The sequence below is a fragment of the Macrotis lagotis genome, chromosome 4, assembly GCF_037893015.1.
Source record: "Macrotis lagotis isolate mMagLag1 chromosome 4, bilby.v1.9.chrom.fasta, whole genome shotgun sequence".
Classification (NCBI taxonomy): Eukaryota; Metazoa; Chordata; class Mammalia; order Peramelemorphia; family Peramelidae; genus Macrotis; species Macrotis lagotis.
The window spans coordinates 199,105,269-199,620,753 of NC_133661.1; the positions used below are offsets into that span (position 1 = coordinate 199,105,269).

Sequence of the window (515,485 nt, forward strand, 5' to 3'; positions counted from 1 at the left end):
AAAGATAGACATCCATAAAAGCATACAATCATATAAAGTAATTCAGTAGCCTCTCAAGAGCTCAGCATCTAGGACAACAAAAAAGTAGATCAATTAATCATTCAATAAATATTTATTAAATACTCACAATGATATACATATATCAAATAAATAAGTAAATGAGTACTTATTAAAAATTTACCATGTGCCTAGCATTGGATTACTTTACAGGGATAACATCTATTGAATTAAAAGCTTACAAACTAAGAGAGGAGAATAACATATACATTATACATATATATATATATATATATATATATATATATATATATACACATATAACAAGTGATGTCCAATAAGAGATATTTTGGATTGGGAAGTCATGAGGATAGTCATAGAGGAATAGACTGACATAACCTTTCCAATAAAAATGGAGGTATTGATTCAATTTTGGTTGGAGAATGAGAGAATGGGTATAGGTAGTGGGAGAGAGATGCTAAATGGTAGAGATATGAAAGTATTGGCAAGAAGATTGTCAGGGATGTGAAACTCAAAGCCTTACCAAAAATGATAGTTGAAAACTATCTTTGCATGTATTTTGATAAATAAATTAATTAATTAAATATTGAAAGAAGAAAAGAAGAAAGAAGTAGAAGAAAGAAGAAGAAGGAAGAAGGAGAAGGAGAAGGAGAAGAAGGAGAAGGAGAAGGAGAAGGAGAAGGAGAAGGAGAAGGAGAAGGAGAAGGAGAAGGAGAAGGAGAAGGAGAAGGAGAAGGAGAAGGAGGAGGAGAAGGAGGAGGAGGAGGAGAAGAAGAAGAAGAAGAAGAAGAAGAAGAAGAAGAAGAAGAAGAAAGAAGAAAGCCAGGGAATACTAAACATAGCTGTCTTAGTAAATAAGAAAAATGGGGGACCCAGGATGAAAGTTTTGAAAAAAATGAACAGTGAGCTGTTCTTGTAGTATGGAGAAAAAGCTGACTTTTCTGACCTAATCTTTCCCTATCTGCTTCTTAGATATACTTCCTTACTTACATGGTACTTCACCCTCTTTCCCCTGCCCTTTCTCTGACATCAAAATTCCTACCTTATTCTCCCTTATTTGGAGTCATCCAGTCAAGAAATATAATTTCCTAGCAGATTTTTGTCTTCTTGTCTAAGACCTCAGGGACTGGAAACCAGTTACCAACAATTCTCATTTTACTTACCGTTTTGTTTTTTTTTCTTAGACTCATTTTACATAGATTGTTCTGCAGGACCTTACACAATACAATTCTTGTAATGCAAATGTTCCTGCAGATACAGAGAAGGAAAGGAGAGAGGCAGAAAGGTGTCCATAGATCTGGTGAGAGGGGGCTGATACTGGGGACAGAGAAGCTAAAGGAACACTTAGATTAGGATAGACCAAGAGAGAAAAGATGGGACAGTCAAGTTGGGGGTGGGGGACTGAGGACAGACAGGCTATAACTAAGTGTGGATGGAAAGACATGGGGGCAGATAGGTGGGTGGGTAAAGCAGGGCAAAGATCTCCTTTCTCAGTAGCAATGGTCTCTCCCCTCATCCATTCTTCTGTTATCATTTGGAGGAAGCATTTTTATATTTGGAATTTGGGGGGGGTTAATGAGGGAGGGAGGTGGGAGACTGAAACTCCAACTCAAAGGGCAGGATCAGTGAGAAAAAGCACAGTACTATACTGTTAACATAGGTATCTTGTTGGAATGTGGATTTCTTTAAGAATTCTTTACATAAAGTCAAATTTGCATATGTAAAAAATTTACATAAAGAGAATCTACCTCAGCAGAACATGCGAGTATCTCTAACCTGGCCCTGGAACTGATAGAGGTACCCTGAAGCATGAACTAAAATAAGTGCTTGCTGGGTCAAGTGCCAAGTACTAGGGATAGTTTCTTACCAGACCATTATGAATTCCCACAAACCTTGGAATCAGAAGAATAGAGCTCAAATTCTACTTATTATCTCATAATTTGAGTAAGTCTCAACCTTCCTGGACCTTGGTTTGTTTTTGTTTTTGTTTGGGGGGGGGGGTTCAATGGTAAATAAGAAAAAGTCTCTGGGGTTCTATCCAGTTCTAGATTATGATACTACGATCTATCTTTTATTTTTAATGACCATCATGCTCAGAACTTCTTAAACTTAACTAGTTTTAAGTCTCCCCTGACTTTCCCAGTCTCACTGATTAGGCTGCTCAAGTTAGGAGATATCATATCCAGGCCCAGAGAATAGGAGATAGATGGAACAATAGCCTTCCTTAGTCCCATTCTTTTGACTGTTTCTAAGTATGCCACATGGAATTCTCATAAAATCAAAGGTTCTCTTTCTTTCCACATTGATTGGCCCCTTTAATTTTTTCATAAAGCTCCATTTTGTCCCAAGAACAAGATTTAATAATTAAAATAATAAAAATCATTTTAAAATAATGAATGAGCCACTATTATGAAAGTGGGTAAGGTAAGGAGAAGGTCTAAGAGCTACAGATTTAATTGAGATAATTGTTTTTGAGTTGTATCTGACTCTTTGTGATTCCATTTGGGATTTTCTTGGCAAAGATACTGAAGTGGTTGGTCATTTTCTTCTCCAAATTATTTTACAGATGAAGAAACTGAGGCAAACAGGGTTAAATGACTTGCCCAGACTCTCACAGGGAGTGACTGAGACCAGATTTGATCTGCCTCCAGGCCTGGCACTCTCTCTGTTGCACCATCTTGCTGCCTCAAATAAAGTAGAGTTAGGATGAATTTGTTCCCAGAAAAACTGAAATAAGATTAGGACTATGAAATGGAACAGATGACAAGACAAACCTGTGAAGACTTGTCCCTAGCAAGATGGTGGCCTCTACTGTTCAGAGGAAACAACTATTAGACAACAACTTTTACTAAATGCATTGAGGGGGTGGTAGGAGAGATCTGACCACGGGAAAGCTTCTTATGGGCAGGACCTCTATCTGTTCTCCTCACCCTGGACTAGCACATTTCTGCTTCTATATTAAGATTTATCTGGCAGTGATAAGGATTTAGCCCAAGGTAGAGAAACTAAGATACTTTTATGTTTCCTTTCTCCTGTGGTTCCCCCTCCTAAAAACAAAACAAAACAACCACAGCTTTGAAAGATTTTCAGCTCTTTGGAATTGTAGAATTTAAGAAGGAATTAAAGTGATCTCATCAATACATCATTTTATGACATATTTCTTGTGAATTATCAAATTCAAGACAGCATCAGTGAAAGGTTAGTGAAAAAATAGAAAGATCACTGTTTTTAGAGTTAAAAGATCTGAATCCATCTATGTATTCCCTGAAGTCAGGAGGAGAATGATACAAATGATACCAGTCAGGATTACAAATCTATTCTTTGACCCTTAATAGCTATGTGACACTGGGCAAATCACTTTTTTCAAATTGTCTCCCTCAAAAAATAAAAAACAATAAATAAAATAAACACCTATTTTTAATTAGTTGTATAAACAGGAACATGATCCACTTCCCTTGTATAGAAAATTAGAGTTCTGATCCAAAAGACCTCTAAAATCTCTTCTAGTGTTAATTAAAGATCCAACCATATAAGACATGAGTTCAAAATCCAATCCTACCAACCTGTCTTGAAACCTTGAGCTAGTCATTGGGTCTCAGTTTCAACATCTGAAAAAGGCTTATGCTAAATGATCTCTAAAGTTCCCTCGATAGTCTAAAAACCAGTATCCTAAAAGCTTCAGTAAAGCCTAGGACCCCATTAGATTTTCTTGAGGGCAGAAATTCTCTTTTGCCCCTTTTATTTTCCTGATAGTAGGCTCTTAGTAAGTATTGATTGATTGATTGATTCAAGTTTATGTTCCCTGAATATGGCATTCCATTTCCTGTTTCTGTGTTTGGCACTCTATCCCTCATACCTAGAATGCATTGCCATCTCATTTCCACCTCTTGAAACCCTTCACTCCTTTCAAGGATCAGACAAAGTGACACCTTTTCCTTGATTTCCCCAATTACTATTATCTCACTGTCTTCCTGTTCAATGAGTCTTATTTTTGTATCTGTCTTGTATTTACTTATCTACATACACATATATATATATATATATATATATATATATATATATATATTCTATATTGTATCACCCTAATAAATTCTTATTAGAAATTAATATCATTATTATCATTATTGGGCATGGAAGGATCTGAGCTCAAATCTCAGCTCTATTACTAGAAGTGTTATCTTTCTGAAATCATGTCACCTCTCTCAGGCTCGTTGCCTATATCTGCATAATGTTTAATAAAAATAATGTATAATAGCTATATAATAGATGTTTATTTATTAATGTGTTACAATGTATTCACAGAAAAGTGAAAACATTATAGATACAAAATAATGCGTATTGTTTGATTGATTGATGGATTGATTATACATATAGAGTATCAGCATTTGATGCAGAAGTTTCTGGACTTTTAAAAAATACTAAAGAGGTTTGAGGAGGAATTTACAGAAACAAAACCTGGGACCCTCCTTGGAAGTGAATTATTTACATAGAGAACAGTTAAGGTTTCCAAGGTGGATCATTTCCTGAAACAAGTTCAAGGAAGGTGTGGTAGATGGGAGTCATCCTATTTAAACATATTTTAGTGAAAAATTTCTCTTGAAGAAGAAGCTTTAAAATGTTTTTTAAACCTGCTATGCTGAAGATGTACACACAGATTTCACAGGAAGCCTAATTAGCCAAGCCAAGATTGCATAATCATTGTGTTCCCAGGGAGTCCCAGAGTCAGGGAAGTGAGCTGTGTATTGGAAACACTACAAATGTCATCTGGGAATGCTCAGAGCATTGGTTTCTAAGTCAACAGTAGTTTAACTTCCCCCGGAATCATGGCCTTATATGAAGAAACAGTCTCTGTCTTCCGCTCCTTATCAATCTGACACATACATTCTGTTCCCTTAACTCACTGAGATTCTATTGGCTGACCGTCAACTGTGTCACGGAAGGAATGTTAGTGGATATGCCTTCTGTTATTCTCCACCCCAAATTGGATCAGAAACACCCACCTGGCCATTCCTGCCTTGGAACAGGAGGGAGGCAGGACACCCAGATCAATCCCCAGGGAAGTTAGTCATGAGTCTAACTCAATGTCCATTTGGAATGGGAGGGAGGCAGGGCACCCAGATCAATCCCCAGGGAAGTTAGTCATGAGTCTAACTCAATGTCTTATTTGGGAGAGATTAGATCTGTGTGACTTTATAAAAAGAATATTAACTCTGAAGTCAAAGGAAATTGATTGTTAATTGAGTTTGGTTATATGATTCCATAAGGATCTGTGTTTCAGTCCTACCTATGGGACCTACATTTACTTGGGCCTCAACTTTCTCATTTAAAATAAGAGGTCTTGAACAAGATGACTTCTCAAGTGCCTTCTAGCTCAAGATCTATAATCCTATGATCTAACATCTCTGAGAAAATAAAACCCTCTCCTGTGAATCACCTCTAGAATAGGATTATATATATATACACATATTATTTAGAGTCTCCTGGTACCTTGAGTTGCAGCATGTGAAGCAGCGCTTAGCTTTTCCTCATTGACAAAGCCAACATTAAATATTCCCCAAAGTGGCATTTCTTCCAGGAACATTAACAAGCTACTGATTTTTCTTAGAGCATTTTTCAATCACAGTTTAATTACTCTAAGACACTAGGACAAAGAAGTATTTAGCAGACATTAACCATGAAAATTTTGACTTAAAAGAAAAACAGATGCAATCCAGGTGATTGTGGAATTTTCCTACAACTGAGAAATGATCCCAAAATGAATGAGAAACAGTGTAAAGAACCCTGACTTTGGAGTTAGAGGACTCAAATTTGAATCCCAGCACTACTCCTTCTTATAAGACCTTCCATACTTTTTTGTTCAGTCTTTTCAATTGTGTTTGACTCTTCATGACCTGATTTGGAATTGTCTTGATAGAGACACTACAGTGGTCTGCCATTTCCTCCTCCAGCTCATTTTATAGGTGAAGAACTGAAGCAAACAGGGTTAAGTGACTTGTCTAGGATCAGACAGTTAGTCAAAGTCTGAGACCAGATTTGAACTCAAGAAGATGAATCTTTCTGATTCCATTTCAGGTATTCTTATCTACTACATCACCTAGCTACCATCTTTCACAATATCTGCATCTATATAGCAAGAGGGTTGGACCAGATGACCTCTAAGGTCTCTTTCCTAACTACCTCAGTAAATGCAGGTGGTAAAGTCAGATAGGTGTATGACTTAGGAAAAAAAGATTTCTCCAGATGGGAAAGGCAGGATAACCCAATGGATAAGGTCCTGTTAATGAGGCCCTTCTCTTCTTGGAGAGAAGAAGGACCAACCCCTGGTCCTGATACCAGAATATGAAATCCTAGACAAGTTATTTAAACTTTGTAGTTCAAACAACTCTTAAGGACTTATATTCTAAAACAAGGGTGTCAAATCCATCACTATTTCAGTTCACAATACATACAGAACAATGCATATTAAATTTTACTTGGGAAATATTTTGCAAAATAAAGGCACAATAAAACATAAAAGCATTACATTTTAAAACTAAATCAATATGCAGCCAGCCAAGATTCCTATGTATGGATTAATAACTCCTTTTGGTCCTATTTGAGTTTGACACCTCTATACTAAAACAAAAACAAAAACAAAAATCATTTGTTTTAATGAAAGTGGCTTCCACACAGAGAGTTCTTACCACATGCTGACAAAACCACATATCCTTCATATATTAATAAGATTAAATCTATTTTTGTGAAAAAATCTTTAAGTTCCTGTCCAAATAATATGGAGAATAGCAGAAGTCTTCTAAATCCTGGAAATTGAGTCATGTAGCACATGGCCTTCCTTAACTATTTCAGCAAAAACTATCCAGAGAATGCCTTCATGTTCTTTCTAGAACAATCTAGACAATCATACAGACATGTCCCCTAGGACAGCAGATAGTCTTTCAGGTTTCAAAGTCCCTCTCCCATTGCTCTCCATCCATTTTCCTAACCCTTGCCATGGTGGAAATGTTGGCATTCTCCCAAGTGGACTTGTTCTAAAACATAGGTGTCCAATCTTATAGCTTTCTGGGCCGTATCACCCAACAAAATCAACAGAATTTGATATTTATTTGTGACTACGATGTATATAATGAGTATAATAATAAAATGTAAAATGCAGCATGAATGGATTTTGAGGGTCACATGAAGCTCACAGGATGCAGATTATATACACCTGTTAATTTTGAAGAAGATGGAAGTCTCAGCTTTCATCTCACTCTTCCCTTCCTCTGTAACAACCTCCTTGGGCTTTGAAAATTCATTAACTACTGTTATAATAAATTTAAAACAAATAGTGATGGAATGTAAAGCCGGGGAACTAGGTGATACAATAGATAAAGTCTGGTCCTAGAATCAGGAGGAATTAAGTTCAAATTCAGCCTCAAATACTCATTAGCTTTGTGTCACTTAACCCCAGTTACCTCTAAAAAAGAAATGGGAAAAAAAAAAGTTCTTCTAAAGATCTTTCCACTTTCAAAATTCTGATGCTATGATCCTAGGAAGGAATTTCATTTTTCAGGGACTCAGTTTATTAATCTTTAAAATGGGATTGGGGATAAACTAGAATCTTCTAAGATCCCTTCTGAATTTAAGCCCTGTGATCTATGCTAAGAGTTCATAAAGTAGAGAACAGAAGGCTTTCTGCCTACTAGTTTTTCTGAAAAGAAGAGTTATTTCTAATGTATTCCTGCCTTTTATTTTTATTCCTGGCAATCTGTGACTAGGAAGAGGAAGAGAAGGCAATACTGGCTATCTCATAAATCAACAGACATCACCAAAGTTGTATGCTTGTTTGTTTTGTTTTATTTTTCTCATTAAAGGCATGGATTTATTGTATGGGTTAACAGGCTTGGAATAGAAGGGATCTGAAAATAGACATTGGTCAGATTTTTCACTCCTTAGACTAAACAAATAACCCTCTGTTTTGTACTTCCTACTAGGCATGGCACCCTAACCTTTTGGGTGATAAGAGAATCTCATAGACTGCTTCAAAACACGGACTGGTCCACCAAACACTTCTGCCACATTTACCAATTCTTTTATACCCCTGCTCCCATCTCTTTCCCAACAGTAGTAGGGTGCTAGGGAGCAGGATTCTGGGAAGTTAAATCAGGAATGCTATGAGTCATTTGAAGTGATTTTTGTTCCTCCTTCCTTCTGGCCAACTTCCTTCCTTTTATAGTCGAATCACTCCTGTCCCTAGATTGAGTAGTTCCTACTCTGATGAAATGATCCCAGATTATGAGTAAAGTTGAGGGTAGGAGAGTATAAAGATAATCAATAAACAATTTATCAGGCTTGTGGAGGAAAATCTACTTTGTATACATTTAGCTCATTGGAACTCTCAATTCCCTAGACAACTATCTAGGATTATTCTTTTTTTAAATAGCTCTGGTAGAAGAATTTTTTTGTACTAACAGATTCTTACACCAAAGTAATCACAGGTTCAGATCCATACCCTTCAACAACAGCAACAAAAATAATAGCAGCAATAATGAGAATAGTATTTTTACCCATACCAATGAGATCATAAATTCAAAATTAAGATACCATATAGTATAGAGTACAGAATAATGAATATAAAATCATAGGACTCTACAAATTCAGAATTTGCTATTCTACTATGTATGCAATCTTGGGCAAGTCATGTAACCTTTCTGTGTTTTAGTTTCCTCATCTATAAGATAAGAAAACTCAACACTAGTAGGTGTTTGTCAAACATCTAGTACCATCAAGCTACAGGGTAACTTGGGAATTAAAGGTTTAATTAAAGGGTACAAGGTTTTGGGAATTTAAAAAAAATGTGATACCTTGAAGGAGCTCAAATACTTTTAGATGAATGCTACCTCTATATGGATAAGTCAGTGCTTAATTGTGTAAGTTTTCTTGTGCCTATGTGCCTAGTACCTTTTGAACCTGAGAGCTTTAAGTGGAACTGATTACCACTCTTTCAGGGTGCCATACACTGACATTCCTGTGACCCTAGGACTGAAATAATAAGTTATATTTGTGAAAGGCAAATAGATATTCTGATGTGTGCTCAGATTTTTCACATCAGAACATTTCAAATAATAAACAAATTTCATCTTCTGAGTAAACTGCTTACTGTATAACCTACTATTCCAGGCAGCAGAGGGGAGTACAAAAAACATTTGACTAGGTAGGATTCTGGTGTCTGGATCAAGAAGCTTTATTATCTACTATGTAACTATGTAACTATGAGACCTCAGGAAAGATACTTATTCTTCTGGGACACATCTTTTTCTAATCTATTTAACTAACAATTATTTTTCAAGACTCAAATGACATACTTCATTTGAGAATATTTTTGAGAAAAAATATTAAAATTTTTATTCTAATATAACTAAGTAGAAGGATTATTAAATGTAATGTGCATTGAATTATCTTGGCTATTTTTGTATTTTTCCCCTTTCCCCTTCTTTAATTAGCGCCCTCAACCTTCAATGCTTCAAGAAACTTTTCCAGATTGGCATTGTGCCTGTTTTTCAAGATATAACCATATGGGACAGCTTCAGTGATCCATTCCCTCTCTTTTTCCCACCCAATATAAGTACATTCTTTCCTCCTAGCAGTGAACAAGGAATACTTTTGCAACAGATGTGCACAGCTGTACTATATACTGTGAATGGCTTTGTAAATCCAACTGTGGGATAGGCCTTCTCTGTGTTTAAATGGATCTCTGAAACACTATGATTTTCTCTCTCTAAGAAGTCAAGAGAAGGCTCCCACAATTAGTTAGTGTCTAAGCCTGGATTTGCACTCATGAAATTGAGTCTTCCTAATTCCAAAAACCAATGTTCTACTTAGCTGCCTCTAGCAAAGTCTAGGATTTCATCTAAAAATCTGGAAAAGCTCCATCTATACTATAATTTAGCATTGTATTATATGGTGCCTTTCATTTTCTAGCAATTCAGATATGGAACCTTGGATTAGGGCTGAGCTGTCTGGGTATCAATAAATGTGAGGGCAAAATGAGTATTCTCAGTAGGATTCAGTATTATATAGTGGCTATAGTGCCAGCTTGGAGTTGAACATTTCAATTCCTCTTTTTGATGTTTACTAACTATATGACCCTAGACAAATCTTTTGAGCTCTACGGACCCCATGTGACTTTGGGAGAAGCCACAGATGGGTTATCTATGATATGTTCCATATGATGAGTTCCCAGTGCTGACGAATATCATAGATCCTTCATGCATCCCAATAGCACTCAGTGGATATATACTTACTCTTTTAACTTACCCACATTTATGCCTTATTCTCCTCAAACTTTTTTTCTGACTATGACCCAGGCAGTGCAGTAGCACAGTGCTCTGAGGGGGTCAGAAGACCTATTTTCAAGACCCAGCTTTGCTTCTTATTTGAAGTCTGATTTTAGGTAGCTCACTTAAAATTTCTCTGAAGTCTCAATTTCCTCATCAATAAAATGGATTCAAACTACCTGGCAAGATAAGGTACCAGACACTGAGGTCTTTTCTTGAACTAAACTGCCAAGCATTTAAATGTTACTACATCCCATCTTAGTGCTACAATGGGCCAGTCACATTGTTCAAATGTTCATATGCTTGCAAAAAAGACTATTTTATAGAGAACACACACAGGGCAAGTGTTCGTAGAGGGATTAGAAGAAGCAGTAGAGAGAAACCCTGAAGGTCTCTCTTAAGTATTCTGGAATTGATTTGTGCATGGGAGACACTGGCACAAGACCATCCAGCATGATGTGTCCTCATCAGAGAGGATGCTATACTCTATGTGCAAGGGAGAACTGAAGCAGCTCAAAGAAACAAGAGATGCTTAAGTTTAGCAACTCACCTCAGGTGCTCACATCGACTCTTTGCCACCTTCCAACCTTGTATTGATTAGATCGGTCATAGCTGAACACTCTGTAACTTGTCCTTAACCTAATGATGTCATTTTGGTCTTATTCAAAAATGAAGGCCAAGAACCAACCAACTTAAAGAAATTATTGTGACAGAAGTACTTTATAGATCTCAATGAGACAGTGCAAGTAAAATACTTGCAAACCTCCAAGTGCTACATAAATGTCAGCTATTATTATGAAATGAATGAGAGCTATTATCATACACCCTCTCTCCTTGCAGATGAAGAAAGCAGCAACAGAGATCTGAATGCACTTCCATGAATTTTATTCCTTTGCTGGTCCCCAGGGTACTAGGAAATGCCATCCATGATGACAGGATGGGCCTTCAAGCAAGAGCAGTCAACCTTGCCCAAGGTCTTCTGGGAGAGCTCAAAGAAGGCAAAGAAAGATCTTAACATTTACACAATAAAGCAAGGGAGGGAAAATCAAGCCTTGACAACCACAGAGAAAGCCAACAGGGTTCCTTGCTGCACTTTTCTCCATGAGTCATAAATTTTCCCCATCACCTTAAGAAAAATCAAAAAAATAATACTATAAAGGCCCAGTTTGTGTCAGGAAATGGTCTGGGTGGGTAAACTGCAGGGTGCAGGCTACCTGCCAATACTTCGACTGACTTCCAATGTTGCCATCACCACCCCAAAGCAGAACAGAATATATTATTAATTCAATGGCACCACCCTTGTAAGAGAGCTTTTGATGCAAGTGGTCATAGAGAGGATTTCATGTTCCTATATTTCCTCATTTCTTCTTAGTTAAATATATAATTACTGGATCAGAGACTGTTATGAACTTGTCTTTTTGTCAAAGAAACTAGCCACCCACATAGCCTGATGTGAGGACCATTTGAAGGTTAGCCCCCTACCACTCGATCATCTAATTCTTCTATTACTTGCCTATTCTTACCATTCAATAATTTTTAGTCATGTCCAACTCTTCAGGACAATATTTGGGGTTTTCTTGGCAAAAATACTAGAATGATTTGCATTTCCTTCTACAATTCATTTTATAGATAAGGAAACTGAGACAAATAGTGTTGTGACTTAATTAGGGTCACACAGCTAGTAAATGACAGGCTGGATATTAACTCAGAACTTCCTGATTCCAGGTCAAGTATTCTATCTACTGAATCATTCAAATATCTTTTCAAAATTTGAAGAAATGATGAATTTTATTTTCCTCAATTAGCTTTTATATGTTCTTTTCCAGTTGGTAAATTCTAATTCTAAAAATGTTTTCCATTTGACCAATTTGACTTTAAAAATATTGTTTTCTTCATTTTTTTTCCTTTTCTTATTTCATAATTCTCTACATGACTCATTTCTTTCCTCAGTTTTTCTTCTTCCTCTCTTCTTTGGTTATTAAGCTCTTCCAATAGGACTTTTTTGGATTTGAGACCAGTTCATAAGCCCTTAAGTCTCACATGTTGACATTTTGTCATTGCTTTCCTACTCTAAAATGGCATTTTGATTTTCCCTGTCACCACAGTAGCTTTCTTTGGTTAGCTCTACATTTTTTTGTTTTGTTTTTGGCTCATTTGACCTCTGCTCCTGGTTTTCCACAATGGAGTATTCATGGCATACTCCCTGTGTTAGGGTAAACCAACTGAGTCCTACCTGGGTTTGAAGTATGCTTTCCTTGTTGGAACTGGGGCTGGAGCTAGAGCCCTCACTGCTGGCCTGCTAGCTGGGACCCAGGTGATTTGGTTAAAGCCACATTGTGGCTAAGAGCCTCCTGCTAGCTTTCCAGTTCCTCTACCTATGTAGAACTGCATTCCTCTTTATCCACATGAGATAGACCTTTCCTGAAGTTCCTCCAAGATATCTAGAGCTAAAAAGTTGTTTCATTCTTTTATGGGTTCTGTCTTCTTAGGGTCTGTTTAGTGGCTTGATTTAAAATATTTTCTGAGGGAGACTGAGAAAAACTCAGAGAGTTTCTAGCTATTCTCCACAATCTTGATTTCAAAATAATACATTTACATTAAACATAGTAGAAATAAAAATGTCATTACCCCCAGCAAGCATCATAGACCCTCTGAAACCCATGGACTTCAGATGAACTCCTGTATTGTATTTCTAAGGCAGGGCCTCTAGAGGCTGTGCAGCATAGGAAAAGTTAGCTGGAATTAGATTTGGAGCGAGAGGATCTGAATTCAAATTCTGACTAGTATCTGGGTGATAATGGACAAGTCATTTAATCTCTTTAGGCCTCAGATTCCTTGTTTGTAAAATGAGGTACATTTTAACTCTAAATTTATAATTATGTAAAAGTTTCTTCTAGTATTAAAAATCTATTCAACTTTGCTCATAGTTTGGTGTCAAACACATGGGTATTGCACAAAATTTCTAAATCAAATTAAAATGTAATGATAAAATATTTAACAGAATAAATAAAAATAAAATAGGTCATAAATAATGTTGATATATGGTTTTCTAAATTAAGATGCAGCCCCAAAGTACATATATATATATATATATACATATATATATATATATATATACATATATATATAGTATGGTCACAATTTCTTTTTGCATTTGACACCACTGACTTGGATGCAAACCAAACCAAAGCAGTCAAAAGAATACTTTTTACTTATGCCTTTGGGCATCTAGGTTGCAATGGGGAGCCTAGAGTCAGGAAGACTCATCTTCCCAAGTTCCAGTCTGGTCTCAGATATTTACTTAGCTGTATGACACAGAGTAAATCACTTCATTCTGCTTGCTTTAAACCACTGGAGAATAAAATGGCAAAACACTCCAGTATTTCTGTCAAGAAAAAAACCATGGACTGTATTAAAGTGATTTGGTCCACAGGGTCCACAAGAGTCAGATACAACTGAAACAATTGAAAAACAATACAAATCTATACCTTTTTTTAGGTTTATTTGCAAGTCAATGAGGTTAAGTGGCTTGCCCAAGGCCACACAGCTAGGTAATTATTAAGTGTCTGAGTTCAAATCTGAACTCAGGTCCTCCTGATTCCAGGGAGGGTGCTCTATCCACTGTGGCACCTAGCTGCCCCGAAATCTATACCTTTAAGAGTGGTCTTTATTAGATTGGCAAATATATCCCCACCAGGAAATAGAATTCACATCTAATAAGATGATGCAGGAGGGCTTGTCTGAGAAGAATACAGTAGCCAGAGTTCTAGAAGAGTGTGTACTGAAGAAAAGTCACTTCTGTGTAGTTCCTAAAGGGCAGTGGGGAAAAGAGAAAAGTCCTAGTTTTTCGCTCTGAGGCAATGCTTACCTTGGCTCGTGGGCTTGAATACCTCCACTGTCAGGTTTGGCAAAGAAAATTAGAGGAGGGGTTTAATGAATGAGAAATGACAAAGAGGATTAAAAGGAAGGGGGAACCAGAGGTTCCAGTATACCATCTCTTCCAAACAAAGAACTACAAAAGAAAATGGAATATTCCCCAATAGAGCAGATAAAGAGGGAATCAAAACTTTCAAATTTAAGGCTATTTACTGGTAAAAGAAAAACTAGTAAATGGCAAATCTGTTTTCCTCTGTGCTTCTGCCTTGTTTCAACTTCATTGAAATCAAGCCTGCCCAGGATAAATTGATCAATTAAAATCTTTGCTATATTGATTTTTTTTGATATTTAATGTCTTCTCATTTCCCTCAGTCGCTGCTCTCCTCTGATTAGAGGGTTAGAAGGTCAATACTAAATTCCTCCCAAAACATTCCTTTATAGATGGTGAGGAACTGAATTTTCCAGGTAACTTTTTTTCCATCATCAATCCTGTTTGTTTTCAACCACATGGAACATCATACCCTCTGATGTCTTCCTCCTTGATGGCAGAGACTATCTTTCTTTTTCATATTTGTATCCCCAGTGCTTAACAGCATGTAATAGATAATAAATAAATATTTATTGAATTGAATTTATTTTCAAATTTGCAATTGCAACTTGTTCTGGTCTTCCCTTCATGAATGTAATATAGAATACAATCTAGTGAGGTACATTAAAAAAAAAGAATCATAGGACATCCATTCTAGAAGGAACCTCACAAGTCATCCCATTGAACATACAGTATCATCACCCTTTTTTCAGTTCAGGTTTCATTGGTGAAGGGAGCTTCCACTGAGGAAACTCCCTCTCTCTCAATGCATTCAAGTGTAACCTAGCCTACTGAGAGATGAAGCAACTGTCCAGGATTACACAGCTAATTAATATCACAAATGGAACTTGAACCCAGGTCTCTGACTCATTTTTCCTTTTTATTTTAGAGATGGGAAAAATAAAATTAGAACACTAAGGTATACAAACTATCCAAAAACCATTGGGGGAAAATCACTAATAATCAAAGGAATTCAAATTAAAAGAAGCTTTAAACTAATAGACTAATAAAGATGAAAAAATATGATAAATATTGAAAAAAGTTCAGGGGAAAATATCTATACTTTGGCAATGTTGGTGGAGCTATGAATTGGTCCAGTAATTCAAGAAAGCAATATGGGGGCTATATCTCAACTGGGTATTTCAAACTGGGTATATCAATCCTAATATTATATCCCAAAGACATCAAAGAAAGAAAGCACAGCTATAAAATATATTTTATATATTTATTATAAACTATAAAATAAGCTGATATATACACATTTAAATATATATGTGTATTGTGGTGTCTGTGTGTATGTGTGTGTGTGTGTATATATGTGTGTGTGTGTGTGTGTGTGTGTGTGTGTGTGTGTGTCTTTATTTGTTCATTTTGGGGGTGGCTAGGTGGCACAATGGATAAAGCACCAGCCCTGGAGTCAGGAGTACCTGGGTTCAAATCTAGTCTCAGACACTTAATAATGACCTATCTGTGTGGCCTTGGGCAAGCCATTTAACCCCATTTGCCTTGCAAAAAAAACTAAAAAAAATATAAAGTTATTTGTTCATTTTGTAGAAGGTCAATAATGAAAACTAAGATAATGCCCACCAATTGGGAAATGGTCAAAGTGTGGCATATGATATATGGTATATTATTATGATATAAGAATTGATGAAATGTTATCCTTAAAAACTGACTCAGACAAAAATGAACAGAAATTAAAGAATAATTTATATAACAGCAATATTATAGTGAAAAAACTTTTGAAAGATTTTAGAATTCTGATTACTGAAATGAAAAAACCCCAAGGCCTAAAATTGAAACACACCATTCACCTTCTACTAGAAAGGTAGTAAAATGCAAAGAGAGACATATGCTTTGGGTGATGATCAGTGTGGGAATCTATTTTGTTTACGATAAGAGTTTTGACTTTTATTATTTTTTTATCTTTTGAGGGGAGGGACCTCATAGGGAATAGTGGGAGGGACAGATTGCAAAAAAAAAATTAAAGAAAGAAGAAATTAGAAATTCAATAATAATTAAAGGAATGCAAATAACAACAATCATTATGATAACATTGACAATAACAGTAATGATGATAATAATTATATAAACTTATGTCTATGTTCATTCAACTAGTATGGCAGATGTGGGATATGAACCTATGTTTTCTTATTTCCATCTCTGGGAAAGTTCATGCAGAAGTTAGTTAATTATCAAGTAGGCATGTTGTAAGTGGAATTCCTGTTGAAGGTAGATTTTTGGACTATATGACTTTCAAAAGTTCCATCTACTTCTAAGATTATATGATTCTCAGAGAGGTCAGGAGCAGAGGCACAGTAGAAAAGTCAATCCAAGTCAAGATAGGTGCAGATCATAGTCAAAAGGGGCAAAGGAAGAAGGCAGGAAACAAACATTTAAGTGCTTACTATGATTCAGAGACTGTGGCAAGTTCTGGGGATACCAATAAAAGCAGAAAAGAAATAATCCCTGACTTTAAGGAGTTTATGTTCTTACAAAAAACAAAACACAATAGATCCATTCAACATATAGACAAGAGCTAAAAATCAGGGTAGGTTGGGGTAGGGTGTGAAGGCAAAGGTTAGAGAATAAGAAATACATCCAACAAGAGAATAAGCATGGCTGACTTGGACCCATCCTAAAAAAGGCCCCTGAAGGAATTCACTGATTAAAAATAGAGACTGACATGGCGAAAGCCCTGGAAGTAAGTCACTGATAGAAGAAGTTCTATAGGTAAGTTGATCTAGGTATCGTCAAGAAAGATAAATCACTAGCAAAGAGGATAGAAACTGACTGTACTATTTTCTCCCTCCCCCATGAATGTGGTGATGTTTTGATTTCTTATTTTCACATTCCATTATTCCTAGCCATATACTATCAATAAGAATTTATTTGCTTAAAAACAAAAGATTGGGATATATAAATATATATATATATAAATGTGTCTCTGTGTGTGTGTGTGTGTGTGTGTGTGTGTGTGTGTGTGTGTGTGTCAGGGAAAAATTCAGGACCTTAAAAAGCACTGTTGCTTGTTGTTATTTGTTATTTGTTGTGGTGGTGTCATTTCAGTTCTTGTTCCACTCTTTATCACTCAAATTAAGGATTTTCTCAATAAAGATACTAGATTGGTTTGAAATTTTCTCCCCCCCCACTCATGTTACAGATAAAGAAACTGAGGCAAACAAGATTAAGTGACTTTCCAGATTCACACAGCTGGTAAATTTCTGAGGCCAAATTTGAACTCAGGAAGATGAGACTTCTGACTCCAAGCCCAGCACTCCATTCACTGTTTCATGGAATTACTCTTAAAAAGCATTTCACAGTTTTCAAACTATAATGAATGTAATAAATTCCATTATCCTCCTCCTTTTCATTTTTGGGCTCAGGTTTTTATTTATTTAGAATAGAGTGCTGATAGACCAATTTCATGGGTCATTCATTTACTAAAGTATCATGGTCTAGATGACATGTGTCCAAAGTCGATACATATGGCATTGTTACATTTTATTATTATACTAATTGGTAATATGGATTATAGCGTTTTCATAAATAAATATTAAATTCTTATGTGTCCCCTGACAGTTTTTTGGTGGACACTATGATCCAGAAGAGCTAAAATGAATTAGAGAATATGAATTCTTCATCCCGTTGTTTTTCTTTTGTGCACCATAAGAAAACTGTTGCTACTGCAAGAATCCAGTTTTCATTACAGAAAGCATGATGTCATCTACAAATAGAAATATCTGAAAAATCTCCCCATCTTTAAAGTATTCATCCCTTTTTCATTTGTACTCTGTGGGACTTTATCCATGACAATGGAAAATGCCTTTCACATTCATCATTCTATTTGTTTTATGCTCCCTTTAGTAATAATGATCTTAAAGTTTTACTGGCCCATTAGATGGGGCTTAAAGTCCAGAAGATCTGAGCTCCAAGTTGGTCTCAGACATTTACCAGCTGGGGGACCCTGGGTAAGGCACTTAACCATTCTCTGCTTCTATTTGCCCAACTGTAAAATGGGGGTTGTTGTGAGAGCCAAATCAAAATATTTGTAAAGCATTTGGCATATTTTCTGGTGAAAAGTAAGTACTTAATTAATGCTGGTTCTCTCCCCCCCGCCTTATTTGTACAGCATTAATATATTCATGTAAGATGCCTTGTTGGAAGAAAGCCTTTAAGTCATATTTTACTCTGCCAAATCAAGTGTTTTGCAAACCTTGAATTGTTATTAAATAAATACTGGGAGTAAGGATTGATTTCTGTGGAGTACCTGACATATTCACAGACCCACACAAAACATAATTCAACAATAAATGCATCATTCAATGCAATGAATATTAAATAAAACTTAAAGAAACAAATGGTGTTGTTATTGCTACTCCCCCTGTCAGCGAATAATATATCTATGGATCCTGACTAGGCTTACACTATGAAAATTCTTGGTTCAGCACCAAGGACAACATGGGCATCCCATCAAGAGTCAGTCAAACCTTTATCTGAAAGAAAGGAAATAAGAAGAGTTATTTTCTAGAAAAGTTGTTTACCACTTCCCTTAATGTTTCCTCTAATGTTAAGAGGCTCCAGACAGAAATGATCATCTTCCTAAAAAGCCTAAATATCCATGAATGCAACCCATCCCCTGACTCCTACACAGTTGGATGTTAAAAAAAAAAAGGTTTTCTCAAGCTTCATTTTGATAATTTGTCATTTTCTGCATCTGATGACCTGGCAGCGCATGGCAAAGGAGGGAATAGGGCAATAAACCTTCATGACTCCCTAGTCTCAACTTGTACTCCTACAAAGAATGAGAGCAGCCCAATGATAAACATCTTGAGCACTTTCAGGCTCTGTGAACTCTGCCTTGACTCTTGTAGAGCATGTTTTCTCACTAGACCAAAATATTTTCTTCTAAGAATCATGTGCAAAGCTTGGGAATTTTCCAATACATGGATATCATATCACCCATAGTTCACATTTGGTCTTATAATCTTGAAGACCTAAGCAACTAAGTCCTGGAAACTCAGTAAAATTGGTAAAAGAGCTAAAGAGATTTGGTTCATAAAAGACATAAGTGTGATGCAATATCTGCCTTGCTGTTAGATGGAAGAATAATGGAATTTCCTCATCTGGGTTTCTAAAGGGAAGAAATGAGTACAATGGGTAGAAATGGATTTCAATTTAATATGAATAAAATTCCAGTATAAAAATGGAGATTTGCTGCTGGTACTCAGTTGTTTCAATCTTTCTTGTACAACCCTATTTTGGGGTCCTCTTGGCAAAAATACTAAAGTGATTTGCCATTTCCTTCTTCAATTTATTTCTTATAGATGAGGAACTGAGACAAAGAGGATTAAGTGACTTACCCAGCTAGTAAGTGCTTAAGGCCAGATTTGAACTCAGAAAAATTAATTTTCCTGATTCCAAGTCCAGTATTCTATCCACTCTGTCACATAGCACTAATTTAGCACTTATAATATATATGTATACATACATATACATATATATATGTATATATATATATACATATATATATATATATGGTGAGAAGAGTAGTATAAGAGTAGTATAAGGAAGCAGAAAGAGAGTCAAAGTCAGAAAGATTAGGGAGGAAGAAGACCTGCCTCTAAGTTGCAAATTAATTGACCAATTTCATTGGTGAAAGGGGTTGCCTACATCAATGAAATCACAAATTTGGTTAAAAAACAAATATAAAAGTTCTGAGGTCAATGAAGTTCCTTTCAATGGGGGCAGAGACTGGATAAAAACAACTCACACATAGCTAAAATACAAGTAATAACATAAATGCATCTTAGAAGAGAGATCAATTTGGGGTAAGATGTCAGATCAGAGGACTCACTACTAGATATGATTCTTAGGGGCTTCCTAGAACAGTTGACTAAATTTAACCTTGAAAAAAGGGGGAAATTTCAATAAACTAAGACAGTGAAGGAATTCTTTCCTTGGACAAATGATGTGCCCAGCTAGGCTTGTTCAGCAAAGGAAAGAATAAGTTAATAATTTGTGACCCAGTTTGACTAAAACATAGAGTGTGAAGAGTTATGTTATATAAGGATGGAAACAGAAAAAAAGAGATAGATTGTGGAAAGATGACTGGAAGGCTAAGGGATAAAAATATGTATAGAAAACCACAGACAAGTCTGTAATGTGGGGTTTGCACTCAGAATTCTACCTTTCAAACTTTGTGATTCTGTGGTATTTGACTGAGAATATTAAAGCATGAATAGGATATTTATTTTATTACACATGTGAAAGATAGATTGAAGAGATGAGAAATTAGAAGCAAAGAGGATGGTTTGGAGGTCTATCTTAGGAGATCAATTGAGAGATGTTACTAAGGTAGAATCAGTCATTCTTGACAACTGACTATACATAGGGAAGGGGGAGAGAGAGAGAGAGAGAGAGAGAGAGAGAGAGAGAGAGAGAGAGAGAGAGAGAGAGAGAGAGAGAGAGAGAGAGGAGAGAGAGGGGAGAGGGGAGAGGAGAGAGAGGAGAGAGAGAGAGAGAGAGAGAGAGAGAGAGAGAGAGAGAGAGAGAGAGAGAGAGAGAGAGGAGAGAGGAGAGAGGAGAGAGGAGAGAGGAGAGAGGAGAGAGGAGAGAGGAGAGAGAGAGAGAGAGAGAGAGAGAACTTAAAATGTTGACAGGGCATCTGACCAGAGATGTTCTACTTATAGTGGGAATAGATAAAATTACCAAGGAAGAGAATGCAGAAAGAGCAGAAAAGTGGGCCCAGGACAGTCTTTTACACAGTTTAGGGTGGCAAGGAACCAATCAAAGAAATTGAGGAACAGACAGGACAATAAGAAGAAAACCAGTAGAAAGAAATGTTGAAGAAACCAAGGAGGGGTGGTGGTGGAAATCACTAGGCTCTAGGATTTGCTTCAGTGTAAGAGATTACCCCACCTGTTGTTTGGAGGGTAAGTGAAGTTTCACCTCAGCACTCTCAATCTAACTGATCCCAGACTCAGTCATCCCATTCAAACATCCCAAAAGATTAGCTAATATGTCCATTTTACCATCTACCTCTTCCTCAGAGAATAATAAACAAATTGATATCACCACTGCTACTACAAAGAGTAATATAAACTGTCCAATAGTTTCTCTCATAATTCCTGAGATTGTACTCCTCTACTCAAGGAATCTCTGTGTTAATGCCTTTGAAGATCCCAGCTCACTTAATGTCCATACCATTCCTGGGAGATAAAGAGAAATTGTAGCTATTTCTATTTTCCACATGGGGAAAGAAAAACTGGAAAAGCCAAGTGATTTGTTTAAAGATCACTCAATGAATAAATCATAATTGTAGAACTTGAAAAAAAAGTCCTATTAGTATCCTCTCTATTGGAATGAGGCCATATCATCGTCCAAAATAAAATGTTGAGGTTGAAGAGAAACAAAGTCTTCCCTTTGATTTGTTAACTATTATCTTACCATCATATCAGCACTTGCTCACATCACATTGTTATCCACATCCTAAACCCACATCCCTTTCTCAAATGTCTTCCTCCAAAAAAGTATTCTGGGTAAACTATACAACCAGTGATTTCCTTTTATTTCCTTGAATTTTTCAGTGATGATTACCATTCTACCCACAGCAAATTAGGGTGAGCTGCCTACTTACTCCATAGGGACTTTTTTCTTCTTCAAGCCTAATACACCACCTTAACAACCCTGACTTCTTGCCAAATCCTCCTACTAATATTGCTGAGGAGAGCTGGTATAAAGGTCCCTAGTGGAGCAATAGCCCACAGCAAGAAAGAAAAATGAGGCCAAATGTTTCTCATCTGTCTCTTAGAAAGGAATCCTCTCAGCTCTAAATTACTCAGATGCAAAGTCCACTGACCTATTCAAAGAGGATAAGAAGAGGGACAAACTTGCTTGGGGATAAGTACTGGGTAGTCATTGTTGTTCCAGTTGCTAGCCTGCACCAGAAAACAACAGATGCCTCTGTTCAGCTTGCTCCTCCTAGATTCCTCTGACGTTCCTGATAGCCCAAGCTTCTCCTTCTGGGGCAGTCAGAAAAGTGTTTAGCCCTTGTTGGCTAGGATATACTCCCACTGTTTACTAACACAAGTTCTTGTATACACAGATGGCAGTGGAAACTGGGTAATGGGCTAGCTGTTGGTGGGCCTGCCTTGAGGATAGGGCTCTTTATTATGGGAATGAATGTTCTTCTGTCCCCAAGCAATAGACTCATCCTGAGGTTCTGAAATATCTGGAGTTGGGGAGAGAAACATTAAACAGAGAGGAAATTATCTGATGAACTAACCTCACTAATGGTTTCTTTTCTATTCACAAAAATCATAGAACCATAGAGTCTGCATCTGCTGCTCTATCTGGATTCAACTCCATGCAATAAGATGCCCTTTTCTGAGATAAGGCCATTACTTCTAAATTCACCACCATGTTACTAATTCAAGCTTTAATTGACATCCCTTCCCTCAATTTTCTCTCTTCTGTGATTGAAGGATTGGAGGGCAGTGCCAAGCTTCTTCCAATGCTTTCCTTTATACAAGGCAGAAGCTGTACCTAGTTCACTCTACCTTTCATTGCCCTGTCTGATTCCACCCCCTTGGAGCAAGAGGTCCCTGAGTTGGGTAGTCCCATCCTCTTTTCTCCCTCCAGCTGTCTTTGTGGGTTTTCCCTTTAAAGGCAGGAACTGTCTTTCTGTTATTTTCCCAACACTTGAAACATTGGCTGGTATATGTTAGTGCTTAATAAATGTTGCATGGATTGGATTGGAAAGGACCTCAAAGGCTACCTCTTCCAACTCAATCTTCAAGAAAAATACCATATAGAGCACATGCCAATGAATGGTCACCAATTAAAGGATCTCTGCACTTGAAGGGACCTCAGAAGCCAAGCTTACCTGACAAAGAATTACCTCTTTAACATACTCTGCAAGTGGCATCTAGTTTCCACTTGAACTCCTCTAATGAAGTGTCAAGAGCAAATAGAACAGTTATATCAAAGACCTCATGGCAACTATAAGCTCAGGGTTCTTTTCTTCCTGGCAAAGTAAAGAGACATGATACACAGAAAGACTCATCAAAGTTCATACTCTCAGTAATAAAAAGATTATGCATATCTTATTTTACAGATATTTCATTTAATCACCCTGTAAAGTGGGCATTAATTATGCCCATTTTACAAGGGGGGGGACTGAGATTCAGTGATTAGACTAGCACTCAGGAACACAAGAAGGGAATTGAGTTTCTGGGCATAATGATGTTTGCCTTACATTCTCAAAGAAGTCCATGATATCATGGTAGGTGATGCCGTGACAAGCACATGCATCGAATTTGAGTGAGGGGGTGCTGGGCTAAGTCACCAGCCTCACTTTCTCCTCCAGAATCATCTGGATCCAGTGGTCAGATGTGAATCAGAATGACTGGGGATGGGTCCGGATGTGAAAGAATTAGGGTTAAGTGACTAGCCCAAGGTCACACAGCTAATAAAATATCAAGGGTCTGAGGATGGAGTCAGACTCCTTTCCTCCTGACTCCAAGCCAGTGTTTTAATCCACTGTACCACCAAGCTGTCCCTGAGTTACTGGGAAACAGTTCATGGCCAACTTTACCATACCCAACTCCATCATGATGCTTATTAAGTTCTTAACCAACAACTAAATAGTGCTCATTTAGGACAAAAGTTAAGTAGATGATGAGAGGCACACGATAACCAATGATAAACAATGGTGGCATAGTTAATGGACAGCTAGATCTTGTGTCAAGAAGTCCTGAGGTTGAATTCCTGAGAGCTATGTGACTCTGGGCAAATCACTTAAATTCTAAGTACCTCAGTTTCCTCATTTGTAAAAGAAGAGTTGAACTCCATGATCTCTTCATTCCCTTCCAGTTCTAATCTATATTATGAATTTTTCTCCTTCTAATCCCTACCACAGCCTTTAAAGCAACTCACAAACTACTGAGCCCTCCAGGGGCTAGCTGCCAAATCTGAACTGAAAGCTCCATGTGTTGTTTAGGAGAAAAGACCCAGGGTGTTTGCTGCAACATAAATAGAGACACCAATAGAACAAGAAAGCAGTGAGAAGGGATGCCAAGTCCAAGAAGGAAAGAAGGGCTTGATCTTATGCATACTTTTTCACAGACAGTAGTTGCCGGTGGGGGAAGTGGAGTGAGAGGGAGGCGAGCAGGGGAAAGCACAAACTTCTCAGTGTACCCTGTTCCTAAATAAATCCTCTTCTGAGAGTGGCAAATGAAATCTTCCCTATCCACTAAGTACAGAGTGAAATGTTGAGACCTTGGTTCTTAATGGAGAAATGAATAAGCAATTCAAAATGGGCCTTCACGCACTAGGCCCAGGGCGTTAAATTGTCTACTTTTCCAGCAAATGTTCCATCTGCCAATCTACCTGCAAAGAAAGGCACTATTTAAAGCTTTGCAACAGCCCAGGATGGCTATGGTACAAAATACACACTCACATGTGCCCCTCAAAGCCCTGGCAGGGGAGTCCAGTGACCAAGGAAAAGCAAATGAAATGTCCTGGCAGGTCTTCTAGCCTTCAGGAATTCTACAAGCAGGGATTCTGCCAAAATCTAGTGGACAGGATGTATAGGGAGTTATTAAAGCAAATGTTTGCCTAAAATGCTCTGTGTTTGAAAACAGCTTTTGAAAGGGATCCAGGAGAAAGGAATACTAATGCAATTGCACTGTAAAAATTAATGCTGTTTGCTTTGTATTTGTTGTAATCTAGTAAAATACTGTTTTTGCCTCTCACTGTCATCCCAAAGAAATGGGAATTAGAAGTCTACCTTAATGAAGTCATTATAGACTTTTCAGTATTGAAAATGAATGAATAATACAAATGTTCATTCTGTGATCTGCTCTAAACTGAGGGCTAGAGATAAAAAAACATAAACAAGATTGATATTCCCTGCCTTCAAGGAGTTTATAATCTATCAGGGGACTATTACAAATAAAAAAATAAACAGGAATGAGAAGGTGAACATTTGTATATGGTATAAAGTGCCCTACTTGTCTGGTTCTGTAGGCAAGAGGAGGTAAAAAAGGTTAGATTAGATTAGAATAGTTTAGAATTAAATAAAGTATTTGTTAAACTTTTATTGTGTTCCAGACATTGTGCTAAGCACCAAGGATATAAATGTAAGCAAAAATAAATATAGCCCTTGCCCTCCCAGGGGAAGGTGGAAAAGTCCAGAGTCAAGAGCTGATCTGGGTTAGAAGTGAGCATGACTGGTAAGGGTACTCCAATGAAAGCTTCAGAAAGTCACCAAGAAGAGAGAGAAGCTACAGGACTGGAGATCTCTCTAGCATGAGTAGGCATCTGGGGCTGAGGTAGAAAAGTCAGGAGAGTCTGGTCCTCAAGCATCTTAGAAAAAAATTGTTCTGAGAGAGTTCAAGGCACCAGGTTCAGAAGGATCATGAGGTGACATAACCTGAGTGGTGGAATGGTGGAGCCTAAGAACATAGTTCCCAGGGAGATCATTCCTCTTCTGGGCTCCTAGTTGCTTTTGCTTTAGGTCCCTGGAAAAAAAACTTTTAAACAATGAATTTACAGTCTTTGCCTGTATTTTTTAAAGCCAAACAAAAGTACTTTGGTAAGATAACCTGACCCCAGATAGACCAATAGACTGACCTCCAGGACATTGGGAATCAAATTATTACAATAGGAGTTTTGTGTATTGAACAAAATGATGTGGAAACAGTTATCAGGATGTACCATTCTAGTCACAATGCAGCCAGAAAGGGAAACCTCTTCTTCCACACAATCATGATGTTTCCTAATCTCAGAACCACAGCTCTTAGAAATCAGTACCAAGACTTTTATGTCCTTATATGAGCTGTAGTCACTGACAGGGTGATAGAGCTGACTCTGGAGGCAAGAAGACCAGGATTCAAGTCATTTCTCAATCATATACTGGTTGTGTAATTCCCAAAGAATGAAATGATCATTTCTTGGGGTCTCAGGTAAGAGTACAAGACAGGGTTTGTAACCTCTTTTCTTAGTATCTTGGTCCTCTTTGGCAGTCCAATAAAGCCTATTGAACTCCTTCTCTGAGAAATGTTTTTAAATGCCTAAAATAAAATGCATACATTATTATAAAAGAAATTGATTATAATGAAGTGTATTAAAAATTGTAAAAAAATAGACCCCTTTGTTCTCAGATTATAAATTGCAGAGGTGAAAATCTGCATTGAATGAAAGAATGAATGAATTAACTAGCTTTGAAAGTTTTGAAAACTTTGAAAAATGAAACTCTTCCCCAGAACTTATTTGCACTGATGAAATCATGGACCTAGTTCTCTTCCTCTCCCCCAAAATATAGTCCTTGCTACAGTGCTGGGGACCACATATGTCTCCCTCAGGGAAAAAAAATCCAACAACCTCCATTCTGTAGTCTTGTAATACTTGGATCATTCTAACTCATAAATAAAGACCTCATGATAACCAATCATTTCCACCTTGATCACTATCAGAACTGCCAACAGTGAGAAAAGATGATAGTACTATGCTTTAATATCATTTTTTATTCCCAGGGTATAAAGGACAATGATACAAATAAAAAATTTGTCTAAGGTAGTGAAATAAAGGAGCTGAGTCTGTGAATTTAAAGTTGGAAGATATCTTTAAGACCTTTTAGGGCAACACTTAGTTTTGAAGTTTAAAAAATTAGATGTTTAGCATGGTTGGAACTTGTCCAAGTTCACCCAAGTAATTATAGGACAGGGTTGTCTGACCTTATTTTTAAAATAGACAATATATTTTGATTTGTCATTTTAGTGAGAGTTCTGTAGTAGCTCAGCTTCATCTACTGTGGGCACATTTTGAACAGCCCTTTTGTAGGAAATTGACCCAGGGACAATGCTCTCCATTTCTAGTTGGAGTCACATCCTGACTCTGTTATACACTATGTCATTCAGGACAAATCATTTTACCTGTCTGGATTCTTGAGAGGAATGGACTAAATGATCTCTGTAGGTCATTTCCAGTTCTATCATCTAGGATTTATGACTTTGTAATCCACAAACCAAACCCATAGACCCTAAACAATATAAAAAATAATTATAATGGCAAAAATGGCATTTGTGATGGCAAGAACCTCAGACGAGCTTGTTACTCCATGTTCAGTGTGTTCCTAGAATTTAAAAAGAAAACCAAGATTTATTCAATAGATGACTATTTTTAATGAAATCCATGAAATATTGCCACTGATGCATCAGTGACATTTCCCAGAAGGAGCTAAATCTGAGGTCAGACAGAAAGCAAAGAACTTTATTTTGATTTTAATTTTTTTCTCCCAATGAATGACTTACAAGACACCCATCTTATTTATGTGCAGAGTCCCTGGGGGAAGTTAAGAGTGGAGAAGGATTAAAATTGGATTGAATGCCTAGCAAAGAGAAATGGAGACCAGAAAAGGAGATGTTATTTTGAGACATAAATTTTAGCACAAGCTCGAGGAGCTGGAGAGCTACCAGGTCTGTTCTAAATGAGGGATGGCCTACAAATTTCTTTGTTTGATAATCTTGAGAGGTTAATTGACTTTCACAGGATCATACAGCCAATATTGACAGAAAGAGTTCTGGAACTCAGGTTCTTCTGACTCCTAGGTCAACCATCTGGCTTCCTTGTCATGCTGCATCTCAACTACAAAGTAAATACAAAGTGAATCCAGAGGTGGGGCAATAGGGAGAAGGATACTGGCTTTCCAGAACTGTATTTATTGCTCTGCTACTGTTTCCCTGAGGCATTTGCATACCTGCAGATCTTACCATTGGGTTTCCTTCCACCATTCCCTCCATTCTAATGAATGCATGTTTGTAAACAAACACTATATTTGAGTTCAGAACATTGTATGGACCAGTCATAATATCTTCTACAACACAATAAATGCAACCTGGAAAGTTTTCTGGTACAGCTATAGGATAACTGAAATTGCCACCAGAAAAAAAAAAAACATGGTGTCAACCACTGAATGATTTGCCACTGCAATCAGTAAGGAAGAGTCCCTCTCTTTTCTGCCCTGACTAGACCACATTTGCAATGTGACATTTAATTGTGGGCACCAGTGAATATTTCTATTGTGTTGTATTTAAGTGAACTGTTCTTTTGTTGCTGTCACTATTTCCTATTGGAAATAGACTGAGAATGAACCAGTGGTTGCCACTGTGGTCAGGTAGAGATTTTTGTCAAGACTATGTGGAAATAAGTACAGTTGATTTGAGTCTTACCAAGCTACTATTCCACAGGACATAAAATGAATCTAAGAGCCAGATATAGTGAATAACCAATACGTTGATCCATTAAGATCACAAATCTAGAACATTAAGTAACCTCAGAAGATATTTCAATTCCCTCAATTTAAAAATAAGGAAACTGAGGCTCATGGAAATTATATAACTTATTTCCCCAAAGTTACTTCCTAAAGAAAGCATCAAAGTGTGGTTTGAATCTAGGTCTTTTGATTCTATGACTGGTGCTCCTTTGACCAAATTACCTTCTAGACCCAAATATCCCAAAGATGCCAAATGCCATACAACTGTGGACTTTTCTAGTGGCTTTAAAGATTCATTTGTTTTGCTTTGTCGACTTCCAAACTACCAGACATTGATTTTCAGGCTATCATTTGATGCCTCCATCATCAGAACTCTCTAATACCTTGAACAATACTATAAATTCTATATTTTAGAAATTTTCTTAATTGCACATAAGAAAATCAAGTCATTGCTCATTTCATTAGTGCAACAATCAGGCACAATTTGGGGGTAGCTGTGATGGAGAATACCATCTGTATCCAGAGAAAGAATTGTGGAGTTTGAACAAAGACCAAAGACTATTACCTTTAATTTTTTTTAAAAAAAGCTGTTGTCTTATTATGTAATTTTGCTATCTCTTATACTTTATTTTTTTTTCCTTAAGGATATGATTTCTCTCTCATCACATTCAACTTAGATCAATGTATATCATAAAAAACAGTGTAAAGACTAACAAATTGCCTTCTGTTGGAGGAGGGAAGCAAGATTGGGGGAAAATTATAAAATTCAAAATAAATTAAATTTAAAAAATCAAGTCAGCTAAACTTGATATTGAGATATCAACTGATATTGAGATGAGATATTATTTTTCTTAAACAAACAAATTTAGACAGGAATTGGGATGGAATGATTTTCTCTTTAAGTTTCCTGAGGGAAACAAAAATAAATAAATAATTACTGAAGCAGATTTGAAGGAATTGAACTCTAAGCACAGAAAGGCAAATCTCCACTTGTTTAGACATAAATTTCACAAGATAAAAATATGATTTTATTTTTCATGTGTGTGAAAACCACAGTTGAACTACTAAAATAAGTAAACCCATTCTGAAAATAGTTTAGTTGATATTAAACTTAAATCTGATTAGATACATAAAGTCACAAAATAATTTATTTAAAAACAGAAATATCTCATAAAATCTTGCATCCTCAGTCTCAGTGAATTATAGATTTTGATCTGGAAGGGACCTTAGAAGTTATCTAACCCAGCTCTATTATTTAACAGAAACAGATGCCTAGGTCATTCAGCAGGTGAGTGTTTGAGTTACAAGTCCAGATTTCCTGACACCAAATTCCTGACACTGCCTTCTTATGACCTACCCCATGCTGCCTTCCTGGGCAATGTTCTTTTAAATTAACTGACAGTAAAAATTTTAAAATAAATGGATATTTAGGATTCGATAGTTTTAGAATTGATGATCTCTTTCTGATTTACCTTTCCTCTTTACATCCCTGGAGGTATGCACCATATCCATGTTCAATGAAATACATGATGAATAAATAATTTAGTAAAAGGTAGGTCAAAAGTGGACTGGGCATCAGGAAACCCTGATTTCTCTTGATAGAGCTACTACCAACTCACTCAATTATTCTACATGGCTAAGAGCAATATAGGAAAAAATATCAATGACTAAAACATTACTTACTTTCAATTGTGGCAATTTTCCTCCTAGTCTCTAATAGCCATTTTCTTCTGCCATATTGTTTATATTTGAAGCTATGAAACTCAACATAGCTCTATCTCAAGCATAGAAGAAAGCATTGAAAAGGAAAAGAAATATTAAGAACTGCCTGCCAGTCTATAAAACTCTGTAATAAGTCACATACCAAAATATCTTGACACTCCTTTCACTGGCATTCACTCTACCCTCCTAGCTTAGCAGCCAAAGAGAGAGACCTCACACAAAGAGCTGAAAAACTACTCCTTTTTCTGTGATAAAAAGATGAACTCAGCGCATTATTCAACTCACATCATGTGGCTAAAAAATATTTTAATGCTTTTGGGCCAGCATTGTTTAATACTGCCCTCTCTGCTGCTGTTCAAAGTTCCCCTGAAAAAAAAAATAAACCACTCATCCCTGTTTCTTTCAACCACAGTTAGATTTTTTTCAAGAAACTTAATCCCTTTCATTGAAAAGGTAGGACTTCCTAATCTCTTTTGGCCCTTGCAAATTTCCTATTGGGCTCCAAAATAGAAGAGATACCCTTCATTCTTGGTATAGCCAATGGAAACCAGATACTACACCTCTCTAGAATGGTCTCCATTTAGCTACACATAGTATTCCCTATTCCATTCATGGCTAGAGAGGCAAGTATCATAGGATGCAAACCATACTGTGAATACAACTTCACCCTCAGCACTACCCCTGGAGTCTTCTTAAGATCCACTGCACATAATGGAAGGAGGTCTCTCAAAGTGCAGGTTCCAGTTGACTCTGGGTACTCATGACAAGCAAAAATCCAAAAGTCTGAGATGAATTAGAAATATGAACATATGGATCAAAAGGGTTTCTATCCAAGAGGCAGGGACTAGACTCATTCTTTGGCATATAGTCATCTCTACCTAGGAAAAGAAACATTACAAAGTTTTGTATTTTGCTTAGTATTTTCATATGTAGTATATGCCGATTGATGAAATAAATGTAGACTTATTTAACAAAACTATCAGGTTGTAAAACATTTTGTTTGTTACTTTGAGAGTCATAGGGGTGATTGATAGATTGATTCAATTGGTTCTCACTAATACATCAATTTCTTCATCTGGGAATTTTTTAAAGCTCGGGATGAATATTAGACTCCTTCTTAAAAATAAAGAAAATACTTGCACAGAAAAGAAAGCCCCTCAGCAGAGAGAAAAGATCTGATAGAGATAGCTGCCAAATTGGAAAGAAAACTCAAATTTGGCCTTTCTATATAGCCTTTTGTATATTCATTCCTTATTTTCATCAGTGTTTGAACAATATAGCTATGCTTTTTTCTATGCCTATAAAGAATCTCAATGGAAGAGGGGACTGATTTTTTTCCCTTTAAGTCTTTCTCAATCTAATAGGAAAGCATATTTTTCCCAATAGATGTCTCTTTTGATTAGAATAAGCAGGTTTTTTTTTAATTGGAAGGGAATTTTGAGGCCAAGTAGCTCAATCTACCCATGTTATAGAAGAGAAAATTGAGGGTAAGTGACTTGGCCAGAATTACACAGAACAATGGAATTGGGACTAGAACCTCCCTATTTCTTCCAAAGCTCAATTCAAAATCCCCATATTTCAAATATTTGCAGACCCTAGGACAGTATCTGGCCCATTCTAGATTCCTGATAATTGCCTGATTAATGAATTGATCTTCTCACTTCCTTTTACTTGCTTTTTCATCTTTTCTGCTCATCTCTTTAGTCTGTTTCTTTGGTTCAACAATTCTCAAATTTCTTCAAATGTGAATTCCCCCACTGTAGGTAAAATTTCACAAAACTTCTTCTCAAAACAGGGTATCTAATACTTTAAACATCAGAATCCACTGAAATTTACTTGTAGTGGAAAATTTTGAGAATTGTAAGATAGCTGGAGTCAAAAAAAAATCACAAAATGATGACTCTAAAGTTTGGGAATAGGTGCCTTCCACTATGATTCTAAGGCTTTGTCGATATTGAGTTTCATATGGGTCAATCAATCTATCAATCAACACACATTTACTATTCATCTAATATAGGTTAGACACAATACTACACCTCCCCCTCCTTATCTTTTTATGTGTTGTCTTTCTCCCCTCCCCCTAACCCATTAGAATGTTAGCTCCATGAGGTCAGGGACTGTCTTCTTTCCTACTTGTATTTATATTCCATGGGCTTAAGTAGAGTACCTGACAGAGTAGTCACTTAGCAAATGCTCACTGACTTGTTCTTGACTAGATACAGGGAATACAAAGCAAAAAATAAGCTATTTCCTGCCCTTTGGGAGGAAAAAAATGTACACACATGTAAGGAAATGCAATATATACACAAAGAAAATACAAGAAAATTTTAGGATGAGTATTAGCTTCCAGAGAGATATAGAAGGTGGTTATTTGAGTTTTGATGGAAGCTAGGGATTCTAAGAAAAAACAAGTAAAAGGCATGAGGAAAAGGAGATGAACAATGATAGAACAAGGAGAGAAAGCACTCAGATACAAAACATGGTATAGAATTGAAATAGCTAAATTTTGGGCTAATATTGGAGAAGGAAGAAAGTGACATCAGTTAAAGGGTACATAGTTTTAGGAGGAGTAAGGCATAGGAAGACATGGAATGGTCAGATGGGGGAATGTCAGAATTTCTAATTAAAGAAGAGAAATACTTATGGATAATGATGAGATCTAGTATGTGACTATCCCTATGAATGGCTGAGATAGGGTGAAAGACTATGTCATGAAATCTAAGGAGGCTGAACAATTAAGAGAATAGGGAGTTTGAGAGACATCTATGGTTAAAGCCTCGCTCTGATAAGGGCAAAAGTTAAGGAGGCAAGGAAATCAATGAGCCAGGCACTGAACTCTTTGAAAGTAGATGGAACATGACCTAGAGGCTGATAAGTAAGAGCCATCATGATTTGGATAGAATATTTTAACTGCATGAACACCAAAGGAGAAGAGGTTTTAGAGTGATAAAATCTAAAAGTAACAAAGAAGAGCAAACAATATTCCAAATACTAACAAACCTATGATAGATCCATGCTTTCTCTATGACCAACCTTTGGTCAAAAACTTCATCTCAGAAAACAACCAACTCTTCATAGTCTGATTAAATGCCCCTGAGGCTACTTCTGAAGACCAATAAGAAATGATACCTGGGAGAACATGGATTTCTCAGATAGTGTCAATGAAAGAATCCAGATAACTTCATTGAAATGAGGTGGGGACATATGGCAATAGAAAGCATACAATCATAATAGAATGGGATATCACCTATCAAAGTAAAAGTCAGGGACACATAATGGCAGCCACAGACACAATTCCCCTGGGGTTACAGCTTCATCATTCCAAGTATTGTCTACCATGATATTGGAATGGATGAGATAGAGCCATTGTGGGAAGAAGATCAAGGGGAAAGAGTGAGAATGGGGAGGAGTCTTTATGTTGTTGTTCTTGTTCTCTATTTCCTCCCTTTGAGTTGGTACACTCACAGGCCTGGGCAATATAATAGTGGGAGGGGGGAAGAAGAATCACAGATTAGCACACATGTATGCATATGACAGAAGCAAAAACTCACAAATCTAGAAGTCCAATACACAGAGGGCAAGGGAAACAGGTACTTGTGAATCACATACCTTCTGACAGAATGTGGAGATTATGTTAACTTCCTATAGCTCTGAGATTTTTTTAAAAAGTATAATTTAGATATCCACTACTTAAAGTGATTCAAATGGAACATTTTGGGGCAATTTTTTAAATCAATGGTTCTAGGTTCTAAGAGGAAGTCTTCTTAAGTTAACTACTTATGTAGTCAGATGATAATGCCAAAGGCATCATGCTATATGATAAAGAGAATATTGAACTTGGAATAAAGAGAACATGAATTTGAATCTTACCTCAGATATTTAATGGTTATGTGAATCTTAGCAAACACTTAACCTCTCTCTGTTTCAGTTTACTCATCTCTAAAATGAAGAGAACAATAACTGTAGTTTTATCTCACAAGATTGCAATGAAGCTCAAATAAGATAATATATGTAAATGAATAGGAAATGGACTTTGATTTAATTATTAAAACACACTCCCAGAGGAGAGAGTCCTTTTACCAATGCAGGTTAGAACCTTACATGCAACTTCTAGTCTTAAAGGATTGTCTTAGATGACTTGCCCAGAATCACCTAGGTAGTATGTGTCAGAGGTAGAATTCAAACACAGGTTTTTCTAGCTCCAAGGGCCAGTCTTTCTTCACTACATCATACTGACTTTTGAGTGTGTTTTAAGTGCATTAGAAATCTAAAAATAATAAATAAATTTTGACCAATTATAATAGCTTTCATGCAGGGATGGGAGTTTTATGGTTGGAAACAGATTTTGAAATCCTTTATACTGCTAAATTTTATAAAATGTTATCTGTACCTGTGTCTATTATTAATTGTAAAATTTATACCATTTCTTCATTCCCAAACCCCAGCTTCCATTCCCCTTCCTCCAGCTTCCTGTTTCCAGGTACCTGACCTTGGCCATTGATGAGCCAAGCTTACCCTAGCATGACAGGAAACTTAGAGAACTTAATGTTGGACTTAGAGATCACACACCTTGGGACAGGAAGGACCAGTAAGTAAGTGCTAGACCACTCCCCAAGCACCACCCTCAGCCAAGCCACTACCAAAATGCATTTAAGCTGTCTGAAAGACAAACTCCAACCCCTTCTCTCTTCTTTACTCCACCTTTGACTTGCAAGGATGACTATCTTTCTCTTTTCCTTAGGCCATGTGCTTCTGGCCTAGGACCGCTGGAAAACCATGGGCCCCTACGCCACATGGCCCTTATGGTTATCTATTCTCTCTCTCTCTCTCTCTCTCTCTCTCTCTCTCTCTCACTCTCTCTCTCTCCCCCCCCCCCCTTCTAGCCTGTACATTTAATCTGTAAATCTGTACATCTGTAATCTTAATCTGTACATTTTGTAAATCATCTATAATAAACCCTGAGCAGTTTTAAAGCCCAGGGATATATGTGAATTAATTTACTATTCAAAGAAATTTTCAATCTTCATCTTTTGATCATTAATTGGCAATCCCAGAATCCCTCCCACAACAGTTTCAGTAGTCTTGTGATTGCTGAAGACATGGAATTATATAGACTTCCTCTGTGAACATATCTGACCACTGGACCCAGTTGGCTCTGGAGGAGAAAGCGAGACTGGTGACTTAGCACAGCACCACCTCACTCAAATCCAATTCATGTTCATGTCAAGGCATCTCCTCTCTGATGTCATAGTCTTCTCTGATGTCATGGTCTTCTTTGTGTATGAAGCATAAATATCATCAAGGGCAGAAGAACAACCCTATAGGAAAAAAAAAGGACAAAGAACCTTTGAACAACTCACTGGTCCAGATCTTCTTATCCTTATTTCCCTCGTGGTCAAGAAAACTAACACAAGAAAAGAACTTAGGGCTGGATGTTTTCCAACCTTCTGGAAATCTTCAAAAGAAGGAAGGGAAACATTGTGCAATGGTGGAAGAGGAGGACCTGGGGTCAAATCCCATCCCTGATGGGTTGCAAATCTAACCTCCCTGAGCCTTGATTTCCAAATCTGTAAGAGATGATTGGCTTCTGAAATTCTATCCTGTGCTAGACTCATATAACAGCAGAGTAGATAGACAGGAAGCTACATCATGCAATGGACAGAAACCTGGAGTCAGAAAGATATGAATTCAAACACAGCCTCTGATATTTACCTGCTATATAACCTGGGTAAGTCACATATCCTCTGTTTGACTCAGTTTCTCGTCTGTCAAATAAGGCTAATAATGTCACCTATCTCCCAGGATTATTGCAAAGATCAAATGAGATAATATTATAATGTACTCAGTTGATTTCAAAGACCTTAAAGTTATTATTATTGTTAGACATAAAGAACTTTCTGACCTCAAGAAGTTTGTTAACCCAACTCTTAGAATGGCTGTGGAGATTTCCTGTTAGGGACCTATATAAACAGAATCAATCATGAAAATTTCTGTGTGGTCCTTCCTGCTCTAAGGCTTGTCTGACATGTCCTCTCAAGAAGCCATCAGCCTTCAGCATCTATGTGGAGGGTGATCCATGTGATGTGTTTCAGAATCAAACTGAAAAGGAAAATTGTGAAGCCAGAACCCTGAGACTGTCAAATTTGGTTCCAGGGTGGGCCACCTAAAAGGCCTGAGAGAGTCCCAGCAAGGCCCTCAGTGGGATGGTATTTCAGGCCAAGCAGAAGGGAGAAAAAATCAACAATTTGAGGGGTAAATAGTCAGGGAAATGATGGCATTCTGAACTGAAGCAGCCGTTCTTGTGTCCAGGAATTTCCCTTTCAGGAAGAAAACAAGGAGCCTCCTATTTGGTTCTGTCATTGGCAAGGGAAGAATAGCATTTTTGAGCTCAACATGTATAGCTGTGTTCCTGGCTGAGCTGGAATGGAGCAGTCGTCAATCTACATTTTTGAGGCCTTTCCAAATACTTCTGAATGAATATTTCCCTAATATCCAACCTGAACACCATCCATCACCATCTAGGCACAGTTCCAATCCAGGTGCCATGTCAAAGGGTCATTAGAATTACTTTTCATAACTATTCAGGAAAAAGACATTTCTAAACTGTTTAGGCTAGGCTCCTTCCAGGTCATTTTACTTTCTTCAATATTCTCAACTCATCTTCATTTTCAGTGAGGGCTTTACTATGTTCTACAGAAGACCCCCACAGTCAAGAATCTTAGACAATCTACTCTTTGTCTCAGTCATTTCATGAATGTGTTTTTATTTAAAAAAATGAGTTTCCTAGCACCTTCAGTTCTCTTTTTTTATTGTTTTGTCATAGTCACTGTGGAGAAGCAAGAAATATCACAAATGACCAAAGGCCTTGTTTTATTTTATTTTGTCCCATGAGTTGCCTTGGACAAAGAGTTCATCTCCATGAACCAAGGCTATGATTACAGATTAGTGTCATTAATTAACTTTAGAAATCAGATACAGGTCATTGTAATTAATGTATATTGTAAAGCTTCCTAAATAAGATCCATAATTACAGAAGAGAACTTAGCCTAACTATCCACCAAACCATAATGCTCAGTATATGGTATGCAGTTGAATGCACTGGTTTACCAGATCATATAGATAACTCAAATAGTCCTATGCATGGACAATAATCTAGAATCAGAACAAAATAATAAGATATAAGCAGGAACGATTCCATTCAGAAATTGTACAACTTGTTTTATTACCTACAAGCTGAACCAAAGACCCTCCTTTTTAACATAGTGATAACAATAGTAAATTTTGGGGCAGCTAGGTGGCACAGTGGATAGAGCACCATCCCTGGAGTCGGGGTACCTGAATTCAAATTGGGCCTTAGACACTTAATAATTACCTAGCTGTGTGGCCTTGGGCAAGCCACTTAACCCCATTTGCCTTACAAAAAACTAAAAAAAATAGTAAATTTTATAGAGTGTTTTTGGATTTGATCTTCACAGAACTCACAACCTGGGAAGTAGGTGCTTTTGTCATGCCAGTTTTAAAGTTAGGGAAACTGAGGCAGGTTAGAGGTTGAACAACCTACCTGAAGTCACACAAATGTTAAGTATCAGAGGCCAAATTAGAATGCAATTCTTCCTGACTCCAAGTTCAGAGCTCTATGGACTAACACCATTCAACTGTCTCAACATCTTTCCAATGATTGCTACATAGCAGTGATTCAAGATATATATATATATATACATACATACATATATATACATATATATATATATATATATATATATATATATATATATATATACACATTTACAACAGATCTTCACAACACTCTTGTGAAGTAGGCTCTATTATTATGTCCATTTCAGAGATGAGTAAATTGAAGCTGAGAAGGGAGAAGTTACTTGCCAAAGTCATGTAGCTAGTAACATCTGAGGTAATAGTCAAACCCAGGTGTCCCTGACTTGAAGTTATATACTCCACCTCTGTGGCCTCTCGAAGCCAAAAGATACAGAGGAAGAAGTCTAGCATGTCTGGCATTTCTTAGAAAAGAAGCATGGATAGAGAATTTATGGATAGATATGGACAAGTGTGTGCCTTTGGAAGAATGCACCTATATTGATGAATTTGTAAAACAACTGAAGTATTGAAGTAAGTTTTCAATTGACCTAGTTGCCCCAATTCTGGTTCTAAGAGAAAGCAGAAATTTAAAGATATCTTCTTAAAAATGAGCTAGTCCGAAGGGCGGAACCAAGATGGCCACAAGAAGGGATCCAGTCTTAGGAGCTCTCTGATAAAAACTCATAAACTAAGGACTCTAACTAAACTTTCGAGAGACAGAACCCACAAAGGGACCCAGTGAGGCAGTTCTCCTACTCAAGGTAACCTGGAAAAGAGCAGAAAGGCGCTGCTCCCTGGGATCAGAGAGGCGGCCTGCCAGAGGGGTGGCCCGCCAGAGCCAAAGAACTTCAGCCTCCTGGAGGCAGCCCCAGGGCGCTGGGAGCTGCGGCTCACAGCAGCAGGGGAGTCTCCTGAGCTGCACCCAGGGAGCACCTGGCACAAAGTGGAGGAACTGCGGGGGACCTCTGCCAGAGTGAGCACAAGAAGCGCAGCCCTCGGGGCACACAGGGAGCAGCTTGCTCTTTCTGCAGCCCAGACCCAGAAACAGAAGCAGGCCGAGCCTGTAAGCAGGAGCCCCCAGGGCATGAGCCCATTGAGCTGAGGGAGGGGAGTGAAGAGAAACTGCAAGCTCAGTCCTCTGCCCCTGGAACAGGACTCTGGGGCTCTGACCACATTCAGATCCTGATCGCAGTCTAGGCCCCCCCATAGAACAGCAGGGCCCCCCCCCACCTCAGCCCCGTGGCAGAGGGGGACACTTAATGTCATTCACAGACCAGGAGGGAGGACAGAGCCTCACACACTGAGACCCTTGTGGGAGTAAAGCTCAGGAAACACCCCAAACCAGGCCCAGGCTGGGAAAATGAGCAAGCAGAGAAACAAAAAGAAGACTATTGAGAAATATTTTGCAAATGAGCCCAAGAAGGATCAAAATACTCAGTCTGAAGATGAGGAAGCACAAGCTCCTGCATCTAAAGACTCCAAGAAAAACAGAAATTGGGCTCAGGCTATGACAGAGCTCAGAAAAGACTTTGAAAATCAAATGAGGGAGTTGGAAGAAAAACTGGGAAAAGAAAGGAGAGATGCAGGAAAAACATGAAAATGAAGTCATCACCTTAGTCAAGGAAATCCAATAAAATGCTGAAGAATATAGCATGCTAAAAACCAGCTTAGGTCAAATGAATAAAACAGTTCAAAAAGTTATTGAGGAGAAGAATGCTTTAAAAAGCAAAATTGGCCAGATGGAAAAAGAGATAAGAAAACTCTTTGAGGAGAACAAATCCTTCAGACAAAGAATAGAATTCAAGGAGATTGATGAATTTACCAAAAAACAGGAATCAATACTTCAAAACAAAAAAAAATGAAAAATTAGAAGAAAATGTGAAATATCTCATTGAAAAAAACAACTGATATGGAAAACAGACTTAGGAATGATAATTTAAAAATTATTGGAATACCTGAAAGTCATGATCAGGAAAAGAGCCTTGATATCATTCTCAAAGAATTACTACAGGAAAATTGCCTTGATATTCTAGAAGCAGAGGGCAAAATAGAAATGGAGAGAATCCACCGATCCCCCAGAGAAAGACATTCCCAAAAAACCAACCCCCCAGGAATATTATAGCCAAGTTCAAGAACTCCCAAGTCAAAGAGAAAATATTACAAGCAGCCAGAAGGACACAGTTCAAATATCATGGAGCTGCAGTCAGGATCACACAGGACTTAGCAGCAATTACATTGGAAGCTCGTAGGGCTTGGAATACAATATACTGGAAGGCAAAAGAGCTTAGAATGCACCCAAGAATGAACTACCCAGCAAGGCTGAATGTCCTCTTCCAGAGAAAAAGATGGACTTTCAATGAACCAGGGGAATTTCAAATGTTCCTTTTGGAATGGCCAGAGCTGAACAGAAGGTTTGATCTTCAGATACAGGACTCAGGTGAAGCATGGAGATTGGAGGAGAGTGGGGAAATATGAGGGACTTAATGAGGATGAACTGCTTGCATTCCTGCATAGAAAAATGACATTAATAATACTCATATGAACCTTCTCAGTTAATAGAGCAGGTAGAGAGAGCTTTTATAGTTGAAGCACAGGAGAAAGCTGAATTCGAAGATAAAATATGGTGTAAACATGGAGTCAATAGAAAAAAGGGAAATGGAATGGGAGAAAGAAAAAGAAGAGGGGGAATAGTCCAAGATATTTCACATAAGATTATTTTTTATTACAATGAGCTATTGCAATGATATGGAAGGGGGGAGGCAAGGGGAAATGAGGGAACCTTTGCTCTCATCAGAGATGGCTAGGAGAGGAAACAGCATATATACTCAATGGGGTATAGACATCTGGAGTAAGAAGGAGGGGGGAGCAGGGGGAAGGGGTGAGGATGTGAATAAAGGAGGAGAGTATGGACCATAGTGGGAGAATGGTCACATATAACACATTTTCTTTCTTACTTCTTGCAAGGAGCTGGGATTGAAAGGCCTGTCCGGGACCATAGGGCCAGGTGGATTCTGGGCCTAAGGGGTGGTATGGGGGCTCAGGGCTTCTTGGCCCCAGGACCAGGGATCTGTCTGCTGAGTCAGCAACAACCCTACAGCAGAATCAGAGCGAAAGGAGAGAGAAAATATAGTACATGGTAGTGGAGAAATAAGAAAGGAGGGAGTTGCGATCAACAATGGCAATGGTGGAAAAATATGGAAGTAACTTTTGTGATGGACTTATCATAAAGAATGAGATCCACCCATGACAGAATTGTTGGTGTTGGAACAAAGACTCAAGTACATCTTTTGCTATTATTATTTGGGGGAGTGTGCAGGGCAAGTGGAGCTGGGTGGCCTGCCTGGGGCCACATAGCAGGGTGATCTTTGGGTGTCTGGGGCCAGATTTGGACCCAGGTGTTCCTGGCTCAAGGGCCAGTGCTCTGTCTGCCACCCAGCCACCCCTACTATTATTACTATTTTATTTTATTTTGGGTCTTTTTTTTTTCTTTTTTCTTTTTTGGTTTTTGAAGGGCAGTGGGGATCGGGTGGCTTGCATGTCACATGGCTGGGTGATTATTGGGTTTACAACGCTGGATATGGGCTCGGGTGCTCATGGCTCCAGGGCTGGTGCTTCATCCAATGAGGCACCTGGCCATACCTACAATTATTACTATTATTTTTTTTTATTTTAATTTTTTTCTCTCCCCTTTACTTTTTTCACCCAAGCAAGTCTATCTATATTTGTGGGGGAGGAGGGGTTATTTTGTTTACTTGTAAACAAGAATATTTTATTAATGTAAAAAAACATTTGTACAAAATGAGAATAAAAAATAAATTTAAAAAAAAATGAGCTAGTCCATGGGGAGGCTAGGTGGCGTAGTGGATAAAGCACCGGCCTTGGAGTCAGGAGTACCTGGGTTCAAATCTGCTCTTAGACACCTAATAATTACCTAGCTGTGTGGCCTTGGGCAAGCCACTTAACTCCATTTGCCTTGCCAGAAACTTAAAAAAAAAAAATGAGCTCGTCCAAACCCTTCATTTTAAAAGGAAATTGAAACCCAGAAAGAATAAGTGACTTGTTCAAGACCACATGGATAATAAATGGAAGAGCTAGGGTTGACACCAAGACAATTGACCCTGAATCTAGAAAGTTTCTCACTAATAACTGCTGCAAAAGCTTTCTGGCCACTTCTTATATGTCTCATCCAACCCCTCCTTGAAAAGCAATAAGGATGAGACCATACCTAGGGCTGCAGAAAATCAGCAGATTACTCGTCCCCTAAGCCCTTACCATTTCTATACAAAGACCCTTTGGTTCTTTCTTCCAGCTAAGCTTCTGATGATGGCAGTTTCTAGATTTCATCTATTAGTAAAGTAAAACTAAAATTTTTGCCCAGTTTTTTTTTGTTTTATTTTTAACTTGGGATTTCCCTTATCTCCATCAACTACTCATCCACCTCAGCAAAATACACACACACACAGACACACACACACACACACACACACACACACACACACACACACACACACATCACCCTACCATTATTTAGATGTTTGCGGGGGGGTTTAAGGGGTTTTTGCAAAGCAATGGGGTTAAGTGGCTTGCCCAAGACCACACAACTAGGCAATTATTAAGCGTCTGAGGACGAATTTGAACTCAGGTCCTCCTGACTCCAGGGCCAGTGCTCAATCCACTGTGCCACCTAGCCACCCCCTAGATGGGTTTTTTAATGTCTGGGAAACACCCCAGGAATTTTGATAGATGGTATCCCTGTTTTGGTATGTAGAATCAGGTAGAAGTAGGAAAAAAACAAACTTTTTAAATCACCTGCTATTTTATAGAGAACTCATACTGGGCAAGCATTTGAATGGTGGTCAGCTAAAGTGATGCAAGGACACTCTCAAGGTCTCTCTTAAGAACACTGGGATTGATTATGCAATATGGTAAACAAAGGCACAGGATCACCCAGCATGGTGTGCCCTCATCAGAGAGGGTGCTGCATTCTATGAAGAACTATAGAAGCTGGAAAAAAAAAAAGACAAGATGCACAAATTGAGAGAATCCACTCCAAATGTTTGCATGACCTATGTGTGCCCAACCTGTGATACAGAGTTCCAAGCTCATAATGCTATGATCAGCCAGACACTATGTAGCTTTGACTCTAAAATAGTGATGTCGTTTTGGTCCTCTTTGAGAAAGAAGGACAACCAATGAACCAAGAACTACACACTATGCTAACAACTCTGTGAGATAGATATTATTATTATCTTCATTTTACAGTAAAAGAAACAGAGACAGACAGAGGTTATGTGACTTGCCAAGGGTCACTTAGCTAATAAGTGTACAAGGTCAGATTTCAACTCAGATCTTCCTCTCTCTATCCACAGTGTCACCTTGATAGTAAACGTTAATAATAATAATAATAATAATAATAATAACTAAGGAAGTCCTTTACAACAACCCTGGGTGATAGATGCTATTATTGTGTCCATTTTACACATGAAGAAACCGAAGCAAAGGTTAAGTGATCACTAAACTAGACAGTGTCTCAGGCAGGATTTGAACTCAGTTCTTCCTGACTCCAGGTCAATTGTTCTATTCCATATACCTAAATTAAGCAGCTGCCTAAATTAGAGAGCATTAATGGCATAGTAGTCTCTTCTCTGCATAACTTTACAACACAGGGGATTATTGTTGCATTGTAATATTCTCCCAGTCCCTTGAGTTATGGGAGAGAGGTGTGGAGGCTATAAGGATGGACAAGGACCAAAGAAAAGACAAATAAAATGCACAAATGTGATATTGGTCCACAGGGGAGTCGTTTCATTCTCCATCTGTGTTCTAAATCATTCAACACAAGGAACATCATCCCTCACAATGGTGATAACCAAATAAACTCAATAATTATGTTGTCCAAGTCTATATCTCCCCACCAGAGTATTTAGATACTTGACCTGGGAGTTGCTATAAAATTTGTTGGCCTTCACTTGGGTCAAAAAGGAGGCTTCCAAGTTTATCCAGACTTCAAATCCCTTTCTTCTTCTGGTCAGCCTAAGCCCTGAGTGTCTCAACAAAAACTGAAGTTGACTGGGTTGAATATTTACACAAATTGGACCAGAGATCATGGAGAAGAGTAAAAGTGAAATGAATACCTAATAAATCATAAAGGGAATTAGAACAAGCTTTGGGTGCCTCCAACCTAGAAAGAGAACTAATACACCTGACCTCTGGAATATGATATGCTCAATTTTTTTTATTTCTGTATGATAATAATAATAATAACTTATAAATATAAATACACACATTAGTGCTAAGCACTTTACAATTATCCTTATCTTCTCATTTGATCTCACAGCAACCTGGAAGATTATTATTATTATTATTATTATTTCCTTTTTAAAGATGAAGATACCAAAGCAAACAAAAGTTAAATGACTTTCCCAGGGTCATACTAATAAGCAAGTTAGTGTATCAGTATAAATTTCAACTCGGGTCTTCCTGCTTCCAGGCTTAGAGATCTATCCACAATACCAACTAGCATATAGAAGACCTGGCTATTTTATTCTCTTATTACCACCAGCACTCAAGAATGGTCCAAATTCAATGATACTCTCTTGGGTAAAGGAAAATAGAAAGACAGCACACAGGCAAAGCAGAAAGAGTTCTGGATCAGGAATTGGAGGAAAGAATTACAATCTCAGAATAGTACAGCTCCTCCAAGATAATACAGTACAGCCTATACCTGTATAAAATTGTCATCTACATTAGAGTTGATAAATAGTCACTGAAACTTTGCTCAAAGACTTCCAGTGAAAGAAGAATCCAAAAGTTCTACTTTTGGATAGCTCTAATTGTTAAAGACTAAATTTGTTTCTCCACCCATTTCTCCTAGATTATTAGAATATTTATTTAGTTTTGATAGTTTATTACCTCTTCCCTTTTTTCTTTTTTTCTTCTTCTTCCCCCATTAGAATATAAGTTCCTTGAAGACTGGAACTGTCTTTCTTTTTGCTTGAATTGGTATTCCCCATTGTTTAGGCAGTGACTGGTACAGAGTAAGAACTTAATAAATGCCAGTTACCTGCCTACCTGCCTTTCATGTGACAACCCTTCAAATATTTGAAAAAGGTCAAATGTCCAATGGGCAACTAGCTGGAACAGTGGATAAGAATGCTGGGCCTGAAATAAGAAATACTAGTCTTCCTGAGCTCAAATCTGGTCTCAGTTGCTTCCTGTGTGACCCTAGACAAGTCACCTAACTCTGCCTCAATTTCCTCACCTGTAAAATGCACTGGAGAAGGAAATGGTAAACCATTCCTGTATCTTTGCCAAGAAAATCCCTAATGAAGTCACAACTGAACAACAACATTATTTCCAGAACTCACCCTTAAGTCTTTTCTTTCCTAGGCTAAATATGCCCAATTCCTTTAATTAATTCTCATTTGGTTTGAACTCCAAGCCCTTCACTAAAGCTGTCCTTTGGATGATCTCCAATTTATTCATATCCTCTCTAAAAATTTACTCCCACAAACTCAACATAATACTCCACACATGGCCTGACCAGATCAGAACACAACAGTACCATGTAGCTGGTAACATTAGGCTATACTTAGTCTAGGGCTTAGCAGATGATGTTAATCATATTAATGGGTTTTTATGTGAATGGGGATTTAGTTAAAGAGCATTTTGGAGAAGGAAATGACTAAATATCAGGAAAGGGACCCAAAGAAGCATGTTATCTAATCCTCCATTTTATACATGAGGAAACAGAGATCTCAAGGGATAATGTGACTTGGTTATGACACAAAATTCAATTCCATTCAATAAGCATTTATCTAGATCTTACTGTGAGCAAGGTACATATCCCTGCCCTCAAGGAGGGACTTTCTAGATATAACCTTTTTTTGATTGACATATTACAATGCTAAAATCCCCATATCTTGGTCAAGAGACTTGTTATCTTCTTGTGCCCCACCTCCCTGTTTGCACTTTTTATGATGATCTTTTAAACTCAAGTATGAAATTTAACATTTTTCCCATTTAAATTTCATTGTATTAGAATCAGATCAATGTTCTAGCCTGTATAGAAACCAACTAGAGGGTGGAGTAGATGGGATGTTGGGACTGGAATCAGGAAGATCCTTAAATTTGAGGAGGGTACCCAGCCCTGTCAGCTCTTCATTTCCCACGCAGATATACTGCTTTGTAATTACCATCATGACCCAGGAACTTCGTCATCCTGCAAGATCACTTCACCTGGGAACTCACCTCTCATAAGTATCTCCTGCCCTTGGAGCAGGAGAGGGTAGAAATGAGGGGTTCCTCCTGGAACTGCCATTTAAGGAGGGTAACCAAGTCAAATAGCTCTTTATTTCTCACAAGGTTGCATTCCTTTGGATTTTTCAATTATGCCCTAAGCTGTGTACATTCTTCTCCCTGAGCCCCACCAACCCCATCACCTCTATTTTGTTTATTGTCTTTCCCAATCAGATTGCAAGTTTCTGGAGGGCAGACTTTATTTTTAAATTCCCAGTACTTAGCATAGTGCCTGATACATAGTAAGAATTTAATAAATCTCTATTAACTGACTAAGGAGTTCAAATCTGGTTTAAAATACCTAATAGTTTTGCAACCTTAGTTAATTCACTTAACCTAGGTCTAATCATCTGTAAATTGTGAATAATAATGCATCTCCCTCCCTCCCAGGGTTGTTGTAAAGTATATTTGTAAAGCATTTTGTACAATGTCTTAGACATGGTAAGGACTAAATAATACTTATTTCCTTCTTTTGAGATCTTTTTTGAATCCTGATTGTAATGCAGTCTATTTGCTAGACCTCTCAACTTTACATTATCTGTGATTTTGACAACCAGATCATCAATACCGTCATCCTAGTTAATCATGTTAAATAATGGAGGGAAAACCATGGATTAGAGATGTCCTTCCAAACTGATATGAAATCATTAATGAATATTTTTTTCCTATCCAGATATGAAAGCAATTCTGAATTAACCTAATTATACTATTGTCTGGCCCAGCTTCACCTCCTCTCAATGAAAATTACATTAGAGATTTTGTTGAACCATGAGCAAAATGTCCTTCATTCTTGAAGAAGACTAGAACATCAGGGAGGTGATGCTATGACAAGCATATGAATTGAATTTGACTGTACTAAGTCACCAGCCTCATTTTCTCCTCCAGAGCCATCTGGATCCAGTGGCCAGACATGAATCAGAATGAATGGAGATGGCCCTGGATGTGAGGCAATTAGGGTTAAGTGACTTGCCCCAGGTCAAACAACTAGTGTCAAGTGTCTGAGACCAGATTTGAACCCCTGTCTTCCTAACTCCAGGGTCAGGGCTCTATCCACTGTACTGCCTAGCTGCTCTTAAAATATAAGCAAACTAGACAAACAAAATCCCTTGATATATCTATCAGATGATCCTGTCACAAAAGAAAAGATGATCAATCTGGCAAAGCCTATTTTTGATAAAGCCAAACTGTCTTAATATGATCACTGTTTCCTTTCCTAAACATTCATTAGGTATCCCTTTAATAGTACATTCTAGAACTTATCTAGAATTAAGTTCAAGCTCTTTTCTTTTCTTTTTTTTTAAAGACAATGATCTCCAATCTTAAAGGACCCCTCCCATTTGAAATGATTTTTCTAAGGCTGTGGTTGCCATTATTGTTCAGTTGTGTTTAGTCCTTTCAGTTTCTTTGTGATCCCATTTTTCTTGGCAGAGATGCTAGAGTAGTTCATCATTTCTTTCTCCACCTCATTTTACAGATGAGAAAACTGAGGCAAACAGGGTTAAGTGACTTATTCAGGGTCACATACTAGTAAATCTCTTGAACTTTAGACTTGCCAACTCCAGGTCCAGAATCTTATCCACTGAGCCACCTAGTTACAGTAAATCAGTTATCAGATCTTCTATTTTTTCCTGTATTCACTTACACCTAGTTGAAAGTCAGAGATCCTAGCTAAAGCTTAAAATACAGTTTTGCTATTTATCACCCATATGACTTTGAGTAATACAATTAACCCCTCTGGGTCTTAATGTCCTAATCTACAAAATAAGGAGGTTGGAGTAGATGATCTCCAAGAGTCATTTCCAGTGCCATCTGAGAGTAGGGGGCCTTTGAGGATGATGCAGGAGAATCAAAGATACCTAGCATTCCATTATCCAAGATAGGAGTCATGGATTTTGTTCCCATTTCTTGAGGTATGAAGCATGACTCTGCTGTCCCTAAAAGACCCAGAGAATGACCCTCCTACATTCCTTTTCACTTTTTCCAGTTTGAAAGTTTTATGATCACTGAAATGGATGAAATATTAGGGCACCATCCCTAAAAGGAATGTCAGGATAGCCTTAAGCCATGTACAAATTAGGGGGAATTCCAGTGGGTCTTTGGGATCAAGATATATAGCTCTTGCAGAGATAAGATCTAGCACAGGGATTAACCTTAAGAAAATTGTCATTCAGACCATAAAAACAGAATAGGCAAGTAGGAAGAGGTCTCTCTTTGCAATCAAAGGGCCTGATATCTTATCCTGTACCTTCCTAGTCCCTTAAAGTCTCAGCTCAATTGACACCTCCTCCAGGATGGTTGTCCCAATCCACCATGAGTCTAAAGTGCTTTTCCCTGCTACTCATTTCTTTATATGTGCTTATTTGAGTATATGTAATATGTCCCTCTAAGAAACTAAACCCCTCCAGTGAAGGATTGTATTCCTTGCTTATAGTATTCAGTTGTTTTTCACTCATGTCTGACTCATTAGGGATTTTCTTGGCAAAAATGTTAGAGTGATTTGCCATTTCCTTTTGCAACTCATTTGATGGTTGAGGAAACAGACAAACAGGACTAAGTGACTTGCCCAAGGTCACAAAGCCAGTAAGTGAGACAGGTTTTGAACTCAGAAAAATGGGTCTTCCTGACTCCAGGTTTGGCATTCTATCCACTGTGCCACCTACCTGTTCATTGCTCATTATAGGATCTTAATAAACACTCGTTGAATGGAATTGAATTTTGTGACATAAGTGAGACACATTATCTCTTAGGGTCTCATTTTCCTCACCTATAAAATGTAGGCTTGGATTAGATGATCATTTGGGTCCCTTCCAGATCCAAAACCTGTGACCTGTAATTTAACCATCCTTTCCTCAAAACACTTGTGAACTGAATCCCCACCCACAAGATCATGAATATGAGTAACATCATCTGCTAAGTTCAATACAAAGAGCATCCAAGCCAATTCAGACTTGCTTTCTGCAAAAAAAAAACTTTTTTTTTCAAAAACAACAACAAAAAAGAATGAGTCATCATGGTGCAACAGAATGGAATTTAATCCAAGTCTGAGGGTCATATAGCAACACCAGATAAGCAACTTTGAAGGCCCAGCTGGCAGCTTAATTAACACACTCTAAAAAAGGAAGAGGGGATAAGGGGAGTGACATTGTTCCCTCAAGAAACAGATTCCTCAGACTGACTCATGGGATTTTTTTTGCAGGGCCGGCCCCCCATACCTGAAGTAGAGAGGAAAATTTTGGGGTTGGAAATCATTGACTTCCAGTCATTGTCATGATTCTTCTGGAAAGAAAGCCAGATGCCTTGTAGCCTTTCTCTGCTCAATGTTCATAATAACCAGGTCATATTACCTTTGCATTTAAGCTACTGGGGAATAAGGGCCACATCCTGGATTTTAATTTTGGGATTTTAAAGTTAAAGCAGTCATCTGATCCAGAGAGGAATTTCCATTGTTATATATTAAGCAGTGGTTACCAACCTTTGTTTGCTAGTTATAATCTAGGTGGGTTACAATAATTAGTGAATGGTCAATTTTTCTTTTCTTTGATCCAAATTTGTGAATTTACTGGAGTAAGGGATTTCAGAAATGGAAACTCTCCCCAACAGTCTTAGAAAAAGTTCTATAACTTAGAGGCTTAGAGAGTAGACTGATGAGGACTTAGAAGTTAAGTAACTTGCCTAGGGCGAGATGGTCAATAAGTATCAGAGTAAAATTTGAACCTTGGTCTTTCTGACTTCAAACCTGGCAGTCAATTTACCATATTAGGTTGTTTATCAATCATTCAGTAAATAGAGAAAATTCTCAGTTTTTAATTACCCTCAATAGAATGGCTGTGGGAATTAAAGACAAATTGGCTTCCTCTTATCACGAAGCATGTTTGTCAGCTCTATACTAACCCTTGTCATCAGCTGGCAAATATATGGAGAAAGTAAAATTATTCTGGTTTTATGAGGCATAGTAGAATAAAAACAGGAAGGAAAATTTGCTGCAAAGACCATACAGTACATTCTAATTCCAAATATAAAGGGACTCAAGATGATTTAGGCCAGCCCCACTCCACCCCCACCTCACTCCCACCAATTCCATTAGCATGGATAATTGAGAGCTTCATTAAACAACAAATTGGCCCAAACCCCATCTGATCCATGAAACTGAAACTAGATCAATGTAATGATGGAAAATGTCTCAAATAACTCATCAAGTCCAGAAATTCCATCTTTACCCCTATTATCCACATGATTACATATAAAAAAAAATTCTGTTTAGTTTTTAAAGCATTTCACAACAACCACACAGGCTCCTTCTTACCTTTTCAGTCTTCTTAGACCTCTCTCCTTTAGCATACTCAAGGATCCAGTGACACCAGCCTTCCTACCATTTTTCTCACATGACACTCCTGTCCTTTGACTCTTGAATATTTACAGGAGCTGTTCCCCTTTTCTGGATTCCTCCCTCCTCACTTTTACTCTGATTTCTTTGACTTCCTTCAAGCCTTAACTCAGGGATTTCTGCAAGGGACTTCTCCCAATCCCCTCAGTACTAACACCTGCCCTTTGAAATTGCCTCCATCTATAGCTTGTTTGTATAAAACAGTTTTTAAAAATTATCTCCCCTACTCAAATATGAGCTCCTTGAAGACAGATACTAGGTTTTTGACTTTCCATGCATCCTTAGCATTTAGCACAATGCAAAGCACACTTATTGTTCAATCATTTTCAGTCAAATTTGATTCTTTGTGACCCCTTTTGGGGTTGTCTTGGTAGAGATACTTGAGTGGTTCAACATTTCCTTCTCCAGATCATTTTTCAGATAGGAAACTAAGGCAAACTAGGTGAAGTGACTTGCTCAGGATCACACAGCTAGTGAGTATCTGAGGTTAGATGAGCCTATTCAGGCTCATTCTATCTTACTGTACCACCTAGCTGCCCCAAGGCACACAATAGATGTTTAATGAATGTTTGTTGGTTTGTCTTTATTTGATTCACCACAGGGCTCTGTGTCTTTATAAAGAAAAACAAAAACAAAAACAAAAACTTTTTGTACCAGACTTTCCCAATTCTAATAAACTTTTGGCAAAGTGAATCTGACACTTTATGCTTTTCCAAACCTTGCATCAAAACTTCACATACAATCTCATCTAGCTGAATGGGTCAACAAAGAGAGAGAGCAGAGACTGAAGCCAATTTCTCCATTTTCCAAGGTCTCCATATAGTTATCTATAGTTTGTTTTTCAGCAACAGATGATATGGTTGGGGACTTTTTGTAGCAATGATATAGGAACAAGACTGTATGTTGACATATCATAGCAATTGAGATTTGTATAGGATGACTACACGCTTATTAGTAAGAGAAAATTTGTTCTAGCCTGAAGAATGACTAATGATACTATGGAGTTGAGTAAAAGGGTATCCACAGAGTTTGCATTGTGTTCTATTGTGTAGGAGAGAAATGTCATAGCAGCCTCTAACACATATTGACTGGGTGATCCTGGGTATCTGTGGTAACACTTTAAGCGTAGAGGTTGACTAAACTGTGTTCTGCTGTGTGTGAGAAAAGCTATTCAGGGTGCATAGATATGGCAGTCCTAGAGGTAAGGAAACCTAGGTTAAGTGACTTGCTCAAGGTCATACAGACCTAGGTGCCTGTGACACATAGTCATGTGATTTTGGACAAGTCTTTTAATTTCTTAGTGTCCCAGGAAACTCTAAGACTGCAAGTTGTCCAGTTGGTGTCAAATTACATTGGTAGATGGAGTTTCCATTTTGAGAGTTCTCCATACCAATGAAATCATAGATTCAATCCAAAAAAATTATGTGTAACTGCACATATATGTACATGTGTGCATTTTCATGCATTATAGAATCAGATTGACTGCATAGACTTATGAGAAATTTGAACCCTTTTAGGATATGATTCCAAATAGTCTCTGAAGTTGTGCTCTGGAATCTGCTTACATGTGTGAATGTTTCTATTTTCTCTGTGTATGGATTTGGATTTGGACTGGCTTTTGAGAAAGGATCTAATGTTTTGTGGGATAGGTAGATGGTATAGTGACTGGAATGGTGGACCTGAAATCTGGAATATTCATCTTCCTAAATTCAAGTCCTCAGACACTTTTTAGCTGTATGACCCTGAGCAAATCACTTATTCTCATTTGCCTCAGTTTCATTATCTTTCTCATCCAAAAAGCAATGTCACAAAATTAATGCCAAATAGCTTATTGAGATCTGTCATAGAAGGAACTCGAGTGTTCACTGATACACTTCAGTACTGTAGTCCTTGATCCTTTAGTTATTGTACATGAATTTACCATGTAATCAGAAAGACACCTTAGCCAATTCTCCCTAAATCATACTAATATGTAAAGACTCACCTGGTCATGGAGATTTGCAAATAATAAATACATGCTCATCAGAGGAAAATCTGGGACTTGCTGTCAATTTGAAAACTATGACCTGTTTAACCAATGTCCTTTTGCAAGATCTCAAAAATATAGCACCCTCCCAAATATCTTCTGGCTCTGTGTTTGCCAAGTACTGTCTTCCCCACTTAATGACATTTTGCCCATATAAGGCCTGTTTCCAACTTAAATACTAAGGTAAATAAATGTTTTCTTATCTCACTGAAATCAGCAGTTGGTAAGATGAGGCAAGAACATTAATGAGAAGTGCCAAAACACTTCTCCATGGAATACATTAGTAAATACAGAATTTTTGCAAACTCTCACCCCACTGGAGGACAAATGGCTAATTCCTTTCTTTAACATCTTTCAATTCACCCCTAGATCCCACCACAATTAAAGCATTGGGCTAAAAATTCAGATTCACCAAATTCAAATTGAAAATTCTTCAACCTATTTACTATGAAATCCCCTCTGCCTCACTCCATGACTCACCTTGGGATACACCTCAGAGACCAGTAGAAACAAGTCAAAATGTACCTATAGTAATAAGGGTAGCAAGAGTTCAGAAAATTCTAATATGAAGTTCTCCCACCCTGACTCCAGTCAGGCTTTATCTTGTCGAAGAATAAACCTATATGCCACCCTTTCTTTCAGGGATTGAGACTGGAACTATATCCAGTACTCAAAAAACATATGCAGACTGTTTCCAACAAATCTTGAAGGAGGGATATAATTAAGAATTTTTTTAAATTAATATGCCACCTTTCTTTTAAAACATTCAAGTGATTTTTTTACATAGGATTATTCCATTTGTCCTAATTTACAGTATTTTTGTTTGGTTTTTGCTTTTAATATTTTAAATTTTTTGCAGATAGTATTTTATTTTTGAAAATTACATGCAAAGATAGTTTTCAACATTCATTTTTGAAAGATTTTGAGTTCAAATTTTTCTCCCTCCCTACCCTCTTCCACTCCAAGACCGTAAGTAATCTGATAAAGGCTAAACAAGTATAATCGTGTTAAACATATTTCCACATTAATCATGTAATGAAAAAAAGAATCAGAAAAAAAGGGAAAAACCAAAAACAAATTTTAAAAAGGGAAAAATCTAGTACGCTTCACTCAGCATTCAGTCTCCATCATACTTTCTCTGGATGTAGATAGTATTTTCCATCACAAGTCTTGGAATGTATACAATGTTCTCCTGATTCTGTTCACTTCACTAATCAGTTCATGTAAGTCTTCCTAAATTTTTCTGAAATCCACTTGTTCATCATTTCTTATAGGACAATAGTATTCCATTAAATTCATATACCACAATCTTTTCAGCCATTCTCCAATTGATGGATATATCCTCAATTTCCAATTTTTTGCCACCAGAAAAATAGCTCCTAAAAATATTTCTGTACATGTTGATCCTTTTCTCTTTTCTATGATCTCTTTGACATACTAATATAGTAGTTGTATTGCTAGATCAAAGGGTATGCAAAGTTTTATAACCATTTGGGTACAATTACAAATCCCTCTCTAGTATGATTGAATCAGTTTACAGCTGTGCCAATAATACATTAATATCCCAGTTTTCCCACCACATTTTCTCCAACATTTGTCATTTTCCTTTTCTGTTATACTTCATGTGCATTATAATAAGAATAATTGGGAATTATTCAGAACACTTTACTCCTGGGAAAACTCATAGACTCAGAGATATTTTGGTACTATCTACCTTCTTTCCTGAGTCTTATAAAATACTGATTGTTTTTAAGTCAAGGATCATAAAAGAGAACTTAGAAATCACTGTTCTAATTTCTTGATTTTACAGCAAAGGAAGATTAAATGCTGAGATTAAATGACGCACTCAGGATCCCACTGGGAGGAAGTGCCTAAGGTAGGATATGAACCCAGGTCTAAATTACTCCAAATTCAAATAGCAATAGAGCAGAATTGCCCTTCAGGAGGCAAATATCCAATTCTCAGGCAATGCTTAGCACAGTGTCTGGCAAATAGTAGGTGCTTAATAAATGCATATTAACTGACTGATTCATCTTTTATCAACAATGATATGATGCTTTGTCCTACAGAGAAACAATTACATTTGTCAAACCTCTCCTCACAATGCAAACTCAGGTTCACTAGGGCACAAAATTAGAGCTGCTTCTTCCTTGAAATCTTCTCTAAGAGTGCCAATCTACAATGTGCTTTCCATTTCTATAACACTCATCTTGCAAATCATAGTGATTCTTTATATAGCCTTATGTTATCATCTACTCATTTCATGTGCAACCCAGGTTTCAAATCAAGCCTGGGGCATTTTGCATAAGACTTAACTAATTGATATAGAGAAGGCTCATCCTAATATCTTTTGCCTGCTTAAGGATCACTCATCACTGTCAGACAGTGGTTAGAAGCAACTGACAGAATAGTGTATAAAACAATGGTCCTAGAGTCAGGAAGATCTAGGTGCAAGTCCAGCCTCAAACATCTACTGGCTATGTGAACTTGGATAAGTCACTTAATTTCCGTTTGCTTTAGTTTCCTCCACTGTGAAATGAGAATAATAGTAAAATGCCCATAAGTACAAGAGTGCCTATTTGCTATTTAAATTGTTATTCCGTTCTTTCTTCTCCCTGAAGCTAGCCCCAAAGACAGTATAGAAGTTTGGGTAACTCTCTCAAAGAATGAAGAGTATCTCTCCTCTTTGAATTTCTTACACCAAGATAGACACATAGTGATCACATCTGCATTCTCTACACAAAATAGTACCATCTAATGCAAAATAATCCAGGCTTACCTGAAAATCAGGATCACCTATATTGCTTCTACAGAAGCCCTCTTGGGAGGACTCATACATTATGTAGAAAGTGATATTAAGATCCCTAAGTGATATTACTAACTCTCAAGCTCTGACTGCTCCTATGAAACTTTAACGACTAGATTTCAGTCATGGTGAACTTCATGACTACTCTTAGAGAATTAACTTCCCCATGATCAGAGAGGCTTATGACCAGGGCACCAATATGGTGGTGACTGTTTCAGCCATAGTAGTTTTTAAAGACCAGTCACTATGGCATAGGAAAATCGTGAGCTATATTGGTGGAGAGAATGCCCAAATCAATGAAATCATGATTCCTTGTAGTATGTATACAAGTCCTATCCCTCTAGCTAAGTTCCATTAACACTGGCTACAAATCTCTTACTTCTTTTATCTATGTACTACTTACTATTTGCTTTGTATATGGTAAAAGTTCTTGACAAATACTATTTCATTAATTCATTTATAATTATCAATCAACACAATGCTGGGCACCCCATGGATGTTTACTGTAGAACCAAAGGCTGTTGGACCTGAAAGGGGTTTCAGACATCTTCAAGTCTAACTCCTTCATTTTTTTTTTCCTGATGATACTGAGGTTTAAAGAAATGGAGTTATTTATCTAGGCTCATACAGTGTAATGTACTGGCAAAGTCAGGAGAACACTATTGTTCTTACTTCTAGGACAATGTTCTTTTCCCTACATCATTCTGACTCTCATACATATGACTAATGATCTAAAAAAATCACATTGACCCTATTACCTAAGAGATTATCTATCAAGGTGATAAGTAAAGCCACAATATTGTTAAATAATATTTTAAATTTTTTCCCAAGGTTTCATTGAAGTCAGGGAGGTTGTTTTGACATAAATTATTCTCAGTCACTATAGAACTCATTGTCAGCAATCTTCTTTAGTAAGAGATGGATTGAGATTATGGGTAAAAAGCCAAGGTTTCAAAGTCACAAAGACAAGGAAGGAAGGAAGGAAGGAAGGAAGGAAGGAAATGAAGGAAGGAAGGAAGGAAGAAGAGAGGGAGGGGGAGGGAAGTAGGGGAAAGAAGGGAAAAAGAAGGAAAATATATGAAAAGAAGGAAGGAAAGACAGGAGGGAGGAAGAAAAAGATCAGCAAATAAAAACAGCAACTGCCATTTATATAGTATTTTGCACATATATGTCATTTGATGCTTACAATGTCTTGAGAGGTAGGTATTATAGGTAGATATTATTATTATTATCTACATTTTACAGATGAAGAAATGGAATCAGATAGAGAGATTAAAATGACTTTCTCAAGGACATACAGCTAGTAAATTTCTGAGGCTACATTTGAACTCAGCTCTTATGCAAGCTAACTGCCAGAGCTGTGGGTGGTATCAATTCAAAGGTTAAAATTAGGGAAGAACAAAAAGCCTCCTCCCCATTTTCACTCCCTCCATCTCCTTCATTCCAGCATCATGATAGAATGAAATAATGAAGCTGTTTCCCAGGGGACTGTGCTTGTGGCTGCCACTATATGCCCTCGACCTTTGTCCTTAGGGATAATGTGATTACACTTTAATTAATCCAACTAACTGCCTAAAGAAAACTCAGCACAGAGAGCTATAGTGTAGTGACCAGGCTCACTGCCAGGAAGACCGCAGTTCACCTCTGACACATACTAGCTCCCATGACCCTGATGAGCAGATTTAATCTCTCAGTACTCAGACAATTATATTGGTAAAAGAAGCATCCCCCCGCGACTTCCTCCGGGTTTCCTCCACCAGTGAAATCACAGGTCCAGACAAGAGGATGCAAAAAGTCAGACGCGATCAATAACAGTAGCCAGATCAATGGCTTACCAACAGGAAAGCCGAGAAGAGGTTATTTCCTGCTTTTGCAAATGTTTGCTGGATTACATTTCACACCATCCTTGCGCCTTTTTAGTCTGCTGTTGATGTTTTAATAACATGCCATATGCTGTTTCTTTACAATTTATAAGTTTGTTCTTGGTTTATCAGCAACCCCCCCCCCCCACCAACCTTTGAAATCTTGGCAACTGTGTTGTATTTCTTGGATTGTTCTGTGCCCACACAGAATTGATCAGAACACAAAACTCCTTCACTCCTCCACCTCACCCCCACCCCCATCAGAATTAGTCCAAAACAACTGAACTTCAAGATAGGCTAGAGGTGAGTGTAGAGACGTCTTGACTCAGAAATGTGGTTTCTCTTAGCTAACAATAATAAAATCCTCACTTTCCTTAGAGAATCACATTCCAAATCAACCAACATCAAGCCAAAGATTTTTGTACCTGCCATAGCCTAAAAAGCAAAAAGGAACCAATATTGTTTGGAAACTAAGGAAAGAGAAACATGAAGTCCTTTTAAAGTATAGTCAATGGCAGTCTTTGCCAAGCTGTTGTCCCAGGTTGGGCTGTACCAGTGGTACCTCTAGTGGTTTCCCTGGTGGCCAGCATGACCCAGTTGGATTGAAAGGCCATGAATTACTTGCTCAATGGATGTGTTAGGGGCTTTGTCTGCCAAACAAACAGATGCTTTGGAGTTGCACTTCTATCTATTTCCTCCAAGAGTATTTCAGTGTTAAAAATCTCAAGATTCTTATCCCAGGCTGTGTTCCTCTCTGAAAGCTTGGATGTCTGCCTCTTTTTGAAGGGTATAAATTTTGGCCTTTAAAAAGAGGCTGAGTTACAAGAGGGTTTCACATTATATATGTGCTGGACACATACTGAAGATTTCTAGAGACTCCTTTGTGAAGCCTAGAATGCCTTGACTGTAACATTGATAGCCAGAATATGGCACTGCCCAAGGATTTGTCTGTCCTTTGTTTAGTCACTTCTGATGAATCCCTTTCTTCACTGGAACTTGTCTTCCTGGGGTGGGGAGGACAAATCATAGACTAAGGGACAAAAACATGTTTTGGGGGGAAAGATCTGCAAGTATATACTCTCCTCGGTAAAACTGGCTCATTAAAATGAGTCACACTTTAGCAAAATCTAAAGTAAACAATAATAGTTTGACGCAATAAAGTCTAAAATTATGATTGTTTGTTGTTTCATACTTTTATATTTTAGAGTTAGAAGACACCAGAAAAATCAATAAAGGAGGAATGTTCCTAGAACTCATGGTGACCCTGGATCTTTGAAGTTGATGCTTTTTTTGATTCTGGACATTGAACCACTCACTTTATTTTATTTTTTAGTTTTAGTTTTAGACATGAAGTTTATACTCTTCAATTTATAAAACCTAAAGGTGGTAGCCATTATAAGAAATGATCATCCCAAGAGGAGAGAAGGATATATTTATAAATGACAGGCAATGAAATCATAAAATCTTTTGCTAGTCAGTCAATCAAGTCACATATTTGTTCACAAAAATGACATTCTTATACATTGTTATCTTGTCAAATCACTCACTTTAAAAGCATGTATTCATCACATAGTACGTGCAAGGAAAGAGATTCTTCACATTCACATTTGTCTACTTTTAAAGCTCTATTGCATGATATTGCTAGATCCTTGTAGATTTTCAAATGTTGTTTTTTTATAAAAGGAGCTTTACATGTGGCATACTTAAAATTCTTCCCTTACTTCCTACTAAAAAGGCCCCAAAATTCACTCAAAAATTCAAACACAGCCAAGAGTTCCATAAGTATGAAGAACTGAAAAACATTTTTTTTCACCACACAAAAAAAAACCCCAAAAAACTGAAATTGTTCAACACAAGATGAAAACAAACTTACTGACCTGAAAAGCAATATGGTATAGTAAAAAAAAAAAAAAAAAACAACTTTTCTCTGGAGTGAAAGAAGCTGGATTTGAATCCCAGATCTGCTATCTCCTACCATTTGGCAAAACCATATCCTCTCTGGGTCTCAGTTCACTCATCAGTAAAATGAGGAGTTTGCACACATACACAGACTAAAATAATTTAAATGAAAATAAAATGAAAACATCGAATTTCTCTCATGACTGACCTTGGTCCCAGTGAAGAGATAAGAAAGCATTTCACACCTTCTGAAAGATAGAGACTGTGACTATAAAGTATTGTATTCACCCTTTGATATAGTTATGTTCATTAATTGTTTTTCTTTGTCTCATGAGATGCTTCATTTTGTGTGAGAGCAGGGGTGTAAGTTTTATTTTAAAATGTCTGTAATTTAAAAACAAAAGGCAACAAATAAACTTATTTTTAAGTAGAATATTAACTACTTGGCTTTAGGTCCTTCTCTCTGGGCCCCAGTTTCCCCCTCTATAAAATGAGGGAATCGAATCAGATGATCTAGAGGTTCTACTCTAGGTCAAAATCTAGGCCAACAACCTGTCTAGAATCTGGGACTGGGTTTACTCTCCTCCCCAGAGCCACCTATATTGGTTTAGCATAATCAAGTGATAACCTTTCTAAAGAAGAATTCATTTCAGATTTTGTAGAGGATGGGACCCCAAAAAAGATTTCAGAGCCAATGCAAAGACCTTGTGCTAATAGAGACCCTACTCTAGATAAACACATCCTACATATTTTCTGGAATTCTATACCCACCCATCAGCATTCCAAATCTATCAAGTCTTAATGCTTATTATTCATTAGGCTGCACTGAAATTCTTACTCCTCTGGTCCTTTCCCATATTAGTATGAAATTTCAGCCTTTCAGGCCCACATGCATTGGCTTCAAAATCTTATGTCCTCTCTGGGGGGATGAGGGGAGAGGGTGACTCCTTCGGTCCACAGCAGCTGCAGGAAGCTCTGAGTGACATCACTTTCCCTGAAGCCAACAAGGTTCCATGAGGTCAGGATCCGGGAAGCCATCTTTGGAGAGAAAGACACAAACTCCATCCTCCTTCTGCCACCAGGGAATGAGCTCACTGCTCTAAGGAAGCCAATGTTCCAGAGATGCCAGGTGATTCCTGAATAAGCATCTCTCCATTCTGGGAACTCTGCAGGTGTTTCACAGGAGGAAAATATCTCCCAGCCTGAACCAGATGGGGTTATGGAAGATAGAGTCTAGCTCTAGATCTTTACTCATTTGCAGTTACAAGGCCCTTAGGAAAACAAACTGGCCTATTTTCTTGGGCCAGGATATATGGACCTTTGAATAATCAAAATTGAATTGATTATGGGTTAGGGTGGGAATGGAAAGGAATTTCTCCAAGGAATTCTCTATGGATCAGAAATTCCTGGCAGTAATTTTCCTCTCACTACTGTCATCTACAATTTATTCTTTAGATCACAGAAACTTCTGCTTTGTGGGTCAGAACTGGGGAGGGGAGGTGAAAACCAGGAGTTGGGCAGTTGCATTGCATTTTATAGCTCTAATAGTTTTTCTACCATAGATTAAATAAAGAAGCAATATGACATTGTAGGTAGACTATTGAGCTTAGAATCAGAAGACCTAGGTTTGAATCTCATCTCAGAAAGGAGAGTCGCCTTAAAGAACAAGTCATTTTACTATGTTCCTCATTTTCCTTCTCAGTAAAATAAGGGGGTTGGATTTGGATCCAATGAAAATCTCCTTTATTCTTTATGACAATCATTGGGGTTAGTTAGGAGCCTGTAAAATTAGGTCCAGTTCCAAGGACACCAAAAGATCAGTGAACTAAGACAACTTATCTAATATGTACAAACTTGGAATGTTAATAGCATCCTAGATTTCAAGCTGGAAGAGTCCCTGGAGACTGTCTAACCCAAAACTCTATTTTAGAGATGGAGCCCAGAGAAGTTAATCTTGTACAAGAATGTTGTAGGACTCCTGAATTTCATATTTGTTTAATATTTATAGTGGAGTAACAAGACATGTGCCCTAATAAAATGACAAGCCAAGCTTGACTCTTTACTTCTTTCAATTATACACTGATAGTAAAATTTGAACCCAGGATCTTGGACTCCAAATCTATCCTCTTTTCCAAAGTATCACACTGGCTGGTTTAAAGCTAGGTATTCTTATCTACACCTACAGTGGTGGTCACCATCATTCTGTCTCCCTAAGCTACTGAATTGCTGCTCCAGCAATGTGGCATTCCATTCACAATCTAATTCCATTCTATCTCTCTATTCTGATCTTAAATTACTCCTTTTCATATACTATATTTTAAGCTAAATGTTCATACTTAATATACCCCAAATTCCATTTCCAAGCCTAGAAGGTTTTTTTGATTAATCTTTCAAAGCATGATGGAAAAACAACTGACTAGAGGAGGGCTTTCTTGAACCCCCTTGCATTCCCTACCCTCCCGTTACTTTGGATTGACATATTTAGAACTGAAAAAATGGTTATTAAAAAATAAAACAAAGGGCAGCTAGGTGGTGGAGTGGATAGAGCACTGGCCCTGGAGTCAGGAGTACCTGAGTTCAAATTTGACCTCATATATTTAATCATTACCTAGCTGTGTGGCCTTGGGCAAGCCACTTAACCCTATTGCCTTGAAAAAAGTAAAAAAAAATAAAAAATAAAAAAATAAAATGAGGTTAGAATTAGTCACAATAGGAAACAAAATTGCGGTCTGATTTAGGGTTCTAGTCTCCTAAAAGATGAAAGTACTACGAAGAACTGCTGATTTTCACATTCATCTCACATCTGTAGTGTAGTTAACAGTATATATGTACAAATAACATGGCTAGGCAGGCTAGGCTCTTTGGTTCTTTTAACTGAAGAATCTTCCTGGTAGTGAATCCTTCTCTCCATAGAAACTGTAGCAAAAGTCATCCCTGTTAAGCATTCAGCTTCCAGAAATGAATATTTATTTATAAATTACATGTGTGTAATTTATGTGTATTATATATTTTGTGCATTTTAAATCCTATGTAAAAATTAGCATTAAAAAGATGATGTAAAGATGGAACAAATAATATTTTAAACCAATTTATTTACTAATGGAAAATATTTAATAATTTTTGTGAAAGCAACTTGAATATGCTTGATTAATGGAGAACCATAAATAACAATGTAAACAACTAATTAAGTTAATTTAATCAGTATAGCTAGTCAAGCAGGTGAACTTCCTTATTTATATACTTTTCTCATTGAAAGATACACCACACAGCAAACAAATAATAGGCCATAAATCAATGAAATGTAACAGTTCTTCAATAGGAGTCCTACTTCTCTATATGCAAATTCTGACAATAAGTAATGCAAAAACAGTAAAAATGAATTATCTCTGATTTCAACTTCATAGAAAGTTTTCAGTTTAAATCTATTTCCTTTTCTTGATGTATTCTGCTTAATGAATGATATTATACTTTAACTTCCTATTCATGTTTTGGGTGTTTTTGTCATATTTTTGTATGAGTGTGAGAAACACTTAAAAACTGAATTTGGCTCAACTGTAGAGGATTAAAAGGAGTGGAATGTGTAGGCGTTCCTTAGAGACATAAAGCAAATCACAAGAATCTTTTGGTTTTCCAGTGTGTATATAAAAGTTGTGTTTACACTATAGCCTTTTAAGTGTGCAATAGTATCACATCTGAAAAAGCAATATTAAAAGATGCTTCATTGCTAAAAATGGTAACCATCATCTGAACTTTCAGTGTCTCATAATCTTTTTGATATTGGAGGGTCTTGCCTTGATGTTATTGGCTTCTGACTTATTAAGACAGTGGTTGCTAAAGGTTGGAGCAGCTGTGGAAATTTCTTAAAATAAGACAGAAATGAAGCTTGTCTAATAAATTGACTCTACCTTTTACTTGAACTCTTCGAGATCATTGTAGGATTATTAATCCATCTAATTTCAATATTATAGTGTCTTTAGGAATAGGGAGGCTAGAGGAGAGGGAGAGAATGGGGAACTGTCATTGGTGGAGCAGTCAGAACACACACAACATTTATGGATTAATTTTGCCAACTTATATGGGTATGGCCCTCAAACAATTGTGATGTCAAATATCAGTGAACAGAGATAATCACAACTGATACAATAAGGGAAAAAAACAAAATATTGGGACACAGGGACATGATGTGAGCACATTCTGTTGGAAAATTAGGGTCAATAGACCTGTTCAAGGCAGGGTTGTTACAAATCTTCCACTTGTAAAAAAATGCTCTATCTACAAAATGCACTAAAACAAAGCAAAATAAAATGAAGTATACCTGTATAATAAGACTCTAAGGTAAGCTGGGGCCAGGCTGTGTAGGACTTAAAAGTCAAACAGGAGTTTACATTGGATTCTAAAGCCAATAGAGAATAAATGGAGCTCATTGGAATAGGGTAAGGGGTGGGGTAACATGGTCAGGTCTGTATTTTAGCAGGTCTGGTAATAGTTTGTGAATGATTTGGATTATACTAATTAGAAAACTATGGAAATAGTCCAGATGAGAAGTGATGGAGACCTGGGAATGGCTAAGTAAGTGAAGAGAAATCATGAGCAAAAAAAAAATGTTGTGGAGCTAGCAATCATAAGATTAGACAAATAGTTATGTAGGGTAAATGAAGATGAAGTGAGGATGATAGAAAGATAATGAACTTGAATAACCGGAAGGATAGTGATGGCTTTATCAAGAAAAGGGAATTTTAGGAAAAAGTGGGTTTGGGGAAAAGATAAGCTCAACAGTCTTTGTTGTATTCAACTCATTAGTCTCACCCAAAATGAAAAGGGTTGGAGACAGAGGGCTCTTACTCACTGATATGGAAAATAGTGCCAAGTCTATGACACATGTCTTTGAGGGGAACCTGCTGTAGTCATAATGAGAGGATTTTGCCAGTAGACTACTTCAGTGAGCTGCCTTGGCTATGGATATGCTAGTTTATAACACCCATGAGGGGCCTACAATAGGCACATATGCCAGGAGAAAGGAGGTGAGAGAGGTTGGGACAATAATGAGGTTGTTCTGTGGTCACTATACACAATCTTGGAATGGATGAGATGTGACCTATTGTCTCAATATCCACCCTAAGTTGTTGATCACATGCCCTTTAAGAGTTACTTAGGGACTGAATCTCTCTAGGGGATGAAAACAGTCCTCAATTTTGAAAATTACTGGTATTTCAGACTCAGCATTTAAAGTCATAAGACCTGAGTTCAAATTCATCTGCACTACTATTGATTAGCTCTGTGACTCTGGGCCAGTCATTTCACTTTCTCTTGGCTTCAGTTTCTTCATCTGTAAAATAAAGGAGTTAAACTAAATTATCTCTAGGATCCTTTCCAGTTCTAAATTTATGATCCTATGATTCTGATTATGGGAGGAAACCAAATGGAATTTATTTAAAATGCAGGAAATAATAAAACCAACTTCTAAAAAAATGAAGAGGGGCTATCCTACTTTTTACTCCCTCTCATGTTCTAATCCCAATTGCCATGAAAGTCTGAAGTGAAAGGGGGCAGCAGCCTAGATTTACACCCCCACATCCCAGGGGCTGTGAGTCATGGGACTACAGTAAAGGCCAGGCTGCTCCAAAGAATCCTGAGAGAGATATCTGTAGGCGTTCAACTCATTCCTGCTACTCCTGAAGAATGTCCCTTCAGGAAGTTGGTTCATTCCAAGGTTGTTTGTCTCAAGACTGGATGAACTATTGTTGTAAGGTCCTGGGGAGATAGGCCAGAAAATCAAGGTTCAAATTCTGGTTCTGCCATTACCCATTAGGAAAGTTCTTTCTCTTCGCTAGATTCAGTTTCCCCTCCAAAAAATGTAAGATGTTTAATAAATGTTAGTTCATTGATTGATTAATGAGGATAGATTTTTCCACTCTGGAGATTAGATAACTTCTTTCATGGATTGGTTGGATTAGATGATCATTGTGGTCTCTTTTAAATCAAATTCCTTGATTTTGTGTTTTAGAGATTAAGAATGATTCTGTTCTCTAGGGCCTCCTATTTCCCCTGAAATCCAAAGCATGTAGTTTTTCTTCCATGGGACCACCCTACCCTGAAAGACATTGTGACAACTACTTACACAAGGCCACTAGAACATAGGATTATCCAGATAAACCTAAGTCAAGAATACAATCCTCTTTAGGGATAATAAGGTGGCACAGTGTATGGCATACCAGCCCTGGAGTCAGGTGGACCTGAGTTCAAATGGGACCTCATATACTTAATACTTACTTAGCTGGGTGACCTTGGGCAAGTCATTTAACCCCATTGCCTTGCAGGAAAGGAAAGGAAAGGAAAGGAGAGGAGAGGAGAGGAGAGGAGAGGAGAGGAGAGGAGAGGAGAGGAGAGGAGAGGAGAGGAGAGGAGAGGAGAGGAGAGGAGAGGAGAGGAGAGGAGAGGAGAGGAGAGGAGAGGAGAGGAGAGGAGAGGAGAGGAGAGGAAAGGAAAGGAAAGGAAAGGAAAGGAAAGGAAAGGAAAGGAAAGGAAAGGAAAGGAAAGGAAAGGAAAGGAAAAAGAAAAGAATGTGAACCTCTGAGTGTCTCTTCTACTTTATGTAGCATTTCCTGAGTTTAGATGTCCAAAGAGTGATCCTGAGAGATGGAGTTTGGGGAAGAGTAGCTTCCTCGGGAGATCATAAATTCTTGAGTTCTTACAGTTGAACACTTCCTTGTTCCACTGCAGTAACTATAACTTGAAGAAGTTGGCCACTGACTACATGGGGATAAGACCAATCTCTGTCCTGATTTGCCAAGAGACATTGATTTGGAGATGAAGACAAAATGCAAATGAAAATGTCTCACTTTTTGATGTTTTAATTATCAATCTCCCAAGAAAGCATAATAGTCATTTGAAGCTATTGCTTCAAGTTTAAATATTTTGATAATGCATATTTTGTATTTTTATCATTTCTTTTACATGGAGGAAATATAGCTGTCCCACACCACATCTACAATGCACATTAAGAATTTACATACATTTTTTTGGGGGGGTGGAGATCTGAACATGAGATAAACTTTAAATGATTCTCCCTGGGACTTCCAGGTAGTAGTTTCAAAAAGACAGAACCCAATCTGGCTACATGAGTACAAAGTGAGAGGCTTCTAGAGAAGAAGTAAATGCATGCTACAAATACTCTGGTTTTAGCAGCAATTCTTCTATAAAGAGGAATAGTTATTGAATCCAAGAGACAACTCAGAATTTGCTAAGTGACCAGGTCTACTGCTTCTACTTCCCCTCCACCAATCCCCAGTTGCTCACCAAATAATGATTTGCAGCAAAATCAAGAGGTATAGCAGCAGGTAGCCACCAAGTTCAGAAAAAGGTTACTATAATGAAATATAGCATAGCCAAATGATCTCATAGAAATCAGGAACCAAGGTGCCGCAAGAAACAAGTAGATTTTAGCTTAGGACCTTACCCAGTCCTCCTCCTTACAACTGAATATAGTGAAGAAATCACTGAAAATCAGTTTATCAATCAATAAACATGCATTATGTGCCAAACATTGTGTTAAGATGAGGGGGTATTCCTATGTTTTTAGGGACTTCTCTTTAAAGGGAAAGCAAAGCAACCTCAGAAAGAGAAAGCATGGGAGTGTAAACTTAGGAAATTTAATACATCTAAGATATTTCCTTCACTGAAACAGGTTTGAAGAGGAAAGGTACAGCCCCTTGTCATGTTAAACTGAAAGAGACCTCAGAAGGCTAAGGTCACATGCCAGCTGGGCCACTTACTACTCATATAACCTTGAGCAAGTCACTTTGAGTTTTACAGCTTTCTTTGAGAACCTATTATGAACAGGTTATAAAAGAGGGTTTGTAATAATGAAGACTATAAAGGGATTTGTTTTGCATTATATTGATAATATTAGGGTTTTTCAATTTGGATGAAAAATCATGGAATAAATTATAACTATGCTTCATTTAAAAAAAACTACTAAGGTTTTTTGGACCTTATTTTTCTCATCTGTAAAAGGGGGGGGGTGGGTGGTTAACCAGATGGTTTTTGATGTCCCTGTAATCTCTAAATCTATGATCCTTTGCCTAGATGATAGCCAGAGTTTGTACCATATCATAGTGGATAGGACATCGGCCATGGAGTCAGGAAGAGCTAAGTTCAAATCCTGCCACAGATATTCTTTAACTATGTAATCCTGTGCAGGACCCTTAGTCTATTTGTGTCTCATTTCCTAATCAATAAGATGAGGATGTTGGACTCAAAAGCCTCTAAGATCTCTTTCAGTTCTAAATCTTGTTTCCAAAAAAATTTACCTTCATTTTAAAAATAACACCACAGTGTCAGTAACTCTCACTTATCATTCAGTGGTCAAAGTTTAACTTGGTTTTGCTCAATAACAAAGTTGTCATCTCTTTGCCCTCCTTTGCAATTCACCACCTGCTTCAAAGATCTTTGCAGATAATTGCTGAGAACTACTAATTAACTTGGCTTTGAAATTTGAGGAAGTTGGAAGACTTTTTAATTTATCCAGTTTTTTTTGTTTTGTTTTGATTCTGCTGCAGAAAGCTGTAAAGCTCCAAATCCTCCATTGCTCCAAATTCTTGCCCTATGGTATATTTCTCCACATAATTGCTTTAAAACATAATTGCCTGAGCCTACAGCCATCTTTTCCCCCTTCTCTCTAGTGGAGCTCTCTGACCAGTGTTAAATTAATGCTTGGAAAGTCCAGGATTCTATTTTCCATCTAAAAGGACATGCTCTATTTCTGCCATTGGACTCTCCTATAGTGAAAGAGAAATCATCAGTAAACTCAAATGACAGACTTCAGACAGGCACCTCTATGCTGGATCCCACCACACCTTCCCACTCAATACTGTCTATTTCCCCAATTCTGATATATAGTGAACTCATGATCCCAGACAAAGACCCTGTGAATGTTCCATCATAACCACAATGAACCACAATCTATCCTCTTCTGAGCTTGCAAGCTCTATAAGTAGTTAGGTGGTAAAGTAGATAGCACTACATCTGGAAATAGGAAGATCTAAGTTCAAATCTATCCTCTGATTTTTTTTTTTAGGATTTTTCAAGGCAAATATGGGGCTAAGTGGCTTGCCCAAGGCTACACAGCTAGGTAATCATTAAATGTCCGAGGTTGGATTTGAACTCAGGTCCTCCTGACTCCAGGGCCAGTGCTCTATCCACTGTACCACCTAGCCACCCCCATCCTCTGATACTTATTAACAAAATTTCCTCATCGATAAAATGGGGACTACAATAGCAGCTATCTCCCAGGGTTGGAGGACGGCTAGGTGATACAATGAATGAAGTTTTATATCTGAAGTCAGGAAGAACTGAATTCAAATCTGCCCTCAGACATGTTATATCTATGTGACCCTGGGCAAATCACTTAACCCCATTTACTTCAGTTTCTTCATCTATAAAATGAGCTGCAGAAGGAAATTAAAACCACTCCAGTATCTTTGCCAAGAAAACCAAAGGAGATCACAAAGAATCAGACACAACTGAAAATGATTGAAAAACAATAGAATGGGCTATTGAGAAAGGGGTTGGATTCCCCATCACTGGAAGCCTTGGAGTTTTAGATACCTCCTTGTTTTGTTCAGGAACAAGTAGGACTAGATGAACCCAGAGGACCCTTCCAAAAGGGGTCTGCTGGTAAAAATTTAACAAACAGTACTAATTTTTTTTAATGTAAGCATGATACACTTTTAAATATACTGTGCATCATTAACATTTTCTCCATCATGTTTAAGTTTGGAAAATCAACAAAATATTCGACTAGATTTAGCCCTGTTTTTAAGTGTTTGCCAATTTCCAAGGTGTAAATCCTCACAATGAAATTTTAACAAGTAGGTGAGAGCCAATTAAAGCTGACTCCCTCCCTGCTTCTAAGTGAGATTTCAGCTCTGTTAGACAAGAGACTTCTGTGGGATGGGATGCTGGACTTTAAGGAACTCTAAGATCCCTAACCCCTATGAGGGTTTGTAACATTGTACCTAGTCCTATTTCTGACAAAACTAGTAAAACTTTTCAAACTAACATAATGTGATTTTAATTGTTGAACTTCACATATTGGCCAATCCCCAGATTTTACCAGTGAGACTAAGATAAGGAAGGACTCCTGTAGGGTAAACACCTGATGACAGGTGATCCAGGTGGGGCAGCCAGGTAATAGACTAACTTTTCCATGCCTTGCTGAGAATAAATACCTAAAGGCATTTAGATATCTAGGGAAGAAGTCAAGTTGTCTGAGACAGTCACGTTTCATGAAAATCATCTACTAAGCAGAAAGTATTCAAAAAGAAAAGAACTGAAAATAATAGTCTTGGAGGTTGTACAAATCCATAGAGTCACATCCCCGACCTCCTAGGAGCTTCCATTCTAAGCTAAAGCAAAGAGATTTGCTATAAGCAGTCATCAGTATAGAGAATTTCACAAATCTGATGGATTCCAATTTCACTGGACACAAATTCTTAGAGGCAGAAAAGTCCAGTGAATAAAGAGCAGACACTAAAATGAGGAAAATCTGGGTGCAAGTCCTATGGCTGACACACACTGACTATATAAACTGAGCAAATCACTTAATCTCTGCCCATTGGAAGTGAGGTTGGAATCTCAGCTGCTCAGCTTGGTGTAATTGCTTAAAACACATTTGTTGTGTTAAGTTGCTCTGGTAAACTCTCTTAAGACCATAGTTGCAGAGGGACCAACTTTTATTGGTAACAGAAGTTTCCTCCCTCTGGAAAATCCCCATACTAATTAAATCATACATCTGGTTCCTATCCCTATCATATTTCTATAGTATTTTTCTACTCTCCAATCATAGGAACTCTGGACAAGACCTGAGTTCAAGATCAGACTCAGACAATAACTAGCTGTGCGACTCTGGCCAAGTCATTTAGCTTCTAAATCTATCCAGGTTTCCTTCTCTGTAAAACCATTTGAGGTAATAATAATAATAATAATAATAATAATAATAATAATAATAATAATAATACTTTACAGGATTATTGAGAGGATAAAATAAGGTAATAGTGGGAAAGGACTTTGCAAATCTTAAAACACTATATGATTGCTCATTTGTTATTATTATTATTATTACACTATAACAGCAAAGAGCAAAATCTACAGCAATTAATGCTTGAAATTCCTTGAGAGACAGCAGAATGCTAAGGAAAGACTACTACTGAATTTGAACTCAAAAGACCTGAATTTGAATCCCAACTTTGTCATTTTCTAAACTTGTGATTTTAAGGCATAGCAGTGCCCTCATGTATAAAAGAAGAAAGTTGATTAGTCATTAATATGATCCCTGATGTACCTTCCAGTTCTAATTCTACAAACTATGAACTCCTACTAATGTTGAAAGAGTTTCTAGTTTAGTCAAGGAAACAGCCATCTATCTGTCATTCCAAGACCATCCCAGCTAAGATCAGAGGAACTCACTAATAGAAGGGTAACCATCAGGTAATGAATTTTGTTTTGACCACAATTCATTTTAACTATTTCCTACTTTATGGAGTAAAGATTTGCAATAAACATATTAATGAAATTGTGGCTCTTTGGTGTATCAAAGTAAACAATATCTGTAAAGCAGAGAGGGAAACCTAAGAACAAATATTTGTTTCCTATGATCAAAAGGCTAATTAATATGAAAGACAATTTGATGCAGGCCATTGTTTTCCCATAATGAATAAAAAAGTGTTGAAGGAAATTTGTACTACCTTCATTTGCTTTCTCTTACATTTAGAATTAAGAGTAATGGATAAATGTTTATTGGTTGTTGTCGTTCCTTCTGGAATAAGACTAAAAGAACATCAATGTACAATTCGTTCAACTGTAGTTGATCATCTTAATAAGAGTGTGGAAGGCTCAACTTCAGGTAAGTCAGAAATAGTCCATATAATGAATATGTAACTGAGAGGCAGGGAAGAAAAAGATCCTAAAAATCGGAGCTGTCCAAAAATGGAATAGACTGCCATGATAAGAAAAAAAATGGACTCCCCATCAGTCAAAGTTTTCAGTGGAAGCTAAATAACCACTTGCCAAAGATAATAGAGGAAGTACTACCCAGGTTCAGGTTTGGGCAAGATCAATCCTGAGGTTGCTTCCAATGCTGAAATTGCTTGATTCCCTATGATTCTGTTTTTCTAAAGGCTTGTTTTTGTTGTTTTTTAATCTAGATATCATCCAGCCAAAACCTCCAATTTCCTCCCTCCCAACCCTGTAGCAATAAGTAGCAGCACTGAGCAGGGTAATGAAGAAATGGTTCATTGGGGAAAGAATGTTGCATAGGTAAATAATTCTGTTTTCTCCTATCATGCTTTCCTGTTCTTGGGGGTAGAGGGAAGGATAGGATAAGAAGAAGACTACTAAATACATTAAATTTTCCAGGAGCACTAACTAGACAATAGTTACAGCAATCCACTAGATTCCATTGCTTTAAATCTTGGAATCCAAGATTATATTTATGCAACTACAAATTAGCATCAAATCGCCAGGTGTGTTTCTAACTCTGTTTTTCAGGATCTGAGGTTGATTTGAACTAAAGATCAAAAACATTCATAATCAAAGCAGTATGAGGGAGGGCAGAAGGAAAACCACAACCTAGAGTTATTAAGTACTCCCAAAAAATTGCTATAAAATTTGTACTCATAATTCATCTGTACTTAGAATTCCAAATTTCCTTCAAAACTTACCTCAAGACATCTACTGCATGGAACTTTCCTGATCTCCACTACATACTGTGTTCTCCTCCCCCCCCAAAAAAAAGTTTTGCTTTATATTAATTTCATGTCTACTACAAAAGTCTCCCAAGTGGAATTTAATCTCCTTAAAGACAGGCACAATTTCACTTTTGTCTTTCTTTGTACTTCTAGAATGAAGGCCCAAGGGCAGCTAGGTGGTAAAATGGATAGAAAGAATACTGGCCTTGAAATCAGGAGGATGAGAGTTCTAGCTGTATTAACTTGGGCAAATCACTTAACCCTGATTGCCTCACATCTAGAATCATCTCAGTCATTATGATTCACATCTGGTCACTGAATATTCCAGATGACTCTGGAGCAGAAAGTGAGACTTGTACAGTACCTCCTCACTCAAATCCAATTTATGTACTTGTCATGGCATCACCTCCTTGATGTCATGGTCTTCTTTGAGAATGAAGGACAAATATCATCATCAAGATGTAAGACCAAACTTAGTACAGTAAACCAAACTAATATATAAATATTTGTTGACTGATTGATTGCTCATTCCAGGGTTTAAGAGAGTTGGTTTCTCCCAGTATCTTAGGCCCAGGTTCTTTATGAAGTAAATACTCTGCAACTGGAGGGGATGAAGAAAGAGTAAAATTCTTCCTATAGGTTTTAATCCCTGAAGACTAGTAGACATCTAGCCAACCATATGATTCTAAGGTCTAAGAGTGAGGTTGAATGGACCAACAGTACCATGTGAGTCAATATCAAACCCCAAGTAAGTACCAAAGCCACTTTATGTCAGACACTGAGTTTTCTCCAAAGCAAGAGCCTGAATAAACAATCTGAAACATTCTAAGGAGTTTTCATTCCTGGATCTCAGCGAGGAGAATGTGGGACCTCCAAAGGTCAACAAAGTCAAAAATCCCAGAGTCAGTCCATAATTGTACCTGCAGAGAAGGAATGTGTTCTGGGCCTGCAAAGGCACCTGAAATTCTGTCTCCTCTAATCCAATACCTGACTCCCCAAGAAAGGAAAGTGGTTAAAAACAATATCTTGGGTATCCCATGAGGCATTTGACATTTTCCAGGTAATTAATGATAAAGATCTGAATGATAAAAAAGAATAATACAGGTATTGTTTAAAAGAGATTTTTTTTTCAGAGCCCTTGAGCTAAGGTTGGGTCCATGATCCATGCAGTTGGAAAGAGAAGAATGGGAACTGCTGCTATGAATGGATGGCAAAGAGACGAAAGCCTGGTAGTCTTTGGTGAAGAGTGTTATACAGCAAGATTCATTAGGGAAGGAGTATTAGCTGTGGTTTTTACTAGAACATTAAGAAGCCTGTTTTTTTTTTATTCTGATATAAACCTCTGAGAAGAGATGTAAGCAACCTTCCTTTGAAGTGAAAATCTGTCTGATCAGCAGAGATGACTACAAGAGAGATTTGGAATGGGGTTCATCAATAGCATTGCCATATTATATTTATTGAGATTCCCCAATAGGCTATAAATTCTATGAGATAAATTCCTGGTTTTCCTTTCTATTTACATATTCCTGTAGTGATATGAATGATAGGAGTGATTTGTGTAGCTACAGAAAGGTTAAAAAAAAAAGTTTAAGGCTTGTAGGACAAAGGTTAAAAGCTCCACCCTGCTGCTTCAGTATTACTAAATGAAGCTCCAAGGTAATTAAAATGTCTCTGGCACAAGTAGCCAAGGTATAATGAGAATTGAAAGAAATTACTCACTAAAACTCAACTGTAAAGAAGGCTTGGGAGGGTTCATGTTCTGGAACAAATAAAGTCATTTAAAAAACAAATTTTACCTGGAGCACTTTTGCTGTGCTGACTGGGTATGGTTGTGGGTTAGTGCCACAAAAGAGTTAGAAGCGGAAGCTATTCATCATCTCACAGTTCATCTATGTTCTACTCCTGACTAAGAGGAGACTTCTGATGTGTTGTAAAACAATTAATCAATTAATAAAGATTTATTAAGCATTTACTATTTGCCAGTCACCATACTAAGCTCAGGAGATATAAAAATGTGGGAAAGACAGTTCTTGTCCTCAAGGAGCTCACATTCTAATGGATCAACAAATAAATATATACAAATAACTTACATACAAATTAAATGGAAAATAATTAACACAGGGAAGGCCCCAGAATTAAAAGGGGTTGGGAAAGGCTTATTGTTGAAGATGGGATTTTAGTTGATACTTTAAAAACCCAAGGGAAACAAGTAAGCAGAAATAAAAGGAGAGTCCAAAAAATAGCGAACAATCAGAAAAAAAAATGCCTGAAATTGAGAGATGAGGTGTCTTATTCATGGAACAGTAAGGATGCCATTGTCACTGAATAGAAGAGGGTTTAAGATGAAGAAGACTAGAAAGGTAAGAGAGGGGCTAGACTAAGAAGGACTTTGAATGATAAGCTGAAGATTTTAGAGTTTTTCCCAGTAGTTAATAGGTATCCACTGAAGTTTACTGAGTTGGGACAGGGGGGATGATGAAAAAACAGCAAAGAGCAGCCCAAGAGATGACATCAGCAGCTTCATCAGAAGTTGGAATACTACTGCTTAGGAGACAGAATTGTGTTCCAGCTAGGATGTAACCCTATGAATATAAACTATCTAGGCTATGTGTGTTCCATTCTCCACCTCTAACCATTGGTGGCACAGAAATCAGTGGAATACTGATACAGAGAACTGGTCATGGGAGATCAGTTGGAGACAAACTTTATAAATCTTTTGTTTGCCTTGTAAAGGGAATCTTCCTTAGTCCTTCCACACCTGAAGGCCTGACCTTCAACCTTATTTGGATTGCATTGTTGTTTTTTTTTTTGATGGGGCAGCCAGGGAGCACAGGCCATTGAAGACCACCCAAAAGAAAGCCCTCACCAAAAGATCCAATGGGGGACTTGGGTCATTCCCAGGTCACCACCCCCTCCCATGGACTCTGAGAGAGAATTTAAGGAGATCAGGGAAAGGGGCTAGTCCCTTTTTTACCTTCCAGTCTCCTGCTGAAACCTGGCCAGCTGACCTGGCCAATTCCATCAGCAATCCACGTGGTCTTCTCTTAAAACTCTTTCTAACTTTTCTATCAATTTTTTAATATGCTGTAACTTCCTTTAATAAATCCCTATTTTCTTTCCAAAACCTGCATTCCCCAAGTCTGACTCATGATTCTTCATGGGACAGAACCAAATTCAAGAAACAAATCAGCAGCTACAATATTATGTGCCTGGGAAGGGGGAGGAATTTTCCTTATTTATATTACAGTCTCATTTAATTTAACACCCTTACTTTGAATTCCTTGGCTTGGAGGAAGAGGAGGAAGATAAAAAAGATGAGAAGGGAGAATGACAAAAAGAAGGAAAAGAAAGAAGAGCATGCAGAAGCAGAAGCAAGAGAAGACAAAGCTCAAAAAAGTGGCAAAGTTACATTCCCTAGTACATAGAACAGTAGTCTGTGATTTGCCTAGGGTCATACAGCTAGTGAGCAAGGGAGGTTGGATTTGAACTCATGAAGGTAATAAGCCTTTCTGGTTCCAAGCTCAAAGCTTTCTCCTCTGTACCACCTAGCTACAGTTAGAGAAGCTCAATGATTCAGTGGATAGAGCATCAAGCCTGGAATTAGGAAGAATTAAGTTCAAATTTGGTCTGAGACATTGGACACTTACTAGTTGGATGACTTTGAGCAAATCACCTAACCTGATTGCCTCACATTGGGGGCCATCTCCAATCATACTGATCCAAATCTGGCCACTGGATCCAGATGACTCTGGAGGAGAAAGTGGGACTGGAGATTTAGCACAGCACTCCCTCAATCCAGATCAACACATGCATGTCAAAGCATCACCTTCCTGATGTCATGGTCTTCTTCAAGAATGAAGGACAAATATCATCATCATCAGAATGGTGTTCTACACACAGTAAAGGAAACGCCTAACAAGGATCAGATGAAGGAACTTGGGATGTTTAATCTGAATAAGAGAAGGATCAGATGAAGGAATTTGGGATGTTTAATCTGAATAAGAGAAGTTTTGGGGAAAATATGATCACTGCCATCAAGTACCTGAAGAGTTGTCTTATGTAAAATGATTAAAATTTATTTTCCTTTTCTGATTCTTCTCTCACAACATTTTTCAATATCAATCAATGTGTAGCATGGTTACAAATGTAAAACCTATATCAGATTGTTTTCTGTCGGGGGAGGGGGAGGGAAGAGAGAGAGAGGGAGAAAAATTTAAAACTCAAAACCTTGCCAAAAAAAGATTGATAAAAACTAATTTTGCATGTAGTTGGAGAAACAAATAAAATATTTATTAAAAAAAAGATTTATTCTCCATTGCCAAAGAGAGAGAATTAGAAACAATAGGTGAAAATTTCAGAGGTAGATTAAAATTCAATATAAAGAAAAAATTCCAAGTTTTAAGAACTGTCCAAAAATGAAATGGGCTTACTTACTCAAAAGGAAATGAACTTCCTGACATTTTAGCAGAGTCTAGATGACCACATTTTGGGGCTGTTGTAGAAGATTCTTGTTCTGCTATCAGATAAATCAAATGCTTTCTATTATTCTTTCCATCTCTGAGATTCTAGGATTCTATATCTGTTTGTGAAATGGAATGAAAGGACTCCAATTGAATCCCAATAATACATATAGTATTGAACTGTTACATTCATCCTTTAAAAATGAATTAAATTAAAAATAAAATTCATATGCTTATTCTCCTAAAAGTTTACTAAATTTTTTTTAAACAGGATCACTTGGGTGCTCTAAGTTGATTCATATAGTAGTATGTAATGGAGGCTGGAGAGAGCAGAGAGGAGAAGCAAGACTACTGAGTTAAGGTTCTATGGCTGACAACAGCATAAGGTTAAGAAGTATCTTTGATTAATATTTTCTTTTAATGGACATGAGGGTAAAATGGTTAACAAATACCCCTTTGGCACAAGCAAAATATCTGCAGCCTTTTATTTTTCCTTCTGCTCAAGGCTCTGGTCAACTCTAATTATTATTTCTTTTTTTGAAGCATGATTTTTCAAACTTTATTTTGGAGGGGGGATGGATGGGAGCTGTCTGTGTTTTCTTTCACAACATGAGTAATATGGAAATATGTATTGCATGACTATGCATGTATAACTTATCTCAGATAGCTTGCCTTCTCAATGGGGTTGGGAAGGGAGAGATGGAGGGAGGAAGAGAATTTTAAATTCAAAATGTTCAAAAACAAATTTTAAAAATATTTTTACATGTAATTGGGAAAATTTTTTAAAAATAAATGTTTACTCCTTTCCTCCTTAACCAATAGATTTTAATTATAATTAACAAATACATGTTAATCACCTACTCTATGAAAGATTCTAATGTACTAGGCATTGAAGCAAACTCGCTACCCTTGTTCTCAAGTTTAATGCATAGTAGGGGGAAACACCAAATTTGAAGTGAAAGGACAAGCCTTCAGATCCCAGTTTTGCCATTTACTGAATGGGAAGGGGATACTTTGGGATTAGAAGGAAGAAGTGCATAAATAACTACTCTACTAAAGTATAAAGTTTAGGTTCAGTTAAGCCCTAAAATAGGCAGCTGGGTGGTACAGACATAGAGCACTAGACTTGAAGTCAGGAAGGTCTGAGTTCAAATCCTACCTCAGGTTTTTATGATCCAAGGTAAGTCACTCAATCTCAGTCTCAGTTATCTCATCTATAAAATATATATATATATATATATATATATATATATATATATAATAAAAACCCACTTGTTGTCAGGATTAAATGAAACTAAGATTAGATGAGATAAGTTTTTTAAAGTGCTTTATAGACTTTATAACATTATGTAAATACTAGTTTCATAGAAGTATAGCAAGTAAGTATCCTCCATGGAAGTTCAGTGGAAGGTCTGGGAGATATCAAGAGAGATCAGTCAATTAAATTCAGATTCACTCCTCAAGGGATGTTTGGAGTTGATTCAAAAAAAATCCTCCTAGGTTTCCCCTTTCTAAATTTCTCCTGAATTTCAGAGAAGACATCAAGGTGAATAGCTGTAGATTAGGAGTATCCACTCATTTAGATATAGTTACAGAGATGATTGGTCAAGTCATGATTGATAGAAACTTTGTATTATAGTTACTTCATAAAAGTTTACTGAAAAAAAAGGGGAGAGGAGCATCTTGGATGGTGAAATGGTTAGGGCACCAGACCTGGAATTAGGAAGACCTGAGTTCAAATAAAGCCTCAGATACCTGATACTAGCTATGTGACCTTTGGAAAATTACTTAATCCCATTGCTTTACAAAAAATAAATGTTTACTGATTGAGTTTGGTGTTAAACTCAAATAGAAATAGATCCCTAGCTGCAACATATTGACTTAGAAAACCACAAATTAATATTATCTATGTTGCATTATATTTTCATCTATTTTGTAAAATATTTTCCAAGTATATTTTAATCTGGTTCTGTCTATACTTGGGAGTTTTTCTCCTGCAACATGTGGCTAAGAGTTAGACACCTCTTCTCTACCCTGGGGCCTTAGCACAGTAGCCCCTCACTCAAATCTAATTCATGTGCTTGTCATAGCAACACCTTCCTGATGTTATGGTCTTCTTTGAGAATGAAGGTCAAACATCATCCCTCTGGGAAAGTTCTATTGAAGCTGAGGTATCATTTGATGGTAGTAGATTTCAGGGGTGGAGATTTTTGTAAGTTTTTTTTTGTCTGGACTTGTGATTTAATCTGGGTATTGAATTCCTATTATGGAAAATACCTCTACCAAGATCGACAATTTATATAAAACCCACAGTCCTAGGAAGCTATCTGAAGGCAGTGAGAAATTAAGTGACCTGTCTACGTATTACCTTTCAAGCTAAATTATCTTCTACAATGACTCTCAGACTGCGTGTATTGCCCACATTATCTCTCCAGTTAAGTTTATGCTGGAGAAAATAATAAGGGGTTAATCTAAGCATCCAGGAATTGATTTCCAAAAGAAAGAGCTCTTATTATCCTAATTCAGAAATCTAGCCACAACAAACTTAACTCATACCTCTCTGCATCTTGTGAAATTATACTTGGCAAAGTAAAAAAAAAAAAATAATGATTTTGCTCTGCATTCCAATGTAAATATCAAAATACATTCGAGGTTAAATAAATCTACATTTTGTAATATCCAAAATATGTGATCATGACCATATTAACCAGTTTCCCCACACTGCAATTTCTCCAAATTGCTTTCCTACCCCACCCCACCTCAACCCCCAAATTGGACCAGCATGTTGCTACTTAAGGAAAGCCTATTGTCTTTTCTCTCTCTCCCAATCACCTCACCCACCCACTCCTCAAAGAAGTTTGGCATTTTGAGTACTCACTATTAATCTTAAATTTACTATTTCTAGAATGTAATTCAAAGAACTAAAATGACCATATATCAAAAACATTCACTGCATTACATCCTTTGGCCAGATGATTCCCCTGCAAAAGCATTCATTCTTAGCATCACTTCTAAGAAGTGATAACATCTACTCACTCCTCAAACCCACTCTAGATTACATTCAAAGGAAGGATAGGAACTGAAGAAGTGATGGAATGTTGGCCCAGATGCTAGCTTTCTACTGTCATCCAATAGCAGACAAGTGCCATTTATTTGAAACAAATGGAAGTACAGTTAATGGAAACAAGAACAATAGGAGAAAAAACAATCAATCACAGGCCATTCTGATCAAATCCCCAAGAGAACAAAGCAGGAAATTTCAAGATCCATCCCATGTTCCGTATTATTAAGAGATGACCTTTACATATGCTATACATATAAAGAGAGCCTAAATGCTGAGAGACAGACAGACAGTCAGGGAGACAGAAAAAAAGATACAAAGAGAATCACACACAGAGAGAGAAAAACCCCTAAATGTAACAGAGACAGAAGGAGGCAGAATAGCTATCTCTAGCTTCTTCATCCCTCACCACCTTTCTCCAAAGAAGACTTTAATTTCTACCAGGAGGGAAGTAGGAAGTGGTAGTGGAGGTCACTCTGATGGGCAGAGTGAAAGTCACTCAGCTCTCCTTAGTAGATATCAGATATGCAGATTCTCTCTCTCTCTCTCTCTCTCTCTCTCTCTCTCTCTCTCTCTCTCTCTCTCTCTCTCTCTCTCCCCTACCAGGTTATAATTATATCTATCCACTCCCTTAAACTAGTCTAGGCAATATGAAAAAATTCAATCTAACTTTAGATCAGTTTGTCATCATTATTGGGAGGAAGGGTGGATCCCAAGTTCTATGTCCAAGTTTTGACCCTTTCCCATCAGTTAGCAGTTCCACAATAAATATCCGGTAAAGAGCAAAGAACCCCATTTATTCAAATAGGTGGCAAAATAGAAATCAGAGACAGTATGCACTCATTGCTGTGGTTGCTCAGTAATGTCCAGTTCTTTGCAATCCCATGAACCGGCATACCAAGTCCTTCTGACCTCCCCATCTCTTGAAATCTGTTCAAGTTCATGTTCACTGTTTTCCACAACACTATCTATTCATCTCCTTCTCTGCTGTCCCCTTTTCTTTTTGCCTTCAACCTTTTCCCAATAACCTGTCTTTTCCAATGAGTCCCATCTTCCCATTATGTGACCAAAGTATTTGAGTTGACCTCCCAGTGAATAGCCTAAATGAATAGGAGAATATATATATATATATATATATATATATATATATATATATATACATACATACTAGAAAAGAAGCAAGATCCCTCAGTTATTATTAAGAGAGACTCAAATTTTACCCCAGAGGAAATTCCCCACTAAAGTCTCTAATGTAACAAACTATGAAGACCACCCTCTCAGGTTGATTCCTTTTCAATCTTTTCCTCCAGCAACCAAAGGTGGGTTTGGTCTCTGCCATCTTCCTTCTTGGAGTTGGAAATCTAGAAACACCCAAAGCAGTTGGAAGTTCAAAGACCTGAGGAGTCCCCAAGAGAACTTGAATCCTGAAAAGTCTAAGAAGTGATAACTGAAAATCTCCTACTTTTACTAACTATAAACTGCCCCTTTCTCAAGACCAGGTGTTCATCTCCACCAAAAAGAAAAGAATCCCTACGGCACTGGACTGTGGGACAAGGGCTGTATTCAAAATTCATAATATATGTCAACTCATTTGATCCTTCAAGGAACTCTGGGAGCTACTACTACTACTACTACTTCTACTACTACTACTACTGCTGCTGCTGCTGCTGCTGCTACTACTACTACTAGTAGTAGTAGTCTTTCTAAGAACAAAGAAGAACACACCATCCAGCCAAATGATTAGAGGCATGAGTTGCACAACTATGTTTATTATAGTAAGGGATATGCTGTGTAAGACATTCTTCTCACTTGCTTTTACCAAAATTGTTCCATCCTAGGGTCTGATTTTTAGGATACAGGACTATTGGAGATGATCTGGCTACTATTGGAGTCTCTTGATCTTAAATAGTTTCAATTCCTCCCATATCAATGAGGCACCACAGCCGATCAGCAATGCCTGGCAAAGCACTTGAAGATAATATACAACAACTTGATACATCCTAACCTGTCTCCAAGGGTTAATTGTCAGTACCAGTCCCTCACATACCTTTGAATTGTGATGGTAGAAACTTTGTTGGTATCCAATTGTCTTCAAATCTTATTGGACAACCTAGTACATCCTAACATGTCTCTTGATAGTCTAATTGTCAAAATGATCTTTCCTCTCAACCTTCCATCTATGATTGTAATGACTGGAATTACAACAGTATCTACTGTCTATGTACATTATTCAACAATCTGGTACATCCTGACCTGTCTCTCTATCCTCAAACTTCCATCTTCATTTAACAGATATCCTTGGAACCACAATGCCCTCCAAGACACAGGTCCCTCTCTGGAGGGGAGACCCCCCAACATTCCATGCAAACCCCCAGCCTCCCCCTGCCCTCCACTGTCACAGTTGGGCCAGTGAGGGTGGTGGAAGGGAAGGGTCAAAGGAGCAACAGGAAGGGATCTCTATGGGGAAAGCAGAGGCCAAGGAGTCACAGGGAGGTGAATCTAACCCCACTTCATGCCCCATCCCTACCAACCCAGCCCTTGGAATCGATCCTGATCTCAGTGTTACAAATTCAGCTTGCCACTTCTCTTACCTACCTTGTTGCAACATGCCAGAGGCTGTTCCCCTTAGAGATTTGTTGCTGGTAATGTATTGTTATCCCCATTTTACAGATGGGAAAACAATGGTTACATCAGAGTTGGAACTTAAATCCAGATCCACTAGTTCTAGGTACAGACCTTTGTTCCCTATACCAAACTGCTTCCCCTATGTTTATTAACTTTATATTTGTAAAACCCAGCACATTTTGGTAGTTCTATATTATGACCATTTTAGAGACCAGGAAACACTAGACTCTGTGGCTAAAATTGCTCAGACAGTCCTACTCATCTCTGTTTTCCTACACAACTGCAAGAAAGACCTTCTAGCTTCTATTGGAAAGGAAGGAAGGAAAGAGAGAGGGAGGGAGGGAGAGAGGGAGGAAGAAAACCCAAGGCTATGATTCTTAAGATGATTTTGCAAAGAGAAGGTTCACTTGAGATTTCAGTCAACAATGCGTCTAATCCTCAGTTACCTACCAAACCATTCAACATGAAGAAGAGATAAATAACAACCAGTTCATTAAAGCCTGCATTTCCTCTTGCTTATGGATAAATAATCCCTGCCCACACAGTCTGGGTTGCCATTATCAGTTAGAACAAACAGAGGGGTCTGTTCTCCCCAAACCTGAACCCCAACCCCTGAGGCAGGATGACGGAGTCTCCCCATTTCTCACCTGACAGCTGAGCAAGACTTAGGCAGAGGTTCCCTGGATAAAGTTCAGGTCTCCTTCACCTTTCACTGATCTCATTATAATCTGGTTTGAATCATAAAATCCCATGTACTCCCTCTTGCAAGATGGTTGGCAAAACTCCCTGGTTTTTTTTTAACTATTAAAAATTTGTTTTGTAAAGAATCATAAAACAGGGAGCAATCATTACATAGGTGAGAAATCATAGATCATAACATTTAAAAGTTGGAAAAATTATCAGCCTGAAGGAATCTTAGAGATAGACTCCATCATTTTACATATGAGGTTCAGAGGTTCAGAGAAGGAAAGTGAGATGTCCAAATTTAAACAGTTTATAAATTAATTACCTACTTTTCTTGGGCCAGCACATAGCTTCTTTAAGCTTCAGTTCTTAAAAGGACCCTGAAAATACCCTCCATATGTGACTATAGGAATGAGATTTCCCAATCTGCTTTCAGTAAATGTGTTCTACATCACTCAGTCATATATCCCTTTTTAATTTGTATATATATATATATATATATATATATATATATATATATATATACACATAATACATTCCAACCCTACTTTCAGTTCTGATATGATAGGGATTCCAGGACAATTCACAAAATATTGTTGGGAAAGTGGGAGCAATAGAAATTACAGATGTCAGCAGAATTCAGGAGAAGATTATAGATCCCAGCTACAGTATACTGGTGAGGTCCATGTTAGCACAGTACTTTACATAGTAGGTACTTAATAAATGCTTATTGACATAATCATATCTAGAGCATTGCATTGAATTCGGAGGATGACATTTTAGGAACAACATTGATTAACTGAGGATCATGGAAATGAGAGCAATCAGAATAGTGAAGGATCTCACCTTAGATGAAGGAACTGGAGCTATTTAGCCTGGAGAACAAAATACTGGGGACAATGATAGCTGCCTCCAAGCATTGAAAGGTTTTTGTGTGGAAGAGAGATTAGATTTGTTCTACTTGGTCTCAAAAGGTAAAAATAGGAACAAGTGGTAGAACTTGCCAAAAAGCAAATTTGAGTTTGATGTCAGTGAAAAAAATGCTTCTGGATAAGTTACTGCTTTTGTTGTTTAGTCATGTCTGTCTCTTAGTGACTTGTCCATGAGGTTTTCTTGGCAAAGATACTGAAATGATTTGCCATTTCCTTTTCTGGTGTGTCTCCATTCTACAGAGGAGGAACTGAGGTATATTGGTTAAATGATTTGCCCAGGGTCTGGGCTGCTATTAAGTGTCTGAGGTTGAATTTGAACTTAGATCTTCCTGAGTCCAGGCCCAGTGCTCTATCTATTGCACCTTCTTCCTCCATTCCCAATATATGGAAGTAGCTAAAAAGAAGGGGTTGCTTGAGGAAATGGTGATTCTCCTCTCTTAAGAGATCTTCAAGAAATTTTGCCAGATTTGCTACCTTGAGGGGGAGGGAGATAATGGATCAAGGGGAGAAAATTTTACAAAAATCAATGTTGGAAACTATCCCTACATGTAATTGGGAGAAAATCTTATTAAGATTAAAAAAAAAGAAAGTTTGTCAGATCAAGAATCTTGTACCCATATTAATTCATTAGGCTGTGACATACCTACCCACCAGACTCTATAAATACAGATTATGTCCCTTCTTGACCAAGAGGATACAAAGTGATATGGGAGGAGAAATTATCAAAGAAGACTTCATGAGGGAAAAGAAATTAGGTATAAAACCTGAGAAGAGTTAAGTGTTTATGTTGAAATTTGAACAATTAGCTATAGAAGTTTGTTTGAGCTGGTTCTAGCACACCTGTGGGCATGGTTATAACTTGGAAAGGTATGTAAAGACAGGTAAAGATTTCAAAGGTTCTCTACAGCTTCCAATCAGTCTGCAGAATCGTAAATGGGGGTATTCTTATTTCCCTAAGAAGAGATCTACATAGAGAGATATGCAGAAATGCATGCCTTGACTATATTACTCTCTTTTAACAATGACTATAGTGAAAGAAAACCTGAAGCAAAGCAGGATTCCCTCCCCAACATTTAATTATCACTAAATCTCAATAAAGGTTTTTGGAGGATACTGGAAAACCTATAGCCCTTCATGCTTTATAGATGGGATAGGTCTCAAGAGACATTTTTTATCAGGGTTTGTCTGCTTTCTGAGTCAATCCCAGTGCATTCCAAATTCCTAGACCCAGCTAAAAAACCTTGGGAAAATGGAGATCCTTCCAAAAAGTGAGCAAGCTATCACCCTCCCCCTATAAAATTTTATTTTCTATCATTTGGCTTTCCTAAGTTGCTTTTTGGGACTAGAGTAACCAGATGCTTCTTTCATAAATACAATTCAATGAGTGGTATGATGGAAAGAGTACTATATAGGCTAAAGTGAGATGATTTGGGTTCAAGTTCCAACTGTGTCAATAATAGAGGTGGGATGTCAACCTTCCTTTAGGTAACTCATGAAATTCTCTTAACCTCTGCAATTCTCAGTTTCTTTATATGCAAAAGGATAGGAAGGAATAGACATTTTACTGTTAGCCCAACTCTTAGTAATCCCATTTGGAGTTTTCTTGGCAAAGATACTGGGTGGTTTGTCATTTCCTTCTCCAGCTCAATTAACAGATAAGGAACTGAGGCAAACAACTTTAGGTGACTTGCCCAGGATCACACAGCTATTAAATGTCTGAAGTCAAATTTAAACTCAGGAAGAAGAGTCTTCCTCTCTACAGGCCTAGCACTCTATCCACTGCTGGATGATCTGAGGTATAACCTAGAAAAGCATAATCTGTATGCTTAAATAAGAAACTATATATTTAAATATTCAGAGAACATGTTTCAATACCACTTCTGATGTTTGCCACTTGTATGACCTTGAACAAATCATTTAACTGCCATACACCTGTTTTCTAATCTCTACAATGAGAGGATTAATTACATAGGCCTATATCCCCAAAGAGATCAAGGAAAGAGGAGGAAATCCAAAAAACATTTATAGCAGCTCGGTTTATGGTATCAAAGTTGGAAATTAAAGTGGTGATTATCAATTGGGGAGAAGCTGAACAAGTTATGGTATAGGAATGTAATGGAATACTATTCTACAATAAGAAATGATGAAAGGAATGGTTTCAGAAAAACTTTCAAAAAAAAGAATTATTAATTTCTTTTCCTTTTCACAGGTCTCCCTTCATGCCTGTGTTTTCCTTTTTTTTCCATTTAAGCTTCTTAGAATCACTGGTTTTATTAAGGGCTTTATTCAGTCTCCCACAAGACACCTTTCCTGATCTTCCATCTCATTGTTTAACCCTACCAAACCCCAAAATTACTTTGTGTTAACTTTGAGGATCAAAGTAGCAAGAGCAATGGAGTTGGAATTTAGAAGACCCAGTTCAAATTCTACTTCAGACACTTGCTAGTTGTACTGGCTTTGGACAAGTACTTAACTTCCCAGCCTCAGTTTCTTCATTTGTAAAATGAGAATAATTCACTTTATAGAGTTCTTGAAGGCAGGAATAAATTGAGATAAGGGAATGTAAAATATTTTGAAAAGCTTAACCTTATATGCTAAATATCATTATTATTAATCTGTGAACATATTGTATCCTTTCAATAGACTCTATCTTCCTTGAAATCAAAAACTTTTTGGCTTGTTTTGGTTTGTATCTTTGTATCCCCAGAACCAAGCACACAATAAGAGCTTAATATATGCTTGTTGAATTGAATTAAATTAAACCCTATGGAACCAAGTCTCACCTAAAAAATAGTAGGATTTAGAGACAAAGAGACCTTAGAAATAATGTCTAATTCCTTCATTTTACAGCTAAAGATGCTGAGGTCTAGAAAAGGAAGGTGATTAGGTCAAGATCACATAAGTAAATAAGTGATAGAGACAGGAGTCAAATTTAAGTTCTTTAGCTCCCAGAAGTAGGTTATAAAGAGTAAGACCATAGACTTAAATAAAGTAGTAATGGAACTTGGAGGTCATTAATCCAACCTCCTCATTTTTCAGAGAAGTTAAATGATTCGAACAGATAATTAATAGTTGAGCCAAGATTGGAACTTTACTTACCATCCTACTTGAATGCCAGAATTCTTTTGCTTGCACCAGGCTACCACCCCCAGCCAAATGAAAACAAAAGATAGAAAAGAATTATCCTCTCTTGGGGAAGAATCCATGGAACCAAATTTTTTAAAAAAGAACTCTTACATATTCTTAAACTGGATAACTACCCTGCAGCCAAATGAATGAACTTTAAACTTTCTCCTAGGGAAAGGCAGCCACAAGATGTTTGGCAGCACAATGAGAAAACTACTCCCTGAATGCATGATATTTACAGTGCTTCATTTTATACAGAATTAATGCAAGCCTTGCAAAATGCCTGTCTCTTTTGTTTTCCATTTCAATGACAAACAATCATATGATTTTCTTTCCCTCTCACAGACAACTACTATCACCCTGTCCTTGTCCATTGCTACTTAACAGGGAACTATATCCATACCAGATTGTGTAAAGATACAGAAAGAGTTAAGCCTATCCCAAAGTATTCCCCTTCTATTCTAGAATGAGTGAGAAAATGAGAGATCAGATGTATTCCAATTAGCAATTCTTTCCCCATAATGCCATTCTTCCCACTTAGCCCCAGTATCACCACTTCCATGAATCACTATCACCACCATCACATAAAACCAATTCCCTTAATATGACACCATTGAGAAGGGACCCAAGGGAGACTTCCAATAAACAGAAGATCAGAATCTCAACATCAGCCTATTAAAAACAGTGCTTTTAAAACATCATTTTTTTATAAACAAAGAAGCTATGTTAGATACTAATCTGTTCAAAGGTTTAAAAAAAATATGTTAACCCATACAGTCTCATCATTCTCTTTACAATTCAGCCACACCAAGTCAGTTCAAGAAATTCTTACCCAAACCCTGTTGCCAGGCTTCTAATAATTCCTAGAACTAACTGAAATTATGTTTTCCCAGGTTCCATGAGGGATAGAAGTAGTGGGGAGAAGGGTTCATGAAGGGGGAATAGATTGTAAATTCCTGACTAAGTTTAGTCATTTTTATGGCCTCTGAACTGTTGAGCACAGTGGTGGAAATAATAAGTGCTTACTAATTGTTTATTGTATAACAATCAATAAAAATCAATCATAGTAAATTTAAATAAGGGATAAGAGAAGACTAAGAATAATCTTCAAATAAGGGAAAACATGAAACAATGCCTTCATGAACTTCATTCAAAATTCCCATTTCCTTAGATTAGTTGAAGATTGTTAAAGAAATTAGTGATTAGTTGAAGAAATAGTGATTAGTTGAATAGGATTAATTGAAATTAATTTCTAAATTGTAATTAGCACTGGTTCTGAGTCAGAGGGCAGCTAAATGAGGCAATGGATAGAGCACCCAGCATGGAATCAGGAAGACTCATCTTCCTGGGTTCAAATTTGTTCTCAGACATTTACTAGTTTTATGACCTTGGGCAAGTCATTCAATCCTGTTACCTCCATTTGCTCGTCTGTAAAATGAGCTGGATAAGGAAATTGCAAACCACTCTGGTATATTTCCCAAGAAAACCTGAGAAATTAAAAACACTTTATAGTACAAGATAAATACAGAGTAGATAAAAAGAGAGGGAGGAGGAACAGAGACAAGGGAAACTTCCTGGTCTTGGATTATCAGAATTACTAGGTACAGATCCTCCTTAGAAAGAAGTGAAGAGGATTATATATTGTCACTCAAACTTAACTTCAATAACCCCTATCATAGAAATTTAAGAGATAAAAATACAGAATCTTTTTTGTCTGTGAGAGGAATTGGGCCCAGTTTACACAAAATTTCTCCTTTTTCTTTCTCCTTTTATTTTTTTTTAATTCCTAAAAGAAATAAAATGGTCTAGAGTGCAGACACCTGAAGTTTGTAGCTTCCCAAGCTTGTCCTGTGCCTTCATTCCAATATGAGACCATTAACTATGAGCTAAACCCTGGACACAATTCCTTACTCCAACAAGCCTGCTCTCTCCCTCCAAAAATTTTCCTCTATTTTCCTCCATCCAGTTAAAATTCCCATACTCTGAATTCTTAGCAAACTCAGCTAGATGATAGGGGATTATCTGATTAATGTAATTAATACTAAAGTATGAATGAGGTATAATTTTCCCAGATAGTATTTATATGGAATGGGTAAAAATAATAATGTTTGTATAATCAAGGGAAACTCTCCTCACCAGATATACTTGGGATAAGTGTACACTCAATGGAGCAAAATCTGGGTCCTTTCCTGGGCCATTAGGCAGTGTCTCCAGTCTTCATAAAAGAGATGCACAATCAAAGGAGGGGAATATGATATCAAAGCTGCATCAGAGAAGACTAGCTATTGAGCCAAGAATAGCTTCCCACTCAGTACATCATAAAACAAAGATGCTTAACCTTTTTTATACTACAGACTCCTTTAGCATTCAATGGATCGTTTTTCAGAATTGTGATTTTTAAATGTATGAAATGAAATACTTTGGTGTACTAAGGGAACCAATTACATTGAAATATAATAATATTTTTAAGTATATTGATTGATCCTAGGTTAAGAAATCTTGTCATAAAAGGAGTGACTGCTTACTGGAAGATTAGCTCTGGAAGGCTGGTCACTTCTCTACACTCCTATGTCTACTCTATGTCCTCTGCTTGCTTGTGGTCTAGGGACATTTGTGTTTCTTTCTCTGAACATCAAGGACCAAATATCAATTATGAAGGATAGACTTTTAGAAAGGGTTTTCCTCTGGAATTCAGAAATTCCTGAGTCTTTTGGTTGGTTAGCTACATGGTGTGGGGAGGGGAAAACTTTTATGTGTACTAAAATGCTTTTCAAGCAAAATGAACATTGGTAGGAAGAAAACTCTTGGTCTGGCTTGTTGGAAGATATGAGCTTAGAGAAAGTTATTCTGACAATTCAGAGTCAAGGTGAAAGAGAAATGCCTATTCAGTTATGTCTCCTGTTTGACTATTTTGATTCTCAACCTACCTGAAGAATTTAATTGTATCTATGAGCTATGGTATCATGTTCAATTCTCTGTCAATGTACATTTGTGAGTCCTTTGTGTCAAGCATTTCTTTTGTATGGAGGATTAATAGCTGTCCTATACCTGATCTACATTGCACATTGAATGTTATTTAGAACTGAACCATGAATCAGTATATGAATTCTAATGTTAGCTCTGCCACTAACTACCTGAGTAACTTTGGGTAAGACCAGAGTCTTATTAAGTTTTCTCATCTTTAAAATGTATAGGAGAAGGAGGGACTTACGCAGAACTTAGAGAAGATTATACAAAGGGATATATTCCCTTTCAAAGATATATTGACAAATATCCAAATATATTCCCCCCAACACTAAGAGGCATAATCCCCCTCTCCTGCTCCACTTCATTCTCTGGGTAGGGGAAAGAAATTAGGCTCATATTTTAGCTCAGTTCCTTTAGAACACAATCCCATGTCCAACCAAGGACCACCCCCAACCCCACCAGGCTCAAATCCCAAATACTGACTTCTCAAACTTGAACTCCAAATCCATGAAGATCAGGTCCTGAACCCAAGAACAAGCAATAGGTATAATAAACAAGAAACAAACATCCCAGGTCCATTTCTTGTCATCCAGAGGAAGGATGGTAGAAAAGAGAGTGACCAACCAGTTTTAAAGATTCAAGTAGCCAATCAAAATAGTATACCTCCCCCCAGACCCACCCTCATGGTAAGGGATGCATCCAGCTCTGTTAGGCAAACTAAACATGCTCAAAATTTGGTTACACAATAATTCCTAAGGTTATTTTCAGTTCTACCTCATAAACACAGAGTCTAAGTTAAAGAAATGGTGATTTTTGTCTTAGAACAATGTAAGGGATGCAAATATTGCAAAATGACATATTATTTAATTAGTTATGGCTACATTGTGATAGCACTTCTATTCATTTTGGATGGTAGAAAACAGCTATGTTTAGTACATGGTTAACAAGAATACTTTGAATCTGATTCTACTTAACTTTACATTTAGAAAGAACATTTTAGTCACCTGTGCATTCACTGAAGCCCTGTGCTTTCCTACATTAATGGAAAACGGAGACCAAAAGAATTTAAAGAACTTAATCTTAGATTATATAATAATATAGAAGCAGTTAGAATGCAGGATTGGATTTGGCATCCTAGTACCTTGAATAGATCCTTAGGTGGTTTTGTGGCAAAGATGTGATATAGAACTCCTGGAAGGGAGCAGTGACTTCTATTGGGGGGGTGGGGAGCAAACATTAGCTCTAAAGTTAAGGGACCTAAATTCAAATTCTGCCTTTGATATTTATTAAATGTGAGACTCTAGGCAAGTCATTTAACAATCTTGGGGCTCAATTCCTTATCTGTAAACTGGATCAGATGATCTCTAAGGTCTCTTAAAATTCTAGATTTATAATGCTAGTGAATACTGTACACAAAAGATGACTATCTCTCTCAATCTTATTTTCCTGTATAAGCTATAAGAACTTGCCATAATAAAAGTTCTAAGAACTCTTGTAAGATACCATAAATTATATTAATAATTCACATTTAGATAGCACTTTTCAGTCTATATCAGACTTCCTTTCTATAAATATAATTATTCCCATTTATACAGATGAGGTTAAACAACTTCATAGACTAAGAACCTAAGGAATTTAAAAACTCCAACTCTTCTTTTGTAAATGAGGAAACTGAAGCCCAGGTTGGTAAAGGATATTTCCTAAGGTCACACAAGTAGAAAATGGCAAAGAGGGTATTCAAACTAAAGTCCTCTAGTTCAAGATGCAGTAGACTTTTCACTGGATTTAAACTAGATCTTCTGATTTCAAAACCAGAAAGAAGAAAGGGGGGGGGGTGAGAAAGGGGAGGAGTGGGAGAGGAGGAAGGGGAGAGGAGGAGTGGGAGGATGAGGAAAGGAGGGGGAGAAGAAGAAACTAGTTTCCTCACTACAATGGGAAGTAAGGCACCATTAATGCCTTATTTTACAGAAGAGGAAATTGGGGCGAGAAAATGTTAAATAAATTGTCCAAAGTCATGCAACTACTAAATAATTGATGTGGAATTTGTACTGCTGATAGCCACAGGTCTAATATCATAAGCCTTGGAGTCAGAAGGACAGGAGTTGGAATCCAGTCTCAGACACGTGACACTTGCTAGCTGTGTGACCTTGGACAAGTCACTTAATCCTGATTGCCTTGCATACAGGGCCATTGCCAGTTGTCCTAATCCATATCTGGCCATTGGACCCAGATGACTCTGCTGGAGAAAGTGAGGCTGGTGACTTAGCACAGAACCCCCTCACTCAAACCCAATTCATATGCTTATCATGACATCTTCTCCCTGATGTCATAGTCCTTCAAGAACAAAGGACAAACAGCATCATCATCATCATCATCATCATCATCATCATCAGTAGGTATATCAATCTGTGTGTATTTGCTTTGATTCTAGAGTTTTAAAGTAAACTTGCACACAAAATGTTTGGAAAAAAAATATTTATATTTGTGAAAATAATATATTTACCTTCAATGTGACTGAATATTGTGTTCAAATTCCATGATGTAATTTATTCATAAAATAACCTTAGAAATTAGCTATCCTAACTGTTGCTTGAGGTCCCCAACCCACAAATCCAGTCTGGTATTGGGGACCTTCCTTTGATCTCCCATAGCCTTTGTGGGAGATCTTGTTTTTCATGCCCCACTTCCTGTATCAGTAGTATGAAGTTATGTGCTCACTATCATCAATAAATAAATTTTGCTAGTAAAACTAACAAGCATATCTGTAATTTATACATTTTATCAGAAGCATAAAATAGTATCTAGCACAATAAATAAAGGATACAGAAATGAAATCCTAAATGAAATAAATTCTAAACCCTGAGTCCTACTGCCTAGAAATTAGTTTTGGTTTTGAGATACCTAATACAATAAAATCTGGACACTTAGGGATTCCCTATAATAACAACTTTCTGAAAATAACATGTAAAGTAACACCAGGAAAATCCAAACCTTTCCATCATCAGGATTGGATAATATGCAGCTTGTAGTATTCAGAGACTTGTTTTGGGAAGATTTTGGAAGAGGAGTAGAGGGAGTGAAATTCAAATATATCTCCAGAAATTAATAAGCACTTTGCATTGCTATGAAGTTATGTTATTAGGGAAAGAAAGATAAGAGAAAATATGAATAGCTTTGAAGACAATAACTGACTTCCTTAAGGGAAAACCTCTGCCAGACATTAAGATTGTTTTTTTGGATAGGAGAAAAGAAACATAGCAGATGTTATATCTTTGGACTCTAAGCTTCAGTTTTAATTATTGTGGCTCCTAAAAATGTTAATTGCAAAGTTAGTTGTAAATGGTTGCAAGGACCCAGTCACCCAGGTTTAAAAGGTAACAAAAGATTGTAAACAAAAGGTGAGTTTTCCCTTGGCAATAGTCCAGGTAAGAGAGAACATAGTTAGCTAGGTGCCCCAAGGGGAAGTTGGAGCTCTTGTTTTCATTTGACATTCTAATGAGAAATCTGTATTTGGGAGGGGAGAGGGAGGGGAGAGCCAAAGAAGTCAGGCACAAAATCTGAGGTTGATTGTAAACTGAGAGGTGTTGCAAATCCCAAAGAGGACAACTAGATAATGCGGATGAACCTGAGGTTAAATAATGTGGGGAAAAGTAACAGAATTGGAACTTTGTTTAGAAAAAAGGCAAATTGGCCCACTGGAAGAAAAATAATCCAAAGCATACATATTCCAGAAGCAAACAGGCCTGGAGAACAACAAAGTCTAGAATTATCAAGACAAGTTCAAAGTAACAGCATACCATGTAATACGCAGCACTTGTGTCTCCAATTCTTTACCCATAATTGTGTCTGAAGGGAGCGGGTGAGAGACAGGGAGAAATAGTCTTGAGTTATTGCTGTCATAGAATCATAGATCTAAAGGTGAAAAAGAATTAGTTCAACAACTTCTCCCCCTTTTTTGTTTGATGGTTTCAGACATGTCTGAATCTTTGCAACCCCACTAGGGGTTTTCTAGGCAGAGATGCTAGAGTGGTTTGCTATTTCCTCCTCCAGTTCATTTTACAGATGAGGAAACTGAGGTAAATGAGGTTAAATGACTTGACCAAGGTCACATAGCTAGCATCTGTCTGAGGTCATATTTGAACTCAGGAAAATGAGTCTTCCTGACTCTAGGCCCTGTACTCTAACCACTGTGCCACATAAATAAGGTTACTAAGATCCAGGGAAGGTAAATGATTTAATAAACAACAAGGGGGGGGGGGGTTGAACCCAGGTCCTCTGATTCCAGAGCAGGCCACCTCTGACCATAGTCACAATTTTAAGCTAATATTTACAGAATCCCTCAAAGACCAAGAAAGCACTTTATAAACATCTCATTGTTCCTCATTGCAATAGTGAAATAGATGTAGTTACTATCCAGATTTTACAGAGGAAGAAAATAAGGTGCTGAGAGAAAATGTGATCTGTCCAGGGTCATTGGGTGATGAGAATAAGCTTTATCACCTTAATAAGATAATAGGAATAAGTTTGCCAATTGAATATAATTTGTGTTTTAAGCTTCCATTTTGTTACTGAGTTATTTTGAGTTAATTATTTATATATATATATATATATATAAACTTTTTCAGAAATAAGATATGATGTAGTAAACATGTATTTTTAACAGCTGATAAACATGTGGACCCTCTTATAAAATAGACCATCAATAAAAAAACATAGCAAACAAGTTACGTGGTAAACAGCTTAGAAATACCCCTAGACAATGCAAAAAAACTCCACGTGAGTTCCCAGTCAGCAACCTGTTCCTAGGGCAGGACTGAGATTAGCTCCAAGATTGACCACAATGGATGTTCCCTTCATACAGACTTGTATTTGAGGACAGTACTGATTGACAGAAGTGAGCCAGGGAGGAAAGAAGTCAACGGGAACCCACTAAGACTCAGGTTGGGAGGTTGTCTTAGATAAAGAGGATATTATGCACACTTAGCTCTTCATCTTTTTGTGTATATCATGGAATCCTCTAACAACTATTGAAACCTATAACCCTTTCTCAGAATCATATTTTTAAATTCATAAAATACAATATGTAGCACTATAAAGGAAAACAGTTTTAATTGGAATATAGTTGTCAAATTAACCTCTGAAATCTATCCAAACATCCCCTCTCCCAGGAAAAGAACCCCTATCTAATGGTAGGTTTGTGTATACTTTTATTACTATCATTTGAGAAAAATAAAAGGTTCTAGAAATCTACATTATCAGACTATTCTCACCCAAACTCCTCCCCCTATTAACACCTAACACTTAGCATACTTTGATCAAGCTCCTCTAATCTTCTAGGGCCAGAGTTCCAGTTCTCTATAAAAAAAAATTCAATAAGGAAAGAAAAGGGTGTTTTCATAGATGCAGAGTCTCACTCTATTATCAGCATCCCATTATGAGGTTGTCAGCTACATCTACACAGTGTTGCCCCAACTAAGGCTACCATGCTTATCCCACCCCTCTTTCCTCATACTGGGGACCCTGGGCTCTGAAAGGTGAGTTTTCACTTTATATTGCCCATTCTATACTATTTTTCGGCTTCACCCCCTATTGGACACATTTCCTTTTCTGGCTCTTCTTTTTGAAGTGTCTTCCCTCATTATAATATACAATCCTAAAGAGAATAAACTGGGGGTGGCTAGGTGGTAAAGTGGGTAGAGTACTGACCCTGGAGTCAGGAAGATTTCAGTTCAAATTCAGCCTCAGATACTTAATAATTACCTAGATGTGTGACCTTGGGCAAGTCACTTAACCTCATTGCTTTGCAGATTGAGAGAGAGAGAGAGAGAGAGAGAGAGAGAGAGAGAGAGAAGAATGAACTATCTTTTTGTATTTCCTTCAGGTACATGTTTAGTAAATACTTTCTCTCTCTCTCTCTCTCTCTCTCTCTCTCTCTCTCTCTCTCTGTGTGTGTGTGTGTGTGTGTGTGTGTGTGTGTGTGTGTGTGTATGTGTGTGTGTGTCTGTCTCTCTCTGTCTCTCTCACTCTCTCATATTCAGGGCCTCAGGATAACAGCATGATGACCAGAGGACATCAATAGCTCTATAGTATAAGAAGTGGGAGTTGTCTATTATATGGCAATATGTGCTTCTTATTTATATGGCCTACCATGTGTGATTCCTATGTATGTCCATCCCTCCCATTGATGATGTACATATTTATGGGACAGTGATTCCCCAGGGCTATTTGACTGTTCTGTTGTTTTTTGCCTTACTGTGTATACTAGGGTTACTCTAGTTCCACTCTTTCTGGGCCAGTATTTCTTTTACCACCACAATAACCACCACCCCACCTCCCCTGCATCCCCCACTCCTCTTGGAAGATAATATTTTACTCTCCCATCTATAGTGTCCTCCAGTACCTAGAGGGGCCAGAAAATCTCTTCTCTGTCAATGGCTTAAGATCCCCAATTTCTAAAACCAAATAACTAATATTCAAGTCCCTTTTTTGCCATCAAACATCACATTAATTTTTATAAAGGAATATTTACTTCAAAAAAAAGAAACATATAAATGTTTCCTTCCAATATTTCTGAGATATCAACTTCCTATACCATCTCAGTTTCTGGAGAGGAAAGGGGTATTAGATCCACAATTTAACTCATTTTCTATAAAGCCTTAGTCTTACCAAGTTCAAATCCAAAACCCATTACTCAGAACTTTTGTTCCTAAAGGCCTCACTAGGTTGACTGAAATATCCTGCCAAGATCCCCAGATTCCTAGATCCTGTGGTTTAAGCTCTGAGTTGGAGACTACACTTTCTATAATAGAACAAACAAAAATAATAGCAACAATAATAATAAGTCAAAAACCAAAGACCAAGTCTTGTTCATTGGGACCATGTGGCCTAAAGGAGATGAGGGTAAGGTAGTGGTTCTCAGGGTCTTTCCCCCTTGCCCCTGTTACCACTACTCTGACTGAAAAAGTGTTTTCCCCTTCAGATGAAAATACGTGAAAAGTTCAAACTTTTCTTGTCAGTTTTAAAGATGGAAAATGCAGCCAATGGGAAAAAACTGCTTCTAACCATGACATAGACCATAGGTGGGAAATATTTTTTTCTACCAAGGACCATTTGAATATTTATAACATCATCTACAAACTATATTTGATCAAATATTTAATTAATTCACTCCAAGAAAGTTACTAGATTTATTGAATTTCAAGTCTTGTCTGCGATTACCTTGATAGTGCCAGACCATTACAACATTTGGCCAAATATTTCCTGTCCCTGGTAAACCAACATAGATTGCTCATTCATGCTACAGAATCCTGGAAGTAGGCTCCCAGTGTCTTCCATGTGAATGATACTGTATTAGATGATTTAAGCATGCAATAAACTTCTATTACATATACTTCTATTACATATACTATTTCATTAAGTTTCTTTGCTTTGTAGTAAGGATGCCTACAGGCTGACCAGTAAAAATAATTATATTAGTAGAGATGATTGAACTAAGATTCTGAGTAGATGTAGATTCAGTGTCTTAAACATAGGTTAGGATATTTGGGAGGCCCTTGTGAGACAGGTCTCTCCCAAGTACTATATGGAAAGAACACACTTTCAAGTAATAAGCATACAATAAAATCCATAATTAACAGGATTCAGCCTTCAATGAGTCCAAAGGCAATTCAAGATCCCAAAATGAAGAAGACTATGGAAAGATAAGCAAAGATTGAAAACTGAAAAATAAAAAAATGAAATAGTTCCCCATGAATAAAAAGCAGTTCTAGCAAGGTCAAGGTCAATGTAATTCTTAAAATCTCTTATAAAAGCTGTTAAAAAAATCAAAGCTTAAAAAAAAGATATGCAAAGATTGTTCTCACTACTGTTATATTAAATTCAGCAGAATATGAGCTCATTTAGGACAGGGATGGTTTGAGGGTTTATAGTAATAGTAATTAAAATAGTAATAAAGATAATTTATTAGTAATTAGTAATAGGTATATTTATTAAGGTTAACAAAGATTTTAACATATTATCTCATTTGATTCTCACAATAATAATAAAAACAACAGCCACAATGTTGTTCAGTCATTTCAATCTTGTTCACCTCTCTGTGACTACATTTGGTGTTTTCTCAACCAATTTCTTCTCCAGTCCATTTGACAGATAAGGACACTGAGATAAACAAGGTTAAGGGACTTGCCGAAAGTCACATAGTTGGTAAATGTCTGAGACCACATTTTCTTGGTAGAGATACTGGAGTGATATACTATTTCCTTCTCCAGTTCATTTTACATATGAGAAAACTAAAGCAAATAGGATTAAGTGACTTGCCTTGGGTCTCATAGCTAATAATTGTCCAAGGCCAGATTTGAACTACACTCTTTTAAGATTTACATAGAACTAAACATATTATTTTATCAGATTCTTACAACAACTATTTGAAGTAGAAGCTATTATTATCTCTATTTTGCAGATGAGGAAACTGAGACAGAGATTTAAAGTGATTTGCCCAGGGTCACACAGCTAAGATCATGGGACAGAATTTGAACTCAGGTCTTTCTGACTACAGGTATAGCATTCTAACTTCTCTTCCTGACACAATGCTTTGCACCCAGGAGAATTTTAGTAAGCATTTGTTTGATTGTATTATAGGAAAATTCAGTGATGGAGGTCTTAAGAAGAAAATAGGAACTAGAGGTCAGACCCATATCAAGGTCACTCTTTTGTCCCTGCTTTTGGGGAGCATCGAAATATCAGTGGAAAAGGGTGAGATCTCCTTCCACCCCCATCGAATAGAGAACAAAATCAAATGCAATACTAACCTCTGATGAGTGAAGTGAATGGGATTCCTTTCATTCTGACTGATGTTAAGAAATCAGAGACTCGGGGGCGGAGCCAAGATGGCGACCAGAAGGGATCCAGTCTTAGGAGCTCTCTGATAAAACTCATAAGCTAAGGACTCTAACTAAACTTTCGAGAGACAGAACCCACAAAGGGACCCAGTGAGGCAGTTCTCCTACTCAAGGTAACCTGGAAAAGAGCAGAAAGGCTCTGCTCCCCAGGGTCGGAGAGGCGGCCTGCCAGAGGGGTGGCCCGCCAGAGCCAAAGAACCTCTCAGAGGCAGCCCCAGGGCGCTGGGTGTCTCAGCTCACAGCAGCGGGGGAGTCTCCTGAGCTGCATCCCGAGGAGCACCAGGCACAAAGTGGGGGAACAGGGGGTGACCTCTGCCAGAGCAAGCACTTGGAGCCCAGCCCTCAGGGCACACAGCAAGCAGCATCTTTCCGCAGCCCTGATCCAGGAAACAGAAGCAGGCAGAGCTGGTAGGCAGGAGCCCCCAGGGCATGAGCCCATTGAGCTGAGGGAGGGGAGTGAAGAGAGACTGCCTAGCTCTGTCCTCTGCCCCTGAAACAGGACTCTGGGGCTCTGACCACATTCAGATCCTGACCACAGTCTAGGCCCCCCCATGGAACAGCACCCCCCCACATCAGCCCCTTGGCAGAGGGGGGCGTTTATGGTCATTCACAGACCAGGAGGGAGGACAGAGCCTAACACACTGACACCCTTGTGGGAGTGTCCCAAAAGCTCAGGAAGCACCCTCAAACCAGGCCCAGGCTGGGAAAATGAGCAAGCAGAAAAACAAAAAGAAGACTATTGAGAAATATTTTGCAAATGAGCCCAAGAAGGACCAAAATACTCAGTCTGAAGATGAGGAAGCACAAGCTCCTGCATCTAATGACTCCAAGAAAAACAGAAATTGGGCTCAGGCTATGACAGAGCTCAAAAAAGACTTTGAAAATCAAATGAGGGAGTTGGAAGAAAAACTGGGAAAAGAAAGGAGAGAGATGCAGGAAAAACATGAAAATGAAGTCAGCAGCTTAGTCAAGGAAATCCAAAAAAATGCTGAAGAAAATAGCATGCTAAAAACCAGCTTAGGTCAAATGGATAGAACAGTTCAAAAAGTTATTGAGGAGAAGAATGCTTTAAAAAGCAAAACTGGCCAGATGGAAAAAGAGATAAGAAAAATCTCTGAGGAGAACAAATCCTTCAGACAAAGAATAGAATTCAGGGAGATTGATGAATTTGACAGAAATCAGGAATCAATAACTTCAAAACCAAAAAAATGAAAAATTAGAAGAAAATGTGAAATATCTCATTGAAAAAACAACTGATATGGAAAACAGACTTAGGAAAGATAATTTAAAAATTATTGGAATACCTGAAAGTTATGATCAGGAAAAGAGCCTTGACATCATTTTCAAAGAATTACTACAGGAAAATTGCCCTGATATTCTAGAAGCAGAGGGCAAAATAGAAATGGAGAGAATCCACCGATCCCCCAGAGAAAGAGCTCCCAAAAAATCAACCCCTAGGAATATTATAGCCAAGTTCCAGAACTCCCAAGTCAAAGAGAAAATATTACAAGCAGCCAGAAGGACACAGTTCAAATATCATGGAGCTGCAGTCAGGATCACACAGGAATTAGCAGCAGCTACATTGGAAGCTCGTGGGGCTTGGAATACAATATACCGGAAGGCAAAAAAGCTTAGAATGCAGCCAAGAATGAACTACCCAGCAAGGCTGAATGTCCTCTTCCAGGGGAAAAAGATGGACTTTCAATGAACCAGGGGAATTTCAAAGGTTCCTTTTGGAATGGCCAGAGCTGAACAGAAGGTTTGATCTTCAGATACAGGACTCAGGTGAAGCATGGACATTGGAGGAGAGGGGGGAAATATGAGGGACATAATGAGGATGAACTGCATGTTATCCTGCATAGAAAAATGACACCGATAATACTCATATGAACCTTCTCAGTTAATAGAGCAGGTAGAGAGAGCTTTTATAGTTGAAGCACAGGAGAAAGCTGAATTCGAAGATCAAATATGGTGTAAAAATGGAGTCAATAGAAAAAAAGGGAAATGGAATGGGAGAAAGAAAAAGGAGAGGGGGAATAGTCCAAGATGTTTCACATAATAAGATTTTTTTTTATTACAATGAGCTATTGCAATGATATGGAAGGGGGGAGGCAAGGGGGAATGAGGGAAACTTTGCTCTCATCAGAGATGGCTAGGAGAGGAAACAGCAAATATACTCAATGGGGTATAGACATCTGGAGTAAGAAGGAGGGGGAAGCAGGGGGAAGAGGTGGGGATGTGAATAAAGGAGGAGAGGATGGACCATATGGGGAGAGTGGCCAGATATAACACATTTTCTTTCTTCTTGCAAGGGGCTGGGAATGGAAGGCCTGCCCAGGACCACAGGGCCAGGTGGATTCTGGGCCTAAGGGGTGGTATGGGAGCTCAGGGCTTCTTGGCCCCAGGACCAGGGATCTGCTTACTGCGCCACTCAGCTACCTACAGCAGAGTCATAGTAAAAGGAGAGGGAAAATAGAGTACATGGTAGTGGAGAAATAAGAAAGGAGGGAGTTTTGATCAGCAATGGCAACAGTAGAAAAAATATGGAAATAACTTTTGTGATGGACTTACCATAAAGAATGAGATCCACCCATGACAGAGTTGTTGGTATTGGAACAAAGACTCAAGCACATTTTTTGTTATGATTATTTGGGGGAGGGTGCAGGACAAGTGGAGCTGGGTGGCCTGCCTGGGGCCACATAGCAGGGTGATCTTTGAGTGTCTGGGCCCGGATTTGGACCCAGGTGCTCCTGGCTCAAGGGCCAATGCTCTGTCTGTCACCCAGCCACCCCTACTATTATTACTATTTTATTTTATTTTGGGTCTTTTTTTTTTCTTCTTTTTGGTTTTTGCATGTCACATGGCTGGGTGATTATTGAGTTTACAAGGCTGGATGTGGACTTGGGTGCTCATGGCTCCAGGGCTGTTGCTTCGTCCATTGTGCCACCTGGCCATACCTGCAATTATTACTATTATTTTTTTATTTTATTTTTTTCCTCTCCCCTTTACTTTTCTCACCCAAACAAGTCTATCTATATTCATGGGGGAGGGGGAGAGGTATTTTGTTTACTTCTAAAGAAGAATATTTTATTAATGTAAAAAAAATTTGTACAAAATGAGAATTAAAAAATAAATTAAAAAAAATAAAATAAAGAAAAAAAAAGAAACCAGGAGGGATGGGAATTCAGGGAAGCCTGGAAGGACTTGCATGAACTGATGCTAAGCGAGATGAGCAGAACCAGAAACACATTGTTCACCCTAACAGCAACATTAATTAATTAATGTTTAATGTTTAATTAAATGTTTAATGTTTAATTAATGCTTAATGTTTAATTTAAAAAACCTTATCTTATTATATAGTTTTGCTATCTCTCTTATACTTTATTTTTTTCCTTAAGTATATGATTTCTCTCTCATCACATTCAATGAGATGTATTAATTCAATGTATACCATGAAAATAATGTAAAGACTAACAGATTGCCTTCTGTGGGGGGGTGGGGGGAGGAAGCAAGATTAGGGTAAAAATTGTAAAACTCAATAAATAAAATCTTTCAAAAGAGTAAAACAAAAAAAGAAATCAGAGTCTCAATACTTCTACCTTGCCAAGAAGCAAAGTTTGGGAGCTATATTGTTAAGTAATCCTCCAAGAAGATGAATTAAATTCTTCTGGACTTCACTTTCTCTTCTCAGTGAAATGTGTGTTTAGGGAAAACATGAGTGACCTTCATCCAATTCTTTAAGTGTTTGACAAGGTCCTCCTATGGGCTAAGCATGGTACTAAGTCCTGAGAATACAAACAACTTCTACTCCCAGGGAGCTTAATTTACTCTACCTGAGTTCCTGGCTATAAGTATTGTCTCCCTGTAGAATCAACATCTCCCAAGGACTCAAAGTGAGAGGTTCCAAAGAGGCAAAAATTTATATTTGTTTTAAAATCTTAGGTGGCTATTGGGTCTGGCTTATTCTGATCTTTCCATAGTCTGTTTACTGAACAGTAGGAGTTGAGATTGAGCACAAGAGAAAAATGGCAGGGAAATTGGATTCCAGTAGGTCCAGGCTGAACTTTCCAACAACAATAGACACATACCTCTGGCTTCAGATAAGATTGCTATGTCTTGAAATTCCAGGGTCCACAGAGGTGCCTGCGGAGGAATTAGATCTGTACAAAGGGTGCTGGACCAAAGTAAAAAAAACAAACCAAAGGATCCAGGCAAGTCTTGAGAGTCCCCATTTCTACTGAATTCCATTGTCAACCAGGCCAGTGCCACCCACAGGAGGTATGGGGGGGGCTGCCACAGCCAAGATGGCAAGGTTAATGTGAAGCATTTCTCTGCCTGTCACAATGAAAAGAAAAGATACTGACAAAAGAGCCTTGTTTACTCGGTGAGATGTACTCCACTGTATGTTCATGAAAGGAAATCTGAGATTTCCAACCAGACACAGGCTCAAATGTAAGAAATTTTAAAAGGAGAGAAAAGATTAAAAAAATATTGATTCACATCTGGAAGGGATCTTAGAGGTCATCTAGTCAAGGTATCTCATTTATAAATGAATAGAGGCACAAAAAAAGTTAAAAAAAAATTTATCCAAGATCCCACAGATAGCAAGTAGTAGAGTAGAGATTTGAACTCATGTGGGTTCCAAATCCAATGCACCTTCTACTCTATTGAACTGTTTCCTTTAAGTACAGACACACACACACACACACACACACACACACACATACCATCATCCACCAAAATCTTATTTTTGGTCATTGCTGTTGTTGGTCTGTTGTTTCCAACTCAATTCCATCTGAGGTTTTAACAGCAAAAATACTGTAATGGTTTGCCATTTTCTTCACTGGCTCATTTTATAGATAAGAAACTGTGGCCCAGGGATGTTAAGTGATTTTTCCAGGGTCACATAGTGTGAAAGAGTTAAGTTAGCACTAATTAATTCCATGACTCCATGAACAGGAAGGAAACAGGACTCAATAATCAGCATTTGACCTTCTATGTCCAATTGCATCAGAAACAGTCCATGATGTCTCCCTAAAATTCCCTAAAACTCAGCTCAAACACGGCTTCTAGACAGTAGTCTGGCTCCACTATTTTATTTTGCTTTCTTTTCTCTTTTGATTCTACGGCATTTTTTCCATTATTAAGTAAGAATCTTCTGAATAAATGCCTCTTTTTTTTCTCGAAGAGGAAATTCCTGGGGGAAAAAGTGTGGTTGTTTTTCATATAAAAGGCATATTAGGTCTTCTTGTTTTCTTATAAAGTAGAGGTGAAGTTGGGTTGACTGGTTTTAAGCTGAACTGTGATCTTCTAGAAATAAACATGATGTGCCATCTCAGTTATTGAGGATAACCCATTCTAAAGGAGCTTTACTCCATCACATTGGCTCTGGTTTTTGTTTATTTGCTCAAGGCTCAGAATTGATTCAACAACAAGGCAGGACTAAGAATTTAATCTAGCCCTGGGACCATGAGTACAATGCCAGCCCTAAAATCCTCTGATCCTATGATGCCATGATCCTATGTTCCACCAGGTGCAGGAAGCAACAAAGCCACAAGGTCAGGCAGAACCTGGCAGATTTAAGCTTAACCTTAATCCAGTGTACAGAAATGCAAGAGCTCATGCTGCAAGTGGGCAAAAAGACAAGAAAGCTATCTCTAACCCCATTCACCTGGTAGCTAGGAAAGTTCCTGGGGCAATGCCAATTTATCAGCCTAAATTCTCAGTGACCCTTTTTGGGGGATTTTTTCCATCTTAACTGGTTGCATTTTTTCAGATTCTTTCCTATCCAGTCCTGAGTAACTACTAGGTGCTTGGCCATACAATGAGATGATTCTCCCTTCTCAATCAGGGAGAACCCTATTTGAAATGAGAAAATACACTTAAATATTTAATCTCTGGGTAGTCTTCTCACTTGATTTAAGGATCAAAAAGTACCAAGAACTCCAGGATATAGCAAAATCTGGTATATACTTTAAGTCCTCGGTTTAGAAACAATTTATATTCTAAGAGATGGTTTATGTTGGTTGTTTGGAACTACAGGATACAGTTTTTCCATAGAAACATCAGAAATAGCAAATATCCAGCCAGAATAGTCCATAAAGTTTTAATTTATCATCCAGCATTTATCATGAATTTACTATGAGCCTAATGTTTGTAAATGACACTATGATATCTATATAATACACACATACATATATATACATATATGCATAAATACATAAACAATATATGTGTATAACATATGAGCGTATATATATTTCATATATATTATATATATATATTATATATATGAATTTGGAACAAGCAATCTCTAATTTACCTATTCCTGTATTAAACAAATTCCCTACATAAAAATTAATAATCTGAAACAAATAAAGAAGGACTAAACCAATATGATAAGCCCTTAGGAATGGAGGGTCACCAAGTTGCCTAAAGAGGGGTGAACCCACTGAGGTAGGAAATGGAGCCAGTCAAAGCCTCTGTTGCTGGTCAGAAGTGGTGTTAGCCCATGTTAGACTGATGTACTTCCTGCTGAAGGGAGGAGAGGGGAGTGGGAGAAAGAAAAGGGTAAAAAGAAAGAATGAAGGAAGGAAGGAATAGAGAAGTTGATATATAAAATCCACAATGAGTTTAGTTTGAATATATCACAGATTTATTAGCATACTCATACACTTTTACTTCATATCCCAAGCATGAGCAGTAACCAAGTCAATAGGAAAAGAAATTTATATTATATTCATTTAGAATTTTCTTTTCTTTGTTCCTTCCTTTCCTTTTCCCTTAGCTTGCCCTTGCCCAGAACTGCCCCTCACCCTCACACTATGCTCCCTCTTACTTGATCCAAAACGACTTGGGGCAAGGTCTGAGGTAGTGTAAAGGAATAAAAGGAGCAAAGGGAAAAAAAAGCAACCACCACTACCATCTTCCCACCCCTAGACATGAAGACATGTGGACATACACACACACACACACACACACAGAGAGAGAGAGAGAGAGAGAGAGAGAGAGAGAGAGAGATCCCTCCAGGATCTGGAGTTCATACTCATTCCAACAACACTGGGATTCCATCTATAACTTCCCATCTATAAAAAGCTGATAGAATTATATAGGGATCTCAGAAATTAGTTAATCCAACCCCTTCTTTTAATTGATGTTGAATATAAGATTTAATGAAGTTAAGATACAAAGAATGATTTGCCAAGCTAATAATTAGCATAATTAAGAATTGAGGAGGTTTGAACCTATTGACTGTACAAATACAATAGGGAAGAAGGTTGCTATACAAATGTGCCTTATCTAGTTTTTATAATATACCACTACAGTTTCTATTTGGAAACACCTATTTAGTATCTAGTCTGAAGCAGTAGCACATGCCTATAATTACTGCTACTGGGAATGCTAAGGATTATGAATCATTTGAATTGAGAGTTCTGAGCTCCATTGGAGGAAAATTAAATGGATCTGCATTAAAGCAAGCACCAATATAATAAACCCCTGGGAGTAGAGGGCCAGCAGACTGCCTAAAGAGGGGTGAACATGCTGAGGTAGGAAATGAAGCAGGTTAAAGTTGCTGATCAGAAGTGTTGTTAGTACATGAAATACTGTTGTACTTCCTGTATGTGTGAGGAAGGAAGAAAGGAAGGAAGGAAAGAAGGAAGGAAGGAAGGAAGGAAGGAAGGAAGGAAGGAAGGGAGGAAGGGAGGAAGGGAGGAAGGGAGGAAGGGAGGAAGGGAGGAAGGGAGGAAGGGAGGAAGGGAGGAAGGGAGGAAGGGAGGAAGGGAGGAAGGGAGGAAGGGAGGAAGGAAGGAAGGAAGGAAGGAAGGAAGGAAGGAAGGAAGGAAGGAAGGAAGGAAGGAAGGAAGGAAGGAAAGAGGGAGGGAGGGAGGAATGGAGTAAATGGGATATAAAACCAAAATAGAGTTTTAGTTTGACTGTGTCAGAGACATACTAACATACTCTTATACTGTTACCTCATTCTTACCCCAAGCTCTGGGTCCACTTTCTTCCTATGTGGATACTACATTGAAATCGGACCTTTTTCATGTACATGTCCAACTAGGACATCTTCATCATTATAACTTTGTGTAAGGTAGACACTTTGACCCTTACCTACAGTCCCTTTTATTTCAGGCCTTAGTAGAGCACTGGGGTCAGAGGAGGGTGGAGTGCCACCCTTCACACTTGCCCTCACATTTACCAGGATCTTGTCTTCAACCCAGGATCACCATCACAAGGACTTCATGCCCTTGGACATGTTTTCTCACACATCACCTCTCCTGTTTGTTACTGTACTATAGCATATGATTAGTTTCTAAACTGGTTTTAGATAGTAGAAAGACTATTTAATTTTTCAGCCATACTTAAGCTATGTAACCATTAATAAATCATTCTGTTTTTCTAGGGTCTTAGTTTCTACATCTATAACATGTAATATTTAATCTAGTCTTTAGAAGATTATTCTAGGGTTCCTGCCAGCTCTAAATATTTAGTTCTATGAAATTCAAGTGAATGAATGAACAGTCATTTATGTAGTGCTTACTATGAGTTATGTCTTACTTTAAATGTTAGGAATACAAATACAAGCAAATAAAATAGTCCCTGCCTTCAACAACTTATAATATAAAGGCAGAAGAAAACATAAAAAGAGAACTGAAACATGCACTCAGAGTAACACTATTTTGGAAACGTGTGTAATTCCATAGAAGTGGGAGAAGCAGATAAGGAGAATGGCCAAAATGCAGGAAATATGGTTTGAAAATGGCTGGAAGATCCATGGTGACCTGGATCTGAACAAGACAAACCTTACTACTTAGAATTTGTGCTTAATTTCATTATGGATAGTGTGGGTAAAGGTACATGCACAAAAGCATTCCCTCACCACCTTGAATAATCAAAAGGTAGTTGTGTATATTCAACAAATACTAAGTAATGACTCATGAATTCAAATGGAAAAATCATTACAAGTTGTCTCAACACATTTTGGGCTAACAGTGTTTTTTGCACAAGGCAGTTGTTTACAATAAGGAGCATAAAATGCAGTTATTCAATCCCCTCCATCTTCAATAAAACTGTCTTCCACTTTTGTGGTCTCTACAATGCCATCCCCACCAGGACCACACGTCTGGAATGCCTGAGACATGAAATCAACTCGAGACCTACTGCTGTGACAACACTGGCTAGGCAAAAACAGTGGACATTTGGTTTTCCAATCTGGCCTTGCAACATGATCCTGCTTCCCATATTTTGGGGCAAATAAAATCCCCACAGGTAAATGTGGATGAAAACTTCTCTGACATTCTTGAGTAAGAAGAAACTAACAGACACACACTGGTGATATTGGCATCATCCTTAAACAGAAGCAGGAAAGGATACTGGAAATTCCAGTCTGGAGTGGATTCTAAGGCTCAGTTCTTTCTTTAGAATCTGTAATTGGTAAAATAATAGACTAGAACATAGTCTGGAGTCTGAATTAAGGTTCATGTATTGCACTTGTTTATCTCAATTTTCTATCTTTTAGGAATAAGAGCACAGGAAATGGTATTGGAGATACAGACTAAGCTTTAGGAGACTATTGATAGCAACTTGTAACTACTCTGTCAATAATATGCTCTTGATATCATATAACCCATTTATGCCTGCCACAATTTCTGAATGTCTCTTCTCTCTAGTAAGACTGATAACTCATTTCTACTCCTCATTCTTCTCATTCTTATTCTTCTTTTCCTTCTTTTCATTCTCCTCCTTCTCCTCCTTCTTCTCCTCAGTCTTCTTCCTCTTCCTCTTCCTCTTCCTCTTCCTCTTCCTCTTCCTGGGAAGAGGTATGAAGGAAGAGGAAAATAAGCATTTATTAATTAGCTACTATGTCACTATGCAAAATTTGCAAATATTGTATCATTTATTCCTCACATCTAGAGACAGGTAGTATTATGATCCTTTTTTACAGTTAAGAATTTTGGTCTATGCTGGGAGGGGAGCTCAGAGGAAAGAGAAGTCTGGTATAAAACAGTTCTGAGAAATGCAAACTATAGGTTTCTAGGAAAAGGTTTTCTTTATTAAATATGTCAAGATATGTAACAAATTTGATGAATACAAAACTATGAATGGGAGTAGTGTGAACTCAGGAGAAAAAATATATTAATCATCAAAACCTAACAATATTCTATATACAAGAAATACACTTTTTTCATTTTTTAAAAAAATATTTTTTGTTTTCCAATTATATACAATAGTAGTTTCTACCTATCATTTTTGTAAAATTTTGAATTGTACACTTCCCCCACCCCTTCCCTCCCCCAGCCCCCCCCAGAAGGCAGTCTGATAATCTTTACATTGTTTTCATGCTATACATTGATCAAAATTGAATGTGTTGAGAGAGAAATCATATCCTTGAGGAGAAAATAAAATATTAGAGATAGCAAAATTATGCATTACATAAGATACTTTTTTATATTGAAGGTAATAGACTGGTTTTTGTTTAAATGCCACAGCATCTCTTGAGATAATCCTATGATTTCTGTTAGCTTTGTTATTGATGTAGTCAATTATAATAGCAGTTTTCCTAATATTGAACCAACCCTACATTCCTGGGATAAATCTGGCTTGGTCATAGTGTATTATCCTAGTGATAACTTGCTTTGCTGTAATTGCTTTGCTAAGATTTTATTTAAGACTTTTGCATTTATATATTCATTAGGGAAATTGGTCTATAATTTTCTTTCTCTGTTTTGACTCTTCCTGGCTTAGGTATCACCACCATAATGGTGTCATAGAAGGAGTTAGGTAGAGTTCTGTCTTCACCTATTTTTCCAAAGAGTTTATATAGAATTGGAACCAATTGTTCCTTAAAAGTTTGTTAGAATTCACTAATGAATCCATCTGGTCATGGAGATTTTTTCTTAGGGAGTTCAATGATAGCTTGTTGAATTTCTTTAAGAAATATACTTAATATAGAAATATTTATACAGAGTTAAAGTGAGGGTTTGTAGTAGAATTGTTTTAGCTCAGTACAATTCAGAAAAGGAGTAGCCTTTATTTTTCCAAAGGTTAAAATAAATACATTCAGAAAAGATAAACAGAGAAACTAAATTATTTATAAAGGCACCTTAAATGATGAAACAGTATCATTATATTAGCATCTAAGGACTTAAAGGAGAAGTCAACTGAACAACAAAATCTAGACCAAGTGTTCTTAACCTTTTCTGCTTCATGGGCCATTTATAGCAGTCTAAAGAACTCTCTTCTTGGAATAATTTAGAAAATGCAAAAAAAGAACTCAAATGTTAGTAGGCGAAAAAAGATGTCATTTTTCCCATCCATGTTTATATATCCTCCCCCTGAAATTTATTCTTGAATATCAAGTGAAGAACTCCTGACCTAGACAATGTAACTAAGTGGCTATTAGATCATACAAACATCAAATCTTGTGAATTGGTCACATTATTCAAATTCACACTGCATCTTTCTATTGAGCTGGAAACAACTGCTACATTTTACAAGATAATAACTTCAGATAGTATGAATTTCAAGTCATGAAATCAAAACAATAATTGTCAGTGTCTTCAATACTCTTCATGCAGCATTTGAAAAATCTAATTAAAGATAAAGAAATTAACATTTTTGATTAGAAAATTAAGAAAAAATAATTTCGCTAACTATTAAGTAGTAATAATGAGAAATGTAACTATTTTCCAATGGTATTATAACTTTATGAAATTGATCATATGCTAGGATATAACTAATAAAGATTAAATACTGTATTTCTCCATCTATAAGACATACCTTAATTTGGGGGCCCAAAATTTGAAAAAATACTGTATTACATAACGTTATTGAACTCAAGTTTTATTCATCATAAAATTCATACAGTTCCTCATCACTGTCAAAACTCAAATCCATTAGTTCACCCTCATCCACATTTGATGACAAATCACCATCTGAAGAGAGGCTCTGACTGCTCTCCTACCTGTGTTTTGATCTGTGGTTGACCACAAGCACTCCCTGGGCAAGTCTGGTGCATGGACACACATTTAGTCCATTCTGTTTCATGAACCTGAAGCACCAGTTGTGTCCTCCTTTGAAATCAGTCACTTCTCACTTGCTGCTGAACCATCTTTGTGGACAAAGGAATTCCACTAGTTCTTTGCTCTTCAATCCAGATCTTCAATTCTCTCTCTAAATTAGGCCATTTGGTTGACTCACCTTCTTCTGTCCTTCTTCTACCTGAGTGTTTTCAGTAGGGTTTCTTCTTCCCTTGGCCAGTCCCAGACTGTTTTCTCAGTTGGAGGCAGACCAAACTTATATTCAGCAGCAGGATTTCCAATCACTTTTGCAAACTGGATCACTTGTAATTTGAATTCAACATTGTACAAATTCTGATCCATTTCTGGGCAGAACGGGACAAAATGTAACCTAATATACTAGTAACAAATGGGAAACAATGAGTGCAAAGACAAGTGCAAAAAATCAGGAAATGCAAGTTAAAAAATCTACAATCAATGTCAAAGACACTCCTAGTTTTTAGACCGTGAATTTTTCAAAAAAGGATGCATCTTATACATGGAAAATATGGTACATCCTACTGACTATACAATGATGGTACTTTAATAGTGTTAGAACTGCTTATTCCAATGTTTTCTATCAATTAGTGGATAGCTTTAGAGTTGCCTGAGACTCAAGAAGATTAACTAATTTTTCTAAAATCAAATTACCATTCAGGGTCAGATCTGAACCCAAGTCTCATAAAGTATGGGTAGAATTTAATAAGTGGAAGAGAAGGAGAAAATCAAATTATGAGAATTGTCATCGTACTTTTTTCCCCCAACTGTCTTGGCTGTCAATGAACCAAATTATTGGAATTGGATTGTAAGCAAGTGTTTGGTTATAAGGAAGACAATAGTACAGCTACTAAAACCGGAATATAAAATGAGAGAGGGGCCACCAATAAAAATTATTTGTGTTTGATCCTGAAGTAGCCAGTTGACACTTATCATTTTATTCCCCCACCAAAGGGTAAAACTTATATGAGCTGAATTTAGGCTACAATTGGTGCCTTCAGAGCCTCAGCCAAGTTCTTCCAGGGGTATTAAACCTGGCTGGTCATTGCCACCTGCTCTACTTATGTGACATACTGATGGATTCTATAAGATGCTTCAACCTGAGAAGTCCTAAATTTCCAATGAATGGGCATTGGAATGGGCATATCTACACTTGCCATTCTAAAACTTGTCATAACTTCAGAACATATACAAACATTCTTTCAAATACAAACTTCTTGTCACCAATCTATTGTTCACAAAGTTCAAATTCCTTTGCCTGGTATTCAAGGTTCTCCAAAAATGGTACCACTTTACCTAAACAACTTTATAATGTTTTGCTCTCTATGTGTAGTAGACAAACTAGTCAAACTCTATCCTCCCAAATGTCCTTAACTTTCATATCTCCAGGAATTTTTTTAATTTCTGAAATTCACTCCTTTTCTCTGTCTATTAAACTACCAACTGATCCTTTAAGCTTAACTCAAATGCTAGCTCCTCTGTGAAGCCTTCCCTTACCTTCTGAGGCAATTAGGAATATTGCTTTTGTGGACTTATATACATGACATTACTTTCTCTAATAAACTGCAGATTCCTTAAAGAAATCTTTTCTGTCACATCTGAACTTTATATTTTTTCCAGCACCACAGAAGTGTTTAATAAAAAATAATAGGGACGGCTAGGTAGAGCAGTGGATTAAGCACCTGCCCTGGAGTTAGGAGTACCTGGGTTCAAATCCAGTCTCAGACACTTAATAATTACCTAGCTGTGTGGCCTTGGGCAAGCCACTTAACCCCATTTGCCTTGCCAAAAAAAAACCTAATAAAAAAATAAAAAATAATAAAATGTTTAATAAAATATTGCATTGAATTGAATTCTTTTAACTCAAACTAAATCATCAAGTTCTGGGCCCCTGCCCTGAAGAAATAAGGAAATAATCATTCATTAAATGCCTATTAATTATCAGATACTATGATAAATTACAAATAGTTATTATACAAATAATTGATCCTCATAGCAACCCTGAAACATAGGTATTATTATTTTACAGGTAAGGAAACCAAAGCAGACAGAAGTTAATTGACTTGTCTAGAATTATATGTTAGTAAGAATCTGGGGCTGGATTTAAACTCAAATCTTCCTGATTCTCAGTCCATTGTTGTTATCATCATGCTTTCTAGATGTTTAACAATCATTTAGTTGGATTAATTACTGTCCCGTGAAAGATGCTGAAGAGATTTGAAATTTTCAGTAGAAAGATTCTCCATATTAAAACCATGATACCTAACATTTATTCAATACTTTTCATTCATGGTCCTTAATTTATAGAAACTTCTCATTAATCCTTCAAACATTCCAGTGAACTAAATAAAAGTGTTCTCATTTCACAAATCTGTCACTAAACAGTAGTATGACTTCATATTTGGTTAGCAATTCAAAAAGGTGGGGTACCTTTTTTTCCTGGAGAATATGTCTTCTAAGGAAGATTGACATATTTAAATTGGAAACAAAATAGGTGTTGTCCTGATGTTGAGAGTATATGAAAGAACTGAATGGATATTCAGGATTTGCCAAAGAATGAGTGACTTGAAGACTCATTTCTCAGAATTTGATTCCCAAGGACAGGAGGGACAAAATGTTTTCCAATGCCTGGATAGTCATGAATTCATAAAATGCTGTGAAATCCTGGAGGGAGGTTTCTTTTATTTTCAGCTTCTCAAATTACAGAAACCACAGGGAAATCTCAGCCATAGCTTTGAAGTCATCTGCTACTTGCCTTTATTTTTTTGATAAATCAAAGATTTACACAGTAGAAAAAAGAAAAGGTTCAAACCCCTAAGATTGTGCCCACTCTTTCTGTGGTTTATCTGTTAACACAAGTACGTGATGTGTCTACAATTATTTCTCCATTTGAATGCATTCCTCACATTAAACCCAACTACTATTTGCCATTCCCAGAATCTGACTAACCCTTAACATGTGGCCAATCCTGAATGATAAATCTGACAAAATTTCCATGGTTTAAAGTATCCCCTTAGTTGGGTTTACTTTCATGAAAAATCCAGTTTGAAGTATCTACATTTTAAAATATTTTTCTCTTTTTAATTCAGAAAGTTTAGGTTTAAGGAAAATATCTTCAAAATGAAAGGCTCAAAGTGAAGATCTTATATTTAGGATACATATCATTTGACTAAAGAGGTCATAAGATATAGATTTAGAGCCAGAAACATATTTAGAGGACATTGAATCTAACTTCTCAATTAAGAAATCTGTTTTTAATAATATTTCATTTTTCCCAATTGCATTAAAAGCAATATATAACAATTTTTTTTAATTTTGAGTTCCAAATTCTCTTGTACCCCCATCTCTCTCCTTCCTAAGATAGTAAACAATTTGATATCGATTGTACAAGCAATCATGCAAAACATATTTCCATATTAGTCACGTTTAGGAAAAGGAAAGGAAAGGAAGAAAAATCTGTACTCAAAATCTTGTAAAAAGGAAAGTTAAAAATTGCCTTGACATAGAATTGGGAAAAAATAAATACTATTAAAAAATAAAAATCCCAAAAAACAAACAAGAATCAAAAAGAAATGATAAGCAGGATATTTTCAGAAAAAAACTTGGAAAGACTTACATTAACTGATTCAAAATGAAGTAAGGAGTACACATCATGTACACAGTAACAACCATTCCTTAGATCAGCTGTGAATGATTTAGCTATTCTCAGCAATACAATGGTTCAAGACAATTTCAAAGTACTCATTATGAAAAATGCTATTCACATTCAAAGAATGAATTGGTAGACTCTGAATGAAGATTGAAGCATGTTTTTTTGTCTGTGGGATTTTATTCTGAGAAGTCTTCAGTCTAATATCATTTTAGAGGAAGAAGCACAGTGTTTAAGTGACTTGCCTAAGGTCCCACAGAAAATAAGTGTAAAAAAGTTGGATTTTAACCTAGATTTTCTGATTCTAAATCCTGTACTCTTTCAACTGTGCCATGCTATTATTTATTGGTTTACAGAATCTCCAAAATAAATAATAATAACATTTAAACAATACCATAATGTTAATTAAACAGTGTACACAAATCACCTTAGGAGGGTGTGATTGGTCAGAAATAATCAAACATTCAAGATTGAAATCATAGTTCCTCCTCTTACTATATTTGGGATGTTGGACAGGTCTCTCATTCTCAGTGTTCTCATCAATTACATGGGAGGAAGCGACTTCCACTTGAAATCTGGGATCTTATGATCTGATTCACACAGCAGCCTTTTGACATTTGGGGATGGCTGTTTCCATTTTACAGATGAGGAAAATGAGATTCTTCAAGAGGTTAGATGATTCGAACCATGGCAATACCAGAATTTGAAACCAAGTATTTTCTGATCCTGAATCCAATAAGTTATTCACTATGCCATCTAGGACAGCCAGGTGGAATCATGGATACTTTCCTTGGAAAGACATCTGTTTACTTCAGTTTCTTTAACTTTAAAATGGATATAATAACAGCACATATAGACATGTCATGTCTCACAAGATTGTTGTGAGGAACAAATGACATAATAAATGTCAAGCATTCAGCAAGAACCTGCAACAAAGTAGGCATCATCATCACCATGAAGGCTAAAACCTCTCTGCCTCTTCCTTCCCCTATGTCATGCTACCTCTTAAAACTTTTACAAAAATATCTTCTTTTAAGAACTACATAAACAGTCATTAATGATAAAATACCAAAAAAAATATGGAAACTGATCCCAGAGTTATAAATAGAAAGATATATGTTAAGCTACTTCCCTATCATTGTTACCTTTGAAAAGTTTTAAGTTACCCATAAACCAGGAACTCTAACTTTCAACATGTGGAAAGGGAGCAATGGTAATTGTGAGGAGGGTAACCCAATAGCTTCCCTCCTATGGATGTTGAGTGTGGCATACTAGTGTTTGACTGGGGGGAGGAGGGTTAATTGTGACAGGTCATGTACTGTGATTGTTCTGGACACCTGTGCTGGAGTGGGGGGGGGGGGTATGTTTGAACAGTAGGTTAGGAAACAAAAGAAAACTCCTTTAGAAGGCAGATCTGTAAGGGCATAGCAATTCAGGTTCATCTTAGGCTACATATCTGTTTAAGCATGCTAAGAGTCTTTCCTGTCCCCCATGAGTGTATTTGAAAGCACTTCAGAAAAACACTCCACCTTTCCACTAGCAGAGGAATCCCACCCTCCCTTTCCTCCCAATCATCCTAACTAAATGCAGCTTACCATTAGATCCATGATACTTCCACTGTAGTTGAACAAAGAGTATGGGTGACTAGCTTAAGCTTTCATGAAACAATTGAAGGAGATAAACTGTCTTTTGCCAACATCTTATGCTGTTGGCTCTAGTATTATTCAACCAACTCTTCTGACCCCTCACCTCCTTTGGTCCCTGCTCTGATCTTAGTTTCACAACTCCTGTCTAGTCTGCTGAACCTGATGACACTGGTGAACTCTTGTCTTCTCCTTGGCACTGAATTTTGGATACCTTCGTAGTCTAGACCACATTGCTTTCCCCCATGTGAGTTCTCGTCTTTATATTACTCACTCTTAATTATCTACTCATACAGCTACAATCCCCATAGATAATGAGACATGACTCTTCCATACTTTAGTATAGATAATATAATTATTCACAGAGTGGTTTTACCTCTTCACTTCATCTATGCAGTTCCTTTGGTTTTCCCTTTTTCCCTAATTACCTTACTGATATATAGACTGATTAAAAAAAACTTATAGAATGCCTAAATTTTAGTTAGACATAATTAAATGTCTGAAATTTTAATTTTAATTAAATTAATTTTAATATGCTATATTCTTAAACATATTAACTTCATCTCACTAGGTCTCAGTTTCTTCATTTATAAAATGAACAGAAGGATTCTATGAAAATTAAGGTCACTTCTAAATAATGGGCATTTCATGGATGCACTTGCACATTTTTATTTATCTTCAAGGAAATTCCAGGGATGCACTTGCACATTTTTATTTATCTTCAAGGAAATTCCAGATATTCAAAATGCAAGCAATGATGATATAGGCTGCTACTGACAACACTTCCATGTACCCCTAGATTAGGGTTCTTAACCTGTGATCTAAGAATTGTTCAATAAACAGTTTCATACCTGTAGTTTGATAGAATTGACTTCCTTTGTAATCTCTGTTTTTTTATTATATGCATTCAAAAATATGATTCTGAGAAGGGGACATAGAATTCAGACCAAAAAATGGGATCCATGGCAGAAATAAGGAATTTTTTAAATTTATATTCCAGTGTAATAAGGAAAGATGGGGGGAAAGGAAGAACACCTGAATTTATACTGTAAAAAAAAATGATACCTAGAATAACCTACCCAAACGATCTCTGACCTTTAGCAGGTAATAGAGGATAGGCTCTGGACTTGAAGTCAGAATCAGGAAGACATGGGTTCAAATATAACCACTAAGCTAACTGAATGACCCTGGGCAAGTCACTTTCACTCTTTGTGACTCAGTTTCCTTATCTATAAAATGAGGAAGTTGAGCTTGATCTCTAAGGACTTTCTAACCATGAGTCTATGATTCCACATACTTCTTATTAACCTGGAAACAATTCATTAAAAGATCATTTTCTTCAATCACTTTTTTTCCTGTCAAGTCTGTCTAATGGAGAGTTGTCAACTTTCTTTTAACTGTTTACTGTTTACAATTCAAATAAAGAATATGAGGAGTGTGATGCCTCTCTTGGGTAGTGAGCAGATGATCCTTTAGTCTAGGAGGGCACTCCATCTGCAACCCTGCCCTGCCCAGACCTGCCCAATATTCCTTCCTTAGCCAGGCAAGGCAAGGCAAGTTGGTAGCAACTATGTTTTCTTACACAACATCATCCAAGGTTATTCACTACATGCCATTCAGCCAGATGTGTGGTTAGGGTATTTTTTTTCTGTGTCTGTTTTTGTTTGCTTGCCTTTTTAATTTTTTTAAACTGATTTTGCTACAGAGAAATGCATGTTGTTTTTGGAGTCTATAAAACTATATTTTCTGAATTAAATATATTTTGACAGCAAATCCAAAGGAACATTCTCTCTGCATTTCATATGGTTTAATAACTGTTTTTCAGGCCTCTTCTCTTCAAAATTTAGTGTTTTTCTAAGTAGGTTAGTGTGAGGGTAAGGAGTAGAGTTAAGCTGAGGATTTCAAGTCTAGAAAAATGAGAGATCCATTTTAATCCATATTTTCCCTACAGCCAATTGCTGGCTTCTCCAACAAAGTGGGTCCCAAACAAATGTCAAAAAGCATACACAGTTCCTTGAATGACATGGCAGTCAAGAAACTTTAGAAGACTTTAATGGGCTGATGCAGAATGAAGTGAGTAGAACCATTTATAACAAAACAATGACATTGTAAAGGCAAAGATGAATTATGATCTTGATATTCTGACATGAAATCAAACATCTTTGGTAAAGCACATGTTTTTTTGATCATTGTATTCAGAAAGAAAGTACATAGACTGAAATCTACTCACACCAAAGTATAGTCAATGATTAGAACCAAGTGTCAGAGACTGATAATAGATTCTTTACAACTGGATAGAGGAGTTTAGACTGTAGGGTTCATTTATTATTTTTTTTAGAACCATCACTTTTTATCTTCAACTAGGTATGAACACATAGAAGTCCTAAGTAGAGGTATTTTTGTTGTAGCAAAATATCCCAGGTTGATCAAATCCCTTCAAATCATCACCAAAAATTCTAAGGAAGTTCTGCATCCTCTAGGACCATAGACTTTTAGGACAGAAAAGGACCTCAGAAGTTCAAATCATGGGACTCCTTCTACATGAGACTAGAGAGATAATGCCTGCATGTAGCAGAGGAATTAAATGGCATAAGAAGTATCTTTGAATTCTGAAATCCTATGATTTTCCCACAAACAACAATTCATCTTTCACAAGAAAATCTACAATGACAAGAAATACTTTTTCAAAATCTGTCTCTCTGCAACTTCCATACCATATTTCTAGCCCTACTATCTGAACTAGTTCCTCTTCCATATATCCATTCATACAGATTTAGACAATTGTAGGTTAAGACAATGCCTCCCCATATTCTCTCTCTTATTTTTTATTTTTTTAATTTATTTTTTATTCTCATTTTGTACAAATGTTTTTTTACTTTAATAAAATATTCTTGTTTACGAGGAAACAAAGTATCCCTCCCCCCATGAATTTAGATAGGCTTGCTTGGGAGAAAAAAGCAAAGGGGAGAGAAAAAAATTAAAATTAAAAAAAATAATAGTAATAATTGTAGGTGGGGCCAGGTGGCACAATGGACGAAGCACCAGCCCTGGAGCCACGAGCACCTGAGTCCATATCCAGCCTCCTAAACCCAACAATCACCCAGCCATGTGACATGCAAGCCACCCGATCCCCACTGCCCTGCAAAAACCAAAAAGAAGAAAAATAAAGACCCAAAATAAAATAAAATAGTAATACTAGTAGGGGTGGCTGGGTGGCAGACAGAGCATTGGCCCTTGAGCCAGGAGCACCTGGGTCCAAATCCGGCCCCAGACACCCAAAGATCACCCTGCTATGTGGCCCCAGGCAGGCCACCCAGCCCCACTTGCCCTGCACCCTCCCCCAAATAATAATAACAAAAAATGTGCTTCAGTCTTTGTTCCAACACCAACAACTCTGTCACAGGTGGATCACATTCTTTATGATAAGTCCATCACAAAAGTTACTTCCATATTTTTCTACCATTGCCATTGCTGATCACAACTCCCTCCTTCCTTATTTCTCCACTACCATGTACTATATTTTCTCTCTCCTTTCACTCTGACTCTGCTGTAAGGTAGCTGAGTGGCGCAGCAGACAGATCCCTGGTCCTGGGGCCAAGAAGCCCTGAGCCCCCATACCACCCCTTAGGCCCAGAATCCACCTGGCCCTATGGTCCTGGACAGGCCATCCAATCCCAGCCCCTTGCAAGAAGTAAAAAAGAAAATGTGTTATATCTGACCACTCTCCCCCCATGGTCCATCCTCTCCTCCTTTATTCATATCCCCACTCCTTCCCCCTGTTCCCCGCTCCTTCTTACTCCAGATGTCTATACCCCATTGAGTATATTTGCTGTTTCCTCTCCTAGCCATCTCTGATGAGAGCAAAGGTTCCCTCATTCCCCCTTGCCCCCCTTCCATATTATTGCATTAGCTCATTGTAATAAAAAAAATCTTATTATGTGAAATATCTTGGACTATTCCCCCTCTCCTTTTTCTTTCTCCCATTCCATTTCCCTTTTTTTCTATTGACTCCATTTTTATACCATAATTTTATCTTCGAATTCAGCTTTCTCCTGTGCTTCAACTATAAAAGTTCCCTCTACCTGCTCTATTAACTGAGAAGGTTCATATGAATATTATCAGTATCATTTTTCTATACATGCAGTTCATCCTCATTAAGTCCCTCATATTTCCCCCCTCCTCCAATGTCCATGCTTCACCTGAGTCCTGTATCTGAAGATCAAACCTTCTGTTCAGCTCTGGCCATTCCAAAAGGAACCTTTGAAATTCCCCTGGTTCACTGAAAGTCCATCTTTTTCCCTGGAAGAGGACATTCAGCCTTGCTGGGTAGTTCATTCTTGGCTGCATTCTAAGCTTTTTTGCCTTCTGGTATATTGTATTCCAAGCCCCATGAGCTTCCAATGTAGCTGCTGCTAATTCCTGTGTGATCCTGACTGCAGCTCCATGATATTTGAACTGTGTCCTTCTGGCTGCTTGTAATATTTTCTCTTTGACTTGGGAGTTCTGGAGCTTGGCTATAATATTCCTAGGGGTTGGTTTTTTGGAATCTCTTTCTCTGGGGTATTGGTGGATTCTCTCCATTTCTATTTTGCCCTCTGCTTCTAGAATATCAGGGCAATTTTCCTGTAGTAATTCTTTGAAAATGATGTCAAAGCTCTTTTCCTGATCATGACTTTCAAGTATTCCAATAATTTTTAAATTATCTTTCCTAAGTCTGTTTTCCATATCAGTTGTTTTTTCAATGAGATATTTCACATTTTCTTCTAATTTTTCATTTTTTTGGTTTTGAAGTATTGATTCCTGATTTCTGATAAATTCATCAATCTCTCTGAATTCTATTCTTTGTCTGATGGATTTGTTCTCCTCAGAGAGTTTTCTTATCTCTTTTTCCATCTTTTGCTTTTTAAAGCATTCTTCTCCTCAATAACTTTTTGAACTGTTTTATCCATTTGACCTAAGCTGGTTTTTAGCATGCTATTTTCTTCAGCATTTGTTTGGATTTCCTTGTCTAAGCTGCTGACTTCATTTTCATGTTTTTCCTGCATCTCTCTCCTTTCTTTTCCCAGTTTTTCTTCCAACTCCCTCATTTGATTTTCAAAGTCTTTTTTGAGCTCTGTCATAGCCTGAGCCCAACTTCTGTTTTTCTTGGAGTCTTTAGATGCAGGAGCTTGTGCTTCCTCATCTTCAGACTGAGTATTTTGATCCTTCTTGGGTTCATTTGCAAAATATTTCTCAATAGTCTTCCTCTTATTTCTCTGCTTGCTCATTTTCCCAGCCTGGGCCTGGTTTTGGGGTGCTTCCTGAGCTTTTGGGACACTCCCACAAGGGTCTCAGTGTGTTAGGCTCTGTCTTCCCTCCTGGTCTGTGAATGACCATAAGCGCCCCCCCTCTGCCACAGGGCCCTGTTGTTCTATGGGGAGGCCTAGACTGCAATCAGGATCTGAATGTGGTCAGAGCCCCAGAGTCCTGTTCCAGAGGCAGAGGACAGAGAGAGCTATGCAGTCTCTCTTCACTCCCCTCCCTCAGCTCAATGGGCTCATGCCCTGGGGGCTCCTGCTTACAGGTTCCACCAGCTTCCAGGTCTGGGCTGCCAAAAGACCAAGCTGCTGGCTGTGTGCCTTGAGGGCTTGCCTCCACATGCTCGCTCTGGCAGAGGTCCCCCACTGTTCCCCCACTTTTTGCCTGGTGTTCCCTGGGGTGCAGCTCAGGAGACTCCCCTGCTGCTGTGAGCCTTGGCTCCCAGCACCCTGGGGCTGCCTCTGGGAGGCTGAAGATCTTTTGCTCTGGCAGTCCACCCCTCCAGCAGGCTGCCCCTCCGACCCTGGGAAGCAGAGCCTTTCTGCTCTTTTCCAGGTTACCTTGAGTAGGAGAACTGCCTCACTGGGTCCCTTTGTGGGTTCAGTCTCTCGAAAGTTTAGTTAGAGTCCTTAGCTTATGAGTTTTATCAGAGACCTCCCAAGACTGGCTATTTTCTCTCTAAAGCAAAATATTCCTAGCTCTTTCAAAAAATGACCATCTGGAATGGTTTCCTATTCTCTTGTGATCCTGAACAACTCCTGAATGCACCCCCAACTTCTTGGTTGTCTTACAAAAATGTAGTATCCTAAATGTAAACAACCTAAACTCATAAATTGAAATTGAACAAATACTAAATGAACTCCCAAAGGGGGGAAGAAACAACTTCCCATTTCAGATAGTTTTTCTAGCATATCTATTAAATAACAAATATTGTTATTCTGTATAAACTATTTTCAAAAATACAGTCTAAAGATATTTGGTGATCTTTTTCTATGAGACAAAAAATGCAGGGATATCAATATAGGGAAGCATATATAGCAAAGAAATAGAATGATGGACAAATACAGTCAATACCAACTAAATATATGTGTGTGTGTGTGTGTGTGTGTGTGTGTGTGTGTGTGTGTGTATAAAGGTTTATGATAGTTGTCTCTGAAAAAATTCTATAGACCAAGTTGGATTTATACCAGCGATGCAAGAATAATTCAATATTTTTAAAAAATTAAACTAATATCCATAATTAATTTCTTTACAAAAAAATAAATAACTAAGGGGATACTTCTTAACCAAACAAGGAATAGAAGTAATCATAGAGGATAGAAATGGATTACTGCAGTTACATGAAACAGAAAAATTTTTTATGAATAGCAATGTAACTATGTTGACTGAACAAAAATGTCTTACATCTTTGCTCTCAGATAATCATCTTATTTCCAAGAAATATAGAGAATTAATGTAAATATATATCTTAAGACAGAGATAGAAGAAACTCCTAGAGGATGGTCTTATTGCCCCTATCCCCAATCCACCCTACCCTAGGACTTATTCCCTCACAAGCAGTTGAACAAAATGCCATCACTAAAGCTATAATTAAATGAAAAAGAGAAGAAGAAAAGAAGAAGGAGGAGGTGGAGGAGGAGGAGGAAGGAAGCAGGAGGAAGATGACCAGGAGAAGGAGGAGGAGGAGAAAAAGAAGAATTGATTTACTTTCATTCAATTGCTAGAACTCTAGGAGCAACCATCCAAGTTCCTTTTCCTCCACCTTCCTCCATTTAGCTAAAGAGTAAGCTCCCTACTTGCCACATATATTTTGCTCAGACCATCCTTCCAATATTTTCATTGAGTTGCACTTAATAAAAAAGATAAAGTCTCTATACTATAAGCTGTTGTATTGAAAGTGAATTGTATTGGTCAAATGCCTCTCTCTCTCTCTCTCTCTCTCTCTCTCTCTCTCTCTCTCTCTCTCTCTCCCTCCCTCCCTTCCTTTTGTCAAATAATCCCTAAGTATAGGCAACTATGACACAGAAATATTCTCTAATGGGCAAATGGTCATAGCACATGAATACATGAATGAAAGATTCTCAAAAGAATTATAAAGAATTAAATAGTAATATAAAAGACTCTTCCAAACTACTCCTAATAAGAGAAATGCACATTAAAACCAATTCTGAGGTTAAACTTAGCATTTAGCATATTGGTGATGAGTTTAGGAAAGATAGGCACATTGATATATTGTTAATAACACTAGAGAAAATAGAATATTCAAGGTGGAAAGGATTTTGAAAATATGTCACTAAAGTAACTAAAAATAGTTTCCTTCTTATCCAGTGATTTTACAACTAGGCATATACACCTACTGACTCTGAGTTAATTACAAAAAGAAAAGTCCACACACACACACACACACACACACACACACACACACACACACATAAATACAAATAATTTTGCAGCACTTTCTATAGAATCAAAGAACTGGAAATGTTCATTATTTGAGCAATGGCTAAACAAATTCTAGTACATTAATGTATTGTAATATTACTATAAGAAATGTTCTATGAGAAATAATGAATGGCTTATAATACAAATGTGGAATATACCTCTCAATGGATGGTATGAATATATCTGCCAAGGGTCTTGAAAATCTAATTTTTAAAAGCTCTTTAAACTAAAAAGGATGGGAAAGGGAGAAGACAGTTAAAATTTGTACCTAAATTGGATACTTAAAGAATAGTCACAAAGAAGGGGGAAAATAGCTGCTGAGATACCCAGCAGAAAATAGGAGACAAACTTTAAGAAAGGAGTTCATAATAAAAGCCATGACCTCATATGTCTATATATACAAATGACCAAAGATTAAGCAATAAGCAAGAGTAACTAGGAGATATAATGCATAAGGGAAAATGTAACTTCATTGGTTATTTTGATTTGATAGAATGAAATTCAACTGTCCTCACAACTGGACTGAAGGTGTGTATGTTGGGATGGGTATATTTTATTAAGAAGAAATCAGATGGATAAAGGAAATTGAATGCAGTAGTGTACTGGAGCTAACTCAAACTAGCTCCTAATTATCACTTACAAATTTTTCAATGTGTGAGTGCATTTACACCTCAGAAATTGACAAATGCTAAAAATCAGGGCATTTTGTTCATTGCTTAGACTTAATAAAATGATAGAGGAAATGTTAATAACTTGGTTGGTCGGTCTTTGTTCTTCATTATCGAAGAAGACCAAAATGACATCACTAATATTTGAAGCAAATTACAGTCTGTCCAACTGTGGCTGATCAGCTCAGTACAAGCTTGGAATGCTCTACCACAGGTCAGCCACTAATAGTCCATGTGAACACCTGGGGTGGGTATTTTAAATTTACATATGTCACATTTCTTTTGAACTGCTTCAGTTCTGCCTTCCTCATAGAGCACAGCACCCTCACTGATGAGGGCATGTTATGCTGGGTGGTCCAGTGCTGGTGTCTCCCATGCTGTAAAATCAAATCAAAGTTCTTAAGTGAGACCTTCAAAGCGTCCCAGTGTTTTCTCTTTTGACCCCCTTTGTGAGAACTTGCCCTGTGTGCATTCTCCATAAAATAGTCTTTTTTTTTTTTTTTGGCAAGTGTATGTCTGGCATTCTAACCATATGACCAGACCATCATCGTTGCATTCTCTATAATAATGTTGGAATTCTAGGCAGTTTAGCTGGAGAAAGGACCTTAGTGTCTGATATCTTCTTCTGCCAACTGATCTTCAGAATTTTCCTAAGAAAATTTAAATGAAGGGATTCAATTTCCTAACATGATGCTGGTAGACTATTCAGGTTTCACAGGCATATAGCAATGAGGTCAGAACAAATGGCTCTGTAGTCCTTCAATTTATTAGTCAATTCAATACCTCTTCTCTCCCACACTTTCTTAGGACTCCTTTCTTACCTATTATTTCAAATAATTTATTTAATATTGGAATTAGTTGATCTTTAATATTTGGTAGAATTCACTTCTAAATTCATCCGTTTTTGATGCTTTTTTTCTTTTTTAAAAAATTTTTATTTATTTAAGGAAATGGGATTTAAGTGACTTGCCCAAGATCACACAGCTAGGCAATTATCACATATCTGATGTCAGATTTGAACTCAGATCATCCTGACTCCAGGGCTAGTGCTCTATCCACTGTGCCACCTAGTTGTCCCCTCCATACTTTCTTTCTGATTCTCCCAAATACTGAGTCAGCTCTGCCAATGCATGTATCAACCTCAAAGTTAATGTATACCTCCCTAGAAAGAACACTACCAAGGTAAGTGAATATGTCCACAATACTCAAAACTTCTCCATTTGCTGTAATTGATGGTTCTATATATGACTACTGTGATGCTGCTTGATAGAGCACCTGTGTTTTCTTGTGTTACTTGCTAAATCAAAATTAGCACAAGCAGCAAAGAATCGATCCAAACTTTGTTGAATTTCAGCATCAGAGGTTGCATTAGGTGCACAATCATTTGCAAACAGAACATCATGCACCAACATTCCTTCTACTTTGGTCCTGGCTTGCAGTCTTTCCAAATAGAAGAATTAGCCACCAGTTTGGTAGCTAACCTTGAGGTCATGTTAATCCTCAGTGAAGGTGTTTGATAACATGGATGAAAACATCATTCTAAAAAGCATGGGAGCAAGGACACATCCCTGTTTTACTCTATTGGTGACCGGGAAATCTTGATAGCATCATCCACTAACCAGAACTCAGGCATGCACGTCATCATGGAATTGACACATAATACTGATGAATTTCTCCAGACAACCAAATTTTGATATAATTTTCCATAAACCCTTCTGACTGATGGTATCAAAGGCCTTGGTCAAATCTACAAATGTTGTATACTGACCTCTGTTCTGTTCCTGGCATTTTTCCTGGAGTTGATGGGCAGCAAACACCATATCAAATGTTCCTCAACCCTGTCTGAAGTCACACTGGCTCTCAGGGAGGTGACCATCTTCCAGGTGAAGGATCAGCCTATTGAGGAGGACTTTGACAAGAATCTTGCCAGCAGTGACTAAAAGAGAAACACCCCTAGATTGTCACAGGACAAACTAATCTTTTTTTACCTTTATAGAGATGTATGAACATCCTTGAATTCTTGGGGGATAACTTCTTCATGTCATATAACCTGGGAAATTTCAGTCAGTTTTTGGATGAGCAATGAGCATCCCATCTTGTAGATCTCAGCTGGAATAGAATCAGTACCAGGTACCTTGCCACTTGAAAGAAACCTAATGGCATTCAAAACTTTTTCTTCAGTTGGAACTTCAGCTAGGGATTTATTGACTTCAACTTGAGGTAAATGGTCAATGGTTTCTGCATTGATTGATGACCATCTGTTAAGAACGTTATGGAAATGTTTAGTTCATCTCTCTAGAATCATATCCCTATCATTAATCAATATGATTCATCAGCACTGAGTAGCTGATGTACACCATAGGTCTTTGTCCCATAAATAGCCTTTAGAGCATCCTAAAAGGACTTTGCTTTGTTACAGTCTGCATAAAACTGAATTTCATCTGCCTTCTGACGGAGGCAAGAGTTCTGCATCTCTCTAAGCTTCATTGGTACTTTATATATGATGGAATTAAATGTTATCTTCTTATAAATGGATGAACTGTCATGCAGGTAAACCCTGTGGAGCTCTCATTTTTCATTTGGCAGTTTCTGTATTTCCCTATCATTTTTATCAAACCAGTCTTGATGTTTGTGAATGTTCTGACCAAGATGAGCGAATGCAGTGTTGTACACTAGATCTCTGAAAGCTGACTACTCTTTTTCTGCTCCACTATTGCCAACTGTGTGTTGGCTCAGTTTTCCCTCCAAGTTAGCAACAAACTGTTCCCACTCAGAGAAACACTCTTGACATTAATTTTCTAGTAGTCATTTTACATTGGTGCCATTACTTTAGTTGAATGTTAACAAATAGCTTAGAGAGGATGAGTCTGTGATCAGTCCAGCACTCTGCATCACACATTATCTTTTTCACTCTCACATCCTGTCTGTCTCTTCTCCTTACCTAGTCTAATAGATGCCAATGTTTGCTAGGGGGGTGCATCCAGGAAGTTTTATTGTGTTTAGGTAAATGGAAGAAAGTGTTTATTATGAGAAGGTCATGAAATGTGCAAGTCTTCAGTAGTAGGTGACCACTGTTGTTGTTTCTGTCATTCCTCCCAAGGACTCCCTGTCATGTCTGGTAATCTGAGCCTACTCTAGCATTAAAGTCACCCAGAATTATGAGCTTGTTCTCTTTTGGTATGTTGATGATAATGATCTCTAAGTCTTCATAAAAAAATTGTTTAACTTCATCAGTTTGTCATGGTGGGAGCATAAGAATCTCATTGTCATGAGCCAGTTGTTCACTCCTTTTGGTAGGCATTTAAGAATGTTGACTAGATTAGTTTTAATTGCAAAACCTACCCCAGTTTTACAGTGCTCCCCTTTACTACAGACATTCCAGAAAAAATGTGTATCTAGCTCTGAGTTCAGTCAACCGGCTTTCATTTGCTAGCCTTGTTTCATTCAGGGCTGCTATGTAGATATGATACCTGCTGAATTCTTTCACAACAAGAGTTGTTTGTCTTTCAAGTCTATTGGATCTTGTGTTGTCTATGAGTGTGCACATTACATGCACTGATGGTGACTGGAATATTCTTTGAAGGAGATTTGTATATTTTTTTGTGTTTTGACCACTATAGGATCCCTGCCTGCTGAAGTAATCAGGCCAGGTTAGGTAAGCAGACAATTTTTAGGGCACCTTTTCTAGCCCCTTCCTCATATGAGGAGGTGAGCAGTGTGATCCTTAAAAGAGCTGCCTGGTCACCCAGAGGGATGCCAAATCTCACTGCTTCTTTCAGTGGGGAAATGATCCTATGGCCTATGCCACCCATGTTCAGGGTTGTGTCTACAGCTCCCAGTGTATCCACACCTGCTGCCTGTCACTTGTCTATTGCCACAGATCTTTGAGGAATGGTAAAATATGGGTGATGCAAATTGTATTTAAATTAGGTAGAGCTGCACAGTCATCCATCTCATTCTCTCTTCCAAAGTCAACATGATCCAGCATGGCAACACAAGAGTCAAGCCAACTGGTGATGATTCTAGATATCATGAATAACCTTGGCTTCTAACAATGCTTTAAGCAATCCCCAGCACCTGCTTCAGCTGGCTTCAAGGCAGTTGGAATGAAGTATTCTTATCTGTCCATTCTACCAGTGAAAGACTTCTCATGCTTGAGGTAGATATCCCTCATAATTCACTGATGAGTTTGAGATTCGCTCAGTTACCCACAATCTGATGAATTTGCCAGAATGTGACTTATTTTTGGTTTGTTTTTTTTTTTGTGGAGAAGCAGTTAACATTTACCAGCGCACCCCTGGGTGGAGATACCATTATTATTCATGTGATAAAATTCAGAAATTAGATGGGCCGAGTATTAAAGAAAGTATTAGAGTGAATCACTGGAGTATGCTAGAGACCTCTTGGACAGAAAGAGGAAATGGATAGGAGTTTGGGAAACATTATAAGAATGGCATAAAGAAATAACATAATAGTGACAGAAAACTTCAAACTTGTAGACATCTGCTCTAACTCTCTCTAACAAAAATATAGCAGCTTATAAATCTTGATTAGCTTTAATAATTTCACCCTTTCAAAGGTATAAGAACAAAAAAAGAGAAAATTCAGTTATAGATCTGATTTCCATTAAAAAAGAAAAGTGGGGAGGGGTGAGGCTAGGTGGTGCAGTGTATAGAGCAACAGCCCTGGTGTCAGGAGTACCTGAGTTCAAATCCAGCCGCAGACACTTAATAATTTACCTAGCTGTGTGGCCTTGGGCAAGCCACTTAACCCCATGGCCCTGCAAAAACCTAAAAAAAAAAAGCTGGTTATTGGGGCAGAATCTCAAGATCTTTCCATCCTAGAGTTTGTAATAGACATAGTCTAACATGCACCATAGATTCAGGGAAAGCATAATCAATATAAACAACAAAAAATTAGTTAAGACAATAGGGTTCCATTCAAAATTGATGTTAAAGTTATCAGCATTTCTATATATTATAACAAGAATGAGGAGAAAAAAGACAGGATTTTAAAGTCTATTTTATGACAAAAACAAAATACATTGAAAATTTACTAAACATACATACCAAACATGAAAAAGGTATTCAATGTTCTTGTAGGGACCAAACCAATATAGCAAAAATGATAATATTGCCCAAATTAATCTATAGATTTAGATTGCCAATCTATTTATCAAGGGGACACTTTAGAGTGTTATATAAGATAATGTCAAAAGCACATAGAATAAAATAAGGTCAGGAATATTAGGAGAAATATATAAAAAGTAGAAATGAAGAAGAATTGAATTTACCAGATCCTAAGTTATATTACAAAGTAATAATTTTGACACTATCTGCCACTAGATTTTTTAAAATAGCAATGTAGATGTGAGAAATAGGTTAAGTAAACAAGATCTGAGAAGCAAATACATTTAGCTATCTAATGTTCATGAAACCTATCATCTGACATTAAAAAAAAAAGAATAACTGAAAAAATAGGAAAATATTTTGGCAGAAAATAGATATACACAAGCATTTACACCATAATGCACCACAATAAACAATATTTAATATACCATAATGGATATTGTTTCCAAATGAAAATTCATCTAAATTTCAAAAGGTACACCAAAAAAATTAGAAAAGAACTGAAGTTTAAATAATTTATATTTATGGATAGGGAAAGAATCTGAAGAGGATTATATAGATATTATAATAGACAATTAAGTTTAAAAAACCTTAATATAAATAAAATCATAGTTCAACTAGAAATAAAACAAAAGCATATATTTGGGAAAAAATTCTTACATTAAATATCTCTGACAAAAGTCCAGTATCAAAAATCTATAAGGCACCATTCCATAATGAGAATATGGTCAAAGGATATTTATAGTTTTTTAAAGAAGAATCCAAACTATAAACATCCCCATGGAAAAAAAATTAAATCTTTAACCAAAGAAAGAAAAATTAAAACAACTTTGAGACATTCCTTAGCCATCAAATCCACAAACATGGAAAAATTCACTGTTGGCAAGAATGTAGGAAGACAGGAATGCTAATTCACTGTTTGTGGAACTGTGAATTGGTCCAATCATACTGGAAAACAAATTTAGAATTGTGAATGGAAATTAATAGATTTTTCATGCTCTTTTATCCAGAAATCCTATTTGAAGATTTATAAGTCAAAAGTTATTGACCAAAATAAATGATCCTTATGTAAAAATTAAGAATTTAAGCTAACACTATTATGATTTTTAAAATAGGAGTAAATTGGGGACAGCTAGGTGGCACAGTGTAGAGTACCAGTCCTGGATCAGGAGGACCTGAGTTCAAATCCAACCTCAGACACTTGATACTTACTAGCTGATAATAACTTGGGCAAGTTATTTGCCCATTGTCCCACAAAAATAGGAGTAAAATATATAATCAATTCATTGGGAATGGCTGAATTGCAGTATAGCAGTTCTGGAATATTACTGTACTATAAATAATGATGATATAAAGAATTCAAAGGGACATGAGAAGAATTATTTATTGGAATATAGAGGCTAAATAAAATTCATATAATATTTACAACAGTAAATAAAGATAAAATCAAAATAAGCAGAATTCATGCTAAATTAAATAATTTTAGTAATAACGAATCTTTCCTTTAATGATATATAAACTACAAAATTGGAAAGTGATATGTGCTATCAGTTACAATTGTTCTATAAGGTGATTTTGTTTAATTCTTTTTAGGAAGGAGAGTTTTGTAGGGATTCTTTAGGAAATGTATTTTGTGTCAAAATAAAAATATATTTTTAATTGATATAAATGGCATCTATACAATCACTCAATAAGTGATTCATTCATTAAATATGTTTAATAAAATAGAGCCAGAGAGAGCAATGAAACAATCTATTAGGCTAAGGAAGGGAAGAAAGCAGGGAAGGAAGAAGGAAGGGATGAAGGAAGGAAGGAAGGAAGGAAGGAAGGAAGGAAGGAAGGAAGGAAGGGAAGAAGGAAGGGAGGAAGGGAAGAAGGGAGAGAGGAAGGGAAGAAGGGAGGAAGGAAGGGAAGAAGGGAGGGAGGGAGGAAGGAAAACTAGCTCAGTGTTTGGGAAGCTCCAAGAAAAATGTAGGAGAGAAGGCTGCCTACCAAGTTGAAGATCTATAAAGGCTTTGTGCTGATCTCATACAACAGTATGCTTGTGAAACCTGAACATTATACCAGCGTCATGACAGAAAACTAAATTTCTTCCATTCAAATTGTCTTAAGAAGATTCTGAAGATCATCTGGCAAGGTTATCAGACACTGAGGTCATTGAACACTGAGGTCCTCTCTCGAGCTGAACTTCCAAGTATTCAAATTCTATTGCAGAGAGCACAACTCACATAGCCCAAATGTTAAGTCTGTTTACCCTAAAAGATTGTTTTACAGAGAACTTTCACAAGGCCAGTGCTACCAGAGAAGTTAGAAGAAGTGATAAAAGAGTACTCTTTAAGTTCTCTCTAAAGAACTTTGGGACTGATTGTGAGACATGGGAGACTCTGGCACTGGAATTTTTCATAGTGTGCCTGCATCAAAGCAGGTGCTGTGCTCTATGAGCAAACCAGAACTGTGAGGCACAAATACAGACATCTCCAACCCAAATATTCTAATGAACTACTTGTGTCTGACCTGTGATAGAGTATTCCAAGTTCATATTGAACTGGTCAACCATAGTTGAAAACACTGTACCTTGATCCCAACAAGTGATGTCATTGGTCTTTTTTAAAAATGAAGGACACATAAGTCCAAGACATTTTGTTTACAACTTTACAAATATCATATAATTCTCAGAGGTGGTTGTTATTACTATCCTCATTTTTCAGTTGAGGAAATTAAGGTATAGATTTTAAGTGATTTACTCAGGGTCACACAACTAGAAAGTATCTGTTGTGATTATATTTGTACTCCAGTCCTCTTAACTCTTAGCCCAGCATTCTATCCATTATGCTACCTTCTTAGCATCTTAAGGCAGACATCAATCCATTGACTACCTCTTTTGGCATTTGATCATCCAATTTATTTCAAACTACTTAAATAGGATGCAATGGGTGACCTTGGTTTTTCTAAATTAAGGTCTTTATAAAACTAAGATTCATTTTGAGGTACCCCTCTTGTTTTAAGAAACACTCCTACTAATGATTAACCATAAAAGTTGGCTTACACTAGTGAGTAATTTAATTCAATAAGCATTTATTCAACATCTACTGTTGTACACAGTGATATGCTATGTAGCACTAGTGTCAGAGAGACACCAAAAAAAAAATAAATAAATAAAACCCCAAAACAAAAACAACCGAAATGGTCTCAGCCTTCAAGGAGTTTATCTTCTATTGGGGAAAATAACATGTATACAGATAAGTAAACACAAAAATATTTAATTTAAATACATATAAGATATTGGGGGAGGGTGATTAATAGCTTGGAAAATCAGAGAAGATGTCTTGTAGGAGATAGAAGTTAAAATGAACCTTGATGGGAGCTGAGGTTTCAACAAGCAAAGGTAAAGAGCTGGAGAATTCCCCACAGGAAATAGCCTGTGTAGAAGAAAAAGAAGATGGAATAGTATGGCTTGACCTAGAATGCATGAGCTAAAATAATGTGTAATTAGCTTGTAAAGAAATCTGGAACCAGATAATGAAGAGTTTTATATACTAAACAAAGGAGTTTTATATGTTATTCTAGTGGCAATAAGTACCCACTAAAGTTTCTTGAACAGGAGAATGATATAGTCATACTCATGCTTTAGGAATATCAATATGACAGTTGTGTAGTGGATAGATTGGACCAAATGTTAAGATATAAGTATGTACCACAATATGCAAAAATAACTCTTCTATTTTTCTGATGGTCTTCCCAACCTCCTTGTCAGCATTGAAGAAAAGATCTCAAAGACAGATGTATCTTATTCTATTCCACAATTCTCTTCTTTCCACAAAAAGATATTCCAGGACTATTAGTAGGAAATGGAATATAACACTCATTCTGAGATTTTGCTGTAAGCACCAACCTACCCTTGCCCCTCTATTGGGCAATCTCCTGTGACTTCAACTAGGGTCTTCACTGTTTGGGATCCCTTCTCAAAGCCATAGTCCCTCATCCCATTTCAAAGCTTAGGAAAAATGTGTCTTCCAAATTGGTAGGGGAGGGGCAGCTAGGTATCACAGTGGATAGAGCACCAGCCCTGGAGTCAGGAGGACCTGAGTTCAAATCTGATCTCAGATACTTAATAATTACCTAGCTGTGTGATGTTGGGCAAGTCACATTGCCTTGTAAAAAACAAAAAAAAATACAAAATGATAGGGGAGTGTTGTTCTATGCAAAAGTCACTTCATTACCCAAGAAAAAAATTTATATTCTTGAACAATAGAGTAAAGCATTAGATTTATTAAAAACTCATGCTCTTAGAAAGAACATCTCTTAGATGAACTTTACGAAGTTTCTTCTAATCTAACCTATCATTCCACAGCATTTTATAGTAGAATAAGCACTAAAGTTGGGAGTCAGCTCTAGCACCCAGTTCCTCTTCTTACAGTGAGTGGGTTAGAACCAATCATTTATAAAGTCCCTTCATCTAGAAATCCAATGTTATCTGCTTTCTCTGATCCCTAGCAACGACAACAACATTAAAAAAAACCCACCTCCATATTTTGGCTCTGATTTTAACCCCTGTGTCATTAAGCAATCAGAAAACTTTCGCCAGACTATACACTCACTCTCTTAAATTAGAAAGAGTGACAGTGCTTTTGGCTCAGTTCTAAATGTATACAAATTCGTCATGATCTTACAATTCAAAAAAAAATTCTCTCCTGGAGATTGATATCACTTGATCTTAATTCTCAGTACCTCAGTCAACTTAATTAGTGTGTATATATTCCACATTGTCATTTTGTTTTGTTTTTTTAATCCAGACTCAAACAATGAGCAAACCTCACTGTCTTACTCAGACTCTAGTGTCCATTGCATGCCTTCATCAACACCTAGACAATCATTGTCACCTTCATTTTATCTGTTTATTTTATTCATTTAACTGACACTCAAAATGTCTTGAAGAAAAGGAACATAGAACTTGGAAAAGACATCTGACAGACACTGAATGTTTGAAAATTGTTTGAATAGTTTGGGAAATGATAATTTATAAAAGGGTTTTTGAAATGCCAGGAAGGAAAGTAAACTATATGCTAAATTCTATTCTCTAAGACATATAACAGCAGCATCAGAAACTTCCTCCTCCAAAAAACTCCATTATTTTATAGATTTAAAAGAATACTATGACCTATAAATGGATGTCAAGAGGTCATTTACAAACAAATTTTTTAAAAAAGATCATCTACACCATCCTACTGTTTCTGGTTTATACAACACCTAAGTCATTCCAGATTTATCAGGTTTCCAGAAAACGAGATTTCACAACTTCCTTCACTAACACATTCTGCTGGCTAATCGTTTGTAATACTGTCTCTCAAGATGGAAACAGTAATCCATTCTGTGTTCCTAAAAGCTTCTATTTCAACTCTCAAGTCTTCTCTGAAATAATCAAGAAGACAGGAAAGTATGAAAGACTTTAATTTTGAGATTATTAATTTTTGAGGAGGTGAATAGCATAGGGAAAAGCATATAGGTCTGGGGTCGTGACAGAGACCTACAGAATGCAGAAAAACCTTCAATCATGGCTATGACAGTAAGTGACTGTGACTTTGAGCAAGTCAGTAAACTTCTCTGAGACTCAATTTGTTCATCTGTAAAATGAAATAATTTATTTTAGTTATGTTTAATGTCTTTTCTAATTCTAAAATTCTATGATTCTAATGTTGAATTTTTAGGCTCCTTTGACATATGAATAAGGAAAATATTTTTATGAATTAAGGGAATCTATGTAGCACCTCTCAAATCCTAAAATATTTTGTGACCAACCTGGGGAAAATGTATACCTAGGAATCTCAAAAACTTCCAAATTCAACTTGCAGCTACAAAGCAAAATCTTTCACTTTGAAATTCAAGTAATTAAGGAAGGGTTGGGCATAAGGGCTCAGTAGCATGAATTTTAATGAAAGATTCCACTCAGAGTTCTTTTTCTCACTGTCCTTTTTATTCTTTACTTCTACCCCAATCCAAACTAAATACACTCATTCTTCCTCTACTTGCTCCTCTTCTTCCTCTCCTCCTCCTTCTTTCTCCTACTCTTCTATCATTGTATATTTCTATGTGTCTTTTTCTTTATTTGATTCTATCTCTCACATCCCTCCACTTCAAACCTACACCCTTTATCTATTTCCTCTTGTTTTTTGTCTTTTTCACTCTTTTTAAGGAACTAAAATTCCCTAATTCATTCCACATCAGTTAATTCTGGTTTATACTCTTTTCTAAACACTTGGGACCTTTAAAAGTCATTATATTTTTTCACATTAGAGATCATTCTAGATCCCTTCTCAGACTGGCATGTCCCTAGATTCTTTTCTTTAAGCTTTTATATCTTCTAGAAAACTTTTGAATCAAAGTACAAGGCATGCACATTTGATTACTCTTTTAGCTTTTTGAACTCCAGTCAGGATGGACATACCCCTAAATCCACAATGATTTCAAAGGAGAGAGTTTTCATTATTCACAGACCTTTACAAATAGAGGGATACAACTAAAATGTAGACTCTGGATCTTGCGATGATCTTAGAGTCTGCATTTCTGGGAAAATAATACTAGATAAGGGGCAGAAATGGTCAACAAAGTAGGAGGAATATTACAAAGCCTGAATGATTCAAGAAAACATAGGAACAATAGTGAGGAGATTGATTCAGAAGAGAAAGTATAAAGAGAGGCAAAGAAATGGGTTCCTTGAATCTACCTCATCCTGATTTCCTTGAACTGTTGCATAAGAAGAAAAAGGAATATTATCATAGGACTATAAGTAATGAGCTAGAAGAGACTTATTTATTATGGATCTAAAATGAAATCAGGGATACCTAGGTGCTGCAGAGGATAGAAAACTGGGCTTCAAATCAGGAAAACTCATATCTATGAGTTCAAATCTAACCTCCGACACTATCTGTGTGGCCCAGATGAATCATTTAAATCTATTTGCCTCAGTTTCCTCATTTGTAAAATGAGCCAGAGAAGTAAATGACAAACCACTCCAGTATCTCTGCCAAAAAAATCCAAATGGAGTCATGTAGAGTTGGACATGATTTAAACAACAACAAAAACAATATCTGTCAGACACTAAGGTGTATGCAAAGGTTACAAGTCCAAAGAATAAAACAATTTCCATTCATAAGGAATATATACCAATCAAGTAGACAAGTATATAAATAGCTTAAATATAAATTTAATTTACAAATACAAATCAAAAGTAGAACAATATCTTCCCATTGCAGTCCATCCTCCCCTCAGCCATCAAAATGATCTTCCTAAAGAGTAGATCTGACATGTCACTCTCCTACTCCATCAACTCCACCAGCACCTATCACTTCCAATATCAGGTAGAAAATCTTTTGTCTGAATTTTAAATCCTTTTATATAATTATACCATCTTGACCTCACACATATACTCTGTGATCCTATAACACAGGCCTACTTGCCCTTCCTCAAATGAGATACATCATTTCCCAAATTTGGACTTTTTTTCTGTTTGTACTCAGGCCTGGAATTCTTTCTCTCCTTGATATCTCCTGACTTCATTGGATTTCTTCAAGTTGCTGCTATTCTTCAAATATTTTCAGTTATGACACCATTTGGGATTTTCTTGACAGAGATACTGAAAGGATTTGCCATTTCTTTCTCCGGCTCATTTTACATATGAGGAAACTGAGGCAAACAGATTTAAATTATTTGCCCAGAATCACAGCTAGTAAGTGTCTGAGGGTAGATTTGAACTCAGGTAGATGAGTTTTCCTGACTTTGGGCTCTGCATCACAAAGCTATCTATTCCTTCAAGTACCTGCTAAAAATTCACTTCTATAAGAAGCCTTTCCAAATTCCCCTTAATGCATTCCAAATCCCCCTTTAATTATGTACAATTTATCCTGTCCATAGCTTTATTTGTAAATAAAGAAAGGTAAAGATAAGGTGGAAGAAAAGAGGAAATATATTATAGTCATGTAAGAAGGTCAAGTGAGAAACTCAGAGAAGGACAGTTTGGTTGGATTTCTGAGTGCAGGAGAAAAGGTAATATCCACTGAGGTTGAAAAAATAATTTGGAGATGGAGTTGAGTATGGCTGAATATCAGTTGAGTAAATTAAATATCAAATTTTATATTTTTCCCCCAAAGCAATAGGAAGTCACTGGGTGATTAAGTAAGGAAGTAATAAAATTGGAAAATTACTTTGGTGGCTAAGATAAGGATGGTCTAGAGTGGTGAGGGACTTGAGGTGGGGAAACCCATCAAGAGGCTGATGCAATAATCTAGGTGAGGAGTGATCAAAGTTGGGTGCTAACTGGGTAAGTAGAGAAAAGTGGTCAGATAAAAGAGATGATATGAAGTTTGAAATGAAAAGATTTAGCAACTAATTTGATATATGAGGTGATGGAGAGGGAGGAGTTGAGGATAATACTGAGGTTACTAGCCTAAAAGACTGAAGAGAGGGCAATGTCTTTGACAGAAATAGGGGGTTGCAGAAAAAAATAAATTTGCTTTTGGACATGAGGAATTTAAGTTGTCTCAGGAATATTCAGTTTTGAAATGTCCAATAGACAATTGTTGATACGAGATGTAAGCTGAAGGAAAAGACTAGAGTTATAGATAAGTAGGTATGTAGGCAGATAGATATAGAGAGATAGATGTGTGTGTGTGTGTGTGTGTGTGTGTGTGTGTGAAAGAGAGAGAGAGAGAGAGAGAGAGAGATGAGATATATAGGGATATAGATATGTGAAAGTCACCTACATGGAGATGATAATTGGAACCTGGGGAACAGATGTGCTTTAAAAAAGGAGGAAAATATAGAGAAAGAAAAGAAAAAAAAAGGTCCAGCACAGAACTTTGGAGAAACATCCACCTTTAATGAGTGAGACACATATGATTAACCAGCAAAGGAATCTGAGAAAGAGTGGTCAAGTGGGTAACAACCAAACCAGAGGATTGTAGTATAATGAAAACTCAGAAAAGAAAGAATATCTAAGATAAAAGATTGGTCAACTGCAAAATGCCCAGGTGGTTTAAGAAGGAGAAATACTTAGAAGACCAGAAGATTTAGCAATTAAGAGACCATTGACAATTTTTGATTGAGTGATTTCAATGAAATGATAAGGTCAAAGTTAAATTGACTAGGTCAAAGACTGAATTTGAGAAGAGGAATTAGAGGCAATAAATGTTGGTAGTTTCTTCTAGCAATTTGATTGAGAAAGGGAAATATATAGAACAATGCTTGAAGGATGAGAAGGATGGGGGAAACTTGAGCATGCTAGAAGGAAATAGGGAAGGAAATAGTATAAAGAAAGAGATTAAAGATTCAAGAGAAAAATAGGTGATTTGAGGATTCAATTTGCTGGAAAAGACAAGGGAAGAAGATCAAGGATTCATATTGAGAAATTGGCTTTGGTAAGGAGAAAGGTCATCTCTGTCAGAGAATGGAGGAAAAGAGGGTAATGGGAGATAATATGAAGGGGTTTTTAGTTGAAGAGAATGAGAGAAAGAACTCATGTTAAATGGTCTCAATTTTCTCAGGAAAGTAATAGGCAAAATTTTCAAATGAGTAAAAAAGGGGGGAAGGGTAGTGTGGGAAGCTTGAGGAGGCAAGAGAAGGTTTTGAATAGCTTCTATGAGGAGTGAAATTAGGAACCAAATAGGGAGGAATAAAAAGACTGCCATGCTACAGTGATGGTTCAGTTGAGGTTGAATAACATGAATTTGTAATGTACCCAGTCAACAGAGTTGAGACTTCCTTCAGCTGCATTCAGCTACTCATGAATAAGGATGGAGGAGTTGAATTGTGGAAGTAATCCAGGGCTGAGGTTTGGCAAGAGAAAAGTGGTTATAGGATAAAGGGGGCATGGATTTAGGAGCAAAAGACAGTTCAGAATTGAAATGGCTAACTGAGGGGCAGTTAGGTGACAGAAGAGGAACTGAGTTCAAATCCTATATCAGACACTGGCTGTGTGAATCTGAACAAGTTATTTAACATCATTTTCTATAATACAAAGAAACCTAACTATTAGTTTGAGTCTGAAGAGGGAGAAAAGTGAAAGAAGAACAAGGATAATGGTCTGAGAAAGTAAGCAGGGGGATTGGAGTTCTCAATAAAGGACAGGTTTAGAAGGGATAAGATAAAAAAAAAGTAGAATGGTAGATGACTATGGTCAGATTGTAGAATGTCAGAGAGTCTAGCTGGGGAAAAAGAAGACTTATGGGTAATAATGAGAGCTAATTTGTGACTATCTCTACATGTAGCTGAGGTGAAGGGGACTAGGTCATGAGATTTAAACAGGCTATGAATCTGGGAGGTTAAGAACTTCGAGGGAGCATCTAAATCAGGGGTGGGAAACATCAAACCCTCTGACTGCATAAGGCCCTTGAAATCATTTGGTATGGTACCACTACAGCAATCACTGGCAGGACTTGAAATTAAATAAATCTAGGAGCTTTTTAGAGGTGAACTAATTAAATGTTTGACCAAATATAGCAGGCTAATTTTTAAGTTGATAATTTTGTATGGTCCTCAATGATATTATAAATATCCAATTGACCCTTGGCAGTAAAAAGGTTCACCACTCTTGATCTAAGTGGATTTGAAATATAAAGGCAGGAATTGGAGAGGGAAAGACATTGAACCAGAAAATGAACCCCTTGAGAAAGAAGGGAAGATGATTTGGGGGTCATTAGTCTAAACCCCTTGTTTTACAAGAGGCTGTGAGCAAAAATGTTTTCCAGGCTTCTTATACTATATTCTATTTCATGAACTCTGTAATTGAAAGGCACTGATCTGCTTACTATTTCTTATACATGATATTTCATTTCCAGATCCTATGAATTTACCCTAGTTGTCCCTCCTAACCAGAATGCCATCCCTCATTACCTCCCCTTGCTAATTTCTCTGGTTTCTTTGAAGACTCAACTCAAATTCAGTTTTGTTCTGCTGTTGCTCTTCTCTTTTTTCCAGTCACATCTGACTCTTTGTGACCCAATTTTCTTGGCAAAGACACTGGAGCAATTTGCAGTTTCCTTCTCCAACACATTTTACAGCTGAGAAAACTAAGATAAACAAGGTTAAGTGACTTGCCCAGGGTCACATATCTGATAATTGTCTAAGAGTCAGATTTGAACTCAGAAAGATGAGTCTTCTTGACTGGAAGCTCTCTATTGACTGCATCACCTAGCTGCCTATAGGGAGTGTAAAGGAGCAATCAAATGGGTATTCAAATGCCCTTAGTATTAATCCTGATAGAGCTAGGATTCATGCTCAGGCCACATTACTTAAAGTTTAGTGCTCTTTTCACTCTATCATGCTGTGATGTACAGGTATTAGTTTTCTCATTGTGCAAATGTAAAAACCAGTTTGGAAATTTTAAAATAATTTACCCAAGGTTACATATAAGTCGTAGATTCAGACTTGGGTCAATAGAAAGCAACATGAAGCCAGTAGCTTCATGTGTGGCACAGACTCCAAGGGAATTAAAATGTCTAAGAGAGAGAAGATCAGTGCTAATATGGAGTAATGAGGGAGCAGCATATAGTGGGTGCCTTAATTAATTCTTATTCACTGACCAACTTGAATTGGGTCTTGAAGAATGAGTAAGACGCAGGAAAATCTGGCTCTCAGTCTGTGTTGGTTGGCTGATCCATTAACTAGGAAGAAGAAAGTAGCGATAGTCAACAGGAATGAATTCACTAGACTACTGTTTCTTAGAGGCTGTGGTTTTTTGACACAAAAATTTTGGTTGATGATCACTTCTAAGAATTTTTACAGAGTAAAAATTTCAAGCATTTAAAAAATCCTTAACAAAACCTCAAAATGTTTGCGCATTTGGGGAATTAAAAATATTTTTTTTAAATTTCAGTATCTTGCCATCCTTACTCACATGCAAATCTAAAACTAACTTTAACTGACAGTCCTTTTTCCTCCCTTCTTTATTGGCAATAGAGTTCTTATGTCAACTCCACCCCCAATTAGGGAAACTTAAAAAAGGAAACATCATGATGAAAATGTCATTTACTTTGTAATTCTGTTAGTTGTGGGTTATGCTAAGTAATATTCAAGGCCATGACAGCCCAGAAAAAGCCTGATCCTTCCTTTTGCTGGAATGGTCCTTCATTCGTATTCATTTCAATTCACTTGTCTGACAGACCAAAACCTCTCAGAGGATACAGTGAATTGTTTCCTAAGAGTAACATACACCAGATTCTCATTTCTTTTTTCCCCTACTGTTTTCCCAGGAATGTCCAAAAATATAGATGGGATTTCTTGGAAAAATACTCATTATCCTTTAGACAAACTGAAATTTGGTTGAACTCTTGGCATCAGTATACAACCTTCCGATTTTTCCTCTTCCATTGAAATAAAAAATAATTAACTGTTAATGAGATGTTTGGGACTTGAAATAATAGAACTAAGAGGAACTAATCCAACTTTCTCATTTTATAGAGGCCTAGAAAGGTTAGGTGCTTTGCTTTAAATCCTATGGGAAGTAAGGAAAAGAGGTAAGATACACTCCCATTTGGAATCTTCTGACCCAATCAGATACTCTTTCAACTATACTATACTCATTCTTTGTGAACTATATAAAGGATATAAATTATGGTCTTGATTTTGTTGATGGTCACTGAGGGCTAAGAAAAGTCACAAGATATCCTTTAGTCATTAATTAAATATTACTATTATCTATCATCTAGCTAGCTATCTTTCTATCTACCTTACTATCAGCTAAATGTGAAGGATTTTGTTCAGGGTCATGCAAGTTGTAAGTAGGAAGTTTGAAGGCTGAACCAAATGGATCTTTAAGTCCTATAGTAAAAGTCTAGATAAAGACAGATAGATGGTAACTTATTGTCTAATTGAATCAGGCTTAAAACTTGTATTTGGAAAAACAGGACCTGAAATAACTCTTCTAAGTGATCTTTTGTATAAGTTGGAGTTGAAAGTTCAATATCAAGAATAAAACGGAGTGACAAGCAAGTGGAGCAGTGGACAGAGTACTAGTCTTGGAGTCAGGAGAATCTGAGTTCAAATCTGTCCTCAGATGCTTAATAATTACCATTCTGTGTGACCTTGAGCAAGTCACTTAACCCCACTGCCTTGCAAAAACCAAAAAAAGAAAAAAAGAATATAATAGGAATTCATTTAGAGAGTTATGGGAATATCTTGGCAGAAATTATACTACATTGATGTACTAATATATGTTTATATATATATGGTTTATATATATACATATATAGTTTACAGAATATTATACATACATAATCCTCCTGGATACATATATCATGTGTATTATATGAAATATGCTAAAGGAGAGTATATATACAAACATATATATTAATATCTCTAGAGATACATATATACATGCATACATACATGCATGCACATACAGTCTCACACTCTTCTGAGGAATTTTTTTTAAATTTGGATTATTGGGGGACTGCCAATCCCTATCCCCAAATCAATTTCATATGGCAAGAGTGACACTTTGGTTGATAAATTTGAGTACTTAGCAAAGCTCTCTTACAATGCCATAAGAATAACCATTGGAAGATCCTATATGAAATAAAAAAGTATCTTATCTCAGCATCAGATGTTATAAGATATTAGGGGTCAGTCACAAAATCTGAGTAGTCTGGGTGGTTACTTTCCAAAAACTGATGTGAAAAAAAAAATGAAGTTCCACATCAAAGTCCACTACTACCTTGCAGGTGGTTACAATAGCCTCAGGATTGTTCTGATAAATCCTTATGCAGCTGCCATTAAGGGGATCCTAACCCTTGAAGAATCTTGTATTTTAGTTTTTGAACGTCTGAAACCCATCTGGCCAACAAATTCAGTTAACAAAAACGTGATGCTGAGGCACATGGCTGTTGTCTCTCAGATTGGTGTTTGATCTCCAAATTGTGTAACTGGAAAGTGATCACTCCAGCTTGCCCCAGAAACCTCCCACTCAGAAAAGTGAAATCTGCCTTGTGATTAATGTGAAAAATGGATACTTCCAGTAATTACTAATTTGACCTGGTGTCAGTGAGGAGGCGGCAGAGATGGAGGATCGGGGATTTGTACAGCCCTGTTTTTCAGACCCTTATTTGGTTAAGACTGGTTTACCTGTGTCTGTGAATCTGAGCCAGAAGTGATAACGTATGCTCTCAGAGGCCCAATGACAGCCTAGAGAAGGGAGAGGCAGTAAAGGAGTGACTCCTGCCCCTGTTGCTGCTGCTGCTGACGTCCCAGCCAAAATAGATGAATGGGATTCCAAACCACTGGAGTCATGCTGGCTTGGGACAGTTTCTTGGAGACCAGTCTCCATCCGAGAGAGACATGAGGCAATAACAATGCTAACGCCCGTTTGAGGCCCCACAAAAATGTCATAGCGCACCTCCGTTTACGGGAGCCCAAGAATGAAAGGAATGTTTAAGAGGGAAAAGGAAAGAGAGAGAGAGCAGGAAGAAAAGGGCAAGCTATCACCTAGTGTATCTGGGCTAAACTCTCAAAGCCAGGTGGCTTTGCAAACTATCCACCCAGGCGTCACGTTTTAAAATCACGAGTAGGCAAAAGATACTGTTTTTCCAAGATTCAGCTTCATTTTGGTTACCAGAGGCGGGGGTAGGTAGAATGGGGGGGGGGGGCGAGAAGGGGGAGGAGAGGAAAGTAAAAGTTTGAGTCTGGATTCCTGGCTAAAAAAAGTCCTCCAGCAGCTCGCGAAAAAGAGTGCACTTACCGCCCCCAAGTGGAAACTGATCGAAGGGCTGCCTCAAGCTAAAGGGGGGGTGGGGAGGGGGTGCTCAAAGTCAAGACCGCACAGCCCAGCTTTAGGGGATAGTGGGGGGGGGGGACGGCTTTCCGGACTAGCAGGGAAGAGCGGGCCATGCACTCCAGGGGAAGATCCTCCGCGCGGTGCGCCCCTAAACACCTTTAAAGCACCAGCGAGAGGTGTTGGTGCTAGGAGGAGAGAGGAGCAGCCAGGCGGAAAAACACAATACTGGGATTGAAAACAGCTTGGAAACTCAGAACCAGTCCAGAGAGTCCCGTTATCTGTTCTTTCCCAACTAGCCCAGGCCAGCCACTAGCATAATCTCCAATTGTCCTCGGTTCGGAGGAAACTGAGCCATTGTCTACGTCTGTGACCCTGGACAAGCGACCTCACCTCTTTGTAGCTGTCTTTATTTGGGGGTCAAGAGGGAACTTGAACTGAATGATTTTCCAAAAGTTTCAATGTCCCTTCCAAGTCTGAATCTATCATTCCCTCCATTCCAGTCCCTTTTGATTTCAGCGCTGATACAAAGTCAGCAGCACCTAGTGAGAGGGTCAAGGTGTCCAAAGAGGGAGATCCCCTTGCGCCTATGGGGGAAGTTAGAATGCATGCCTTGTATACTTGAGGAACGTATTAAATGTTTGCAGAATTGAATCGATTTGAATTGGAGATTCCGTATGTAATTAACTGTGAGCCAAGGGGAACTGAGAACCCAGAGCAGACGAGCTAAGTGCTCTCCAGAGAAATTAGTGTTGTTCCCTCCTCCCCAGACACCACCGACTTCACTTTCTAGTTGGAAAGTTGTGAGCCTGCCCGCCCCCGGCGCGGGAGCCCCGGGAGCAGAAGGGAGGGAAGGGGGGGGGGGCGGGGAGGAGTGGGGGCCAGCCCAGTCTGGCTCTCCCCCGCCCGCTTCCTGCCCGGCCTCCTCCGATTGGCTCCCGGGAGTCCCCAGGAATGTGCGCGACCCTTTAAAGGAGCTGCTCTCAGCCACTTCTTCAGCCACTGCACCCGACCGGGGGAGCTAAGTAGCAGAAAGGGTCTCTGCCAAGCTCTCCCTTGTCCCGACCCCTCATCTTCGCAGCCGGTCTCCTGGCGACCCTCAGCCCCTCTGACTCCCGGCGCTTTCTTTGGACTGCCCGAGGATCTCCTCCAGCACGTACCTGTTCTTACTTCCCAGGACTTAGGCGCACCAACTGCGCTGGCAAGATAACCCGAGGGACTGTGCGCCTCATCCTTGGAGCGGAGGAGCCTCTAACCCACATAGGTAAGATCCCAGCCGCCTCCTTCCACCGTTATTGGGACCACGGGCACCCAGTTCTGTTTCTCTTTTCAAGATTTCTCACCAAACTTTATCATTTCATCAGTACTTTTGATGTACCGGTGCACTCCCACCACTTTGGAAAAAGGAAAAAAAAAACCTTTGAGAACTCTTCTCATTCTTCAGGAACTGCCCCCAAGATCTTTCAGTTCATTCCCCTTATCCCATCCCACACACCTCTGAGAAAGGTAACCTCAGGAGACAGTGGAACTCAGAATCTCAACTTCATAAGGAAGTCTCAATTTGCACTGACCTTCAAAACATACTCTAAAGTGGGGTCTCTTCAGTGGTTTGACAATCATGCAAGAAAAAGTTACGACTTCCCTCTCAAAGTGGTCTCCCTCTCTGTGTCTCCCTCTCTTAAGAATCCATCAACCCCAAGTTTTTCCAGAAATAGTTCCCAGGGTTTAAGTGTTTCCACTTTTCTTCTGAATTAAACTGCCGAGGGCTTCTCCTTCAACTAAACTCTGGGAGCCCAGGGAAATCTGTATATCCCACAACCACAGCCCCACACCAAAGACCTTAGCTATTTCCCCTTCTCTTTTATCCCTTTCCTCTGGAAAGTCTTCAGCTTCGCTGTCCGACACTGACTTTCTCTCTCTCTCTCTCTCTCTCTCTCTCTCTCTCTCTCTCTCTCTCTCTCTCTCTCCCAGGCTTTGGATACTAGCCACAACAGCTCCATCATGGGGCTGGCCTGGGGGCTCGTCCTCTTACTGATGCTGGAAGTATGTGACACCAACAGAATCTCAGGTGAGCTTGTGCCACAGCAGGCAGCGGGGAGGGGAAGATGGAGAAACTGGGAGGGGTCAAATTCTGGAGGGCTCCTAGGTACTCTAGGTCTGCCTGGAAAAAAAAAAAAAAGATTGAAAAAAGAAAATGCAGGTGTTGGGAGGGAGGGAAGAAAGAGAACTCTGAATACTGAATATCCAGATTAAACACAGCCAACCAGCAGAGGTCTACTCAACCCTTCTCAAGACTAAGTGTTCAAGTTTTCTCTCGAGTGGAAGCCCTGGTGTTCTGAGATGCTTTCGTACTCTCCTGACAAGATTTCATCCGGTGTCTTTTACTGTTTAATTCACTAAGGCTACTCCTTAAGCAGAGCACCTATTAGCTTGGCATTCTTAAATCTATCACACCCTACTTACCACTCACTGCGTACTTTGCTCCTATCCCATAGAGTCTGGGAGTGACAACAGTGTGTTTGACCTCTTTGATCTCCCTGGTCCTGCCAACAAGGGCTCTGGGCGCCGGCTGGTGAAAGGTCCTGATCCCTCTAGCCCTGCTTACCGAATCGAGGATGCCAATCGGATCCCCCCCATGCCTGACGACAAGTTCCAAGACCTGGTGGATGCAATCCGAGCAGAAAGGGGCTTTATCTTCCTGGCCTCCCTGAGGCAGATGAAAAAGACTCGGGGCACCCTGCTAACTGTGGAGTATAAGGATCACTCTGGCCATATCTTCAGTCTAGTTTCCAATGGCAAAGCAGGCACTCTGGACCTGAGCTTGTCGGTGCAGGGGAAGCAACAAGTAATATCAGTGGAAGAAGCTCTCTTGGCCACGGGCCAATGGAAGAGTATCATCCTGTTTGTTCAAGAGGACCGGGCTCAGTTGTATGTAGGCTGTGAAAAGATGGAGAATGCTGAATTGGATGCCCCCATCGAAAGTATCTTCACCAGGGACCTGGCTGGCAGTGCCAGACTCCGTGTAGCTAAGGGAGATGTCAATGATAACTTTCAGGTGAGAATTTTTCCCCCTGATTCAAAGAGAATCTCTGAATAGTGTCAGCTAACTGTAAAATAAGTGGGTGAAGGAGACATTATGTTGCCAAATTGCCAGCTAGGAAATGATTTTGTTAAATGGTATTCTTATGCAGTTATCTATTTTGTGTGCTCAGTCACTTGAATCTCTTTGTGTTTCTCCCCATTGACATCAAAAGAGGCCTCTTACAAGTAAATCTGACACATTTTTAAGTGGGACATTTGTAACAACAGATTGGCCCCCTTCCCCCCTCTAATAAAGCAATCCTCAAGTTCAGATACAATGTTGAGTTAAGAGGAGTGGTTTTATGTGACTCCTTCTTCCCTCTTAAATTCTAAGCAGATTTGGCTCCACTGCTCTAATGCTTAACCTTTTGGAAAACACCTTGGCCTGTACCAGTACCTGCCTTGCTTCATAACAAATATGAACTATCAGTGTATAATTCCTGAATGCTTAAATGGTCTCAATTCTTTGAAAGAGCCTAAAGACTTGGCAGCTGTTGAAATGTTGGCAGAGGACACTGTTGAGATGTTGGATTTATTTTGACAATTTATCCAGCATTTTAATGTTGAAAATAACTATTTTGTTGATAAGATGATTTAATTTGCAACAGTTTTTTTATGAATTTTATGGATTTGCTTGCATTGTGTAATTATCATTCTGTCTCTGCCACCAGGGGGTGCTGCAAAATGTGAGGTTTGTCTTCGGAACTACACCAGATGACATCCTAAGGAACAAAGGCTGTTCAAGTTGTAAGTTTACTCATTTTTGCACTGGGCCTGGGGGAGGAGGGGGGGTGTTAGGAAGGGAAGAGACCAAAAATATTAAAAATAAAAAACAACAAAAATCAATTAAAACAGGTAAGACATGTTTGGAATGGGTGCTGTACATAAGCAGCCCATGCCACATTTCTCTAACATTCACCCTCACAAGATGGCATTTTGATAAGTTGGACCTCTAGGGTCTGACATGCAGGGTCATTTGAGGATGCCGTATAATCTCTTCTCTTTTGTTTATTTCTTCGTAGCCACCAATCAAATTATCACACTGGACAACCCCGTAAATGGTTCCAGCCCTGCCATTCGAACTAATTACATTGGCCACAAGACCAAGGACTTGCAGGCAATCTGTGGCTTCTCCTGTGATGAGTTGGCCAGCATGTTCCTGGAGCTTAAGGGACTCCGAACCATAGTGACCACATTGCAAGACAGTGTCCGCAAGGTGGTAAGTGACAGCAATCATTCTGAAGGAGCCATTTCCATGAACCCCATCCCTATTGAATGGAACTAAAATGCCAAAAGTATAGCTAGATAATAATAATGTCTGTTCATTTTTCAATCCCTCTTAGACTGAAGAAAATGAACTACTGGCAAAGGTAGTGAAGAAGGCTTGGTACCCTGGATGCAGTTACAATGGAATGAAATATAATAATAATGATATGTGGACCATTGATAGTTGCACTGAATGCCATTGCCAGGTACAGATATTTTCATGATTTCTAAATAATTAGTATTTTATTTATCCTTGTGGAAGTATCCTTACAGGTTCTTTCCTAATTTTCAGTAGCCTGATTCTCAAAGTGGCTTGAAATTTTAATTATGGCATCCATGCACATTTTCTTTAAACACTGAAAAACTTCTCTTAATTATACTTTAGGCTGAGGATTTGAGAGTACAAATCTACTGAGACAGCTGGATAGTTTGGCCTCTTTAGTTTAGAAATCAAAGGCTAAGTGTTGAATGTCAAGTAAATGGAACCCTGTTAGAACATTCCTCTCTCTCTTTTTTTTAAAAGTCCTGATTTGTATTCAGGTATGACACTGTGGTTCTTTTAATAGAGCCCTGATTGTTGCTCAAATCACTCAGTTGGCATTCTATCAGGGTAGAGCTGTTTACCTGACTAGTTGAAATACACTTCCCAGAGTATGGGTTTCACCCTCACTTTCAAGTATATGATGAGTGAATGTTTGGGGTTTTCTGGCTCTGGGATCAAAGTTTCTTCTAAAGTATGACTGTGGATCCCTGAATTTGGGACTCAAGTCCATTGAATTCCCATTCTCTTCCTGTGTAATCAATTCTGAGTCAGATCAACAGATGACCAAAAAAAAAGGTACTTATCAATCCTTTATTTTCTTAAAAAGTTTCCACTGAGCTCTGTTTGCAACATAACAGTAGAATATGACTCATGGTATTTGGTGGTTCCCCTTGGATAACTTCTGTATGCCATAATACTTCCACCCTTGGCCAACAGGCAATTAAGAGCAAACTCTAGAGAGCTGAGTGATAACTTATTGGGACTGCCCTTGCTATTGTGACAGCTGCTAATCTAGCAAGGAGCCAACTTCTCTATGGGACATAGTCCATTTAAAAGTTTACAGTCCTAACCAAATTCAACTCAGAACTGGAAATATCAGAGCATGCGGATTTCTGGTTGCAATATGTTTAGTAATCCTTTGCTCCCTTTCTCTCTCTGCAGAACTCAGTGACCACATGCAAAAAAGTGTCCTGTCCCCTTATTCCCTGTTCCAATGCTACAATTCCTGATGGAGAATGCTGCCCACGATGTTGGCGTGAGTTCTTCAAATGGCATAACTCTTCTGTTAGTGAGTAGGGCCAGCCATACACACTTATTAGACATCAGACTGTGCATAAGGCAGTGCAGCCCCCTTTTCAATCATATATAGGCCCCATGTTTCTCTGTCCAGGGTTCCATTTCATGAAGCAATAGCTGATTAGCTGACAACTTGCTTTCATTGCCATGCAAGACATTTGGTCACAGCTATGTCTGAAATTTGTGCTGTAAATATTGCCCAGATGGGGATGAATAAGAGAGCATTATCAACTGTAATCAGTCTCTTCTGAGATAGTTTGCCCTCAGTATTGGGGAGACATGCCCACTAAAGAAAATGATGGGTTTGTGGTGATGGTACTAGAATTGAAACTACTTGCAGTCGAGTAATTTAATTACAATTTTGTATAATATTTTTAGCTCTAAAAGCACTTTGTGTTTATACAAATTTTTATGTAGTACACTATGGTGTGCTTACAAACTCTGAAGATGATCTTATTAACTCCATTTTATGAGCAAATAGGGTCAATGAGTTTAAGTGACTTGCTTAGAAGTCACAAAGCTAATAAGTACTTGCAACAAGATTCAAACTCAAGTCTTCCTGACTTCAGGGCCAGCACCCTATTATGCCACCTAGCTTCCTGATATTAGCCATCACAGCTGGGAAATTCTTAGAACAGTAGAGGTGGAAAATCTGTCTGAACAAATAAATAGCATCTAGGGATTCATGTCACTTAAAAAAGCAAGTTGAAACTCCTGTTCCTGACACTTGCTGCCAGTACAAATGAATCACTTTTCAAGGCCAACATTGAATGGAATCAATAAAAATCATTTCAATGATTCATCACTTTTCTTTTTGCATTTGGCCCAAGAAGAGGAAAACAAATAGAAAACAATTATTCTTGTCTTATTTAATATGAAACTATTATTCTAACACAAAATAATTCCTGGTACCAACTCTGAATGATCAGTCCCATATTAGGAGATTCTTTTTAGCAATCGTGATTATTTGTATATCAAGGTAGTCTTTCCTTTCATTTTGTCACTGCTTATATTAGCTTAAAGGGAGCAGAGTGAATCAGTGACTCAGCACCAAACCTGAATTAAGGATTGCCAGGAGTAATTTCCAACTGATAAGACATAAAAATGAAAACAAGTTCTAAAGCTCGTGACAGTTAAAGAGTTGATTGTAGTCATGGTGCACAGATGGAAAACAAACATTTTCCTCTTGTGAAAGCCTGTGGAGGGAGAACCCACGAAGTTGGGGGGGGGGGGGGGAAGGGGAGGATCAACACACTGATTAACCTCATGACCTAGTTGGAATTAGAGCCAATAGAAGCCAAGTTACTTTCAAAATGATCTGTGGGATACACTGCCTGTGACTCCTCTAAATACAAGAAGTGACTCAGACTAGCTGCCCTCTGATTCTTGGGACCCAAGGGACTAGAAGTTCTCATCCAAACAACTTCAACTGTTGAAATTAAACTCAGTTAAAAAGTTAAGGGGAGAAAGGTGGTGGCAGTGAATCTGAAAACAGAGAGACGGGGGAATGCTTGGGAAATATCCATGAAGGGGAACCTCTAAAGGATCCCAGTAGTGGCCTAACATACTCTCTTAACTGTTAACCAAGGAAATAAAGTTCAGCTACTCTCTTTAGGGATGGAGGAAAAGTCTAGGCATTGGAGTCAAAACAGGAATGGCTTTATTTTATATTCATGTACTCAATGGCTTTCTATTCTCCTTACAGCCAGCGATTCTGCAGATGATGGTTGGTCTCCATGGTCTGAGTGGACATCCTGTTCAGTAACCTGTGGAAATGGAATTCAGCAGAGGGGCCGTTCTTGTGATAGCCTCAACAACCGATGTGAAGGCTCCTCAGTACAGACACGTACTTGCCATATTCAAGAGTGCGACAAGAGATGTAAGCATCTTCTTGGTTTGAGAGTGTGGTGAATTGACCTTTATCACTAAGTAGTGTTTACTATGCACAATATACTAATTTTATAATATCCTCAAAAAAGACATGTGTCTCCTCTTGTCTTCTGGGATAATACAATGTAAAATAGCATTTGTCCTTAAGTCCATTTAGTATAGTGGATAGAATATTGAATTTGGAATCAGAAAGACCTAAATTCTAATCCTGCCTCATAGATTTATCTAAAACTATGCAATGTGGGAAGGTCAGTTTATCCCTATCCATACCAGTTTCCTAATTTGTAAAGTGGGCATATTAGCATCCACTTTACAAGTTTGTTATGAGGATCATATGAAATAACATGTAAAGAAAACTTTGAAAATCCTATATTGGAATATAAATGCTAGTCATTATTACTGTTATCATCCTGTTATTATTATTGTTATCATCATCATCATAATCGGTAGCCATGGTTGATTTCAGTGTCAAACATAAAATTGCTATTGTATTCTAGGGAGGTTACTGGTGACACTAGGAAAGGGATCTGAGTCTTTGTCATTCTACAAGGGTTCCAAATTGATACTGTCAGTAACAAGCAACAATTTACTTTAGTCAAACAGGATGGAGGATGGAGCCACTGGTCTCCATGGTCATCTTGCTCTGTGACCTGTGGTAGTGGTGAGATCACCAGGATTCGACTCTGCAACTCTCCTAGCCCCCAGATGAATGGAAAGCCATGTGAAGGAGAAGCAAGAGAAACCAAGGCCTGTCAGAAAGATGCCTGCCCAAGTAAGTGTAGACTTTAATGAAAAGTAGAGCCCTGGACCAACAGCTGTGACCTAAATAGATTCTGGCATGTCATGTTGACCATTAAGTGGATGACTGATCAAAAGATACAGCCTTTAAAAAATAGAAACAAAAGCCTAAATATTTAGTCTCTTACTTTTAACTTCAGCAACAATAAAATTATTTAAAATTTTGTTCCATATCAGACATACCCATTATGTGTTTAAGACTAGCAAAAATTATAACCTAAAACATTATTCCAAGATTTCAAAGGAATTCACCACAGATTAACTGTGGCTTCTTTTCCTGCAGTCAATGGAGGCTGGGGACCTTGGTCACCATGGGATATTTGCTCTGTCACCTGTGGAGGAGGCCTGCAGAAACGTAGCCGACTCTGTAATAATCCTAAACCCCAGTTTGGAGGGAAGGATTGTGTGGGTGATGCTACTGGAAGCCAAGTCTGTAACAAACAGGACTGTCCCATTGGTAAGTGAATCATTGATCACCCTTTTATTGTAAGTCACTAGACAGCCACACAGAATGGGTTTCCATTTAATTACACCCCCCCCCATCAGTAAATGAAGTAGTTAAAATCTTCTTATTCACAGGGGTCTTCATTCAGGGTTCTGAAATGTAATTAGACAACATAATCTCTGAACATCATCAGTGGGCAGAGAGGCAAAAATATCTTCCTCCATAAATTTTTTTGGCATGCTTTTCCGGCAGCTACAGTAGCTTAGCTCTAAATCTTAACTGGCTTTTTTCATCTTGGCTCAGATGGATGCCTGTCAAATCCTTGCTTTGCCGGTGCCAAGTGTACCAGTTACCCTGATGGCTCTTGGACATGTGGTGCCTGTCCCCCTGGCTACACTGGAAATGGAATCCAATGCAAAGATGTTGATGAGGTAAACAATAGTTCTCAGCAACAACTATGTCTGGATTTTATCCTTCAAATAAGCAATACATTTGCTCATGATTGCCTGTTAAAGATATAGACATCTCAACATCAGAAAAACCCTTTGTTTTTCCTTCTTTCTGCAGTGCCAAGAGGTCCCTGATGCCTGCTTCAACCATAATGGAGTGCATAGGTGTGAGAACACTGATCCAGGTTATAACTGCCTACCCTGTCCACCACGTTTCACAGGATCTCAGCCTTTTGGACGGGGTGTTGAGCATGCCACTGCTAACAAACAGGTACAGTAGCATATATATGCCTGGCATAGGGTAAGAAGTTCACAGGACACTAGATTTAGAACTAGAAAGAGGTCATCTAGTTCAGTCTCCTGACTGGACCTCTCTAGGCCCAAGGTCAAGTGATTTTTGCCCCAGTGCAGTCACAAAGATAGCACATGATAGGTCCTCCAAGTCCCAATCCAGGAATCTTCCCAGGATACTATGCTACCTTTTGTGTTCCTTGCTGAAGCAAGTAAAAGAAAAAAGTTTTATAATATCAAGCCCAAAGGGAAAAAAATACCTTGCACATTGGTCTCATTAGCCATATAAACTTACTCTGGAGAGGCAGTGGTAAATCCTATTAGGGATCTGATAGAAAGGAGTATTGAAGAACAAAAGGAAAATACTTCACAGTATCTGAAAGTAATTTAAATGAAAGAATTCACAAGTAAGATTTAGATTGATAAATTCTTGATCCTTCTAGCTTCAAAAAAATGGTCATTTTTAGAAAATAATTTAAGATTCTCTTGGCAGTAGGAATTTGAGTGAGAAGGCAACCAGAATGATTTCACATGAAGAGTCTCCTTTACTAACTTTAGGATTAGAAAAAAAATCTTAATCCTTGTCTGCTTTGGGAGGGATCTGGGAAGCTCTCTCAAAGTAGCTTTAATTGTGTGATGCTTTGTGTTTTCAGGTGTGCAAGCCACGTAATCCCTGCACAGATGGTACTCATGACTGCAATAAGAATGCCAAATGCAATTACTTGGGACATTACAGCGACCCCATGTTCCGCTGTGAGTGCAAGCCAGGCTATGCTGGTAATGGCATCATCTGTGGGGAAGACACTGATTTAGATGGCTGGCCCAATGAGGACCTTGTCTGTGTCGCCAATGCAACTTATCACTGCAAAAAGGTAAGTTGGGTCTTTTGTCATTCTCTTTTGCAAAGAATTTGATGTGGTAGTTTTTTTTAAGTGTGATAAGGAGCTATGTCAACTTTGAAAATGAGAATTGTATAAGATCTAAGGAATTTAAAAATCACTTTAAAAAGTATTGACAAAACTCATTGGAAGTCATCCCTTTGAGGGTTACATACTTAGTTCATTGTTGCCAGAAGTGGTACAAGGCAATACCAACTGGAGAGGCTGACTCATACAACATGCAAAAACTATTGAACCTTGAGCAGTAGTACAAGTACCTTCTGTACATCCTCAAGAATAAGCTTGCCTGGATGCACAGGTAGCATCTCTGGTGTGTTCTTTTTAACCTATTTGGCTACTTAAGTCACAATGTTTAAAGGTGAATGGAATGGAAATTTGGGTTTTAATAAGAATGTTCTTTCTCTTCCATTAGGATAATTGCCCTAATCTTCCTAATTCTGGCCAGGAAGACTATGATAAAGATGGAATTGGTGATGCATGTGATAATGATGATGACAATGATAAGATTCCAGATGACAGGGTAAAGGACTAAGCATGTTTTCCATTTCTCTTTTTATCCTTTCTATTTACCAGCTGATTATTAGTCCAGAGTTCCTTAAAACTAAAGACAAAGGCAGTTATCAGAAAGTATACCATTAGTTTATTTCATAGCTGAAAAATATTTAGGGAAGGAGATTTAAAGAATTTGAAAGCCAGATGAACTTTTAAAACTTTTTTTTAAAATGCAAATCATTTTCTCCTGAGCATTTCCAGATGCTATACACTCTGGGTCAGAGTTGATTAAAAGTCATTCTCACATTTTTATAAGCTTTCTTCCATATGGTCACTATAAATGCCATTCCAAATGGAAATTCATTTTCATACATAATTCGTGACTTATTTTTGTGCTGTGAATTTTTTTTTATTCTAAGTATTTAGTCAGCCCCTAGCACAGGGCCTAATATAGATAGCAAGGAATTAATAATGCTTGTTACCTAGAGTACCCATTAAGTAACCATGATACAAATTGTATACAATTGTATTTTGAAGTATATTAACAGTTACATATAATTGGAGAGTTCAGAACAGCTAACATTTCTGACTCTCTCTCTCTCTCTCTCTCTTTCTCTCTCTCTTGTTTAGGACAACTGTCCATTCCATTATAACCCAGCCCAGTATGACTATGATAGAGATGATGTTGGTGACCGCTGTGACAACTGTCCCTATAATCACAATCCAGATCAAGCAGACACTGATAGCAATGGAGAAGGAGATGCTTGTGCTGCAGACATTGATGGAGATGGTAAGGACTCCTGCTTGATAAGCCCTGAAATGTATTGATCTTTGATTATCATCAGTCTTGACTAGTAATATTCAGTTGGAATTGAAGGTCTTAGGAATTGAAGTCTGTTTAAGGTAATCTTACCTTACACCTTTCTGCAGGTATTCTTAATGAGAGAGACAACTGTCAATATGTATATAACGTTGACCAAAGGGATACTGATATGGATGGTGTTGGTGACCAATGTGACAACTGTCCACTCGAACATAATCCAGATCAGGTACGTGTCTTTTAAAATGTATCTTCCAATGACCACTTGCTAAGCCTTGAACCATACCATGAGTGCACCTTACTAGTTTCTACATCCTCTTAATCATAATTCATTGTGGATTGCAAATCTTTGATAAACATATTACTGAAGATCTGGGTTCATACAGATCTCTCCAGGCCATCTGATGTAGGAGACGTGTATTTAATCTTATTTATACAACATTACTTAATTTATTTTCTGGGACCTAACAATACTGGCATATTTGATCTCCTGTTCATTTTTTAACATAAAAAATACAAATATTTCATTTTTTGATGAAGAAGGAAATTTGTGACATTAGTAGCTCTAGAACAATGTACTATTAAATATGTATGGAAATAAAATTATCAAGGAAAGTTATGCCCTGATTTGGGTCTAGAATTTAGTCTTAAAAACAAAGTGAAAACAGTAATCAGTATTGGAAAAGTAAATTGTTCACTTTAACCATTAATTTGATGTTAAAACAATCAGGAACAAGTCTTAAAATAAGGTTTAAAATTTAGAACATTTCATTTTTTTGGTTATAATCATACATTGATTTTCCTCAAGGATGAATTTAAAAGGTAAAAAATGATATATGGATTTCAAAGGATTATTATTTTTCTCTTACTAGAAATGGAGAAAACAGCTTCAACAAAAATAGGAAGGTTTAATTTTTGCTAGATTAAAATGAAGCAAAGTTCTATTCCACCTACTAAATATGGATTACTTTAACTCTACAGCAAATAAAGCTTTGTACAATCCTTTAAAAGGAGGATTAATAGCTTCAGTGATATAAGTAGAATATCTGAATGGTCCTAAAGAAACTTTGAAATTAAAAGATATTGAGTATTATATACTTTTAAATACTTGTTTAAGGCTTATTAGTTGAGATTCTTCTTTCCCAAAAAAAGTAACAAAACTTTACAAAAGTTTATAAAACTTGCTAAATATTATCTTAAGAATCAAGAAACTCATCAATAGTCTAATTTATCCTAGAAAATCTCTTCAACGTGAGACATGGCAGACATGTATAAAAACATCTTCAAAAACCTTTTAAGTCAAAGAAATATATAATTTAGAATATGGTAAACATATCTTTCTCACTAGCAAATGTCAGTCAGAGCTAAGTTCAAATGATCAAATTGCCATAAATAAAAAGGACAAAACAAGCAATTAACCCTCATCCAACATCTTCTCTGGAGTGCTGACCCAGAAAACATTAAGAACACTGCTAGCAAAGGAATTCTACCCACTCCTTTGCTTTGTTATTTTTTTTTTTACTTATTCATCATTGGTATATTCATAGATGCTTGAGGTTCACTCACTATTTGTCAAAGCTACATGTCAAAAGTTCTGATTTCCTTTTGTCATTCTTGGTATAAATGCCCTTAGGACCTAATTCCTTTGGGTCTATTTACAGTGCTCTGGAGTTCTAATTAATACCAGAGCCTATTACCATAATTGCATTTACATGTGTTTTCTGTACTTTAAGAAGATAGAATGGAGGATGTCACAACAATTTATTGTCTATCACACATCAGTAAATACATCAAGATTAAGCTCAAAGGATCCAGACAAGATTTAGTCTCAGGACTCCGACTTTTGAAAATGTAAATAAAAGTTACAGATATGTTTAGAACCCCTAAAATTTAAGTAATTGCATATATTCTTGTTCATTTGGATCTAAATTACTTTTTTTTAAACTAAATTACTTTTTTTTAAACATTCCTAGAGTCTAAAATCTTCATGTCAGTAAGATGTAGGTTCAAGAAAAATTATTTTGAAAGTAAAAAGCTTTAGCATAAGTGAATTTTCTGTGTTGAAGATAGAAAAAGACTAAATATTTTATTCTCTTTTGGAGGAATCTCAACAGCATTTAAAACACTGGAATTCTCACCTTTGTGTTAAATGAATCATTGACAACAGATTGCAGATTCTTTGAAGGCAGGAAACATTTCAATATGTAACATAATATTTTGTCAATATATTTGGCAAGCATGTCTAAAGAATGAGTGAAGGGTCATTGATTGTTCCATTTTTCTCCTTTCCTTTTCCAGTTGGACTCTGACTCTGACCGTATTGGTGATACATGTGACAACAACCAGGATATTGATGAAGATGGCCACCAGAACAATCTGGACAACTGCCCCTATGTGCCCAATGCCAATCAAGCTGATCATGATAAAGATGGCAAAGGGGATGCTTGTGACCATGATGATGACAATGATGGTATTCCTGATGACAAAGACAACTGCAGACTAGTGCCCAATCCTGATCAAAAAGATTCTGATGGTGAGCGGCCTAAAATACAGTTTCATAGGGGTACTTTCCTGACATGAGTATCCATGCTAAAGACAAACAAAAATACAACTGAAGTATATAACAGTAATCAAATAGGAAAAATACTATTATCCCATGAGGTGGGGACTTGTAATATTCCCTGACCCCAAGATTATAAAAGGGATTCCATTGTATCTGCCCTGGAAATATTTTGCCCTTTTAAAAAGTCTTCACATTGTATCTTTTTTAAAAAATAAATTCACATTGTAACTTAGGTGTGATATAATACTGGTAGATAAGTTTATTAGAAGGAGGACTAAGAAATTCTCACTTCTACTGAAAATTTGGGTGCAATATTGAACTTTTTTACCTCCTACTTAATTGTCCCAGGAAAAGAAATCTATTAAGATTTAAAAAGAAATTAAGGAGCAATAAAGTAAAGGAGAAGGGTTTTGATTTTTTTAGAGAGAGAGAGGTCATGCTAATGTTTCTGAATTATCAATGTGATCTTCTCTTTTTGATTTCAGGTGATGGACGGGGGGATGCCTGCAAAGATGACTTTGATCATGATAATGTGCCAGACATTGATGATATCTGCCCAGAAAACTATGATATTAGCGAGACTGATTTCAGACGATTCCAAATGATTCCTCTGGACCCTAAGGGAACATCACAGAATGATCCAAACTGGGTTGTGCGTCACCAGGGTAAAGAGCTGGTCCAGACTGTGAACTGTGATCCTGGTCTTGCTATAGGTGAGTATAATTTTCTCCAAACAAGGACCTGAAGTTGTAAAACCATTTAAAACCTGTTAATTGGATGTGATTCCTTAGATCTTAAGGGGGTTCTAGAAACATCGGAGAATTCTAATGGAGACCCAAATGAGGACTGACAGTCAACCTGAAATCTCTCTTCTTTCAGGCTTTGATGAATTTAATGCAGTAGACTTCAGTGGCACCTTCTTCATCAACACTGAAAGAGATGATGACTATGCGGGCTTTGTGTTTGGTTACCAGTCCAGCAGCCGCTTCTATGTTGTGATGTGGAAACAGCTCACCCAGTCCTACTGGGACAGCACTCCCACCATAGCTCAGGGCTATGCAGGTCTCTCTGTCAAAGTGGTTAACTCAACTACAGGACCAGGGGAACACCTGAGGAATGCTCTGTGGCACACAGGAAATACCCCTGGACAGGTAAGCTACAATGCTAGGTAATAGCATAAGGACACACATGGGGAAGATCAGAGGCAGGAGAGATTGTTCTTTTGTTTCTTTTCCTTTTCTTTTTGTGAGGCAATTGGGGTTAATTGACGTGCTCAGGGTAACACAGTTAATAAAAGTCAAGTATCTCAGGCCACATTTGAACTCAGGTCCTCCTGACTCCAGAGCTGGTGCTCTATTCATTCTATACTGTTCTATTTAACATGGAAGTTTTAGAATTCAACATGCCCAGAAACATCTCTAGCTGCTACTCACACTAACTTTGTACCTGGCTTTGAGTATGACATAGTATGTACAATAAGCGTTTTATATCTAGGAAGTTCCCCTTAAAGTACAAAAAAATGTTTTGGACCTCATAGAATAAGACTACTTCTATTCCTTCTCCAACCCCCCCCCCCACCAAACACAAGAGATATAGCACCTCTGTTCTTATGGCCAGATTTTAAGATATGCCTGCAGGAATGAAAAGTCTCTTTAAAACACTTATTTAGAACTACTCAGCTAATTTAAGGAATTCATTTCTTTTAGAATGTCTGACTAAACATTTCATTATATTTTCCTTCAGGTTCGAACACTGTGGCATGACCCTCGTCATATTGGCTGGAAGGACTTCACAGCCTACAGATGGCGTCTTAGCCACAGACCCAAAACTGGTTTCATCAGGTAATTGTACTGCTCAATTTGTCATGTATCAATATTATTCTGGTTTGAAGAGAGGAGGGTAAGATTTATTTTTCCATTTGAAATGATTTAGGTAACACGATTATTATTTTTTTAAGAGTGGTGATGTATGAAGGAAAGAAAATCATGGCTGACTCAGGACCTATCTATGACAAGACCTATGCTGGTGGGAGACTAGGATTATTTGTCTTCTCTCAAGAAATGGTGTTCTTCTCCGATCTTAAATATGAATGCAGAGGTAAGAATCAATTCAAATATAGTCAAATCTCACCAACTGAGACTAACTGGGGGAAGGACAATCTGAATCAATAAAAAAAAAATATAAACTATTTTTAAAAAGAAATAATAGGTTTCTTAGCTTAGTGGATAAAGAACTGACCTAGAAACACTGAACTGCAGGCTGGGTTCAATTCCCACAAATCCCATCTATGATATAGACTGGTACTTTATCACCTAAACTCTTTCTGTCATCATCCTAAGACTATGATGTTCACCCAAGAATTCCATAAACCAGTGACATCAAAAGCTTAATGCCTGCACTTATCCAATAAGAGTAATAATAGTTGTCTTAACTTCCAAGTAAATAAATTAATTTTAAATGAAGTGCCCCTGAAATTTCCCCTAAAGTTTTGACAGGCTTTAAAAAAATAACTACTGTTTGGTATTGACTCCAGTCACTTTCCAAAATATCCTAGATTTCCATAATGAGGGTATAGTTAACAGGGTTTTCTAACAATTTAAAATAATCTAAACCTCATCTTTCATGGCATCTTCCCATATATGAAAAGAAGGATAGATGGTCATTTGTGTTAATTAAATTAATCTTCAGACTTGCCAAAGACTTCTGTCTCTTCTCTTTTGCTCCATCAATATTTGCTAAGCACTTGAGCATTTTCCTAGAAATTCTTTCCATTTGTGCAAACTAACAGCTCAAGTCAATGAGAACAATCAGAATGTAAGATATTGACTTAGCTCACAAATGAGCTCAAAAGGATGATAATATTTAACAGAATATGAAAAGGCTATTTCTTAAGCTTAGCTGCTAAAGATTACATAGAATGCTACATAGCTCCTGTCGATAAACTCCAGCTGCTAAAATTTATGATATGGATCACTGTTTTGAGGCTCTGGATTCAAAATCTACTCTTAGGTTTCAAATCCTACTAAATCCTTAGTAGGAGTCAAATCCTAATCTTACTACTTTTGTGATGTTGAAACAAGTCACTCAACCTCTCTGGGACTTGGGGAGTTGGAGAAAATAGTTTCTAAGATTCTTTCCAGCTCTATGATCCCATTTGATCATAATCACTAGCATCTTGACAACTAATGAATTTAAACAAAAAAACATGAATAATCTTGAATTCTACTTATACTTTTTATCATAACTTGTTTGCTAGATTATTAACTGAGTGATGATGAAATTTAATGCCTATATGAGCTCAATGGAATTTAATGTTTCTTTCTACAGATTCCTAATCACCAACTGTTGCTCAATAGACTGAACTTTCAAAATGCTGTGTTGCACCTTCTCAAACAATGGACTTTAAGAACCCCTGGGATCATCCTTTTCCTCCCTCCTGTCTTCTGTTTAACTAAAGGTGGATTCTAAAATATGACTTGCTTCAAGAAAATGCAACTCTAAAAACAGACTTGGCACTTAGCCTTTATAGAATAAGAGGATATCTTTCAAGGCTACAAAGAATTACTTTTAGTCTACAGTTGACCAAGAAAAAGCATCTGCTTGCTTCAGTTGGAAAGATGTTGATTACAGGGTAATTATGCTGCCACAGCAATCAGCAGCCCCATGAAACAGCATTTTGTAATGAGGACATCTCTGGATGAGCTGTGAATTACATCAAAAGCATTTTCACACATGTGAGGACAGAATAACTGTGGGATTAAAAAAAAAGAAATTCCTAACTCACCCTCTTTTAAAAAATGAATGAGGTGGGATGGGATAACTTTTTTGGGGGGGAGAGGGAGGGAGATCAAGTAGATCCATGTAATATGTCTAGAGAAAACCCATGGAGGAACTGTTACACATTCAGTATACTGAATTTTTTTTTAAGGAGAATGAAAAAACTATTACTGGACTTCTGGATACTGTCCAACAGTATTAGTTAGTTAATCCTTTCCAAAAGACACTTAGATGGAAGGAGAGGGAGGGAAGAATTGGCACACTGGATTCTCAGCTCTCCCCACCACCATCACCTTTCGTGTACCAAATTGGCAGTCACAATTAACTCAGAAAAGGCAATGCTTCCCTGCCTTTGCTTGGTTAAATAAAGATGATCTGTTTTATTCCAGATGTAGCTTTTGCAGATGTAGCAAAAAAGTAGGAAGACCTACCATCTCAGTGAGCACACATGTTGTCCTTCAAGAAATAGGCAACTGTGCTTATATTTTATGGTTAGAAAGGCACAAAAATTATTAGCAACCTAAATAGACATTCCTTTATTCTTTTTTTTAATCAATGTCATGAACTTTTATAACTCTCTTTCTTGGACTGTAGATTTTTAAAAATCCTTTAAAATGTAACATATTTATTTTTTAACCTCTCCTCGATGACCTATGACTGAAGGACTATTCAAGATACAAGGAAGAAGCATAGAGACTGTCCATATAATCATTGTTACGAGTCTTCATGACTGTAAGATTGTAAATACAGATTATTTATTAACTCTGTTCTACCTTGAATTTAGGTTTAGTTTTGAAAGTGCTAGAATCAGATAGTTGAGATTTATCAAGTACAAAAGAGTAAATGTCCCCTAAGAATGTGGCTTAAGGAGAAGCAGTGAGTGGGGGTGGGGGGAGATATTCTTTTAAGTTAGTGAGTGTGAGTGATTGGTTTTTCTGGTCTTTTTGTTTTTGTTTTTGTCTTTGAACAGTTTGGTTGGCTGTAGATTAGTGGTTTGACTTTCAGATAACTAAGAATGCCAAGAGGCCTTTACATACTGTCTATCCCAATCTCTTGTGTCTCTTATCAGGGAGAGGGAAAACCATTTATACCTGTTACCTTTCATTTTTCCAAAAGAGAAAAAAAAATGACAAAGGTGAAACTTATGTACAAATATTACCTCATTTGTTGTGTGACTGAGATAAGAACCTTCGGATCAAGTGGAAAGAGTTTTAATGTCTAACAAACTTTTAAAGCTACTGTAGTACTAAAAACATTTAATGTTGTATATAGTATAAAAAAGAAACTTTGCAGAAAAATGTATTCCCTGTAAGAAAATGGCATCAAACTGTTAAATACAATTTCTAATGTTGTTTTGTTTTTCTGTCATCCTGTATACCATTACTTTATTTTTATAAATTATTTTTCTCATTGCCATTGGAATAGATATCTCATATTGTGTAGATATGCTATTTAAATAATTTATCAGGAAATGCTACCTGTAGAGTTAGTGTTTCTATTTTTATAAAATGTTTGCACACTGAATTGAAGAATTTTTTTTTGCTTTTTACTCCCTACCCCCAAATTTGTACTATTTGCATATATTCTTTTTCTAAGAATGTGTTTTTTTGTACACATTTTTATCCATTTTACAGTTTAACACAGTGTAAGTTGTACAGTTTCTTACATACAAGGAACAACAATAAATCAATATGGAAATTTATATTTACACTTATTGATTCTCATTTTATTTGTTCTCTATTGCCTTTATTTTATATATACTTTATATATTTAGTATATTCTGTACTTAATGACTGCTATGGAACTCACGTCATCTAATTCTAAAATATACTTATTCAATCTGCAACCTTAAGAATATTTCAATATTTCAAAAATATGACACCCAAGACATCAATATACAAATCTACTGTTGCAGAAAGAGATCAAGAGAGAAAAGGATAGATAATGAAAGGAAAAAAAAGCAAAAGGGAAGGAAGGAAGGAAGGAAGGAAGGAAGGAAGGAAGGAAGGAAGGAAGGAAGGAAGGAAGGAAGGAAGGAAGGAAGGACAAGAAAAAAATCAAGTCACAAAATTATCCAAATCAAAGAAATGCTTTGAGTCCATACAGAGGTTGAGTGCTGAGTAAAGAGTCTCAAAGCTTGTAAACAATTGAGTTAAGTAGAGTTTGAAAAGTCAAGTCAAAGAAAATAGAATACTCTTTTAAAACAAGGCTTCTCAACCTGGGTCCATGGGTAGATTTCAAGGGATCCAGTTTCTTGTATAGGAAAAAAAATACATCTGCATTTGCACTAATGTCTAATTGTTCAATTATTTCAAAACATTGTAAGGAGACTAGAAGCTTTACCAGACAGTGAAAAGGATCCAACACACAGACACAGACACACACACACACACACACACACACACACACACACAGTTCTCACTAAAAACTCCTGCTTTAGAAGGCAAGAACCAGATAGAGATAAGAAATCCAGAGCATGTAGAACATCAAGAGACAAACAAATAAGGCACCTAATGAATTACTCTGATCCAAATGCTAAGGGGTAACAAAAACAGGACCTTAAGTACACATATTTTAGCAGATCACATCTACTCACACAGAATATTGACTGCAATAGTTCAGTTTAATCTCAACAGGACAGAGCTGAAAAGGAGATAGCAAATGCAATAGTTATGGCATGCTTTCCAAGAATCTCAGTTGAGGAATTCTATAAGGAAAAGTCCCTTGAGCCCAATACACCATTCAGTCTAAACACAGTGGGAGATAGACTAGGTGCCAGTGGCTTCCTAGCAAAGCAGGTAAAGTCACTATGCTGTGACTTTCCAGGAAGCAAAAAGAGAACATAGAACTTGAGAAACGTTCTCTTTCTCTAATCATTCCTCATGTTCCTCTTTAAAATACTGCTAAATTTTGCTTTTGAGATCAGAAAGATTTCATGAAAATACAGACCTTGTTAAAAAATGGAAACAGGTGTTAGCTATTCTATATGACAAGTTTATTATATTTATTTCTGGAAGGGATATATTGGTGGGCAATAAACTCCAAGCTTCATAGGACTATAATAATAAGTGGTATCAACATTTTTTATGATCCAATGAAGAGTCATAGAAAAGCTCACCTTTACTACTACTTCTAATTTCATCACCAAGAATGATTCTCCTTTACACATCATTGCCAGGTCTCTTATTCTAGGGCAAACATTTGGGCCAAAGGAGAATCTTAACATAGGAAAAGAGCATCTTTCCTTTTTTCCCTGAGGTTGGATGACATTTTATTTTTTAAAAAAATAGTTTGCATTTAAGTGCAATACAAAATTACCTTCTCTGGACCTCTAAAGAATTATACTTGGCTCACAAATAAGGGGAATGATACTAGCATTTTTAATGGCACTGCAACATGATATCTTTAGTGCCATTATCTTAAATGAAAGGAATTCTCAGATAGGGTTGATCATCTTCCAAAGGATACCTTCTGGGCAACTCTAGTCTAAGAGACTTAACTTAAGATCACATAGCCAATATGTGTCAGAGGCAGGACCTTAGCCTGAAACTTTCTGGTTCTTAGACCCACTCTCTATCTGCTATGTTGTGTTACTTCTTCCTTCTCTTTGTGGGCAAAATCTCATTTGCAAGACTATATGTGTTTAAAGCTATACAGATGTTGTGGCTCCAGTCTGGAAATACTTCTATTTTCTTTTGGTTCTGAAATCATTACTGAAAATAGATCTCAATTATGGAAGTCTGGTAGAAAGAAACTTGGAGTAGAAGAAAGTAAAGAAAGAAAAATATTAATGAAGATTGAATGGATGGATGGACAGATGAATGAATGAAAAAGTATTTAATAAGTGCTTACTATGTACCAAGCACTGTATCCAATGCTGGTGATACATATTCAAAAGAGAAGAGAGCCCCTGCCCTCAAGGAGCTTACATTCTAACAGAAGAAAAAATAAATTACATAAAAAGTGGTGGCCAGGGAGAGGCATTTTGGACCAGAAAGTTTCAAAGATAATGAATGCTTTGAAAAAAAAAATAACGATTGTGTCATCTGTTAAGATAACACAAAACAGTGTACCATAATATGTTTCATTGAATTTCTTCTGAATTCATTGACAGTGATATCCCCTGGCACTGGTAAAAAGACTTCTTGCCATAAGTATAATTACATTGACATGGTAGAGCCTTTATATTAGTATGAGGTGTTTTCATTTTAAACCAGTGAACAGAAACCATGGAAGAAAAGTCTGTATGTGGAAATATGCCTGTCAACAAATTCTTTAAAAAACAGCTATGTGAATAATTCATTAAAATGGAGCCAAATAAAATTGACACAAGTAATCACTAATGTCATCCAATATCAGTTTGTGAACATTTGCCAGCATGAAATAATAATGTTTCATGGATATTACTCAGAATTTCATTAAAATGGCATAACAGATTGCTTATTTCCTGAATCAAAAACTGCATGAATCCCTATTTTAAAGTCAATTCTGTCTATGTTGTTTTGGCATAAGATATTTTATTGTGATTCAAGTTTCTGAATTGTCCCTGTAGACTTGGCCCCACTTCTCAAAGTTCCATCAGAGGAAAAAGAATGATAAATATTGTAAACTTTAGGAAAGACTGTGAATGAAGGTGGCAACAATCAAACTCCTATTAAATATAAATAACCCTGGTAAGAAGGTAGGACATGATAATCTGAAAAAAGGATTGCTCTGATGTAACTATGAAAACTTGCTTTAAAAAATGCATCATACATTTTCTCTTTTTTCCCCCATGTAAATATGATAGTATAGGGGCTGTTTCTTAGGGGGTGAAGGGAAAGCAGACCCCCAATAAGAATCAGCAAAATTTACAACTGCAATGAGGTTGAAATCTACTTGAAATGAAAAAATGCAAAATAATGGCCACATTTCCAGGAAAGGAAAAGTCACTGAAAAATTATGTCTGTTCCTTGATTTCAGTCCAGTGGCATATGTAAAACTGACAATTAGAAAAGGTATCTGTGAAAAAATTTCCATGAATGTCAAAAAGAGTGAATAAATCAGTTTCATACACAAAGATGAAATGACACAAAAACATTCATCACTTAGGAAGGGCTTCACTGAATTCAATGATTTAGCAATTCATATGTATGAAAAAAGAAAAAAGAATGCCTTTTAAGTAGATTTACCAAAGAACATCCAAGCTGCTTGTTTTCCTTAGGAGTCTCTGTCTTCTTCTTCTATCTTGTTTTCTATTGTTAATTCATCTGTATTAGAAGAAAAAATCAGAATTATTAGGCCATGGAAAATATATGCATGAGCATACAGAAGGGGAAAAAAGAAAGTTAATATGAAAAATCCCACAATTTTAGACTGAGGAGGAACCTTAGAAATCATGTAGTCTGATCCCTCTTTTTTTTTTTTTACAAATGGAGAAATTTTGGTCTAAAGATTGGAAAGGACTTAAAGTGATATAGTTTATAGAAGATGCCGAAGTCTAGACTTCCAACCTAGTGATTTTCCCACCACCTTTCTACAGAAGGAAGCAGATGGAAATAATTTCTAACAGAGTTATTTAAAAGTGAAACAGCCTGCCTTAGAAGGCAATAGGTTCCCCTCCACTAGGAGAGTCCTCCCTCTTTGAGCAAAGGATGAAAGACCACTTTGCAAATATGTTGTAGCAGAGATTCCTTTTCAAGTATGGGCTGTAAGAAATGGTCACTTCAAATTCTAAAATTCTATGACTCTAAAGATTTGTGAATTCACAAAATTAGCTCAATGATCCAGTAACATTTTCATTTAATATTTACTGAGGACTACAATGTACTAAGTGTTATAGAACTAACCAGAGCAAGCAAAAGGTCACCTGACTTTCAAGAGCTTCCATTTTAAGGAGCGGTTGACAAATATTTGTTGTTTAGTGGCTCCAAAGGAGTCTATAACTTAGGTTTCAGTGTGGGGATTGGAAGAGGAACAATCATGTAGATTCCCAGTGCTATGGGTGATAGAAAGGGAACCTGGGAAATTTTGGAACCTGGAATTAAGGCATTAAATTATTCTCCTAAAAGGAAAAGGCAGAAGTAGCAATTTGATTTTCATTTTCTTTATTCTATGTTGCTTCTGGAAAATGGAGTAGGAAGTATAAATTATATTAGAAGGCAGATAATAGAAATTCCCTTTGCATTTCTTTTGTAACTGTGACCTTAAGGAGTTTTCCTCCAATTCTTTTACAAAATAGGAAGGTTGCCCTGATTGAGTCAAAAAGAAGCAATATATGTGTGGCAAAACACACACATTTATCACAGCCCTGGGAATTTAAAATAGTCACATCATGGAAAGTTGAGGACAATGGAAATCAATTATCAGAAGTAGAGAAATATTTGCAAGGGCCTGAGAGGTCTTTTGTGGGGGGGGAGGAATTTTCTCTTCCCCCTCCCCTTAAACCATTTCACTTTGAAGGGGAACTATTTGATATTAGGAGCTGAATAAATGAAAAGGCATATATTAAGAACTTACTAAGGTACTGTACTAACCACTAGGGACACATGTGAGAAAGCAAGATAATCTCTGCCCTAACAATCTAAAGAGAAGAAAAGGACACATAAGGAAAGTGGTGGCCAAGGGAAGGGGTTGATTAGTTCTTTGATGTATGATTTAAAGGAGAACATTCTGAAAGGTTGCTTAGCAAAATGGAGTAAGGATGGTTTTCCAAGTCTAGTAAATAACAGAAAATTAAACTGTAGAATTAAATAAAGGAAGCTAACTAATGGAAAAACAGGCTAGATGTCAAATACAAGGTGAATACACAGAGGGAGAGGTAGAACCATTGAAGAGTTCTACAAGAAGTCATGATGTAAATAAGAAAGTGGAAGATTGTCTTTAGTGGGGGTCTCTTCTGGATAGAAGAGAATTAATCACAACTGAAAAGGAGAGGGCTAGTGAAGATGTTATTGAGGTCACAGCATGTCTGGAAAAGAAGATGAGCCATTTATGTAGCAAGAATGAAAATACAGAAGAGGCACGTCATTATCGCAGTAGGAAGACCTACAGAGCACTGGGTAGATCCTTATTGATTGATAAGAGATTTCAGGAAAATTATTTATAGGAAAATATTGATAAGGACTGCCCAGAATAAGAAGGCATAAGGGAGGGATTACAATCTTTGCAAATGAAAAGAGAGTAATAATGATGAAATCATGAATTTTTCACATCAAAGTACCTAATTTGTTTTATCATTAAAAATTATTAGTGACTTACAAATTGATGAATTGCTGTTGTTCAGTTGTTTCTAGTCATATTTAACTCTTTGTAACTGCACTTGGGGTTTTCTAGGCAGAGATGCTGGAGTGGTTTGCTATTTCTTCCTCCTGTTCTTTTAGAGAAGAGGAAACTGAAGCAGAGTTAAATGATTTGTCCAGGGTGCCACAACTACTAAGTGTCTGAGAACAAATTTGAACTTAGGAAGATTAGTTTACCTGATTCTAGGTCTGACACTTTACCTAATGCATGTCAAGCTGCCCACAAATTTATGGATACTTCCAAAATACACTTAAAGGTGTTCAATTGACACCATTAAACAAGGCTCTATGAGTTTGAATGCAAATTCTGTTGCTGACTCATGGTGTAACTTTGCAAAGGTCACATATAACCTTCTCTGATCCTAATTTTCTACATCTGCAAAATGAGGACAATAATATTTGCCTTGCCAACATAATAGAGTTGTGAATTTCAAAGTTAAATGAAATACTACAAAAATGTTGACTATCATAATTAAATAAAGTATCATGCAAAAATAATGGCTAGCCAGTCAAGCCTACCTCTTCAAAACAAAAAGTTTCCCTAAGAAATAAAAATATTAAAAAGAGAATTGTAACATAGTAACTAATAACTAGTAACATAATAGATGATGTTATTCACCTCTCTTGGGTTTGTGACTTATTTTTTACAGAAATTAAAGCACTTGATAGAAGGAATTCTTATTGCAGGTATTTATCTCATATATGCTTATTGGTCTTAAAACCTATGGTAATAAACACTTTTAAAATATATAAAAACATAGCAGGGTTTATCTTTTGCTGAGTCAGGTATTCTCTGAGGGAAACTGGTTCAGAGACTCTGAAAGGAAATGAACTTTCAAGTAAATAAAGGCATGGGAGAAACCATTGATGCCCCTGGGAAGGCAATTTACCTAAATATACTCAAGTATCTCAAGGTTTATAGTGTTTAAGAGCCACAGAAAGAAATCTACCAAAGCCAACCACTCAGTTATGGTGTGTTAAGGATTTCCTGATTAGTAAGTCAAAGGTTTTCTCTGTAGAAAAAACATCATGGATAATAGACTCACTGTTCTTATTCTCCCACTCCCACTCACTGCAAGGCAATTAGTCCATTCAAGTAATAGCTTTACTGCAAATAGCTTTCTTAAAACAATAGACACTCCCTTTGAAATTTTACAGGTAGAGGGTGTAATGAATGTATACTAATATATACTCATTCCATATATACTCATTCCAGACCCTTGCACATTTTTCACATTTAAAGCTTGCAAGCAAATTTGCATCACATGGACTTTCCGATAGAAAGATGACTAAATAAAAAATGCACATAAAATTACTTGTCTAAACAATTGTATCAAATGACTTTAACAACCTGTGACATCCACATAGATGATGAGATTGATGCACACATTGCACAATATTAGACTGCCTATCAAACTGAAGGTCCACAAGTCATTGTGATGAAATCAGTCTATCACTCTCATGCTTTCACTCAAATTTTCTTAGTAATAATCTGAAGATCACATGGTAGGATAGGGTACCAGGCACTGAGGACATTTCTCCAGCTGAACTGACTAACACTCAATCTCCACTACAAAGACATCTGATAACCATGTACTTTGAATGCCAAATACACATTTGTTTAAGACAACTTTACAAGAACTCTCTCAAAGAATGTGTTCAGCAGAGGTCTGAAACTCTCCAAGTTTCTCTAAAGATCTTTCATATCAATTGTGAGACATGGGAGATGTATCACACAAAGTGCTCTATTCTATGAGCAAAGCAGAATTGCAGTAGCATGTCTCTGTCCCAGATGTCCAAATGGACTCTTTGTGGCAAAATTCTGATTGAGTCTTTTGAGATTGTATTGGATGGATCAGCTAAAATCAAATACATTGCACCTTGACCCCAACACTTCATGATGTCATTGGTCCTTTTCGAGTAAGAAGGGTGAACAGCAACAGCTATAAGTCTTTCAACTAAGTTGTTAAAAGAAATCAATTAATAATGAAACACTTTCCACATTCTAAGTTAATGACTTCCAAAGAAATTTGTGCCCTAGAAATTTGTTCAGTTAAATCTTATATCTAGTACTCATTTGATGTAACAGCAACTTACTAACAAAAAAAGGGCAGTGAAATCCCTGGCCTTGGTATTCTTAATTTTTTTCTATTTGTGAAAATTCTATTCACACAATGGGACCTATGAGATCTATTTCCTTCTCATTGTTTCACCAATACTGCCATGTCTATACCAAAGCAGGAGAAAAAGGGGGGGCGGCGATGTTCTGAAGGTGGGAAAACATTTATCTAGCTTCACACCTCCTCCACTTTTCATGCCTTCCTTTTTCTCTCCCTTTCCCCTTGCCTCTTTCCTATCCCTCCTTATGATTAAATTTTTTCTCCATCCTTCCCCCTTTCTTTCTTCTTTCTTTCCTTTCCTCTTTCCTTCCTTCTCCTTCTCCTTCTTCCCTCTTTTCCTTTGTTCCTTTCTTCCTTCCCTCCTTACTTGCTTCCTTTTCTGTTACTATTTTTTCCTTCTTCCTTCCTTCCAATATATATGATCTCAAGTCAAAGACTCTGAGCTCACACAGATCAAGTCTTGTCTTGGGTACTTGTGCCCAAGGTGTCAATTCTCTTCCTTTGACTCTTTGTCTATCTGGATTAATCTAGAAAGTACCACAAATGTGTATGGTAAATCCTGCACAGGCACTCAATATCCAAAATAGTTAGCCTTTATTTCAAGAGAAAATGGATGTAATACTTAAGATTCCTGGGAGCCCATAGAAATATCAAGCATTAAATAACCCATCAGTACCTCCCCTCCCTTCCTAGAAAAAAAAGATTTCATCAGGGAAGTGTATGATTAAAAGATATGATGGATTAAACATATAGTAAAATGGTCATTGAATAGCCTTGAAATACCAAAAGAAAATGAAGAAGGCCTCAAACACATTGGAGAATTTTCCTCTGGGAAAATATGGTCTCTCAAGACAGATGGGCATTAATGACTTTAAAATTGCATCAGAAGAAGAAACATCAAAATCAAGTTCCACTTGAATCAGAGCATGAATGGAATACTGGGATAAGGACAAGAAAGAAAAATAAGACACTAACTCTGCAGTGTTGAGAAGCCTCAGAATCAAATAGGGAGTAAAGGGGTATTGCCTAAAATATCTCAGAGGAAACAGAGAAAGGATTCATACATGATAAAACCTTATTTATGGAAAAACCCCTAGCCTCCTATTCAAGTTCCCTGTAATTCATTAAGAATTCTTTGACTAGTGAGTCATTTCAGAATGTGAAACTATAAATCTGAAGTAGTACCAAGGTGAACACAGAGGTGTCACCAGGGTAAACAAACACTGCACAAAGGTCTGATTGTACTTATGATTTATGTATTGTCTTTAGGAGTTAACCTGGAATTGGGAGAATAAGGATAGGGACTAAATCTGTGACTTCATAGGTATAGGGAACTCCCAGGAGAAGACACTCCCTCTATGAACACACATTTTTCATCACTTAAAGTCTTAAAAAATAATTGACTAAAACAAGTAGTGTCAAATTCAGACAGATATTCAGGTCACTAAACCTTACCTAAGGATAAGGATCTCTACTAACCACTTAGAAAAGTATATATTAATTTTATATACCATTGCATTTTTATTCATTTTGCTAAATATTTCTCAACTAAATTTTAATCTGGCAAGGGCATGTGTTTGACACCATAGCTTAGAGCATTTCTAGTTTAAGTGCCTTGCCCAGTGTCAAAAAGAAGCTAATACTTGGGTAAGATAGACTTTGAACTCAGGATTTCCCTATTTCAAAGTCAACCCTCTAACCTCTAAATCACATTGTCTCTAATATGGTAGAGCCTCAAGTCTCAATTTCTTCATCTAATAAATGAGGATAATAATATATGCACTATTTCATAGAGATCTTGTGAAATAAATAACTGGATCACCATTTCTCATCAGGGCTGGAAATACAAAGGTTACTCATGGGTCAGACCTCATTGTCCCTCATTAACATGGAATTAGTGGCTGGTTCATTCTTCCTCAGTCACCCTTTCCTTACTGCCCCCCAACACACACACACACACACACACACACAATCCCAGGAAGTCATAATATTGGTGCCAGATTAAACATAGACAGCCCAATGACTTAGCACACTGAAGCTCAGAACTACAATCTGTAAGCTTTACTAGTTAATAGTGATTACCACCCCTGTCTGGTCTATAATTATAGTATTGAAAGAACTTTGGTTCCTCAAAAATATAGATAAAACTTTTTTTTTGTAAAACATATTTATGTATTAAACTTCTGATTCACAATTGGGTCAGGAAATAAATTGTGTTATAATAAAGATAATAAAGGACATGAAACATTGCTAACTTTCTTAAGGAAGATACCAATTTCACTTACTTCTCTATGGATTAGGGCTGATATAACATAAGCACTATTCATTCAGTGTTTATGAAGGAATAAAACTGAAAATTAAATGTAGTCTATATATAAGCCACATCTAAACTGTATCATTCCCCACACATAACAGGGATGATTATAATCACTAGGCATTAGGAATATTTATGGCATTAGGAGGTACCTGAAGTACTTTTTTAAAGGAATGCTCTACCAAGTAAAACTAAATAGCTTCTTTCATCATTATCAACTGTCAGAACACACTCTGGCTCAATAAGTCAATTTTTATTTAGTTACCAGACCAATATAGTTCATTCATTTACTTCAAAACTTCCAAAATTTATCAAAGTGAGAATTCTCTCCACCAACAAAGATAGCAATCCCACCATGTCTAAGATTCTTCATTTTTTTTAAATGTCATTGACCCCTTTGACAGTCTAGTGAAATCTATGTATCCTTTCTCAGAATGTTTAATGTATGAAATAAAAATATATAGGATTAAAAAGGAAACTAGTTATATTAAAATAATGATGTATATTTTATCCAGATTCATAGACCCCCCCCATAATATCCATGAAACCTAGACTCCAGGTTAAGAACTCTTGTCTTAAATGATTTAGTGATTTTTCTCAATGCCCCTCACAATTCAACCAGTAGCAATCCTTTTAGAGAAAAGTTCTCTGACATTAATAAGGCTGATCCTGGGATGACATCAAAAAGGCAACCTGGTACTGTGGAATGAGAGCTGGATTTGAAGTTAGATGACCTAGGTCAAACTCCAGCTCTGCTTTTTTACTACCTGTGTAACCATATTCAAGACACATACCCTCTTAGGACCTCAGGGTTCCAGTTCCTCCATCTGAAAAATGAGGGGAGTGCATCTTAGGATTTCTGAGATTCCTCTTAGTTCTAAATGATTCTTACGACCAATTGTTCCAATTTAATGAGACCTGTCAAAACTTTCGGTTCAGGGGAATATCGTTCAAGAACCCCATTCCTTGATTAGGCATCATAGTAGGATCTCAGTAGAAACACACATTGATATGTAATTAAATTCACATAAAGCACATCTAAACAACACACCTCAGATGTCCTTGGCATGACCTGTATGACAAATCCGTGTGTCCAATTTGGTAAGCTTAATTAACTTCTATAATGTGAGAATTCAAACAACCAGTTTAGTTTTGTTATATATTTTTTTAAAAAAGACTAAAATCTGCAATAATTTTAGTCCAGCATTAGGAATAATCACTTCATAATTAGGAAGGAAGGAAGAAAGGAAGGAAGGAAGGAAGGAAGGAAGGAAGGAAGGAAGGAAGGAAGGAAAGAAAGGAAAGGAAAGGAAAGGAAAGGAAAGGAAAGGAAAGGAAAGGAAAGGAAAGGAAAGGAAAGGAAAGGAAAGGAAAGGAAAGGACAGGAAAGGAAAGGAAAGGAAAGGAAAGGAAAGGAAAGGAAAGGAAAGGAAAGGAAAGGAAAGGAAAAGAAAGAAAGAGGGGAGAGAGAGAGAGAAAGAAAGAAAGAAAGAAAGAAAGAAAGAAAGAAAGAAAGAAAGAAAGAAAGAAAGAAAGAAAGAAAGAAAGAAAGAAAAAGTTAGCTTCTAGTCATCTAATTGAAATGCAAACCAAATGCTCTCTCTGCAGTTGGAAAAAGAATTTACAACTTATAAACTATATTAAAAATAGAAAAATTCCTTATTTTTCCTGCAAAAAGCTGATCTATGTCTTTATATAATTATCAATACCAACACATATATTTCTATTCAGATTGAATAGAATAAATGAGTTTTATTTTGGAATATTGTTATAAAATTGGGCATCTACTTGAATTTATTCAAGAGATATCTAGGTAGTGAAGAACAGAATCCTACTTGGCCTAAAGTTAGGAAGAACTGAGTTCAAATCTAGTCTCAAACACTTAGAAACTGTAAGGCACTGAGAAGACACTTAAACCTCTATTTGTCTTGGTTTCCTCATATACAAAATGGGAATAATAGTAGCATCCAACTCCTGGGGTTGTTTTGAAGATCAAATGATGTGATATTTATACTAGCTAATATGACAAAAAAGGAAAGCGATTAATGTTGGAGGGAATGGAAACTGGACACTAATGTACTGTTGGTGAAGTTGTGAACTGATGAAAGCACTCTGAAGAGCAATTTAGAGCTATGCCCAAAGGACTATACAACTGTGCATACCTTTGATCCAGCATTACCACAACTAGCTCTGTATCCCAAAGACATCATACAAACAGAAAAAAAGATCCTCATGCAAAAAATATTTATAGCAGCTCTTTTGTGTGGTAGCAAAAAGTTGAAAATTAAAGGCATGCCCATTCATTATTATTCATTCCTATGCAGTAAGGATAGAACAGGAATCAGGAAAATTCATCTTCCTGAATTCAAATCTAGCCTCAGACATTTAAGAGTTGTGTGAGCCTGGGCAAGTCACTTAAGCCTGTTTGCCTCAGTTTCCTCATTTATTAAATGAGTTAGAGAAGGAAATGGCATCATGAAGAGTCAGGCACAGACAGACATGGCTTAAACGACTGGTTCACTCACACAATAAATATAACTGAGCATTGGTTTATATAAGGTACTCTGCTATGGGGCATCATACAAAGCTAATTAAGAAGGTCCTCAAGGAGCTTCAATTTTGTATGTGAGATATATACACCAAGAACTATAATAAAAAGTAATGTGTGTTAAGTGGCAACTTTACCATGTAGTCAGAGAGCCAAACTTAGAGTGTCTCTGACACGTACAGACTATGTGAGCCAGGAAAGAGTCACTTGAGTGCTCAATGCCCCAGGCACCTCTAAGACTAGTATATATTATAGAAAAGGTACCCATCTGCATTGCTAGAAGACACAACTTTACTGGGAGCTCCAAGGAAATTGCAGGGCCAAAACACATGATAATTACCAGTTTCTCCAACTGTCAAACAAGAGAGTTAGACTAGACAATCTTTAAGATCCTCTCATTCTTTAAGTAGAAGATTACAATGTTTTTAAACCTTGGTCATTCTATTCATAGAAACAGAGAAGGAAGAGAAGCTGTTCATGGTTGAGGAAGGGTGGAGGAATTTGGTTTAAGACATGTTTGGTCTGAAGTACAAACAGGACCTCTAAGTGGAAATGAGGCAAGTCCTATAGGCAAGTAGAAATATAGAACTAGAGACAAAGAAAAGGTAGAACTGGAGATAAAGACTCCATAAAAACTAATAACAGCATAAAAGTGTCAGCTTCAACTGATCTTTAAAACCAAAGATGCTGTTAAATAAATCAGATAATTTATCCTTCACTTACATCAAAAGTGAGTATTTCTTCCTGTATCTATATAATAAAGAGGGAACTGGATCTTATAAATATTCTAAGGTTATATGAGTGAATCTTGGAAGGGTTAAAGAGAATAGTAGCAGTTAACCTATGATACTGCAACCCAGTGGATATCATTTTTTAAAGTATCTATGGTCTGGTCACTTTATAGTATTCTTCTAAATTCAAATTTTTAAAAATTTTCATCAAATAAAAATAGGTAACTGAAGTCCTGAGAAAGTCTAATTTCCTAATTATCAGCTGGCTTCAAATTCCCTCTTGTGAAATTGACTATTTTTTAGGTTGACCAAATTAATTATGATTAAAACTGATATAGTCAAGACTACCAACTTCATTCTATTTGATGTCAGGACAAGAATTTTATTTATCTATGGAATCAAAGTTATGGGTTACCTAAAAGGGCAATGGAAAAATTGTTAATGGGTGTAAGGAAGCTGTAACATCTTTCTAAGGACTTTTTTTCAAGAAATTCAATAAGGGCTATCTTCAAGATTGATGACAATAATGATGTTTTCCTTTCATTTTCAAAGAAGACTATGACATAAATTAGTTTTGAATGAGGGTGCTGCACTAAGTCACCAGCCTCACTTTCTCCTCCAGAGTCATCTGGGTCCAGTATCCAGATATGAATCAGGACAAAGGCAATAAGGGTTAAGTAACTTGCCCAACATCACACAGATACTAAGTATCAAGTGTGTGAGACTGGATTCGAACTCACATACTTCTGACTTTAAAGCCAATACTCTATTCACTGCAGCTAGATCTAGCAACCCTCAAGGAGATATATTATTGTTCGAATAAAGTTTGTACATATTTTTTTTTCCTTTATAAGCTGTGAATTCCTTGAAGACAGAAACAATTTTTGCTTTTGTCTTTGTATACACAGTTCCTAGCATATAGTAGAGACATAATAAATATTTGCCAATTGATTAAATGTCTTACTGCAAAAGGAGGTAGACTGATTATGTCTTGAGAGGGAGCGAAGGATTGATCCAAGTGTTGCACTGGTGTTGATAAACATAAAAAGATCTAAAGGGATGCATCCAGAAAGAACACTGAATAAGACTACATAGGAGAATCTGCACAAGATTCTTAAAGGGGACAGAAGGAATAGATAGGTTATATCAAGTGAAAATTAGAAGGGAATACCAGAAGGGCTCCAACCTACATATGAAAATGATGTTCCGTATTGAGGGATATAGATGGCAAATCATAGAAATATTGATGAATGTAGATAAGTAATTAGCAAAAATGACTCCTCATCCTCCTTTTGGATTAGAGAAAACCTTTGGAAGGATGAATTTTTGTAAAGTTTAGGAATTTGTAAAAATGGCTCCTCATTTCACTTTTGGATTAGAACAAATCCCTGGGATGAATCTACTTAGTTGTAATCAACTTTTCTAAGACTCACCAGGCTTCAGTGGACTTTCAGTGGAAAAATCAATTAATTTCAGATGCTCATCTCCAGATGATGGGCTATTGTCCACACTGATACAATATAAAGGTTCATCCAAGAAAGAAGGCCTCTTCAGTCTTCCGATGCCGAGAGTTTTTGACATAAAGTAACCTTCTATATCACTAGTAGCTACATCCCAGGAAATCCTGGGACTCTCTTCTTCCTTTGTCTCAGTAACCAAAAATTCTTCTATGTGACGTTGGCCACCCAATGCTTTGGTAAGGTAATAGCCAGGAGTTTTGCATTCTCTGTTTTCAAGGACATCTTCATTCTCAACCTCAAGACTGCTGAGAGGTGGTGACATACTTAGCAACTGAGTGATGAAGGAACTGGAAGGCTCGATGGATTCAGGTTGTATTCCATCAGAATATCTACTCTCCTTTTCTGATTTTTGTTCAAATATGCATTCTTCTAGAAGAGTCTTCAACTGCTCTTCAGAGAGAACTCGAGGTGTTTTCATCTGAGAAAATAAATAAAGAACATAACCAGTCATTCAACCAGAGATCACTTTAAGAGTCAATATTGTGCTAAGTACATAGAAGGATACAGACTCTTTAGGGGTCTTTACCATAAAGATTAGTAAATCTGCTGCAATTCAAGAGCATTTCTTAGATACTGAGAGGTTAATTGGATTCTCCATGGTCACAGAGGATATGTCAAAAGCAACAATGGGACCAAAGATTTTCTTCGAATTTTGGGGGCAGTGGTGCAGTGGATAGAGCCAGCCCTGGAGTCAGGAGGACCTGAGTTCAAATCCCATCTCAGCCATTTAATAAATACCTAGCTGTGTGACCTTAGGCAAGTCACTTAACCCCATTGCCTTGCAAAAACTAAAAAAAAAGGAATTTTTCTATCTCTTTCTACTGGACTTTGTTACTATATAAAACATGCTTATAAAATGGTGATATGGGGTTTATTTTATATGCTTCAATTTTGCCAAAGTTATTATTTCAACTGGTTTTTTAGTTGTCTAGGATTCTCTAAGTATACCATCATATCTTCTGCAAAGAGTGATCATTTTGTTTCCTCATTTCTTATTCTAATTCCTACCATTTCTTTTTCTTCTCTTATTGCTCAAGCTAAATTTCTAGTACATAATAGTGGCAATAATGGACATCTTTGCTTCAGTCCTAATCTTAATGCAAAGAGTTTTAGCTTATTCAAATGATAACAATTATATACCTCAGAAAGGTTGTGAGGATTCAAATGATATAATGTTTGTAAAGGGCTTAGCATAGTGCTTGGCATATAGCAGAATTTATTCCTTCCTTCCCTTCCCTCCCTTCCTTCTCTCCCCTCCCCCCTTCTGATCTCTCCCCCCTCCCCCCTCTCCCCCTCCCTTCTATTCCCTCCCCTCCCTTCTTAAATAAATTGATGAAATATAATGGAAGGAACAATAAAAGAGTAACACTGAGACAATAATTCAGTCTTCATCATCAACTCATTACCCAGGTGTTTTGATTTGTAATAATCAGAAACACCTTTTACAGAGCCCCAGAACTTTTTTTTAGAAGAGATTCATATCATGGGGTTTATGCCAATCTATTTCTCTGTCCTTGATAGTCTGGGAGAGTCTTATGCACCTGTCAACCCCACTTCTGCCTTGTCAATCTTGAAAAGTAGAGAAAAAGAACACTGATTGAGTCAGAAGTCTTCAAAGCTAATCTAGTTTCATTAATTTGCAGTGTGACCTTGAACAAGTCATTTAACTTTTCTGATATTCTTCATTTATAAAGATTGAATGTTTTTTTTAGCAAGGCAATGAGGTTAAGTGGTTTGCCCAAGGCCACATGGCTAGGTAATTATTAAGTGTCTGAGGCCAGATTTGAACTCAGGTACTCCTGACTCCAGGGCCAGTGTTCTATCTACTGTGCCACCTAGCCACCCCTAAGATTGAATGATTTTTAAGAGTCCTTTAAGCTCAAAAAATTTGATACTACTATTGATACTGGATTTTACCCTTGAATGGCAAGGGTTTATGTATTACATTAGAATATAAACTTCTTGAGGGTAGGGCTTATTTCACTTTTATATTTGTATCTCGAGGGCCTATCCTATTACTTAGTAAATGTGTAATAAATGCTTATTGAAAAGCTAGAACTTTTGTGAGGAGGAGCAATCTGAGGTTGCCAGAATAACCTAAGAGGCTAAAGGAGAAAATATGTTGTCTTGACCTTGCTGCTCTGTAAGCAAGGGGGTTCATTTGGCTCTCTCTGAAGTTTCAGAGGAAAATAGAATTTGGACACCCCCCCCAAATCCTCCTAGGTCATACAATCAGTTTCCCAAGCATTAAAGAGTCTAAGTCATTTCATTTATGACTTGTTGACAAGGCAACCAGGCCTGTATCTTTGACTCACATAATTGAAAATTCACTATCATAAACAGAAAATGTAATATTTTTGCTTGATATGATATATCATTTTTATGGCCAGCACCTGACACTATCACCAATTGGTTAGTAATGGGAAATCAAGTCAATGGTAATAAAGAGTGGAAAGTCAGAGTCCTGAATGATTAACACACATAGAGAACATTGTGTAAATAGCCTTTAAATAACATCAAATTCTGCTTCAAATCAAACAATAAAAGTACATTTCCAACTCTGAATAGTTACCAGGAATGGGATTTACAACTGCTTGTTATAACAACAGATGTTGCTCCTAACACCTAAGTATTAGCAATCCTAGAGTAACCATAATGTCATCACTCCCAGGTATCAAAGTAGTAGCCATAAAGTCATTAACTACTCAAAGGAAACATCAGAATTTTATAACTTTACATTAACAACTCTCATTCAAAGATTTTCTGTAGTAAACTGAAAACTGTCAACCACTGAAATATATTTTCTCTTTTAAATGTGTGGAATTTTGACATCTCCCCAGCCACTGAAAATAGATTAAAAATTAAAAAAGATAGAGAACTATATTTTCAAACATAATTATAAGATTCTTGAAATTTATTTAATGTGAAGTTGTTTTGATTTGCTTGCAGAGCAGCAAGTTTTAAGACAACATATTTTCTCCTTCACAAGAAACTACTGATGTGCCAAACTAACTGCCATTATTCCAGCAAGTCATGATGTTCAACTTGGAAACCCCCAGAGACTGGTAGGTACAAAATGGTTCACTTCACATCAATAAAGATGTTTCTTTTTGTTCAAGATTGAAGGACACAAGATTAATCTGGACTCTGTATCCAGTATTTTTTTTCTTCCTTGTCCATCTCAATCCCATTTTTATGCCATTCTCCCATTTCTCACACTCATGCTGAGATGAAAGAAGTGCCATAAGTCAAAGGCAGCTGTCACTGGCACATGAGCACCAAAATTGGCAGTATTTGCTGTAAGACTGAAATGAGCATTTCATCAAGTCATGTTCTACTATTTTAAGTCATGTAAATTTGACATCTGGAGCAGCATTTCTATATGTTGTCCCTTGTAGTCCATTTGTATCAACTTAACCATAGAAACTGTTCATTATGCTTCAATTACACCAATCTGACTAAAAGTAACTCAAAAGCTGTGAGGAGAGAAGGAAGAAAAGGCTTCACTTAACATTGAATTCTAATTTGGGGGTCCCAAAATAGTAATAGCAAGTTGACTACAGCTAATAATGATGTTTCAGAGTTTCAGAGGGTTTCAGAGACCATCTCCAAGAAGTCAATCTCGAACCACATAAGAATACATAGGTGAAATATTCTGAATTGTGCTTAGACATGAGAAAGTTGTGAGTATACTATGGAGTAAGTGGTCCAGGCTTAAAATTGATTATGCTACTGCCAGACTTGGATAGTATATTCATTATTTTTATTTTTTCTTTTCCTTTTTTTCTTTGTTACAAGTGAAATAGAGAGCTGTATATTTCTTTTATTTTTCTTCCTTTTTTTTAGGTGAGACAATTGGGGTTAAGTGACTTGCCCAGGGTCAAATAGCTAGTAAATATCAAGAATCTAAGGTCAAATTTGAATTCAGGTCCTCCTGATTCCAGGACTTGTGTTCTATCTACTGTGTTACTAAACTGCTTCAAGAGGTGTGTATTTCAAAGCAAAAGTGAAGCAAAAACAAAAAGATATCAAGAATATTTAATTTGGGGTTTTTTTTAGGTTTTTTTGCAAGGCAATGGAGTTAAGTGGCTTGCCCAAGGCCGCAGCACAGCTAGGTAATTATTAAATGTCTGAGGCCAGATTTGAACTCAGGTACTCCTGACTCCAAGGTCAGTGCTCTATCCACTGCACCACCTAGCCGGCCCCAATTTCTTTTAAAAAAATTAAATATTCGGGGCAACTAGGTGGCGCAGTGGATAGAGCACCGGCCCTGGAGTCAGGAGTAACTGAGTTCAAATGCAGCCTCAGACACTTAATAATTACCTAGTTGTGTGGCATTCGGCAAGCCACATAACGCCATTTACCTTGCAAAAAAACTGAAAAAAAAATTGAGTATCCTGTAGCTTGTAGCCAGGATTCTTAAAATAAAGTTGTAATGAGTATACTTTTCAATGTACTATTTAAGCAATTAATTATAAAAATGGGTAAGGAGCAGCAGAAATACCACTGAAACAACAATTACAATTTTATGAAGAAAGTTAGCCATTACAATTATATTAAAAAGAACAAGTGTTCAGAAAGAACCTTAACCAGTAAACCTTTAACTCACTTGCCAAAGAGATATGGTAGCCAACAGCAATACTGGTGTAGAACATAAACTCATTTGTAAAATCCTACTGAGGCTGATGAAGTGTCATTGTATAAAGTAGAGGAAGTCAAGGGAGGATTAGATAAGTTTAAATTTTGATAAGGTCTAATTAAATAGAGTTATTCCAAGGATCTTTTAAATGATAAAAAGAGAACAAACAGAAGAAAAAAAGAGAATAATCAGCAAAGATGTTTATAACTAATTATTTTCACCATAAAAGACATTAAAGGGGTGGCTAGATGGCACAATGATTAGAGCACTTGCTCTGGAGTCAGGAGTACCTGAGCTTAAATTCAGCCTCAGACACTTAATTATTACCTAGCTGTGTGGCCCTGGGCAAGCCATTTAACCACATTGTCTTGCCAAAACCTAAATAAATAAATAAAGAGATAGATAAATAGATGAATGAATGAATGAATGAATGAATGAATGAATGAATGAATAGATAGAAAATAAAAGACATTAGAGCCACAACTCTAAGACCACAGTCTTGGAAGAACTTACAGGGGAAGTAGAAATGTTACTAATTAGAATAAAGATGAGAAAAGTATCTAAGATGAACCAAATGCATCTAGAACAAGTTTGTGCTGAAACTGATAGGAAGATAAAGAGCTGATATGCAAGGTATCTGAAAAAAAATGAAAATAAGCACATGAAGAAAGAATCTCAGAACTTATATTTTTAAAAGATGATCAAAAACATCAGTGACTACCAACTATTTCCAATCCATACAAAATCAGAATGAAGTCATCAGGAAAGAATAGACAAGTTTTCCAAGCAGATTATTCTACAGTGAGCCATAGCATTATCATCTTCCAACTTACTGAAAGGCAGAGAATACAAGATTCCATTGCACTTATTATTTGTTGATTTTTTTAAAGTATTTTATTTGATAGGAGTAAAATGTTCCAATAAAGGTTGTCTTTCTCCTATCAATTTGTAGCTCTTATAAGTTCTATAAGTCCATATAAACTTCCACTTGCATCGACAGTCAGGTTCCCCACAGAATGGGTTCCATCTTCCTCATATTCTCTTAGAAGCACCTCTGAGAAGTTAGGAATGCCTTTTTTACTGCCATCTGGTTGAGTCTCCATTCTAATGTGTTTCCCTAATATGAAGTACCAATTATTGTTATATCTGTGATTCTACAGTTTTATCAGTGGTTTTTGATTAGTGCCCCCCAATTAAGTAAACAATTAAAAATCAATTAACATTTAGAACAGGGATAGAATTACTGAGAAGATATAGCAAAAAACATAAAGTATAAACATACATATGGGAGTAATGGAAGAGGTAGGTATTATTCTATCTTCTATCACCTTATGTGTGGAGAGAACAAAATTGGATTTTAAGTGGTTGCTACAAAGAATTCATCCCAGTAAATTTACTTACAAATGTAGCAAATCCAATGGACAAAATTTATCTCTTGCTCACAGAAACCAGGATCTCACTTTTGATTCATGGTTGGCTGGGTCAAATAGGTTGTGGAGGACTTCATTCCTCCTCACTAAGTCAAACAAGTTGTGGAGGATTTCATTCCTCCTCAGGCTCAGCTGCTCACAGTTTTTGGCATGGACTCCAATTCAATGACTATTGGTATTCTCCCAACCTTTCAAAGCTCTCAATTTTGTAGCCTAATCTATCCAATCTCAAATATTCAAACTCTAAAGAAAAAAATAGACACAAGATGGAAGAAAGCAATAATAAATCTGTTTGCTCAGAATTCATGTCAACCTAGGGAGGGAGTGTTAGACCCTACTCTAGTTTTCTCTCTCATCTGGAGGCTTATAGTGGTCCTTGCCTTCTCATTTGAACATGGTCAGGGAATAAGATAATAAGGTCAAATAATACTCAGTTCTAGCTCAGGTGTCAGTCAAAACATTTCTCCTCATCACATAGTAAGCAGACTGGAAAGTCACAAAATGCCTATACATAATCTGAAAATCCTATGGCTGAACATCTTCCACAAGAGCTAAGTTCTCATTCATCAATCATTTGTTATACACAAAATTAAAATCATTCAAATCTTTAAAGATATAAAACAAATAACTTTTTTCAAAGACCTTCTGATTATAAATATCAGGCAAGCATAAAAACAGGGAGATATGTACTCACCAAAGATGTTTGCTACCATGAAGGAAGAGATACAATGTAGAGTATGAATGAAGAGTATGGTGAGGGTCCTCCAGTTGCTCCCTTTTGTGTAGAACATTGTGCTAATTTTATCACACCTCAGAAAATTTCAGTCTTCAAGAATATATGCATGACTACTTAGAAGAATTTAACTTGACTCTCCTCATAAGACCAAATGGATGAAGGGTTTCCACTGCCCACATTATAACACATAGTTAGATGGAGAAACAATAGAAATTGTCCATCAGTATAGGTATCTAAATCAAGCACTATCAATGGACAATCAATTGAACCTGGTATTAAATATGAAGCGGAGAGAATCTGGATTGTCTTCCAGAACTAGGAAAAAACTTCTTTAATTATCTGTGATCCTAAAGCCAATTCTCAACTAGTCCCTTTCCTAGTTACAATAACAGAAATGCCAAGATGATCAGTTTATATCAGTGGCTAGCTTAAGTAACAGCAACAGTAGAATCCTCTCAGGTTAGTCTACTACATGTCAGTCAATACATATAAGTTTTTCTTTCCAGTAAACTAGATGGGCAGCTAGGTGGTACTGTGGATGAGTACTGAACTTGGAAACAGGAAGACTCATCTTTAGGAGTTCAAATTTCACTTCAGATACTTACTAGCTGTGTGATCCTGGGAAAATCATTTGATTCTGTTTGCCTTTGTTTCCTCATCTGTAAAATGAGCTGGAAAAGGAAATGGCAAACTATTCTGGTATCTTTGCCAAGAAAATCCCAAATTGGGGTCACAAAGAGTCAGCCACGATTAAAAAATGACTAAACAAGTAATCTACAGTAATGGTTGGTTGCTTATGCATCAACAGTAGCTATTGGAATCTGGAACCAACTCAGTTCTAGGAAAAAAAATCTACTGAGGAATGAATCATATTATATTTTTTTAAATAGTCTTAAAAAAAGAAAAAACATCCAAATACCATTTTAATAACACCAATTGAATTTAGACATTAGAATATTCAAAGTTAAATATGCAGCCCTTTAAAGAACCAGTTTTTATCTTTGCTCAGAGTAGTCAATCTCATTGCCCATGACTAGTTTTCAGAATACCTATTGGGATGATGGTGACACTTAGTGATAGTTGGTGATAGATCATCTCTCTACTTTCTCTTTTAGGTTTATTTCCCCCTCCCAACTCAACCACTCTCAATATACTTCTTGGGTGTCCTATACCTTTATACTACCCCCTTTTCATTTTCCTCTAGGGTCTGACTTCCTCAAACATCACCGTACTTCTGGAGAGCTGTGACTCAAGGGGATGACTGGAAGATAAAGAAATGCTGAGTATACAAACTACCTAGAACCATCAACTAAAAATCATTCCTGAGTCTGATTCTTTGATTCTGTTCCTTTTGTCCTGGATATTTGCCCTTGTCCAAATAATCTAAGTCAGTCCCATGATGTCCACTAAAATTGCCTGGAAGCTATTTGGATCTTTAATATGTTCCTGGTTCAAACTCCCTGAATCTTCCTTTGCTAGACATAAGATTTGGCACCCCTTCTCTCCCCATCCACACACCCCACAAACCCCAACATACATAGACAAATACATAAAAACAAACATATGTTGTCTCCAAGTTCCCTCAAAATAAAATTCCTGTTATAATGTAACTGAAAGATTTTGATCTATCAAAAACCTTTAATTTACCAGTCAACATCCATCTACCAGACAACTGCAGCATCCTAAAGTCTAAGGTCAACTGACCCTCTATCAAAATGGATCTTCCAAGTCCCATTTCCTCAGATTCAATTCTCTAAGGCTGGCTACTTTGAAAAACTGATCCCTACTAAGTATAAATAGTAAATATGTAACTGCTTCAAGTAACATTTTAACAGAATCCTTCTTGAGACAAGATGACAGTCCAAAGGCAGGAAAGGCATTTAAGTACAATGGAATACTGATATGGAGAGATTAGCAACAGCACCCTACTGAAAAGGTCACACTAGTCACCATTTACTCTGTTTATGGATAGCATGAACCAAATATATTGCTATCAGGGCCTATTGGGAGTAAATTTAGAGTTATCAGTTTTAAGTTCAGTTAAATGTGCCAAGCAGGGATAGATTTTACCATCACAAAGGAGTTAACTGAGAATGATTTCTAGTTTTAGAAAAATGTTGCTAATTGCCCTAAGTTTATATGCATATATACCAATTACTCTATACAGTCTGTACTGTACATATAGTACAACTTAAGTAAACATGACAGTTATCATCATTGTTGCTCGTTTGCTCATTGCTTTTAGATTTGCTAATCTGAAACCTAAATTCTACTATAGTCAAGTAAAAGAGATGATATACAGAGAAGATGCCATGATATGCTGTGGCTGGTTCTTTTCTTTTCTTCCTTTGATAACATAGATAATGTGAATACCATTAATTATAGTAAAAGGTTAAGCAAAAAAGGGACAGATTTTGGTGATGTCTATACAAACCAAATAAATACACAAATTAACTTTTTTCAAAACAGATACTGAAGTCAGAAGCAACTGGTCATCATGATAACAACCTTCCTTTAAGATGAGGTCTAATTTTCTATTTCACATACAGATAGGTCCTATGGGAAAGGACCAGGTACAAGGCCAAGCAATGTCCTAGGCACTAAACAAATATTAGGTCACTTGATTCCTCCCCAGCCACCCTAAGAAGTAAATGCTATTATTTTTCCCATTTTACAGTTGAAGAAATTGAGGTACAAAGCAGATAAGTGACTTGAGGTCACATAGCAAGTATCTGGGGTTAGATTTAAATACCAGGTTGCCTGAATGCAAGTCAGTGCTCTACCCCCCTGAACCACCTAGTTGGCTCTATCTCTGCGGGGTGTTAGGGTCTTTCTCACCTCCTTCATTTTCAGAACTGAATCTACTTCCAAATTGAATCCCCAAATTTTCAGTTTCCAAATGGAAGTTTCAATACAAATTTCAGAATCCCTGCAGCTAATGTTTTGGCATGTCCCAGACAAACCCACTGGCAGAGATGTATGCGTAGAGTAGCTTCATGTTATATTTTACAAGACCTTGCTAGAGAGAAGAAGGGCATTCTCTTCTCCAAATGAACAATCTCCATCAAGGAATACCTAATCCAGTATCCATTATGGATAAAGTTGTATACCAAATAAGATGAATCCTTATCAACCTATTCTCATTTTCTGTTGGGGACTTCTCTGCCCCTTGTGGAGTAACCTTGCTAAAATGTTCAGTTACCTTAAGCCTCCTGGGCTCCCCAGATGGGGTCACACTTAAGTCATGACATATTCCAGAAAAAGGGCTCCTTCCTGTTCCTCAGTGCCCTATCCTCTCTAATATGAATGTGAATGTGTGATAAAGGTTTTACAAAAAATATACAAAAATGTACATCTAATATTTATGGGGCCTATAAGGTACAAGTGGAGGAGAGCATAATTAATAAGACAAGGCCCCTTCTCTCAAGGATACTATATTTGGAACTGAACAGGTTCCTTAAGGAACAAATCCTTAGCAACTACTCTATTCCAGTTCTTTTGTTTTGCAGATAAGAAACTAAGATCCACAAGTATCACACAAATTAATATGTGGCAGATCCAGCCCTTGAACCCAAGCCCTCTAGCTCTAAACCCAGCATCTTTTTTTCAAGAGAACATAATATAAATTGATAAGCTAGCAGAGGATATAAGAGAGATATACACATATATCAAGATAAAACTTAATTTGCACTCCTTTTACCTACACTTAATAATTCCTAATTTGTAAGAAAGTTCAGCCCATGTGTCAACACCTACAAGAAGCCTATCCTGATCTTCCCAGCTATTGATGCCTTCCTCTCCACATTAGGAAATTATCTTATGTTTAAGCTGAACCTATGTTGTGGCCTCCCAGTAAAATGCCCCAAGACCAAAATGCCCCAAGACCTTAATAAATGCTTGTTGAATGATTGAATGGATATATAAGAAAATCATAAAGAAATGCTATGAGAATTCAGAGAAATTTGAGATAACTTCCAGTTGGGAGAAGATCAGGGAAGGCTGAAGGGAAGGAGGTAGCATGAGCTATTTAACCAAGTAAATTCATCCTGGCTAATGTGATTCTAGTCAATAGAATTATTAATCCCTTAATCTGAAAATTTTATTATTTGACCTTTTGAAAGTAAAACCCAAATGCCAGATTAAATAGATGGATACTTTCATTAAGATTATTGGTAAACTTATAAGTGGCCCAATCCATTTGCATTTAAGACCATCCCTATCCAAGGATACTCCCTCTATCCAAAGAGGCTGACTGCCAACTATAAAATTCAGTTTGGAAATTGGGTTCTAAATGAACAACTTCTTTTTACTCTTAACTGCAATATAGAAATGAAACTTACTTTTCTATTATAACTAAGTTGAATAAAGCTCATAGTAGTAAACATATTTCATATTTTAATTATTAAAATCTGTTTATATAGTAATACCTAGAATGATGGCAGAGAAAGCTCCTCCTTGAACAATTAGCAAATGCCTACAAATAAAGGCCCCCCCCAAAAAAAAATTTTAACCTTTTTATGTGAATCTTCTCTGACTCTAGGGTAATTTTGAAACTTTTCTAAATTTAAAGTGCTGAAAAAAAAATTGCATCTGCACTAGATGGTGGTGCTGAGTCACTTATTTAGAAAGGGATATGGATTGTATAAAATCTGACAAGTTAGGTGACTTTATTGTGGGTCCATACCAGCATGGAATAAAAATAGATGAATTAAGGAACAGAAAGATGGTATTGGGAGTTTCAAATCTTTTCACTTTGTATTTGTTTAATATAGGAAACATTTCTTCAAGAAGTCAAAATCAGCTCTAACAAACATTCTTGGCATTCTGCTAACTGAATTTTAATTACTATTTCAATCTACTGTGTGAAAATGTTAAAATTTTCCTAAATCATTTGCTGATTTATAAATTGAATTGAAGTTAATAGGCTGAAAAGCATTTTGGTCTTTAAAAGTATTTGTTCTTAGATTTCCAGCCAAGATGATGGAGAGAAGACAGGTACTGTGTTAAGTGCTCCTCTTTACCCTCAAAAACAACATGAGAGAAACCTCTTAACAGAAATTTGATCAACAAAACCCAGAAAGAGAAGCTAGGAGAAGAACATCTACCATGAAGGTCTGAACCTGGTGAAGGTGAAGGTGAACCTGGAGACAAGAACAGAGGATCAGAGCAGGGACTGCAGCTGGGGGAAGCCAGAGGGCCAGCCTCAGCCATAGAGCCTTAGGAGAGTGGCAAGTGAGAGACCAACTTTAGCTGCAAAGTCTCTGACCCTGGGGAGAGGAGCTACTGGAGGGTGCGTTCCAGCACAGAGTCTCAGAGCATGCCTGGTGAACAAGTAGTTGGGTCTGGGACCTGAACTCCATACTTTCAGCAGAGTCCTTTGTCCAGAACAAGCAATAAACAACCCCCACCCCCACCCCCTCAGGACAACAGAGTTCACAAAAGAGATTAACTCTCTCCCCCAGGGCCCAGCCCAGTGTTCAGGGTCAACTCAGACCCTGCTGCTGAAAACCACAAACACTCCAGAGAAAGCAACCAGTGCCCCCTGCTGGCTGGCCCTTGGAAATACTAAACCAAGGGAACAAAGCCTCCAGGATCTTCAAAAGCAAACCTCTGAGAGCCAGACCCCACCTCAAAAGAGATCCTGGAAAGATGAAAAAAGGCCAAAGTAAAGGGGGGCCCATGGAGAAATACTTAGAAGAAATAGATTCTAACCCAGAGAGATCTAGCACTGCTGAGGAGAATATGAATTGATCTCCAGTCCAGAAAGACTTCCTTGAAGAAATCAGGAAGGAGTTTAAAAATCAATTGGAAAAATTGGGGAAAGAAATTCAAGAGAAAATTAACATACTTGCAAGAGAAAATTAACATCTCATAACAAGAAAACAAAGCTTTGGAAAATACAATTGAACAAATACAAAATGAGAATAACTCTCTCAGATCTTCAATTGGGCAAATGCGAAAAGAAAATGATTCTCTCAAAACTACACTTGGGCCAGTGGGAAACTCCTTCAAAAATAGAAATGACCAACTGGAAAAGGAGTTGAAAAAGATAAATGAAGAAAAATCTTCTTCTCTAAAAAAAAGAATGGAATCAGCAGAACTAATGACTTCATGAGACAACAAGATTGTGTTAAACAAAACCAAAAGTTCAAAAGAAAATGTAAAATACCTCATCAACAAAACCACTGACATTGAGAACAGGTCAAGACAGGAGGACTTAAGAATTATAGACCCTCCTGAAAACACTAAAGAGAGAAAAAACACCTGGACTTAATATCACAGGATTTCATGATGGAAAATTGCCCTGATACCATGGAACCAGAGGACAAAATAGTTATTGAAAGAATACATCTATCCCCTCCAGAAAGAGATCCCAAAATGAAAATGCCAAGGAATGTTGTGGCCAAATTCCAAAACAGATAAAAGAAAAAATCCTGCAAGTAACTAGAAAGAAAAAATTTTAATACCAAGGAGCCACAGAAGGATTACTCAGGACACAACTGCAGCAACATTAAGGGATCAAAGGGCCTGGAATGAGATATTCTGAAGATCAATGGAGCTTGGAATGCAGCCAAGAATCCACTACTCAGCAAAGCTGAGTCTTCTCTTCCAGGGGAAAAGATGGACATTTAATGAAATAGGAGACTTCCAAGATTTCATGATAAAAAGACCAGAGCTAAATAGAAAATTTGGACAACAAACAGGAGACTCAAGGGACACATGAAAAGGTTAAAAAAAAGGGTAAAGAAAAAAACTGCTATCTGATAAGATGAAACTGGTAATATACTTGGGAGAAAGAGTCTCATAATTCTAACTCCATTAGAGAGAATATACATAGCCAGAATTGACAGACACTCATAACTTTTCTGTGACACAGATAGAATGATTTTAAAAAATGCTTTCTTAAATGGGGGGGGGCAGTAAGGAGATGGGAGGATGGAGGAGACTGAATGGGATAAATCTCATTACATCAAGAGGTTCAAAAGACCTATTGTAATTGAGGGGAAGGGAGGAGATGAGAACCACCCAAATCTTCATCTCATCAAACTTGGCTTAAAGTTAACTTAGACACACTCAGTTAAGAAACTTATCTTACCTTTCAAGCATTAAAAAGGAGAAATGGGGGGGGGGGGATGGTGAACTAACAAAAGGAAGGGAAGAAGGGGAAAGAAAGGGAAGGAGGGTTGATATGAGGGCAAACACACTAAAGGTGGTGGTATTCAGAAACAAAACACTAGTGAATATGGAAAAAGGTGGAAAATACAAACACAAGGAAGATAGTGTGGAGAGCAACAAAAAGTTAGTAATTATAACTTTGAATGTGAATGGGATGAACTCTCCCTTAAAACATAAGTGAATAGCAGAGTGGATTAAAAACCAGACTCCTGCAATGTGCTGCTTACAAGAACCTCATCTGAAGCAGAGAGATACATATAGAGTAAAGATAAAAGGTTGGAGCAATATATTTTGCTTCAGCTGAAGTGAAAAAAGCAGGGGCAGCAATACTTATCTCCTAAAAGATACCATAGATAATAAAGTAATTTCAGTACTAAATATGTATGCACCCAATGGGACAGCATCCAAATTCTTAGAGGAGAAGTTGAAAGAGCTACAGAAAGACATAAACAGAAAAACTCTACTAATGGAAGACCTCAACCCCCCCACTCTCAGATTTAGATAAATTGAATCATAAAATAAACAAGAAGGAAGTTAAGGAGATAAATAGATTGTTAGAAAACCTAGATATGATAGCCCTATGGAGGAAACTGAATGGGGATAGAAAGGAAAATACTTTTTTTCTGCAGTACATGGCACTTACAAAAAAAATTGACCATATACTAGGGCATAAAAACCTAATGATCAACTGCAGAAAGGCAGAAATAGTGAATACATATTTCTCAGGTGATAATACAATAAAAATCATATGCAATACTGGACCAGGGAGATATAGAACTAATTGGAAACTAAATAACCTCATTTTAAAGAATGAATGGATCAAGCAATAAATTATAGAAAGAATTAATTATTTCATCCTAGATAATGACAATAATGAACCAACATACCAAAACATATGGGATACATTCAAGGTGGCTGTCAGGGTTTATATATCTTTTAATGCTTACATGAATAAATTAGGGAAAGAAGAAAAAGATGAACTAAATATGCAACTAAAAAATGGGAGAAAGAACAATTTAAAAACCCCCAATTAAATGCCAAATCAGAAATTCTAAAAATTAAAGAAATTAATAAAATCAAAAGCAAGAAAATTATTGAACTAATAAATAAAACCAAGAGCTGGTTTTGTAAAAAAAGTGATAAAATTGATAAATCTGTCATCAATTTTATTAAAAAAAAGAAAGAAGAAAACCAAATTGGTAGTATCATGAATAAAAAAGGTGAACTCACCACCAATGAGGAAGAAATCAAAGTAATAACTCAGAATTATTTTGCTCAACTATATGCCAAAAAATTTTACAATCTAAGTGAAATGGATGAATATTTATAAAAATATAAGTTGCCCAAATTAAATGAAGAGGAAACCTAAATAACCCTATCTATCTCAGAAAAAGAAATTCAACAGGCCATTATTGAACTCCCTAAGAAAAACTCTCCAGGGCCAGATGGATTCACAAGTTAGTTCTACCAAACATTTAACAATTGGTTTCAATTCTATATAAACTCTTTGGAAAAGTGAAGATGGAACTCTGTCTAACTCTTTCTATGACACCAATATGATGCTGATGCCTAAACCGGTATTAAGAGTTAAAACAGAGAAAGAAAATTATAGACCTATCTCCCTGATGAATACAGATGCAAAAAATCTTAAATAAAATCTTAGCAAAATGATTACAAGTTATCACTGGGATAATGAATTATGACCAAGAAGGAATTATCCCAGGAATGCAGGGTTGATTCCATATTAGGAAAACTGTTAGTATAATTAATTACATCAATACCATACCTATCAGAAATCATACGATCATATCAATAGATGCTGAAAAAGCTTATGACAAAATACAGCACCCATTTCTACTAAAAACACTAGAGAATGTAGGAATAAATTCTTCGTTCCTTAGAATAATAAGAAGTATCTATCTGAAACCATCAATAAGCATTATGTGCAACAGGGATAGGCTTGAAGCATTCAAAATAAGATTAGGGGTGAAACAAGGATGCCCATTGTCATAACTACTATTCAGTATCATATTAGAAATGTTACCCTCAGGAGCAGCTAGGTGGCCCAGTGGATAAAGCACCAGCCCTGGAGTCAGGAGTACCTAGGTTCAAATCCAGTCTCAGACACTTGGTAATTACCTAGCTGTGTGGCCTTGGGCAAGTCACTTAACTCCATTTGCCTTGCAAAAACATAAAAATTAATAAAAATAAATAAAGAAATGTTAGCCTCAGAAATAAGAGAAGAAAAAGAAATTGAAGGAATTAGAATTGGGAAGGAAGAGACAAAATTCCCAGTCTTTGTAGATGGCATGATGGTATACCTAGAGAATCCCAAAAAGTCATCTAAAAAACTATTAGAAATTATTAGCAACTTTAACAAAGTAGCAGGATATAAAATAAACCCTCATAAATCCTCAACATTCTATATGTGACTAGCAAAATACAGCAGAAAGAGCTAGAAAGAGAAATCCCATTAGAAGTAACCTCAGACAATATAAAATACCTGGGAGTCTACCTGTCAAATCAGAGTCAAAAATTTTTTGAAAACAATTACAATACACTTCTCACACAAATAAAATCAGATTTAATATCTAGGTAAACATCAACTGCTCATGGATAGGTAGAGCTAATATAATAAAAATGACAATTCTACCAAAACTAAATTATTTGGTTAGTGCCCATCAAAATTCCAAAAAATTACCTTAATGAGTTAGAAAAAGTTGTAAGTAAATTTATATGGAGAAATAAAAAGTCAAGAATTTCAAGGGGTTCAATGAAAAAAAGTGCAAAAGAAGGTGGCTTAGCCTTACTAGATCTAAAATTATATATATATATAAGTATCAGTTATCAAAACTGGTATTGGCTAGGAAATAGAGTGGTGGATCAGTGGAATAGACTAGCAGGAAACGATTATAGTAATCTACTGTTTGATAAAGCCAAAGAGTCCAGCTATTGGAAAAAAAAACTTTCTTTGATAAAAACTGCTGGGAAAATTAGAAGTTAGTATGGAAGAAACTTAGATTAGACCAACACCTCACACCGTATACCAAGATAGGATCCAAATGGATACAGGATTTAGACATAAAAAACAATATTATAAGCAAACTAAAGATCAAGGAGTAGTTTTCCTGTCAGATCTATGGAAATGGAAGCAATTCATGACCAAGGAAGAGATGGAGAACATCATTAAAATAAACTGGGGGGGGGCGGCTAGGTGGCATAGTGGATAAAGCACTGGCCTTGGAGTCAGGAGTACCTGGGTTCAAATCCGGTCCCAGACACTTAATAATTACCTAGCTGTGTGGCCTTGAGCAAGCCACTTAACCCCATTTGCCTAGCAAAAACCTAAAAAAAAAAAAAACTAGATAATTTTGAGTACATTAAATTAAAAGGTTTTTGCACAGACAAAACCACTGTAACTAAGATCAAAAGAAATGTAGTAAATTGGGAAACAAATTTTACAACTAGTATTTCTGACAAAAGAATCGTTTCTAAAATATACAGAGAACTGAGTCAAATTTTCAAAACAAAAATCCATTCCCCAATTGACAAATGGTTAAAGGATATGCAAAGGCAATTTATAGCTGAGGAAATCAAAACAATCCATAGTTATATGAAAAATTGCTCCAAATCATTACTTATTAGAGAAAGGCAAATTAAAGCATCTCTGAGATACCACCTCACACCTCTCAGAATGGCCAATATAACCAGAAAGGACAATGATCAATGTTGGAAGGGATGTAGGAAATCTGGGACACTATTACATTGTTGGTGGAGCTATGAACTCATCCAATCTTTCTGGAGAGAAATTTGGAATTATGCTCAAAGGGCAACAAAAATGTGCATATCCTTTGATCCAGCAATAACCACCACTGGGTCTATACACTGAAGAGATGATGAAAAAGGGTAAAAACATCACATGTACAAAAATATTTATAGTAGTCCTGTTTGTGGTGGTAAAGAATTGGAAATTAAATGAATGTCCTTCAATTGGGGAATGGCTTAACAAGCTATGGTCTATGTATGTCATGGAACACTATTGTTCTATTAGAAACCAGGAGGGATGGGAATTCAGGGAAGCCTGGAAAGATTTGCATGAACTGATGCTGAGGGAGATGAGCAGAGCCAGAAAAACAGCAACATAAGGGTGATCAACCTTCATGGACTTATTCATTCCATCAGTGCAATAACCAGGGACAATTTTGGGCTACCTGCAATGGAGAATACCCTCTGTATCCAGAGAAAGAATTATGGCCTTTGAACAAAGACCATTACCTTCAAAAAAAAAAAAGCTATCTTATGTAATTTTACTATCTCATACTCTATTCTTCTTCCTTAAGGATATGATTTCTCTGTCATCACATTCAACTGAGATCAATGTATAACATGGAAACAATGTAAAGACTAACAGAATGTCTTCTGTGGGGGTGGGGAGAGGGAAGCAAGAAGGGGAGGAAAATTGTAAAACTCAAAAATAAATAAAACCTTTCAAAAAAAGTATTTGTTCTTAAGCAAACAAATGCAAAATGAAAAATATGAAGCAGGATAAATGAACTGAGAACTATGCTTCTATCAGTTGGATATAACACTTCATTTATTAGGGGCACTTAATTATATGCATTAGAATTAGTTACCAAATAGGCTTTATCTATGTAATTTTGCAAAACAAAAAGAAAAAAATCTAAAATCCTGTAGGGGAAAAAAACAGCCTGTGGTATATTTACTTAAATTGATTTGGTTGTTTGATAAAACTGACTGGCTTTTTTTAAAAATGATCAACTGATACTCTGATTGTACCCAGTCTTATTTTGCTGTCATTGTAGATTATAATTACCATATTATACTTTACAAGCTATTTTCATTCAACAAATGAAAATGTTTCAAAGTGCTTAGCTAATTAATTGCTCAATCAGTCTTTCATTTGTAGAATAATTAGATGTGTAAATATTAAGGGTCTGACCTAAAGCCACAGTACTTCAAGTCCAGGAATGCAAAATCATGTTTTAATTATCTTTGTCTCTCCTCCAGGGCTTAACATAGAAAATTAATAACTGGTTCCACAGTGAATGAACGAATGTATTCCAATTCATTTAAATATATAAGAAACAAGGTTTCTATCTATAAGCTAATGAAGCATAAGTCAAGTGTTAATTTCATTTTATTTTTAAGGGCCTAAATTCCAGATTAGTTGCCAAATTTTTTTTTAAAAATCTATGATTTAGTTGGTGATTGGAATTCCTGGTTAGGATATCCCTTCTCTCAAGTCACATCCACAACTGCTATGTCATTTATGAACTTAGAGAGTTTCCAGGGCATTGAGAGGTTTAAATGACTTGTCACACATTTAGAATGTGTTAAGAGTCTGGACTTGAATTTAGTTCTTCCTAGCTCTAGTTCAGCTCTCTATTTGCTACCTCTCAGGTTAGCCTATACATCATACAATACTATAATTTAAAAGCATTTGTTGAACTTGGTCTTTCAATCTCCCAGTATCCATAGGCTGCAAAGCTATTTGTAGAAATTTATTGACCTCTTCTGATATGCTACAAATCATTGTACATAGTTCTTCTATGATTTGCATTAAGTGCTATCTGTGGAAAATGCAAAATTTGATAAAAGTAGTGCACCACCAGTGACATTTCCAGGAGGCCTAAATATATGATTCCACTGATTCCTTATCAGTGAAAAGCTCTTAAAGCAACCATCCCTTATGCAAAAGGCAATTTACAGATGAGGAGATCAAAGCAGTCCATAGTCATATGAAAAATTGCTCTAAATAATTACTTATTAGAGAAATGCAAATTAAAGCTATTCTGAGGTACCACCTCACATCTCTCAGACTGGCCAATATGACCAGAAAGGATAACAATCATTGTTGGAAGGGTTGTGGGAAATCTGGGACACTATTACATTGTTGGTGGAGCTATGAACTCATCCAACCTTTCTGGAGAGAAATTTGGAACTATGCTCAAAGGGCAGCAAAAATATGTATACCCTTTCATCCAGCAATACCATTACTGGGTCTATACCCTGAAGAGATGATGAAAAGGGGTAAAAACATCACTTGTACAAAAAATATTCATAGCAGCCCTGTTTGTGGTGGCAAAGAATTGAAAATCAAATAAATGTCCTTCAATTGGGGAATGGCTTAGCAAACTGTGGTATATGTATGTCATAGAAAACTATTGTTCTATTAGAAACAAGAAGGGATGGGAATTCAAGGAAGCCTGGAGGGATTTGCATGAACTGATGTTGAGTGAGATGAACAGAACCAGAAAAACAATGTACACCCTAACAGCAACATGGGGGTGATGATAACCTTGATGGACTTGCTCATTCCATCAGTGCAACAATTAGGCACAATTTTAGGGTATCTGTGATGGAGAATACCATCTGTATCCAGAGAAAGAACTGTGGAGTTTGTTTAACAGAGTCCAAGGACTATTTCCTGTAATTTAGAAAAAGATCAGTATTTTATTGTCTGATCTTATCTCTTATACTTTATGTTTCTTCCTGAAGGATATGATTTCTCTCTCATCACAATCAATTTGGATCAATGTACAGCATGGAAACAATGTAAAGATTGACAGATTGCTTTCTGGGGGGGGGGGCAGGGAAGTAAGAGGAAAAATTGTAAAACTCAAAATAAATAGAATCTTTAATTAAGGGGAAAAAAAAGGCAACAATCCTTATCCAAAGAGAAGAACTCCTGAGAAAATAGGTCACCAAATACTGTGTTTAGGGCTAAGTTATAGAGAACTAGGTTTGAGGAGAGCAAAACAAAGAATCTTGCAAGTCTCCTTTATCCTGGATGGTTGGAAAGAGAAGGGAGTGAAGCATTTCTTGGATTTAATTGAAAAAAAAAGCAAAGTGGAGCTTTAGGTGTAAGGGCTCCTTTAGCTCTGGGGAATCTGGAAATAATCTTGAAACCTTATTTTTTTATTTCTCAAAAAGCTGATTCAGAAAAGAGCATCTAAAATATTTGATTGCTGCTCTCCTCTGAATGTTTTCAAATTCCACCTTGGGCTAACAGAAATATTTACTATTTCTTCCTACTCACATGCATCTCAAAAAGAGAGAAGTAAATTCTTGGGGTAATTGGATACTTGCCTTCCCTTGAAAACATATTTGCTTCTTCAATTCTATGTAAGGGCTATCAACAAGAACAGCATTGGGTAATTCAGAACTTCATTAAAAACCAGAATTTTTAGTCATAACCAAAGTGAAAAACAGTCCAGACAGTTTCTAAGAGAGGAAGGGGGGTGGAAGATTTGACTTTTGGCCCTGGCTACCTTCCTGACTGCCCTCTCCTGAATCTAATTTGCCAAGGGGCTGCCTCTTTCTTGAATGGTAAATGCAAGTATATTTGACAGAGGATCATTAGACTGGAATTTCCTTACACTCATAAATAGTTCTCATTGCAGTAGCATTCTTTGAAATGAATAAAGTCAGAGTGGAGAAAACATTCTTCCTCCTTTAGAAGAAAGTTTCACACTAACTTTTCTTCTCTAACTTCTCTAATCCAGCAACATAGATGATTTAATCTGACACAATCTACAATTGCCAAATACCACCACCAGAAACACCAACACCACTGCATAAATTTCAAAGTGTCACAAACTTTCCTGAGCAGAAATAACATGTGCTAGAAACGATTATTTTTATAATAAAGCTAATGAAATTGAATCATGAATATACTTGATTCCAATTTAATTTCACCAAATAATCTAAATCACCAATTAAATACTCCCCTACTAGGTAGGAATGCTCAAAAACTATATAGGAAAAGCTATTGATGAAGCAATGTATGCTCATCAATGATTTTTTTTTGGAGGCAATCAGGATTAAGTGATTTGCCCTTGATCACCCTGCTATTGGGGGGGGGGGGTTGTAAAACTCAAAATAAAAAAATCTTTAATAAAAAAAAAAGGATCTGAGGTCACATTTGAACTCAGGTCCTCCTTACTCCAGGGTTGATGCTCTATCCACTACATCAACTAGCTGCCCCTGGGCAAATGTAACTGTAATTGCCTCACAACCAGGGCTAACTCCAGATTCCCTGATTCATATCTGGCCACTGGACTCTGTAGGAGAAAGTGAGGCTCGTAACTTTGCTGAGTGAGCCTCACTGAAATCCAACTCACTTGCCTGTTATGGCATCACCTCACTGATATGGTCTTCCTCTGGGACAAAATTTCATCATCTTCAATGAATATTATAGAATATTTGATGATTTTAGGTCTGTTGCCTGTAATAATTAGAAGGGGCTTTTTTTCCTCCATTTTGTTGATTAAAAGGACATGCATAGCACCATCAAGAAGTAGTAAGGTATTAATCTCTTCCTCTCCTCTCCCTCTACCATTTATCATATTTCACTTATATCTGTATCCTATTATCAATTAGACCCTGGTTCCCATAACAGGTACTGGGGTTGTTTTCAATGCAGTTAAACTCCAAGAACTTCTTTATAGGTACACAGCACTATGTCCTCTATATTTTATTTTGCCCCCACTATCTCCTGGGAACATATGCATCTACTTGCTTTTCTCTAAAAATCTCTCTGGCATTTGCCATCATCAAGAATTTCCACTGGGAATATCAGAATTTGGACTAAATTCTTCTAATGGCCCTAATCTCCCCAATGCAAACACATAGGCTAAGAGAATATCAGACAGTAAATGGTTTCTCTACAGCATTCCCCAAATGCAGAATAGACAAATAGCAGAACATCTTGACAGTCAAAAAAATATATTTTCCCTATTTTGGAGGACATCTGGTGAGTCCCACTGTCCCCCTGAACTAATAATATCAAAAGAAGGATCCTGCTATGCTAATCTTGACTTATGTAAATCTTTGGATAGTATACATGTATGTGGGTATAGACAGAAAGATACATAGTGGCACAGTGGATAGTGAGCCAGGACTGGAGTCAGGAAGACCTGAGTCCAAATTTCATTTATTATACCTACTCTCTGTGTGACCACGGGTAAGTTAATTAACATTGTTTGGCTTAGTTTCTCCTCTGTAAAATTTGATGAAGAAGGAAATGGTAAACTACTCAGTATCTTTGCCAAAGAAAAGCCCAAATGGGATCATGAAGAGTCAGACATAACTGAAATGATTGAACAATACCACCATAACCTACAAGGATGGCATAATCTCTCCAGGTTTATATAAGACTGGCCAGTTCCACCTCTTTTCCAACCTTCTATTAAGGCTTCTAATTCTTGTCAAGATTCTAGGTCTTCTTCTACATCTATATTTGGCATTAGTCTTTAGTTGCCTATTTGCCTGCAGAAGCTTCATGGAGTTCCAGGTTTCTCTTCAGTTATATTTGCAGCATCCTTCCAACTGGGTCATTGTCTCTTTTAAAGGTCAAACTCATAGGCCAGATTAAATAGATAAATTATAACATCAATGTAAAATCAATTCACTGCTTCCACTAATTCATATCTTCCCAAAGAAAGATCAATATTTCTACTGATCTAAAAAAATCTAAATAATATCTAATTAAATGATAAATAAGAAGAATCTAAAATGTGGGAAATGTATACCTCACTTAGAGAATTCACAATTTTTCAGGAGATTAAAAAAGAAGCATAGGTTTATCCAATTTTCTTGACCCATTCAGCCTATATTCTAAATGTAATATACATATTTTCATGGAACTTATCAATTTGTTGGAATTTGGGTATGTTGTCCACACCATTTTGGGGACTTGAGCCTCCTAGAAAGCAAAGTTAAAATTTGGTTTGAATCAACTTCTTTTTAAATAAAGAGAGAATGGAGGGGGGACAACTGGGTGGCATAGTGGATAAAACACCAGCCCTGGAGTCAAGAGAATCTGAGTTCAAATTCAACCTCAGACACTTAATAATTGTCTAGTTGTGTATCTTTGGGCAAGTCACTTAACCCCATTGCCTTAAATAATTTTAAAAATTTTTTTTAAAGAATGGAGAAGAGGAGACAAGGTAAGAAGGAGAAAAAGAACAAGGGGAAAACATCATTACTTTTGTGAATTTATTTTTAATTCACTAAATACTACTTTTTCCTATGGATATCATTCATGAACTCCAAAACCCACCCCCACACACAAACACTTTTTTTCTAAGAATAAATATAGAATACCAAATTATGGAAGTGCTGGTGTTTTATGTTAAGCAAACCACAATGGTAAACACATATTTTGTCAAAAGAAGGGCTATTAAAACCAAAAATAACCACACATTACTGGAGAATTTTGAGCATTGAAATAAGCCCTTTCCTGGATCTTTTTTAGGAAAGAATGAGTGGAGGGATATGGGAAAGAGAGAGGGCTTCAAAATGTAAGATTAATAATTCACTAAACTTTAGTTTCATTTTCATCAAGACCAAAGTTCAAACTTTTTTTCCTGTAGCAGAAGATTTTTGAAGGCATGTGGAGGATTCTGAAGAATGTAAGAGAGACTGTTGGTGTGATGGAAGTGATGAGGCAGAGAAGGCATTTTCCTTTATGTTTTGACCCTACACAAACTTAGGTTTATCAGCTCTAGGCTCTCTCCTTGCAAACACCAGTCCCTTGCCAGGGAGTAGAAAGAAAGTAAGAGGAAGGTAATTTCAATTGTGGGGAGAAAAAACATAACTGAATGGATCAGGGACTGAGGTAAGAGCTCTATAATTATCTTAAAAATAAAGTTGTAGTCAGGAAGTGAATAAGGAGAGATACTACTCCAGAAGCACTTTAGGAGGCACTTCACACCGCACTTGGATTGACTGAATTTGGGGGATTGTCATATGTCTTATTTTACAGATGGTCTTTTTTCCCTATATTCAGTCCCTTCACATTTATGCACACATACACAGAAATATACTATATATGTATATGATGCATGTATGTATTATGTATAAATGTATATATGTACAATCTTCCCTGTAGAGCAACTGTAAGTGAAAACAAGAGAATGAAGTCAAGTTATACTATTTAATTGTCCATGGTTCCTTTTAGTAAAGGAACCCCTTTTTCTCTGCTTATCTCCTTTAATGAGATCTATTTTTGTTTTGCTGACTTGTATTTCAAAAGGAAGTTTCCTTATTGGGAGTTCCCCACACTAATGAAATGACAGGCCAAATCCCACCCCACAAATAAAACTCACTTGCACTGCCTACCTTATACATCATCTGTTTGCTGAGAGTACATCATTTTGTTAACTCTAAAGTCATGTCTAAAGGTGAGCTAACATTAACAAGTAACATAAAGGAAACAGAAAGAGAAAGAAGTATACCAACTATCCTCTGAAAATATTATTTGCTAGCAGTTCTTTAAGAATTCTTATCCTAATAATTCATATCCTTATTTAATTCCTTACCTTATTGTCTAATATCTTAATATCTAATTCTTATTCTTACCCTAATAATACCTAATTCTTATTCTTATTATTTAAATAGTTTACCAAATGGGTTATTTATAGCAGCCTTAGCAAGAACATGGGTAAAGGGAGAATAAAGTGTTCTCTGCAATAAAGACAAGCCTAGAGGGAAAAAGTAGAGCTCTCAGAAATCTTGGAGGTATTTGGCAGGGATGGAAGGAGGAGAAGGAGGAGTGGGAAAGGTCTCCTGCATAAAGTGGGATTTGAATTGAATTTTAGAGAAGGCTTGAAATAAAGTGAGAAGGGAGAACATTCCAAGCATGAAGGGCAGTCAATTTAAAGACTAGTCAGTAGGGAGATAAAGAGATAACAAATGGGGAAGGGCTTTAAAAGCCAGCTAAAACTTTTTTATATTTGATCTTGGAGTAATAGGGAGCCACTGGAGTTCACTGAGTTTATTATGGGGAGGAAGGGGGTGAGGTGGGGAGGGAGAGGTGACTTAATCAGACCTGTGTTTTAGAAAAGCTACTTTAGCATATGAGTAAAGGATAAATTGGAATGAAGAGAGACTTAAACTAAGAAGACCAATTAGAAGACCAGTGACTAGTCCAAGGATAAGGTACTAAGGGCTAGCATAATGACAATAGAACTATAGGTGTAGAGGAGGGGAAATATCAATAATTCTATAATGTAGATACAGCAAAGAAGATGGAGAGCGAGAGTGTTCAGAGAGGAGAATTAGAAGAGAACGGTGTCATGAAAATTAGAGAAGAAAGAGTATCCAGAAGAAGAGTGTGATCATCAGGTTCAAAGATTACAAAAAGGTAAAAAAAGCATTAAAACTGAGAAAAAGTTATTAGATTCTGCAATTAGGAGATGATTGATAACTGTCCAGATGGAGCTTCAGTTGAATGATGAGACTGGAAGTCAGATTACAAAGGTTTTTAGAATCAAGTGTGTTAAGAATAAGTAGAGGAGATAGATAGACTTCCTAAAGAATTTAGCTGAGAAGAGGAGAGCTAAAGGATGATGATTAGCATTAATGGAAAAAATCAAGTGAGGAAGGATGGGAGAGACATGGATGTTTACAGGAAATAGGGAAGCGACTATAGTTAGGGAGAGACAAGTTGCTTTCTGCTTCCAGCTAAGGAAGGAGCCTTGCACCTCTACTGGATTGTAAGGTAAAGGGAAAGATAGAATGACAAAATATTGTGATCAAATAAAGGATTTTCAGAGTGCATGAACATGAAAGTGGAATACTTGTAGGTGAAGGAAAGACCAAAAGAATAGCCTTCTCTTTGTTTTTTTTTTTTGTTGGGTTTTTTTTAGGTTTTTGCAAGGCAATGGGGTTAAGTGGCTTGCCCAAGGCCACACAGCTAGGTAATTATTAAGTGTCTGAGGCCAGATTTGAATTCAGGTACTCCTGACTCCAGGGCCGGTGCTCTATCCACTGTGCCATCTAGCTGCCCCCAATAGCCTTCTCTGTGTGAAGAGGACTAGTCATGAAAATTGAATCTGACAAAATGAAAGTTAAGAGACTTGAGAGAGTATTGACATAAACGTTGAAGTTCAATTCTATAAACATTGTGCCAGAGACAAAGAATATAAACACTGAATTCATTGAGGAAGGAAGAATGATAACCTGGAGTCAGTTGATAATGCTACTAAAATTTGCACTGGTTAATATAAATTTGAATTGAACAAACATGGAAAGAAGAGAAATTCTGAGGAGGGTAGGAAAAAAAAGAGTAAAGCAAAAATGGTGGCAGCTACAATGCAAAGACTGATGAACTACTCCAAGATAAGCCTTCCCTTACAACAAAGGTTGCTAGTTGATGCCTTTTAGTTTCACCAATATATAAGCAGCTACACCCTTTGTCTCACCTCATTCTGCACAGAAACCATCTGTTTAAGTAGTCAGAAATATGGCAAAGTCTGTTTATTGGCTATAATTAGCAGGGTTTATGATATTTGAAAACAGATAAGCATTATACCAAATACCAGATAATGTCTAAAAATGGCTGAAATTGTATTTAATGTTCAAGTGAGAGTCATTGTCCAAGGTTATCTAAGAAAGATCTTATTTAGTAATTCAGTGAAGAAACTGAATAAAGACTTCTGTGACTGCATCTCAGTCCCAGTCTATTTGTTAACTGGTTTAAAGACACAACCATCCTTCCATCACTCAATTCAAGGAGCATTTACAAAGCACTTGATATGAGCAAGGTAAGTGGCAACAGAAGACAGTGAAAAAGTAGCTGACCAAGGAATCAGAAAGACTGACATTCAAGTCCTGACTCTTAACACATGCAGCAGGACACAAGTGGGGAACTTGCTATTTCTGGATTCAGAGTATTTGGGTCTAAATCCCAGCTCTACCACTTACTATCTGTATGACTTTGCCCAAGTCACTTAAGCTCTTTGGGTTTTAGTTCCTCATCTATAATCAGAGATTCTTAAATTAGGATCCATGATCTCTTAAAGATAATTATAATTCAATGCAATTTATTTCTTTCATCATTTCATATATTTTATTATATGCATTTTAAAAATATTATGAAAAGAGATCCTTAAGCTTTATCAGATTACCAAAGGGGTACAAAAATGGGCCCCTGGATTACATGATTTCTAAATCTCTTCCAAATCTAAATCCGATATTCTACGATTAAAAGTTATGCACAATAAAAGTCTCCCTAAAACATATTGTGGCTTTGGGCCATCAAGATATCAAAGACCTGACATTTAGCATTTTGTTATTAGACCATGGTTATAAAATTGGAGTGAATCACAAATGCTAATTGCCTTATGACTCACATGATTAAAATATTATCATTACATAATATTACAATTTTTTATAGCATAGGGACAGAAAGGCATAAAGAAAAACTCTTAAGTTTGTTTAAGTTTTGCTGTTAAGTCTGATTTTCATTATAATGAGTGAAGCACTCATTATTCTTGCTAATTTTTAATGGCACACAGAAGCCCAATTCAACAGCTAAGTTTTTTTTTTAACTGCTAATGGTCCAAGAAGTTATTTCTTAATCAAGAATAATAAATGCCTATTAACCACCTTTCCTGCAGGATTCCATATGTATGTACTGCTATCTACAGGTACAGCTGCCTGTAGTTAGTTCTACTGATCCTTCTTCTTCCTCATCTACCTACTGCCTTTCTCTACCTGAGGGTCTTTTGTATTTAGCTGAATTCTTTAGTGACAGGATCTATAGGATAAACAAGGCTGCAGGGGGTAGGAATGCACACATGGTTTCAGCTACTTTGGATGCAGGCCTGCTGTGGCTCTCAGCTTACAAGGTCAAAGTTAGTTATTAAGATTTTTTTTAATTTATGTGGAAAAACACAGCAAAAGTGGAAAACAGATATTACTTCTTTAAAATAGATATCTATATGGTTTTATCCATGTAGGGAACATCATTCAGCAGCCCAAGTCAATTAGGAAGTTCTAGTCAATATCTAAAAGTAAGAAATAATAAGTAAACTTGTTCCTCTTTGAAAAGGGTGGTGGTATTGTTTTTTGAAAGTGTCCTCAGATAGCAGAGTGGATTAAGGATATGAATTCTCTCTTATCACATTCAACTTAGATCAATGTATACCATGGAAATAATGCAAAGACTAACAGAATACCTTCTGTGAGGGGTGAGGGAGGGAAGTGAGATTAGAAGAAAAATTGTAAAATTGTAAAATTCAAAATAAATAAATAAATAAATAACTTTTAAAAATGAAAATATTTAAAAAGTGTCCTCAAGTCAATCTCTTTGAATCTTTCTCTCTAAAAAGAATTTTGTGTTGTAAATTCACATACATTGTAATATATATATATATATATGAAAGTTTAGAGAAGTTTAAAAAAAAAGTTTCTCTGTACAGTGCTGACTCCTTATCACTATGACTCAACTGATGCCCAGAGAATCTCATTTTAAAGTGGTCATCCTAGAGACAGTATTTGTAATTTTCATCTTCTGGACTTTTTCTTTTCTGTCATAGAAAGCAATACTGGTATCTTGCTTTGAACTCAGACATTTGCAGAGCTTGGTCCAGGAAGGGAAGGGTAAAAGGAAGAAGAAAAATCAGAGAACACTTATTTTTATGGAATGAATAAATATATATACATACATAAATGTATATATACACACATATTTGTGCATGTGTGTATATAAGTACATGTATATAATGAGAAGAAAAAATGGAGGGAGAGAGAGAGAGAGAGAGAGGGAGAGAGAGAGAGAGAGAGAGAAGGAGGAGGAGGAGGAGGAGGAGAGAGGCATAATGAATAGGGGCCCTCTGGAAACATGGAACCCTGGGTTCAACTGCTGCGTCTGTCATATAGCTCCTTTGTGTCCTTGGGCAAGTCACTTAACTCCCCAGTTTTCTAATTGCAGACAAAGTCCATCCTCATTGGCAGCTCCTCATTGGGAATTCCCTATATCACACCAATGATATCTCAGGCCCAGTACCCATCTGCCCAAAAGATGTCTGTATGTTCTTATTTATTTAAGAAAAGGCATTTCATTATCTACAAAAACACATATCCTCATAGTTTAATTATGAGATTTAGTAGAAAGACTACTAGACTTTTCAGGCAGGAATCCTAGTTCTACTAATAACACTCCAGCAGTTCTCTGGAGAAATCACAGATTCCCCTAAATCTTAGTTTTTTCAACTGTAAAACAATGAGATATTAAAGATTCTCTAAGGTTCCTTCCAGTCTAAGGTCCTACAGTTCTATGAAAGTCTTTCTCTTCCAAACATCAAAATAGAAGGCATTAATTAGGCCAATGAAAATTCATTATTGATGGAACTGAATTTTTTGAATTTTCAACTTAAGTGCGTCTTAAAACTATTTGCCAAAACAAATTTTGACTTACCCCCCTTCCCAAACAATGTTTTGAACTAGAATTACAAAAGTGGATTTGGATAACTATAGTAAAACTAACTATAGCAAAAGATAACTAAAAGGAGAGTGCAGTAGAAAGGAGTCCCAAATTGGTGTTGAGGGTTGAGGTTTAAATCTTAGCTCTGCTACTTATTATCTGCATTATTTGGGCCTTAATTCCCTCATCTAAAAATAAGCAAGTTGGATGACATTATAGCTAGGGTCCCTTCCAATTCTGACAACAATATAATTATCCAAAAAAATTGCTGTAGAAAGAACCACTGAAAAGATTTGAAATTTCTGGTCTCTGATTGTGTCAAGACTTCTTGTTGTCAAAGACTCACTTATGTCTCACAAATTTCCTCTAGTATAATCTGGTACTCACAGCAGCATTTGGACATAACAATTAAATTTACTTCAATTTCATTTTTAAAAAGTTTTTGGTAACTAATATTAAACATATGTACAAACTGAGATGGCATGTCAGGATTGGTCAGCATTTCTGGATTTGTCTGTAACATACTAGACTAAAAATATTTAAGTATTTTGCAGTTTATTCTATGACAAATATTCTTTCATGAGCATGTTATTTAAATTGGATTTAAGTTAAAAATTAATCTCACCCATTTCCACTTTCAGTTCATTTCTAGTATGATTTGAAAGTTCTGCACAACCAAGGAAATGTCAGTAATAAAAGAGGTTAAAATCTGTAGGAGGAATATATAGTTACATGGTCCATTAAACCACCCAGTAACTAAAAAGAAACTGTAATCATCAAAGCTAGAAGTAATAAGGCGTGATGAAGTTAATTTTCTTTAACCCAAGTTTTCTACCAATTAATATAGTCTGTTGAACCTTAAAAAAAACCCTTTTAACTTTTTCATCAAGCATTTAAGAATCTTAAGCATCTCAATTTTTCAACCATGCTCCTTATATTCTTGGAGCCCCAAATACAACTCATCTAGGCATTTCATACTGAGCTCACTTGAATGAATAGTAGTATCCTTCCTGGCTGCTAATTTAGTTAAAAAGCACATCCCCCAGCTACAGACTGAGGATTTGTTATTCAAGTGTATTAACCAACAGTCACAGAAGTCCATGTCCACATTAGTAAGTTAGCTTAGGGGTTTAACACAGTTGTTCTCTTGGTGATTAATGGCACTCAAATTGCACAGTGCCTTTGTTTCACTGGCAAACCACAGCTTTACATTAGCACCATCAGTCAAAATGCCCTATTAAGCTACACCACCATGCATCACCTTCTAACAAGCAGTCATTTATCAGTCCATAACCATCAAGATCATTCTTTTGACTAGTTTCACATGAGACATGAGGAACAGCATGACTTACATTAATTGCCTGCAATTTATTTCATGGCCTCTGAAAGACCAGAAAAACCATCCAAATTTGTTTTAAATTCAAAATCTAGGGTGAGTGCCTCCAGATTTATAAGATTCCATAAACATCTTAGCACCATCATCCATAATCAAGGAATGCATAAATCACAAAGAAGAGGGTTTATTCACATGTGGAATGGGAATACAAACTGAGGGGGGAAGGGCGATTAAGTACCTTCCTCATCTGTATAGTTTAAGAAAAATGCTTTCACTGACCTGCTTTAAGTGACTGATTTATTCTAACATCCCATTTCACATTAACTGAATTCAAAATGGAATTTGCATTCACAGATAGTTCTTTTAACAGTGTTGCTACTCTTGTAGACTGAGTGTTGTTGAGGAGGAGAGTTGGGAAAGGGGAAGGATGTAGTTGCATGAGGCTAATTTCATATAAATGTACATATTCACTCCTGTCAAAGGACTCTAAGGGCTCTTGACAGGGTTTAGGATTGGTGTCTGTGAGTCTGCATCTTCATATCCCGGGCTTTAAGGGGATTTTGCTCAAAACATACTCTCCTGACCATACCTAGGAACAAATATTCTTCCATGAATTCCATCTTCCTCCAACCACTGAATGGAAAGACTGACCTCAAATGAAGGAATATTGGCAGGAGCAACAGAATTCATATAACCAAATCCATCCTCTTTACAGATAAAGAAACTAAAGCTTTACAGATAAAAAATACTGCACTAAAAAGCTATGTATGTGATGAATACAGAGAAGCATACAGAGCTATAAAGTGATGCAGAGTAAAGTAAGGCCAATAGAATAATATAAACAGTTGACTACAACAACATAAATGGAAAGAATAATGACACGCTAAAAAATCAAAGGTAAATTTAACAAAATTATGGAGATCAAGCAAGACCTGAATGAAAAGATATGAGAAGGTATTCCCAATCAATCCTTTCATGGAGGTGGGAGGCCCATAAGCATTACAAATGCTTATGTTTTAGGACTTTTTCAATGTATCAATCAGTTATACTGATTTTTTTTCCCTGTTCTAAAATGTTATTTAGTCATTTTTCAGTCATCTGTGTCTTTGTGAACCCTTTGGGTTTTCTTGGTCAAGATACTGGAATGGTTTGCCATTTCTTTCTCCGGTTCATTCATGAAGAAGAAAATGAAGCAAACAGGGTTAAGTGACTTATTCAAGGTCATACAACTAGTAGGTGTCTAGGGCCAGATTTGAACTCAGTAAGATGAATCTTCCTGACTCTAGGCCCAGCACTCTAGGCACTGTGCCACCTAGCTGGTCCCCTCTCTAAAATAAATACTATTTTGTCATATGGGATGGCTCTCTGGGAGAGTAAGGGGGAAGTGTATTTGGAATAGCTATGCTGATATAAGGAATAAAAATATCAACAAATATTTATTTTAAGAGAGGAAGGGAGAGAGAGAGAGAGAGAGAGAAAGAGAGAGAGAGAGGGAGAGAGAGGGGGGGGGAGAGAGAGAGAGAGAGAGAGAGAGAGAGAGAGAGAGAGAGAGAGAGAGAGAGAGCCTGAGGTCTAGGCAAATTAAATGATTTACCATACTGCACACACCTAATAAGCGACAGATTCAGGATTAAAACCCAATGTTTTTCCCACTATAGAACCATTCAAAGAATTTACAACTTTTTTGGAAAAATACACGAATACAAACAAAAACTAGCAATACAGAACATAGAAAATAAGAATTAGGAGGAAATGTATAGCTGAATTTGTGATTCATTCAGTCTTTCCTTGGAGACCCACTACCTCCCAAGGCAGTCATTTCTAATTCTGAAAAGCTTCAAAGCATACACATTTTGCTCAGCAATGGAGACAATGGAAACAGAAAGGAAAACATGAATTTTGAAAAAAGTAATAAGACTTGGTGATAATAATCCAATTACTATATCTAATAAAGATACAGCAGAAAGATTTAGATGACTTTAAGGTTTCTAGTGTCCCAGATTAGGAAAAATGGTGACACTGATACAGGAAAAAGGTTAAGTAGGAGGTTGTCAGTTGTAAGATTCAAGTTGATGATGAAAATTAAACATTTTGTGCCTAAGTTGATACTAAATAAACACTATTATCCTTTTTGATCATGTTATTTTCACAAGGTTTGGAGCAATACAATAAACAAATAGAAAACAAATTTAGCCATGTAAGTTTACCATAAGAGTATCTTCACCTTTTTTCTAATCCTTATATAACCCATGAAATAGGACCATAGCCTGGCCTTATACAACTGATGTTTAATCCCTAGGTTGATTGTCAATCCATTGAATTGTTTGTGCCCCCACTCAGGACAACCCCAGAAAATAGCAGAATTTACTTCATAAATAGATCTCAAAAGAAAATGTGAAAAGTGTGCTCATGTTTCATGCAAACACTCATGTTTTATTTATTCCAATAGAAAACATAAAGGCCTTGCACTGAGGCCATAAATTGTCCACTACAATTCTCTCTCTAATGTTTCTTATGCTTCCTTGGAACCTACATGACTCCTAATACCAAATGAGTTAGCATTGTTTTGGAGGTCCATAGGAAATATTCAAATAAGAGAATTGAACAGACTGTCTGACCTTCGTCTCATTTCTCTAGAGCAAGAAAAAACGTCTGGATGGTTGGAATAGGCTGATGTTGCTATTGATGGTTATTCCTTGAGATCCAAGTAAAGATAAAAGCAGGTTTAGCCCCTTCCTCCAGTCTAGAGTTGGCAAGCATTTTCTATGGCTTTTTTCCTATTTCCTTAAACTAAATCTATTTCCTAATTTTGCCTCTTATTAACCATGGCCATTAGTAAGTGATCTTTCACTCACATCTGTTAATTAATGGCATGTATGGGGAGTGCAATGGAAAATGCCAATGACTGGCTTGGTAATACATAAGAATAAAGAGTCAGTGGTTTAATGTTCAGAATGATAAAGTTTTCTTCCCTAGTTGGGAACTAAAAAGATATAATCTTAAAGAGTCTGATTTTATTAATAAATCTTTTAACCTAGGTAGAAGATAAATGATATTTGGAACTGTGCATTCTTGGGATAATGGAGTCATTGGTCAACTGGAGTCAGATTGCTTAAGTCAAGCATCAAAAGTGAAGCTTCAGTCTCAGAAGTAAGGAGTGGAGTAAAGGGGTGGACCAAGGGAGAATCAAACTTGTGGACCACCCAACTCAGGAAGAGAAGATGTCATTTAGAATGAATCTTCCTGTCCACATTGCTAATGTGGGAAAAAAGAATCAGGAATACAATTGCCTCTTCTTTCACTTTTTCTTTCCCTGTTTAACCTCCAATCCTTGCCATGTCTGCTGGTTACATAAGCAAATACAAAATATATGCCAAGGTAATCAATCTACCTTCCCCATAGCTGCCAACATGATAAGAAGGTAGAAGGTACATTAGCAGTCACAGAAATCCTAAAGTAGATGGTAGTTGGACTGATATTAGACCAAATTAGGGATTCTGGAAGGTGGTATGATTGAAGGAGCACATTCTAGGAATAGGGAACAATTTGTACAAAGTCACAGAGACTGCATCTGGAATGTTGTGTACAAGCAACAGCAAGTGGGACAGTTTGACTGGAATGTAGAGGGCATGAAAGGGAGTAATGTGTAACCAGTCTAGAAAGATCAGCTGGAGTCAGAATGTAAACAGGTTTTAAATGGGAGTAGAAGTTAGTAGTTTATCCTCCAGACAACAGTGAGCTTTATGATCTGGGAAATGACATGACCAGACCTGTGCTATAGGAATATCACTTTGGCAGCTGTGGAGAGGATGAATTGGAAAGGAGAGGGATTTGAGGCAGGGAAACCAATTAAGAATCTCTTGCAATAGTTCAAGTGAAAGGCAGTAAGGGCCAGAACTAAAATGATATCTGTGTGAGTAGAGAGAAAGGGGCAAATACAAGAGATGTGGCAGGATTACAACCAATATGAGCTGGCAACCAACTAGATGTGGGTGAGGGAAGGATGAGACAAAGATTCAAGAATCATTTTTAGGCTACATATTTGAGTGACTAGAAGGATTAACAGAAATAGGAAAGACAAGAAGAGGGATAAATCAGAGAAGGTTGTGAAAGGGATGATAATAGGTTCTTTTTTTTTTTGAGATGTTGTGTTTGAAATGTCCATATTGCATCCAATTTGAAATGGTCAAATAGGTAAGCTACTATGTCTATTAGGCAGATTAGAAGAAACGCTTGGGCTAAGTAATCTAGAAATAATCTATATAGAGATAACACATAGGAATTGAAGAGATCACAAAGAAAAAAAAAAGTAAAGGTAAAGAAGGGGGCCCAAGACCAATCTTTGAGTGCACCCATAGTTAGAGGGTGGGACACATATGATGATTCAACAATGGAGATGGTTAAGAAATGATTATAAATATGCAAACAATACAAGGCTGAGTTGTTGTTATTCAATTGTTTCAATTGTATTTGACTCTGTTACCCCATTTGAGGTTTTCTTGGCAAAGATTTAGAGTACTTTGTCATTTGCTTCTCCAGTTCATTTTATAGAGGAAGAAACTGAGGCAAACTGGGTTAAAAGATTTATCCAGGGTCACACAGTTAGTAAGTGAATGAAGACAAATTTGAACACACAAAGATGAGTATACACTCTAGCCACTGTGCCATTTACCTATCCCACCAAGGCTCGAAGGAATAGCTAATAGATTGGTTAACATCCAGATAGAGTCCTCAATTCTCTCCACTAGTCACAGTATACAATGGTTATATACCAAGCCCAAATCTCAAGCCCTCTTCATGATTTGGGGGTCAGTTTTCTATGACTAGGAGCTGTTAGCATGTCCATGTGGCCAGTGCCCTAGCCTGGTGCCTTCACTAGCACCAGGTCTAGATTCTGGAAACATAAATCAATATCCAACTCATTATCTTGAGTGACCTTGGTTAGGTGATTTGACCTTTATTACCTCAGCTTCCTAATCTGTAAATTCAGATATTTTTATTACTACCTTATAAGGTTGTCATGAGTAGAGTATAGTATATGAATTATAAATAGTTTTTTAATTAAATTATTTTCATTCCTTATAGCCTCAGATCTATAAAAAGCCTGATTTGGGGGCCAAATTTTGGCCACCCAGAAAAACCATTTCCTACTTCTAGCACTTTTTCTATGAAACTACCCACAAAATCCCATTTCGCCTAAAGTCCTATTTCTGCAAAACCAATTAATTTCTTTAGACAAGGTATGCTTATAATACTAGCAAATAAAAAGGAGCTTTCTCTGGCAAATCTATAAGTAACAAGAATTTTAAATCATATGGTATTGTTTAAATAGACATATGACTTTCTTAACAACTGCACCAATCAATATGTTTCATTCAGGTGCTAGGAGTTTAAGACTTTTATTCAGTGTCATTTCTTTTAGTTCTGGTTTCCCAAACTTTTCAGGCTTCCTACCTCTTGTTTTCTCTAGCAAATGTAAAAGTCTGAAAAATTATTTAAGACATTTTACTGACTATGTTATCTGAGAGAGTGCTCTGGAAACACATTAAGAAAAGAAATTGAAAAGTATGAATATTCAATTTCATGCTGTAGGTTTTCATTAAATGAATGATGATGATGAATGATGATGATGATGACAATGATGAAGATTATCACTGATTAGTGACTTAATACCTATGAAGCTTTGTGAAATTGTGAAAAAGAAAATCCATAGATGCTTATGAAGAAGGGGACCTTGGTTAGTTCTGAGGATAGAAAGAAAGAAAGAAAGAAAGAAAGAAAGAAAGAAAGAAAGAAAGAAAGAAAGAAAGAAAGAAAGAAAGAAGGAAGGAAGGAAGGAAGGAAGGAAGGAAGGAAGGAAGGAAGGAAGGAAGGAAGGAAGGAAGGAAGGAAGGAAGGAAGAAGGAAAGGAAGAAAGCAAGAAAGCAAGCAAGAAAGAAAGAAAGAAAGAAAAGAAAAGAAAAGAAAAAGAGAAACTAACTTGAAACTCCAAGATATATGGGGAATAATTTTTAAATTCCTGCAACAAAACCCCAATGACAAGCCTACTCTGCACTCAGAAGAAACCAAAGGAGTAAATATAATAATGTGTGCTAAAAAGTAAAAGGTCTGAAGATGAAATCTTAAGTGACACGCCTTGTAAACCTGAGCCTAACTATTAATGAACTGAAGGAGAAAATTTCATGGCAAATAGAGAAAACAAATAATCATGAGGAGGAAAAGGGTAGTAATGAATTGTATAATCAGGATCATGAGAAATTTCCTACCATGGGGTAATAGTTGTATCCTTCCTATCACCTCAAAGAACTGATTGCCTAAGAGTGAGGCACAACAGAAAAATAAAGAGCAAGATATCCACAAAGCAAAAACAAGGAAATTCTTTAGAAGAGGGAACTAAAAATAAATATTTTATACATTTTAATTCCATAAGGAATACAATGAGTAAAAAAAGAGACTAAGTAAATAAATATAAGGTTCATGAACCAAAGAATAAAGACAGAAAGGGAAGAAAAATAATGAAAAATGGTTTTAGAAAAAAATAAAAAGTTAAAAAGAGAAACAAGTTAGAGGGGAGGAGAGGAAAGAAAATTTTACTTGATTTGAGAGAAAATTTCAATAACTAGATAAAAAGAAGAAATAAAAAGGAAAGTAGAAGTCTAAAATATAGAAAGGAGGATTAGAGGTTGAGGAAAGAGTCAGTGGGAATAGGTTTCCTTAAAAATAATTTAAAAAATAAATGTATTGTCTTTAAAGAGGAAGAGGGGGGTAAAATCTTAGTTCAGAACAAATCCCAATATTGGAAACAAATGACCTAAAATATAAACTAACTTTCATAATTTTAAATGTAAATGGGGGGCGTCTAGGTGGTGCAGTGGATAAAGCACCGGCCCTGGAGTCAGGAGTACCTGAGTTCAAATCCAGTCTCAGACACTTAATAATTACCTAGCTGTGTGGCCTTGGGCAAGCCACTTAACCCCATTTGCCTCACAAAAAAAAAAAATGTAAATGGGTTAAGCTTTCCAATAAAGCAAAAAAGAATAAAAGATTAGATAAGAAAACAAAACTGAAAAATAACATGCAAAATGCAAATTTACACAGAATAAAAATAAGAAGACAGAACAAAATTTTCTATACATTAGATGAATTTTAAAAGTAGGAGTTGTGACCATCCCACAATACAAAAAAAAAGCAAAAAAATCACAAAATAAAAAAAAGAGAAACAAGGATATCATTTGTGTCATTGTCATATTCCCTACTGAACAATTACTTCCCTACTGGACCATTAAATCCATCCAAAGAGGATGTCATTACAATATCTAACACAGTAATCTATATACAATAGATACTTCATAAATGATTCCCTGATTTGTTCAGTTTGTGGAGGACAAGCTAAGAAGAGTGCTGACCATGAGGAGAAAACAGGTTCTGAAAACAACTTTTAAAGTCTTAAGAATTCTATTTTTGTAGTAATTCATCACAATTCTAAAGAATCTCCTCAGAGAGAAGTTTGAAAAATAAATAAATTTTTATATGACCAATATAGAATTTCTTTTGCTTGAATTGATATATTTACTAGAAAGGTTTTGTTTTTGTTTTTCCAACAGCAGAGGGCTGGGAGTGGGAGAAAGAGAACATAAATGATTGTTAGTTGAAATTTTTTTATTTAAAGAGAAAGTGGGGTAAAAATTTGTCCTGAACAAACTGAATGTAATTTGTCTAGGCAAAAAAAAAAAATGCCAAAGAAAAATACATAAGACCATCTCTTTGTGATCACCTTACTATCCAAAGTACAAATAAGAAAAGTGGGTTCAGTATTACTTCTGTCATATCATTAAAAGTATTCTACAGACCTACTAAGTAAAACAGAAAACAGACCTTTCTTTTAATCTGGTCACAGGAGGAGTGGTAAATCACAAGGTTTATAAAGGACACTTTATCCCGGGAATGATATTGAATATTTTTCTTCATATGAAATCAGACCCTGCTCCAATTAGTTTTACATACAAGTGACAAAGTAATCTTCCTTATGCTCAGCTCGTATCATCTCACTTCCTTGATTAAAAAAATGCATGTGGTTTCCCACTACCCAGCAAATAAAGTTAGAGTTGCATGGCCTGCCCTTCAGGGCCCTTGTTTAGTTTGGGTTCATACTATCAAACTTAATACAACCTGCTTCCTTTCATCTTGTCTGTCATGCTGCCTGTCTTGTTTATTTGGTCCTGGTCCTCTCTTTACCCAGAAGACTGATCTGGCCCAGACTGGAAATGGAGCAAGTCAAAACTTCTGTGTTAATTGGTAGTGGGGACTGAACCATGAGTAACCAATGTACTTCCAGAATAATATAGGAAGATCCAGTCAAAAAAGGAAGGAAGGAAGGAAGGAAGGAAGGAAGGAAGGAAGGAAGGAAGGAAGGAAGGAAGGAAGGAAGGAAGGAAGGAGGGAAGGAGGGAAGGAGGGAAGGAGGGAAGGAGGGAAGGAGGGAAGGAGGGAAGGAGGGAAGGAGGAAAAGAAAAAAGGCTTTAACACTGACATGCGGAGAACAAAGACTGCAACTGTTCTTCATTTAGGTGAAGTCACTTGTGTCAAGGATAAGAACCCTTCTAAATTCCTCCCATTGTTAATAATCCTGAAGCTATTGCTGTGGAAATAAGTAAAAGATTTCAAGACAATTTCAAAATTTTAATTTATAAATAATTTCTTTTCTGGCAGAGAATAAACTCAAAGCTTTATTTCTTGAGGAGGAAAAATGACGATTTTAGAAAAACTAAAACAGAGTCTGGCTCCAATGGGGCTAACAACATCCTCTTATCCAGAAGTCAGTTCACATGTCACAAACAGGATCTGAGAGATCCATTTACTAGCAATTGACATAATCAAGTTTTAAGAGCATAAATTTAAAAGTATCTTTGTTCACTACCAAATAATAGTTTAATAAAATTCTTCCTTATTCTCCTTTTTATGACAGAATGGTCACTTCATAACTAGAACTTAATTATTATAGACTCTAAAATTTGAAAAGAGACCTTAAGAGATCTAATTTTACCCATTCCTAATCAAGGAATTCCCATACACTGACAACATATTGTTGTCCAAACACCCCATGATGATCCCAAGTGACAGAAAATTCATCATCTCCTTTAAAGCCCATTTTGTAGACAAGGAAGCTGGAACAACCAGGGTTCAGAGACTTGCCCCGGGACATATAGCTAACAAGTGTCTGAGGTCAGATTTAAACTAGGGAAGGGGAGTAATTCTGACTCCAAGTCCTGTACTATATCCACTGTGCCACCTAACTGCCTAAAGCTTATCCATGCTCCAGAAATAACAATTCAAAGGGGAGTGAGAATAGGAGCAAGGAAACCAATTGGAAGTTTACCTTAAGAAACCATGTAAGAGGAGATGAGGGCTTGAATGAGTGAGGTAACTGAGCAAAAGAGAAGGGGATGTACGTGAGAGCTGTTGTGCAAACAGAATTAATAGAATTTGGCAACTGACTGGATATGGAGGGTGGAAAGATGACTCCAAATTTGTGAACCTGAGTGATTAAAAAGCTAGTTGTACCCTACCAGAAGTAGAGAAAGTAGAAAAAGGGTGATGGGGGGAGTGGAATAATAAATCATATCTTGTATATGTGAGATATTTTGGATGTGAGATATATCCAGGTAGAAGTAACTATTAGATAATTGATTATTTGGAATTGTATCCCAGAAGAGAGAGGAGATTTGTATGTGTAGTGTGGAAGTCCTGCATAGGGATAGGAATTAACCTTAGAAGCTAATGAGATCAGTGAAAGAAAAGATAAGAGATAAAAGAGAAGAAGGCTTCAGCTTTTGTGGTGCTGTTGCTTTTTAAAATTCTGAAAATTCCTTATGTTATAAGAATAATCAGCAAATGAGAGAAAAATGACTAGGGCAAGTTATGTTCTCTCTAAATCTATCATCTTCTACAAGAGTCGTTTTAATATTAAACAACAGAAAGCTTCATAGCAGATTATTCTGTTAAAAAAAAAAAACCTCGTGGCACTTAAATGAAATGCTCAGATGTTGGCAAGGTTACAGAAATCAGAAACTGGCATCCCATAAAATTCCATCTGATGGAAGAGCAAAAATACATCTGGTAAGAAAAGCAAATGCTATTTTCCTGACTGCAGAAATCATAGCAGCAGAAAAATGGGAGATTTAATACAAAACACAAAAAAAAAAGAAAAAGTGGGAAATTTAGAACAAAATACAAAAACAACAACCAAAAAACACTATTAAAAGGTATTTCTGTTCCCTTTAATTTCTTTATGAAATTTCTTTAATTTATTTTATTTTTGTGAGAGCAAAATACCATGGGCACAGAAAGCTTTGCTGAAAATAGGCTAGACATTTTCTTGACATGCTACCTACTGCAAACACCTCCCAAAGATAAATTAAAGTACTGTTGGTCACAAATCTTTGAGATGACAAAGATTTGGTGAGTTGACATCCTTTTAAGGAGGAAGAAATTCCATAGGTTAACATGTTGGGATTAACAGGAATAATCAAAGAAACGTACTTTGGGGGCGGAGCCAAGATGGAAACAAGAAGGGATCCAGTCTTAGGAGCTCTCTGATAAAATTCATCAGCTAAGGACTCTAAACTTTCGAGAGACAGAACCCACAAAGGGACCCAGTGAGGCAGTTCTCCTACTCAAGGTAACCAGGAAAAGAGCAAAAAGGCTCTGCTCCCCGGGATCGGAGAGGCAGCCTGCCAGAGGGGTGGCCCACCAGAGCCAAAGAACCTCAGCCTCCCAGAGGCAGCTCCAGGGTGCTGGGGGTCTCAGCTCACAGCAGCAGGGGAGTCTCCTGAGCTGCACCCGGGGAGCACCGGGCACAAAGTGGAGGAACTGCTGGGGACCTCTGCCAGAGTGAGCACAAGAAGCCCAGCCCTCGGGGCACACAGGGAGCAGCTTGCTCTTTCTCCAGCCCAGACCCAGAAACAGGAGCCCCCAGGGCATGAGCCCATTGAGCTGAGGGAGGGGAGTGAAGAGAAGCTGCAAGCTCAGTCCTCTGCCCCTGGAACAGGACTCTGGGGCTCTGACCACATTCAGATCCTGATTGCAGTCTAGGCCCCCCCATAGAACAGCAGGGCCCCCCCCCCCACCTCAGCCCCATGGCAGAGAGGAGCGCTTAATGTCATTCACAGACCAGGAGGGAGGACAGAGCCATACACGCTGAGACCCTTGTGGGAGTGTCCCAAAAGCTCAAGAAACACCCCAAACCAGGCCCAGGCTAGGAAAATGAGCAAGCAGAGAAACAAAAAGAAGACTATTGAGAAATATTTTGCAAATGAGCCCAAGAAGGACCAAAATACTCAGTCTGAAGATGAGGAAGCACAAGCTCCTGCATCTAAAGACTCCAAGAAAAACAGAAATTGGGCTCAGGCTATGATAGAGCTCAAAAAAGACTTTGAAAATCAAATGAGGGTGTTGGAAGAAAAACTGGGAAAAGAAAGGAGAAAGATGCAGGAAAAACATGAAAATGAAGTCAGCAGCTTAGTCAAGGAAATCCAAAAAACATGCTGAAGAAAATAGCATGCTAAAAACCAGCTTTGGTCAAATGGATAGAACAGTTCAAAAAGTTATTGAGGAGAAGAACGCTTTTAAAAAGCAAAATTGGCCAGATGGAAAAAGAGATAAGAAAACTCTCTGAGGAGAACAAATCCTTCAGACAAAGAATAGAATTCAGGGAGATTGATGAATTTGACAGAAATCAGGAATCAATACTTCAAAACCAAAAAAAATGAAAAATTAGAAGAAAATGTGAAATATCTCATTGGAAAAAAACAACTGATATGGAAAACAGACTTAGGAAAGATAATTTAAAAATTATTGGAATACCTGAAAGTCATGATCAGGAAAAGAGCCTTGACATCATTTTCAAAGAATTACTACAGGAAAATTGCCCTGATATTCTAGAAGCAGAGGGCAAAATAGAAATGGAGAGAATCCACCGATCCCCCAGAGAAAGAGATCCCAAAAAACCAACCTCTAGGAATATTATAGCCAAGTTCCAGAACTCCCAAGTCAAAGAGAAAATATTACAAGCAGCCAGAAGGACACAGTTCAAATATCGTGGAGCTGCAGTCAGGATCACACAGGACTTAGCAGCAACTACATTGGAAGCTCGTAGGGCCTGGAATACAATATACCAGAAGGCAAAAGAGCTTAGAATGCAGCCAAGAATGAACTACCCAGCAAGGCTGAATGTCCTCTTCCAGGGAAAAAGATGGACTTTCAATGAACCAGGGGAATTTCAAAGGTTCCTTTTGGAATGGCCAGAGCTGAACAGGTTTGATCTTCAGATACAGGACTCAGGTGAAGCATGGAGATTGAAGGAGAGGGGGGAAATATGAGGGACATAATGAGGATGAACTGCATGTATTCCTGCATAGAAAAATGACACTGATAATACTCATATGAACCTTCTCAGTTAATAGAGCAGGTAGAGAGAGCTTTTATAGTTGAAGCACAGGAGAAAGCTGAATTCGAAGATCAAATATGGTGTAAAAATGGAGTCAATAGAAAAAAAGGGAAATGGAATGGGAGAAAGAAAAAGGAGAGGGGGAATAGTCCAAGATATTTCACGTAAGATTTTTTTTTTATGACAATGAACTACTGCAATGATATGGAAGGGGGGAGGCAAGGGGGAATGAGGGAAACTTTGCTCTCATCAGAGATGGCTAGGAGAGGAAACAGCAAGTATACTCAATGGGGTATAGACATCTGGAGTAAGAAGGAGGGGGAAGCAGGGGGAAGGGGTGGGGGTGTGAATAAAGGAGGAGAGTATGGACCATGTGGGAAGAGTGGCCAGATATAACACATTTTCTTTCTTACTTCTTGAAAGGGGCTGGGAATGGAAGGCCTGCCTAGGACCACAGGGCCAGGTGGATTCTGGGCCTAAGGGTTGGTATGGGGCTCAGGGCTTCTTGGCCCCAGGACCAGGGATCTGTCTGCTGTGCCACTCAGCTACCCTACAGCAAAGTCAGAGTGAAAGGAGAGAGAAAATAGAGTACATGGTAGTGGAGAAATAAGAAAGGAGGGAGTTGCGATCAGCAATGGCAAAGGTGGAAAAATATGGAAATAACTTTTGTGATGGACTTATCATAAAGAATGAGATCCACCCATGACAGAGTTGTTGGTGTTGGAACAAAGACTCAAGCACATTTTTTGTTATGATTATTTGGGGGAGGGTGCAGGGCAAGTAGGGCTGGATGGCCTACCTGGGGCCACATAGCGGTGTGATCTTTGGGTGTCTGGGGCCGGATTTGGACCCAGGTGCTCCTGGCTCAAGGGCCAATGCTCTGTCTGCCACCCAGCCACCCCTACTATTATTACTATTTTATTTTATTTTGGGTCTTTTTTTTCTTTCTTTTTTTTTTTTTTTGGTTTTTGCAGGGCAGTGGGGATCGGGTGGCTTGCATGTCACACAGATGGGTGATTGTTGGGTTTACGAGGCTGGATGTGGACTTGGGTGCTCGTGGCTCCAGGGCTGTTGCTTCATCCATTGCGCCACCTGGCCATACCTACAATTATTACTATTATTATTTTTTTATTTTAATTTTTTTCCTCTCCCCTTTACTTTTTTCGCCCAAACAAGTCTATCTATATTCATGGGGGAGGAGGGGTATTTTGTTTACTTGTAAACAAGAATATTTTATTAATGTAAAAAAACATTTGTACAAAATGAGAATAAAAAAATAAATTTAAGATGAGAAAAAAAAGAAACTGTACTTTGACAGGTAGGAACAGAAGAAATGTCAACACCTTTCCTAATTTGTTCTTCTAGAAAATTAAGAAAGTACCCAAGTCAATAAGAATCAGCAGTGAGCAAATAACTTGGAATTTACAAATTCAAATTCAGGCTATAATTCTGTAAAAGTTTTACCATATGAAGCAATCTACCTTAAAGAGAGAGAAATCTGGTACTACACCAACCAAAGAAGATTAACTGAAAAATCCTGTTCTAGCAATACACTTTAGAATAAATTATCTCTTGCTATTTGAAGAAAAATCCACATTGAAATACCAAAGAAAGTTGAGTGGCACCGATGACAAACTAAATTTGACAAGAGAAATGAAACCAGGTCTATTCGCAAATGAATTTCAAAGTAGCCTCTATTATATACAATAAAAACCTCAGTATCATTTATCTATGAGACAGATTCAGTTATGCTGCAGATATATCAAGGCTCCCATTACAAAAAGAAGCATAGTGTACCTCATTAGACTCACCAGACACTCTGGTTTAGAGTTAATTAGGACCTTAGATTCCATCTAGTCCCATTCCCTTATTAGACAGATAATGAAATTAAGAGATTACATAGGTAGTATCACAACTCTTTGAACGCTGATTCAAGGGCATTTTCTAACACTTTACCATTACCAATACTAATAATAATTCAGACTGTGAATATCTGAAAACTAGAATTAAAGTTATTCTTGTTTTATCCTCTGTATACATTTGAGATAAATTATTTAAAAAAAATAATTAATAGGGACAGCTAAGTGGCGTAGTGGATAAAGCACCGGCCTTGGAGTCAGGAGTACCTGGGTTCAAATCCGGTCTCAGACACTTAATAATTGCCTAGCTGTGTGGCCTTGGGCAAGCCACTTAACCCCATTTACCTTGCAAAAACCTAAAAAAAAATTACTACCCAACAATACAGGTGGGCTAGAAAGGTGGCACATTGGACAGAATGCCAGGCCTAGGGTTAGTAAGACTTATCTTCCTGTCTTCAAATCTGGCTTCAGACATTTATTAGATATATGTCTCTGGGCAAGTCATTCAACCTTATTTGCCTCATTTGTCTCATCAGTAAAATGAACTGGAGAAGGAAATGTCAAATCACATTTTTTGCCAAGAAAATCCACAGATCCAACCAGGGAAAAATTAAATAATAAAATGGCATTCTCAAGCAGTCTTAAAAAAACAAATTGATGATATTCTCAATTATGCATTCAAAAAGAAGATTCTAGTAGAACCTACAATTGCTGGAGAAGCATAAATATATTTATGAAGCTAAACAAAAATTTCACACAATAAAATATGACTAATTTATAGTTTTTAATTGTATGAGGGTTTTTTTGGATACTTATTTCTCTTTTAGGTATTTAGTTATACATAGCCTGACATTTCCAATGATTATAAGATTCCTGAAAAAATGAGGAACAAAAGGATGCTAACTTTATGGAGTGTAATTGAGATCATTTGTTAAACAAAATGATTATTAAATATTGCACATAAAGGGGCGGCTAGGTGGCACAGTGGATAGAGCACCAGCCTTGGAGTCAGGAGTGCCTGGGTCCAAATCTCACCTCAGATGCTTAATAATTACCTAGGTATGTGGCCTTGGGCAAGCCACTTAACCCCACTGCCTTGAAAAAAATCTTAAAAGGAAATAAAAAATAAATATTGCACATAATGTCAAATTAAATCAAATGTTTTTAGGTATTTGATCCACCTCTTCCTAACTCCAGGGCCACTATATAGACAATCTTTTTAGATACTAGATCTCATGATATATAATAACAAGATCTGTGAATGTCTGAAACTAGAATTAAAGTTATTCTCATTTCATCCTCTGTATACATTTGAGATCAATTAAGGGACTACTTTTGGGAACTGGCTACAAAATCCCCAAATTAAAAAATATCTTGTCTTTTATTCCAAAGTTTAATGAATAAATTTAAGGTTTTTTTCCTGTATTCTGTAATTAACTGGCATATTTGGGAAATTCCTTGGGAAATGTATTTTTGCCATTTGTTATTATTGTTGTTTTTGTTATCATCAAAATATAATTCATATTAAATTATCTAATAACATTCTACCAATAATATTGAGTATCCTATGAATGTACTAAGTTTGTATACAATTCATTAAGTCTTCACATATTCTATTCCATTTCACTTCTTGAACAAGAAATTGATTGTTAAATTTCATTGTGAGCGTTCCCACCTCAGAAATCAGGAATGGTTCAATTGAGGACCTGATTTATTGTTTTGTTGATTATCTGGACTTAAGAAAGTGATAGGGAAATTTTTAATGATGAAGATGAAACTTCAGAGTCTCCATCAGTGTATCCTGAGAGAGATGGTTGTTAAATATTTACCCACATACTTCTTATTAATTCCATTTTGTAGCTGTGAAGCTTGAGGATTTGACAGAAGCAGAACTCCAACTTGGGTCTTCTAACTCAATAAACCTTTGGTGCATTTTTTAAAAGCAATTTTTTTGTTTGTACTCACTAGCCCAGAGATTAGCCCTAGAGTGTTCATGCCTCACCAGTGACCCTGTGTCCTGGGCCCCAAAGCTTCCATTGAAGGAGGGTACCCAGGCTAGCCTTCTTTCTATTTCCCACCTGGCTGCACTCCTTCAGACTTGGACATCAAGTCACCATACCAGTATCTCTAACCACCTCTCAACACACTCAGTGGGAGTAACATACTACTACAAAAATGAACTACAGAAGGAAATGATAAACTACTCCAGTATCTTTGTTGAGAAAACCTCAAAAAGGCAATAAAGAGTCAGAAACACCTAAAATAATTGAACAACTATAGTTTGTGAGATACCATCAGTGTGCTCATTTAACAAAGTAACCAGCGGAATGCTATTAATGTTTACACCACAGAAGGCAAATCACAAAAAATAACAACATTCCATCTAAAATGAAGGATATAACTTTCCCACCAAAGCATACAGTATCCAAGGGATGAGAATGGATGCAAACTTACAGAATCATAGCAAAGAAGCATATCCATAGAGAAAGTACTAAGCAACTCACAACTCTATTTTGTGGCTTTATTGTCTTTTTCCTACCTCAAGAACAGGATGCACAATAATTCATTCATCAAGGTTACTTCTCTATTAGCTGCCAATTCACTCATGCAAGGTCTCTTCTCTGATGGCTGCTCCCATCAACAGGCAACCCTTCTTCTGCTCTGCTGCCCTCTGAATGGCATCATTTAGGCTGAGCTTCTTCTGGGATGCCAAGGTAGCATTAGACTTTTTTCTCTAAAAGCAGAAACCCTAAGGTTTGGCTTTCCAGAGCTTTATCAGATTTGATCTCTTGGTTGTGCTTGGAAAAGCATCCTTCATCCAAGAACTGTTATGCATGGAAAAACTACATTTCTTCCATTCAGCTCTTCCAAGAGTAGTACAAATTCTGAGATCTCTTTCCAGACCCAACTTGAGATTTCATCTAAACTCAGGTCTCAGTTCTACAGGTCCAAAGCAGTAAGTTGACTCATTTCTACTTAATGAAACAAACCAGAATCCACATTTCTGATATGAACACCATTTTTAGACAATATAAATTTGTGCTACAGTCTAAGTCTTCATGTCAGTCTTACACAGATTCAATACTGGGAAACCAGAAGCTTGGGTCATCTGTGTTTTTTTCTTCCTATGGGACTGCTATTTTAGTGTTTCTCTCCCAAATGTCCTTTCTGTCTTTTTTTTCATAAGCTGTGTACATTTGAAAGTGGTACCCTCTAGATACAGATGAATAAAGCTAAGTTAGCCTAGAAAACTCAGGTAATTTGCCAAAGATCACACACATAGTAAATGGCAGAGCCAAGATTGAATTCAGCTCCTCTAACTGAAAATCCAGCAGTCTTCCCACTACATGAAAGAATCCAATTGTTCCTCAGGTCAGGTGAGAGCATTTAATAATGACTTTTATGATGATATTGACACTTGTGGTAATGTTATTGGTAGGAATGATGATATCTAGGCTTTATCATTAACTCCTAAAGAGATTCTAAAATTCCAAAGAGTAAATTTTAATAATTTGTAGTTAAATTATAAACATTTCTGTTTCAATGTAACTATAAAGTTATAGGACCTAATCTATAAATATCATTCACCCATTTATTATTATTTTAAATATACATATATGAAATAAACTACACAAGAACGAAATAAACTACACAATAACAAAATAAAGTAAGCCTCAGCAGCTACTCCAAGTCCTCATGTACATTCATAAAATCACAACATTTAAATTTGTTATTTAAGCATAGAAAAATGTTTTTAATAAAAATTCTTTGGCAGATGGTAATAAAGTGAAACAAAATGTTTATTTGAAAAGTTTATCTTGCTGTTGCTAATCTAGAACATATTCTGTTTCCTTTCTTGGAAAGATAATGATAATGCAACATGATAGAGTCAGAAGCATCAGAGGAAAGAGGCCATGAATTCCAGACTATGCCACTGGTGTTTCATAAAGTTCTATTTTAGACCACCTACTCTTTTAATGATATGATCAACCCCTAATGAAGTAAATGATTCAAATCTATTCAGACTGAAGGGAAAAATTATTGTGGAAAGGGGACCCACACTCCATCAAGACACTAGCAATAACTGCTGACCAATAGCCACTAATAAATGATAAACACTGGAGTCACTGGAGTGTTAACACCCCTCAAGTCTATGGTTCCTAATTTCATAGCCTACTTTCCACAGTCAACATCCCATGAAGCAACTCCTGTAGAAAAGAAGCCAACCCCACCAACTGCCAGCTACCTTCCCAGGGCAGGCAATTTAGATATGTTTAAAATGACTCAATCTCAGAAATTGATAAGCTTTATCAGAGGAAATGACACAATGCCATCTGCCTTGATGCTGCCTTTCCATCTGGCTAGTTGTTGAAGCTTTCCTTATGTGTCTCCCCCATGCAAAAGTGAGGTTCTTGAGAATATTGTCTATTTGTATTCCCAGTGCTTATTAGTATACTATAAATACTAAGTACTTAATAAATATTTCATTCGTTCCTTCATTTATGACTCCCAAACTTAAATATCCAGAGCAAGTCTTTCCCCTGAACTCCAGGATCATATCAACAAATAAATGCCACAATGCACAATGGATGTCACAGTGGCATCTCAAATTCAAAATTTTCAACCTCGAGCTCTTATTACTCCCCAACTTTGTCTCTTCTGTAAAGTTCTCTACTTTTGTTGAGGTTACCACTATACTTATATCACTCGGGTTCACAAGTTTGGAGTCATTTTTAACTCTTCTCTCTCATCACCCATATCCTATCCATTGCAAAGTCTTATCAATTGTACTTCCATAGCACTACTCACCTTCATCCCCTTTTCTCAACTCATGCAACCTCTTCCCTAGTCCAGGACCTAACTGGACTGAATTATTATCATTGCCTGCTTATTGACCTCTCTGTTTCCCACCCCAAAAAAAATGATCCACATAGACTATTTCTAAGGATATTTCCAAGCTAAAGTTTGATCATGCCACTTTCCTGTTCAAAATGTTCAATGGTTCCCTATTGTCTCTAGAATAAAATAAACACTACATAATTTGACCCTTAAAGTTCTTCACAATCTGATTCCTGCCAACTTCCTGCCAACTACTTCCTGTCAACTCCTGACCACTCCAGTCAAACTGACCTCCACAGTATTCTCTTGACTTGCCAGGCTATCTTTGTCTCTGTACCTCTGTATGTGCCCAGTTCATGGAGGCATACCTTCATTACCCCTACCTTTTGAGGGCCCCTAGCTCATCTTGGACATTTTCTGATACCTGACACTTTTTCTATCCCATATTGGTAGGGCCTCCACCCTCCTGAAGTCATTTTTTTATTTACTTATTTGTGAATATTCTATGTCCTCCCAGGAGATTATAGTCTCCTCGAGGTCAGACACTGTTTGGTTAAGCACAGGGTCTACATAGATATGTAGGCAGTCACTTAATATGTTTGTAAAACTGAATTGGATTTGTTTTGCAAACCAAGGTAGCCTGTTAAATATTTTGTACCTTTCCCATCAATAAAAATAAAATGCTTATACAAATGTTCCTAAGATTTTGGTGGGACACCACAAAGGCTAGGCATATGCCACCAAAGAACATGTTTGCCTTCCAACCTAGTACTAAAAATTCCAACCAAGTCTGGTGTATTTTCAATGTATCCTTAGGTTTTCTAAAATTTTATCTACAAAAATGTTGTGAAGAATATGTTTTGTAAATTTTGTTTTTAATCTTTTTCAATTTTATCATATGGAAATGTTTTTCTGCTAATAATTAACTAATAGCTAATAATATTAGCTCATATTGTTAGCAGAAAAACATTTCCACATGATAAAATTGAGAAAGAATAAAAATAACCATTCTGTCTTCATCCTGAATGGGACCAATAATTCAAAGAAATATATCAAGGCATCATTTCAATAAAGGCAAAAGAAAAAAACAGTTGGTTTCCAAAGACCATCCAGACAGCATTATTTTAAGTGCTCTTCTATTGGACCAAACCAAGTGACAATAATTAGGGAAGAAATAGCTGTCTAGTCAGTGACAAAATCTTGCTTGGATACCAGTCTATTCCATCTGTCATATTCTTTATTCATTTCCTCTGAGCTGCCCAAATATAAAGAGACTAGATTTCAGTCTTGGAGAACAGATGCAGAACATAGGCTCTAAACATGTGATACAATGGCAGCTGAGTTACAAAACAGAAAATCAACAGTGAGTGGCAGTACAGTTATAAAATAGAAAATCATTAGGAATTAGTTAAGGGCTTCAATGGGTACCTTTATATATTAATTTACATAGTTTGAGTAATATCTTTCTCTGTTTTAAAGACTACTGCTTTCTTCCTGTACCATATGGGAATTTGCTTAAAAGTGTAAGGGTTCTTTCTGTGCTACTGAGTCCTGTCAAAGACAGCACTGCTCCATTCTACAATGTGAGGATGGTTTGGACTAAGAATAAGCCACGGAATTCCTGGCTTATAAACTTTCCTGTTGAGTTGATTTTGGCAGAGCAGAGGCTGAGATGTGTCTTTAGCAAAATGGATACACTATCCAAACTGGACAGAAAATAGCTGATGAAGGAAAATGTTCATGCAAATACAGCACATAATAAATAAGCTTTAGGTTCTCCCTCTTCCACAAAAGTGATTTGTCAATGAAGAAAAACTTTACTAATCTGGAAAAAAAACAGAGAAGAATGCATTGTTCTAAAAATTATTTTAAAAAAATAAAATGAAAATGTATCATAGGGATATTTTAAAGGAAATGGAGTTTTCATGCCTTCAAGTACATACTGTGATGTAAAATAATAGTTGAGGAAATATTGCTAATCAGAGGGTTCATGGACTTCCTTTAATTAAAAAGTAAGAATAAATGTAGGGGGCGGCTAGATGGCATAGTGGATAAAGCACCTGCTCTGGAGTCAGGAGTACCTGGGTTCAAATCCGGTCTTAGACACTTAATAATTACCTAGCTGTGTGGCCTTTGGCAAGCCACTTAACCTCATTTGCCTTACAAAAAAAAAACAAACAAACAAAAAAAAAGAATCAATGTAATGGAGAAAGCATTCTAGCTCAGAAGATCTGGGTTTGAGTTGTGGTCTTGTGACTTAAATATGTCATTAAGTCTCTCTCAGTCTCAGTTTATTAATCTGCAAAAAAGACAATATTAGTTGATTTCTAACTTCCCTTTTTCTATCTGGCATTTTGTGCTTTTTATTAATAAGGGAACTGATCAAGTGCTTTAAAAGTAAACAAACTGAGGGTGGCTTAGGTGGCACAGTGAATAGAGCACCAGCCCTGGAGTCAGGAGTACCTGAGTTCAAATCTGGCCTCAGACACTTAATAATTACCTAACTGTGTGGCCTTGGGCAAGCCCCTTAACCCCATTGCCTAGCAAAACCCTAAAAGAAAAAGTAAACAAACTAATCCCCCTAAAATAGTTTACCTATTAATTACTAAGCAAACATAGAATCATAATTTTTCATATAAGGCACAAAATTCTTCACCACATTCCTGACAAGTGGTATTTCAATCTCTTCTTGAAGTTCTCTAAAGATAGAAAAACCCTACTTCAGAAAACAGGCCATGTCCTTTTTGGATAATTCTAATGATGCACAGAATCTTTGATAAATCCTAGTAAAATGTTTAAGGGAAGGCATGGAAAAGAGTCACAGTCTCCTATAAATTGACTGTATTCTCAGCTACTGAGGAAAAGTAGTAACATTAATGAAGTCATGGATCCATCAAAGTATCCAAATATCAGTAAATTTTCCTTATATTCAGTCACAATCAACTTCTCAGAAATGTTCATGATTGAGCTTAGAATCCTTACTTTTGAAATAAGAAAAGGACAATTTATACAAAAAATATTTATAGTAGTTCTTTTGGTGATGGCAAATAATTGAAAATCAAGGGGATACCTATCAATTGAGGAAAGGTTAAACAAGTTGTGATATATAATCATGATGGAATACTTTTGTACTATAAGAAATGATAGGGGTGGCTAGGTGGCTCAGTGGATAGAGCACCAGCCCTAGAGTTAGGAGTACCTCAGACACCTAGCTGTGTGGCCTTGGGCAAGCCACTTAACACCATTGCCTTGCAAAAAAGACTAAAAAAATGATGAGTAGGATAGTTAGAAAACCTAGGAAGACATATGAATTCATGCAAAGTGAAGTGAACAGAAGATTATGACAGTAATGGCAATATTGTAAAGATGATAAACTGTGCAAGACTTAGCTAATCTGACATCAAGACAATGGTCCAAGGTATTTCCAAAGGATCCATGAAGAAAAATTCTATCTCCAAAGAGAAGTGATGAATTCTGAATGTAGATCTGAAGCTTTTTAATCTTATTTTTAACCTTATTTTTATTGTTTTATTTTGTGCTTTCTTTTGTAACATGACTAATATGGAAATATATTATCATGATGTTACTTATATAATAAAAATCAAATTACATGTCTTCTCTTAAGAATGGAGAATGAGGAAGAAAGAGAATTTGTAACTCATATTTTAAAAAAGCATTGTTAATTTTTATATATAATTGGGAAATATTTAATGAAATAAATAAATATAATTTCTGAAAAAAATTCATAATTTCCTTCAAGCTGGCATGAAATTTTGCCTGACTTCTTCAGCTGGGGTGAGAACACCATGCCCTTCCCAGTCTCAGAATAGTCATGCCTCCCTTCTTTCCTCCCCTGCAAGTCTTTTTCAAGCTAAACATTCCAATTGTTTCAAACAGTCCTCAAATAGAATGATTTCTAGTCTCCTCTGCCTCCTGACTCCTTTCCATTCAAGTCAGCTTATCACCATCTTTCCTAAATTATGAACCTAGGATCAATCAATCAATCAATCTATAAGCACTTATTTAGCAACCTGCTCTGGGCCAGGATCGATTCTAGACCTTGGGGAAATAAACACAATACATGAAACAATCTATACTCTGAACTAAATAAAATCTCCAGGATGTGACCTAACTAGGGAAGAGTACAATGAGACCAAAACTTCCCTTGCTTAGGAAACTATGCTTCTGTTGGATCAGTGGCATAACCCACTATCTCCTCATATTGATCTTGTGATCTAGGGGTTGAATAGCCCTCAAGTCCTTTCCTAGGTTCCATTATCTAGCTATGGCTCTCCTAAACCAGACCTTTACAGCTGATATTTCAAGAGTAGGACTTTATTTATACTTATCCTTTGAAAAATTCTTGTTGAATTCATATTGTCACTCTGATTTATTAAGGCCTTTTTGAATCCTCATTTTGCTAACTCATTAGTTCCTTCTAGCTTCATATCATCCACAAATTAGTTAATTATGTCCTTGATGCCTTCATCCAAATCTATGATCAAAATATTAAGCAATGTGATGTAAAGACAGAGCCCTATGATATTCTATATGATATTCTACTGGAGACACGGCTCACCTCAATACTAATCAGTACTCTTTGAACCTGGTCCTTGAACCTACCCCCCATATTATTATCTAGTTTACATTTTATATTTTCCAAATAAACTAGCATTTACTAATCATCATGTACTAAGCTCTGGGAATACAAAGAAGTGTTCAAAGTCCTTCATAACCTGAAGGCCTCCCCTACCTTTTTATTCTTCTTACACTTTACTCTTGCCCCAACATATTCTGCTATTCAGTGACACTGGACTTTGGGGTGTTACTTAAACCAGGCATTCCATTTCCCAACTAAACATTTTCATTCACTGATTGTTTTCCATGCCTGGAATTCTTTTTACTCTCATCTCTACCCCCCCACCCTGGATTCTTGGTTTCCTTTAAGTCCCTGCTAAAATCCTTCTTCTGAGCTCCCTTAATTCTAGGCCTTCTCTCTGTTGAGTATCTTCAAAATTTATCTTGTAGGTAGCAAGCTTGTACATAGTTGTTTAAATGCTGTCTCCCCCCATTACATTGTGAGCTCAGTGAGAACTGTCTTTTGTCTCTCTTTGTAACACCATAGTACCTGGTACAAAGCTGGCAAATAATAAATATTGATTATGGGGCAGCTAGGTGGCATAGTGGATAAAGCGCCAGCCCTGGAGTCAGGAGTACCTGAATTCAAATCCAGTCTCAGACACTTAATAATTACCTAGCTGTGTGGCTTTGGGCAAACCACTTAATCCTGTATGCCCTACAAAAACCTAAAAAAAAAAATTGATTGAATAAAAAAAAATTCCCCCCGAACAATCTTTACAACTAGTATTTCTAACAAAGGATTCATTTCTAAAATATATAGAGAACTGAATCAAATTTTTTTTTTAAAAAGCCATTCCCCAATTGAAAAATGGTCGAAGTATATGCAAAAAGTAATTTACAGAGGAGGGGATCAAAGCAATTAACAGTCATATGAAAAATTGCTCTAAATCATTACTTATTAGAGAAATGCAAATTAAAGAATCTCTGAGGTACCACTTCACACCTCTCAGACTGGCCAATATGACCAGAAAGGACAATGATCATTGTTGGAAGGGTTGTGGGAAATCTGGGACACTATTACATTGTTGGTGGAGCTGTGAACTCATGCAACCTTTCTGGAGAGTAGTCTGGAACTATGCCCAAAGGACAACAAAAATGTGCATACCCTTTAATCCAGCAATACCATTACTGGGCCTATACCCTGAAGAGATGATGAAAAATGGTAGAAATATCACTTGTACAAAAATATTCATAGCAGCCCTGTTTGTGGTGGCAAAGAATTGGAAATCAAGTAAAAATCCTTCAATTGCAGAATGGCTTAGCAAACTGTGGTATATGAATGCCATGGAACACTACTGTTCTATTAGAAACCAGGAGGAATGGGAATTCAAGGAAGCCTGGAGGGATTTGCATGAACTGATGCTGAGTGAGAATGAGCAGAACCAGAAAAACACTGTGCACCCTAACAGCAACATGGGGGTGATTTATCAACCTTGATGGGTTTGCTCATTCCATCAGTGCAACAATCAGGGACAATTTGGGGCTGTCTGCGATGGAGAATACCATTTGTATCCAGAGAGAGAACCGAGGAGTTTGAACAAAGACCAAGGACTATTATCTTTAATTGAGGGGAAAACACTGATATCTTATTGTCTGAAAAAAAAACCAATTCCTTCCCTCAAGGATGTCAGATACAATGGACAATTATACAAACAAGATATAGACAGGATAAAATGAAGATAATCTTGGAGAGAAGGGACTAATATTAATGGGAATCAGAAAAGACTGTGTAAAAATTAAGATTTTTAGCTGTGACCTAAAGGAAGTCATAGAAACTAGGAGAAAGAAATGAGAAGGGAGAAAATTCCTGGCATGGGAGATATCTAGTGAAAATGCAGTGTTGCAAAAAATAACAAGGAGGTCTGTGTTACCAGATTCTAAATAACTGTGGTAAGGGGTAAAGTGTAAGGACTAGAACAAAAAGAAGAGTTCAGGTTATGAAGTTCTTTAAAGTGAAAAAAAGAATATAAAATTTGATCTTGGAAGTAATGGGGAATAAGTAGAATTGATTGAATAGGAGGAAAACATAGTCTAACCTGTATTATAGTATATATATATATATATATATATATATATATATATATATATATATATATATATATATGATAGATATAGTATAAGAGGAAAATCAATTTGACAGCTGAGGGGAAGATGGACTGAAGTTCAGAGAGATGAGTCAGGAAAACCAACCAGAAAATCACTGCCATAATCCAGGTCTGCAATTATGAAGGTGTGTACCAGAGAGGTAGTAGTGTCAGAAAAGTAAAACAATATTTGAGAGATAAAATGAAGATACAAATGACAGTTGCTTATGAATGTCCTGAAATCAAACCTGAACTAACCAAAACTGGCAAATGATTAGATAAGTGATTTAAGAGAGATTGGGAAGTCAAGAATAACATCTAGTTTGTGGGTATGGGTGCCTGGAAGGATGATGTAATATGAAGGAATCTCAACTAAAAGTAGGGAATATCCTCAACAATAATAGGGAAATCGGGTAAAAGGGAAAGTCTTGAGGGAAAGATTATAAGTTAAATTTTAATTATGTTGAGTTTAAGATATGAACAGGACAGTTCAAGATGTCTATTAGGATATCTAGAGATCAAAAGAAAGATTAGATCTAAAAAATAGATCACAGAATCATCTGCATGAAGATTTGTGAATCTATGGAAGTTAATGAGATGACCAAGTAAAATAGTATAGAAGGAGAAGATAGCTCCCAGGATAGGGCCTTGAGGGATACCCACTGTTAGCAGACATGACCTGGATACAGATACAGCAAAGAAGATAAACAAAGAATGGTTAGATGGATAGGAGGAGACCTAGGAGAGAACAGTGTCACAAAAACCTAGAGAGAAGATAGAATCAAAGAGATGACAATGTCAAAGGATACAGAGGTCAAGAATGTTGAAAACTGAGAAGAGTTCACTAGATTGGACAAACAAGGATAACAGAGGAGAGATGGAGAAGTAGGTTGTGAGAAGTGAATAAGCTGAGAAATTGGAGACTAGGATGTTTGAAGAAGTACTAATTTGTTAGAGCCCCTGGTATAAGAAGTGAAACTTAGCTCTCTTAGCTCAGGTTTGATTTTAGAACAAAAAAAGTCACTGAACAATTAGAAAAATGGAGGTTTACAACACCCTAATGTAGTAAGGATATACAACTAAAATACAGTAGCATTATCTTCAGCTTTGGAAGTTACAACCTCTCTCATTTCCTTATATGGAAGCATTATCCCAGAGTATAGGGAACAAATAGCAAGCTGGAAATAGCAAGGGAGAGAGGGGAGAAGGAAGAGAAGTGGAGAGAAATGCAATCATTATGAAATTGTAAGAGGTTGAGAGCATGATAGAATGACAAGTCCAGCAAGGCTGGGATCCTCCACTTCTTTCCTAGGTAATAGGCAAGGCATTCAGTGTGAAGTTGTAATAGGTTGGGAGTTCAGTTGGAATGGTTATACATTAGGAATTTGTGAGAATCTTTATCAAATACCTTACTAAACAATCCAGCTACACTAAAATACACTCCTAAATCCCACCATCCTAACTGTCAAGTTTTAAAAAAGGAAATGAGGTTAGTATTAAATAGCTTATTATTATAAACTCATTTCATATAGAATATGGAAGAAAAATAAAACTTAGACAACATCCACATGATAACATTGCTAATTAGAAAAGTCTAAATTGATGACTATATAATTACAATAATCTGGTAGTGAGAGTAAACATACACCCCCTCCCCTATAAAAAGATAGAGAAACCTCAAGAATAGTGAGAGAGAAAAAAATTGTACTTTAGTCTGTGTTCAGATTCCAATGGCTCTGTCTCTGGAATGAGTTGCCTTCTTGATAAGTCCACTAGAGAAGTTGCTTCAATATTTTTCCCCACTCTCATTTATTCTATTCTCTCTCTCATTTCACCCTGTCCCTTCTCAGAAGTGTGTTGTATCTAAGTACCCTCTCCCATAATCTTTCCTCCTCCCTTCCCTCCACCCAATCCCCCTTATCCCATCCCTTTCCTCCAATTTTTCTCTGTAAAGATAGATTTCTATACCCTATTAAGTGTGTATGTTATTTCCTCTCTGACCCATTTCTGATAAGAATAAAGGCTCACTCATTCCCTCTCACCTTCTCTATTTGATTCCATCTCAAAAGCTTTTTCTTGACTCATTTATATGAAATATCTTAGCCCATTCTACCTCTCCTTTCCCTTCCTCCCAATACTTTCCTTTATCACTCATTGACTCTATCTTTATACCATATTGTATCATTATATTCAACTCCCTCCTGTGCCTTGTCTCCTACTAACTCCTCTTATAATAAGTTAGAAGGTTCATATGAGTTATCAGTCTCTTCTTCCCATGCAGGAATACAAACAGTTCAACATCATTAAGTTCTTCATGATTAGTCCTTCTCCTTCACGCCCCTCTATGCTTCACCCAAATCCTGTACTTGGAGATCAAACTTTCTGTTCAGCTTCGGTTGTTGTAGTAGGAAACTTTGAAAGTCTCCTATTTCATTGAAAGTCCATCTTTTCACCTGAAAGAAGATATTCAGTTTTCCTGGGTAGTTGATTATTAGTTGTAATCCAAGCTTTTTTGCCTTCCAGAATATCATATTCCAAGCCCTATGAGCCCTTAATGTAGATGCTGTCAAATCCTATGTAATCCTGACTATAAAACCATGATAGTTGAATTGTTTGTTTCTGGCAGCTTTTAGTATTTTCTCTTTGAATTGGGAGTTTTGGAATTTGGCTACAATATTCCTGGGAATTTTTCTTTTGGGATCTCTTTCAGGAGGTGATCAGTGAATTCTCTCAATTTCTGTTTTATCCTCTGCTTCTAAGACACCTGGAAACCACCCCCTCTGCCATGGACCAGGTGCCCCCAGGGACCCAGGCACCCCATAGGCTCTTCCTGGAAGTCTGGAACTGGTTTGCTCCTTCATGGCTGCACTGCACTGTACTGCAGATGCACTGTGGCTCTTTCCAACTCCCAGTCCAGTGAAACAGACTTTTCCTACAGAACTTTTAAGTCGTCTTGGACTGGGAAGTTGCATCATTCAGTCTTTCTGTGGGTTTTGCCCCTCTAAATTTTGGCTAGAGTCATAATGTGATGCCTTTTGGAGATTTGGAGGGAACAAGTTTCCAGGAATTCCTGCCTTCATGCCACCATCTTGACTCCACCAAAAGTTTTAATTTTTCTGAACCTAACTAATTAATGTGAGTTCTATCATAGATATGTTAAGTCTGAGATACTTGAGATAAACAGTTGAAGCTAACCAAGAGAAAAGTAGGTAATATAATGATAAAACTCAAGAGAGAGATTGGGGGATGAAACTGAAAGTGGTCTGCATAGAGAAATGATAGCTGAACCCACGAGAGCTCATGAAATCACCAAGAGAGAGTAACTAGAGGATGTTAAATACAGAACCCTGCATTACATCCTTGCATAGAAGGTAGAACATGGATGATGACTGATGTAGCAAAGGAGAGAGAGAGAAGTGGATAGAAAGGTAAGAGAATATTGCAACTAAAAAAATTAGAAAAAGAACAAATTAAAAAACCCAAATGAAATACCAAATGAGAAATTCCAAAACTTAAAGGAGAAATTAATAAAATCGAAAGAAATAAAACTATTGAACTAATAAATAAAACTAAGATCTGGCTTTATAAAAAAACAATAAAATTGATAAACCTCTGGTCAATTTGATTAAAAAAAGAAGAAAAACAAATTGCTAGTATCATAAATGAAAAAGATGAACTCACCACCAATGAGGAAGAAATTAAAGTAATAATTCAGAATTATTTTTCCCAACTCTATGCCAATAAATTTGACAATCTAAGTGAAATGGATGAATATTTATAAAAATATAAGTTGCCCAGATTAAATGAAGAGGATATTAAAAACATAAATAACGCTATCTCCAAAAAAGAAATTCAACAACCCATTATTGAATTCCCTAACAAAAAATCTCCAGGGCCAGATGGATTCACAAGTGAATAACATCAAACATTTAAGGAACAACTGGTTCCAATTCTATATAAACTCACTGGAAAAATAGGTGAAGACAGAACTCTGCCTAACTCTTTCTATGACACCAATATGGTGCTGATACCTAAAACAGAGAAAGAAAATTATAGACCTATCTCTCTGATGAATATAGATGCAAAAATCTTCAATAAAATCTTAGAAAAATGATTACAAGTAGGATAATACATTATGATCAAGTAGGAGTTATCCCAGGAATGCAGGCTTGGTTCAATATTAGGAAAACTGTTTGTATAATTAATTATATCAATAACATACCTATCAGAAATCATATGATCATATCAATACATACTGAAAAAACTTTTGATAAAATAAAAGCATCCATTCCTAATAAAAACACTAGAGAGCGTAGGAATAAATGGTTTGTTCCTTAAAATAATAAGCTGTATCTATCTGAAACCACCAACAAGCATTATATGCAAAGGGGATAGACTTGAGGCATTCCCAATAAAATGGGATGAAACAAGGATGCCCTTTATCTCCACTACTATTTAATATCATATTAAAATGTTAACCTCAGCAACAAGAGAAGAAAAAGAAATTGAAGGAATTAGAATGGGGAAGGAAGGAGGAGACAAAACTCTCACTCTTTGCAGATGGCATGATGGTATACTTAAAGAACCCCCCAAAAATCATCTAAAAACTACTAGAAATAATTAGCAACCTTAGCAAAGTAGCAGGATATAAAATAAACCCTCATAAATACTCAACATTTCTATATATGACTAGCAAGATACAGCAGAAAGAGCTAGAAAGAGAAATCCCATTCAAAGTAACCTCAGACAAAATAAAATACCTGGGAGTCTACCTGCCAAGGCAGATTCAAAAACTTTTTGAAAACAATTACAAAACTCTTCTCACACAAATAAAATCAGATTTAAATACCTTGGCAAACATCAACTGTTCATGGATAGGTCGAGTTAATATAATAAAAATGACAATTCTACCAAAATTAAATTGCTTGTTTAGCACTCTACCAATCAAAATTCCAAAAAATTACCTTAATGAGTTAGAAAAAGTTGTAAGTAAATTTATATGGAGAAATTAAAAAGTCAATAATTTCCAGGGATTCAATGAAAAAAAGTACAAAAGAAGGCAGCTTAGCCTTATCAGATCTAAAATTATATTATAAAGCATCAGTCCTCAAAACTGTCTGGTATTGACTAAGAAATACAGTCATGGATCAGTGGAATAGACTAGGTGCAATAGCAGGAAATGATTATAGCAATCTGCTGTTTAATAAACCCAAAGAGTCCAAGCTATTGGGATAAAAACTCTCTCTTCGATAAAAACTGTTGGGAAAATTGGAAGTTAGTGTGGAAGAAACTAAGATTCAGAGAGTTATATGTTAATGCATAGAGTTCTTTAGGGAGGCAGCAAAGTAAAGAAAGTGAGTTTCAAGAAGATAATAAAGTTTAATCAAAGAAGAAACAGCTACATGCTGGGTTGGTGAAAACATCAAGGGCAGTAAGGAAGGGGGAAGGGGAAGTGGGAAAAAGAAAAGGAATATTACCCTAACTGATTATCTAAGATCAGCAGTTTGGAGAGGGTGAATAGAACCTTTAAAGGGAGCGTAGCCCACCTTCTGTGCAGGGAGGAGTTAGGGGAGCATTTAGGATGGCACCAAGTTCCTGTGCATGTGTGGAAGAGTTAAAAATTATAGATTAACCTTGCATTCTTAAATTAAGCTTTACTGGGAGTTAAGAGTTTTTGTTAACACAATATAGCCCAAGGGAATTTATGTTGAATAACTAAGAGGGCCTGGTAAGATAACTTAGAGATATTAGTTTAGATACAATTACATAACAGACAGTGCAGAGTCAATATAAGGGAGTTTTAACAGTTTCAAAATATTAACTATTTTAACATAGTATTTCTTTACTACTTGTATTCCTTGCTCATTGGGGTTTGCTTATAAGGAAAGCATTGTACCAAACAGAAAAAGAAAAGAATTATAACATTTTTTTTTCTTTTTTTAATTTATTTTTTATTCTAATTTTGTACAGATTTTTTATACATTAATAAAATATTCTTGTTTACAAGTAAGCAAAATACCCCTCCTCCCCCATGAATATAGATAGACTTGCTTGGGCGAAAAAAGTAAAGGGGAGAGAAAAAAATTAAAATAAAAAAAATAATAGTAATAATTGTAGGTATGGCCAGGTGGTGCAATGGACAAAGCACCAGCCCTGGAACCACGAGCACCCGAGTCCATATCCAGCCTCGTAAACCCAACAATCACCCAGCCGTGTGACATGCAAGCCACCCGATCCCCACTGCCCTGCAAAAACCAAAAAAAAAAAAGAAAGAAAAAAAAGACCCAAAATAAAATAAAATAGTAATAGTAGTAGGGGTGGCTGGGTGGCAGACAGAGCATTGGCCCTTGAGCCAGGAACACCTGGGTCCAAATCTGTCCCCAGACACCCAAAGATCACCCTGCTATGTGGCCCCAGGCAGGCCATCCAGCCCCACTTGCCCTGCACCCTCCCCCAAATAATCATAACAAAAAATGTGCTTGAGTCTTTGTTCAACACCAACAACTCTGTCATGGGTGGATCTCATTCTTTATGATAAGTCCATCACAAAAGTTATTTCCATATTTTTCCACCTTTGCCATTGCTGATCGCAACTCCCTCCTTTCTTATTTCTCCACTACCATGTACTCTATTTTCTCTCTCCTTTCACTCTGACTCTGCTGTAGGGTAGCTGAGTGGTGCAGCAGACAGATCCCTGGTCCTGGGGTGAAGAAGCCCTGAGCCCCCATACCACCCCTTAGGCCCAGAATCCACCTGGCCCTGTGGTCCTGGGCAGGTCTTCCAATCCCAGCCCCTTGCAAGAAGAAAGAAAGAAAATGTGTTATATCTGGCCACTCTCCCCACATGGTCCATCCTCTCCTCCTTTATTCACACCCCGACCCCTTCCCCCTGCTCCCCGCTCCTTCTTACTCCAGATGTCTATACCCCATTGAGTATACTTGCTGTTTCCTCTCCTAGCCATCTCTGATGAGAGCAAAGTTTCCTTCATTCCCCCTTACCTCCCCACTTACATATCATTGCAATAGCTCATTGTAATAAAAAAAATCTTATGTGAAATATCTTGGACTATTCCCCTTCCTTTTTCTTTCTCCCATTCCATTTCCCTTTTTTTCTATTGACTCCATTTTTACACCATATTTTATCTTCCAATTCAGCTTTCTCCTGTGCTTCAACTATAAAAGCTCTCTCTACCTGCTCTATTAACTGAGAAGGTTCATATGAGTATTATCAGTGTCATTTTTCTATGCAGGAATACATGCAGTTCATCCTCATTATGTCCCTCATATTTCCCCCCTCTCCTCCAATCTCCATGCTTCACCTGAATCCTGTATCTGAAGATCAAACCTTCTGTTCAGTTCTGGCCATTCCAAAAGGAACATTTGAAATTCCCCTGGCTCATTGAAAGTCCATCTTTTTCCCTGGAAGGGGGCATTCAGCCTTGTGGGGTAGTTCATTCTTGGTTACATTCTAAGCTCTTTTGCCTTCTGGTATATTGTATTCCAAGCCCTACGAGCTTCCAATGTAGTTGCTGCTAAGTCCTGTGTGGTCCTGACTGCAGCTCCACGATATTTGAACTGTGTCCTTCTGGCTGCTTGTAATATTTTTTCTTTGACTTGGGAGTTCTGGAACTTGGCTATAATATTCCTAGGGGTTGGTTTTTTGGAATCTCTTTCTCTGGGGGATCGGTGGATTCTCTCCATTTCTATTTTGCCCTCTGCTTCTAGAATATCAGGGCAATTTTCCTGTAGTAATTCTTTGAAAATGATGTCAAGGCTCTTTTCCGCATCATGACTTTCAGGTATTCCAATAATTTTTAAATTATCTTTCCTAAGTCTGTTTTCCATATCAGTTGTTTTTTCAATGAGATATTTCACATTTTCTTCTAATTTTTCATTTTTTTTTGTTTTGAAGTATTGATTCCTGATTTCTGTTAAATTCATCAATCTCCCTGAATTCTATTCTTTGTCTGAAGGATTCTCCTCAGAGAGTTTTCTTATCTCTTTTTCCATCTGGCCAATTTTGCTTTTTAAAGCATTCTTCTCCTCAATAACTTTTTGAACTGTTCTATCCATTTGACCTAAGCTGGTTTTTAGCATGCTATTTTCTTCAGCATGTTTTTTGGATTTCCTTGACTAAGCTGCTGACTTCATTTTCATGTTTTTCCTGCATCTCTCCCCTTTCTTTTCCCAGTTCTTCTTCCAACTCCCTCATTTGATTTTCAAAGTCTCTTTTGAACTCTGTCATAGCCTGAGCCCAATTTCTGTTTTTCTTGGAGTCTTTAGATGCAGGAGCTTGTGCTTCCTCATCTTCAGACTGAGTATTTTGATCCTTCTTGGGCTCATTTGCAAAATATTTCTCAATAGTCTTCCTTTTGTTTCTTTGCTTGCTCATTTTCCCAGCCTGAGCCTGGTTTGGGGGTGCTTCCTGAGCTTTTGGGACACTCCCACGGGGTCTCAGTGTGTGAGGCTCTGTCCTCCCTCCTGGTCTGTGAATGACCATAAGCACCTCCCTCTGCCATGGGGCTGAGGTGGGGGGGCCCTGCTGTTCTATGTGGGGGCCTAGACTGCTATCAGGATCTGAATGTGGTCAGAGCCCCAGAGTCCTGTTCCAGAGGCAGAGGACAGAACTTTGCAGTCTCTCTTCACTCCCCTCCCTCAGCTCAATGGCCTCATGCCCTGGAGGCTCCTGCTTACTGGCTCTGCCTGCTTCTATTTCCTGGATCAGGGCTGGGGAAAGAGGATGCTGCTTGCTGTGTGCCCTGAGGGCTGGGCTCCACATGCTCGCTCTGGCAGAGGTCGCCCCCTGTTCCCCCACTTTGTGCCCGGTGCTCCCAGGGGTGCAGCTCAAGAGACTCCCCTGCTGCTGGGAGCCGCGGCTCCCAGCACACTGGGCCTGCCTCCGGGAGGCTGAAGTTCTTTCGCTCTGGCAGGCCACCCCTCTGGCAGGCCGCCTCTCCAATCCCGGGGAGCAGAGCCTTTCTGCTCTTTTCCAGGTTACCTTGAGTAGGAGAACTGCCTCACTGGGTCCCTTTGTGGGTTCTGTCTCTCGAAAGTTTAGTTAGAGTCCTTAGCTGATGAATTTTATCAGAGTGCTCCTAAGACTAGATCTCTTCTTGTTTCCATCTTGGCTCCGCCCCACATTTTTTCTTAATACAGAAAAACTCTTTGCCCAGAGTTCCCCCTGTTTCAGTAGTATAAAGTTAAGTCTCTTTTAAAGGATTGTTTGAAAGCAATAGGAAAAGCATCAGTGGAAATGACTGAATATTTTTTTTTAGGTTTGTTTGTTTTTTTTGCAAGGCAATGGGGTTAAGTGGCTTGCACAAGGCCACACAGCTAGGTAATTAGTAAGTGTCTGAGGCCAGCTGTGAACTCAGGTACTCCTGACTCCAGGGCTGGTACTCTATGCACTGTGCCACCTAGCCACCCAAAATGACTGAATATTAATAAGGGAAAGAGGGGGATAATCAAAGGGACAAATTTCCAGAGGAATTGGGAGGGAATGGGATCAAGGACAAAAGAAAAGAAAATCCAGAATTTGAACCCAGTCTTCAGATTCCAAATCCAGAGCTCTTAATTTGATTCATTTACAAAGAATATCAAGATAAATATAATGTTCTGAGTACCTGAGGTTAAAATGAAGATTCATACAAACTTTTTGACAACTTAGAGATCTGGCTCCAAAGATCGATTTCAATAAAGATGCCAAAACTAATTAACTTTTCTTACTTTTTTACCCAAACTGCATACTAGGAAAAAAAAAGACTCCAACCCTATACTTCGCTTCCCAACCACAAATAGTAACTTGTTTAAACCATATTCAGGAGACTTCTACATAGCTGGAAATCACTCCAGTTTTTTCCCCTCTCCCTAGGGAGACTGTCTGGTTTTAACATTACCCCCAGGATAAAAACTAACCTAATCAGTCATTCAGGAGCCAGTTTCCCCCCATTCCATTAACACCTTCTTAGCATGTTCTAAGTATTTTAAAAGGTTTTGTATTCTAGATGGCTATTTGGAGAGGTAATGACTTACAACTGTTTCCTTAGAGGGGTATTAGATTGCCCTATGGAAAACTCATGGAATCTCAGTCTGAGAGTCCCAAGACAGATACAAGTATGGTATTTGGGCTTGTGGATATGAATTAATATTCCATCAAAGCTATCCTTATTTCACATTCTATTGCCTTCCTCTCTCTTCTGTAGGAAAAGAAAAAAACCCAAAGGATAAAAACCTTAAATGTACAAAGCTTTTAAAGTAACATTAATTTTAAATTTAACATAGCTTACATGAGTTATCTGGGCCCGGTGTTTTTAAACATGTCAGAACCAACAAAGTTGAGGAAGACATTCTATAAAAATTAAAAATATAGCACTTCCACTGTCCTTCAAATTACTGATCATCATTGTGGCACTGGTAAATGCCAAAGGGACTTGTGAAAATTTCTTATTTGTGAAAATGTTTATTAACACTGAAGGTAATTTTGAAATTAGGTTAAAATACTCTATCAATTATACTGACACTCTTAATTTATACACACACACACACACAAACACACACACACACACACACACACACACACACACACACACACACACAATATTTTCCAAAGCAATGAAGTATAATGAACTAGAGTCATCAATAGACTATGAGACCTTTGGATCAAAGATTTAGAACTGAAGCAATAGAAGTTGCTCTGTCCAACTCTTATTTTATAAATGAAGGAAGAAATTGAGGCCCAGAGAGTAAGTGACTTACTCGGAGTTATCCAGCTAGTAAGTAGCTGAGTCAGGTCTTTAAACCCAGAACTAGACTCCAATTCCAATACTCTCTACACAATACTGTGGTACCTTTTTATCAGTTCTCAAAAATCTATGATTCTGTGAAATTAAAAGCAACACTGTATACTTGTTTTCCTTCCTATAAAATGGAAATTATAATACTATTGTCCCTTATAAAACTTGCATGAGAAAAAGTCCTTTAGACTTAAGTCAAATAAAATTTTAATATTAATCAACTTTAATAAGATGTTATTTATTTCTAATGAAAGGCATATGTGAACCTATTGAATAGCACTTCTGAAAGCAGAGTGAATCCCTGAAGCTCAAGAACATGAATTGATATGGCTAATAACATCCAATAAAAGACCACAAATCAAAAAAATTGCCCAAGTTTTACTGGATCAAATGCCCTGAAAATTTTATAACTGCCAAAAAGCTTACAGGGCAGAAATATGAAATGTCTCTTTTATGTTACAATTTTGTAAAATACCTCCCAGAATGCCTTGCTATTCTACAAGAACATTTTCTAGGTTCTCTAAAGACTTTTCATCTATAAAATGAAGTCAGATGGCATTATATATGAGTATATCTTCTAAATTTAACATTATATGATCCAGGAATCTCTGGAAAATTCTGTCATTTTGGGTTTTCCCCATTTCATAACCAATTAAATAAACACAGCATAAGTTAACCAAGGTTTATGGATTCCACTTGTTTTGAGTTATAGATCATAACCCTGGAGTAAAGAGATTGACTTTAAGGTTCACTTTAAGGTTTCACATAATGTTCACTTTCTCCATGAAAAAATCCAAAGCTAAAACTCCCCTATCACTGAATTTCAGTCAGTCTGCTTATTGTGAAAATCCCAATAACTAAGCAATTTTTCCTCCCATAGAGATATAAAGAATTATGTAATGTCACAATTCTTGGAAATCATCTTCTCCAAAATCCTCATTTTTAACAGGGAAAAATTGAGGACCAAAATGGTGAATTAACTTTCCCAAGACAACATTAATTATCATTGAGAAATAGTCAGGATTTAAAACCAGGCCTCCTGACATTCTGTTCAATGTTTTGGTTGTTTTTTTTTTCCACTACATTAAACATCGTCATGAGCTACATCTGTATCTCTATTTTTTTTGCATATGTGTATATGTGTCTGTCTGTATATATTTCAAATATGACCAAATATCATACTTAATCCAACTCTATTCATCACATTAAAAGATGAAAAGCTAATCAAAATACACCCTTGTGCTTCTACAGTACCTACAGCTACATTCATATCCACATAATAGAAACTGTACTTGGAACTCACAATACTTCCTTACAATAGGAGGTGAAGCATGCAAATGGACTGAGCCATTTTCATTGAGGGTAACTTGGGCAGAAGTAACAATGTGAAATGTGTTGAGGAAAATAATGGGCAAAACAACAGGGGATGAAGAATTAATTTTCAGGATAAAAATAGTCTTGAGTGTTGGTGATAAAGAAACAAAGGTGTCAAAAGAAGAATTGATTTTTAAAATGTTTCTTAAAGCATTATTCAGTGATCCTTTGAAGTAAATAAGAGAATTTCATCAGGGCAGAGTTCTAAAAAAAGCATTGTTTGCTGCTGCTGTCTATTCATTTCTGCTACCTTGTTTGGAATCTCTTCTCTCTAGTGGTAACTGGCTGAAAATGTTCTTGAATCAAAAACCTCTAAGAAACCACCAGGAAAATGAACTCAGCTTATAGACTACAAAAGGCAAATAAAACTTAATCATAAATGTTTGGGATTCTTTCTTAATGTGTAGCACAGCATGGACAAGACACTAGGACTTTTTTGCTCATCGTTGGTATTTGACTGTCTTCAGAAACTATAATGATATAATATCACTAAGGACACTAAAATGACCTCTTAAAGCAGAAGTTCCTAACTTATTGGTGTCTTGTACCTCTTTGAGATTCTGATAGCCAGTGGACCCCTTCTGAGAATAAAATTTTGAAATAGTGAAGGAAATGCTAAAATTTCAGTTAGAGTTTAATGAAAATAACAATGTAATTTTTTTTCCATCCAAACTGACAAGACTCCCTGAAATCTAGGTATGGATCAGGCTGATTTATACACTGATTTGAAGCAACATTCAATTTAAACACATCCATTAAAAAAGAATTAAGGGGGGATTTTAAAATAGCAAGTTTCAAGAGTCATCAGGCCATGTCAGAGAAGGGAATCAGACTTGAGAAATCTGCTCTGGTTATGATGAAATCTTACATCCTTAAAACTTTTATTGGACAGCAAGAACAAAGAGTTGTGAGCCACACATCACTAGAGGTAAAAAAGAGCACAGATCCATTTGAGTATTAGGACATTCATTGTGCATAAGGCATTCATAGTCGTTTTTCCCATCTAAAACATGGAAAATTTTCCTGAAAAACATAGCTGATTTTGTCAGATCATAGACTTTGAACCAGAAGATGACCTTTGAAGTCATCTAGTCTAATTCTTCATTTTGAAGTTGAGGAAAATGAGGCGCAAATATGTGATTTGATTTGCTCAAAGCCACATGGGTAATAAATGACAGAGTTGGAATCTGAATGTTGGTCCTCTTGATGTAGAGAATTATGAGTGTAGCTTTAATGCTGTTAAAATCTTGTTAATTGGTGTGGCTAGGTGGCGCAGTGGATAAAGCACCGGTCCTGGAGTCAGGAGTACCTGGGTTCAAATCTGGTCTCAGACACTTAATAATTACCTAGCTGTGTGGCCTTGGGCAAGTCACTTAACCCCACTGCCTAGCAAAAACCTAAAAAGAAAAATCTTGTTAATTGTGGAAGGCTGTTTGTTACTAAGCTGTAAACTGACCCCTATTGTTTGTATTCTATCTCCTATTTTTCCCTTCACCTTACCTTGGCCATAGACCTGGCATGACAGGAAATGATATGATGAATTTGGGCGGTGGCACACCTTGGGACAGGAAGGAACAGTATATATATATATATATATATATATATATATATATATATATATATATATATATATATATATATAGCTTGCCATTGGAAAATATGTGGCCCAAGGTACAAGACCACTCCCCAAGCACCACCTCCTATCCAACCTACTACAGAAGGTTTTAACAGGAAGTGCCACAGCTTCTTGCTTCTTGCTTCTTCTTCTTTTTTGACTCAACTTCCATCCAGTAGGATGGGTTTTTCTAGTGGAGCCCATGCCATGTAGCCAGACCAAGCCAAGCCAAGTTTCATGGCTGCCTGCCCTTTTCTTTCTTTCTCTCTTTATCCCTTTCTCTCTCTCTCTCTCTCTCTCTCTCTCTCTCTCTCTCTCACACACACACACACACACACCACACACACACACACACACACACACACACACACACACACACACACACACAAACTTTCACTCAAACTTGACCTGGTCGGTCCTCTCTCTCTCTGGTCCAGTCAACTCTCTCTGACTGTCCATCCTTGCCTCTCCTTATCTCCCTCTCTCTGTCTCAGTCTCTATCTACCAAGCAACCATGCCTAGCTTTTTGTTATTCACCCTATCCTAAAGTGCTTGTTGACCCTTAAGGAAGAAAAGTTTTTTTAACCAGTTTACTTAGCCATATTTTATAATAAAATCCTAAGCAGTTCTAAAATCTCAAAGGGAACATGCAAATTCTTTTGCTTTTCAGTGGCCTTAGATCTATATCTCAGTGGCAACACATTGACTTTAAATGCAGTATAATTTTCTCTGTATCATTCTGGCCCTCAGAAAATGTATGTATCCAGTTTAAATAATTCAAAAGACACCAAAGGGGAAAAAAAGAATATTTTTAATGGAAAGAATATTTGGAATTCTTTGTAGCATTTAAGTACAGTCTAAGCAAGCTAAAGATCTGGGTACCCACAGAGCTACCCATCCCTACCCCTTTGCATATGGATGCTAATAACTTTAATGGGATCACTCCTCCCCATGAGTTTGCAATTAGAGGCCAATTCTAATGGGAAGCTTTCTGATGTAAAACTCTCACCAAGGTTGAATTTTTCTCAAATACTTCTAATACAGAGAGCAAACAAAGACAGATTTCATGCCTGAAAATTCTTCCTTCTTTGCTTTGTGATAGTAAAGTATACAATTCTAACAAGATAAAGTCATATGAAGTTTTAAAAATTAATTCACTTCTTCTTATTCCCTTTCTTTCAATGCAATTCAACTCAATATGCATTATGACCAAGATAGAGATAAAAATAAATGGGCTTACCCCCAAAAGAAAAATAAAGATTAATTATTCTATAAACATAATATATATATATATATATTCATGTAAATTAAAGGTTTAAATATGCATATAAATTGAAGTTTTAAATTTCAGGCCATTTATAATCATTTTGTATAGTTCCATAAAACTCTAAAAAATACAAATGCTATACAAGGGTACACAACACTATATGTATAAATATAAATTTCATAGTTGCAGAAAAGGTACTAAATTAGGGGTAGCAATAATGAAGTTCACAAGGAACTAGTTTCAGTATTGATGAATTCACATCAATTTTTTGGAACTTCAATCCAAAAAAACTCAGTTTATAAATGAGAAGAGAAAAGCAGTAAAAGAATTTCCCCACTGTCACATATTGAATTAATAACGGAGACAAGAAGATGGCTCTAGAGTCCTATCCTCCTATTTAATATAACAACAAAGTGCTCCCCACTGATACATAATTCTGGATTTAAAGATTTTTATAATCATTGTTGTTATTAATAAAAACTATTATTTTACTAGAAGCAAATGTACATTCTCAACCAATAAGTATTTAATAAGATATTTCAGGACCGAATTTCCTCATTTGTAAAATCAAAAGAATGGATTAGGTTAGGGGTGCTTAACCTTTTTTTGTATCAATCCTTTTTCAGAGTAATGTCTTTAAATAACTGAAGAAAATGCCAAATTTAAATTAGAAAGCAAAAATTAAAATGAACTTTTCCCAGCTAAGCCTCCTATATATCATATTCTGGGAGGGGAGCCCTATATAGCATATTCCTGGGCTCCTAAGGGGTCCCTGTTAAAAACTATTGAATTAGAACTCTAAATTAATTTCCAGGTCTAAATAGCAAAAATGCATGCAAAAGTATATATTATTTATCATTATAATTGATAAATAATAATATTATGGACAATAATTATCATGTGATAATAATAAAATGGAGAAGAAAAACTAAAGTTACAACATAAGGAGGACTTCCATAAAATATTCCCATGTCCTATGTTATCAACCTTATATTTACCATCAACTTTTGCCATATGACAAAATTTATCTTGAGCTACCAGCAGAAATAATTAAATCCTATTTAGATATATTTTTGAATTGTCATTCTAGAATAATGAACTTTGTAAACTTAGATACAAATCTTACAGATGAGATTTTTTTTCTAGGGCATTGCAGAGCTAAGCAAGAGAAGAAATTTTTTATCCCAAAGTCTGAGTACAATAGCTGCTTTTTTCCATGGACTCTGAAGAGATAATGATTATGCAACAAAAACACTTAATTCCCTTTTCTCCAACATTCCTGAGTCTCCCAAGAGAGATCAGACCCACAATGTGGAAAATGATGCTGTAGGCAATCACTCATTCGTTAAATATAGCCAGTTCATAAAAGAAAGCATGAGATCAGCAAGTTCAGACGTGCAGGTCGCTCCCACAGGTAGCAACAGTACAGAAAGCTATTCCATATTGGACATTCACTTAAATGTCCAAATGTCCAAAGCAGATCTGGAAAGTGAATGGTAGTTAAGTAGGGAAAAGGAGTCACGACAGAAGATCATGACAATGTCAACGGAACTAATTTGAACTTGTTACTCACCATGCTTCACCTTCAATTTAGAATGAATGTTCAGCAGCTGGAAGTACTAATTTTATACTAAAATGGCAGTACCTGAGGCTCAACAAATGAGGTTTTCAACTGTCATATAGAAGAGGTGCAAAATGATATATTATAAAATTATTTTTACTACTTGCTTTAAGATTTTAATTTGGACCTCCAAATATGAAAGATCAATTATCAATGAATAGACAATCCCTTGAACTTATTTATACTAATTAGACTTGTACAATGATAATTAAAAGTAATCAAAACTAAGGCATCTCCTTGGTTTATTTTCAGTATAAAAAATGAATTTTATCTACAAACCCAGTTTCACTATCATTGAATTATTATAATACAAAGATTTGTAAAATTGAATTAAAAACAAAGGTCCAAACTAAATAACCTTATTAGAGTTTATTAAATATGATGTTACATTTGAAAACTATTTCTCAAAATAGAAATCTTTTCTTTCCTGTCAGGTGACCCCATATATATTCCTTATTCCTTGAATAGTGTCCCAAATTAAAAAGCAAGATTAAACTGCAGAGCAAATGCAAATAAATATCTTCTGTCTTTTAGGATACCTCTATCGATACAGTCCAGTGTCTCCACTACCCCATTAAGAATTTTGTTTCTTTGCAGCAGGGTAATATAGATTCTTTTTCTAGGTAGGATTCCTGACATTCCTTCTGCCTCTTCCAAAAACAGAAAATGTCCATTTAAAAGTAGTTCAGCATGGACTTCTTAACAACATAAGGTGGATAAGGTATGATCTAATTATAAGTTAATTTTTCTCTTTTAATCTATGCTTTGTGAACTTTATCTACTTTGAATCCATGCTATCAGAACAGTACTTGAAACCTCAGGGATCTTGGTAAGATGGGGGTAGAAAAGGAGAATTTCTAATTTAAATACTGTCAATTCAGTTTTCAGTAGAAAAAAATCAAAAGAATGTTACTGTTCTGTGTTTTCTTTTTTAAAGAGTGGCCATGTTAAGAGGAAAAAAAGAAATAACTGATTTGGCTGGTATTTAAAGGTTCTCACAGTTAATACATTCCAGAAGCAAACCAGTGGCCAATTAGAAGTTTAAATATTGAAGTAAATAGACTTGAGGCCCAGTTTGCTCATCTTTAAAGGTCTTAAAAAGTTCAAAAATATCAGAAAATCGCAGAATCTGAAAAAGAAGAATACTGCCCTTTATGTTAATGGCATCAAATTTGGAGCCCCTTGTAAACAGAAAGATAGAAAGACAAAAGTATCACATTCATTAGAATCAACAGTCAGCCAAGAGGCAGAGAGATAAAGGAGAAGCTGCTCAGGACAGCAAAGAGGGTCTCCCTTCCCAGCTAAATGGGGAACTTTTAAGTGTGAAAGTCTAAGGTGGACTTCATTTATACCTCTATCCATTGCTTCCTTTTCCCTAGAGGGGAATACTTGACCATTTTCCATCTCATCATTCCTGTTTTGATGTTTCCTACTAGTATGATCTGCAAAAAATCCTGTCATTCATGCCTCTCTGTTCCCTCATCAGTAAAATGAAGGTTGAGACTTATTGGCCTCCAAGGACCTTTATTTTCAAGTGACTTAGCCAAGGTCACACAGCTAGGTAATTATTAAGTATCTGAGACTGGATTTGAACTCAGGTCCTCCTGACTCCAGGACTGGTGCTCTATTCACTGTGCCACCTAGCTGCCCCCAAGGTCCCTTCTTCCTCTGGCCCCATGATCCCTTTCTCCTCAGGACTTAAGCCATACTTTAAAGACTCTCAGATATGATCCTTCTAAATGATTTGGCAGTCCTTTTGAACTGATACTTAAGTATTTTATTATTAAAGCTTATCATCTATCATTATTATTAAATTATTATTAAAATAACATTAAACTCCCATTTTATTTCTCTTTCAGATTTCAAAGTCTTTTTTTCATCTTCTCTATGATATTGTAGAATGGAATAACATTTAACAGATGCCACTACTATTCATCTCAAAGAAATTCTTCTAAAAGTTCATTTCACAAGAGTTTAAAAGGAAATGGAGTATGAATCTATGATTTGATTTATAAATGAAACTCCAAGATTAATAAACTCCCTTTACTATGCAGGTCAGCAAATTCTGTGCAATATATGGTTTAAGAAAGCTCCCAAGAGCACTGAAAGATTAAGTGACCTATGCAGGGTCATACCTGGATAGGTCAGTATATAGGGGGTCCCAAAAGGCTTAGTGAAGCTTTTAAGCACTTTAGAATAGAGGCAACTAGATGACTCAGTGGATAGACTTCTGGAACTAGAGTCAGGAAAATCTGAGTTCAAATGCAGACTCAGACACCCACTAGCTGTATTACCCCTAAGCAAGTCACTTAACCTTTTTTGGCCTTAATCCACTAGAGAATGAAAGGGAAAACCACTCCAGTTCTTTGCCAAGAAAACCTCATGGACAGCACAAGATGGGGTCCATGGGGTCATGAAAAGTTGGACATAAGAAAACAACTTAAAACTGCTCTAAGATTTTGGTGATATCCTGGATATTAGAAACAAAACCTGAACCTAGATCTTTCTGTTTTTGAAATGGCTCTCTACCCACAATGCCTCTCTTTTAAAAGGAAAGCACGGGGGGGAGTTAAATATTTTGTTCTGTAGAAGACTTGAGCTTCTACAGCCAAAAAGTTTGTAACCCTTTAGCTAACTTCTCTAAGCAAAAAAGTGACAAACTTTCTAAACTAGGTTTGGTGTCATTGCATACTAGGAGAACATTATGGTTTGGGGACCCTACTCAAAGCCTTTATGACTTGGTAGGACTTGAAAGAGGTGGTTCTCTCCTGGTAGAGCTTTTTAGTATTAGAGATAAAACTTTAAAGTATCTTCAGGACTAGCATTTAGGGGTGTTTTTTTTGTTTTTAATAGTAAATCTTTTTTTGGTCACATTATTTTTTTTGCATTTTTCCCCTAATTTTTTTAAAAGTTCCAACTAGGGTGGGGTAGCTAGATTCAGGAGGACCTGAGTTCAAATCTGATCTCGGACACTTATTGATTACCTAGCTGTGTGACCTTGGGAAAATCACTTAACTCCATTACCCTACAAAAACAAAAACAAAACACAAACAAAAAAGTTCCAAATGTAACTTGAGAATGTAAATGTATAAAGACCATATAGATAGAAGTCTAGAAAAAGGAATCCTAATTAGAAATCCACTTTAATATAATCTTGCTATTTCTTTCTCTGTCCAATGGGATAATAAAACCCACCCAGCCTAGCCTAGTCTAGCCAAGTCCATTCTATTTGGTCCTTGCCTATCCTAGTGTAGCCTACCATTTCTCAGTCCGGTGTAGGCCAGCCTGGCCAAACCCAACCAGAATGATGACAAAATGATAATAACTGTGAAAGCTGTTAAGTTTAAAGGTATTATGTAAATGTGAAGCATTGTTATAAAAAATAACAACCATCCCACTTCCTTGAGTAACTATTTAATAAGTATAATACCGACTGCCTATCATAAATGTTAAGAATACCCTATTTGAATCACTTGAATTAATAGTAAGTTAATAGCTTTAAACAATGGAAATGTATTTTTATTCCTCTGAAGAAACTGATTTAAAAGAAGAAAAAAATAACTTTCTAGATTAATGTAACTCTCTGATAAGTTCAAGAATTTTAACACAAGCAACTTTGGAAGAAAAGTTAAAAATAAAATGTGTCATAGCTTTTGTAATTAGTGTCACTCCTGTGACATTTCAATAGCTCCAGTTGGATCCAATAGGATCAGTTGTACTAAAAATTGGTCAAAAGCCCCTGATCATATGTCTGAAACTTATTTGAGCAGACTAGACTTTTTTCAATTTGTGGAAATGAAACAATTATTTTTATTGCCATTTGGTAACTATTTAATTATTCAACTGATCAATCACTAAGCTTGTTAAGAGTTACACAAAGATAAAAATTAAACTGAGGGCAAATGACATGTTCACAGATAAGTAAATACAAGATAAAACACACACATGAATATATGCAGAGGGCGATGCTAACAACAGGTGAAATCAAGAAAGGCCTCTTCTTTAGTAATATAAATATTGTTTTCCAAGTTTATACAATAGTTTCTACCAATCATTGTTGCAAGGTTTTGAATTTTACAATTTTTCCCCTCCCTCCCTCCAACAGAAGGTAGTCTGATATTCTTTACATTTGTTTCCATGATATGCATATATCAAAATGGAGTGTGTTGAGAGAAAAACATGTCCTTAAAGAAGAAAATATTAGACATAGCAAAATAATGTAATACGTAAGACAACTTTTTTTTAAGAATTGAAGAGAATATCTTTGGTCTTCATCTAAACTCCACAATCCTTTCTCTGGATACAGATAGTATTCTCCATCACAAATAACCTAAAATTGTCCCTGATTATTGCACAGGAGAGGGCAAGTCCATCAAGGTTGATCATCAGCCCCATGTTGCTGTTAGAATGTATAGTGTTCTTCTGGTTCTGCTCATCTCACTCAGCATCAGTTCATGCAAATCCTTCCAGGCTTCTCTGAAATCCCATCCTTCCTGGTTTCTAATAGAACAATAGTGTTCCATCACATACATATACCACAATTTGTTCAGTCATTCCCCAACTGATGGATACCCCTCGATTTCCAATTCTTTGCCACCACGAACAGAGCTGCTTTAAATACTTTTGTACAAGTGGTGTTTTTATCCTTTTTCATGATCTCTTCAGGATAAAGACCTAGTAGTGGTATTGCTGGATCAAAGGGTATGCACATTTTTATTGCCCTTTTGACATAATTCCAAATTGCTCTACAGAAAGGTTGGATCAGTTCACAGCTCCACCAACAATGCATTAGTGTCCCAGAATTCACGCACACCCTCCAACATTGATCATTATCCTTTCTGGTCATATTGGGCAAACTGAGAGGTGTGACGTGGTACCTCAGAGATGTTTTAATTTGCAAAAGAAAGGCCTCTTGAAAAAAGTGACCTTTAAGATTATTTCAAGAGATATAAAGAAGAGCAATCTGACTGATATCTTATTGTCTGAGCTTGCTATCCATTAAACTTTAGGATTCTTCCTTTAAGGATATGATTTCTCTCTCATCACATTCAATTTGGATCAATGTATACCATGGAAACAATATAAAGACTAACAGATTGCCTTCTGTGAGGGGTGGGGGGAGGGAAGTAAGTTTAGGGGAAAACTTGTAAAACTCAAAATTAATAAAATCTTTTAAAAAATAAAAAATAAAAATGAAAGAAGAGCAATCTGGGCAGAGGCTAGAATATAATGTCTGTGTTGTAAAAAGAGCAAGCAGCAAGTCGGCCAGTGTGGTTAGAGCATTGAATAATTGAGGGTGTAGTGTGTAATAAGTCTGAAAAATCTGGCTGAAGTCACATTAAGAAGGGCTTTAAATGCTAAACAAAGAAGTTTATATTTTAGTCTAGAGGAAATGAGCCACCAATAAAGTTTCCTATGCAGAGATGAGACATGAGCTTTAGGAGTATCAATTGGGTAGCTGAATAAAGGACGGATTAGAGAGGTCAATCTTTGTTCTCAGTCTATCTGATCTTAAATTAAATATAAAATCTGAAAAGATCAATTTTTGTATTTACAAAAGAAAGTTCTCAACACTTTAAGGGTAGGTTCCTGTTTCTGTACATAATTATGGGTACAATATAGTACAACATAAAATTCAGCAGTAAAAGAAATTATTTAATCATTTTAGTCTAGTTTCTAATGCATAGGTTGTCTTATATAGTGTTGGCTCTGCCACCAATATTTGTATACCCTGTACTTTGCATAGTTTTTAACATTTAACAAGAACTTACTGCTTTTTCATTCATTCATAAGGAAATTTATCATCATTGAGAGTCCTTCAACTTTGGTACTCACACTCATTCAATATCCTCAATTGCCTCTGATTGGAGGGCTGGGACAACTGTATTAGACTGGTTATGGACTATATTATCCCCTTCCAGAGGAAGAAAAACAAAATAAAACAAAACACAGGAAAAAAACACCCCTACCGAATCTGATGAACACTTTATAAAATGTATCTCTTATGTATCTCTTTCCCTTAATCCTAATTCCTCATGCCAAAAACTACTAATTTGTAAATATGTTTAACAAAATACATATGTAAAATGCTAACCTGACCTTCCTCTTGAGGGGGTAGGGTGGGAAGGGAGGTGGAGGTAAATTTTGTAACTTGTATTCATGTACAAATGGATGGAATTTTTTTAAAAAATAAATTAAAAGTTTAAGAAAGAAAGAAAGAAAGAAAGAAAGAAAGAAAGAAAGAAAGAAAGAAAGAAAGAAAGAAAGAAAGAAAGAAAGAAAGAAGGGCAGGCAGCAATGGGGCTTGGATTAACCAAGCCACATGGTAAGACCCATGGAGCTCTTCGTGGATTAACAAAGAGCCAGAGAAAGCCTCATTCTTCTGGATGGGAGCCCAGAAGAAGCAAGAGATATAGAAGGGGGTGGCACTTCCTGTTACATACCCCTCTATGATAGTTTGGACAGACAATGGTGCTTTGGTCCTACACCTTGGAGCCAGGTAACCTCCAATGGCAAACCATGTACTAGTCCTTCCTGTCCTTTCATCATGTGTTGAGTTCCTTTCCAGACTCCCTTAACATTCCCCAGGCAAGCATTGAAGGGGTGGGAGACAAGACAAGTTCTCCCTTTGTACACCAAGGTCTCCATTTATTTACCTAAACACAAGTTCTTAAATATCCTTCCCAGTCTCTAATCTACTCCCACTCCCATGGCACTTAGCAAAATAAGACTCTGGTGCTCAAGGACACCAGGCGATGATAGTTTACAGTGCTCCCACGCACAACAGTCCCTAACAATCATGTCACTTCCTGCCTGTCAGCATCCAGGCAGGGACAAGATACAAGTAATAGTGTCCAAGGGAGGCAGAATCTCAAAACCCATTTAACAGATTTTGTTTCTGCTACATTCACAATTCTCTACATCCACTACACCACCACCACCACCACCACCACCATTGCCATCATCAACATGCCCCCACCACTTATTACTATCAAGTATCTCCCTAGTTCTCTACTCATAAAAATTATAGTTCATGAGTCCCAACTGATGAACCAGCCTTCTAGAGCTCATCCAATTAGTAACTAGCTCAAAGGCATTTATTTATTGAGATGGCATAGTATGTACAACAGAAACAAAACTCTAAACCAAGCACTGTCCCACAAATACATACAGCATTAGAGGAATCTCCCCTAAGGAACAAGCAGGAACAGGGTCATTATTGTACTTCTAAGCAGTTAACTCAGTTGGACTCCCTGTGTCTGCTCCTCTCAGAAGCTTGACTTCTAGGTGTTAATTCTTTTTTTTTAACTTTTAACTTTATTTATTTATTTTGAATTTTACAATTTTGCTCTAATCTCACTTCCCCCCCACCCCTACACAGAAGGCAATCTGTTAGTCTTTACATTGTTTCCATGGTATACATTGATCTAAATTGAATGTAATGAGAGATAGCAAAATTACATAAGATGATGTTGGGTTTTTTTTTAATTTGTTCAAATTTTACGATTCTTTCTCTGGATACAGATGGTATTCTCCATCACAGATACCCTAAAATTGTTCCTAATTGTTGCACTGATGGAATGAGCAAGTCCATTAAGGTTGATCAACCCCCCCCACCATGTTGCTGTTAGGGTGTACAATGTTCTTCTGGTTCTGCTCATCTTGTTCAGCATCAGTTCATACAAATCCTTTCAGGCTTCCCTGAATTCCTATCCCTCCTGGTTTCTAATATTTTTGTACAAGTGATGTTTTTACCCTTTTTCATAATCTCTTCAGAGTATAGATCCAGTAGTGGTATTGCTGGATCAATACCATTGATCACCTTTTTGTTGCTTTGGGCATAATTCCAAATTGCTCTCCAGAAAGGTAGGCTGCGTTCACAGCTCCTCCAACAATGTATTAGCATTCTGGGTGTTAATTCTAACTCCCAGAAATGCTTCTCTCTTGACTCTCCTACAAATTACAAAATTTCTTCTGTCTTGACTAACTTCCCAGAGAGAATGCCCTATCTGTAGAAGTAGCTAACCTTTTAAAAGACTGCCAGCGGTATAGCTGATCCATCCACTAGATAATGGCTAGTGATCCTATTGTTCCACCAAAAGGATGGAGGAAGTTTTCCAATCCCTCTTACTTCTAATGCTGGTCATCTTTTAGTCATTTCCTACCCATCCTGTAGATAGCTTGTCTGTACATATTTGTTTACCATCTTTCTCACTCCTCCCCCATTATACTATGAGTTCCTTGAGGACGGATATTATATTTTTACTCCCAGCATTAAGCACATAGTAGACATTTAATAAAATTATGCACTAGCTGGCTGATTTGTTCCTTTAAGAACACTTGACTGTTTTTACTTCCCTTTTACATCCTATAATTTCACCAAATGGCCTGGGGAAACTTCAACTGACCTGGGCCCCTTAACCAATTCCCCCCAATCCCCATTTTCCACACTTGCTTCTCTAAACTTTATGAGCTAATTAAATAAAAAGTTGTCATTTCTTAAGATATTCAGTTCTCATATTCAACAAAAGTATTTTATAATGCTTTGAAGCTGGTATGATAGGTTATATTCTAGCTTAAAACATGTTTATCACTGGTTCCATTCCATTTTTCTGGAATCTTAGCGAAATTGCTAAATTTAATTCTAATGTAATACTTCTAAGACTGCTTCTTCCTTTCTCTGTATAAGAAAAGGCTAACTTTTTTGAGAAGCAAGGTTAGGAGGTGACTAATAGGAGCAGGGAAGTTCCTAGAGAAATCATAATGCACATACTCTGGTATCTCAACTTCCTATTCTTGGCTCCCAACCTTAGGAAAGGTAAGCCCAATCAGAAAACAATCACAGCTTCTCCTATTATATTGTCAACTGATACTAGAAATTCTCACCTTTACCCAGGCTCAAATTAAACATTTTTTAAAGTGGTTTTTAAACCCTTCAGATGAAGCCAAATATATGAATACATATTAATAGCAGTGGTCTAAGTAAAAATTATTCACTGTGGGACGCATGATTATACCACCATTAAATGGGACAGTGGGACCAGGAAATCACAGAATTATATTCTCTTGAAGGACTCTTTTTTCAATCTCTCCATCACACCTATACATATATCCAGCAATTTTTACCACTTATTAATAGTGATCTATCTAAATGTTGTCAAAAGAAGGAGCAATGCCTTTCTCTGAAGTATAGGTCTCAATAGTAAAATTCCTCCTCTAAATCCCCAGCTAAAGGGGTATTGACATATAATTCTGACTGAAGAGCTAGAGGGTGAAGCACAAACTCTTCCCAAAGACTTTTATAAAAGGCAAGAATTGGCTTCTTAGCTCATTTCACTTTGCATCTGGTACTCTGTATGGTTTCAACTCTTTGGAACAAGATACTCCAGAGTTAGGTACCCCCCAGACATTCTGCCCTTCCCACCTTTTCCTTCCTCCTTTTGTGTGTTGTCTCCCTCTTTTGGATTATAAACTCCTTGAGATCGGGTACTTTATTTTTAAAAACTATATCCCTAGAGCTTAGCACAGTGCTTCATTTTTGCAAGCAATTAACAAATGTTAATTGGATTGTATTGTTCTATTAAAATGGCAGTGTCTTCATGAGAAGCAAAGTATCTGACACACACACACACACACACACACACACACACAGACAATTTTCTAAGATGAAGATCAAGAGAATATCATGGAATATCACTGTGAAGGTATCTCAGAAGCTACCTGATTCAACTCCTTCTGAAATGGGAATCTTCTCTACAATGCATTCCAACAAGTATTTAATCAAGCTTTTGTTGGAAAACCTCAAGCTGTGGTTTTCTATTCCTATTCCTCTTGAGATAGTCCATCCCATTTCTTAAGAACTCTCAACATGAAACCTACATCTGTTGCTTTGCACCTTCTATTTATTACTTCTTCCTCTACCCTTTGGGGCCAAAATTCATCTTCAAGATAATCGATCTTCAAATACTGAAGACAAATTAGCAGGCTTCACCAGCTCTTGATCCCCTAAGTCCAAAGAATCTCTGTGTGATAGCATCTGAAAGGTAGAACTTGAAATTGTGTTCATTGGGGAAAAGGGACTTCCCATTTAGGTAAAAGAATGTGTTGAATTATGCTGCTTAAATTCAATGAAAAGCAGAGCTGCCAGATAAGGTTTTGTTTTTATCAAATTTCCACAGAGCAAAGATAAAAGTACAAGCATCACAAAGTAGATTTGTGGATCTACCAAAAGAAAATGGGGTTTGCAAACCTATTTATTTGTTATCATCCTATGCCCCATTCTGAATGTTTTTCTTAATAAAGTCTGAAAAGAAAAATGTTATTCTACATTTGAGTACTCAATTATAGTTTCCATTTGAACACACAAACCAAATACACTGCTACTTGAGCTTAAGGGGAGGGGGGTAATAAAAACATTTGACAAACTGACAGAAATATGTTACCTCCTGCAGAGCAATAGTGCTGTTGAAACAAATCAGACTTATTCTTGTTTTTATTAATGTTTAATCATTTACAGAACATATTTCATTTGCAATGAAAATACTTGTTCATCAAGTTGAAAGATGTGTGATAATTGCTTTTCAAGCATTCTGTATTTACTGGATCAAAGCATGGGACAGAAGAAGGACCATGGAAATTCAACAACTACTTCAAAACTTTGGTGCCACCATTGATTTCTAAAATGATGGAAAAAAGGAACATTTTAAAATAGAAAAGCTGAGTTTGTATTTTCATATTCACTTAATAATATTTGAATATAATATAAAAGTAAACCAAAGCTTTTGCTTATAATATTTTTCAACCAAGCAACTTTCTGCAGGGGGCATTCATTTTACAAAGCTTAATGTTAATGTTTAATTTGGTTGTATTTTAAATGGACATGGTGGCTCCTGCTGACTATTTTCATCATTGCTATTGCCCCTGGGTACAACCACTAAATTTTAGTGTCACCTCCATAAAAACCAAAGGAGTTAAGTTTCCTTTTTCCAGAAGTTCCACAGAGATCTCTTGTGCTTAGAAAGAAGGTGATGAATTTCTGCATTAATTCACACTTGTACAAAGCATTCAGCTTATTGGACTAGGCAATAGTTTTTTTTTGGGGGGGGGGGTTTCCCTCCCAAAGGTGAATTATACAAATTCCATGGTTTTAAGGTTTAAAATTGTTTTAAATGAATATCAAATAGTTAAGTACATTTTTCTTTGAAATGAACACTATGAAAATTACCAAATGTAATCTTAAGATCCTTGATTTTGAAGAAATCATTCAGGTTTAGGAATCCCACTTCAATGAAAAATTATCAAAATTATCAAAATTGATAGATTTCTCTCCACTCCCAGACAAACAAACCAAAAAAACCCTGCTAGCCCAAAGCAGAATGCTTCTCACCTTCATAAGCAGAGAAATAGACTAGGTTTAAAGTGACAAAGAGGTGGGATCGACATGGTGGCACGAAAATAGGAGGTTCCCTGAGCTTTTCCCAGTTTCCCCTCTGAAACAACTTAAAATGAAGCCTCTAAACAGACTCTGGGTTATAGAACCATGCAATTTTTCAGATCAAGACATCTTGGAGGGCACTTCAGGAAAGGTCCATCTCACTTGGGTAAACGGGAAGGACAGCCCAGGAAGGGAACAGGGGAATCCAGTAGGAGGCTCTGAGACATAGTATAGATCAATAACTGAGGTCTCTGGGTCCTAGCTTAGCAAGTCAACAGTTCAGGAGGCCAGTAATGAAGGCCCCAGCACAGAAGGCTTCCTGCGAGCCCTGGAACCCTGGTGCAACAGGCAGTCCAGGCATAGGAAATGGCTGATGCAAGGATCCTGAGGTGGAAGATGGAGACCAGTTTGATAGAAACACAGAATGCACAAGGGAAAGCAATGTGCAATTAGTCTCAAAAGGTACTCTGGCTCAGTGGAAGACTAGAAAGAATTGAATAGGAATACAGAAGGGATAGGGACAACATGGATGGCTACCAAGAGCAGGTAGCATGGACTATGGAAAGGGTGGCTTGCTGTGGACAGCTTTTAACTCAGAATCAAAGGGATGATAAGTTGAACCATGGGGCAACTAAATTGTGATAACCAAGGTTCTCAAAGTTAGATTGATGCTCTTCAATTCAAGAAAGGCCTGAGGAGGTCCAAAATAATAGAGAAGTTATCCCAAATATGAACACACACAGGAAAGTATAAAGTTCAGTGACATAATGTAGCTCACTGACCCATTAAAATGGAACAATCTATGGTATAAATCTCTTCATTCCCAGTCTCCTTGGAATGATAGGGATGGTAGAGCATTTGTTCAAAGCTCAGCTCTCAAATCTACTAGGAAATATCTTTTAACTCCTGAATTAGATCAAAGAAATATAAGAAGCATGCGCATGTAGAGAAATTATTTGCAATGAAGAGAATAATTATTCACCATGAACCAGGGTTCTGATATTTGGGTTTTCAGAGTCACTCTAGAAATGTAGTTTTGTTCTCGTCCCCAAAAAATCATTACAATATTCCAGTGACAAATAATTTATTTTGATTTCTAGATATTTAACACCATTGATGATCTATATGAATTCAATCAACCAACTTTCTTTAAAAATACAGTTTGTTCTCTTCATTCAGAATATCAAGGTATAATAGTATATTATCCACAAAGCAAAGAAAGGCCACAAGAGGTAATACATCTTGAATTGCCATGTACCTCATTTATAGAATTGACCCTGAGATATCTTTTTTTTTTACACTTCAGTGATCATTTTATTGACCTTTTAATAGAAAACAGGACTTTATTTGCCAGGAAGGATGATGCCATTGTACTTCTGTTAGAACCAGCGCATGGCTTCCTCTTTGCCAATTCTGTGTTTGGCCCCAATGCAGCCTGTCCTACACTTCTTGTCTGCAATGCTGAACCCGAGTCTGCCCAGCACCACATAGAAGACCAAGCCGTAGATACCAATGCTTGGGTCGTATTTAATCCCCAGATCAATGTGCTCTTGGATCCCAAAGCCAAAGTTGCCAGTATCTGAGAAGTTATTTTTCCTTAACTCATATTCTCACACCTTCAGTCCCTTCTCCAGAATCTCTTCAGCTTTGGCCCCACAGACTGTGCAGTGAACTGCAATCTTCTCGTTTCTCCTGATTCCAAAAGACCTGACAGTATAGCGAGCTTTGGAGAATACTGGGGTTTGTCCTGTAAGCTGCTCCAACACTTTGGCTGCTCTGGTCAGCCTGTCCCCACTCTCCCCAACACAGATGTTGAAGCAGAGCTTTCAGATTCTCAATTCCCGCATGGGGTTTTCCTTTTCACTTTGATCTTGTGCCATGGTGGATAACTGGAAGAGAGAGAATGGTGCTTCCCACCCGAGGCCTTATGACCCTGAGACATCTTGCCTGTATTTTCACTTCTATAGACCTTTAAATTCTTCTTTTCTATATCTTATTCATATTTGTTAAAAATAATTTAACATTACAGTCTTGAACTTTTGAGAGAGATTAGCAAAATAATGTCACCTTATATTGCCATTTTAATACTGGAGAGAAAGGGTGTTATATTTTCATAAGCTACAATCCAGAAATTGTTTTTAAAAAGTGAAAGAAAAACACAAGGAATCAACAAAACATTATGACCATAGACAGCTCATTAAACATGGAAATGGAGGGCTGCACTGAATTTAGACTAACTAAAAGTAGAGTTTCTCAGTTTGATTTCTCCACTCCTCTTTGGAGACTAAGATTTATTAAGAACTTTAAGCTCCATAACTTTAGTTATGGTTATTATTTACTAAAAACCAACATTAAATATTAACCTTATTTACTGAGAACTTTTACGAAGCATATATTGTGTGCCAGCTCTGTACTAAGTGCTGGGATACAAAAAGAGAGGCAAAAGACAGTCCCTTCCCTCCAGGAGCTTAGGATCTAACTGGAGAAATGAGAGGCAAATAATATATGGAGAAAAAATTATATGGAATTAATTATCAGAGAAAAGGTGATAGAATTAAGAGGTTTCCAGACTTAGAAGAGCCAGGAGCTACATTACCCTTTGGCAATACATACACTCTAAGTTTAAGCCCATTTTACCATAGACTCTGTATAATTGTGGGAAAATGTATCCCAAATGTTTAGGGTGGCTGCCTTTGTTTTAACTTCCCTGTCATCTCTATTAATTATCCCTTTCTAAGTGCTAATTAAGTATGGCTAATAACAAATGGAAGTACATAAATCATAATGTTAGAACCCATAGTCCTTCAGAGTTGCCCCTAGAAATTTTGGAAAAAATAGTCAGCTGTCCTTTGGGTACTTGACCTACTAGTGTGAAGGAAAACTGGGAAAGCATATCAGAAGGGGTATAACCAAAGTCACCACCATTTGCTTCCAATCAAAGTTCTCCTCTATTCTGGGTCACATAATGTGGCCTCATAGCTCTTCCTTTCCCTTTTATGTCCCTAAAGTAAGCATGTGACTACTAAGATTTTCAAAACTTTTTAAAAATTACTAACAAAAACAGGGCAACTAGGTGGTGCAGTGTTATAAAGCACCAGATCTGGAGTTCAAATCTAACCTCAGGCACTTACTATGTGACTCTGAACAATTCACTTAATCCAGTTTGCCTCAGTTTTTCCATCTGTAAAATGAGCTGGAGAAGGAAATGGCAAACCACTCCAGTATCTTTGCCAAGAAAACCACAAATGAAATTCTAAAGATTCAAACATGAATGAACAATAATGACAACAAAAATAGAAAAACTGAGCAAATATTAGTTATGAAGACTTTAAAGACTTTGTGAGACTTTAAGAATTCCTTTAAGTAACAGTACTATGTTTAGTATAGTTACACAAGCAGTGCCTATATCAGATTGCTTTCTGTCAGGGATGGGGGGTGGGAAGGAAAAGAGGAAGGGAGGAAGGGAGAAAAATATAAAACTCAAAATCTTGCAAAGAAAAATAATTGATGAAAATTACCATTGCATGTAGTTAGAAAAGCAAATAAATAAAAATATTTAAATTGTAAAAAAAAAGGTCATAGTAAAGGTTATTCTTGGCATGGAAAGGGAATTAAGACCTCCTTCTTCACCATATTATACATACATTTTTTTCTTGAATGTCCCAATATATCATTCTGATGCAGGAGTTATGGACATAGGGAACATTGTAATTGAAAACAAATTTTGTAAGCTTTTACTCTCCTAAATTTTGTCTAGTAAGGGAATGTTATCTATGCCTGTGATGTAAACTGATTCCATTGGTTCCAAAGTTAACTGTAAATTTGTAACTTTTCCTCATTTCTACCTCCCCCAGTTTCCAGCCTTTTACCTGATTTCAGTCACATAAAGGAGGGCAGATTTCCCCTTTGCCCATATTCTCCTGATAATTCTATACACAGAGAATGGGAAAGACTATAAAGTCTAGCCTGGACTCCCCTTAAGGTGGGCAGACTCACTCAGATCTCAGCCCAGTCAATTCTCCTTGGCTGTCTCTCTGTCTCTGTCTCTGTCTCTCTGTCTCTGTGTCTCTCTGTGTCTCTGTCTCTCTCTGTCTCTCACTCACTCACTCACACCTTGCCTAGCTTTTTGTTATTCCCTTGCCCTCAGGCAGTTTAGAAACAACTTTCTGCTTCTCCAGGACTAGAAAAAATTTTTAATCTGCATACTTTGCAGGCTTGTACAATAAAACCTGAGCAGTTTTAAAATTCCAGGACAATAGGTTTAAGTGGCTTGCCCAAGGCCACAAGGCTAGGTAATTACTAAGTGTCTGAGGTCAAATTTGAACCCAGGTACTGCTGACTCCAAGGCCAGTATTCTATCCACTGTGCCACCTAGCTGCCCCTTGTATGTGAATTCTTTCACCTTCAAGACTTCTCAATCTTAGATTGGCAACATTAATCTCCTCCCTCCCTCTCTTATCCCCCCCCCAAACAATTCTACCTTTTAATGGGATTGGTGCTCTTGGGCCCGTTGACTTTCACTCTTTGGATAAAGACAATGCTACACAAATGCTAAACTGTACTGTACTGAATGCTTCATAGAAGCAACTGTACTGTACTGAATGCTTCATAGAAAAAACAAAACTATTCATCAATCTTTTTCTTCATTCTTTAAAGCAGACTACCTTAAAAATCACAAATGCTAGGGAAGAGTTTGTAGTGTGGAGTTCAATGAAGGAAGAGCTCTGGAGGGAGTGAAGGAAAGCGGATATTGTCAAGACCTACATGGTAATTGGGGGGAGTCTATGGAAGAAAACTGCTGTGAGGAGCCCCTACAACTCTATCTATCCTGTCCCGGCAGACCCTGTCCTATGCCAATCCTGGATAAGCAAATGAAAGAAGTGAGAAGTAGGAAGGCCTAGGAGTGAAGGGAGAAGTAGTCAAAAAAAAAAAACAACAAGTAAAGGAACAGTTTACATTATTACCTAGATAGATTAGTCATTTGCATGAAATAGCTGTATGTGAATTGGGAGTGGGGGAAAAAAATCAAAGAAAGTTACAGGTATTATGATAGAGGAAGGGGGAAGGAGGAAGAGAAGAGAGAGTGTCAGATCAAATATATAATCTGTTACGGAGGTCTTTCACATTTGCATTGTCTCTCAAATATACCCCTTTCTCTCTTCTTATACAGTCACCACTCTAGTGCAAGCCTTCATTATCTTACACTTAAACACTGCAAAAATCCACTGGTGGGTCCACTTGACTCAAGACTTTCAGTACTCCAATATATGCTGCATTCAGTTACCAAAGTGATTTTTCTAAAGTTCAGGTCCAATCATGTCACTCCTCTACTCAATAAATTCCAGTAGCTTCCTATTGCCTCCAGTAACGATACAAACTGTTCTTTGTTTGGCCTTCAAAATTCTTCATAATCCAGCTCCCTTCTTACCCTTCCAATTTTCTTACATTTTTACTAACCAACTGGAACTCTTCAATCAAGTGCCATTGGCCTCCTGATTGTTCCACAAACAAGATGCTCCATGTCTTGCCTTCGTGCATTCTCTCTGACTGTCCCTCAAACTTGGAATGCTCTCCCTCCTCTGCTCTGACTACTGAACTCCCTGGCTTCCTTTAACTTTGAACTAACATCCTTCCCTCTCCTGCCCCAATCTCTCTTAATTCCAGTGCCTTCTCTTTATCAATTAACTCCTATTTCTCCTGTACGTAGTTTGTTTTGTATATATTCGTTTACATGTTATTTCCCCCATTGGATTATAAGCCCCTTGAGGACAGACACTGGCTTTTGCCTCTTTTTGGATTCTTAGTGCTTTGTATAGTGCCTGGCAAGTATTAGGTCCTTAATAAATGTATATTTGTAAATAGATAGATAGATAGATAGATAGAGAGATAGAGAGAGAGAGAGAGAGAGAGAGATATGATGGAAAGATAAATACATACATACCTTCATGGATACATAGATACATACACAGACAGATTTAAAGGACAAGAAACTGACCTATGTTGTAAATCCACAGTAAAAACAATTGCAAATGTCTTGTTTAACCAAATATCTAGCTGGTACACTTATCCTACATTAAGATTATGAATCAATACTGTGTCTTTCAACTAGACTGTTGGTATATATAAGCCAAATGTCAAAATAGCTTACTTTTAAATGTATTCATTCACTTATTTAACAAATACTTATTTAGTAGCTTCTATGGACAAAGGCCCTAGAATTGCTTCCTAGATTAAATTATTAAAAGTATAATTGTGAGTAAGATTATCATAAGGGACAGAAAACCTGTCTCAAGCAGAAAGACCTGAGTTCATGACCACTTCTGACAGAGACTGACTGTGTGACCTTGAATAAATCATTTATTTTGTTTCAGGACACTCTATAAATTTCAGAGCTCCTTTAAACCAATAAAATCACAGATGGACCAAAAAAGAAAGAACAACAATAACCTGATGAATATAATCATCAAATCAAATTCATATAAATTTTAAGACTGCTTTTTACTTACAAATAGAATGAAATAATGTAATTTTATACCACAAAAGTTGTCAAATATGACTATAATAAATTTAACATGCTAGTGTATTTTTTCTTATTTTCTAATTGTGCCTTCCAACAACAACAAAAAAACATTGGGGATCTTGACTTAAAATTCAGAAAAGAAACATTCATGAGGCAAAGGAAAGTATGCAAATATAATTTAAACACCACCAGAGTAACTCCACCAAAATGAGGATAGACTTCAAAAATAGATATAAAAATTAAATATCTCATCGGAAAGGTAAATATTAGTGAATATTTTACTTGAATTATAGGCGTGTATATTTAAGTCTGGTAATAGTGAAAACACTTTATAAAAATGTTTCAAAGTCACTAATACCACAGAATGTCTACTGTTGTTTCCCACTCCACCCCCAAGTCCCTACCAAAAAAAAATTTACAAATATTATCCTAAAACAGAAAGACTGTATATAGACTCTATATCTTTTTTAGGTCTATGGATTTGTCATTCCTTCCACATTACTTTATGCTATCACTATCTAAAACAAATTAATGGTATCAGTATTCTGGGCTCATTGTTTGGAAAATTTTAGTCACTTTAGAAAGGAATTTTGAAATCTTTTCAGCAGGGCCTACACAAGGTAGCATGTTCTTTCTCTTCTGTGTTATCTGTCCACATAGAGAAGGTAACAATAAATAATAAATAGAGGCTAGGCTAAGTGAAACTCAGTCATGAAGCTTTCATCTGGGAAAAAAATCCCTACTGTAAAGAAAATTATGAGACCATACTGAAACATAAGGAGAAAACTTGCTCATATTGTAAGAAAACCACATATAAGGGTTTTTTTCTTGCATAAATGTTGGTTTACCATCAGGAATCCATTTCTCACTTTCTTGAATAGACTGACAAAGCTGATCTGTGAGCTAAACCAAACATCAATTCAAGGAATTCCTAAGGAATCTCTTTGTGCTCAAATCAACTACTAGAGGGCATTGCATAATATAGAAAAGAGTGTGTTATTGTAGGAGGCTTCCATAATCCATCATATTCTATTTACCAGTTACTCTGATAGCACAAAAGGAGTGGAGATTAACTCTCTGCCCTTAATGGGAGATTCCACAGCAATACTGGGTTGCCCCATCTTCACCATGGGCAGAATTGCTACTCATTGATGAGTATCCTGGGACCAGAGACTCCCAGAGTGTCTTGGATCTGTCATGGGAATTATAGCTAGCAGGGAACAAGAATTGGAAAGATGGAAAGTGGTTCTGGAGAACAGCTTTGTAGAGAAAGCCACAGAGAATAAGTAGTAGGGAGCTGCTGTAAGTGCCAGAAGTATGGTGCTGCCAAAGTTTTTGTGATAATTTGGTTCCTGTGCCATAAAACCCAGTTCAGGATGATCTAGCCTGCAGGGTAACTCCAAAAAGCCTGGAGTTCCCTAGAGTGGCAGTACTTTTTCCTAGCATCTTTCCCTACACGCCTCTTGTATCTCCCCTCCTGATGTGTTGCTGTTATGGGAGGCAAGAATAGTAGTACCTAGAAGAAATGCATGTGGGTGGTAACCATTTAGAAATGGGCACCAAGAATGATTTAAGTCCATTATGGCCTTGTCATAATGCTTCAGTAAAATGCCTTTGCTTTGAATTCATAGTCTCCAGGTTTGGTCTGGTAAATGAAGCACTGGTGAAGGTTCAGGAAGTAGAGAATTTGAAAGCTGAATACCCCAACAGTATCACGAATTCATGGGTATCCATAATACCATAATCATACTCCATAATATCATAGTCATAATCCAAAATAAGGAGCCCTGGGTGCTACATAAATAATAATAACTCACATTTCTATAGCAGGTTACAAAGCACCTAATTCACAATAATCCTGTGTGGTTTTAATATAATGCAAGCATTATTATATCCATTATGCAGATGAGTAAATAAGCTCAGTTTATCCATTCACATAGCTATAAAATGTCAGAACTGGGACTCAAACCCAGATCTTCTGAATCTTAACACACTGCTCTTTCCATTAAATCATACTGACTCTCAGAAAAGGATACTGGAAGGTCTTCCACTCTCACTATAGTTCTCCTCATTTTAACAAGAGGACCCTAGGTCCTTTGTGGCCATGAAAAAGGAGTACAAGTTTTGGAAATCCTTGTCTAACTGCAAAGGCTATAAGCACTGACCAGTCACAGACTTTCAACTTAGAACCAGATAAATAAAAAGGGCAGAGGGCCTCATTACCATTGGATTGATCAATAGTTTTAGCCAAAACAACTTATGAAAACTGTCTACTGAGATAAAAAGGAATTGTGGTCTATATTAATAAAAGGATTAACCATATCAACAAAATCACATATTGTTTTCAAGTAATGAAGAAATGACCCTCCCCCATTACCCTTATCTGCATCTTATGGCTTGAGGTACTTTACTTTGGAAGGCTAGATCATGAACAAAGGGCTCAACTTGCATTCATTTGAGGAGACTGTAAAATTTGTGTTTGTAGTTTGGCTCCAGCTGCTGTGCAAAATGAAATGGAGTTCTAGAAAATGGAGAAATGATTAAACCAAAACCTATGCAACTGACATGAGACAAGCATGAAAACCAAATCATTTTGATGATTAGCCAATGCTAAAAAATATACATCTCTTAAGTGGAAAAAAACATTTCAGTGCTGAAATTTCTGATATAATTATATCACAATATATGTCACAAATATATGGGATAAGTTCTCACTTTACCATTCATTTAGAAACATTAAGAAGACATTCAACCAATCTGGAAGTTGAATTACCCAAATAAGGAAGCTTAACTAGATGATTACTTTTGAAAGGGTCCCTTCTATGATCCTATGAAATCAAGGAAATACTTTAAAAATATCAAACTTTAAGATTTTTTTTTAAATCTTAATACTTTTAGCCTTTGTCTCAATGTTTAGAATTGTATACATACAATCCATAAAATACTTGACTGAAACTATGAACTATTTCCAGTCAATAATAGCATGTATCACATACTTTTTGAATTGTCCAGACACTGAGAAATAGACAAAGTTTAGAAAAGAGATATTCCCTGCATTAATCTCTGCTCCCAGTCTAACTGGGATATAAGACACCACAACAATCATTCCACTATAAATTTTACTGTACATAAAATTACATGATAAGGATATGGAGGAACATTACACAACAAAATGCTATGTGAAATATGAGGAAGAAGGTAGATATCATTCAGGGGAAACAGGAAGGGCTTCACAGAGGAGATAGAGGATATAGCATTTAAGTAGGATTCTAATCAATAAAGATGGGAAGGAAAGGAATTATAGATATAGAGAACAACTGAGTGAAGACAAGAAAGAAAAAAGAGCACTGGATTTTTTTAGGGATGGAGAATTGTACTTTGTCTAGAGCATGGAGCATGTGAAGGAAGCTGCTAAGAAGGAAGATGGAAAAAATAATGCTACCAGGTGTGGAAGGCCCTAAATACCAGGCAAAGGTATATACATTTTCAAACATTAAAGAGTAGGAAAACAGACTTTTGAGCAGAAGGTGAGATAATCAGATCTATGCTTAAGCAAGAGTATGATGTCAATAGTACTAAGACTGAATTGGAAAGGAGAAGTGAGAGAAAGTATAAGAACTTGAAATATTATCCAGAGGAGGTAACATTACTACATAGCTTAGGCACATGATACTAACAGTCTGTATGAGGGTGGCAATGGTGGTAATAAAAATAGGAGTTACATGATAGACCATGCAAGTCTGGAGCTCAGAAGAATAATTAGGAATAGACATTATAGTCTTCATAGAGATGGCAGCTAATGTCAAAGAAGTAAATTAGGTACCAAAGGAAAGAGGGAAAAGAAGAGAAGAGAAAGAAGAGGTAGAGAGAAGAGGGGAAAAAAAGAGGCAAGGAGAGGGAGATTCTTTGGGAATACCACCATTAAATGATCCAGATGAGGATGAGAGACCTATTGAGAACACAGAAGGTACAATTAAAAGAGGTGAGAGAAACAAAAGTGTGTGATATTTCTGAAGCAGATATATTCAATAAGAGGTAGTTGTCAACAATATCAAAAGTTATACGCTAGTCAAGGAGAACAGAACATTTGGCAACTATTAGGTCACAGGGACTTTGGAATTATATTAAGAGCTCAAGAAGATAGATATCCTCTGAGGTAGATATCTACCTCTGAGATTCAAAGATCTTAAGATCATACAGAGTGTTTTCCATGAGTGATGTAGCTAGAAGCATTATTCAATTGAGGAATGAATAAAGAGAGATTACAACTATGCAGACAACTTTTTTGAAGAAATGTAACAGTCAGTAAAAGGGAGAAAAGAAATGGGGCAACAATGCTTGTCAGGGTCCAGTCAATCAACAGCATTACCAGCATTACTCTAGAAAATAAATTAGACTCAACTTACAGGAATTTGGGAAATTCTGAGCCCAATCAAATCCAGGCCCTGGCTGAACTTAGACCTAATTTAGGATTGCCTCCCAAGACTGATGAATTCATATTATTTGGGGCAAATAAGAAAAAGCTACTACTTTAACTGACTCAGAGTCCAGGAAAATATAGCCTCTTTAAAATCCAAATGGACCACTTTAGGACAGGACTTCCCAGAAAGACCTGAGCTGCCCAACTATTAAAATGTTACACTTGAGAGTAGCAAGGCTATACTGGCTTGATTCATGCCTCAAAGAATTTCCATCTGTCAATTTTCCTGGCCTTGAACATAATCTGTTAATAGGTCATGTCTATCTTACTATTCACCTGCCTTAGTTTATACCTATGACCTTCCCTTCCAGACATGTTTCACCTGAGAGACTCCCTGATTTCCTTACCAATTTCATTTCTGCCTTAATTTCCTAATTGACCTTTCAGGTACTCTCAGTTCATGCATATCAGTTCACATATCTTGTTCTCAGATCCAGGGTCCATCAGACCAACCCACTTCCATAATCTCTCCTCTCTTCCCCTGATACAACACCACCACTGCTATCATGGTAGTACTTAGCCAGCTTTGATAATCTATAGATTCGATAAAATAGCTAAATGTACTGAAAATAAGGAAGTTAAATTTCTTTAATTTGAGGGAACCCTTTAACCCTCAAATGAGATAATTAAGAAAATAAATAAAAAGAACTATTCCAAAACCTTGGTCATGGTGGGGAAGTAAACGGGTTCCTGAAATCTCTACCCACAGAGCTTGTAGTCAGGCAGGTTCTACAAAGAAAGTAAGTACAATCCAGGCAACAAGCTGAGTTAGTTCTTTGAAGATTGACATTATGAAGTATAGAGATTGTATGATGAACTTCACAAGATCCTACATGTTAACATATATTTTGATAACTGCTGACTACAATATAAAGGTAAACAAAAGGAAGAAGGAAAAGGATATTTTAAAATATGACTTGGGTTCATGAAACAAAAAAGTCTTAAAAGTCTGCAGACTACTCAAAAGCCTCATGCCAATATGCCATGAAGACTTTCTACAAGAAGAGAACTGAAAGCTATCAGATATGCTAAGTACCAAAATATACTACCCCCTTTCTCTCTCTCTCTCTCTCTCTCTCTCTCTCTCTCTCTCTCTCTCTCTCTCTCTCTCTCTCCCCCACTTTCTCTCTTATATCTTTTTATATCCCTTATATAATATATAATTGAGTATATCTTAACAGAGGGAAACAACTGACCATTAAAATCAAAATCAGCATTAATTGAATTTCATTCTATTCAACAAACATTCATTAAGCATCTTCTTTGTAGAAGTCATGGAACTCAAGCTAAGGATAAAAACAACATTGACAACAAAAAAACAGGTTTTCCTCTCAAGGAGTTTATATTATACTGATATGATACTAAGTGATCATCAAATTAAAAGAAAATGTAAAAATGAGAACATACAGCATACAAATTCAATGACCTTGAACCACCCCAGTTGTGGGAATGCTAAAAAAAAAGTGAGAGAAATGAAAAAGGGTAAAGACATTTGTTCTGTATCACCATTTCCTGCAAAGGTTTTACAGATGTGAGGTAGTTACCATAAGGAGAATGACAAGAGAACTCAGAAACCTACTTAGAGAGTGAATACTGGCCTTCATTTCAAGTCAAGAGTCATGATAGCCAAAGACAATACTTGTTTAAGGTATAAACAAATCTGTAAAATATTGTAGAGGAGGACTAGCTAGGTGGCCAAGTGGATAGAGCTCTGGCCCTGGAGCCAGGAGGACTTCATTCACTTAATAATTACTTAGCTGTGTGACTTTGGGAAAGTCACTTAACCCCACCGCCTTATTAAAAAAAACTACTATGGAGGACAAACAATGATTATCAGCAAGACTGCTCAAAAAACATCAAAACAGAAGCAGAGCTGAGAATATTACATTGTTTAGCATGAAGCCACCTAAGTTGTTTCATCACATAACCTTGGAATCATTCCACTATAAATGAAACTGTTAAGAGAAAAATACAAAAAATGAAATAGTTATTACTTGTTTAACAACTTACTATCATTGTTGTCAATGAAACTACCATATTAGGACTCTTAACACTTCAATACTAAATGTTCTATTGTAAGGAAATAGAAATCACCCTTAAAAAGTTGAAGATAAGGGCGGCTAGGTTGCACAGTGGATAGAGCACCCACCCTGAAGTCAGGAGTATCTGAGTTCAAATACAGCCTCAGACACTTAATAATTACCTAGCTGTGTGGCCTTGGGCAAGCCACTTAACCCCATTTGTCCTGCAAAAGCCTAAAAAAAAAAGTTGAAGACAGAAGAATAGCTGAACCAGATCAAATATACCCAGAGAAAACCACAACACAACATTAAAAGCACTGAACGACTGTTTTCAAAGATGCATCAAAGTAGAAAAGGAAACAATGAATATTATTATCCACATAAAGAGATTAATAACTACTAAGCATACACATGTCTATGTATATCTTAATGAAAATGATTATATTTATATATGTTAAGGATATCCTTTTTGAAAATGTAAGAAGAAAATAGATAGGCAGACTTTCATTTTCTCTAACACACCACATCTTTATAGTCACAAAATTGAATGGAAAATATATAGTTTATTGTCAATTATCAAAAAAAGGATTTGACTTGGTAGAGTAATAGAGGTTTAAAACTCTTCCAGCAAGGAATCTCTCATGCAAATGTTGAAATCATTGAAAACTTCTTTGACAAATGAAATCCTCTAATCATTTGCAGCAAGCAAGATACAAAATAGGGTGGCAGCGGGAAGGGAATTTGTATGCTGTATTTTTGCCAGTCACAATAAATAAACTATACAGGGTTCAAATTATTAAAAAGTTTTTATTAACTGCACTATAACATGCAGTTAGCAATCCAATTCATTGTAAACATACGTATAAAAATACACATACATTATATATACACATTTGTGTATAAATAACAAGCACTGATCATGGACTTTGATGATTATAATATGGACCCAGGACCCAGGATTGAATAAGGGGGTTGGATTGAATTTAGGAAATCTTGTGGTGCTTTTAACAAACTCAAGTTTCTCCCCAACACAAAAATCTCTTTAATACAAATGATGTATGGCTATGAAATTAGAACATTATGTTCTGCAAAGAATAAAGTTTGCATGAGCCTTAAAGAATTATACAGACATATTTAAAGTTAGAAAAAGATTACAAAATATCTCCTTAATGACCTGGAAAACAAAGGTGGTGTAAGGACTCTCATTCAGGAAAATGGATGATCAGGAAAGAAAGTCATGTAGAAAGAAACAGGAATAATAGGTGAACAACCCATGTGTTTCAGTAGTACCAATGAAATACGAAGATCCAGAAGAGAATGGCTTCTTACATGTTGGGTAGATTTTCAGTGAAGGATTTATGGGCAAATATAGACAAGAACTATGTGAGACAAGGAGGTATAAAAAGGATGCTATCTATCTTAAAAGAATATTGAGATCATAGAAACATAGCTTCTCGAAACAGAAGATGATTGGTTCTTGTCCTTCATTATCTAAAAAGAGCAAAATGGCATCACTGTGTTGGAGGCAAATTACAGTATAGCACTATGGCTGACCAGACCAATATGAGCTTGAAATGCTCTACCACAGAAGTCCACAAATAGTCCAGGTGAATACCTGGGGTGGTTCCTCTAAACTTACAGATGTCACATTTCCTTTGAGCTGCTTCAATTCTGCCTTCCTCATAGAGCGCAGCACCCTCTCTGATGAGGGCAGGCCATTCTGGGTGGTCCTGTGCAGTGTCTCCCATGCTGCACAATCAATTCTAAAGTTCTTCAATGAGACCTTCAAGATGTCTCAGTATCACTTCTTCTGACCCCCTGGTGAGCACTTGCCCTGTGGGAGTTCTCCATTGAATATTTTTTTTGGGCATGCATACATCTGGCATTCTTAACAACGTGACCAGACCATCATAGTTGCATTCTCTGTAGTAATGATAGAATGCTAGACAGTTTAGCTGGAGAAAGGACCTCAGTTTCTGTTATCTTTTTCTGCCAGGTGATCTTCAAAATCTTCCTAAGAGAATTTAAATGGAAGAAATTCAGTTTCCTGACATGGCTCAGGTAGACCATCCAGGTTTCATAGGCATATAGCAATGAGGTCAGCACAACAGCTCTGTAGCCCTTCAGTTTGGTATCAGTCTAATTAATACCTCTTCTCTCTCACACTTTTCTCTCTGAGCCTCCCAAATATTGTGCTAGCTCTGGTAATGAATGTACCAACCTCATTTTCAATATTAACCTCCTTGGAATGGACACTGTCAATAAGGGAACTTATCCATAGTACTCAAAATTTCTCCATCTGCTGTAATCGATACTGGCTGATGGAGCACTTGTGTTTTCTTGGTGTTAATTGTTAGAACAAATTAGCACAAGCAGCAGAGAATCAATCCATACTTTGTTGCATCTCAGCTTCAGAGGCTGAATCATATGTAAACTGAAGATTCACAGCAACACTCCCTCCTCGTTGGACTTGGCTTGTAGCCTTTTCAAGTTGAAGAATTTTGCCATCAGTGTGGTAGCTGACCTTGAGGCCATGTAAAGGCATTTGATAACATGGCAGAAAACATCATGCTAAAAAGCATGGGAGCAAAGACTCATCCTTGCTTCATTCCATTGGTGACTGGGAAATCTCAATATCATTGTCTACTATCCAGAACCGAGGCATGCACACCATCATGGAACTGATGCATAATAACAATGAACTTCTCCAGGCAACCAAATTTTGACATAATTTTCCATAAACCCTCACAGCTGGGGGTGGCTAGGTGACATGGGGGCAGCTAGGTGGCACAGTAGATAAAGCACCGGCCCTGGAGTCAGGAGTACCTGGGTTCAAATCTGGTCTCAAACACTTAATAATTACCTAGCTGTGTGGTCTTGGGCAAGCCACTTAACCCTATTTGACTTGCAAAAACCTAAAAAAAAACCCTTACGGCTGATGGTATCAAAGGCCTTGATCAGAACTACAAATGTTGTATACAGACCTTTGTTCTGTTCCTGGCATTTTTCCTGGAGTTGTTGGGCAGCAAACACCATATCAATTGTTTCTTGACCCTTTCTGAAGCCACACTGGCTCTCAGGGAGGTGATCTTCCAGGTGAATGATCAACCTATTGAGAAGGACTCTGGCAAGAATCTTACCAGCAATGATTAAAAAAGAAATCCCCTGTGGTTTTCACAGAACAATCTATTCCCTCTACCTTTATAGAGATGGGAGATGGAGGCATCCTTGAATTCTTGGGGGATAACCTTTTCATGCCATATAATCTGGAAAATTTAAGTCAGCTTTTGGATGAGCAATAGACCTTACCCCCACTTTGTAGATCTCAGCTAGAATCGGATCAGCACCAGGTACTTTGACATTTGAAAGGGGCCTTAAAAACCTCTTCTTCAGGAGTAGCTAAGTGGTACAGTGGATAGAGCACCAGCCCTGGAGTCAGGAGGACCTGAATTCAAATCCAGCCCTAGACACGTAATAATTACCTAGTACTATGACCTTAGGCAAGTCACTTAACCCAAGTACGTTAAATTTTTTTTTTACACTCAATGTCTTTATTTCCTGTCCTTTTACAATCTTTTTAAAGTATTTTATTTTTTCCAATTAAATTTAAAAATAATTTTTTAAAAATTTTTATTAAAGATATTATTTGAGTTTTACAGTTTTCCCCCAATCTTGCTTCCCTCCCCCCACCCCCACCCCACAGATAGCACTCCATCAGTCTTTACTTTGTTTCCATGTTGTACCTCGATCCAAATTGGGTGTGATGAGAGAGAAATCATATCCTTAAAGAGAACAGAATTCTCAGAGGTAACCAGATGAAACCATAAGACATCTGGGTTTTTTTTTTTCCAAATTAAAGGGAATAGTCCTTGTGCTTTGTTCAAACTCCACAGCTCCTTATCTGGATACAGATGGTACTCTCCTTTGCAGACAGCCAAAAATTGTTCCCAATTGTTGCGCTGATGGAATGAGCAAGTCCTTCAAGGTTGAACATCACTCCCATGTTGCTGTTAGGGTTTACAGTGTTTTTCTGGTTCTGCTCATCTCACTCAGCATCAGTTCATGCAAATCCCTCCAGGTTTCCCTGAAATCCCATCCCTCCTGATTTCTAATAGAACAATAGTATTCCATGACATACATATACCACAGTTTGCTAAACCATTCCCAAATTGAAGGACATTTACTGGATTTCCAATTCTTTGCCACCACAAACAGGGCTGCTATAAATATTTTTGTACAAGTAATGTTTTTATCCTTTTTCCTCATCTCTTCAGGGTATAGACCCAGTAGTGGTATTGCTGGGTCAAAAGGTATGCACATTTTTGTTGCCCTTTGGGCATAGTTCCAAATAGCTCTCCAGAAAGGTTGGATGAGTTCACAGCTCCACCAACAGTGTAATAGTGTCCCAGATTTCCCATATCCCTTCCACCAATGATCATTATCCTTCCTGGTCATACTGGCCAATCTGACAGGTGTGAGGTGGTACCTCAGAGAAGCTTTAATTTGCATTTCTCTAATAATTAATGATTTAGAGCATTTTTTCATATGGCTATGGATTGCTTTGATCTCCTCATCTGTAAATTGCCTTTGCATATCCTTTGACCATTTGTCAATTGGGGAATGGCTTTTTGTTTTAAAAATATGACACAGTTCTCTGTATATTTTAGTAATGAGTCCTTTGTCAGAATCATTAGTTGTAAAGATTGTTTCCCAATTTACTACTTTTCTTTTGATTTTGATTACATTGGTTTTACCTGTGCAAAAACTTTTTTAATTTAATGTAATCGAAATCATCTAATTGGTTTTTAGTGATGTTCTCCAACTCTTCCTTAGTCATAAACTGTTCCCCTTTCCATAGATCTGACAGGTAGACTAGTCCTGGATCTTCTAATTTGCTTATAATATTGTTTTTTATGTCTATGTCCTGTAACCATTTGGATCTTATCTTGGTAAAGGGTGTGAGGTGTTGGTCTAAATCTAAGTTTCTTCCATACTAACTTCCAATTATCCCAGCAATTTTTATAAAAGAGGGAGTTTTTATCCCGGTGGCCTGACTCTTTGGGTTTATCAAACAGCAGATTACTATAATCCTCTCCTGCTTTTACACCTAGTCTATTCCACTGGTCCACCACTCCACTTCTTAGCCAATACCAAACAGTTTTGATGACTGATGCTTTACAATATAATTTTAGATCTGGTAGTGCTAAGCCACCTTCGTTTGCATTTTTTTTCATTAAGCTCCTGGCAATTCTTGACTTTTTATTTCTCCATATGAATTTACTTACAATTTTTTCTAGCTCATTAAAGTAATTTTTTGGAATTTTGATTGGTAGGGCACTAAACAGATAGTTTAGTTTTGGTAGAATTGTCATTTTAATTATATTAGCTCTACCTATCCATGAGCAGTTGATATTTGCCCAGTTATTTAAATCTGATTTAATTTGTGTGAGAAGTGTTTTATAATTGTTTTCAAAAAGATTCTGAGTCTGTCTTGGCAAATAGACTCCCAAGTATTTTATACTGTCTGAGGTTACTTTGAATGGAATTTCTCTTTCTAGCTCTTCCTGCTGTTTCTTGCTAGTCATATATAGGAAAGTTGAGGATTTATGGGGGTTTATTTTATAACCTGCAACTTTGCTAAAATTGCTGATTGTTTCCAATAGTTTTTTAGATGATTTCTTGGGATTCTCTAGGTAGACCATCATGTCATCTGCCAATAGTGAGAGTTTTGTCTCTTCCTTCCCAATTCTAATTCCTTTAATTTCTTTTTCTTCTCTAATTGCTGATGCTAACATTTCTAATACAATATTGAATAGTAGTGGTGATAATGGGCACCCTTGTTTAACCCCTGATCTTATTGGGAATGCCTCTAGCCTCTCCCCATTGAGTATAATGCTTGTTGATGGTTTCAGATGGATACTGCTCATTATTTTAAGGAACAGTCCACTTATTCCTACACTCTCTAGTGTTTTTAATAGGAATGGATGCTGTATTTTGTCAAAAGCTTTTTCAGCATCTATTGATATGATCATATGGTTTCTGATAGGTTTGTTATTGATATAATTGAGTATACTAACAGTTTTCCTAATATTGAACCAACCCTGCATTCCTGGAATAAATCCTACTTGATCATAATGTATTATCCTAGTGATGACTTGTTGTAGTCGTTTTGCTAAGATTTTATTTAGGATTTTTGCATCTATATTCATGAGGGAAATAGGTCTATAATTTTCTTTCTCTGTTTTAACTCTTCCTGGTTTAGGTAGCAGTACCATATTGGTTTCATAGAAAGAGTTAGGCAGAGTTCCATCTTTCCCTATTTTTCCAAAGGGTTTATATAGGATTGGAACCAATTGTTCCTTAAATGTTTGGTAGAATTCACTTGTGAATCCATCAGGCCCTGAAGATTTTTTTTTTAGGGAGTTCACTAATGGCTTGTTGAATTTCTTTTTCTGAGATAGGGTTGTTCAGGTATTTAATCTCTTCTTCATTTAACCTGGGCAACTTATATTTTTTAAATATTCATCCATTTCACTTAGATTATCAAATTTATTGGCATAAAGTTAGGCAAAATAATTTCAAATTATTACTTTAATTTCCTCCTCATTGGTGGTGAGTTCACCTTTTTCATTTATAATACTAGCAATTTGGTTTTCTTCTTTTTTTTAATCAAATTGACCAGAGGTTTATCAATTTTATTGGTTTTTTCATAATACCAACTTTTGGTTTTATTTATTAATTCAATAGTTTTTTTGCTTTCAATTTTATTAATTTCTCCTTTGATTTTTAAAATTTCTAATTTGGTATTTGATTGGGGATTTTTTATTTGTTCTTTCTCTAATTTTTTTAGTTGCATGTTTAGTTCATTGATTTCCTCTTTCTCCAATTTATTCATATAAGCATTTAGAGCTATATCCCCTGAGAGTTACTTTGAATGAATCCCATAGGTTTTGGTATGTTGTTTCATTATTATCATTATCTAGGATAAAATGGCTAATTCTTTCTATAATTTGTTTTTTGGTCAACTCATTTTTTAAGATGAGGTTATTCAGTTTCCAATTTGCTTTGGGTCTATATCTCCTTGGCCCAGTATTGCATATAACTTTTATTGCATTGTGATCTGAGAAAGATGTATTGACTATTTCTGCCTTTCTGCAGTTGATCATTAGGTTTTTATGTCCTAGTACATACATGGTGAATTTTTGTATAAGTTCCATGTACTGCAGAGAAAAAGGTATATTCCTTCCTATCCCCATTAAGTTTCCTCCATAAGTCTACCATATCTAATTTTTCTAACAATCTATTTACCTCCCTAATTTCTTTCTTGTTTGTTTTATGATTTGATTTATCTAGATCTGATAGTGGGAGGTTGAGGTCTCCTACTAGTAGAGTTTTGCTGTCTATGTCTTCCTGTAATTCTTTCAGCTTCTCCTCTAAGAATTTGGGTGCTGTCCCAATGGGTGCATATATATTCCATATTGAAATGACTTTATTGTCTATGGTACCTTTTAGGAGGATAAAGTTTCCTTCCTTATCTCTTTTAATGCTATCTATTTTTGCTGCTGCTTTGTCTGAGATAAGGATTGCTACCCCTGCTTTTTTTACTTCAACTGAAGCAAAATATATTTTGCTCTAACCTTTTACCTTTACTCTATATGTATCTCTCTGCTTCAAATGAGTTTCTTGTAAGCAGCATATTGTAGGATTCTGGCTTTTAATCCACTCTATTTGCTTACGTTTTAAGGGAGAGTTCATCCCATTCACATTTAAGGTTATGATTACTAATTCTTTATTGCCCTCTGTGCTATCTTCCCTCTGTTTGTATTTTTCCCCCTTCCCCCCCCCTTTTATCCATATTCCCCGGTATTTTGTTTTTGAATACCACCCCCTTCAGTGTGTTTGCCCTCCTATATCACTCCCTCCCCTTTCTTTCCCCTTTCCCTGTTCCCTTTCCTTCCTTTTGTTATTTCCCCTTATTTCCTCCACTCCCCTTCCCTTTCTCTGTCCCCCTTCCCCTTTTCCCCTTTTACTTCTTGAAAGGTGAGATGTTTTATAAGTTAACTGAGTATGTGTAGGTTGACTTTAAGCCAAGTCTGATGAGAAGAAGATTCAGGTGTTTCTCCTCTACTCCCTTTTTCTGCTCTATTACCATAGGTTTTTTGTACCTCTTAGTGTAATGAGATTTGTCCCATTCAATCCCCTCCCTCCTCCCATCTCTTTCCTGTCCCCCTTTTTAGGGAAGTATTGTATTTTTTTTAGATCATTCTATCTAAGTCATAGAAAATTCTGAGTGTCTGTCCCTTCTAGTTCAGTATATTCTGTTGAATAGAGTCCAAATTCCTGAGAGTTATTAGAGTCTTTCTCCCCAGTGGAGTTAAAGCCAGTTACATCCCATTAGATATCAGTCTCATGGATAGGTCATGGATGTCCAACATTTCTGGCTAGGTATATTCTCTCTGTTAGAGTTATATTTCTCAGGATTCTCAGGATTTATGAGCGTCTCTACCCCCCCCCCCCATGCTGGGATATAGCCAGTTTCAACTTGCTGGATTGCATTTTTTTTCCCTTTTACTGCCCCCCCTTTTTTTTAACCTTTTCATGTGTCTCTTGAACCTCCTGTTTGATATCCAAATTTTCTGTTTAGCTCTGGTCTTTTCATCAGAAATTTTTGGAATTCTTCCATTTCGTTAAATGTCCATCTTTTTCCCTGGAAGAGAAGGCTCAGCTTTGCAGGGAAGTAGATTCTTGGCTGCATTCCAAGTTCCCGTGCTCTTCGAAATATCTCGTTCCAGGCCCTTCGATCCCTTAAAGTTGATGCAGCCAGGTCCTGCGTGATCCTTACTGTGGCTCCTTGATATTTAAATTGTTTCTTTCTGGCTGCTTGCAGGATTTTCTCTTTTATCTGATAGTTCTGGAGTTTGGCCACAACATTCCTTGGTGTTTTCCTTTTAGGATCTTTTTCTGGTGGGGATCGATGTACTCTTTCAATAACTACTTTTCCCTCTGATTCCATGATGTCAGGGCAGTTTTCCATCACTAGATCCTGTAATATTAAGTCCAGGCTTTTTTTCTCTTCAATGTTTTCAGGAAGTCCTGTAATTTTCAGGTTCCCCCTCCTCGATCTATTCTCGAGGTCAGTGGTTTTGTTGATGAGGTATTTCACATTTGCTTCTATTTTTTTCTATTTTTTGATTTTGTTTAACTGACTCTTGCTGTCTTGTGGAGTCATTAGTTTCTGTAGACTCCATTATTTTTGGGGGGGAGGAGTTTTCTTCATTAACCTTTTCCAATTGGTCGATTCTACTTTTGAAAGAGCTTTCCATTTGACCAATTGAGGTTTTGAGAGAATTAATTTCTTTTTGCATTTGCTCATTTGAGGATCTGAGAGAATTATTCTCATTTTGCAAGGTATTAATTGTCTCCCCCAAATTTTCCAGTTGATTTTTAAACTCCTTCCTTATTTCTTCAAGGAAGTCTTTCTGTGGTGGAGACCAGATTGTATTCTCCTCAGAGGTTCCAGGTCTCTCTGGGTTGGGGTCTTTCCCTTCCAGGAATTTTTCTATGGATCCACCTTTCTGCTGACCCTTCTTCATTATGCTAAGACCTTGAGTTGGGTGGGGTTGGTTCACCTGGGCTTGGGATCTCTAAAGGCTTTACTGAGTGCAGTTTCTCTGGCTGGCCAGTAGGAGGTGCTGGTTGCACTCTCTGGGGTGTCTGTGACCTTGGTTGCCAGGCCTTCTCCCTTTGCTTGAGGGAGGGGTTGGCGCTATTGAATTCTTTTGCCTTCAATCAGTGGTGGGCTTTACCCTGGCCTGAGGTGATTCCTCAGCTGGGCTGGTTCTTTTGCTCACACACCTGGGCCTGAGGCAGAAATAATTTGCATTTGTTTGAGAAGAGGCCTCAGTGCAACAGGCGTGGGCTCAGAGTTTCTCAGACCTGAGGAGCCCAGGGATGGTGTCTGCAGCTCTCCTGCACCAGACCTCTCCCCGCGGTCCCTTCCCCAAGCTCCAGGGGGACAGCCCCAACACCAGCTCCTCTGCTTCCCTGTGGACCCAAGCTCTCTTCGTCCAGCCCCACCGCTGATCCAGTAGGTCCGGCTCTCAGGCTCTCAGACTCCCAGTTCCATTTCAGCTGTTGGTCTGGCTGATCTTCCCTGGGAGCTCAGACTCTCTTGCAGGTACTCAGCCAAGGCTGCTGCAGGAGATGAATCCTGAGGTAGATTTTCCTCTCCTGGCTTTTCTTTCTGGATTTCCTGGTTCGGATTTCTTTTAAGAGGTTTGTTTCATGTGATAGATGGGGAAGAGATCAGGAGACTTTAGAACTGTGCCTGTCTTCTCTCCGCCATCTGGCCCCCCAAAAAAACCAGTACGTTAAATTTTAAAAAAACTCTTCTTCAGTTGGAATTTCAGGTAGGGACTGACTGATTTCAACTGACGTAAATGGCTTCTGCATTGATTGATAATGGTCTGTTAAGAACACTATGGAAGTATTCAGCCCATCTATCTAGAATCATTATATGGATCCATCAGCACTGAGTAGTTGAGATACATCATAGGTCTTTGGCCCATAACTAGCCTTTAGGGCATCAAAAAAGCATTTTGGTTTGTTATTGTCCATAAAACAAGAAGATATATTTATGTATATATAAAGATATACACATAGAAAGAGCTATATGCAAACATATTTAAGCTATATATACATATACATATATGTATGTTACAAACATGTGTGAAATGTTTATTTCAATGATGAAGTAGAAACTAAAAAGGTAAGTAACTTCAAGAATGACTGCAATGGCTGCGGCCCTGGGACTCGGGCAGGGGCAGCCAGGAGATCCGCTCCACCATGTTCCTGTCCTTGTCCCTCTGGGTGGGGGCCGCGCTCGTTGCCCACAGGGGGACACAGATGAGATGCTTACACAAAACAGCTGTGCAAAGTGGAGCTGGAGGAGCCTTATTTGTGCACAGAGATACTCCTGAAAATAACCCAGATCTCCATTTGATTTTACACCAGAAAACTACAAGAGGATAGAAGCAATTGTAAAGAATTACCCAGAGGGACATAAAGCAGCAGCTGTACTTCCAGTACTGGACTTAGCCCAAAGGCAGAATGGATGGTTGCCCATCTCTGCCATGAACAAGGTTGCTGAAGTTTTGCAAGTACCTCCAATGAGAGTTTATGATGTAGCAACTTTTTATACAATGTATAATCGAAAGCCAGTTGGAAAGTATCATATTCAAGTCTGTACCACTACACCTTGTATGCTTCGGGATTCTGACAGCATACTGGAAGCCATTCAGAAAAAGCTTGGTGTTAAGGTTGGAGAAACTACACCTGACAAGCTTTTCACACTAATAGGAGTAGAATGTTTAGGTGCCTGTGTAAATGCACCTATGGTTCAAATAAATGACAATTACTATGAAGATTTGACACCTAAGGATATTGAAAAGATACTTGATGACCTAAAAGCTGGCAATGTTCCAAAACCTGGACCAAGGAGTGGACATTTCTCTTGTGAGCCAGCTGGTGGTCTTACATCTTTGACTGAGCCACCCAAAGGACCTGGTTTTGGTTTGCAATCAGGCCTCTAAGTAATTAGTATCAATTTTTTAAGGAACCCTAAACAAATCTGTGAAAATATTTCTCACTCCATTAAAATAACTGAAAACAAATCTCCCTACAAATGCAAATGTTTAATATTGTATATTTTGGTTTGTGTTTACCCTAGTGATGACACGGCCTTTACAATTAATACTATGTAAAAAAAAAAAAACACAGAACATCCTCTTTAAAACTTTTTGGATGTTTTTGGCTAACATAAGCATAAGTTGTAGTAAAAACATTTTTTCCTAAATATATCCATTTCAGCAACATATTTAGTTCACATTTGACATAAAAAGTATCTTATAAGAATTAAGTGTCATTTTTATCACATTTTAGTTTTTAAAACTATTTTGATATTTTGCTGCTATTTTAATTACCATTGAGTTAACATAATGATGATAGTTAAGTGCTATTTAAATGTTCGCTATGTGCCATGCACTGTGCCAGGGATATATGTGTTTATACAAGTCTATCAAATGGTAAACTTACTTGAATCATAACTTTAGGTAGTGGAATAAGAAATTATCCTGTTTTCAGAACTGTCACTTTAAAAAGGAAAGCTTCCATCATGTATAGACATACTAATATTGCCTTTGGCTATTTTGACTCAGAAAGATTACTAACAATTCAGACATTCTTTTTAGTGGTACAGATAACACAAAATATATTTCGTATTCAAGTTAAAAAAATACCGATAATAATTCTGCAGGGTTGAATTAGTTTATAGTTTTTACTTTGAAGTACATAGGTAAATGACTATTAAATTTAAGTTTCTAAAAAAAAATAGAATGACTCCAATGAATTTATAAGTAATAGAGCCTAGCTATACCATTAAGGAGGAGTTCAAGGAATATCTTTTGATGTTCAGAGCATATTCCTAACTTTTGAGCTCGTTATAAAGAGCAACTATGATAATTTTGTACAAAACATCCTTTAGACTCATTGTATCATATACTCAGATGGGCACTTGTTCTGAGCCAGGAATTTTTTTTGGTCCAACCAATAAATACATCACTTTAGAGCACAGAAATGATTAGACAGTAATAGTTAAGAGTCCCAAAAGGCAACATTCCCTCTGCTCCCCAATTCCTGCTGAAATACAACTTATCATATCTTGGATCAGGGAAAATTTTGACTGGAAATTTTCGTTTAAAATTTATATATATATATATATATATATATATATATGGCACTTGGAGCTCTTTGAAAGAAATATCTTTCTTACATATGTTAAGATCATATAGGATTCCTTAAAAATGAGGAGAAACTATGAGGCAATTAATGAAACAGATAAAAATAATTGTTTTTTGAAAAGTTGGGTCCTGGTTTCATATTTATTTTTTAGTTTTTGCAAGGCAATGGAGTTAAGTGTCTTGCCCAAGGCCACACAGCTAGGTAATTATTAAGTGTCTGAGGCCAGATTTGAACTCAGGTACTCCTGACTTCAGGGCTGGTGCTCTATCCACTGCACCACCTAGCTGCCCCTCGTTTCATATTTTTAAAACAGTAAAGCCAAAATTAATATAACAATGTCTAAAGCTTGATTATATTAGGAAACCCAAATATAAAAGTCTGGATAATTTCTAAGTTTTCCCAAAACCATAATCTTTCATTTTAATACAAAATGATATGCAATCAATTACTTTCAATAAGTCACCTTTTGCTGATATTAAAACATTAAATACTGTAGGTTAGAATAATATTTTTAAATAATGAATTTTAAATAAAATCACTATAGTCTGACATTTTTATATGCTCATAAAAACATATTTTGTTCCATCTATTTTTATTAAATGAAATGTGGCCTGTTGAAAGACATGAACTACATATTTTTACTGAAAAAAATGTTAGTTCGAAATATGAAGCTCTACTCATTTACTTTTAACACTGAATGTGAACTACAACCAAAGAAGTTTACTTGACATCTATTAGTGTTAGTTCTGGAGAAATATGTTGAAACTATCTTTTAACTAAAAACAGACATTTGAAATAATCCAACATCACTGCTTTGCAGTGATATGTATGTAGAGCATAGTACTATACTCCACTCAATCTAGTGTCTGTCAAATGTGATCTAACATCAAATAGGGCATTTGTCTACTTATCCCTGCAGAGGCAAGGATATAGATAAAAGTTCATTTGAATTCTGGTGCAAGGGAGCAAAAAAACTAGGCTCACCACAGTCGAGGCATTTATGTCTTTCTCATATTTGTTCTCAGCTAACTTCCAAAATGAACAACAATTTCACATAACTAACTTATTTAAAGGACCACAAGTTAATGTACCTGACAAGATAGATGCATGTTTACCTTTCATGGGAGAAAAAGAGCAAGAAATATGGAAATATGAAGACAGGAGAAAATGTTGAAAAACAGACCATTTAAAGGATTTTTCATCATTTTATTCAGGTTCTCCTATTATCAAATATGTTTGTGTTCAAATGTTAGCTTCACAAACACCAACTTTTTGAAACCAGTTCTACCATAAACAGAAACTTAGTACATTAAAAGATAGTACCTCTCATGTTCTCTAAGGAAATTGTCCTTAGAATCAAATCAAATCAAATGGTACTAAACTCTGATATGCCTTTTACCTTGTCTTTTAAAGTTTGATCATCTCCCAACCCCCAGGCCCCCTGGACCACCACAACTCCTACACCTTCTGTGTTTTTCCAGTTCAACCACAAGAGCAACTACCAAGCATCTAGAGTTCAAGGATATCCTTTGCAAAGGTTTCAAATCATTCCTGAGATGGGCCAAGAATTATATGTGCTGAATTGATGCTGAGTGAAGTAGATAGACTCATGAGAACACTGTACACAGTAATAGCAACATTGTGGAATGATCAAATGACAATTGATCTATGATTAACTCCTCAGCAATATAATGATCCAAGACATTCCAAAAGATTCATGATAGAAAATGTTATTCACATCCAGAGAAAGAACTAAAGGAGTCTGAATGAAGATCAAAGCATATTAATTTTACTTTTCTGGGGGTTTTTGTGGGTTTTTTTCCCTTTTGTTCTGTTTCTTCTTTCACAATATAATGTGGAGATATGTTTAATATGCCAGCATATATATACCTATATCAGATTGCTTGTTGTCTTGATGAGAGAGGGGGCAGTGGGAGAGGGAGAAAAATTTGGAACTCAAAATTTTATAAAAAAAATTGAAAATTATCTTTACATATAATTGGAAAAATAAAATACTATTTACAAAAATAATGCATATTAAACTACAAAAGACTATGTGCTGGTAATTGTGCTAAGCTCAAGGGGTATAAAAAGCAGAAACACATTCCTGCCCTCAAAGAGTCTACATTCTACTAAAGGAGAAGATATACAAATAAAAATATTATACAACATAATTGAGTGGAAGGTAATCTCAGAGAGAAAATACTTGCAGTCAGGAAGAATGGAAAAAGACTTTTGTAGAAGCTAGCATTTGAGTTGTGTCATGAAGGAGGTGATAGGAAAACAGACCATTTTTGATATGGGGGCCAGCTAAGAGAAAGGCATAGATAAGAGTACCTTTTGGAAGGAATCTGTATAAAGTATAAAGAAGGTTTAATAAGAGCTGGGTTGTGAAGAGCCAGAGGACATTATATTTTATTCTGAAGGCAACAGGGAGTCACTGGGGTTTATTGAGTAGGATGGTGCTATGGATAAACCTGTGCTCAAAAACCTGTGCTCAAATACCCCTAGTTTCCTCACAGAGCAACTCAGAAACCAGTCTCAGATGAGTCACAGAGGAGTCCTGATCCCTCATCTGCTTCCATCTACATTTAGTCCAGAGGTCTGCTTTGTGCCACTCAAAACCTCATTGGATGAGATACAGAGAAAAGCAGGTCCTCCATCCCTGTCCTGGCCTCCCCTCAAGCTCCTAAAGCAGTGTCACGATTTTCAAAGCCTGCTCCAGTGTTTGGTGGTAAACCAGTATTCCCAGAAGTATTGGCTGAGCAGTAAACAATCCCAGCTGCTTGCAACATGTCAGGGAATAACAAACAGTAGCAACAGTCCAAACCACTAACTTTGACAAGAGTTGAAGAGAAAGTAAATAACCACAGGAGAAAGCCATAGGCCATCTGATAAAAAGGGAGAAGAAGAGAATATATTTAGGGGAGAAAGGAGGAAGGCATATCACAGCTTTAATACTCTAGTAGTATGGTTTGGATGGTTCCAAAGTTCTAGAACCTTTAGGATGGTACTTCATTGAGAAACAATATCAACAATACAGAATTTGCTGTGTTATTAAGTGGATTCATGGCATATCAGAGAAATTCTGAAGGATAATCAATTAACAGTACCAAGCCCTATGCTCTTCCATTTGAGTTCCCTCACTAGAATATAACTTCATTCTGGAACTATATGATTTACAAAGGAAAGCTTGAAAAATAAACCTGAAGACAGCAAAAAAAAAAAAAAGATTAGAGAATAGAAAGGATCAGGGGGAGAAGTTAAAGAAACTGAGATTATTGTGTTCAAAGTACAGAAGGATAAGAGGGGAACTTAGTCATTTTCAATAAATATATGGCAGAATATAATATGAGCTAGTGACCAGCTAAACACTGAGAACAAAAGAGAGACAAACTGGTTTAAAATATTAAAAATAAAATTTTAATTAAAATAATAAATAAACAATTTTCAGGGTAAACTCTACCTACTTTTCCTTGTTCAGCTAAAGAAGTATTCCTCCTGCTATCTCAGTTCACAATTCTTTCCCCTTTCTCTGTATTCCTGTAGAAACATCTGGACCATATAATTAATCATTCCATACTTCAATATGTCTAAAGATTTATTATCTCATCAATGAAGGTATCTCTTCTATGCCAATTGCAATCCATTCCTTTGCATAAATTAATGAAAGTGGGGTCCACCACCCAATTTTCCTAATGTTGTATGGATGCCAAGGAAGGACAATAGCTGTTAATAGTTATTGTTCTGTGATCAGTCCAGCTTATTTCTCTGTAATGACAATCTTTACAAAAACTTTCAAATTAATTCTTTGTTTATAATATGTTATGGCCTGCTTACAACTATCATGTGCTTTTCCAGTGGCCTCTGTTTCCAACTTCGGTTCTTCAGATACATGATCATAGCCTTGCAGCATTATTAAAAGAATATTGTGCCTTATTTTCAGGGAGAATTTCAGTGTTATTAAAAGAACTGCACAGTTTTACAAAGGTTATTCAGTCTTCCTGCCTCCTCCTCCCATTCAGGTCTGGTCCCACAACACTGTCCATTTGCAATGTTTGTCCAAAATATACATGCATATTATGAAAAGGTTGTATAGAATGTCCATCCAACTGTGCATATCATAGTCTAGACAAGAAGCATTCTTCATTCACTTGGCTTTTCCTGTGTGGATCATAGGATCACAGTATCATCAATTTAAAATTGGAGTGGAATGCAGAAATCATCAAGTGCACCCCTCTCATTTTATAGGTCCTGAGAAATTAAGTTACTTGCCCAGAGTCACGTAGTATTTGGGACAGTATTAGAACTCAGGTCTTTTCAAATCCAAGTACAGCTTTGTGACTGTGGTAAAAGTGCAATCTCTCAAAGTCCTGGGCAACTCTCTAATAGTCTAATTAGGAGAAAAATGAACACTGGTTACAAGATGCTTTCTTATTGAAAATTCTGTATGTCAATAAAGTTACAGGTATTGATAAAAAGAAATCACTGACAACCTAATGTCATAACTTCACTACTTTATATACAGTTAAGATGAGATGAAAAATCATTATGCAAAAACAGCAAAAAAGTAGAATACAAACAAAAGACAAACAATAATAATTCCCTTCCAGGGAAGTTTTCTCTTATGTGCCAGTCTAAGTCCCTCCTTAAGGGATTTAAATACATGACCTAAACACTTTAATGATAGGGCAAATCTTCCAAAACGTCAGTAGGGAGATAATATGTGTTCAATAATATTTGTCTAAAGGAGATTATAATCATTCCTATATCTCTATCACAAAACATTTACTTTCAAAATCTAGTAACTGACTTCTCCATATGTAACAGAAATTTCTATTCCAAGAATTTAAAAAGCATAAAGTAACCATGGAATCATCTACAACAAAGGAAATGGTGATAATAAATCATGGATCCATGGCAAATGAGACAAATGTTTATAGCTCATAACTTGATCTAAAACATACACACATATAAACTCACACACATACACACAATTTTTTTCAAAATAAGACCTATTTCCACTGATTTTTTAAAAATTTCTCAACATGGAATTACAGAGCAGTAAACTATAATAGGACAAGCAAGATGCTGAATTAAGTTTCTCTATCCTTGGTTGTCAACCAAATATCAAGGTAGGTCCTATGGCATATCCTGGAGACTTTGATTGTATGGGGCTTTTGTTTTTGTTTCCTGTGGACTTAGTTCAATGAAATGGCAGGCCATGGAATTAGGCTAGGATACTAAGGTTACCAAAAAAAAAGTTCTCCTTAACACAAGTAGTAGTAAACATGATTTATATTTCTTTTTAATTTCCTCAGAATTCAAGAAATATCAGAATACCAAAAAAAATGCTGGCTCAGTATGTCTGAATCCAAATCCAAAACGAGGAAAAAATTAAGGGAGAAAAAACTCCCAAGTAAGAATTGCCCAGGACTAGTTCCAGAATGAGGAATTGAGTTCAACATAATCATGTTATTAATGATGTAGAGATTAATATAACAAAGTAAGACACATTCTATGTCTCTTTGCACTAAGAAAAACATCATAGTTTAACCCATCACTAAAGTCTTCCATAAAGGAAACCTTTATCAAGAAAAAGACTTATTATTTTTTAAAAACTAAACACTAGGTGGCACTGCTGTACCTTATCTTTTCCACCTAGATCCTTTCCATGCAATTTTCTTAAGACCAGTAGTAGAGAATTCATTGATGTAATACCACTTTAAGAAAATCTGTTGAGTTCAAAATCTGTTTATATTAAAAAAAAATAATAAAATAACAAAAACAATCTCTATAAAATTACTTTTACTTCAATTCACCATATAGAACTTTAAGAACATAGATAAAGATAAACATTTGTACTAGATTTCAGTGACAGAGGATTTTATAGTAAAATGACTTCCAGGGACTTCCAAAGGATGGAGGAAGGAAATGTAGATTTGCCAAATGGATTGCTTCCCATACTAATGCAGTCTCCAAAGCATCTCTCCTATTGACTCCCTCCTATTGACTTACACAACCACTACTATATTTTAAACTCTCATCACCAAATTTGATAGATTTTTAGGCTCCCTAGATCCTGCCTCTCCCTTCATCCTTTTGCTTTGATATTCCTAAAACATCAAGAACTTCTGGTGGCTCCCTTATGTTTCTAGATAAAATAAGAAGTCTCTTTCTAGGGAGATAACTCCTTAGTCCCTCTCACAAACTCACCTGGGTGCTTTTTAACAAATACAATATTTGATCTCTCATTTCTCTTCCTTTGTAAAAAAATGTTACCACCATCTGGAATGCTGCCACTTCAAGGCCAAGTGAAGTTGTCTTGACTTATATCTTGCCACTGGACTCAGATGACTCTGGAGGAAGATTGAATTGGACAACTTTGCATAGCCTTTCCTCCCTTAAACTGAAAGTCAAGACAGTATCTTCTTATCATTGGTCCTCTTCAAAAACAAACAACAATCAACAAGGCCAAGTGCACTAACCACCTTCCCCAAAAGGATTTTCCTGTTCCTGTTGCTAGAGCTCCTTCCCATTCCCATTCCCATCCCCATATTACTTTGTGTATATATTGCATTTACTTATCTATGTATACATGGCTTCATCACAGCCAAGCCCTTTAAGTGGAGAAACAGTAATATTGCATCTTTGTACCCTCATCCCCTAACAAGTCAATCACTCATTTATTAAGTGCCAGTCACTGCACTAAGTGTGGGAGATATTTTTTTAAAGAAAGATTTTGGGGCAGCTAGGTGGTGTAGTGGATAAAGCACTGACCCTGGAGTCAGGAGTACCTGGGTTCAAAACTGGTCTCAAACACTTAATAATTACCTAGCTGTGTAGCCTTGTGCAAGCCACTTAACCTCATTTGCCTTGCCAAAAACCAGAAAGAAAGAAAGAAAGAAAGAAAGAAAGAAAGAAAGAAAGAAAGAAAGAAAGAAAGAAAGAAAGAAAGAAAGAAAGAAAGAAAGAAAGAAAGATTTTGTTTTGAGTTTTGCAATTTCTCCATCGTTCTTGCCTCCCTCCCCCACCACCCACAGAAGGCATTCTGTTAGTTTTTACATTGCTTCCCTCTTGTACATTGATCTCAGTTGAATGTGATGCCAGAGAAATCATATCCTTAAGAAAGAAAAAAAGTATGAGATAGTAAAATTACATAATAATATCATGCTTTTTTTCTAATTTGATGATAATAATCTTTAGTCTTTCTTTAAGGTTAATAATTCTTTCTCTGGATACAGATGGTATTCTCCATTGCAGATAGCCCAAAATTGTCCCTGGTTGTTGCACAGAAGGGATGAGCAAGTCCATCAGGGTTGATCATCACCCCCAAGTGGCTGTTAGGGTATACAATGTTTTTCTGGTTCTACTCATCTCGTTCAGTATCAGTTCATGCAAAACTTTCCAGGCTTCCCAGAATTCCCATCCTTCCTGGTTTCTAATAGAACAATAGTGTTCCATGACATACATATACTACAGTTTGTTAAGCCATTCCCCAATTGAAGGACATTCACTTAATTTCCAATATTTTGCCACCACAAACAGGGCTGCTATAAATATTTTTGTACGAGTGATATTTTTAACACTTTTTTATCTTCTCTTTAGGGCATAGACCCAGTAGTGGTATTGCTGTGTCAAAGGATATGTACATTTTTGTTGCCCTTTGGGCATAATCCCAAATTGTTCTCCAGAAAGGTTGGATGAGTTCACAGTTCCAAAAACAATATATTAGTGTCCCAGATTTCCCACATCCCTTCCAACATTGATCATTTTGCTTTCTGGTCATATTGGTCAGTTGGATAGGTTTGAGGTATTTCAGAGATGCTTTGATATGCATTTCTCTAATAAGTAATGATTTGGAGCAATTTTTCATATGATTGTGGATCTCTTTGATTCCTCATCTGTAAATTGCCTTTGCATATCCTTTGACCATTTGTCAACTGGAGAATGGCTAGTTTTTTTGAAAATTTGACTCAGTTCTCTGTATATTTTAGAAATGAATACTTTGTCAGAAATACTAATTGCAAATCTTGTTTCCCAATTTACTACATTTCTTTTGATCTTAGTGGTTTTGCCTGTGCAAAAGTGCAAAAAGTTTTTTAATTTAATGTAGTCAAAATTATCTAGTTTGTTTTGAATGATGTTCTCTATCTCTTCCTTGGTCATAATCTGTTTCCCTGTCCATAGATCTGACAGGTAAACTACTCCTTGATCTTTTAGTTTGCTTATAATATTGTTTTTAATGTCTAAAACCTGTATCCATTAGGATATTATCTTGGTATAAGGTATGAGGTGTTGGTCTAATCTAAGTTTCTTCCATACTAACTTCCAATTTGCCAACAGTTTTTATCAGAGAGAGTTTTTATCCCAATAGCTGGACTCTTTGTTTTTATCAAATAGCAGAATACTATAATCATTTCCTATTGCACCTAGTCTATTCCACTGGTCCAGCACTCTATTTTTTAGCCATTACCAGCCAGTTTTGAGAACTGATGCTTTATAATATAATTTTAGATCTGATAAGGCTAAGCCACCTTCTTTTGTACTTTTTTCCTTGAATCTCTGGAAATTCTTGGCTTCTTATTTCTCCATATAAATTTACTTACAACTTTTTCTAACTCATTAAAGTAATTCTTTGGAATTTTGATTGCTAGGGCACTAAACAAGTAGTTTAGTTTGGTAGAATTGTCATTTTTATTGTATTAGCTCGACCTATGAACAGTTGATGTTTGCCCAGGTATTTAAATCTGATTTTATTTGCATGAGGAGAATTTTCTAATTGTTTTCAAAAAGTGTTTGAGTCTGCCTTGGAAGATAGACTCCCAGGTATTTTATTTTATCTGAGGTTACTTTGAATGGGATTTCTTTCTAGCTCTTTCTGCAGTATCTTGCTAGTCATATATAGAAATGTTGAGGATTTATGAGAGTTTATTTTATATCCTGCTACTTTGCTAAAGTTGCTACTTATTTCTAGTAGTTTTTGATGACGTTTTGGGGATTCTCTAGGTATACAATCATGTCATCTGCAAAAAGTTAAGAGTTTGGTTTCCTCCTTCCTTCCCTATTCTATCCATTCAATTTTTTTTCTCTCTTATTGCTGAGGCTAACATTTCTAATGTGATATTGAATAGTAGTGGTGATAATGGGCATCCTTGTTTCACCCCTGATTTTATTGGGAATGCCTCAAGTCTATCCCCTTTACATATAATGCTTGTTGATGATTTCAGATAGATGCTGCTTATTATTCTAAGGAACAAATCATTTATTCCTACAATCTCTAGTATTTTTATTAGGAATGGGTGCTGTATTTTATCAAAAGCTTTTCCAGCATCTATTATATCAATAACATAGCTAACAGTTTTCCTAATATTGAACCAACCCTGCATTCCTAGGATAAATCCTACTTGATCATAATGTATTATCCCAGTGATAACTTTTGCTAAGATTTTATTAAAGAATTTTGCATCTATATTCATCAGGGAGATAGGTCTATAATTTTCTTTCTCTGTGTTAATTTTTCCTGGTTTAGGTATCAGCACCATATTGGTATCACAGAAAGAGTTAGGCAGAGTTCTGCCTTCACCTATTTTTCCAAAGAGTTTATATAGAATTGGAACCAGTTGCTCCTTAAATGCTTGATAGAATTCACTTGTAAATCCACCTGGCCCTGGAGATTTTTTCTAAGGGAGTTCAATAATGGCTTGTTGAATTTCTTTTTTCTGAGATAGGGTTATTTAGATTTTGAATTTCCTCTTCATTTAATCTGGGCAACTTATATTTTTGTAAATATTCATCAATTTCACTTAGATTGTCAAATTTATTGACATAGAGTTGGACAAAATGATTCTGATTCATTACTTTAATTTCTTCCTCATTGGTGGTGAGTTCACCTTTTTCATTTATGATACTAGCAATTTGGTTTTCTTCTTTCTTTTTTTTAATCAAACTGACCAAAGGTTTATCAATTTTATTGTTTTTTTTCATAAAACCAGCTCTTGGTTTTATTTATTAGTTCAATAGTTTTCTTGTTTTTGAACTTATTAATTTCTTCTTTAATTTTTAAAATTTTTCATTTGGTATTTAATTTGTTCTCTAATTTTTTTAGTTGCATATTTAATTCATTAATTTCTTCTTTCTCTAATTTATTCATGTAAGCATTTGAAGATATAATGTATCCCCTGAAGCTACCTTGAGTTTATCCCATAGGATTTGGTATGTTGTATCATTATTGTCATTTTCTAGGATGAAATAATTAATTCTTTCTATAATTTGTTGCTTAAAATGAGATTATTTAGTTTCCAATTAGTTCTAGGTCTATATCTCCGTATTGCATATTACTTTTATTGCATTGTGATCTGTCAAAGATGTATTCACTATTTCTGCCTTTCTACAATTGATCATTAGGTTTTTATGTCCTATTAAATGGTCAATTTTTGTGTAAGTGCCTTGTACTAAAGAAAAAAAAGTATATTCCTTTCTATCCCCATTCAATTTCCTCCATAGGTCTATCATAACTAGGTTTTATAACAATCTATTTACCTCCTTAAATTCCTTCTTCTTTATTTTATGATTCAATTTACCTAAATCTGAGAGTGGGAGGTTGATGTCTCCCACTACTAGAGTTTTGCTGTGTATGTCTTTCTGTAGCTCTTTCAACTTCTCCTCTAAGAATTTGGATGCTGTCCTATTGGGTGCATACATATTTAGCATTAAAATTACTTTATTGTCTATGGTACCTTTTAGGAGGATATAGTTTCCTTCCTTATCTCTTTTAACACTATTTTTTGCAAATGCTTTGTCTGAGATAAAGATTGCCACCCCTGCTTTTTTTACTTCCGCTGAAGAAAAATATATTTTGCTCCAACCTTTTACCTTTACTCTATACTATCTCTTTGCTTCAAATGAGTTTCTTGTAAGCAGTATATTGTAGGATTCTGGTTTTTAATCCACTCCACTATTCAGTGCATTTTAAGGGAGAGTTCATCCCATTCACATTCAAAGCTATAATTACTCTTTATTGCCCTCCATGCTATCTTCCTTCTGTTTGTAGTTTTCCCCTTTTTCTCCCTTTATCCATATTCCCCAGTGTTTTGTTTCTGAATACCACCACTTTCAGTGTGTTTGCCCTCTTATATCAACCCCCTCCCCTTTTTTTCCCCTTTCCCTTTTTCCCCTTCTTCCCTTTCTTCTGTTAGTTTCCCTTTACCTCCCCTTCCCTGTCCCTCCCTCCTCTTTTCCCCTTTTAATGTTTGAAAGGTAAGATAAGTTTCTTAACTTGATTAAGTGTGTCTAAGTTAGCTTTAAACCAAGTCTGATGAGATGAAGATTCAGGTGGTTCTCACCTCTTCTCTTCTTCCCCTCAATTACAATAGGTCTTTTGTACCTCTTGATGTAATGAGATTTAACCCATTCAGTCTCCCTCCAACCTCTGTTCTCCTTACTTCCCCCCCCCTTTTTAAGGAGGTATTGTTTTTAAATCATTCTATCTGAGTCACAGAAAAGCTATATGTCCATCACTTCTGCCTGTGTATATTCTCTCTAATAGAGTTACAATTCCCAAGAGTTATGAGACTCTTTCTCTCAAGTGGGTATATAGCCAGTTTCATCTTATTGGATAGCAGGGTTTTTTAATCTTTTCATGTGTCTCCTGAGCCTCCTGTTTGATGTTCAAATTTTTTGTTTTTGCAAGGCAAACGGGGTTAAGTGGCTTGCCCAAGGCCACACAGCTAGGTAATTATTAGGTGTCTGAGACCAGAATTGAACCCAGATACTCCTGACTTCAGGGCTGGTGCTTTATCCACTGTGCCACCTAGCTGCCCCAATGTTCAAATTTTTTATCTAGGTCTGGTCTTTTCATCATGAAATCTTGGAAGTCTACCATTTCATTAAATGTCCATCTTTTTCCCCTTGGAAGAGAAAGCTGTTTTTCCAGGTAGTGGATTTGTGGCTGCATTCCAAGCTCCCTTGTTCTTCTGAATACCTCATTCTAGGCCCTTCAATCCCTTAATGTTGCTGAGACAGGTCCTGTGTAATCCTTACTGTGGCTCCTTGGTATTTAAATTCTTTCTTTCTGGATGCTTGCAGGATTTTTTCTTTTATCTGATAGTCCTGGAATTTGGCCACAACATTCCTTGTTGTTTTCATTTTAGGATCTCTTTCTGGAGGGGATTGATGTATTCTTTCAATAACTATTTTGCCCTATGGTTCCATGATATCAGGGCAATTTTCCATCACTAAATCCTGTAATATTAAGTCCAGGCTTTTTTTTTTCTCTTCAATGTTCTCAGGAAGGCCAATAATTCTCAGATTCTCCCTTATCAATCAGTTGTCGAGGTCAGTGGTTTTTTGCTGATGAGGTATTTTACATTTTTTTCTATTTTTTGATCTTTGGTTTTGTTTAACACAATCCTGTTTCATGAATTCATTAGTTTTCACTGATTAAATTCTTTTTTTTTTAGAGGAGAAGATTTTCCTAATTTATCTTTTGCAACTCCTTTTCCAGTTGGTCCATTCTATTTTCAAAGGACTTTTCTATTTGCCCAATTGAGGATTTGAGAGCTATTCTCATTTTATATTCGTCCAATTGTTTTTTTCCAAGGATTTGTTTTCTTGTTGCGAGATGTTAATTTTCTCTTGCAACGTGTTAATTTTCTCTTGAGTTTCTTTTCCCAATTTTTCAAATTGATTTTTAAACTCCTTCCAGATTTCTTCAAGGAAGTCTTTCTGGGCTGGAGACTAATTCATATTCTCCTCAGCAGTGCTAGATCTCTCTGGGTTAGAATCTGTCTCTTCTAAGTATTTCTCCATGGGACCCCCTTTTCTCTGGCCTTTTTCCATCTTGTGTTGGGAGGGGGAGCTGGCTTTCAGAGGTTTGCTTTTGAGGATCTTAGAGGCTTTGTTCACTTGGCTTAGTAATTCCAAGGGCCAGTCAGTAGGGGGTGCTGGTTGCTTTCTCTGGAGCAAGGTCCTCATCAGCAGGATCTAAAATGACCTTGAAAACTGGGCTGGGCCCTGGTAGGTGGGAGTTAATCTCTTTCTGTTGAGTGAACTCTGTTGCCCTGAGGGGTGAGGGGTGTTTATTGCTTGTTCTGGGCAAAGAGCTCTGCTAAAAGTATGGAGCTCAGGTCCCAGGCCCAGCTGGTTGTTCTCCAGCAGAGCTCTGAGAGACTCTGTGCTGGAACTCACCCTCCCATAGCTCTTCTCCCCCTGGCCACAGACTCTGCAGCTAAAGCTGGATTTCACACCCACCACTCACCAAAGTCTCCATGGCTGGGGCTGACCCTCTGGCTTCCCCCAGCTGCTGTCCCCAGTGCAAATCCTCTGTTCTTGTCTCCCTGGTTCACCCAGGGTCCCCTGTGACAGAAATTCTTAGTAGGTGTTCTTCTCCTAGCTTCTCTTTCTGGCTTTTTTTGATCAAATTTCTATTATGAGGTTTCTTTCATGTTATTTCTGAGGGGAAAGAGAGAGTACTATCACAGTGTCTTCTCTCTGCCATCTTGGCCAGAAGTCCAATAATCTGGAGATATTTTTTTTAAAAGTCAAAAAAAAAGAGATGGCATGGGGTATGTCACTAAGCCTATGGAGCTAGATCTGAGAATGCATAGGAGCCAGAAAAGGTTGCAAGACTTTAAAAGTAGATCATCTAAAAGATTCCTTGAAACAATAAAGTCAGCAAAGTAGCAGGATATAAAAGCAACCCACATAAATCATCAGCATTTATATATACATACATATATACATACATACATATATAATATATAGCCCAAGAGCAAGAGATAGAAAAAAATTCCATTTAAAATAATTGTAGACAACATTAAATACTTGGGAATCTACCTCCCAAGACAAACCCAGAAACTGTATGAACACAATAATTGGGAAAATGTCAAATGCTCATGGTTAGGTTGAGCTAATATGATAAAAATGACAATTCTATCCAAATTAAATTACTTATTCAGTGTCATACCAATCAAACTACCAAATAAGAAAATTCATCTGGAGAAACAAAAGGTAAAGAATAGCTAGGACACTGATAGAAAAAAAAATGTAAAGGAAGGTAGATTAGCTATACCAGATCTAAAACCATACTATAAAGCCGCAGTCATCAAAACTGCCTGATACTGGTTAAGAAACAGAACAATGGTGCAGCTAGGTGGCACAGTGGATAGAGCACTGGCCCTGGAGTCAGGAGTACCTGAGTTCAAATCTGGACTCAGACACTTAATAACTGCTTAGCTGAGTGACCTTAGGCAAGTTACTTAACCCCATTGTCTTAAATAAAAATAAAAATAAAAATAAGAAACAGAACAATGGATCAGTGGATTAAGATATGACTACAGCAGTCTACTAAAAGACATCAGCTTTTAGGATAAGAATTCACAATTTGACAAAAATTGTTGGGAAAACTGGAAAATAGTATGACAAAAACTAGGCATAGATCCATATCTCACACCCTATACCAAAATAAGGTCACAATGGGTACAGGATTTAGACATAAAGAGTAATAGCATAGATAAATTTAATAGACCAAAAAGAATCTGATCTATGGAAAAGGGATAAATTTATGACTAAACATGAATAACATTATAAGCTGCAAAATGAATGATTTTGACTATATTAAATTTAAAAAATTTTGCTCTAATAAAATCAATACTGCCAAAAATCAGAAGGAAAGCAGAAATCTTGGAAACAATCTTTACAACTAGGAGTTCTGATAAAGGTCTCATTTTTAAAATATATAGAGAACTGCATAAAATTTGTAAGATCACAAGTCATTCCCCAATTGATAAGTGGTCAAAGGATATGAACAGACAATTTTCAAATAAAGAAATTAAAGCTATGAATAATCGTATGAAAAAATGCCACAAATCACTATTGATTAGAGAAATGCAAATTAAAACAATGAGGTATCACCTGACACCTTCGATTAGCCAAGATTAGAAAAAGGGAAGATGATCAATGTTGGAGAGGTTGTGGGAGGATTGCTGCATTGCTGGTGGAGTTGTGAACAGGTTCAACCTTTCTGAAGAAACTATGAAACTATGCTCTAAGAGCAATAAAACTGTTCATTCCCTTTGACCCAGAAATTCCAATTCTAGGTCTATATACTGAAGAAATAACAAAAATTGGGAAAAGTCCTATATGTTCCAAAATATTCCTAGCAGCTCTTTTTGTACTGGCAAAGAATTGGAAATTGAGGGGATGCCCATCAATTGAGGAATGGTTAAACAAGTTATGGTATATGAATACTATGGAATATTAATGTTCTATAAGAAACCATAAATAGGGGGGCAGAGCCAAGATGGCAGCAGGAGAAGAACCTCTCCTGGGTACTTCAAAATATTTCAAAAATCTTACAGTTATGACTCTAAATTTTCAATAAACAGAACCCACAGAAAAGAGTCAGTGAGGCAACTCTCCAACCCAAAGAAACCTGGAAAATAGTGGGAAAATCTTACCAGAGCAAAGAAGTTTCAGTCTTCCAGGAACAGTCCCAGGGCACCTGGGAGCACCAACTCCTGGCAGCAGAAGCAAATTCCTGACCTGCACCCCAGGGAGCACAAAGCACAACTTGGAAGATCAGCAGGGAGATCTCTGCTAGAATGAGCGCAAAGTTCCAGCCCTCAGCTGGTCACAATGCTCAGCACAGTCTCAGCACACAGAGCACCCAGAGCCAGGAAACAGAAGCAGGCTTGTGAAGCTGGAAACCAAGAACCTCTAGGCAGCTGTGCCCTATGTACTCAGCCCACCAAAGGTAAGGGAGTGGAGGGAGACTTCCAAGGCCTATCCTCTGTCTCTGGAACAGGACTCTGGGGCTCTGACCACATTCAAATCCTGATCGCAGTCTAGGCCCCACATAGAGCAGGGACCCCCCCCCCAGTCCCATGGCAGAGGGGTACCCTTGTGGTTATTCACAAACCAGGAGAGAAGTCAGAGCCTCACACACTGAGGTCCTTGTGGAGGTACCCCAATAAAACTCAAAACTCAGGAAGTACCCTAAAACTAGGCACAGGCTGGGGAAATGAATAAACAGGAAAAAAAAGGAACCTGACCATTGACAAATACTTTGTCTATGGTCCCAAGAAGGATCAAAATACTCAATCTGAAGATGAGGAAGTCCAAGCTTCTGCATCTAAAGCCTCCAAGAAAAATAGAAGTTGAGCTCAGGCTATGACAGAACTCAAAAAAGATTTTGAAAATCAAATAAGGGAGATAGAAGAAAAATTAGGAAAAGAAATAAGAGATGCAGGAAAAACATGAAAATGAAATCAACAGCTTAGTCAAAGAGATCCAAAAGTGCTGAAGAAAATAACATGTTAAAAACCAGCTTAGGTCAAATGGATAATACAGTTCAAAAAGTTATTGAGAAGAATGCTTTAAAAAGCAGAATTGAAAGGGGCAGCTAGGTGGTGCAGTACAAAGAGCACTAACCCTGGGGTCAGGGGTATCTGAGTTCAAATCTGACCTCAGATACTTAATAATGACCTAGTTGTGTGGCCTTGGGCAAGACACTTAACCCCATTTGCCTTACAAAAACCTAAAAAAAAAAAAGCAGAATTGGCTAGATGGAAAAGGAGGTAAGAAAGCTCTCTGAGGAAAACAAATCCTTCAGATGTAGAATGGGGCTAAATGAAGCTGACGAACTTATGAGAAATCAAGACACAATACTTCAACACCAAAAGAATGAAAAATTAGAAGAAAATGTGAAACATGCCATTGAAAAAACAACTGATCTAGAAAACAGATTCAGAAAAGATAATTTAAAAATTATTGGGATACCTGAAAGTCATGATCAGGAAAAGAGACTTGTTCTCATTTTTAAAGAATTCCTACCTAGAAGCAGAGGGCATGGATCCCCCCCAGAAAGGGATCCAAAAAAAAAACAATCCCCGGGAATATTATATCCAAATTCCAGAACTCCCAAGTCAAAGAAAAAATATTATAAGCAGTCAGAAGGACACAATTCAAATATCTTGGAACTGCAGTCAGAATTACACAGGACTTAGCAGCAACTACATTAACGGCTTGTAGGGCTGGGAATATAATATTCCAGAAGGCAAAAGTGCTTGGAATGCAACTGAGAATCAACTACCTAGCAAAACTGAACCTCCTCTTCCAGGGGAAAAGATGGACTTTCAATGAAACAGGGGAATTTCAAATGTTCCTGTTAAAATGACCAGAGTTGAACAGAAAGTCTGACCTTCAAGTACGGGACTCAGGTGAAGCATAGAGAATGGAGGAGAAGGGTAAATTATGAGGGACTCAATGATGATGAACTGCATGTATTACTGCATAGAAAAATGATACTGATAATACTCATAGGAACCTTCACATTTAATAGAGCAAGTAGAAGGAGCTTTTATAGATGAAGCACAGGAGAGCTGAATTTGCAGATATATTGTAAAAATGGTATCAATGGCTTAAAAGGGAAATATATAGGGAGTAAATGAAAGGAGAGGTAGAATAGGCTAAGATATTTCATATAAAAGATATTTTTTTACAATGAGCTTTTGCAATGATATGGAAGGGGAAGGGGGGGGATGAGGGAACCTTCACTCATCAGAAATGGCTCAGAGAGGAAACAGCATACACACTCAATAAGGTATAGACATCTAGAGTAAAAAAGAGAGAGAAAAGGGATGGGGAAGGGGGATGTTGGTGATAGAGGACAGGGTAGATCATAGGAGAGAATAGTCAGATATAACACATTTTCTTTTTTTATATTTTGCAAGGTGCTGGGATTGGGTGGCCTGTTTGGGACCATGGGGTCAGGTGGTTGCTGGGTCTCTGCAGTGATATGTAGGCTTGGGGTCTCTTGACCCAGTGCTCTGTCTGCTGTGCCACTCAGCTACCCTACAGCACATTTTAGAAGAGGGACAGAATGAAAGGAGAGAGAAAATATAATATATGGTAGTGAGGAGGAAAGGATGGAAAGAATTACAATCAGCAACAGCAACTGTGGAAAAATATGGAAGTAATTTCTGTGATGGTCTTATGATAAAGAATGTGATCCACCAGAGACAGAGCTGATGGTATCAGAACACAAACTGAAACACATTCTTTTCTCTTTCTTTTACTTTATTTCTCTTGAGGTTCTATATTTTTGTGGGGGAGGGGGCATTATGTTTACTCTTAAACAAGAATATTTTAGTAATATATAAATAAAGTCATATTAACCACAAAAAAAAAAGAAACCAAGAGGGATGGGAATTCAGGGAAGCATGGAGGGATTTGCATGAACTGGTGCTGAGTGGGATGAGTGGAGCCAGGAAAATGTTGTGCACCCTAACAACAACATGGGGGTGATCATTATCCTTGATAGACTTGCTCATTCCATCTGTACAATAATCAGGGACAATTTTGGGCTATCTGCTATGGAGAATACCATCTATATCCAGAGAAGGAGTTGTGGAGTTTGAACAAAGACCAAAGGCTACTACCTTCAGTTTTGGGGGAAAAAATCCATTATCTTATTATGTAATTTTGCTATCTCGTATACTTTATTTTTTCTTCCTTAAAGATATGATTTCTCGGGGCGGCTAGGTGGCACAGTGCATAGAGCACTGGCCTTGGAATCAGGAGTACCTGAGTTAAATCCGGCCTCAGACTTAATAATTACCTAGCTGTGTGGCCTTGGGCAAGCCACTTAACCCCAATGTCTTGCAAAATCTAAAAGAGAGAGAGAGAGAGAGAGAGAGAGAGAGAGAGAGAGAGAGAGAGAGAGGATTTCTCTCTCATCACATTCAACTTAGATCAATGCATACCATGGAAACAATGTAAACACTAACTGACTGCCTTCTGTGGGGGCTGGGGGGAGGGAAGCAAGAATATGGATAAATTTGTAAAACTTAAAATAAATAAAATCTTTCAAAAAAAATGGTTGGAGACTCTAGCATGGAATGATTTATTGGATCTGATGCTGAGCAAAGAGAGTAGAGTCAAGAGAACAAGGTACACATCAACAATATTCTGAGATAAACAAGCTTGATGGAAGCAGCTCCTCTGGACAGTTCAGAGAGCTAGGACAACTGTATTAGACTGGATATGGACTACATTATTCCCATCCAGAGGAAGAAAAACAAAACAAAACACATACACACAAAAAAACCATCCCTTCCAAGTCTGATAAACACTTTACAAAAATTATCTCCTATGGAGAAATTAATAAAATTGAAAGAAAAAAAATACTAAATTAATAAATAAAACCAAAAGTTGGTTTTATGAAAAAACCAATAATACTGATAAGCTTCTGGTCAATTTGATTAAAAAAAAAGAAAAAAGAAAACCAAATTGCTAGTATCATAAATGAAAAAGGTGAAATCACTGTCAATGAGGAGGAAATTAAAGTAATAATTCAGAATTATTTTGTCCAGCTCTATTCCAATAAATTTGACAATCAAAGTGAAGTGGATGAATATTTAGAAAAATATAAGTTGCCCAGGTAAAATGAAGAGGAGATTAAATATCTAAACAACTCTATTTCAGAAAAAGAAATTCAACAAGCCATCACTGAACTCCCTAAGAAAAAATCTCCAGGGCCTGATGGATTCACAAGTGAATTCTACCAAACATTTAAGGAACAATTGGTTCCAATTCTATATAAACCTTTTGGAAAAATAGGGGAAGATGGAACTATGCCTAACTCTTTCTATGAAACCAATATGATGCTGATACCTAAACCAGGAAGAGTTAAAACAGAGAAAGAAAATTATAGACCTATCTCCCTAATGAATATAGATGCAAAAATCTCAAATAAAATCTTAGCAAAATGATTACAACAAGTTATCACTGAGATAATACATTTTGACCAAGTAGGATTCATCCCAGGAATGAAGGGTTGGTTCAATATTAGGAAAACTGTTAGTATAATCAATTATATCAACAACAAATCTATCAGAAATTATATGATCCTTTGGGGTGGCTAGGTGGCATAGTGGCTAAAGCACCGGCCCTGGAGTCAGGAGTACTTGGGTTCAAATCTGGTCTCAGACACTTAATAATTACCTAGCTGTGTGGCCTGGGGCAAGCCACTTAACCCCGTTTGCCTTACACAACCCTAAAAAAAAGAAATTATATGATCCTATCAATAGATGCTGAAAAAACTTTTGCCAAAATACAGCACCCATTCCTATTAAAAACACTAGAGAGTGTGGGAATAAATGGACTGTTAATTAGAATAATAAGCAGTATCTATCTGAAACCATGAACACACATTATACTCAATGGGGAGAGGCTAGAGGCATTCCCAATAAGATCAGGGATGAAACAAGGATGCCCATTATCACCACTACTATTGAATATCCAATATCATATTAGAAATGTTAGCTTCAGCAATTAGAAAAGAAAAAGAAATTGAAGAAATTAGAACTGGGAAGGAAGAGACAAAACTCTCACTCTGCAGATGACATGATGGTCTACCTAGAGAATCCCAAGAAATCATTCAAAAAACTACTGGAAACAATTAGCAATTTTAGCAAAGTTGTAGGATATAAAATAAACCCTCGTAAATCCTCAACTTTTCTATATATGACTAGCAAGATACAGCAGGAAGAGCTAGAAAGAGCAATCCAATTCAAAGTAACCCCAAAAGGTAGAATCAGAAACTTTTTGAAAACAATTATAAAACACTTCTCACAGAAATTAAATCAGATTTAAATAACTGAGCAAATATCAACTGCTCATGAATAGGTAGAGTTAATATAATAAAAATGACAATTCTACCAAAACTAAACTACCTGTTTAGTGCCCTACCAATCAAAATTCCAAAAAAAGTACTTTAATGGGTTAGGAAAAATTGTAAATAAATTCATATGGAGAAATAAAATTCAGGAATTTCCAGGGATTTAATGAAAAAAGGTGCAAAAGAAGGGACTTAGCCCTACCTGATCTAAAATTATATTATATAGCATCAGTTATCAAAACTGTCTCGTATTGGCTAAGAAACAGAGTGGTGACCAGTGGAATAGACTAGGTGCAATAGCAGGAAACGATTATAGTAATCTGCTGTTTGATAATTCCAAAGAGTCCAGCTATTGGGATAAAAACTCTCTCTTCAATAAAAACTACTGGGAAAATTGGAAGTTAGTATAGAAGAAAATTAAGATTAGATCAACACCTCACTCCCTATACCCAGATAAGATTCAAATGGATACAGGATTTAGACATAAAAAACAATATTATTATCAAATTAGAAGATCAAGGACTAGTTTACCTGTCAGGTCTATGGAAAGTGAAGCAGTTTATGACTAAGGAAGATATGGAGAACATCACTAAAAACAAACTAGATGAATTCTATTACATTGAATTAAAAAAAGCTTTTGCACTGATAAAGCCACTGTAAACCAAGATCAAAAAGAAATGTAGTAAACTGGGAAACAATCTTTACAACTAAAGTTTCTGACAAAGGACTCATTTCTAAAATATACAGAGAACTGAGTCATATTTTTTTTAAAAAAAAACAAGCCATTCCCCAATTGACACATGGTCAAAAGACTATGCAAAGGCAATTTACAGGTGAGATCAAAGGAATCCATGAAAAATTGCTCTAAACCATTACTTATTGGAAAAATGCAAATTAAAGCTTCTCTGAGGTACCACCTCACACCTTTCAGACTAGCCAATAGGACCAGAAAGGATAATAATCATTGTTATGGGTTATGGGAAATCTGGGACACTATTACATTGTTGGTGGAGCTGTGAACTCATCCAACCTTTCTAGAGAGAAATTTGGAACTATGCCCAAAGGGCAACAAAGAATACCATCTGTATCCAGAGAAAGAACTGTGGAGTTTGAACAAAGTCCAAGGACTATTTCCTTTAATTTAGGGGGAAAAAATGATATCTTATTGTCTGATCTTGTTATCTCTTATACTTTATGTATCTTCCTGAAGGATATGATTTCTCTCTCATCACACTCAATTTGGATCAATGTACAACACGGATACAATGTAAAGACTGACAAATTGCTTTCTGTGGGGGGGAGAGGAAAGTAAGATTAGGGGAAAAATTGTTAAACTCAAAATAAATAAAATCTTTAATAAAAAAATAAATAAATTATCTCCTATGTATCTCTTTCTCTTAATCCTAATTCCTCATACCAAAACTTACTAATTTGTACACATGTTTATCAAAATAAGTATGTACAATGCAGACTTGACTGTCCCCTATTGAGGGGAGGGAGGTGGGAAGGAAGGGTGGAAGAAAATTTTGTTAACTTCGAAATATGCATGTGCATATAGATGAAAATAAATAATTTTTTTAAAAAAGTAATAGAACAAGACCTTAAAGGAAAAAAGACTTTAAAAGTAGGAAGAGAACAGATTGTGAAGGGCTTTAAAAGTCAAGCAGAGACTCAGCAAGTTGACAGTGGAAAAATCACCAGCCTTGGAATCAGGACCTGAATTCAAACCCACCCTCTGGACACTTACTAGCTTTGTGACCCTGGGGCAAGTCACTTCCCCTATGGCCTAAAAAATAATTTTTAAAAAAAATAATAAAATTTTAAAAGTCAAACAGAGGATGCTATATTTGACAATTTGATAAAATTGGTGTTTATTGAATAAGGAGGATAAGCTCCACTTTAGGAAAATCATTTAGGTAGCTAAGTGAAGAAGCCTGTATTAGTGTAATAGCTTGTGAGATGAGAGAAGATGATACATAGAAGAGATGTCATGGAAGGAAAATAAGATTTGCCTGAACAGGTTTATAGCTTCTTAGGAGGGGAAAAGATCATCTTTACCTTTCTAATTTCTTTAGTCTTTAAAATTAGTAGATCACACTAGATTGTCTCTGAGGTGCTTTTCAGTCTGAGTATAAATTTCATTAAAACATGAACTGAATAACATTTATTCCATGTAAATTTCAATTTAATTTTAATGTTTGCATATTCTCTAAGAAACCTAATCTTTTCCAAACTGGATATTCCAATTTTTAAATGCATGTAACTTGATTTTATAGTTATTCAATAAATTGTCCATTTATCTTTAAACTGAAGAAATTTTTGTTTTTGTTTTTATTTCAGAGAACAAATTTTAGTTAGGAATAATAACTAAATAAAAATCATATCATATATAACTGGAAAAGAAGAAATTATATATATGGGAGAAATGACAAATAATGTTTTTTTAAATTGGTGAATTTTTCAATTTCTAATCTAATACAATGGCAACTGAATGTTTCTTAAGAAGCATTCTAGGGTGGCTAGGTGGCGCAGTGGAAAGAACAGTGGCCTTGGAGTCAGAAGTACCTGAGTTCAAATCCAGCCTCAGATACTTAATAATTACCTAGCTGTGTGGCCTTGCAAAAACTAAAAAAAAAAAAAAAAAAAAGGCATTCTAAGAAGCATCAAAATACATTTTTCCAGAGACTTGAGGTCTTTGCAGTTACTTATATTTTTGCATTTTGCTAAGGGAAAGGGGGAGAAAGAAAAGAGACAAGATGCTCAGGTTTTGAGTCTATATCACAGTAATACTGGTTTTATTGAAAGGAAAAGGATGTTAGGGAAAGGGTGACTTCAAGGAGAAAGGTAATGAGTTACTTTTGAACATAATGAATCAGAGATGCCAATGGGACTTCAGATAGAGATGTATAACAAGTATTTAGAGTATAAGAAATAGAGTCATGAGAGAGACAAGGATTAGACACATAGATTTAGAAATCATCTACAAAGAGATGATGGTTGAAACCATATGCATGTATATGTGTATGTGTTGAAGGATGACAGCAAAAGTTAATTCTTTGCAGCCTGACCAACATCATAGGCTAGGGATAGGGAACCATTTGGATATTTATAACATCATTCACAGGCTATTTTTGATCAAATAATTAATTCACTGCTAAAACATTTTGAGTCCCACCTGTGGTTACCATGGCAACACAAGACCAAATGATTTCCTGGGTAGATGTTCCCCACACCTGTAATAGGCATTCATACATTCAAGGCAATGTTCAGTAGTCAGCTGGTCCTATATGTCATGATATGTCAAAGATAAGCTCTAGAACAGACTACAAATATCTCACCAACTCCTTCCATTTAACTTATGCTTTATAAGAAAGAAAGAAACAAAGGGAAAAAAAAGAAAAGAAACTATTTGTAATACTGTTTTCTGTACTTCTATATTGATACTCAAGGAGACAATATTGAAAACTTTGGAATAATTCTAATAGTTTGTCAGTTTTTGTTGAGTCATTTCAGTCATGTCATGACCCCATTTGGCAGAGATACTGGAATTGTTTGTCATTTTCTTCTCCAGCTCATTTTACAGATAAGGAAACTGAAGCAGAGTCAAATGTCTTACCCAGGGTTTCCCAGCTATAAAGTGTTTGAAGTCAGACATCCATCTAAAAAGATTATAAAGAAACTCTTCTCAAATTCTGATACTTCAGTATTGTATACTATAATGAAAGAAAAGAATCATGATACTAAGTGGAAAAGAAGAGAATCACAGAAATAATTTACAAGTATCTTGTTTTACTAAATGCTTATTTGAAGTTTTATTGTATAATATCTATACCACATAACAGGATTGCTGAAGATGATTGATGACAATGATGACAACAGATAACTCTCTCTTAGGTAGGTGGTATTTATTGTAAACACATCAAACTTATAATTCTATGAAGGCTTCTTAGTGAGCTACAAACACTAAGAAAGAGATGTAGCCTAATATTCCCCATGGAAAAAAAACATAATGGGAGAATCCTACTTCAGTCCTTTATCACCTCCTGCCTGGACTGCTGCTATAGACTCTTAGTTTGTCTTCTTCTGCCTCAAATCTCTCTCCATTCCAGGCCGCTATCAACCCCTGACAAAGGAATTTTCCTAAAGATGATATCTCCCCATGTCAACTTCTACCCAATAAACTCCAGTGGCTTCCCATTACATTTAGACATCAAACATCTGTACAATCTGGTCCCTTCCTAACTTTCCAGTCTCTTATTACATATTAAATTATATGCATGTATGTATGTGTATGTGTGGATGTGTATGTATGTATATATATATATATATATATTATATGTATATATGTATATGTATATATGTATATATTTCCTTCTACAGTTTCTGTCATCCAGTCAAACTGACTTACTTTGTATGCTTCATGCTACTCTATCTTTTGTCTATGTATTTTGTACAGAAAGGCTTCTACCTCCTCACCTCTGCCATGAGAGATTTTTTTATCTTCTTCAAGATTCAGCTCAAGCACTTTTCTTGGGCTCTCAGGTGCTAATGCCTTCCCACTGAGTTACCTTATACAAGTTTTGTATATGTTCTTTACATATCTATAAACTTACATGTTTTATTTCTCATTAGGTATACCCATTGAGGGATGGGGACGTTTTATCTTTTTATCTCTAGCATTAGCACAGTGTCCAACACATAGAAGACAGAATAAATTCTTGCTAATTGAATAATGAATAGCACTTAAACTATGATATGCAGTTAAAAGAACAGTCCTAATTAATCTAGAGGGCAACTAAGTGATGCGGTAGATAAAGCACTGGGCCTGGAGTCAGGAAGACCTGAATTTAAATCCAGCCTTAGACACTAATTGTGTGACCCTTGGCAAGTCACTTAAACCTGTACTCATTATTCTTGCTACTCAAAATCTTTTTGGATACTGATTCTGCCAAACAGTTAAGTATCTATAAACTCTCAATATGCTTCAAAGTGCTTTAGAAATGTGAATTTCTGTCATTATGATAATGATATAGATAATATAAGGTGTGAAATAATATATGATAAGATAACAATAATAATAATGTCACTATTATTTTTAGTCTTCATTAAAGTCATTAATAAACAAAACAAGGTCAAGGACAGTGATTTTTCATTCTCCCAAGAATTTTTATTAATTACACACTTTATTATTTCCAAATTTATGGGAAGATATTTTGTAGGTCAGAATTAAACTATGAGTGGAAAAAAATGCCTAACCTAGCTCTCCCCTTTGCTTACTTGCCATAAAAAATCCATCATCTACTTCAGTGCCATATCATAGGTAACAAAAGAATATTTAATTCTACCAGATATCACAGCAAGCCTGTTAAATTTTAAAAGGAAAGTGCAAAGTCCCCAATTTAGGGACGAGTTACAACTCATTAAAGTAAGGATACCTATAATTTAGTGTGTAAGAATGTCCGCTGTAAGATAATTAGTGCCTGTGAATTAAATCTGGTTGGATTAGGTTATTTCCAGGAATGCTATTATAGAAAGTAAAAGAATGATCCCTCTGTTTGCACAGCAACTAAGCCTCTTCAATTTATTTCTAATCGATTTGAATAGACATAAAGGGACAGCATCTCCAAATGAGCCCTCACCATTTAATCAGTGTGAATTATGCCTATTTCCCCCTGCAGTCCTGGCAACCTGGTTACAAGAAGGATGGGTGACGCTGCCTTCCCCTTATTTCATTGCTTAATTTATATGGTAATTATAGCACTGCATCCAGAATGGAGAGCATCTGCCAGAACTGAAGGCCCCACAATAACAAAACTGACATGTGCTGGGATATTGTTAAAATGCTGACTAAGAAACTTCTTTTATCTCCTCTTGAAACCATAAATTGGTATCTGTGTTATTACTAGCTAGGAATTTTACCAGCCATGCACTGACAGCAATTATTTAACACATTCACAAAACAATAGAGTTTCACATCACTCAATAAATCCTTGGGTTCTCTAACTTCCAACTCTCTCACTGGCTAGATTTTATGGTCTGGTAGCTCCATCCTACCTTCACAACAGTGAGGTACACAAATCACAAAAACGGTATAAAATTTATTTGAGACAAAACTATCTTTGTCCCCCTTCAGATCTCCTTATTGAATGAGACATGCTCCATAGTCATTAGAGAGCTACTTTATCCTCTGCATTTAAATATTGTAATAAATCACTTCTAACAAGGAATAAGGAATTGCTGTGTTATTGTGCTGATTTACTACATATATCTATTTCAGAGAAGTACCTAAGCATTTAGCAAAATATTTAAGATATTAAAACAGTGACTGTTGTGGGCAGACAGTGGGCTTCAGAGTCATCTGGTTTTTGGGTCTACTTCTGATACATATTGGCAATATGACACCTGACAAATCACTTCCATTCTTTGAGCTTCCCCCCCAACAGCTCTTGGGGATTCTTAACCTTGGCTCATGGACATTTTTTCCCTAATAACTTGATAAGTACATTTTAATATAAGTGGGTTCACTTGTAATTCTATGCACCCCATTTTATGTACCTATAAGCATACAGAAGTCTATAACTTTCACCAGATTGTCAACAATGTCATACACATGTGCACATATACACACACACACACACACACACACACACACAAACACACACAATAAGGATCTATCATTTCCATGTTATAATTCTTGTTCCATCATTTCACTCTTCATGAACCCATCTGGCCCTTTCTTGGCAAAGATACTGGAGTGATTTACCCAATCCCTTCTCCAGTTCATTTTACAGATGAGGAAACTTAGGCAAACAGGGTTAAGTGACATGCCCAGGGTCACACAACTAGTATGACATTCTATCCACTGTGTTGTCTAGCTTCTCCTACCCATTTTCATGATATTTGATCATATAATATAAGCTATGTTTTAAAAAAGGATGTTTGAATACCACATGGTAAGGCACTGTGTTAGGGCTTTGGGGGCTTCAGGGAGGCATAATTTACAGGCCCTTCAATACAGGTTATTACAATTTAGTTAAACATGTCATAATCACAAACAACTATAATATAAAATAATATTAAATACTGAATGAGTAGTATTTTTCTGGGGTTTTTTTTGTTTTTTGCTTTTGCAAGGCAATGGCTTTAACTGACTTGCCCAAGATCATACAGCTGGGCAATTATAAGTGTCTGAGGTCAAGTTTGAACTCAGGTCCTCCTAACTCCAGGGCCGGTGCTCTATCCACCATGTCACCTAGCTGCCCCATGGGTAGTACTTTTAACAAATGCTATCTGAGCTAAAAGGAGGGAGAGATTTTCATGGTCTGGGATAGTCAAAAAAGATTTCAGGGAAAATGTGGGGTTGTAGTAAATCCTTGAAGAATAGGATAGCTTGATTATTTGTATAAGTACACCATTTTAAGGCCTCTATAACTTTACTCACATTTTCTCCTCTTCTTCCAATGTTCTTTATTCATATGTTGAATTCTTACCCATTTTCAACTTCCTAATTCAAATGTTATTTTCTCCAGAAGACCTTTCTTGATTCCCCTGGTAGGTAATTCTCCCACAGACTCTACATCTCTAATAAATTTTAAAATATTATCAATATTGTTGTCTGATCTGCCTCTTAGATTATAAGCTCCTTAGGGGAAGGCATTTTTTTATCTAGTTTGTATCTTTTTAATGACTAGCATAGTGATCTTTAAGCAGGAAATAATTTTTGGTGTAGAAATGGGAGAAAGTAGAAAATCATCATATATTTGTAGAGTAAAGTCAGTTTTCAAGAGTAGAAAGGACATAGGAGAATGATGGAAGATAGATCAGAAAGCTTTGAAAGTCATGCTACAAACTTTATCTTATGGACCACAAAGAACCATTGAAGGTTTTTTGAGAAAAGAAGTGTCAAATGATAAGCAATTTTAAAGAAGATTCATCTGATAAGCAGAAACATAAAGAGATCAGGGGTGGTAGTTCATGTTCAGTAATTTTCACTAGTCTGACTCTTTGTGACCCCATTTGGGATTTTCTTGGCAAAGATACCAGAGGGGTGTGCTACTTCCTTCTCTAGTGTATTTTACAGATGAGAAAACTGAGGCAAACAGGGTTGAAATGACTTGTCCAGGGTCACATAGCTAGTGTGTCAAGTAGGATTTGAACTCAGATGTTCCTGACTCCAGGCCTTATATTCTATCCACTGAGCCACTTAGGTGCTTATCAGAGGTGGAGTGATCTACTTCAAAATAATTAAAATAGTCTAGTTTTGAAAAATGAACTAAATTAAGAGAGTGGATATGTCAAAAGACAATAAAAAAGACATTGTGAAGGAAAAGTTGACAAGATTCAGTGATTGGTGGATATATATGAGATATTGGAGTAGAACAAATGAAAGATGACACTAAGGAAGTGGCATCAAAGTAGGGAGAATAAAAGTGTCAATGAGAGAAATGGAGAAACCCATCCAAAAATTCCTCCTTCTGAGTTCCTTATATTTGTTGATAATAGCATGATCCTCTCAAATTACCCAGGATCAAATCCTCAGAGTAAGTAATTTTTCATTCCATCAATGTCTCTTTCCCCATATTCACTATGTTGCTAAATCCATATGCTTCCATATAAGATCATAGGATTTTAGAATTAGAGCCAGATAGATCTCCCTGTTCCAAAATAGCTTTCATATCTATAACCTATTCTTAGCTTCACGTGCCAGCACAATGCTCAGAAATTCATTAGCTCTCACCTGGATAAAAGTAATAGTTGCCTAACTGCTCTCCTTGCACTCAGCCTCCCTTCCCCTTAAATCCACTGAGAGAAATGATAATTAATAATCAATATTTTGGGGAAATCCATAGTTGTCCCTTTTTCTATAGTCCTCATTTCAAAGTTCTGTCTCTTGTAGAACATTACTGATAATGAGATTGAATTAACTCTCCTCAATCTTGATCAGGCTCTACTCAACCTTATACTCAGGTTTGAATGGGGAAAATTTTTTGAATAAATTGCTGCAGACTAGGAACTTAGAAGTAAATGACATAATTGAAGTTCATTAGAATAGTTCAATCCCACACTGAAATATTCATTCTTTCATTAATTGTTAACTAAGTAGTTGATTGCCTAATTATTAACTAAACAGTCGATTGCCACCCTCAAGAGCACCCTACCCTTCTTATAAGGACTGTTGTTTGTTGTTTGTCCTTCAATCTCAAATATGACCATGTCATCAGGTAGGCAATACTATGACAAACAAGTGATTTAGATTTGAGTGAGGAAGGTGCTGTGCTAAGTCACCAACCTCATTTTCTTCTCTGGAGTCATCTGGGTCCAGTGAACAGATATGAATCAGGATGACTAGAGATGTAAAGTAATCCACTGTACCACCAAGCTGCCCCCACAAGGACATATAAGTCATGAACTCATCACAATTGTCTTTGGCATTCAAAAGTGCCACTGGCCTATTATTAATAAAATGACTATTTACCCAGAAATTATCTCTCCACCTTTTTAAATGTCATACCACTCTATATACTGAAACACAGTTCTACTATTCTACTTCCTGTTTCTCCTCAAAAACCTTTGTGGTGGTTGCTTTGATGCATCTGACTCTGTGACTCCTTTGGGAGTTTTCTTGACAAAGATATTGGAGTGCTTTGCCATTTCCTTCTCCAGTTAATTTTCAGATGAGGAAACTATAGCAAATATAGTTAAGTGACTTGCTCAGGGTATGAGGCTAAATTTGAACTCAGGAATATGAGAGGGAGAGGGGAAAGTGAGGGAGAGGGAAAAGGAGAAGGCATGAAGACTAATGATAAGAACTGTAGTATGATGGAAAGAAAACTAGAAGACAGAAGTCCCTATATGGTTCTGCTACTGACTATCTATTTGACCTGAGATTAGTCCCTTCATCTTTTTCTCATCAGTAATATGAGAGTATCAGACTGTGTTCTTTCCAGTTCAAATTCCAATAAGGAGAAGAACCCAGAAGAAACATGGAGGTTTGGGGGGGGATGGGGAGTTTTATTTTCTGAGTTAATATTTTAAAAGCTCTTTAAAGTTTACAAGGTATTTAACACCTCATAATGTATTCATTATAGCCCTAAGAGGTAGGTGCCATAATTATTTGTAGAAGAGAAAACTGAGGCACAGGGAAATCAAGTGATTTTCAGGGTCACATAGTGTAAGAATTCTAATTCAAGCCTTGTTGAGTCCCAGGTCAACACATGACCTCTCAGTGTGACACAATGAAAAATAATGATTTCATTTTTAAAGATCTTGAGTTTAAGTATTGGTGGAACACAGTTAAGAATATAAGAAATGAGAAGAGAGAAGTACTAAGCACAAAATCTTTCCTTTTCTTGAAAGATGGACTGGGAGACTTAAAAGCCCTAGTAAGTTTTCAAAGGAAGGTAGAGGCAAGATGGCAAAGAGAAGGCAGAAAGTTGCCTGAGCTCTCCCCAGAGAGGAGGCAGAATATATATAACACATGAAGAGACATATAAAACCTACTACAGAAAAGGGAAAGAAGGAGGGGTTGAGCATTGTTTGAACCTTACTTTCATTGGATTTGGCTCAAAGAGGAAATGGCATACACACTCCATTGGGTATAGAATTTTATCTTACAATATAGGAAAGTGGAAAGGGAAAAGAAAGAAAGGAAAGGAGGACTGATAGATAAGTGAATATAAGGGAGGGAAGAAGGAGGAAGGGAAAGGAGAAAGAAAAGAAGGGGGCTGATAGAAGGGCAGATTGAGAATAGGTGATCAGAAGCAAAACACAGTAAAGAGAGACAGAGTGAAAGGAGAAAGAAAATTATAAACAAGAAAAACAGGATGGAGGGAAATACACAGTAAAAATAACTGTAAATGTACATAGGATGAAGTCTCCTATAAACTAGAAGCAAATAGTAGATAGATTAAAAACCAGAATCCTACAATATCTTGTTTACCAGAAATACATTTAAAGCAGAAACATACAAAGTTAAGGTAAAAGGCTGGAACAGAATATATTATGCTTCAGCTGACATTAAAAAAAATCAGGAGTCAAAAAACAAACTTCAAACAAAGCAAAAGCAAAAATATATCAGATTAAAAGAGGTAAGAAGGGAAACTAAATCTTGTTAAAAGATATCATAAACAATGAAGTAATAGAAGTACTAAACATATAAGCTCCAAATGGTATAGAATTCAAATTCTTGGAGAACATTAGCAAATTAAAGGGGAAAAAAGACAGCAAAACACTACTAGGAAGATTGAGTGACCTCAATCTTCCTCTCTCAGAACTAGATAAATCTAACGGCAAAATATAAGAAAGAAAAGTTAGGGAAGTGAAAATAATTTTATAAAAGTTAGATATGATAGACTCCTGGAGAAAATGACAATACAAAGGAATATACCTTTTCTCAGTGGTACATGGCACCGGCACAAAAACTGACCTTGTATTAGGGCATAAAAACCTCATAATCAAATGCAAAAAAGGCAAAAATATCTTTAAAGCACCTTTCTTCCGATAATGATGCAATAAAAATGTGATATAAAGGGCCATGGAAAGACAGATAAAAAATTGGAAACTAACTAAATAATCTAATCCTAATGAATGAGTGGGTCAAACAACAAATCATAGAAACAATCAATAATTATATCAAATGACAATAATCAAACAAATACCAAAATTTATAGGATGCAGTCAAGCTTTCTAAAGGCATGAATAAAATAAAGAAAGAGCAGATCAATGTACTGTGCATGTAGTTTTAAAAAAGGTAGAAAAAGAACAAATTTAAAATCCCCAGTTAAATACCAAATTAGAAGTTCTGAAAATCAAAGTAAAGATGAATAAAATTGATAGAAAATAAACCCACATAAATCATTACCATTTCTATATATTTCCAACAAAGTCCAGCAGCAAGAGATAGAATGAGAAATCCCATTTAAAGAAGCTGTAGAGAATAAAAAATATTTTGGAGTTAACTATATAAACACAATTTCAAAACAGTTTTTATACAAATAAAGTCAGATCTAATCAACTAAAAATGGCAATTGCTCATGGGTAAGCTAATATAATAAAAATGACAATTCTATCTAAATTAATTCACTTTTTCAGTGCCATACCTATCAACTATCAAGATAAATTTTATAGAACTAGGAAAAATAATAAAATTCATCTGGAAAAACAAAAAGATAAAGATTATTAAGGGAACTAATGGAAAAAAATGCAAAGGAAGGTGACGAGCCATACCAGATCTAAACTATATCACAAAGTAACAATCATTAAAATTATTTGGCACTGGCTAAGAAACAAGAGTGGTGAATCAGTGAAATAAATTAGATAAACAAGACACAGCAGTAAATGACTATAGTAACCAACCAGCTGATAAAACCAAGAACTCCAATTTCTGGCATAAAAACTCACTTTTTGACAAAAATTCCTAGAAATGCTGGAAAATGGTATCACAGAAATTAGGCATAGACCAACATCTCACATCCTATAAATGAGTACTTAATTTAGACATAAAGGGTACTACCATAAGCCAATTAGAAGAGCAAGGAATAGTTTAACTGTCAGATCTATGGAGAAGTGAAAAATTTATGACCTAATAAGAGATAGAAAACAGCATGAAATACAAAAGAGATCATTCTAATTACATTAAATTAAAAAGGTTTTGCACAAACAAAACCAATGCAACCAAGGTTAAAAAGAAAGCAGAAAGCAAGGAAACAATTCTTACAGTCAGTGTCTTGGTTAAAGACCTTATTTATAAAATATATAGAGAGCACTGAGTCAAACTTATAAGAATATAAGTCATTGCCCAAATGGTAAATGGTCAAAGGATATGAACAGGAAGCTTTCAGATGAAGAAATTAATTTAAAGATATATATATATATATATATATATATATATATATATATATATAAATCACTACTGATTAGAGACATAAAAATTAAAATAACTCTGAGATATCACTTCACGTCATTCAGATTGGCCAATATTATAGAAAAGTTGAAGAAGATATAGGAAAATTGGAACACATGAATTGCTGGTGTAGTTGCGAACTGATCCAACCATTTTGGAGAACAATTTGGAGTTATACCCAAAGGGCTATAAAACTCTGCTCACCCTTTGATCCAGCAATACTATTACTGGGTCTGCATCCCAAAGAGATCATAAATAAGGGGAAAGGACACACATGTACAAAAGTATTTATAGCTACTCTTTTTGTGGTGGTAAAAAGTTGGAAATTGAGGAGATGCTCATCAATTGGGGAATGCTTAAACAAGTTATGGTATAGGAATATAAAGAAATACCATTGTTTTATAAGAAATAATGAGCAAGTGGATTTCAAAAAAATATAGACTTACATGAACTGATGCTGAGTGAGTTGAGCAGACCCAGAATATTGTACAAAGATATAGCTACACTGTGTGATAATCAATTATGATAGAATTGGTTCTTCTCATTACAATGATCCAAGACAATTTCAAAAGACTTGTGATAGAATATGCAATCCACTTCTAGACAAAGAAGTATGGAGCCTGAATGCAAACCAAAGCATACTATTTTCATTTTTGTTTTTATTTTTTTTCTCATGGTTTTTCCCTTTTGTTCTGATCCTTTTTTATAACATGACTAATATGGAAATATGTTTAACATGGTTGCAACATATATAGCCTATATCAGATTACTTGCTCTTGTGGGGAGAAGGAAGAAAGGAGAAAATTTGGAACTCAAAATCTTACTAAAATAAATGTTGAAAACTATCTTAATAAGTAATTTGAAAAAATACTATTAAATGTAAAAAAAAAGCCCAGAAAAGAAAATTCTTCGAAGTCAGTGCATCAGACACCAAAATGTGGGAATTTGTTTTGCTTAACTCTACATATTTGTCTCAAGGGTTTTTCCTTTTTTTCTTTCAATTGAGGGAAAAGATAGTATGGAGGGAAAAATAAATGCTTGTTAATGAAAAAATTAAAAAGTTAAATTTAAAATTAAAAGGTTTTCAAAATGAAAACGAACATCCACTGAGTGCCAACTGTGTAAAGAAAACTGTACCAAGAAAATAATAATGTTAAGCAAGGTATAGTTGTTCTAGCATATTTGTGGCCATGTAACTTTAGCACAGGGCAAACAGTAATAAATTGAAGTATACCTATTAATGATATGCAAAATCAGGCAGATTCCTGGGGGGGGGGGGGAATCTAAATGTAGTATTCTGAGAGAATGTTTTAAGGTTTTGTTTTTTTTTTTAATCATGAGCACGTATGGACACACTTGGCCTATTTAAGTCGTCTACACACACTATCTTCACTAGGTCATTCACTGCCCTCCAGTGGCTCTGGATTAAATATAAACTTCTAACTAATACTTTCAAGTTCTTTTTATCTTGCCGTTTGCTGCCTGACTGTTACAGCCCAATGCTTTACACTCTTATTTTAACCAAACTGATGATCCTAAGCACCCATTTTCCACTCAGTTCTTCTTTGGATTATCTTTTGCCTATTATATACATGTCATTTCTTTCCACCTTTTAACAGCGACTCAAGGTCTACTAACTTCAGGAAGTTACCCTTCATTTCTTTCATTCTTCTATTTGACAACCCACCAGAACATGCCCTTGATAGGCCAATCTCCATGAGCCATGGCAATTGACATGGTCTATTGAATCACAAAAAAATCAATTTTAAAATTAATTCAGTATAGTTTTCTGACTTTCAATTTAATGTTATATTTTTAAAAATTAAACATCAGTTCTATTTAAATGAGAGAGTGCAATTAATATTAAATGTTTTAACTTTTTGGCACTGAACATTTTGATCCTAAGAAATTTCACTGAGCCAAGATTAGGGAAAAAACTTCAAAGCTGGCAACAGGAGCTTTAGCAGGAATGTAATTAGATGGTGACTTCCTTGACATGAATTTTACAAAGCACACTCTAGAGATGATACAAGGCTTAGACATGAAAGAATAAAAATACTTTTGATGGAACTTCTCAAGAAACACAAATCAACTTTCATATGCTAGTCTTTATTTCTAATAAATTCATTATGAAACTAATATTTTGTAACACTTCTAGTAATTACTATTCTTTGAGAATTAAGTATACTAAGTATATTGGAAATTTTTAAGTAAAGCTGACATTGTAAAAACTAGATAAAAATAAAATAAAAGCAACCAGTCAGCCTTTGAAACTACTATTCCATTACTTAAAGAGAAATCCTCCAACAGATTTCTAAATTTCTTATTCATTTATCCTTAGTAGGAATCCTACAGATCCACCTTGGTCATAGGCTCAAATTTTAGCTGCACAAGATGTTTCAACACAGGAATGCAAAATAATGTGTTCCTCAGCTCTTCTGTTTGTGTGATGCTACAATATCATGCTAATACACTCGAGTACCAGTGGGATGACAGACTCAGAGAATTTCCCACCAAGTGACCATTCTACTAGTGAGAAGCTTTTCAGTACTTAGGTAGGCTGTTCCCCACATAGCAGGAAGTCTGTGGCCAAGACCAGCCTCAAAGTCTGGTAGAATTTGGTGGGGTTTTGATCCACTGACATAGTCTTAGAAAATCAATAATCAATCAACAGTCTACTAAGGACCAATTATGTACAAGGCTCCATCCTTTACTGAGAATACAAAGTCAAAAAATAACCCCAAGAAGCTGCACCCCTTTGTGGACACAGCATGTCCACACATAAGTATATACAAAACAAAATAAGCTACTTTGGAAAGGAGCTATTATTAGCTAGCATCTGGGGTTGGAGGGAGAAAAATCAGAAAAAAAAAAAGTTTGAGTTTCTATTGACAGGAGCATTTGAGCTCAATTCTAAAAGTGTTCCAGGTTCATCTTTATGCCATGAAAAGGCATGTGAATAGAACTTTACAGAGATAACTCAAATATATGAAAGAAGAGAAGAATCTTGCATCTCTTTATTTTCAAAATAATCTGAGAAAATATAAATAACTAATCTATATGGCTACTTTTCCTTCAATACAAAATTTGTGTACATACTTATTAAGCCTTATTAAAAGTATTAGAAATCCAAGGGGCGGCTAGGTGGTGCAGTGAATAGAGCACCAGCCTTGGAGTCAGGAGTACCTGGGTTCAAATCCGACCTCAGACACTTAATAATTACCTAGCTGTGTGGCTTTGGGCAAGCCACTTAACCCCATTTGCCTAGCAAAAACATAAAAAAAAACTAACACAGGTACATGGCTTCTGGGAAGTCTGCGAATTGAGCCCAAAGAAGGTTTCTGACTTGGAACTGGGATTATGCTCTTTGGGAACTGAACTAAGTCCTTCCCTTCCCTTGGGACTAGTTAGGTGAGGAAGAGAAGAGGGAGGGACTTTATTTCCCACATGTTGGTGGAGTAAGTTTATATATTTATGATTCAGTCTTTTAGAATAAATATTTCTGTTTAAGTCTAATCTGACTGCAATGCCTATTACAGTTGAGGAAACACTATCAGAAGGGGCTTCAGCCTAATAGCAGAGAGCTTAGATGTATCCCCAAATCCTCTTATGGGAACCAGAGAACACCTAGGGTTCAGGCAGTGGGATTTAGGGGAGCATGTGTTCCTTATTATCTGATCCTCACAACAATCTTGGAAAAAAGGTGCTATTGTTATTTCTATTTTACAGATGAGGAAACTAAGACTGAGAGAATTTAAGTCTATGCCCATGATCATGTAGCTAGTAAATGTATGAATCAGGATTTGAACTCTGCTCTTCTTGATTTCAAGTCCAGTGTTCTCTCCCACCTTGATGTCTCAGCAATAAGCAAAGTGTATTCCCTTATTATCTGTACCTTTTAAGCAATTACATTTTGTGATTGTAAAGATTTTTTTGATGGAATATCATTTATTAAAAACTGCTGGATTTCTAATACTTTTTTTTTTATTTTTCAAGGCAACAGGTTTAAGTGGCTTGCAGACTTCCCAGAAGCCATGTAGGGCTAGCTGGTCATCAGACAACACAGAATGGAAACTAACAACCCAATCATTTCTCAGAGCCAGAGTAAAGGAGAGAGAGAAGAGGAAGGCAACCCTTCCTCTCTCACTGGATCAGTTCACAACATCCAGCTGAGGAGGAGCTGCGAGCTTCACTCTCTGGAGGTAGCAGATAAAAGCTTCCAAAAAAAAAAGAAGTGCAGAGAAGCTGAAAAGAGCTCCAGGTGCAGGCTCTCCAGTTTCAGAAACAGGGGAAGGGGCACAGCAGGTTCCATGTTAGACATACTCAAAGGCACCTCAAGTGTACCTCCATCTTTGAGAACTGGGCATGCCCCAAAACTCCAGGTTATAAATATAAGTGAAGCAATATGCAAACCATAAAAAAAATCTATGTAAACTCTAGTCATTTTAAAGCATTGATTTGGGAGAGCAAAACAGCATCTTAACCATCCCTAATGGTTATATCAAAATTATACAATATAAAGTGAGGCACGAAATAAGAAATGGATGTTTGACAAGACAACAGAGTTCAAATTTAAAAGAAAAATCCATTGTAAGCTCCTTGAGGGCAAGGAATGTCTTTTGCCTCTTTCTGTGCCTTCATGCCAAGTGGCTTGGCACATAGTAGATGCTTAATAAGTCTTTTTTTGTTAATTCCTCACAGATGTTGAGGTCCTCCAGATGCTTCTGTTAGTAGACAATATTATGCTAATCTCAGCAAGTCCTGGAGAAAGAATTTAGCCTTATTAACCACACAGGATAAACCAAGCAAACAAAGCTGAGGAGGAAGAAAAGGAAACAAGGAGGTTATGAATAAGTATTTATGTAGCACATATGGGTCAGAAACTCAGCTAAATTTTTTAATTAACATTTTCTCATTTGATCCTCAAGATAACCTGTGAGTTAGGGGCTATTATTAACTCCATTTTGCAGTTAAGTAAACTGAAGCAAATAAATGGTAAGTGACTTGCAAAGAACTCATTAGTATCTGAGACTGAATTTGCACTCAGGTTTTTTGACTCCAGGCTCAGAGTTCTATTCATCCTCTGGCACATTTTGCCTATTGTACAGACTATGATATGCAATTAGAATGAATAACCTATAGAGTTCATTCATCAAAACATATATCTTAGACAATACTACAAGTAGACAATGAGAAGGGCCCAGGATTAAAAAGGAGAAAGAGAGTTGATTAGTGCTGGGGGAAAATGAGCCAGACTGCAAACTACAGAGTTCTTTATTGACTACAAGGCAAAGGATATATTTTTAAGACCAATATTCTTCCAATGATATTTTATGTCTAGTGTTATAGAATACCACAATCTTCAAAGTTGAGGATAATTCAAAGGGAATTAAGTGGGCTGCATCACAATACAAATGAGTAATTATGAAGAAGTAGTGGTATAAAAGATGTTATCAGAGAAAAGTGTTACCAAGAAAAAGAAAAAAAAAGATATGTCAGTCACATAATGAAAGCAAGGGATAACCAATGAATAATCTATATACACCATTGAAATTCACATGTCAAGAGCCATGTTGAGCAAACACCCTGTTGGTAGAATTAAGGGAAAACTTGAACAAGAGCACAGGTGGAACAAACTTTTAGTATTATTGTGGCTTATACCACTGAAGGAAATAAATACATCAATGAGATCACAGATTCATTACAATTATGTAGAATATAATACTAATAAAGAAAATACTGTACATTTAAATTAAGTATCTTCCCTGAAGATTTTATTCACTTCATGAATGCCAAAAAGAAGGTTCAGTGAAAATCTTGTAAATAGATGAATTAACTATAAACTAAATCAACAATTCTTCAATAAAAAATGAAAAAAATATTAAATTCCTTCCTATCTTCCCCAAAGGCTCTCTATTTCATTCTACTTTTTTTTACCATTCTAAGAATTATAAAAAAGCAAATCAAATTAAATACATTTTCACAATTTTAAGTAGAAATTGTGAATGACTTTCCCAAACCACAAATATTTTCCTACTTCTTGACATACCCAAGAGGTATAATCAAAACTATTCTTTTCCATTTCCAAGATTAGGCATATGGCCTTAATAAATATTTTATTTTAATTTTCATTTCTTAGCTTTCATTTGTTGATTATATCTAATATCTTAGTTTGTATAGAGTTCAAGAGAACATTGAGGTCAAATGCTTTAAGTGGGAATTCTTTTTCTTACCATTGTTTTTCATATTCTCCCAAAACATATTAATATTTTTTGCTTTATAACCTTAGGCAGTTTTATTTTTCTGCTCTGCTTGTGTTTAGAATAAAGCATTTTGTTTGGCTTTTGTTTACTACATCTTTTTATCTTTATTTTGTTTTGTTTTCTTTGTTGTTGGTACAGTTATCAGCCTTTGTTGATATCAGATTTCTAGAAATGATTTGGGAGGATAGTCAATATTAAACTTGGTTTCATTTCAAATAGTTCAGTAGGAATTAGCTAAAAAGTTTCTGAACTATGTATAAATAATGTGTATTTCCAACCTTATTTGTTATGAATATGTAGGAAGGTCTCACTAGAAGCTAAGCAATTTCACCATACTTAGCCCATTTTCTGTTACAATTATAGCATTTAAATCTGGAATACTATGAACTATTGTTATGAACCATGCCTATGTCAGCCTATATGTTATAATATAAATTATTTCATAAACTAAACTGTTGTCTCTCAGACCAATTCAATTCGATTCCACAAACTCAACCTGTGCTTAACATGCTGAATACAGAATTCTGATGAATCTGTGATTTTACTCAGCAAAATGATATTCATGACATATCTGTTAAACTCCCAAAGAAGGAAAATTTTAAAAGTTTATGGAAGAAATCGTAAAGATATTTGCAATTCCAACGCTGGTGGAGTTTTGAACAGATCCAACCATTCTGGAGAGTAATCTGGAACTTTGCCTAAAGGGCAATAAAACTGTGCATACCCTTTGATCCAGAAATACTACTAATAGGTCTGTATTCCAAAGAAATCATTAAAAAAGAGAGAAAGGGACCCACATGTTCAAAAAAAATATTTATAGCAGCTCTCTTTGTAATGACAAAGAATTAGGAATTGAGGAGATTCCCACCAATTGGAAAATGGCTTAACAAATTGTGGTATATGAAAGTGATGGAGTATTATTGTTCTGTAAGAAATCATGAATGGGTGAATTTCAGAAAAGCCTGGAAAGACTTACATAAACTGATGCTGAGTAAATTGAAAACCAAGGGAATATTGTACACTTTAACAACAACATTGCGCAGTGATCAAATATCATGGACTTAGCTGTATTCAGCAGTATTATAATAATAAGGAAAATTCTAAAAATTTGTGATGGAAAATACCATTCTCCATCCAGAGAAAGAACTATGGATTCTGAATGCAGGCTTAAAACATACTTTTTCTATTTTAAAAATTTGCTTTATGCTTTATATGTTTTGTCTTCCTCCCCCCATGGATTCTTTCCCTTTTGTTCTGATTCTTATTTCACAACATGACTAATATGGAAATATAGTTAATAAAGTTGCACACATATAATCTTTATCAGATTACTCATTGTCAAGGGGAGAGGAAAGAGAAAAGAGAAAATTAAAAAATTAAAAATTAAAATTAAAAAAAAAGACATTTCTTTTTAAGTGTAAGAGAGATTATAAGCAAGCATTCAGGAAACATAAGACTAGATCTAGAAGGAAAAAAATAAACTATTCATTTATGGCTGCATTTTACTAATAAAGTGAAAACGAATAATGGTCTTACACTTATTACAACCAAAACAACACTTTCAATATCTGAGCTTCACCAAAGGAACCTTCCTTCCCACTACCTTCTTTTCATTGGATTGGTACTTGTTAAGGATGACAAAGATGTTCAGGAGGCAGTGGATTCAAGGTGAGAGGGCAAGTTGAATAATTTTATTTTTTAGGAGTGAAGGGTATTCATGATTCTTCCAGTTACACAGGATCATAATATATTTTACATTCCTCAATGCCTAAAGATCTAATCAGTTTCTAAACCTATTAGTTACTAAATCTAATACCCTAATAAGCTGGTCCTTGATAAACCTGTCAAAGTCATGAGGTGATATGAGGGATAGAGAAGATAGATATGGAAAGATTTTTCCCAATGACACCTACATGTGAATATATATATATATATATATATATATATATATATATGTGTGTGTGTGTGTGTGTGTGTGTGTGTGTGTGTCCTTTGTGTTCAAAAAAGACCATGTCTTCATAAACATGATAACATGACTTGCACATTATATTTAGTATCATGAGGGGGATGTTTTGCAAAGATATCCTTCTCACTGCCTTCTCTAAAACCATTTCACCTCTTGTCTGATTTGCTAGGGACTTCTGGTGATGTCTGGATGCTGGGGGAGGGGAGACTTCTTAGCCTTTTGGATGTGACTTCCCTCTGGTATCAACAAGGAACCACAGAGCTCCGCTCCAGTCATGCCAGTATAAACCTATTATGGTGAATTTTGGTGACACTTTGTGACAACTGTCCTGAGGGAATAATCCTATGTGGGGTTGTGTTGGAGGTAATCCCCAAGATTGGCCACTTCTGGAAGAGAAGAATGTGATTCATGCTCTGACTGGTAGATTGCATACTAGGGGATGTCCCTTGGGGACAGTAGTCACCACTTTGGAGACCAATAATTTAAGTGACCAGTCAGTACAAAATGTTAATGATTCTACCTGGCAAAGAGTTCATTATTTAAAAAAAACCTCAAGCATCTATGAAATTCCTTTCTGATTGGAAAATTATTCACTAAATTACATAGGAATTAAAGTTTTGTCTAAGGATTTTTATGAGATAAGAGATCACAGTATTCATAGTGTTGCTACTCTGTATTTACAGAACATAAAACCAGAACCCTGAAAGAATTTTTTTCAGGAAAAACAAAAGTTTCAACACATGTTACCCCCCATCTCTGCACTACATAAATGAGGATGATATTGATGATGATGATGATGATGATGATGATGATGATGATGATGATGATGATGTTGATGTTGATTCTTGGCATAATTACATTTAAACTAAAAGGTTCTTAAGATATTATTATTTTTGTTTCCCAGTACATGTTTCATGACATAGCATGAAAAAATGGAATAGTTTATTTTTTCAAATTTTATAAAATATTTCTTTCCTTGGTTTTGATCTTACCTCAATAAAATAGTACTAAGCCTGAAGGAATTAAGGCTTTAAAAAATAACAAATATATTTCAGACTGTTCATAGTATTTTTGCAGTTCTATGAAGTGTCTTTCCTTTATGCAGCATGCAAAAACTATTTTCAAATTAAAAGTGGTAGCCAATAATACTCTCCTGGAAGCAATTACTATTATGAAAACCAAATGCCTAGTATGTAACTCATAGAAGCAAAAATGACCTTAGAAAGAACAATTTTAAACAACATAGTAGAACAAATTCAACTGCAGTTTAATTATACGATTTGATGGTTTAGAACAAAGGACTTCAAAGATATTCATCATTGTCATAGTATTTTAGTGGCACTGTAGCAAAAACTTCATCCTCATTAAGGAAGAAATTTCTATTTGGAATCCTGGATTTGGAAGATTCCCTTCTCATCCCAAAAAAGAACAAATATTTTATGTCTTATTGTCTTTCAGATATGAATTAATAAGATACCAAAGGAACATTTATCTTAAGAGCATGGCATTTGCAGGTTAATTTTTTTTCCTCAAAAATTTTCCTAAGAGCTTTCAAAGACAAGTGTCATTCCAGAAAATAGGATTGCTGAGGGATCAAGATTGTTGGGAAGAAAGGATGCCTGAGACTAAACAAAAGCTTAGCAAAGGACTAGATCTGACTGTGAGACCAACAAATGGGGGGGATTAAGGCTACACAGTCAACAAAGGTTACACATAAGCCAAGGGTCAAGAAACCAGAAGGTTAAAGCAGAGAGGGAAAAAAAACCTTAAATGGCCTTTTCTATGAACCAGCTAAGGATCTGGGAATTTGAAGGACATAGCAGAAGTAAGATAGGACATCTAGACCTCAATAGTAAAGGTAAGTGAGGATTCCAAACCAATGCAGGGCAAATACAATCCAGGAAAGAAGCAGATTTCAAGGCAGAATGGCCTTGTTAGTAGAGTTCTGTAGTCACTTCATGCCTATGTGGAAAATGGTCTAAAGGCTTTAATGGACCAGGCATAAAATACTTCTGAATCCTGAAAGGATGAATAATATAGCAGTCAGTGATTCCTAATAAATACTATTTCCCAAAGGATAGATTACTTCTGGTACTAATTGGAAACAGTATTGTACTGTGCAAAGGTTATTGCAATGAAATTCACATCAAACACTTTATTTCAATGTCTAAAATGCCACAAATACTTTAATTTATTAATAATTCTAGTATATGTGTATAATATTCTTTAACATTAATAAAAATCTATATTTATATCTGACATTTATATAGAATTTTAAGGTTTAGAATCACTTTGCCTTTGTTATTTCACTTTATAATCACAACAATTCTGGGAAGTAGGTAATATTAACATTTTCATTTTATTAGATGGGAAAATTGATGTGAAGAGAGTTATTTTGGTTTGCTCAGACACAAAGCAAATAACCATCTGTGGAAGGATTCAAACTCAGAGCTTTCTGACTTTAAGTACAGGTTCTACACATGCTGACAGTTGACAGTATATATTGTTTTTCTTGAAGATAAAAACTTGCAAAAGAAAATCTTAATATATTTTTAAAAGAAAATTTTTCATTAACAAGAGCTGAAACAAAGAAAATTCAATTAACCTTTTTCTTAAGCATTTTAGTTAATTAAGGTTTTAGTATAAATTTAATTGACCATTGAATATAATTATCTAGTACCAACTTTTTATTATATTACTCTTTCAACAGAATTATATTGCCTATATTAACCCACTACATGAAAACATGGAATAGTCAGGTTTATTAATTCTGTGGCATATATTCATTTGTTTATCTTAACAATCTTAAGACTTTTCCACCAACTTCTCTATTAATGAGTTAAAACTGCACTCATTTGCTTTGGATCAGTGAAATTTCTAAAACACTTTTTTGCCTACAAACATGTATTTTTAGTGTTCAAAATACAGACAAAATTTCACAACATTACATTTTGCAACATATTATTAAGAACAACAGTGAAAACACATGTTATTATTCTTAATGCTATTGTTGATGCTATTACCTAAATGAGACCAAACAAGATTTGTATTCAAAATGAAAATGGCTATTTTGTAGAAGGTCATAATACAGATTTCCCCCCACCTTCCAAGCAGCTGCTGCAAATAAAAAAATAAAGTACAAATAAAAAAGTTATTTCTATGGTGCTGAACACTGCTTATTAGATAAAGTACTATCCTTACCTCTCCCTTCATATTAAATATGAAGAAGATCTTGATAGGGAGAAGCATAATTTAAAAGTAAAGGTCTTCTATGATGGGCAATCATAGATTCTATCTGAAAATTGACTATATTGACTGAGAAAGACAACATGGTACAAAGAAAAGTCTATTGGACTGGGAGGAAGAAGGCCAAATTTCCACTTCCAGCTAGACCACTAAATAGCTCTGGCCCCTGGAATAAATACAATCTCTATGAAATTCAAGTTTCCTCATCTCTAAAAATAAAGGATTTGGATAAAACCAAGAATTCTGAACCTTGTTTATGACAGGGATATCTTGGCTGTCTGGTGAAGTCTAAACCTCCTTCTTAGAATTTATTCATAAAATACATAGAATTGTACAAGAAAACAATTATATAAAATACAGCTATTAAAATGTATATTTTTAAGTATGAACTAGGTGTTAAGAATTCCTGGATTAGATGATCCCTAAAATCCCTTCCAAGCTGATTCTATAATTCAACAGCTTCTAAGTAGAGTAGAAGCAATCCATTTATCTTCTGATTAGGTTTTGGAAGCCATAAATATGAAGCTAACGAAATGGCAGACACATTTCAAAATTAAGGCTAAAAACCTTTATGGACAAAATTCTTGGTCTCAGTGCTCAGCAACAAGGCTTAGGGTGCTAGACATTTTCATGCAGCAATGACAATGTAGTTCACTAAACAAGGCTAAGCTTGATGGTTTCCAGGAAACTTGAAGGTGAAAGAATGTGGAAAAAAAGAACAATAGTTTCCAATGACAAACAAGTGAATTAAGGTCAAATGGGAACCAAAAAGAAATTCAATAAGGACCTAAAATGCACAATTAAATGCATTCTAAGATAACTGAGATGAGGAAAGGCCTGTTCCAATAACACTTATGAACTATTCTTGGAAATATTTTATAATGGGGGGGATCACTGGAATAAAATCTGAATATCAATTTTTTTTCCTTCTAAGATGAAGTGCTAAAAATGAAGGCTTTTCATTGGTGGACACCAATGCTCCATGCCCAGCTATGACTGATAAAAAAAAATGTTTTTCAATGGGGTGAATAATTTCTCTTAGTTTGGTGACCACTATAGAATACTTCCTAAAGCATTATGCTAAACATAAATTATTATTACTTTAATTTCTTTAATATTTCTTTAATTTCTACTTCTTTAAAAACTGAAAAGCATTTCACCTAATTAAAGTGACAAATATATAGTTATACACTATGAATAACAGAAAAATGTTTCAATTATTTCTTGCCACTAAAATATAAAATTAATTTAAATATTTAATGTATTTAAAATCTCTCCAAATAATATTGCAATCACCATTAACACACCACCTTCAAAGTTGTTAACTTTCTTGTGAACTTTTTACTAAATTTTAGACAAATATTTCTACTTTTAATAAAACAGTAGACAAGAGTATTATTAACTCTAAAGTAAGAAATTCAAATAAAAAACTACTATCTTTTTCACTATTTTAAATGACATTGCTATAAAAAATCTGCAAAAAAAAATTATTTTCTTCTTTTAAGTTTTCTTTCAGTTTAAGATCCTCTCTGACCCAGAGATCAGATGAGGTAAATTTCTTCTTTCTTAATTTTTTTGTGTGTTATGGACCCTTTTGGAAGCCTAGTGAAAACTATGGACCCCCAACATAGAATTAAGTTTTTAAAAGCACAAAATAAAACATTTAGTTTGCACAGGAAATCAATCAGATTGAAAGTTAACAAAAACAGAACAAGTTCATAGACCTCAAGTTAAGAACCCCTCCATTAAGACTTGAGAAGAATTTGCTTTGATTTGTCAATCACGGGCAATTAAACAACAGTCATATTGTGAAAAAGGTAGGAAATTCTCTAGAAAAAAAAGAAAATATTGCTCTATAAATAAAGGTCTGCTTATAAACCTGCAATAATTGAATTCCTGCAAAGAATAGGCAAGGAATATACAATTTAACACCACAATTAGCCATGGCTGTAGTCATCCTAATGTGAACATGACTGATTTCATTTGACGTCAGAAGCTAAGTAAGGTGTTGACAAGTTAGAGAATTTTCTGGCAAGTATTAACAGAATACATAGGTTTGGTTAAGAAATTAGGGATGGGGGCAGCTAGGTGGCAGTGGATAAAGCACCGGCCCTGGAGTCAGGAGTACCTGGGTTCAAATCCGGCCTCAGACACTTAATAATTGCCTAGCTGTGTGGCCTTGGGCAAGCCACTTAACCCCATTTGCCTTGCAAAAACCTAAAAAAAAAAAAAAAGAAAGAAAAGAAATTAGGGATGTAAGGGGCAGCTAGGTGGTGCAGTGGATAGAGCACCAGCCCTGGAGTCAGGAGTACCAGAGTTCAAATCTGGCCTCAGACACTTAATAATTACCTACCCCATTTGCCTTGCAAAAACCTAACAAAAAAAAAAATTAGGGATGTTCAATCTGGAAAAGAACTTTGTTGTTAGGATAGAGTAAGGATAGGGAAACATATGTTCGTCACCATATCACAGTGGATAGAGCACTGGCCTTGGATTCAGGAGGACCTGAGTTCAAATGCAGTCTCAAGACACTTGCCACATACTAGCTGTGTGACCTTGGGCAAGTCACTTAACCCTGATTGCCTTGCATCCAGGGCCTTCTCCAATCATCCTGATTCATATCTGGACACTGGATTCAGATGGCTCTAGAGGAGAAAGTGAAGCACCTCCTCACTCAAATCCAATTCATATGCTTGTCATGGCATCACCACCCTGATGTCATAGTCTTCTTTGAAAATTAAATATAAATATTATTATATTATTATTAGAAGTAATATATAAATGAATGGGTAAAGAAAAGGAAGTATAGAAAACTGTACCAAGTACTGAGAATATAAACAATACAACCCTGCTCTCAAGGAGTTCATATTCTAATGGGGGAGACAATATATATATATATATATATATATAATAGGTTTTAGTTACAGGTCAGATAGAAAGGGTCTTATATGAGCAAAACAGATGCAATGAATCTTCTTTAGTCACTTTTATTAATAAAACCACATTTATTTCTGATTTTAAGCCATTTAATAGTGCTAAGGACTTTAGTGAACAAGAACTTTCTTTTCTTGCTTTTCAGGAGTTATGGCTGCTGAGGTGGTTAGGGCTATAGCTCAAATTGAAATAGTTGTCATGTCAGATCTCCATGAGAATTGTTAACCTGAATAAAGGTTTTAGGGATTTAGCAAGAAAAAGGAAAGAATCCTATTCTCAGGGCTCTTCATAAACTCTGGGCCCACTTGTTTGACAGTGATCAGTTGTTGGTATTGTGAGATGGTAGACTCCTTCACAATCAATTAATCAATCAATCCCTAAGGGTTCCTGCCCTCAGTGTCAGTTATGGGAGCCAGGCTAAAATTGGGGTCAATGATGAATGGAATACAGCTATTACCAGTGTTCTTAGCCTATCTTCTCTTGAGTAAGAAAAGAAGGGAAGAGGATCAATTTAGTGATGGAAGTTTGACTTCACTAAATATACCACCTCCTATCTCTTTCTCAGGAGGCAGGTAATTGGCAGATGATAATGGTGGAAGAGTGAACATCATCTCCCCAGGGCTGATTCCCTGAATAATGACTATGGAGTCTGTGCTGAAAATAGAACCAAAAGTCTGAGGAGTCCTGCATGCTATTCCCCAGGCTCCTAAGACCTGAAAGAGGTCCTAGATTCCTTTACTTGGTCTCAGAAAGCAGAACTAGAACCAGTGAGTGAAAACTGGAGAAAGATAAATCTGAGATTTGGAAGAAATCTTCCCCACATTATGGACTTTCTAAAGTATAATGGACTATCTGCAGAACTGATAGTTTCTCCCTCACAAGAGATCATCAGGTGGAAGATTAATGACCATTTTGTGGGAATTGTATAGGGAAGGTTCCAGTTCTGGTGCAAGTTAGTTATAACTGTCCCTTCTCATTCTGTTTCTATATTTTAGACTCCCCTGTCACAGATTTCTTGTACTTCACAAAACAAAGAATGATAACAGGTGCATTAGCTACATTTACAAAGCAAATTTATACATTGCTGACTATTACATCCATAACCAAAAAAATATGGATTTAGTTATTATCATAAGAAAATGAGATGTGTCAAAAATTAGGTCTTACATGCAATTGAGATGAGAAAAAAAATTACTGAGAGATCTTCAAGTACTTACATACTGAAGTATGCTGAAAGACATATCATTACCTACAAACACTAAATAATTATTAATGATTAACTAATCAAGTCTTATCTCCAATTCATTAGGATACACTATATTTCAATGAAATACAATTTCATTGTGTTTCAAAGGTCATTCCTATCTGGATGTATGTCACCATTTAATATCAATTATATAGAGAATGATGAATATTAACTAATCAAATTTGAAAAAATATATTCTTTTATCATTTCAAATTATAACAAACATGCAAAGAGCCTCGGTCCATTTGTTTAGTTGCTTAGAGCAAGGTTTCTCAAATTATATTTTGTAAAGAGGTTCTGTAACAACAACAAAAAAAAGAGTAGACAAAAATAGTAAATTCAATATCTTGTTGGACATGTCATTTATACACAGTATATGCATTCAGACAATTCATTCAGATAATCATTAGAGACTGGTAGAAATTGTGTGACTGAAAATGAGGCTTCTTATTGCTCCAGAATATCCTCCAAAAATGTATGTTGTTCAGTCATACATACTCATACATAATTTGTTTAAGCAAAATATGTACATGTTCAGCAAAATAATTGTCCCTTGTTTTCTTTACCACCATAAATTCTTTTGTACAAACACTCATTAAACATAATTGAGTAACATCTAAGAAATTAAATAAGTTCACTTGACTAAAGAAAGAGCCCTCATTGTAAGGCCTTCAACTGGCTGCCCTTAAAGGAGCCCATATTGATCAAAACTCTGAGAGTACTATTTTGTATTTTAGAAAGGAAGCAAAGATGACATCAACACTGAAGGATGTTTTCCACCTATTGCAGGAGTTTTTGTCACCAGAGGAAGAAAAGAATGATATGATAGGTCAGAGAATAGGACCAACAGTGAGACTGAGATAGCTGGTGCCAGTGACATCTAGCAGTTCTTTTCCTCAAACCCTCTTCCTCGAATCACTGTTGTGTTTCCACTGGCTAACTTGTCCTTTTTTCATAAACTATAACTTGACTCAGTCCAGCTGTAGTCAAGTTCTCAGGGAAACACTGAAGAGGCGGGAGACAAAGATGACAAGCTCTCCATTTATTAAACCAAATACAAGTGTTTAAATATCCTCTCCAGTCCCCAGTCCTGTGGCACTCTCCAACCAACCAGTAAAACAACGCTCTGGTGCTCGAGGACACGAGGTGATAACATTTATTTCCTTAGGCCAGTACTCCCACATGCTACAGTCCCTTACAGATCACTTTGCCAGAAGCCAAGCAAAGTTGTACTCAAGGGCTGCAATAGAAAGCAAGAATGTTAACAACCAAGATAATCAACTAATGATAAAACACATCCATAAAATTCAGTATCAGATCTCAATTAAAGAAGAAATATGATTACATTTGCACAATTTGAGTTTATTTCTAGTGATTCTAACAGCGATGTGTCTTTTCAAATATTTCAGAATAGGCTAGGAAAAATTTTAAGTTATTTACAGGCAAAATTGCACATTTTAAAACAAAAAATCTTATATTGTAAGTAAATTAGGGATGAACTGAAATTAGATCAAAAATATTTGATTTGTAAATAAACTATTGTGAAACATCATATGAGCTTTCATATTCAATATCATTCTCAATTATTAACATTAATAAGAAACAATCATACCTTTTTCATTAAGTTTCATTAAGTATGTTGCTAAAATATTTGTGGAAGTTTCAGAAAGGGTAAAATATATATATATGTATGTATATATCTATGTATATGTTATATGTATGTGTATGTATATATTAGACTAGAATAGGAATTCATAATATATTTAACAAAACAACTCTCATGTACTAGAGTGAAAAAATGAAAATACTAAAAAGCACACTAGAAATATCTCCAGGTTTCTCTGAATTCCCATCCCTCCTGTTTTCTAATAGAACAACAGTGTTCCACTAAAATTTATTCAGATATTCCCCAATTGATGGACATTCAGTCAATTTCCAATTCTTTGCCACCACAAACAATATTTTTGTAGAAGTGATGTTTTTTACCCTTTTTTCATCATCTCTTAAGGGTATAGACCCAATAGTGGTATTGCCGGATCAATCATATTTTTATTGCCCTTTGGCATAATTCCAAATTGCTCTCCAGAAAGACTGGACGAGTTCACAGCTCCACCAACAATGCTTAGTACCCCAGATTTCCCACATCCCTTCCAACATGGATCATTGCCTTTTCTGGTCATATTGGCCAGTCTGAGAGTTGTGAGGTGGTACCTCAGAGATGCTTTCATTTACATTTCTCTAATCAGTAATGATTTAGAACAATTTTTCATATGACTGTGGATCGCTTTGATTTCCTGATCTGTAAATTGCCTTTGCATATCCTTTGACCATTTGTCAACTGGAGAATGGCTTTTTTATATAAATTTGACTTAGTTCTCTATATATTTTAAAAATTAATCCTTTGTCAGAAATACTAGTTGTAAAAACTGTTTCCCAATTTACTACATTTCTTTTGATCTTGGTTACATTGGTTTTGTCTGTGCAAAAACTTTTTAATTTAAGATAATCAGACTTACCTAGTTTGTTTTTAATGATGTTTTCCATTTCTTCCTTGGTCATAAACTGCTTCCCTTTTCAATAGATTTGACAGGTAAACTACTCCTTGATCTCCTAGTTTACTTATAATATTGTCCTTAATGTGGAAATCCTGTACCCATTTTGATCTTATCTTGGTATAGATTGTGAGATGTTGAGCTAATCCAAGTTTCTGCCATACTAACTTCCAATTTTCCCAATAGTTTTATTGAAGAGAGAGTTTTTATCCCAGAAGCTGAACTCTTTGGGTTTATCAAACAATAGATTGCTATAATCATTTCCTGCTATCTCTTTTGCACCTAGTCTATTCCACTGATCCACCACTCTATTTCTTAGCCAATACTATACAGTTTTGATGACTGAGCTTTATAATTTTTAGATCTGTTAGGGCTAAGCTACCTTCTTTTGTACTATTTTTCATTAAATCACTGGATATTCTTGACTTTTTATTTCTCCATATGAATTTACTTACAATTTTTTCTAGCTCATCAAGTAATGTTTGGAAGTTTGATTAGTAAGGCACTAAATAAGTAGTTGAATTTAGGTACAATTGTCATTAGGTAGAATTGTTATTATATTAGCTCGGCCTATCCATGAGCAGTTGATATTTTCCCTGTTATTTCAATATGATTTTATTTTTGTGAGAAGTGTTTTATAGTTGTTTTCATAGAGTTTCTGTGTCTGTCTTGACAGGCAGACTCCCAGGTATTTTATATTGTCTGAAGTTATTTTAAATGGGGTTTCTCTTTCTAGTTCTTGCTAGTATGTCTTGATAGTATATAGAAATGCTGAAGATTTATTTGGATTTATTTTATATACTGCGACTTTGCCAAAGTTGTTAATTCTTTCTAGTAGTTATTAGATGATTTGTTAGGATTCTCTAGGTATACCATTATATCATCTACAAAGAGTGACGGCTTTGTTTCTTCCTTACCAATTATAATTCCTTCAATTTCTTTTTCTTCCCTTATTGCTGAAGTTAAAATTTCTAACACAATATTGAATAGCAGTGGTGATAATGGGCATCCTTGTTTCACCCCTGATCTTATTGGGGGAGGCCTCTAGCTTATCCCCATTGCATATAATTCTTGTTGGTTTCAGATAGATACTGCTAATCATTCTGAGGAACAATCCATTTATTCCTATATTCTATAGTGTTTTTAGTAGGAATGTGTGCTGTATTTTGTCAAAGGTTTTTCAGCAACTATATCTCTGATAGTATAATTAATTATATCAATAACAAACCTAACAGTTTCCTAATATTGAACCAACCCTGCATTTCTGGAATAAAGCCTGCTTTGTCATAGTATATTATCCCAGTGATAACGTGCTATAATCACTTTACTAAGATTTTATTTAAGATTTTTGCATCTATATTCATTAGTGAGAGAGGTGTATAATTTTCTTTCTCTGTTTTGACTCTTCCTGGTAATCAGTACCAAATTAGTGTCATAGAAAGAGTTAGGCAGAGTTCCATCTTCACCTATTTTTCCAAAGAGTTTATATAGAATTGGAACCAATTATTCCTTAAATGTTTGATAGAATCTGGTCCTGGAGATTTTTTCTTAGGGAATTCAATAATGGCTTGTTGAATTTCTTTTTCTGAGATAGGGTTATTTAGGTATTTAGTTTCCTCTTCATTTAACCTAGACACCTTATATTTTTGTAAATATTCATCCATTTCACTTAGATTATCAAATTTATTGGCATACAGTTGGGCAAAAAAAATTTCAAATTATTACTTTAATTTCCTCCTCATTGGCAGTGAGTTCACCTTTTTTTCATTTATGATATTAGCAATTTGGTTTTCTTCTTTCTTTTTTTAAATCAAATTAACCAGAGGTTTATCAATTTTATTGGTTTTTCATAAAACCAACTCTTGGTTTTATTCATTAATTCAATAGTTTTCTTGCTTTCGATTTAATGAATTTCTTTAATTTTTAGAATTTCTAATTTGGTATTTAATTGGGGATTTTTTAATTTGTTCTTTCTCTAATTTTTTTAGTTGCATGCTTATTTTGTTGATTTCCTCTTTCTCTACTTTATTCATGTAAGCCTTTACAGATAGAATATATCCCCTGACTGCAGCCTTGGCTGTATCCTATAAGTTTTGATATGTTGTCTCATTATTGTCATTATCTAGGATGAAATCATTGATTCTTCCTATAATTTGTTGTTTGATCCACTCGTTCTTTAAAATTAGGTTATTTAATTTCCAATTAGTTTTAGGTCTATTTCTCCCTGGCCCTATGTTGCATGTGATTTTTACTGTATTAGGTTTTTATGCCCTAGTAAATGGTCAATTTTTATGTAAGTGCCATGTACGTAGGAAAAAATCCTTTCTATCCCCATTCAGCTTTCTCCAAAGGTCTATCATGTCTAGGTTTTCTAATATTCTATTTACCTCCTTAATTTCCGTCTTGTTTATGTTATGGTTAGATTTATCTAAATCTGAGAGCAGGAAGTTGATGCCTCCCACTAGTAGAATTTTGCTGTCTATGTCTTCCTGTAACTTATTCAAGAATTTAGATGCCATACCACTTGATGCATACATATTTAGTATTGAAATTGCTTCACTGTCTATGGTACCTTTTAGGAGGATATAGTTTGCTTCCTTATCTCTGTCAATGAGATCTATTTTTGCTGCTGCTTCACTTTAGCTGAAGTAAAATATATTTTGCTCCCACATTTTATCTTTGTATGTATCTCTCTGCTTCAAATGAGTTTCTTGTAAGCAGTATATTGCTGGATTCTGGTTTTTAATCCACTCTGCTATTCACTTACATTTTAAGGGAGAGTTTGTCCCATTCACATTCAAAATTATAATTACTAACTCTTTATTGCCCTCCATGCTATCATCCCTCTGTTTTTATTTTCCCCTTTTTTCCCTTTATCCATATTCCTCAGTATTTTTTTCTGAATACCACCTTCTTTAGTGTGTTTGCGCCCTTATATCCAACCCCCCTCCCTATGCCCCTTCTTCCTTCCCTTCCTTCTGTTAGTTCCTCTTTTCTTCCCCCCTCCCCCTTTCCCCTTTTAATATTTGAAAGGTAAGATAAGTTTCGTTACTTAACTGAGTGTGTGTAAGTTAACTTTAAGCCAAATCTGATGAGAGTAAGATTCAAGTGGTTTTCAATGCCTCCCTTCTTCCCCTCTATTGCATTAGGTCCTTTGTATCTCTTTATGTAATATGATTTACCTCATTCAGTCTCCTCCATCCTCCCATCTCTTTAGTGTTCCCCCTTTTTAAGGAGATATTGTTTTCAAATCATTCTATCAGAGTCACAGATAAGTCATGAGTGTCCATTACTTCTGGCTAAGTATTTTCTCCAATAGAGTTACAATTCTCGAGAGTTATGAGAATCTTTCTCCCAAGTGGAGGATATAGCCAGTTTCATCTTATTGGGTAGCATTTTTTTTCTTTACCCATTTTTTACCTTTTCATAGTTCTCTTGAGTCTCCTGTTTGAAGTCCAAATTTTCTACTTAGCTCTGGTCTTTTAATCAGGAAAAGTTGGAAGTCTATTTCATTAAATGTCTATCTATTCCCCTGGAAGAGAAGGTTCAGTTTTGCCAGATAGTGAATTCTTGGCTGCATTCCAAGCTCCCTTGTTCTTCATAATATTGCATTCCAGACTCTTCGATCCCTTACTATTGATGCAGCCAGGTCCTGTGTAATACTTACTGTGGCTCCTTGGTATCTAAATTGTTTCTTTCTGGTTGCTTGCAGGATTTTCTTTTTTATCTGATAGTTCTGGAATTTGGCCTCAATATTCTTTGTTTTCATTTTGGGATCCCTTGAAGGAGGGGATAGATGTATTCTTTCAATAACTATTTTGTCCTCTGCTTCCATGATATCAGGGAAATTTTCTGTCATTAAATCCTGTAATATTGAGTCCAGGCTTCTTTCCTCCTCAATGTTTTCAGGAAGCCCAATGATTCTTAAGCTGTCCCTTCTGGATTTATTCTTGAGGTCATTGGTTTTACAGAAGAGGTATTTTAAATTTTCTTCTATTTTTTTCAATTTTTTAGTTTTGTTTAACAGATTCTTATTTTCTCATGAAGTCATTAGTTTCCACAAATTCCATTCTTTTTTTAACAGAAGAATTTTTTTCATTTACCTTTTTGCAACTCCTTTTCCAATTGGTCAATTCTGTTTTTGAATTGAGTGTTCCATTTGCCCAATTGTGGTTTTCAGAGAATTATTTTGTGGTGAGATGTTAATTTTTTCTTGCAAAGTGTTAGTTTTCTCTTGAGTTTCTTTACCCAGTTGATTTTTATACCCATTCCTGATTTCTTCTCAGCAGTTTTTCTGGGCTGGAGATAAATTTATATTCTCCTCAGAAGTTCCAGATCTCTCTAAGTTAGGATCTTTGACTTCAAGGTAGTTTTCTATGGGTCCCCCTTCTGTGGGCTTTTCTTCATTTTTCTAAGATCTTGTGTTGAAGGAGGGGCTGGTACACAAACCTTTGATGTTGAGATTCCTAGAGGCTTTGCTCACTGGGTTTAGTAATTCTAAGCACTGGTTGCTTCTCTGGAGTGTCTTTGACCTTGATTTGAGACTCACTCCCTAGATCTGGAGGGAATGGAGGGCACAGCTGGATACTGTTATCCTTAACAATGAGGGCTGGACCCTGGGGCTAGGTAGTTAATCTCCTTATTCAACTGAGGGAGCTCTGCTATCCATGACTGAGTCTGGGGGGGTCAGGGGAGCCTATTACTGTGTTTTTTGAGAAGTGTACTGTGCTAAAAGTATAGAGCCAAAAAAGTAAAAAAACAAAAAATAAAAGTATGGAGATGTGGCCCTGGTCCTCCAGTGGAGCCAAGCCAAGCAGCTCAATGTCCAGTTGCACTCTGCAGCTCTCTATGCTGGAACTCCCTTTTCCAGCCCTGCTGGAGCTTCCCAGACCACTGCTCCCACAAGCAAAGCCTCTGTGATCTTAGGTTGGTCCTCAGGCTTTACCCCACCACCCCAGGCTGGTTTTCTGCTCTCTGCCCTGGTTCAACCACAATCCCCTGAAACAGACCTTGTTAGTAGGTGTTCTTCTCCTAGCTTCTTCTTCTGGGTTTTATCAATTAAATCTCTTTTAAGAGGCCTGATTCATATTAGTTTTGTTGGAAAGACAGGAGACCTTAGAATAGTGTGGGGCTTCTCTCTGCCATCTAAGCCAGAGGTCCCAAAAGACTTCTTGTCTACCAAAATATTCATGACAACAATTTTTTTTGTGGTAGCAAAAAAAATTAATTCTTTTCCCCCTTCTTTCTCTCTCTCTTTTTTATTCTTTGTTCCCCCAATAGAGAAAGGGATATATTTGTAAATGAAGCTAATATAAAAACAAAATATATTAACCAAAAAGAAAAGAAAAAACACATGATTTTTGTTGAAATAAAAAGGCATTAAATTTTTTTGTAATTCCTGATAGACTTTGAAGTTATAGTACATAGAAATTTATAATAGCACATGGAAATTTAACTTGTTTTCTCAGAGTGTGGCATAAAGAAATAGAGTAAAGTCCTTTGTAAATTACACAGAGATGAGAATTTAGAAAAGGCCCAAGGAGAATACTTCACAGTTGCATATATGCAAATCACTTTTTGCACCATCAGTATACATCTGTCTTCTGCAGTCATAAATTTTCCTAAAGTATGTCAGCATCCTTAAGAATTTTACTCTATTAATGCACTGATTTCTCCCAAAGGCATGAGTGGAAGTATTGAACTTGGAAGTTATAAAGGCTATCAAGTTAGGGACAGCAACTGATTCTTAAGTAAGGCACAAGGGAAAAATATGCAAAAAATGGCTACTTTTCCTTTCTAAGCATGGAGTCAATATTGTCTGGTACACAAAGGAGGCTCATTGCACATAAAGTACATTGTATCTTAAAAGTACAATAAACTATATTTTATCAGGCAGAATAAGATTTGAATAGAAGCCTAGGGACAAAGTATTAGAAGGCTAGCAAATGTAGATGGGAGGTAAGGCAAATAAAACATATATTACTTCTTTTCTTCAGTTCAATCTTAAAATTTCTTCAGTAATTCAAATTTACAACAATAATATATTGCTCTAGTAGCAAGAAACTAAAACCAAAGATGTTATCTCTTCCCCCCAATACGGGGGGGGGGGGGTAGAGGAATATTTTTTTCTATCAAAGACTCTTTGGATATTCATAACATCATTTGTGGGCCATACAAAATTATCAACTTAAAAATTAGCCTGCTATATTTGGCCAAGGATTTAATTAATTCTCCCTTAAAAGCTCCAACAGTTTACTTGGCAGCACCAGACCAAATGATTTCATGGGTGGTTCAAATGTCCCACCCCTGCCCTAGTATTAACAAGCATTTTGTAAGCAGGTGCAGTATGCTCAGCTAAAAGCAATCTCCACATGGAAAAGGCTGGGGAACCTGCTGCCCAAAAGACATGATGGTGGGTAATGGAAAAATCTTTGTTTCCCAATACAAAGAATTCTCAAACATTTTATAACTAGTTCCAATCACTAACCATACAGTGAAGTATAGGATACTTTTTGATTAACTGATGAGCCAACATTCAAAAAAAATCTCTAATAATCAGCTGATGTGAGCTAAGTTGTCATCTTCCTGACTGTATTCCAATAAGGAGGAAAGGAATAAGTTATTGGTAGAGAAAGAAGCCTTAGGCCCTTGGTTTGGTGACAATGAGTTTAGAGTAATGCCTATAATGCTACATTAATATTTACATTTTAATATTTTTACAGTGTGAAAATTGCAATGAATGAACTTCCATCTTGAGAGTTATTCATTTGAAATGTGAGATGCATAAATTTAGAGACATCTCCATTCCAAATGTCTATTTGGACTACTTGTAACCATCCTGTGATAAAGTCTTCCCAGCTCGTATTGGTCTGATCAGCCACAGAAGACATAATGTACCTTAACTCCAATACAGTGATGATATTTTGGTTTTCTTCAAAAATAAAGAAAGGATAAAGAGCAATTCATTTGACACAGTAGATAGAGGAGTGGTTCTGGAGTCAGATCTGAATTCAAATGTGAGCTTGACCAATTTACTACCTTGGGCAAGTCAATTAGCCTCTGTAGGTAAGTTTCTTAAAATGAGGATAATAATAGCATCTGTCGCATAGGGTTATGAGGATTAAATAAGATAATATTTGTAAAGCATTTAGCATAGCAGTCTGTTGGACCATTACCAGTCCACTTGATTTTTGCCACTGGACTCCAATGACCCTAGAGGAGAGTAAGGCTGATGACTTTGCATAGCTCTGCCTCACTTAAATCAATTTACCACAAATCAAGACCATACCCTCATGATGTCATTGGTCCTCTTTGAGAACAAAGATTGAACAAGAACAAGCACAGTGCCTGGCATACAGTGGGTGTTTAATAAAAGTTTATTCCTTTCTCTCTCCTACAAAGGACATTTTCTTTTAAAATAAAAAGTTGATTATAGTCCTACTCTAAAGCAAAAATAGTCTAGATGACCTCTTAAGGTTACTTACCAAACTTGAGATTTTACATTAATAGTGGCATAAAACTTAGATCTCATTGGAAATAACATGAACTAGAAGATATCCCCCCAACTGATAAATGATAAAGGGAATTTTTTCAGAAGAAATCCAAGCTATCTACAGTTATAGGGAAAAAATGTTCTAAGTCACTATTAATTTAAAAATAAACAGCCAATTAAAACAATGCTGAGGTGCCACCTCATACCTATCTGATTGGCTAATATGGCAAAAAAGGAAAATGATAAATGTAGAAGGGAATGTGGTTAAAACTAATGCATTTTTCGTGGGGTTCTGAATTGATCCAACCTTTCTGAAGAGTAATTTGGAAATATGCCCAAAGGATCATAAAACTATGCATACTTTTTCACCCAGTAATATCATTCTTATGTTATTGTCCCAAAGAGATAAAATAAAAAGAGAAAAAACCTTTTTTATGCAAAAATATTTATAGCAACTCTTTGTGTAGCTAAAAATTAGAAATGGAGAGAATGCCCATCGACTAGTGAATGACTGTACAAGTTTAAGTATATAATTGTTTATTTTTTTAAAGATTTTATTTATTTTGAATTTTACAATTTTTCCCTGATCTTACTTCCCTCCCCCCACCCCCACCCCAACAGAAGGTAATTTGTCAGTCTTTACATTGTTTCCAAGGTATACATTGATCCAAATTGAATGTGATGAGAGAGAAATCATATTCTTAAGGAAGAAACATAAAGTATAAGAGATAGTAAGATCAGACAATAAGATATCAGAGTTTTTTTTTTTTAATTAAAGGTAATAGTCCTTAGTTTTGTTCAAACTCCCCAGTTCTTTCTCTGGATAGAGATGGTATTCTCCATTGCAGACAACTCCAAATTGTCCCTGATTGCTGCACAGATGAAATGAGCAAGTCCATCAAAGCTGATCATCACCCCCATGTTGCTGTTAGGATGTACAATGTTTTTCTGGTTCTGCTTATCTCACTCAGCATCTGTTCATGCAAATCCCTCCAGGTTTCCCTGAATTCCCATCCCTCCTGGTTTCTAATAGAACAATAGTGTTCCATGACATACATATACCACAGTTTCCTAAGCCATTCCCCAATTGAAGGACATTTACTTGATTTCCAATTCTTTGCCACCACAAACAGGGCTGCTATGAATATTTTTGTACAAGTTATGTTTTTACCCTTTTTCATCACCTCTTCAAGGGTATAGACCCAGTAATGGTATTGTTGGATCAAAAGGTTTGAACATTTTTGTTGCCCTTTGGGTGTAGTTCCAAATTTCTCTCCAGAAAGGTTGGATGAATTCACAGCTTCAAGACTGTGGTATATAATTGCAATGAAATATTATTATGTTATAAGAAATGATAAACAGAATTTGAGCAAAACCTGGAAAGACTCACATGAACTGATATAAAGTGAAGTGAGCACAACCATAAGAACATTATATATAACAAGAGCAACACTGCAAATTATCAACTGTGAATGACTTGGCTATTCTCAGCATGTAATGATCCAGAACTTATGGATGAAAATACTATCATCCTCCAGAGGAAGAACTGATCTTGTCTGAATACAAATTGAAGCTTTTTTTAACCATTCTTTATTTCTTTCCTTCTTTCTTTCTTCCTTACTTCCTTTCTCTTTCTTCATTCCTTCCTTTCTTTTTTCTTCATTTCTTCCATTCTTTTTTTGTTCATATCTTCTTGCACAAAATGAGTAATATGGAAATGTTTTACATTATTCCACATGTATCCCATGGAAGGGGAAGAAGATGAAGAGAGGGATGGAATTTGGAACTCAAAAACTTAAAGAAAAAGAATGCTAAAAATTGTTTTTACATGTAATTGAAGAGATATGCTATTGTTAAAAAGAAACTGAACTACATCAAGCCACTCTGTCTGTTAATATACTACTCTGTACTATTAAATAGTACCACAATGTTACCCTTCATGGCAAAGCATGTTGCAGATTAATCCAAAGTAAACATATTAGAGAGTTTCACTGGATCACATGGCTATGAATAGAACAAATAGCTCCAATTAACCATACTACAAACTACACCAATGTTTTAAAGCTAAGATTAGATCACAGTATATGTGGATCAGCATAAACTGATAATATTTTCTGAAAAAAAATCAAAAATCAATACCTCTTGGTAGTATATTAGAAAGTTATCTGTACTTTTTCTTTCAGTGACAGCATAATAATATCCTAAAAAAAATTTCCTGCCTATAATTAACAAAAATAATCAATGTTGAAAAAACCTGTGATTAGACAGATACATTATATACACCCATTGGTGCTGAAGTATCAATGCATCCAACTGTTCTGGAAAACCCTATGTTATTACACTTATTCCTATCCTATGACTGTACAGTTCCTCTGAACCATTAATTTAGAAAGAAAAAAACAGAGAACAGAGCATGTATTATAATATAAAAAATATTTCTAGTAGCACTCATTGTGACAGAAAAGAACTAGAAACAAAATAGGTATCCAAAAAAGACTGATTGAACAAATTATAGTATATTAATATCATGGAATATTATTACAGTACAAGAAACACTGAATAATAATAATTCAGAGAACTTGCATGGACTGATAGAAAGTGAAGCAAGTAGAATTTTTTGTAAATCTATACAGTTACCAGAGATACACAAAGAAAACACTATTAAAAAGTCATCCAAATTCTAATCAAAGCAGTAACTAATCTTATCTGACAGTGAAGTATAGGAATTCTCAACTGAGGTGGTAGACCACCTCACACAACAGACTAGTAAGGATAGCAAAAGAAGAAAATAACAAATGTTGGAGGGTTTGTGGAAGACAGGTCCACTAGTATACTTATTGATAGAGTTATGAATTAATTCAGCCAATCTAGAAAGCAATTTGGAACTATAACCCACAAGTAACTAAATTGTAGATACCCTTGACCCAGTCTACTACAAAGTCTTCATTTCAAAGAAAGAGGAAAAGAACCTATGTACAAAAAATATTTATATTAGCTCTTTTCATAGTAGCCAAAAAATGGAAACAAAAATTATGTTCTCTTGTTAGGGATGGCTATGTGAAATGACTATAAGAGAATGTTATTGTGACAAAAAAATACAAAATGAACAGTTTCAAAGGAAACTAGAAAGATCTCTATGAACAAAGCTAATTGAATTTATACAATGACATTATTACAGAGAGAAACAACTTTGAAAGTCTTTAGAACTCTGATGCAATGATAAGCCAAGAGTCCAGAGAGAGAAGTTGAAACATGCTACTCGTCTCCTCCTAGAGATATATACTAAGAAGGGTGACTGATATAAAATGCAGAGAAAGACTATTGGTCATGGCCAATATAAGAATTTGCTTTACTGGATGATGTATGCTTATGATAAGAGTTTTATTTTATGAGTTTTTATTACTGTTGAATTAGAAACATGGAGTGGGAGAGACTACTTTTTTTAAAATGGGTTAATTAGTGAAATGATAGTTTGCTTTTTAAAATCCCAAGGAATCAATAAAAATTGAAACAATGAATAAAAATACTGAGATAATTAATAGCTTTAGCAAAGTTGTAAGCTTTAAAATCAAAAGCATTTTTATACAATAATAAAATCTAAGAATCAATAGTAAAAGGGGAAATTCCTTTCCAAATAACTATAAAATGCATAGGATATCTGGAAATCAGTCTATCAAAGCACACAAAATACATATATGGATTCAATTACTGTGTTCCTAAAAAAATAAAGAATATTTATTAAATTTACATAACTGAAAGAATATTTAATATTTATAGGTATGCCATATGTCATAATAAAAATGAAGCTCCCAAAATTAAAATATATTGTAATGCTATAATAATCAAATTATCAAAGGGATACTTTGTAGAATTCAACGAAATAACTACAGTATTCATTTGGAAAAGGAAAACTCTAGAATATTAAGGGAAATGATGGAAAGAGGTAGGGACAAAGGGGGAATATCACTTCCAGCCCTTAGATTATATTATAAAGCCATAGTCATCAAAACCTTCCAGGACTGATTAAAAAATAAAAAGGTAGATCAATAACACAGATTTTTTTTTGGAAAGGCAATGGGGGTTAACTGGCTTGCCCAAGGCCACACAGCTAGGTAATTATTAAGTGTCTGAGGGCAGATTTGAACTCAGGTACTCCTGACTCCAGGGCTGGTGCTCTATCCACTGCACCACCTAGCCACCCCAATAACATAGATTTTAAAAAAAAGAAACTCAAATTCAATGGAACACAACAGCCCAATGTTCAATAAAGTGAAAAATACAAATTACTAAAGAACTACTTTTTTAACTTTGAAGGGGTGTGAGGGAAGGACTTCTAGAAAAACTGGAAAGTAGTCTAACAGAAATTAGGCTTAGACAAACACTTTACACCATATCCTACAATGTATTCCTAAAAGGATATATGACCTCAATATAAAAAATCATAAAACAAAAAACTATCAAGGAAGCAGAAAATATGTCTCTCATAGCTCTGAGTAAGAAAGGGATACAGATAAATAAAAAATGTAAAACAAATGATTTTGATTACAAGAAACTAAAAAGTATCTGAATAAACCAAATTAATGCACCTAGGATAAAAATGGGAAGTTGGTGAATGAGAAAAAAAAATGTTATTATCAACTTAGGTTAATTGTTATTATCAACTTATTATCAAATTTCTCAAAGTTTTGTTCCAATCACTGATAATAAGACAAATACAAATCAAAACAACTCCAGAGTTTCACTATATGACCTGCAAACTGGTAAAAATGCCAAAAGATCAGAATAGTTGATGGAGAGATTGTGAGAATGTAGGCATTGTTGGCAGAGTTGTGAATCAATACAACCATTCTGGTAAGCAAATTGGAATTATGCAAATAAAGTTACTAAAATGCCCATTATCCTTTAGCCAAAGATTCTATTAATAGGCTTATCCCCCTCAAAGGAGGTTTCTGATAATAAGAAAGGCTCCCAAATACACCAAAACATTTACAGTTGCACTTTTTTATGATAGCCAAGTTTGGAATCAAAGTACATGACCATCATTTGGGGAATAGCTAGACAAATAGTATGTGAATATAAAGGAATAGTATTACTGTAAAAAAATGATGATCACTATAATGAATACAGAGTAGAATGGAAAGAACCATATAAACTAATATAAAATGAAGTCAGTAGAGCCAAGAAAATAATACCTACAAAGACAACAAATAAAAGTAAAAGAATAACCACAAAAAATATCAAAAACAAATATAAAATAACAAAGAACAAGCATAACTTAGAAGAAAAGATACGAAAAGACACTGTTATCCCTTAGGCAGAAATGACAGAAGAGAATGCTGGGAGACCTTTAAGGCTTTTTCTTGTTCTAAATCTATGATCCTATGAACACCAGGACATAAAGTTGAGGGAAGGAGGAGAAAGATGGAAGGGGTAGACTAACATAGCAATGTCAATATGAGCAACTACCTTTCTCAGTCTCAGGAGAATGTAAGCAGTATCCCTGATGCCCCCAAGAAGACAAATGCACCTAAGTGAGAGATCCCTCCTGTCCCGTAAATAGGACAGTCAGAGTGAACAGAGCAGAGAGCCAGCACATGCAATGGAACTACTCAGGAACCATGTTGGGGCTGCCTCAACTACATATGACTAACCCCTGCAGGTATTGGGAGAATGCCATCACCACTCCCCCTCCTTGGTGGTTGCATTTGGTTTATGCTACATCAGTGAAATTCCTAATGTTTGCCCTTTTGACTCACAGAGAGAAGGTGGAGAGAGGATTCAATCTAGGTCCAAGGACCTTCTCCTAATTAAACTGTTTTGCTTTTTTGCTATCATATAGGATCTATGTGAATTTTAGTGCTTGGATTTAAAGAGTAGTAGGGGATCTCCAAGTAATTAGACTGCCCAGAACATAGATGAGGCAAATGAACCAATGAAAGAAGGCAGAACCTTATCATAATAAAGGAATTAAGTTCTCCCTGTCAGGACTGTAAAAAAGTCTTATTCCATTTTTTGCACTGTGTCTGATTGCAATTGGTATGATATGTGAATGTTCCCCAAAGGTCCATGTTTATATATTCATGCTTGCTCCACACCCTAGACAGAGCACAGATAATAAAAGGAAGCAAGGTAGTTGCTCTATAATTCAAATCAACCTTAAAGTCAGTCTTTTTTTTTTCAGTCATCTCCACTTCTTCATGACACCTTTTGGGGTTTTCTAGGCAAAGATACTTGAAAAACTAAAACATGTATACCAAATATTTTTTGAATGAATGAATGCAAGTCCTTTATTTAGGGGTACATTAGCTGATCCCTGCTGCCATCATCTTCTTTTACTCACGTTCTAAAACACAAATTCCTGACAGTGAAAACCTTTCATAGTTTGACTTAATCATCACTTCGAGGGGTAATTACTCTCTCTCTCTCTCTCTCTCTCTCTCTCTCTCTCTCTCTCTCTCTCTCTCTTCCTCCTCCTCCTCCTCCTCCTCCTCCTCCTCCTTCTTTTTCTTCTATCTCTCTTTCTCTTCTCTCTCTCCCCCTCCCCCTCCTCTCTTTCTTCTAACTCTCCTCTCCTCTCCTCCCCTCCCCTCCACCTCCACTCCCCTCTTCTCCTCTCCTTTATCTCTCTCTTTCTCTCTCTTCAAGGGAAGACATTGTGGAGGATCTTCAATGAAAGTCTGTCTCTTTAGGGAAGAAGGGAAGTAAAGTCCTGGAGGCAGGAGAGCAGGGAAATCCTCTCTTTTAGCCACAGTGCAATCCAGGTTCCAATAGCTTAACAACAGCAGAGGTCCTGGAAACTAGATAGCAAGCCAGCAGGGAGGACACCAATTCCAAACAAAGTCTGAACCCTGAAAACACCGGGGTAAAAAACAGAACTGGGTCAGGAACAAATCACAGTTAAGTCAGAACCTGGACATAAAGGGGGAAAAAAAACCTCTGCAAAGGCAAGGCCTGGGCTACATAGGTAACATCTTGGTCAACGACAAGCCAGGGATCAGACCCCAGAAGCAGAAAAAAAAAACAAAAGCTTGGAACTATACTCCCAGTACCCCAGAAGCAGAACTAAAACAACAAAGATGAACCACCAAAAGTATAAAAAGATTGCTCAATATAGAAAACTATTTTACAGGCAAAAATGATAACAATGCCATGTCTGAAGAAGAAAGCAGTGAAAATTACTTACAGGGAAAGTATCAAAACAGTCTATAAACTGGAATCAAAAACAAAAGTTCATCAAAGAGCTTAAAAAAATTTTAAAACCGAAAAAGAGAAGAAGTAAAATGGGAAAAGGAAATGAAAGTCATACAGGAAAATTATTGAACAAAGACAGTCTGTTAAAAGTAAAAATAACCAGGGTGGCTAGGTGGTGCAATGGATAGAGCACCGGCCCTGGAGTCAGGAGTACCTGCGTTCAAATCTGGCCTCAGACACTTAATAATTACCTAGCTGTGTGGCCTTAGGCAAGCCGCTTAACCCCATTGCCTTCCAAAAACTAAAAAAAAAAAAAAAAAAGTACAAATAACCAAGTGGAAAAGGAAACACAGAAGATAATTGAAGAAAATAAAACCCTAAAATCTATGATTGAACAAATAGAAACCAATGAATCTACAAGACTACAAGATTCTATCAAACAAAACAAAAAGGCTGAAAAGTTTGAAGAAAATGTAAAGTACCTTTTAGGAAAAACAAATGAGCTGGAAAATAGATCCAGAAGACACAGTCTAAGAATCACTGGACTACCAGAAAGCCTGAACAAAAAAAAAAAAAAAAAAAAAAAAAAAGAACCTAGAAAATATCATGCAGGAAATTATAAGGGAAAATTGTCCAAATCCACTAGAATAAGATAACAATATAACAAAAGAATTCACAACCCCTCCAGAAAGAGACCCTAGGATAAAAACTCCAAGGGCTGTAATAGCCAAATTCCTGAACCCTCAAATAAAGGAGAGAATATTGCAAGTAGCAAAAAGAAAACAATTCACATACAAAGGAAACACAATCAGCCTTACACAGGACCTATAGGCCTCAACACTGAAGGACTGGAAGAATTAGAATAGCATATTTTGGGGGAAAGGACCTGGGATTACAACCTAGAATGTACTGTCCTGCAAAATTCAGCATATAGTGTCAGGGGAAAAGGTGGATGTTCAATGAAATAGAGGACTTCCAGAATTTCTTGTCACAAAGACTAGGACTGCACAGAGAATTTAATTGCCAAATACATGAATCAAGAGTTACATAAAAAAGGTAAATGAAAGGAGAAGGAAAAAAAACAAAATAAAGCAAAACAAATGATGGTCAAGACCATCAAATTGTATACACCCCTAAAAGGGAAGACATAACACTTCTAATTCTTTAAGACTTTACTTCTCTTAGGATAATAAAGGGTAAAATAGTAATGAAGAGAATGAACCTGAAAGATATCTGGGTATAAATTGCGTCTTATCTCTTCATTGAAGAGGTCCAAGATGACATCACTATGTTTGAGACAAAAAAGCCCTAAATAAAAGCAGGGATGCTAACTTTAAACTCAAGTATCCATTATCCTTTGACCCAATTTAATCCTACTGTGATTAGCACCTTGTCTAATGAGGGCACCATAAACTGGGCAGTCTTGAGTCAGTGTCTCTGTAACTTACAATCATTTGTAAAGTTCTCAGGTTGGACCTCCAGAACTTCCCAATACTTAGCGATCTTTAAGATTCTGGCAGTTAGTGCTCGCTTCGGCAGCACATATACTAAAATCGGAACGATACAGAGAAGATTAACATGGCCCCTGCACAAGGATGACACGCAAATTCGTGAAGTGTTCCATATTTTTCAAAGTAAAGACTGACAGATTGCTCTCTGTGGGGGGAGGGGGGAGGGAAGCAGGATTGGGGGAAAAATGTAAAACTCAAATAATATCTTTAATAAAAATAAATTTAAATTAAAAAAAGATTCTGGCAGTTAATTATGTCAGAGTTTGACTTAACCCAGCTTCACTTAACAAGGAGTTAAATACCCTTGTTTGGGGGGGGGGGGGGAGGTAAAAGGGGAGAGAAAATAGGTCTTGCTTCACTTAATAAGGTGTTATGTACCTTGGGTGGGGAGTGAGGGTAAAGTGTGAAAGAAAATAGGCCTTCCTTCACTAAACAAGGGGTTAAGCACTCTGGATGGGGGTGGGGATAAGAGGGAGAAAGAATAGGCCTGGGGGAGGGGCACAAATTGTTCAAAATGGTATGGCTTTGGATGATATTTTGGCTTGTGAGGAGGAATGTGGGTATTTCAAAGATACCTGAAAAAGGGATGAGATAAAAAAAATGAATATAATTATAATTTGATGTAATTTGTGTCAATGCTGCTTATCAAGCAATCAAGCAAATAATCTGTAATGATACCTTGATAACAATATGAGCTTATCAAGCAATCAAATAAGCAAACTGTAATTGATGATACCTGATTAATGGTATTAGAGTAATAAATAACACTAAGGGAAGAGGCACAAAGATTTATATTTTTAGAGGGAAAGAAGAGAGAATGTGAATACTTAGTAAATTCTATTCAATAGATTTAGCCCAGAGAGGAAATAAGATACATTTCCACTTGGGTTAAAAAAAAATCTAATCTAATTTTCAGGGAAGGAGGGGAATGGGAAAGGGAAAAATTAGAGAAGAAGGGACTGATAAAAGGGAAGGCAAAAGTATAAATGAAAATAAACAAAGCTAAATTTTTAAAAGAAAAGTCAGAGGAGAAAGATAGTAAAATTTTGGTGAGAAGTAATAAGAGAAAAGGAAAGAGAAAAATATAAATGAAGAAAGATAGCATGGAGGGAAACAGATAATTAGTAATCTTAACTGTAAATGTGAATGAGATGTACTGTCCCATAAAATGGAAGCAGATAGCAGAATGGATTAAAAACAAGAATCTTACAATATGTTGTTTACAAGAAACACATTTGAAGCAGAAAGATATACACAAGATAAAGGTAAAAGGTGGAAGCAAAATATATTATGCCTCAGTGGAAGTAAAAAAATCTGGGGTATTAATCCTAATCTCAGATAAAGTAAAAACAAAAATCAACCTCATTTAAAAGGGATAACAAAAGAAACTACATCTTCTTAAAAGGTACCATTGGTAATGAAGCTATACCATTACCAAACATGTATGTACCTAGTGGTATAGCATCCAGATTCCTAGAAGAAAAGCTGAGTGAATTATAATGAGACATAGGCAGCAAAACTTTAATTATGGGAGACCTCAATCTCCCTCTCTCAGAACTAGATAAACAACAAAATAAACAAGAGGAAGTTAAGAAGATAAATAAAATCTTAGAAAACTTAGATATGATAGACCTCTAGAGAAAACTTAATGAAGACAGAAAATAATATACCTTTTCTTGGTAGTACATGACACCTTCACCAAAACTGACCATGTACTATGGCACAAAAACTTTATAATCAAGTGCAGAAAGGCAAAAATGATAAATGCACACTTTTTAGACCATGATGCAATTAAAAAGATAAACTAAGAATTAACTAGAAATTAAATAACTTTATCTTAAATAATGGGTGGATCAAACAGCAAATAATAGAAATAATCAATTATATCCACGAAAATTACAATAATGAGATATCATATCAAAATTTATGGGATGAAGCCAAAGCAGTTTTGAGGGGAAATTTTATATCTCTAAATGCCTATATAAATAAAATAGAGAAAGAGGAGATCAATGAATTGGGTATCTAACTAAAATTACAAATTAAAAATCCCCAATTAAATGCCAAATTAGAAATTCTGAAAATCAAGGGAGAGAGATTAATAAAACTGAAGGCAAGAAAAGTATTGATCTCATAAATAAAACAGAGCTGGTTTTATGAAAAAGCAAATAAAATAAACAAACCTTTGGTTAATCTGATTTTTAAAAAAAAGGAAGAGGATAACCAAATTACAAGTATCAAAAATGAAAAGGTGAATTAACCACCAATGAGAAGAAACTAAAGCAATAATTCAGAGATACTTTGCTGCACTGTATACCAATAAATTGGATAACCTGAGTGAAATGGATGAATATTTACAAAAATACAAACTGTCCAGATTAACATAAAAGGAAATAAATTACTTAAATAACCCTATTTCAGAACAAGAAATTGAAGAAACCATCAATAAACTCCCTAAGAAATCTCTCCAGGTCCAGATGGATTTACAAATGAATTCTACCAAACATTTAAGGAATAATTAATTCCTATTCTACATAAAATATTTTTAAAAATAGGAGAGGAGGCAGCTAGGTGGTGTAGTGGATAAAGCACCAGCCTTGAAGTCAGGAGTACCTGGGTTCAAATCCAGTCTCAGACACTTAATAATTACCTAGCTGTGTGGCCTTAGGCAAGCCACTTAACCCCATTTGCCTTGCAAAAATCTAAAAAATAATAAATAAATAAATAAATAAATAAATAAATAAATAAATAAATATGGATAGGAGAGGAAGGAGTTCTGCCAAACTCCTTTTATGACAACAATGTGGCACTGATACCTAAACCAGGAAGAACTAAAACAACAAAAAAAAATTATAGACCAATCTCCCTAATGAACATTGATGCAAAAATAAAATTTTAGCAATGAGACTACAGATAGTATTTATAGGCAGGGATGGTTCAACATCAGGAAAACACTCAACATATTTAAATATATTAATAGCAAATCCAACAGAAATCATATGATTATCTCAATAGATGCTGGAAAAGCCTTTGATAAAATACAGCATCCATGTCTATTAAAAACACTAGAAACTTCAGGAATAAATAGTTATCCTTAAAATAATAAATAGTATCTATCTAAAAGATAACTAATATATTTAATGGGAAGAAACTCAGAGCATTTCCAATCAAACCGGGGTGAAACAAGGATGCCCAATATCACCATTACTATTCAATAAGGCATTAAAAAATGTAAGCAGGACTTCCAGCCAAGATGGCAGAGAGAAGACAGGCACAGTTGTAAAGTCTCCTGATCTTTTCCCATCTCCAATATGAAACAAACATCTTAACAGAAGTCTGATCCACAAAACCCAGAAAGAAAAACCCAAAGAAAGAACATCTACCTCAGGATTTGTCTTCCAAAGCCATGGGTGAGTCTGGGAGCAGAAGGCAGATCAGCCATGGATCAGCCTGGTTAACAACAAGAGACGGGGAAAAGTCAGGGCCCAAGAGCAGCCCTGCTTGATGAACTGGGCTGAAGCCTGGTCAACCGTGGGGGCTTGGGTCTACTAGGAAGCAGAGGCATTGGTGTTGGCGCTGACCTTCTGGAGCTTGTCGACAGAACTAGGGGGAGAGTTCTGGCACAGGAGAGCTGTGGACACCATCCCTGAACTCCTGTGGTCTAAGGAACTCTGAGACCATAACTCCATTGCCACTGAGGCCTCTTCTGAGGAAAAAAAAAAACAATTACAGACTACTTCTGCCCCAGGCACAGGTGTGTGAGCAGAAGAACCAGCCCAGCTAACAATAGGGAAAGGGATGACCTCACCCCAGGGTAGAGCCCACCATTGATTGAAGACAAAAGGATTTAACAGCTTCAATCACTCCCTTCAGGCTAACGGAGAAGGCTTCAATCAAGGTCACAGACACTCCAGAGAAAGCAACCAGCACCTCCTACTGGCCAGCTGGAGAAATTACACTCAGTGAGAAAAGCCTCAAGGGACCCCCAACACCAAACCTCTGTGAAACAGACCCTCCCTAACTCAAGGTCTTAGCAAAATGAAGAAATACTGAATACATATACATATATATATATATATATATATATATATATACATACATATACATATGTATATGTATATGTATATGTATATGTATATGTATATGTATATGTATATGTATATGTATATGTATATGTATATGTATATGTATGTGTATATATGCACTCAGTGGGACAGCACCCAAATTCTTAGAGGAGAAGCTGAAAGAACTAGAGGAAGACACAGACAGCAAAATTCTACTAGTGGCAGACCTCAACCTCCTGCTCTCAGGTCTAGACAAATCAAATCATAAAATAAACAAGAAAGAAGTTAAGGAGGTAAACAGATTGTTAGAAAAATTATATATGGTAGACTTATGGAGGAAACTGAATGGGGATAGACAGGAATATACCTTTTTCTCTGTAGTATATGGCACTTATACAAAAATTAACTATGTACTAGGACATAAAAACCTAATGATCAACTGCAGAAACGCAGAAATAGTGAATACATCTTTCTCAGATGACAATGCAATAAAAGTCATGTGCAATATTTGGCCAAGGAAATATAGACCCAGAACCATTTGGAAACTGAATAACGTCACTTTAAAGAATAAGTGGACCAAAAAACAAATTATAGAAAGAACTAATCATTTTATCCTACATAATGGCAATAATGAAACAACATACCAAAACCTATGGGATTCACTCAAAGCAGGTGTCAGGGGATATATCTTTAAATGCTTACATGAATCAATTAGAGAAAAAGGAAATCAATGAACTAAATATGCTACTAAAAAAATTAGAGAAAGAATGAATTAAAAATTCTCAGTTAAATACCAAATTAGAAAGTCTAAAAATTAAATGAGAAATTAATAAAATCGAAAGAAAAAAACCTGAATTAATAAATAAAAACAAAAGTTGGTTTTATGAATAAAACAATAAAATTGATAAAGCTCTGCTCAATTTGATTTAAAAAAAAAGAAAGAAGAAAACCAAATTGCTAGTATCATAAATGGAAAAGGAGAACTCACCACCAATGAGGAGGAAATTAAAGCAATAACTTGAAATTATTTTACCCAACTCTATGCCAATAAATTTGACAATCTAAGTGAAATGGATGAATATTTACAAAAATATAAGTCGCCCAGGTTAAATAAAGAGGAGATTAAATACCTAAACAATCCCTATCTCAGAAAAGAAATTCAACAAGCCATCATTGACTACCTAAGAAAAAATCTCCAGGGTCTGATGGATTCACTTGTGAATTCTACTAAACATTTCAGAAACAATTGGCTCCAATTTTATATAAACTCTTTTTTTAAGTTTTTGCAAGGCAATGGGGTTAAGTGGCTTGCCCATGGCCACACAACTAAGCAATTATTAAGTGTCTGAGGTTGGATTTGAACTCAGGTACTCCTGACTCCAGGGCTGGTGCTCTATCCACTGTGCAACCTAGCCGCCCCTATATAAACTCTTTGGAAAAATAGGGTAAGATGGAACTCTGCATAACTCTTTCTATGAAACCAATATGGTGCTGATACCTAAACCAGGAAGAGTTAAAACAGAGAAAGAAAATTATAGACCTATCTCCATGATGAATATAGATGCAAAAATCTTAAATAAAATCTTATCACAAGCTATCACTGGGATAACACATTATGATCAAGTAGGATTTATCCCAGGAATGCAGGGTTGATTCAATATTAGGAAAACTGTTAGTATAATCAATTATATCAACAACAAACCTATCAGAAATCATATGATCATAGTAATAGATGCTGAAAAAGCTTTTGACAAAATACAGCACCCATTCCTATCAAAACCACTAGAGAGTGTAGGAATAAATGGACTGTTCCTTAGAATAATTAGCAGTATCTATCTGAAACCATCAACAAGCATTATATTCAATGGGGAGAGGCTAGAAGCATTCCCAATAAGATCAGGATTGAAAGAAGGATGCCCATTATCATGAATACTATTCAATATCTTATTAGAAATGTCAGCTTCAGCAATTAGAGAAGAAAAAGAAATTTAAAGGAATTAAAATTGGGAAGAGACAAAATTCTCACTCTTTGCAGATGACATGACGGCATATCTAGAGAATCCCAAGAATTCATCCAAAAAACTACTAGAAAAAATTAGCAATTTTAGCAAAGTTGCAGGATATAAAATAAATCCTCATAAATCCTCAGCTTTTCTATATACATGACTAGCAAGATACAGCAGGAAGAGCTAGAAAAAGAAATCCCATTCAAAGTAACCTCAGGCAATATAAAATACCTGGGAGTCTATTTGCCAAGGCAGGCTCAGAAACTTTTTGAAAACAATTATAAAACACTTCTCACACAAATTAAATCAAATTTAAATAACTGGACAAATATCAACTGCTCATGGGTAGGTAGAGCTAATATAATAAAAATGACAATTCTACCAAAACTAAACTACCTGTTTAGTGCCCTACCAATAAAAATTCCAAAAAATTACTTTAATGAGTTAGAAAAAAGTTGTAAGTAAATTCATATGGAGAAATAAAAAGTCAAGAATTTCCAGGGATTTAATAAAAAAAAAGTGCAAAAGAAGGGGGCTTAGCCCTACCCAATCTAAAATTATATTATAAAGCATCAGTCATCAAAACTAATTGGTATTGGCTAAGAAATGGAGTGGTGGACCAGTGGAATAGACTAGGTGCAATTGCAGGGAATGATTATAGTAATCTGCTGTTTGATAAACCCAAAGAGTCCAGCTATTGGGATAAAAACTCTCTCTTTGATAAAAACTGCTGGGAAAATTGGAAGTTAGTATGGAAGAAACTTAGATTAGACCAACACCTCACACCCTTTACCAAGATAATCTCCAAATGGATATGGGATTTAGACATAAAAAAAGAATTTTTTAAGCAAATTAGAATATCAAGGACTAGTTTACCTGTCATATCTATGGAAAGGGAAGCAGTTTATGACTAAGGAAGAGATGGAGAACATCAATAAAAAAATCTAGATGATTTCGATTACATTAAATTAAAAAGCTTTTGCACAGATAAAACCACTGCAACCAAGATCAAAAGAAATGTAGAAAACTGGGAAACAATCTTTGCAACTAATGTTTCTGACAAAGGACTCATTTCTAATACACAGAGAACTGAGTCATATTTTTAAAAAAAGGCATTCCCCAGTTGACAAATGGTCAAAGGATATACAAAGGCAATTTACAGATGAGGAGATCAAAATAATCCATATAGTCATATGAAAAACTGCTCTAAATCATTACTTTATTAGAGAAATGCAAATTAAAGCTTCTCTGAGGTACCACCTCACGCCTGTCAGACTGGCCAATATGACCAGAAAGGACAATGACCAGAAAGGACAAGACCCAGTAGTGGTATTTCTAGATCAAAGGGTATACACATTTTTGTTGCCCTTTGGGCTTAATTCAAAATTGCTCTCTAGAAAGACTGGATGAGTTCACAGCTCCACCAACAATGTATTAGTGTCCCAGATTTCCCTCATCCCTTCCAACATTGATCATTGTCCTTTCTGGTCATATTGGCCAGTCTGAGAGGCGTGAGGTGGTATCTCAGAGATACTTTAATTTGCATTTCTCTAATAAAGTAATGATTTAGAGCAGTTTTTCATATGACTATATGGATTATTTTGATCTCCTCATCTGTAAGGTAATTTAATTTTTCACATTTCATATGGCTCAAAAAAATTACAATGTAACTCTATGTCCAGTTATGGATTGAAACTTTGTGTGAGAAATTCCTTAGTATCACATGGAGTGTGGGAAACTTTGGAGTTTTCTCATCTCTCTGCCTCTTAGTCCCTTTTCAGATGCTCTAGGAACTTCAGTATCTGACATCTCAAAGGAATAGTGACCAGACCTCCTCTTGTAACCCTACAGCACCATGAGACTTAAAATATGAATAATTTTACTTTTCCGGTAAATGGAATTATACAAAATATACATTCTAATCCATTGAAAGTAGCAATAAACTCACAGAAGAACTTTGAATAGTCAGTGACTTCGGCATCTCATTAGATAGAACTCTAGTTGGGGGAAATGGTTTCCTCCATGTCAGTTCTCTCTCTCTCTGAAAGCACACCATAAACTGTTTCTGGAAGTTTGGGGGTCTGCTAATCTTGGAAGATTTCATAAATCATTGCTCCCTATAACTTCCCCTTGTCATCTGCCACAACTTTCTATACCTACAGCTTTCCCCAGCTACCAGTCATTTCATCTGTAGGATTTCTACAGCCCTCCTGAGTTCCACTCAGTGGTGATTGGCTTATCAAAGGCCATCTTTGCTGACTCTGAAATTCTGCTTTTCTCCTCATTCTCTAGCTGATTATGATTGCTCCCATTCCCAAGTGAAAAGTGCTCAAAAAGTAATCCATGTGAGCACTCTGGTTGTGCTAAGAATTAAAAAAAAAAGCACCACCATTATTCTAGTTTTCTTTTGTACATTGGTCCCCATTACTGAAGGACCAACATAGTAAGTTGTCTCTCACAGATCACATGCACTTTCTCCCCTTAGCCATCATAAGCATATTTCTCTCCAATTAGATATACGATGGCTCAATTCAATTTGTATCCTCTCTCCTCCACTATCTGGGCAATGTGTCACCTACCCCATCAACACTTCCTATTTGATCAAGAGACTGTGCTGACAAAGCAATCTACTTTCTTCTAACCTGTCCCTTTATCCTTTACTTTATCCTAGAACAGCTAGGCCAGTTTTTATATTCTCTGAGTCAGCTTCCTAATACTACTAATAAATGGAGGGATGCTTCTAGCTGCTCCCAGAATACTTTGTGTGCCAAGGAAAGAGGGATTTGAGATCCCTATGACTGAATTAAATCTCTAATTTTATTCAAATTCTTATTTTTAAATTCCATGTTAATTTTCCTGGCTAATTTGATACATCACAAAGTATAAACAGAATTCTGAAACCTTCTTTGAAACCTAATTGATCATAATTCAAATTTGAAAGTTTAAAATATAAACTTACATTATCTTCCTCCAATTCTCTCAGTTGCTGATCAATTTCTTTAAGCCGACTTTTTTCTTCCCGTTGTTCTTTGATGTGTCGAAGCAATTTATCCCCTGGAGTCACTTTCATTTGTGTGTTATCATTAAGAACAGTTCCCTGCCAAAGACAAAATTAATTATATATAAAAGAGGGAAGCAAATTCCCATATATTATTCTAAAGCAAGAAAAAAAAGTATACAATAATCCAGCTTCTCCTATCACTTCTTTCTTTGATAAGCTTCATTACTCTCCAACAGTAAGTTTTTCTTCATCTCTAAATTCTTACTTACAGTTCCTTTTCTGAAAAAAAAATAATCCACAAAATCAATACAACCTAATCAATAGAAATAAAATGTATTGCCCTTATCATCATTAACAAATTGAAGTCTTCCAATTCTAAAAAACTTGTGATAAAAAATGCTATTCAGGGGAAGCTATTCAGAGCACCAGCCCTGGAGTCAGGAGTACCTGGGTTTAAATCTGACTTCAGACACTTAATAATTACCTAGCTGTGTGGCTTTGGGCAAGCCACTTAACCCCATTTGCCTTGCAAAAAAACTAAAAACAAAACAAAACCAAAAAAATGCTATTCACATCCTGAGGAAGAACTGTGGAGTTTAAATGTATATCAAAGCATACTATTTTCATTTCTATAATTTGTTTTCTTTCCTATGGTTTTTCTTTTGTTCTGATTCTCTTTCACAATATCATTAATGTGAAAATATTTTTAATATGATTTTACATAAATAACCTAAATCAGATTTCTTGTCTTGGAGGGGGGGAAGAAAAGAGTAAGAAAAATTTGGATTTCAAAATCTTAGAAAAATCAATGTTGAAAACCATATATATGTGTATATATACATATATAATTGGAAAATAAATAAAATATTATTAAGATATAAAAATTGAAGTCTTCAAGTCATATTCTCTCAAAAGTAATGTTATTTGATAGTGCTAATTTAGATGTTTCCAGTGGTAAGATAACTCTTCTGGTCATACGTCAATAAAAATTTATTAAACAGTTACTACCATATAAACTGTGTCAATCCAAAACAAAGACTAAAGCTAAAGGAAGACAACTCTTGGGGCAGCTAGGTGGCATAGCAGAGTTCTGGTCTTGGAGTCAGGAGGACCTGAGTTCAAATTCGGCCTCAGACACTTAATAATTACCTAGCCGTGTGACCCTGGGCAAGTCACTTAACCCCATTGCCTTGCCAAAAAAAAAAAAAAGAAAAAGAAGACTACTCTTTCTGAATAAGATTTTACAATATAAAGTCGTATAGCACCTCATCTGTGTTTTTTAACTGTTTAGAACCATTTTTGCCTGTGACTTGGATTTCAAATTGTGACTTGGTATCAATATATAACTTGGTGCAAAATACAAAAACCTTGACCCATTAAAATATAGATCAATTAAAATTTTCATATGACACCAAGATAAATGACAGAACTTAGAATACAGATACAGTAAAACAAATAACCAAAGTAATTTAATAATGACCATTAACATTAACAACAAGTCTCCTGACATTTTAGTAACCCACTCTCACTGTCAGCAAGTATCATCTTGTATCCCAGATGTTCCATGTCTAATATCTCTAGAACCATCTTCTCTGAGGCATTTTAGGATAGGTCTTGTTCTCAAGGAAGCTATACAGGAGACTACTTCAGTAGATTTATTTCTCTGTTTTCAAATTATTTATAGAGATACCTTAGAAGTTTCCATTGAAATCTTTTACAAAAGAGATCTAAATACAATTAGGGGTGATACAGAATAGAATCAATCATAAAATGTAATCAGGATCATTTGATTTTTCTCAATTTCCATCTTTCCACAATAGGAGCTTGTCACAATTTTCTCTGACTGGTCAATCTGAAGACAAGAATGATTAATCATTATATAAGCCATAGCAAGAATAATTAAAGCCATGGACTAGTTCTGAAAAGGGAAATAAATACAATTTAGTATAGTGTCTCAAATTTAACTTCTCCAATAACTAATTTATGTGGTGAAAACCAGCTTAAACTTTGTGGTTCTAATTTTATAAATAATGGAGCAATAAGAACACTAAATTAGGGACACATAGTTCACAATTTAAGTTTTTACATAACCCTTTAGAATCATTTACATTTGATATATAGGACTGTCTGATCTTGTTGCTTTCTCATAATTTTACATTTTAGTTCATTATAACTTTTATTTTATTTTTTTTTCTTTTTTTGGTTTTTGTAAGGCAATGGGGTTAAGTGTCTTGCACAGGGTCACACGGCTAGGTAATTATTAAGTGTCTGAGGCCGGATTTGAACTCAAATACTCCTGACTCCAGGGCTGGTGCTCTATCCACTGCACCTAGCCGCCCCCTCATTCCAAATTTTTAGGAGGATAAAATGCTATTAGGAACTCAATACTATACCATAGAAACAATGTAAAGACTAACAGACTGACTTCTGTGGGGGGAGGGAAGCAAAAAATAGGGGAAAATTTGTAAAACTCAAAATAAATAAAATCTTTCTTTAAAAAAAGCAAAAATTTCAATTTCATAAAAAAAGAATTCAATACTACATAAAAACATGGGTAACAATATTCTTTGCAGGCAGATGCTTACACAAATGAATTTACTTACAAGAGGCTAACTTTACAAATACACTTAATTCCCAATTGTATTCCCAGAATAGAGTAGATCAAATGAGCTGTTTGTAATAAAACATATTCAACTGGAATAGATATTATGCAAAAAATACTCTCAAATAAGATGACCGATTGCAATGAATTTTTATTTGGCTAGGCAATGAAGGTAAGTTAATCCAAGATCACACAAATAATTATTAAGTGTCTGAGGCCAGATTTAAACTCAGTTCCTCCTGACTCCAGAGTCAATATTCTATCAACTGCATCACCTAGATGAACCTGAAATGAAATTCTTTTTCTCAAAATGAAACAGAAGAGGTTTCTGACTTTACCTTCATAAATTAATAGATTCATATCTTTGTTTCATAAGTTTTTTTTACCTTTATCCAGTTATTTCCATAACATTCTGAATGAAATACTTCAGGGACTTAAATGACTTTCTAAGTATTTGTGGGCAAATGACAAGCCCAAGCATTAATTTACTTTATTATCTGGGAAATGAAAGGACTACACATTAAGATTGAAAACATTAAGATCTTAAATAGTTGTACTATACTCCTATCTTTTACTGACCACTTCCCAATTATAGTAATTTGCTATAAATGGAAAAAGCAGGGGCATGATTGTAATAGCATCAAAACTGGTCCCCAGCCTAAACCTAAGGGCACAGATTAACTCAATATATTGATGCCAGAATAAAGTTTACTTAGTTCTATTTGATTTCAGGTGGAAGCTATAGTTGACAACCAATCATGCAGTAACTATTCGACCTTATAGCCACTCAGGATGAACTAGGTGGGAGACATTATTGTTCAAAATGAAATACAGTAACACCACAATTCTGGTGGGCTTCATAACTCATCAAGCCCATTACTCTCTCATTTTGAAAATGTTTCAGCACTCCACACTTGCTCGAGATTCATTGCACTTGCTAGGACTTGTACGAGTGATGCCCTGCAAGAGAAAATGCTTCTTCACTTGTTACTAGCTCCTCCATGACTCTCTCTATGAAAGAGAGATCAATTACCATCTTACAATAGCTCAGAACAGTGCAGAACCTCAGGATAAGCCACTAGCTCATTGTTTAGACCTTGACTAGTTTGGAGTGAAGGTAAGTAACAATTGTTTCTGTTTTGGTCATAAACCTTGAGGACTTCCTTTTCCCAGATTGTTTTTTAATACTATAGAAGAGGTTATTCTTTGCCTTCTTACTTTATTATTTGCCTTAATCTCTGAGAAGCTCTAAAAGTATTGCCCTCCCAGTTTAAGCAAAAGTGGATCTTCTTGGCCTCTTTGCCTCATATTTCTCTTCCCTCACCTTAATCAGAGACTGGGTTTTGCCTCTGCACATAAGGCCATCTCCAGTTGCCCTGATGTCTATCTGACCAGGTTGGTAACTTTGGTTTCGGTTTTGCCTCTGCACATAAGGCCATCTCCAGTTGCCCTGATGTCTATCTGACCAGGTTGGTAACTTTGGGTTTTTTTGGTAAGGCAAACAGGGTTAAGTGGCTTGCCCAAGGCCACACAGCTAGGTAATTATTAAGTGTCTGAGACCGGATTTGAACCCAGGTACTCCTGACTCCAGGGCCGGTGCTTTATCCACTACACCACCTAGCCACCCCCAGGTTGGTAACTTTGCAAAGCACCCCTTTCATTAAATCCAACTCAACTGCATGTCATGGCATCACTCCTTGATATCAAGATCCTCTTAGAGAGCAAAGGACAAATAACAAGCCATTATGCCAGGAACTTATCTCAGGACAGGTGAAGTTAAATTTTAATTTTATTTTTATGAAATTGTTCCTTTTATCCATATATCTACAACTTCATTACTTAATATTAGCCCAGTAAAATGTGAAAGTTCTGTGATACTTTAATGAATTATTTATAATTACACTATTTCTTATGAGAAAAATTCATTCATTAATTGGTTTCATCACTTGTCAAGAATTCCCAAACAAATTTATGATGTGTATCAAGGTATCAGTGTAACACAGTGGGGAAAGTGAGTCAGGAGGTTCCTACCTTTGGCTATGCCAAAGTTGTCCCATCAGTCTTTTCCCAGAAAATGAACATCTACCTGTCACAGTTCAGGATCATACTCCCTCTGAGTATCTTATGGCATTTCTCTCAAATGATAGATTACTGACTTAATGATCCATTAGACTACTCAGAAAAAAACTCAGAAAAATGTCAATTACAGTCCCATGAGATTTTGCCTCAAATATAGTAAATTTCAGTAATCAAAACTTTAGGGCTGGATACAGTTATTACTACTCTCACAGTGTTGAAATAGGCAGTAAATGTTTACTAGAACTTAAACAAAAAATTTCACTTAACACACACCTTTTTTTCTTCTTCAAGTTTAAACTCATCCTGGTATGAAGACCATTTATTAGAAATCATTTCCATGTTTTATAAATATATAAGCTTGAAAATTCTGAGTAACAATCCTCAGTAATAAACAGTATTTCCATATCTCAAATAAGTTCTTTCAAATGGCTAATAACCTTGCTCAAACAGATGATTTCAAGAAAACTGACATGTTTACAAATAAGGGGAGTCCACAAGGTCTTTCTTGTATCTTTTCTCAAAATAATTATTAAATTTTTTCATAATTTTTCCAATCTCTTCCAAGTCTCATCACTCAGTTATGAACCTGAGTGGAATGATTTTTCACAAGCTATCACAACTCTTCCATCTGGAAATGTTCAGGAAGACTTGGGCTTTATTCCTCTTACTCCCTTAATTTTCTCTTTTATATGGAGAAAGCAATGGAGTTCTTAAAATTCAAATTGAATATAATTGTGTGAGATAAGAATCCACTTAAAAAAATATAGACTCCACTGAGCAAAAAGGAAAGTTTATTTTGGCTTTTCTCAAGAAAAGGGCACCCCCCCCCCCCCCAAGTCTCACAAAGGTAGTGAAGATCAAGGAGTTGCCCCAGGTGACAGTTAACAAGATTATATGTATGACCTAGCACAATTCCCGCCTCCCTAGCCCCATCTCTTCCAGCCTGATTGGTTAAAGTTTCAGAGTTACAATCTTTATGCAAAAAATCTACCCAGAAACAAAGAAAAGAATAAAAGGTTTTCATAAAATATTACCTCCCCAATCCAGATGACAAGGGTATCAGAAGATTTCTAATGACCCTCTGTTAAATGAATTAATGTCTGAGTATGCAAGGTCTTCTTAGTTTAAGCACTTATCAAACAAGACAAGACAGGCTACTGTCTCTCAGTCCATTATCAAACAGGCGGCTAAAAGGTCTCTTCTCTGGAAGTATCCCACTATTTCACTCCCTAACAGAATCAGGAGACTGTCTGACTGGGAATGCAAGGCCTCTCTCCCTCTTCTAAGAATAGTCTAAGTGTAATAGTCTGTCTTTGTTTTAATGATTTTTAACCCTGAGAGGACTTCACCAGAAATACTAACTCCTAAGATGGAATATTCCACTCATAACATATTATAAAAAAGGATAGATATCTCATACAATTTACAGCAAAATTTCTAATTTCAAGATACACACCAGTTTAAAAAGTTATTTTTAAACTAATTAGTATATAACTTTAGTTTGTAAAACTACTTATTTAAATAAACATTCCAATCAAAACTTCCTTTTGGCTGTTTCTGACATGTACAAACCTTTTCTCTTTTCCATGAATAAGAAAAGAGTTAATAATAGGCAGGCAGTTTCTAAGTTTCAGATCTAAATTTTTCTTTTGTAAATTTACTGACACTTTCCCTCTCTCCCCAAAACATGCCTCTTTATAATCAGTGAGATAATCTTCATATCCTAGCTGTAAAACAACAAATCTGTCATTCTCAGGGTAGGTAAATGATCTTAATTTCCTTAAAAAAAATTCTAAAAAATATTAACTCAAAACTTCTTAGAATATTTCAAGTTTTATAAAAATACTCAAACCACAATTAGGGAGTCACCATAAAGAATATGTTGAATTTGGGGTCAGCAAGGCAGCAGAGTGAATGGAGCACCAGCCCTAGAGTCAGTAGTACCTACGTTCAAATCTGGACTCAGACACTTAATAATTACCTAGTTGTATTGGGTGAGTCACTTAACCCTATTGCCTTAAATAAAAATTAAAAATTTTAAAAATTAAAAAAAAAGAATATGCTGAATTTGTATTCATCCCTGCAATTTCCAGTTCTTTGCCTGGAACTTCTTTCTTAATGTAAGCAATTTTTAAACTTTCCTATTCAAGTCAGATGTGAAGTTATTTCTTCCACCTCTGAAATCTTGCATATTTAAGCATTATAGAATTTTATATAATATCAACAGCAAAGCTAATAAAAGTTTATAACCATTCCAAATAGCAATTCTCAAATATTTTATCAAACAATGAAAAAATTTATGAAATCATTATTATAAATCTCACAGTTGTGATGTTATCATATTTCTCAGTATAAGCATGCAATTACTTTTATATTTACAAGTACTAGGAAATACAAATAAAGTTCTACCAGTTTAGTTTCACAACTGTTATAGTTAGATTAGCTCAAAATATGTTGGGCTAAATATTATAAATCACAAATATTATAAGTCATTATAAGTTTCACACTCTAATATTATTAGTGGATGATTGATAGGGTTTTGGAGGGCTTTGGGGGGTTTTTTGTTTGTTTATTTGTTTCAGTAGGCAAAAGGGCTCTAAAGAATCAGGTCAAATTCTAATAGGGTATGACCCTTTTTCCTCAGGTTGAAATATTTGAGAATTTTCACAAAACACAAAGAGAGTTAGTACAATGATTCCCGATTTGAAAGGATCTTAGGAAATACATAAGGTATACAGAATACATAAGATAATAGCCATATCTAAAGCAGAATAAGCACCAAGAATAGCAATAATCAACATTTATATAGTATTTAATATATGATATGGGCAAGGCCAAGTAAGAAGTCCTCCACAAATAAGAGTGCTCTTACAAATGCCCCTGAAAGAAGGGAGAGCACAAATTTTATGTTGTTCAGCTGTTTTTTGTTGTTTTTTCAGTTGTGTCAAGCACTTTAGGTTTCTTGGCAAAGATACTGGAGTCATTTGCTATTTTCTTCTCTAGATCATTTTACAAATGAAGAAACTGAGGCAAACAACAGTAAATGTCTGAGATCTGATTTGAAGTCTAAAGGTAATTCATCTAGATTCCTAGACTAGTGCTCTGTGCTATGTGGCTGCCTGGGGTACAACTATTAGATGCTTCTCTAGCTTCATTTACAACAGGCTATATAAGGATTCGTAATTCTTAGGGCAGTGTGGTATATAATGAGGAGAAATATAAATTGAAACTTTCCTCTTTGAAACTTTTAGTTTTCAAGTAAAATTTATGCACTTAAACTGTTAACAGGGCTGTAAAACCCTTAGGACTCTGTTTTTCAAAGATTAGGATATGTAAAGGAATCCTTGATATACCAAATCTACAATCAATTATTACCATTTTCTTTTATATTTCTAAATAGTTTTCAAACATATTAACATCAGTCTTTTAACAACTGAATCTATAAGTTAACAGAATCCAAAAAACTTTGTTTTTCTAATGCTAGTTCTAATACAATGAATTATCAAATTTATGCTAGGCATTTCACAATGTTCTCCCAAAACTCCTGGAGGTAGACTTTATACCACTTTATAGATTAGCAAAACTTGAGAAAAAACAACTTAGAACAGTCTTGCTTTCCCCTTCTTCTACTTAATTCAATTAAGCAAAACAACCTCTCCATATACCTCTTATCTTCTTATTTTTTCAGATTTTCTTTTTTAACTTGCTCAGTTTTCAAGTCTCCATATTTCTACAATGGGAACTAAATTTCTCAATTACCACAAAAAATCATTAGTCACAACCAATGGCTTATTTTTATTGTCTAAGCTGTATAATTTATTTCAACTCCAGACTTTTTTTCATTAGTTAACCTTTAAATTAACAACTAAACTTTGTTGAAATATTGATAAAAGGTGAAAATAATTCATACCTCTCCCACTCTCCAAGAAAGGGAGAAAGACATAGACTGCCCAGTCCTAGTTCCAATATATGAAGAAATTTTGGGGACAAACCCTACAAAAATCCATTAAAATGCTCTTATTAATTAAAAAACTCTTTAAACCTGTAGTGTCTTATATTCCTATTGAGGTTCAGAAAGAGGGATTCTGAGTTCTCTCAGTCCTAAATAAAGCTTACAAAAACTAGCTCTACCTAAATAACAATTAAGATGTTATATTATTTACAAAAAACAGTTCAAAATATTTTTTTACAAATTAAATTATACTTCTCTCAACTTTCCTGTCTACTTACTCTTCACTTTTCAGAATCTGTAGGGAACTACTATTCTGTAATTTCCAAATCAAAAGAATTGCATTTTACAATTCTTTACAACATTTCTTATTACAATGATAACATACGATTTTTAAACATTATTTGAAGACATTCTAGAATGATTGCCTTCAAAGCCAATATAGAGAAAACTTGAACACAGTATAATATAAAGGGAAAAAAACTTACTTTTGTGAGGTTTTTAAAAATACAATGCCCTGTCATCAGATATTTGTCCAGCAGCCATAATGATAAAGTACCCTCAGCAAAGCAGGGAATGGTAGCCCCACGTTTTCATAGAAGGATTAAGCTTAGGGAAAAAGAAAGGCATCACAGAAGGGTGGTTCAAAGAATTGAGTTCATATATTAGGACTAACTTAGAGAGTCCAGTATCTATTGTCCCCTACCTTAAGGGTAACCTGGGGTTCACTGTTTTGAGGATAGGAATGTGGATAACTTGAACCATGATTTGAGGTTCTGGGGAAACAAAAAGGTCCTCTTGGAGATCCACAGTCCTTCCCCTTACCCCTTCCAGGCATTCATTGCCATTCCTCTGATAATCACTATATCCATTCCACCTTTCTTTCCTGGGATCCTTCTTTTCTTTTTATACTATATGGTAACATGATACTTCCTCTTAAAGTAAAACATTCACATGAGTTCCAAGATTTTGAGAGAGTTTCTGATGCTACCTGTGCAAGACTCTGAAAAAAACAGCAAGAAAGTCAAAATTGTTTGGACTGAAGTTTCCTGTATTACAGCAATGATAGCTCTTTTTCTTTTTCCTGTATGTCCCTCTATCATTTTTCCTTTTTTTCTTTGTCTCCCTACCTTCATTACCAAATAAGCCAATGCCCTTAAACTGACTTATAAGCATCTCATAGCCTAAAACTATAGAACTGAAATAATACAACAGAAAATATAGGTTAAAAATGAAGTTTTATTCTCTAGTATTTATCATAAACCTATAAGTGGAGGAATTCTGTCCAAGATGACTCCCAAACCTGAAGGACATCTGACCAAGATGATTTCTCAAACCAGGAGGAGAGTATTTATCAAAACAACAGATGGGGGAAATGATTAGACTCCTTGGAAGTTTGTCTATGAAACAGTATTAAGTTTTCCAATTGCTCATCAAAGACAATCATCCTTATACAATACTATCTGATGAATTGTTACCTCTTCCTGGCCTTAAAGCAACATGAGGGCAGAAATGCCTGATCATTTGTCTTCCTAAGTTTATAATTAACATAGGGGGAGATATCCACAGATCCTGAATTCTTACCTAGGGGCAAAGGTGACTGAAACATGAAGACTGGGCATAGTCTAAAAAAAAAAAAAAACCAGCCTTTTTTCCAGAAATATAGTTTGAGAAACTTAATAAACTCTGATACCATCCAAGGTGTAACCTATATAGAAATGTTTTCTTATTTCAGGCAATGATAGATTAACGAAGTGTATGTTAATAAAAATGCTCTCCCAGGTTGATGGGGTCTAATCTCACATATAATTTAGTTTTGCACAGTCTATCATATAAATGATTAGGATTCTCACCCTCCTCTTGTACTCTCTCCTGGAAATTATTTCAATTCTCTGAATATACTATGCAGTCATTCATACCTTGAAGCAAAGATTGACTGACCTGCTGTAATCTGATGTAATCCTCAAGATCATGGAGTCCCAGACTGGGTCTAGTAAAGGTCAACCTTGAGGTCAAAATTCTTTTTCTCCATAAAGCCAACCTATTTGTTGTTTCTATGATAGTTTTTCTCTAACCCATGAAGAATAATCCCCATTAAAATAAATGCATCTGCCCAAGTAGGATTTTAGCCTTTAAATATGGCTTGAAAGTAAGATCTATGGAGACTTCCAGCCAAGATAGTGGAGAGAAGACAGGCACTTTGTTAAGTGCATCCTGAGTCCCCTCAAAAGTAATATGGAAAAAAACACTTAACAGAAACTCAATGGACAAAACCCAGAAAAAGAAGCTGGGAGAAGAACCTACCAACAAGGTCTGTCTCAGGGGACCATAGGTGAACTGGGAGAGGAAACCAGAGGGTGAGCACAGGGGCAGTGGGTTGGGGGGGTGGGGAGCCAGAGGACAGTGTTAGCCACAGAAACTTTTGTGAGAGGTGGGTCAAGAACCAGCTTTAGCCACAGAGTGCTTTGCCAGGGGGAGGGAAGGTCTGCAGGCCTGAATATCATTCAGCTTGGTGCAGTACCTGAGCTCCATACTTTTAGCAGAACATTCTTCCAGGAACAAATGGTAGCCATCACCACCCCCCAACCCATCAGGCACAGGTGTGGACTACAAAGCACATTCAGCTAAAAGGGAGATTGGCTTCCAGTCCATCGTTCAAGGTCAACTCAGACGCTGCTGCCCCTCATCACTCCCTCCAGGTTTGGGAGAGGGTTTCAATCATTCCAGAGAAAGCAACCAGCACCCCCTACTGGATGGCCCTTGGAATTACTAAGCCAAGTGAACAAAGCTTCTAGTGTTTTCAAAAGCACACCTCTGAGAGCCAACCCCTCCCCCAACACAAGATCCTAGAAAAATGAAGAAAAGGCAGCAAAAAGGGGGACCATAGAGAAATACTTAAAAGCAACAGATTCTAACTCAGAGAGATCTAGCATTTCTGAGAATATGAATTAGTCTCCAGCCCAGAAAGACTACCTTGAAGAAATCAGGAATGAGTTTAAAAATCAACTGGAGGGCAGCTAGGTGGTGCAGTGGATAGAGCACCAGCACTGAAGTCAGGAGTACCTGAGTTAAAATCCGGTCTCAGACACTTAATAATTACCTAGCTGTGTGGCCTTGGGCAAGGCACTGAACTCAATTTGCCTTGCAAAAAACTAAAAAAAATCCATTAGAAAAATTGAAAAAAGAAACTCAAGAGAAAATCAAAACATTCCCAGAGAAAATTAACATCTCACAACACAAAAACAAATTCTTGGAAAATACAATTGGACAAATACAAAAAGAAAATAATTCTCTCAAAGTGACACTTGGGGAAATGGAAAACTCCTTCAAAAATAGAATCGACCAATTGGAGAAGGAGCTGCAAAAGGTAAATGAAGAAAATTCTTCTCTAAAAAAAAAAAGAATGAAATCCGTGAAAACTAATGACTTCATGAGACAACAAGATTCTGTTAAGCAAAAGCAAAAGATTGAAAAAATAGAAGAAAATGTAAAATACCTCATCAGCAAAACCACTGACATCAAGAACAGATCAAGAAGGGACAACCTGAGAATTATGGGACTTCCTGAAAACATTGAAAAGGAAAAAAACCTGGATGGCAGAGAGAAGACAGGCACAGTTCTAAAGTCTCCTCATCTCTTCCCCATCTATCACATGAAAAAACCTCTTAAAGGAAATCTGAACCAGGAAACCTAGAAAGAAAAGCCAGGAGAGGAAAATCTACCTTAGGATTCATCTCCCGCAGCAGCCTTGGCTGAGTACCAGCAGGTGAGTCTGAGCTCCCAGGGAAGATCAGCCAGACCAACAGCTGAATTGGAACCGGGAGTCTGAGGGCCCAAGAGCCAGACCTGCTGGATCAGCGGTGGAGCTGGACAAAGGGGGCTTCGGTCCATGGGGAAGCAGAGGCGCTGGTGTTGGGGCTGTCCCCCTGGAGCTTGGGGAAGGGGCCGCAGGGAGAGATCTGGTGCAGGACAGCTGTGGACACCATCCCTGGGCTCCTCCAGTCTGAGCAACTCTGAGCCCATGCCTTCATTGCACCTAGGCTTCTTCTCAAACAAATGCAAATTATTTCTGCCTCAGGCCCAGGTGTGTGAGCAAAAGAACCAGCCCAGCTGAGGAATCACCTCAGGCCAGGGTAAAGCCCACCACTGATTGAAGGCAAAAGAATTCAATAGTTCCAATTCCCTCCCACAAGCAAAAGGAGAAGGCCTCCCAACCAAGGTCACAGACACCCCAGAGAGGGCAACCAGAACCTCCTACTGGCCAGAAAGAGAAACTGCACTCAGTAAAGCCTTTAGAGATCCCAAGCCCAGGTGAACCAACCCCACCCAACTCAAGGTCTTAGCATAATGAAGAAGGGTCAGCAGAAAGGTGGATCCATAAAAAAATTCCTGGAAGGGAAAGACCCCAACCCAGAGAGACCTGGAACCTCTGAGGAGAATACAATCTGGTCTCCACCACAGAAAGACTTCCTTAAAGAAATAAGGAAGGAGTTTAAAAATCAACTGGAAAATTTGGGGGAGACAATTAATACCTTGAAAATGAGAATAATTCTCTCAGATCCTCAAATGAGCAAATGCAAAAAGAAATTAATTCTCTCAAAACCTCAATTGGTCAAATGGAAAGTTCTTTGAAAAGTAGAATCGGCCAACTGGAAAAAGTTAATGAAGAAAACTACTCCCCCCAAAAAATAATGGAGTCTACAGAAACTAATGACTCCACGAGACAGCAAGAGTCAGTTAAACAAAATCAAAAAATAGAAAAATAGAAGCAAATGTGAAATACCTCATCAACAAAACCACTGACCTTGAGAATAGAACAAGGAGGGGCAACCTGAGAATTATTGGACTTCCTGAAAACATTGAAGAGAAAAAAATCCTGGACTTAATATTACAGGATCTAGTGATGGAAAATTGCCCTGATATCATGGAACCAGAGGGCAAAGTAGTTATTGAAAGAATACATCAATCCTCTCCAGAAAAAGATCCTAAAATGTAAACACCAAGGAATATTGTGGCCAAACTCCAGAACTATCAGATAAAAGAGAAAATCCTGCAAGCAGCCAGAAAGAAACAATTTAAATATCAAGGAGCCACAGTAAGGATCACGCAGGACCTGACTGCATCAACTTTAAGGGATCAAAGGGCCTGGAACGAGATATTTCAAAGAGCACAGGAACTTGGAATGCAGCCAAGAATCTACTTCCCTGCAAAGCTGAGCCTTCTCTTCCAGGGAAAAAGATGGACATTTAACAAAATGGAAGAATTCCAAAAATTTCTGATGAAAAGACCAGAGCTAAACAGAAAATTTGGATATCAAACAGGAGGTTCAAGAGACACATGAAAAGGTAAAAAAAAGGGGGGGGGGCAGTAAAAGGAAAAAAAAATGCAATCCAGCAAGTTGAAACTGGCTATATCCCAGCATGGGGGGGGGGGGGGGTAGAGACGCTCATAAATCCTGAGAATCCTGAGAAATGTAACTCTAACAGAGAGAATATACCTAGCCAGAAATGCTGGACATCCATGACCTATCCATGAGACGGATATCTAATGGGATGTAACTGGCTTTAACTCCACTGGGGAGAAAGACTCTAATAACTCTCAGGAATTTGGACTCTATTCAACAGAATATACTGAACTAGAAGGGACAGACACTCAGAATTTTCTATGACTTAGATAGAATGATCTAAAAAAAATACAATACCTCCCTAAAAAGGGGGACAGGAAAGAGACGGGAGGAGGGAGGGGATTGAATGGGACAAATCTCATTGCATTAAGAGGTACAAAAAACCTATGCTAATAGAGGGGAAGAAGGGAGTGGAGGAGAAACACCTTAATCTTCTTCTCATCAGACTTGGCTTAAAGTCAACCTACACATACTCAGTTAACTTATAAAACATCTCACCTTTCAAGAAGTAAAAGGGGAAAAGGGGAGGGGGGAACAGAGAAAGGGAAGGGGAGTGGAGGAAATAAGGTGAAATAACAAAAGGAAGGGAAGGGACAGGGAAAGGGGAAAGGGGAAAGAAAGGGGAGGGAGTGATATAGGAGGGCAAACACACTGAAGGGGGTGGTATTCAAAAACAAAATACTGGGGAATATGGATAAAAGGGGGGTAAAGGGAAAAATACAAACAAAAAATACAAAAATACAAAGATAGCACAGAGGGCAATAAAGAATTAGTAATCATAACCTTAAATGTGAATGGGATGAACTCTCCCTTAAAACATACGCAAATAGCAGAGTGGATTAAAAACCAGAATCCTACAATATGCTTCTTACAAAAAACTCATTTGAAGCAGAAAGATACATATAGAGTAAAGGTAAAAGGTTGGAGCAAAATATATTTTGCTTCAGCTGAAGTAAAAAAAGCAGGGGTAGCAATCCTTATCTCAGACAAAGCAGCAGCAAAAATAGATAGTGTTAACATAGATAAGGAAGGAAACTTTATCCTCCTAAAAGGTACCATAGACAATAAAGTCATTTCAATTTTGAATATATATGCACCAAGTGGGACAGCACCCAAATTCTTAGAGGAGAAGCTGAAAGAATTACAGGAAGACATAGACAGCAAAACTCTACTAGTAGGAGAACTCAACCTCCCACTATCAGATCTAGATAAATCAAATCATAAAACAAGCAAGAAAGAAATTAGGGAGGTAAATAGATTGTTAGAAAAATTAGATAAGGAAGGCTTATGGAGGAAACTTAATGGGGATAGGAAGGAATATACCTTTTTCTCTGCAGTACATGGAACTTATACAAAAATTGACCATGTACTAGGAAATAAAAACCTAATGATCAACTGCAGAAAGGCAGAAATAGTCAATACATGTTTCTCAGATCACAATGCAATAAAAGTCATATGCAATACTGGGCCAAGGAGATATAGACCCAAAGCAAATTGGAAACTGAATAACCTCATCTTAAAAAATGAGTGGACCAAAAAACAAATTATAGAAAGAATTAACCATTTTATCCTAGATGATGATAATAATGAAACAACATACCAAAACCTATGGGATTCATTCAAAGCAACTCTCAGGGGATGTATTATAGCTCTAAATGCTTATATGAATAAATTGGAGAAAGAGGAAATCAATGAACTAAACATGCAACTAAAAAAATTAGAGAAAGAACAAATCAAAAATCCTGAACCAAATACCAAATTAGAAATTTTAAAAATTGAAGGAGAAATTAATAAAATTGAAAGCAAAAAAACTATTGAATTAACAAATAAAACCAAAAGTTGGTATTATGAAAAAAACAATAAAATTGATAAACCTCTGGTCAATTTGATTAAAAAAAAGAAAGAAGAAAACCAAATTGCTAGTATTATAAATGAAAAAGGTGAACTCACCACCAATGAGGAGGAAATTAAAGTAATAATTTGAAATTATTTTGCCTAACTTTATGCCAATAAATTTGATAATCTAAGTGAATTGGATGAATATTTACAAAAATATAAGTTGCCCAGGTTAAATGAAGAAGAGATTAAATACCTGAACAACCCTATCTCAGAAAAAGAAATTCAACAAGCCATTAGTGAACTCCCTAAAAAAAAAAAATCTCCAGGGCCTGATGGATTCACCAGTGAATTCTACCAAACATTTAAGGAACAATTGGTTCCAATCCTATATAAACCCTTTGGAAAAATAGGGAAAGATGGAACTCTGCCTAACTCTTTCTATGAAACCAATATGGTACTGCTACCTAAACCAGGAAGAGTTAAAACAGAGAAAGAAAATTATAGACCTATTTCCCTCATGAATATAGATGCAAAAATCCTAAATAAAATCTTAGCAAAATGACTACAACAAGTCATCACTAGGATAATACATTATGATCAAGTAGGATTTATTCCAGGAATGCAGAGTTGGTTCAATATTAGGAAAACTGTTAGTATACTCAATTATATCAATAACAAACCTATCAGAAACCATATGATCATATCAATTGATGCTGAAAAAGCTTTTGACAAAATACAGCATCCATTCCTATTAAAAACACTAGAGAGTGTAGGAATAAATGGACTGTTCCTTAAAATAATGAGCAGTATCTATCTGAAACCATCAACAAGCATTATACTCAATGGGGAGAGGCTAGAGGCATTCCCAATAAGATCAGGGGTTAAACAAGGGTGCCCATTATCACCACTACTATTCAATATCGTATTAGAAATGTTAGCATCAGCAATTAGAGAAGAAAAAGAAATTAAAGGAATTAGAATTGGGAAGGAAGAGACAAAACTCTCACTATTCGCAGATGACATGATGGTCTACCTAGAGAATCCCAAGAAATCATCTAAAAAACTACTGGAAACAATTAGCAATTTTAGCAAAGTTGCAGGTTATAAAATAAACCTCATAAATCCTCATCTTTCCTATATATGACTAGCAAAAAACAGCAGGAAGAGCTAGAAAGAGAAATTCTATTCAAAGTAACCTCAGACTGTGTAAAATACTTGGGAGTCTATTTGCCAAGACAGACTCAGAATCTTTTGGAAAACAATTATAAAACAGTTCTCATACAAATTAAATCAGATATAAATAACTGGGCAAATATCAACTGCTCATGGATAGGCAGAGCTAATATAATAAAAATGACAATTCTACCAAAACTAAACTATCGGTTTAGTGCCCTACCAATCAAAATTCCAAAAAATTACTTTAATGAGCTAGAAAAAATTGTAAGTAAATTCATATGGAGAAATAAAAAGTCAAGAATTGCCAGGAGCTTAATGAAAAAAAATGCAAACGAAGGTGGCTTAGCACTACCAGATCTAAAATTATATTATAAAGCATCAGTCATCAAAACTGTTTGGTATTGGCTAAGAAATAGAGTGGTAGACCAGTGGAATAAACTGGGTGTAATAGCAGGAGAGGATTATAGTAAGCTGCTGTTTGATAAACCCAAAGAGTCAGGCCACCTGGATAAAAACTCCCTCTCTGATAAAAACTGCTGGGATAATTGGAAGCTAGTATGGAAGAAACTTAGATTAGACCAACACCTCACACCCTTTACCAAGATAAGATCCAAATGGTTACAGGACATAGACATAAAAAAAATACTATAAGCAAATTAGAAGATCAAGGACTAGTCTACCTGTCAGATCTATGGAAAGGGGAACAGTTTATGACTAAGGAAGAGTTGGAGAACATCACTAAAAACCAATTAGATGATTTCGATTACATTAAATTAAAAAGTTTTTGCACAGGTAAAACCAATGTAATCAAAATCAAAAGAAAAGTAGTAAATTGGGAAACAATCTTTACAACTAATGATTCTTACAAAGGACTCATTTCTAAAATATACAGAGAACTGAGTCATATTTTTAAAACAAAAAGCCATTCCCCAATTGACAAATGGTCAAAGGATATGCAAAGGCAATTTACAGATGAGGAGATCAAAGCAATCCATAGCCATATGAAAAAATGCTCTAAATCATTAATTATTAGAGAAATGCAAATTAAAGCTTCTCTGAGGTACCACCTCAGACCTCTCAGATTGGCCAGTATGACCAGGAAGGATAATGATCATTGTTGGAAGGGATGTGGGAAATCTGGGACACTATTACACTGTTGGTGGAGCTGTGAACTCATCCATCCCTTCTGGAGAGCTATTTGGAACTATGCCCAAAGGGCAACAAAAATGTCCATACCCTTTGACCCAGCAATACCACTACTGTGTCTTTATCCTAAAGAGATGAGGGAAAAGGGTAAATGCATTACTTGTATAAAAACATTTATAGGTGGCTGTTTGTGGTGGCAAAGAATTGGAAATCAAGTAAATGTCCTTCAACTGGGGAATGGTTTAGCAAACTGTGGTACATGTATGTCATGGAATACTATTGTTCTATTAGAAATCAGGAGGGATGGGATTTCAGGGAAACCTGGAGGGATTTGCATGAACTGATGCTGAGTGAGATGAGCAGAACCAGAAAAACACTGTACGCCCTAACAGCAACATGGGAGTGATGTTCAACCTTGAAGGACTTGCTCATTCCATCAGCGCAACAATTGGGAACAATTTTTGGCTGTCTGCAAAGGAGAGTACCATCTGTATCCAGATAAGGAGCTGTGGAGTTTGAACAAAGTACAAGGACTATTCCCTTTAATTCGGAAAAAAAACCCAGATGTCTTATGGTTTGATCTGGTTACCTCTGAGAATTCTGTTCTCTTTAAGGATATGATTTCTCTCTCATCACACGCAATTTGGATCGAGGTACAACATGGAAACAAAGTAAAGACTGATGGAGTGCTATCTGTGGGGTGGGGGGGAGGGAAGCAAGATTGGAGGAAAACTGTAAAACTCAAATAATATCTTTAATAAACATTCTATTGCTTTAAAAAAAAGCCTGGACTTAATATTACAGGATCTAGTAATGTAAAACTGTCCTGATATCATGGAACCAAAGAGCAAAATAGTTATTGAAAAAAATACATCAATTCTCTCTGGAAAGAGATCCTAAAATGAAAACACTAAGAAATGTTGTGGCCAAATTCCAGAACTATCAGATAAAAGAGAAAATACTGCAAGCAGTCAAAAAGCAACAATTTAGATACTAAGGAGCCACAGTAAGGATTACGCAGGATTTGGCTGCATCAACCTTAAGGGATCGAAGGGCCTGGAATGAGATATTCTGAAGAGCAAGGGACCTAGGAATGCATCCAAGAATCCACTATCCAGAAAAGCTGAGCCTTCTCTTCCAGGGAAAAAGACAGACATTTAACAAAATGGGAGACTTTCAACATTTCATGATGAAAAGACCAGAGCTAAATAGAAAATTTGGACATCAAACAGGAGGCTCAAGAGACACATGAAAAGGTTAAAAAGGGGACAGGGGAAAAAAATTAATATCCAATAAGATGAAACTGGCTATATCCCTAACTGGAAGAAAGACTTTAATAACTCTTGAGAATTGTAATTCTATTAGAGAGAATATACTCAACCAGAAGTGAAGGACACTCATAACTTTTCTGTGACTCAGATAAAATGATTTAAAAATGATACCTCCTTAAAAGGGGAACAGTAAGGAGACTGGAGGATAGAAGAGATTGAATAGGATAAATTACATTAAGAGGTACAAAAGACCTATTGCAATAGAGGGGAAGAAAGGAGGAGGTTAGAACCACCTGAATCATCTTCTCATCAGACTTGGCTGAAAATTAACATATAGACACTCAGTTAAGTAAATAAACATATCTTACCTTTCAAGTATTACAAGGGGAAAGGGGGAGGGGGCCAGAAAGGGGGGAGAAAAAGGGGAACTAACAGAAGGAAGGGAAGAAGGAAGGGGAAAAGGGAAAGGGGAAAGAAAGGGGAGGGGTGTTGATATTAGGAGGGCAAAAAACACTGAAGGTGGTAGTATTCAGAAACAAAATACTGGGGAATATGGATAAAGGGGGAAAGGGGGGAAATACAGAGGGAAGATAGCATGGAGGACAATAAGGGGTTAGTAATTATAACTTTGAATATGAATGGGAGGAACTCTCCCTTAAAATGTAAGCAAATAGCAGAGTGGATCCAAAACCAGAATTCTACAATATGCTGCTTAGAGGAAACTCATTTGAAGCAGAGAGATACACAGAGGTAAAAAAGTTGGAACAAAATATATTTTGCTTCAGCAGAAGTAAAAAAAGCAGGGGTTGCAATCCTTATCTCAGACAAAGCAGTGGCAAAAATAGATTGTATTAAAAAGAGATAACAAAGGAAACTATATCCTCTTAAAAGGTACCATAAACAATGAAGCAATTTCAATACTAAATATATATATATATATATATATATATATATATATACCCAATGGTATAGCATCCAAATTCTTAGAGGAGAAGTTGAACGAGTTACAGGAAGACATAGGCAGCAAAACTCCACTAGTGGGAGACCTCAACCTCCTGCTTTCAGATTTAGATAAATCTAATAACAAAATAAACAAGAAGGAAGTTAAGGAGGTAAATAGATTGCTATAAAACTTAGATGTGATGGACTTATGGAGGAAATTGAATGTGGTTAGAAAGGAAAATACTTTCTTTTCTGCAGTACATGGCACTTACACAAAAACTGACCATGTACTAGGGCATAAAAACTTAATGATCGACTGCAAAAAGGCAGAAATAGTGTGTACAACTTTCTCAGGTCAGAATGCAAAAAAAAAAAATCATATGCAATATTGGGTCGGGAGAAATAAACCCAAAACTAATTGGAAACTAAATAACCTCATTTTAAAGAATGAGTAGATCAACCAACAAATTATAGAAAGAATTATTTCATCCTAGATAATAACAATAATGAAACAACATATCAAAACCTATGGGATACACTCATGGTCGCAGACAGGAGATATATTCTATCTTTAAATGCTTACATGAATAAATTAAAGAAAGAAGAAATCAATGAACTAAATATGCAACTAAAAAAATTAGAGAAATAACAAATTTAAAACTCCCCAATAAATACCAAATTACAAATTCTAAAAATTAAAGAAGAAATTAATAAAATCAAAACCAAGAAAACTATTGAACTAATAAATAAAACTAAGAGCTCGATTTATGAAAAACCAATAAAATTTTTAAACCTCTGGTCAATTTGATTGAACAAAAGAAAAAAGAAAACCAAATTGCTAGTTATCATAAATGAAAAAGGTGAACTCACCACCAATGAGGAGGAAATTAAAGTAATAATTCAAAATTATGTTGCCCAACTGTATGCTAATAAATTTCACAATCTAAGTGAAATGGTCGAATATTTACAAAAAATATGTTGCCCAGATAAAATGAAGAGGAAATTAAATATCTAAGCAACCCTATCACAGAAAAAGAAATTCAAAAAGCCATTACTGAACTCCCTAAGAAAAAAAATCTTCAGAGCCAAATGGATTCAGAAGTGAATTCTATCAAACATTTAAGGAACAATTGGTTCCAATTCTATATAGACTCTTTGGAAAATCAGGTGAAGACGGAACTCTGCCTAATTCTTTCTATAACACCAATATGGTGCTGATACCTAAACCAGGAAGAGTTAAAACAGAGAAAGAAAATTATAGAGCTATCTCCCTGATGAATATGAATACAAAAATCATAAATAAAATCTTAGCAAAATGATTACAACGAGTTATCACTAGGATAATATACTATGAACAAGTAGGATTTATCCCAGGAATGTAGGGTTGGTTCAATATTAGGAAAAATGCTAGTAGAATTAATTAATTAATTATATCAAACTTACCTATCAGAAATCTTACGACTAAATCAATAGATGTTTAAAAAATTTTGACAAAATACAGTATCTATTTGTATTAAAAACACTAGAAAGTGCAGGAATAAATGGATTGTTCCTTAGAATAATAAGTAGCATCTATCTGAAACCATCAACAAGCATTATATGCAACACAGGTAGGCTAGAGGCATTCCCAATAAGATCAGGGGGTGAAACAAGGATGCCCATTATCACCACTACTATTCAATATCCAATATCATATTAGAAATGTTAGCTTCAGCAATTAGAGAAGAAAAATAAATTGAAGAACTTAGAATTGGGAAGGAAAAGACAAAACTCTTTGCAGATGCATGATGGTATACCAGGAGAATCCCAAAAAATCATCTTAAAAAACTACTAGAAATAATTATTAACTTTAGCAAAGTTTCAGGATATAAAATAAACCCTCATAAATCCTCAGCATTTCTATATATGACTAGCAAGATGCAGCAGAAAGAGCTAGAAAGAGAAATCCCATTCAAAGTAACCTCAGATAATATAAAATGCCTGGGAGTCTATCTGCCAAGGCAGACTCAGAAACTTTTTGAAAACAATTATAAAACACTTCTCCCACAAATTAAATCAGCTTTAAATAACTGGGCAAACATCAACTGCTCATGGATAGGTCGAGCTAATATAATAAAAATGACAATTCTACCAAAATTAAACTACCTATTTAGTGCCCTACCAATCAAAATTCAAAAAAATCACTTTAATGAGTTAGAAAAAGTTCTAAGTAAATTCATATGGAGAAAAAAAGTCAAGAATTTCCAGGGATTCAATGAAAAAAAGTGCAGAAGAATGTAGCCTTACCAGATCTAAAATTATATTATAAAGCATCAGTCATCAAAACTGCCTGGTTCTGGCTAAGAAATACAGTCATGGATCACTGGAATAGACTAGGTGCAATAATAGGAAATGATTATAGAAATCTGCTGTTTGATAAACCCAAAGAGTCCAACTATTGGGATAAAAACTATCTCTTTGATAAAAAAAAAACTGTTGGGAAAATTGGAAGTTAGTATGGAAGAAACTTAGATTAGACCAACACCTCACACCCTAATCCAAGATAAGATCCAAATGAATATAGGATTTAGACATAAAAAACAATATTATAAGCAAACTAGAAGATCAAGGAGTAGTTTATCTGTCAGATCTATGGAAAGGGAAGCAGTTTATGACCAAGGAAGAGATAGAGAACTAGTTTGTTAAAAACAAACTAGATAATTTTGATTACATTAAATTAAAAAGCTTTTGCACAGACAAAACCACTGTAACAAAAATCAAAAGAAATGTAATAAATTGGGAAACAATCTTTACAATTAGTATTTCTGAAAAAGGACTCATTTCTAAAATATACAGAGAACTGAGTCAAATCTTCAAAAAAAACAAACCATTCCCCAATTGACAAGTGGTCAAAGGTTATGCAAAGGCAATTTACAGATAAGGAAATTAAAGTGATCAATAGTGATATGAAAAACAGCTCTAAATCATTACTTATTAGAGAAATGCAAATTAAAGCTTCTCTGAGGTAGCACCTCACACCTCTGGCCAATATGACCAGAAAGGGCAATTATCAATGTTGGAAGGGATGTGGGAAATCTGGGACACTAATGCATTGTTTGTGGAGCTGTGAACTCATCCTACCTTTCTGAAGAGCATTCTGGAATTATGCCCAAAGGGCAACAAAAATGTGCATACCCTTTGATCCAGCAATACCACTACTGAGTCTATACCCTGAAGAGATGATGAAAAAGGGTAAAAACATCACTTGTACAAAAATATTCATAGCAGCCCTGTTTATGGTGGCAAAGAATTGGAAATTAAGTAAATGTCCTTCAATTGGGGAATGGCTTAACAAACTGTGGTATATGTATGTCATAGAACACTATTGTTCTATTAGAAACCAGGAGGAATGGGAATTCAGGGAATCCTGGAGGGATTTGTGTGAACTGATGCTGAGTGAGATGAGCAGAACCAGAAAAACACTGTATATCCTAACAACAACATGGAGGTGATGATCAACTTTGATGGACTTGCTCATCTCATCAGTGCAAAAATCAGGGACAATTTTGGGTGATCTGCAATAGAGAATACCATCTGTATCCAGAGAAAGAATTACCTTTAATTAAAAAAAAGACCCGGTATCTTATTATATAATTTTGTTATCTCTTATACTTTATTTTTTTCCTTAAGGATATGATTGCTCTCTCATCACATTCAATTTAGATCAATGTATACCATGGGAACAATATAAAGATTAACAGACTGCCTTCTGTCGGGGGTGGGGGGAGGGAAGCATGATTAGGGGGAAAATTGTAAAACTCAAAGTAAAATCTTTCTAAGAAAAAAATTTTAAATTTTTTAAAAATTTAAAAGAAAAAGAAAGATCTATGACTGCTCCAGGATCTTCATCAAATCTAAGAATGTTACTGGTCAAATGGAGAAGTGCCAGGGACTAAAAGGCTGGTGTTGTCTACTAAAAACTACATTGCCCTTCAATCATGACTACTGGCTTCTTGAAAAAGCAAGATGTCATCAGACAATTTAAATTCATTTAAAGGACACTTAAGTTGCTCCATAAAAACAGTAACTGAGTTTTTTATTGACTAAGACTAATCATAAATCTTTCAATTTATGATAATCAAAAGTTCCAAAGTAAGGCCAGAATAATTCACCAGATGAATTTTCTCCCTTTTTAAGCCAGATATTTAAAAAACCTAATTACTTAAGGTTTTTTTTAACTGGGGTAGGGAGGAGATTTTCATCCCTGACTCAGTTGGACCTTCAAGGAGTTCCCTAAAGGAGCTTCCTTTGCCACATTATTTTAGCTAATTCTAACTTCCACTCTGTATTTTTAAAATTCTTAGATATTGCCAAAGAAAATTTGTCTCACACACATACACATGGATTGTAAGGGCTTTCCACAAGCTGTTAGCTTGATGCTTCAGTAGCAGACTCTGGATTTTACTTCTCCTTATCATGTAAAGTATTTCTGCTTGGAGAAGTTAAATAGATCTTTTACTAGGTTTCCAATTTCCAACTTAGGGTGAATACTTGCAGAGATGGTCTTTGAGAATGCCCTGGCTGAGGCTTTTTATCATTTCAGAAAACTCTCCTGAGGAACCACCTAGCTTAGCTAAACATCCTTGCCACAGACCTTGTGCCATACTTGCCCTGGGTGGGTGGGGCTGCCAATGGGCTCTGTCCTTTGTCCAGGGACCCAGTTTATAAACTAATAGAGGACAGATCAGCATTAAAACCTGGAAACCATGTCTGTCTGTCTGTCTGTCTCTCTCTCTGTCTGTCTCTCTGTCTCTCTCTCTCTCTCTGTCTCTCTCTCTCTCTCTCTCTCTCTCTGATTTAAAGGGGAATTATCACTGAGGACTACTGATGAGAGCAAAAACAAGCCTACTACTCACTCATACACATATACTCCCTCATACACATGAAAAGAAAAATCCCTTTTAGATTAATAGTAGGATAAAATCAAGTTCTATACTTTATTTTCAACTCATGTAGTGGAAGATGGTATCACCTTAATTCCTGACTTTGAAGAACTCTGATGATGGTATGTGGTGCCATTCTCCAGCTAGAAATATAGAACTTTCTCAAGTTCTTCAAAAATAGTGTACATGCTCTGATTACCCAGATTTGGGGGAGGATCTTCTTTGAGAACTCAAAATATAAAATTCCTTAGTGGGAATTATAGATTATTTTACCAATCCTATTCAGGAAGATATTCCTTGAAGATAATTAAATTTCCTTCAAAGGAAGGTCCACAATGTACTCAGGCACACACTAACAATTATCTCCAAATGTATACACAAAGTTCTAACTTTTGACACAAAATTGTCCCAAATGAGGTACTTATCTTCGTAAACCTGGAGAAGATCTTGGATTTCTGAGTTAAAGTCAGTTCACAGCTATAGTTCTCCAGCAGAAAACTCTCTCATTGGGTAGCAAATGTCTACCATGCCCAAAAAAGGAAGAGGTATGGCTAAGGGGTCAAGGGGACTTGGCCTTCCCCCAAATTCCAGACAAGCCCCTGAAAACTATGGCATGCAAAAATGAACCAAAGGTAAACTGGTGCAAGCTTTCCAGGCAAGATAATTGTTTATTAACAGAAATACATATAATTGATTATATGTATAATTATATAATATGTTATTAGATATATATATTATAATATATTTATATATAATTGATCCATTAATTAAATGGATCAAACTGTCCCTACCTCAAGTGAGTCAATGATCATGTGCCAGGTCTGGAGTCAGGAAGACCCGAGTTTAAACCCAGTCTTGGATACTTCCAAGCTGAATGACTCTGAGCAAGTCACTTAACCATGTTTGCCTCAGTTCCCTCATCTATAAAATGAGCTAGAGAAGGAAGTGGCAAACCACTCCAGTATCTTGACCAGGAAAACCCAAATAGATATATGAAAAGTCAGACACAACTGAAAATGACTAAACATCAGCAATGAAGAGGAATAGGGTTATGAGGGGGGGAAAAAACAGTTGCTCTGGACACACTGAACTTGAGAGTGATATCTATAGGTCTATCTACCTATTGCAATAGAGAGTTAGAGATGTAGAAATAGGGGAGATATTCAGGTTGGATACAAAGATTTGGGAGTCATTAACATAGAGAGGATAATTAAACCTATAGGTAGAGTCAAGAACACTAAAAAGGAAAGTATAACAACAGAAGAGCCCAGGACAGGACCCATACTTGTGAAGCAAGATAAAGATGATGAGCCAGCAAAACAAACTGAGAAAGAGTAGGCAGAAAAATAAAGAGGAGAAACAAAAGAGAACAGTTGAATTTGAATCTCTAAATAAATCATCTGCTGCCTGGGATCATTTAATTTGACTTCTGGAAATGTTAAGTGGGACAAGTCAAACCACAATGATTAGACATTTGTTTGGGCAATGACCATTATTGTCATTACTCCAAAATGGTAGACCAGTAATTTTTAAAGCCTATATTGATTTGGATTGGACACATATAAGCAATAAAGACAATTATGTGGCTATTGTTCAAAAAAAAGACTATGATCTTGCGTGGTGATCAGAATCAGTTACAGGTTGCCAGAGATGTTACATGACTGGCCTAGGCAAAATTTTACTCCATAGTCAATGACTTTATGAATGCTTTTCCTTTTTTTCCCTTCAAGTCTGTTGGAATAGGCTCCTTTGGCTACCCTCCCTAGCCTTTTTCACAGAAACATTGAATTTCAGTCAGAATCCATCTAATCCAACTCCTACTCTGAACTAGAAATAGGTCCATAACATCATTAATGGGTAGTCATCTGGCTCTTGCTAGAGTAGCTCTAGTGAGGATGAATCCATTTCCTCTCAAGGAAGTCCAGTCTACTATGAGATAACTCTAATTGCTAGGAAGTTTTTCCTTACATTTTGCCCAACTGTGCTTCTACAGCTTCCAGTCATTGTTGAGTTCTTCACTCTGAGACAAAGAAAAAAATCCAACTCCTCTTCCACAGGACAGCCTTTTGTATGCTTGAAGGCAACTCTCTTGTATTTTCTAGTCTTCTTTTCTCCAAGCTCATAGGGCAAGATCTTGGCTGCGTTTGTCTGGACACTTTGCAGTTTACTAGTCATTACTAAAGTATGATGCCAGGGCAGCTAGTTGGTGCAATACCCTGGAGTCAGGAGTACCCAAGTTCAAATGCGGCCTCAGACACTTAATAATTACCTGTGTAGCCTTGGGCAAGTCACTTAACCCCATTTGCCTTGCAAAAAAAAAAAACCCTAAAAAAAATACTACTAAAGTATGATGCCTAGCAGGGACACCAATAAACTGGAGAGCATTCAAGTAAATATAACCAAATTGGTAAACAAAGACCAATAGTAAATGACACAAATTACATGTTTAGATCCCTTGCCTCATCCAGTGATCCTGAGGTTTTCTGATAGAGTGGTCTTCCTGCTATAAAAATTTCCATAGCTAATAACAATACTCCAAATTATAGATCAAATAATACATTTGATTCTCCAATTTCAGTCAGATATTGAAGCAAGATGAGGGATAAAACTCATTGTTGAACTCAGTAGTAACATGTCCCTGGTAAAGAGACATAATTAAATTCAACAACAATCTCTCCTTGCCCTGGGATCTCATGTACATGAGGATTTTTAGTCAATTTTCTTAAGAAAAACAAAATAAATCAAATCAAAACATTCACATAAATATTTAATTAAGCCAGTTGGCATTAGAAAAAAGAAATGCCTCTGATACAAACACATTTGATGAGAATCATTTTGAATCAAAATTTTAAAAATTTAAGCATGAATCCAGTTGAAATGACCACCTGACAGATGAATAAATTACCCTCCTCCTTTGAGTGCTAAATTGAGTAGAATTTATTAAGTCCAGTTGTCAAGTCTTTTAAAAACAGAGTGATATTTAATTCTAATATTCTAAATACTGCTTAGAAAGACTAGAATCTAATGCACCTACAATGAAAACTGTTGTCACTAAGCTATGAAATATGACTCAACTTTATAGTAGGATTTACAATGCTTGTTAAGAACTAACAGATTTTTTTCCTTTTTTCTTTTGGCAAAAAGAATGCAGTTATACCACACATCTTGAGGAATAAATTGCTTCAATTAGTTTTCCTTTGCTGAGAAAAATGAAAATAAAAAGCATATGTAAAAACTACAACCATATGGTATTATTATTCCAATACTATTAACTTAACATTCCTTCTCCTGAATGTGATCACAAGCTTCTTGTCCAGTCTGCAATCAGAAATATAAAAGTCTAAATTCTGCCTTTCAAATCTTGGCATGAAATAACTGGAATCCATGCATGACCATCTGAGGATAGAAGATGGCATTACCAGTAGACTTCTAAGCAAAAGATGTTATGTCTGACAACACAATACCTCATATCTAATTAATCTCTGAACTAGTCTTGCACACTAACCCTTCAACTGATTATGATGAGGCTTTCCAAATATAGAAATCTATTTCTGTGCCTATCAAGGTTACTCTAATACAACTTTCTTGCAAACAAAGCTTTTTTAAGTTTTTGTGCTTAGATCTGTTTCAATATGCTAGTTGGTTTGGTGTGTTTTCAGTAAGTCCAACTGCAATTATTCATTTATTTATTTATTTTTAAAAAATAAAACATGGATTTGGGGGAAAATATTTTTAATCATTTTTAAATAATCTTATTCTCCTGCTATGCCTTCTCCTGCCTTTAACAAGCAACTCCTGGTTGAACCATTTATTTCAGTAAGCCTGGTAAAAGGGAAGAGCAGGGGACTTGAAGTCAGGGGTTACCTCCATTTGAATCCCATCACTCATATTTATTAGATGTGGGATTGTGGGAAATTCATGTAATTTTTCTGAGTTTCAGTTTCTAATCTATAAGAGAGCCTACCTCACAAGAGCAAATGAGATAATGTATGTAGAGTGCTTTATAAATATTAAAGTACAATCTAAGTGTCACCTATTATTACTCATTCCTTTAAAATAAAATAAGCCTGCTTTATGACATCTCTTGAATCATACTGAACTGTTTGCTGTTTAATTTTTCTTATCTTTAAATCTTGTTTCTCCAACTAGATTGAAAGCTGCCTCCTCTGGTTCAGTCGCTTGCCCTCTGCCCTTCTCTCTAGAAGCTTTCTCTCAGCTATTTTCATGAGTTCATCAATGAGCCTCTCTCTATGAAGATGATGCCAGAGATCTATGAAGAGATCTATGAAGATGAATGTTTCAAGCTCTGTCCATTTTCCTAAGCTCCACTTGGATGTGATACTATCCCCTCATCTTCAGCATTTCTAATATTGAACTGTTCATCTAGAACAGGCAGCAAGGTGGCACAAAGGAAAAATTATAGAATTAGAGTCAGGAAGATGTGAATTCAAATCTAATCCCAGATAGTTACTAGCTATATGGCCCTGGAGAAGTCACAACTTCTGTTTGCCTCGGTTTCTTCATCTATAAAATAAGAATTATAGTACCTGTGTTATTTACTACTTCCTAGTACCAGCCAGGTGGAAAACATGCTAAGAAGCCTGGAGCAGGGAAGACTCATCTTCCTGAGCTCAAATATGACCTCTGATACTTACTATCTGGGTTAACCCTGTTTGTTTCACTTTCCCCAACTGCAACATGAGCTGAAGAAGAACATGGCAAACCACTCCAGTATCTTTTCCAAGAAAACCCAAAATTGGATCACTAAGAACTAGATGTGATTGAAAAATGACTGAATAGGGGTGTGGAGCACTGGCCCTGGAGTCAAGAGTACTGAGTTCAAATATGACCTCAGATACTTACTTACTTAGCTGTGTGACCTTGGGCAAGTCATTTAACCCCATTGCCTTGCACACTCTATTTCCCCCCCCCCAAAAAAAATTGGTTAAATAATAAAGAAGCCTAGCACATAGTAAATGCTATACAAATGTTAGCTAGTATTATTAAATTAGAATTGACAAATTACAATCTCACAGTCAAATCTGGCATTTTACCTGTTTTGTCTATAAAAATGGTTTTTAATTTTATTTTTAAATTTTTAAAATATGAACACCATTATTAGCTCATGGGGTATACAAAAACAGGTACTGAATCACAATTAGCTAGAGTTTGCCAACCTCTAATTTAGAACAAATCCAATTTCCTGGATTTTTCTATTCATTGGAACATAGCTCTCCCAATTTTCTATTTTAAAAAATCTCTTACCAAATGTCACCAAGCCCCATTGATTCTTTTTTTTAGGTTTTTTTTGCAAGGCAAATGGGGTTAAGTGGCTTGCCCAAGGCCGCACAGCTAGGCAATTATTAAGTGTCTAAGACTGGATTTGAACACAGGTACTCCTGACTCCAAGACCGGTGCTTTATTCACTACACCACCTAGCCACCCCTCCCATTGATTCTTAATGATATTTGCCTTGCATCTGTCCCTTCTCTTTCTTTTCTATTGTCAGTATCATAGTTCGGGACCCTTACCACCCTGCATCTGGACATTTGCAATCTGTAGTGCTCTTCTAACTACAATCATCCTATAACAGTTTATCTCAAGTTATTCCTTACTAAAAAATATTTAATGTTTCCACACCACCTAAAAAATAAGGTCCAAACTCCTGAACTTGGCATTTAAACCTCTCCCCAATCTTTTCAGCTTTATTTTCCCACTATTTTGATAAACAAATGCAGAGTTCTAATCAAACTAGTTTATATGCTTATTATATTGTCTCCTAAATATGTTTTCTTGTTTCCATATTATATATAGCATTTAATATGCTATGCATATCCCTTCTTCTCTGACTGCCAATCTTTTCCTTAATTTTAAGATTTTTGTTAAAAATCAATCTCCTCCATGAAGCTTTCTCTGACCACACCAAACTGAAATAATCCCTTCCTCTTATATATTTCTATTGTAATGTCTATATAACTCATTTCACAACTTGATTATCACTCATTTTCTTAAAAGCTGAGCCAAGAATCTACACACACACACACACACACACACACACACACACACACACACACACACACTTTTTTCAGACTGTCTTCCAACATTACACATTTCTCTCAAGAGCCCAGTACTACTCCAAATGATTCAGAAGCTTTTGACCTGTGTTTACAATCTGAGTCAGTCCCTTCTACTGCAGCCTGTGGCTTTCCATCTTTGTAGAAGTCTTGGTACAGACCCTGTTCAGCCAAGTCCACCACTCCTGAGCTCACAAGGTCCTGCAGTCTCAGCCTTCCGAGGATCAGTTATAAGAGAGTCCCCAAGCCTAATCACTTTCTACATGAAGCTTTTCCTGATCACCCCATCTATTGATGCCTTCCACTCATACCCTCCCCAACATTACTCTGTTTTTGGTTTGTAAGTAGAAGCATGATATAGTACCTAAAGAGCTCTCTCAAAATCAGTGAGGCTAAGTTTGAGATCTACCTCTGATGCATATTGCTAGAACTTAAGTGAAAATATCACAGCTCTTTTGGGTCCCAGAGTCAGAGCCAACTTGCATTATTAGCAGAAGTTTCCTCATTGCAGGGTTCTCTATATATCAACAAAGCGAAGTCAGTAAACAAAGCATTTTATTAAGACTGCCAGGGGCTATGATAGAAAGACAAAAACAGTGTCTTCCCCCAAAGAACTTACATTCTACTAGGCAAATGACACATATACATACACAGTACATATAAAATTAAAAAAAGACTGAAAAAAATTATGTATATACTTAAATGTAGATATGTTACATGAGTATAATGTGAGCTCCATGAGGCCAAAAATCATTTCATTTCCATTTTCATATCTAGCACCTAGTACAGTGACTGGCATAGAGCTGAGGTTTAATACAGGTTTATTGACTGACTGATCAACATATTTTCATGTGAAATCTATTGCTATCTTCAAATGCTATTTAAATCTTATATTGGAATTTAATTTTTTCTGCTTCTTATATCATATAATTTATGGTTGTTACCACAGTGTAAAAATTCACAAACATATTTTTTGAGAGGACAGAGCCAAGATAGTGGAGTAAAGCAGGGTCTCACTAGAGTTCTTCCCCAAACCACTCCAAATACCTTCAAGTAATGACTCTAATCAAATTCTAGAGTGGCAGAATACACATAAAAACTGATGGAAATAATTTTTTCAGTCCAAGACAACTTGATAGATCAATGAGAAAGGTCTGTCAAACCAGGGGGAGAGAGAGCAGCACAGGCCAAGCCAGAGCAAAGCATCCCCAGTCATCCAGGAACAGACTATGGGTGACTGAGTCAGTGGCAACAGAGGCTATTTCCAGACCTCTCAGCCCAGAGATTGTCATGGATAACTTGGAAGGTCAGCAGGAAAAGTCTGTCGCATCAGGATAAGAGTGGAGCACAGTACAGTATAGGTCTCAAAAGAGCAAAGTAGATGCCAGGGGACCAGGATCAATCCTTGGAAGTCACTGAATCAGCAGAGGTATCACTTCTGGAGTTCTCAGTCCATGCATGGTAAGGGAGGTCAGAAGGACCCATATTCAGATGTGGGTCACAGTCTCAGGTTGCAGCTCCAGGAAAAAGAAGATCAGTACCACAACAGAGATTGCTTCCCAGCAGAACAGGAGCAGGGCAGAAAGGAGGGTTTGTGGTTACCCATGGACTATAGCACAGGTCAAGATAGTAGTCATAACCTCCCCTTAGATCATAAGACCTTGGAAGAATTGAAAACTTGCAAATCCCTAGAAGTATCTCTGAAAACAGTTGCAAAAACCCTTAAAAGTTTGGGACAATGCATCCTCCACCCTGGAAGCAGAGCCCCACCTTAACATAAGAGCTAAAATCAAGTCATAGGCTGGGGAAATGAAGAAACAACAGAAGAAAAAGAATCTGACAGTTACTTTGATGATAAGGAAGATCAAAATACAATCTCAGAAAAAGACAACAAAATCAAAATTTCTACATACAAAGTCTCTAAGAAAAATATGAATTGGTCTCATGTCATAGAAATTTTAAAAATCAAGGAAGGGAGGTGGAAGAAAAATTGGGAAGAGAAATGAGAGTGATGCAGGAAAATCATGAAAACCAAGTCAGTAGCATACAGAAAGAGACACAAATAATTGCTAAAGGAAATAACATCTTAAAAATCAACCCAGGTCAAGTGGAAAAAAGAGGTCCAAAAAAGTCAAAGACGAGAAAAATGCCTTAAAAAACAGAATTGGCCAGATGGAAAAGGAGATATAAAAGCTTGTTGAAGAAAATAATTTCTTAAAATATAGAAATGAGCAAAGGGGAGCAAATGATTTTGTGATAAAGCAAAAAACCAATAAAACAAAAACAAAAGAATGAAAAACTAGAAGAAAATGTGAAATATCATTGGAAAAACAACTGACCTGAAAAATTGATCTAGAAGAGATCATTTAAAGCAATGATAACAAAAGAGCCTAGATATTATCCCTCAAGAAATGATCAAGGAAAACTGTCCTGATATTCTAAAAGCAGAAGGTAAAAATAGAAATTGAAAGAATTCACCAAACACCATCTGAAAAAGATCCTAAAATGAAAACTTCCAGAATATTATAACCAAATTTCAGAGTCAAGGAAAAAATACAGCCAGTAGCCAGAATAAACAATTCAATTATCATAGAATCACAGTCAGGATAACACAAGATTTAGCAACTTCTTCTATATTAAGGGATAGCCAGGATTAGAACATGATATTCCAGAAGGCAAAAGAGTTTGGGTTACAACCAAGAATCAACTACCCAGCAAAACTGAACATCCTCTTTCAAGGGAAAAGATGGGACCTTTCAAACTTTCCTGATAAAAAGACCAGAGTTGAACAGAAAATTTGATCTTCAAATATGAGACTCAAGTGAAACATAAAAAGGTAAACAGAAAAGGTGAATCATAAGGGACTTATTAATGTTAAACTGCTTACATTCCTACATGGGAAGCTAATACTGATAATTCATATGAACTTTCTCATTTATTAGAGCAATTAAAACAAGGCACAGGAAGAAGTTGAATATGGAGAGATAATATATTAGAAAGATGGCGTTAAGGGATGAGAGAGGAATGTACTGGGAAAAAGAGACAAGGAAGCTAGAATGGGGTGAGTTATTTCACATAAAAGAGGTAAGAAAAAGTTTTTGCAATGGAGTAGGAAAAAGGGTAAATGAGCATTATTCTTATCAAAATTGACTCAGAGAGGGAATAACATACATATTCAACTGTATATATAAATCTATCTTACCCTAGAATAAAGGGAGGGGAAGGGGATGGGAGAAAAGGATGGGGAGGTGATAGAAGGGTGAGAAAATGGTGGGCAAAGGTAGTCAGATGTAAAACACTTTTGAAAAGAGTCAGGATGAAAGAATAGATAGAATAGAATAAATGGGGGTAGGGGTAATAGGATAGAGGGAAATACAGTTAGCATTAGTAATTATGGAAAAAAAATATTGAAACAAGTTTTTCTGATAAAGACCTCATTTCTCAAACATAGAGAACTGAGTCAAATTTATAAAAAATAAAGAGCCATTCCCCAATTAATAAAAGCTCAAACGATATGAACAGTTTTCAGACAATATTATTAATGTACTCCATGGTCACATTAAAAAAAATTGTTCTAACTCACTATTAAAAGGAGAAATGCATGTTAGAACAACTCTGAGGTACTACTTTATACCTACTGGTCACCTGCAAAAGACCTATCTTTTCTCAGCAATGCTTTGATCCAGGACAACTTCAAAGGACTTATGATAAAGAATACTATTTATCCTCAAAGACAGAGTTGCATCTAAATACAGATTGAAGCATACTTTTTTTTACTTTATTTTTCTTGACATTTCTCTTTTTTGTAGAGGTGAGGAGTATGTTTACTTTTACAGCATGACTATTATGGTAATGCTTTACAGTTTTAACCTTTGTCAAATAACTTGCTTTCTCAATGAAGGGAATCGACATGGGAAGAAAGGAGATAATCTGGAACTCAAAAGTTTAAAAATGAATGTTCAAACTTATTTTTTAAAGTAACTGGAGGGGCAGCTAGGTGATGCAGTGGATAAAGCACTGGCCCTGGAATCAGGAGTACCTGGGTTCAAATCCAGTCTCAGACACTTAATAATTACCTAGCTGCGTGGCCTTGGGCAAGCCACTTAACCCCATTTGCCTTGCAAAAAAAAAAGTAACTGGAAAAAATGAAGTATAAAAAATTCACAAACACACCAAAATACAAAAACTATAAAGCATCCTGTTATTTGCCCCTCAGGAAAATCAAACTGATTGTCAAAGAGATGTGAAAAATAAGAGAAAAGCAATCACTTACAATGACTACCAAAAAAAAATCCAAAAGCCTACCCATTTCTTTACAGACTTGATTTTCTTCTCTAAATTAACAAAAATTTATCTTAATATAAACTGCACTAAAAAAAACAAAATAGAAACTCTCCAAGTAACTAATGATAATGCTCCAATGCCATTTTTTGGTTTTTGGTTTCCTTTAAATGCTATTACAGTCAAATTAATATACATTTGGCCAAATATTTCCAAAACAGTCCAGCAACACACCATGTATCTGTGTCTTGTCTCTCAAACTAAACTGTAAAATGTTTGATGGTCAGGAACATGTTTTATGCTTTCTTATATCCTCTGAAGTTGCCCACTGACTCACACACAAGAGGTACTCAACAAATACTGTTACGTGGTTGCTAAAAGAGCATCACTAAATAAACTCAAGTATTATTGTAAAAGAATATTTATAAACTTACTATTCTAAGAGCTAAAGAGTAATAAATGTTTATAAACTAGATTTAACTAGATACAATAGATTTTAAAAGTTTTAATTCAATGGCATGAATTTGTGTTGTTTTCTTTACATTTTGATTTTTTTAGAAATATTGCTCTAACATTTCTCTTTTGGTCATAACTCCATGATTAGCTTCTGGAGCATCATCACTAAATGCAAAGAGTAGCTATATATGCATTTGTATAGTGAATGTGTTTGTGGGTGTTTCTGAAGGCATGTGTTTGATTAAAATATAAATAGAATTCTGTTAATATGTGTAATATCAACCCAATGATGACAAAAAACAATAGCTACTGTAAATTCAAACTGATGTTCATCCTAATCATTAGTTCCTGATAGCAAATGATAGTGTTTGAATTTTACTCTTCTTATATTTCAAACAAAGATGGAAACTCAGGAAATATTTTCATGCACAGAAACCTATAATCAAGGTTTTAGAGTTTTCAACAAACAAATTAAAAATAGATCTGCAAACGATAACTAAGTCATGAATTTGCAACTGTGAACATCAGTATTTAGTCATAAGTTCAAAGAGAATCAGGTTTTGGTCATCCAAAAGTCAAAAAGATATAATGTCATCAGCAAACATCCCCTAAGCAAGTCTGGTGCTTGGATGCACACTAAGTCCATTCCGCTTCATGAACTTGAAGCACCAATTGTGTACTCCTTTGAATTCAGTCATTTCTTTTTCATCAATAATTCTTGCCTCATTCCGAACCATCTTTATGGACACAGGAATTCCCATGGCCCTTTGCTCTTCAATCCACATCTTCAATTCCCTCTCTAACTCAGGTTATTTGGCTGACTTGCCTTTTTCATGGTCTTCTTCTGCCATGGCATTTTCAGTAGGCTTTCTTTTTCCCATAGTCAGTCTTGGATTGTTTTCACAGTTGAAGGAGTACTAAAATGGTGTTCAGCAGTATGATTTCCATTCACTTTTTTTCAAACTGGATCACTTTTAGAGCATTTTTTGTTTTTTTGTTTTCGTTTTTGCAAGGCAATGGGGTTAAGTGGCTTGCCCAAGGCCACACAGCTAGGCAATTATTAAGTGTCTGAGGCCGAATTTGAACTCAGGTCCTCCTGACTCCAGGGCTGTTGCTCTATCCACTGCGCCACCTAGCTGCCCCATCAAACTAGATCACTTTTAACATGAATTCAGGACTGCAAAAATCTTTTCTGAGTCATTTCTGGGCAGAACATGGCCAAATGTAACCTAATATACCAGTAACAAATGCAAAACAATGAGCACAAAGAAAACAAGCATGAAAAATCACAAAATGCAAGTAAAAATATCTACAACCACTGTATAAGACGCTTCCAATTTTTAGACCCCAAATTTTTTTTGGAAAAGGTGCATCTTGGGGTGGCTAAGTGGCGCAGTGGATAAAGCACCAGCCTTGGAGTCAGGAGTACCTGGGTTCAAATCCGGTCTCAGACACTTAATAATTACCTAGCTGTGTGGCCTTGGGCAAGCCACTTAACCCCATTTGCCTTGCAAAAAAAAAAAAAAAAAGGTGCATCTTATACATGGAAAATACAATGAATTGCCTTAGTTAGATTCTGAAGATCTTCCAGGAAAAGATACCAGACACTGGGGTTCTTTTCTCCAGCTAAATTGTCTAGCATTCCAACATTACTACAAAACAGGGAAACTATGATGGTCTGGTCATGGTGTTAGAATGCCAGAAGTATGCTTGCCAAAAAGACTATTTTTATGGAGAACTCACATAGAACAAGTGCTCACAAGGGGATCAGAGGAAGTAATACCTAGACACCCTGAAGGTCTCTTCAAAGAACTTCAGAACTGATTGTACAGCATGGGAGACACTGGTGCAGGACCACCCAACATGGTGTGCCCTCAACAGTGAGGGTGCTGCACTCTATGAGGAAGGCAGAATTGAAGTAGCTCAAAGGAAAAGTGGTATCCATAATTTAGAGTGCCCTCCCCAAGTGTTCACATGGACTATTTATGGCCAACCTGTGGTAGAGCATTGCAAGCTCGTATTGGTCTGTTCAGCCAGTTGGACACACTATAATTTGTCTCATAATTTTTTTTTCTAACAAAGGACAAGAACCAACCAAGCAAAACCAAAAATACTTTCCAGGGGCAGTTGAGTAGCATAGCAAAAAACATCAACCCTGGAGTCAGGAGCATCTGAGTTTAAATCCTACCTCAGATACTTAATACTTATTTAACTGTGTGACCTTGGCCAAGTTACTTAACCCCATTGTCTTGCAAAAAACCCTCTCTCTAAAGGTCATCCTTACTACTGGTCCCCATTCCTATTATGATTTATTAAGAGTTTAACACACAAAAATAAAAAAGATAGGGTGAAAAGAAAATACATCTGTGCCTGTTTTAAATATTTTGTGCTGCTAAGAGAAAATTTTAAAAAATGTCCATTAATAATAATTTAAAATTTTATTTTAAAAAATATACTTAAATTCTTTCCAAAACAAGTTATTAAATGTCATGAAGTTAACTACTAGAAGTTAAACTACTAGAAAACTAATGATTTGTGCAAATGTGAAGAAAAACAAGAAAAAAATGAAAAGTACTTCATTTGGTAGTTTAACAGTAAAAATTAAAGTAGGCCCAACAAATTAACAGAAAAGACACATGGGTGAAATCAAAATGGCTATTCGAAAAGAGTCTAGTCATAAATGAATAGTATCCATATAAAGATCTTGAGAAAACTTGTCATATTAATTTTCCAGTTTGGGGCTTGAGAAATTAACTGTATTATACTGGTTTTAGTTAGAAAAACAGGAAATGCCAGGAAGCAGTTAAACAAAGTGGGGTGGCTAGGTGGGTTAGTGGATAAAGCACCGGCCCTGGAGTCAGGAGTACCTGAGTTCAAATCCGGTCTCAGACACTTAATAATTACCTAGCTGGGTGGCCTTGGGCAAGCCACTTAACCCCATTTGCCTTGCAAAAACCTAAAAAAAAAAAAGAAATTAAACAAAGGTTCAAAAGATATTTCTTTGTTTGCATCCAAGAGGCATCACTTGTCTCTTTTCAATAACGATGCTGTTGAATCTTATGACCCCTAATGCAGTGGGAGATTGAGAAATGCAGCTGTTTCTGATCAACAGTTTTATTTTATATATAAACATATAATCTTTTTTTTTTTTTAGGTTTTTGCAAGGCAAATGGGGTTAAGTGGCTTGCCCAAGGCCACACAGCTAGGTAATTATTAAGTGTCTGAGACCGGATTTGAACCCAGGTATTCCTGACTCCAGGGCCTGTGCTTTATCCACTACCCCACCTAGCTGCCCCTAAACATATCTTGGTATGTGACAACACAAAGTATTGTTGAATTAGATTTTGTTTATATTTTATTTTAAATATGTCATCTTAATTATAAATGCTAAGACACCAGTATTTTATCACATTTATGATTTTTGAAGTCCTAAAACCTAATCAAATCTCAAAATCCTCAATCTCCACTTTAATAAGTCATAGGCATGAATCAGACAATCTCTGTCTGCAAACTTATGATTATATTTGAGAGTTTGGTTACTTTGAAATCCAGCAGTGGTAAAATATTCTAAAACAGGGCTGTCTATCCCTACTTTTAAAAGTTTGTATTGAAATAACGACAATATATTTTGATTTGTCATTTTAGTGAGAGCACTGTGATAGTTTCCCTTTGTTTACTAAAGCAATTAGTAAACCCACATAAAATCGCCCTGGGGGCTGCATTTTGGACAACTCTGTTCTAATACAGTCCAAACATGAAAAAAACAAAAGACATATTATTTTAGCTTTCTTTTAGTTAAGAAAACTGAGCTTAGTTACATAGCTAAACCAACATGACTAGAGTAAGATATAAGATAAATTGAGGGTTTTAGCTTGTTTTGGGAAAGAAATCTCCCACCATTCTCAATTCCCTTCACCTCAAACCAAAATTTAGGATGGGAAAATATCAACCCTACAGTCCTATGAATACAAAAACCTGTGCAGACAGCAATATAGAAGCAAAGGAACTCCAGATTAGCAAGATTATCAATCTCCCTGTTATTCCAGTTGCACCTAAAATCTGTAAATTTCCAATTTCCCACTTATATTACCCATACTTTTCTTCCTCACTTTTTTCTGCTTGTTAGAAGCACTTCAATGGTAAGCCCAAACTCATAGCAACCTGTGCTTGTGTGATCTAAACTGACCAGATTTAAGTAAGGTAATGATTTATATTCACTTTGTGAAAACAATGAAAACTAGATAAAAATGGACTAAAAATTAGAACAACACAAACCATTAACACTTCATAATGAAATTAACTGATGAAAATCAATCATCAAAGGAAGAAACCAGAAAGGTTCAGAAATTATTTCAGTCCACAAACATTTCATCTTCTTGAGAAGAGAGATGTGGCAAACAAGGACATTTCCAATTTAGAAAAAAGTCTTAGTTCAGTTTTGAGCTATTAATGCTTAAATTTGTTTGCAAAATCTTAAAGAGAAAAATGGTGGAAAACTGAGCTAAATTACCTCATAATATAATGAGAAATAGTAGACAATAAGAACAAGTTTACAGAACCTTTGTAAGTAAGACAACTAAGCAAAATCAACCTGAAGGCACTAAAGGATGAAAATTGTACATTGTAAATGCAAAAAATAGAAAAGATTTGTCAATATTTCTGTAATAAACATCTCCCTCTAGTAATGAGAGTAGAATTAACACATTTGGATTCTGGTATCATAGTTCCAGATATGCTCTACAAAGAAATAGAAATGCCATCAAAAAAATGAAAACAGCTGGATCAGACCAATTAATTTCAGTTAGTTCAATCTCTGATAGATTCATTAGCCCATCTCATAGCCCTTAAAAAGTCTTTGGATAGTCTTATTTCATGCCACATAAGAAAGATTGTTTAGGAGAGAATTTTAAACTATGTTTCCCCCCTCCAAAGAAAGTTTAAATTTTTACTATAATGATTAGGTGGCTAGCATGCTAGGGATATAAATATAAAGAAAGAAATGATACTTTTTCTTGAGGAGTTCACAAGATTACAAGATACCTGATAAAAGGAAGCAATCCAAATATTTAGAAAAAAATAAAGGACTTGGCAAAAATATTGTTAAAAAAAGATAATGAATAAATTTTCAATGTAACATCTTCCTACCAGCTTTTAATTCTGATCCCCTCCTACTTGCCAGGACTAATAGAACAAGAATGCACTAAGGGCTAAAAAGCAAAGAAAGAACCAGGGTTCCAGCTGACAAAGAATGGCATGGAAAAAAAGGGAACCTAAGTCTCTTCTGCACCAGCTCTCTCCATTGCTTCCATAGTCAAATACAAAATGCTCTATTTGGCATTCAATATAATCTTTATAATCTAGTAAATCCACAGGGGCCCGTTATATTCTAGTCTTCATCCTGTCTTTCCAGCCTTATTACATGTTACTCCAGACACATACTCGTTGATTCTGTTTTGGTGATCATGTAGCTGTTCCATGCACGAGAGATTCCATCTTTTGGCTCCCCCATGCCTGGAATGCTCCCCCTCATCCCCTCTGACAACTGACCTCCCTGACTTCCTTTAGTCTCAACTAAAATCCCATTTACAAGAAGCAATGCCCTTCCCTCTGTGAATTATCTCCTATTTATCTGAAAATAGTTAGCTTTGTATTTATTTGTTTGCATGTTGTCTCCTACATTAGACTGTAAGCACCCTGAGGGTAAGGACTATCTTTTGACTCTTTTTGTATCACCCAATGTTTGGAAATGGGTACTAGCAATAATTTCACTTGCTACTTTACCCTTTAACTGAATCTACTATTTCTACTCAAAACAATTTGTCTAAGAATCCACCTACAGTAAATTAGCTGTGAACATTGGTTTTATTTTAGGCCAATATTTAAGATAGCAGTATTTAACATACATATGTCACAAATTCTGAGTCTCCACTCCCTTTCTAGAAAGTTCTTAAAAAGAACTGCCTTGAGAAGAGTAAGACCACTTAAGAAAGTACTCACTTCTACTCCCTAAGAAAATACCCACCCCTTAATCCCTATGTACCAGGGAATATAAATCCTCAAATAAAAGATGGGTGTCAAAGAATGTCATTCAGCTCTGGATTCTGAATGACAATCAACATCTTCTAGCTGATGCAACCCATTGAGTGCCAGCAAAGAAATTCTGTATTTAACATATCTATGCCTATGCAAGAAAACAAAAAAGTCACCCTGCATCCAAGGACATCTCCAGTCAACCTGACCCACATCTGGTCACTAGATTCAGATGGTTCCAGGAGAGAAATTGAGGCTGGTGACTTTGCATAGTCCTCCCTCACTTAAATCCAATTAACTTGCATGTCATGGTATCACTTCCCTGATGTCATGATCCTCTTGGAAAACAAAGGATAAATAACACAACAACAAATCTATGTAAATATTGCCTATTAAAGGCGTCAGTTCTGTTTGGCTTGTACATTATCTGGGAAAATATTATAACTCCGCAAGCCTTTGACTAATTTACTGGTTAGAAACCAATAATTCTACCATAGAGTAGGAAGAAAAAGTCAGAATGCAAGATAGTCAAATTATGCAACTTGCCAGCACTTTTAGGACACTGGAATTGAGCTCAGTGTAGACTTTTATTCAAATTTGGCCTCTGACTACTACTAGCTAGAAAATCATGGTAAAGTCATTTAACCTTAAACAAGACATGAGTCCTGTTTTCATGGCATAGAGTGAGTGCTTTAACTATATTGGTAGTTGTCTTGAAATTATCCAAGATGACAAACTTATTTCTCAAAAAAATGGAAATCAGGGGCGGCTAGGTGGCGCAGTGGGCAGAGCACCAGCCCTGGAGTCAGGAGTACCTGAATTCCAATCCAACCTCAGACACTTAATAATTACCTAGCTGTGTGGCCTTGAGCAAGCCACTTAACCCCATTGCCTTGCAAAAACCTAAAAAAAGTATTCATCCAAAAAATTAATGATTGGAAAATTATGTGTAGAAGGTAGAAAAAAGGAAAAGTAAAAAAATTAATGACATAAACACTAATTGGTAGCACTCAATGTTAAATATCCCAGAAAAATACCTCTGGCATGTTAAATGGAACTTCCATGGAAGGTCTATGGAAGGACAAGTACAGAAATCATAGAAAGAAGGAATGGATACAATTGGCAGAAAAACAATGGTTGAGATATGGATTAAGAAAACAGACTTGAGGGACTTCCAGCCAAGATGGCGGAGAGAAGACAGGCACAGTTCTAAAGTCTCCTGATCTTTCCCCATCTATCATATGAAATAAACCTCTTAACAGAACCGACCCACAAAACCCAGAAAGAAAAGCCAGGAGAAAGAACATCTACCTCAGGATTTGTCTCCTGCAGCAGCATTGGAAGAATTTGGGCAGGTGAGTCTGGGCTCAGAGGGCAGATCAGCCCCAGATCAGCCAGATTAACAGCTGAATTGGAGCCAGGAGTCTGAGGGCCGGAGAGCCGGACCTGCTGGATCAGCGGTGGGGCTAGACGGCAGGGGCTTGAGTCAACTAGGCAGCAGAGGCACTGGTGTTGGTGCTGTCCCTCTGGAGCTTGCCAACAGGGCTGGGGGGAGAGTTCTGGTGCAGGAGAGCTGCGGACACCATCCCTGGGCTCCTCTGGTCTGAGGAACTCTGTGTCCATGTCTCCATTAAAGCTGAGGCCTCTTCCTGGAACAAACAATTGCAGACTACTTCTGCTTCAGGCACAGGTATGTGAGCAGAAGAACTAGCCCAGCTGGCAATGGAGAGAGGAATGACCTCAGGCCAGAGTAAAGAGCACCACTGATTGAAGGCAAAAGAATTCAATACCTCTAACTCCTCCCTTCAAGCAAAGGGAGAAGGCCTCAATCAAGGTCACAGACACTCCAGAGAAAGCAACCAGCACCTCCTACTAGCCAGTCAGAGAAATTGCATTCAGTGAGTAAAGCCTTTAGGATCCCAAGCCCCTGTGAACCAGCCCCTCCCCAACTCAAGGTCTTAGCAAAATGAAGAAGGGTCAGCAGAAAGGTGGATCCATAGAAAAATTCTTGGAAGGGAAAGACCCTAACTCAGAAAGACATAGAACCTCCAAAGAGAATATGATCTGGTCTTCAGCACAGAAAGTCTTCCTTGAAGAAATAAGGAAGGAGCTTAAAAATCTACTGGAAAATTGGAGACAGACAATTAATATCTTGCAACAAGAAAACAAATCCTTAGAAAATACAATTGGACAATACAAAAGGAAAATAAATCTTTCAGATCCTCAATTGGACAAATACAAAATGAGAATAAATCTCTCACATCATCAACTGGACAGATACAAAATGAGAATAATTCTTTCAGATCCTCAACTGGGCAAATGCAAAAAGAAAATAATTCCCTCAAAACCTCAACTGGTCAGATGGAAAGCTCTTTCAAAAGTAGAATTGACCAACTGGAAAAGGAGTTGCAAAAGCTTAATGAAGAAAACTCCTCCCTAAAAAAAAGAATGGAGTCTGCAGAAACTAATGACTCCATGAGACAGCAAGAGCCAGTTAAACAAAAACAAAAAATAGAAAAAATAAGAGAAAAATGTAAAATACCTCATCAACAAAACCACTGACCTTGAGAATAGAACAAGGAGGGGCAACCTGAGAATTATTGGACTTCCTGAAAACATTGAAGAGAAAAAAATCCTGGACTTAATATTACAGGATCTAGTGATGGAAAATTGCCCTGATATCATGGAACCAGAGGGCAAAGTAGTTATTGAAAGAATACATCAATCCTCTCCAGAAAAAGATCCTAAAATGAAAACACCAAGGAATGTTGTGGCCAAATTCCAGAACTATCAGATAAAAGAGAAAATCCTGCAAGCAGCCAGAAAGAAACAATTTAAATATCAAGGAGCCACAGTAAGGATCATGCAGGACCTGGCCACATCAACATTAAGAGATTGAAGGGCCTGGAATGAGATATTTCAAAGAGCAAGGGAGCTAGGAATGTTGCCAAGAATCCACTATCCTGCAAAGCTGAGCCTTCTCTTCCAGGGAAAAAGATGGACATTTAACGAAATGGAAGAATTCCAACAATTCCTGATGAAAAGACCAGAGCTAAATAGAAAATTTGGACACCAAACAGGAGATTCAAGAGACACATGAAAAGGTAAAAAAAGAAAAGGCAGTAAAAGGAAAAATGATGGACATTCATGATTTATCCATGGGAGTATTATCTAGTGGATGTAACTGGCTTTAACTGCACTTGGGAGAAAGACTCTAATAACTCTCAAGAATGTACTTAGCTAGAAGTGACAGATACTCAGAATTTTCTATGACTCAGAATGATCTAAAAAGCACTACCTCCTTAAAAAGAGGGACAGGAAAGAGACAGTAGGAGGGAGGGGATTGAATGGGGTACATCTCATTACACAAAGAGGTACAAAATACCTATGGTAACACAGGGGAAGAAGGGAGCAGATGAGAAACACCCGAATCTTCTCATCACACTTGGCTTAAAGTTAACCTACACATACTCAATTAACTTATAAAACATCTAACCTTTCAAGTATTAAAAGGGGAAAAGGGCAAGGGGGTACAGAGAAAAGGAAGGGGAGTGGGGAAAAGGGGGGAACTAGCAAAAGGAAGGGAAGGGAAAAGGGAAAAAGGGAAAGGGGAAAGGGGAGGGGGTGATATAGGAGGGAAAACACACTGAAGGGGGTGGTATTCAGAAACAAAATACTGGGGAATATGGATAAAGGGGAAGGGGGGAAATACAAATAGAGGGAAGATAGCATGGAGGTAATAAAGAATTAGTAATCATAACTTTGAATGTGAATGGGTTGAACTCTCCCTTAAAATGTAAGCAACTAGCAGAGTGGATTAAAAACCAGAATCCTACAATATGTTGCTTACAAGAAACTCATTTGAAGCAGAGAGATACATATAGAGTAAAGGTAAAAGGTTGGAGCAAAATATACTTTGCTTCACCTGAAGTAAAAAAAGCAGGGGTAGCAATCCCTATCTCAGACAAAACAGCAGCAAAAATAGATAGTGTTAACATAGATAAGGAAGGAAACTTTATCCTCCTAAAAGGTACCATAGACAATAAAGTTATTTTTCAATACTGAATATATATGCACCCAGTGGGATAGCATCCAAACTCTTAGAGGAGAAGATGAAAGAACTACAGGAAGACATAGACAGCAAAACTCTACTAGTGGGAAACCTCAACCTCCTACTCTCAGATCTAGATAAATCGAATCATAAAATAAACAAGAAAGAAGTTAAGGAGGTAAATAGATTGTTAGAAAAATTAGATATGGTACACTTATGGAGGAAACTGAATGGGGATAGAAAGGAATATAACTTTTTCTCTGCAGTACATGGGATTTATACAAAAATTGACCATGTACTAGTGTTGGGGGCGGGGGGAAGAGGCTTGGCGGTCGCTTAGAGGGGGAAACATAATCACCTTATAAGGGAATGTTACAGAACTCGGCCCCTCATTGGGTAAGAGTTCATGGGAGGGAAGACAGAGGGGATAAAAGGGTCGGCTGAGAGGTGGGGGGGGGAGCGGGAATGTGAACACAGAAGAATAAAGACTGATTACCCACCTCAGGCGCTCTGTCTGGTTCTTCCCCCATCAAAGAGTGGGGGCCGGAGGTACCCCGAAGACTCATCACGCGTTGGACTGGTGAGTAAGAGGACGGACTAGCATAAAGAAGCCGGCGTTGTAAATAAAAACCCGGCAAGTGGCGCCCGAACAGGGACCTGATTTTGCTAGGGAACGTCTGAATCCGCTGGTCGGATTCTCCAGACAGCCTCGGTTGTTTCTGACCGGGAGGAAGGAGAGGGCGTTTACTCTCAGATATTGCCTGAAGGACATATCCCTATTGTGTTGACTATGCTTTCCTTCCCCTCCCTTTCTCCTTCTGCTCTAATCACGCTCCTTGCCGTGCTGGCCTGTCTGATTGTGCCCTGCTGCCTCCTTCTCTTTTGCCGAACGGGAACTTTCCAGTTCTGCCACCTGTTAGGATTGCAGCCTCGGCTAGTAGACAGCATGGGGGGCCGGAATAGTATTCCCGCCTTTGAGCCGGAGGAAAAAGAGGCCATTGCAGCGCAGCTTTATAAACTCTGCGCTAAGCATGGCCGTAAATTACCTATCAAGACGTGCCGTGCTTTTGTTGAGAATATCTGGAACATCTGCCCTTGGGTGCAACATAGTGGGATCCAACCAGATAAATGGAAGGTGGTAGGGCAGCAGATGGCCTCCTATAATGACACCTGCCCGGGAAAACTGACCCCCAAGGATTTTACAGTGTATAAGATAGTGGATGCAGCCCTGCATCCCCAGAAGGTGACTTTGGCACGAACAATCAGCACTCAGGTGGGTAGCTCATTGGCGGGATCGGATTCAGAGAGCTCAGAGGAAGAGGGAAGGCCACCCCCTCCCCTGTATCCGTGGGAGGAACTTAGAAGAAACAATGGGGGAACAAGGGGCCCCCAGGGAGAAGATTCAGGGCCGGAAGTTTCCGAGCGCAGGAAGGGAGGGGTGCAAACAGCCCTCAGGGGTGGCAGGAAGAGGAGCGTGAGTAGGTGGGACCGGGAGGCTGCTGACGAGGAGGGAGAAGTCCGCGCTGATTGGACAGCTGCCGCGCCCCAGGCTTGGCGGCCCAGCCAGGAAACAGAGGCAAAAAATCCCCCGTGTTCCTTGTCCGCCCTTCAGAGATCCCCTCAAGGGCTCCGCCCATCCGGCCTACTTGCCACCAGTGCCTCCATAGCAATAGAGAAAGGGGAGGAGGTGGACTGGGATGACTGGGGCCTCTACCCGGTATTTACGGACCCCCTTACCGGAGCCCGAGACTACTGCCCTGTCCCTTTTAAGATGCTTAAGGAACTTAAGGAGGCCGTGACTAAATACGGCCCAAGCTCCCCTTATGTAAAAAGACTGATGCAAAACCTCTTTGCTACGCACCCTTGGACCCCTGCTGACTTTGACGAAATTGCAGCCGCGTGCCTAGATGCCTCCTTATATTTAGCTTTTAAGGCTCAGGCCCGCAGAGAGGCCTCTAAGCTGGCAAAATCCCGGGGTTATACTCCCCTGGATTTAGCCATTGACCTCCTGTGTGGAACTGGAGCCTATACTGACCCTGCTGTTCAGGCCCAGTATGGCCAGTTTGAGCTAGAGACTGTTAAAGAAACACATGTTGCAGCTTGGGATAAGATTGGAGCCATGAAAGGGGGGAGAGCCACACAGAAGTTGGTTGGGCTGAAGCAGAGAGCAGATCAGACACCCCTCTCATTTGTGAACGAGGTTAAAGAGACAGTGACTCGTATAATGGGAGACACCCCGGGATCTGATCTACTTATGAGACAATTGATTAAAGAGGGTCTTCGCCCCAAAGGGATCGCAGCCATTAGCAGCCTTCCCCCCCGACGCTTCATTAGAAGGAATTGTTGACAAATTGCTGGACATGCCCAGTGAGGATTCAATTCAAGCCTTAGTGACTGCCATGGAGAACCGGGAGGATAGCCTCCTGACCGCCCTTCACGGTATGCAGGTGAGACCCACCTGTTTTGGGTGCGGAAAGCCAGGGCACCTCAAAGCACAGTGCAGGCAGCGGCCCCCCCTCCACTTCAGTTCCGACCTGTTATTCCTGTGGAAAGCCAGGTCACATAGCCAGGTTCTGCCGATCCAAAGGGAAGTCGGGAAAAGGGAAAGGGAGGGGCCCGGCCGCGGGGTCCCCCCCCCCCCGTGCTCGAAGACAGCGGCCCCATTACTGTGACTATCCCCGTGAGGGTTGACTATAGAGAAGGGACACAGCAGAGAGAGATCGGGCCTTGGGAAACCTCGATGATTCCCATTGAGCTAAATATTTTCCCAGCGCTCATCACAGGGGCTGAGAGATGTGTGGACTTAGTCACCCATACCCAGGTCATTTTTGGTCCCGGAAGTCCCACATCCGTAAGGGTCACAAACCCCCACCCCTTTCCCACCTTGGTAAAACAGGGCCAAGAGGTAGGAAAGGCGCTGCCCTTGCGGGCCCCTCCCGCTCATGTGAACTGGGTCCACCCGGTCAGCTCTGGGCGACCACTGTTAACCGTCACGGTGGAAAATCAGAAGCTCGAAGGGATAATTGACACTGGAGCCGATTGCTCTGTCATAAATAGGGGACAGTGGAGGCGCGAGTGGCCACTCCTACAGAGCCCTCAAGCAGTGACGGGGGTGGGGGGCAATAGATCTGCCATGAAAGCAGCACACGCCCTACGGTGGTCAGCTTTGGAAGAATCTGGACTCTTCACCCCACTGTGCCTACCCGACCTCCCTTATGCATTATGGGGTAGAGATATCTTGAGCCAGCTTAACCTGACACTTGCCACCCCTGATAGCCTGCGGGGAAATTAATTGGGGCCACTCTAGAGATGAGCTTTTCCCCTAGAATAACATGGATTAATAAGAAACCTATTTGGGTTGAGCAGTGGCCCCTGACAAAAGAAAAGCTCATCGCCCTCACAGACATAGTAATGACCCTCCTGCACGAGAACAAAGTGGAACCGTCCCTTAGCCCGTATAACTCCCCCGTCTTTGTCATAAAAAAGAAAGGGGGGAGTTGGAGAATGTTGATTGATCTTCGGGCAGTAAATGCCAACATGGTACCCATGGGGACCCTCCAACCTGGTCTCCCTATGCCCACTGCAGTCCCGCAAGGGTGGACTATTATAGTGATTGATGTTAAAGACTGCTTCTATAGCATTCCCCTCCACCCGGAGGACAAAGAAAAATTTGCCTTTTCCCTCCCCGCGATCAATTTCCAAGCCCCCAGTAAACGTTATCAGTTCACCGTCCTACCGCAGGGAATGGCCAATAGCCCCACCCTGTGCCAGCTTTACATGGATACTCTGCTACATCCTATCTTTTTAAACAGAAAGGGGGAGTTGGCAGGTCACTGACCCATTCAGACCTGTCTCAGGTACTATTTACCATGAATTTCCTACAAGTCAGGGATGACGGCACTACAGCCGCCCAGAGATTTTTCTCCCCAAAAGGACATGCTAAGAAAGAACCAACGCTCCTGCCCTCTCCCACCAAGGCCCTACCAGGCTCTAAAGTCATGTGGAGAGATGAAGAGGGAGGTTGGCATGGCCCTGTAACGGTAAAGAACAGAAGACAGGGCCACCTGTCATTTCATCCCGAGGATAAGATAGAAGAGCCAGAAAGATGGCTCCCTGTTTACAAGATAAGAGACCTTGATTAATGACCAACCCTACGGGGTGAGAGGAATTTCTTTCTTTTTCAGGCCTTCTGATCATCGTAGGGATCCTTGGAGGTGCTCCATCTGAAGGAAATCCGACATGGGGAATACTCCGAGTTATTCCCTCTCCCCTTCCGGTAGCACGGAACTCCCCGATCTACCCTCGCCTGCTAGTGACCAATACATCGATGGGACTCCCTTCTGCCTCAGTGGGGCCCCTCATGTGTGGCCACAGGGGAAGACATCGAGGATCCCATACCATGGAGGGATTGCCAGATGGCGGGAGGATACCCCCTTGAGGGTGAACAAGGACACTGATTCTGGGAATCACCCTACTTGTTGTCTGTTTCTGCCGCCTAGCTAGGCGACAGAGGGGCTATATGCTTCTTACTCAGAAAGCCTTCATGGCCATGGAGACGGGGGAGGATCCCCAAGTCTGGCTAGCCGCCATGCATGACATGTGACACCTAGGGGTAAGACGAGGTAAACCCCAAGACGGGCAACTTCTCCTGACCCAGCCACCTAAGACGGGCAAGGTCCTGGGTTGAAGGAGATGACCTAAGACAGGGTTCCTCGCCCCCGGCGGATACCTAGGGGTAAGACGAGGTAAACCCCAAGACGGGCAACTTCTCCTGACCCAGCCACCTAAGACGGGCAAGGTCCTGGGTTGAAGGAGATGACCTAAGACAGGGTTCCTCGCCCCCGGCGGATCCCCAAGTCTGGCTAGCCGCCATGCATGACATGTGACACCTAGGGGTAAGACGAGGTAAACCCCAAGACGGGCAACTTCTCCTCACCCAGCCACCTAAGACAGGCCCTGAGGGTGTCGGGCGCCTAGGACGGGCAAGGTCCTGGGTTGAAGGAGATGACCTAAGACAGGGTTCCTCGCCCCCGGCTATCAGAGGCCAGTAGAAATGACACCGCTTAAGGCTAACCTCAGCACCGCTTAAGGTCACACCAAGTGATAACCTTGTAAAACAGAAAGGGGGAGATGTTGGGGGCGGGGGGAAGAGGCTTGGCGGTCGCTTAGAGGGGGAAACATAATCACCTTATAAGGGAATGTTACAGAACTCGGCCCCTCATTGGGTAAGAGTTCATGGGAGGGAGGACAGAGGGGATAAAAGGGTCGGCTGAGAGGTGGGGGGGAGCGGGAATGTGAACACAGAAGAATAAAGACTGATTACCCACCTCAGGCGCTCTGTCTGGTTCTTCCCCCATCAAAGAGTGGGGGCCGGAGGTACCCCGAAGACTCATCACGCGTTGGACTGGTGAGTAAGAGGACGGACTAGCATAAAGAAGCCGGCGTTGTAAATAAAAACCCGGCATACTAGGACATAAAAACCTAATGATCAACTGCAGAAAGGCAGAAATAGTCAATACATCTTTCTCAGATCACAATGCAATAAACATCATATGCAATATTGGGCCAAGAAGATATAGACCCAGAACAAATTGGAAACTGAATAACCTCATTTATAAAAATGAGTGGACCAAAAAACAAATTACAGAAAGAATTAACCATTTTATCCTAGATAATGATAATAATGAAACAACATACCAAAACCTATGGGATTCATTCAAAGTGACTCTCAGGGGATATATTATAGCTTAAAATGCTTACATAAATAAATTGGAGAAAGTAGAAATCAATGAACTAAACATGCAACTAAAAAAATTAGAGAAAGAACAAATCAAAAATCCCCAATTAAATACCAAATTAGAAATTCTAAAAATTAAAGAAGAAATTAATAAAATCAAAGGCAAAAAACTACTGAATTAATATATAAAACCAAAAGTTAGTATTATGAAAAAACAATAAAATTGATAAACCTCTGGTCAATTTCATTAAAAAAAAGAAAGAAGAAAACCAAATTGCTAGTATCATAAATGAAAAATGTGAAGTCACCACCAATGAGGAAGAAATTAAAGTAATAATTTGAAATTATTTTGCCCAACTCTATGCCAATAAATTTGATAATCTAAGGGAAATGGATGAATATTTACAAAAATATAAGCTGCCCAGGATAAATGAAGAAGAGATTAAATACCTAAACAACCCTATCTCAGAAAAAGAAATTCAACAAGCCATAATTGAATTCCCTAAGAAAAAAACTCCAGGGCCTGATGGATTCACAAGTGAATTCTACCAAACATTTAAGGAACAATTGGTTACAATTCTATATAAACTTTATGGAAAAATAGGGAAAGATGGAACTCTGCCTAACTCTTTCTATGAAACCATATGGTGCTGTTACCTAAACCAGGAAGAGTAAAAAGAGAGAAAGAAAATTATAGCATTATCTCCCTGACGAATATAGATGCAAAAATCTTAAACTCTTAGCAAAATGATTACAACAAGTTATCACTAGGATAATACATTATGATTAAGTAGGATTTATTCCAGGAATGCAGGGTTGGTTCAATAATATGAAAACTGTTAGTATACTCAATTATATCAACAACAAACCTATCATAAATTATATGATCATATCAATAGATGCTGAAAAAGCTTTTGCCACAATACAGCATCCATTCCTACTAAAAACACTAGAGAGTATAGGAATAAATGGACTGTTCCTTAGAATAATTAGCAGTATCTATCTGAAACCATCAACAAGCATTATATGCAACACAGGTAGGCTAGAAGCATTCCCAATAAGATCAGGGGTGAAACAAGGGTGCCCATTATCACCACTACTATTCAATATCATAGCATCAGCAATTAGAGAAGAAAAAGAAATTGAAAGAATTAGAATTGGGAAGGAAGAGACAAAAACTCTCACTATTTGCAGATGACATGATGGTCTATCTAGAGAATCCCAAGAAATCATCCAAAAAACTACTGGAAACAATTAGCAATTTTAGCAAAGTTGCAGGTTATAAAATAAACCCTCATAAATCCTCAACTTTTCTATATATGTCTAGCAAGATACAGCAGGAAGAGCTAGAAAGAGAAATCCCATTCAAAGTAACCTCAGACAATATAACATACTTGGGAGTCTATTTACCAGACTCAGAAACTTTTTGAAAACAATTATAAAATACTTCTCACAGAAATTAAATCAGATTTAAATAACTGGGAAAATATCAACTGCTCATGGATAGGTAGAGCTAATATAATAAAAATGACAATTCTACCAAAACTAAACTACCTATTTAGTGCCCTTCCAATCAAAATTCCAAAAAATTACTTTAATGAGTTAGAAAAAAATTATAAGTAAATTTATATAGAGAAATAAAAAGTCAAGGATTTCCAGGGATTCAATTAAAAAAAAGTACAATGGAAGGTGGCTTAACCCTACCTGACCTAAAATTATATAATAAAACATCAGTCATCAAAACTGTCTGGTATTGGCTAAGAAATAGAGTGGTGGACTAGTGGAATAGACTAAGTGCAATCGCAGGAAACGATTATAGTAATCTGCTGTTTGATAAACCCAAAGAGTCCAGCTATTGGGATTAAAAACTCCTTCTTTGATAAAAACTGCTGGGATAATTGGAAGTTAGTATGGAAGAAACTTAGATCAGACCAACACCTAACACCCTTTACGAAGATAAGATCCAAATGATTACAGGACTTAGACATAAAAAACAATACTATAACCAAATTAGAAGATGAAGGACTACTTTACCTGTCAGATCTATGGAAAGGGGAACAGTTTATGACTAAGAAAGAGTTGGAGAACATCACCAAAAACCAATTTGATGATTTTGATTACATTAAATTAAATAGCTTTTGCACAGATAAAACCATTGTAACCAAGATCAAAAGAAATGTAATAAATTGGGAAACAATCTTTACACTAATGATTCTGACAAAGGACTCATTTCCAAAATATACAGAGAACTGAGTCATATTTTTAAAACAAAAACCATTCCCCAATTGACAAATGGTCAAAGGATATGCAAAGACAATTTAATAGATGAGGAGATCAAAGCAATCCATAGCCATATGAAAAATTGCTCTAAATCATTAATTATTAGAGAAATGCAAATTAAAGCTTCTCTGAGGTACCACCTCACACCTCTCAGATTGGCCAATATGACCAGAAAGGATAATGATCATTGTTGGAAGGGTTGTGGGAAATCTAGGATACTGTTACACTGTTGGTGGAGCTGTGAACTCATCCAACCTTTCTGGAGAGCTATTTGGAACTACGACCAAAGAGCAACAAAAATGTGTATATCCTTTGACACAGCAATACCACTACTGGGTCTATACCCTGAAGAGATGATGAAAAAGGGTAAAAACAACACTTGTACAAAAATATTTATAGCAGCCCTATTTGTGGTGGCAAAGAATTGGAAATCAAGTAAATGTCCTTCACTTGGGAAATGGCTTAGCAAACTGTGGTACATGTATGTCATGGAACACTATTGTTCTATTAGAAACCAGGAGGGACAGGATTTCAGGGAAGCCTGGAGGGATTTGCATGAACTGATTCTGAGTGAGATGAGCAGAACCAGAAAAACACTGTATACCCTAACAGCAACATGGGGGTGATGATCAACCTTGAAGGACTCGCTCATTCCATCAGTGTAACAATCAGGAACAATTTGGGGCTGTCTGCAAAGGAGAGTGCCATCTGTATCCAGATAAGGAGCTGTGGAGTTTGAACAAAGTGCAAGGACTATTCCCTTTAATTTAGGAAAAAAAACATATCTTCTTGTCTAATCTTGTTACCTCTTAGACTTCTTGTCTTTTAAGCATATGATTTCCTCTCTCATCACATTCAATTTGGATCAATGTACAACATGCCAACAAAGTAAAGACTGACAGATTGCTTTCCGTGGGGGGGGGGGGGTAAGACTGGGGGGGAAATTGTAAAACTCAAAAAATATCTTTGATAAAAATAAATTTTTAAAATTTTTAAAAATTAAAAAATTAATAAAAAGAAAACAGACTTGAAGATTAGATAGATGATAGGTAGATAGATAGGTAGATAGATAGATAGATAGATAGATAGATAGATAGATAGATAGATAGAGATAGATAGATAGATAGATAGATAGATAGATAGATAGATAGATAGATAGAGGCAGCTAGGTGGCACAGTGGATATAGCACCAGCCCTGGAGTCAGGACAACTTGAGTTCAAATCCGACCTCAGATACTTAATAATTACCTTACTCTGTGACTTTGGACTTAACCCCATTGCCATGGAAAAAAAAAGATAGAGAGAGAGAGAGAGAGAGAGAGAGAGAGAGAGAGAGACAGATAGATAGATGGAGAGATAGGTAGATAGATGGATGATAGATAGATCTCTTTGACCTGACACTAGTTACAAAGAAGAGGAACTTGGCTTACACATCCCTTTTATCAGCTACATATTTTTGTTTCTGTTTTGCTTTTTCAGTCTGTTTGACTCTAATGAAACTCATTGTAGAAGAGAAGGAATCTAATACTCTAACTTTGGAAAGACTCAGAGAAATCTCATGTATCTAATACCACTCAATGCATAATTTGGGAAAACTATAAAATTTTCATGTTTCAAGATTTTCAGGAGATATCTCTCCTTCCCCCAGCTAAAGAATTAAAGATGAAAGAAGAAATGAAATTTGCATTTATCTTAGCAATACCACAACAGTTTTGGTTTGTTGTTTTTGTTTTTTGTCATTTCTTTACCTTTCCCCCAGGAATGAATGAGAATGTTGAATGAATTCAGTAAGAGAGGAACTGCTACAAAACACAAAGGAAAAAGTTGTAAATTTTGCAGTGTTGTTCATAACCAAATTAAAGCACCTGGAAGAACAAAGTAAAGAAAACACAGTGTGGCTGACACAACTAATACCAGGGTCACATTTAGTTTTCAGGAATCTAAATAACCTTCTCTCCAGTCCTCTTAGCAATCAAGAAATAACTGAGGTCAACCATAATTCTCAAATATACACAATTTTAGAAGATCCTTCTATGTATCATGTTATTTGTACTTCAAACTTAAAGAGGACCATGACATCAGAAAGGTGATGCCATGACTTGCAAATGAATTGGATTTAAGTGAAGTAGGGCTGTGAAGATTAACAAGTCTCACTTTTCCCTCCTGAGCCATCTGGGTCCAGTGACCAGTTATGGATCAAGATGACTGGAATGATCCTGGATGTAGAAGTAGACGCTGGCCTCAGTAAACTAAAGTTTTTCCCAAGTTCACTTAATTGAGGCATGCTTATTCAGTGATTAAGACTAGAAGAAAAATCAGGCAAAGAATGGTATCTTTTACTAGTCAAAGAAAAAAATCAATCTGGGAGGGGAAGATCCTCAACATTTCTGGACAAAACAGAAACAACTGCTATTTACATTCACAATGGGTCACAGCCCAAGCCCCACTTGGTCATTGTGTGGGCCCTGATAAATCATGTAGAAAGAGAGGTGGGAAGAAAGGACAAATGGAGAGAAAGGGGAAATAAAAGAAGGGAAAGGAGGCAGATGTTCTCCTGCAGCTGTAGCTATATGAAAAAGAAGTTAAGAAACCATTCTCAATGAAGTTATGCCAATTACTATAAACAAGTTTGAGAATTAATGAGGCAGACAGTTATAAACATAGGAGTTATTGTGATCGGAAACAAATTTCATAGAAGGAAAAATATTATAGGTGTCAATCTAGGGAACTCCCTGTTCTTCAAAGTGACTCCATTGTTGAATGTGAATTCATCAAGATGGGAGTAGTCTTGGCTCAATCCCTTCCTCCAGTTTCCAATTTCCAGTCTACCTCACCTTGGCCACTGATGGGTCAAGCCTGCACTGGCATGACAGGAAATGACATGTTGAACTTAGAGGTCACGCTACCTTGGGATAGGAAAGACCAGCACATAGCCATGTAACTTGCCTATTAGAGAATACCTGAAACCAGGTGCTGGATCACTCCCCAAATGCCACCTCTGCTCCAACCCATTACAGAAATGCACTTAAGTAGACTGGAAGAGAAGCTAGCTCTCTCTTTCTTCTTCACTCTACCTTTGCCCAGTAAGGGGATTCATATTCATATCTTCTCTCTCTCTCTCTCTCTCTCTCTCTCTCTCTCTCTCTCTCTCTCTCTCTCTCTCTCTTTATTTTTTATATTAAATTTATTTTTTTATTTTTCATCCATTTGTATATGCATATTTTCCAAGTTATAAAATTTCCCTCCACCCTTCCCACCCACCCCCTCCCCTCAGACATACATATTTTGATCAACATATTTACAAAGCAGTAATTTCTAGCATGAGGAACTAGGATTAAGGGAAAGATACATAAGAGATAATTTTTATAAAGTGTTCATCAGATTCGGTAGGGGTGTTTGTGTGTGTGTGTGTGTGTGTGTGTGTGTGTGTGTGTGTGTTTTGCTTTGTTTTGTTTTTCTTCCTCTGCTTGGGGATAGTATAGTCCATAATCAGTCTACTACAGTTGTCCTAGTTCTCAAGAATGTCTAGAGGAGTTGATCAAGGTTGTTCAACTCTTAATGTTGTTGATGTGTACATTGTTCTCTTGACTCTACTCCCTTCACTCAGCATCAGATCCCGTAAATCATTCCATGCTAGACTCTCCAACCATTTAGGGTTTCTTATAGAACAATAATTTTCCATAGTATTCATGTACTATAACTTGCTTAGCCATTCCCTAATTGATGGGCATCCCCTCAATTTCTAATTCTTTGCCACTACAAAAAGAGCTGCTATGAATATTTTGGAACATGTAGGACTTTCCCCATTTTTTTACAATTTATTCTGGATATAGTCCTAGAATTGGAATGAACAGCTTTATTGCTCTTTGGGCATAGTTCTACATTGCTCTCCAGAAAGGTTGGATCCATTCACAACTCCACCAGCAATGCATCAACATCCCAATCCTCCTACAACCTCTCCAATATTGATCATCTTCCCTTTTTCTAATCTGGGCTAATCTAATAGGTTTGAGATGGTATCTCATTGTTGTTTTAATTTGCATTTCTCTAATCAGTAGTGATTTGGAGCATTTTTTCATGATTATATATAACTTTAATTTCTTCATGTGAAAACTGTTCATATCCTTTGGCCATTTATCAATTGGGGAATAACTTGTGACCTTATAAATTTGATGCAATTCTCTATATATTTTTTAGAAATGAGACCTTTATCAGAACTGCTGGTTGTGAAAATTGTTTCCCAGCTTTCCACTCTTCTAATCATGGCAGCATTGATTTTATTAGTGCAAAAACCTTTTAATTTAACATAGTCAAAATCATTCATTTTGCAGTTTATTCTATGCTCTAATTCTTATTTTGTCATAAATTTATCCCTTTTTCATTGATCAGATTTTTTTGGTCTATTAAATTTATCTAGGGTATTGCCCTTTATGTCTAAATCCTGTACTCATTTTGACTGTATTTTGAGTATAGGGTGTGAGTTGTGGATCTATGCTTAGTTTTTGCCATACTATTTTCCAGTTTTCCCAACAATTTTTGTCAAATAATGAGTTATTAACCCAGAAGCTGATGTCTTTCAATTTGTCAAATAGTAGATTGTTGTAGATTGTTGTAGTTGTTTACTGTGGTTTATCCTGGTAATAATTTGCTGTATTCTCATTGCTAAAATTTTATTTAAGATTTTTACATCAATATTCATTAGGGAGATTGGTTTATAATTTTCTTTGTCTGTTTTGGTTCTTCCTGGTTTAGGTATCAGCACCATATTGGTGTCATAAAAGGAGTTTGGCAGAACTCCTTCCTCTCCTATTTTTTTTTAAAAAATATATTTTAGGGGCGGCTAGGTGGCACAGTGAATAGAGCACCAGCCCTGGAGTCAGGAGTAACTAAGTTTATCCAGCCTCAAACACTTAATAATTACCTAGCTGTGTGGCCTTGGGCAAGCCACCCCCATTTGCCTTGCAAAATCCTTTTAAAAAAAGTATATTTTAAAAAGGTAGAACAGGAATTAATTGTTCCTTAAATGTTTGGGAGAATTCACTTGTAAATCCATCTGGACCTGGAGACATTTCTTAGGGAGTTTACTGATGGTTTCTTCAATTCCTTTTCTAAAATGGGGTTATTTAAGTAATTTATTTTCTCTTCTGTTAATCTGGATGGTTTGTATTTTGGCAATATGCAAATATTCATCCATTTCACTCAAGTTGTCCAATTTATTGGCATATAATTCAGCAAAGTAACTCTAAATTATCTCTTTAATTTCCTCCTCATTGGTGGTTAGTTTTCATTTTTGATACTGGTAATTTGGTTAACCTCTTTCTTTTTTATAATCAGATTAACCAGAGATTTGTCTATTTTATTGGCTTTTTCATAAAACCAACTCTTAGTTTTATTTATAAGATCAATGGTTTCCTTACTTTCAATTTTATTAATCTCTCCCTAAATTTTTCAGAATTTCTAATTTGGTATTTAATTGGGGCTGTTTAATTTGTTCTTTTCCCAGCATTTTTAGTTGCATACCCAATTCATTGATCTCCTCTTTCTCTATTTTATTGATATAGGCATTTAAAGATATAAAGTTTCCCCTCAAAACTGCCTTGGTTGCATCCCATAAATTCTGGTATGATCTCTCATTATTATCATTTTCTTGGATATAATTATTATTTCTATTATTTGCTGTTTGATCCACCCATTATTTAAGCTATTTAATTTTCAATTAGCTCTTGGTTTATCTTTCCCTAACCCTTTATTACATGTAATTTTTATTGCACCATGGTCTGAGAAGTGTATATTAATCATTTCTGCCTTTCTGCATTTGATTTTAAGGTTTTTGTGCCCTAATATAGTCAATTTTGGTGAAAGTGCCACGTACTAGGGGCAGCTAGGTGGTGCAATGGATAAAGCACCAGCCCTGGAGTCAGGAAGACCTGGGTTCAAATCCCATCTCAGACACTTAATAACTACCTAGCTGTGTGGCCTTGGGCAAGCCACTTAACCCCATTGCCTAGCAAAAACATAAAAAAAAAAAGTGCCATGTACTGCCATGAAAAAGATATATTCTTTTCTATCCCCATTAAGTTTTTTCCAAAGGTCTATCATATGTAAGTTTTCTAAGGTTTCATTCACCTTCTTAACTTCCTTCTTGTTTATTGTGTGGTTAGATTTAGCTAGTTTTGAAAGAGAGAGATTGAGGTCTCCCATTAAAGTTTTGCTGTTTCTCCTTGTAATTCACTCAGCTTTTCCTCTAGGAATCTGGTTGCTCTACCACTAGGTACATACATATTTAGTAATGATATAGCTTCATTACCAATGGTGCCTTTTAAGAAGATGTAGTTTCCTTCCCTATCCCTTTTAATGAGATTCATTTTTGCTTTTACTTTGTCTGAGATTAGGATCGCTACCCCAAATTTTTTTACTTCCACTGAAGCATAATATATTTTGCTTCAGCGTTTTACCCTGTGTGTATCTCTTTGCTTCAAATGTGTTTCTTGTAAACAACATATATTATAGGATTCTGGTTTTTAATCTATTCTGCTATCCACTTCTGTTTTATGGGACAGTTCATCTCATTCACATTTATAGTTGATATTACTAATTCGGTATTTCCCTCTATGCTATCTTTTTCCATTTATATCTTTCCTTTTCTCTTATTCCACCTCACCCAAATTTTACTACCTTTCCCCTTTGACTTTTCTTTTAGAAATTTAATTTTCAGTTTATTTTCACCTGCACTTTCCCTTCCCTTTTATCACTCCATTCTTCCCTTATCTTTCCTGTTCCCTGTCTTCCTCTACCCCCTTCCCTGTAGATTAAGTTAGATTTTTTAAACCCAAGTGGGAATGTATTTTATTCCCTCACTGGGCTAAGTCTAATAAATAGAATTCACTCAGCATTCACATTCTCCCTTCTTTCCCTCTAAAATTATAAATCTTTATGCTTCTTCCTTTGGTGCTCTAATGGTATTAATCAGATTTCATCAATCACAGTTCAAGTGTTTGCTTGATAAGCTCCTATTGTTATTAAGATATCATTACAGACGGTTTACTTGATTGCTTGATAAACAGCATTAACTCAAATTGCATCAAATTATAATTATAATCATTTTCTATCTTACCCCCTTTTCAAGTATCTTTCCAAGTACATATAAACTTCCTCACAAGCCAAAGTATCATCCAAAGCTATATGCTTTCCTGAACTATTTGTGCCCCGCCCCCAGGCCTCTTTTCTTTCACACTTTACCGCCCCCTTCCTACTCCTTGTTAAGAGAAGCACCAGACTCTGATCTATCTGAAAGTATCTTAAAGTTCTCTCAAGTACTGGGAAGCTCTGGAGGTCTCACTGAGAACTTTACAAATGATTGTAACAGAGACTCTGATTCAAGTCCTTCCAGTTTATGGTGCCCTCATTAGACAAGGTGCTTAGGAGTTTGTGATTAAAGTGAGTCACAGTATAATGAGACACTTAAGCTAAAGTCAACACCCTGCTTGAAGTTTACTTTATCTTCTTGGGTTTTATCCTTTAGGTTCATTCTCTTCGATTATGTTCTACCCTCTAATTTTCCTTAGAGAAGTAAAGATCAAAAGAATTAGAATTATCATATCTTCCCTTTTAGGGGCCAATATTTGCTTAAAACAATTTTATTTTTTCAGTCCCCTTTTTCATTTACCTTTTTTTTTAATGTAACTCTTCAATCATGTACTGGGTGATTGAATTCTCTGTTCAGTTCTAGTCTTTGTGTCAGGAAATTCTGGAAGGCCTGTATTTCACTGAACATCCATCTTTTTCCCCCGACAATATAAGCTGAATTTTGCAGGGCAGTATAGTGCATTCTGGGCTATAGCACCAGATCCTTAGCTCCCCAAAATGTTATTCCAGTTCTTCCTATCCTTCAGTGTTGAGGGTGATAGGTCTTGTGTTAGTCTGTTTGTGTTCCCTTTGTCATTGAATTGTCTTTTTGCTGCTTGCAATATTCTCTCTTTTATTTGAGGGTTCTGGAATTTAGCTATTACAGCCCTTAGGGTTTTTATCCTGGGGTCTCTTTCTGAAGGGATTCTGTGGATTCTTTCAGTTGTTTTATTGCTCTCTTGTTCTAGTAGATTGGGGCAATTTTCCCTTATAATTTCCTGCATGATGTTTTCCAGGTTCTTTTGTTGGTCCAGGTGAGTGGAATATTCAGAATAAAACCTTCTTAGGGTTAATATTCCTAGTGAAGTCTTCCTGGGGTTAAGAAACATTAAAAACAAGAACAGACTATTATGCTCAGACTACTCCTAAAAAGACCTTGCATTCTAACTTACCCATCCATCTTATGATAAAACCATTTTTACTTACTGAGAGGCACAGTAGACTATTCTCATGGGGAAACCATGCATTCCAAAGAAGCTCATAAGCCTCTACTTGTTTGAAGTTAAGTACTAAATGGGAGGATAGAAGACTATTCCTAGACCTTGCAATTCCAAGGCAAGTTACATTACTTCAATAAGATAGTTACTAGATGGTGAGGTAATATTTTATGAAAACCTTTGATTCTTTTCTTTGTTGCTGGGGTAGATTGGAAATCAAGTAAATGTCCTTCAACCGGGGAAAGGCTTAGCAGACTGTGGTATATGTATGTCATAAAACACTGTTGTTCTATTAGAAACCAGGAGGGATGGAAATTCAGGGAAGCCTAGAGGGATTTGCATGAACTGATGCTGAGTGAGATGAGCTGAACCAAAAAAACACTGTACACCCTAACAGCAACATGGGGGTGATGATCAGATGCCTTAATGGACTCGCTCATTCCATCAGTGCAACAATCAGGGACAATTTGGTGCTCTCTGCAATGGAGAATACCATCTGTATCCAGAGAAACAACTGTGGAGTTTGAACAAAGACCAAGGACTATTAACTTTAATTTAGGGGGGAAAACTGATATCCTATTGTCTGATCTTGCTATCTCTTATACTTTATATTTCTTCCTTAAGGATTTGATTTTTCTCTCATCACATTCAATCTGGATCAATGTATATCATGGAAACAATGTAAAGACTGGCAAATTGCCTTGTGGTGGGGTGAGGGGAGGGAAGTAAGATTAGGGGAAAAATTGTAAAACTAAAAAACCTCAAAATAAATAAAATCTTAAAAAGTGAAAAGTCAGAGGGATGAACAAAGTCTTAATGCTTCAAATTGCTCACTTCTGAAATATTGAATCAAAATACTTAACCTCTTACAGGATTGTTTGGTTTTTTGTTTTAGATTTTTGCAAGGCAAATGGGGTTAAGTAGCTTGCCCAAGGCCACACAGCTAGGTAATTATTAAGTGTCTGAGACCGGATTTGAACCCAGGTACTCCTGACTCCAGGGCCAGTGCTTTATCCACTGTACCACCTAGCCACCCGTATAGGACTGTTTTATTGATTTTTTTGGTATTGAATCTTTTACATTTTTATTTTTATAAATGGTAATGGTACCTTTTGTTTTTATTTTATTTTTAAAATTTTTATTTAAATTTAAAAAAAAAGACTAACCAATGAGTCAACTGAGAGGAACAACAGGGAGGAGAAGATTGCTTTAGGCCATATAAACTTGCTTGACTGTCAATTCAGGGCAGCTCCTTCATCTTTACTACCTTTGTGAGACTGGAGTGTGCTTTTTTCTCAAGAAAAGGCAAAATAAACTTTTTTTTTTTTTTGCTCAGAAGAGTCTATATTTTTTAAATGGATTTTTATCCCACACAGAGGTTTTCTATTAGTCCATTGAGTTGTAGATTGTCTCTTCTGAATCTGTTTTCCAGGTCATTCATTTTCCCTAGAAGGTAGTTTACATTTTCTTCAATTTTTTCAGCCTTTTTGTTTTGTTTGATAGAATCTTGTAGTCTTACAGATTCATTAGTTCCTAACTGTTCAATTCAAATTTTTAGAATTTTATTTTCTTCAATTATCTTCTGTGTTTCCTTTTCCAGCTGGTTATTTTTACTTTTAATGGAGTCGATTTCTTTGGTCAACTTGTCACAATTTTCCTGCATGACTTTCATTTCTTTTTTCCATTTTTTTTCTTCCTCTCTTCTTTGGTTTTTAAATTCTTTTTTAAGTTCTTCAATGAGCTTTTGTATTTGAGTCCAATATACAGACTGTTTTGATATTCCTCCTGTGAGTGATTTTTCATAGCTTTCTTCTTCAGACATGGCATTGCTGTCATCTTTATCTGCAAAGTATTTTTCTATAGTGAGGGTTATTTTAGCTTTTTTGTTCATTTTTGTTGTTGTAGTTCTATTCCTGGGGTATATGGAGTATAGATCCAAGCTTTTATTTTTCTAGGGCTGTGTTCTGATCCCTGGCTTGTTGTTGGCCAGGATGTTGCTTATGCAGTCCAGGCCTTGCCTTTGAAGAGGTTTGTTTCCCCCTTCATGTCTGTGTTCTGACTTAATAGATGATTGTTTCCAACCCATTCCTGTCTTTTACTCCGGTGCTCTCAGGGTTCAGTCTTTGTTTGGGATTGGGATCCTCCCTGCTGGCTTGCTATCTAGCTTCCAGGACCTCTGTTATTATTAAGCCGTCAGGGCCTGGATTGCAGTGTGGCTAAAAGCCTCCTGCTGGCTTTCCCTGCTCTCCTGCCTCCAGGACTTTACTTCCCTTTTTCCTCGCCTTCACTGAAAATACTACATGATGTCTACAGTTGAAAACTTCTTTGAATCTTCTCTTTTTCTTGGTGGGATCTGTAGTGTGAATGTCAGAGTAGAGGCTTCATTTATATTTGTAAGGGAAAGACTCCAGGAGCAGGTTAGCTTGGCACCACCATCTTGGCTCCATTCTGGAAGTGTCTTGGCTCCACCTCAGAAGTCTCTCTCTCTCTCTCTCTCTCTCTCTCTCTCTCTCTCTCTCTCTCTCTCTCACACACACACACACACACACACACACACACCTCACTCATTCCCTTCCTCCTTTCCTCCCTCTTTTCCCTCTTACATTCAGCTCAGTCAGGTCTCCTGATTATTTTCCTCTTCACTTTCTTTTTCCCTCAGGCACCTGGCCTGGACCCTTGTTATTAAACCTGTCCTCAAGCTGCTTACTGACTTTCCAGGAGGAGAAAAGCTTTCAATATGTAAACTCTACAGTCATATAATAAATCCTGAGTGGTTTTAAAATTTCAAGGGCTGTATGTGAATTCTTCCATTTTCAAGGCCTCTCAATCTTAATTGGCAACATCAATCCCCAGCAACATTAAGACAACTAAAAAATACATATAGTCATGGATTGACCATACCTGACCAGTCTGATTGTCCACTCCTGAAAAAACATTGGATAAGCCCAAGGAAGTTAAAAAGCGTTCTTGCAGTTTGGAATCTATTTGAGTTAGTTGCTCGCACTCTATATGTGCTGCAGACATATATCCTTTTTCTGGTATGATCCAGGAAGACTCATCATCCTAGAGGAAGGCAAGGACAGAGTTGTTAGGATATTCATGTAAAGCCATTATTTTCTGAAGTTTACCCATGGAAGCTTAGATTGACTAGGAGCAATCTGTAAAGCAAGATATTACAATAAATAACCAAAATTGAATTGAAGAATGGTAAATGTATCATACATTTTCAATAAATTTGCAAAAAGAAATTAAAATTATCTTATCAATTTCTGCTTCCACAAGTCTGTCACATCTGGCCCCTTCTCTTCATGCCCAATGCCAACATTATAGTTTATAGTCCTCATCTTTTGTTAGAAAACCTATCATTGTAGTCACCTAAACAATCATCTTGCTTCCAAGGCTGTATCATCTCCAAAACATGCTGCTTCCCTGAGTAATCTTCTTAAGTAATACTATGATCAATTTATTTCTCTACTCAGAATAGTCACTGGTTCCCCTTTGCTTAGAAATAAGTATAAATTCCTATTTCTGACATCCAAAAGCTTCTACAATCTGATTGAAATCTGAGCAATCTCTATTTTAAAAACTGAAGAAGCCATAATCTTTTACAGAAAGCTATAGTTTGTAAAAATATTTTACTCTCATAAATGCTTTAAAATTTAAATAAATAAATAAAAGTTTAATAAATCATTCCCAAAGAATAAGTTAGAATCTACAAAAGCTTAATTAAGAAGAGGAACTGGACCTGTGATTTCATTAAACAAGGAATTCTCAAAAAAGGAAATAATGCCAATTCAAATTGGCATCTTCTCTACAACTCAAGAGTCTTCAAAAGTTGTTAAGAGCTTAAGGATCCACTCTGAAGTAAATTCTGTCTTGCCTTGTCTTACCATCTCATAAGGGGTACGTGCTAAAAGTCCAACTAGGGTATGACAAGGTTGAAGGAAAGATTTGATGCTCTAGGACAACTTGAAGAGGGAGTGAGAAGTCACTTTCAGCTTCCCAGGTAGACAGGTGGGTCAGGGAAGAAGGAAGAATAAGAAAAGACTTTATCTGAGCTTGAAAAAAAAATTCAGGCAGAGATAAGGAAGAAGGGAAAGCTTGGGGAATAAACTGCACAAATGCAAAGGAGGAATTAGCATTTATTAAGTACTGACTCTGTACCAGGAACTAAGCACTTTATAAATATTATCTCATCTGAGTCTTACAATGCCCCTCCAAGTAGACATTATGCCTATTTCAGTTGAGGAAAGTGATGGGGACAGAGATTAAGTGACTTCCTCAAAATCACATAGCTAATGAAGCTGGATAAGAGGAGAGGAGAGTCTTATCATTTTTCTAGCATACAGAATAAATGAAGATATATGATCTAAAACTATGAAAGCATGGTTTATTACTTCAATCCAATATTGAATTCAAAGTTCAAAACAGTCCCAAATGCTAATTTCCTGAGAAAGTATGATTAGATGATTAACAATATTTGAATTTTAACTCATATGCAGTTGGAATACAGTTATTGAGAAGCAATAGTCCTCAAGAATATTCTATGATCAAGTTTACTTAATTATGTTAAAAAAATTAAAGATATATAAAATAGTACAGGATTAAATTATAGTAATGTATAATTCTTAAAAAAAATATGTAGGGGAAGCTAAGTGGCATAGTGGATACAGCACCAGCCCTGGAGTCGGAAGGACCTGAGTTCAAATTTGACCTCAGACACTTAATAATTACTTAGCTGTGTGACCTTGAGTGAGTCACTTAACCCCATTGCCTTGCCAGAAAAAAAATGTGATAATTCAAAAATACATTGAATCTTCCTAACTAGAAGTGACATGAGCTAAAACAAAAAAACAATGGGAGAAAATATGGTACAGTGAAAAGACTGCTAGATATGTCAAACTTGGATTCAAATTTTGGCTCTTATTTACATGAAGAGCAAATCACTTTAGATCTCTGGGCGTCAATTTTCTCATCTGTAAAATGAAGGGACTAAACTACATGGTCTTTGCAATCCCTTCCAGAGATAACTCTATGATCCTAGAAGTCTAAGAAATATATATACAATTATGACCAAAGGGTAATTGTTCAAGTATCAAGTCTATGTCTAAATTGAATACTCTTTTTTAGCCTAAACAGGCTCATCCAATGGCCTACAGAGATTCATATTTTAATGACCAATATCTTGTAGTTAAACTTCTATATTTCAATAATCAATGACTCCGTTGATATGGGTATTCATTCCCCTGATGAAAACTACAGTCTCTCTATGACTTAGGGAGAGTCTTCATGAGTTGTTTTGACTGAAAAAATGCATTCCATTATGGACACCATTTTGTGAGTGGATTCTCTGGATTCCAAAGTCTGATTCTTAGAAGGCAAACATACAGTTATCACTGGACCTTTCTAGCTTTCTGAGATGCACCTGAGCTTATATCTGATTACATACCTTTTTGGAGGTTTAGTTTCACATTGATGCTATGAGTCATTAGAGTAAAGTTTTGGTCATAGATATAGTCATTATAGAACCAATTTTTAAACAGATAAAATGGCAAATTAAGGATTGTTCTGAAGCAAAGTTCTGTAGAGTTAACAAAAGATAATTCTTACCACTTTCAAGAATAACAACAATATAATAACTAATATTTGCATAGTGCTTTAAGATTCAGCAAAGTGCTTTGCAAATTTATTTAATTTGCTCTTACAACCCTGAGAGGAAGATAGTATTATTGCCATTTCAGAGTTTAGGAAATTGAGGCAGATAGAGGTTAACTGACTTGTCCATGTCTTACAAATATTAAGTGCCTAACCCTAGATTTGAACTCTGTTTTTCTTGACCCATATCCAGCACTCTGTCCTACCTACTATACCACCTCATAAAATGCCTCATAAAATGAAAAAAAAAATCACAGTAAGCCTCATCAATACTTCAAGAGCTTGTGATCTCATCAGCACACAGAGTACAACCAGTCAATGTTTTTAAAGAGACCTAGAGATTCCCAAGGTTCAGAGAGGTTAAGCAACTTCCTGATGGGTAAGAGGTATCAGAAGTGACTTCTGATCAGAAGGTCCCTGAGGCCATATCTAGCACTCTACCCAAGCTGTCTCAAACCTTGGGCAGTTAATATAAATTGGTGGCAAAATGGCATCAATTATAAAATGTACATCTGAATGAGTAAATCTACAGAGTACAAAATATCAATATCCACATACCTCAGTCCTTGGAAATTTATCTTCTTCACTGTCTATATCCTTTAATAATTCCATCAATCTTTGTTTTTCTTTATCCAACATAAAGACTACACTTTTTGACTCCTTGATCAACTGCAATTGATGAATGGAATTTTTTTATTCAGAGATATTTATAGTTCCAGAAAACAAAAATTAGTTATCAAACTTTCAAGTCACATCATAATGGCCAAACTTGTGGGCCACAGCATTTTATATTCAGAAGTTAGGACATACTTTGTACAGAGTTAATAGCATTGGCCCATTTCACAGTTGAGGTCATTTAAAGCAGATCCTTCTGATTGACAGTTTCAGAAAATAAAAGATTTTAAAATAGTATGAGAAAATTTGCTTCTTCCATATTGCTGCTAGACATCTGAGGGTAAAGGAAGATCTTTCCACTGTAGCCCAGCATTACAAGATAGAAATTCTTTCCCTAGACTTACCAGCAACCAATTATCATTAAACTGGGTATATTTTGGAACTGTTTCCAAGAATTCAGGCAAGAAAAAGGAGAGAGGAAATTACATCAGGAGAATCACTTGAATTGGTCCTCGTGGATATTATAAAGTTGAGAAATTGTGCTCCTCTGCTTCTCCTTTCAAAAACCAACCCCTGCTGGAGAGACCCCCAAGCTGCTGATTTCAAAGAGTTCTTCCTCATTTCCATTCTTGCTTCTGAGTAGGTCAAGACAGGAGTTCAGAAAAAAAAAAAAAGCCTCTCAGATACCTTTGGCCTCCTCCACACAAGGAAAACAGAAGTGGAACAGAAGAGGGCAACCCTGTTCCTGAAGTCAAAAGCATTTGGTGTTGCCTACTATTATTTTCAGGGAACTGGACCTCTTTTTCCCTAGACCCCAAAACTGTTAATCCCATTGTCATATAAAAGAAATTAGCAACCATACAGCAACCATAAAACCATAGCTTTACACTAAATGTTATTTGCTGCCACAGGGGTAGGAAGAGGGTAGAAACACTCCTGCCTAGGGTCAGCCTGCTAGAATTTTTCTTACCTTGTCAAGGTGAGATGCAAGAGAAATAATGAGCAGGGAGAGCATTTAATAACCACTAGAGAGTATTATTCCCCTAGATTAGTGATATCAAAACCTAAAACCAAGAGGGAAGGGAAAGGGACTCATTCCCATAAGCACCACAGGTTCTGTTCAGAATCCTTGACCCAGGCCTCGACTCAGGCCTCTCTCCTCTAACTGCCTTTCCTTTCACCAGTATTTAATTTAACCTATACCCTTGACTGCCTTGTGCCTCCTTTTGTATGCCCAGTAGATATCAAAATTCCTGGTATATAGTGTTTAATAAATGTCTATTGATAGACTGATTATGGATACCGATTTATAGTTAAAAGTGCTTTCGTATACCCTCACATTTATCCTCATAATAACCCTGTAATAGAAGTACAGTGCCTGACAGACAATAGTTACTTAATAAATGTTTACTGATTGACTGACTAAGTAATTTGTCCTAGTCTGGCAAAGTATCAAATCTAGGACTCCAACCTGGGCTTCCTGCTTCCACTGCACCATGGAGCTTCTAATTACTTATTACTAATTACTTATAGTGTACATAAGCAGTACATGACCAAGTTTTCAGATTTTAAGAATATCACAGGATTTGGGGTGTTTAGAGCTAGATGAAGTATTGGAGACACCAGGTCAGCATATTTTACATTTATTCAATTAATTACATGTGTTCAATTAATATATTGATGGGGGGGAAGAAAGCCAAGATGATGAAATAAATTTCAGTACTTTACTATTACAAAATAATACACATCTACTTGATCACAAACTATAAAATATTATCAGAGACTTTATTAGAGATCTATAACTATTCAATTTTTTTTTTAGGATTTTTGCAAGGCAAATGGGGTTAAGTAGCTTGCCAAAGGCCACACAGCTAGGTAATTATTAAGTGTCTGAGACCGGATTTGAACCCAGGTACTCCTGACTCCAGGGCCGGTGCTTTATCCACTACGCCACCTAGCCACCCCACTATTCAATCTTTAAAAATAAATTTCATTCCAAATCTAAGATTTTTACAAATTTGAAATTCATACCTCTATATTTCTCTTAATGAAATCCGGATGCTTTTTACCCTTGAATTCACCATAACTTTCTCTCTGTGGCTTCTTTTCTGGTTTGATCAATGACTTATTATTTTCACTTTGAGATACAGACTCTGATATAAAAGAAGCATAAGTTTTTTAATTAATGTCATTTAAAAATTCCATGTCAAATATCACTTATACACAAAAAACTTTTAGAGATTCTAAGTTATTACATGAACGTTCAATCTTTTAAAGTGAGATATTTGACTATAACTTTCAAAGAAATTCTTAATAAAACATTTTGTTTTTCTATACTTGAGTTGAAATCTCTAATGAAGGGAGGAGTTCTCTGTTGTGGTGATAGTGTAAAAGTGTAAGACACAATTTTTGTTTAAGACAAGTATAAGTGTTGTCCCCTAATGTGATAGTGTAATTCTGCTAAACAGAATGTTTTTTTCTTGAGATGAATTACAATTATAAGCATCAAAGATAATAGACCTTTGCCAGGAACTAGAAGAGATAAAGTAGTAAAATTAGGTTTCAGAGTGATCTACCAGACAAAGATGAGGTTAAACTGATCACAGGGTAGTTAAGTATCACTATTTAAAAACCATCACCATCACCATCATCTACATACACACACACACACACACACACACACACAAAGACACACACACCCCAAAATCTAGTGTTTTACTTAATAGTTTTTCATTAAAAAAATCACACATAAAAAACTAATAACTCTGTTTTGAAGGGCAAAAGAAGTTCTCCCTGTTCAGTCATATAAAAGTACATTAAGGGGCAGCTAGGTGGTACAGCGAATAGAGCACCGTCCCTGGAGTCAGGAGGACCTGGGTTCAAATCCAGCCCTCAGACACTTAATAATTACCTAGCTGTGTGACCTTGGGCAAGTCACTCTTAACCCCACTGACTTAAATTAAATTAAATTAAATTAAAAAGAACATTAAACTGCAAAAATTTCATTTTGAATAGCAATAGCCAGAGAAAAATTGTTTTAAAACTTTCACCATATAAGGCATCCTGTGCCTTTTCATTAGAATGAATTAAGCTGAAATATCATAAATATATTTGTAACTAATTCTCAAAGTCAAAATTGAGTTTATGTAATCATTTGAAAAAAATGCTTGAATCAGCAACCAACATTCTTTGGGGAAGGATGAAATAGTTATATTTTATTCTTTGTAAACATTCTATAAAAAGATTTGGAGTTACTAGATTCTAAGTATATTAAAGTTCTATTGATGCCTCACAGTTTGGAATTGTTTTTTGTGTTGACTACAACTCCCTTTAGTAGCATGATCTATTGGTGTTTTAAGAAAGGAGGAATAATCATCAAAGATGGAGAGTTGCTATGATTTAAGTTAATCATGGGGTTTTTAATGAAAAATAGCATTTTTCATTCTACTAAAGTTGTCATATAATATAAATGATTGCAACTTTAAAGCAATTCAAATAAAATTCAATCATATAAGTTTACATTTTTAGTCAATTATGGCTAAAATAAACTGTCAATAGGCATGATCCCATAAGTCAAACCAACCTTGCCTGACTTGCTCAAAACAATTTTCATATTCTTCAGGAGGAATTTGCGTGTGAAACACAGAAACAAAGGATTTTTCTTGTTCCAGGTGAAAAGAATCTATTAATTAAAAAATTCAGTCCATTAGTTTAGGTATCAGAGAAAATTATCTATGCCCACAAAATAGTTATAAAAATATCAGGGTATACCTTCTCATTGGAACCCCTTGATTCCCTCTTTACATATGTTTCTTAAATTCATATCAGCTCAACTGGAAATAGGAAAAATAACAATATGACTTTATGTCCATGGGTTCAAGAGAACAAAAATCATAGGAAGGAAAGGAAAGCAAAGTAACTTTCAGAACCCAGGCCTTCAAGCCCCATCACCAAGATCCTAAGTTCTTAAGAGATGCCCAAGGATATTCTGCAATATTACATTTACTCATCAAAAAATGTGTGAAAAATATATTCCTCATGATATGAGGAATAGGCAGTATTTACTGGACATAATCTATTTTAGCTCCCCAAGAATGAGCAACTGTTAGCTTTAAGAAAGCATACTTAAGGGAGCAGCTAGTGGATAGAACACTGGCCCTGTAGTCAGGAGGACCTAAGTTCAAATCCAGCCCCAGACACTTAAAAATTACCTAGCTGTGTGATCTTGAGCAAATCACTCAACCCCATTGCCTTGCAAAAAAAAAAAAAAAAAAAAAACAAGCATGCTTAATTATATTGATAAGTGAAATTTACAAGGGATCCTAAATAGTTGATCCTTAAATTTGTTGATGGTAGTATTAATTATACATTCATAGGATATTAACTTGGGCACCACAGATAGAATGTAGGTGCTTGAATCTGGAAGATTTATTTCTCTGAGTTCAAATCTGGTCCCAGATACTTATTAGCTGGGTGACCATGACATAACCCTGTTTGTTTTCAGTTTCCTCATTTGTAAAATGATCTGGAAAAGGAAATAACATACTACTCCATTATATTTGCCAAGAAAACCCCAGAGTCACAAGAGTCGATACAACTGAAATGATCTAATATATAAGAAATGATGAGTAGGATGATTTCAGAAAAAAACTGCTTAAGACAAATGAACTCATGCAATCAAAAAGTATCAGGAAAACATTAAATATGATAACAGCAATATTGTAAGGATGATCAACTATGAAAGATTTAGTTATTCTGGTCAAGATAATTATCTGAGAGAAATAATTATTTTTCTCTGACATAATAACCAAATATGAAATTATGACTAAGGTTTTGCTCTTTGTCTTCATTCAGAAATCAGCCTTTTGTAGGCTATATTCAGCCAGAATCTGAAAAACATTATTGATGAACCTAGATTAACTTTCTTCTCAATCTTGATCAGACTCCACTCAAATGGGGAAGCCCATGTGTTCTACTCTAATTGGATCCTTTGATTAGATTGCTGAGGCTGGGTGAAGTCTGGAGGGAGACACATAAGAATGACATAAAGTCAATCTTCTAACCCCTCATGAGAATAAGTTCCCTTCTCCTTAAAGTAGTCATTCTCTCATTGTTAACCAATCAGAACTGATTGATATCTGTCGGGAATACCCAGTCTTCCAAGAACATATAATCAATGAGTCACCATGTTCCAACTTTGGGTCAAAAGAGAAAATTAAATGACCATCCTTTTATTAATTATTCACTAGCCAGAATTACTAAAATGACTAACTTCCCAGTTCCTCAGTCTACTAAATTCTCATAAGTCACAATTCCCTAATAATCCATTCCTTCCATCATTGCCCAATTCTGTAATTTCTTTATCACTTTAATGTCTGATTATTTATGGAGTAGTTAGTGGAACAGTGAATATATAATAATTGATTAATAAATGCTTGCTGACTTGAGTTGGAAGGTGGCTTTTGAAATCTCCCACTTCTGATGTTTTTACATCTAGAGACTTGGGCAATTCTGTTATTTTTTTATTCATCAATCAATCAAAGCATTTATTAAGAACTTATTTACTATTGTTCCAGGTACTGTGCTAGTAAGATACAAATGCAATAAATGACACACTTCCTTCTCACAAAAAAGCTCAAAAGGACATGTGTATTTGATTTACATTTAGGAAATATAAAGTGAATTAATCAAATGACTAAAAAAGTGGTTAAATACAAGGTAGTTTAAGACAGAGGGCACAAACGGTTGGGAATATCAGAAACAGCATCATGCAAAATCTTGTGTCCCTTAGATTTCCTGTATGGGTCAACAATTGTGGTGGTGTGATATTCCTGAATCTTGGCTTTTATATCCATATTAATTTGGAAAGGGAGTGTTAGACCTAAGACTCAGAGGATCATTTGATGAAACTAACTCCACTATAGCTTATCTTATTACACTGAGAAAGTCACCTCTTTTGTATTCCACATGCACTAAAGAACCATTTTCATCCTTTCCATTTCCCCACAGACCAAGGACCATTGGAAATGCTTGCCAATAACATGATATGGGTATCTATGCTCCCTGGGTCTCAGTGTCCTCTGTAAAATGAAATAGTTGAAATAAATGATCTCTAAAGATCCCTTTCAGGTTCAAATATAAAAATCCTAAACCAGGATGCTATTTTATACAGATACTATCTGTAGACCTCTGCTAAAAGGTCAGGATCAATACAATTCTAAAACCCAACTGTGGTAGGAGTAGAGCCTGTTTTATGCATTATGACCAGTTTCCTTTAATGACTCAGGTTGGTCATTCTTGAGTTTATCATTGGATTGGCTTCCTTCCCTGAAGCATAAAAGGCCCATCCTATAGAACACTGGTGTAAAAGATTGTAAAGGAACTCCAATTACCTTGGAGGAGACATCTTCCCTACCTGGCATGGACATTTGCCTTGGTAAATATATGGGTAAAGGGACAATGGTTTATTTTTAGTCAAGTGATATCTTTTTTGACTGAGCTGTTTCCTTTTTAATCATGTTTGTTCTTATTCAGTTGTTTTTCTCAGTCATGTCCATCTCTTCATGACCCCCATTTGGGGTTTTCTTGTAAGAGATACTGGAGTGGTTTGCCATTTCCTTCTCCAGCTCATTTTACATTTTACAGATAAGGAAACTGAGGCAACCAGGATTAAATAATTTTTCCAAGATCACATAGCTAGTAAGTATCAGATTTGAACTCAAGAAGATAAGTCTTCCTGACACCAGGTCCTGAACTGTATCACATTGAGTTCACTGAGTTGCCTTATCATGTTTAGCTCTACTAAATTTATTTTAATGTATTTTATGAGTGCCTTATTACATTCTATCACAATCCTGAGTTACCATACTGACCTAAGTCAGGCCTAGCTCAGAACACAAACCAATCAGGCTCATCTCTTCTTCAAATAATGATTTTTTCCCTTTGTAAGATTAGGAATTTCACTGCTAATAAGAAAGTAGAACAAAAGGTCACAGTGTAATACCCGTCCTTTTTCCATGGCCACATAGAATTATAGATTTAGAACCTGAAAAGATTTTTGATGGTCATCAAACCCAATCTCCTCTTTTTACAGAAGAGGAAACCTGGAGAGGTTAAATGATTTGTTACAGTTATATAAGTCATAGCTAAGTCTTCAGAATTCAAATCTAGCATTTTTTTCCAGTGTATCATGATTTTGGGGATTTTAAAGTGAAGTTCCTAGATGATTTTCAAGAACCATAACTGACTGAGTAGGATCTGAAAGGAATTCTATCATTCTAATTTAAAGAACCCAATGAATTAGAGCCTGAGGCAGAAACACACAGTTCAAAAGACATATTTAATGCAGAAGGGAGTCTAGTAGTATGGCTCTGCCCAAATCCCAAAGGTGGTTAAAGTAAAACTATGGAGCTATATAAGCTAAGAGAGGTGATATGGCTCCTTCCCTACAAAGAAGATGTCATAGAGCATCTTCAATTCAACTGAAGAAAAGCAAGCCATAGAAAAGAATAGCATAAGTTGGGCCATGCAATAAAATTAGAATTGCTAAGGTCAAGCAGGAGGGAGAAGAGCCTAGCAGGATACAAAGCCAGCTTCCAGTCCCCAGCTGTCTGCTATTACCATACGACCAAAGTCAGGGGTTTTAGTGAGGGGGAAGTAGTGAGTAGCAGTGTTAAAGAAAGAATGGGGAAAGGGTTCAAGTTATGTTGCAGATTCAAGAACTATTCCGATGATATGTGTTCCATAAATTCATGTACTCTTCCATATGTATACCCCTACTCACTAAAAATGCGTAAGTCTACAGAAGTATCTCAATGTGTAGAGAGTTTGTCATTTATTTGCTATGAGATTCAATAAAGTCAATATTTTTTGCATCCAATTTAGGTCTTTTCATGCTTCTCTAGAAGTAGCAAGGTGGTATAACAGAGATAGCACTGAGTCTGAGAGTTCAGAAGACCCAAGTTCAGATCCTGCCTCATTCACTTACTAGCAAGGCACTTAAGCTCCTTCTGCTTCCACTTCCTTACCTGTAAAATGAGGGTAATGATGGCATCTACCTCAAAGAGTTGTGATAAAGATCAAAAGATATAAAACAAATGAAGTACTTTATAAATCTCAAAATGCTATATAAGCATTAATTATTTTTTATCATAACTTTTGACTCTTACAGTATTATAATGTTGCATTATATTCTTGGGGCACAATGCTATCACAGACGGCAAGGTACCATAGTAGACAGAATCCTGGATTTGAAAACAAGAAGTGATAGTCAGCCTGCTTCTAATGTGATTAACTGTGTGGCCCTGGACAACTCACCCTCTGTTAGTTTCAGTTTCCTTGACTGTGGGATAATACCACCACCTACCCCATGGGACTGCTATGAAGATTAAATGAAATAACCTAGGTTATACTTTGCAAACTTGGGTTATATAAATGTGAGTTATGATTATTGTTATCAAAACTTGCTTAGCCATTCTTTACCTGATGGATGTATTTATTTCTAGCTCTCAGCTTCTACAAAAAGCATTGCTGTAAATATTTTTATGTATATGGGACCTTTCTTTTTATCTTGAGGCATGTATTTAGCAGTGTAATCTTTGGATCAGTTGCTTTCATCACAGAAGTCAAGGTGGAGAATACTACACAAAATGCCATACCTTTTCAATTTATTAGTTAGTATTGCTGAACTGTCTTTTTTCTTTCTTTTTTATTCTACATAACACTTTAGGAGGGGATACACTGGAAATATAAGTGATGTATAAAAGAAAACATATCAATAAAATTATTATCTTTAACATGTGTCTTTAGCTCTGACTAGAGAGTCCTTTGGGTGATGGGGACAAAGAAAATCCACTCAGTATACATGAGCTGTGGACTGTGATCTAAAGCATGCCAGTTTTCAAAAGTCCATGGTGGAGGAAGGCTATATTTCTATAAACAGATGCAGCAGAAATCTAGAAAGAAATTTTGCTGTGCTTAAATTCTAATTATATTTTTACTAAGGACTCAAAAGTAATTACTCACCAACATCTGCATATTATAATTTTAAGAGATGTTCATGAGGTATTTATATACTAATCCAAAATCCCAATGGCAAATTAAGAGTCTATTATCTTTAGTTAATGAATCTCAAAATCAGTTTCTAAGATCCATAGTAGAAAGTCTCCATTCATAGCTAACCCTTTATATATTATCAGATCTAAGCATAACATATTTAAAGTCAGAAGACCTGGACTCAAGTCTTGGCTCTTAACTATGTACCAGTCATGTGGCCTTGGGGAAAAAAAATCACTTATCTTCTCCTAAGTTTCAATTTTCTCTTCAAAGGAATAATAATACTTGAACTATCTACCTCACAGATTTATTGTAAGGAAAAGGACTTTGTAAAGCATTCTATAAGGGTGAGATGTTATTATTCCTTAATATACAAATTAATAAGACTCTCTATGATTCACAGATTTAGAACTGAAAAGGATCTTTCAAGACCCCTAGAGAAGTTAAATGACTTGCCCAAAGTCACATAGGTAATAAGGATTTAAATCTAGGCATTGTATGTTCTTTTTTTAAATATCACACTCAACTGGGCTCTCTTAGAAAAATGTATTTTACAAAAAAAAACTTTCTACATTGACTGGAGCTGCCAGGGTATGCACTAGGAGCATAGCTTTTATGTTCAAACACCATGTAATGTAATGTCTTTTATTCTTGAGGAAGACCACATCAGGGGAAGTGATGTCATGACAAGCACTTGAGTTTGATTTCAGTGCTGTGCTAGGTCATCAGTCTCACTTTTTCTTCCAGAGTCATCTGGATCCAGCGGTCAGATATGGATCAGGATGACTAGAGTTGGCCCTGGATGTGAGGCGATCAGGGTTAAGTGACTTGCCCAAGGTCACACAGGTAGTTAAGAGTCAAGTATCTGAGGCCAAATCTGACTCTAAATCTGCCTCAAAGCCTCTGCTCAACCTGGCTGCCTTTCAAACACCAAACACATGACTTAAAAAAATTTCATTTTAGTGGGTTAAAAAAGAGTTGGAAACTCCTATTGAGGCATAATCCATATGAGAAAATATGTAAAGTACTTGGTAAATCTTAGGACACTATATAAACACCAGCTATTATTACTATTATTGTTGTAATTAAGGGGGGAAACTTTTAGATAGAATGTTAAGGAAAACTGCAAGAAGTGAAGAAAAATATTCACCATAAGAACTAAAAACTTATTCATGAGTCAAAAAAAGTGGTAAGAAAACTATCAGACTATCTTCTCTACTTTGTTCATAGAAAAATTGTTCTTCAATTTTAAAAATTTTAAGAATTTTAATTTGATGCTGCCACCTGCTGGACAAGTTTCATATACAAACCACAGAAGTAAGTATATCTTTCCACTGCTACAAGAATGTAAGATCATTCAAGGTACTGTAAAATGTTTGGGATTTTAAAAAATGTATATGTACTTTTCTTCATATAAAAACACATATAAAAATGTAAATGTTTAACTATATTGCTGTGAGACAAATAGCACGAGAAAATTTCAGTAAAGAAACTACCTCTTAGAGAAAGAAATGAAATATTTCATAAAAGTTCTCTTTAAAACCCAGTGTCAGTAAAACAACTTTCATTCTCCACAATGCTGAACCAATTAGAGCTAAAACAAGGCAATCAGGATAGCCACTGGTGAGAGTACAGGGTCAAAGGAAACAAGGTTCAAGAAAGGCTCAAGATTAACAAAATAAAATATCTTTTCTACCAATGGCACTATTTTGTCCCAAATCTCAAATTAAATCTAAGGATACTTACCCTGAAATAAAAAATGCAGAGGCTACAATTCAAAATAGTTTTTTATGGGCAGCCTGCAGCTCTCTGAGATCTCTGATTTCAACCTTTTGAAAATCAGTCATCAAGAAGGCAGTCACAGTCTTAAGTCATGTGGCTTTTCTAGTTAACTATAATTGCAAATATAGCTTAAAAGGGACATAAATTGAAGACCACTATTTTATGTTAAACACAAACTTCACTTAAGAGTCTTCAAAAATATACATATTTTATGGATTTTTCCCTTGTGATTTGAAAAAAGAACACAAATTAACATTATTGTAAATACTTTGATTAAAAATGTTGTTAAAAATCAGTTCATTGTAGTACTCCCTCCACAGGGATCTGTCTGAGCTTAGAATGCCATCTTACAGACTATGTAGGAACTATCTAATAGCCTTTAAAGAAAGTTTTCTTTCTTCATTGTGAACTTGACAACAAATATTTCCAAACTTGTATGGTATCACATCCATGATGTCATAGTTCTCTTCAAGAACAAAGGACAAGGACATCTAGGTGCTACAGTGGATAGAGCACCGGCCCTGAAGTCAGGAGTTCAGATCTGGCATCAGACACTTAATAATTGCCTAGTTGTGTGACCTTGGGCAAGTCACTTAACCCCACTGCCTTAAATAACAATTTTTTAAAAAAGAACAAAGGACAAACCTCATAGCATCAATGCTTCATCTGTCACCTTCTAAACTTCTTTTTGTTCACCTTTGTGTATTCTTTAATATTTAATATTTTCTTGTCTTTTCTTTTTTGTGGCAGAGCAGAGGAGAGAAAAGCATTACTATCACTACTCCCACTCCCACCTCAGTTGACCTTACAAGCGATGATGACCAATTAGTTAAAGAAGTAAACAGTCAAGTCTTTCTTTCCAAACTAGAAATTATGACATTTTATTAAAATTCTGCATATCATTACTGTTATGGTTCAGATTTCTTGCTTGGAGTGAAAGAGTTCTCTAAATTCCAAGAGTCAAACTACATCACAGACTTGGAGGAACCTATAGAGGCCACGCTTTTCAACCACTGGCCTTTTAGGGCACATTATCTTTCTCAATGGCCTGTTAAGTGTTCAAGTGGTTAAAAAAAAAAGTAAAAGCTATATGGACAACTAGGTGGCACAGTCGATAAAGGTGCGGATCTGGAGTCAGAAAGACGAATCTGGCTTTAAACACTTACAGCTACCTGACCCTGGACAAACTCTGTTCCATTGCCTGAAATTTCTGTAGTAAGAATTAATAGATAAAAGCGTTGCATCTCCAAAAGGTCCTATTTAAAATAGAAATGTGTTAGAAGAATTTTTCTATTAAGAGGATTAATCATATTGGCTAACCTCAGAAAATAGAACCCTAAAGGAACAGGGTGCTAGTAGGAAGGGGAGCTAACAAAAGAAGTGTACACCTTGGAACTGTTTTTCAGTAGTGAGTCCCTAGTAACTATCCAGGAAAAAACTTGTATAAGGGATGCTTCCCAATAGAAAAGAGAAGTGCATAAGAGAAATATTCAGCAAGATTTACATAACTCTTTTTCCTTATAACAGAGAGATAGATGGTATAAGAATTATTGTTCCTATTTTATAAATGAGGAAACTAGGGATCTGAATTTGCCCATAACTACAAAGCATATTATCTAAGATAAGAATTAAACCAAGGTCTCCTGACTTAGTACTATATGTACCACATTGCTTCAATGAGATATTACAGATGGACTATTTCACCCAATTCCCAATTTTTATCTCTGACTCTTTAGGTGTTCACTGTAATTAAACCAGGATCTTGATGATCCTGAACAATTTAGGCTAATATGACCAGTGATTTCCCAAAAGAAGAGCTGAATCATCATTATTAATTTGAATCTAAATATGCATAATTTTTGACTCTAATTCACTTATACAAAACTTTTTTTCAAAGTCATCTTTCTTACTCACCAGCTGTTCCTTCTGAAGAGGTATCCAAAGTCACAAATTTTTTGGTATTTTCTATCTCTTCAGTACTCTGAATGGCATCACAATTTTTGATGGTCTAATGAAAGAAAGAGAATCTGAATATATAGGAAAGAAATAGGGAGATTATTCTAATTTTATTTTAAAATAGTAACAATTGTTTCCAGAATGGCTCAGAAAATGAAGTACAGTCCTTTTATAAACTCAATTAAAAATGTTCTAAATAGTCCTTATTCTAGCAATTTTTCTGTTTGTGAGAATCTTATGCTAGTGATTTCAAATGAAAGTAGGAAATATTTCATTATATAATACCATTTTCACCTACTATGACCTTTTCAGGTCATGTAAATAATTTCTTCATCCTGCCTGAAGTTGCCTTCAGCTAATAAATAACCTAGAAGCACTCCATCTGACTGGAATTCCAAACATTTCATGGTCTGAAAAATTATAGCATATTTACACACAACCTATTGACCAAATCCTATTCTAGGCTGGCTAGATTAATGAGAATAAATGAAAATAACTGATCAGGTTTGTCCGTTAAGATATATCATTTGCCTTAACCAATTAGACCTTTATTACTCCTGCTTCAAAGAAAATATTAGCTTTCAAAAGTTTATTTTTAATTATATGATTTTTACTGAAAGCATTCAAGTGATCAAAATACCTTTAAAAATAATTCAATCTATTACTATAATCACATTTTTTCTTCCTCTGACCTTTAGAGTTCTCTCCCTACAAAGCATAAGTTTGGATTGAAAGCAGTAAGCAGAAAGAAGCATGCATTAGTATTACAGAGAAAAGGCATGAAGTTCTGAGATTGTTTAAAGAAAAAAAGGTCAACAAATATTTATTGAATACCTATTATGTGTCCAACAATGTGGCTAAGTACTGTGAGAGAAACAGAAGGGAGCTAATGTTCTATTCCTTAGGGACATTAAGAGTCTAAATGAGAATGACAGGACAAGATTATTCACTAATTGGAGATTTAGGTGAAAAGAGGAAAAACAAAGATTAGAATGTTCAAGTGGAAATGAGTAGGACAGATGAGCCTAGAGACTGGGTGAGAGGTCAAGACTGGAGGGAAATATCTGATTGCTGAAGCCTCCATAATAGGATGGCATTCAGAAGATCATCTACCCACAGAAAGAACCTATAAACAAAGGCAAGGATATTTTGTCCTGACTAGGGTTCTAAATACTAGTTCCTCTTGGTATTTTAGATTTCTAACATCTATCCCCTGATCCCACAATTCAAACTATGTTCCTAAACCCTTATCCTTAGGCCCTGTAGTCAAATGTCACACATTACAAAGCCATATATTCTAGGAATATGAAGTCACTCAATAAGCATCATCTCTGAAGACTCAAATCACCAATAATGAGGATTTTATTCTGAAAGCAATGATAAACATTGTCTTCAAGAAATAAAATATAAATGATTCAATGGATTTATGATCTCATTGATGTGAGTACCACTCCAGTGTTATAGATTGCAACCCATCTATTCTTAATTATCCTATGGATCACATATAATTTTGATTTTGAAGATTTTGTTCCTTCATGATTTTCAGCCTTATGGCATAACTGGAAAAAATGTTAGTGTAAAAAAATATGAGTTTTGTCTTAGGGAGCAATTTGGGATATTGGAAAGTACTTATAATTAACCAAATGCAAGTGAGCCTACTTAATTCTTTCTACTTATTTCTGGACCCAAATCACTGACCATCTTCAGCATCATTCTTAGATATATGTACTGATGCACTAATTCAGTGAACTGTTTGTATGAAAGTGTATCACTGTCTGAACAATAGGCATTCTTTAATAATTTAATAATTTCTTTTTGGATAGTTCGTTACTTTTAAGTTCCAGTAAATCTAATTGAGAAGGCCTGGCAAGAAACAACAGTCATACAAAAGAAGAGCATATGAAGGGCTTTATCCAATTCATACCTCTTCCACAGGACATCCTCCAGGCCTGAGCTAAATTTAGTATCATTTTCATATATTCTCTAATGATCGTATTCATCAATGAATCTAGAAATGAACTTCTTGCTCCATTGTCAAAATATTTTATGATCTTGACACATATGTAGATCTTAAGTTATCTGTGTATCTATGTGTGTGTCTGTGTCTGTGGCTAAACTCCTTGAAAAGAATATCTACAACTGGTACCTCCACTTCCTCTCCTCTCACTCTCTTTTTTAACTCTCTGCAATTCAGCTTCTGACCTCATCATTCCACTATAATTGTTCTCTCCAAAGTTACTAATGATCTGTTATTTACTAAACCTAATAACCTTCTCAATCCTCATTCTTCTTGATCTCTCTCTTCAGGTTTTGACACTAGCATGCACTCTCTTTTCTAGGTTTTCTTTTTCCTACCTACCACTTGACTACTACTTCTAAATATTCCTTGCTGAGACACAGCAGCAAGAGATAGAAACAGAAATTCCATTTAAAGCAATGGTAGACAACATAAAATATTGGGAGTCTTCCTGCCAAGACAGACTCAGAAATAATATGAAAACAACTATAAAATACTATTCACACAAATAAAATCAGACCTTTACGTAACTGGTCAAATGGAAATTGTTCATAAGCAGGCTGAGCTAATATAATAAAAATGAAAATTCTACCTAAATTAAATTATTTATTCAGTGCCATGCCAATTAAACTTCAAAAAAAATTACTGAGCTAGAAAAAATAGTAACTAAATTCATATAAAGCAACAAAAGGTCAAGAATAATCAAGGGAATTAATGAAAAAATTCAAAGGAAGGAGGTCTAGCCATAGCAGATATAAAATTTTATTATTAATCACTAGTCAACAAAACTGTTTGGTACTGGCTAAGAAACAGAGTGGTAGATCAATGAATAGACTAGGTGAAAAAGAAATAGTAGGAAATGACTATAGTAATCTGCTGTTTTATAAACCCAAAGATTCCAGCTTCTGAAATAAGAATTCACTATTTGACAAAAATTGCTCATAAAATTGGAAGATATTCTGGCAGAAACTAGGCACAGACCAACATCTCACATCCCATACCAAGATAAGGTCAAAATGAATACAGTATTTAGACATAAAAGGTGATATTGTAAGCCAATTAGGAGAACAAAGAATAGTTTTTCTGTCAGATCTATGGAAAGGGAAGAGATTTATAACCAAAGAAGAGATAGAGAACATTAGAAAAGACCAAATGGATAATTTTGATTGCCTTAAATTGACAAGTTTTTACACAAACAAAACAAATATTGAAAGGAATACACTAAATGGGAAAATAATTTTTATAATTAATGTTTCTGACAAAGGACTCATTTCTAAAATATAAAGAGAACTGAGTCAAATTTATAAGAAAACAAGTCACTCCCCAACTGATAGAGTATCAAAAGATTTGGAAAGGTAATTCTCAGATGAAGAAATTAATTTATCTAGAATCATATGAAAAATTGTTCTAAATCATTACGGAATAACAAAATTCAAATTAAAACAATTCTGAGGTACCATTTCATACCTGTCAGACTGGCCAGTATGATTAAAAAAGGAAATGACCAATGTTGGAAGAGATGTGGAAAACTGGGACAGTAATGCATTGTTGATAGAGTTGTGAACTGACCCAACCTTTCTGGAAAGTAATTTAGAGTTATGCCCAAAGAGCAACAAAACTTACAAAACCATACCCTTGATCCAGCAAAACCACTACTAAGTCTATATCCCAAAGAGATCACAAAAAGGATTAAAAAACCCACTGTACAAAAATGTTCATAGTAGTTCTTTTTGAGGTGGCAAAGAACTGGAAATTTGATGGGATAACCATCAATTGGGTAATGACTGAACAAATATGCATGTGATAGAACACAATAAAGAAATCATGTGGGTTGGGACTTCAGAAAATCTGGAGAGACTTGCAAGAACAGATGTTGAGTGAAATGAGTAGAACCAGAAGAATATAATACACACTAACAACAACACTGGGTGATGATCAACTATGATGGACTTTGCATTTCAGTAGTACAATAACTAAAGACAATTCTAAAAGACTTGTGATGGAAAATGCCATCTATATCTAGAGAGGGAACTGTGAAGTTGAAGTGCAGACCCAAGCTTTAATTTTTTAAAAGTTGTCTAATGTAATATTTAGTTTTGTTCTCTCTAATGTTTTTTTTATTTTTTATTTGATTCCTCCTTCACAACATGATTAATATGGATCTATACTTAGCATAATTACACATATAGAGTCTATATAATCTATATTAGATTGTTTCTTCGGGGAGAGGAAGGAGGGAAAGAGAGGAAGAAAAATCTGAAACTCAAAACCTTCCAAGAAAAAGTTTGGTGAAAATTACCATTGCATGTTGTTGGAAAAACAAATAAGTAAAGTCATTTATTAAATAAATAAATAATGTCCCTTCCTGGATTTTCATCCAGGTTATATCTGCTATTCATGGATGCCCCATAATCTCTGCTCCAATCCTTTTTCTCTTCTTCACTACCATGATCCCATAAGTTCCCATAGAGTCAATGGTCATCTCCATACTGAGGATTCCATTCTATGTATCCAGTGCTAACTAACCTCTCTGCTGATTTCTAATCTTGCATTTCCAATTATAAATAAGTAGACATTTCTAACTGGATGTTTTGTAGACATCTTAAATTCACCATGTAGAAAAGAGAATTATGTTTCCCCCAAAATCCTGTCCATTTTCAAACTTTCTCTATTATTGTTGAGAGTACCACCAAACTAGGTTTCTTCCTCAACCCCTCATTATCTGTAGCCCCCAAAACCAATCTATCGTCAAGGTCTGTAAATTTCACTTTTGCAACACCTATCAATAGGCTCCCTTCTCTCCTCTAATACTTCCACCATTCTGGAACAGGTCCTCTTCTCTTGCCTGGATTCTTGCCACAGATTGCTGAATGCTTTGCCTGTCACAAGTCTCTCCCTACTCTAAGTTCATCCTCATTCAACTGCCAAAGTGATTTTCCTAAAGCACAGTGCTATGTCACATTCCTACTCAATACATTCCAGTGACTATCATTTCCAAGTTCAAATATAAAATTATCTATTTGGTGTTCAAAACTCTTCATAACCTGGTTCTACTTTTCTAGTCTTCTTATAGCTTATATCATCTGCCAACTCTCCCCATCTATATACTTTTTAGTACAGTGGCACAGCCAATTATACAACTGAAGCTATGGTCTGATATAGAAAATATTTTGTGAAATACTATCCTCTTGTTTTCATCCAGAATACCTACAATATGTATAGCACATTCTAATAGAGAAAGGAAAATAGACATATAAATCTGTAATTACAAACTTCTCACTCATTAGGTCTTTTATTTTATTTATTTATTTATTTATTTTTTTTATAATCTATGATTTTCTTTTCAGCTCTTCAGCTTCTACAAGTACCAGAAAAGATGCTGATACTGATAACCTATTATTTGTTACAATAAAATTAATTTCATTTCTGTGCTATTATTCAGTATTCAGTCCAATGTCTTCAAATTTTCTTCTTTAATAAAATATTTATGCTAAAAGAGCAAGGGTCTTTTATGTGAGACCGTTGACCTCTTTCATTTCTTATTCCTGAATTATATATCATCATTTTTTGCTATGCTCTCCTTTGACTTTCTTAATAAATATCAGTTTGTGTGTGTGTGTGTGTGTGTGTATTTGGTTTGAAAGTTTCTGTTAAGTTCCTCATAGAATTTCCCTGCCTCTTCATCCTCTGCAAAAAATGCTGATTCATAAGCTAGGGTTAGTCTTTTTCTTGCTAATGGTCTTCATTGAATTTCAGTACAATGTAATAAGGTATTCCATAAAAATATTTCTTATTTCCTTTGAGTATATGATCAAATCCAATTCTACCAATTCACCAATATATGAACCATTCTTCCATTTAGCTATAATTTCCATATCCCCAATTTCATAACAAAATTATCTGTCTTATTTATTTTAAAGATAAATAAAGCCAAAATAAATTTGGACTATTCTTAAGACAGTGACTTATAAATACCTATCTTATGTCACACTTCTTAACTGTTTACACAGTGGATCCACAAATCACAAATAGTCATCAAGGGTCACTTTTTTTTTGACCTAGCTATTCATCAACCAAACTTTAAATTCCATGAAGAGACACCAGAGCTTCCTGCTCAGGGTAAGGTCAAGATACCCTACTCTTGCTCTGTCCAGAGTACAGTTAAAAAAGATCCAGTCCTAGTCCCATGAAGAAAATACATAACTATTATCAAAAATACTTCAGAACACAAATTGTGCTAGTAAGGGTTAAATATACAACAATCTATTAACTATTAACCAGAACACAGACACAGTCAATTATTCATTTTCAGAAAATAAAATTAAATGTATCCTTAAAACCACCTCAAGTACATCCTACTTTTCATCAACATAGCTTGTTAGTCTCAGCTTCTCTAAGAGAATTTCACCTCACATCAAACAATTGCCATATCTCTCTTACCCTAAGATCTTCCCACAGTTTTGTTCTCATTTCTTGACCTTGCTTTTTAATTTCTCTTTCTTTAAATTGTTTCTCCACCAATAGTTTGTCGAGTTTCTTCATCTTTTTAACAGCTTCCTGGAGTTGAAGATCTGATTCTTTTATTTTAGAAAGGCCTAATATGGAAAGCAAAAATTTATTTAGCCTTTAGAACTGGAACAGATCATCTAGTTTAACCCTCTCCATTTTACTGACAAGTAAACTGAGGTTTCTTACCACATGTACTGTCACCCCTAGGACTTTTAGTTCATTCATACTGCTCTTCTACTCTCCATTTATTCAAATACCATTTCCCAACTAAAAAATCCCCTACAGGTCAACTTCGGGTTGACCTTCTCCATGAAATATTCCTTGAACACATTAGCTTTCAGTGATCTCTACCTTCCTTTGAATTACTATAGCAAGTAGCCTTGCCTAAGTATTAAAATCAAAATGCTTTTCATTATCTATTCATTTTTAATTCATTGACTCTCCACAGTAGGTAAAGCATCAAACTAACCAATGATAGTGTGGAAAGGGGCCAGTACTTGTTTAGAGTCCTAGTTCTACCACTGACCTTGGGAGAGTCATTTATCCTGAGTTTCAGCTTCTTCTATAAGATGGAAACAAAGTTATTTGCAGTACCTAATTCACAGGAATTGTTGTGAGGAACTTCTTCTTAAACCTTAAAAGTTTGTTATTACTTAATTATTATTCTCATAGTCAACATTTACACATCATCATAAGGTTTACAAAATACCTCACATACAATCAAACCTAACAATAACCCTGTCAGAGAGATATTATTAATCGCATTCACTGAATGGGAAAACTAAGGTTCAAAAAGCTTGTGTGATTTGTCCATGATAACATAGTTTATTAAGTGGCAGAAGATAAATTCAAATCCAGGTCTCTCCTGCTTTGCAGATCAAGAATCTTTTCACTATACTATATTGGAAGTTATACATATATAAACAATAAACATATGTGTATGTTAATGTATATGTTAATGTGTATATATTAATGTGTGTATATTATATGTAGCATCACTTGGATATAGGAAGATATAAAACAACAACTTGACCTCAAAAAGCTGAAGATATGGTAGGGAAATAAGACACAGACACAAGTAACTACTAAACTTGGAGTCAAAAAACATAGGTTGGAGTCCTGCCTCTGATGTTTATTATAAGCTATGCCACCATTAGCAAGAAGGTAATGATGACATTATTTCTAAGTCCCAATTAGTTATCTCATATGGAAATACCTGTTGGACTTGCCTTACAGTAGATATGAGAATGAGATAAAGGATGTAGAATGCTTTGCAAATCATAAAGTATAATTATTACAATGAATAAAGTTCTATATGTGAATAAAGAAATATTTTAAAAAACATTTGGAGAATGTTTCATTTAGTAATACAGGAATTTCCTTGAGTTTCATTTTTAACATTAAATTCTAGGAAACTGGAGTCACTTTGGATCTTGGAAATTATTCAAATTTTAAATTAAATACAACTAAAAGTAAAAAAAAAAACCTTGCAGGGAAAATAAATATTGAACAACGTTGAGTTTGGGGGTTTTTTAGCCTTCCCAACTTAGAACAGCAGGAGTTATTGTTATGTGAAAAAACAAATTTACAGTTTCTGAGAATCCAAATAATGCAATCATATTCCCCCTAATAGGGACACTTTTCTTTTTGAAGGTCAGGACTCTCTGAGGATATCAGTCCTATTAATGAATGGGTACTGCAACACTTAATGTAGGCTGTGGAATATGTTTAATTCCCCACTGCCATTCCTCACATTCTCAGCTTGTGTCTACTTGGGTGGTCTAAAGATCAGGTATTTAAAAGTATCTTACACAGTTTATACAGCTACTGTAACAAGATAAACAGAAATGAAATTTGTCATATTATACTGTGTCCTACAACAAATCTAAATCATAATACCTTCTTTAACTTGGCTTAGGATATCTTGAGGCATATCACAGTGACTGAAATACTGAACTTCATATTTATCTTCTGAAGCAATCAGACCAGAATTTAATTCTTGTAATCACGTAAAAACAAAAATGACAGAAGGTTCAGTCTTCCAACAATTAAGTAAAACTAAGTAAAAATTCATATATAAGAAGTAGAAAATGTTGGGTTAGTGTCCTGAGTTCAATATTTACTACCTGCCTAAGCCTAAATTATTTTAATTATTTAAATCTCAGGTTACTCATCTATAAAGTAAATTATATGCTTTATAAAGCTTAAAGCACTATGTTATTGGGGACAGCTAGGTGACACAATGGATAGAGCACCGGCCCTGGAGTCAGAAGTACCTGAGTTCAAATCCGGCCTCAGATGCTTAGTAATTACCTAGCTGTGTGGCCTTGGGCAAGCCACTTAACCCCATTTGGCTTGCAAAAAAACTTTAAAAAAAAACTAAAAAAAAGCATTATGTTATTGTATTGTTATTGTGAGCATGATTAACAAATTATACTAATAAATTATATTTATCTTATAATTTCAATCATTAAAAGAGAGAGGCTGAAAAGAGAGACAGTTCGTCATCACAGATGGATTATTGGATTAAAAATAAGTAATCAGGGCAGCTAGGTGGCACAATGGATAGAGCACCGGCCCTGGAGTCAGGAGTACCTGAGTTCAAATCCATCCTCAGACACTTAATAATTACCTAGCTGTTTGGCCTTGGGTAAGCCACTTAACCCCATTGCCTAGCAAAAACCTAAAAAAAAAAAAAAAAAAAAAAAGCAATCATCATCTTAGGTACTGCCATGAGGAAGGGAGTTCAATATTATCTAACATCATTTACTATGTGAACCTACATAAGTCATTTAACCTCAAGTGACCCAGGAAACTCTTAAGCATTTACCAAATTTTAAATAGATTGCATTCTGAACTGATGTGAATGGGAGTATCAAATTGCAAGTTTCCTATACAGAGGAAATTGATAATAATAATAATGATGACAGCTAGCCTTTACATAGGGCCTACTAAAAAATGACAAATATCTAGAAAATTAATATGTATCAGTATTTTAATAACATTTTTTCTAATACTTTATACTAATACTATATTTCTTTATTCTCTGATGTATGCACAATTATACCAGCATTTCTTCAAGCCATAAAGATCAAAATCCCTGAATTCTTTGAAAGTAACTTTTGGAACTTTCCCTCTGTTTATCATCCTTTCCAATTTGTCCATGTCTTTTCACACATTCTATCAGCTACCCTTCCCATTCAGAAGTTTCAAAGAAACCATTGAGGTCAGAAACCTCATCTACAGATGAGATTTTGTTCAGGCAACCTCTGAGGTAGGTTAATTACCTTAATTCTTCAAATTCTTCTATTATTTAGGTTCTGCCAGATGAATCATACTCCATTGTGCCAATATACTTGATTTCCCAGTCCCATTCATAAAACCTTACTACTTTCAATGCAAGTTGTATATCCATTCTATCTCCTTTTGAATTATCTCTTCCCCTGGACCATTCAACAATAATTCACCAATTTCCTAACTCATTTACTATGGTCTTTTGAAAACCCATACTATTTTCAAGTTCCCTAACATCCTCTAATGGTTCAACTAACCTTATCCTACTTATAGGTTTTAGTTAAAACCTGACTTTCTCATGAAAATATCATATATGTCATAATCCTCTATGGATTATGGCCTAAAGACCTAAAGACTACTTTCTCTCTAACCCAACACTCATACACAAGAGGAGAAAGTTGACATATTCTTCCCTCCTCCAATGATACTTCCAGATAGTTTTTTTCTTTCTTCATCCCTCAATAACCAGTCCCCTTTTAAAAGCATTCGTACTCTATCCTATCTTGATTGTTGTCGTCTAAACCATTCTGTCAACTTTCTCAATGGTCTGTTTCATGAACTTCTTTAATCTATTTCCAGTCATCATTCTCAGTCATTTTCAATATTCAAGTTGATAATCCCACTAAACATCCTTTGTTTTGTTTTTGTTTTTTAAAATCATAAAGCTTCAGTTCTCTGGGAATTACCCAGTACCATTAGGTATTGGAGACTATTTCAGAATGATCTCCTACCTCCTTTGTTTTTGGAATATATCCTTAGTGGTTATTATTTGCTTACTAGCATACCTGAATGCTCAGTGTAAAAAGTCTTGATCTGTTCACATAAATTGTGGTCAACCTCATTGGAATAATTTTGAGGGTTTTTTACTTTCTGAATATCATGTTTCTTCTTATCATCAATGTTATTTTCCCTGGAATTGTAATTTTCTCTATTGTTCTTCTGGCCACTACTGTTCAAGTTGATTGAAGTATCAACCTAAAGACAAATTTCAGATTTAATCATTGCATTTTTAAAATTTAATTTATTTTTCAAATAGATGCATGGATACTAGTAAAAGTAGTAACCTGAAAAATCAAGGTGCACATAGAAACATCTCTGGGTTTTATATCTATCTATCTATCTGAATATGTGTGTATGTGTCTGTGAGTGTGTATGTTTGTATAAAAACCCACAAATGTTACTGCCCCCATGAAAGCAGAAAAGCAGAAAGCAGACCTAGTTATGTGTATACAAAGGACAAAGAAAGTTTAAGTGAGATGACAAGATTTTCAAAGAACTAAAAAAATAATACTTACTAAATAAATAGAAGGAACTATCACTACTTAGCCCAAAGGAAAGTTGAGAGGAAGCTTGAATATACAAATATAAAAAAGATTACTATAAAGAAGATTGGGAACAAATGTTCTCCATCTCCATAAGAAAAAAAAGAATTTAACTGAATCTATATCCTGGAGACATCATGAAAAAAAGGTAAAAACATCACTTGTACAAAAATATTCATAGTAGCTCTGTTTATGGTGGCAAAGAATTGGAAATTGAGGGAATGTCCATCAATTGGGGAGTGGCTGAACAAATAGTGGTATATGTATGTGATGGAACACTATTGTTCTATTAGAAACCAGGAGGGATGGGAATTCAGAGAAGCCTGGAAAGACTTGCATGAACTAATACTGAGTGAGATGAACAGAACCAGAAGAACACTATACATCCTAACAGCAACATGGGGGTGAGAATCAACCTTAAGGGACTTGCTCATTCCATCAGTGCAATAATAAGGGACAATTTTAGGGTATCTGTGACAGAAAATACCAGAGAAAGAACTATGGAGTTTAAACAAAAACCAAAGATTATTACCTTCAATTTAAAAATAAAGTTGTCTTATATACTATATAATTTTGCTATCTCTAATATTTTATTTTTTCCTCCAGGATATGTTTTTTCTCTCAACACATTCAATTTTGATCAATGCATTGCAAGGAAACAATGTAAAGATTATCAGACTGCCTTCTGTGGAGGGGGGAGGGAGGAGGAGAAAAAGTGTAAAACTCAAAACCTTACCAAGAAATGATAGGTAGAAACTACTATTGTATATAATTGGAAAACAAAATATTTACATAATTAAAAAAAGTTTAACTGTGAGATTTTACTTGATTGATTTTTTGAGTTATATAGATACTTCCTAATAGTATGCATTTCTTGATGAACAAGAATTCATTTTTTTCTGAAAGCTGTTTTAAATAATAGACTGTATCATTTCTAGGGTATATTGAATGGTCTATCTGAAGACAGGAGAATGCAATCATTTACCTGTTGGGCTCATTTTCATGTCCCTGAATCTTTAAATGAGGTCTACTTTGCAGAATGGGGAAGTTTTGATCCCTCCAGTCAGAAGGCCTGTCTCTGCTCTGTGCAGCAAGCAGTTGGACCCCTAGTACTCAGTTTTTACAAGAAGCTGGGGCGTTAAAGCACTATATTATAGGGGGAAATGACACTGTACTTCTCTCCTGCCTATTCTGCTTCAGGATCTATGTGGTGTTCATAACTCCTCCAAATGCTATTCTAAAAGCCCCCCACTCCTTCAAGTCTCAGGATCACTCTCTTCCTATAGCACTGCTTCCATATCTCTGAGTCTAAATTTTGATGGGGCTGAGCTTTAAAGAACCCATAGGAATATGTATATAAATTTTACAGAACCCAACACAGAATTAAAAGAAAAACTAAAAGGTAAAGACCAATAAATAAAATGTCAGTCATTTTATAGGAAAAACAACAATAAGTAAGATGTCATTCACACATTGTTTATTCCTTTTCCTAGTGAGTTCTGGTACTTGAAGACATTAGCATAATTCTCTGATCATTTAGTACAAGGGATGGGGGGGAGAGGTAAGATACATAGTAGGGAGTCTATAATCTACCATAGACAATCAATTAATAGCTTATACATTATAATACAAACGAATTTCCCCCAGATCAAGTTTTGATAGGGAAGAGGGAAGAGATTTAGAATCTAAGACTTCTAGAATGCAGAGTACCAAGGGGCCTAGGGAAGGAAGGAAAAGTCTAAAGAAAGTAGATCCATACTCTACCTACTACACAATTTCACTAAGGAGTCCTGCTCCCAAGTACTCTCTTGCCTTCCAGCCATCTTGCCTGTACTCCATATCTGACTCCTCTCCTCCCAATTACTCTTGCCTCTCACACTACCTATTTTCTTTCTGACCCTTAATCTATATTCCTATCGTATATACCTCTCTTCCTCTTGGTCCCATTTTCCTTCTTCAATATTTACATTATCTCCCCAAGCAAGTAAATGTTACCTTATAAACTTTTGGGGGCCCCTAGGTAGTACAGTGGATAGAAAACCAGGACTAACATCAGGAAGATTATCTTCCTTAAGTTCAAATCCAAGCTCAAACAAATCTTAGCTGTGTGACCTTGGGCAAGTCACTTAACCCTAGTGCCTCAATTTTCTCATTTGTAAAATGGGCTGGAGAAGGAAATGACAAACCACTCCAGTTTCTCTGGAGTTAGAACAACTGAAATGACTGAACAACAGCAACATGCTGTTTGACTTGCTATATTTTGTTTGTAATTAATGTGCCCTTCTGACCACATTTAAACTTGTAAGCTATAGTTCTATGTGAGTTCTAATTCACAAAATGCCTCAAATTTGAGGCAACTTTTCTAAAGACCCTTGTGTGATAGTGTCCCATAAGCTATACTTAATTTTAGAAAACATTCTAATGTAAAATTTACTTTTCTAAACAAAGTTTAGCAAAACTCTAGTGAATTTTAAGAATAATTTAGTCTTTATTCTTCAGAGACCTGATTAATGAACTGAAGCTGGGAAAAAAAAAAATTCTAGGTCCCAAAATAAAGTTGATTTTTGGCTTTATAGGGGATAAAAGGAGATGAGCCATTGCTTAGGATCATCAATCACAACAGACAATGGAGATAAGGCAAAACAATCATTGTTTTCTTGTTTTCTCTAAAACCCAAAAGGTCATATTAGATTCTCCCAGGAAAGGCAGAGTATGGCAGTGAGTGGAATTGGCCTCAGAGCTAAGAAAACTTGAGTTCCAGTCCCTGCTGACAACTACTGACCATGTAATGCTGAGCAAATCAGAGAAGCCTCAGAAGTGCCCTTCCTCAACTTTCTATGACTATAAGATGAAGATTAGTTCCTGCTCTGAACTAGTAGAGGTGGTTCCCTCACCAAGAGTTCCCCATACCAATTCACAGAAAAAAATTCACAGATCCAGCCCCCTTCAAAAAAATTCTTCTTTGATTCATTAGGGTTGCTAGCACTGGAATACAGAAGTCTCCCAAGAATTAAAAGTGAGTTTTGCCCAAAAGTAAGAAACTTAGTGTGCATATGCAAACCATCCTGAAAAAAAGTCTCACTTGATCCTTCCATCCCTAAGTATTATCCTATTTCTCTCCTGCATTTTGTAGCTACACTTCATTTTTGAAGACCACCATGATATGAGGGATGCCATAACAAATACATAAACTAAGATTTGAATGGGGGGGGGGGGGGTGCTGTGCTAAGTCACCAACCTCACTTTCTTCTTCAGAGCAGTCTGGGTCCAGGGGCCAAATATGAATCAGAACAACAGTGGAGATGGCCCTGGATGCAGGGCAATCAGAGTAAAGTGACTTGTCCAAGGACAGTTAGTAAGTGGCAAGTGTCTGAGGCCAGATTCAAACTTCTCCTGAATCCAAGGCCAGGAATCCACTGTGTCACCTACTGCCCTTACACTCCATGAATAGGTCATCTACAACTGGTGCCTTTAATCTCTCCCCTCTCATTGTCTTTTTAACCCTTTACAATTTGGCTTCCAACCTTATCTTTCCACTGAAATTGTTCTCTCCAAAGTTGCTAATGATCTCTTTATCCCCTATCCAACAAGGAAACAATCCTCCTCCTCCTTGACCTCTCTGCAATGTCTGACACTACTGATCACTCTCCCCCCTCTCTCAAGGTTTTTTGAGACAAACTCTTCTGGTTTTCCTCCTACCTATCTGACCACTCCTTCTTTGTCTCCTTTGCTGGATCCTCTTCTGGATCTTGCCCTCTAACTTTAGGTGTCCCTCTGGACTTTGCTTTGAACTATTTTCTCTTATTCTTCTATACTATTCCACTTGACTATGTCAACAACCCAATCAATTTAATTACCACCTTTATGCTAAACTTTCTTTCCTGCCCCACTCTCTTCTGTTCTACATTCATTTATAATTGTGTTTCAGAAATCTCAAATTTAATGTCCAAATCAGTCATTATGTCCAAAATGAAACATTATCTTCCCCAAAAGCCCTCCACTTCCTTCCATCTTTCCTAGTATTATATTCCCATTCCTCAAGGTCATAGCTTAGTCCTCCTGGATTTCTCACTATCTCTCACTGCACTCCCTATCCAAGTTGTTGACAAAGCTTGCTGAATTCACCTTTTCAACATCTCCTGAATACACTTCTTTCTCTCCTCTGATACCACCACCATTCTAATGCAGATTCTCATCATATCTCATATTGACTTTGGCAATGGCCTACTGATAGATTTGACTACGTCAAGTCTTCCCACTCCATCTATCCTCCACTCAACTACTGTAGAGGGCCAGCTCCTGGGAGTGATTTTCACATATCCTTGGTGACCTTTTCCATCAGAGATTTGTATGTATTATTGCTCATTGTATGGATTTGTTGGCTCTCCGGTGAACCCTGACCTGGAATGATCTGTGGCTCTGGAGATGGTTGTAAAATGCTTTTCTGATAGAGAAGTATGCAGATTTCTAAGAACAAATATTGTAAATTTACCCAGGAAATTGTGAAACTGGGTCTCCCTTAACCAGTCATTCCTGAGAAAAGTTTTTGTTATAAAAAGTATGAGTTTCCAAAAATAAATTTAGTAGATTCTTGCATCACAACTTTGCATGTGTGAGTATGTCTCTACTTGACCTGACTCTCATAAGTTAATATCCAGACCCATACCAGAGCTATCATGGGCAGAAAACTATTAAACTGATTTTTCTTAAAACACTAGTCTAATCATGTCACCCTCAACTCCCCAGTCCAAATAAACTCCAGTAGCTTCCTTTTGCCTCCAAAAGCAAATACAAATTTTTCTGTTTAACACTCAAAGCCATTCATAACATAACCCCCTTCTACTTTCCCTTATTTCTTGACACATAACATTCAAAGCCATTCATAACATAACTCCCCCCTCTACTTTCCTTTATTTCTTGACACATAATATTTTGATTCAGTGACATTGGTCTCCAGACTGTTCCACAAATAAGATGCTCCATCTCTTGCCTTCGAGCATTTTCTCTAACAGTCCCTCAAGCTTAGAATGCTCTCCCTTCTCCACTCTGACTCCTGAATTCCCTGGTTTCCTTTAACTCTGAGCTAAAATCCTACTTCCTCCTTCCCTAATACCCCTTAATTCCAATGCCTTCTATTAATTATTTCCTTTTTATTCTATTTGTATGTGTATACACACACACACACACACACACACACACACACACACACACACATTTGTCTGTTCTCTCCCTTATTAGATTGTAAATTCCTTGAGGGCCTGGAGTCAGGAGTACCTGAGTTCAAATCTAGCCTCAGACACCTTAATAATTACATAGCTGTGTGGCCTTGGGCAAGCCACTTAACCCCATTTGCCTTGCAAAAACCTTAAAAAAAAAAAAAGAACAGGTCATGGCAGACAAAAATGATTTCCTTTTTTATTGAAGTTACTACCTGATAGAAAAGAGGAATGTTTTCAGCAAAATATTTGAACTTTCACACAAATAAAACCTTGGGGCAGCTAGGTGGCGCAGTGGATAGAGCATGGTCCTTGGAGTCAGGAGGACCTGAGTTCAAATACATCTGGTCTCAGACATTTAATAACTACCTAATTGTGTGACCTTGGGCAAATCACTTAACAAAACAAGCAAAACAAAAAAACAAATAAAATCAGATCCAAATAATTTTTAAAATGTCAATTGAGCATGGGATCGCCAAACTAATATAATTTTAAAAAACAATTCTATCTAAACTAAATTACTTATTCAGTTTCATACCAATCAACAACAAAAATTATTTTATTAAGCTAGAAAAAATAGTAATAAAATTGATCTGGGGGAACAAAAGATCAAAAATATCAAAGGAATTAAAGAAAAAAATGTAAAGAAAGTTGGCCTAAAGTTATATCATGAAGCAACAGTCAACAAAAACGTTTGGTACTAGTGGAAGAGATTAGGTACCTAAAAAATTAGTAAATGACTATAATAATCTTCTCTTTATTAAACTCATAGACTCTAGCTTCTAAGATGAGAAGTCACTCTTTAACAAAAACTGCTGGGAAAACAAGAAAATAGTATGACTGTAACTAGGCATAGACCAATATCTCATACCTACTACCAAGAGATAAGGTCAAGGTGGGTACAGGATTTAGACATAAAAGGTGATTCCATAAGCCAGTTAGAAGAACAAAGAATAGTTTATCTGTCAGATCTATGGAAAGGGTAGTTTATGATTAAACAAGAGAAAGAGAACATTTTATAAAATGCAAAATGGATAATTTTGATTACATTAAAAAAGGTTTTACATAAATAAAACCAATGCAATTAAAATTAAAAGGAATATAGTAAGGGGGTAGCTAAGTGGCTCAGTGGATAAAGCACAGGCCCTGGAGTCAGGGAGTACCTGAGTTCAAATCTGACCTCAGATACATGATAATTGCCTAGCTGTGTGACCTTGGACAAGTCACTTAACCCCATTGCCTTAAATAAAAAATTAAAAATTAAAAAAAGGAATGTAGTAAGTTAGGAAACAATTTTTACAGTTAGAATTTCTGATAAGAGACTAATTTCTAAAATATACAGAAAACTGAATCAAATTTATAAGAATACAAGTCATTCCCCAATTGATAAATGATCAAAGGATATGAACAGGCAGTTTTCAAATGAAGAAATGAAAGCTACCTATAGTCATATGAAAGAAAATCATTACTGATTAGATATATACAAATTAAAACTAATTCTGAGGTACCACCTCACACCTATCAGATAGGCTGACAAAAACAGAAAATGATCAGTGTTGGAGGGAATATGGGAAAACTGGAACACTAATACATTGTTGGTAGAGTCATGACCTGATCCAACATTTCTGGAAGGCAATTTAGAACCACACTCAAAGTGTTTATACCCTTTGATCCAACAATACCATTACTAGGTCTGAATTCCTGTGGGGTTTTTTTTAATTTTTACAAGGCAATGGGTTAAGTGACTTGCCCAAGGTCACACAACTAAGTAATTATTAAGCATCTAAGACCAAATTTGAACTCAGGTACTCCTGACTCCAGGGCTGGTGCTCCATTCACTGTACCACCCAGCTGCCCACTAGGTCTGAATTCCAAAGAAAGCATACAAAAAAGGGAAAAACCTACATGTACAAAGTTCTTTTGGTAGTAAGAAAGAATTGGAAATTGAGATGTCCACCAATTAGGGAATAGTTGAACAAACTGTGGTAATATGAATGTGTTGGAACACTATTGTTCTCTAAGGAATCATGAGTGGCTGAACTTCAGAAAAACCTAGAAAGACTTCCATGAACTGAAGCTGAGTAAAGTGAGCAGAACCAGAAGAACATTGTGCACATAAACAGCAATATTGTGTGATGATCATGTGATAGACTCATTCTTCTCAGCAGTACAATGAGCAAAGATAGAACAAATGATCTAAAGGACTTGTGATGGAAAATACCATCCACATTCAAAGAAAAATCCATAGAGTCTAAATGCAGATCAAAGCATACCATTTTCAATTTTTAGAATTTGTCTAAGGTCTTTTTCCCCCAATGTTTTTTCCCTTTTGTTCTTTTTTTCTTTCACAACATGATTAATATGGAAATATATTTAGCACAGTATAACTTTGAGTACTTGATATCAAGGGGAGGGAGAGGGAGAAAAATGTGCAACTAAAAACCTTACAAAAAATGAAAGTTGAAAACTATCTTGGGAAAATAAAATATTTTATTACTTTTTAAAAGTATTTAACAAAGATTTTCCTGTTATCCTGGTGGATAGGATGGAAAAATATGAGTCAAATGAAAGCAGATTGGGTTAATTTGACATTAGCTGACATTAACCAGTCCTAAAGACTAATCTTTGGTGTCAATGTGGAAAGGGTTGTCTAGTGGCGAGACTCAAAGATCTGTCCAAAGGTCTGTCCTTGATCCTGTATTCATTACCATTTTTATCAGTGACTTAGATGAAGGCATAGATGACCTATACATTTGATACAATCCTGGGAGAGAACGCTAATAGGTGAGATGAGAGAGTTAAAATCCAAAAAGGTCTCGACAATTTAGAATATCTTGGCATATTTTATAAAATAAAATTTAACAAGGGCAAATATAAAGCACCAACTTCATCTGGGTTCAAGAAATAAGCTTCAGAAATATAAGGTGGAGGGAAAGGACTATGGTAAGATGGTGGAGAATACCAGAAAACTTTTCAAATTTCCTCTGTAAAAAAAAAAGGTAAAACTTTGTCCCGTCAGAACAGCAGAAATAAACACAGGGTAAAGCAGTTGTCCTCCTAAGACAATTGGCAAAGACCCCAATCAGGGGAGGTTCAGTCTGAGGGAAGTGCAAATACCTCTGGGCCAAAGCTGCAGAATCAAGAAAGTCTTGGGAGCAGCTGGGTTGAGAGGCAGTCCCAGTCTTAGAAATTTTCATTTTGCAGACAATTCTGGTGTCTGATAGTTGAATAGGAGAACACTGAATTCAGGACCTTCCACTATCAAAGGAAACCAAATACAACTATGCTGATTCATCCCAGGCTAAGGGTGAGAAGGGGCTGCTACCCACCTAGTGAGTACAGTGAGGGGCCAAGAACTTTTAGACTGTGGGCACTTGCAAGAATTCAGAGTCCCTGGTTTCAGTTTTAAGGCAAAGGGATAGTTCCCAGGGACCACTAGGAACAAGATTATTTGTGGGACAGTGTGACTAAGGACCCCAACCATGGCTTAGGAGTAGAAAGGAATAAGGAAGACTTGAGGTATCATTTCCCATTGCTTGGGACTACAACTGATTACATTAACAGATTAAAAAAATAAATTAAAACAAATTAAAAAAGAGTAAGCAAAGGAGAGACAACCCAATCATAGATAATTATTATGGAGATAGAGAAGATCTGGGTTCATTTTCAGAGGAAGATAAATGGTGCTTTAAAAACCACATCTTTTTTCAATGAGAAATCAACTGATCAGACAAAATATTCTTGGAAAAACTCAAATAGGATTTGAAAAATCTAATAAGAGAGAATGAGAAAAAATTAGAAAAAAATAAGAGCAATTCAAAAAAATCATGAAAGGAAAAGTGAACTAACTTGGAAAATAATCAAAAACTTACAAAACTAGAATTGGGCAAAAGGAAGCTAATGATGCTCTAGGACACCAAGAAATCATAAAACAAAATCAAAAGAATAAAAAAATAGAAGACAAAGTGAAACAGCTCATCAATAAAACAATTCATCAAGGAATTGATCGAGGAGAAATAATTTAAGAACAGTTGGACTGCCTGAAAAATACAATTTAAAAAAGAATCTCAGAGGTGACTAGGTGGCGCAGTGGATAGAGCACTGGCCCTGGAGTCAAGAGTATCTGAGTTCAAATCTGGACTCAGACACTTAATAATTACCTAGTTGTGTGGCCTTGGGCAAGTCACTTAACCCCATTGCCTTGCAAAAAAACACTAAAATAATAATAATAATAATAAATCTTGATACAATATCTCAAGTTCTCTGAAATTGCTCTGAAGTTTTTGAATAAGTCATCAAAGTAGAAATGGAAAAAAAATCCATCAATCTCCACCTGAAAGAGATACCAAGAATAAAACTTACAGGAATATCATAGTCAAGTTTCAGAGCTCCCAAGTTAAAGAAAAAATATTGGAAGTAAAAAGAAAAAATATTTAAATATCTTGGAGCTACAATAAGGATTATACAAGACCCAGTACCAACTATGTTAAAATTCAGTCTTGGAATACTAGAGCAAAGGAGATGGGGTTATGACTTACCCAGAAAAATTAAGAATAATCCTGAATGAAAAAGATAAGACATTTAACAAACTCAAAGACTTTCAGGTTTTTGTGACAAAAACCCCAGAACTTAAGGGAAAATTTGGCATATATCATTCAAGAGAAATATAAGGTAAACAAACATCAAAGACTAATTATAAGGGACTCAAATTGTTTACTTCATAATTGTGAAAATATTAGTACTACTCTTATGATTGTCTTCAATATTTGGGTGATGTTTTAAAAGGTTCAGCTCAATATGATGGGGCAATTCTAAAAAAATAAAATTGGGAGGAAAGAGATAAAAATGAGTAATTATCTCATACAAATGAGGCAGAAAATAGAGATGCTTATAGAGGGCTTGTACAGAAGATACTTGTAGAGGAGAGGGGAGGTAGTGCTGGAACCTTATCTTCATCAGGAATGGATTAAAGAGGGAACTATATGTATAAAATATTATATATATAAAAGTCTTCTAAATTCAGAAAGATATAAGAGGGAAAGAGATCAGGGACCCAGTAAGAGGATGGGGGAGAGACTTTTAGAGGAGTGAATAGGTTAAAGAATAGAAGGGTAAGGTAGTAGATAAAAGTAAAATAAAGAGAAGTGAGGAGAAATAGAGTAAACAGGGTGAGAATACACAAGTAATTGCAGCTTAGAATGTAAATGGGATGAATGTACACCAAAAATGGAAATAGATAACAGATTAAAAATTTGAATTCAATAATGTTACTTTCAGAAAACATTATAAAATGAGAAATACATACAATGATTAAATAAAGGTCAGGAGTCAAATTTAGTCTGTAAAAAAAGCAGGAATAGTAATCATGATCTCAGACAAAATTTTAGTTAAAATAGATTTAATCAAAAGTGAAAAAAATCGAGTAACTACACTATGTTTTAGCAATATTATTCAATGTAGCTTTAGAACACTTAAAATACCTAGACAGTATAGGTACCTGAGTATACCTAACCAAGCAGACACAGGAACTATAAGAACATAAACAAAAAAAAAAATACTTTTTATACAAATAAAATCAGATCCAAATAATTGAAGTAATGTTTATGGTCCATGGATAGGTAAGGTCAATATAATTTTTAAAATGGCAATTTTATCTAATTAATTTCTTTATTCAATATCATCCCAATTAAAATTACTAAAAAAATTTCACTGAGAAAAAATAATGACAAAGTACATTTTAAAGAGTTTTGATTATTTTAAACTTAAATTTTCTTATCTAAATAAAACCTACGTAACCAAGAACAAATTGGGGGAAAACTCTCAAATAGTATGTGCTTGGCTTGAAATACTGATGTGGTATAGGAAATGATGAGCTGATTGATTTAGAAAAACATGGAAAGACTTGGACCTCTGAAAGAAGGGTTATCTATCTTCAGAGAAACAGATGACAGATGGAAAAAAGCATAGTACAGTCTTAAAGAATAGGAGAGCAAAGAAGGGGGTAGAAGTGAAGTGAGGATTGAGGAATGAAGAGAAATAGGGTAAAGAGGGTGAGAATTACACAACAAGTAAATGTAGCTTAGAATGTGAATGGGACCAATTTACCCCAAAAAAAGGGAAATGGATAGCACAGTAAAATTGAACATTATAAATATTGTATTAGAATTACAAATATTACATTACATTAGAAAACATTATAAAAATGAAAGATATACACAAAGATTAAATAAGGGCAGCAGCCAAATTTAGTCTGTAAAAAAAGAATAGTAATTATGTTCTCAGACAAAGCTTAAGTTAAAATATTTTTAATCAAAAGTGAAAAATAGAGAAAGTATACTATGTGTATATGAGTGTATATGTATGTATATATATATGCATATATATATTTATAGATAGTTGGATATGGGGGGAAGGAGGGGGAAAAATAATAAGCACACAGTGGAGAACAAAAAAAAAGGTTGGACACCTCTGAAAATAATATATAGCTTTTATTATTTAGGTTTTATTGAAATGGAAATTTATTGTTTTATATTAAATCATCTTCTACGACCTGCTGTGAACACGACAATTATTTTTCTTTTCTCATTCTATATTTAAGTTTAAAATTTAAAAGGCATTTTAAAATGAAAGGAAAAACAAGGAAAAGATGGAAGACATATAGATTATCCATATTAAAAAGATTTGGTGATTTTAGAGGCCGGCAAGCTCAGTATCAGTCAAGAGTGTGAGCAAAAAGAGGTTTGGTATCCTGAAATTGGGGGAGGAAGGGGAGTGATGGCCCTGCTCTACTTTACCTGGTCAGACTACTTCTGGATCAGTTTGGATACCATGTTGGGAAAAGGAGGTTGATAAGCTAGAGAATGTTCAGAGAAGGAAAACCAGAACAGTACTTCAAGTCCATTTCCAAAAAAAAAAAAAAGAGAGATGAAAGAAACTCAGGCTATTTAGCCTAGAAAATAGAAGACTTAGCAGGAGGCCATGAGAGCAGTCTTTAGGTATCTGAAAATTTGTTCTGCTCAACCAAATGGGCAGAAATTGAGAATGGCAGATTTCGGCCTGACATAAGGAAAACTTCCAAAATTGGAATTGCTCTTTATGTGCAATGGGATGTATCATCTAGTAATGGCTTCCCCTTCACTAAAGGCTTCAAATGAAGTCTAGATAGTCACTTGCTAGGGGCATTGTGAAGGGGATTCTAGGTTAGGTAATAAGGTCCCTTTCCATTCTGAGATTCAGAGAAGTAAAAATGACTCAAAGTCAACTTCAAAGAAGAAAACTGATCAAAAATGCCAGAATTTTTTTTATTTAGAAAGCATAAGATTTTAGAGATAATGCATTTCTTAAAAAAAACTTCAAATCACCTACATATGATTTGCCATTATCTGAAATAAACTGTTATGAATTTTCCTTTATACTAGGTCTAACAAGTATCAACTGTCAGGTGACTATATGTTTTTAAATAAATTCCAAAATCCCCATCACCTAATGCATATGTCATAGATGCATCTTTTTCTTGAAAGGCCCATAATTTTACTCTGCAAGTGTGGAATAGCCCTACAACACCATATTGATAAACATTTTAAAATGAACCTCCACTTAAGTTCTATTTTGTTATCACATCACATCACAGATGTGACTCTGGGATCTTGAAAAATTGTTAATGGAGCATAAGTTCTAGCAGGTCCTACTAAAAAGGAAAAGTTTCAGGTATAACCCTGGTCAGAGATGGTAAATCTGTTGTCCAAGCACAGTGAGACTCCTGAGCAAGTGGTTAGACAGCCAGGTGAGAAATATTTTTGACCAATAACTCATAGTAAAGTATTGAAGGGCAGCAATTGGCATTGTAAGATGAGATTTTATAAACATCATCTTCCAAACCATGTCCAACATATGTACCTATTTCAGTATTAATAAACCACAAACTTGGGTGAGTTTTCCCTCAATTTAACTAACAAAGAATCACTAACTTTCATGATCATTATTCTTTCATTGAGGAGGTCAAATTTATGATTTAAGAGTATCAAAATCTTGGGAGTTTTCATACTACTGAAATACATACAAATCGATAATGCAGTTTTATTTTAAATTCTTATTTTACCCAAGGACATATGTCAAAAATATAGTATCTGTATATCAAAACTATGTGCCAGTCTACTTCTGCCTTCAAAATTAGGCTTTTTTTTAGTGTAACTTATTTAATTTTTCTACTTTATAACTTAGATAAAATGAAAATATTTTGAAGTACAAAAAGGAATGACCAAAATAGTTAATTGGCTGGGGATATTAAAAGTCCTGTTCCAAATTAATAGCTGGGCTCATTCATCCAGAAGAAAAAGCTGTTCACTGTTAACTAATGGTCATAAGTGATTTATAATGAAACTATATAGCTGTCACTACATAATGTATGTTTTCACTGAGAGTGAATAAGGACCAAAAGGAAAGAAAGCATTTGGGTTAGACATTAACAAATTTGAACATGAATTCTGAAAATCATTCAACTCAGAAAAATGTTATTTAATTGATGTCATCATCATCCTTTTCCATGTAACCCAGTCCCCATTCTTTTCCCCCTCCTCTATTGCCTTCTTCTTATATTACTGGTATAAGAAAACATTGTCTCTCCCTCAAACTGCTTGAAAGTTCTTTCTTTAGATGTCCCCTTTGCATTACAATCCACCTTGTGTTATACATTTTAGATACCCACAATGGGCTTTAAATTCCTTAATCCATAGGATTGCAATATTCTTAATCTTTGCAATCTTACCAATGTACATATATTAAGTACTTACTGTTTGTTAAAATCAGTTGAACAAATGTAACTCAGAAACAATAAAAATCAAATATTTGAGAAAAATAAAACCTCTTTTTAAAATATTAACTATGCCCACAGCACCTCTGTTATCTGTGCCCTTGCTAAAAAGCCATTGGTTTTTTGATTGGCCAAGAATACAGATACAGCTCTCTCTGTTACTCCCAGTTCAAACATCTTCATTGACTCCCTATTTCTTCTATATGGACAAATACTTTAAAAGTTTGGGTTTGCTTTAAGATTTTTAAAAAAAATCCCTGCCCAGGTCCTTCTTTCATCTAGACTCCAATTTCTCTCTAACTTAGAGAGATCTTTACCTGCTTTAACCTAGTGAGAAGAAACACCTTGTCTTGTTTTCTTAGTATTCCTTATCAGTTCAAGGTTTTTTACTTTTTTTCTTCCCTTTCCATTCTTTCTAAGTTAAAGAAGGAAAAAAAGAAAAGAAATGCAACAATGTCATAATTGCCTGGGTATAAACCTATAATGTCTTTTTCTTTTTTTTTTCCTTTCCATGCAAATCTTTCCAGGTTTCCCTGAATTCCCATTGCTCCTGGCTTCTAATGTTCCATCACATACATATACCACATTTTTTAAGCCACTCCCAATTGAAGGACATTTACTTAATTTCCAATTCTTTACCACCATGAACAAAGCTGCTATGACTATTTCTGTACAAACCATGTTTTTTTATACACTACTAAAATGTTCTTGTTTAAGAGTTAACATAATACCCCCCCCAAAAAAATATAGACCCTCATGAGAAATAAAGTAAAAGAGACAAAAAAAATGTGTTTCAGTCTGTGTTCTGATACCATCAGCTCTACCTCGGGTGGATCACATTCTTTATGATAAGTCCATCACAAAAGTTACTTCCATATTTTTCCACTGTTGCTGTTGCCGATTGCAATTCCCTCCATCCATTCCTCCCCACTACCATATATTATACTTCCTCTCTCCTTTCACTCTGTCCCTCTTCTAAAATGTGCTGTAGGGTAGCTAAGTGGCACAGTGAACTGATCATCGCCCCTGGGGCCAAGAAACCCCCAGCCCACATACCACCCCTGAGACCCAGCAACCATCCAGTCCTGTGGTCCAGGACAGGCCACCCAATCCCAGCCCCTTGCAAGAAGTAAAAAAGAAAATGTGTTATTTCTGACTATTCTCTCCTATGATCTACCCTCTCCTCTATCACCCACATCCCCCCCTTCCCCTATCCCACTTCTCTCCTTTTTACTAGAGATGTCTATACCCTATTGAGTGTGTATGCTGTTTCTTCTCTGAGCCATTTCTGATGAGAGTGAAGGTTCCCTCATTCCCCCTCACCTTCCCCCCTTTCCATATCATTGCAAAAATCATTGTAAAAATATATATGTATATATATATATTTATATGAAATATCTTAGCCTATTCCACTTCTCCTTTCTCGAACTCCCAGTGCATTTCCCTTTTAGTCATTGACTCCATTTTTACAATATATTATATCTTCAAATTCAGCTCTCTCCTGTGTTTCATCTATAAAAGCTCCTTCTACCTGCTCTATGAAATGAGAAGTTTCATATGAGTATTGTCAGTATCATTTTCCTATGCAGAAATACATGCAGTTCATCATCATTAAGTCCCTCATAATTTACCCTTCTCCTCCACCTTTTTTCTAATTAAAATTTTCTAAACCTAAAATTCCAAGGCCACACAGCTAGGTAATTAAGTGTCTGAGACTGGATTTGAACCCAAATACTCCTGACTCCAGGGTCGGTGCTTTATCCACTGCACCACCTAGCCACCCAGTGCCACCTAGCGCCACCTAGCCGCCCCTCCTCCGTTCTTTATGCTTCACCTCAGTCCTGTATTTGAAGGTCAAACTTTCTGTTCAGCTCTGGCTATTTCAACAAGAACATTTGAAATTCTCCTGGTTCACTGAAAGTCTATCTTTTACCCTAGAAAGAGGATGCTCAGTTTTGCTAGATAGTTGATTCCTGGTTGCATCTCAAGCTCTTTTGCCTTCTGGAATATTATATTCCAAGCCCTACAAGCCCTTAATGTAGTTGCTGATAAGTCTTGTGTGATCCTAGCTGCAGCTCCACCATATTTGAATTGTGTCCTTCTGGATGCTTATAATAATATTTTCTCTTTGACTTGGGAGTTCTGGAACTTGGCTATAATATTCCTGGGGGTCATTTTTTTTTTGGATCTCATTCTGGGGGAGATCTATTTCTATTTTGCCCTCTGCTTCTAGGATATAAGGCAATTTTCCTATAGGATTTCTTTAAAAATGAGGTCAAGACTCTTTTCCTGATCATGACTTTCAGGTATCCCAATAATTTTTAAATTATCTTTCCTGAATCTGTTCCAGATCAGTTGTTTTTTCGATGAGATGTTTCACATTTTCTTCTAATTTTTCATTCTTTTGGTGTTGAAGTATTATGTCTTGATTTCTCATAAAGTCATTAGCTTCCTTTAGCGCCATTCTACGTCTGAAGGATTTTTTTCAGAGAGCTTTCTTATCTCCTTTTCCATTCTGCTTTTTAAATCATTCTTCTCCTCAACTTTTATCCATTTGACCTATGCTAGTTTTTAACATGTTATTTTCTTCAGCATTTTTGGATCTCCTTGACTAAGCTACTGACTTCTTTTTCTTGTTTTTCCTGCATCTCTCTCATTTGTTTTCCCAATTTTTCTTCTATCTCCCTTACTTGATTTTCAAAATCTTTTTTGAGCTCTGTTATAGTCTGAACCCAACTTCCATTTCTCTTGGAGTCTTTAGATGCAGGAGCTTGTATAACATCTTCAGATTGAGTATTTTGATCCTTCTTGGCATCACAAAGAATTTCTCAATGGTGTTCCTCTTTTTTCTCTGCTTACTCATTTCTCCAGCCTGTGCCTAATTTGGGGGTGCTTCCTGAGGTTTTGAGTATTATTGGGACACCCACTTTTTCTATAATGTCTCTTTCTAATAAGAAATTAGCACTTTCCTAGATAGTCATTTCAGCACTGTACCCCCAGAGTGATTTTTTAGAAAAGGAGGTTGGGGGTGGCTAGGTTGCACAGTGGATAGAGCACCAGCCCTGGAGTCAGGAGTAGCTGAGTTCAAATCTGGCCTCAGACACTTAATAATTACCTAGCTGTATGGCCTTGGGCAAGCCACTTAACCCCATTGCCTTGCATTAAAAAAAAAAGGAGGTTGCTAATTATTACCCTTGGGTGCCTTCTAGATCTAGTTGAAAGAACCCATGGAAATTTTTTAAAATTATATAACTACTGGGGCGGCTAGGTGGCATAGTGGATAAAGCTCCGGCCTTGGAGTCAGGAGTACCTGGGTTCAAATCCGGTCTCAGACACTTAATAATTACCTAGCTGTGTGGCCTTGGGCAAGCCACTTAACCCCATTTGCCTTGAAAAAAACTAAAAAAAATTATATAACTATTATTTCAACAGTTGCTTTCCTTTATAATTCCATTTGTTTTAGGTTCTATAATCCAATGGAATTTTAAAGATCAATGTTGTTGTCTTTAAAACTCATCATACTCTGACTGCCAAACATTTATAGATATTATTCCCCTTCACATAGTCTACTTTCCAGGGAAACTGACTTACCTGTTATTCTCTGACTTTTATATTCCATCTGTTGCCTCCCTGGCTTTGCTCAGGCTCACTCTCAAGCCTGGAATACTCTCTCACCTCACCTCTGCCTCACATAATTCTTAGCTTTCTTTAAAGTCTAGATTTAAATGCTATCTAAAATAAAATTTCCATAGATTTTCTATGGAAAAATCTTTCCTGATCCTCCTGGTTATTAGTATTCTCTTGAATCCTCAAATTTTCTTGCATTTATTCATTTGTTTACATTTTATATTCCCCCAACAGAATACAAGTTTGTTGAGGACAGGCACAATTTTTTTCCATTTATTCTTTATATCTCCAGCCTCAGCACAGTGTGTCACTTACAGCAGGTACTTGCTATATATTTATTGTCTTAAATAAAATAATAATACTTTTTCCCCTTACATCTGATATCTGCCCACCATAACTCAGAGAGTTGTTTTCATGGAAGGTTAATGTAGATATCAGAACAATACAGTTGTAACAGGCTTAGGGGAAACAAGAAGGTCTAATATAAAAACTTGCAACTGACCTTAATTAGAACAAGCAAAACACCAATGACTCTCCTAAAAGTTATTGCCATCTCTGAAGTTATTAAAGACTTCTTTCTTTAGGGCCAAATCTGCTGGTCTCTTTCGTCTCAGTCCTCATCCTTCTCAAACTCTCTATAAACTTTGACACTGTTCAGCACCATCTCTTCTTATACACTCTGTATCACTGTGACATTGCTATCCCTTGACTGTCCTAGCCAATGAATGTTTTTTCTCAGTCTCCTTGGATGGACCACCTTCCATATCCTGCCCCCTATCTGGTTGTTCTCCGAGGCTCTGTCCTAGGCTATTTTCACTTCTCTCTCTCTCTCTCTCTCTCTCTCTCTCTCTCACTCTCTCGCTCTCGCTCTCGCTCTACACTCTCTTACTTGGTGACCTCACTAGCTCTAGTGGGTGTAATGATCATTCCTGAGGCTCCAAAATCTATATAACTTGCACTACTATCTCTCTGCTGAGTGACAGTTGAACATCTTAAACTGCCTACCAGATATTTCAACCTGGATGCTCCATCACCATCAACACATCAAACTCTTTGAGGGCAGAGACACATTTGTCTTTATATTTCCAGAGTGCCCTTTACATATAAAGCAATTAAAAGTGTTTAATTGAATCTCACATGACTCCCCTTCACTTTAATATCCCTAAATTGCCCTCCCAATTCTTTCACCCAGTTCAGATGTTATCTGGGGCCCTCCCAATCCCTTGATACAAAAAAATGCTCTTTTCTTTTTCTCAACAATTACATCACTTAGTTTTATACCATTCTTATGAATGTATTTTATTTCCTGAAGTAAATACCTTAACTCTTCTATTAAAATTTTATGCTTCTTTGTGGGCAGGAGTCATGTCTTATTCATCTTTATGGCTGCTGAGTGGCTCATGGATAGAGTGCTGAACCTGCAGTGAGGGAGACCTGAATTCAGATCCAGCCTCCAACACTTACTGATTATGTGCCACTGGACAAGTCATCTAAACTCTATCTGCCTCATCTGTAAAATGGAGCTAATGATAGCACCTACTTCTCAGTATCAAATGAGATAATAATTGTAAAGACTTTAGCCTGGCACAGAGTTATCATTCTATAAATGTTACCAATGTTTTCTGTTATTATTATTATCTTTCATCTCCTACCAAAATGTCTTAGACATAGTAGATTATGATATTTCTCAAATGCATGAATGAATCAGTTTATGGAATCATTTTATCAGTTTATTTTCTAATCTTAAGAGGAGCAAATATAGATCTTCACTTGGAACAGAAGAGAAAACAAATACCTCAAATGACTGTTTGATTATTTTAGACAAATCAAATTTTAAACAAACCAAATCAGGAAATACAGAAGTCATAAAAGCAATGGAATTATAAACCACTGTAGGCCATTCCCATCATCAAAATCATCTTCATTTTTTCCATACTATACCTTTTGAATGCCATGGGTCAATAGAAGCCTAATAAGTAACAATTTAAATGTCATTCTTTTTACTTAAAATAAAATTTATATCAAAGTACATCAGAAAAAAGTATAAAAAAGAAACTCAACAGAGGAAAAGAGGATACTATTTACTATCAATGATACTAGAACATCCAAAAACATCTCAGATGTATGTGCAGATAACATTCAGAGAAGGGCTAACAGTCACCTTAGAGGTTGAAATTACCTTAATAGTCACTGGTTCTGGTGTCAGGACTTCCAAAGAAGTATTTGAACTTCTACTCTCAGGATGAATTCTTGAATTTGACGCTGGCCGTGAAATTCCATCCAAGTTTCCCCTTATAATATCCATTGAAATCCTTTAAGACCCCCCCCAAAAAAAAGTCATTATGTCATCATAAGATTAAATCATTAATATCTACAAAATGATACAAACTCAAAATCTTAAGCTATAAAAAAAAATCTATGACTGATAAAAGAATCAAACTGGAGGCTTTTCTCCTGCATCTAAATAATCCATTCTATGGACTAGTGCTACTACTGGATAACATTTTAATTCTATGGGGTGGCTAATATGGCAAATGGCATAAATAAAGTTACTGACATGACCTGAAAGCCTCCAAATGGCATTAATGGTTAGCAAAAAAAATGTTTATAATCTCTATATCATTCCTTCAATAATTACTAGGCTCTTCCCTCCCAACCAGAATTGATCCATGCTTTCCCCAGAGTTGATCATTTCAAAAGACCACTCTTTGTTTCTTCTCCTTTACTACATTCCATTCTTTAACAGGCTCTCTCCTCACTATATCACAACATCATAGATGCTTTATTTTTTTTGAATTGAAATAGATTTTTTAAAAGGAAGTCATCTGGTCTAATCATTTACTCAAAACAGAGATCCTTTGTATAGCACTGCTGATAAACAGTCAACTAACTTTTTTTTGAATACCTCTAACAATATAGAATTCACCATAAACCAGGAAATTCTGTTGGTAAACATCTTATTTTTAGAATATTCTTTCTCATACTAAGCCAAGATTAGCCTTTTTGTAATTTTGGCCTCTGTCTCGTCTTCAAGCTTATTACCTCTTCTATATAACAGTTCCTCAATTATCTGAAACTAGCCATCAATTCCCACCTTAGTTTTCTATTCTTCAAACTAAACTTCCCTATCCCTTAAAATATAATTTCTGGGTCCTTCATAATCTAGATCATCCTCTTCTGGTTTTACTCTACAAACCTCTTTTCTCATTTCTAGATGAAAAAAAAATTTTCAAATCCTCCCTAACCTCTAAATGCAATCTTTGAACAGAGATTTGATGAAGGTCACTTACTGTTAAGTAAGAAAATGTGTCTGAGGGGAAGGGAAGAAAATGTCCAAAATTTAATAAAAGGTCACATGTCTTCTAAGTGCCCTAAACATTCTGTCACAGGAAACAGAAAAAGAAACAATGAGACTGAAGCATTTGTGAATACATGTCAATAAAGTAAAACATTTATTCTAAGTACCAATGACAAGTCAAACAGTATACAGAAGGTTTGTCTTTCCCTTTGCTTAAAGCTTAAAAATCTTCAGAAAATGACCTAGGCTTCTGTTTCCATTGTGCCTGTTACTGAAAATAATAAAACAGAATCTTTCACAATATACTGCTATAAAATAGTTCTACAAGAAATTCCCTCCCCCACCAAAAAAAACTCCACTAAGTAGAAAAAATAAAATCCTAAATTTTTATTTCTGTAGCCTGAAAAAAAAAAAGAATTACAGAGTGAGATTCACTTCCCTTGAGTGAAATGAAACTTATTTTGGTTTTAGTTTTTTAAATAGCAAGCTAGAAGCAAGAGATGGAAAATATTATGGTAATCAATAAGGTGCTGTCTGGGGAATGTTATTGAGTTTACTCTAAAAATTGTTTATACCAGGAAAACATACAAAACAAAATCACTAACTCAGATACAAATTAACAGGGAACATTACCTCCCCAGTGGATTTAACAGTGGTTGGTCTGTAAGTCTTTTGCCACAAGTAGTCAAATTTGGATGGTCACATTGCTATGGCCTATTGCCCACTTGGGTAGTCTGCATTTAGCAAAAACAAATTGACCATTTAATTTCAATCCCACTATAGCTGAATGGGGCCAAGGTATGATGTCAAAAGAAACTGTTCAATCAGTTCTTTTGTTTTCTCTCTTTTTTTTACTTAATCCTTAGAGGATTCATTCTTCATATCTTTCTCAATAATTTTTACACCATCCAGTTGCAAAAGAGATTGAATTTCTACTTTTTCCTTCAAATTTTTGTCCAAGATTCCATTCTGTTCAACAAGCATACTTCAGGCTCTATGCTAAGGCTCTTTGGATGCAAAGACAGGCCCTGTCTTCTAGGACCCTTCAGATACAAAATGGTCAGAGATAAGCAAATTCAAGGTATATGCAAAGTGAATTCAAAATAGATGAAGGGTTAAAGAGAAGCTAACAAAAAAAAAATTCTAGAAGGGTCTCTTGAGGGAGGAGACAATTGAGTTGAACCTTGAAGAGAGTTAAGAATTCCAAGAGAGAGGTGGCTAGGTGGCACAGTGGATCGAGCACCAGCCCTGGAGTCAGACATACATGAGTTCAAATATGACCTCAGACACTTACTAATTACCTAGCTGTGTGGCCTTGGGCAAGCCACTTAACCCCATTTGCCTTGCAAAAACCTAAAAAAAAAGAATTCCAAGAGAGGCAGGGATGAAGAAGAGTATTATAAAGTTATGGGAACTCAAAATAGAGTACTTTGTAGTGGAAGAATAAATAGGCCAGGTTGGTTGGTAAGTAGGTTGCATATCAGAAAATAATATACATAGCAGGTCTGGAAAGAACAGTTGGAATCAGATTGTAGAGGGCTTAAAAGCCAGAAAGAGTTTTTTACATTTTATTCACTGGCTCAAAAGGTAGCCAATGAGTTTTTTGATCAGGGAAGTATCATGGTAAGATCTGTGTTTTAGGAACATCAATTAGATAACAGTAGAGAGCAGTGGTGACAAATTCAAGGCCAGCTAAAGGCTCAACATGATCTGAACCAGATTAAAATATAATTGGCAATAGTTTCATAAAAACAAATAAAAATACAATACAATATACTGTTAATAAGTAAATATGTAGACCATTTCTATTTAAATTTGGCACTAGGGGGCAGCTAGGTGGCACAATGGATAGAACACCAGCCCTGGAATCAGGAGGACCTGAATTCAAATCCAGCCTCAGTCACTTGATTGCCTAGTTGTGTGGCCTTGGGCAAGTCACTTAACCCCATTGCCTTGCAAAAACCAAAAACCAAAAGCCAAACAATAAATTTGACACTAGGTATATAAGATGAATTACAGAGGGAGGAGAAGTGCAAGAGGAGTGTTCAGGAAATTATTAAAATAGTTCAAATGGTAAATGATAAGGCACTAAACTAATTATGGTTGTATTATGAGTAAAGAGAAATACACCAATTCCAGAGCAACAGGGGTTTTAAAATCAAGAAGATTTGGAAACTGATTGCAAAGAGGAGAGTTGGAGCATATTAAACATACCTCCTGATTCCCTTAGCTAGTGTTATTCAAGGTATGTGGCTTCTGCAACAATTCTATACATAGGGGTGGCTAGGTGGCGCAGTGGATAAAGCACCGGCCCTGGAATCAGGAGTACCTGGATTCAAATCTGGTCTCAGACACTTAATAATCACCTAGCTGTGTGGCCTTGGGCAAGCCAAATAAAAAAGCAAAAAAAAAAAAAACACCTAAAAAATAATTCTATACATAATTTCAACATTTTTAAATTCTTCTTATAAAGTACCAATGAAGGAAGAGGAGGAAAAAGATTTGGGAGTTTACTTTGAGTTTTCTTAAATTTTAAACATCTTTTTATAGTAGACTCTAAATAGATGATAAGGCATTTTGTTTTCTCATTTTGGGGCTGGAGTCAAACTTATGATTTATTGGGAGGAAATTGGAAGCAAGGAGACTCTAGCACCAAAGATCAGCAATTGTTTTAAAGTGGGAAGGGAAACCTGTCAATCAATTATACTTCTTAGTTATTCTGATCCACACTATAATCAGCCATGATTCCAGAGGACCAATGACAAAGAATGATCTATACCTCCTGACACAGAAGTGATGGAATCATATATTTTTTGACATGGTTAATATGGAAATTTGTTTTGCTTGACTTTACTTGTTATGCTTCATATTTTATTTTTCCTCCCATTATGAGGGAGATGGGAGGAATAAGAAAAAAATTCTTGCTAGTTAAAAAAAAATTTTAATATTTTGTAACAAAGCTATTTAAACTCCTGAACATTGAGAGATATAAGTGATGTGGAGGAGGAAAGCAGAAAATCAGTCTTCCCTTAGTGATTTTCATTGTTTTAGTCTTTCATTTATGTTCCACTTATCTTAATCCTTCATGAGGTTTTCTTGGCAAAGATGCTGGAGTGGTTTGCCATTTCCTTCTCCAGCTTCCCCCCTTTAATAATTTACCCCCTTCTCCATCTGTTTAAATGTAAGATAAAAGATAGAATAGATTTCTTGAAGATGAGGCTTTTTTTGTACTATCTTTTTGCTAGAGCAGTCAGCACAGAACCATTACATAGAGTGGGCATTTGACAAATGTACTTTGAATTGAACTTAAATTAGACCAGAAAGCCTATTTTGCTCTGCTCTAGTTATGTGTTTTCCCTCTCAACATAAAGAATCACAAGGCTTCTGCAAAATGCACCACCAATTATTCCATAAAAAAACAAAAACCTCCTGATATTGTAAAATCGTGTGCATTATAACTGGGGGTTTGAAGAAAGGAGAACATTTGAGTAGGGCTCTAAAGTATAATAAACATCTCGGTGTCTAAGAGAGTTTGCATTTGCCTAACTTTATCTAGAGTCTATAGGGTCCATTTAAAAAATTCTTTTAAAATGAAACTATAACCGCGAGAAGACCCCCATCGGGACGGCTAGCATCGGTGGGGTGGATAGCTAGTGAGCGTTACCACGAGCACCTTGGTAGCGTTCCTCTGCCCAAGGAAAGAAAGCAAGGCAGAATCAGCATTGTGAAAGACAGTGACAGGAGGGTTACTTAAGGGAAAAAAGTGGTTCTATTCAAAAGCAAGATGTGATCAGAAATAATAGCCCCTGAAGTACAATGCAACCACGGCCTTCAGTGGAGGCTCCACGGGTCTCCAATACCACTGAGTTAAGTCCCTGAACGTCCAGCCCTGACGTCTCACGGCTCCCCGACACGGGCCTGAGAGACCTTGGCCACTGGCGGACTAGGCCGCCCCTCCGACTCCTGTTCAGTCGGGACCTTCTCTGGGGTTTTCGGGGAGAGGGTCGCCACGTCCTTCTCCGGCTCGTTTTACAGAGGAGGAAGCCGAGGAAAACGGTCACTGAGGGGCTTGGGCGCAGTCCCCAGGCCGGGCCGGGCCGCGACCCCCAACACGGTGCGCCCAGCCGCCTGGGTCTCCTCTCCTCCCTAACAACGCCGGAGGACCACACCCCCGAGCCCGAGTCCTCTCATTGGCCGGCTTATCGGCTCGCTCCTGTCTTCCCATTGGTTCTCTGGCATTTTCCCACCCCTTCTAGGGCCCGCCCCGTCTTGCTATTGGACTGGACAAGGCTACGCCCGTGCTCCCCTCACAGCACCCTTTCATTGGACGCCTAACACGACCACTACCCTCCGTCCTCTTACACAAATACACCGACGCTCGCCCACCCCTTCCCTTTCCACGGACGTGGGCACCGTGGTGGTGCCCCCCTGGGACACCCCTACCCTCTCCACGGCCTCAGTCCCAAGGCTCAGCCAGAACGAGAGCGGCCCCAACAGTGCTCCCGGCGCGGCCCTTCATTGGTCATTCTCCAGGCTCTCGGTCCCGCCCCCTCACCAATCGCGTCCGAGTCTTTCCCGCACCTCTTAAATCCCAGAAAGAAGGTTCGATTATATTATATTCGATTATATTCGACGATTATACGCGAGACCCGGGCCGGGCCCAAGCGGAGAGAGAGAGAGGCCGCCTCTGCGCCGCGCGCCGCCTCCAGACCCTCCGCGCGCACCTTCGCCGCCCCTTCTCCCGGGGCCACGCTGGCCCCTGGGAGATCGCGGCTGCCGTTGTCCCGGCAACCACGAGCCAGTCTCGCGAGAGGAGGGAAGTCCTCCGACTCCCGGGAGGCTGGGCCGGTTGTGAACTTCAGCCCCTTCCCTTGTCCTTGACCTTGACGCCTCCGGCCGGGAACCCGGAGCGCGCCACGCCCGGCCAAAGCTGCCCCTTAGCGGCTCCGCTTCGCTTGTCCCGGCCCTCCTCCAGGCATCCCCGCCACGACCCCGCTGCCACGCGCGGGGCGCGAGTGACCCCCAGCCAGAGGGGCCCCCGGGACCCCCTGAACCGCCCGCGGCCGCGTACCAGAGACTGAGCCCGGGCCCCGCAGGGCCCATAAGCGCAGGACTGGTTAGGCGGTGGGTTTGCCGGCGTTAAAGCGGAGGGACCCCCGGCTGGGACGCGAGAAATTAGGGGAGAAGGGAGGGGGGGGAAAGGGAGGAGGAGGAGGAGGAGGGGGGAGTTGTTCATCCTTTGTCCTCAACGAGAAAGGGGAGGAAGGGGGAGGGGGGACAAAGAGGGGACAAAGAAGGCTGAACTTTAGGGGTCATCTTCAAATATTTGAAGGGATACAGGCAAGAATTAGATTTATTTTTTCTCCAGAAGGCAGTTATCAGTAGATTTGGGCTCAGAATAAGGAAAAACATGCCGATAAGAGCTAACATAAAATGGAATGGGCCGCTGTTTGAGGTGGAAGATGTCATTTAAAGTCACGAAATTCATTATAAAGGTCGTTATATGGCAAAGTAGGAAGGATACTTTTGAAGACTGTATCATCTTCCAGATTATCCTATGGGGACCTTAAAAATATCCAAGATAACTGAGTAAAGGTTGAGTTGATAGCTAGATAGATAGATGATAGATAGACGGATAGATGGATAGATAGATAGATAGATAGATAGATAGATAGATAGATAGATAGAAAGAGCTGGAATTGAAGTTCTGAATTAGGATCTTCAAAAATTTCTTAAAAAGGGAAATTTCCAGCAGATAAACTTGAATCCAATGGAAACATTATTAGAATTGTTTATACAAAAAAGTTATTGGTCTTAGAAAAACTATATTCAAATAAAATACTCAACACTAATATTTGAGAAAAGCTAATGATATTGAACATCTTTTTAATGATATTCCCCCTAATCTTGACTTCCACCTTGCTTTTATTCTGGTTCTCTGATTGCTCCTTTTTAGATCTTCTGCTCCCTAAGTGTGGTCAGCCTCAATTCTGCCCTTTGGTAACTTTTTAAAAAAAAAATTTATATTAAGGCAATGGGCTTAAGTGACTTGCCCAAGGTCACACAGCTAGGCAGTTATTAAGTGTTTGATCCGAATTTGAATTCAGGTCCTCCTGACTCCAGGGTTGGTGCTCTATCTACTGCACCACTAGCTGCCCCTGGGTAACTTTTTACTCTTTGATTTCTCCCTTGACAAATTCATCTTACTTTTGTTTCAACTATCCAGCCCATCAATCTGATTCCAAATACTGTACCTTTCCAGTGATGCATTCCCAATTATCTGCAGCATAGCTTATTGATAAGTTTTAATTTTCAGAGATGAAAGATAACTTGAAAATTGTTTAGTCCAACTTGCCTTTATAGATGAAGAAAGTCAAGATCAGAGGAAAAAGTGATTTACCTAGGGTCAACCACAGGTTAATTACTAAAATGAGATTTCATTCCAAATCACTTATTTCCAAAATTCAGCATTCTTTCTACTATACACTGGATTGGACTTACAGTGTTCTAAGAGGATCATTTCTAGTGGTCCTGATCCATATCTGGTCACTTGACCAAAATGGCTCTGGAAGAGCAAGTGACGTTAGTGACTTTATACAGCATCCCCTCACATCCAACTCACTTGCATGCCATAGCATCACCTCCCTGAAGTCATGAGCTTCTTCAGTAATGAAAGACAAACAACAGTCTTCTAATGAGTCACCAACCTCCAGACTATCCCCTCTCTAACCTTCACTCCATTGCCAAAGTGATCTTTGTAAAGATTAAGTATAATTATCAATCCTTAATCAATAGTGGCTTAGCCTATAGCCTAAAACTCTATTATTAAAGATCACAGAACCATCTGTCAGGGTCCCAGCACTTTATGTTTATTGACTGAAACAACACAATGTATGACACAAACATGATCCTTGCTAAGGAAACTGGGAAGAGCCCAAGTCTTGCTAAGAATCAGCTGTTAATGACTGACACGGTATCATCATTGCCAATAGAGCCTGCCCTAAAAATCTTAGTGCTGTTTTGGTATATGAGAGCTTATCACTGCACTGAGAATTTTTTGGACACCACAAATGCAGGCCTTGAGGACTCTGGCAATTTTTACTATACAGTCTATATAATGCGACTCTCCTCAAGGACATACAACAAAGGGAACACAAATCTACAGGAAAGGATGCTTAGGTACCCAGAGATCTGGACCACTTTTCCAAAGAGTTCTCATCAGACTTTCTGGTTCTCTGACTCATCTTCCTGACAATGTAGTCACAGAATCACCCATAGATTTGGGGCAAAAAAAGGACCTTAGTGTCCTTTACTCCTATGTGTTTGACCCAAAGTCACATTGGTAAGAAGAGGCAGGTCTTCCATCTTCAAATCCAAATTCTTTTTTTTTTTCCTGCATCAAATTCTATAATACAAGAGGTAACTTAGAAGCTCTAGCACAGGTATTATAGACTGGCTCCAGGCAATATCAGAGAAAGTGAGACTGGTGCCCATGTCAGAGTTATTGTTATTAGCTACTATTTTACTAATACAAAGATTAATGTTCAACCCTTCTGTTTTTAGCAATTATAGTTACCATCCTTCCCTTTTTATTATTGTTATTGTTCAGTCTTTTCAGTTGTGACTGACTCTTCATAACCCCTTTATTGAGGTTTTTCCTGGCAAAGCTATTGGAGTGGTTGACATTTCCTTCTCTAGTTCATTTGTAGAAAAGGAATAATTTGATTAAATGACTTGTCCAGGGCCACATAGATAGTATTTGTCTGAAGCAGAATTTGAGTTCATGGAAATGAGGCTTCCTGATTCCAAGCCCAGTGCTCTCCCCACTATCTTTTCCCTTTCAAGTCAGGAGGACTTGAATTGAAATCCAGCCTCAGATACTTAATAATTACTTAGCTGTGTGACTTTGGGCAAGTCACTTAATCCTGACTCTCAAAAAAAACCTGCAAAAAAAAAATCTTGAGAATTCTGATTAACACAATAATAAACCATGAGCCCAGAAGACAGTTGAAACACTCCATTCACCTCTTCCAGAGAGGTGATGAATTTAAAATACAGAGAGACAGTATGAATTTTCAGAAATAGCCAATGTGGGAATTTATTTCCTAGACTATATAAATTTGTGTTGGTTTTATTTTTGTTATTGTTCAATTTGGGGAGAGGTTTTGGGAAGGACAGATTAAAAGTATACAAAAATAAATATATTTTACTTCTCTAAAATAAACGTCCAATCTAACAAGCTCCAATAAGATCTTCCCAAAACAAAATCTATTCTTGCAAGATATTTTAAGATGCATAGCAATTCCATAAAAAAAAAATAGCTCATACTGGCCTTGGAAAACTACAGTCCATTCCCACTTCCATATCACATTTGTGGACTCATTTATACAATCCATTAAAACACTTTTCTTTTTCAGACAAATTGTTGCCTAACCACATCTCAGCCAATCCATTTTTGTAAAATGTTTTAACAGCCATCTCTATATTAAATTTAATCTCGTTGGATTCAGCACATTTTGAATCCTAAATAATTCCCCAGAGTTTTACTATTATCAAATTAACTATTAATAATAACTTTTGATTAACTATAGTGGCTGTTGGTAGTAACTAACATTTATAAAGAGATTTAAAAATGCAAACACTTTTCAAATAATAATCTCATTTGATACCACACAATCCTAGGAGGTAGGTGCTATTATCTCCATTTTACATATGAAAAAGCTGAGGTAGGCAAGAGGTTAAATGACCATTCCTTTAATAATAAATTTTAAGATCTGTTGAGATATAGTCTGCAGACTCCATTCTCTTTCATTCTTTCTCTCCTTTTTTTTATTGAAATATTTATCCCTCTCCAGTCTTGCACTCTAAAATGTAGTGTATCTGATTAGAACTCATTAAAGACATCTAGGTACTTTATTATATCCTTATTTGAATATATGATTCCTAATTAGCCATATTATATCTTTTCTAGTTCTAACATCCTTTTTGACAGAGAAAACAAAGAATTGAGAAACTCTGCCTTCAATTATCATCATCCTGTCCATCTCAAGTATATGGTTCCATTCCTTCTTTGATAATACTTTTTTCCACAATATAACTATAAAAATCCTTTGTATTTTGGGGGGGGTAGTTTTGGGGGGTTTTTTTAGGTTTTTGCAAGGCAAACAGGGTTGAGTGGCTTGCCCAAGGCCACACAGCTAGGTAATTATTAACTGTCTGAGGTATTTGAACTCAGGTACTCCTGACTCCAGGGCTGGTGCTCGATCCACTGCACTACCTAGCCACCACCTAGCTGCCACCTAGCCGCCCCCTGTAGTTTGTTTCTTAGCTGTTCTTTCTGATCTCAACTTATTCTGAACTTTGGTATTTCTGTTACAAAAGCATATAGCACTGTCATTACAAGTTTACCTTAGGTTTTTGTATTCATTTTTTCCCCTTAACTTGCCCCTTATATATGTCATTTAAAAATCCTCCTTAGTTGAATAACTCCCTGTTCATCCAAATGGATTTCTTTAAATGATGTTCCTTTTTTCCTCCTCTTTGAAATTGTTTTTCTTTAGGCCTTCAGCAAGGAAGCTAGATGGCACAGTGGATAGAGCACTGGCCTTAGAATCAGGAGGACAGGAATTTGAATCCAGCCTCTGACTCTTACTAGCTGTGTGACCTTGGGCAAGTCACTTAACCCTATTTGCCCCATATCTAAGGCCATCTCCAGATGTCCTGATCCATATCTGGCCAGTGGACCCAGATAGCTCTGTAGGACAGCATAAGGCTGGTGACAGCCCCCCTCACTCAAGTCCAATCCATGTGCTTGTCTGTGGTATCATATGTGTTCCAGGCTAAGAGCTATGAAGGGTTAACACAGAAATAGCTATGTGCCTTAACAAGCAAGATGTACTTCAGAGCTTAGATAAGGGAGTAGCTGCATGTCTGAGCTAACAAGATGTATTCCCAGGCTCAGATAAGAAAGCACATTCTGAGAAAATACCTTCTGCACTGTTCTCAAAGCACTCTGCACTCAGTTTCTCATAACACCATTTGGTTCTCAAAGCATTCTGTATTCTGTTTCTCAAAACACTGTTTGGTTCTCAAAACATTCACCTAAGACATACACAAGGAAATGCATGTGAAAAAAATGCTTGCTAAAATGCTTATGTAAGTGGCTATGTAAATGAAAAGTATAAAAGTATGTATCCTGTAATCAATAAATGAACCAGCTTATGCATAACATTGGTGTTTCACTGAGTTCCCTCCTATCAGACTCAACACTTGTCATGGATTACCACCCTGGTGTCATGGACTTCTTCGAGAATGAAGGACAAACATAACAATTCATTCTCTGAAGTCTTCCCATCCTTCTCAAGTTAATTTTTGCCACAGAATTTTAGCCTATAGGATTCTATATACCTTTCCTCTGAATTCTTTGAAATATACTCTCTCAAAATCTAGGGTGTATGCCACATTACTCCCAACTTTTCTTTCCTCGATTGCAACCTCTTAAGACCAGGAGATCACTTCTATCAGTATTCCCATGATTTCCATTCTAGTAACCAGTTCTTCTTTGTTGGTAAGACAGATGAAGAGTATAATTAATTTTCCCTTGTTAATTCCCCGAACACACTTTTGTTCACAAATTAAATTGTTATTAAAACAAGTTGAAAAATCATTAGTTACTTTTGAATCTTGGCAAAGAGTGAGCAGATGTTTGTTTAATTGAAAGTCCCAAGTAGTATCATACCTTCATACCAATCTTGTTTTCTTCAAATTTCTCATATATTTTCAAATTCCTCATTTATTTTCCTTTTCTGTTCAAATGGTTTGTAAAATTCTCATGATGATATCATGTATCTATTTACACATCTTCACCCAATTGTTCTCTGCCATGTTCCCTTCTCTGATTCCTAGATTTTCTTAAATGAGTTAATTTCATATATTTAATACACTACTTCCCCACTACCATTCCTCTTCCCCCAAATTCCCAACAGGTGTTTAGTATCCATATATGACATATGAACATGGCATGCAAGTACAGACACAGACACACACACACACACACACACACACTTGCACACTTTTAACTATATTGTTTCTTTTGCCTGATGTACACTCTTCCAGAGTCACAGTTCAGTCATGGGTCCCTTTCTACCAAGTCTCAGTGATTATGAGATGGTATTTGTCATCTGGCAGTAGGGTCTCCAATTCATCTTACTTGAGTGATTTTTTTTTCCACTAGCAAACCTCTACTATTTGCTGATCACTATGATAGACCTTGGTTGAGATAAAAATTTTAAATAAGACATTATCTTAATTTCATTGAATTTTCATTTCAGTAAGGAAACTTAGCATTTATAATTTGATGTTTTTGAAGCATTAAAAATAAGTAAATTATAAAATGTTGTTTTGGTGGTCAAAATGAATACAAAGAATAAAAAATATTTGCAAAAGGAACATTCTCTTTTAAAGAAATACCAATATAATGGTGAAACCAATATTGTTCACTGCTGCAGATCTGACATCATTAAACCTATTGAATCTAGGAAGCATGCATCAGCCCAGGACCTTTCAGTGCTTCAATAAAGAAATGTCACCTAAAAGTTGAATCTGATGATTTTGTGGCAAATGAAAAAGAAATTGAATATCATTCTCTAAGATACTGTCAGTTTCAAATCTTTCAACTGTGTTTCCAAGCTATTTCTGCATTGTTCAAACCTAAATTTTCATTAAGCATGAAAAATAAGAGAGCAAGTGTGAAAAAAATCTTCTGGCTCCACAAGACTCAAATTTTTCACATTACGAATTTACTAGGATAAGATGACAAACATTGGAACACATAGAACATACAATTTTTAGAAGGAGAAATAATAATAATAGCAATCGTGATAATAGCATTTATATAGTACTTTAAGGTTTGAAAAGCACATTACATGTTACCCACTTGATCCTTACAATAACCCTAATGAGGTAGGTACTATTAGAGAATGATATTTTTGTTGTGAACCTAAGTGATTGGGAGCTTGCTGGTAACCCATGATATAAAATAATAGGAAAAAGGAAAATATAAGCTCAATTTTGAACATGTTGGATTGTCTATGAAACATCTAGCTTAAAATGTCTGGTGGGCAGTTGGAGACAGAAGACTGGGATATCAGGAGGAAGCTTAAGGCTAGACAAATCTCAGAATTACCTGAATCCACAAGAGACGATGAAGTTACCAAGCAAAATAGTATAAAGGAAGAAGAGAAGATCCAGAGCAAAACTCAAAGAAGACTGAAAAGGAAGGGTTAAACACAGGTAAGAGGGGAAGCAAGAGAGAGCATTATGACTGCTGTTGTCATTGGTTGCAGAGATCAAGAGGATGAAAAAAGGGAAAAGGTAGATTTGGCAATTAAGAAATCATTGGTTACTTTGGAGGAGCAATTTATTGAAAGAAGACAAAACCAGACTGGAGACAATTAAGGAATGAGAGAAAAAAATTGGAGGCTTCTATTGCAGACAGCCTTCTCAGTGAGATTAGACATAAAAGAGAGAAGAGATGTAGGATGGTATCTAATGGAGATGGGTGGATCAAGTGAAGGTTTTCTGACAATGGGAGAGACATTGGCATGTTTGTAGGCAAAAGGGAACAAGCCAGTGGACAGGGAAAGAGAGTTTAGTTAGTAGGGATTATAGAGGGGACAATCTGCTGGAGACAGAAAAGAGAAAAGATCCAAACAAGTAGTGTTAGAAAAGATCCAAGCAAGTAATCAATTGTCAACATGAATGTTTTTTGTAGGTCACAGGACAGTGTAGGGTTCTAGTCCCTAGGAGAAATGGCAAAAGCAAACAACATCTCTGACCCGAAGAACTAGGACATTGGGCAGCATGCCAGGACAAGAGCTAAGGGGCAGCAATTGGGGAGCAAGTTACTGTTACTCTAAGATACCACACAGGTTTGGTCATAATCAAGCCAGAAAGAGAGCTAAACAATGACTTGTTCCTAGACCATTAAATTTATGGGTCCTTTAGGATCACCAATCAAAGTGTCAGGTTGGTCCCTGGACTCAGATTAAATCTGCAAGTGGAAATGAAGTAACCTCAGCTAGAAGAATTGATGATAATGGAACCAGGCGTTTATTACATGTGGTGGGTAAATGTCATAGGAGAAGCAAAGAGCTTCTCTGCCCTGGATTAAGAGTGTAAACTTCCTGAAAAAAGAGGTGTATTTCTCATTTATCTTTCTCTTTTCCCCCACTGCCAGCCTCCTAGACACACACAGGTTCATTATATTGAAATCATAAGTTGCATATAATTTAGAGATCAACTTCTGAAACTGAATAAAATGACTGAATATAAATAACTTGCCACATGATCATAGATAAGAAAACATCTAGAATTTGAGCCCAGATCTTCTGACTTTAATATTTTTTTCTAAGCCATGCTATCACTTCCTTACTCCACACATTTAACCCATTGCCACATCCTGTTCTACAGGATCTCTCACATCAGTCCTTTTTCCATTCCTACTGCAACTACCCTACAGTGGCTCAGGTCCTCACTAAGTCATGCCTAGATTATTGCAATAGCCTTCTAAATGATCTTCCTGCTTCCTGTCTAATCTCTGTCTAATCTGTCTTGCTATTTTTCTGCCTCTGCTCACATGTCTACCCAAATAATGTTCTTGATATGTCATTAAGCACATGTCATTCCTCTACTCAAAAACCCTCAATGGTTCCCTAGGGTCTAGCAAATTGTCCCATTAATCCCGAGTCCAAAAAAAAAATATGAAATGAGATAGATGAGATAGTACTTCAAATCATAGGATCATATACTGATAAAGGGGCCATAGAAATATACAAAACAAACTCCAAACCAGAAATTTAAAGTTTCTGCAGAATCCGACACCAACCGATTTTTTCATGCATATTATACAACTGCCTTTCCTGCATTACAGCCAAACCTCTTTTCTCTTGCGCATTTGAATTGTCCCCACTAAAGAGTACCCATTTTAATTAGTGTATTTTTTGACTTCTCAATAAAATAAAATAAAATTTATAAAAATAAAAAAATTTATTGAGTTTCCCTACTTGTACTTGGCAGCAAATGTCTCTCGAAAAGAATAATTCTGGTGCAGCTAGGTGGTGCAGTGGATAGAGCAGCAGCCCTGGAGTCAGTAGTACCTGAGTTCAAATCTGGCCTCAGACCCTTAATAATTACCTAGCTGTGTGGCCTTGGGCAAGTCACTTGCCTTGCAAAAACCTAAAAAAAAAGTAATTCTGTGGTAGATCAGCTTCTATATTAGGAAAAAGTTGTGAGGGTTTTTTTTTTAAATCCCATACATAAAACACATAGCCAATTGATATTTATTACAGTATGTTCTGTATAGCCAACCAAGATCTTAAGAGGGCAGGAGAAAACTATAAATCTCCAAGATTCTTCCCTAGAGCACTGGCCCTGGGGTCAGGAGTACTTGAGTTCAAATCTGGTTTCAGACAATAATAGCCTAGCTGTGTGACCTTGGGCAAGTCACTTAACCCCATTGCCTTAAATAAATTTTAAAAAATTTAATTTAAAATTTAAAAATTTAGGATCTATGATTCTAGTTTTTGGAAACAAAAAAGGTCTTTGTCCAGTATAATTCAGAGAGGAGGAGAGGGAGTTAGGGGTTAACAGCTCATCAAAGATAACTTCCGAACTTTCTCCTTTTAACTTCCTAGGAATCTTAGAGTAGGAACTGATGAGGAAATAAGGTGTTCTCGTTAACTCCACCCCCAAATATGTACATTGAAATCTTTGAATATTATAATTAGATAAGAAGGAACAAGGAAGGAGAAAGGGAAGAGGAGAGAAAGGCTCACTTAACCCTTGGTTGTTTTGAGGCCACAACTCTCTGGGACCCGGACCTGGCTTCTCATGGTCTTGCTTGACTCTCAAATCAACAAGCTTGATTGAGTGCTTACATTAACTCCTAAGTGTTAATCACTGTGCTAAGCATGAGGAATCCAAATCCCTTCACTGGTACAGTTGTTCAAGGACACTCTCAATGTTTAACTGAAAAATTCTGCAGTCAATTGTGAGACCTGAGAGACACTAACACAGGCCCATTTGCTGTAACCATATCAGAGAAGGTGTTGTGCTCTATGAGCAAGGCTGAATTTCTTAAAAGAATCATGAGACGCACAGCTTTAAAGATATCTCCAAATGTTTATATGGAAAAATTGTTCCCAACTTGTGGTAGAGTCTTTCAGTCTTGGTATTGGTCTGATCAACTACAGCCATACACATTTTGACCCTGTATAATGTCATTTTAGTCTTCTTCAGGCATAAAGGACAACAACCATCCAGAAGGAAGACTGTTGCTCCTTTCAAGGAAATTGCATTCTAATGGAAAAAGACAAGACATAGAAGAAGATAAAAAGGGGGAAGCAAAGAGCAAAGATGCCCATAGAGGCATGGTAGAGAAAGTCCAATTAGGTATAAAGCCTGGAGAACAACGAAGATATGCCTGGCCTGAGAACTTTCCTTCTAATACAGGTTCTGGGAAGAATCCATCAATCAGAAGATAGGGCCAAAGGAGTTCCAGTGTGAGAAGTCCAAGGGTGGAATGAACTTCTAAGCTGAAGAAACTTCTGTGACATGGTTTAGAAAGTCTAGAGAATCAGGAGCAGAGCCTAGAGAAGAATAACTCTGGAAAACTGTTATATAGGTAGTCATAAGCCAATAGCAAAAAAAGCTATCTCGGTTTGTTTATGTTTAGAAATTCTGATTTAATACAACTCTATAGAACCATTCTCAGATTCTTTTCTAGAAAATGTAGTAGGTTCAGTGGACACATTAGCATTTACTCAAGGTCTTTTATTCAATATTTCATATGTTGAGATATCTTGCCCCAGTAAGAAGATCTAGCATGCAATTCCTCAAAGATGAATAGGTCCTAACATCTGACTCCTACTTTCAAGTTTGAAATAAATGTCATTTCTCCATTTCTACCACCCCTTCCAATCTCTGTTGTATTCCTCAATTCAAACACTATCCTCTTCTGTGAAGACTTCATTGACTACCTCTCTACCTTAAAAGTGATTTTCCTCCATCAATTTTTTCTATAACTCTACATTTATCTTACTCAGTCTCATGTCATAGCTATTTGTGTGCATATCTTTATTATATTGTAAAATCCTTGTTTATTATATTGTAAAGTCCTCAATTAGACTGTGAACTAACTCCTTGAGGGCAGGGACTGTTTTTGCCTTTCTTTGTATCCCTAATTGCTTAGTACATGGTTTAGCACATAGAAGACCTTAATAAATTATTCTTTTTGAAGAAGAATAGAGGAGGAAAGATGAAAGTAGAATCTGTATCATTTCTATTTTTGAATCCCTTTTAAGTGATTTAGTTTTAAATAACTTGTTAATTAAGTATTCTTGGGAAATAATGTAAACTATAGGATAGGAACACATATAGTACCTTATGGGGATTAAATTGAAGGGGAAAAAAAAAATCATTCTTTTCGTCCACTAGGTGATGCTGTCTATCTTCTTTTAGAGACCAAACCTCCAGGTACATTCTATAGTCCTTACAATTCAGTTTTAAAAGGTTCCTAGTATTTTAGGGTTAAGAAAGAACTTAAGGGACATATAATTCCTTAGAACCTCATATAGCTCCAGGACCTCAAAGTCTCAGAACCTCAGAATGGACTCATCAAAAGTTGCTATCTAGTTTTGTTTCCAGGTTCCAGTGATGAGGAAGGTCTCTACTCTTCAAGACAGCCTAGTGTAAATGTTAGGGAATTTTTCTTAAGCTTAAATCTTTCTTATTTTATGGGTAGAGAAATAAAGACTAGGGAGAGGTTAAGTGATTTGCTCAAAATCATACATGTTGTAAATAGTAGAGTCAGGATTAGAACCAGGGTCTTCTGATTCCAAATTTTTCCACTCTACCATTCTTTTCAAACTACTTATCCTGGCATTTAAGATCTTCCACAATCCAATGCTACCTTCTTCTTATAGCTTCATCTCCAACAATGTCCCTTGGCATATTCCATGCTTATCAGACTTAAGTTCTACCATTCCATGAACCTGATCTTTGCTTTGTTGTTCCTCTCACCTGATCAGGTCTATTGAAATTCTGCCCATTGTTCAAAGCCCAGATCAATACCAGCTGCTTAAAAAACCTTCATTGATTCCTTTCTTTTTCTCCTTTTCTTTTTTAACCCTACCCCCAATATAAGAAATGAGTTTTCCCTCCACAGACTTCCCATAATAATAATAATGATGATGATAATAATAATAGCTAAGTTTAATCATTTTAAGATTATAAAGAGTTTTACAAAAATTATCTCATTTAATCTTCACAACTCTGTAAAAAATTATTATTAGTCTCATTTTAGAGATAAGAAAAGTGAGTCTGAGAAAAGTTAAAAATTACTTGTCTAAAGCCACACAGTCAATATTTGAGCTAACATTTGAATTCAGGTCTTCTTGCCAATTCCAGCACTCAATCCTATCAGAGGACTTCTTATGTGATTAAATTTAGCAAATGTCTTTTAAGCACCAACCATGTTAAAGAGCAGTGTGCTCTAAATCTCCCTAAATTTTAAATGATCTAATACAAAAGCTTTATAATTTACAAAAAAATTTTAACAATTTATCTCATTTAATTTATTCTTCATGATAACCTTATGAAGGGATGAGCTAAGTACTTCAAAAACTTCTGAGTGTCAACTGATGCAATGATATAAAGAAATCATGTAGAGTGCTTTGCAAACCTTAAAAATCCTTTAAAATTTTATCTTGTATGTAGTACAGTCCCTATGTCAGGTCCCCATATGGTTCTGGGGGACCCCACCCTAGTTCTCAGGCTTAATTTGCTGTTTAGGTCAGCATCTATTTGCACTTATAGCCCCCAAGTCCTTTGAATGGATGATGCAATCAATTAATCTACAAGTATTTATTGAGTACTTACTATCAGGCACTTTGCTAAACATATGGGGATACTAGGAAAGTCAGATAATCCCTGCCTTCAAAGAGTTCACAATCTAATGGGTAAATACCCATGTGAATAGGCATCTCCAAATACCCATAAAAGAGAAGGAATGTAGCCTGAGAAGGAAGGCTCTAGCAGCTGGGGGCGGGGGGGGGGGGGGGGGGGGGGGGGAGGATGGGGCAAGGCTTCCTGCAATAGAGGCGCCCTGAGCTTTGGAAGAATCCGGGGCTTCTGAGAAAGGGAGGTGAAGAAGGAAAACTTCCCAGCCATCGGGGAGCGCCAGTGCAATGGCTTAGAGATGGAAAATGGTGTCTTCTGTATGGGAAATAGCAAATTATTCAGTAATACACAATGTGTGGAGAGAACCAAAATGGAAAAAAGATCAGAATAGTAGGAAGGGTCAGGTGGAGAGAGCTTTAAATATGCTTAGCACAAAGCCTGGTATATGGTAAGTACTTAAATATTTAGGGGCAGCTAGGTGATGGCAAGTGGATGGAGTGCTAGGCCTGGAATCAGGAAGACCTGAAGTCATAATCCAACCTCAGGCATTTAAGAATAGCTGTGCTATCCTGAGTAATTCATTTGATCCTGTTTACCTCAGTTTTCCATCTGTAAAATGAGTTGAACAAGGAAATGACAAACTGTACAGTATCTTTGCCAAGAAAACCTCAAAGGAGTCATGAAAAATTAGACACAATTGAACAACAAACAACAAAAAACTTGAAAATCACTACTCCTAAAAATCAGTTATTTTTGAGGCAGTTAATGATTCAGTGGAAAGAATATTGATTTTAAAATTAGGAAGTTCAAATCCAGTCTGAGTTCAAATCCAGTCTCAGATAATTCCTAGCAGTGTGACTCTGGGCAAGTCACTTAATGCATCTCACCTCAGTTTCCTCAATTATAAAATGAGCTAGAAAAGGAAAGGACAAACTATTCCTATCTATTTGTCAAGAAAACTCCAGATGGAATCAGGAAAGGTCAGACACAACCAAACTAATGATAAATATTTATTGAGGGATTAAAGGATTGATTTTAATGCTAAACAAAGGAGATAGCTTTCTAAATGGAACTAGGCAGCATAGCTTTCCTATAATCTACTCCAGCAAAAAAAAAAAATTGCACCTGATTGAAAAATGATCAAATAACTCAATGAGAAAATATTGTAAGTGATTTATTCCACTGTAGAATTGCACAAAAAGTCAGAAGCCTTTGGGAAATAGAAAAAAGGGAATCAACAAGAAAAACAATGTGTAGGCAAACAAGCCAGGAAACTCTGATCCTCACAGACTATAAGATTTTATCTGGAGGCAAAAAGAGCAAGGGGGCTATCCTGAGAAAGTACGGGGCCGGGGGGTCAAACTCCTAGCAGAGGCCTTGGAAGTGACAGAGAGAAGTAATACACAAGTACTACAAGGCTCCAGAGTACTGAAACACTATCAATGGCCTGGAGCCTCTGCTTGCTGAACCTCAAAAGCAATGCAGTTCTTAATTCAGGAAGGCAGAGATCAGTCTGGAAACCCAAACTGAGCCCAAGAGGAGCCAATCACACCATCCAAAAGTGAAGCATGGGTCAGAGTCTGGCCCTGGCACAAAAGCCTGGTGCTGGCACTGAGACTGCAAAGATAATGACCAATATACAGAATCAAAAAAGATCCAGATATATCTGGAAATATTATAACCTAGAAGGAAAAAGTTGTTTTTATCCTTTGTTTTCAAAGAAGACATCAGGGAGGTGATGTTATACCATGAAAGTGAATTGGATTTAAGTGCAGTTTCTCCTCTGGATCTGTCTGTCCAGTAACAGATATAGATCAGGATAACTGGAGATGGGCCAAGCTATTTAGATAAGAAGGGAAGGAAAGATGTAAATTAAGGTGGATTATAGGATTAAGGAATGATTGTATACCAGATCATGCCAGATGAGTCAAGAAATGAGAGCAAAAGATTAAAACAAAATGGAAATTATTATAGAATTGAACCAAAGTCATACATATTTTCTAATTAATCCTTCTGTTTCCCCACCACAGTGGGAAAGGGACACAGGAAGATTACTTACAACAGGGTATTAGAGATTAGCATCTGTAGCAGTCTCTGTTTAATTATTTGCCTTTTTCATATCAATGTAGCAGCTAGCAAATGTTGACATCTCAAAAGCCAGAGCTTTAGGAGAGCTAAGCCAGGTCTATACCTCTGAGTATCCAGGCATGAGATGATAAATGTTTACTAACCAGCTTTCTGGGAGAAAAAAAAAAAAAGATCCTTCTTCACAACTCTCCTGTTTTGAAAATCTCCATTCGTTCCAGGCTGCCTCTCCTGGTATAGCCCCTATCTAGACCCTCAGCACAGTCTGGACTTATGTGCCCTTTCTTTCCTTCTTTTTCATCCCTGTGCCAATATCCTTGCAACTCAGCTATCTACTCTTTCTGTTTCACTAGCCTTGAGTGGTTCTTGTATCTTCTTTTAAACAGCCCCAAGTTGGAAGCATTTTATCCAGTCACAATGTCCCTATATTCCGTTTATACACCACCTTTGAGAATTGGCATAAGGAGACTTTTCCTCAATAGGTGAGACTCTCTTTGCTGCAGACAAGGAAAAATGAAATCTATCTCTATAGATAAATCCCTCTATGCTATGTATGTTAGAATTCTGTAAATTAGGGGAGGCTAGGTGGCGCAGTGGATAAAGCACCCACCCTGGGTGGGTGATAATTACCTAGCTGTGTGGTCCTGGGCAAACCCCTTAACCCCATTTGCCTTGCCTTGCAAAAACCAAAAAAAAAAAAAAAAAAGAATTCTGTAAATTGTAAAGTTGGTTTAGAATATATGGTTCTCATCAAGAGTTATGAATTATAAAGGTTAAAAAAACCCACTTTATTTACCACATGGCAGTTATGGGGAGTAAATTAAATGAGATAATTTATGTAAGTACTTGGTACTTGATAAATTATAAAACTGAGAATGTTTAAGATTGTTGTTTGTCCTTTTTTTTTTTCAAAGAAGACCATGAAATCAGGGAGGTGATGACATGATAAGCTAATGAATTGGATTTTACTGAGGTGGGGGGCTGTGCTAAGTCACCAGTCTCACTTTTTCCTCCAGAGCCTTCTGGGTCCATTGAGCAGATATGAATCAGGAAGGCTGGATATGACCCTGAATTCAAGGCAGTGTTAATTGACTTGCCCAAGGTCACACAGCTGGTAAGTGTCAAGTGCCTGGGACTACTACTGCATTTTAGGCCAGTGGAAAGACCTCTGAAAATGGAGTCAGAGAATTTGGATCTGAATTCCAGCTTTTGATTGAGTGCCATATGACTTAACTCCTCTGGACCTCAGTTTCCTTATTTGTAACTGAAGGTATTGAACTAGATGACCCATAATGCCCCTTACAATTCTAAATCCATTCTAAATACTTACAATTCTAATCCTGTAGAGTCCTAGATTATTTAAAATTCAAAGATGATTAAAACACATTGCCCAGTAAATGTGCTCATCAGAAAAATGTATTATCAGAAAATGGAAAAGTCTGGTTATACAGCAAGAGAGAAGAATATCAGTGGATAGTTCATTTATCTCATTGATATCCATATATATATATATATATATATATATATATATATAAATATAAAAAAATATCTAGAGGAAGCAGGTTGTGTGGATGTTTTATGTGAAGACATGAAAACTCACAAGGATAAGGTTGTTGTTGGGAGTATCTATACTAATAAGATCACAGATCTATAAGTAATATCTCAAATTTATATATCATTTTAATATTTTCAAAGTGGTGGGGTTTTTCCAAGAATACTATGATATTGTTGTTTTTATTTTTGTTACTGTTGTTGAGTCATGTCTGACTCTTTGTACCCCATTTGGGATTTTCTTGACAAAGATACTAGAGTGGTTTGCCATTTCCTTTTCTAGCTAATGAGTGTCTGAATCCAAATTTGAACTCAGGTCTTCCTGACTCCAGGTTCCGTGCTTCATCCACCCTCCACCTTGGCTAAGTGTCATAAATATCATCATCTCCTTTTACAGATGGGAAAACTAGGCTTATAGTTAAATGACTTGTGAATCAGTCCCACAGTAACAAGCATCTAAGCTAGGCTAAGCTTGATTTTAGGTCCTAGATTGTCTATACCACATCATGTCTCATTTTTACAGAGATGGAAGCTAAAAACAAGAGAAGCTAGCATCCCCCAAAGGTATAGCCCAAGTACAGGGGAGGTAGGAGGAAAACCCAAGCCTTTTGCCATTAGGAGTTCTGCCATGTGTACCCCTACAGGGGCCTCTGAAGTCACAGCTGAGAACTTAAGAGGAGCCAGCTGACCTTGGAAATCATGTTGTTCTGAGCCTTGTTCAGCTCTGCTTTCTGGGCTTAGATCTGTCTTTAAATATATTCTTCCAGAAGGGAAGCAAACAGAACAGAAGCTCATAAAAGTCCTCTATACAGGCAAGAATGTGTACATAGGTGAATGAGTATGTATGTGTAAACATATATTTATGCAGATGTGTGTGCATCTTGTATACAGCTAATAAGTAGAAAACCATAATGACTAATAGAAGCTAGATTTCTCTTTTGAGACTATTCACTAAAGATGTCCATGGTGTCACTTTACAAATCTAGTTTTATTCTATTTCCAAAATGTAATCAAGTTTGATGATATGCATAGGTCAGTTTCCCATGATGGAACTGAAACCTAAGAGAATTAAGCCCAAATTCTAGATTAGATGTTGCCATTTTTCAAATTAAATATAGCTGTGTGTGTGTGTGTGTGTGTGTGTGTGTGTGTGTGTGTGTGTATACACACACACATTTATAAATGTGTATATGTATTTGTGTGCATGCATGAATATGCATACATGTTTCTTTGAAGAGACAGGCAGACAGAGAGCTCAGTGGTAGAGGGCTATGCCTGCAGCAAGGAAGACGTAAGTTCAAATCCAACATCAGACAATGGCTATGTGACCCTGGGCAAATCACTTAACCCCTATTAGCCTCAGTTCCTCACCTGTAAATAGTGTCACTTTGGAGAAGGAAATGGCAAACAACTCCATTATCTTGATCACAAACTTCATGCATAAGTCCATAGGGACACAAAGAGTCAGACACAACTCAATAACAGAAATACATACATTCACGATATATGCACACACATACATAATTGCATATAGTAATATATAACATATGCATTTAGTCACACATATTGAGAACACAAATCCTATATTTAAAAAGATGTGAATGGTGGTTTTTAGAGTAAATCCAGGTGTATATTTTCTAATTTGTTAGTGGAGTGGTTCCTTTTTCAAAATAATATGAGCATCTGATATTTATTATCTTTTAAAAAAATCCTGGTGAGGATGTATACGCCTGTATATATATATATATATATATATATATATATATATATATATATATATATATATATATATATCTTAAAAACACACTTTTAAAAGCGGCCGTATGTTGTCCCTTCCGCCCTTCTCCAAAACCTTGTTTTTTTTTAGTCTGGGTTTATGATTCTGTCCCCATAAGGAAACTCATGCAATGGAGGCAAATAGTCAACTTGTTACCATGACTCACTTAAATTTTTAGAGGCTTGCCTAGAGCACTGAAAAGTTAAACTACTTGCCCAGGATCATGCAAATATATTTCCAAGAAAGACTTGAAGTCAAGACAACATCATCATCTTCTTCATCATCTTCCTCCTCTTCCTGGCATTCATATTGAACTTTGAGGTTTATGAAGCACTTTAACGACATTATCTCATTTTATCCCATAGTAACTCTGGGAGGGAAGTGCTTTTATGACCCCCATTCCACACACTAGGAAACTATGATAGCACTTAATTACATAGCTAGTAAATATCAGAGGTTGAATTTGAGCTCAGGTTATGTTTCCTATTGACTTGGCAACCTTGCTGCTTTTTCTGTCTTGAAGACCAAGTCTTCTCATTTTTAGTGTATGTGTTTAATGTGAGTATATAAATAATGTCTAGATATATTTAATCCTAAATTTATTTCTTTTTTTTTACAAGGCAAATGGGGTTAAGTGGCTTGCCCAAGGCCACACAGCTAGGTTAAGCGTCTGAGACTGGATTTGAACCCAGGTACTCCTGACTCCAGGGCCAGTGCTTTATCCGCTGCGCCACCTAGCCACCCCCTAAATTTATTTCTTGATTAAATCTTTTTATGCAGGGTGAGGGAAAGGACAAGTATTTAATCTTGATTTAATCTCAGTCCTGTTAAAGCAAATGTTCTCTTTTTTTTCACTCTTTAAAAAAGAATAGTTTTTATTTGTTTGAATCAGCCAAGATATGTCTTTTTTGCTCTCTCACTCCCAATTAAGAACACAAGAAAGACAAATCTCAATACAAGTACACATAGTCAATCAAAACAAATTTTCTACATTGACTATGTCCAAGAAAACAATCATCTCATTTTGCAATTAGTCTTTTATGTCTTTGAAGGATTGCTGTTGTTGAGTTTTCTTTTTTCTTTTTTTTATTTTTCTCCCGTAACATGTAAAAACAACTTTTAATGTTTGATTTTAAAATTTTGAATCCCAAATTCTCTACCCACTCTCCCTCATTAAGAAAGCAAACAATTTGAAATAGGTTATACAAATGTAATCATGAAAAATATTTCCACAGTAGTCAAGAAAATATAGCCCCCCCAAAAAAAAAGAATCCACAGGAAAAATAAAGTTTAAAAAAAGTGAGCATTAATCTTTATTCAGGCACTATCAGGTTTTTCTGGATATGGTTAGCATTTTTCATTATAAATCCTTGAGTTAAGTCTTTAAGGATCATTTTATTGCTGATAATAATTGTCATTCATAGCTGACCATCTTACAATATTGATGTTACTTTGTACTTTGCTTCAGCTCATGTAATCTTTCCAGGTTTTTCTGAGAGCATCCTACTCTTCATTTCTTATATAATACAATGGTTTTCTATCATAATCACATACCACGAATTGTTCAACTGATCCTCAATTGATGGACATCTCCTCAATTTCCAATTCTTTGCCACCAAACGAGAGCAAGCATGTGTTCTCTTGATTATTCTATCTGGGCATCCATGATTTGTAGAGACACCACAATCTCCTAAGACTCAAAATTGCAGATAGCTCAGGGGGCAGTTGAGAAATGCCTTCAGGGCATAAGGAGGCTGCACCATGTTACCAACAATGATTTATGTACAAGAAGTTCCATAAAAAAAATCATCAGCATCATGTGTGACTGAATAGGCCAGTCATTTACCTCAAGTAGCAAGAGCAATCTAAATGCTGCACTAGTATTTACTAAATATCAAAAGATACAGATAATATTTCCCATGATGTTGATTAGATGATCTATAAAGAATTCATACCATATCCTTTCATCCAATCATACCATTTCTAAACCTATAGCACTAAGAAATTTTCAAAAGAGAGAAAGGATCCAAATATACAGAAATATTTGTAGCTTCTCTCTTTGTGGTTCCAAAAATTGGAGATTAAAGGGCTATTCTTCTATTGGACAATAGTTAAACAAGAGTACATAAATATAATGGAATATTATTGTGCCCTAAGAAATGATGAAATGCACAGCTGCAGGGGAAACTGGGAGGATTCCTATGAAATGATGCAGAATGAACAGAGCTAGAATAAAATATAGAATGATGATGAGATCATAGAGAAAACATACTTTGGAAATCTTTAGACCTCTTATCAATACTATAATAAGCCTCAAGACCAAAAGAATGAAAGGGAAATGCATTTAATGTAGAAAGAGATAGACATTTTCAGATATGATCAATGTGGGAATTTGTTTTGTTGGATAATGCAGCTACAACAATTCAACTCCTACAAGGTGCAGGGCACTCTGCTAATACTATATCCTAAAGAGACTTTCTTTTTCTATTTATAGTTAAATTTGCTCAACAGGAGGAAAGTATTGGAGGGAGACATGAATAAAAAGGGGAGAGGAGAGATACATAGGACAAAACCTAGAATTGTACAAGAAAGTCAAGATAGAGGTAATATCCAATGGAGATAGTACCCATATGGTTAAAAATTATAGATCCATGAAATTAGTTAAATGGTGTTTTTGAATTGAAATAATATAGAACAGCAAAGAAGATACAGTATAATATTTTCAAATACCCATCCATTTTTCCTTTGGTGGATTTCAACTGTCCTCAAAGGATCAGCTCTAATGAATCACTCTTACTAGAAAGACAAAAATCTAAGTTTCTCCTACCATTCTCTCCACCCCCATTCCCACCCCCTACTGTTAACAAGAAATTCCCTTACTGTCACAGGTATGTTTAACTTAGCTCATTATATTATTGAGGCTCCAAAGTGTAGTTGCCTGGGGCAGTTCTGTACCACTAAAGAATTAAAGATAGGATTCCAATTCCCCATGGCCTGAAACTGGGTTTACACTTATTAGCTTGGATTTCAGAGTTTCTCATTTCGTGCCGATTGAGATTAGAATGTTGTAATTTAAGCATCAGTCCCCTGTAGGCTGAACAGACTAGACACTGCTTGAGAGTAATTGATGAATAAGGGCGCTTTCCATTATATCTGTCGGCAGCACTGGGTTGGAACCCAAGCTCAGTGACTAAGTCTCAGGTTTCATGCTTCACATTTACTGATCTGGTTTCCCCACAATTTCTCTTACATCATGAGCCAGTGCTCAGTGATCCTATTCCTTATGGAGCTCTTTACTCAAAATACTAAAATTATCATGCTGTGCTCCTATAAACTTACACATGGAGCTTAATAGATTTGAATTTGTGCTTGTATAAAATGAAATAAAGGTAATTAGAGTAATTAACAGAACCTAAAACAATTGCATTAAAACTAAATATTAAGAATCTTTTCATTTTGGACCAGACTTGTGATTTCATTGGCAATAGAAAATTTCCTTTTCCAATGCAGAATTACAAGTCCTCAGCAGTTTACATTCTAACAGAGTTCCAGAGGCCTCTGAACCTGACTTCCCCAGGGTCAGGCAGTTACTGTATACCAGAGGAAAGACTTGAAGCCAGCACTTCCTGACTCTAAAGCCAGCTAACTTGTGTTTTCTGTCTAACTAGAGTCTTATAGGGATGGCTAGGTGGCACAGTGAATTGAGCACTGACCCAAGAGTCCCTGAGTTCAAATCCAGTCTCAGACACTTAATAATTACCTAGCTGTGTGGCCTTGGGCAAGCCACTTAACCGCATTGTCTTGCAAAAAAAAAAACTAAAAAAAAAAAAGAAAGATGGGTATGAAACTGATTATTGATTGACATTGATGTTTGATGAAATTAATTATTCCTCAACCTCATTATGGGGGGAGGGAAAGAATAATTAGCTAGGGGGGTTTTTGCTATACATTTAGCTCATATTTTATCTTTCAAAAATTGTTTTTGTCAGTCCTGAATAAGTGCATTATTTTTTTCTAGACAAACAAGTGGAATATGGGGGAGGTTATGGAAAGAAAGATAGTGTAGCTGAAAGAATAGTGGAAATGAAAGCAGAAGAAAAATTAATCTAGAGAAAGAATCATCTGGAAAAATATTTCAAAGCTATGTATACATAAAGGATAGCTCTTGAGAATGGAACATAGAAAAATTTTTTTTATTACTCATCTTTCTGAAAACTTTGAGAAAGAATTTGGCTACTATATTTCAGGAACTTATCAAAGAAAATGAATACAGTTTATAAATGAACAATAGTTATTTCAACAGGGTTGAACTCCAACCCAAACTTCATGACTTTATTGTTTAGGAGATGATTTTATAAGTAAACATACATATTTGAGTGTGTGTGTGTGTGTGTAAGAGAGAGAAAGAAAGAGAGAGAGAGAGAGAGAGAGAGAGAGAGAGAGAGAGAGAGAAGTATTGGTTGTGGAGTGAGCAAGAAATAAGCTTGAATCTAGATTCGTACACTTTCTTACTAGCTGTGTGACATTAGGCAGGTCACTTGACCAATTTTAATTTCAATTTCCTTATCTGTAAAATGGGAATAATACCTATTTCACAGGACTATTAGGATTAAATGAAATAATATTTGTAAAATAGCAGATTACCTAGCACATAGAAGACACTGATAAATTTTTTTCCTTTCTACTAAAGTCCTTAAAATATATAGAGGAATATTATTCACACACTCCAGAAAAATGGAAAGAACTCTATACTAAAAATAAGTAGAGATATAGTTCTAGTCCCAGCTCTATCATTACCTACTTCTGTGATGTTAAAGAAAAGTCATTTAACTTGCAAAGGGAAATCTTCATAATTCCTTCCAAATTTTAATTCAATGGTTCCATGATAAAGGAGTTAGGAAACTGAAGTCTGCCACTACTTCTGCTATGGAAAAAATAAACTCCACTGCTTCTCTTTTTTTACAGATACTCCAGTTATAGGAAATGCCCCTAACTTCATGCATAAGTCACTAAAATGTTTTAAGGTTTTAGAATAAAACTATTATATGAATAGAAAACTGATTTAATGTGTACATCTGATTGCAATTATTTTCAAAATAACAAGCTTTCTATCTGTACTTGACTTTAATCTATAGAACTCTACATTTAAATTCTCCCATAAACTACTTGAGAGTAGGGTTTATTTCATTTTATTTGATATTTGTATCCCCGGTACTTCATTATTCTGGCATATTGTAGATGTTTGAGAAGTGCCTGTTGATTTTTTTAAAAAAGAAAATCAGCAGTTTTATTTTAAATAAAATAATAATCGAACCTACCCAAAAGGTAAAAGAAAAAATATCACAAGTGCTGAGTTTCTGAGACCTTCAATTTGTAAGCACATTATTAATTTTAGTTGTCTACATGAATATCAGCCGTTCCAATTCTTTTTACACAATCTTAAATGGGATTTTGGCTCAGTTCTCAATCACCAGTCCCCCACAATCACTGGGACCACACAGAAGGAAATACATTTATCTTTCTTTCTATTTAAAAAAACACTTAAGTAGTCTCTCAAAATAGTCTCTCAAATCTGAAAGTTTCAGATGAAACCATTGTAGGAAATGGAATCCCAATTTGCCAGCTATATTAGAAGTATAGGGGTCATATTCTGAAAAGAATGCTGTTTTTAATGATGACTAGAATCCAAATAAACAAAAAGATTCCTTATATCTTGAAAGCAATTTTTAACTATTCCTTTTGATTTAATTAGCATTGGTATGCATATGATTCACTAATCTGTATTTCCACCCATAGTACTTCCCCAGAGTAGTCCATATTACCACCTATTTGAAACATGAAAGTCAACTTATCCAAAACTAAAGTCACCCTCTTTCTCCCCCTGCTTCTCCTTACTTCTGAGAGCTGCCACCTCAACACCATCTTTGCCTTTATCCTCATCAAACATAATCAATGCATTACTATGACCTGTGGATTCTACCTCCATAATTTGTTGTCTTCAATTGTGTCTCACTCTTTGTGAACCCATGTGACATTTTCTTGGCAAAGACACTGGAGTGGTTTACCATTTCCTTCTTCAGTTTATTTTACAGATGAAGAAACTTTGACAGACTTTGAATGACGTGTCTAGGGTCACATAGCTAGAAAGTGTCTTGGGCTGGATTTGAACTCAGACCTCCTTGAGTCCAAGTTCTGTCCTCTACCTATTATGCCATCTAGCTGCTCTACCTCCACAAAAGCTTTTAAATATGTCCCATCCTTTCCACTCTCTTACCACCAACCTAGTTTAAGTCATTACCACTTTAGCCTCTGAATTGATTTGCCTAACTATAGCCCCTATCCCTTTTCAAATTAATCCAAAAGACAGCTTTCAGGATACTTTTTCTTACACAGCTCACATCAGGTCAAAACCCTGCTCTCCAGCATTCAATAACTACCCAGGCTTTTAGAAAATAAATTCTATTATGCCCAAAGGGCAATGAAAATGTGTATACACTTTGATCCAGCAATAACACTACTGGGTCTGTTTCTTGAAGAGATCATGAAAAAGGGTAAAACATCACTTGTACAAAAAATATTCATAGCAACTCTGTTTGGGATTGCAAAGAATTGGAAATTGAGTGACTATCCATCAATTGGGGAATGGCATACATATGGTATATGTATGTTATGGAACACTATTGTTCTATTAGAAACCAAGAGGGTTGGGGTTTCAGAGAAGCCTGGAAAGACTTGCATGAATTGATGTTGGAAGAGAGGAGCAGAGCCAGAAGAATATTGTACACCCTAACAGCAACATGGGGGTGATAATCAACCTTAATGGACTTGCTCATTCCATCAATTAGGGTCAATTTTAGGGTATCTGCCACATAGGATACCATCTGTAGCCAAAGGAAAAAACAAACACCTTCTCCCTTCCATCGTTCTATCTGTTGAAACCTTTCCCATTTTTCAGGACCTATCTCAATTGTTAACCTTTTTTTTTTTAAGTTTTTAGTTTTTGGAGGGTTTTTTGCAAGGCAATGGGGTTATTAAGTGGCTTGCCCAAGGCCACACAGCTAGGTAATTATTAAGTGTCTAAGGTCGGATTTGAACTCAGTTACTCCTGACTCCAGGGCTGGTGCTCTATCAACTGCCACCTAGCCACCCCCAATTGTTACCTTCTTCATGAAGCCTGCCTGACATGCTTCTAGTTCTACTCTATGTAGTAATCATAAAGGGGAGAAGTCACTAGGGAGAAGGATACACTTTCCTTAAGAATAGTTTTAGAATTATTGCCCTAATAAAACTGAATTCCAATAGTCTCTGAGTAATTCCTTTTCTCTCCTACCTCCATTTCTTTGCTCAAGTTTAAACAAAGACCAAAATCTATTACCTTCATTTTTTTAAAGTGTCTATGTACTACATAATTTTGCTATCTCTAATATTTTATTCTCTCCTCAAGGATATGATTTCTCTCTCAATGAATTCAATTTCAATCAATGTACGACATAGAAATAATATAAAGATTACCAGACTGACTTCTGTGGAGGGTCGGGGGGAAGGAAGGGAGAGTGGGGGGGGTTGTAAAATTCAAAACCTTACAAAAAATGATAGATAGAAACTACTATTGCATATAATTGGAAAACAAATAAAAATTTTTTTACACTTCAGTGACAATTTTATTGACCTTTTAATAGAAAACAAGATTTTATTTGCCAGGAAGGATGATGCCATCATACTTCTGTTGGACTAGTGCATGGCTTCCTCTTTGCCAATTCTGTGTTTGACCCCAATGCAACCTGTCCTACGCTTCTTATCTGCAATGCTGAACCTGGGTCTGCCCAGCACCATATAGAAGTCCAAGTCATAATAATGTTTGGGTCCTTTTTTCCCCAGATCTATATGCTCTTGGATCCCAAAGCCAAAGTTGCCAATATCTGAGAAGTTATTCTCACACCTTCAGTCCCTTCTCCAGAATCTCTTTAACTTTGGCCTCATGGACTGTACAGTGAACTGCGATCTTCTCATTTCTCCTGATTCCAAAAGACCCGACAGTATAGCGAGCTTTGGAGAACACTGGGGTTTGGCCTGTGAGCTGCTCCAATACTTTGGCTGCTCTGGTCAGCCTGTCCCCACTCTCCCCAACACAGATGCTGAGGCAGATTTTTCAGATGAGCAGTTCCCACATGGGGTTTTCCTTTTCACTCTGATCTTGTACCTTGGTGGAGAACCAAAAGAGCTAAAATATAAAAAAAAATAAAATAAAATAAAAAAATAAATTCTAAACTTAGTTTGACTTTGAAGACTCTCTACAAGGGGCAGCTAGTGGCACAGTAGATAGAGCACTGGCCCTCTGGTCGGGAATTCCTAAGTTCAAATCTGATCTCAGACAATAATTACCTAGCTGTGTGACCTTGGGCAAGTCAATTAACCCCATTGCCTTGCCAATACATACATACATATATATATATATATATATATATATATATAATACTCTCTACAATCTGACTTCAACCTATATCACCCATCATTTGTCTTCACTAGCTCTCTATCCTAGTCCAGTCATTCTCAAAGTATAGTCCAGAGGTCCCATGAAGTTAAAACTATTTTCTTAATAATAAGAAGTTTTCATTTCTTTTTTTTAGCCTTAAGTGTAATTTTATTTTATTTTTTTTCCAATGACAGCAAAGGTAGTTTTTAATATTCATCTTTTTGTAAGTTTTTGAGTTCCACATTTTTCTACCATCCTTCCTTCTCTCCTCCTTCCCTATGACAGCGAGTGATCTTATAAGTTGTATATGTACAACTGTGTTTAACATATTTCCATATTAGTCATATTGTGAAAGAAGAATCAGAACTAAAGGGGGGAAAAACCAAGAGAAAGAAAAAGAAGCTTTAATTTCTAATAGGGTAGATATCAACAGATGAAAACCACATAAACAAAGGCATTTTACAGCATCCTCAATAATTTTTAAGAGTAGTTTTAGAATTATTGCCCTAATAAAACTGAAAATTCCGATAGTCTCTAAGTCCTTCCCTTTCTCTTCTACTTCCATTTCTTTGCTCAGGTTATTTCCTAGGTACAGCACACACACACCTCCCTTCCATTGCTCTATCTGTTGAAACCTTTCCCATTTTTCAGGCTCTATCTCAATTGTTACCATCTTCATGAAGCCTGCCTGACATACTTCTAGTTCTACTCTATGTAGTAATCATAGAGGGGAGAAGTCAATGGGGAGAAGGATGCACTTTCCTTATTATCACTAGCAACTGATGATAGGCAGATACTGGCAATGAGAAAATTAGTATAAGAAAACTTATACTTACCCTGCCCCCATAGGTGTGATCATTGCTTCTTCCAGACTCTTAGTACTTTGTACTACTTTTGTATATAGATATATCACATTTTAATTTGTATTATGGTTATTTGTGTGGTTGACATACCTTCTTTACTTAATTTTAAGTTTATGAAGAACAATGACTATGTTCTGTTCATCTTTTTTTTTAAGGTTTTTGCAAGGCAAATGGGGTTAAGTGGCTTGCCCAAGGCCACACAGCTAGGTAATTATTAAGTGTCTGAGACCGGATTTGAACCCAGGTACTCCTGACTCCAAGACTGGTGCTTTATCCACTATGCCACCTAGCCGCCCCGTGTTCTGTTCATCTTAATAATTTTTTATGAATTGATTCAAATTCATTTATTCATTCAACATGCATCTATTAAGTATCTACTGTGTGACCAGAATCCCCGAGTTCTGGGAAGACAAGTGAAACAGTTCTTTCCCTTGAGGGACTTCAATTCTTTAGGAGAGAACAACATGTATAGAGAATTGAAGCCTTAATATATGTGTGTCTGTATGTATGTATATATGTGTTATTTCCAGGCAAAGGGATACAGATTTAGAGAAGGGGAGATAGAGATCACTTTCCTGTAAGGGATGGCTCTTGAGCCATCCATTGAAGGAAGCCAAGGTAAAGGTGAGAAGGAAGTGCATTATAGACATGGGAAACAGCCTAAGCAAAGGCATAGAGATTGAAGATGGACTTTTGCTTGGGGAAGAATATGTAGGCTATTTGGCTGGAATATAAAATGTATAAAGGAAAGTGTAAAATCTGGAAAGGTAGACTGAAGCTGGATTATGCAGGATTTAAAAGTCAAAACAAGGTATTTGTGCTTTTTTCCTAGAGACATTTGGGAGCTCCTGGAGAATTTTAAGTAGGGAAGTGATATTGTCAGACATATGCTTTAGGAATATCAATTTGTTAGCTAGGTGGAAGAAGGATTGCAGAGAGGAGAAGTTGGAGACAGGGCTACCAATTAAAAATCTAATACTATAGTCTGGGCAAGAAGTGATTTGGGGGCCCAACCAAGGTGATGATTGTGTGAGCAGAATAAATAAATTAATGAAGTATTTCTTAATCAAAATGTGCAAAGCACTGTGCTAAGCACTGGGAATACAACTAGAAAACTGAGACTCTTCTCAAGGACCTCACCATCTAAAGGAGCTAAGCAAAACATATGGAAGATTTCAGTGGCAAATCAGATCATATGATTCCAGCAAAACAGACAGCAATGTCTCTTCTTTACTGTCATTTCCAGTAATAAACTTATGTGATTTTCTGATATGGGACCATTTGACAGTGCCAAAGACATTAGAGATAGTAACTTTCTTTTTTGGGTCTTCATTAGACATGGCACCTGCAGGAGCAGTTGTACAGCTGAATCTCCACAGGAATTCCTTCCCAAGATAATGGCTGCAGAATAGGTTTAGAAGCATTGCTCTTACAAAGGCTCTTGGTTTCAGATTCTTGAGTTGTCTTCATTAGGGTCTGAGGGAGATGGTAGTCAAAGTGGTTGGTTGACTTACCTGGCATGTGCTGCTTCCTGTCTCTGCCTCTGGATGCCTTTGTTGCTTTAATGAGGCTGGCTTACCTGGCAGTGGGTTTACAGTGGGTAAAGATGACCGGGCTCCTCTCCACAGGAACTGCTTCCCTGAATGTTGGTTATTAGAGAGCTGGGATAGACACAGGACTAGTGGCTTGGAGTTGTTGCCATTCCTAAGGCTGTATATA

General features: G+C 36.5%; 2 protein-coding genes, 1 non-coding gene and 3 pseudogenes across 9 annotated transcripts; 3 read left to right on the plus strand and 3 right to left on the minus strand.

Annotated features, from left to right (window-relative positions):
* Positions 1 to 145,288: 145,288 nt before the first annotated feature.
* On the plus strand, positions 145,289 to 164,130 carry THBS1 (thrombospondin 1). The gene is made up of 22 exons (XM_074235076.1): positions 145,289 to 145,574; positions 146,282 to 146,378; positions 146,806 to 147,365; positions 148,063 to 148,138; positions 148,414 to 148,610; positions 148,735 to 148,863; positions 149,862 to 149,955; positions 151,702 to 151,875; positions 152,482 to 152,658; positions 152,968 to 153,141; positions 153,433 to 153,560; positions 153,697 to 153,849; positions 154,523 to 154,741; positions 155,181 to 155,288; positions 155,891 to 156,050; positions 156,191 to 156,309; positions 158,379 to 158,613; positions 159,129 to 159,356; positions 159,523 to 159,794; positions 160,387 to 160,484; positions 160,601 to 160,740; positions 161,971 to 164,130. The coding sequence occupies exons 2-22, from the start codon at positions 146,312 to 146,314 to the stop codon at positions 161,976 to 161,978; spliced, it is 3,516 nt and encodes a 1,171-aa protein (XP_074091177.1). The 5' UTR covers positions 145,289 to 145,574; positions 146,282 to 146,311; the 3' UTR covers positions 161,979 to 164,130.
* On the minus strand, positions 163,725 to 485,831 carry FSIP1 (fibrous sheath interacting protein 1). Of its 7 annotated transcripts, XM_074235080.1 has the most exons (15): positions 485,641 to 485,831; positions 481,052 to 481,141; positions 479,941 to 480,073; positions 459,573 to 459,762; positions 457,393 to 457,491; positions 455,425 to 455,579; positions 448,926 to 449,019; positions 439,759 to 439,857; positions 438,207 to 438,328; positions 436,119 to 436,229; positions 432,807 to 432,968; positions 367,283 to 367,420; positions 178,847 to 179,351; positions 167,592 to 167,669; positions 163,725 to 165,063 (listed from the first exon to the last, which is right to left on the minus strand). In XM_074235080.1, exons 3-14 carry the CDS (start codon positions 480,064 to 480,066, stop codon positions 167,620 to 167,622), a joined length of 1,851 nt encoding a protein of 616 aa, XP_074091181.1. In that variant the 5' UTR covers positions 480,067 to 480,073; positions 481,052 to 481,141; positions 485,641 to 485,831; the 3' UTR covers positions 163,725 to 165,063; positions 167,592 to 167,619. The 7 variants fall into 7 exon arrangements, with proteins under 7 accessions (XP_074091181.1, XP_074091178.1, XP_074091180.1 ...); XM_074235077.1 differs by lacking the exon at positions 163,725 to 165,063 and having other exon boundaries at positions 166,243 to 167,669; XM_074235079.1 differs by lacking the exons at positions 163,725 to 165,063; positions 485,641 to 485,831 and adding an exon at positions 485,503 to 485,611 and having other exon boundaries at positions 166,243 to 167,669.
* Positions 265,743 to 266,769, minus strand: LOC141522019 (large ribosomal subunit protein uL5-like; annotated as a pseudogene).
* Positions 288,322 to 289,067, plus strand: LOC141522018 (NADH dehydrogenase [ubiquinone] flavoprotein 2, mitochondrial pseudogene; annotated as a pseudogene).
* On the plus strand, positions 358,269 to 358,375 carry LOC141523228 (U6 spliceosomal RNA). Its single transcript, XR_012478415.1, has one exon. It is a non-coding gene; the product is annotated as a U6 spliceosomal RNA (small nuclear RNA).
* Positions 485,832 to 512,120: 26,289 nt separating the features above from the next.
* On the minus strand, positions 512,121 to 512,624 carry LOC141520265 (large ribosomal subunit protein uL5-like; annotated as a pseudogene).
* Positions 512,625 to 515,485: the final 2,861 nt, after the last annotated feature.

What these genes read in the sequence shown, in the direction of transcription:
- THBS1 (XM_074235076.1), top strand. Translation starts at nt 146,312, where the DNA reads ATGGGGCTGGCCTGGGGGCTCGTCCTCTTACTGATGCTGGAAGTATGT. An exon ending in TGACACCAACAGAATCTCAG is followed by an intron (nt 146,379 to 146,805) that starts GTGAGCTTGTGC and finishes CCTATCCCATAG; the next exon opens with AGTCTGGGAGTGACAACAGT. An exon ending in GAACAAAGGCTGTTCAAGTT is followed by an intron (nt 148,139 to 148,413) that starts GTAAGTTTACTC and finishes ATTTCTTCGTAG; the next exon opens with CCACCAATCAAATTATCACA.
- FSIP1 (XM_074235080.1), bottom strand. Translation starts at nt 480,066, where the DNA reads ATGGATATTATAAGGGGAAACTTGGATGGAATTTCACGGCCAGCGTCA. An exon ending in CCTAAGCCAAGTTAAAGAAG is followed by an intron (nt 455,580 to 457,392) that starts GTATTATGATTT and finishes TTTCCATATTAG; the next exon opens with GCCTTTCTAAAATAAAAGAA. An exon ending in GAGAATTGGAGGAAGATAAT is followed by an intron (nt 179,352 to 367,282) that starts GTAAGTTTATAT and finishes TTATTTTCTCAG; the next exon opens with ATGAAAACACCTCGAGTTCT.